Here is a 562,269-nt window from a genome sequence, read left to right as displayed (position 1 = left end):
TGAAGTCTTTGGCCATGCGAAATAAGAATCCAAGGTTTCTGGATGCTTTGTCGACGATGTAGTTTGTGTGAGTCTTAAACTCCAGCCGTTGATCGAGAATAACGCCCAGATCGTTGATGTGGTCCACGCGAGAAATGATTCCGTCTCAGAGAGCGTACTCCGCATAAAGAGGGTATCGCTTACGTGAAAATGATACGACCGAATTTTTACTGCGATTCAGGGGCAGGCAACTCAGGTCACACCATTGAGCAAACACATTGAACTGCTGCTGCAGGAAATTGGTGTCCTCTTGGCCGTTTATGGTGTGAAAGAGTTTCAAGTCGTCGGCATATGCAAGTTTTTTGCAGCCAAGGAGCGAGAGTATGTCATTAAAATATATCACGAAAATTAGTGGTCCTAAATGACTGCCTTGAGGCACACCGGAGCAGGCAAGAAAAATTATTTGAAAAGGAGTCACCAATACGAACGGATAACTTTTGAACTGTTAAGTAACTATGGAACCAGTGCAGAAGAACCATGTGCTGTGAAGTAACCAAAACGAGAAAGTCCACCCTTTTTTCATTTTAAGATTTTCGTCTTGTTTTAAAGTTGAACTCAATGACCCTTAAGAGGCTGCGTTTAATTACTCCGGTGTCCATGGGATAGTTATAAAACCTCCCTCCCTAAATAAGGGAGTTAGAAAGGAGGGAGGGCGACTCCCATACAATTTTTTGTCCAACTCAAGAAGTAATCGAGCAAATAGAACCAAATTTAGCATGGGAGTTTGAGATTGCTTGAGAACCCTCTGACATTCCATTAGGGAGATAGAAAGAGGAAAGGAAGACCCCGTACAATTTTTGTATAAATCGAGAACAGGTCAAACAACTGGAATCAATTTTGGAGATCTATACGAGTTATACATATATTACAACGGAATAGAAGAGCTAATAGAGCCAATAAAGAGAATTTCAGATACAAACAGTGCTGGTAAAAATAATTTTAAGAACAGGTTTGGGTACCCTTCTCAAAGGGTTCAGCATGGGATTGTGGGATCGTGTAAGAATACGAGGACCATGGATAATCTTAGACTTCAGTTTGAGTCTAAGATCTCATTTTTAAATCAGAAGGAATACAGGATGTCCCATTATGTCTAAGTAAGATTTTGATACAACCCTGTACATTCCGGATGACTTTTAAACAGCTGTTTTCTGCTGGGTTTTGTTGTTTACAGTTTAATACAAAACTCTGTGTATCATGAGCACTACTTTTCATACTTTCATACTCCTGCTTCATTAAAAGCATTTCCCTGGAAGAGCGCAAAAATATTGTGCACAAATGGTGTACTATTCGCAACATTCCGCTGAGTAAGTTGGTCAAAATGGAAGAAGTAAGCATAGGAGCGGTCTGAAATTCAATTCGAAAGTATGCAGAGGAAAGCAACTTCGTGGACAAAAAATCTGGGCGCAAATCGGGCCCGGTGGATAAAACTTTGGACCGGAAAGTCATACGCGCTTACGCTAGTAAGAAAACTGCCTCAGTTCAGGATGCGGTAAAAAATGTCGATCCCCTATCAGCACTGTCCATCGTGGTGCCAAGAAGGTATGGGTCTAAAGACGGAAAAAAGGCAATGGTTTGGCAATGCTTTCCAAACCGATTATGACTACTACCACTATGAATCTGTTTACGTCTCCATGATCCGCAAGCATGGCCAATGATCACCCTTTACTGTTTTGGCCGGATTTGGCATCAGTTCTCTTCTCAAAAGACACAATGACTCGGTACAAATCCACAAAGGTAAGATCTTACCGAAGAAGTTGAATCCGCCAAATTGCCCTCAAGTGAGACCGATTGGAACTTTTTGGGTCCACACCAAAGCGTATTTGAGAAAACATGTGAAGTCTGGATTCTATCGAAAACTCAAAAGACTAAAAAAGATTTTGTCAAAATCATCGCAAACCAGTCTGTGCTGAAGCTAATGAGCAGTCTTCGATCAAATATTCGATCACTGGCTTACGATTAGCTTGAATCCAATGTTTAGGGGAGAGTGGGGATACTTGATCCCCTTTTCTTATTTTCACCATATCTTTTTGTTAAAATTTAGCAACTCGCCGCCTTTGACATTTCCTGACAGCTTGTAACTTCAAGTTTCTATGCTCCAAAAATTAGAACGATACCTGAACCCGTTGATGAACTAGAAGCATTTTCGTGGGAGTAAAAAAATTGCGATTTTTCTGGAGTTAGGGGAGACTTGATCCCCTATTGAAGGAGACTTGATCTTTTATTCAGGAAGCCCTAATCCTTGTATAAAAATCAAACAAAACCCCAAGATAGAATGTTAATTGACTATTTTGGTCATGTTTGTTCTCATTTCACAATTTATAGCAGACATAAGAAGAAAATTCTATAACTTTGTCTCAACGCTAATCCATTGCATACTTAAAGGCGCTGTTTTTTTATAATTAAGAGAAAATTAATTATTTTTGTTCTATTCTTCAGAAAATTGTTTGATCAATATTAGTTTTTGGATAAAAATAAGTAATTTCGTAATCAGCAATCATAACGCTCAATTCAGAAGAAGAATATGCCGTTTGGAAGGGGGATCAATTGTACCCAACTCTAGGGGATCAATTGTACCCATAATCAATATTTTAGAAAATTTTCCTGAAAAAAGTTGAGAGTTTTCCATTACTTTGAAAATATGGCATTATGAAGTTCATTTTACGCTCGAACGATTGATACATTGGAACAAATATTTTTTTCATAATTTTCCCATGTAAGGGACATTTTAAAGTGATGAAAAAAGATCTTCAAGTTACATTTTGTGAAATTTTTCAAACAAAGTTCAATTACTCACACAATTATTTTGTTAAAAAAATTTAAACTACAAGCATTGTTATTTTGCTCATTTTGGCACATTTTTCTAGAACATTTGATCTTTGTAAGATATTCCAGTTTCGAGATATAGCTAAGGAATCAAGTATCCCCAGGGATCAAGTATCCTCATTCTCCCCTATTGATTCACTGTAAAAGAAGACTATAGAGAACACAAAAATGCAAAAAAAAATAATTCGCAAATAATAAATTGTGTTTATATTGTTCATTTTAAATCGTGCTTAGATATAATGGGACGCCCTATAAGTACCTTGAATTTCAATTTGGGAAATGTTTGAAAAATTGGGAAATTTTGATGGACAAGAGATTTTCTTTTCAAAAATTGGTGATTTGTATAGAAAATTTACTCAAAAATTTCAATCCACTATTTTGTCTATGATTTTTTTTACCATAGTTTAACTTTCTCATGTTCTAGAAAAATATGTGGGTAGGGGAGATAAGGGCATAATGGCCACCTTAAGGAAGACGCTTGTTTAACCATAGAAAACAGCTATAATATGTGACTTACATCATTGTTTCGTGTTCAGACACTCTACACACAAAGTCTGTTTCCAAACTGACTGATACTTGGAAATGTAGAAAAAAGCGTTTAAAAATGCGTTTTAATTTTTTTTTTGTTGAAAGATGAAAACCAGTCACTGTGGGGGCAGAATGAGACCCCCCCTGGGGCAGTATAAGCACCATTAGTCGGGGCACCAGCGAATTCAACTCGATGAAGTCAACTGAATAATAGAGCTACAGCTTGACTTGTTCCATCTGACGATTTGGCCTATTGGTAAGGAGTCGGGGAGGTTATCAGTAAACTCGGGTTCGATTCCTGGTCGACGTGATTTTTTTTTCAAACAAAGCAATAACAAAATAATCTAAGTCTGTTTGTAGAATTCAAACAAGTCACACACGCTCATACATTACGTTTCTGGTGCCTTGTTTGGCAGATGATGCTGTTGGAAAGAGGCAACGAAGTAGTCATCGATTTTTAACATTAGATGACAGTTATTAATAGAAATAAATTCATTCTTCAATCAGCCTTTGTAAAAGCAAGTAGTCTTTTAATTTACTGCGCTTACGACAGGTTATGGGCCTGTAGCATAATTGAAGAATCCAGCAAGTTTTTTCAAAGTCAAAACCAAAAATGGATGGAAATCGCTTCAGTCTTCAGAAACTCAACAATAATAATTATGGGAGCTGGCGATTCAAGATAGAACTACTACTGATTCGCGAGGACTTATGGCGATTCGTTACTTCTGGTGTCAAGCCGGACGATGAACCTACCGCTATTTGGAATGCAGGAGACGCAAAGGCCAGGGCAACGATTGGTTTACTGATAGAAGACAATCAACATTCGTTAATTCGCACTTCGAAAACTGCTCGGGAAGCGTGGGCTGCGCTTCAAAATCATCATCAAAAAATGAGCCTGACATCGAAAGTTTCTCTTCTTAAACGACTGTGTGACAAGCGATTCTCGGATGGTGAAGACATGTCCGACCATATTTTCGCCATGGAAGAACTTTTCGCTGATCTTGAAAACGCTGGACAAAATCTGGAAGAAAACCTTCGAGTGGCGATGATCCTCAGGAGCTTGCCTTCTTCATTCGATACTTTAACCACAGCTTTAGAGAGTCGATCTGATGACGAGTTAACGCTAGAATTAGTAAAGCGGAAACTGTTGGATGAAGTCGCAAAGAAAAATCCTACTGAGTTCGATTCAGCGATGAAAGTGGCCGGAGATTACCGTAAGAAAAGAACACAAGTTTGTGAATACTGCCAGAAAAAGGGTCACAAGAAAGCAGTATGCCGTGCGTTCCTACGTGACACTTCAGAGGAAACGAATCAAGAGTTCCCGTCTAGAAATATGGATAATTCAGTTTCGTTTTCATTTTCTGCGCAACATTCACGAGAGAAAAAACCATGGATAATCGACTCCGGAGCAACAAGTCACACCGTAGCAGATAAATCTTTCTTCCTGAATATCAAGCCAAGTCCGGTGAAATACGTTACGTTGGCTGACGGAAAAAAAGGCAAGTGTCGTTGGTGAAGGACCTGGTGTACTGAAATCTTTCGACGAAAATGGTAGAAAAACCGAAATAAACGTTTCTTCAGCACTTTACGCACCCAGTCTTTCTTTGAACCTTTTATCCGTGGCCACTCTGGTACGAAAAGAAGCACGTGTGATTTTCGATAGAAACGGTTGTCGAGTTATGAAAGGGCAACAAACTGCAGCCATGGCATTTTTGGAAAATGGATTGTACAAGTTGAAACAACCATGCCAAACTTCCTTCTTAGCCAGCAACCAACATTCTCTTAACTGCAAGCACATCTGGCACAAGCGCCTTGGCCATCGAGATCCAAATGCTATTAGCCGGATGCTGAACGATGATTTGGTAAGCGGAATGAAAATGGAGTCTTGCAACCTCCCTGACGTATGTGAACCATGTCTAAAAGCCAAAAGTGTTCGCACCCCATTCCCGAAGGAATCCAAAACGAAAACCAATGCAACCCTAGATCTCGTTCATACGGACGTTTGTGGACCCATGGAGATAGCATCGGTGAGTGGTTATCGTTATTTTCTAACCGTCATTGATGACTTCTCAAAGTACTGTACTGTATATTTTTTGAAGAAGAAATCAGAGGTCACAAGCAAAATCAAACAGTACGTAGAAGCTATGAAAACTCAATTTGGTCGCAAACCTAAAGTGGTGCGGTCTGATCAAGGAGGAGAATATACTAGCGATGCATTGCGTTCTTTTTACAATCAAGAGGGAATCAAAGCGCAATACTCTACAGCTTATAGTCCGCAGCAGAACGGCGTGGCGGAACGTCGAAATCGTTACCTCATCGAGATGGGAAGATGCCTTATGTTTGATGCCGGATTGGATCAGTGTTACTGGGCCGAAGCGTTGAACACAGCGGTTTACCTTCAAAACTTGTCTCCGTCTCGGACGTTGTCAGTGACCCCATACGAGCTTTGGTTTGGTCAAAAACCCGACGTGTCGAATTTAAAAGTTTTTGGATGTACTGCCTGGATGCACATTCCGTCCCAAAAGAGAAAGAAGTTGAGTCCAACTGCACAAAAACTTGTATTTGTTGGATATTCGTTGGACCACAAGGGCTATCGTTTGCTGGATACATCGACAAAAAAGGTATACATAAGCAGAGATGTAAAATTTATTGAAATTTTTTCTCAATTTTCAAGCCCGGAGGTTAATCCAGAACAAATGATTGAATATCATTCCATAATTCAACCAAACGAGACCGATGTTCCAGAAGAATTTCATTCGTTTATCGATGATGAACCGAGTATGCAAGAAAACTCTTACCTCCGTGACGTATCCATCCACGAAGAGGAAGATTCCCGTTTCGAAAATATCAGCCCCGATATCCAAGAAGAAATAGATATCCCTCCAACGCCAGTCCGCAGATCTGAACGTGTAAATAAAGGTGTCCCTCCACAACGTTTTGGCGCTGCCACTTACAGCGTGACGCTTGAACCCAGTAATTACTACGAAGCAACACACTGTCCAGAAAAGGAATTTTGGCAAAAAGCAATGGAAGATGAAATACAATCGCTTTCAGACAACCAAACATGGGATCTTGTTTTACTGCCTCCAGGACGTAAGGTTGTTGGATGTAAGTGGATTTACAAAAAAAAGTACGATGAACATGGAAATCCTGTGCGATTCAAGGCTAGATTGGTTGCACAGGGATTTACCCAAAAATACGGAACAGACTACGACGAAGTATTTGCTCCTGTGGCTCGCCAAGCAACATTCCGTACAATTTTGACGAAAGCCAGCCGAGACAACATGTTGGTGCAGCATTTGGACATCAAAACTGCCTATTTGTATGCCGAGCTACAAGAAGTGGTGTACATGAGACAGCCTCCTGGATTTGAATCTGGTTCCGGAAAAGTTTGTCTATTAAAACGGAGTTTATATGGCCTCAAGCAATCAGCCCGAGTTTGGAATAGAAAAATTGATAGCGTTTTCAAGACCATGGGATTTGATCCATCAATTGCTGATCCATGTCTCTACGTACGAGAAAGACATGGGCAATTAAGCGCAATTCTACTGTATGTTGACGATATGGTTGTTTGTTGTCACTCTAAATCAGAATTTCAAGAGATATGCGAATATTTATCGAAATTGTTCAAATTTTCAAGTCTCGGTGAACTGAACCAGTTTCTGGGCATTCAAATTGAACGTGATAGTGGCCACTACACATTAAACCAATCAAGTTACATCGACAAAGTGGTGAAATGTTTTGGACTCGAAAACGCCAAGCCATCATTCATCCCTTTGGATCCAGCCTACATTAAGCAAAAGGAGGAGGAGTATCTACCTTCAAACGAATCCTATCGAAGTTTAGTTGGCAGTTTGCTCTACGTGGCTGTGAATACCAGACCGGATATATGTCTTGCTACATCATTGCTTGGAAGAAAAGTATCTCAACCTTCAAATCGTGACTGGACTGAAGCAAAACGTGTTTTAAGGTATTTAAAGGATACTAAAGATTATTGTTTGCATTTGGGATCTAAAAACGAAGGATTGGAGTGTTATGTAGATGCTGACTGGGCTGGAAATGAAAATGATCGAAAATCCAACTCTGGTTTATTGCTGAAGTTTGGTGGTGGCTTAATCAATTGGGCAACACGCAAACAAGGCTGTGTAGCATTATCATCTACTGAGGCAGAGTTTGTTTCGCTTGCAGAAGGATGTCAAGAGCTGCTGTGGACATTGAAACTACTGGTTGACCTTAAGGAGGAGCAGCACAATCCGATTGTGGTATGGGAAGATAACCAATCCTGTATTAAGATGGTAGAGTCCGACAGAATCGAGAGAAGATCCAAACATATTGATACAAAGCACGCTTTTACAAGAGATCTTCATCAGAAAGGCGTCATACAACTTCGATATCTTCAAACTGATCAAATGCAAGCAGATTTGATGACAAAGCCTTTGGAGAGGGTGAAATTTCAACAACATCGTGAAGCTATCGGAGTCCGAAGATCCAATCAAAACCTTGAGCTTCGTTGAGGAGGAGTGTTGGAAAGAGGCAACGAAGTAGTCATCGATTTTTAACATTAGATGACAGTTATTAATAGAAATAAATTCATTCTTCAATCAGCCTTTGTAAAAGCAAGTAGTCTTTTAATTTACTGCGCTTACGACAGATGCTACTAGCCGAATAATGTAACAATAAAAAAAAAATCATGAATACATAGTATTTGAAAAAAAATCACCTCGAACAGGAATCGAACTCGAGTCTTTTGATAACCTCTCCGACACCTTACTATAAGGCCAAATCAGGTTGGATGAAACAGTTCAGTTCAGTTGACTTCATCGAATTGAACTCGCTGCAAGATTATACGGCGGAAAACGTTCATCGTGCCCCGATTGATAGTGGTCTGTTCGCCCCGAGTCAACAAATTAAGGTAAACACGCATTTCAAAATTGATTAAAAGGAAAAATCAAAAATTTTATGATGGTGAAAATTGAGAAACAATGTATAAATCATGTTGTAGTGCGTTACATTTTTTTCAAGGTCATAAAAGCTTAAAAAAAATTATAATATTTTCGCCACTTGAAAACCTAGCTGGTTATTTTTTAATATTTCTGTAAAGATGATAAGGATATTTCTTTTTTGGTGAAAAATTAATACTATAGGCAGCATCCTCATGAAAATTTGTTTAAGAAAAGCTCGTTATGCCCTTATCTCCCCTATATTTATTTAAACTTTAGGTACATCTCTGGTGGTTTTTGAATGAAAAAATTTGTTTTCCAATACTATTTTCCATACGAAATTAAAACTCGTTGCGCTAATCAGGACTGAATGAATCGCTTCCAAAATTTTTATTACTATTTGTGGCAGTAAAAACAACCAAAAAAAGTTATGAGAGGTGTAAACATATATAAAGTTTAAATTTTTATACAAAGCTTGCAGCGGTCTAATATATACAGATATTTGTTTAAAAAAATGTCACCTATCTTCACCTCCTTACCAAGATTTTATATGCGGATCCAATAAGCACATTTTATTGAATTTTCTTACTGTTTTAAAACTAGATATACATATCTTGCACGAATTTTTTTTACCAACTTAAATAACTGAGTCCTGTATATAAAAAATAATCCTGTAAAAGATTTTTTGAATTCAAATTGATGTAATCATTCGATAGGTTGAAGGAACTCTTTAAAATAGATATAATATACTCAAAACTATGAGTTCCATATTATTTTCACCAAGAAATTAGGGTCGTTCTTTAAAGTTCTAGGAATTAATTTCCTGTTTTTGTGAGTATTAAATTTATCATCAGTTTGTAGAAAAATGCCTCCACCTTGCTAAAGAAAAACTACACATTCCATAGCAGAAACGATAATGAGAATATGAGAACATATTTAAATACCTTATTTTGCCGGATGCAGCGCCACCTGACGAGCGCTCTCCATCCACAGTTGTTCTGATGTTGCATCGTCAAACTTGAACTTCGATTTCGTCTGCTGTAAATTTGTAACAAAATACCCCGTTGAGGGATTTTTATCCACGGTGTTCACGTTATCCGTTGCACAGTGGACGATGTTTTGTGCGCCCTTTAAATGAAAAAAAAACAAGAATTAAGAATGGGAACAATAATAATATCTTGTATACAACAAACCTGCTTCGACGATCGTAGGAAGAGCAGCACAATGGGCGAGAACAGCACGTAGTGATACCATTTTGGATTGTAGTCTCTGAAGAAATCGGTATTGCACAGTCCAGGACAGAGCACATGCACATCATATCCCTTTTTGTAAAGTTCTCTTCCGAAGTAGAAGTTCATGAGCTTCGAGTTTCCATACAGAATGTTGAGACGTTCGCCTCGAGGACGATCTACCCATTTTCCAAAATTGTCAAAATCAATGCTCGTCTTTTTTTCGTGCATTTTTGAAGATACTATTACGATTCGAGCGGAGTTATTTTTAATATTCTCTTTCAGCAAATCTACCAGAAGGAAATGGCCCAAATGGTTAACTCCGCAGTGTACCTCATAGTTCTCTTTTGTGTATTGAGGCGTTTGAACGGCCAATCCAGCGTTGTTGATCAGACAATCGAACGTCGGGTATTGTGCTTTGATTTCTGCAGCAAACTTCCGAATTGAATCGAACGAAGCTAGATCCAACTCCATCGGAATGAGCATTCCTTCTTTGGTTTCCTTACGGATTTCTTCGATGGCGTGGTTGGCCTTGTCCAAGTTCCGACAGGCCATGATTACTGAAGCTTGTCGGGAGACGAGCGCTTTTGCCGTTTCGTAGCCCAACCCGGTGTTACAACCGGTAATTATTAAGAACTTTCCTCGCAGCGAATCCCTGCTTCGGACCCAACCCCATTGCAGTTCTCGAAGCTTTCGGATCAAATATATGCCCAGTCCGACACCAGCCGGAATCAGCAGGTAAGCCAACGATGTCATTTAGAGTGAAGGACCTGCAAGGAACTGAAATTAAGATAAAGTATCAATAAAACGAAGAATAATAATCAAGGGATAATGAGACACTAGGCCTATAATAATTGTTTTGGACTTAAGCCGACATTCGATCGAATAGTAATTATGATTTAGTTACTTAGCGTTTGCCGAAAAATCAATGAATCTTTGTAATCTTTTGGTATGGTATCCCTTGCTGTTGAATGATCTTTCGACCTAACATTCCATTCGTTAGGCCGAATATTTAGTGAACATTTAAATTTTTCATCTAAAACGAAAATTTTAAACAGACAACGTCCCATTCGACAATTTCGACAAATTCCACAAGAATAGAATTCCATATCTATTATATAACATCAATGTAGTGTATGGATGAGTTCAGAATCAAAATGCAAAAAAAAAAACAAAATGCAGAAATGCAGGGATGATATACTAAAAACCGAAAGAAAAACGAAGATTTGAAATATATTACCTGTTATTTGTTTATTATATTTTATTAAACATGGCCTCAAACAAATGATTGAAACAAAATTATACGGAAATTTCATCTACATCACAGTCACAGTCACATTATTTTGAACAACGTCTTATTTCTGATTAGTCCCATTCCGTTTTATAGTGGCCATTTTACATCATATGTAATTTATTTCTTATTGAATTGGTTTATTGTGGGACAGCTGCTTATTTCTGATAGCATTGAACTTCTGATTACTGACCTGTCATTTTTTAAGCATAGTTGATCACTTAAACAAGTTTTTTTTCCGTTTATTTCACCGGTGAAGTCAATTAAAACAGAGTCAATATAGATAAATTAGGCGTTGCAAAGTCAACCATTTCAACCCAAATGCTTGGTTCAACCAAGCATTTTTTTCTGACCATGACTTACGCTAGATTTAGGATCAGAGTTGATATAAACCTATTAATAGAGCCGAAACTATTTTCATGGGAATGAGGTTTGGGAACCGGTGATAAACCTGCGTTTTATTCTTATTATCTGAAACCGGCAGAAAATGAATCTGAAAAGTAGTTGTGGGGCCACTTTTCGTGTCGTATTTGCTACTTATGGCCATTCCTAGGTTAATGTAGCCGGAGATTATAATACCCAGCAAACATTTTTGTAGCTATATTCTTATACTCTTTGGATATAAATTCCATTGACATTATTAAAGATGTCCTATGAAAGTTGAAAAGGCAGCATTTACCTACCAAAGTGTAGGCAATATACATACATAAATTTAATTTCTTTCTTAAACGACGAACACTACACGAATTGGGCGTTATCCGACACCTTATTCGTACCTATCGGGAGAATGCAGGAAAGCGCAAGATTTTGTTCTCATAGCCTTCAAATCGTTGCCAGCTACTTTAGTTTCCAGTTTTCTCATTGGTCAATATTACTCAATTCTCATCTGATATTTAGCCATCTGGATGCACTGCTGGTTGCAGAGAGACATTGATAATTTTCTCAGTTGAAGCTCGCGCGAGAGAAAAATTATCTTAGAATTTATAAACATGGTGGACTTTCTACCATATCCGATTGAAACTGACTTCAGGCAACATTTTGAACGATCTTTTCACAATGCAGTTAGAATTACGATTCGGTACATCATTTCGGTGACTTAAGATACGATTTCATGTTTGCTGGGTATCAACATGTGAAAAGGGTATTAGCTTAGCTTAGCTTGATTGACTGCTCACATCCACCTTAAGTCATTGAACCCGAAATGCCGTTAAAAAATCTGAATTATGTTTTTAAAATGATATAAAGTTCTTGTTTTCCATAGTTTATTCCACCATAGTAGTAATAAAGCATTTCGAATTCCATAACCGCAGGTGTGGCTCAGTAGAATGAATTATACATCACCAATGGTTGCTACTCCGTGATTGACCGAGGCCATCAATTTTGCCCAGAGGTCAAAAGAATGGTGTCTGGGATTGACAGCACATTCACAATGAACAAAACTGATGCTCTCTCTTTATACGCCAATAACGGCGCCGGCCACGTCCTAGTAGTCAATGGATAGAGAGGAAAATAAGAGAAAGGGATGATAGACTGTAAATTTACGCTTTAGGACCGAGGTCACCTCTGCATCCTAGCAAAACAATTTTTGTGGGGATGGGGGAAAAGGGATATGATCAGGAGACACTTTTGACAAGTGTATAGATCTTAGTAAACCAATTCTCCGGTGCTTTCATTGTTCCTAACAAAATGTTTTTAACTCTACAAAACAAAACGAAAAATCAAGAGTATACGTGTACATCAGTTGAAAGAAAAATCATTACACTTATTGTGAATAACATATATTGGCCTCAAGACACGAACGCCACTAACGTGGTAAAGTGTCTACAATTAGAGAAAAAAAATATATTGGCCCACTAGCGTAACAATCTCTCTATAAAAACAGTGTAAAAAATAATAATATATCAACATGTGAAAAGGGTATTAAAGACAAAGTAAAGAAAACCTGTTTTCAAAGGATTCAAGTAGCCCAATATGAGCTTTTTTAATCGTTTTTAGTTTACCAGTTTCCATTAGAATTGATATGCAGTTTGAGCAAAGGGTCTAAAACATTAATAGCCATAATATGACATTATCCCATTGTTCATTATTAAAGCATGGATCACTACAAATCTGGACGCATTAAAACGGGTCTATCTCGGAGCTATGTTAACGAAATCAAAATGTTTTGTACTTAAAATGTAGGGTTTTTATTGCACTTTAAAAGAGAAATAATAAAAAAAATATTCCGATGTTGTTTTGTTGAATTATCGAACTTTTCATCGAGTACCACTCATTATAATTTAGACACCCGATTCGATGACCTCATCGGCCATTTTTTTCCACAATCTCTTCATCTCTGTTGCAACTCGAGTCGTCCTACCATTTTTCTTCGTCTTCTGCTTGACAATTAACCAAAATTTTTCGATAGGAGGAATTGAGGGCAGTGGGGTGGGTTGATGTTCTTTTCGAAAAAATCCACCCGTTGCACAGTGGTTTAAAACTCGAAAAACGTGCTCATGGGCTTTTTGAAGGCTTCAATGTCAAAATACCTTTATGGTATGTTAAACAATGTTTAATCATTTGCACATATTGTATTGTATTTTTTTTCTGATCAGTTCACCTATAAAGGGTGATACGGTCAAAATTTGGTCAATATCAACTTGACGTATTTCTTTCAATTTTGCATTTCAAAAACCTGAACAGCCCTTATTTTGAAGGTGTGTGTGTAGAATGTTGCTCCTATTTTGATTTTGGAATTCACTCTTCAGTTGTCAAAATGCCGTCCAAGGAAGAAGAGCAGCGTAACAAAATTTGCTCGCGCATCGGGAAAATCCAAGCTTCTCACACGCAAAGCTGGCAAAATCGCTAAAAGTTGCCAAATCAACCGTTACAAATTTAATTAAAGTGTTTGGGGAACGTTTGTCGACAGCCAGGAAGTCTGGATCGGGGGGAAATCGAAAACCGGACGCCGCTGAGATGACAGAGAGAGTTGCCGGTAGTTTCAAGTGAAACGCTAACCTCTCTCTCCGAGATGCTGAAATAAGCTGGGTGTATCGTCTACAACCGTGCATCGAGCCAAAAAACGAGCCAGACTATCGACTTACAAGAAGGTAGTGACTCCAAATCCCGATGATAAACAAAATACGACGGCCAAAGCGCGTTCCCGGAGGCTGTACACGACGATGCTGACGAAGTTTGACTGCGAGGTAATGGACGACGAAACCTACGTCAAAGCCGACTACAAGCAGCTTCCGGGACAGGAGTTTTATACGGCAAAAGGAAGGGAAAGGTAGCAGATATTTTCAAGCACATGAATCAAGCACATCTGTACCTGTGGCTTGAAAAGCAGCGTTTTCAAAGCTTCCGGGACTGTCAACCAAGAAATTTACGTGAAAGAGTGTTTGAATAAACGTCTGCTGCCTTTCCTGAAGAAACTGTTTTGGATGGATTTGGCATCTTGCCATTACGGTAAAAAGGCCATGGAGTGGTACGCCGCCAACAACGTGCAGGTGGTTCCCAAGGACAAGAACCCTCCCAACACGCCAGAGCTCCGCCCAATTGAGAAATACTGGGCTATTGTCAAGCGGAACCTAAAGAAGACCAACAAACTGCTAAGGATGAGCAGCAGTTCAAGGCAAACTGCCCAAGTAACCATAAGCACTAAAACATAGCTCTTAATCAACACTATATTCCCATATATAACTCTGAATTAATGCTTGTTTTGCACTATATGCCTATATAATGCAGATTTAATGCTAAAAAGGCGAAATAGCGGGCTGAATAAATGCTATCACAACATAGCCTTTAATAAGCATTACAAATGCTGAATTAGAGCACCATCAAAACGTCATTTTTCGCCAGCCGTATAAAAGCATTAACAATGCATACTTAAAACACCTTTTAATTCATTGATCATGATTGATGTGAAACGGAAAGTCAAAAAAGGGAAGTGAACAAAAATCAAAAAATAAAATCATAATCTACAACATCAATCAACCTGCTGAATGAAGGATTATGCTTGCTAAGTGTTCTATGAAATGAGAAGTGATTATAATTGAATCATGAATTAACTTTGATGAGTCTCGAACCGAGGATCCCTCAGCAGCCTTTATCTTTCCTTGCACCTTTACCATTTCGACCACTCTTGATGCTGATAATGTAGGTGAAAAAACCCGTACTTCAAGTACTGTTCGGGTTCACACAACTTCATAGACAATGTATGCATGAGAAGGTTTGGAAATGTATTGGAAAATTTTGGGAAAATTTCGTTTGCTGTCTTGCTTACTCACACGCAGCAAATGAAAAAAACATTCTTGTTTACATTCGCGGGTTTGACGTTTCTACGCATTATAAAAGCTTTATACAAGCATTAACAAGAAGTTCTAGTGCTACAGTCTTAATGCTTGTTAACTTTATATAGTTGCTCTATATGTGCATATAGTGCTATCATTAGTGCTAATTTTTATTTATTGCTTCTATGCATTAATAATGCAACTTGCAATAATCTAATTTGCATTAGAAATGTTGATTTAATGCTGATTAAGGGTTATGGCTTAATGCTTATGGTTACTTGGGTGGCTTTCTGCGGCGAAGAAGATGGACAAGGTTTCTGTACAAAATATGATGGCAGGAGTTAAGCGTAAGGCCCGGCAATTCGGATTTGGAAAAGCGTCATTTTACCACTACCATGTCTTCAGGAAAGTTGTAGATCATAAAATTTTAAGAAACTTTGTTAAATACGACAGAGTTCTATCTTTTGAAACAACATGTTTGAAAGACTTTTTTCAAAAACTAACCTCAAAAAACGAAAAATTCTTTTAACTTTTTTCGAAGCGAGTTTTGAGACAAACTTTGTATGAGAGAATTGTGACAATTGTAAAACTACACGACTTCATCGAAGGTGTCAAGTCACTATTTTGAAGTTTAATGATACTTTTCGGGTAATTTCTTTTCAAAATTGAATATTTTCATTGTTCAATATCTTTGAAAGTTGCAAACAAACCAAAACCAAAAAAAAAGCAATAGAAAGAACAATCTTTCAACTTATATGGACATACGATTTCACTTGTATGCATGAGGTTCTACTTCTTAAATTACTTAACTTAAAGATGGTAGATTTCAGTACATTTCAGTATTTTTTCACACACTTACATAAGTTCCCGCTTCAATACGAGAGTGGCATAGTTGGCTGATCGTGGAATTGTTGCACCGGCTATACTTAATCTTTAAAACTGGCATCTTTCAGTTAAGCTATTTTAGTAGTAAAACCTCATGCATACAAACGAAACTATATATCCATGTCCACTTTCAGAGATATTGAACAATGAAAATATTCAATTTTCAAAAGAAATTACTCGAAAAGTACCATTAAACTTCAAAATAGTGACTTGACACCTTTGATGAAGTTGTGTAGTTTTACAATGGTCACAACTCTCTCATACAAAGTTTGTCTCAAAACTCGCTGCGAAAAAAGTTAAACGAATTTTTCGTTTTTTGAGGTTAGTTTTTCAAAAAAAGTCTTTCAAATATGTTGTTTCAACTTATTTGGTCTAACCACCTCGCTCGTTGCGCCCCCGCTCGTCTTGTTCCTACCGGATTCGTAGCGAACACCTGTTTTGCAGGACAGTCGTCCGGCATTCTCGCAACATGTCCTGCTCAGCGTATCCGGCCAGCTTTCACCACCTTCTGGATACTGGGTTCGCCGTAGAGTCGCGCGAGCTCGTGGTTCATCCTTCGCCTCCACACTCCGTTCTCCTGTACGCCGCCTAAGATGGTTCTTAACACTCGTCACTCAAATACTCCGAGTGTGCGCAGGTCCTCCTCGAGCAATATCCATGTCTCGTGCCCGTAGAGGAAAACCTGTCTAATGAGCGTTGTGTACAGGTTACACTTTGTGCGGAGGCTAAGTTTTCTCGAACGCAGTTGCTTGTGGAGTCCATAGTAGGCACAACTTTCGCTGATAAATCGCCACCGGATCTCACGGCTGGAGTCATTGTCTGCGATCCGTCATTGTCCCAGATCCGGACCATTAACCGGTGTAGGCAATCAGCCAATTTGTTCGCGCCTATTTTAAAAAGTTCAGCTGCGATGCCATCCGCAGCCGACTTGTTTCTATTCAGCTGGCGAATGGCTTCCCTCATTGTTGGGAGTGGCTCCTCTACGTCGTTGGCTACACCGGCGATGTACCTTCCCCCACCGTCTTGATCTCCTACATGTGCGCCGTTCAGGTGTTCATCGAAGTGCTGCTTCCACCTTTTGATAACCTCACAATTGTCCGTCAGGATGCCCCGTCCTTATCCCGGCACATTTCGGCTTGCGGCACGAAGCCTTTGCGGGATGCGTTGAGTTTCTGATAGAACTTTCGTGTTTCTTGGGAACGATGCAGCTGCTCCAGCTCCTCGAGTTCCCCCTCCTCCAGGCGGCGCTTTTTCTCCTGGAAAATTCGGACTCGCTGCCTCTTCCGCTGTCGGTGATTTTCCACATTTTGACGGGTGCCTCTTCGTCCATCACCCTCCTACACTCCTCGTCGAACCAGTCGTTCCGTCGAGTTCGCTCCACATAACCGATGACGTTCTCCGCAGCACTGTTGATGGCTGTCTTGATGGTATCCCAACAGTCCTCAAGAGGGGCTTCGTCTAGCTCGCCCTCGGCCGCGACCTCAGGTTGCTTCAGTCATGCGATATTTAGCCGAGGCGGGCACCGGTTTCGTATGTTGTTCACTACGGACAGTTTTGGGCGCATCACCAGATAGTGGTCTGACTCGATGTTGGTGCCTCGACAGGATCTGACGATGATGTCCGAGAAGTGCCGACTGTCAATCAAAACGTGGTCGATCTGTCATTGCGTTTGGTACGGTGATCTCCAGGTGTACTTGTGTCGGAGGCGGTGCTGGAAAAAGGTACTAAAGGGTGATACGGCCAATATCAAGGTGATGGCCAATATCAACTTGACGTATTTCTTTCAGTTTTGCATTTAGAAAACATGAACACCCCTCATTTTTAAGGTGTGTGTGTGTGTAGAATGTTGCTCCTATTTTGATTTTGAATTCACTCTTCAGTTGTCGAAATTCCGTCCAAGGAAGAAGAGCAGCGTATAAAAACTTTGCTCGCGCATCGCGAAAATCCGAGCTACTCGCACGCAAAGCTGGCAAAATCGCTAAAAGTTGCCAAATCAACCGTTATAAATGTAATTAAAGTGTTTGGGGAACGTTTTTCGACAGCTAGGAAGTCTGGATCGGAGGGAAATCGAAAACCGGAAGCCGCTGAGACGACAAAGAGAGTTGCCGGTAGTTTCAAGCGAAACCCTAACCTCTCTCTCCGAGATGCCGCAAATAAGCTGGGTGTATCGTCTACAACCGTGCATCGAGCCAAAAAACGAGCCGGACTATCGACTTAAAAGAAGGTCGTGACCCCAAATCGCGATGATAAACAAAATACGACGACCAAAGCGCGATCCCGGAGGCTGTACACGACGATGCTGACGAAGTTTTACTGCGTGGTAATGGACGACGAAACCTACGTCAAAGCCGACTATAAGCAGCTTCCGGGACAGGAGTTTTATACGGCAACGGGAAGGAGAAAGGTAGCAGATATTTTCAAGCAAATATCTACTTTGGCAAGCCATCTGTACCTGTGGCTTGAAAAGCAGCATTATCATAGCTTCCGGGACTGTCAACCAAGAAATTTACGTGAAAGAGTGTTTGAATAAACGTCTGCTGCCTTTCCTGAGGAAACACGGTTGTTCCGTACTGTTTTGACCGGATTTGGCATCTTGCCATTACGGTAAAAAGACCATGGAGTGGTACGCCGCCAACAACGTGTAGGTGGTTCCCAAGGACAAGAACCCTCTCAACACGCCAGAGCTCCACCCAATTGAGAAATACTGGGCTATTGTCAAGTGGAACCTAGAGAAGACCAAAAAAAAAAACTGCTAAGGACGAGCAGCAGTTCAAGGCAAACTGGCTTTCTGCGGCGAAGAAGGTGGACAAGGTGGCTGTACAAAATCTGATGGCAGGGGTTAAGCGTAAGGCCCGGCAATTCGGATTTGGAAAAGCGGAAGCCTAACTGAATATTTTTCCTGAATTTTATACTAATTGAACTTGAAAAAGAAATTTAATTTGATTTTTGAAATAAACGATTTCACAGATTTACACGCGTTTTCCCTTGACCAAATTTTGACCGTATCACCCTTTGCGTACGGCCATTCGTTTGGAGGCGGCGAAATCAATAAGTCTGAGGCCGTTTTTGTTGGTCAGCTGGTGCGCACTGAACCTTCCAATTGTCGGTTTGAATTCCTCCTCCTGGCCGACCTGAGCATTAAAATCCCCGATGACGATCTTGATATCATGTTTTGGGCAACGGTCGTATTCACGCTCCAGCTGCGCGTAAAATTCGTCTTTGTCGTCACCGGTACTTCCAAGGTGAGGGCTGTGCACCTTGATGATGCTGATGTTGAAGAATCGGCCCTTGATTCTCAACCGGCACATTCGTGGGTTGATCGTCCACCACCCGATCACGCGCTTCGTCATCTTCCCTATCACTATAAAAGCAATTCCAAGCTCGTGTGTGTGGCCATCTTGGAACGTTTGTACCCTGAAGCCCTTCCAACATACCTCCTGCAGCGCTTAGATATCGAGTTTGCGGCTCTTCAATTCGTTCGAGAGAAGTTCCATGTTCCGAGTTTCGAATCGCTAGTCCCTTTTCGCGTGGGTCTTTGCCGATTTCTATCCGAAATTTGTTGTTCATCTTCCCTTTCTCTAATACTTTCCGTCAGCTTTGCGAAAATGCGAAAACTTAAACATTAAATAAGGTAATGATCAGAAAACTTAGTGGATTTGGTGTCATTTTGAATTTCTGAAACCCTGAGATCTAAAAAGCTTCTTTTTATTTCAAAACTTCTCTGTGCCCAATCCATCTCCACTAACGTCCCCGAGTATCGATTTCTCACGCCTTTCGATGGAAATAATAATTTCATTTCATTTAAAATAACATCAGATTGTATTGCTACATTTGGCCCATTTTTCTAGAACATTGTATCATTGCAATAGATTCTGGAATCAAGAAATCAAGTCACATTCGGGATCAAGTCGATTTATTCTCCGCCACATATTCGATCATTTGATAGGTTGTGGTTGGTGATGCCAGTAGAAGGAACATTCTTCGTCCAAACAATTTTTTGAAAGCCTCTTGTTTAACAACGTCCATTATCCATCAAAATATGCTGGAACATATTTGATTATCTTATTTTTAACCATGTAAAAAACGTATACATTTATTAGTGTTACTACAAGTCACCCTGACTTTGAATGCAGATTTCAGAGGGATTCCAACTCGTTTGGATAGTTTAATTTAAACAATAACAAATCTCATGAAACAAAATCTTTTTTTAGGTTTCAAAAATATATGTATCGTATTTTCCGGACTAATATGAAAAAACTTCATCTCTAAAAATATCTTGAATGATTGATGAGCCTAATCACAGAACCCTTTTCTCTAGCTTGGTGCAGCACGTGACTATGTGATTACCATTACCTACTTTTGCTTAGTAGATAGCATCTGTATTTACTGTGACCTTTACAGTATTGATAGCATCTCGCTCGACTTGATATTAAAAGAACATGGTGATCAATTTTGATAAGTATTGATATAAATTCTAAAATATTGATCGATTTGCTACTGCGGATATTCGGAACCAAACAAATAACAAAAACGAAGTACTCGTTGTTGAGCTATGTTTATTTTTGGCTCCTATTTACCCCATATTTATCAGATAGCTATGCATCAATTAATTCATGTGAGGGTGAGAGGCAACACTCACTTAATTTCACATGATTAACATCTAACGATTTAGGCGCGGGAAACACTAGATAATGAACCATTGGACGAATACCAACGTTGAACTTTTTTTCTGCTTTATTAACCAATATCACCCTGGCACGCAATATTTTGTAGCGTTTTGTTTTGGATTTGATTCTTGCGTCTTCTATATTTTCCCCAAAATATCCACGCGTATTAACCATGTAGTCAACAAATAGTCAATCAGTTTGACAAATAAGTTTCACAACAATTCTTTCGAGTTTTGGGTTTAAAAACAAAACTTTCACGGAGATTATAATTGAACAACAATTTGTCAATGCCCTCGACCATGTGCGGCGTCCCGTCGCTCAGAGATAGATGATGACTTGCGCAACTTGGGCACCAAACCAATCATTACAAACTGACTCTGGCTAACGCGAACAGGTACGCCTGGAAGACTATCAGTAGATTTGGGGAACTCATTCGCGCGTGTTGGATTTTGTCATTGCTGTTGCTTTGAATTTTTACAATGTCGCCGTATGTTTACCTCGTGATTCCGGTTGGCATCGGTCTCGGTCTCTATCTGTTGAGGAAAATTCGAGAACTTCAATGGGGCTGGGTTCGAAACCGGTACCCTTTGACGGGGCGATTATTCATCATAACCGGAAGTAACACCGGATTGGGATACGAAACGGCCAAAGCCTTGGTTTCCCGGGAGGCAACGGTGATTATGGCTTGTCGCGATATGGAAAAGGCCAACAACGCAATCGAAAATATTCGAAAAATCACCAAAAACGGAGAGTTGATCCCCTTGCAGTTGGACCTGGCTTCGTTTGATTCGACCCGAAAGTTTGCAGCGGAAATAAAAGCGAAATACCCAACGTTTGATTGTTTGATAAACAACGCTGGATTAGGTATCGAAACTCCACAATACACTCAAGAGGGTTACGAATTACACTGCGGAGTAAACCATTTGGGACATTTTTTGCTGTTTGATCTGCTCAAAGATAATATCAAGAACAGTAACGCCCGAGTTGTGGTGGTATCTTCGAAACTACACGAGATTCGCACGAAAATTGACTTGGAAAATTTCGGAAAGTGGGTCGAACGACCTCGCGGTGAACGCTTCAACCTGCTATATGGAAATTCTAAGCTGATGAACTTCTATTTTACCCGAGAACTATATAAGAATGGTTATGATGCGCACGTGCTCTGTCCTGGACTATGCAATACAGACTTCTTCAGATATTATTTCCAGAGGAAGTGGTATCAGTATGTCCTCCTGGCACCGATTGCCCTTGTTCTCGTGAGATCAGCTGAACAGGTTTGATTACATTTTTATTTTCACAAAAAAAACCGTTCGATGACTTCATCTCTTTTTATCAAGGGGGCTCAAAACATTATCCACTGTGCAACGGACAATGTCAATACGGATGCAAAGAATCCCTGTACCGGATATTACGTCAGCAGTTTGAAGATGACTAAATCGAAGGTCCAGTTTGACGAGGCGGTATCGGAGCAATTGTGGAAGGAAAGTGAACGGCAGGTGGCACTGCATTCTCCGAAATAGTTCACAAAATAGTATTCAGTTAGTATTTTTGCAGTTTTATGTGGTTTGTAAGGAAAAAAAAGATATTTTTAGGTGTGATTGACTCATAATGGCATTAAATTGTACTTTACTTTTAAACTGTTATAATAACATTTAACAGGGTGGCCACAACTTTTTCATTTCGAAATTTCCAGTTTTCTCCCCGGTTTCACGGACCTAAATTCATAGTTTGTTCAAGTCTTTGATTGCCTTATTTCGTCAAGAAATATCAAAATTTTCAACTTAATTTATTGTTTTTTCTGCTTCATCACACTCATATCGTTGAACATTCAGAGGATTTCTATTCTATTTAATGGCTTTCATCACATTTTCTCAAATTGATTCAAAAAACGTCCTACACAAAATAGTTATGTATACAAAAAAGCTAGGATTAAATCATGCTCACGAAAAATTTAAAAATCGGACTTTTTAACCAATCAAATATTATGGCCGTGGAAGGAAACAAAAAAAATTTCAAATGTGATATTCTATCATTTTTTAATATGTTACGTACTTATAAACTGGCTTTTTAGCTATACCAAGTGTGTTATACACACAAAAAAAGCATAGTAAAATTACTAAATCCGTGGTTCAAATGAACAACATGCAACATGCAACCATATTTTGAGTCAAATATGTTTTGTTGTTTAATATACCTTACGCATAGCTATTTTGCCATGTGCTCAATTTGGCTGCGCATAGTAAATTCGACAGCGTTTTAGTAAAATTGTCAATGAAATGATGCATCGTTTTACTTCGTGCCTAGTAAAATTGATATGTTTCATGATGAAACTAGTATGTGTTATGATAAAGATCAGTTTGCGCGAGGAGCTTGATTTAAATAGTAAAATTACTATGCATGTTTGTTTGTTTATTTGCACGCATGCTCTGGAAAGATTTTCAAAGTTATGAAACTTGAAAGCAGCTCAAAATTTGTTTGTTTACTAACGGGTTTGATGATTAATGATCATAAAACATATATAAACAACAAGAATGTTTACCATAGTAAAATTATCATACGCTCTGATGTTTTTGAGTCAAATATGTTTTGTTCTCAAAAGTACCATGTGCGTAGTATTTTGTTGATATGAATTGGTGCCACAATGGCTAAATTACTATGTGGACGCTAGTTGTAATAAAAATTATGATGGAATTATCATGACCAAAGTATTTTCGACAACAAACATTGAGAGTTATCGAAAATTACCAGGAACATAGTAATTGCAATAATGTTTCATGCGCACTTTTACAAAATTGATGTTATACTTTGCCATGGTTGAAAATTCTATAACGCAGAAATGGTAAAATTATCATGACAACGTCTTTGAAATAGCCACACATTTTTTCCCGTGTATATGGCTATTTTTTCTAAGTCTTCATTAAAAACGGGAATCCCAAATTGTCGATGCCAATAGTCTCGAGATATCCTTCTGTTTGCAAAACGCTATTGACATATTCCACGCGCCTTTACCGCTCAAATGTGATTTTTATCCGTTCACGTATCACAAAATTTCAAAATTGTCTATAATTTTGATAATTTAAATCACACAAAAACCAACGGAAAATAGAGAAACAAGTTTTTTACACATGTTTTAGATAATTTTGAAAATCAATTTTTTTTGTTGGAAAAAGTGGTAATTTTGACAACTTTTACAAAATCAAAATGAAATTTAAAAATATGGATGAATTTTTTTTGGAAATATTTTTAGCATGTTTTGAAGCCAAAAAACACGGCTTCATTTTGTAGAAAAGAGAATGTGTTTATATCCAATGTAGATGGTTTGAAAAGCGAACAAAAACAGTCACAAATGAATGAATTCACCTCACAAAAAAGGGAACTTTTTAATTTTACGAGAAAACCATGACATTTTTTTAATTAAAAAACTGAGATTTACTTTGAAGACGATTCTAGCACTCTAAAATTTATAGCAATCGGTTGGAATCTAGCTAAGTTACAACAGCGCGAATGAGTGAATTCACGTCACAAAATTTGATTTTTTGTTAAATTTTATATGAAAACTAGCTGATCCCATACGAACTCCGTTTCGCTTTCAACTTGGAATATGTCATGAACAGTTTGCATGAAAGTCAAATGCCAAGCATTTTCCAGATGCACTTTCGAATTCATTGTTAGGTAATAATTGCAAAAACATTGGACGATCACTTTTTCTGTCGTCTGCTACTAAATTTGGAATCAGGAATAAATTGACCGTGAATAACGCATCTATTACCAGATAGTTAAACCCCTTTCGGTGGCCTCTTTTACAATCTTTCATATTTGAAATCGATTTTCCTTCCCTCAAAACTGCCGTGTGCAAATTTTCAAAGCAATCCATTGCATAATAACGCCAAAATTGCTAACAACAGTGAAAAATTATTAATGTGGACGACCCCTTTCGTCGACCCCTGGCAAAACATTTGACATCTGAAATCGATTGCCCGTCCCTGAAAACTACCGTGTGCAAATTTTCATACCAATCCGATGTATAATAACGACGATATTGCAAAAATATTGAAAGGTTAATATGGACGACCCCTTTTGCCGGCCCCTTGCACTGAATTCAATACCTGAAATCGATTGCTCGTCCCTCATAACTCTTGTGTACCAATTTTCACCTGCATTCAAAGTATAATGACGACAATATCGCATTAACAGTGAATAGTTAATATGGACGACCCCTTTGGCCGACCCCTGACTTTAATTTGGATAAGTGGAATCAATTGTTTGTCCCTAATAACTCCTATGTGTGAATTTTCATCCCAATCCGGTGTATAAAAACGTCAATATCACTAAGATACTGAAAAGTTAATATGGACGACCGCTTTTTCCGGCCCCTTACACTGAATTTGATACTTCAAATCGATTGCACGTCACTCAAAACTATCGTGTACCAATTTGCATCTGAATACGATGTATAATAACGTCAATATCGCAAAAACAGTGAACAGGTTATATGGACGACCCCTTTGGCTGACCCCTTACACCCCTGAAATCGATTACTCGTTTTTTAAAACACTCATGTGCAAATTTTCAACACAATCCGACAAAAAGTAACTTCAATATCGCGAAAACAATATTTGTCCTGTATGGACGACCCCCTTCAGAAGGGGTCATCCGAAAATCTGAAAACATTTTTCATCATTCCTGGCCCTAAAAAGCATCCATGCCAAATTTCAGACCTCTAGCTCTTAAGACGGCTGAGTCTATAGAGGACAAACAAACAAACAAACAAACATACATACAGAAATTGCTTTTTATATATATAGATATGCTAGGAAAGCTGTTTTACCCTCCAGATGGTCGGATTTTTACAAATCGAGCATAATTTAGTTGATTTTTTTGGTGAATCTTTAAACGAAGACAGTAGTAATTTTAACATATGATCCCTCAATATGTTGCTATTCAAGTGCCAGTCAAAATAAGGAAAAAGTTAGGTTCAGATACTGAAAATTTATGATTGTAAAAGTCGGAACAACAGAATATCGTTTTTGAAAGTGTGCATAAAATTTGAAGGCTCCAAAGAATGGTTCAGTATAACCACAGGTATAACTTTATATTCGTGACGTGAATTCAGTCAACTACCCTGTTCTGTTTGAACTGAGTGAATTCACGTCACAACTTCAAATAAACATAACTTCGTTCGTTGTTGTTCAATCGAGAAGCTGCGTACATCAAATTGTGGGTAATTGTTTTCTTCACAACTCATTCGAAGACACCGATATTCTATTTCCACAAAGAGAACAGGAAATCAAAGTTGTATGTACTAAAGTCCAAAATGGTTAATTCTAGCGTGAATTCACGTCACAAAAGTAATCAATCACAACTAAAACAACTTAAATTTTACAATAACCAAATTTTGAAGGAAATTCAATTTGCGACCGTTTGCTACATTTTTTTTTCATTTTCAAATGAATTGTTTGACTTCTAGAATGACAACAGTGCAAAAAATTCCGGAAAAGCGATTTCACGTCACGGTGGAATGTATCTAAATACTTTAGCTTTTCTAGTTCCAGAGAAATTATGCTTGCAAAAAAATCTACAAGTTTTAGAAATTTTTAATAGTAAAATGTAACTATAACTGACATCAATGGAGAACTTTCATGAGGATTGTTATCGAAGATTTTAATTCCATTACAAATTTGTTAAGGAATGCGAATAGATCTGAGTTATGATTTAAATAATATCTATAATTTATTTTGATTAAAAAATACGTCTGAATATCCTGAAAATTCTCATATTTTACTGGACTTTGATGAATGAGCTAAAAAAACCTCGATAACTTCTTTCTTAGAAGTTAAAACTACTTGCGGTCTTCGAAAAAGTTGATCATCGATCTCAAACATTCGAATCCAGTCATGTACTAAAGTTTTGCCCAAAGATTTTAGATGGATTTTTACCTTTTTTCAAAAGTCAAGATTATCAAAAACTACACAGTAAACGAAAATTATCGAGTTCGGTAATTTTTTTTACCGAAATCCTAACATGTGTAAATCGTTAAACTGTTCGGTAATTTTTTCGGTAAAAAATAAACGAAAATCGGTAAATGAAGAATCGATTTACCGAATTTCGTTTATTTTTTACCGAAAAAATTACCGAACAGTTTAACGATTTACACATGTTAGGATTTCGGTAAAAAAAATACCGAACTCGGTAATTTTCGTTTACTGTGTAGAGACGGTACGGGAAACAAGTTGCGTATTTGGATACAGCGCCCTAACTCCAATCTCTTATCAACACGGAAAAATGTGAATTTTTTGGCCTTGTTTTTTCGAGCAAAAAAAAGCAAAAACAACAGTGTTGTTTTATTTATTGTTTATACTTTTAAATGTCCTGCTTATCATTTTAAACATAGTTTCACAAATAAACGAAAAATGTTTTCAAAAAAAAATACAAAATAGCTAATATAAAAAAGTGTAATTAACAATTACTTGAATTATTTAAAAAAAAAAATGCCGAAATTTGGCATGTTGTATCTCAGAAACCACTGAACCAAACTTTTTAAACTTAGTTTCTTTGAGTTTCCTAAAGTGTTGTTTAATTTTGTAGAATATAGTTTCATTTATTGGATTTTTAGCTATCGAGTTAAATGCTTCCAAGTGGAGCACACTCGCGGTAATCAAGAAAACGAGAATTCTCGTATTTTATCCCCAATATCATAACACTTTGATAAATGTTCGAGGTCATTTGGTGGATCTCGCTATTTGCTAATATTGAAATACACAAGAAAACAAATATCTAATCCCTCAAGAGGATTTTTTTCAATCTCATCAAAAAATAACTTTCTGCTTCTTTGCAATTTTTGAACAAAATTTTTCATTTTTAATGTTTAGGAAATAAAATATTTCCTAAAATTGTCCTACAGTTTCTTCAGCAAAGTTTAAAGCAAAGAGTAGGGGAGGAGCGGGCTATATGCGCCTATTAAGCAGAACACTGATTTAATCAAATATCACATCGAATATGTGTACAAAAACTATATACACAAGTGCACGCATCTGTTTTCTATACATTGGAGTAATTTTTATGTTAAAATTTTCTTCTGTTTCCAAGAAATCGATTTTATTATAAGTGTTGTCTAAAATGCCGAACCTTAAACCGTGCGGGCTAATTGCGCCTATTTATGTTTTGAACAAAAGTTTTGTTTTTTGGGCAATATTTCCGTATAATTTCATTGAAACTGCTAGTAAGTAATAATTTCCGTACTACAAAGCTGAAGTTTTATAAAAATCTATGTATATTATAATTTTATGGAATAAAACAAAAGTTAGGGTTGCCATACTATGGAGGCAGTTCAGCCATGAGAAAAACTTCATCAAATCTGTTTTTAGCTCTTCAATTCTCTCTTAAGATGTTGTTCAGAGCTTAGATTTGAAGGTTCAACGATAAAAATCATTTATCTATTCTATTCAACCTGTGATTTTAGGATGGAGGCATTTTACAAACATGATGGGGGCATACAAAAACACTCTATTATTCCACTATATAATCATTATTAAACCTCCACAAAAGCTGAAATATGTTTAATTTCTTAAGTTCATTCGAGTAATAAACAAAAACCATCCGTATAATTTTTAAAAGTCGAAATATTACATCAAAATGTATCTAAACCTTGTATGATTTTTTAAATTTTTTTGAGTTTGTTAATTCATAAAATTCTTTCTTGTTCTATGTTCTAAGCGTATCACCCTCAAAATCCACTGGTTAGATAAGCTGTTTTGTCAGCCATTTCATCAAACAGCCGTAGGGTCATTTAACCCGATAGGCCCATTTAGGAAACCTTTCCCCTACTAATAACTACTACCACCTCTAAAATTTAGAATAAACTTATTTAAAAAAAACTTCATTTGGGGTCTCAAAATTACAAAACAACTTTAAAACTTATATGTTTTTGGTTATTTCTTTAACATTTTAGAATTTTTGAACCAATAGATGAATTTCATATGACTTTGTAAGTTGGTAAAATGTCCCAAATTAAATAAATAAATAATAATAATAATATGATTTTTGCTCTGTTTTTGTCATTTCATTAAAATAAAAACTGTAAATCCGTTTGTTTTCAAATAATTCTTCTCTAGTTTTATCTACATTTTATTCGAAGAAAGTTTGACAACATAATAAACTATCCACGATATACTAACTCAATAAATAAGATTTTATTAATAAAAATTAATTATTTATAAAAACTTTTACCAAATGTATTCTCATCCGCTGATTTGTGAGATTTTTTTTAATAATATTTTAGACTCTAGTTTCGGTTTGTAATATTTCTGTTGTTTTATTTATTGTTTATACTTTTAAATGTCCTGCTTATCATTTTAAACATAGTTCCACAAGTAAACGAAAAATGTTTAAAAAATTCAAAATAGCTTATATGAAAAAAGTTGAATTAACGGAATTAATTAAAAAAATGGACGATTTTGACAGTTTTTTGGTTTAATTCGCTGGATAAAATTATGTGCATCTGTTTGCTCATCCATTGTTTTACTTCCTCTATTTACGAATAATTACGAAAAACCAATTGTTAAAAATTTTGTGTTTCATTTAGTTTACCCTTTTCAAATTCACAAATTTGATCAAAATACGAACATTTGAACATAACAAAAATAGTTTTATTTTTGGGAGTTTATGGAAAAACAGGTCGGTACTTCATATTTCAGTAATTGGATGAGCTAGATCCAGAGTATGATAATAAATCAACCGGAAAAAATGACATCTTGTTCAAGAAATTTTAAAAAAAGAATGATTTAAGTCAAAATTTCTAAAATATTAAATAAAAAAATTTATTCGAGTCTTCAGCAAACTTGTGAATCTAGATAAAATACACATATTTTTGAGCATACAGAGTCATATGAACTTCATCTTTTGGTTCAAAAATTCTAAAATGGCAAAGAAATTACCGAAAACTTGTAAATTTTTGAGCTTTTCATGATTTTGAGACTCCGGCTAAGGTTTTTTTCAATAACTTTATTCAACATTTTAGTAGTGGTTATTTTTATCTAACTTTGCTAAAAAAAACTGTAGAAAAATTTGCAAAAAGTTTACAATTAATAAACCACTAGCTGATCCCATACGAACTCCGTTTCGCTTTCAACTTGGAATATGTCATGAACAGTTTGTATGAAAGTCAATAGCCAAATATTTTCCAGATGCATTTCCGAATTAATTGTAAAGTTATAATTGCAAAAATATTTGACGAACACCTCTTCTGTCGTCTGCTACTTCATTTGAAATCTGGAATTGATTGCCCGTGCCAAAAAAAACCCCGTGTAAAAATTTCGAGTCGATCGTCGCATAACAACACAATTATTGCCATAAGTTAAACTCCTTTTGGTGGCCTCTTATACAATCATTGATATCTGAAGACGATTGTCCGTCTCTGAAAACTACCGTGTGCAAATTTCCATTCCAATTTCAAAAATATTGTAAGGTTAATATGGACGACCCCATTGCCGGCCCCTTACGCTGAATTCAATACCTGAAATCGATTGATAGTCCCTCAAAACTCTCGTGTACCAATTTTCATTCGAATCCGATGTATAATAACGACAATATCGCAAAAACAATGAATAGTTAATATGGACGACCCCTTAGGCCGACCCCTGACTTTAATTTGGATAAGTTAATTCAATTGTTTGTGCCAAATAACTCCTTTGTGCCAATCTTCAACCCTATCCGATGTATAAAAACGGCTAGATGATTAAGATATTGAAAACTTTATATAGACGACCCCTTTAGCCGGCCCCTTATTTTGAATTTGATACCTCAATTTTTTACAAATATCATTTCTTAGGCCGATGACATAGTGAATACGATGCGATGCGATGCGGTGAATGCGATCCAATGCGGTGAACCACATTTGATGAAAATGTATGTGAATCGCTTAAACCTGACATGACGGGGGGGGGGGACAAGAGCAGAAACTTCAAACGCGTTTTTCTCGAAAGCACATTTTTAAAGTCCGTGGACATCGTCATTTGAAAACTACACCCATAGAAGAGGTTGCAAAAATCCAATGCCTATTTAGCATATCTCTGTGCCGATAATGCGCTGAAATGTGCACTGTGCCGAAAACGGTATGTTTGAAAAACCGTAACTGGCATAAGGACTCGGCTCCCAACCTAAATGATGACCACTACATTCAAGCGAAACAAGAAAAACATTTTATGGGATTTCCTTCCTATTGGATAATTCATCCCAGAAACAAGAAAATAAAAATTAAATCACAGCGCTGTGGTGAGAATCGAACTCAAATCACCAATTGTATCGTCTTGCCAGTTCGACATCCTAACCAGTGTACTATTCTAGCTTCATGCAGGACGAGGTATATTTGTCATAGGCTTTCTGTTACCGATCAATCACAAAAAAACGTACAACGGCGGCTTCCCGGCGTTTGGCCTCCTTTCAATGCATTCCTTTGTCTTGCGATGGAAACGGGAAAGGGAACGGGAGTGAAGGAACGGGAAACCCATTGAATGAGAACTGTGCTTTGCTTACTGCCTGCTATAACATACACACGCTACATATACACAGCTGCCAAAGCCGGGCAGCTTGTTTTGTTATGGAAACGGGAAAGGGAACGGGAGTGAAGGAAACGGGAAACCCATTGAATGAGAACTGTGTTTGCTTACCGCCTGCTATTACATACACACGCTACATATACACAGCTGCTAAAGCCGGGCAGCTTGGCCGGTGTTGTTTGCCGGTGAATTGAAGGAATGTGTTTGTTGTTGCTTTTGCTACATACACACGCACAGCTTAGCCGTGTTTGCCGGTCGATTGAATTAGAAGGATGTTTTTGTTGTTGCTTTTGCTACATTCACACGCACAGTGCTCGGTTCGCTGGCTGCCTGGTGTTGGCCGGTATTTATTTCCATCCTTCTTCGGCTTGTGATGCGATGGGGAGGGACGCGAAAACGTTTTTATTTTGTTTCATTCAGACATACGCAATTCGGTTGCGCTGGGAGTTTAATGCCGGTGGGCGCAAATCGAATCAGTGCCGGTCGCGTTATCTTCTTGTACCAATGATGCTATGAAATTGACTACACGCCATTGGCACAGAGGCTGAATTTTGGGTGTACTTATCCGATTCTTTTCAAATTTGGAACATATTTTCTACATATAAAATCCACAACCCCAACGATTTTCTTTTTATTTTTTTTACTTTGGGGAGATTTTACAGATAAAAAATGGCAGATTTTTTATTGAAAAATCGTAGTTTTGACTTCAAACAGCCACAAAAAATTTATAAAAAAAAATTTGAAGTTAAATAAAAACGTTAAGATCTAGAAAAACATCTATTAAAAATATTTTGCTCTGATTTTTTGACTTCGGATGATTCTGTGCTGAGATACAGTGTCCACCGCAAATCCTGTTTTCTCAAAGGCATCCTCGAAAGTGCTCCGTCACCGGCTCATTTTTAAATATTTTTCTACGAAAAAATTACTAAATGTTCTTTTCACAATGCTTTGTATAATGCAAAAAATTTGAATACATTTGTTTGAACGATAGCTCTAAAAAAAATTCGTGAAAATTGTGTTTTTTTTACCCGTTAGACCCTACTCCCCCCTTAATAGACCCCAAAAAAGCTGTTCCCTAGTTGAATCCGATAAGGCCGAAACAAATTTTAAATCCTTCTTTTGTCACTTGGTTTTGGAACATCGCGAGGGAGGGGAGGGGGGATTAGAAAAAAATAATACGAAAAACAAATAAATTTGGATAAATTTCATTTCACCATGGCTTGTATGCAACAAAATTGCATACTGTATCATTGCACAAAATTTTTTTCAAGGTGCCGCCAATTTAAAAGCTAATGTTACTTTACATAGGAGCCTTGAATTCAAATACGTAATAAGTATTTTTTCAATCAGCTCCGGATTTTTAAATTTTACAACATACTTTAGAAAATAGGTGAACCTCTATTTGAAAAACATGTAAACTTTTTTTGGAAGGAATGTGGAACGTTAATTATATATTCAAATTAAAGGATTTCAAACAATGCACAATGGAGAAAGAAGTGTAGAAACCGCGAACCCTTCTACACGAACCAAATCTATGAAAATATATTTTCCTTTGGCGAAAATTTCCAAAAAATCGATTGGACAAAGTTTCAGACGCCACACAAGCTTACGAACGGAAAAATAGTGCCTTTTTAACTCCTTACACCCCTATATTTTGTAATCAATCCAGAAAAACACTGATTTGGACAAAAAACTTTTGAACAAAAATAGACTTATCTCATGTGTGTTTTTTTTTCGAGAAATCGAATGAAGACTGCTTGAGCCACCGCACGCTTCGCAAAGTAGAATTTTGGCTGATTTTAGCCTTGATTCCCCAATATTTTTCAATTAATTCAAAGAACGCTTGTTCGGATTCGAAAATTTTGAACTAAATGAGACCTGCAAATTTGTGTGATTTTTATTAAGAAATCCAATATAGTCTATTTGTGCCATCGCACGCGTCGGAGTCATGGCCTTAATTCTCCTACAGTTTTCTATTAATTCAGAAAAAGGAATGTTCGGACTTGATTTTGAACCAAATAGGACTTATCTTGTGTGATTTTTCCCAAGGAATCAAATGAAGGCAATTTAAGCTGCCACACGCTTCATAAAATGAAGTTATGACTTTTTTAAACTCGATTCCCCTTAATTAGCTTCGGACTTACAAATTTTGAACCTTATGAGACCTATTTTGAGTAATTTTTTTCCAGGAATAGAATGAAGGCTATTTCAGCAGATTCTCGGAATTATCAACAAAAAAGGCAAGTTTCCTAGTAAATTAACAGATTTTTCATGATTGTGACACCACAGTCTGTACCAATACTACGGCAGGGCTGCCGTGGCACTACCTTCTTTAAATAATCCTTGCTGTTTTCCCCTCTATTCTCCTACTTTTTTTAATACTTCAGAAAATGCATGTTGGGACCAGGGATGCCAGGTGTTGAGGATAAAAAATCTGGGCATTTTTGAAAAAATGTCTGGGAATGTCTGTGCATAAGTAAGAACACAAATTTGGTACTAATAAAACAAGAAATTTGGCGATGCGTGTGAGCGGGGGGGGGGTTGTTCGTTTTGATTATTTTCGAGTGGAGAACTATATAACAAACAATGTTTCCTACCACGTACCATGCCGATCTTATTTAAAAAAAAAAGTTTTATAAATGATTTGTCCAATACCTATGAAAACAAGCGAGATTTCAGTCTCATCAGGCACTTACAGATCAAATCCGCTACATGAATATTGATTTCATCACTCAATTTTGAAAGTCTGTAAAATCTGGGCACTCTCAGCAAAAATCTGGGCAAAATCTGTGTCTGACCAATATCTGGACGAAGGGTAAAAAGTCTTGGTTTTACAGACAAATCTGGGCACCTGGCAACCCAGGGACTTAAAAATTCAGAACCAAATGAGACTTAGCTTGAGTGTTTTTTCTAAATCTGACGAAGACTAATTGAGCCACAGCACGCATCGTAAAATGGAGTTATGGCTGTTTTTACCCTGAATTCCCTTGCAACTTGTTATTTTAAGATAGAGGCATTTAACAAACATGATGGGGGCATACAAAAACACTCTCTTATTCCGCTTTCAAATCATTATAAAACTTTCATAATAACTTAAATTGGTTTTACTTTTTAAGTTCATTTGAATAAGAAACAGAATTCAGCCAAGTTTAAGTTTAGTATAAGGTACACCGGGGCAAGTGCAAACGGTTTTCACCATGGTTCAACTTTCACATGTCCTAAAAAAATATGTATGTCTTCGAAAATTATCAATAATCGTTCGTTGCATCACTAAATTAGTCCTCAACCAATTTCCGTTGAAAGTGAACATTTTGAAAATGTTGGTAAAAAGCAACGATACTTTTGTGAAAAAAAAAACAAAGTTTTCACTTGCCCCGTTTATGTGGCAAGTGCAAACGCTATGCTTTTTCCAAATTCATTTACAGATGCTGCGTCAATGTGTCTGCCCTTAAATGAATTTAATACATGTTCCGGTATTTGGGATACTAAATCCTGATTCGTCAGAATTAGGATTTAGTATCTCGAATTCGATTTTTGAAGTCACCTTTTGTCCATCACCTCTTGTATAAGTAGTATGGCGCTAGTAAATTCTAAAATTCATCAGTTTTGAGTAAAATCAATTATTAATAACTGGTAAACTAAAATATGTGTATGTAAAAAAATAAAATAAAATAAATCCTAATTCTAGTTTTGTTTGTTTTAAGGGATACTAGATGTAAATTTCAAATAACTATTTAGGGTCAGATTGAAAGTCAATGCAATACTAGACTGAGCCCATTTGGGGCCATTTTTGCCATTCTCAAACCTTGGGGTCTTAAATGTTTCGTTTTGGTCAAAACTCATCCATGACGTTTACATGAGTAAATTTGAACTTTGAGGTTTGTTTGCAAATATTCCATTTATGCAAACAAGCCTCAAGTTCAAATGGTTAATGGTTCAAATGGCTGATGGTTCAATTTATAAATTCTTTAAAAGTAATTTTTCGCTGAACAACTTCGTCGCAGACTGTAACTTCGAATCTTATAAGGCAAACAATTTATGAGCTGCTGAATAGAGGCATGTCTTTTGGCAAAAACAATCAATTCAACTGATATCACTGCTGCTGCCTATCTAAACAGTGCATGAATACTTCGCAAGCAATAACTCGCAAGGGATTAGAAATGATGTCAGTTGAATTGATTGTTTTTCAATGCCAAAAGACATACCCCTATTGAACAACTAATAACTTTTCAGCCTAATAAGATGCGAAGTTACGGTTTTCGACAAAGGTGTTCACTGCCCATATTTGATAAACGGTCTAATGTGCCATGAACACTAATGCGAGAAAAACGCAAAATAAATGTTTTAACCATTTTTCGGCATACTAATACTCAAAATACACCTACAATAATAGATTAATGTCCATAACAATCATTGTAGGTGTAGGACATAGGCGGTTGAGTTAAATTGCAAATTTAGATAAAGAATTTATGAAAAAAAATAACTTCAATCTCAGTAGCCACTTTATCAAATATAATGTGAACAAAAGTTGACAAATAGTTGCCTGAATTTGCCTGATGTGCATACGTTTTCAGCAGAAAATTTCCTTCAAAGGATAGATAGATAGATATAAAAAATATGATAATGTTCAAAACATCAGAAATTTCCTGTTTCAAAACTAGCGACGAGTGAAATTATTTCCAATTTAAGTGTTGCACTGTGTAATAAAACAAACCTATTTATTTTCAACATTCAAATACAAGGATTTTTTTTCTGAATTTCTTCAATTTTTTTGCTACGAATTTTGCCATTTTAAATATAAATGAAGACCACTAATTTGAATTTAAAAAAAATGAATTTCGAAAGCTCTGCTTAAAAAATAGTTCCAGAACCTCTGATGAATCTTTTTCTCAAACAGTTCGTTTGATGACAGAAAGTTTCCGTGTTTGTTGTTCTGAAGTTACAAGAAGACAGTGTCGTAAATTTCCAAGTTTGCAACAAAGAGTTCTGAGTTCAAAATGAAACTTTAATTTACTTGTTCTCATATGATTGATTGATTTCTTTAAAATAATTCAATGACATGCGGTACATGAACAAATTTTAAGTGACTTTTTGATTTTTAATCTCATTTTATGGACAATTTTGAACTCTAAGTTCCGGTAAAAATTGATTTTTTTTATTTACAGGTAGTTGATCAGAGTAGTTTGGAATTTTTAGACTTATGATCTTCTTCCAAATTTTTTTCCACATTCTGACTCAGAAAATTGATTTACAATTCTGAATCCCAAATTTTGGTTTGAATCCCTGATCTTGGAATCAAAAATTAATTTTAACTTCCGTGTGTATTTTTCCCGGTTTTGAATCTTAATTCCTGTTTTTTCCCGGTTTTCTTGGTACGATTTTCAATTCCCATTTTTTCCTGTTTTCTCGGTAACATTAATAAAATTGTTTTGGAACCAATCTCCCTGTACAGAAAGAGCTTAGTTTATCATTGCATGGCTGCGAGCGTCAAGCACTGCTGGGCGCAAAAAATCGTCGGCATGATCCGGCTCGAAGGACCATATTCGCCCCTGATGACATGGATTGCACCTAATAATAAAGGTCTCTGACAATGACCAACTCCGGACCAATTCTTCTCGTACCAACAAAGATATCATAAGAAACTTAACATTTGTCAAGTTTGTCATAAAAAAGTATGGAAATAAGAATTTTAGAACCTCCTTTAGACCCTCCTCTCTTTTTTTTTTTGTAAAACTAAATATTGTAAAATAATTATTTCAGAGGGAGTGGAGTGGATTGCCAACCATTGTAGGTCTCTGAAAGTTGGAGGCCTTTCCTCGACGAACCATCGGTTGTGGAAGTCCTAGTCAATTCGAAGAACAAGCCACACAGACATATACCGTATTTTTTTACTCCTGGAGGCAAACTAGAGGCAACCTAGGTTCGCTCTAACTGCTGTCATCGTGCTCATTTATTGCTCGAGAGGCAACCTAGGTTCGCTCGAAAAAGGGACGGAGTCGCCCTGAGAAGAAAGTCAGTTTTGCGAGAAGTCCACCAATACTCTCAACGTTGTTGTCAAAACATTAAACAGCTGTTTTTGGCTGAAAACAAACAGTTGAAATAATGAACGGGCAAATGATTATTGCCAAGATTTTGAACCTCTCAGCCAAGGAAAATCGTACTATATGCAGTCCAGTGCAATCCGGACACGAAAAACGGCAATCCGGATGTGAAGAACTGAATGAAGAAATCCAGAAGGGAGAACAAAATGACAGCTGCATGTAAACATTGCGCTCGTTCTCACGCACACCTACGTATGGAATAACTCGAAACCCGAAACTCGTTTTTCTATTCTGACGGTTTCAGAGCCAAATCCGGAATCAAAAAAAAATACGCCAATAGACTGGACCTTACTACCCATGGGAGAACCATACACACATACATACATACATAAAATAAATAAAATTGTAAACAACTATTTGGAAAATAACAGTTTTTTTGATAGGTTTATTGATAATACAGATTTTCAATAAAATATATGTATATTCGACAAGAGAAAATAATATAACTTTATTTGAGCATTCTAACTTTTGGAAAGGGTCATCAACCAGTCTCTACAAAGGTTTTTTTTAAGTACGTTATCGACATGAAATCTAAATTCAAACAGCTTCAATATTTTTGATTCTGATACAATAAAATGTACTTGTATCGAGAAAAGTATCTAGAACCATTTTCAGAACTTCGTCGTTAGATACTAATATGTGCATTGATTGCATAATATTTTTTAACAATAGTAGCAAGTTGTATTAGTTTATATTGCATTTTGTTAGTCATGGTTAGTGGAAAAATATACAATCGACTTATTATTACATTATTGTAGCATGCAGAACCTTCGACCCCGTTGCCTTTCCATCCAAATACCAACATGTCCTCCATCCCATCACCAAGAAGTGCTGCTTTGATTTTTTTTTATCTAACTCTAAATTAACATAATTCACGGATAAACAATTTGAACAGCTCTTTCAACAGATCAGCTTCGCGCCTTCACTTCCTCGATGGCCCGTACACTTTCGTCCCACAGCCGCCTGGAGATGTCCTCGTCGAAAGGAAATTTGGACTTGCGTACCCGAACATTGGAAATGAAGTATCCATTCACAGGGTTCTGCAGCTCACTGGTTACACTATCCGTCGCACAGTGGATAATGTTTTGAGCACCCTGTGGCGAAAATGTTGATGATAAAATTCTCTGATTAGTTTTCCTTTTTGTTATATCGTGGCAAACTTTGCGTACCTGTTCAGCTGATCGCAGTAGAAGCCAAACTATGGGTGAAAACAGCAAGTAGTGGTACCATTTGGGGTCGTAGTTTCGGAAGAAATCTGTGTGGCACAGGCCTGGACAGAGCACGTGGACGTTGAAGCCGCGCTTGTATAGCTCCCGAGCGTAATAGAAATTCATCAGCTTGGAGTTGTTGTACAGTCGATTCAGGGGACTGTTGTATTTGACCCATTTGCCAAGGTTTTCAATATCTACGGTCGCATCGATTTCGTGCATTCTCGAAGAAACGACTACTACGCGGGAATTGTTATGTTTCAAGTTTTCTTTTAGTAGGTCCACTAAAAGAAACTGGCCCAGATGGTTGACTCCGAAATGTATCTCGAAACCTTCTTTGGTGAACTGGCGTTCGTCTGTGGCTAATCCAGCGTTATTAATCAGGCAATCGAAGTGCGGGTATTTAGTTTTTATCTCCGAGGCGAATTTCTTTATCGAATCAAATGAAGAAAGATCTAATTCCATAGGTATCAGTTCGCCATTTCGTGTTTCCTGTCGTATTCTACTGATGGCTTCATTTGCTTTGGACAAGTTCCGACAGGCCATTATGGTGGTAGCTTGTCTAGCTGTGAGCGATTTGGTTGCTTCGTAGCCCAGGCCAGTGTTGGCACCTGTTATTATGAATAGCTTACCCTTCAAGGGATAGGTATTGGTTACCCAACCCCATTTGCGAATTTTGTAACGCCGTAAAGCAAACACACTTGAGGACAGTAAACCCACCGGCAACAGTATCTCGGATGGGATGGAGGACATTTTGCGCATTTGGAGGAAGGGGACTAAAATAATACATTAAAAAACAGAAGAAACACAATTAGTTTAATTTTAAAAGAATACTTTTTATTAGTTCGTATTGATAATGCTCCTAACATTTTTGTCGAAAATGCTGGAAGTTAACGGTTCTCCCGGAATGTAAAACGGATTGCATACCGCATCGGTATATTGAGTGTGCAAATTCCTAAACATGCTACGGATTTCATTCTCCCGGAAGGACGTATTACTGGAATCGATCACGATCACGAATTTCACCTTAGTATTGGTGACGTAACCGTAGATCTTGTAAATTTCGGTCGAATTCAACAGCCCGAGATAAAGTTCACGCCCGTCGGCGCTCTGCTTCTGACTGGCTGCGCACTTTTCCTCAATCACATCCAGGGAAGCGTGCACCTGATACTGCAGTTCGATCTCTTTGTCCACATTGGCCGTGGCGATGTAGAGCGGCGAGTTGTCCTTCCCGATAATCGATATGCAGGCGCACATTTCTAGTTTTTATTTTGTTGATTTTGTAGCAGGAGAGAAGTGAAATGAAATTTAACTACAAGAGAAGAGAAGAAAAATCAGCATTAGACTTTGGAAAACAACAATGAAAAAACTAGAAATGTGAACCTTAATCGACTATCGGAAAATAAATAAGCATACAAAACTGATCGAAATATCTTACGATTTTTTTTTCGATTGCAAATTGCAATGCAATTCGTTAAAGAAACATCATTACGGAAAGTTATGGCCAAATAATACTTCCTTGTGTGAACTCAATTTATACATCAAGTTTTTCCAGTGAATGTCTTTGATAAGAACGAGTTCATTTCTATTGGTGCTTCATTCACAAATTACATTTTCAGCAAGACCTTGAATTTTAAAGAACCTTCTCTATAGTACTAAAATAACAATAATGTTTTTGGTATCAATTTAAATGTATTTTTTTATAATCTTTAATCATCATTTTGATCAATATGTGATTTACTGATTAAAAAAAACATCATATTATAATTTTCGTGATGATTGAGTTGCGAGTAGCCCACATATTAAAATTAGTGGACTAGACCCAGACTTGAAACACTACTCACTGTAGTCTCAAAATTTATTCCCCTCAACTATAAATTCGCGCAGAATTCGTTCGATTCGAACATTCGAAAAGCTAATGATATGCTGAACGTTTCATAAGCATCCATAATGAGATAGAAATAGTAACGAAGTCTGGCAAAAACAAGCTGCCTCAAAAGCTTTCAAGGACAGTCATGGACAGCGTTTTTACTGAAGAATATTGTAAAGACAATATTTCACAAAATTATTGTCTGCGCAAGAATTGATGGAACCATGAACACCATTATATTTAACAAAAAAAAAACAAGATTTGTAACCCTATTCCAGTAATATCAAGTTAAACTTCCCCAAAGATTGATAGTGAGATGGCAAAATTTGTTCTTACTTTTTATAATTTCGTACAGCTTAGAATCTTTCTAACCTTGAATAATTTCATAAACATCAATGTTCTACTTACCGCTGGGAACAACTTACTTCCGGAAATACCACGAATATTTCACTAATTTCACCAGATTTTTTAGAAACTTTCTAATTTCCTCGAAATTATCCAACCGAGACCGCGATTTGTTTACAAGTGATTGGTAGTGTTGCCAGTTTCTCAAAAATCATTTCTGTCCGCAAATCGACTTCTGTCTGATTATGGCAATCAGTAAAAAATGTTTAAATCAATCAATCAGTCTACTAAAATTATAGGTGTGATCTTCGGGAAAAATTTTGCGAAATTTCACTTTACATATAACTTTTTCGGTGGTCTGAAAAAATAAAAAAAAAAATTAAGGAAAATGAATATGCAAATTTTCATAGACTTTTTGACTTTGTTTTGACCTAAGCTCGATATCTGACCTCACTGCGGATATGATGACGATCATAATGCACTGAAGAAAAACACCACTTACAAAGTTGATAAAAAGCAGGTAGATTTGTGATGTTTTTGTTTTCTGATCAACTGTGGCAAAATTAACCCATTACAGGCAGTGGTCAAAAATCTTCGTAAAATCAATTTTTTTTTATATTCACTAGCACGCTTGATGACCGTCCCAAGATTCAAACTTAGAAGTAACGTATAGTATTTATTGAAGATGAGGGGGAAAATAATTTGAACCACATTCATAAATAACTTATTCAACTAAGAGTTCACATGTGCCCTAAAGCAAGACCATTTTCAATTACTTACAATTAGTGTTAAAGATATTCCAACAAAAAATACCCAATATTAACATTCGTAATTAAACATTATAGTTAAGTTTATTTTTTAAAATGGTTTTTAACAAAGGTTTCTCCCACCAGGATAGGAAACACAAGACTAGCTTCTGCGTAGACTTTAACCGGTGTAGCGTCTTTCTTAATTTTACCCCAGGAAACGGCTTCGTCCGGCCTGGCGCCACTATCGCTACCATCGAATTCGGAGGCAGTGTTGATGAACACCGAAAAATCTGCTCCATTTCTCATCAGATTGGCATTGCAGATATGATGCTTGATGACTCCACCCCCAACTATTATAACTCCAGAGTTCACGGCCTTCACTGCCATCGTATTCAATCTCCTCAAATCGGATATGATGTCTAAAACCAAGCCCGGGTTCCGGAACGAGTGGAAGTACATCATATCTCCCAAACTACCATCGGTAAGGGCAGGACTGAAAACCGGTATCCGATTCTTGGCGGCCCAATAGTAAATCGAAGATTCATCGTTAATCCGCTCGCCGAGCCTTTGAATGACCTTAGATGGAGTCCACAATGATCCTTTACTTTTTTGTTCCTCTAACATTTCATCCAATATCGGAATTACCCAATTTTCAAATTTGCAATAATTTTCATTGGGCACAAGTAAATTTCCAATCCGATTGATACCTTGTTCCCTCAAACGCTTGCCTTCCAGTTCAAAGGAACCGACAAAAGTAGGGGCGAGGCATTTGATTAGGTCCTCTTCTACGCCTCCGGCCGTTGTTACAATGCAATCTACCAACTTGTGCTGGACCAGGAAGCGAATCGTTTCGCGAACTCCGGAGGAGACCATGTTGGACGTGTAGCCCAGAAAGATGGTACAGTTCGATTTTCGTTTGATGAATTCGTCCTCTTCATAGCTGTCTAGTTTGTCCTCTGGGATTTGAAGTGCCCGACAGTCTATCTAAAATTGAAATTAAGTTTAATAAACTTAGCTAAACTTATTATAGCTCTGATAAAAAAAAAATCTTGATAGACAGTTTAAACTCTTTGAACTCTTAAAAATATCGTTTGACTAGGAAATCATTATCTTCAGGATATCTTTGAAAACCATAGAAAAAGTACCGTTATTGGTTAACAGACATTTAAAGTAAAACCATTTAAATGAAAGCTATAATTAGAAACTAAGGAACGTAAACTCACCATTTTCTGGACCTCTTTAATGGCCAATCCCAGATTTGTGGCCTGAAATCCGGAGTGAAGATAGGACTGAAACAAGGCCTCGTAATCTCTGCCCGAATTCCAATCATAGCCTTTCACTTGCGGGGTACCTTCGGGCAGGCGGCAACTTTCCTGAAGCACGGCTTCCTTGGCCAAGGAAGGTTCAGCGGTGTTATCCATAGGCTCTTTAAACTTTTTCGACAACAACTTTCTACAATTTTTTAATTTAATCAAGCACGGATTCACGAATAAAACCTAAAAAAATGTACAGCACATGTTTATTTTTGGTTCCCCGCTTCTTTCCGCCACCACCCGGAAGCCACAGTTGATTTGAATCTGTGTTTGTTGGTAAACAACACAGGGTACAACAAAAGGGGTCATATCAGCTGTTTTGTCGTTGATGTAAACACGGTTTTGTGAAAATTTTCGACGCGTTCGTAGTTTTTTACTATTTATAATTCGAAATTGTGAAACCATGTACGAATAACCAGTGATAGTGTTAGCTTCGGGCTGATTCTTGGGAGGCAAGGAACGGTAAGTGAATATTCAAATATTTACAAGCTGCGATGAGTGCTGATTAAGGAAGCGACGAACCACCCACGCTTGCCAGTACTGATAACGCGGATTTTAAGCATCCAACGTGTCCCAAATGTACGAAGAAGAAACCCAATTCTCTTTTGATATTCGTAGGCATTTTCGTTTTTAATAGAGAATTCGTTTTCGTGTGGTGGTGCACCGGGGCACTACCGGTAGTGCACTTTTTGCTGTTTTCATGCTCGTTTTCAGGATGAGTAGTCCACTGGTAGTGCACCATAAAGTGGACGGTGGAACACTCTGAAAATATTCGGTGTTGCTTGCGCTCTCACCAATACCATCATGAATTTTGACAGCACGTGCTTCCCGATGTAAACAAATATCAGCTGGTTGGTTTATTTCTATACCGCAAAATTGCGTTCGAGCTGTTTTTTTCTCTTTATTATCCCGAAGAACGGAAACTTGTTCCGGATTCAATACCAGTGCCGTTTCCAACAAAGGCGGATGGCACCTGGATGGCACGTTTCAAAGCAAACAACGCTCCCAAGAAGAAATGTGCCCAGAAGGTTTGCTGCAATCGGTTCCAGGCGATGCCGAAAAAGAGCAGCAAATCCGAGTGCAAAAAGGCCAACCCAAAGATCTGGTGGAATCGCCCAAACCGAAAAGTTTTCTTGTTCGGGAGGGTCCTATAAGTTGGTCTCCACAGCAAGAAGCGTTCAGCTGCATCGAAGCTACTCTGCTTCGAGCTGTGCCTTAGGGTGACGATGCTCGGTTGCGCCAAGTCCCGGATTCCCACCCGTTGCCCTTCAAAAACGGTAGTTCGAGACTACACCCGCATTGGGAGCTTGAATTTCGTTCGTTTCGGTCTGTTAGCAAAATTTTCTCCCCCGATTTCCGCGATCTGAGTTCGTCAATTTGACTTCCAAGAATTTTCTTTTGTCATCTGAAAACGAAAATAGGTACTCGAGGTATTTGCGAGGAATAAACGTTCAAAATACCGGAACCTTCAAGCTGGGGTAACTGCAGTCTAGCAGCAGTAAACATAGACCACCCAGAATCAGCCGGTATTGCAGTTATCATCAGAGCCAGAGGCGAATCTACCAAGCAAAATAAATCTGAAATCTTCACAATTCAACATAGTATATAAATTCATGCTAAAATTTTCATATTATTTGAAAGATAATGATCAACTAAAGTAAATTTCATTTCAATTTTCGAAGTCAAACGAAAACATTTTTTTTTTCTCTTCTCTCTTTTGGCTCGGACCTATCGTTCCATATTGCCAAGTCTTGTGGTTTATTGGACTGTTATGTTTTGAACAGATCGAAACGAAAACAAATACCAGCTGTAATGGATTTTTGACAGCTTGATGTTTTCTGTTGACACTGTCGATTTCACGTACACCAACAAAGGTGGGTGCAACACTCGATTCATGCTCGTTTTCAGCCTGGAAGGTGCAACACTTTCGGGTGGTGAAAACACATACGGTATAAGTTATAAACCCATATGATTGAAGGTAGCATCGACAAATACTGTATTTGTTTTCTCCACTCGTGGAGTGACCCACCGTTCCCGATAAAAACAAACAAAAATCGTCGCCAGTGTATTGCTACCTCGCTGACTCACACGCTCTCTCGCAACACTGACAAAATTTTCGGGGCAACACCACCCGATGGCAGTGCAACACCAGGTCAAATCTAGTGCAACACTGTCCGAATAAACAAACACTTTGACAGCACCTAGTGGTGCACCAGTGCAACACTAGTGCAACACTCGGCATAAACAAATACGGTAAAAGTCTCTTAAAACAACAAATTTATTATTATTTTTTTAGTATTATATTTTCTTTGCTTTCTTCAGGTCAACAACTTTGGTTAATTTTGTTACAATATTTTTTATCATTATGCTACCAATAATTTTGTTCATCGCAAACAACGTTGAGATAATTTGCAGCACCAACAACCAATAAAATGGAGAGAAAAGCAATAAACTCAAATGGCGCAACGTGCTCATCCTAGCGTTTTGCGCCCTGAAGAGGCTGTAAACCCTTTACAAAAAATATCATAAAACACATCATAACACGGTAACAAAATGTCTAAGGTAGGAATTATGCAAGCCACATAAACGGGTTTCAATTGTTACAACGAGGAAGAATGACCTAAGTAGGTCCAATTCCAATAAAGAAACAAAAAAGGGTTTCAAAGTTACGACTATTGAAAATTATATTTATTCATATCAGTCATCTGACTGTCAATTTTAATGATAGTTAATGTCATTACTGCTTAAATGTTTATTTATCACTGGCGCGTGTTTTTTTTTTTTGTAGATTTTCAGTTTGAACTTGGAATTTCAGACTAAAAACTTAGACTTATGATCCAGAACCCCAAGGATTAGATGGTAAATTTCCAATTTAAGTAGATATCCGATTTCATATGGAAATTTTGATATTTCTGATTCAGTTTTAAGAAGATTTCAGACTTCGTTTTGAGGATCAAATCTCAGATTAATACTTTAGATCTCTAGATATCCATTCCAGATTCAGGTTCAGATTTCAAATTCAGATTTCATATTCAGATTCAGATTTCATATTCAGATTCAGATTTCATATTCAAATTTCAGAATCAGATTTCACATTCAGATTTCAGATTAAGATTCAGATTTAGATTTCAGATTCATATTTCAGATTCAGATTTCAGATTCCAGATTCAGATTTCAGATTTCGGGGGCTTGTGATATAGCTCAGTTGGCAAGTTTGTTGTCTTCTGAGCCGATGTCCGCGAGTTCGAGACCAAGAGTAAACATCGAACACAGTTATATCGGATAAGTTTTTCAATAACGATCCACCAACTGCAACGTTGATAAAGTCGCGAATGCCATCAAGATGGTAAAACGACTATAATCGAAACAAAACAAAAAGATTCAGATATCAGATTCAGATTTTAGATTCAGATTTCAGATTCAGATTTCAATTTCAGATTCAGATTTCAATTTCAGATTCAGATTTCAGATTCAGATTTCAGATTCAGATTTCAGATTCAGATTTCAGATTCAGATTTCAGATTCAGATTTCAGATTCAGATTTCAGATTCAGATTTCAGATTCAGATTTCAGATTCAGATTTCAGATTCAGATTTCAGATTCAGATTTCAGATTCAGATTTCAGATTCAGATTTCAGATTCAGATTTCAGATTCAGATTTCAGATTCAGATTTCAGATTCAGATTTCAGATTCAGATTTCAGTTTTCAGATTCAGGTTTCAGATTCAGATTTCAGATTCAGATTGCAGATTCAGATTTCAGATTCATATTTCAGATTCAGGTTTCAGATTCAGATTTCAGATTCAGATTTCAGATTCAGATTTCAGATTCAGATTCAGATTTCAGATTACAGATTCAGATTTCAGATTCAGATTTCAGATTTCTGATTTCAGATTCAGATTTCAGAATCACTTTTAATATTCAGAATTCAGATTCTGATTTCAGATTCCGAGTCAGATTTCAGATTCAGATTTCAGTTTCAGATTTCAGATTCAGAATTCAGATTCAGAATTCAGATTCAGAATTCAGATTTCAGAATCAGATTTCAGATTCAGATTTCAGATTCAGATTTCAGATTCAGATTACAGATCCAGATTTCAGATTCAGATTTCAGATTCAGATTCAGATTTAAGATTCAGATTTCAGATTTAGATTTCAGATTCAGATTTAAGATTCAGATTTCAGATTCAGATTTCAAATTCAGATTTCAAATTCAGATTTCAGATTAAGATTTCAGATTCAGATTCAGATTTCAGATTTAGATTTCAGATTCAGATTTCAGATTCAGATTTCAGAATCAGATTTCAGATTCAGATTTCAGATTCAGATTTCAGATTCAGATTTCAGATTCAGATTCAGATTTCAGATTACAGATTCAGATTTCAGATTCAGATTTCAGATTTCTGATTTCAGATTCAGATTTCAGAATCACTTTTAATATTCAGAATTCAGATTCTGATTTCAGATTCCGAGTCAGATTTCAGATTCAGATTTCAGTATCAGATTTCAGATTCAGAATTCAGATTCAGAATTCAGATTCAGAATTCAGATTTCAGAATCAGATTTCAGATTCAGATTTCAGATTCAGATTTCAGATTCAGATTTCAGATTCAGATTTCAGATTCAGATTTCAGATTCAGATTTCAGATTCAGATTTCAGATTCAGATTTCAATTTCAGATTCAGGTTTCAGATTCAGATTTCAGATTCAGATTGCAGATTCAGATTTCAGATTCATATTTCAGATTCAGGTTTCAGATTCAGATTTCAGATTCAGATTTCAGATTCAGATTTCAGATTCAGATTTCAGATTCAGATTTCAGATTCAGATTTCAGATTCAGATTCAGATTTCAGATTACAGATTCAGATTTCAGATTCAGATTTCAGATTTCTGATTTCAGATTCAGATTTCAGAATCACTTTTAATATTCAGAATTCAGATTCTGATTTCAGATTCCGAATCAGATTTCAGATTCAGATTTCAGTTTCAGATTTCAGATTCAGAATTCAGATTCAGAATTCAGATTCAGAATTCAGATTTCAGAATCAGATTTCAGATTCAGATTTCAGATTCAGATTTCAGATTCAGATTACAGATCCAGATTTCAGATTCAGATTTCAGATTCAGATTCAGATTTAAGATTCAGATTTCAGATTTAGATTTCAGATTCAGATTTAAGATTCAGATTTCAGATTCAGATTTCAAATTCAGATTTCAAATTCAGATTTCAGATTAAGATTTCAGATTCAGATTCAGATTTCAGATTTAGATTTCAGATTCAGATTTCAGAATCAGATTTCAGATTCAGATTTCAGATTTAGATTTCAGATTCAGATTTCAGATTCAGATTTCAGATTCAGATTTCAGATTTAGATTTCAGATTCAGATTTCAGATTCAGATTTCAGAATCAGATTTCAGATTCAGATTTCATATTCAGATTTCAGATTTCAGATTCAGATTTCAGAATCAGATTTCAGATTCAGATTTCATATTCAGATTTCAGATTCAGATTTCAGAATCAGATTTCAGATTCAGATTTCAAATTCAGATTCCAGATTCAGATATCAGATTCAGATTTCAGTTTCAGATTTCAGATTCAGATTTCAGATTCAGATTTCAGATTCAGATTTCAGATTCAGATTTCAGATTCAGATTTCAGATTACAGATTACAGATTCAGATTCAGATTTCAGATTCAGATTTCAGATTCAGATTTCAGATTTCAGATTCTAACTTCAGATTCAAATTTAGATTCATATTTCAAATCCAGATTTCAAATTCAGATTTCAAATTCAGATTCAGATTCAGATTTCAAATTCAGATTTCAGATTTCAAATCCAGATTCAGATTTCATTTTCAGATTTAGATTTCTGATTCAGATTTCCGATTAAGATTTCAGCTTTGGATTCAGATTTCAGATTCAGATTTCAAATTCAGATTTCAGATTTAGCTTTCAGATTCAGATTCAGTTTCAGATTTTGTATAAAAAGAATTAAGATATACTGGTTGAAATAAACAAACAGAAGCATGATTTTTGATAAACCTTGCTACAAAATTTCGAAATACTCGCAAACAATATATCTACAGTAGATTCTAATGAATCTCTAGGTATATGAAAAGTGAACAGTTCTACTTAAAATGTTAGAGAAATAACGATGACAAAATTCCGTACAGCCACCAACAACAGACGGCGTTTGAAAAAATACATTTTTTTTTCATTACAATATACTGAAGAACTATGCTTTTAGCAAGTTGTTGTTATGCATATTGCCTACTGTTCAGAAGCTCGTTGCATACTCAAAGGCGCTAATTTTGAACGAAAAATCCAGATTGAAATCGTGAATGTACTCGTTATTCCTTTCATAGGAATCCATCCTTTGAAACATTTATCAAAAGAAGCAAAACTGAAGTGTTGTGCAACGAATGCATAAAAAGTTGTATTTTTTGGATTTATAAGAATACAATCTTCATGTATCGGAAGAAAAAATATAATTTGTATGAGAAAATTGAATTTTTTCACATTAGGTAAAAATTTACAAAAAGAAGAGTACGCTCATTTTTCGATCGAAGAAGAGTACATGTACTCTTAACAGAGTAAATACGTGTGGTAGCCCTATGTTGAATGTTAATCTTAAGTTGTCCACGTCATTTCTTCAGTCTGTAAAGCCAAAGTTTAAATCGGCTAAGACGGTGGATGTCGTTTCTTTTCAAAATTTAAATTTTGAATTCGGTTGCAGAGTTCAGTGTTAATATTCAAATCAAGGTTAAGATTTTGCACGTAAATGAGTTCCACAATCAAAATGATCAAGATGACTATTTTGTTGAGGAACTTTCAAGACTTATAATTTTGATAGTTTCAAAATTTAAAATTTTCAACCATGGCTCACGGTTCCCTGTGATTTTTTTCCGGGAGATTACATTTTATTTTAATCAGAAAATATTTTGCAATTCTGGAATTAAAATCCTGCCGAGCCTTTTGTTTTCAATTATTATGCACAACTTGCTAAATAAACTCAAATGCTGTTTATATATTGGAGAGCCTTAGAATCAGAAGGTGTAAGTGCCAAAATAAACGATTTTAAGATAAGTACACCAATCGATTCTTCATATCTTAATCTACATCTGAAGCAAAAGTAAAGGTTATAATAAATTAAACACTTTTTCGATTGAATTATAACAGCTCGAATTACAAAAATATACAAAAATCGTGCACATTGACAAGTTTTCTCGATAGAATCATTTCTACTATCATGAAGCGCTTATCATTTGTGTTTTTCAGCTAAACTGTGTATACAATCTGGCTTTGTTTGAAAATTTTAATTTTTTAAATTGAACTAACAATTAAAATTATAAGTCTGCTATCTCTTGCAATTTAAGTTCCTCGACGAAATAGTCATCTTGATTGTTTTGATTGTAAGGCTTATTTACGTGCTGAATTTTGATTATTTATTCTGAATCCGAATTCAAAATCGACCGTATGCAGTGTTCTCCAACGTTTCCGTGAGATGCATACTATCGATCGGCTGGTTCATACCAAGAGTCATAGTGCAACTTATGATCGGAAACTGCATTTGAAGGTGTTAGGATCGATTAAGGCAAACCTAGAGCATTCGGAATATGACATCACCGAGAAATTCAATGCCGACCGATGCACCGTCAGAAGGATTCGTCTGCGCAGAGTATACGATCATATCGGGCCAGTAAGCAACCAAACCGGACATTGAAGCAGAATGTAGAAGCCAAAGGACGTGTCCGGAAGTTATATACAACAAGGTTCTAACGAAGTACGACGGATGCATCCTCATGGATGACGAAACATACGTGAAGATGAATTTTGAGCAACTTCCTGGCCAAAAATTTTAAAAAGTTACTGGTCGGGATGATGTCTCCGGCAAGTTCAAATTCGTTTTTTTCCAATAAGTTTGCAAGAAAGTGTTTTATCTGGCAAGATATTCGCAGCTGCGGACGAAAAAATCCAGTTTTTATGACAAACAAGACCAGGGCTCCAAGGAGTTCCTGAGAAAACGTATTCTTCCGTACATTAGATCCCACAAAGGACCAATAAAGAAGTTTTGGCCAGATTTGCAGGCTGCCAATACGGCAAAGAGGTACTACAGTGGTATCGAGACAACGGGGTGGATTTTGTCGAAAGGACATCAACCCACAAAACTGCTCTCAATTCCGCCCTATCGAAAAATATTGTGAATTGTCAAGCTGAAGATGAAGAAGAATGATAGGACGACTCGGGATGTAACAGATGAACAACTATGTCAAAACTATAATGAGTGGTATTCGCCGAAAAGTTCGAAATTTCATCAAAAGCACATCGGAATTTTTTTTTTATTATTTTTCCTTAAAAGTGCAAAAAACCAACATTTTCAGTCTGTTACATTTTTATTTCGTTTACATAGCTCCGATATGGACCCGTTTTAATGCGCCCCCTGGGGTCTAAAGTGTTTTGATTCAAAACTTATCCTTTTGCAGAATTTGCAACTTTTTGCCGAATTTGTATGTAATGTAAACGTTACAGACAAATTTTGCAAAATTAAAGTAGTAGTAAAATAAAAGTAAAGTAAATTTGAACTTTAAGGTTTCTGAAAAATCAACATCATTTTTGTCTCTTCTGTAAAGCCGAGCTTCATGATTTTTGTGCCAATTTTTAAATTCTCCAAAGGAATGCATTGATAAATAATAAATTCAATTGACATTACTGCTGGGTGCCTAGCAAGGTATTGCAAAACAACTTTTCATGCAATGCTTTGCAAGGCACTAGCAGTGATGTCAATTGAATTTATTATTTAGCAATGCCAAAAGATATACCCCTGTTAAACAAAGTTATTACTTTTTTGTTTAATAAGATACTGAGTTAAGGTCTTCGACAAAGTTGTTCAGCGAAAAATTTCCTTTGGGAGAATTAACCCATTCGAGACGGATTGCACACCGTGTGTGCAATGACTTTCCGAGGCTATAAGACCGATTGCACACCGTGTGTGCAATGGAAGTAATTTTAACTTTTTCATGATTTTGAAGAAACTAGTGGACCAATTTTCATGGTTCTTGAACCAAAATAATCTTAAAAGCATAGATAATCGTAATTTGGCATTGGTTTCACTGTGTATGAAAATGTCTTCAAAATATTTGAGGTTGAAAATGACTTATAAAATCAAGTACCGCAGACAGAGTTTCGTTTCGTCGATACAGACAGTAGGTCATTTGCAGGCTATTTGTGCTGCTTTTATGGAAGTGTGCGTCGGTGATTGTTAAGGTTATGGTGAGGGGAGATTATCTGAAATTGATATGCATCTAGGACCTGGTGTATAGCGTTTGAGTAAATTTCGTATTGTTAAGTCTTAAATTTCTTTTTTAAAAGTCTTAAAATTCTGAAGCTTCAGAACGTGCTGTTGGGTTCTCCAGCCCTTGGCGGAGTAATTTTAGTAAATTCTACTTTCACCACTTTCATCTTATAGTTGAAAACATTATGAACGGTAGCTATTCAACTAAACGTATGATCAAATAAAATTTAAATTATTGGTAACTTTTAAACAATTCATCTAAAAAAACAAATGAAATAAATTTTTGCTTTATCGTAATTGGTTATAATATCATAATCATGGATTTTTTTTCATGGAATGTATTCAAACAATCATAATCATTTTCTAGTAAATTCTTGTTTTATTTTGTATTGAAATTTTTGAAATTTCAACGTTCCGTTCGATGTGCCTTCATTAAATGTTGGGCGAATCACCCTCCTTCCAAGATGCTTTTCAGTAGAATATACGCAAGATTATGTGATCATTAGAGTTTTCAATGTTTATTTTTTATGAAATATAGATCTAAATTATCGCAAGAATTAATTAGCCAGATTTAAATAGTTGAACAACTCAAATAGTTTTCAAATAGAAAAAATCCACAGGAAGACACAAGAAAAAATTGGGTCAAAACCGACAAAGTTGAAAACATGGTTATGAATCACAAAAGTAAACACATTTTGGAAAAAGTTGAAAAAAACTTATTGTTGGTTTAAACCACTATACATAATATTTTTTTTGCATTATATTCTTTCGTTTATGATCAATCGAAAATAAAACGAAAGATGAACATGTTTGAAATATTTTACTTCCATTTTCTACATAATTTTATTTCGAGGAGCGGACTGCACACACGGTGTGCAATGGACATTTTTCGTGAATTTACGATTAAATTTTGGAAAATTTATTGAATTCATGTTTTTCAGATAAAAACTGAGCAAATCAAAGAATAAAAATTTTTCGCTCCTGGTGGACGCATTCGAAAAAAGTCGCCGTCTCGAATGGGTTAATAAATTGGCACAAAAATCATGAGCAGACCCCGGCTTTATGGAAGAAACAAAAATGATATTAATTTTTCAGTACACTGAGGTTTTTTTACGCGGTGTTTCGTACCGCGTAAAAAAAAACCGCGTCAATTCGAAAATCCGCGTAAAAAACCGCGTTAATTCAAAAATCCACGTAAAAAAATACCGTGTAAAAAAAAACGCGTAAAAAAAACCTCAGTGTACAAAATATTAGTTTTTTCCATAGAAAACTTTAACTTCAAATTTACTCATGTAAACGTTACATCATAAAAATCATGAATGAGTTTTGTATCAAAATGAAGCTTTTTAGACCGTAGGGTTTGAAAAATTCAAAAATGACCCCAAATCGACTCAGTCTAGTGTAATATTCAATTCGCACTGAAAATTCCGTCATATGTGACGTTTCTTTTTATTTATATTAGAGATGTACCGAATAGTGGTATTCTGCCAACGGCCGAATACCGAATATTGACCTTTTCAACTATTCGGCCAAACGAATATTCGGTTGAGTTTTTAATAGAAATACAAAAGCGATAATTTCCTTTTCTTCTATATTCCTTCCACTTAAAGGCCCCTCATGTTTTTGATTCTATTATTTTCAACCAGATGTATAATATCAGATCTTCTTTAAGTAGAGGTTTCTTTGATTTTCAAGATATCACCAATAGCTGAAAAGACCTCAGATGACTTGTCGCTTCTAGGACGTTTATCACCAAAGAAATTGGGTTCCAGTGAAATCTGGGACAAAACATGCCAAAAAAGGTGCCAAGCTTTTTTTTTTTGTTTCGATTATAGTCGTTTTACCATCTTTATCCGGTACAACTGTGTTCGATGTTTACTCTTGGGCTCGAACTCGCGGATATCGGCTCAGGAGACAACAGTCTTGCCAACTGAGCTATATCGCAAGCCCAGGTGCCAAGCTATTCAAAATTGCTTATTTGATATCGAATTGGATGAATGTCGAATTTCGTAAAGATGACTTCAAAATAGTTGCTAAAAGAACGTTGATCTTTACCCTTAAGCATACCGTACTTTCTACTACATGTATTCACACGGTTGGATCTGAACGATTTTTTTAAAAGATTTCTTAAAAAGGGCAAATCTGAACCGAATCTAGGCATTATTTGAGAACATACAAGAGGAAAAAAGAATCTGAACAGAATATAGTCGTTATTCTCAAACATACAAGAGGAAAAAAGATGAAAATTATTCTAAATTTAAAGTATTCTTCGAATCGAATAAATGTTCATTTTTAAATTTACTCTAAAAAGGATTTCTGAACGCAAATTTTGAAAATTTTTAAGTAGAAATTTGAGTTTTTTCATTTGATTTAGCAACTAATCTGAATAAAAGCGGGTAAAAGCCGAAAATTTTTAAACAATCCCGGTCTGATTTGGCTTTTCTCAAATTCTTTATTACATTTAATCAACGATAATCAAAGCATAAAGCTATATACAGTGGTCTGTTATTGTATACATTTCAAAAAATAAATATTCGGCTTATTCAGCCTTATACTTAGCTCAACTATTCGGTAAGTCGAATATTCGGATTATCTGTTTTTGGTGGTTTTCGGCGCCGATTATTTGGTACATCTCTAATTTACATTATATGTGATGTTAATTTACGTCAACTGATCGTGTTCCGCGTCAAGTAATATTGATGTTATTAAAATTCTGTGCTGTTAAAGATTTTTTTTTCATCTGTAAATTAACATTTATAAATCCTGTTGAAGGTTGTCAATATCAGTGTTGTTAAGGATTCAGTTTTTTTTGTGTAGCGGTTTTCATGTTAAATAAGCTTCCTCCTTAACCTTCCCATGCCGTTCGGGTCAATATGACCCGAAGCGCACATTTGAAATCTCTTTATCAACATTCCATTATACTGAAGAACTTGGAATTTTGACAGTCCAAGTATGTTCTTAAAAATATTGACCAAATTAACGTCAAAAAATTGAAATTTGAGTTTTGAAAATCGGTTCATTGGGAAATGAAATACAGCTAAGCAAAGCAAAAATTGGATATCGTTTTTTTAAAGTTATATTTTTTTCTATCGGAAGATCTGAGATAGCGGTCAAAACTTTCATTGGACCCCAACATATCTATACACTGTCGGATAGATGGATTCTTGACAATTTCAAACATCAATGAAACACTTAAATACAGAAAAGTTGTCAAAAGTTATGAGCATTTTAAAAATAAAATTGATTTTTCGGACTTTTTTCTTTCTGAACCAGTTTCTGATAACTTGGTAATACATTTCGACTTTTTTTTTAAATTTTGAGTAATAAGAACAAATTACCTACACAATGAATATAATATCATCAAAATCGGTTAACATTTACAGCCAGGAGAACGAAATCTAACTACAACTCAAATTTCGCCGAAACGGATATTTTGTGAACGGCATGGGAAGGTTAATGTGGCCATTATGCCCTTATCTCTCCTATTTGCTTTCCGTTAGTCGTAATCCTCCCGGATGCTGATAAATGGCTGTACGATTTACCATATCTGCAGAAAATAAAAATACACAAAATACCTAATCTTCTCTATCTCGTTAAATTGCGACCCTTTAATATGAACTGATTATCTTGAAACCGTTCTTGTGTTTTCCAATGCTTCTTATTTTAGGTAATAGAGCATTTTATGACAGTTATTAAAAGACTCAAAAAACTTATTTCTCAAGTTCCACATGGAATCTTATTAAAGTCTGATATCTACAAGATTTTCTTGTAATAAGCTTTTTTCAAAGAAATTACAAATGATTTCAGACTCAATAAATTAGCTAGGTACATTCCGATAAATTACGTATATTTGAGCTTCATCAAACTCAAGTTCATGCTTTCTTAAATAGATTTCCTAGGCAAACTTTCGTTACTCAAAGTAAATGTCAACTTCAATTCAGTAATTCATAAAGCTTTTGGTGAGAACGATTTATTCTGGCGTTCTTTTATTATGGCAACTCTCTTGGGGTGTGATCTTCCATGAAAGGTGGTAATTTTTTCTGCAAACATACTTTAGTGCTTGGGTGTCTTTATTTTTGGACATAAAATAAAAAGATGAACATTGCTGCGATGACGCATGTTGAATTCAAAAGTATAGTATTACCTACTATTTGAAATTATTCTTTTTTATCAGGTATAATTTCGAAAAAACTTTTTACAACAAACAATTCCGAGAGATAAACACATTTGTACGATATAATGCTTTAATCAATCTTCAGGGGTTTATCTTAGAATGGTATAAATCACAGACCCCCTAGTCTATTTCCAGTACTTAGAAGCGCTATCGGAAGCACTCATTTACTACGGCAGCTCGGCTCTCTGCTCTGTCCTGCCTGGGCCTATAGCCGAAGATCGCCAACGATGACGATTGCGCAGATGTGGCCGTCCGTTTCCTCACATGTGCGCCGGCAAAATAAAGCAAATAACACTTAAAGCAAACTTTTAACGTTTTGTTTTCTTGTTCGTTGTTCCCTCTCTTTTCATGTATGTTATTAGGAGGAAGGCTATTGCACATCTCCACGCCACAACAAGTGAGTGTCTACGTCCAGGGCACGGGAGGCGGCATCGAACTCGGACTCGGATCTGACCAGCCCAGAGCCTTGAGCTGGAACTAGCGGCGGAGTTAGAAGCAGAAGCAGATAAGTCGCGGCGGCGTGGCGTCGACGAATGCTCGATATCTTCTTCTCGACAGCGATTTGCTGCCACGATCAGTCGTTGCTGCGCACTCGTGTTCGGTGGACGTGTTCCTTCCTTTGAAGCTTCCATCCACCTCTGTTCAACGTTTAAGTTTCTGCAAACGACCGGTCGTGTGACACGCTCGAGATCGAAATTTCCTGGAAGAATCGCTCCAGCGTCATCATCTCTGAGGCTCTCCAGGAATTCCCAATTCAATCCGCGTGCAAAAAGCTATCTGTACCAATCGTAATTGAGTGTCCAGTGAATTTCGAAAACGTGTCTCGAGAGGTTGTAAAGCGTTTCGAGGGGAAGGTTGTAAATCAGTGGCCCAATAATTCGCTAGCCTACAGTGTTCCATCTTGTGAGTGAAATTCTTTATCACAAGTCAACTCAAGTCGTTGACTCGGTAGAAAATAAGTTCCAACGTGGAATTGTGTGGTGCCGAAGCGTTTCCCCGGGGATACAAACGGCTCTTATAAATCATATCTAAGGCTTTAGCACAAAAGCAGTGACAGCAGTCCCCGAAAACACAACATGGTAATCTCCAAGATATGCTGCATCGGGGCCGGGTACGTGGGAGGTCCCACGTGCAGCGTGATGGCGCTCAAGTGCCCGGACATCAAAATAACTGTCGTCGATCGGAGCGTGGAAAGGATCGCCCAGTGGAACTCGGACAAGCTGCCAATTTATGAGGTATGTAGCTGGTTCTTGTTTCTGTTTTCTTTTCGTTCTTGCTTCAAAACTGTAAATCGTCGATCGATTGATTGATTGGATCTGTCTCATTGATGTAAATCAAAAAAATTGAGTTCGTATAAATTTAGTGAAATTTAGTGCAGCGAAATCGGTTTACAAATTGACGACATTAATAGCTCCAAATTCATTGATATTCCAACGTGTGATACTGTTTCAAACTTTTGAAGCTTCATGTTTAGTTTTTCTATCCATGATTTATAGCCATGGAGCATACATACATGTAGTCAGTTAGAAAATTGACCGTACATCCCTTTTGTTTACCAAATTATTTAATTTTAAGGCGTTAAGAATGAAATTAAATCGACATTTTCATCACACTTAAAAAAAAAATTCACATACATCATGGTGCAAACTGCAAAAAAAGCAAATTATTTCTTGTGGCTGATCCAATTTCTTCACGCAAAAGATGTTCAAATAATCCATTTGGAGTATCGTTGAGTTGAGAAACTCCATGCTTTGATATATAAATACAACTAGGCCTGCAATGAACTTCGTAACATCCTGTTGCCTTTGTCGCCTTTTGAAGTGGAAGCACTATGCTTTGTATGAAGCCCGGCTATAGGTTTTCTACACAATGTTCACTTACTTTCGGTCCTGAAAAAATGATCCTGAAGAAACTGGGTTAAGATTTTTATCAACCCATGTTTGCTGTAATGTATGTTTCTTTTTTTTTGTTTTTGCATTAAGAGTGTTTTGTGTATTCAATGAAAATTTTTTAAATTAATTTTTTGTGTAATTTTGTATCACATTAAGAACCGCGAAAAATACAGGACTAAAGGACTGTGAAGTGGATCCGTGCACCCGTGGTCAAATATTCTATAGAAATTATAAGATTTTCAGTCGGTAGAAAATACACAAATAATTCTATTTAAAAAAATCGCGATTTGCTTTTATGAGCATCTTTCAGCTCTTCATGGAAATTTTGACGACAACGATAACTAAAATACTTATTTATACACAAGTTGCGATAATTGGATAATTGGATTTTGTCAGCACGAGTGGTACATTTATCATCAAATGAGGCTTGAAGAGTCGCAAAGAATTTAAGAACTTATTTTTATTTATTAAGGGAGGGTAGAGGCTCGTTCGGATTTTGCAATCAATTTTGTTTCTATTTAAAAGCTCTTGTTTTCGAGATAAATTTCGATACAGCTTAGTTCTTTTGGAAATGGGACACTTTCTTTTGCTAATAGCTTATTTATTAGTAATCGGACATTCAATATTTTTACAGCATTTTGCTGCCTGTGAAAAGTATTATCATATTTACGATGTTAGAGACAAACAAAAAAAAATCACTGTTTCCCATTGGAGTGAAGCACATGATCGGCAACTACGGTTAAGGGTAATCAGGGAAGTCAAGTTTCATACCAGTATTTTAAATTTTGAATAAGCGAAAAACAAAGTGTAGATCGCTGAAATGTCCAAAAAAATTTCTCCAATAAGCTGAAAGTTTTGCCTAGTTATGAGTCATTTAAACCTAACCTTAAACAACAATTTTTTGCTAGTTTTAGAGCTCGTAAACTCTGTAGCCGGTATCGAGTCAATGAGACAGATGATTTCTGAAGGACGATAAAACTCACGAAAACCCATATTTCAGACAAATTCTAGCGGTTTAATCCTATAACATTTCTGATCCCTGGCAAGGTCCCTATCATATTAATGTATGTCTTTGCTGGTTGTTTTGTATAAAATATAATGATTTGCCAAGATTCTGCTCGAGTGGAATAATAAACTACAATTTTTAAAACGAAAATTTTGGTTATCGCTGTTTTGAAGAGCCTAAAAAGAGTAATCTATATACCTACCGATTATACTTTAAGTTCGATCTCATGATGGTTCGTTATTGTCAGATTTTGTCAGCAGAAATTCCATTAAAAATATTCAAGTTTTGTTAATTTACAAACAGCTGTATCCACTTAATTACCCTTAGCTTCTTTTAAAAGAGAAATATTGGACCGAAAAGTAACAGAAATTTAAGAAGAATGCAGCCACCTAAAGTACAGATTAGACAAAGTATAAGTTTGAAAAAATGATCAAAATCATGACTGAAAATAGTGTGTGCCGGCCGATGGGAGGTACCAAAATAAAGTAGAAACATTTCTTACAAAAAAAAACGATAAATATTTTTTTTTTATATATATATTTTCATTAATTATGTATATTAATTTTACCTTCATTTCCTTCATAGAAAGTATTTTATTCAAACGAATGGTTTTTGAGATGCATTTGTAACTGCCCCATTTATAAAAGAACTTAGCTTTAATAGGTCAAATTTTACTAAATCATGCAATTTTTGAAAACATTATGGAACATAATAAAGATTTTGAAATAGGTTTATGTTTTTTTTTTTTTTTAAACGAACAGCAACACATACAGGATCTCAATGAAACATGATGTTTCCTTGAAGGGATTCCTTTTTTCTTAACTCTTAGCGTACATCTTTCGAGAATTTGATGGCTAGCATCTTACAAATGCTAAAACCACCAACCCACCGAAAGTGTACTATGTATGCCGTGACCGGGATTCGATCTCATACCCCCTGGCTTAAAAGACTTGAGGGCTATCCTCTACGCCACGGGCGGCGACACTTTCCCCAACACCGCCGAAAGTTTTGACTCCAGAGAAAAAAAAAGTTAATGAAGTTTTCTGTATGTTTAATACTCCCTGTTCTATTGAAAAATGAGAATTTTAAATAAATTGCAAAAGTATGAGGCGGAAAATCATGTAAATATAAATAAATAAATGTAAAAGAAATTTAAGCAAAAAGAGTTCTTAATTTTTTTTTTATAAAATAGTAGTCAAAACAGTAAGCAGTCTTCAGCAAAGTTGTAGAATCATTTGAAATTGACAATATTAAAACCTTAATGACGTTCTTATATAACCAACCAGAATTAGTGGGCATTATTTTTTTAAATTTATTTTCTAAAAATTGCGGAATTCCAGTTTGTAAGGCATTGTATCTTTGACCCTAGAATGGCTAGGAAAATTCAATATACTTGATTGAATAAAGGTAATCAAACTAGAGGGGATAGAAAAAAACCAATTATTCGTATTCATGACTCCAAAATCTTTCGAAATCAATTATTAATGACACCAAAAACGCTTTTCCCCTGTGAATAATAATAAGAATGGAGGTACAGACAAAAATTAAAATTGAAAAGAATCATTTAAAACATTCTTCCGTCACGTTTTGTTTTGGAAAAAATGGTTGAATTGCAATACAAACTGTAGAAACCGTACGAACCGTTAAAATTCTTTGAAGCTTTTGACATCCCAAAGATGACAGATTTTGTATACTCTCAAATTGAATACGTGTTTCGGTATTAGAGCAAAGTTCAGGAATTATTTCTGCCAAACGTGGAAGTTCACATTTAAAAGGATTTACAGTCCAACTGAAAGTACGCGCATCAGGATCTGGAAAGTAATCTGAAAACCGCTTTCTAAGTTTGATTAGATGTCTTACAATTGTATCGTTAATGGCAGCGAGTAATTACATCATAAATCTTACAAAAACAAAGCTTAAATACCTTTAAAAAGAAACTATTTTGATTTGTTCCTCTTTTTTTATATTAAATTGCAGCATTGATTCAAATGCTAACACTATTCCTCTCGCTCAAAATTTTTTTAAAGTATAAAAAAAAAACCTTTAACAGCAAGTTCAAAATATTCTTTTTACACATAAAACCCGACAGGGTTCGTAGAAATGCTACATGTGAACTTAAAGATTATTTAATTAAAAAAAAACTATTTCTTTCAAATTAAATCAATTTTACTTCACAACAAACCATATTTTCAAAATTTATTCGAACAATTCTATTTTTTTGTCCTTGAGCTGAACCACTCGCTGCAAAAGCTAGAGCCGCATATCTAAAAAAAGCCTGCAGAGCTTTCCATGGTATTTTATCCCAGGCTTCTGTTAGATGGCTAGATGGCTCATTTTTTGCAGACTGCAACCTTCAATATACTCTAGACCAGGGATGAACAAAACATGCGGTTCTCGAGACCCCTTTGTACGGCTTTGAATTTATTTTTCGATTTTTCCTACGGTATGTTATCAATTATCATAAACTACGAATGCATATTAAACAAAAAAAGGATATTTCGGTGATTTCATCAGATAAGCATTTTACTTGTGCGTATTTACATTTGTCCCTTAATTAATCAGATTTTTGACATTTTTTCTAGCATTTTTAGCATTTATTGTATTCATTTAAAGGCAATATTAATATGAAAAACGTAATATTGGAGTATTTTTTATTCAGATTACCTACATTTTTAACTACTACTTTGAGATGCAAAATTCTTAACACTAGAAAGACCGCACCAGTCAAAATGACTGGTTGGACACTTTGTGTATTGAATATCTTTTATAAACTTCGCTCTTAAAATTCGCAAAAATACGACTTCATGAATTTTGAATTTCTACAAAACTGTGTATTTTTTATTTCGCTAGCTCTTTTAATAAGCGAGAAAATTTTTGCCATGGACACTTGGACCGTGACCAGTCAAAATGACTGGTAAAATTCACAACCCTATAACTCAAACAAGATCAAACGAGATTTCGCTTGCTTTTGATTTCATTTGCAATCTACATTCAAGACAATGAGCCCTAGTTGATTTATGGTGGCCAGAAGTGGGTCATTCGTTATGAAATTATTGATTTTCGATGCGAAGTCATAAAAATTTAGCTTAGCTTAGCTTAGCTTAGTTGACTACTCATATCCACCTTAAATCATTGCGATGCGAAGTCATAAAAATTTATAGAAAAAGTTCACGGATTGACCGCTGTGTGGCGCTTTAAGCACTTGAATCCCAATTTTTTTGGTCTGTTTTGTTGCTTTACTATAATCAAACTTTCAGCCAAAATTTGGCGAAATTTCACCAAGATTTGAATAAGTTATGTTAGATTTATTACATGTCCATTCGAGTTATTGAGTAATTTTATGTGATAATTAGGCTGGAACAAATATCAATTTCTTCTTTTGTCTCCCCCCCCCCCCCTTCGAAATTTCCAAAAACCCGAAGGGGGTAATAAATAAAGTTTTTAGTATTTCATGAAAATTTTGATAAAAAATTCAAGTATCCGAAAGATTACAAGACCAAAAAAAGAAATTTTGGAAGATGGAAGTAATTTCACAATGTGTATTCTTGATTTTATTGAATTTTTCAATAAAAAATTTCTTTATTTTATAGGTTTTGTGCAATGATATAGCATGCAATTTTTGCATGCAAGTTTTTCTCCAATTTATTCCAATTTATTTGTTTTGCGCATTATTTTTTATTGTCCCCCCCCCCCCCCCTCGCGATGTTCCAACCCTGAGTGACAAAAGAAGGATTTGAAATTTGTTCCGGCCTTATTTTTATATACTTAACTAGTATGAGTAAAATTATTATGAATTGTGTACTTTTTTATTCAAATTTGAAAACATAGGCTATGAAGCTGAATAACTTAAATAATATTTCAATATGGGTGCACGGAATGGCTGCAAATTCGTCGTTGTAAATTATACAGAGTGAAATAGTTTTCGACTTGCTTCAGAACACAAAATATTTTTGAGTCAGATATGATAGGTATTTGAAATGCAATTGAAAAACTATTTTGGAAAAAAAAATCATCGTAAAATTTAACAATGTTGATTCATTATTTTTATTTTAACTGTTTTCCGTCGCACGACATAACTTGATGCACATAACTCCTAAAAATCACTTAGTCCATGGTAACTGTTCTTCAATTTGTTGGTTGATCTGTTGAAAATGCAGGTTTCAGTGGTGGAATAGAGTTATCTTTATTCATGTTTCGTCTGTGAGGTCAGTAGAATACAACTATATTAATTAGAGATAGCTAATTGTCACTTTCCACTTTTTATATTCCCTAACCGGGAAAGTACTCATTTCTCAATGAGTACTTTGATATTCTTACCCAGAATATTTGGCAACACTGTTGTGTTACCACAAACCTAAGTTGAGTTGTTTGGCTTCACAGTGTGATGATGTAAACATTTGTACCGTGTTTACCATCATCAGCTGTCATCATCAATCATCACCGCTATTGTTTCAATTGTGAATTGACTCAAAGCATGCGGAACCAAAACAAACTGTTTTGGTTTCGCCAACGGAGCGGCATCGAAAACGGTAAGTATCAACACTATCTTATCAGATAAATATACGATTGCAAAAACCTGTTTTTTAATGTATGTATGTATGTATGTAGATAATCCACCATGGGTGCACGGATTCACCGCAGTTTAGCCAACGTATGCGCTAAATTGCATTCTTTAGATTATAAGTTCGGCCAATCTTCAATGCAAATTAGCACATACCCGACACCATGGCTTCGTGTGAACTGTCATGTAATGAGTGAATTTCGTGTATGTGTATGTCTTATTTGTAGAACGAGCAAACAGTTTCGCAACCGTATAAAATTCATAACATTCTCAGTGCTATGAATCTTCGACAGGTATTCCGCATGCGTGTAGATACCTGCCCAGCTGGCAACTGATTGAACGTTCTTATATAATATAATCAATAAATGAAATAGTTATACACTAAAATAATCTCACCTTTATACCAAACTTACCTCAAGACACACTAAGCTTACCTTTAGCTGTAACCTACCTTAATCAGTATCATGATTCATATGAATTATTTAAGTAGCTCTAAACTCCATACCCTGCACCATGGCTTTGTGTGATCTGTTATGAAGTGAATGTATAATGTTTGAATGTAAGAATTTATATCTGGGCGAACAATTCAAGCAGATACAAAATGTATAACATGTGCAATGTTATACATTTATTACAGGTATTCCGGCATTGGTGTATAAACCTTGTTAGATGGCACCTGATTGAACGTTCTTATTTAAATAATCATAACAAAATCAAATCATATAATGTAACCAAACAAGAACAATCTCACCAAGTTTTAGGCTGATTCCTACATTTTCCGTATGTCTTCACTTCTCTGCACTGGGCAACAGCTCCGACATGAAGCCAACATTTTAATGCGCAAGCCGATCCACATTTCTTCTTCAGCATATATTAAGTCCCTGAATTCGCCTCTGGATACATCACGTACGCAAAAATTTGAACAGATAATCACACACCCACCAAACGAGCTATAAAAATTGGCACTGCCTTCTTCTTCTCACACTGCTTCTACCAATTGGACCCTTCGCGCCGCGCGAAACGCCATTCCCGCGATCCGATAGATAACCGAAAAGCGGACATTAACGCCGTATCCACGCGTACATGGAAACCCTCACCCCACTAGGCTTCTTTCTAAGCGATTGAACATTGCTCTTCTAAATAATTTTAATTTTCTCCGCAACGTCATAGTAGGCCGTGAGAGTGCCACACATTTGAAAAAAAAAACTATCGGCAACTTTGGATATTTCCCAACCACCAGACGTGTAGGTAATTTTGTCACAACACAGCAACCGGCTCTGAAATTTGAATCTTTTCGAAAGTTTCGGGCAAAGCTTCTGTATTTCGGATTTCTTTTGCCTTAATTCCCCCAGCATCATACCTATGTTGCTCAGAAAAATTTTCTTTGAAATTCTCAAAATATTCAATCGAAGCTGAAAAATTACAGATTCCTCCTTTTCCACACAATTCTTCACAATTCCCTGACCCACCATTGCTACTGGAGCATCTTTTTTTCACACAGCTTAGAAAAACGCCATCACCACTTTTAATTTTCTTCATTTTACACATAATTGGAAGGCTTTATTTATCTTCACAAACAAATACTTTCATAAACCCACAATTGAAAGCGTTTTATCAGCTGGTATCTCAGATTTAGCTGTTTTCTGTAAAAGCGACTGTCACAATTTCACTTTGTATTAAATGACAATGCAGCTATCGGAATACGCGTCCGATCACGAGCAAGACACGAGAGGAACTCGTGCAAAAACCTGTTTTTTAATAATAAATAAATAAATTTAATATTCCAAGATATAATTGAAATCTGTACCAACACGTGAAAAGGATCTATCTCCAAAAGTAAACAAAAACCATTTTCAGTACCTCACGATAGGCCAACACTTGCACTACTTAATGGTAAAACCCTTTTGAGAAAATAATATTCCGTTACATTAAAAACTCAATTTGAGTAAAGGATCTATAAACATTCCTAAACCAGAACTGCCATTAAATGGATATACACCCTTTACTCCGAAACCATTTTTCGCTACTACTCAGCCAACAAACTCAAAATAATCAATTTAACTCTTCATTCAACATAAAAACATAGTTACAAATGAATGCGAGCTTATAACTTCAGCTAAAAATAAGAAAATAGCAAAGGGTGTATAAACAGGTTAGACAAAATGTTAGGTGAAGTAGGTTCTATCTACGATAGCGCGTTATTTTTTCATGAAAATTGATATTCCTCTATTCCAACATATACAGGATGCTTCTAAAAATCGTTTGTCTTTCATAAAAATCAAAAATTTCAAGTTATTTTTAATTAGCGATTTGAAATAGGTTGTATTTTTTTCAAACGCGTTTTTCTCAATACGCCATCATGGATATAGATCATTTTTGTGTGTTGGTAAATATTTGACACTTTATTCAAAATAAAAACATAGTTGCAAATGAACGCGAGCTTAAAACTAAAGCTAGAAATGAGAAAATAGCAAAGGGTGTATAAACAAGGGAGATAAAAAATTACGTGAGCTAGGTTCTATCTACGATAGCGCGTTGTTTTTTCATGAAAATTGATATTCCTCTATTCCAACATATAGAGGATGCTCCTAAAAATCGTTAAGCTATCATAAAAATCAAAAATTTCAAGTAATTTTTAATTAGCGATTTAAAATAGGTTGTATTTTTTTCAAACGCGTTTTTCTCGATTCGCCATATATGAAGATAGGTCCTTTTCACGTGTTTGTACAGAAATATTTCTTTTCCAGGAATGAAAACATGGGACTAAAAAATCGTTTTTTAAATCGCTATGTCTCAACATGAAAGACATGGTTTCGACTTTGGTTAGGTTTAGATTGGTCAAAAAGCTGTTTAAAAATTTGCAAAAAGCCTAATAGTGAAAAACTATGTACATATATACTACAAATTTTCTTTTGAATCTATAAAAGCCTTTATTATTTACCTATAGCACGCAAAAAAGTTGATTTTAATGTATGGCGGTGTATCCGTGCACACATGGTAAATTGCTCTACTTATAAAAAAAACTATGCTTTAAAACCTACAATATCAGGAATAATTTATAAGCAACATGTTGAAAAAGGTCTGATGAATGGGTGCTAGAAAATATCTACTGCGACAAAAATGAGGTGATTTCGTGCACCCATGGTGAACCCCCTTATTCTGCGCCGCGCGTGAGTTGACGATAGTCGAGTCACCTGATTCCAGTAGTCGATTTAGGTGAGAAACATCTCTAAGAATGAACTTTTTGAGTTCTTATCCTAATCTAGTAGTCAACGTGAGTGAAAGATCGTATGCTCTGTCACATCGGATTCGGGAATAAGGTGACAAGACTCCCGTGACTCCGACTCGAATCGACTATCGTCACCTCACGCGCGGCGCAGAATAAGGGGGGAAGAAATATTTCCATTTTATAACAAAAATATTATAGAAAAAGTAACAAAATAATATCAAAAGAAAAAAGTAATAAAATGTCCGAATAGGTATATTCAATTTGCCGATCCTTCAATGTAGTGTTAAATGCTGGTCGGAAGAACAAATAAAAAATCGGAAGGCTACAGATAATCATTGGCATTTCTAAATCCAGCGGTGAAGTCTTATTTCTCGCTAATAAAATAAAATGTTGTCAGCATTTTTTTTAAATTTCATTATTTTATCAAATTCGGTTGAAAGTCTAGGTCCGTTAGCACGAGAAAACTGTGCTTCATGTCTTAGTGAGCGATTTGAGATTTCAACATCAAAGGTTATGTATGATGCTATTTCTATAAAAGTCATCAAAAGTCATGCCAATCATCATCCATGTCATCAATCTCATAAGATTTTTATAAAACAGCTCTAGAAATCCTATCTCAGTGGTCGGTATCCAATTTAAATTAGCAATATTTATAAAAAAAAAAAGAATTCAGAATGTTATCTGTAACTTGGGCAAAATTTGCTAGAAAATCTGTAAAATTTTGGATTTTATGACACTTTGATAACCTTACCCATGATCAAGGTTGCCGAAAAAAATCTGTGTTTTGACAAAATCTCGAATTCTGTGATTTGAACCCAAAATTCTGTGATGGTTTTCTGTGACGATTTTTTCTTAAGTTCATTGGGAAATCATGTGAAACATCAACAAATCGCAAATTTACAGTTTTAATATAATAAAATGAATTTACATTATCTTGATTTCATATCTTCATGAATTAGATTCAGAAATAAAAAATCGAAAGTGACATAAAAATTAAAAATTTGAGAAATCTGAGATGCCAATGTGCCTGATTTTTCAAGGCTCAGCCTGACAACTTGATAACTGATAAGCAATTGAATTTCCCTGGTTTTTGAAAATATGCCAGATTTCTGCGAATGTGATGAAAATTGGGTAGTAAGGGCCTGGATTAGGTACCATTGCTGAAGTGAAAAATTGAATGTGGAGCGATGATCAAAAAAAGGTCATCACTTTGAGCGAATTTTCCGCTACTTTAACGGAGCCTGATTTAGCCTGATTTTTATATCACTGGTACCCAGATTTTTGAGAAAAAAAATGTTGGCAATTCTGCATGCAATCAAAAATTGAGTTTTATCCGAGCCAATGCCAAGTCGTGATGAAAATCCGAGCTCTTGATCCGGTATATTAAAGTGTTTCGCCAATTTAGTGGTCCTGTCTAGGAACTTTCTCTGGGCGGATCCTGATGATCTTCACCATGGTGCGCCACTGTACCTGGACGGCCACCACCATATCGTGACGTGCCGAGCAAATCCGGGCAATTTTTTCTTAAAACCTGGCAAAATCCGGGCACTTGATTTCTATGTTTTCTACCGAGCAAATTTGGGCAAAACTGAAGAATAACTCAATAAAAATCAAGAACAAAATATCCTGACGCTGCAAACGTCAGGATATTTTTATAAGTATGTAAGGCTTTCGAAAAATCGTTGACGTTTGTTTTGATGAAATTTTCAAAACAAAAATTTTATTTCCGGGCAAGTCCGGATTAAACCGGGAAATCTGGCAAGCTTATTCTTGAAATATGAATTTTCTTTAAAACGTTTGATATTTATTGGAACGGTGATTGATATCAACAAACATAATTTTCGCGCTATGATCCACAGGAATTTTAATGGAAAAGTTTTAATAATCTATATATATTTAACAATGGATATGGCTAAGTAGAATATTTTAAAAATGGTTTGAGACTCCTTCCTTCTTTCAGTGTGGAGGTAGAAAAGGAGGAGGGGCCTCCCATACAATTTTTGCAAAATTCGAGACTTAATCAAGCAAATGGAGCCTAAATAATTCGACATAGGTGGTTATTTGGGTCATGTTTCTATGATAATTTAGGACTCCAGCCTCTTCTATTGGAGCGATACAAAAGGGGAGGGGGGGGGGGTCTTCCATACAGTTTAATGCATTATTCGATAACTAATCATGCAAATAAATCCAAATTTCACATAGGAAGGTATAAGGCTGATCGAACTCCTTTCACTGATTCGTTGGGAAGGGTTTTTTTTTGTTTTATAACTCGAGTGCTAATCTAGCAGATGGTAACGATTGGGAAGAGTATTTAAATACAAAAAATATTTCTAAGATGATCACGGGATAGAAAAAAGAAGATAAATTAAATACGTGTTTTGATAAATTCACGAGCTCATCAAATAAATTAAACAAAATTTTACAGTATTAGGGTTCGAGAAATGATTCTTTGGTTATTAAAAACCCTTTTCATCTTCCAGTGAAGGGAAAAGGAGTTCCGCACAATTTTTTGTATAACCTGAGAACCAATCCAACAAATGAAACCAATTTTCAGGGAAAAAGTATTCGACTACGAAAATGTTTCTATTTATTTAAAGGAGAGATTCCATACAGTACAGAGCCAGGAATGGGGGAGATTTTATCGCATAGTTTTTAAAACATTTCAAGCAATATTAACCATATTTTACATGAAAGGTTTTTTTAAGATTCAAGACCACTTTTCAGTGGAGAAACGGGAAGAAGGAAAGTATGGATCCAATATGTGAAATGTGATGTTATTTGGTTTCGAAAAATGTTGTTATGGCAGTTCGTGGAAGCTCCCCACATCGCAGAAGAGAAAGGCGAATAAAAACGAGTTCCCAATATTAGATTTGAAACAATGATTGAAAAACATGTGATGTGAAAGCTCTCATTGTAAAGATATCGATTTTTTTTTAAATGAAATTATTTTCACACAATTTATTGATTTTAAGAAGGTGTAGCAAAGCACACCGAGTCAGCTAGTAACAAAATAAAAACTGTCAATTTCATCTATACTAATGAATGTTAAGGAAAGCTCGAGTAAGAAAAAAAGTTTCAATGCTTTAAGAATTTTTGTGACTTTTTATCATATTTTTTTACATATAATCCACGCTAATCCTTCCATAATCGCAACGCTGCACAAATTAAAACATTAAAAACTTAAATCAATGAAATTTTTTTTAGTTACCTGAAGATGGCGTGTTAATTCTACATCTTGAAAGTCAATGTTAAGTGCCATCTTATTTTTTCAATTTTATTGATTTAACACGTTCGTCGCCACGTCACCCATATTCGGGTGACGGGTGTATTTCCTGGGAGGCCCCGTCACATCAAAAAGCATGTGACGCTCTCAAGTTAGCCGCTCAGTTTAGCCACACGTTACAAATAGTGGAGTTCGCCCTGGTTGCTTTCTTGCTCCGAGATTTTCTTTGGGCCTGGCAAGTAAAACAACCAAAATGAGCGTGGCGACGAACGTGTTAAAACATTGTGTTATATTACTTAGATACGTTAAACTAAAGTTGTCTGCTTTCGTGATTCTAATATCTAGTTCCAAAGCTATCTCCAAGCAAATCGGCCTCGTAAGTTAAACACTGCCTCTCATCTCACTTATCTCGTATAGCGACCCGCGTATTTTCATTCTTATCTATAGGAAACTTCCTCCTGAAATAAATGCTACTCGAAATAGTTTCCGGCCGGCAATCTTCGGGAAAGCACGGGCTCGTCATCATGATTCACTGGAAGGGCCTGATAAGGGGCAGACAGCAAACGCAAAATACACACACCTATGGGCGGGCCATTGATTGGTCGCATACAGCAATCATAAAGTCTTTATAGAAAAATACGCTGTTAGGTAGTTAGAATAGAGGCCAATCGAACTGTCGCTTTAATCAGGTTGACAAAAAATCGTTAGAGCACTTTCCACGTGAATGGCCTTGTCTTATAGCCGCAGCAAAAGAACTAAACTAACTAGGATTCGGTAAAAGTATGCTAGATCCTTCGGACAGTCAACTTTATTTATGTTGCTGTTCCAGCTTAGAAAAATGATACTCGATTAGAAAGTAACTCGACCACTGTAACAGATTAGAGTGACCTCACTTGATGGCAGCCAGAAATTGGGAACAAACTGCAAAAGATCAAATTACTGGTTCCAGGGGCAGGAAACCGACCTAAAAAGGCTTAGCATACACAGCCTTATACTATCAAATATTCTCTCTGATTTTGATAACTCTCACCTAAATCAAGGTCGTCTTGCAGGAATGCATCGCATTATGCAAGAACCTTCAAAAATTAATATTTGGGCCCTCAATATCTATTCGCCTTGTCTTCATTCATCAGAAGGGCGCATCGATATAAGTGCTATCAAACTTTCGAAAGCAACACCCTCATCATCTACATTCGTCTATCCGAAAACCTTCCTCTCTGTAAATCGTCCATCATACAACCGATGGATGGCACGTGGAAATTCATTCATTCGCAGCAATTTGATCGCGACCTTGAATGCGATTGTTATGAATGTGCGTTTACCTTTTTCGAACAAACCGACACGACACGAAACGACAGACCGGATCATCATCGTCGTCGTCATTTGTTATGCTGCTTGTTGGCATAGATGCAATAACTGCCTCCGGGCTCGGATCGTCCCATATTATTATTTGTATTATTATTAGTGCTGTCGTGCTGTTGTTGATGTTATCGTTACTCTTATTGACCGTTTTTATTGTTTGAGCTGGACCGTTAGACTTGTTGTAGACGGGCGTGAGGCGTTTTTTTTTCAGCTGGATCCCACGACTTGTCGCGGTCACACTTGATGTTTGAACATCCAATATAAAATTTGAAAAATCACGTGACCCAATAGGTGAAACTTACCGCGAAGATGACGACGACCTCTTGTCGAATTCGATGGTGCAATGCTGCTGGTTGTAAGGCAAATATATGATTTGTGTTTTGGGGGGCCGGAAGGTCGTAGCTTGAATTATGGACCTGCATACCTTTCGAAACTATTCTGCAATCAAAAAATCAGAAATGAATCATCTCCTTTTGTTTATAAATGCGGGCTTCATCAAACAAAAGTTTAGAAGACATGATACCCGATAGTCTACAAAATTCGCTTATATACTAATCCAAACTCAAATTCTTTTCTGAGTAACTTGAATGTCAGTTTAAAACAAGATAGATAAAAACCAACGATTTTTTTTTTTGAAAAAATGAAAAAAAATCGAATTTATTTGATTTAAATCGGATTTATTTTATTTAAATCATTTTTTTTTTTTAATTAAATAGAAGTTTATAGAAAAACTGCTTTTTATGGAAAAAAAAAACTCTACCACCCAGTTTCTTCCATCATGAAATAAAGCTGAGATATTTAACTAAGTAGAATAAAGGCGGTATATGTGTAACATTCACGATTCATGATTTTATACATCCAGCAAAGACAGAGAAATCTAATGCTTTCCAAACGATGTCGGAATTCCAAATTATGTCAAAATCCTTCGTATACTAAAAAAAAATTATGTTAAACCTATTTGAATTTCACGTAGAAAACAGAGCTCGCGTTACAAACAGAATTCACGTAGTTTTCATATGTGTTGTACGTGAGTTCCATTTGAAGGCCGAAGGGTATTTGATGGAGTGTCCATTTCCCGGCTATTTTGGCATTCCCGGGAATCGGGAAATCTGAAGATCCTTTTCCCGTGTAATCTCGGGATCCAGGAAAAAATTGAAAATGAAGTTTTCATCATTCTACTGCATAAGAAACCTTATCAATATGGTATTTTTAAATTTTTAGGTAGTATTAAGCAAAACATTTTAAAATTTTTAAAGTCTCAAAAATTTAATCAGGAATTATGAAAAGAAAGACTCAAAAACTAAGTACTTTTATCGACAAACTTGATTGCTTCTTGCTGCAAAAATTTGAACTGAACAAGAAATATTTTTCACTATCTATAGAAGTTGATTAGCTAGACTTCAGGTTATTTATCAGATCTCGTCAATTTTCGGATAACTATCTTTTTTCTTAAATATGTTATTTCTATGCTGTTAATTTTGCTACAGTCAACAGTTGGCGAAACGGAAGTGGAATTGTTTTGTTCTATAGATTCGTAGTCGTTTTTCACTTTTACACTAAGTTTTCGATAGAAAAAATATTTTTTATAAAATTCAATGTATTAACCAGTTTTAGAAAAAAACAAATGTTTAAGTCAAAGCCATATATCAATGTAGAACTATCATTTTCCATTATGATCCATTTTTCCAATTTAGATCATGTATATTTTTAGAAACTCAGCACTTTTTATTGGCTTCGGAAATTCCCGGGAATTTTCAGCGTTTTCCCGGGATTCGGAAATTCATGAATTTTTCTTCATTCCCGGGAATTCTCGGTCGAGAAATCCCGGGTAAGACAATCTAGTTTTTGAAAACAACGTAGATCAAATGTGAATGCTTCACGTAAATCTATCGAGTCGGGATTGGGCCTTCTCTGTCACACGAATATACAATAGAACAATCACAATAGAAACAAATTTTATTGCGAGCCCTGGCCTGCTCAGTATCCTCGTCCATCACAACTTGCGGAATATCCACCAGGTCCAAGAAAAAAAAATCCATTCCAAATTCACTGACTTATAGGTTTTCTATTCACTGAGTTTGAGTAGAAACTTTTTTTAAATCATTGATTTAAGTCAAGCCTTACTGACTAGTGATTGAAATCAGGATTTAAATCAGTTTGATTAAAACCAAATCCACCCTGGTTTAAAACAAATAATTCAAGGGATTATTTATCAAAGTCGGTTGAAAACTGGAGTTCATTGGAGCAGGCCCCTTCAGGTGGAGAGGGGTTTAAAGTCAAACTTAGTTTGAAATAATAATACAAAAAACACACATCAGAAAGTAAATTTATTTCTTAAACCATTTTTTTACTCAAGATCTTTACGTAAACTTTATTGGTACAATTAAAAATAAATCAGAATCAAAGTTTTAAATCAATGTTATTCCCGGTAAGTTTTTATTAAATAATTAAAAATTATGGTTTCTGAACTTGATAATTTAAGTCAATATTATCGAAATACAGAAAACGAATACGAATTAAAACAAGAATTTAAAGCTTTGGACATAATAATCTGTATAAAGAAATAGAATACATAAAATATAACAACAGATTGAGAAAGAAATTAAATTCGAATTCTTAAATGAATTTCAGCTCAGTTTAGATATTAAACATAATTGAAATTGTTAAGATTTTTTTTTGTATTTCAATTCTTCCAGTTATAAAAATACAAGGCCAGAAAAGTTTGATTTTTTTTTTAATTCAGTCAAAATCCATTTCAAAAATATGAATTAAAACACAATTCCGTAGATTTATTTGAAAATTTGACTAAAAATGTAAATTAAATTCATCGACCTTATCGGTGAAAATTATGTTGTTTAAATAAGAACATTTCCATGAGGAACAAATTGATGAATGCTTCCAATCAAAGGTCTTCTCGTTCATTTTCAATGTCTATTTATTTCTCCTAACTTTCTATTCGTTTGTTTGAAATGTTCTAACTTAAATAATATATTTTTACCGAAAATGCCTATAAATCAACAAACATAATTAATGAACATCAAACTCTTCATAAATTAAAATACAATATGAAGATGAAAAAGTTAAGTTTTTAGTTCCTTTGTTTTGATGAGTGATTTGGCAGATTTTGGCGTGTTGAACTCGAATCTTTCGTCAATCACCCTACGTTTTGGTAAGATGAAGTTTATAAGATTGAAATTAAATCAGTTTTGAGTTCAATCAATCATTGATAACTGATTAACAATCAAGTGTACCTACTTTCAATTTAGGAATACTATTTTGATGATGCTGATGCATGATCTAAAAAAGTTAAATTCTTCAGTTTTTTTTTTATATTTAGAAATAAATTTTTTCTGACATTACTGAAAAAAGTATAAAAAACAATTTTTTTATATAACAAAATTATTGAAATCTGTAAAACGATTTGATTTTTGCTTTTTAAAATATTCTAAATTAAATCTAGTTAATACTTTTTTTCAAATTCGTTACAAATCTATTATTTCACAGAATGGAGAAGAGTTAACAAACAAAAAACTTCTATAACTTTTTTCTTAGATATCAAAATTACTTGGGGTCTTAAAGAAAGTTGATAAAAAAAATTGTTTATTGTATTTTTTATGTTTCAAAGATTTGTCAGAAAAGTGAAGAATTTTCTTATTTTTTTTTAAACATATTTTCAAAAGTTTTACCCATATTGTCTCATGTGAAAAAACGTGCGACCCAGAAAAACGCCATTAAATTCGAATTTTTCTCTTAAACTAAAAATTCGCCGTCAATTTTTTTGTAGTTAACAGATCAAGTTAATTATTTTACAATGTTTTCTGCCAAAAAACAATTACATTTCCTACAACTAATTGAAAATTAGAGCCAAAAATGCTTTGTAAGACATTTTGCGTAGAACCCGAACGAATACCAATGCTAATTCTACGAAAAAATGTCACATTTCTACAAAATTAAGTTTAATCATAGTTTGAGAAATACGTTTCTCTTTGTTTATAAAAATGTATCGAACTTGTAAGTTGTGCCTATGTACCAAAAAACGTTGACGAGAATTTCTCTTTGAAAATCACTAAAGGCTCTTCCCCCACCCACTATTATAGTATACCTTTCGGTGAACGAACAACACTATATTCGATAAATAAAATTTGCATTTTACACAGAATTCTGTCTGTAACATTCTTGCGTAGAAACATCAACATAGAGTCAACCAACTTGATGAACATTTCTCTTAAAATCTTTGCACCTCTTTGTGCCTCTGAAAATGTAAACTTTGTGGCCTTGTGTAATTTATTGAAACCCTTGCTAATGTGGAAGAACAAGAAACCCAACATAAAACTGAGGCTAAAATTAAATAACGAACACAAACACATACAGGATCTCAATGAAACTTGAAGTTTCCTCAAAGAGATTCCTTTAACTTAACACTAAGCGTACATCTTTCGAGGATATGATGGCTAGCATCTTACAAATGCTAAAACCACCAACCCACAGAAAGTGTACTATCTATGCCGTGACCGGGAATCGATCTCATGACCGTTGGCTTCTTGAAATATGTTTCCTATCTACATTAAATTTGTAATGATAGAAACGACTTTTTTTTATTATAAAAGTGGTCAATAATAAATGAATGAACTTGTTCTTGATGAAAACCAATTTTAAAGACGAGGTAGGGTTTTGTGAGTCAAGATTAGAGTTTCAATTCAAAAGATTTATTTAATTGCAAATAGAAATTGACAATTAAAAATTAGTTTCAATTCGTGAATGAAATGTTTTAGGCCTAGAGTGATTTAGGACTAAACACAAATCATCATCTGGTTGAAAACAAATTGACTCAAAAACATGAAGGGCATTGAAAAGGAAGAAATAGAAGGAAACTGAAATAATCGCTTTTGTTTTTTCATTAAAAACTCAATAGAATATTCAACCGAATATTCGTTTGACCAAATAGTTGAAAAATTCAATATTCGCTATTTGGTACACCTCTACTTTGTATTGTTGAAAATATTAAGAATTTTCATGACAGATGAATGATTATATAATAGATAAGGTACACCGGGGCAAAAGCAAACTCAACAAATTCAACATCGTTCTATTTTGTGACCAACTGTACATTAGGGTGGCAATGGATGTGTGAGAAAAAATTCATGGTCGAATTTAAAAAAAAATGCCAAAAATCGACTTTCTGGACATTTTTTTTTTGAGTTAACATCAGATCTTGACGTGTTATGCATTTTTAAGCCATTTGGCATTAATATTAAAATTTCGATTTCCCCGATTTCCTTTGGACCCCCCAACGTGATTTTTGAATTTTTGAAGTTAGTTTTCGACAAAAACATTTTTTCTAGATAACAGATTTCGATGTTGCATGCATTTCGAATTTCCGATTGCCTTTGTCCCCCTATTTTTGAGGGTCAAAAAACCGAAACTTTGAGCGCTTTGATGCATCCCCAAATGAATTCCGATTAAGCTGAAATTTTGCACAGGTCAGTTTTGTTGGCCAATCTTCAAAATGTATATGGTCGGTTTGCGAAATTAGACATAACCCATTTGGCGGCCACCCAACTGTACTTACATTGAGATTAGGAAAATGATAGAATATTGAGTGCTTAAAATTCCAAACTCTTTCTTCATAATTATTGTATTATAAGAGAAGGGTACTTAGTTGATGTAAGTTTTGTAGTGAAATTCCAGTTTCGAAATCCGATTCAATCAGTATCCAAATGCAATTTAGACTAAAAATAAATGCAGTTACAGAACTTAAAATCCTGTTTTGTTAATTTGAAGCACATGATGACGTGTAGTTAATAATAGAAATAAAAATGTTTGGAGATTCTGATTTTCAATATGAAAAGAAATTAAATCCCTCATTTGTCGCCTATTGTCTAATATTCACTTTTCCCATGATTTTTATTGGAAACTACTCTACCACACGGATGTGCGCAATTCAAACATCAGTTGTTGTCGTCAAAGCGAACATGCACCCGCAAATCATTTGAAACGTTCCGGAATAGATTCAATTAAGTACTTCACTCAGCTTGAAATTGAAAGACAAACACCTCGCGTACGTCAACTATCATTATGGTACTGCAAATCCATCGATATTTTTTACTACCAACAATGCACAGAGAATAGATTCAAAATTGTTTCCAGCTGATTACTAACGTGCGACTTACTTTAGTTGCTGTGTAGTTCCGATGCATTACATCAACCAACAGCATCGATTGATGATGGATTCTTTTCAAAGAATCGCGTCTTGTTGATTCATCAAAGCTGATGATTTAATTACCTCGCCTGTACTACAGATGATCCGGAAGCAAACTCAAGGCATCGACCGCTGAGGCTTCTTTCGTTGTTTTATATGTATACCTATCGTGAAGTTCTCAGACAACATTTGCTCAGATGAACGAATCGGTTTGTCAAGAAAATTTAAAGTAACAATCGAAGAAGCCGTCTCTAACCTGTCGATGATGGCTTTGTCTGTTACTTTAATTGATAATCTTCAGGGATGATCTATGAGTTTTGGTGCAATTAAAAAAAAATAACAATATTTATGGATGTTTTTCATTAGCGATGTCGTGTTCCTTGGGGGTTTCTAGTACCGAACGTGACCATGTTGATCCTTGATTTAAATGAATAAATCTGATGGCACACAATGCATTTAAACCGCCTGAAGGCTTGTACTGGCGTGTGACTTGTTTAAAACTCTTAAAAATGAATGCTAAAACATTGGTAAAGTGTCGCAAATAAATAAAAAGAATAAAACTGAATTATTACTGGTCAGCCAATAACATAATATCCTCAAGTATTCAAATTTTAAATGTACCAAGTCAATTTTGAATGCCATTTCCTTCCCATTTAGGTAAATACATAAAATGATATCATCAAATTAAAGAACATCATCTCTTCAACTTGGATATACGAGGAAATCTATCAAGTTAAATCAAGTCAAATATCTAATATACTAAAGATGAGCTGGACTATAGCGATCTCTCCATACAGCTTTCGTTTTTATTCGCACGAACCAAAAGTCATGACAACCATTTTGTCAGCCGAGTTCAAGAATATGAGATTTTTCAAGAATGTTCAGTGTGAAAAGTATGATGCAATGATTTATCTTCATTGCAGCTTCAGCTGAATAACTATTTTGACTGTTTTTTGCTATATAAACTTACCAAACGCCCCACTTTGGACCCTAAACGTCCTTCTTTTCATGTCTTGTTGTGAAAATGAACATGAAAAACTTATTTCGTCAATAATTCAACAATGCAGGGCTAGAAGTTTTAAAAATTTCACTTATTTCAAGCTGGTCACCCACCAGTTCCTTTTTTTTATTGTGGTCAATAAAGTCACTATTTTTTTTAAATTTATACAAATTAATTGCATAATTAATGTTTTTTTTTATTCTACATGTCATTCTTGATTATCCGTTGTCTCAATTATTTGTGACTCGATTACTCGTATTTTGAGAACTCAAAAACGTGTGTGTTTAAAAAGTTAACTTTTTCTCGAATTAAAAATGGAAGATTACGAGCTTAAACCTTAATAAATATGTATAATTTAGTTCTAGAATATGATTTGGTATATAGTTTTTTTAAGATACAACATTTTGAAACTTTTTTCAATGGAAATTGTTTTGAAAGGTTTTCTCAAAAGTCTCATATATTTTTACTTCGTAAATTCCACACGAGATTTTTTTTTGTCTTGGACATTTTACCACACACATAGAACGTTCAAATTCAGGTTTGAAGTTTATAATTTTCAATTTAATTTAAAAAAAATCAACTCAAATCTTAAATGCTTCGAATATTTATTTGAGCGTCTTATTTTTCAGTACTTATTTCCCTTAAAAAGTTTTTCCTGATTTCTCAGGTCCTCAGGTACATTTTTTTTGTTTTGTTTCGTGTAATTAAAAGATAGTGTAATGAACCTTCCATTTCTTGCTTTCTTCGATTTCACAATCTTTTATTTTAAGTTCCATTTTCCTAAAACACCACTCCGAACTTATTCCGCTAAAAGTAGTCAAAAGAATGACCGTCCTTTTTCAGTTCGACTAGCTTCCACTCACACTTCCAGTTTTCATCTTTTCCTCCAACATTTTGCACACGCAAACAATCACACAACGTATCATCGAATCACGTCCCACTGCTAAAGCGCAAGCAGTGCTGCCAAGATTCATAAAATGAAATATCATCTTTTCCAGATTGTTTTCAATTTTCACGTGAAAACCTACTAATGAACCTAATGAGATTCATTCATGAAAATTTCTTGAATTTCATAAAAATTTGCTAAAATATGGACGAACTTTGAACTTAAACATAAAAAATTAAAACCTCAAGAGCTGAAAATTCAAATAATGACTCAAATTGACTCAGTCTGGTGTCATGTATTATACGATATTCTATTTTTTTCGTTTGTCAGGAGCTTATGAATCCTTATCCAAAAAACTGTATTTAAATAAACAGAACTGAAAAATTGAAACCTCTGGTTGTAATTTTTGAAGTCTCTTTTCATGTCATTTTTTGACTTTATGTGGTCACTAATTTTGCCCTAATTTGATTTAAAAGTAACTATTTTGCCTCATGGTCGCTTCAAGGCCTGACAATGTGACTAAACTAGATTTTGTAACAAGGTGGAATCGATGGGGAATGATGGAAAGATGAAAATCCAACTGGTCTTGTTGTTTTAAACCTCCTAGAACTGTTTTATGTCTGATTCCGGCGCCATGATTAAAATTCCGCTGTGAAAACCGGTGGAATCGGAATAAAAAATAGTTTTTTATGTTTATGTTAATCAAATTTGAAACGGAGTACACATTTTTCGTTTTAATTTTTTTTTTCCTGTTGTACTTTCCCGGCTATGTAAATTTAATGAAATACATAAGATTTGGTTGCCGTAATTTTTCACCACCTATCCTGGCAATTTTATATAAAAACCTGTCAAAATCCGGGCATTTGATTTAAAAATTGACGACAAAAAATCCGGGCAATATCCGAGTAAATTTAGTCTAAACCCAGAAATTGAGCAACAAAAATCAAGAAAAAATTGTTTTTCATCTAAATTTATCGACAGGTTTTAAATCATATTCAAGGCTTCCAAAAAACTTTTCATGATTATTTTTATAAGATAAGATAATTCTAAAATATTTCGTTTTGGAGGCATGAATAAAATTTTTTTGCAAAACAATTTGTTTTTTTTTTTTTGGCAATAGGGGAACCAAATAAAATGAGAAAATCCGGGCAAGATCCGGGCATTTTTCAATGAAATCCTGACAACCGGGCCGGGCTGGAAAGTTCGCAAATTTTGTATTAAATATCCAGGCAAACCCAGATAAAACTGGGCAATCTGGCAATCCTCGACTTAAGTCATATTCAAACATTGTATTGTATCGTAAAATTTCAACTCCATGGAGCATTTTAAGAGGCTGGTTAAGAATCCTCCAAAAAACAAAAATTTCCAGGAACAATAAAGCACTGTAAAACGGCAATTAAGGAGGTCTAAGGGTGAACTTATAAAGTAATGTTTATAGGGTTATTTTCAAGCTTTGATGAGTTGTCGTTAATTTGACTGTTTAAAGTAAATTTTATAAACGATTGCTTAGAAAACAAGTGTTCATGAATACCCTGTATTTCGAAAAATATGGGGTATATATGAACACTGCTTTGTATGTGGTTGAAATTATTTTTTAACATTAAATCGTTTTACACCTCATGGAGCACCATGAACTACTGAACGTTAAACTTCCAAAATCCACATTTTATCTTTTTCGCATTGAAACGGAAGTCAATTGATAAGACACGTCTCAAAACGATTTTCGTTTTTCAGAGACATCAGTTTTGCTAATGGCTGTATGTAACTACAAAATTTATATAGTTAGGTTTGCAAGTTTTAACTGTAACTTATAAATAAAAAGAATAAACTATCACATTTGATCATTTAAGAGACCCTGCAATGACCATAACAATGCTTATAACGTTTGTTCGGAATTACCCCTTGTTCATGATTTCCCCACTTTGCCCTATTCAATAATCTACATTGTCCATAAACCTGAATTAATAGGCGTCGCGACGCTCACATGCATTTGAGAATACCAGAATTGGTCATAGTCGATGCTTGATTTGATAGTTGTCATTATTTTCACGACAAATGACATGTTTTGACTTGATTTACTCTTAGATTTTGATGAATTTATCTTTTTTTGCTTGTACGGTTACTATCTTTTGTCCCATTTAATACCGATGACAAAAATTGAAATGGGTCTTATACATTTTTTAATTACTTTTACCAGAAAATATCTTCGTGGTAGTCGTAAGGGACTGAAATACTATCAGTCAGTACTGTTTATTTAATAAAAATCATTTTATAAGGCACACGAGCAAACAACGCAAGGTGGGAAATGTTCTTGGTTACTATCTTTTGTCATTGACTGTATGCAGTAAAACCATTTTAAATCGGTCGCTAGTGGGGAAGCTTATGATGAGAATTTTATGATATGTGGTTCAAAAACGCCACTCTACTATTGTTCATTTGGCTGTCCACTTGAAATATTAACAACGAATTTTTTTACGAAATCAAGCACAGGACCAATTTCGTATATTATAATTTGAATGCATAAAATGGTATGTTATGAACAAAGTCCAGGTGAAAAGAATCTTTCCAACATTTAAATGAACTTTAAAAAAGACGCAAAAAAGAGTTGTTAGTGACTAGCAAGATGCAGTTCAACCCAAACTGGCATTCTGCGCAAAGAAAGTGACTAATGCTGTGCAAAACTTGCTGAAAAAAGTCAAACGAGTAATCCGCACAGAAATTAGGCAAATGTTTCGTGTTTTTTGTTTGAATTGAAATTGCAAAAAAAAAAATCTGGTTTCTCAGCGAAAAAAATCCTAATCTCCTTCGATTAGAAGTCATAAAACACTTAATTTTGTTTCCCTTTGTCGGCCAGGCTCAGGGCTGTGAGGCTTAATTTCTCTAACGAATGATATTTTTTGCATTCGAACTGTTCGGTTATCAATCTAGCTAGTTTGACCTCAGGGGGCTATCCGTTGAGAAAGGTATAGATTAAAAACCTATTTCAGCTATTAAGGATCATAAACAAAGCTTCGCCTTTTTCGATCGTTTTTGTGATTCATTTTTTCAGCTTATAGTGAAAAACAGTTTTTTTTTTGGTTTCGTCAATAAGATGCTGCACGCCTTAAGTTATTGTTCAACATTGAATCTTTCAAAACTTATGAGAATTTTGTTTGGGAGCTTTAGGATCGAAAACAAATCCTTTAAATACACAATTAACTCTGGTGAAAAATATATTAATTTTGGGTAGAAATAATACTACAATACATCATAAGCAATCCTATCAATCAAAATCTGTCCAAATTAGGTATCTAATTAATTCGTCCCCCTTTCCACCAATTTCCATATTTCAGCCCGGTCTGGACGAGGTGGTCAAACAGTGCCGCAATAGGAACCTGTTCTTTTCGACCGACATCGAAACGGCCATCCAGGAAGCGGAGCTCATTTTCATTTCGGTCAACACCCCGACGAAGACCTACGGCAATGGACGGGGCCGGGCGGCTGATCTCAAATTCGTCGAGGGCTGTGCCCGAATGATTGCCGAAATGTCTCAGAACAGCAAAATAGTCGTGGAGAAGAGTACGGTCCCGGTTCGGGCGGCCGAAAGTATTATGCACATTTTGAAAGCTAACCACAAGCCGGGTATGATTGGGTTGCTGATTTCCGCTGTTGGGCTTTTTTTATTAACGAAAGATCTCGTCATTACAGGTGTGAAATATGACATCCTCTCGAATCCGGAATTTCTCGCCGAGGGAACTGCGATCGAGGATTTGATGAAACCTGATCGGGTGCTAATAGGTGGCGAGGAGACCCCTGAAGGTCAGGCAGCCATAGAAAAATTGTGCTGGGTATACGAGCATTGGATTCCGAAAAAGAACATTCTCACAACCAACACGTGGAGCTCAGAGCTGTCCAAGCTGGCGGCAAACGCATTCCTAGCGCAAAGAATATCTTCCATCAACTCGCTATCTGCCGTTTGCGAGGCAACGGGTGCCGATGTATCGGAAGTGGCCCGTGCTGTTGGTCTGGATTCAAGAATCGGACCTAAATTTTTACAAGCTTCTGTAGGATTCGGAGGCAGTTGCTTCCAGAAAGATATTCTCAATTTGGTGTACATTTGCGAAGGACTTAATCTGCCTGAAGTTGCCGCCTATTGGCAGCAGGTTATCGATATGAACGAATACCAGAAGACACGCTTCTCCCAGAAGATCATCGAATGTCTGTTCAATACCGTTACCGATAAACGGATATCGATTTTGGGCTTTGCATTTAAGAAAAATACCGGAGACACCCGGGAAACTCCTGCCATCACAGTATGCAAAACACTGCTGGACGAAGGTGCTCAACTGAACATTTACGATCCTAAGGTTGAACCGGAGCAGATGATGGCTGATCTGACGCATCCGAAGGTGACCGAAAGCCCCGAACATGTTAAGAAGGTGGTTCAAATTTTCTCGGACCCTTACGATGCGGTGCGTGGAACCCATGCCATCGTTGTATGTACCGAATGGGACGAGTTTACCGTAAGTAACCGGCAATTATAATTGTGTGTGATTATTCTGACTTTGGGATTGGCTTTTGGGACACTGTGAATATTCCGATTGTAAGTATTAGAGAGTATTTTATGGGTTGCTTGGATTTTTCTAAAGAATGTCGCATCACTTTGTTTTGTGAATGTGAGTTTTGCAAATAGAAATTTTGGAAATTGTATTGTTCATTCAATAAGTTAATTTATCAACACTTTTGGACAGGATCGTGAAAAATTCAGGTAACGGGTGTCCATGATGAAATTGTCATACTTTGAAATTGCTCTAACTTTTTAACCGTTGGGAAGAATTTAATGAAATTTGGGTGGATTTAGTGCATACTGCATTGTTTACATCCTGCAAAGTCCTGTGATCAAAACTCGCAGAAATGGAGTCAAAAGAACAGCTCGTGCGTGATAAAATCTTGCGCATTCATCACGAGAACAAGGATCTCTCGCATCGTTCCATCGCTAAAACGTTGAGAATCGCAAATTCCACGGTGTCGATAGTGATTTAGCGGTTCGAGGAACGATTGACCACCGATCGGAAGCCCAGAAGTGAAGGAAAAAGTATTCCGTACAACACCAAAAATCACAATCGCGTAGTTTGGGCCTTCAACCGAAACCCGAACGCCTCCGTTCGGGGTGTGGCTAAGAAGCTGCACCTAAGCCGAAGATTTGTCCAGAAGGCCAAAACAAGGTACAAGAGGCCTCTTATCGCGACGAAAAGCAGAACAAGTCCGCCAAAACCCGTGCCAGGAAGTTATACCTCAATATGCTGACGAAAGTTGAATGTTGCATCATGGACGACGAAACATATGTGAAGGTCGACTTCAAACAAATCCCCGGCAACCTGTTTTTCAGCGTTCTGAAGCATCCACGAAGCATCGTGGCCCAGGACACGATGAACGGACTGGCCTGGTCATCAAAAGGGGCTAGAAATCGAGATTCGGGAACGTAAGATAGATAATGTGTATTTGTATAGGCTTTCTCGTAAATTCTAAGAGTAAAAATGTGGCCCAGTAAGATGGTTTCTAACGCAAGGTCATCATGAAACTCAAATTATCATAAAATTTACGAGTTTTTTTTTTTTGTATATGAAGATTGTTGGCACCCTCGAATGCAGTCTGTTGTAGGGAGTACATTATATAGTTCTGCAGAGTGTAAAAAACGATACTTATCCCACTTTAGAATAATCACACAGCTGTCTTCTTCCATTGCCATCTCGTTGATGCTCTCACGCACACAGAAATACCTCTACTTTCAGAACCTCAATTACGAGCGAATTTACCAGTCCATGATGAAGCCAGCCTACATCTTCGACGGGCGTAAAATCCTGCCACACGAACGGCTGCAGCAGATCGGCTTCCACGTGCAAACCATCGGCAAGAAGTTGAACCGGAACATCCTAACCCGATCTTGGGGCAGTATCCCTCAGCTGTAATTGCGACGTACCCAGTTTTTCCCGGATAGAAGAAGGTAATGTGCAGAAGCACAAACAGCGCCAGTCGCTTGGTTTATTCTATTTCTAGTACCAGAACATAGTATTATGACGACTGTTGCATCTTGTCTAGCCTATCGGATACAGTCAACTGATCGGTGACTAAACAACGGTTCCCCAGTTGAAAAAGTTCATTAGAATTATTTATGATAGTAGCCTATACTTCTCTCACGGAATCGGAACTTTTCTTACCTACTATCTTCTATTTACTTGCTAAGTTCTGCCTTGCTCACGGATTAAAAACTTAAGCAAACGGTTGCAATATCTGTATGTACCATACACTACACTTTAGCGATTTATATGCTTTTAACATTGGCATTGAAATATTGCATATTGACTTGTAACTTATATTCAAAAAACACGCTGTGTGAACCATGAAATTTTCACACTCTCTTCAAGTAAAAAGGTTGAAAACGCTACAATCATTCAATAAATTTTGAATTGTTTGTGAAGGAGCTAAACTTGTTTCTTTAACTAAAACAGCCGAAATCTATTCCAAAAAATTAAAAAAAAAATTTACAGTTTTTTTTAAACTTTTGAATTTTATATTCAGATTTTTTGACAGACTTGATTTCGATTTTTTTCAGTTTTTCCAGCATCAAGCATTAGTTTGAATTTATGATTCAGTTATCAAAATCATATTTCATATTCTAGATTTAAAATACGGATTCTGATGTAGATTGCAATTCAAAATAATAGTTTTAAGATTTTTGATTCAGAAATCGGATTTCGGATCAGATTTCAGATTAAGATTCAAGGGTTTTATATTTCAAATTTAAAATTCAGATCGCAGATTTCTGATTTCAAATTCAGATTTCAGGTTCAGAAAGCAGATTCGATTTAAAATTCAATTGGAGATTGGAGAAATTATGATTCAAGTATCAAATTTGGGATTTCAAAGTTCAGACCTCAGATTTTGATTTAGATGGCAGGAAATTCAAGCTGAGTCGTTGTATGAAGTGAATGTCTAAAAAAGTTCGAATTTTAGGAAGAATTTTATTATTTGAAATTTTTCTGATTGTTGAATAATAACAAATGTTCAGTTTAATAAGATAACGTCTATTTAACAAAATTAAAGCTTTTTCTTATCTAAGCGAGCACACTTCTGAGACAGAAGTTTACACCAAATGATTAAAATTGTTAACATATACCTAGTAATTGCTTCGATAATCTTGAAACATCGTGATTGAAACATAAATCTACTACCGCACATACAGTTTGTAGACGTTTTCTAATACATAAATCTAAAAAAAAAAATATGACTTAAATGGAAGGTAACGCCTGGTTGAACACTATCAAAATTGTGTCACTCAAAATGTTGTCCAATTCAATCGAAAGATGATCGCTTTTCTCAGTTTTGTCATCGAAGAGGAATCTTATTGCTCATTCAACAAATAACGGATGATAGAAGATATCCTCTGTCGCAACATCATAGATGATCCGATGGGCAAATGCATGAATTGGGATTTCAAATTTTTCTTTATCAGGAATAAACTTCAATCTTCTACTTTTTCTCCGGGACGCACAGTGGGCCAGGAACCACACTTTTGCGGTCAAAATTGACTGCAGGCCAGAGGCTTCGTTGTAGCTCATTGGTGTCTTCTACAAAGTTACTCGGCTATATTTGCGCTATCTATTGATGGATTTGAATTAGTTCTATTTTTCTCCGCAAGGTGGCGCCAAAATCTAACTTTTTACAGAAGCAAGATACAGGCATGGTTTCTTCTACAAAGTTGTTCATTATACCTTTACATTAACTTTGTAGAACATTGTTAAGCTCTATATTGTGTACTTAACTTGCAAAAATAATAATTTAAGGAAACCTTGCAAAAAATGGTTTTTTTCACCTATTTTTGTGTTTAGCTATACAATACCTCAAATTTCCACAGTATTCGATTGGAATAGACTTAAATGAGATATTCTAGTGGAAAACTTATTCGTTTCGCTGATTTTTTCTGTTGAAATTGCAAAAAAATGGTTAAAATTATACATTTTTCAAATTGCAATAACTTGCTTGCGAGCAGTTTGGCGCACCTCATTTTTCGAGAAGTGACAGCTGTGATTATGATCTAAATGCATGTAAAAAATGTCGGTGGGTTCTCGTGGGTTCCTTGCCAAATGATTTAATAAAGTTGGTAGATTTTCAATACAAATCCACATATTTTAAGACCTTTTTCAAAGAAAACATCCGAATTTCTCGTAGAAATGTCGAATTTTCATCGTTCAATTATTGGAGTTGCTGCTTGAATAAATAATTCAGCACATTTTTCGCACTTTTAATCTAATTAGAAAAAAAATAAAATTTTTCAAAAATTAATTTAAATAAAAACAGTTTTAAATTATTTTTTTTTAATAAATTTTACCAAATGTGCTTAATCGCTTAATTAAGCATCGCAATACACTAAAACAATAATAAAACGACGAAAATTCGACATTTCTACGAGAAATTCGGATGTTTTCTTTGAAAAAGGTCTTAAAATATTTTGATTTGTATTGAAAATCTACCAACTTTATTAAATCATTTGGCAAGGAACCCACGAGAACCCACCGACATTTTTTACATGCATTTAGATCATAATCACAGCTGTAACTTCTCGAAAAATGAGGTGCGCCAAACTGCTCGCAAGCAAGTTATTGCAATTTGAAAAATGTATAATTTTAACCATTTTTTTGCAATTTTGACAGAAAAAATCGGCGAAACAATAAGTTTTCCACTAGAATATCTCATTTAAGTCTATTCCAATCGACTACTGTGGAAATTTGAGGTATTGTATAGCTAAACACAAAAATAGGTGAAAAAAACCATTTTTTGCAAGGTTTCCTTAAATTATTATTTTTGCAAGTTAAGTACACAACATAGAGCTTAACAATGTTCTACAAAGTTGATGTAAAAGGTATAATGAACAACTTTGTAGAAGAAACCATGCCTGTATCTTGCTTCTGTAAAAAGTTAGATTTTGGCGCCACCTTGCGGAGAAAAATATAACTAATTCAAATCCATCAATAGATAGCGCAAATATAGCCGAGTAACTTTGTAGAAGACACCAATGAGCTACAACGAAGCCTCTGGCCTGCAGTCAATTTTGACCGCAAAAGTGTGGTTCCTGGCCCACTGTGGGACGCCAGTTATCCGCATTTCTGGTGATTTGCTGATCCGCATTTATAAAAGTCACCTTAATTCCTCTTAATCATCGTAAATGTCCATTTCTTCTAAAAACAGGCCCGCATTCTTCGAAAGAACCAAACTTTTCACAAAGCATTTTTGAAATGCGGTGTCTTTTTCCTAAAAAATAAATTTATTTACTAGAATGCACATCAAAACAAGCATATTTATTATATCTTACCTTCTTGATTCTACCGTAGTTGCTCAAATTTTTCAATTTTGATTGCTTTTGTAATAATTTGTTGACACGCATAAATTTAGTTTTCCAGTAGTTAGCTTTTTGACGCCATAACTTTATTTGCCTTAAAAAAACAAATCGGCTTCAAGAATTGATTTAATTTCAAATAATACGTATTTACCTTTGCATCTTGAGAATTTTAGAGCCACAACTTTTTAACGACATTTTTGACACGGTCATATGGTCACTTCTGATGAAGTTTGCAGAGCTCTGACGGGAATATCGGGAATCTTCTTCCTCTGAACTAGCATAATCATGATCCGGTGTAATGAACTGTGTATCGCAATCCTGGTCCTGGTCCACAATGGGAGGCTTCAATGTCGGTATTGTGCCTTTGATCTTCATTGATTTTCCTTTGTTATTTATTCTGAAACATGTCGCTTCAAAATGTTCCTGTGAAGTGTTGTTGAGTTACAGAATAAACTTACACGGATTGATTGTAACATTGTTCCCATAAATACCTCGCAGATACGGCTTCCTACCCGAAAAACAAATTTGTCATGTTTGCAAAAATCAATCCATTTCCGTCGGGTTATTGGATTCACGGGAAAGGTGAAAAATCGAATACTGTCTTTTCGACTGTATTTGGAACAACCAATAACTGAACAATTCATGTTTATCAGCTCATGAAACTTTAAACAAATTTTAACGAGAGATTTTAAGTGAGGGAAATCAAAATTCACTGCATCATTTTTTTTTCACTTTTTGACAAAAATTGAGCGCTGTTTCAAAAGAATTCTTGTTTATCGAAGGTTTTACAGGAGGACTAGTAACTGAACTAAATGCCCAGCGGTTAATTCAGCGATAGTACGCAACTTTAGAGCCTGAAATTTGCTGCATTTCTATAGAAATCTATAGAAATCGCATTTCTAGGTTCATGCCTGAAATATTGTACCTCACGTAACATTTGATTCCATCGATAGAACTTTTCAAAAAGCTCAGACATGCTAGCTTTATATTTCAACAATTACAGAATTTCATTAAAAAACGTTTCGTAGTTTCTGAGATATTGTAGCTTGAATGGTAAAAGTCCAAAAAGTCCGATTTTCTTACTGTATCTCAGGCCACACAAACTCCAGAAAGCTCAAATTTTGTGATATAATAGTGTGATAGTTGATCTAGCTATCGCAGAAAATTTGATCTAAAAATATCATCAGAGTAAAAAGTTATGAAAGTTCAAAGTCGAAGTGACAGTGTACGTGCTTCCAATTTTTATACAATTATGAATGGTACTGTATTTCAAAAGTTCTTAGAATGGAATAAATTTTCAGTTTGAATATTTCAATTCTCAAAATATTAATTTGGAAGAAAAATTGCATTCCAAACTCCAAAGTTTAAATCAGAATTCCGCCTGAGGTTAATTTCACTTTATACGCGAAAAATCTAGCAACTCTGATCAGAGGTTTGTTTTGAGCCCCCTCACTTTAGTGCACCCATGGGCTAAAACGTAAATAAAAACAAATCCAGCTGATTACGGTCTGATTACGATTTTTGTGTAATAATTTTCGCTACAGTCACCGGATTTACGAAACCTGGGTTTCAGCGGTAAAATCCGGTAAAGTGACCATGTTGCTACATTGCTGCCGTCAGAATGTGACGTCAACATTTCGCTCGATAAATTCTTCCTTGCGAGGCAGCTTTCAGAACCGCACTTTCGGACATCAGAAACGAAGCCGAGTGCCTCCGCCTTTCAAACACAATGGCACCGCTAAATCCGTGACCCCCTTCGGGTGGATGCTGTTGGTAGGTTTCTTAAAACGAATTATTAACGGGTATAATTTTCATATTTTTCTCTTTTCTAGTCAGTTCCGGCGGTAACTTTCGGCCTGGGCTGCTGGCAAGTCCACCGGAAGCAGTGGAAAGAGGATCTGATCCGGAATCTGGAAAGCAAAATGCGATTGGAATCTGTTCCACTTCCCGATGAGTATGCGCTGATGAAATTGTTCTGTTTGAGAACAAAAGATTAAACTTTCATTTTTCAGTTTATCTGAGTTGGAAGATATGGAATACGAGAAGGTAACAGTCCGTGGTACATTTCTCCATGATCAGGAAATGTATTTGGGACCACGTGCTCTAATTCATGACGGGGACAGTAGAACTACTGGCGGTTTGTTCTCTCAACAGGAAACTTCGATTGGATATCTAATCATAACGCCGTTCCAGCTTGAAGGACGAGAGTCAGTTAGGACTATTCTTTAATACATCAACAACTACAATAACACAATCATATTTTACAGGGATAAAATTTTGATAAACCGCGGTTGGGTTCCAAAGCGATTCCTTGATGCAAGCACCAGACCTTTGGGTCAAACGAAAGGCATTGTTGAGTTGCAGGGGGTTGTTCGGAGACCCGAGAATCGACCCCAGTTTACTCCGCAACAGCGGGGTGAGATTTTCCTGTTCCGTGACGTTCCGAAAATGGCACAGATAGCTAAAACCGAACCGTACTTGTTGGATGCCAGCTTTGCAGCGACCATCACAGGTGGCCCAATTGGTGGTCAGACCCGAGTTACCTTGAGAAATGAACATTTATCGTACATCATCACCTGGTTCAGTTTGTCCGGTTTCACCAGCTGGCTTTGGGTTAGGTTGATCCTCAGGGGAAAATCGTTTTAATATGTTAAGTTGTTTAACGAAATATAAATTCATTCTTTAAACATTGTTGTTGGAAATGTCTTAGCTGAATTGGTGAGTCATTGTTAATTTTTTTTCAAGGCACATCCATTTTAACATTTTATCAAATAGTTGTGGAAAAACGATTTTATCTTCTTTTCTTATAGCAAGGTTATGTTTTGGCAGGAATACTATTTACCTGTAGTCTTGACCTTGACTACTGTAGCATAAAAGGATTTCTATGTTCGAATTGATAGCAAATCGAGTCCAAAATACATCAGCAATCAATAGATTTTTCCGGGAATCAACCACACTGTTACATTCTACCCTATTACAATCAATGGGAAATGTTGGCTTATTTTTGTGATTTTTGTACGAGAGCAATATAAGGCATGATTAAGGTTTCAAACTATTTAACTTGATAGGAACCTGGGGTGGAATTATGAATCCTATTCGATTCGAGTTACCCGTTTCGAGTTGAACTCGAATCGGATTAGAATCAGTATTACGAATCTCGTTCGAGTTCTAAATTTTAACGTATTAGATTTCGAGTAAATCGGGTAGTAGATCATCTCGAAACGTTCCATTCGAATCGAGATCGGTGATGCCAAAGTTGGTCGAATCGAACGAAACTCGATTGTTTTGAGTTCCATAATCCCGCCCCTGATTCCAAAAAAAGGTGTCAGAAGTAAACTTTGGCATAGAATCTAGTTGAGGAGTCAGTATTCAAAATTTTGTAACCCTCTGCTGCATGAATTATGCATCCGTTGAGAAAAAATATGTCGATGGAATTATGTACCTTTAATTGAGAAATGTATGCCAAAAAAAAAAAATTTTAGATAATTTTGATTTTTTGAAAAGTTTAAAATATGAGATAAAAAATTTCAAATTTTTTCATGTTTTCTAGGTAAATTGCTCATTGTATTTTTGGTGATTTTATTTTCCTTTCGAATATTTTCAAACAATTAACAATAATGAAACAGATCTGTCATTTCAGCTATCTTACTTTCGAATTGCTACCGGTGTTCCACAAGAAAATATTCAAAGTCCACTTATTTTGACAAGGTTTTTTAGTGGCTTGTACAGATAACTCGTCGATGAAATTCTCCCCATTTCCAATGACGTGATATCAGTAGCTACGGCCAATGAAATGCTGTTAAATTTTTAAACTGCAAGTTAAAGTATCTGCTATTTGATAATCTACCATCTGTTTTTTCTCTGTCAGTTTCATGTCTTATGTCTTTCCCAGATAATTTTATATTTCTCATAAACCTATCCTTGCTCGCGTGTCATCATCTCTTAACGGCTTATCAATCAGTAGTTGAAGAATAGTATGAAATAATGTGGTATTTGAAAAAAAAAAGAAAAGTTTTATGGATATCTTTATTCTCACCCACACGCTGCAGGAGGTTTTATCGATTCACCTTTGTCGCTGGAACACACTTCAATCGTAAAATTCTTTAATAAACAGAAAACTTTATTTCAAAAATGAAAGCCAAGCACAAATGTTAACCTACAACCAATGGTGACGTGAGATGAGATTTTATAAACCACGCGTCTGGATGTGTTTTGATGACTATTACTAAAGTATGGAAATTTTCCAGTATCAATTCAAATCGTTTGAAGTTTTTTATGTTAATTTCTAACCGTTTTATTTTTGTTTCGTCTAAAGATTTATATTTACAATTATGCTTATTCTAGTAAAATGAACCTCTCCACTGGCGAACATGGTCAATACGCCTTCTCCTATGTACAGTGAACAGTGTCGAAAAATCGAATCCGTTGCCTAGGGCCAGCAGAAAATATTGTTGTGTCGTCCTTATTGCTAGAAAGAATTTTGACTTGCAGTTAAACACCGGTTACTTTCTAAAACACAGCTCCTGTCCTCTATTCGCTGATTTTTATTTTGATCATAATTTCGAAAAGCGAAGATGATGGTGACATCGTCGGTTTCGTGTCCGTCTTGGACAGTTTCATCACCGTTGCTGGGATCGTTGTCCTCGAGTAACCTAGGTAGCTGGCTGTAAAAATAAGCGCATGTCAAACCCACGCGTGCTCATGGATCGGATCTGTTCTTGGGTGATTGTTCTACAAGATTTGTAGATGATTGAAAATTTAAAAATTGGGATTAAATCATGAGTAAAGAAAATAATAATTAAAAAATATCAACTAAATCCAATCGAAGAAAAATCACTTGTACACCACTTTTCTATCGTTTTCTCGTTCTTCACTAGCGGGGTTCCAATTTCGAGTCTTTGGTGTCCTTCCGTTCCGGCTGTTCGCATTTTTCCGTTGATTCCGCACTTGGTCCGGCCGTAGATTCTTCTTCCTTGCGAGAGGAATCTCTGATCGCCTTTGGTGGACAAGTATATTTTCAAAGGGTTTCGGCGAAGGAATTCACAACGGCAAAGATCAGAAGAGAAGTAGGAAATCAAGACAACATGTTTAACATTTTTTATGCCCATTCACAGGAAACAATGGCGACAAGGTTAGCAGTCAAAATTGTCAAGTTAAACACAAAAAATATGCAAATTACTTTGGGTGCTTGTATGGGAATTTGGACCATTAAATTGTTAAAACATTAATGTTTTTTTTTATTAATATTTTTGTCAGTATGCTACGCCTTACAGCAATAAACTTTTTACTTAAGTGAGCATTTCAAGCGTGTCAAAAAGAAATGGCTTAAACTATGACTAGGAGTGTTGGATTTTAGTGTGATTTGAATATCGATTGAATTGTATGTCAATTTGCATGGTTCGCAACGTTTTAAAATTGAACGCAAACGCTTTCGAGAATTGGGTTCTCTCAATATTAAGGATTCCAAAGTAATTTAATAACGGTTATAATTGTGTAAACACATTTAAAAAAATCCAATCTACATTGACTTCTTTTACCAATTATGATTATTTTTGTTGCTGAAATTTTAGTACCAAAGCGATGTGTTTATGCAATAGAATGTTGAATAACATTTGGAACTATTCTTAGAAGCAAACTAAGGTGAATTTTGTAAAGCATCAAATTGTCTGTCCCTTAATTTAAGAATGGTGAATTTCTCATTCGAAAAACAAGCTAACCAAAGCCAAAGAACGTTCTATCAAGATTCCAGCGAATTTAATTAGATGTTCAAAAATCAGAAGGCATCGACGAGAAAGGCTTTTTTCGGTATTAACCATGCTAACCATACACTTTGTGGTGTAGCCTTTGAAATCTTTATTGGGAAAACATTTCGAATATTACACCCACAAATTCATCAAACTCCGATTTTGTTCGTCGTTTTTTATGCTTTTTATTATTACTTAATATGTCTCTCTTTCTATGTTTGTATCTCAATAATTCATGTTGTCTGCCGTTTTCACGCATCATCAATAGCAACACGCCCCTCAATCGAAACCGAACGTATTTTTATTTTCGTTTTTTCCGTTATTTTCAGTGCAACTTCTGTTAGCATCGAATTTCATTTAAAAATAGCTTATTTTTTGTTTTGTCCCTAGTTACTAGCTTTATTATTATTACGGATTATTAATAGTTATTGTATTTTCTCTTTCTTCTCAGCGTGTTTGTGTTTGTTGTGTAGACTTAGAACGTAATCGGAAATTAAACTTACTCTACCGTTACATTTTGTATTGTAATAAGGACCCTCTCTCACGATGACATATTGTAGAGTGAGCGAAAAAATAGTGCGGCGCAGTGATATTCAGTGTTTTTTCTCGATCGCAACCAAAGTACAGAAATACGAAATTAATAATGAAGTTGGGGGTTTCTTACTGTGTGTATGATCGTTTAAACGTAATGATAAACTAAAGGTGGCTACAGTTTATATTTTAAATTAGTGATCAAAGAGGTAAAAGGAGAGTGGAAAAACTTAAGGTGCTCTGAATGTTTTCTATGTGTACATTGGTAAAGCGTTTTTCATCTTTTTTATGGGTGTTCTATACAATGTGGAACCAAACCAGTGAGGGTTTCTTTTTGGTTTTACGGTCAATCTCGCCTTACCTGCTGTTTGATTACGACTTGGGGTTGAATAAGTTCATCAAAATTGAACATTCCCTGTTCGTCAGCACCTGAGGCTGTTGCCGCACTAGATCCATTTCCAGCCGCTGCACTGCTAGTGCTAGTTGTTACTGCTGTCGTGTTACCACCGGCTCTGTCGTGGCCAGATTCGGTTGCTTCTTCCGCCTGCTGTTCAACGCCAGCTTGATCTTGGTGCAGAATTATGTGTCCTCCTTCGGTGAGAATGGCTTGTTGGCCTTCGCCTGCCTCGATATGTTCCCCTTCTTCACCTTCGCCAGCTTGCTGCAGGTGTAACTGGATTTGTTGTTCGCCTCCTTCGCCACCTGCCATGGCCACCGTCAGATTGCCCTCTTGATCTACTTCACCAGAGGTCGTGAACGCTACCGAAACCGGTATCTGCAGTCCGTCCTCGGTTGTAATATGAGTGCCCTCTGCATTCAGTTCACCCTCTTGAGACTGCTGAATAACGATGTTCCCATCGGCATTCAGTAAAGAGGCATCGATCAGTTGTTCTTGGCCATCGGCTCCCTGAACCAAAATCATTTGCCCAGTCTGACCATCGCCGCTTATCATTTGCAACGTTTCACCTTCACCTAGACCTTCTCCACCTTGCATTACTACTCCGACACTTTGAAGTAACTGTTGAATCTGTTCACTATCGGTACCCTGGACCAAAATTTGATTACCGTCGGCATCGGTAGTCAGAATGTGGTTGTCCAACTGCAGAATCTGTCCATTTTCGTTGAGAATGAACTTGATTTGCTGACCCTCACCATCCTGTATGGCTTCCAACTCCATGGGGACACCTTCGGCATTGGAAGCTTGACTATTTTGAGACTGTTCACCATCATCGTCTAAGCTGGGCATACTGACGGGCATATTGATTCCGGCTTCTTGCTTAGGTTGTTGCTGCTGATCATCGGTTTGATCCAGTGTAGGCATGTCGATACCTGCCTGCTGTTGCTGCTGCTGTATTTGCCGTTGAGTGATCTAGAAATAGACAAAAGAGATTAGTAATTTATTTAACTTTTACCGTAACATAAACCACACTCACCAGCTTGCTGTCAACTCCTTCGGCGGATTGCTGCACATACGTTGTCGTTTGCCCGGTGCCAGCACCATCCTGTCCGGCTAGCGTGATGCTGTAGGTAATGTTTCCGGTGGAATTGTCCTGACTGGTGATGACCAGATTGTCACCAGGATTGATATCGTTTTTGTCCGAGTGTATTTTCTCAAATATACTCTCGAGATCACCGTCGGAAATGGAGTTGGCTGTATGGCTGGTCGTCATGGTACCAGCACTTCCTTGGCTTCCCGGGGCCAACAGTTTACCGTGCAACTGTTCCTGGCCTCCGTTGTTCATGGCAGCCGCATTGGCGCTAACCATCTTTTTGCTGGTGGTAACCGACGACGATCCACCGATCTGCTGCTGTTGCCCGGGACTTCCGCTTGTTAGTGGTGCCGTTCCTGGCCCACCCGCAGTATGCATTTTCATATGCTGGCTGTAGAGTTTCTCATTCAGGAATGTCAGGGAGCAGATATTGCAAGAGTGGAACTGAATCGACTTTGCATCAATGGTCTCTCCGATCGTTTCCCGCAGGGCTTCGTCGATTGAGGCTTGTAGTAATTTCTGCGTCGATGAATCGGCAACCTGATTAACTACACCCGCCTCAGTCTTGATGTGGATTTGAGGTTGCTGCTGGTGAATAATCTGCTGTGTCTGTTGATGTTGATGCTGTGCAGATTGCTGCTGAGTAGTGGTGGTGATCGTCGTGTGTTTCTGTAACGTAGCGTGCTTCTTGACATTTTCATGCGTCTCCAGATGCTTCATCAGCAGTTCACGCTTGTTGAAAGTAACGTTGCAGATGCCACACTTGAAGTAATCGGGTTGATGGTTTTTGGCGTGTATCGAAGCCTGCTCTCGTGTTTCGAAACGCATCAGACAGACACGGCACTTGAACGGTTTCAGTTTTATATGCTTCCGAAGGTGGTCATCGTAGTTCTGCTTGTCGGGGGTCTTGTAAGTGCACATGTTACAGGCAAAGAGCTGGGTCACTGTAGTACCTTGCTGTTCGATGACCTTGAGTTCGGGTGGCTGAACAGAATGCTGATGCTCTTGGGCGTTGTGTTGCTTCAGCAGAGCTACGGATGCAAAGATCTTCTTGCACAGCTTGCAACGATACGCTGATGAGGTCGTAGTCGTTGCTGTGGCCGTTGGTGCAGCAACCTGTTGATTTGTGTTCGCCTTGCATTGTTCGTAGTGCGGCTGGAATTGAGTCAGATCCTGCGTTTTAAAATCGCAGGACATGCACTTGTACATTTTGATGGGATTTCGACGGATAGTCGTCGTTTGAGGGTGCTGCACCGTAGTGCTCACGACATTAGCTCCGTTGTTTGTCGTGTGGATCTGCTGTGGGTGTTGCTGCTGCTGCTGCTGTGTCTGGATTTGATGGGTCACAATTTGATGCTGCTGCTGAGGTTTATCGAACATATTCGATAGTTGACTCTCTACATCCATCGAATTGTTGGTAAGATCCGAATTCATCTGTCCAGAATCATTAACTGTTTTGATACTGTACGTCGCGGGTGTCGTACTAGTGTTTCCTAGCTTCTGAATCTTTGCCGGTGGTGGTGTTATTCCTGGATCGTCATCTAATATGTTATACTTTCTGTGAATATAACTGGTTAAGGTGTTCCGCACATGTTCCAGATCTGTTTCGAGTTTGTCCATCTGATTGAACAGAGTGATGCACCGCCTGCAGACGACATCGTCGGTGCCGATGATGACCATGTAGCCTTCACCCACAATTTTGGCGATTTTGGAGGTGAACTCGGTCTGCGATGTGGCCGTGGATGCCTCGGTTAATAGAGTGGCGTTTATCCCCGCACTGTCTCCGCAAACATAACATTTTTGCTGCTTCGAAACGTAACTGTTCGTGGTCGTGATGGATACGCTGGTCGGCTGACTGTTGATGGGCTTCTTCTGCAGCATCCGTGGCTGATTACCGGAGATCCCGGTCACGCTTACTGCGCCGCTCTGCAGAAGGCTGTTGATTTTACGTACTGCGTTCATCTGCATCGTGCTTTGCTGTTGCTGTGACGGCTGGTACTGTTGTTGTTGAACTGTATTCACTTGTGTGGCAGTAGTGCTACCGTAGATCTAAAAAAGATTTTATAAATGAATTCAAGCTAGCTAGTACTTCGAATATACAGAAATAAGAAATGAGGAAAATACACTGGAAATACATTCGATCTCAGAAATGTCCCCGAAAACAATGCCTGGAAAGACGGAGACACGGTATTGGATAGGCTCTAGTTTGATGAGATGAGTTTTGGCAGCTGACTGGAAACAGAAGCTACCTATTCCATCACTAAGAGAATAAACTCCTCAATGTGGGCTCTTCCGGTACACTTGGAACCCAACCCCAAGATACTTAACAACACCTCGATTGAGTGATCGTTCTGCCTAGGAGTTGAAGCTTAGGTTGAGCAGGTCTATGTTCCTTAGAGAAAACAACCATCTCCGTTTTCCGAGGAGAAAACTCAATCCCAAGCCCCAAATCCCAGGATGGAAAAATGTCTAAAGTATCTTGTAAAGGTCAGTGCAAATGATACTAAGTAGATCCTGTGACAGACACTACGCCGTCATATGTAGAGTGCAGCCTTCAGAGGGATAGCTGTCGATGTAGCTAACGTAAAAGTTGTACAATAGTGGACTCAAACATGTACCCTGTGGGAGGCTAATGTAAGAGGTTCTTCTAACTGCAATATTTCCGTGAGCAAAGTTCAAATGTTTGCCACAAAGCAAGCTGTATAAGATGTTGTTTTATAAAGGAAGCTAGCCCCGGGAGTGCAACTTGTCTGAAATAACCTCAATTGAGACTGCATCAAAAGCTCCCTTTATGTCAAGAAACACTGAAGCCATTTGTTCACGTTTTGCGTACGCCATTTGTATCAAGAAAGACATTGAGGAAGACAATAGTTTGTTCCTTTGTCCCTTCGAAACACAAAGGTTCATGGGCTGCTCGTTTAACAATTCGCATCGTTCGAACATCATGATACAGAATATATTTACAACCGCGACACCGGACTACCTCTTCCAGAAACTTATACCTTTCAGAAGTAATCGAGTGAGAAAATTGGTTATTCAAAGAAATTTTACTTCCCATTACAACGGCACACTATTTGTACGCAGCATTTTCTATTGGAACCAGTTACCTGATGAAATCAAGATGAATCGTAACATTAACGTGTTTAAAAGATTGTTTAGGTTAGAATAGGAGATAAGAGTAGGGAAGGTTAGCTAAAATTATTGCAAATCCCAATAAAACCAATTGCAGTGATCGAAAAGATTGTTATCTTAAATTGCAAGAATAAATAAACAACAAACAAACAAACAAAATTGAGTATCTGAACGGAGATCATTAATTTTTATCCATTTATCCAAACGAAACAAGATCATTTTCTCCATCAATTTGCCTGTACCTTCAAGACAACATCGCTATTGGACGGTACAAATTGGGATCAGATGCTGGTTTTCCGGGCTTTTGGATAGCAATGGCTTTCACTTGTCTGCACTCTTGGGGAACAACGTTATGCGCCAAGAATTGATTAAATAAATATAACATGCGAATTAATTAATAATAATAATTAATTTAATCAATTTCCGGAGCTGAATTGTTGCAAGAGAGAAGAGCAAGTGAGAATTCGACCATCGAAAACAGGGTTACTAGCGATTTTTCGTTTTGAAATTCCAAAGAAGACGGTAATCGCTGGCCCACTAATAGCATGGGTTCTCGGCATGGCCGTAGAAACGGGGGGAGTTTTGGGGGTGGAGGGGGTTAACCATGATTGTTCAAAAATGTCTAGCAAAATGTTCTTCTCTAAACTCGAAATTTTAAATTCTTAATCAAATTTTGATGAACGACTAAAGTGAATCAAGAGTAACAATCTCGACACATAACTAACTCGAAATCTTATTCCAGGTCCAAAATCCTACTACAGATTTTCTAAAATTTTCTCACTTGTTGATATAAATTTGAAGACTGTACTCGAAAAACGCTTTAAAAAATTATTCACAAAAGAAGTTGGTGCATGAATTTTTTAGTACAGTCCTTTGTCTTGAATATCGAATTTTCAATAAAATAAGTCTCAATTAGGTTGTCTGATTGCCCGGATTTTGCACGAATGTTCTTACTTTATTTGAAGAATCAAAGAAAATTTAAAATTGATAGATAAAAATTATGTATTTAGCGTTCGAAACAATTTTTTAACAAAGTTTTTCCAAATACACTAGCTAATGTGTTTCGATGAAAAAATAAAAACTTTTCGATTTTTTGTCTTTTTGATTTTGGTTGAAAAATTCCTAAATTTTCCTTGAATAATTCCTAGCTATTTTTTTTAAGATAAAATAGACTGGATTTCCCCTGCCTAGATAAATGCGGAAAAATATTTGGTGAAATTAGGTTTGAATCATTTCCGATGTTCTGGTTCCAATTTTTTAATTAAATCTAAATTTGTTGCCTGTGACCGGATTGTGGAATCTGTATCCAGTTTATTATTCTTTATCTTCAGTTCGGTTTATCATTGGAACATAATCCCGATTCAAAACTTAAATTACACTGAGGTTTTTTTACGCGGGGGTTTCGTATCGCGTAAAAAAAACCGCGTTAATTCGAAAATCCGCGTAAAAAACCGCGTATCTCAGGTCTCAGGTCTCATGTCAAGGTTCAATAAAATTCAGCTGGAAATATATTTTATAGATTTGTATATGTATAACATTTTTTATATTGCAGATTATCCAAAAACAAAGATTTAAACTAAAGTCTGAATGAATCGAGTTTACAAACGTTGAAATTCAATCTGTTTTAATCCCCAAACAAGATTTCCATTCAAGTGAAGCTTTCAAGATCCCTAATTTATTTTTTAAAGCTCAAAAAAACTGAACACTTTTAGGAGTTAGGGAGATGAGGGCATAACGAGCACCCAGGGCCAGACTTGTAAACCATCGACATTCACTGTTCTCGTCATCAAACGAATGCGACCAAATAATCACGCAACAGCCGACTACTATCAGTTGAAATGTCATGCATTCCCCTATGCGTGATTGTCGAATGAAATTTCGTGTCATGGTCAGGCTTGTAATTGGTCACCATCGTTTGAATTTTTCCGGAGACAACCACCACACATCGTTCGTGACAATCGTGGAGAGCGCAATCGTTTGATCGGAGAGCAAAAAAATGCAAAACGAAATTTTGATCTTTTTTGTGATTAGTCGTTTGACTGTCATCCCTCTTGCGTAGATAATCGAGATAATCATTCCACATTGTTCGACCAACACATCCAAACATCACCCGGCGCTGCAGAGTGACGAATTTTTTTTTCAACAGGAGGGAGTGAATAGAAAAGATTGCATTTGCTTATTGAGTCTGTAAGTTCTGCTGCGTGAAAGAGATAGGCGATGTCGTAAACTGTCGGGAATGATGGTCGTTTGACCATCAAATTATCCCTCTCGTGTACCAAGACACGAAATTTTGTTCGACAATCACACAAAGAAGAATGAATGTCGTTTCGTTTGATGGTAGTCGACTGTTCGGCAAGTTTTCGGTCGCATTCGTTTAATGGCACGAACAATGATACTGATAAAAGCAGGCTGTGCGACTGTCAGAGAAAATGTCGATGGTTTACAAGTCTGGTCATGGTACACGAGAACGATGATTTGATGGTCAAACGACCAAAATTCCCGACAGTTTATGACGTCGCCTGTCTCTTTCACGCAGCAGAAACTATAGGCTTAATAAACGAAGGTAATCCTTTCTGTTAACTCTCTCCTGCGTAAAAAATATCCGCTGCTGAACAGTGCCGGGCGTGTTTGGATGTGTTGGTCGAACAATGTGGAATGATTGATTTGCAACGCATGGAATGATAGTCAAACGACTAACCACTACAAATATCCGAAATATCATTTGACATTTTTTGCTCTCCGATCAAACGATAGCGCATTCCATGATAATCAAGAGAGCTGTGTTGATGACCGTCTCTGAAAAATTTCAAACGATGGTGACCGCTTACAAGACTGCCCAGGGCATAATAAGCACTCCTTTTTGCTACATAAGTATCTGTACGTTTTTTCTTAATCAAATTTTCATAAGGACTTGTTTTGTACTGCCTATTAGGATATATTGACAGTTTTACACGAACACCACCTTAGCAGGAGGCCTCAGCCATAACCTCAAACCATGGGAGAACAGAATCGATTTCTGAGAAGGGCGCACGATAAACGCGTTTTTCCGGTACTCATATCGACAAATTCGCCCTGTGGAAAAACGATACACGGTGTTCGTTTTTTGATTTTATTGGGCGTTCAGGGTTGCCAAGTGCATTGATATTTGGAAAATGATTAAATTTTTTAATTGCATTGTTATTGAAAACCCTTTTCATAAGTACTGAGAATTTGTAATATTCCCGTAGATTTCTAGAAAAAAATGAAATGCAATTAAATGCGTAGAAATTGATTGCAACATTTATCTGATCGGAATAACAACTGCCTGTATCGCACACTTGAACGATGTAGCGAATTATGTTGATTTGTTTATAATAATCAGAGCATGGAGGAGATTATTTTCAAAGTGAACACAGACGGGGCTTTCATTAAATTACTGTTTTTGTAACAGTTAATGATTTGGCATTCGTTTAGAAGATAGAAACAAATTTTGAATCTATCAAGCAGTATATGAAAACATATTTCAGATGTTTTAAATTCACCTTGAAAATTCATTAGAAAAATATGGCTTATCTTCATCCATTTTGGGACGCCTCATAATGAATTGAAACGTTTAGCTGTTGACATTTAAAAAATTTAATCAATTCAGAAATATTATAATTAGTTGAAATCAAACAAATACTGATTTTAGTAACGCACCTAGCATCACTGGTGAGGCCGCCAGCAAATCAAAGTTTGAGGTTATGGCTGAGGCCAATTTTTCGCCAATACTATCGTCCGTATATACCCTTATAGTATTAATTTTTCACCAAAAAAGAAATATCCTTTTCATCTTTACAGAAATATTAAATAATAACCAGCTAGGTTCTCAAGTGACAAAAATATTATAATTTTTGAGCACCACCAAAAAAGCTTTAATGACCTTTATATCATCTTGATCTGAAATGTACGCACTGCAATATGATCTACACATTGTTTCTCAATTTTCAACATCATAAAATTTTCGATTTTTCACTTTAACCAATTTTAAAACGCTTTTTTACTTTAATTTGTTCACTAGAGGCGAACAGAGCACTATCAATGAAGGCATAATGAGCATTTTCTGCCGGGGAATCTAGCAGCGAATTCAACTCGATGAAGTCAACTGAATAATAGAGCTACAGTCGAGCTACTCGTCGATTTGGCCTATTGGTAAGGTGTCGGAAAGGTAATCAGTACACTCGGGTTCAATTCTTGTTCGAGATGATTTTTTTTGCACATACCATTCATGATTGATTTTTTTTATTGTTACATTATACGGCTTATAGCATCAAAGCATCATCCGTCAAACAAAACACCAGAAACATAATGTATGAGCATGTGTTAATTCTTTGAATTCTACAACCAGACCTAGATTATTTTGTTTTGCTTTGTTTGATGAATCTACGCCTCACCATTTAGTGCAATCATGATCATGAATGAAAAATGAAAAAAAAAAATCACCTCGACCAGGAATCGAACCCGAGCCTACTGATTACCTCTCCGACATTCAACCAATAGGCCAAATCGTCAAGTTAAGCTGTAGCTCTATTATTCAGTTGACTTCATCGAGTCGAATTCGCTGCTAGATCCCCGGAAGAAAACGCTCATCTTGCCTTCATAAATGGTGCTCATACTGCCTCGGGGGGTTTCTCATTATGCCTCTACAGGCACTCGTGATATACCGAGTTTTTTGGTAAAACAGTGTTAAACAAATTCCCGAAATTCAGCTGTGAGATGTGTTAGAAAAAATAATCGGTTTCGATAACTTCTGTCCACAAATCGGTTTTAAGCAGGGGGGTGACAAACTCCCTAGCCGAAGAGGGAGAAAGAGCCGCCGCCAATGGAGATATCCGATTACTTTATGACATTTCTCGCCGCCTCAGTGGTGCAAGGACTAATGCAAGAATGCCGCTAAAAGACCGAGCAGGTCAGTTATTGACCGATCGAACAGATCAGCTCAAACGATGGACTGAGCACTTCGAACAACTCTTCCGAGTCACGAATAGCGATGGCCAACAGAATCTGCAGCTCGAAGCGCCAACAGTAAGTCGCATAAATGGCGTCAACTCGGAAGCGCCTTCGCTGGCTGAAATAGAAGCGGCAATCAAAAACATGAAATCCAACAAAGCACCTGGGATCGATTGCATCCCTGCTGAAATGCTCAAAGCCGACCCTGCCCTATCAGCACAAATGTTGCACCGTCTTTTCGCTGACATCTGGGATACTGCAACATTCCCGGCCGACTGGATGCAGGGTATCCTCGTAAAGGTCCCGAAGAAAGGAGACCTGACAGAGTGCGGTAACTGGCGAGGCATAACGTTGATCTGTACAACCCTCAAAGTACTCTGCAAAGTGATCCTGAACAGGATCCAGGAGAAAATAGACGCTACACTCCGACGGCAACAAGCTGGATTCCGATCCGGACGATCATGTGTGGACCACATCACAACGCTACGAATCATACTGGAACAAATCAACGAATTCCAGGACTCTCTTCTGCTGGTGTTCGTTGATTTCGAAAAAGCATTCGACCGACTTAACCATGAAAACATCTGGGCGGCTCTAAGGCGACGAGGGGTCCCAGAGAAACTAGTCCATCTCATCGAAGCACAGTACGAGGCATTTTCGTGCAAGGTCTTGCACGACGGTGTCTTGTCCGAACCAATCCCGGTAACTGCTGGAGTGAGACAAGGATGTATTCTATCACCGCTACTTTTTCTCATCGTAATGGATGAGATTCTGATTGGATCGATTGACTGTACACCGAACCGAGGATTGCCGTGGAATCCTTCAACAATGGAGCAACTGAACGACCTTGACCTGGCTGACGATATTGTTTTGCTCGCCCAAACACAACCAGATATGCAGAGTAAACTCGACGACCTCACCGAAAGTTCCAAGGCAGCAGGTCTCAAAGTCAATGTCGGAAAGACCAAGTCGATGGAGATCAACACAAGAAATCCCTCCAGTTTCATGGTAGCTGGGCAACAAGTTGAGAAAGTGGAGTGCTTCCAGTATCTTGGTAGCCAGATAACGCCTGATGGTGGTACCAGAAAAGACATCGAAACCCGAATAAGAAAGGCCCGATTTGCGTTTGCGAGTCTCCGAAACATCTGGCGGTCACGCCAGATCTCTCTACGAACGAAAATCCGAATCTTCAACTCAAACGTCAAATCCGTATTGCTGTACGGGTGCGAAACTTGGTGCACATATGCGGTAACGACGCGAAAACTGCAAGTATTTGTAAACCGCTGCCTGCGGAATATCATCCGCGCTTGGTGGCCTGGCAATTGGATCTCGAATGAGGAACTACATCGCCGGTGTCATCAAAGGGCGCTAGAAATCGAGATTCGGGAACGTAAGTGGAGATGGATTGGGCACACGCTGCGAAGAGATGAAAACGAGATTTGCAGAGAGGCGCTAGATTGGAATCCAGAAGGTCATCGAAGAAGAGGCAGACCCAGAAATTCGTGGCGGCGAAGCCTAGCCGCTGAAATCCGAACTGTCGACGAGAATCTTGACTGGGACCAGGTGAAGACGCTGGCTCCGGATCGTCAACAGTGGAGGTCTTTTACCACGGCCCTATGCACCGGAGGATCGGCGCGGGATCATTAAGTAAGTAAGTAAGTGACAATCTGGTTCTTCTTGCGAACAAGAATCTTTGTCTTTTTTTCTATCCATCGGGAGAAACGTTTATGGTGTTTTCCTCTCAAAGCAGTACAGAGTTGAAAAAGTTAAAATTCCAACCAATGAGGAACCAGAATGATGGTTGTGTTAGTGTGCAATCATTCATAATTCTCTAGGTTTTGACATCTAGCCCGGTTCCTTGACAGCAAAATGTCAGGTTTGTTATGGGCCCACAAAATCGTGGGCCCGTAATTTTGATGGTTGTCAAAATCAATGACAAAGGATAGGGCTGTCACCTCCCTGGTTTAAAGGCAACCGAAAAATTATAAATGGTGTCTGCTTCAGCTTAGCGCTGATGTTGCTTACAAAATAAATACCTACTTACAGACTTAATTAAAACCAACTCCCCAACCAATTGAGGACATCCTACAACCTGATGATTGTTTCTTTTCCGAAATATTTAACAATTGCATCAGGATGAAAGATACAATTATACGCTATCAATTTTTAAACAAGATAACACTCAAAGCAGCACATCGGCGAGAACGAAACACAAAACCATCAACAGCATCGTGACGATGCGGTGACATTGCATTTGTCGTACGGATTCGGTTTTTGGGTCATTGATTTATGCACGCATAAGTAATGTGTGTGTTCATTTTGAATCTTTGACACATGTTTCATCCCAAAACATATTGACATCACATCACTTTGATGATGTGCTGAATGAAAATAATTCATTAGGTAGTTTCAATTTCGTTTCAGCTTATCAGTAATAAAGTTAGATTTTAGAATTCTGTGGTTATTTATGCAAATTATGGAACCTCAATAAATATTAAAGAATTCCTTAGAAAGTTCAAGGAAAGCTCTGACGAAGCGATTCCAACAAGAAAATTTAACTGATTATTCTAAGACAAACTACATTTGAACCAAAAACAAAGGCATTTGATATCGCATTTGCTTTGTTTTGCATTCGACCACTTGGCTTGAGAAAACCTACAACATTCGCCGCTAGCTTTTTCTGGTGGTGGGTAGCATGGAAACTTTTGTGCTTGTTCCAACTCATTACCTGTGTTTGTACAGGAGCGAAAAGTTCCGCGCCGAGAGAAAATCTGCTGTTGAGTTGGTGTGTTCGAGTATAAAACAGAGAGCCAACTTTTTCCCCGATCCAATGGGTAGATAGGTGGGATGCAACATAAATGAAGCATAATTTATTGAAGCGCTGAATATGCGTTGATGTTACAAAAGAATGTTAAACAATGTTCTATCGAAGAAAGTGATGTGCGAGGCTCTCAAACGTACGATAATCTCTTTCATTTCCCTACAAACGCCAAAACCTGAAATTTACGAAGCATCCCTCAAATTGCTACACGTGCGATTTCACCATCGGGACTGTTATTTCGTACTTGTTAGTCAGAGAGAGAAATGAAGTCGCCAATTCTAGCCGAAAGCAGCATACAGTTTCTCGTTATGCGCTGATCATTGGACAACGACAACAACAACAACTACAACCGTTGTATTTATGTTGTTTCCTTTCGGATATGCATCGCGGGGGTACTCGGGCGTATGAAGCATTCAGATGCTCAACAAAACACTCAAGTGAACGAACGCCGGAAAGCCAGCATAAGAGCGCGGATCGTTTCGTATATGTTTCGGTGCATGCTAGAGCAACTACTTACTACCAACGTGCATTGTGCTGCTGTTACGGTTTTATAGGAGAGGTAGGAGAGCCGCCTTCGTGTGTGCTTGTGCTTTCGGCACTTTGCGCCACATGATTCAACAAATGCAGGAAGAGATGCCAAACATTCTGATTTTTATACATTCAGAAACGTATTTTTTGCTGAAACTCACGGTTGTTTTATTCGCAGACGGCACTAGCAATCGCTTAGTGTACTTTGAAACTATTTGTTCATTCCCAGTGTTGTTGCAGGTTGCCACTTGCCATCAGCGTTCCACTGAAAACGATCGGGGGCAACCTGAAGGTTCTACCACTATCTTAACATAATAACCCTTAAGGTGGCCAAGGGGGCCGCATTTTGTTAGGCATAGTTACTGAGGTGGTCAAAAAAGCCGCATGCGGACGGCGAACGGCCTATTTGACAAGCCTGCGAAGCAGGAAGTCACGATCAACAGCGACGAGCTGGAAAAAGTCGAGAACTTTGTCTATCTCGGCTCACTGGTGCTCGCAGACAATGACCAGCCGTGAGATCCGGCGGCAAGGGATCAGCGGAAGTCCTGCCTACTATGGATTCCACAAACAACTCCGGTCGAGAAAACATAGCCCTCGCACGAAGTGTAACCTGTACACGACGCTCATTTTCCGGTTGTCCTCTACGGGCACGAAACGTGGATATTGCTCGAGGAGGACCTGCGCACACTCGGAGTATTGGAGCGACGAGTGTTAAGAACCATCTTTGGCGGCGTGCAGGAAAACGGAGTGTGGAGGCGAAGAATGAACCACGAGCTCTACAGCTCTACAGCGAACCCAGTATTCAGAAGGTGGTGAAGGCTGGGCAGGGATACGCTGTGCAGAACATGTTGCGTGAATGTTTGCTACGAATCCGGTAGGAACGAGACGAGCAACGGCGCAACGAGCGAGGCGGTTAGGCTGCTAGACCAAATGGAGCGTGATCTGGCTAATGTGGGAGGTCCAAAAATTTGAGAGCGCTTGACATGGACCGAGTTATTTGGAGGAATTATGTTCATCAAGTTATGACCCTAATGTACATATATCCAACACTGATTCATTTTACGTCGAAAAAAAAACTAGATCCCATGAAAGTTTCAAAAGGGCGATTAAAACTTCGTTTGTTGGTTCGGAAAAATGCTCGTCCATATGAATTGTTCAGTGTATTTGAGATGTTGTCGTGATTATGAATCGGACATTAAGGACAATTTTAACATATGAGTTTAACAGTACGAGCAATTCATTTCAGGTGTCAATTTTAGAAGAAGAGTAGACATAAGGGATCGTCCATATCAATTTTTAAAAGTGCAATAATTACGTTATTGTGCAACGGATTGAAACAAAAATGTATACACGAGAGTTTTGCCGAACGAGTAATGGATTTCTGATAACAAACTTTGTTGCAGACGACATAAAAACAGGTCGACAATAAAAAAAATTTCGATGTTTTTGTAATAATTTTGTTAGGGAACATCCATAAATGACGTAGCATTTAAGGGGGAGGGGGGGGAGGAGTTTTACTTTGTGTGACGATGTGTGACGAGAGGGGGGTAGGGGTTCAAGTAAAGCTACGTAGCTTTGATTAAATATCGAAAAAAAAAATCAAAATTGAGCAAAATTATGCCTACCATCATGCTTGTCCAACACCTCGCAAACAGAACAGAGCAGAGAACGAATTACACTTTTATCATTTCGGTTTCCGAGTGCACTGCTCAGCCGATCAACGTTCACTTATCTTTTTGCCGAGTGCGCCCGATTGCGGTTGCTCTGACGGTCGGGTGGACGTCGCTCGCTCTAAAGAAAAGAGAAGGAGCTGGCAAGAAAATTGTGCTCTAGCGACGCTGCTGTGCCGCTCAGTGTATCAAGCCAGAAAGATTTCAATGCAGGAATGTTTTCTTCAAAAAAGCCGTTATGCAGTGCGGAACAGTGCATCAGTTGAAGAGGTCCAATGTAGGTTTATATATGAACTATTTTTGTACGTAGCCGGGCCGGGCACTTCCTTACAAATTATTTGAAAAACATGGTGAAAACCGGGCAAATAATCTGAAATTCTCCATTCCATAAACCGAGCAATATCCGGCCAAATCTGAGGAAATTCCAGACATTCATCTAGTGAAGAAAAACGACTTACATTTTTTTTGTCGCAACACATCAGCAGTGTCAAATTTATGTTTAAAGCATACGAAGTAAAGTTTTGGTTTGATGTTTGATGAAAAAAACTTTCACAAATCCAATTTTTGACTAACAATTTTAAACTGAATTCGATTTTCTTGTTTCATTTTCCAAATAATGTGGATGAAACTGGCCAAATCCAAGTAGTTTTTTCACAATATCCGGGCATACGCAAATTGCTGTTTACTTAGGTTTATGTGCTCTTGATATCGTACGTGGGAAGCATTAATTTACAAAAGCAGCAATTCGAAAAGTAACATTTACTCAAATTATCCAAAAATCTTTGCCTTTTAAACAAACCGTGAACATTACGCAACAATCTGGGACAAATTTAAGTAATAACACTTCAAAACTTTCACAAATAGTAACATTTAGGATTTATCTTCCTTAACCGCTACGCTTTTGATATTTTTCGACCGAAGAAAGCTATCGTAGCTAATCATTTGTCCTGGTGCAGAACATCAATCTAGAGGAACTCGCTTAGGAATGAAAAGATAGGTGTTTTGGGTAAAGTTGTTAATTTGCATATTTTGATATAAAATTTAAAGGCGAGAGATTTAAAAATAGTGCGATAATAACAATAACTTTTTGTAGTGCATTTTTCAAGTATTTTTTTTTATTCAACCGTATCTTCTTGGGTTAAGATTGTAGAACTTTGATATGTTAAGCAAAGTTGTGTATTTTGTTGAGATAAATAACTTTGTAGAAGAAACTTAAGCTCTAATATGCTAAACAAGAAAGTTATGATTTATATCTCGCTATTGGTGGACTTCTAAACTTTATATTTCATATAAAAATATGCGCTTTATTATACAGAACAATGTTGTCGAAAACACCAGCATTCTATCTTAACTACCTTTGGCGTTATTAATTTAGTTCCGTTAGATTTATGTTCTGCATTGTAAATTCTGACGCACTTCCAAACATCGATCCAGACGCAACCGATGAAGACAAACCGAGTTTTCTGTAAAGCTTCTCTATCGCCCGAGTGCGAACGAATTTATCTGCACCGGGACGCACTTCATCAGTTTGCTTGCTTCTCTTGCCCACACTTGGGTGGACGCTTGGTCGCTCTGGAGGTAACGGAGCATTTTTTTAAAGATTCTCCGTTTGGGAGAGCACAGCGAAAAAAATACACGCTCTTACTCTGAACGGGCAAATCTGAGGAGCGATGCCAAGCATGCCTACCATCATGTCACCATCTACCGCCCAGACACCATTTACCGCCCAAAATCACCCTTTTGTTTGTATTTTGAAAAAACTGGGATGTTTTCTCCAAAAATAAGACCTGTGTTCTGTGTCGGCATCATTGTTTGATCATTTCACTGAAAAAACATCACTTAATTATGCCAACTATAGCCAGGAATTAAATGTTTAGTTTTTGGTTTCCGGTCAAATTGTTGAATTCGACGCCTGTTAGCGAACTAAGCATTACTGTACTGCCGCTCATAGCAAGTCCGTCCCATTTGCGTTTTTGTTGAGTTGAGAAAACAGCAATTACAGCAACAGCAGTTACTTGTTTGGAGAATTTTCGTATTTTCCCGCGGTTTTGATCGCGGCAATCAACAGCATTTGTTACTTACGTGACAAACAAATACTTTTGCATCATTGTTCGTTCAGAAATACCAAAATTTGGTTTGTTTGTGATGAAAATTATGCTCTGGGACGCATATGCGATTATTTTCATGGTAGGTAACTAGCAAAAATGATAGCAAGTCAGTCCCGTTCAATAGCCAACTGCTAACGCTGATGAAAAAACAAGGCTAGAAGAGAGCTTGTCCCGGTCTAAAGGAACCTATTTCTTGAACAACCTACGGAGAGCATTCCAGATTGCCCAATTTTAACCAGGCTACCGGCTCTTTAAACAATAAATGGGAAATACCCGGTCTGGTCCGGTTGCCCGGATATCGAGGAAACAAAACTCGTTTTTTCTGAGTTTTTTTTCACAATTTTTGAAAAATACAAACCAAAAACTCTTTTTAATTCATGAAATGTATCATTTTTGGGACAAATTACTTTGAATATAAAACAAAATAGCTTCACATACATTTTTGGAATAGTAAAATAAGATTTGAATGCCCGCCGTTGATGTGTCTTGATAAAAAAAATCTGTTTTCATGTGTTCATTTTTTACCTTTTCTCTTGCCTTTATAGGAAAATACTTGGATTTTGACCAGATTTGATCGGTTATGACCCGGTTTTTGAGTTTAAAATTTAGAAATCCATTGCCTAGGAGATTGCCTTATTTTTGAGTGAAAATGATCGAATTTTCCCGGCCTTATACATTCAGAAATAAGCTTAGAAAGCTTAATGTAGGGTATGAAGATATCTGTAAGTAAAGACCTTTTTTGCGTTATTATTTTATACAATTAAAATTTTATGTAGAATGTTCGGAAAAAAAGCAAAAATATTTCACCTTTTTTATAACATGCGAGAAATTGCTGTAACAACCGGGTTGTTCTGTATCATATCCAATATAACTGCAGGCTGCACAACTGATACAGTAGCAACGTTATATTTCAAAGCACACTACATGGTCGTCTATCACTATAATTATTGACTTTGGGACCGACTTGTGATGGTTTTTTCGATGGGACCGACTTGCGATCATTTTCACGATGGGACAAATTTACTTGAGGTTTTTTTCAATGTTCATCAGAACAAAGTACTGAAATTTTTTTTTTCTCCTAAAACTACCGATAATTTTAAGGTGATTCCACGGATAAACTCAAAAATGATGAAAATGCAAATGGGACGGACTTGCTATGAGCGGCAGTGTACTCCTAGGGCAAAAAGGGTTTTTGTTTTCAAGATAGTACCTATTTGACCTAAAATCGACTTGAAACGATAGTTTTATTTTCGTAGAATAGATTTGCATCGAAAAATTTCCGATTTTTTCAATAGTTGTTGTTTTTTGAAGCGTTTAGTGATGGGCGGTAATTGGTGTTTAAAAAAAAGTGTGGGTTCCTAATGACCGGTCACGCACAATTTCTTTGTTTTTAACGCATGTATTGTGTCAAATGTGTAAATTATAAGAAGAATTTAGTTCGATTATGTTAGAAAATGATGTTTTATCGCTGAAAGTAACCGGTTACTTGAGGCTGTTTGCCTGGAATCATCATTTTGTCAGTCAACGCACTTTGTTACAATTTGTCAAAAATTTGCGGGAAAAATTTCACAAAATGTATTCTCTAAGTTCCTCAAAATGCTTTTGACAGCTCGTTACATGGAAAATACTAAAAAGAACAGTTTCCGTGTTGTTAGATAGTTTTTCCTTCAGAAAACCTTATTGATACCCAAAAAAGTCGAGTGGGCGGTAATAGGGCCAGTTGAACACCTCAAAATTTAGTTAATTTTTTTGAAAAGCGCACATTTTTCGCATTCCACTAAATTTTTAATTGAAAATAGAGCAGTTTTGAGATGTATTGGAAAAGAAAGCGAATAAAAATCTGCCGTCGTTTTTTTATTACGCATGTTTGAAGTTGAAAAACCGCTTAACTGGGCGGTAGATGGTGACATGATGGTAATTCAATCCAGTCTGAACATGTAGCTTTTGACTCCTACTGCCCGACTGTTTTCAAGCGTATCAAGGAGCGTACATGCAAGAGATGCAATTTATATTTTGCTTCAAATGTTCTCCAAAAGGAGCATAGAAAATTTCTACAAGGCCCCAGCCTCGGATAGAAAGATTCGTCCAAAGCGAATTGTAGGCAGAAGAGGACACGAAGTGCTGGTCATCACTCCGGAGGACGATAGAGAGTGGGTGGAGGCAGCTGACATCGCAGATGCAATTATTCCAACCGAACAGACGATGGAGGAAAGCTGCCCAACGATTTCATTGGAATCCAGAATGGAGATAATTTGGACCGACTGATTGAATACTTACTAGCTATCCTGTTTGTTGAAAGGTTGCTTGATTTTTTTTGACTGATTGATATGCTTTTTTAAACTTCCATTTCCTTCTTTCCCTTTTTTGTTATTTTTTGTATTATTCTTGCAAAATGTTGATAATAAAAGTAAAAATTAAAAACCGATTTTTAAAAATGGGGGGGGGGGGGGTATTAAAGCTATGTTATTATCTAGGGGGGGTCTACGACTTTGTGACGAAATGCTACGAGGGGGGAGGGGGGCGTATAAAAACTCAAAAAAAGCTACGTCATTTATGGATGTTCCCTCATTGTACATCGAATTGACACAAATTCATACATGAGCTTTTTACAAGACGGATAATAAAGCATGGATCACGCAAAATCTGGACGCATTCAAAAGGGTCTATCTCGGAGCTATGTAAACAAAATTAAAATGTTTTGTAATCAAAATGTAGGGTTTTTATTGCACTTCAAAGGAAAAATAAGAAAAAAATTATTCCGATGTTGTTTTGATGGAATTCCGAACTTTTCGTCGAGAACCACTCATCATAGTTTGGACACCCTATTTACTGACCTCAGCGGCCATTTTGTTCCACAATCTCTTGATCTCTGTTGCATCCCGAGTCGTCCTACCATTCTTCTTCATCTTCTGCTTGACAATTACCCAAAATTCTTCGATAGGGCGGAATTTAGGGCAGTTCAGTGGGTTGATGTCCTTTTCGACAAAATCCACCTGTTGGCCCGATACCACTGTAATACATCTTTGCTGTAGGCGAAAACTTTAGTGGTCCTTTGTGAGATCTAATGTACGAAAAAAAAAAACGTTTTTAAGGCACTCCTCTTTGTACATTTCGGAGTCCATGGTCTTGTTTTTCACAAAAACCGGTGTTTTTCGTCCGCAGCTGCGAATACCTTGCCAGATCAAACACTTTCTTGCCAACTTATCGGCAAAAACGAACTTGAACTTAGCGGGGACATCACCCCGACCAGTGGTTTTGTGAAATTTTTGGCCAGGAATCCGCTCTAAATCAGATTTCACGATTTTTGAACCAGACCACGTCGGGTTTTTGACGTGGGTGTCCGAAATTAATTTGAGCTTCGCGATTTTCATTACGTTTAACTTTATTGGAACAAAACGATTCGTTATGAAATTTTCAGCACTGATAGAGGAAACATTTCCGAACAAAGTACTGTCAAAACATTCCATACCCGACAACTAGGAGCGCTATGGTATAATAAACAGTGCGTCCAGATTTTGGAAGATCCATGCTTTATGTTCCTGATTCATATTGAGTGTTGATTGTTTTTGCAAATATTTCATTGTTATGCAACCGAAAAAGTCAAAAATTCGTACAAGGGTGTTCTTTTTGACGGTCTTTCAATTTCTTATTTTGAATTTCAGTTTTATAGATAAGCAAAAGGGCATTTCACAAAATATCGTTGTGAAATGCACCCCAATTAACATTCAAACACAAGTTCCTCGTTACATATTAAAAGTTAAAAGCGAAACAGAGTTCGCACGAGATCAGCTAGTATGAAATAAATAACAACGGTCCATGAATTTAACAACTTGTACCTTCATCTTTTCAAAGTCCATGATCTCTTTTAGAAAGACTATAAATACAAATTAAATAAGTGCTGAATCAGAAACAGCAAAGCATGTTTTAGTATTTTAGTTATTAGATTCTGTGAAAGCCCAAGCAGCAAGTAACAGCATGACAAAAACTGAAAAATATGGCTTGTAGCTGATTGTTTTCCTTGTTTTACAACGAACAAAGCCTCATACGAAATAAAAAAAAATCAGGTTGGTGAATTCTATCCATTAGGGGGCCGTTCACATACCACGTGGACAACTAAGGGGGGGGGGGGGGGGGGGTGGGGTATGGAAATGTCCACGCTTGTCCACGGAGAGGGGGTAGGGGTTTGGGTCATGTCCACGTGGACATACTTACTTTCAAAATATTTTCTAAATGTGAATAAATATTAAGATGTTTAAATCAAAATCTTAAAATTGCAAAGCTTTCCAGTTTAAGTTTTAACAATTAGTTGCTGCTAGAAAGCAAGTGATAAATATGATAATTTAGAAATCATATATTTATATCCGGAAATCCTTATTCGTTTTTTTTTTTCAAAATCATCCATTTCAATAACAAAGAGGCAAAAAGTGGTGTTTCTAACTTTCAAATTATTGGTATTTAAAAAAAACTATTTCAAATCTGTCCACGTGGACATCCGGGGAGGGGGGTAGGGGTTTGCCAAATGTCCACGCTTGTCCACGGAGGGGGAGGAGGGGGTCAAAAATCTCATTTTTCTGTCCACGTGGTATCTGAACGGCCCCTAGGCTAAACTTAGCTTGTAAAAATTATGAAAATTGATATTTTTGACTTTACTGTACTGTTTTGTCTAGTCTAGCTTTCGTAATTTCATTGAATGCTTATTTTGTCGCACACATTGTATGAATACGTAAGTTAGAGGTATGTACAATTTTAAAGCATTATGTAAAAATAAACATATGGGACATGTCTTGGTATTTTTTCATATATGTTGAGAACAAAATTATGAAAGTTTTAGTCGTAATGTACACCGTGTAAGTTAATGTAATCGTGTAGGGAAGGTCTAATAATCTAATAAACTAAATAATAATAATAATATAGGGATGGTCTTAAACACCAAAATAAACTTATCAGGTGCAGAGAACCAATACGACCATATGACTGCTTCGTTTGCTGGATTTATTTGGTTTAAAAATATCTGTTTTATTTGAGATAAGTCAATAATTTGTTCCAAGCAGACCTTTTTGAAAAATCATACCAAATGGTGTTATCAAGCATAGCTAAAAAAAACAAAGCAAATAGCAAATAAGAAAAGTGATAGAATGATTTATATCTTATTTAGCCGGACCTCGATTGATTTTTGAATCATCAATTTTGCTTTGGCAAAATTTCTGTTTTCATTGTCCGTATCCGAAAAGCTCAGTTATGTTATCTTTTAGTTTTGTTTATAGCACAGAGAGTTCTCATTAGGCCAGCTTTTTTTTTTTGAAAATTATTTGACAGCTTAACGAGGCCATATATAGCTTCTCGCAGCATCCAAAATTTGGCATCCTGTTGCTCTCAACTCTTTTTGAGTTGAGACGTTGGCATAACAAGGTTTCATCACATGTTTTCCATGAAACCTACATATTAGGATGGTCCAAAATAGGGGTATTTTCCGGAATCAAAATCTTGGGGTTGAAATCGCTTCGTGGCTTGCCCCCATCATGTACAATTTGAGCTCATTTGGTTAACTAGTGAAACTGCAAAATCCACTCTACACTATACTATACTACACTACACTACACTAAACGTAATTTCACACATTTCATTCGAAGGCCATTCCAGACCTGAGACCTGAAACCTGCCACCTTAGAACTTGGACATGAGACATTACACATGAGACATTACACATGAGACATGAAAGCCAGACCAGAGAAGTGTGACTTGAAATGTGAGAAGTAAGATATGGTACGTGAGATGTGAAAAAATAAATATGAGACGAAAGACTGAAAAGTGAGGAATTAGATGTGAGCAGAGGGAAAAGAGTCTTGAGAAGTGAGTCCTGCGAAATAAGATCAGAGAAGTACGACATGAGAAGTGAGAACATGCGAAACGAGACGTGAGAAGTGAGGTGTGAAAGTTAGATAAGAGACGAGGAAAGTGGAAAATGAGTAGTGGTACCTGAGACGTGAGGATTTAAACGGAAGACGTGAGAAAGCGCTGTGGTTAGACCAAGTGGAACGTTATCTGGCGTATGTGGGATGTCCGAGAAGTTGGAGAACGGTTGCCATGGACCGAGTGAATTGGAGGAATATTGTTCATCAGGTTATGTCGTGAGACGGAATACCATGTAAATAAAAAATAAAATAAACGTAAGAAATGAGCCGCGAAAGCTGTGGCGAAAGGTCAGAAGTGAGAAGTCCTAACTTACTTCAAAGTTCTCACGTCTCAGATTTACATTCCCAATTGTTCATGTTTCTTGTCTCTCTCGGGTTTCACGTCTTATGTCTCAGGTCTAAGTCGCAGATTCTATGTCAAGTCTCAGGTCTCATGTCTTAGCACTGATGAAGTCTTAGTTCTCAGACCTCAAGGCCGCATTTTTCATGTGTAGGACTCAGGTTTCATATCTCAGGTCTTAAATCCCATTTGTCATGTCTCTTGTCTCATGTCTATCGCATGTCTCAGAACTCAGGTCTTAGGTCCATGTCGTAGGTTCTATGTCACGATTCTCAGGTCTCATGTCTCCTGCCCAACGTTTCAGCGTTCAAGGCTTCACATCTCATGTTTCAAGTCTCATGTCTGATGGTATAGGACTCAGATTTCATGACTCAGGTCTTAAGTCCTATTTTGTATCTTGTATTGTCTTGTCTCAAATCTTAGTCGCATGCCTCATGTCGACAAACCAGCTCTCATTTGATCTCCATGGAAAAAGCGCAGACCTGTCATACTGAGCGCTTTGTAAAGCGCGACAAATCCATGGAGATCAAATGAGAGCTGGTTTGTCGTGTGAACGCGTTGCTTTGCTTGTAGCTTCAGCATGACATCAGCCTTAGGCTTCAGGTCTCAGATTGCTGTTCTCAAGTCTTATGTCTAAGGTCTCAGCTTCCAAGCCTCTGATCTAAGCTTTTCCTAACTTCAAAAATGTGTAATTAATTAAAATGATTCTTTCTCAAATAGGTATCATGTTAATTGCGAGAATCATGTAAGGTACACCGGGGTAAGTGGGGACGGTTTTTCGTATAGTTCAACTTTAAAAAATCATTAAAAAATCAGCATTTTTGATAAAATTGCATTCAATGTGATGCAGAACATGTTGTTTACAAATGCTGAAGAGATGAGCTTGATAAACGAAAAGCGAAAAAAGTTATCACGTGAAGTGTTATGGACTGCTGGTGTCTTCACTTACCCCGCTTTATGGGGTAAGTGGGGACGATAGATTTTCCCTTTGATTTCTCAGGAAATTTTCAACAAATTTGTGTTTTCTTGGTTGAATACGTTACTTTATTGCTCGAACCGTCAAAAATTTTGAAAAAAAGTTCATGGTAGTGATAATTGTGTGTAATTTATGTTGCAACACACGAGATCCGATTTTATCGAAAATTTATGCCTATTCCAGAAAACACAAGTTTTTTCCCAACTTTTCATGGTTCGTATGCTAAATAAACCTAAAATGTATTGAATGAAGGAGAGAAAATTGAAAAAATATCTTAACATCAAGTATGTTTGAAGCCGTCCCCACTTACCCCAGGTAGGGTTTGGGGACAATATTTTAGATTTTTGAAAATAAACTCTTTTTTCTTAATTTTTAATCGCCGTTTTTTTTCCTAACTTTTTGTTTCTAATGTAAGGATTGTTTCCATGTAGAGTTTTTCGTCAAGAGCCAGCTAGTTTACGAGAAATTCGCGATTAAAAAAGATGCACATCAACTCCACATCGTAGTTAAAAATTGAAAATTTACGAAAAGTCATCGTAAACATCCGTTATTGTCAGAACCGTGTCTCTTTTACAGTTATTGGATAGATTACAAGTAAATTTAACATTCTGCATTAAAAGTTTGAAAAAATAGTTGATAGTATTGTTTTAATAGCCACCGTCCCCACTTACCCCGCGTCCCCACTTACCCCGGTGTACCTTATCTTGAAGTATTACACAAAGATATTGAAATTTAAAGTTTAAATCAATGAGATAATTTTGAAAGCATAAGTAAAAACATAACGCCTTTCAGTAATGTCAGAAATAGAAAACATGCATTGGTGAAACTAGAATATGTAGGCAAAATCTGATTCCTTGATTGGAGGATAATAAACATGTTCTTAATCAGCTTTTGTTTTTGTTTTTTTATGTAGGATTGTCAGTTCATCAGTTATCAAATCAATCATGACTTAAAACTGACTAGTTTAAAAATGTCCAAACGCCATACCACCAAGTGTAATAGACAAAATATTTATTGATTTTGTTTGAAAGTCTATGAAGCTGTTTGGAAGTCTATCTCTTTGAATCTTTTAGATGTTATTTAACTAATGTTTTCGTCATGTGAATATTAATAGCGTTCTTTACACTATACTTTTTTCTGTAGTGTTTCAACACATTCTGTTGTTTTCCAAACATCATTTGACGAGATATGGAATTTATCCAATTTTTTATGCTTCAAATAACAAATTTGTGATTTTCATTGTTCTTTATTGATTTAACGTCAGTCCATCGATATAAAATCATAATTAGGGTCAATGAAATAAGGCAAACTGAACTCATACTTACCTTAACGCAATTACTTCAAGAGGGGAAATTCAAACAATGTCCCAATATTTGCCCTTATTCACCTTTTTCAACGGCTTGAATAAAAGCTATTATAAAACTTTGATTTGAAGAGATCATCGTAGTACGATAAAAACAAACCACATCGTTTAATCCAAGATTGATGGGTTGTTTTGGCAGCCGGGTCCCGTTGCTTGAACTACGAACTGGCCCACCAACCAAAGCATCCGAAATATGGACAGAAAGGCAGCTTTTTTCCCATAGCCAGCCAGCTACAATCCGAATTTGTCTACCCCGATAACTGGGTTGCCAGCCAACGGGAGACATACACACCCATACACCCAAATAGACTGCACACCACTTGCTTGGCACTCGTTCGAAAAGCAAGCGAAAAGGCAGCAAGAATAAAGCGCCTTCATTTCTGCTGCTGCTTCTCTTTCCAACATCTTTTTCGGGGGCAAAATATTTCCGAGATCGATTTTCACCTATGCTGAAAACATGAATTTTCACCAATTTTCCATACCTTTCTCACCGGTTGCACTATTTTCTTCATATTTTTCCAGCTGCCCAATCGTGACAGAGCTGGCTTATGTTATGCTGGACCTCCACCTCCCCTGGCCGATGCTTCTCGTTACCGGTTTCCACGAACAAAAAAAAAATATCCACCGCCCTACTCTGACTGCAGCACAAAATAAGCGGAGGTTCCGTAATAGCGCTGTAATTGCGTTCACCAGGGCACACTTGGATTTTCTCAGTATCAATACTGGGGATGCGGCGTAATCAATCCGGAATCCGGCGGAAAATCCACGGTTCACTGCTATTTGTTTATTATTCCTTCCGCCCAGCGACTTCGGGCAGCCACTTTCGTCTGTCAAATTACGAAGAACAAAATCTGTCACTTTGGGAAAGCGCCAACTATGCGGCGGAGAAAAAAACGTCGTTTCTCATTCACCGTAACTTCAAACATGGCCGCGCTGCCAGCAGCCGTCGTCACTGACACTAGAAAACCAGCAGAAAATCCGACTACGCGACGACTAGGGGGAAACGGATTCTCTCTTTCTCTTGTGTTCTGCTGATGCGTCTCCGATGGTTCGCGATTTTCGATTCGGAGGATTCGGTTCCTTTATTTTTATATCACTGTCAATGGAAAAAATAAGACACTAGGGAACCGCAAAATCCGTAATATTTCCGGTTCCGTTTGGACCGAAGACCGTTCGAATAACACGAAATCAAGCCGCAAAGACGACGGCGGCGATCGTAGCAAGCAGCGCTACCCGAATTCAGTACCAAATTCTACAGCAGGCCAACTTTCTCGGCTCGGCCAAGCAAGAATCGTGTCGTTCTCCCTCTCTCGCACATCTGCAGAGATGCGGTTTCGATTTCGATTCGAGTCGGACCTGACAGCGACCGCAGCACAGACACTACTCAAGCGACGCCATCTTGGAATTAAGCAGAGCCGCCAACATGACGGGCAAAAATTTAAGCAGACCCCTCGCTCGGAATCAGAAAAGTCATCCGAAATAAGAGAGCAAGAGCGAGAAAGGGAGAGAGCACGGTCGATGGTCGGCTTCCGGTCACTCACACCATCAAAGGCGCGTGATCGAAAGACGGTTGGTAGGGTGACGAAGCGAATTGTTGTCCTGTTTCAAATTTGTTTGAGCGCAGGTTCCACCGAATGGTGTTTTTCGCCTCTTTTTGCTGTTGAACCACAATTTGAATAGTCAACTTTTGATTTCTAACAAAACTTGAATGGAACTATGGAACATCGATTAATCTATATAGAACTGAACTTCATTAAGTCTGGTTTACCTCTATTTTTTCTAATAAGAATACGATAACTGCATTTCTGATCCGAGTTAACGGAAATCGTAGCAGTGCATCCAACTTTGATGTTATAAGAATGCGTTAAAAAATTGAAAAAAATTAAAATAATTCTATATGTTTATTCTATTCATATTCATTCTCGAGCTTTTTTGTTTGTCTTGTAGTGTGTTTTCCGTGTGAGAGTCTATACAACTTTACATACAGTCTATAAAACTTTATGAAATAATGATCAGTAGAAAAATTAAAAATTCAAGGAAATGTAAACCAAAAACTAGAATTTTTAAAATATTTTTTCCTGGGATTTTAGGTGGGTCTTATTCATTCCTTTTTTTTTAAACAAAACACGAATTATAAGAAAATTAATTTTTTGGATATCTACACTGCAAAAAATCCACATATTGGGAATATGTGTTAGCCTTATACACTTTTGCAATTTGACTCTCATTTGGAAAATACGTGCTCACACATATAGAATTAAAGATTATAGCTTTCATATGCGTCACATTAAAGTTATAAAATTCCACACATAAATATTATGAGACTACATTGTACTAAAATATATGCATACTTTAAGGTGTTTATATTCCTGCCTACTCAAAAGCGATTTTTGAATATTGGAATTCGTTTTTCGAACGAAAAAATAAATTGGTTTTGACTATCAAGAAATTTCTGTATTTATTTTTGTTCTGGAATATGATAACTTCATAAAACAATGAAATTCGTTCTTGCTCGTCCATGCATAACATGTTTCTTTTTCACTGGAACAGAAATTGGAAGTTAAATCCTCATTGACCTCCGGGAGTCTTTGTCGGGATTTTTCTAAAACAAAAGATATGTTACTAACCTGAATTCGATCAAATGACCTTGAAACTCACCTTCTGAATTGTTCTAGGGAAGAATGCCACGATGTGGTAAATTCCTGGCAAAAAAAAAAACTTCTGAATTGTTCAGAATGTGTATACGATTGCCGGTCTAGGTCTCCAAAATCGATTAAGGGCCACCACCATGCGCTGATTGTCGGTGCCCGCAGGCAAATCACCAGTCAGAACTCGGATGCCCCGGAATGGTATCAAAAGACGACCATTTCCAGGCGACCAATATCTGGGACGTACAGTCAGTAGTCAGTTTCCTGCGGGAGAGAATAGATTAGATCTATGAAAATTTACTGCTATACTTTTTATAAACCATTTACTTACCTAATCAGTTGACACAACGGGTACGATATTTTTTTCTCAAGGGCGGCCATTTTGAAAACATGAAAATGTTCAAAGACGAAAATCATAGAATTTATGTGACAATATCATATAAACTTCATATTTCAAACATAAATTTTATGTGTGGCATATGATAATCATATGAATCATATAAAATCTAAGCGTAGAACAATTTTGAAGACGTATGTGTGGGGAAACATACATTATAAGTGTGGATTTTTCGCAGTGTAGTTTATGGAGTTTCTTTAATGAAAGGAATTTCTTCACAGTTCTTTCTTGTTTAAGACAAGAATTTCAAAATGTGTTGAAAAGACTTAAAAGATAAAAAAAAAAATTCCTAACTCCTTACCGATGAGCGTTTTCAAAACGCTATATTTCACCGTGTTTCGGTAACTTTCTCTCAAACCAAACCATTATCTAAAGTAAACTATGATTCTCATGACTAACTAAACTATGATTCTCTTGACAAACGTAATTCAGAAATAAGCCTCAACCAACCCTCCATAGCCAATTTTCAAGTTCTGACGATACGGCTGGCTGCAATACTTTCAACTTTCATCCTTTTCAATTCATTGATTCAGGCATCAGAGAAAATCGATTAAATAACAAAACAGTGTAGATGGCAACCGTGCTGTGGATGGTGTTTACATTTTTTGTTGTTGGATTGGCCGCGCGCGATAACGGTATTTGGGCAGTCGCCCTGGGTTATTTTGTTTGGGCAACCCTCGCAAACAAAATCGATTGTGCGTAATAATGGAAATGTTTTAAATGTTAACAATTTACAAGTTAACTCAGCTGATGTTACTTGATTGAATGTGGTAAATATGAGGGCCATTCCGAAGTGGGTTGAGAAAATCCACGAATCCGCCGAGAAGAGTGATGTCGCTAGGTATTATTCGATTATTAACGGTATTCCGTTCATTTTATAACATTTTATGTGCAATTTTCAGCGTCCATTCTATTTGTTTTCACCCGGAAGGATTGCATGTCATTATCGGAGCCGGGGAAAAAGTGCTGGTATATGATCCATCCGATGGCAGTATCATAAACTCCCTGAAAGGCCACAAAGATACTGTTCATTGCGTGGCGTATGCCAGGGATGGAAAGAAGTTCGCTTCGGGAAGTGCGGACAAAACGGTCATCATCTGGACCAACAAGCTCGAAGGCTTGTTGAAATATTCGTGAGCTATTTTCCTTTATAGATTTTTAAACAACAACTTTTGTAACTATTTCAATCTTTACTTTTAGTCATGGCGATTCGGTTCAGTGCCTTTCGTTCAACCCGATTTCCCACCAGTTGGCTTCCTGTGCGGTATCGGATTTTTCCTTCTGGTCCTCTGAACAGAAAGCGGTACAAAAATACAAAACCATAGCCCGGGTTAATTGTTGTGCCTGGACTAACGATGGGCAGTATCTGGCGCTGGGTTTGGCTAACGGTATGATTTCGATTCGCAACAAAGCTGGTGAGGAAAAAATCAAAATCGAACGAGCCGGTGGCGTCAACAGTCCGATCTTCGGACTTACCTGGAATCCTCCGGCCAGTGGATCCTCGGATGTGTTGTGTGTAATCGATTGGAGCCAAACGCTGTCGTTCTACACCCTGGGCGGACAATCGATCGGGAAAGAGCGGAATCTGGGCTTTGATCCTCTTTGTTTGAGCTTCTTCCCCGATGGGGAGTATCTGATTATTGCTGGATGCAACAAGGCGTTGCAACTATTTACTCGGGATGGAATTCGGCTGGGAATGTTGGGAGAACACCACGACTCGTGGATCTGGGCTACCGCTGTTCATCCGATGGGAAGTTGCATCGTAAGTATCTTTATCTCGTCTTTTAACCTATTTCAACATAACTTTTCATTGAAGAATTGATTTAGAATCGATAATTTAGAAATTCGGGAAATAGTGTTAAGTTATATGTCAGTTATATGGACATACAACCTTTTTTTTGCGAACTAGGGCTGGTCACGGTATACCTAAATCATATTTTCTTATTAATTGTAATTGTACACTTGCATGAGTATCATTTTCTCTGTGACAAATGTTTGAACCCTCGTTACTTCACCAAAAATATGTTCGTGCAGCTAATATTTTCTGTTCCCGTATTTTTCCAGGATTCTATATTGACTTTAAGATATATAACCTCAAAAGTTAATAGCGCAGAAAAAAAGTTGGATTTTATACGTTTTTCTTAAGATATTTCAGATTGATACCACGTTCCACAGGGAATGCAGGGTTTGATGACCTGCGATATTCTGTTCATTTGTAATGAAAAAAGAAAATGGAATCCATCGAGTTCTTTCCAGCACTGCCACTAACAAGTACGACGAATACATTGAAACGGAAGGCCATAAGTTTTGAAAAATCAGTCAAGTCAGTGGCATCGCGAAATCGCTACAGTATTTTATCAATGCAATGTTTATGGTTGTTTTTATGCAGACTCCAATCTAGTAGCAGTACGAAGACATGCTGTGAACCACATATCCTAGCAGCAGTCAGTTTTTTTGTCCTACGATCAGAAAACCTTATGCAACGACACAATGTTTTTACACAACACAACACTTTTATCATGTGGATGATAACAGAATGAAATTAAATAAAAAAACTCCATTCCAATAAACATCTGCAATTAAGGATCTCTCAACAAGTGAAAAAACGAGGATACTTTTGAAGGTAGACTAAATATCCAACCGTTGAAAGCAAAAGATGGTCAGATAGCTTTAAAAATTATTTTTGGCGAATTGCTTCTGAAACTATAATCGAAAATCATGTCGCCGATACAGCAATCCAGGAGACAGTGGTAGCTTCAGAAGAAGCCATGATCGGACAATCTAAATTTTTCGGAATCGAATGTGATAATTTGATAGAAAACGTAATCGTCAACGAGGATGATGCAAAGAAAACAAAGGAAATGTTTTATAGAATTGTTCCGAAGGTCGAAAAATTTTTGGATTTCTCGATGTTTTTCTGCGAATATTTTTCTTTTGTTGAACCCAACAAAAATGTGCCGCAAAGGGACCTGGAGCACAACAAATGCATCTATGGTTACATTGCAATCTTGGAAACTTTAACGCCTTTACATAAACACAAAGAAGTTTACAACAAGATGTTTAGAAATAAAGCTGCTACTTCGGGATTTTTAATCGGTTTTTCTGATGGGTTGAAATTTAAAACAAGCATATTTTTAATAGACAAAAACATTGAATCTCTCTATATATACCAAGATTCTACAGAGATAAATTCCATGGGGAATGCAACTCACGCTAGTAACTGTGTGCTTTACATCGTTACCGGTAGTTTTATCCTCACTTGCGATGCCTAACGGAGTACGTCTTACTCGTTCTTTAATGCAAGAACGAACATTTGCTTTTTTGGACATAACCTACCGAAGATTGATCGAAGATGTGTAGGTGCTGGATGAAAAAGGCATCGTTATTCGCAACGGCGAAGCAGATCTGCTAGTTGGTAAAAATCAAATCCAATTCCTTGTCTTTGAAGTCATATATCACTGTTTGAAGCTGGTTATTGAATTTTGAATACTCAAGCTTGGCCAGCAAATCCATAGATCATAATAAGAATATTTTTAAAGAGAGAGTTACAAGAGGAAGCTCGGCATCATCACTGAAGCGATTTAGTTCAAACAAACGCCGGGGTTTTCAAAATATTTATGTGATGAAATATGGAAAGAAGAGAACTTCAAGCGGACTTTTAATACTTTTGTGATCAAGCAGACAAATTTGATTGTACCTGAAACACGAGCCGATTATTGCCTGATTGTGCAGATTGGATTACCACGTCATCATATTTGAGATTGATGAAGTTGGCAGATATTAACGCTGGAGACTTAGACTGTCGTGCCGCATTCCTAGAACGAAGAAATCGGAATCTCCAACTTAATGTTTCGAATAACAATTTTCCACTTGCAGGTGGTCGGTTGTCAGGATGGTACCCTAGCTTGTTACAGTCTGGCCTTCAATACCGTCCATGCGCTGTATCGGGAGCGCTATGCCTATAGAGAGAACATGTGCGACGTTATCATCCAACACCTAGTTTCGGGCCAAAAGGTTCGCATCAAGTGCCGCGATCTGGTTCATAAGATCGCCATCTATCGCAATAGGCTAGCGGTGCAACTTCCCGAAAGGGTGGTCCTTTACGAACTGAGCTCGGCCGAAAACCAACCGATGCACTACAAGGTCAAGGAGAAGATTGCTAAGAAATTCGAATGCAGTTTGTTGGTGGTCTGTGCTCAACACTTGGTGCTGTGTCAGGAGAAAAAGTTGCAGAGTTTGGATTTCAATGGCGTTTTGCAGCGAGAATGGATCATGGACAGTTTCATCCGATATATCAAGGTTACGGGCGGTCCATCGGGTTGTGAAGGGCTGCTACTTGGGTTGAAAAGTGGTCAGGTGTGGAGAATATTTCTGGACAACTCGCTACCGATTTTGGTTACGACTGTATTGTCATCCGTTCGCTGTCTGGATTTGAACTCAACCAGAACTAAACTGGCAGTTGTAGATGATGCAGGACGACTGGTGGTACGTGATCTGACGACCGATACGATGCTGTACCAAGATGCGAATGTTAACTCTGTGGCTTGGAATACCCACTTGGAGACGATGCTGTGCTACTCGCACACTACGGGTGGATTGAGCGTCCGTGTTGGATCGCTGCCTCCTCGCAGTCCACAGTCAATGTTGGGAGTAGTGGTCGGTTTGTGCGGTGCCACAGCGTTTTGCCTAAGAGGAAATGTGATGAGCAATGTGCCTTTGGCTTTGGGAGCGACTATGTGGCAGTTTGTCGAGGCTGGATTGTTTGAGTAAGTAACATTAAAAGTGAGTAACACTGATCTTTAACCAATGTTTTATCGTAGAGATGCCTATCAAGTCGCATGTTTGGGAGTACCTTTGACAGATTGGGAAGGACTTGCTCAAGCCGCTATGGAAACCGGAAATTATCAGGTGGCCCGTGATGCTTATGTGAGAGTGCGCAATTTGCCTTGGTTGGAGCTGATAAACGACCTTAGAGAACGACAGAAAAGAGGAGACACTTCTAAAGAAATACTGCTGGCTGATGCGTATGCGTTTAGTGGAAAGTTCAAGGATGCCGCTCGATTGTACCAGAAGGCCGGGAATAATAGTAAAGCTCTAGCGATGTACAGTGACTTGAGGATGTTCGATTTGGCTCAAGAATTTCTGAAAGAGGGAAGCGCAGCCGATAAAAAAGAATTGATTCGCAGAAGGGCCGAGTGGGCTTGTTCTGTACATGAGCCTAGAGCTGCAGCAGAGCTACTTCTTTCCGCAGGAGAGTCTGAGCGAGCTATTGAGATAGTTGCCGAACAAGGTTGGACAGATGTTCTGTTAGATATCGGTAGACGTCTGAATGCATCTGAGAAGGATTCTCTTGAGTTGATCGCCACCCATCTACGTAGATTAAAAGCGTTGCCTTTAGCTGCAGAAATTTATCGTAAACTAGGTGAAGAAGAGCAGGTAGTACAACTCCACGTGGAGGCTAGAGATTGGCCTGAAGCTTTTCGATTGGCAGAACATTTACCTAAAATTTTACCTTCAATTCACTATCAACATGCTCAATGGTTGGCAGAATCAGATCAGTTCATTTCAGCCCACGAGGCCTATGTTCTCGCTGGGAAACCAAATGAGGCTACCAAATTGCTACGAAATTTAGTGGAATGTGCCGTTTCTGAAGAACGTTACTTGGACGCAGGATATTATACTTGGCTACGAGCTAAGCAAATTCTAAAACTCATGGAAGATGAAACAACGATAAACGATTCAAAGATTGCAGAGTACAAATCGCTGTTTAAGTTGGCATCAATCTACTATGCTTATAGCACTTTGAATTCTTATCTCAAAGAACCGTTTACAAGCAGCCCTCCATTAACATTGTTTAACACCAGTCGATTTGTTGTTAACCAAATTAATGGGTTAACTCCACCAAAGGGGATCAGTTTATTGTAAGTGTCATTACAACTTTTGGTCAATATAGAGTTTAATTTTTGATTTTTCAGTGCCGTATATTACACGCTCTCGAAGCAAGCAAAAGTCCTCGGAGCCAATAAGCTTCACCTACAGATCAACAACAAACTTCAATCGTTGAAGGCCCCTCCCGGTATCCAGGAACAAGTAGACATCAGCTACATCACAAGTCGGGCGTGTCCGGGGGGTTTCAACGATCCGGAAGAGTATCTTCCGATGTGCTATCGTTGCTCGAATTACAGTCCGCATCTGCACGGAAATCGGTGCCCAAATTGTCAGCAGGAATATGTTTTTTCGTATGTTTCGTTTGAAATTCTGCCTCTGGCAGAATTCGAACCCGCACCTGGAATACCAGAGCAAGAAGCGGAGCGACTTCTGATGGCACCACCCAAGGCTCACGATTACGGCCAGCAGGATCAATTCATTCATGAGGTAATGTAGTTGTTTGTTTGAAATTCTAAATCTGATTTAAAAACCTTACCATTTACAGGACATTATCGACACCTTTCAATCGCGGTTGGACAGGGACGCCCTGCGGGCTATTGATCCGAGAGAAGTGATTGTCATCAAAGGTCCGGCGCCGTTGCCCACCAAATACTATCGGAACTTGCTGCCGGAGCTGCAGATAACGGTGTGTCCGGAGTGTTGCAACGCGTTCCACTCGGAAGATTTTGAGCTGCAATTTCTACAGAAAGGGCACTGTCCGTTTTGTCGCATTCCGGAGGAGAGTCTCGTAGGATAAGCTTTTGTGCTTGTGTCTAGCATATATGAAAAAATAGTGTGATCTCAATCCGTCCAGTTGATGTATTTTTAATCTATTTATTATTTTAAGATTGAAACACTGATATGAAATAATGGAAAACATTTTTTTTTAGCACGTCAATAAAAAATAAATAAATCTATTATCATCCACGTATGCCCTTTGTTGCCAAACTGCTTTCAAAATTTGTTTCACGAGACTCATTGTTGGTAAGTTAATTCTTTGAAATACTCGTTAGAGTATCCTCGATTCGTCTCCAGAAGGTCCCTTGATTTAGATGTCCGTGTTAGTGAAAATCGTAAAAATTGAAGTTCTGAATTTTCGCTCTGAATTTTAAAAGCAGTTCCTATTCTGAATCTCAGTTTTGAACGCTTAACCTGAGTTCAGAAACTGAATTCTGAAATCACAATCTGAATTTCGAGTTTTGAATTTTGATTCTGAACTAAATATATAGTTTAGATAGTTAATTCTAAATATGAATTCCGACCCTGAATCTGCATTCTGAATTCTCTATTTTTAATCTGAATTCTAAACTTGAGGTCTAAACGGATCATGAATTCTGAGTTTAAATGCTGGATGTGGTTCTCATTTCTGAATTAAAACGCTGAATTTGAATCTAAATTTTGATTTCTGGTTTTTGAATGTGAATCCTGAATCTGGTTGATGAATCTGATTTCTCATTGCTAAGTTCTCAGTCTGAGTTCTGGATGCTAAGTATTATTTTATTTACATGGAGATCCGTCTCACGACATAACCTGATGAACAATATTCCTCCAATTCTTCCGTTCTCCTGCACGCCTTCAAAGATGATTCTTAAAACTCGTCGCTCGAATACTCCGAGTGTTCGCTGGTCCTCATCGAGCAAGGTCCACGTCTCGTTCTGGATTTTAAGTCTTTATGTTGAATTTGAATACTGAATTCAAAATCTGAATTTTGTTCCTGAACTCTTAACGCTGAATCTTGATTCTGAATCCGAATTCTGAATTCAAATACTGCATCCGAGTTCTGAAATCGTAATGACGATTCTGAAATCTTAATCTAAGTTTTGAATTTGAGTTCTGAATTTAATTTTTCAATTATGTATCTATGTTCTAAATCTAAACTCTGGATCTATTTTTTTAAATTTATATTATGAAACTTAATTCTGAATAAGAACTCTGAATCTGACTTCTAAATCTGAATAACCTTTTGTTAGTGACACAATAAAATTCATATCAAGCTATGTCGAACATCAAATAATTTTTAGTGATACGATTTCTTTCAAGCTATATTTATAAGAAGAAAAAAAATGAGAAAGGAAGAAAAGTTTATTTTTTCCTCCAATTTCGGGAAAATCTTTGTACAAAGAATCTGTTCTTTTGTGGATAAAAGTATAGTGTAATCGAATACAATTTCCCAGCAAACACGTACCTTCTGCAAGAATAACTTCACCAAGAACACTGATTCATGCTCGCTCATAAATATGCAATGCAAGAAGCCGCTTTTCGTTTCGCTATTTCCCAAAAGGAAAAAAAACTACCTTTCCATAGTGAATGTACTACTTCGGGCTCTCGAATCTAGATTGTTGAGAATAACTTGCGATAATACAATTGTGTCGAAAAGGAAACAAATATAGGGTAGATGTAGCCACGTTAACCTAGTTGGTTGAACCAACTCACAAGATTCGCACATCTATTTATATTCACGAACGAAGTTGAGAAGAAAAGAAAGAACATTTTCCTGTTCTTACTGAAAAACCACCCTTCTCAGGGGGCGGGTTCTTGAACAAAAGATTTGAACAAATTGAATTAAATTGGTCGATTGGCGCTGCTTGTCTTCAGCCAAGTGGAAAAGTTCCTTCCACACTACCCAGGCAGGGTGTAAACGGAACTGCTGGCTGATGCTACTTTTTCGGTCGCCTCGAACTCCGAGGGGAGCCGGTCGAATTCATCCGGGTTTTGTTCCGCTCCAGCGTTGCGTGTAATCCGGCCGGGATCTTCTTTACCAACCGATTGAACTGGAAACGGAAACATACAGCACATCATCTCATGATAGCGGAAGAGCTACCTAGCAGGGAGGAGTATGGACATATTGCTGTAGGTATATGATAAATAAAAATATGAAATACTTTCTGAACATTCATAAGTCAGCACAAAAAAAATCAACTACTTTCACTAGATTTCTAAATATATATTTAAAAATTCAAAATTTGTCGTTCAAATCAGACTTATTTTCTTCTTTTCCAATAATGATTTGAGTTTGAAATTCTAATTTGAAGCTTTGTTTTGGAAAATTCTGCAATATATCTGCGAAAAAATGGAAATTACCAGCAGATTATTTTTTATCAAGAATCTGAAATCTTTATTTCAATTATTAGTTTTTAATTTGACTTTACAAATTCCTTTCTAAATCTAATTTTGATTTTTTCCATGCTCGATCATTATTAAGTTTTTTTTTTATTTTTTATTTGAATATTACCGAGGAAAAAATAAATAATGAAAAATAATAAAAAATAAATAATACCTTAGAATTAAAGGTAAGAATATAAAATTCCAATGTTAAAAAATCTTAAAATATAATGATTTCTAAATATTAAACATGTTATTTTCTTACTATTCACATAAAATTTTCTATAGGAAAAAGAATTCTTATCTAAATTTGAAATACAAAACCAAGTTTTAAGGGGGGAGTAGGGTCTAACGGGTAAAAAAAACACCATTTCCACGAATTTTTTTTAGAGCTATCGTTCAAACAAATGTATTCAAATTTTTTGCATTATACGAAGCATTGTTAAAAAGAACATTTAGTAATTTTTTCGTAGAAAAATTTTGAAAAATGAGCCAGTGACGGAGCACTTTCGAGGATGCCGAGGAAAACAGGATTTGCGGTGGACACTGTATCTCAGCACAGAATCATCTGAAATCAAAAAATCAAAGCAAAATATTTTTAATAGATGTTTTTCTGGACCCCAACGATTTTATTTAACCTAAACATTTTTTTATGAAATTTTTGTGGCTGTTTGAAGTAAAAACTACGATTTTTCACGAAAAAATCCGCCATTTTGTATCTGTTAAATCTCCCCAAAGTAAAAAAAAAAGAAAATCGTTGGGGTTTGGTATTTTATGTGTAGAAAATATGTTCCAAATTTGAAAAGAATCGGTGAAGTAGTTTTCCAATGACGATGTCCACGGACTTCAAAAATCCGTACCCTAGGCTGTAATGGGTCACGGCGACGGCGTGCATTACTGTGTTTATGGAAGTTGAAGGTTTGGAAACAGACTCTAAACTAACATAAACCTGAGAGGGCGGTTGCACGTAGCCTTATTCGATATGAGATCATAGAAAATAAATTAAAAGGTGATTGAATATCGTATACTTTTTCTTTGATGATCCATGTTGATAAGGTGAATGGGAGTTGAAACACTTGCCCTCCCTTCCGTTGGACAACAACAGCATTGCGCAGTGGAAATATCACAATTTGTTGTTTTAATGTTGATATTTCCACTTTTCCATTATGCGCAAGTTAGATTAGAATAGACAGTATTGTAAATGAATGATAACTGCCAAAATTAGATAGGCAATTTAATTGTACAAGAATTAGATGGATGAGGATGTTAACAATTGGCATGGTTAGGTATTCAATGTTCAATGTGCTACTTGGCAAGGTAAAGTAACAGTTTCCTTCTCCCCAATGCTCTAGTAAGTGTGCATTTGCGGTTTATGAATTTCGAAGGCTTATTCTTAAATCAAGCATTTTACAAGAACTAGAGGCTTATTGGATTAAGGTGCTGTTTAGATAGTTTTCTGTCAACAATATTTCCTTTGCGTTTCAAAACTTTTTGATAGAATTGTCTATTTTTTGGTTAGGTATGAAATTCAAATAATGAAGTAAAAGATAGATGATGGCACAGCAAAATAATGTTGGAGATTTATAAATAGGAGTGTAATTTATTTCATCCGAAAAAGATTGAAGAAAGTTGTTCTGTGAAGTTGTAAATGTTCGAGATTTTAGAAGAACAGCATAGTTCTTTCTCGTTTTAATACTTTTTTATTGTAGTTCGATCTTATAGCTTGATTAGGTTTGAAATTCAAATAAGGAATGTAGAAGATAGAAGGTATGATTCTGATAAACAAGAACCTACTCGTCCAGGAAAATAATATCGGGGTTTTAAAAATTGACATTCATTTTAACCAAACCAAAGATTGAGGAAAGTTGTTTGAAAGGTTGTTCAAAATTAGCAATGAGGTTTTAGAAGAACAGCATCGCCATTTGCATTATGGTTTAAATCCTGTTATTTTGATGAGTCAATGATAGTACAAAAGATATTGAACATGCAATTCATAATTGTATCTCTATATTATTTTTTAATTTCCAAAACATTTGGTACAATTATTATTTGTGTTTAGCGAAATTCTATTAATTGCTGCATTTAGAGATAGCTTCTTATCTAGATGTTTTGTTCTGAATTCGAAAAATATGTTTTTTTAGTCAATCTAAAACGATAATAAATTCAAAGTTATTGCATCGAGTAAGGTTAGGTGGCAGGTAGGGATAACTCAACTACGGTAAGATAGTGAACCCTTCTGACAATGATATCGAGACGTAAGCATATGATAACTTTTGCTACCATACTGTTACTGCTCGGTTGAATTGGAGGTTGGGTTAACTCGAAGCTCATGTAGGGCCCAATTGTCCCAGTCCGTCGAGCACTATCTTAACGCTTCCCTAAACTGGTGCTTCAGAACCCTCGGGCTCTGTTGCCGCTATCCTACTCTAAGCTATTCTACTCTCATGTAAATTTTCCTCTTCTGTCTCCCGATCTGTTTTTCCTTTCCGGGTCAGCCAGGTAGCTCATAAACCCATACAAAAAAAAAAAATATGTTCCAAATTTGAAAAGAATCGGTGAAGTAGTTTTCCAATGACGATGTCCACGGACTTCAAAAATGTGCTTTTGAGAAAAACGCGTTTGAAGTTTCTGCTTAGATAAGAGAATAAAGGCCTATAAGAGGAGATAAAGGCCTATAATTTCTACAGTTTTGCTTCGATTGACTTCAAAATTTGATACAACATTCTTGAAATGTTTACAATAAGAAAAATAAAAAAAAAAAATCGGTTTTTTGAAAGTGTTAGACCCTACTCCCCCCTTAAATCAAAACTTAAAAGCTTTTTATTTGAGGTCCTTGGAGCCAAAGGAGAATAAGTGCATATACGCAAATTTCGAGAAAACTCGTTAAGTTTTTGTATTTTATCATTTTTCATACATTTTTCGAACATTTGTTTTTTTTTTAAATTTTAAAAGCATGCAATTAAAATTTTCAAAATCTGGAAAAAATAACCAAACCTCGTTTGAAATCGTTTGGCATGAATAACTCAAAATCGACCATTTTTGCACTTGGCTCTGAGGACCTTATTTCAAATTGTGTTCTAATCCTAACTCAAAATCTATAATTTTAAATTGGATTCAGAACCCAATACCTCAGTGCAGAAATAAGACTTTGATTTTGATAATTGAATTTGGTATTTGGGACTGAATTTCTATCTATTGCACAAAGGCGAATTTTGAAAAAAAAACTGCAGCAGATATTTGGACCAAAGATGAAATTTTAGGGATTTTACCTTAGTCCGGAGACAGGATTGCGTCTTTTGAAGTTATTTTCCCATTGAATTTGCATGAATTTATCTCATTTTTCTCGAACAATTACTGACCTACACGCAGCGAAAAGGTTTTTTATTTCAAAGGAAAGTGCCACGAAAACAAAGGATTTTTTCCTTTGATTTTGGGATAAATAAAAAATACTTTGATTCAAATACATTTTTCTTTGGTTCAAAGAAATGCTTTTTTTGACATGAATCTTTTTCTTTGATTCAAAAGTCGAGATTCTTCGGAACCATGTCGTTTTTCGTTTGTTTTCATGAAATTTTCCTTCACTTTAAAGTAATTTTGATTTCAATTTGAAAGGATTCTTTCTTTGATTCCATTAATGTGGTCTCAAAACTCTAGTACCTCCAGATTTCTTTCGTAAGAAAATTAAAACATTTTTTTTTATTTTTTCCATTTTATTAAACTATGTACACTGTATCAAAAAATTGTCCGTACAGCACGTACCTTCAAATTCAAACCATCAAAAAGTGCACTTTTTCAGTCAATAAAAATACTACAATTACATCATTTGCTGCAGAAACTAGTCCTTTTTGTAGATCAGTATTAAAAAATTTTATGAATTAAACCTTCAAAATAATCAAATTCATTTTGTATAGAAAGTCCCAAAAACGCCGTCAAAAAATTGTCCGTACACTTAGGCCTTTGTCAACTATTAGTCAAGAAAACAGTTATGTATCACTCTGTCAAACGCTGAAACGTGAGTTGAATCTCAGCAAAGACAATTTCCAGTGGTCTGAGCGATAAATACGTTAAAATCAACGGTATTTCGGTATCAGTAGATTTCCAAAATTTGTGTATTAAATTAACAGGAAAATGTCTGCTCCTCACAAAAAAAATACCCGTTGACATCCGGAAACTGATTGTTTACCTGAAGAATGACGGTAAAAGCTTGTCCGAAATTGCAAGTATAGTAAAACGGCCACGATCGTCGGTTCAGTATGCCGTTCAGAACTCTAAGAAGACTAACTCCCTGGAGACTACTCGTATGAGCTGACGTTTGGTTTGATCGTATTTTTAGGGCAGAACCAAACAATCATATTTATGCTAGAGGTGTAATATGACTGATAAATCTATTTATTTTTCTCCAATTGAATTTATTTTTTCCGAATGAATGTCAAATTTCCGGTGCCATTTGCGCTGAAAGCACCCCACACCATTACATGGCCACCAACATGCTTAACTGTCGATTGCAAATTTTTCGGATTCAATTCGGTATTTGGATTACGCTATACTGCTCGCTACATGTCCGTCAGACCCAAAAATATTAAATTTGCTTTCGTCAGTGAATAAGACGTTCTGCCAGAACTCTTCCGGTTCCAGGACATACTTTTGAGCGTATTCCAGCCGCTTTTCTTATTTTTAGCAGATATTGGCTTCTTACGAGGAACACGACTCGGTATTTTTTTCTCATGAAGTATGTTCCGTACCGTTTGAAGATTAACCTGTATGTTTTCAAAATTCTTCAGGTTGTCAGCTAGTTTCGGGGCACTGATTTTGTCCCTTGAAATTCTGAAGAGAAATATAAGGGGTTTAAACTTCGGTGGTCGGTTTTAACCGGTTTCTTTTCAAATCCGGTATTTCGGTATTTGAAATTGATAAAAACGATAAAACCGGTATTTTTCCAAAGTATATCGAATTAGTGAAAAGGTTTCGTCTACCTGCAATAGTAACGCAATGCTTTTATAACGCAAAAGATTAAGCAACATTTTCTTTTGAAAAGATAGTCAATACCGTTCCGTTTTTTTGATTTTTTTTTGTCGCAATTAAAAAAATTTCTAGTTGACCTCGTTTAATATTCGCCTTCACTTATGCAATCTTAAGTTACCATCCGATTTTCATAGCAGCGATATTCATAACATGTGCATTGCATTATAAGGCCATTGTAACGCCGCAATGTAATGCAATATAGATGTCATATTTTTCACCACTGAATCTCATATTTTGATTAGCACTTATGATAACACATTTTTATAACTGACCTGAATGGAAAATATATATTCTTAACATTAAAATACGGTTATTTCTTGTTATCATTGAAAACCATTTCATTCAAACAATTTGGGAGCTTAAACTAATCAATTCGAAAACGCATAGCTTTTGGTGTAGATTTTTGTACGAGAGTAAATGTGAAAAAAGAAATTTTAAAAATATTCACATAACTTGAGAAAATGTTATTTTGTTGTATTATTTGGGATTTTAAAGCAGAATGCTCGGATGTTGCCAAAATCGAACAGGGTCTGTAGTTAGTTTGAGAGTTTAAACCGTAATGAATAAATTTCTTACCAGATTGCATAAATTTTGATTTCAGGTTTGAGTTTCACAAAATGATGTATACCTCGATGATGCATAATTTTTGGGTAAATTGTACAGCAAATGTTGCCATAACTTTGGTCTCAGTTTTGAGTTTTGTATGATGGCTTATTTTGCTATCGGTACAAGTTCTACAGCAAATTTTGCTTCAATTTTGCTATTAATGCAAAAACTGGTCTCAGATTGCTATCGATAAAAGTAAATTGGAAACCTAAGTTATGCATTATTTTGCTCTCAAACTAAATTTGACATAAAAAAAGCTATCATTTTGGCCTTGATAGCTCATTCTGATTACTGTTTGCTATCGATTCAGGCATCAAAGTCTGCTCGGGTGTGCCTATAAATTTTTCCTTTGTCATAAATCTATCATCATCCTCATGATAATCATTATATTTATTATCATTATTTTATTATTATAACTTCGCTATGAGGTTCCCGAAATAGTATGTTTCATATAATTTTAAACGAATTTTTGTCCTATATAATCTGTAACATAGTATTCAGATTTATGAACAGATTTTACAGATTAATTAAAAGTTTTAATAGTCTTTCATGAAAATGATACGAAATTTTTTATACAAAAAGATTTTTCGGTAAAAAAATGACTTAATTTGATTGTAAACAACACAAAACACCTGTTACTAAATTTTTGGTTAATTCAGAGAATAAAACATTTTGGTTGTCCAAAATACGGATGTCGTGATCGCATTCAGTTTGCCTTTCCAAAAGTAAAACGAATAACAAGAAATAAAAATCTATTAAAAATCAGTCAAAATTCAACAATAAATATAGTTGTTTAGATCTGACCCGTACGCTCTGTTGTTACTATAAGAATGTTGTAAATTTATAAAAACTTTGTCTGGAAAAGGAAATGCTCCAAAAGCGTTAAAAATAAAAACTACAGAGTTCCATCAATTACCAAAATATTGATAAACAAATTTCATAACACAATCAAACTCTGTTAAAACATATTATGTTTTAAAACAAAGTAGGAAGTTTCTAATCGATTTTCAACATTTTTTGTTTTAAATTTAAAATTAGTGAAAGTCCGGTACTGCTTAGAACTATTTTGATTAAATTTGGCCTGGTAAAAAAAATACAGTGATTATTGTGAAGCAATCTTAAATTTCCTGTAGCTGTATCTTTTTTCAGTCATTGTACACTTGTACAGTCTTTAATAGTTGTAGAGCGTTAGTAGGATAGCTGAACTGAAATATGTGAAAATTTCATGAACAAATATCAGCTAAGAGATGGCTGCTTGTTAACGCATTTTTAAGGCCACTATAGTTTTAATTCAAAAACTTACATCGAAAAGTTTCAGCAATAATCAAATCTCACATAAAACTTGCAGTAAGGTTCACAGAAAATTTTTTTTGACTATTATGTGTCACTAAAAACTGCAACCTTTAAAATAAATCACCTGTAATTAACAAAATCTGTTATTTTAAATTGTTTTCCTTGAAAGTTAACGGAGATTCATTTAACTATTATTACAGCAAATGTCCTGTAAAAAAGTTGTACACTTGAAATTAAATGTCACGTAATCATGTTTTCGACCTGTATAATTACGATAAATGTCCTGCTGCTTTTTGTTACAGGACAGTTGTCTTTTAGTTTTCGTTATAACAGGACCAATTTAACTTAGACAAACACCATAAATACGTTTTTATGCGATAATAAAAACGTAAGATTTTTAAGAAATTAAAAAGCACTCAAAAATGATAAAAAGATGAAAATTTAAAAAGTTTTAAAACAAACTCAAACAAAAGACCAAAAATGACTAAATACAACTAAAAAATGATTAAGAATGACAAAAACAGCATATATGACAAATAAAAACAAATATTATAAGCATAATAAGAAAAGTGTAAAATGCATAAAATATATGATGAAAAAAATTAGAAATGACTACAAATGGTCGGAAATTGACTTAAAAAAACGTTTTTGATAACCCTTCGTTTCATAAAGTAACAAATTTGCAACAATTAATGTGTGAAAAAAGTGAAAAATCGTATTTTATTTTAATTTTTTTTCTTGATGTACACATAATTTCCAACTGTTTAAAATGATTTTTAAGGGAGAATTAAAAATCATGAAATGAAGGGATAATAATAATAGTTATTTCTTAAAAATAACTGAAAAAAGTTGAGAAAAAAAAGCCGCACGATTATGGCAACATTCGATTTTGGCAACACAAAATGTACGGGCGTGTTGCCAAAATCGAACGGGGTCTGTATCTTCAAATAAAAATTGGCAATCAATCCCGTGCAAATTTCTTAGAAATGAAAATTCTGATTTAAGCTGCAAAATGCAATATTTATATCTCATTTTTTTTAAAACCCTTATCACCAACTAAAATTATTTAATTTAAAAAAATGACCGGATAGATATTTTAAATGATTTTCATATCATCATTGATCGTTTGGTTTGTGCTTATTCGAAAAATATTTACCTAGTAACAATTAGGAAGTATCATGAAGATTTGAAACACAGAAACCAAAAATTAAAAAAATAAACAAAATAATTAAATTCACATTCCATAGAGATACATATATAAGAGTTTAAGAATTCAAAACTTTAAATCACGTTATATTCAGAACCAAAATTCAGTGTCTCCAATCTAAACTATAATTTTAAATCAAGTGTTGAGAAACAAAATATGAATTAAATTAAGAAAAAAGATACAAAGTTACAATCAGAGCAAAAGCAGAAGGTGCACCAAATGTGAATTTCAATTCTATGTCTTTGAATCACAAAAAAATCTTTTCGTGAGATGTGTTTGAATATGATTGTCATTAGATGAATTTTTTTTTTATCAAATTGTTATTCTAAATGTGACGAAAGTTTCAAGCCAAAGGGGTATCAGTGCAAAAATGATCAGTTGAAGAAAAATTAGAGAATAAAGATTAAATGTTTAAAACACAGAATCAGTTATCATTGAAAAAAATCAAATATGTAATCCAAATGAGTTTAGTACCTTAAACAAAGGTCCAGAATTTTTAAAATTCTGTCTGATAAATGATGAAACTGAAATTCAGTAACTGAAGAAACAACACAAGACTTGAAAATCCCAATGAATTGAATCTGGAAAAAGATAAGATTAAGATCATAGAAATATTCATATTAAGAAAATCACTCAATGATACTAGCAACTCAACTATCAGATCGTTTTTATGATAATTTGAGAATGATCATTTGTAAAATGATATACTGAATTCAGGATATTACTTTCAGTGATGATGATACAATTTTGGTTGAATCAGTTGAAAATGTTCCAGTTCAAATTTCAAGTCTAAGACAGAAATTGGGATGGAAATTCAATAAAGAAACCCTGTACTGTCGATTGGTCCAATTCAAACAACTACAGTTTTTTTTTTTAAAGATTTTAATTTCAAAAATAGGGAGGGAAAGGGTTTAGAATTTATAAACCAATGAAAATTTCAATAATAATGATGGAAAGGTGAACAGTTATTATAATACGCGGTATTAACCCGGATACTGCCCGGGTAAATTTTTGAAATGTTTATCATAAAGCGAAATTAGCTTCTATTTAAGTGCAGAAAATCATAACTTGGAAACTTAACGTAACGACAAACATTATTGTTGTGCAAGACGTTTGAATGTAATAAAAATGAGGAAATGCTTTTTCTTTATTTTACCTGTTCTGTACAGAATAGCGTAACTGATATATTCGATAAAAAATGAAAATTTGAGTTGTTTTGCTTTATATTCTTCTTAATTTTTTTTCGAACTCGGTTTTGTCCAGAAGATTTTGATATTCTCAGCTCGCAAAATGTGGGAGAGCTCCTTCACTACTTACTCTGGGGGCCCCCTTAAGTTTTTTAAGACAAAAACTAATCTAGATATGGATGGAGGCTCTTTAGTTTTTAAAATTCAAGTTTTCATTCAGAATTTCTAGTTTTGATTTCTTTTCATGGATTTGAAGTAGTATGATTAAAGTAATGTTGGAACTTGTTTTTCCTCGGGGGCCCCCCTGTGCCGAGGGGCCCGGGGAAATTGCCCCTTTTGCCCCCCCCTTTAATCCGGCCTTGGTAATTTCGTAAAATGAAATGTCTCAAGTCTAGGGTGAGTTAAGATTAATTTCCTTCGGAGGCGAGAAAAATTTAGTAATTTCCCTTTACTACGTTGAAAATTTTACCTGAAAAAAAATATATCAATGGAGGGGGGGGGGTTAAACCGTAGAAACTTGGTTGAAGAATCAACGCTATGATGTAGGTTGTTGAGGGTTAAGTGTTAAGTTTAACCTTATAATTTCGAAGTACCGAAGCTTAATCTTTTCAAAGCATATGTCAATGACCTGCATAAAATATCACATCAATTCCGTTTTAGTTATTAATCCAAATTTAAATTTTTTGAACTTGTGATTTCAAAATTACTTAGGGAAAGATTAACTATGGGTTATAAAATAAACAACTACTACAGAGAAAAACTAAATCATTCTTTTACAACACAAGGCGTGTTTCGAACTTCTTGAATAAGGGTGAACATAATTCAAGTTTGAATAATTATGTCATCATCAACATGTTCTAACACTTGTAAACAAGTTCATCTGCTAGCTTAGCATTCTTCCGGTCTCGTCCCGAGACTTGTTTCGCATGTTTTATTTTGTTTCCTTATCTGGAGCCTGGCCTCTGTTTGCCCGGAGGGAGAAAAAAAAGGTCAAAAGAAAGCAAAAACCAGAGGGTGGAACCGTCCTACAAGCCACGTGATCCTTTTTTTGCTGGCAGCAAGTGACTTGGGCACGTAAAGGTGACGATATGACGAACTGTTGTACATCCGCTTAATCAGGGAAGAGAAGAAGGGTCCGCATTTTCCCGCAGCCGACCGCGCCCTTTGAGCAATCAATGATGTAGATGATTATTGAAACGAATACACACATTTAATGTGGGAGGAACAATTAGATTAGCGAGCAGCACGGGAACGCGCGAAGAAAAGATTTGACAAATTGTTCTGAATTGTTTGATGATTTACCATCGCCCTGGGGTTCGGTTGCATCCTGGCACAATCAACATATCAATAATTTTCATCTCTGAACTTTTTTTTACTAACGAAGTAAAAAAGTATAACAAGATAAGAAAAATTAGCATAAATTTATACTGTTCACGTTACTTTTCCGATATAATGTACAATGAACAACTTTGTAACGCTTGGCAGTGTGAAGTCTAATTGAATGCTTTCAAACCCATTTCGAAAAGTTCCTGCATCGAAGATCGGAAACAAATCACTGGCAATAAATCCATATATCGCCAGCATCGTCACGGCAATTCATAACAGTTTAAACCGCAAGCTCGTACCTACCTGGCTATATATTTTTGATTGGACATATGATGGATTGAGTTTTCAGTCCGGCGTATGCGGTCCGTCCCGGGTCGTTTCGCGTTTGACGAATAAGTATACCAATCCATTCGTAATACTTATTGAGTCGGTAGAGATCGGCGAGAGACATGATCGATCCTGTCAATCACCTCTGGAAGTTAGTTTGGAAAGTGATATATCGGCATACAAAGTTGTGTTACTGAATGGGATAATATTTTTCAAAACGTGGAAACAACCTACCGCATGCCGCATGAGCCTGTTTGGAGAAACTATGGAAAGTGGCATTATGTTAGTTAAAAATCAGATTTAATTTCAGTATTATGAAATCAAAATTAAAAATTAAATCATAAACATAGTCATTTTTCACTCTTCTCTTCACAGAAGTGCATACCTATTAATATGAATCAATTTTCTTTTCGCTAACAATTAATTTACCGTAATCGTAGCTGAAATAATCAAACATGTCTTTCTTCAATTTTGAAATTCAGAAAAGTGACCGGATAATGATATTGAAGAACTTTGTACATGACTTTTCCCCTTCAATGGCGACCGTCATAATTAGCTTCACAAATTTGACCGCAGTTGCAGAATGGTTGTGGCAAATGGCAAATGAATAACTGTATCCATTGAAGGTGTGCAAGAAATGGATTTATAAAATACACTTAAGCCTAGTCCACACTAGGCAACTTGGACTGCGACTTCGGTTGCTGAGACTTGTTTATGTTTACATTTGCATTTCGTCTCGTCTCAAGTCTCCCGACAAGTATGGGAGACCTTCAGCAACCAAGATGTAAACATAAACAAGTCTCAGCAACTGAAATCGCAGTCCAAGTTGCCTAGTGTGGACTAGGCTTTAGAGTCAGCTTAGAGTAGGGTTACCATAGCCCGCAACACCAAAAAGAGAACATTGAGATAATTTACCCAAAAAGTCAGGAGAAACGATATACAATAGAATCCAGCTAATCCTATCTCCGGTGTCTGGGCTCCTGCGTTATCCCAGCCATCAGGTTGATTCAAGATCTATATAATTATCGAGCTTTTAGCCCAGATGGTATGCAAAACAGAAGGAAAAGGATTTTGTATTATATGAGGTGGCCTCTACTACCTCGGACGGCCAATTTTTTGAGGTTATGAAAAAGTTGGATTAATTGATGTTATGCTGTCAAACCACAAACAAGTATTATAAAACAATCTATTTCAAAAAGAGTTTTTTTCACGTTTACATTTCCTTTACTATCATTATTTGAGATTTGTGGACGTTTAACCATATTCCCTATATTGTGTACATATTGATTACTGTTTGCATACTCAAAGGCGCTGATCGCGCTCACTTTATTATGGCTAAAAATGTGGGTTAATGAAAACAAGATGTTAAAGTTATTTGTTGTAAGTCGTATTCCTTTTGTAGTTTTTGCATAAGATGTGAAAAAAATTCATAAAATGTAAGATATTCGTTAGTTTTCTGTTCAAATGTCTTTCAACGAAAAAAAGAGTACATTTGGTAGAATTTCACAAGAAGAAGAGTACGCCCATTTCTCGAGTTTGTTTTGATTAGGTCGTATGAAGCATTATAAACCAAACTGAGTTTTTGACTGTAAATGGTGGTTAAACATGTAATCTATCTTCGGTAAAAACTTGGTTCAGTTTAGTCGATAAATTACTTTAGCAGAATTATTTGAATTTAAGACGTATAATGACTTTTTCCATTTTCGAGTGAAATTGGTTTTACGATGTTTTGCGTTGCTCTGTATTGGCGTGAATGCAATTGGTCGCAAAACAAAAGTTCGAGAATTTGGTTCATCGGTCCTTTTGCACTTTCGCTGAAAGTCTTTGGGAAAGTGTTGAAATGTTGTGAAAAATGATGATTAATTAATGCAAAAAAGTTTGTACGAGTGATTTGAACTATACTAGTTGAATTTTGAGGTAGAATTTGTGACTGGGTAATTAAAATAAGTGTCACTTTTCACTAGGCGAGAAATTCAAATTTTATTTTGTTCTACAATAGATGCATCTTAAACATTTGTCAGAGTTTATACTGCACTAGGTCGGTCAACAAAGCCACACACTCAGAGGAAATCTTATTATAAATTTCATAAGATAAATCTTATGAACCACTTTTTTGCGCCCAAACTATTTTTTCATAAGAGTCTTATGAAATTCTTTCAATTTTCATACGATGTTCTTATGAAAAATAGAAGAAACGGCATTGTGAAAAAATGATGAACACATTCATTCATAGCATCAGTTTTTTTTTCATCATCTAACAGTACGAAGCAATCGCCAGTTCATAGTTATTATAGTTTTCCTTCAATGTTAAATGTTATTGTTATCTCCGGAATGGTAAGTTCGATTTGATGTTTTTGGTGTGAACGTTGAATATATTAGTAAACCAAAATACATTATTTGTTTACTTTTCAGCAAGCTGATCGGCAAAAAACGAAAGGTCGAAGATTAAGATGCGGCAAAACAAAACTTTGATGGAGCTGTCTATTGATGCGCTGCTGATGGTGACCATGAAGGATTTAATTTTAAACAAATTTGGCAAACAATAAAGTGAATGTTTTCAGCATGAAATATCGAGAATTTTTCTTATTAGAAAGTGATTTACTGTTTCCATAAGAATCTCTTATGAAAAGCAACAACCTCTCATTGAAGTAGGCGTTCATCTTCAGAATTCATTCGCGTTATAAGACAATCTTATGAATTTCATTAATTTTTCTTATGGCGCCACTTCATAAGAGAATCTTATGGCATACATAATAGTATTTTTCTGAGTGCAGGTGAAAGCCAGCAGTGTCCAGTTTAATAGGAATATTGCTGCGATGGACAGTACCGAGGAAACCCGATTCAAGAAACACGTTACCTAGACGGGCACTTCCAAGTAATCGGCGTGCTCTCGATTCTTTTGATCCTTTCTTCATACAACTTCAAACGGAATTGCGAAGTCATGGACAAATTCAATCATGTTTTCAGAATGAATTCTTCAAATAACAAAACGACGACGTTTGTGCCAAACGATCAATGCAAAAGGTTGTAAGTACATTTTGGCTAATAAGAAGAAAATTAATGCCCATATTAAATACATAGGTAATTTCTTAATCCATTTCGCAATTTAATACCAAGTTTTCAAGCGATTCTAAACTATAGTTTCAAATCTAGAATTAAAAAGGTGTTTCGGAACTTCCACAGGGATTTTCTCAAAACTCGTAGAGTGGCTCATACGGCTAAATCAAAACAAACTCTAGACATGTACTCTTAAAAGAGTACGTATGGTATCCCTAGCTTAGAGGAGTCATCATCATTTGAATGCTTCGAACTTCGGAGTCATAATTTTTTGTTGTGGAAATTTGATTGATGTTTTTAAAAAATTGAAGTTTCAGATCGTGTGAAGCGTCAGCTCTTAAATCAAAACGTTAATTTCTCGAGCCAAGTGAATGTATGTTTTGTAATGAGTGTATCAATTTTGCATCGAACTATCTTGGTAAGAGTACCTAATTCCGCTTCACTACGTCATAGAATTTTAGTTTTTATTTGACTAGGCTTAATATAACATTTTTAAGTATAAATTTATTTGATTTCTAAGCTTCGAAAATTTTTTTGGCCGTGTTTAAATTTGAATAAACCAGTTTTAACTTTTCTACAGAGTACACTGAACCAAATCGGGCGATTAAATATACAGTGTGTTCCTTTTAACTTATATTATTTGAGGTTAAATTCTTTTTACAGTAAAAAATGATACAATATATCAAAAAGCATATTACATTTCATTGAATGATAAATGATTTTTATGCAAAATTCAAATTGATTAAAATCAATAAATTATCTTTTGTTTGTTAAAAAAAATACTTATAGATTTTATATGCAGGCTTTGAATATAAAATGCATTGAACCGAAATGCGTTTGTTTATTTTACCAAATTCCATCAATGATAAATTTTAACAGAATTTCCAATAGAATAAATCTATCGACTTGTTTTGGTACCTAGTTAAGATATTTTCGTCTTTCAAAATGTCGGAAATGGCCGCGGTTGTAATAAAATTTAATTTAGACGGAAATCAAACTAGTATGTACAAGATTGGCATTGGAAAGTGATGACACTGGTTCTAATGGTGAGTTTCGTATTTGGTTTTGAATTTTAATATAAACTATGCTTAATCAAAACAAAAATAATATTTTTCAGGAGGTGGAAAAAACGCTCCAGGCGGCAGCTCAAGAATTACGGCAGTAAAAGTTAACCCGTGCCTCCGGTACCTCTATTTAGGATGAAGGACAACAGCGCGATCCTATACGGTAATCTGGAGTCTAGACGAGGCACATTTGCCGGATGAGCAACTTTCCATCGCATCCTTGCTCTGTTCTGTATCAGACCAATTCAGATCCCAACTTCAAGGATCGCCCATTGAATGGGTTCATGGCCGGAATAGCAAATACATCGAGGACGACACATGCTTAAATGGTAACAATGGGCCTTATTCTGCGACGCGAATGACGTGACTCGGAGTCACATTAGTCGTAGTCACGTGACTCTAGTCGGGGTATTCCGAGAGGCGACTCACTCACGGTGACTAGTTCATTGCCTCGGTGGCTTGATGTTCATTTTGACGTTCCAGAGGCAATGAACCAGTTTCATCGGGTTCACCATGCGAACTGTCAAACATGTAAGAAACATTCAAAGCAGGTAGTGTGATATTCAATTTCTTGGATGACGTCATATTCATGAAGAATTTGAAAATAATGCATTGAATTTTTATGTAACCAAACCCAATGTAGGACTTCAATAAAACAAAACACGCATCAAAAAGTTAATTAGCAATAGAGAATTTCAAATAAAAAGATCAAATACAGATTGAAAACTTAAATCTAAAATTTCATTCTATATTAACAATAATCAGATGAATTTTCATTTTTATTTATTTTTAAGAACCTGTTTTAAAAACATACTTCATATTAAAAGTTTCAAAGTTTATGTTTTGTTTCTTTTTTTGTAAAATTTGGAAAATTTTCGTTTCTGTTCAACAAAAAAGTATAACCAAAAAAAAAATTAAAAAATCTGAAATTTTAATTAGATTCAGATGAAGGTACGCAAAAAACGATCAAATCGGATGATTTTTCAACATACATGCATATATTTCAAACTAGGATTTGAGTTTTTTTTTCATGTATTTCAAATTCATGTGCCAAAGATCATATTCATAATTCAATAGTTTTGACACGAATGCCAAAGCGTTGGTAAAGTGTCACAAATAAACAAAAAAAAAATCAAAAGTTAAATTGAAAAGTTCAGATCAAGATTCCTTACATAGATATGATATGATCAAACTCTTAATATCCAAAATAGAGTTTTAATTAAAAAATTAGATGCAACTTTCATTTTTGTAGTATTTGTCATTTTTTTTCTAATTTTAGTTGTTTTCAGTTGAAACATCTTTAGTGGTTAACACATACGGCTTACATGTGGATATTTTTACATTATAACACCAGCCAGTTTATCCATTTAAACATAAAATGTATACAAACTGTAAACGACTGAAAGCATTATAACTTTTCAAAATTTCAAACGGTCTCTCCCAAATGGCAAATGAGCAATGATCATAACTAAGACTGGTAATATTCAGTCAATTTCAACTCATTTTTTTAAATAACTTACTAATACGTATGCAATTAACAGAATGTTGTACCTTGAATTTGGTACCTCGACGATTCATTGCAGTTCATTCGAAAAAAAAATTCTACAAAGTATATTCATATTCAGGTAATGCAGATTAGTTCGATTTAATGCAAAATTACATACACTAAACTTAAATTTTTAAGCACAAAAACGCTTCGCTCAGTATGTTGAATAATTTCATTGTGTTTGCGTATAATTTATACTATAGTATATGCACATATAGACAGCATTAATGTGACGTTGATTTCTGTTTCGGATCGACTAAATTTGCTCATCATTTATTGCGTCACCTATACTTGTACTGACTTTTTGCCAACTCTCTAAAATGAACAAATTCATCGCGCGAATTGTCAAAACATACAAATGTTAAAACACGGAACGGGCTCTTAAAAAAAGGGTAAGTTTTTAATTTAAAAATAGTATTTGAATGCTTTTCTAAATTAAAAATCTTTTTTCTAGGAACTATGCGAACTAGCTTAACATCCTTCCGTATGTTTGCCGGGATCCGAAGGAGCAGCAGCTTCTGTCGTTCCAGTGTTTTGAGAAGTTTAACCACTCAGTCAGTGGTATTACTGCAGATCGGAGCTGCAGCTGCAGATCGTATGCTGCCAAAGAGGACTAGCGGATTTTTTCGAAAAATTTCAGCAAACAAGAACCGATTACGAACGATGAGTACCGAAGCGAGATTCGGAAAAGATAACCATCCGGCGGGGGCTGAATCGTTTGCTGTAAGACGACTGGTCGCTGACCAGTTTTTTTTACCATTGAGACGACAATTTGGGAAGATCTGCAATAAGTTAAAAAGACGGATGGAAATATAATGGAGTTAATCGTCCAACTGTGTACCTTAAATATGTACATTATTTATCTTTACTTTTAATTTAATAAAAGCTATTGAAATTGTAAAATCGTGAAATTTTCTTTCGCCTTCCATGTGTCATTTTCCGTCTAAAGTTATTTATATGCAAAGAATTTTCATACGAAGTTATGCACTCTATTGAAGGTTGGTCTTATCACTCGAACCCCTGGAAATATTATAACATCTGAATTGAAATTGAAATATTAAAAAAAAAAACATAATATCCAAAATCTCTTTTTTGATAAAGGACTCCTTAAAAGCTGTTCAAATTAAGTCCACTCGAGTTTTAGAAATGTTCCCAATTTGATGTACAAATGATGTCTAAAATTTTATAGGCTTTTTAAACGTCTTCAAGTTTCCCTTGGACTAGAAAACTATTAATTTTATTTTTGTTTTAAATTTTTTCCTTCCAAGTCACCTGCCGAATAGGTAACGACTTCAAAAGTCACTTGGCACCGACTTGAGTCACGCCATTCGCCTCTGAGAATACGGTGACAGTAAAAAAAAGTTCATTCAAGTCACCTAAAGTTCATTCAAGTCACGGCATTCGCCTGCTAGAATACGGTGACTCTAAAAAACGAAGTCACTTCACGTCACTCGCCTCGCAGAATAAGCCCCAATGTTTTTTTTTCCTATCAGTTTTTTTAAACAAAATTCATTTCTTCCAGAATCAATTTTGGACGAAGGGCAAATGTTATATACCAGGCGGTGCTATTCCCGAGCAATCCTCAGCCAAAGAGCTCCCCAGGTGAACTTAGTTAAGGGAACCCTCGAAAAAATCGCCGGCCACGAAGAGCTCCTTCCGGATGGGGTTCAAAAATTCAAACATCAACAAGCTGGATCCAAAAGAAGAAACTCCGACTGGGCAGAATCGATCGCATCTTTAAAAACCCAGAAATGGTGCCGTTGTTTAGAAATATGTAAATTATCCCGTTCCTAGCAAGTGGCTGCTGCTCAGCTCCCAAGCAATCGTTCCACATGCGTATCTGATGGTGCATTTGCCCACCATTCGGGAGGACCACGCAAATTACATCAACGAGTTGTCAACTTCTGGACATTCCGATTGTTATACGGCTGCAAAATCTGCATGCTACTGACGGCAGCCAGGTTTGCGTGAAAATGGCATTTTAAAGAGCGGATAGTAAGGGTTTGAGCTCCAGCTATGCAAATCCGTGACAATTCAAACTTGGTTTCCTTTGCTCTTTTTTCTCCGTTTCCGCTGTTCAACAAATGTCAGCAATCGTTGAAGGAAACTCGCATCTGACACAGATAAGTCAAACAAACTTATTTTTGTTGAACCGCGTGGAAAAGAAAATTTTTTGAATACCATGACCGAGACCAACGGAAAGAATACTCTGAGGGAAAGAAGTCATATTTTTGGCCGTCTGTCTAGGGAAAATTTTCGAAGGGCTCGACTGTGCGGACCTGAATGGCAGAGCTGTGATAGTAAGGGAGTACTATTGCCACCGCTCAAAGACGCTCGGGTCATATTGAGGAAAAGCACTTCGAAGAAGTTCGGACGCAAGAGAATGGAAATAGTTCAGGCGATGGGTGGTGGGTCACAGAAATATAATTAATTCATCAAAATCAAAATTATGTACAAAACATTCTTTCCAATTTTCGTTTAAGTATTCGTTGGATATGTCCCGTGATATAAATCAAGTCATCGGTCGAGTCATTCGACACAACAATGATGGTTAACATCATTAAGGACTAAAGATGCATATTACCCTTCACTAAGGACAAGTAGTTTATGCAGTTCCGCCGCAGTTCATCCCTCCAGTATTTTGTTGCTCGAACTGATTTTCTTGATGTGTCCCAAAAAAATGAAAGTAACAGTATTTGACATAGGCTGGATCAGCCTCCAGCAGGCGTTAATGATAAGTGCAGGTGAGCTATCCTTTATAATAATCCTTTGAAAACATTTAAAAGTGTTACCTTTAAAGAATCATCAACATTTCTGTCTCGAAGTAGATATTTTTAATGATGCCAGGAATTTGAGTTTATTAAAATCTTTGAGATTTTCAAACTAATGCTATCAGAAAAAAATTGTAACATTTTTACTTCTTTGTCAAGCTCAATTGCTCTCGGATTGTTTGATTCAATTTGTTTCCAGAATTACACATAGAAGTATTGAAGATATACTTGATGATTTTTTATTTGAATAATATGAAATATTCTATAATCATTATCATCATTTCCCATTTGTTTTTATTCCACACTAAATTTTCGTTCACAAGTTTGTTATATTGATTGAATTATGACTTGTGTGTTAATAAAAAATAATTAGTTTTTTTTCTCAATTTATTTTCAGATAACAATCGTAAGGGTACTGTAGTCAGGTAGCATAAGAATATAATTTGTGAAATTTTATGTTTTTAGATAGAATTAAGAATAAAACTCGTGATGTAAAAATGTTCGACCTTGTATAGTATTGTATATTAATAAATCTCATTCAAATGTATTGAGATTAATCTCAATGCAAAAAACACTTATTTATGAGAAATAAACATTTTAAATTCATTGAAATACTCGATTCATTTTATTCCGTTCACTAGACATTATTTATCACCATATTTCATAATGGAATATATTAAAACGATTCTTTTTAACTTTCATTAGAACTTCCGATAAAATCAATCGGAAATAATGATCACATCATTGCATGCCAATCTTTAAAAAGTATTGGATTTTCCTTTAGTGCAAAAACACTAAAATTTCCGATAATGCTTATAGCCCGATTTTGTTCAGTGTAGGCGATGATGCGTTGACATCACACGCGTTCTGTTTTGCTTCGTCCGCGAAAGTTTCCATTTTAATTTTCAAATGTTAAATAGATTTTTAATTGAAGTAATGATAGAACCGGAAAAATGGATAGGCATCGGTAACGGTCAGAAATTTTCCCAAAGTTTTATTGGTGGGCTTGGAGTGTTTTTGTAGTGGAAAAGCAAAGGGTTAACTGCCGGAAAAGAAGAAATTTGTGCCTGCGATGGCATTTCGATAGCTTGAAGTCCATAAGCAGAAGAACATATTTGAAATTGTAGTGAAAATTATTAATCTATTCACTACTCAAGGAGGGAAGGTGTTGATTTGAAAATTTTCAAACATAAAATTGATAACCACAAGAAATGTTTGGTGATGGTTGAGGCAGAAGTTACCTGATGAGTGTGTTTGGCAAGCGAACGTGTTTGTGCAAAGTTGCTAGAAAATAAAGTAATCTTGAATATCTGAATGCTGAATACGCGCACCGTGGAATTGCAGAGAGCGAAACCTAAGTTCCTGAGCTCTAAACAGACCCCGTTGAAGTTAGTGTGCCACTAATATTTATCGTTTCTCTTGGTCGATGACCAGAAATGAAGTACACTGAAATCCTCAACAGTTTAACCATGAAAATAAAATCTTAAATTTTGGAACCCTTTTATAACATCAAATTATTCAAAATTCTTTTAATCTAAGTTTTAGGATTTCAAATTGGTTTAAAAAGGCACATCAGACGGTTTAGATTTTCTTTTTGGACCAATAACACCTATGCAAATTCTGGACCCACAAAAAGACTCTACTCCAATAATGAACTTCCAGGAGATGGAATTATTAATATAAGATTCTATGCCGGACCAGCATTAACAAGCTTTTTAATAACTGACATTGTCCTCGTAGCGCAACCGCATTTCATGTTTCTGAAAGAAACCAACAATTTGTTTGTGTGTTTTATTTAATAAAACATATCCCATGTCAATCGAACTAGCAAGGATATTGTCGAATGATGTACTGAGCGCTCTGTGTGTATGTAAAACGTCAATATAAAAAAAAACATTCTTTGTTTCCAATCGACGACAAAAAACCACCAGCCAAGATGAGCTGTTCGTGTGTTTGTAAACCGTCTAGCAATAGAAAACAGTTTATAGTTTCCCATTCCCACCCCATTCCCCTACCGTTCTCATTCCTTTCCCATCAAAGACGGCCAACGCAGTGCGTTTTTTGTAATCGGCGGTGGCAGAAAGGCTATGACAATAAACTTTCGTTTGCTAACTGACTCAGATAGTGCACTGAGTAAGGTGTTGGACTGGCAGTTCGATTCTTACTATATTTTTTTTGATGAATTATCTAATAGGATGAAAATCCCATAAAATGTTTTTCTTTTTTCTTTGATTGTAGTGGTCATGCATCTTTTTGCTTGTGGACTTGGGTCTTTATGCCAGTAGTGCTTTTCCAAACATTTCATCTTTGGTACAGTACACTTTTCAGCGCATTTTCGGCACAGAGATTCGCTAAATAGGCATTAGATTTTTGTAACCTCTTCTATGGGTGTAGGGTTGGACATAGGCTGTAAATAAAAATTCAAAGTTCAAATGGGAATGAGTACGGAAAAAGTTCCAGTTCCAGTGTTCCAAAAATCGTGCAGAAAAACCGTTATATTGAAATAAATTTCTTTGAGTAACATTTTGTAGTTAAAGACCCACAAAATAAGAAAACCATAAGCCTCTAAGAGGCTTGAATAAAAATTTACGGCACATAAAAAATTTCTAATGAGGATATTAATTTTAAACTGCACCGCCATTTTTTAAGACAACGGAGAAAGACATATAATGAACAACAAACTACGGGTCAAATAGAACAGACATGAATTTGAATTGATCATCACAAGTTTTCCTAGAAATACCTTAAAAGTAATTGGCTTCAAAAGTAATAAATAAAAAACTCCATAACTGCCAATTCCAGTAACAATTTTTTTGCGTTTCCAGCCTTAAAATAGTGGATTTTGCTAGTAGATATGTAGATGACGGCTGAACAGAAATGACTGGAACCGATAAATAAAAACGGGGTGGTGTGATGACAAATTTTTCACCCGTACATGGTCCAAAAAGTGTCCCCTCGTCGTGGCACAGCGGGAGATAATTTAAAACTGACATAAATTAGCACGATATATGACCAGAGAAGAGAGCATCGCCGTTTTTTTTTGCGAAGGCTCACAGTGTTATTTATTACGAGTGTTCCCGTTTTCGATAAATATGTGCGATTCGAACCATGATGACAGAGTCGAAAAATATCTTTATTACCGGATGATCGATGCACGAGTCGATATGGGGTAAAGCGATCGAGAAAACAAATTTGAAAGATCATTATCATGCGAGGTTTAAAATTATAATCGAGAACTCATTTGAAGAATTTCCATAAAGTCACGTGCTGAAGGTCACCAAACGATCATCAAGTCGATGACGACACGACGCTTCTTCCTATTTTTAGTGGCCAACCCAACAATAACGACTAGGTGATGACTTCGTTGACGCCGTTGTCAAATCCGTTTAAATAGTTTCCTAAATATGTCGAAACAGGCGTTTTGATTTGGTGCCCCATAAAGGTGGAACGTTTTCTTCTTATCTTTTTCACAATTTGACAGACCACAGACAGGACCACTTTAATAGTTTGTTAATAGATTTTATTGATATTGTTTATGAAATGGCATATGACTATAAATGTGTTGATCGTTGGGGTCGCTTTCTGTTGCCGGGCCATCAAGTAAATAGAATATAATGACGAGCTGTTCTGCATACACAGGAGTCCCTGCGGAGACTTGAACAAACAGCAAATCCCAGATTAAGAAGGTATGACTAAGCGCGCAGGTTTGGAACTAAACATGCGGTCGTTATCAGGAAACACGTTTATAATCCGGCAGGGGGGAGGGGGACTTTACAGACGACAGCTTCCCCAAAGCGGACGCCGTCAATTCACGGTGAGTAATGGCCATCGACCAGTTATTCTATGTATAGACGGGGTGCAATAAATGCCCAAGAAAACTAGAATGGCTTCTTCTCGAAGCTGCAGGTTGATCGATGTGTTTACGTTAGTTTAAGACAAAATTTTACAACCCCCAGAAAGTTTCAATTCTTATAAAAATAATCGCAACTTTACGAGCGAGCTCGAGGAGAGGTTTCTGTTTTATGCCACGGGGTTATAAAACTATTCTATCATCCATCACTCACCACCACCGATTCTTGGAGAGGGGCGGAAATTGAAAATCTCGGCTTTGGTCATCAGAAACCGTGAGAATGTTCTGTCAAATCGTTGTCGGAGGCGAATAGGTCGTACAAGGGATCGATTGTTGTACTCAGATAAGTCGGCTTCCGTTGGCAGAATCGGTACTATAGAACAGTGTGCCTGCCCCCAGGCAAATTATTCAATTTGTTGCCAAGTTAGGAAGAACATGGGTCCAATTATTATATCGCATTCTATCTTTTCATTTTCAGAACAAGTGTATTTGCGATGACACGTGGCGTACTACCTCAATAATGACAAAGTAATTGAATTTCGTTTACAGTTGATTCTTGGGCTTCAATTCATCATCCTCCTAAATATCAGATGAAGTTATCCTCGGATATTTTAAGTTAGGTGTATGATATAGAAACTCCCTTCCTTATAACAACAGCAATTGTTTTTTTAAATATTTTTTTTTTTGCATCGCAATTGCATCGCATTTTTTTTATAAATTAACAATTTATATTTTTTAGCTGTTTCTAACAGTATGAAGTAGTAGACTGAGTCGATTTGGAGTCGTTTTGGAATTTCTCAAACCTTGGGTTCTAAAATGCTTCGTTTCGGTTCAAACCTCATCCATGTTTTTTTGCAGAATTTTTAAGTAATGTCTACATGAGTAAATTTGAAACTGGTGATACAGAAAATATTGAATATTTTGTTCTGAAAAATCAACATCGCGTTTGTTTTTTCATAGAACCGAGTCTGCTAGTAATTTTTAAGTCAATTTGCATATTCTTTAAAGGAAATTTTCCGCTAAATAACTTTGTCGATGACCGTAACTTCGCATCTAATTAGGCCGAAAAGTTATTAGCTCTTCAAGTGGGGTATGTCTCTTGGCATTGAAAAACTATCAATACAATTGTCATAACTGCTTGTACCTATTGCATGACTACTTTGCAAGCAATGCGGCAAAGAATCATGCAAATAGTTAAAAAGCTGATCACAAAACAAAAGCCCTGATAAAATTTTTACCAACTATTCAATTTATCCTACCGAGCGAGTCTCACGAACGGACCGATTACTGTCAAAGAAAGCTTGTCAGTTAAAAACCGTCCGATATTTGTTCGTTTTCCCAGACCGTTTCCCCGATGCCTCCAAACAGTTTAGAACGACAGAAATCGAAATCGATCTGCTCGAATCGGTTCGGTTTTGGTTGAAATTCGGTCCGTTTTTCTGGGCCGAGATGAAACCACTTGAAAACAAAACGATTAGTTTTGGTTTTCAATCGCAGCAATCTGGTTTTTCATAACGTGCTGTCATTTGTGAACCGAAAGCCGAAAGAGTACGAAGCTTGAACCTTCACATTGAAACTCTACTGGTAAGTTTGTATTTTCGATTCAATTTACATTCTAGAGAGTGTCATAATCACCTCAATCATCTCTACAACATCCGATGCATGATCGGTGATAAAATGCCACCTAAGTAAGAGATTTTCCTCCTCGTAGAGGAAGAGAGAGGTCTGAAATTAAAAACCTTCCTTGAAATTTTTCTGACTTTTCATAAAATGAGGAGCTCTACAATTTCTCGTTTTTAGATTTTTGATTGCTCTGGGCTGGTAGTTCCACCTCCTCGTGGTCCAGGGCGGAAACGGGTCTGCAAGTCCGGCGTATTGCAGATGTACGGCCATGAGAACTATCACTAAACCCACTAGAGGCCTTCGACGGGTCTGCCAAATCCGTGCGGAAGAAGTGGTGCACCCGGGTACTTAGGTACCAGTACTCGGGTGTGAGGGTGAGGGTGAGGGTCCAACACGCTTTCGGGGGGTCATGGCCCTGATATGCGGACGTGACCGGAGGGAGAGCGATCGCCAAATCGTTTTGCGCTTCGGTAGGAATCGACCCGACTCTTAAAATGAGTAGATGCGCAAAGTGGTGGCCAATGGTGGGCCGATCACTTGGGACGTGTTTTACACGTCAGTGTCAGAGAGGCACAGTTTAAGCCGGAGGTGTCAGGGCTCCGTTTCGGGAATTGATGCGCCCGAACCGCGAGTGCGACCTGATGAGGGCGGTCTTAAGATCGATCTGCGCTTCGGGTGAGTCAAGCACCCGACTTGAAGATTGAGTAGTTGCGCTGAGTGGTGACTTAAGTCAACACTGCTTGTTAGTTCGGAGGAGTCTGAGTCCTACACGTGGCTTAGGAGGCTTACCCCCCCTGACCCGCGTGTTCAAACAGAGAAAGTGTCGTCGACAACTCGCTTTGTGTTTCTGGACTTCCTGGACTAGATCCACAAAGCTTGTAGTTGCGCTACATGGGACCTCATTCACACGATGAGATGTCGGGTCCTAACTCGTCAGAGGAGGAGTTGCGCATGGAGTTGTGTTAGAATGAGGTATTGCTGACAGAGGATTCGGAAACGAGTATTGCCTTGGAGCGCACTAGCGCGAATTGACCTACCACTATTGAAGCAAAGTGTGTCAAACAGTTCGAGGTGGGAACAAAGGTCAGTGGCCCCAGGTGGACTTTATGGCGTAGGGGGTGCAGTGTTCCTTAGCATTTTATCATGAGTCGTCCAATTGGACCCAGAGTAGAAAATTGGGGGGACGCGGTGGCTCGCCACGCCTTTGAATGCAATCCGTAAAATAGATTTACCACCTGGGTTAACAACTAATAAAAAAAAAAAAAAATTTGAATAGAGTTTCCAGAGTCACCCAGCAATAAAAAGGACAGTTAGCCAGTATTGTCTGTCTGTTTAATGCCTCGGGATGTCCCAAACAGATGCTAAAGGCAAATATAAAAAAATGCGGAATAGTGTGTGAAGAAGCTAAGATGTATCCACCCACCAGTCCCCCTTAACTAAAGCTCACCTGTTTTCCTCCTGTGATATTGACACCTCGGATCACAACCTTTCCTGCGGCACTGTGAGCCGTTAATTCAATTCCCTTCGGCACTGCGAGCCGGCACACAAATAAACACAAATAAACACTCTTCCTTTCGGCTCGTACAGCCGAGCAACAATTTCGCAGGTAATCGCGCAGCCGGGAATTTCCTAGGCACGCGATATGGGAGCGACGCTCCTTCGACTCGTCCTGTAGTAACTCTGCAGCAACAAAATAATGGAAGCAGCTGACAATCGCTATTCGGCCCTTGTGGCCGGAAACAATAATGAATCGCGCCGCTAGGACTGATCCTGGGCGCGAGTTAATTGAGGCCAATTACTTCGACTCGATAAATGTCGGTACGTGGCCGGTAGTGGGGCCGAAATGAAAAATAAAACACTAATTCGCGCCGCCGGGAATAATCCTGGGCGCGAGCACTTTGGTTTTCATATCCCTCGAAACGGCCCTACAAGAAAACCACGCCATTAGTGCCTAACCTATAAACTTATAAGTGTGCTACTCACTTCGTAACGAAGGCCGTTTCTGGCACAATCTGTCTTCAGGCAGCACCGCCTGCTCCGGCACCTTTTCGTTTTACTCCTGCGAAGGAATTTATGTAATTATTATCGCCTTCCGCGATTAATTTTAAATAAAATGAGCATACCTGATTTTTATTCTTTTTTTTCTCGCACGCCGACTGCACTTTTCTCGTGCGTTTTTTTCTGACAGCTCTACACGAGCTCTTAGCGCCAGGGTGTGTCCACCCACTAGCAGTTCTCTGCTGGTGCATGTTTTTTTGTAAACCAAAATTGAGTGCATGTACTACCAGTTAGGGCCATATAGACTCGGATTACTATTTTGACTGTTTCTTCAAAACTACTGAACCGATTATCATAAATAAATTTATTCTACAATTTCGCTATCTATTCATGAAGAAAAAGAAATTGTTATTTTTTCTTTTTTTCATCAATAACACAGGCTGTCCTCTCAAGTTGCCTTTCGATTTCAAGCTGTCCTCACTACTCGCTTGAATTCTTATCTTTAACTCAAACTGTCCTCTCAATTCGCCTCTCGATTTCAAGCTGTCCTCTCAATTCGCTTGTTTTTTCATCAATTACTCAGACTGTCCTTTCAAATCGCCTTTCGATTCCAAGCTGTCCTCTCAATTCGCTTGTTTTCTCATTAATTACTCAGGCTGTCCTCTCAACTCGCCTTTCGATGTCAAGCTGTCCTCTCAACTTGCTCGTTTTTTCAACAATAACTCAGGCTGTCCTCTCAACTCACCTTTCGATTTCAAGCTGCCCTCTTGACTCGCTTAATTTCTAATCAATTACTCATTCTGTCCTCTCAATACTCGCCTTCAAATTTTATGCTGTCCTCTCAACTCGCATAATTGTTTTTAAAACATTCAGGCTATCCTCTCAACGCGCTTTCCAATTTAAAGCTGTCCTCTCAACTCGCTTAAAATTGTGAATGTGATCAGGCTGTCCTCTCAGCTCGCCTTCCAATTTAAAGCTGTCCTCTCAACTCGCTTAAAATTGTGAACGTGATCAGGCTGTCCTCTCAACTCACCTTCAAATTTTATGCTGTCCTCCCAACTCGCATAATTGTTTCTAAAACGTTCAGGCTGTCCTCTCAACTCGCCTTCCAATATCAAGCTGTCTTCTTAACTCGCTTGAAATTGTGAACGTGATCAAGCTGTCCTAACGACTCGCTTTATATTTTATTTTTATTCTTATTTCGGCATTATTTCATAAGCCGCTCATTTTCCAATAAAAAATCTTGTTTTTATCACATATGGCACTAAATTTTTACTATAACTACTTCTCGCTTAAGAAGTTATTAAATTACTCATTTTACTACGTTTTTTGCATAATGGGAAATTATAAAAGTTTTTGATTTTAAAGCAACTTTGATTATCATTTTCTCAACGTGAACCGTTTGTTTTCCTTTTTCGGTTCGATTTTCTTTATAATTTCTCGATTAACTAATGGCGTATTTTTTTTATTCCGGATTTGGCTCTGGAACCGTCTGAATATAAAAACGACTTTCGGGTTTCGAGTTATTTCATACGTAGGTGTGCGTAAGAACGAGCGCAATGTTTACATGCAGCTGTCATTTTGTTCTCCCTTCTAAATTTCTTCATCGGCTCTTCACATCCGGATTGCCTTTTTTCGTGTCCGGATTGCACTGGACAGCAGATAGTACGATTTTGCTTGGCTGAGAGGTTCAAAATCTTTTAATGTTTCGACAACAACGTTGAGAGTATTGGTGAACTTCTCGCAAAACTGACTATCTTCTCAGGGCGACTCCGTCCGTTTTTCGAGAGAACCTAGGTTGCCTCTAGAGCAATGAATGAGCACGATGACAGCAGTTAGAGCGAACCTAGGTTGCCTCTGGTTTGCCTCCAAGTGAAAAAAAAATTTGGTATAAGATTACGAGAAATTACCTGTCACGGTCGCCAAATGTGCAGACCTGTCCGGAGCTTCGAAGCTCAGATGCAAAACCGGTGAACCGCTGGATCACGAACTATCAGGGGAACACGCAAACTGATTGACTCGCTCGCACACTGTTTAGCGGATGATGCTACTATCCGTATAATACAACAATCGGAATAATCGATCATGAATGGTAAATAACTTCGAAAAGGTAACGATTCGAATCTTTTGATTACCTCTCCGACACCTAACAAATAGGCCACATCGTCAGATGAAACAAGTCTCTATAATTCAGTTGAAATCATCCAGTTGAATTCGCTGCTAGATTCTACGGCAGAAAATGCTCATCGTGCCCCGATTAATGGTGCTTATACTGCCCCAGTGGGGGTTCTCATTATACCCCTACAGTAACTGATTTTCAGCATTTAGCAAAAAATTTAAAATGCATTTTTAAACGTTTTTATCTTCTTTTTCAAGATTAATCCTGCTAGGAAATAGACTTTTTTAGTGTCTGAACTCGAAACAATGAAGTAACTCACAAATGAAAGCTGTTTTCTTTGATTAAATTAGCGTCCTTCTTAAGGTGGCCATTATGCCCTTATCTTCCTACATCCCTCCTAAATACTTCCTAGAATCTTAAATTTCATACTTTGAGGCTTATGTTGAAAGCTAAGCAATAACAGTTAAAGTTTTGTGCATAAGAATATCGAGAAAACTAGTTCTCTTCCTTTTCTGTTATCCTATATATCCTATATATGTTGATGCTTGATTTACAGAATAAGGAAATAAAATAATTTTTTTTGTTATTAATTTTGTTATTAAATATATTTGAAAGTGCTGAATGAAAATCTGAATGAAGCAACAGTACAAGTGAAGTTTTAAAAACACATTGAAAATTTCTACAAATTTTCCGAGGAAAAATTCATTTTTAAGGCTGTTTTTTTTGTTTAAATTTCTTAATGGGTTACTCAACAATCCTTGCCTAAAATGATTGCAAACAGTATTTGCACACCTTTTGAAAACAACATTAATAATAAAAGAATTTTTAATTATTAGTTCTTTTTTAATTAATTTATGATAGCTCTCCAAAACATTTTACATGAGAACTAGCGAGAAACTACAATCGACAGCAGTACACAATTTTCATAATATTTCTGTCTAAATTAGAAAAATACAGGGGCGGGATTATGGAACTCGAAACAATCGAGTTTCGTTCGATTCGACCGACTTTGGCATTACCGAGCTCGATTCGAATGGAACGTTTCTAGATGATCTACTACTCGGTTTACTCGAAATCTAGTACGTTAAAATTTAGAACTCGAACGAAATACGTAATACTGATTCTAATTCGATTCGAGTACAACTCGAAACGAGTATCTCGAATCGAACAGGATTCATAATTTCACTCCAGGTTTTTCGAACGTTTCGACAATGTTTCCTCCATCAAACGGATGCCAAATAAAAACTCTCAATTTGGCAAAAGTGTGACAGCAATAAATAAATACATCAAACGGCATTGTGCACTGGCTAATGCAATTTCCGATTGGGACACCCGCGTTTTGTTACCCGTTCAACACCCACATCGCCAGTCAGCCAGCAGATGAAGGCTGCAAACGGGACACAACTTCCAGCCCACATCCTGCCAGCCGGATCAAACAAATCCCATTTAGGTACGACGGCCCTACAAAGCCAGCAGATTTGGTTCCGATTCAACTTGCAATACGGAGAAGAAAAAATTTCTCTGTGGGCCTGAAATTCGAACGAGCAACTGCCGAAACATAAAGGGATTTCATCCCAATAGAATCACATCCACAAAGGGCTGGATCGTAATTAAATCAATCCAGTCGGAGGATGAAAGCCATGAAAGCAGTCAGTCAACCACAAAATCTGGAATAGTTGTAAGTGTCTGACAGTTATCGGTAGTCAGTCAGTCAGTCTGTCAGTCGAGGGCCAACTTTTGCAAGCACCCAAATTACAATGTCAGATTTTTAATGAGCAGGTGCCGGAATTCCCAACCCCCTACGCATTCGCATTCACGAAAATTGCACCACGTCGAAGTTCAAAGATGATTCCAAGCTCAGTCAGAAGAAGCAAAAAGCGCTTCCAGGCAAGGGTAGCTCACTCGGGGACCCTCATTAACTCTTTTTTTTTGGTCTTCCTTTTTCCTTACTGATATTCCAGATCGTTGCCGGTTCAACCCGGTGATTAGATTTTATTGTAACGAAAATTGTGTGTATGTTTTTTGTGAGTCGCCTAGCACGGGACATGATGGGTGTTTCGAAATTGCCACAGCGCGCATTATTCACTTGTCACAACAGCACTAATTGTGTCTTTATCCTTTCGCTAAACATGGCATAAATTATGCGGTAGGCGCCTTTCGGAGGTGAAAATGTTTCTCTTTAGAATTACCAACGTGTTATAAGCTGAACATGTCACATAATTTTCAGTATTGCTCCGATTTTATTGCGATAGATAATGACGAACTAGGAAACATATTTAGTGTTAGAGCACCTGTATCCGTGGTCCAAACAGCCGGTTTAGACCCAAATTCCGACCCGAGCAACCGCACTTGTGATCCATTATACCAGTTTCAACTCAACTTTTTTTTAGAGCTGGTATAAGGATTGATCTAAAACTGATGAGATTTGGATCCAATTTGATGCAGTTCTAAACCGTTTGACAGTTAATGGAACACGATAGTGCAATTGCCAGTTTTTTCGTTGGATCGGATCTAATTTCTTGGTTCAATTCTTGTATAAATTAGACCCAAGAATAGACCACGAATACAGATGCTCTTATAAAATGTATTGTATAGGTACGATTGATTTTGACTACTACTTTTTTTCGACTTCGCAATAATCTATAGTTAATCGGGGCACGATGAGCATTTTCTGCCGTAGAATCTAGCAGTAGATTCAACTCGATGAAGTCAACTGAATTATAGAGCTACAGCTTGACTAGTTAAAATCTGACGATTTAAACTGAATTCGCTGCTAGATTCTATCAATGCCCAATGGGGAAAAATTGTATAAACCACGAAGAAATTCAATATCTTTCCTCCTACATGAACCAAATCTATGAAAATATACTTTCCTTTAGTGAAAATGTCCGGAAAATCGATTGGACATATTTAGTTCAAGACGCTGCACGAGCTTACGATAGGATATATAGAACCTTTTTAACCCCTAATTTCCCTATATTTTGTAAACAATCCAGTAAAACACTGGTTTGGACTAGAAAATTTTGAACAAAAGAAGGACCTATCTTGTGTTATTTTCCCCGAGAAATCATATGAAGGCTGTTGGAGCAACCGCACGAAAATCCCCAACATCCCCAGAGCACGTTCGGACTTGAAATTTTTGAATTAAATAAGAAATATCGTGTGTGCTTTTTCTGCGGAATCGAATGAAGGCTGTTTGAGCCACCGCACGCATCGGACAATGAAGTCATGGCCGTTTTTCCCTTCAATTTCCCAACATTTTAATATAGTTCAGAAAAAGCATGATCGGACTTGAAAATTTTGAACCAAATGGGACTAATCTCATGTGTTTTTTTTTCCTAGAAATTGAATGATGGCTGTTTAAGCTACCGCGCGCATCGTGAAATGGAGTTATGGCTGTTTTTACCTTCAATTCCCCTACATTTTTCAATAAATTGAGGAAAAAGCATGTCCGGACTTGAAAATTTTGAATCAAATGAAACCATGTGTGTCATGTGTGATTTTTCCGAGGAGTCAAATGAAGGCTATTTGAGCCACCGCTCGCATAATTAAATGTAGTTATGGCCGTTTCACCCTCAATTCTCCAATATTTTTAATGTATCTTCTTCAGAAAAAGCTTGTTTGGACTGGTAGATTTTTGAGCGAATACGACCTATCTTGTGTATTTTTTGCCGAGACAACGAACGAAGGGTATTTGAGCAACCACACGCATCGGGAAATGGAGTTATGGCTGTTTGCACCTCAATTCCCCTACATTTTTTTTCACCCACAGCACGCTTCGTAAAATAGAGTTATGGTTGATTTTATCCTCGATTTCCCATAAATTCCTAATAAATTATGAAAATAGTATGTTCGGACTTGGAAATTTTTGAATCAAATGAAACCTATCTCGTGTGATTTTTTTCGAGTAATCAAATTAAGGCTATTTGACCCAGCTCATGCATTGGAAAATGGAGGCATGCGCATGGCAAAACCCGGTAATTGGTTTTAGAGCCCTCAGAGACAAAAAGGTATAAGTGCAAAATGATCTATTTTGAGTTAGTAATTCCAAACGAATCTTATCATTTCAAACTTTATTTGACGCAATTTTCAGATTTTTATAATCTTATCGTCATATTTTTTTCTTCAAAAGAAATCCACAATTTTTCGGAAAATATATGAAAACCGAGCACCACGAAAACTTCAAAGTGTGTTTTCTCGAAAGTAGGATTTATGCACTTACACCCCTTTGGCTCCAAGTACCCCATTTCATATAATGTTCAACTGAAATATCCGGGCAAATGCTTATTTAAGTGATATACAAGCGGAAAGGTGACATATAAATACAAACAAATAAGGTGTTTTATCGCGGCGTATCACCGGCATTAAAATTTAATTAAAAATACAAAAAAATGCAAGTATATTTTGATGAAACATACTCAAATATTTTTTTATTTGACTCAAAAATTAAAAAAAAAATTAGGTTGTTTAAATTTGAGGTTTTTGTTTGGATTTTGTTAATACGGTAGAATATTCTGGGCATTTTTCTTAGAAATCAGAGCAACCGGGCCGGACCGGGCTTACCTTTTTTTCTGTGAAAAACCAGGCAAGCCCGGTTAAAACCAGGCAAGCCCGGCTAAAACCAGGCAATCTGAAATGCTTAGTTTAAATGACATTTAATGTACACGGAAATAAACAGTACATTAACAGCACGGAAATAAACAGTCCATAAAACAAACATAGTAATAGTTGAAAAAGTATATTTTAAAAAATCTGAAGGACAATTCTGTTTGCATATTTTGTGATCAATGATTGTGACCAGTGGTTCTTGGCATAAACCTTATTTGCTTACAAATCGACATTTGACATTCAATATTGAGCAATTGGAAAACTTTTTCGGAAATCAAATCAACATATTAGTTTAAAAAATATATATCCTGATCACAATCACAGATGAACAATCACAAACTTATTGAAAATACCTGTAATACTATAATGGAAATTATATTAAGATATGATTATACTTTTCTCAGAAATTAAAGAATGGAGCTATAAAAATCTTTTATTCAAGACATAGTTTTGAGTTTGATAATGAAGATTTGTCCAAATACTTTTTCAAAACAATGTAAAACGCCCAATTGAATCCGTGCAGCCATAGCACAGTGGTGAAAAATGCTTATGCTTATGCAGCCAGATCTTGTCAGCATCCCGGTGAGTAGTAAAAGTACATTTACTACCCATCTTTACATGGCCGGGCCCACTGTGCAGTATTTAACGCAGAAACAACTGGAACACAGGCAGGAAGAAACGTGGACAACAGTACCATACGTTTCTGTGTTAGTTCGATGTATAATATTTGGGAGCATAGACGCTAAGGTATTTCTATGCTCTTTGATGGCCTTGGCGATTTTTCCTTCAATGGATGGAAATGAGATTTTTCTGCACAGAAATCCAAAACAAAACGGTTTAATTATCTAAATCAGGATATATTAAAAGTGAATATTTATTGTCAACAAATATTATTCAATTCTGCTATAAATCTGTATGTATCGTTTAGTGGAATTACATGTTTTGGATTTTTGTGCACCACCATTTCTGGTCGATGCCCTGGAGCGCCTTTACTCGCTCTTGAAAGAAACTGAAAAAGAAACAGAAACAAAATTAGTAGTAAAACTTTTGAAATTTTAAAAAATTGTTTGAATAACCTAGAAAATTTGAACTTTGATATTTGTAACAAACAATGTTCATTGTTTTTAAACTGTCAATGGGCTCGAATCAAACTCATACCACTGTTGGAGAAATACAACTAACAATTAGGAAAATTTTAACAGTACATATCTACTTTTATATATAAATTCTTTATTTGAAACGGCTCATACCTTTAGGCTTTAAGGAGCCAAACTCTTTTTGTTTGTTTACAGTAGTTTGCTTACTTCTAGTTCACTTTTTTTAAGATAAGAAAATAGATAGGGAAATATGAAAATAAAATGAATTATAGACGAAGATCAATAGCTTTAAGGAAAAGATATATTTCGAACATGTAGTCCAAGTCTATCACTGCCAACACATCTCTCACTGGAACATAGGGTGGTTTTCCTCGGGCCCTAAGGGAATCTATGAAATTCGTTCTGGCGACAAGATGGACCTCGCACGACCAAACAATATGCTCGATGTCGTGGTAACCTTGGCCGCAACTACACAAATTGCTGCCAGCAATATTAAAACGATAGAGTATCGCGTCTAAGGAACAAGGATTGGACATGAGACGGGAAAATATACGAATAAAATCCCGACTCAAGTTAAATCTATTAAACCATGGTTTGAGGCTTACCTTTGGGATAATCGAGTGGAACCACCGACCCTTGTCATCCTCGTCCCATTTGCGCTGCCAGTTGACAAGAGAGTTTTTTCGAACTAAAAAGTAAAATTCGTTGAAAGCGATTTCACGCTGATACGTGTCGCCTTCCATCGCCCCCACCTTTGCCAGAGAGTCAGCCTTCTCATTACCCTCTATCGAGCAATGCGAGGGAACCCAGACAAAGGTGATGTAAAAGCGACGTTTTGATAAAGCACTCAAACTACTCCGTATCTTCTCGAAGAAGTATGGCGAGTGCTTTCCCGGTTTTATTGAGTGGATTGCTTCAACAGAACTCCGACTATCCGTTACAATATACACAGAAAAAAAATCTGAATCCTTAACAACACTGAAATTGAAAAGCTGTATCATTACATGACGTGGAACGCGATTTATTGATGTAAATTTACAAATTAAAAAAAGTTGAATCCTTAAAAGCACTGAATTTGTATGACACAAATATTACTTGACACGGAACGCGAATATTTGATGTAAATTTACATCACATATGATGTAAATAAAAAGAAGCATCACATACGACGGAATTTTCAGTGCGAATTAAATATTACACGTCTTAATATTTTACATGTCTTTCAAATTTTACACGTCTGTTGAAGTTTATAGACGTGTAACATTCAACTCGCCCTGAAAATTCCATCATCTGTGATGCTTCTTTTTTGTTCCATCATATGTGATGTAATTTTAAAACTTTTTTTTGGTCACACAAAATAATCAACAACACTGAATTGGAAATTTCTTAAAATTACACGACATGAAATATTACAATACACTGAACGTGATAATGGCATGTAAAATTATAAACTGTGAAGAACAGGAACAGACAAATGTGAGAAAAACTGTTAAGTCAAGTCGTGCGCCAAAGTATTTTTCCCGCGCGCGAGTAAGTTAATCGGTTTTGATGGTTCCCGGAGATCTTCGAGAAGCAGGGGTGCGGTTTAGGAAGCGGATCCACGTTGCTCAACTTTGGATCCGGTACGTCGTGGAAGAAAATAAAAGTAATAAAACTTATGTGTGTGATTAAAATAATTTGTCTCCAAATAAAATGAATTGTATTAATTATAGAAGGATTTCTATTTTTACTAAGAGACGAGAAAATTCCAGTATTGAATCATATTGAATCATATTAAATAAAACAAAACAAAAATCCAATTGGAAAGTTTTTCTTCCAATATTCAGTGATTTTATAATTTACATCATTTTTATTTTACACGTTGCTAATTTTACATCATTTTTTATTTTACAAGTTGCAAAATTTTACTGGCGTGTAATTTCCAACTGACACTGAATACTCCGTAATATATGATGCTTCTTTTAATTTACATCATATGTGATGTAATTTTACAGATTTTTTTGGTAGTGTGTAGTAGTGCCCAACTGGCCTTGAAGCGATACTGTCTAAAGCCCAATGAATTGCTGCTAACTCCGCTACATAAACAGAACATGGTGACTGCAGACTGTAAGAGGCACTAGATATTTCGTTGAACACTCCAAATCCCGTTGATTCCTCTATAAGAGACCCATCAGTAAAGTACATTTTATCAGCTTCGACGTGTCTATATTTAGCTTCGAAAATTCTTGGAATCAGAAGTGGACGATGCGGATTGGGGATTCCACGAATTTCCTGCTGCATAGACAAATCAAACTGGACAGAAGAATTATCGTAGTCTGGGCTGAAAACACGAGTTGGAGAGTATGAAGAAGGGTTTACCTGCATTGCCATGAGGACATGGTATATAGACATAAAATTTGTGTGAGAGCATATCTACTTTTATAAACGATAAATTATCTTTTGACTGCCGATTGCAATCCATCACAATTCATTTAGAGAAAACAGTTTGGAGGCAAACAGAAAATTTCAGAATGAAATGTGACACTAGAGCCTCTTTGCAAATATAGCCACGTGGAAAAAATGTAAGCTTTTTTCTGTTGAGCTTTGGTTATAGCTTTCAATTTGTATCCTGGCTTGTGTAAAAGCTTAAATGCAACTGGACAATGAAAAATTACATGCCTCGATCCATGTATTTGAATTGGCCAAATTTTCAAATTCATCTTCTTACGATTAGCAACGAAATTGATTAAATAGATATTTAATAAAATGTAAAAATTAAAATAGATTACTTATCTTGAACATAAACGCATCTCTCCGCTTAGATCCTTCTTTATGGCTCCCATGTTCCATTCCAGCTTTCCTTGGTCGATCTGGGTGGCGTATCCCTTTCTTAGCAGATGCTTCCGGAAAAAAAATCACTCACCGGAGACCAAATTTTACGTAGCTGCATAAAACACTATAACAAATCACGCCAATGTAAACATCTTCTGATAACATTTAAAATTTTTCAATAATTCCACTACTTAATCAACATAAAATTGGAAATTTTGTGGACGGAGAAAAATAAAACGCGTGCGTTGCCATCAAGTCAACGCCTACTCCTCTGACTTAGCACAGTGGTGAAAAATGTGAAAAAGTGATCATTGCTTATAACTTTTATGTTTTATATTTTATCTTCTAGGAGTCTTGGAAAATGTTTTACAGTAGACTGAGTTCTATAATAAAATGTTATGTCTTACATTGAGAAAATGAATAGAAAAGTACTTTTTCAGCCTCAATTTTACAAAAAATTGAAAATTTTCGGCAGTTTGCACTGTATGCAAATTGATCATCAAGATATTGTCTTTAATGTGAAATCCTCGACTTGTCCGCGAAGTGGTCCAATCCAGACTGGCTCCGTATAGCTTGGCTAGTTACCCAGTAGTCAAATCGCTCTCACTCTTTGTAGACTTTCTCATGCTTTCACGCTTAGCTGAACCCAATTTAGTTGGTGTAAATAATACTCTAATTGTAGGATGCCACATTTAATACACGTAAAAATCGTGAGTATCATTTTGTATTCATGCGAGATACATCTATTTCGCTTTGCCATGTTTGTTAAAAAAAAACAATGATTTCTATGCATCAGCAGCGCATTCTAGACAACACAACTGTTTTATTTAGAAAGCTGTTTCACATAGAAAACTACCAAATCTATCTCAATATAACTGTAAAAGCTTACATTTTACATGCTTACAATGTTCGATAAAAATATATATTTTGTTTATATGAACAACTTTGTAAAATAATTGAAGATTTTAAAATTACCAACTAAAAAGTAATGATAAAAAAACTATTTTATTAAGGTCAATTTCATATTTTACACTGTAACTCAACAGATGAATGTTTTAAAAACTCGACGTTCAAGCCAAAGTTTCATTAATTTGAATTTTAAACAAGTTTGTCCAAGACAGCAAAGATATTGGACCGACGGTTTAGAAGTAAGATTTTTGTCTCACTTAAACGGGGATAAGTCAAAAAGTTCATAACATTTTCTTATATAGAAAAAAGTTAAAAATAAAGTATCATAAAAAATCCCCAGTCATTTTGACAGGTCACGGTTTTTTTTATATAGAAACTTGGCAAAATCTGGGCATTTGATTTCAAAATTCACGATCGAAAATCCGGCCAATATCCATTCAAATTTTGTCAAAACCCAGAAATTACTCAACAAAAACCAAGAAAAAAAAAATTGAAAAAAGTTGTTCATCAAAACTCATTGACAGATTTTAAATCGTATTTCAGATAAACAGAAACCAGAAAATTTTTCATGACTATTTTTTTAAAACTTGCTCAAAAAATTTAGTTTAGAAGGCACAAATAACATTTTACTAGACGGATAAAACCAGGCTATCTGGCGACCTTATTCTAGTGTTAAGGAATTTTATCGGTGGTTATGCTTATTAAGAAAAAAAATTCTCATAAAATGAACTGATTTTTCTGACTGTGAGCCCTCTAATATTGATATATTTGAAAAACGGCTTTCGAGGTAATAGATGCCCTTATAAATAATTAAAATTAATAAATTTTCTCAAACATTTTCAGACTTGAAGAGCAATTGCAGAAAAGTTGATAGGTTTTTCTTTTATTTCGTCTTTTATATAACAAACTGCAAGGCCACTAAATATGATAATACTTCTATATTATTCATTCAAAAAATGATATAAGGCCTCCTTTCGAAAAGTTTTTATAATAAAGTACCGTAAACTAGGGTAACTTCGATCACCGGGGTAGCTTTGATCCACATGAATTTTTTGCAGATTATCATCATAAACTAAATCTAAAGTCAAATATCTAAAAACTGTTTTCTACGTTTAAAAGCCTACAAGTTGAATATCACATAGACTAATTTTGGTTTGTAGTTGAAGATTTTTTTATATTATTTAAAATGTAATTTAAAAGTTATTAAATATTTGTTTTTTCGAAGACTCACAAAAAAAACCTCTCCTGATAAAATGAAAAGCATTTAGAAGTAAAATTTCTTTTGTTTTTGAGGCCAAAAAATATTGAGAAATGTTTATAATTTTTGCCCCTAAATGTATGCAGTAACATTGTCCACCTTTTGAGTATATTTGAGTATATTATCAAATATGAATTAAAAAGTGAACAATGTTCCCCCAGTTTACGGTACGTATTTTCAAAAAAGCATTTATAAATTGACTAATCTGGAATATGTAAGAATATTTCCCAGATGTTGTCTGAATTTAGCCTTTTATTTTTTCAGAGTAGTAAACAAATTGACATAACCCCAGAGATAGTTTTTAAAGCGTTGTTGAACAGTTTTATAAAGCTTTAGTAAAATTGTTCAACATTTTAAAAGATTCTTCTTGAAAATGAAACAGAGCTTGAATTGATGCTTGAGAAAGATTACCTTTGGGATAAGTCCTAAAAACAGAATACAGAAGGAAAAATGAAGAAGGAAGAAGGAAGAAGGAAGAAGGAAGAAGGAAGAAGGAAGAAGGAAGAAGGAAGAAGGAAGAAGGAAGAAGGAAGAAGGAAGAAGGAAGAAGGAAGAAGGAAGAAGGAAGAAGGAAGAAGGAAGAAGGAAGAAGGAAGAAGGAAGAAGGAAGAAGGAAGAAGGAAGAAGGAAGAAGGAAGAAGGAAGAAGGAAGAAGGAAGAAGGAAGAAGGAAGAAGGAAGAAGGAAGAAGGAAGAAGGAAGAAGGAAGCAGGAAGCAGGAAGAAGGAAGAAGGAAGAAGGAAGAAGGAAGAAGGAAGAAGGAAGAAGGAAGAAGGAAGAAGGAAGAAGGAAGAAGGAAGAAGGAAGAAGGAAGAAGGAAGAAGGAAGAAGGAAGAAGGAAGAAGGAAGAAGGAAGAAGGAAGAAGGAAGAAGGAAGAAGGAAGAAGGAAGAAGGAAGAAGGAAGAAGGAAGAAGGAAGAAGGAAGAAGGAAGAAGGAAGAAGGAAGAAGGAAGAAGGAAGAAGGAAGAAGGAAGAAGGAAGAAGGAAGAAGGAAGAAGGAAGAAGGAAGAAGGAAGAAGGAAGAAGGAAGAAGGAAGAAGGAAGAAGGAAGAAGGAAGAAGGAAGAAGGAAGAAGGAAGAAGGAAGATGGAAGAAGCGTGGAACTATTTTATGCAGAAAAAAATGCAATTGTAACCAATTGTTGTAAAAGGATCATCCAAGCCTCGATCTTCAAATTTGTTGCAGTCGACCTCATTTTAGACCGCGGCAAAATGTGCTGCAGACCGCTCTCTTCAACACCACATACATATAACGCTTCCATTCAACCCTGACATGAAAAATCGATACCGCAGAATAATCATAAAGGAGCAACTTTAAATAATAATAATCGGTAAATCAACCTGTAAACATGATTTTATGTGTATACATATGTTAGCCCTTCCGAATCGTTTTTCTCCTTCTGGTTATTGTGTGCGCAAGGAATTTTATGGATCTCCACTCCACGCGCACTTCTTCTGCCGTTAGCTATGTGGATTTCCAACGAGAGAGAGAGAGAGAGAGAGAGAAAGGAAATATATCAATGCCATACCGCGCCACGGAACAAATCTTCTGCGTTCGGTGCTCTACGGTTCGATCCGGGGCATCCCGAGAAAATGGCCATTTTTACATGCCGTGCGATTTATAAAAGTGATGTAATATATTTATTTTATGCGCAAATCTCATCTGAAACCAACAAATCGAATGTTATAGCCTTTAAGGGGATATCTTATTATGCATAACCAATCAATTATTGGTGTGCTCCTTTTCGCACTGATTTGTGGTGGATTGCAAGATCATCTTGCTTTCCGAATGCTGAGGTATAGGGACCACTACATTTGGGGTACAAGTCTTTTTTCTTGAGATAATCCGACCATCCAGAAGCGCGATGCACCGCGGTGGAATTAAATCGATGTGTTTCAATTTAGTGCAAAAGAACGGGGGAGAAAAATTTCCTGGTAGCCACCGGATTCTAATTTAATTTTGCCCCCAGTCAGTTTTTCAGGAAACCAATCAGTGCGAGTAGTCTGGCACCTGAACAGTAGTTCTACGACGACGACGCGTAGAAGGTTTGTAACGTGAAACGCAAACGTTGCTGGCAGCAAATTGATATGCAGAGTGCATTTTAGCAAGTCAGTCCTGCAGCCCGTGAGCTAGCTTTTTGTCATTTTTAAACCATCCACGAACACTTTGTGGGGTTCTATCGACAGGAGCAGCAGCAGGGATTGTCTCCTTTGGCAATGCAAATTTGCAATCAATCAATATTGGCACTGCACCAGGCGCGACGACGCGCACACAATTGGAAGGCTTTTTGTGCCCAACGCACGTGGGTGTTGATGTCACGTAGCGACACGTATGCGTGCTGTGTGGAATGCTTAAACTTTCTGGTGTGATGGAAATGGAGAAAGGATTTCAGAACATTCCTTCAAGTGTTGAATTTACAGGGTATTGCCAAATCTGTGAGCATTTGCAGTCATTTATGAAAGGCTTGGATAGTTTATCAGTAGTTAAAAGTTTACCTTAACGGTGAACGTCTTAAAGTCAACCTTCGTATGTTGGCGTACATAAATTAATTTACTTATGATTCGCGTGAAATGATTTATTCTAATCCTCATCGTAGTCCGACACAGCGCGCGGTAAGTATTAAAAACTACAATGTACCATTCGTCATTGTCCGTCCACCCTTTTTCCCGATCTTAAAAGCTTGCACTTCCAACAACAACAACAGTCTACACTCTATGCAAAATTGAATAAAAATTGATTTCAACTGTTGTTGGTTGCTGCTCGCGGCATTGATCTGACTCGGGTTTGCCACCAGGTGAGCCGGAGAGATTCCTTTTTTTTCTGTTCATCTTAGCTTGGACCCACCGCTTGCAGTTCGGTATCTAAAACCTGCTGAAATCCCCAGACGTTCCAGATTTATTGACCGTGAAAATCGTACCAACTTGACCGGCACCCAAACGCACGCCAAAGACCGCGAGACTCCTCCACACACAGCACAACTTGAATGCAATATCCCATTTTCAATGAATCATAAATTGCTAATTTTTCAAGGGCCTGCTTCAGCATCTTTCTGGGGGCCTTCCGCAGGCACATGTTTCGGATCAAAAAGATCCGCCAGCAGCTCGTGTCAGGATTTGGTGCGACGAATTGGTGTCCAGTGGGCGGCGGCAGTAAGTAAGCTTGCCAAACGGGCCAGATCATCATATCCGCAGCTTCTCTCGCGGCTAACCGTGACAGAAATATGGAAGTAGGTAGATCGCTTAGCAGCGAGGAGTGAATTGAATTAAATTCCTTAAGCGGTAGTTTTACACCCAAAAATGAGAACATTTTATGAATTCAATGCCTTTTAAAAATATGTCTTGGTTTCCATATAAGTGAATACTATATCATCGTATGAAAATTATAGATATTGTTCTCCAAACTGAATTTAGATGTAGTTTTGAAAACATCTCAAAAACTGAAAAGAGTACTAGGACTTTCAACTTTTGGTGTAGAAGCGATCTTAGAAGAGTGGCACATACCTGACTACGATCATTCTAGGGAAAAATACAAACTTATTGCCACCACCAGTTGGAACCAATCTGACGGACATCCTTTATCGAGGGCTTATGGGTCATTTTTGCTTCACGATTTGAAATTTAAGCTACTCCTCAGGGAGCAAAGGCGACGAATATTCCGGGATCCAGGTGAAGAAAAGAGACCGTAAATTATGTTTATTAATAAATAACAACCATAAATTCTCACATATTTGCATTGTGTAGAAGCACTGCTGCTACATGGACCGGTACTATTCGCTTGTATTTAGGAAGGTTTGGATCCACGCAGATTTTCACAATGGCCAGCTTCTTTAGTTTCAAGATCATTTCATCGGTATGTTTTGTAAGACTGGCTGTTAGCCAATCGGTAGGTTTACGATGAATCCCTTATAATCCCTAGGGTCGGCAAGCTTACACAAAACTAAGTTGCAGTGAAATTCGGGAGAGCTAATGAAAACTCCTCAGATAAAGTTCGGTACCGTCACCCACAACTTTCTTAACTTAGCTAGCTAACCTTATTCCGTGTACTGATTCCTTCCTTGACGTCGAGCTCGGGTTCGGCGAGGTCGGCTTGGAAGCTGGCTGGCTCTAGCGGGTCGTGTTGTTGTACCCGGTCCCACCTTGGGTGCTGAACCGGGCACTGATGGTCCTTGGACGGCAAGCAAGCGGCGTGGATGCTGAGTACCTGACCCCACCTTGGGTGCTGAATCAGGTACGAGGGTAAGTAGCACCGGCGGCGGTCGGTCGATGTTATCGGTGGCGCACTAGGTCCTTCGACGATGAACGGAGCGCGTGGCGACGTCGTACCTGGCCCCACCTTGGGTGCTGAACCAGGTACGGAATTGAGTAACACCGACGGCGGTCGGTTGAGGTGGTAGAGCGCTGTGGCGCTCTCAGGGCTCGGTTGATTAAAAATCAATCCGAAACAGCGGGGTCCTGGTAAGGTTCAGGATCAGATAAAAAGGGTATTTTTGGGCAGGGGCAAAATGGCGTATGGTTACCTGGAGTTCCAATCAATTTCGGCTTACGACTGGACTTTCCTTTTGGAATTTTATGCTGATGATAATTGTTGTTTTTAAATAACTGACGAAACAAATCACCACAGTTATGTATATTTAAAAAAATTGATCTTCCAGAATATTTTTGGGATCGGTTTGGTTTGTTCGCGAACTGAAATTAGAGTCAATGGTCGCTTTCTTTTTGACCAGCTTTGACCCCATTGCCGTTCATTGCCCCTGTCCCGCGCTCATCTTCGCTTCGCCCTATCGCTCGTTTCGCCTCTTCGCTTGAAGACTACGGCTCACATCTCTGCACTGCGCTCTGGTGGTGGGTTGTTGAACGTCCATTTTTCGCCCGGTCGTTCGCCTGGTTAGCGTGGCTTGGTGAACTGCTTCACCAAGGAGAACCCCTTAACCCCCACGAACAACACTGCAACATTTATTTAATTGACAACTACAACAAGATCACCGCGGCCTCCTTCGACTGACTAGCAACGCTTACAGTTTAGATTGCCGAAACGACAGAGAGTTGGACCTCCGGTAGATCGTATTTTCAGGATTTTGTACCAAAATCTGGCAGTATTAAACAAAAATTAAACCAACCCATTATAATATTCAATTTAACTATTCTGATTTGGACTTTATTTATGAGCTTATATTATAGAATATGCAACAAACACATTTTAGCGTGTATGACTCATAAGTTGCGGGAACGCCGCCGGGAGAAACAGATTCAGAGAATGAAATCGAGAGTACTCTTTTTGTTTACTTTGACAAAGTTGTTTAACACGTTCGTCGCCACGCTCATTTTGAGCCCAAAGAAACTCTCAGAGCGAGATAATAAAGGGGGAAAACTTCGTAATTTGCAACGTGTAAGAGAGCGTCTCCCGTTTTTTGATGTGGCGGGCCCCCCAGGATATACACCTGTCACCCGAATATGGGTACCATGGCGACGAACGTGTTAAATGGAGAGTAGGCCTTGGGTTGACCTCAAAGCACGCGTTTTTTTATCTTGTCCATCGAAAATTTTAGAAAATTGAATGTTTCTGGTGAAATTATGTTGAGATTTAACGAAATAAGTTCACAATAAGCGCATATGGGATTGTTGATAACAGATGCCTCTATGTGGACAAGTTCTTGGTTGGATCCGATGGATGGAGTGTGCTCGGTGGAGAAGCCAACGGTGTTCGAAAACGGACGGTCTATTTTTGTGTCGCCGTATTTGCTCCTTCATTTGGTATTCCGTGTGGTTTGATTATGAACTCATGAATTGGTGTCACGATCGACGGCGACGAGCTGAAGATAGTCGTAGATTTTGTCTATCTCGACTGACTGGTGACAGCAGACAATGACATTAATCGTGAGATCCGGCGGCGAATGATCAGTGAAAGTTGTGCCTACTATGGACTCCACAAGTAACTGCGGTCGAGAAGACTTAGCCCTCGTACGAAGTGTAACCTTTAGACGAAGTTCATTAGACCGGTTGTCCACTACGGGCACGAGACGTGGATATTGTTCGAGTAGGTCCTGTGCACACTCGGAGTATTCGAGCGGAGTATTTTTGGCAGCGTGCAGGAGAACGGAGTGTAAAGGCGAAGGATGAACCACGAGCTTGTGCGACTCTACGGCGAAACCAGTATCCAGAAGGTGGTGAAGGCTGGATGGATACGCTGGAGAGGACATGTTGCTAGAATGCCGGATTTCTTTCGCACTACCATTTTGCAAGGAACGTTTGCGAGGTAATTTTTCGTACCGCACACCGCGTGTTTTCCAATCACCAACCCGATTACCGAACCTGGAACTAACTGAATGATCGCACGCCCTATCGAACACATGTATTGGTGAACCCGCTGACATCGATCGAACTCGATCTTGACATTGAATTTGACTTTAAATGGTGAGATGAGATCGATGAAATTGCATCGAGGGGTGAATTGATGTAAAATTTTGTCGCTCTTCTTTTTTTGTTGGAATTTAAAATCGACACTGTTCAACGATTCATATCATTCATACCTGTAGAAAAGCGCCAAAATAATTTCTCAATAATTGGATACCGAGATTTATACACGAAATATACTGCCATTTCTGAAGACGGTTCGAGCAACATCTGTAGAGACGCGTCAAACACTGTTTTTCAAAGTAAGTTAAGCTCTACAGTATATGTTTCACGCCGAAGCCAACTTCAGAATAGAAACTACAACAATATTATTCTCCAGTCGATACGCCCCGATTTTGCTGAGATTGGAAGCCCAGAGTCTGTCGTTTTAAAGCTGAACCCGAGTCACACCTGTAGAGAAGCGCCACCATTTTTTTTCTCAAAAGTAAGCTTAACAGTGTATGTTCTACGCCGAAGCTTCAATCGTATCAAATACTGGCACTGTTTCTCTCGTTCTGTCAAACACGTGAGTGAATATCTGAAGTTATGCCTGCATCTACATCCGTCGCCAAGGTGGCGCCTTTGAAAGGCTCCCAACAAAACTCCGAGGTCATATTGAGTTTTTCAAAACCATCGCAGTCTACGCAGATACAATACGAGACGTTACAACCGTGCAACAAATCGCTGTGAGAGTCGAGAAACTGGATGAACATTGGAAGAAGGAGTACGAAATCATAGAAGACATCGAGAATCACGATGATTACAACCCAGACAATAGTGATGTAAACGAGGAACGCGTAACTTTCGTGAACATGTACTACAACCTAAAGGGAGTATTTATGGAAAAGATTAACGAGCTTGAGGAGTCCTCTGCATCACACCAATCCACAAGGTTCATGGATTCTTCGCTTCTGCCAACTGTCGAATAAGTGAAGTTACCCCAGATTAAGCTCCAATCGTTCAGCGGTGACATCGATGAGTGGTTGAGTTTCCGGGACCTATTTCTTTCGCTTGTTCACACCAAGGCAGATCTTCCAAACGTTGTAAAATTCCACTACCTTAAGGGATGTCTGTCAGGGGAAGCTAAGACACTGGTCGATCCGTTATCCATTTCCGCAGTGAATTATCAGGTCGCCTCATGAAGCGTTACAACGAAAGCAAGATTCTGAAGCACAGGCGGGTTCGCGCGTTGTTCAGTCCACCAAATGTACCAAGAGAATCTCCGTCTCAGCTACAAACACTCCTAGAAGGCTTTGAGCGTAGTGTTCAAACGCTGGATCAGCTGGTGAAGGCAGAGGATTACAAAGACCTAATCTTGCTGGAAATCCTAGGTTCCAGGTAAGATCCAAGTACGCGTCGAGCATGGGAAGAGGTATCTGCAAACAAGGAAAAGGACAAGATCAAGGATCTTACGGAGTTCCTCCAGACACGAGTGAAGGTATTGAGCTGCTTGTCCTCGAATAACGCTGATGCAAGAAGAGATCAACCGTAATGGATTCGGAAGCAGCCCACAAACCGGACGGCCAACAATGTTTCGCAGTTTACCACCGGCCGATGTATTGCATGCTCGGAAGACCATCTTCTCCATCAATGTCTGGCTTTCAAGAATTTTTCGGTTGCAGAGAGGGAACAACTGATTCGAAAACACAGTATGTGCATGAACTGTTTTAGACGAGGTCATATCGCAATGAAGTGTCCGTCAACATACGTTTGTCGCAGCTGTAAGGGGAAAAATCACTCACACTTTGCTGTGTTTTCCCACCGAGAGTAGAGTCGCACATTCCGCCGTCAAGGAAACTTCCATGAGGCAACGAGGTGCAGAGCTGGCCGAGTACGCTGGGGATCGTCAACCGGAACTACATCTGCAAACACAGACCGGTTTGGACATGTGGCTTCGCCATACTGCCCAGATTGTGGCGGAGAAGAGGAAACACCTGAGCATGTGGTGTTTGTCTGTCCGAGGTTTGCGGCGGTACGTACTTCCATATTTGCCGCCTGTGGGCCCGACACGACAGCAGATAACGTTGTACAGAGGATGTGTACGGATTCCAACACTTGGCATGCGGTCAGCAATGGGTTCACCCGGATCATGACTGCCCTGCAGAGGAGCTGGAACCAACGGCAGTCCGCGAACGGTGTAGGATGACTCCATCGACGGGGAGCATCTGAGTTGTGTGCGTCCGATCCCTTGATCGAAGCTACAAAGATAAGGCATCATCTTCTGCGTAGTGGAGGTCAGGGGTGCGCCGCGAACGTGTGTAAAAAGGATACCCCAACGTCGGGGGGTATCTGAGTAGTGTCGCTTCCTAAGAGGGAAACTGCGGGGATAAGACTTTACCTTCTTCGTAGCGGATCTCGAGGGAAGAGGGTTAACCACTGTCGGGGGATACCCACGGGTAGAGAGGCTCTCGTTGCCGGGCGAGCCTCTCGAGTCGGTGTAGGATGTCGTCACGGTCGGGAAACATCCGAGTCGTAGCGTTCCAAGTCCCGAACGTGTGCCGTGACAGGCGCGAGTCTAGGATAAGCTGCTCTCGATTTGGCACACAACGGGCAGGAAAATCCGCGGGCCAAAAATCCTAGGGTTGCCAGCCAAGGGGGATAAAGAAGACCGGACAACGGTCGGAGTAGACTGACCCCATCGACGGGGGGCTGTCGAGTAGAGTGCGTCCGACCCTGCGGTTTGAAGTTACAAAGATAAGACAATACCTTCTGCGTAGCGGATGCCGTGGGTGCGCCGCGTTCGTGCGTAGGATGCTCCACCTTCGGGGAGTATCCGAGTAGAGCGGTTCTCAACGACAGAAGCTGTGGGGATGAGACATGACCTTCTTCGCAGTGGAAATCGTTGGGAAAGGGTTATTCCACGTTCGGGGAATACCCACGGGTAGAGTGGCTCTCAACGCCGGGTGAGCCATTCGAGTCGGAGTATGATGACGTCTTCGTCGGGAATCATCCGAGTCGTTGCGTTAAGTCCCGCGCGTGTGCCGTGACAGGCGCGAGTCTAGGATAAGCTGCTCTCGATCTGGCACACGACAGGCAAGGTGGCAAACTTCGAACCCTGAGGATAAGAGGTCGGGCTTCGAGTCGTTAGAGGAGAGGTCAAGCCTCAAACCTTCAGGCGGAGAGGTTTGTGTGGTCTTTATGATAAGAGGTCGGGTCCCGAGTCGTAAGAGGAGGGATCAGGCCCCTTACCAACAAGAGGAGGGGTACAAGTGGTCACCTCGAGTCATTACGAGGAGAGGTCAGATTTCAAGTCGTTAGAGGAGAGATCGAGCCTTGAATCGTGCAGAGGAGAGGTAAACCTCGAGTCGATGCGAGGAGGGGTCGGATCTCAAGTCGTTAGAGGAGAGATCAGGCCTCAAGTCGCGAAGAGGAGAGGTTTGTGTGGGAATCTCGAGTCATTGCGAGGAGATGTCGGTTCTCAAGTCGTTAGAGGAGAGTTCAGGCGTCGAGTCGTAAGGATGAGAGGTTTTGCTGAAAGTGGTCTCGTTAATGAGTATTGCCTTGGAGCGCATTAACGCGAATAGACCTCCCACTATTGAAGTATAACTTCTTCATGTTCAGGGGTAAGTTTTTCCAACAGACCTTCGGTTTAAGTATGGGCAGCAAACTTTCCCCCCTTCTGGCGGAAGTTTTCATGAGTGATTTGGAGAACGACCTCGAAAAAAGAGAAAAGCTGTTCCCACGCGTCTGGTGGCGCTACGTAGATGACATCCTTGCCGTGGTTAAAGAACGTTATCTCCCACAGACCCTAGAGCTTCTTAACACTCAGCACAATTCCATTAAATTTACGGTAGAAAAAGAATCAGACGGAAAACTTCCCTTTCTCGATCTTCTGATTTCAAGAAAAGAGGACAACAGCATTAAATTTGCAATTTATCGAAAACCAACCTCAACAGACCGATATATCACAGTTGATTCTAACCATTTTAGGTCACAAAAACAAGCCGCTTTTCATTCCATGGCTCATCGGCTATACAATATACGCATGGAAAAAGCTGAGTTTGAAGAAGAAAAATTAAAAATATTCGAAGCAGGTGCCCTTAACGGATACGACAACGACTTTGTACAAAAAATCCTACAAAAACACGCTCGAAAGAAAATTCGAAGAGATGCAACTACTTTAAGACCAGAGAAAGAAGAATCCCAAAGGGTTAGTTTGCCGTTCTACCCCAGACTAACCAACGGGATTACCAAGATACTTCCTCAACATGGCTTAAAAACAGCATACAAAAGTGGGAACACACTCAAGGATCGGTTGGTCTCGCTAAAAGATAAGATTCCAGACGAAGAAAGATCAGGTATTTATGAAATACCATGCAAAAATTGCCCGACCATTTACATTGGCCAAACACGGCACAAGTTCAAAGTTCGATTAAAAGAACATAGGAACGCAGTAGAAAACCTAAGAATCAACGAATCTAGTGTAGCTTCCCACGCAACAGAACTTGATCACGCCATAGATTGGGAAAAGTGAGGTACAAGAAATGCGTTAGAAAAACCTCACACTTAAACGCATGGGAGTCAATGTTCATTAGCACGGCCGAAAAACCGCTAATGAACGAAGACGAGGCGCCGATTACGTCGCCACTCTTCTCCCTTACTAAAAGGAAATTTTTATAAATTTGACCATCCTCCCGACAAATACTACGACATAGTAGGATGTTGCAAGTGTTTTTAATTTCTTTGTGTGATCAGTCGGACATCGTCCTGTAGATGGGGAACATCGAGCCCGAAACCGTCGACAAAAAAGGTAATTTTTGAATCCTTTTTCCGTTTTGTAAGAACGATAAGTGTCGTGTCCTGTAATACGTCGTGTGTTAATTGAGCTTGTAGTCACCAAGGATGAAACTTGCCACCTTGTTGGAGAACGGGACGTATTACCGACGAGCTTCTAGGAACAGACGGAGTAGTACGTGTGGTAACGCTAAAAACGGCATATGGAACAACAACGCGAGCGGTAGAGAAAATATGTTTACTTCCCCCGGAACTTCAACCTGTTGTAGATGAATCTGGTATTTAAGACGTTACGAAGATCCCAAATGTGTGCGAGGAGCATTCTTCTTATCTCATTTCAGAAACTCTACAGAAGCTGCCTTAAAAATCTGCGCTTCCTAAGCCAATCCGTCTTTTTACCGGGGGTCGAATCAGAAACAAATTTTTCGTAGCAGCAGCCTTAACAATCTGCGCTCTCTGTCCTTATTCTACCAACCACGCCATAGTCGTGATTTTACGATTCTTACGAATCTCAATTAAGAGACACTATCAAATGTTGAAAAATCCAGCATTTAGAAAACCGATTGCTGGTTTCCAGCAAAAATTTGGATTTCTTTATTGCTGGAAATCGAATGAAAAACTTAGTGTGTATGAATGAATATGCTTGAATCATTAAAAAAAATGGAAACTTGATGTTAAAAGGTAACATTCTTTTTCATTTTTTTTTAAATAAGCGTTCGATGACAAACCATGTTCGATAAAGGTAGTTGGCAAAGAGTTTCAAACAGTAAAAGTTGTATCCTTGTCCAAATTCCAAAATCAAATTCGAAGCCACCAGTTTCGAATCGAATGGACTTTCCGGCAATTTGAATAAATTTCCACACGATCGACTTTTGCAAACTTTCACCATCCATTGGGAATTTTCGACTCCATTCGGGAGTTGGTGGGGGGTGGTGGATTTGGAAAGCATGTGTTATGATGCTTGTAAATTATAGTAAATAATGGTGATGATGTGTCCATATTGGAGCCATCATCACCCATCGATATGTTTTTGTTTGTCTGTGCATGCATGTATGTTTTTCTCAGCTTGCCGTTGAAGTTTTCCTCTTTTTCAATGATGGTAGCCCGGGACCGATATGATTGTTATAAATTCTGCATTTGTCTGGTTGTTGTGGGGATTGTCAAAATCAATATTTATTCCGGAAAATTGAACTTCTTTTCCAAATGATTGCAGTCAATGCTGGTTTCAGCGCTCGATGGTGGGTGGAGTTGTTCATAACATGGAAAATGTGTTGAAATTTTGGAAAATATTTTCACCGAGCAAAAAACGAAAGCTACTCACATCAAACGGCAATTTGAAGCTGATCAGCAGCGAACAATGTTCCATTCAAAGGTCCTAATTCCCTAATTGAGCGAAGCTTGAAGGCCACGTGACTTGTGAGGCGCCATTGTTTATGCTTGGCCACGTGCCATTGATGCAATCTCGGCGGAACCCTCTCGTTGTTGTTGTCGTTGAACTAGGGGAAAACCCTGATTATCCTGTCATTAAACGTGTACCGAGGAGGCTTTTAACTTGCGACATTTTCTTCGCCTCGAGTCGCCTCGAGTCGCCTCGAGTGGCAAAGTGCATAATCCTATTGTTTGGTGGCTGTGAGCTCCCATTCAAAATATGCTACTGTTTCGCTGGAATGAATTTCCTCGATGTTTTTCCACCGACCACGAAACAACGCGATCTAGTTGAATGATACTCGAAGAAAAAGTCGACAACTCAACTATCTCAAGGACTCTCTCTGGGAAAATCTTCCACAGGGGGTTCTCAGTCATGTTTTCGAACTCAGCCACAATTGTTGATGCCACTGTACACACAATGGACCATTGTTCGAGGATTTAAGCCTGAGGATATCAGTGATAAACGGGAATGTCGTGTGAAAAATAAATATCCCTGCGATTCTTACGGTTTCATTCAAATTTATCGCTGAGAAAGAATGACCGCGTTTTGAATTAACAGTATTGCAACATATATTCGATAAGGATCTTTATCATGATGTGAAAATTGTCTGTGAGCTTTAGTGTTGGAGAAATCCTGTTTTCAAGTTAGAAAATCCATAATAAAATAGGTGATTTAACTCACAAAATACACATACCTACTAGGTACGTTTATGAAATCAAAGTTTAAACATTGCTTTCTTTCTAAAACATTGAAACAAATTTTTGATTCTCCTGTTTTGGTTCCATAGTTTCTTCTCACTTTTGCCGTGTTTTTTTATGACTCAATTTTTATCTCAACTCTCTGAGCACTTCCGCCATGTTCTTCAGAAGTAAATTTCCACAAAGGATTGCCTCTTTCTAAACCCATCCCAATACATCATTTCAACTAACTTCCACCAGTATAATACAGCAATTCAGGACCTATCGGCACCCGCGAACAGCGAATACAAATGAGGAACGTCGCAATTTATTTGTCGCGGAAAACGAAATTTCCCGGCCCGCACTGTTGATGATGATGACTAATGAAATTCATATCGCGCCCCCACGAAACAAAGCTGGATGTTGGAAAATTATCACGCAAACGTGCTACCGGTATCAGCCATTGTTTTACTCCTATATCTTGAGCAGAGGGGTGGTGAATATCGTATTTTTGTGAGTCGATGTCAGCACTTTAACCACAGCCTTATTTCAGGGCAAATTCGTTCCTAAAGTGGGTAGCTACTCGAAACAGCGGATAACACGCGATTCGAATTAACGCACAGTTTGTGGGAGACGCACACGCAACCAGGCTTTTAGGTTCAATCAAAATCTACTTAAATATGAAAACAGAACAGAACGACTCTCTTGGCTTCAAGCAAAAGGGTTTATTTATGTGGCTATGAATAAAAGCATAAAAATATTCAAACGGCTGTTAAAATACCCTAAGGTTTGAAAACTCGAATAAATAACATGAGCAACAGAGGAAAATTTATCGGGGAAGGTGAACACCCGTTCAGAAATTGAATCTATTGGTAATCTATCCCTGATATTATAAAAATTCGTTTCAAAATTTTTCATTTTGTTTTCATTTTTGTTAACTGCAAAGTTGCGGATAAGCAATTACTTTTTATAATATTTGCCATCTCAATATAATTTCTTGTAAAGACTTTTAGTTTTCAAACTGTAGATCGTTCACAAAGTTTGTAAAACAGACATTTTTCACCTCATATCTCACTCACCTCAACATAATTTCTTGTAAATACTTACAGTTTTCAAACAACGAAATTTGTCAAAACAAACATTTCTCACATTTAAAATTTTCTATAATAAATACAGACGACTTAAACCAAATTAAAACAATCGAACACGTCTGCTTTGTAACTATGAATGATTCTTATTGAGGACCTCAGAATCAGTGAGTTGCAAGTGCCAAATCATCAATTTTTAGTTAATGCAAACTAAACGATTTTTATTCCTCAATCTACATCTGGTGCAAAACCGATTTTTCTTAAGCACTTTTTCGATTGAATTGAAGTTGCTTGCAAAATATTGGATTTTGAATTTATCTGTTCTAATTTAAATGTTGAATAAAAATTAGAATTGATAAAAAAATTAAGATTGATTTTTTTTAAATTGATCTTGATTTATAACATGTCGTGCAAGTAAGTGGTTTTTCTCGGTAAGGTTTAATGCCAATATTGGTACTAGAAAACATTCTTTAAAAATTTCAAAACCCCTCCCTCTAAAGGTCCAATGGTTGAAAGATGAAAATCCATATGGTCTTGTTGTTCAAACTCCCCTAGAACTGTTTTTCTTCCAATTCCCTCGCCATGATGAAAATTTCGCGGTGAAACCCGGGGGAATCGGAATAAAAATAGTTCTAGGAGATTTTCAACAAAATGACCAGTTAGATTTTCATCCATTCCCCACCGATTCCTCCATGTTACGAGATCTAGTTTAGTCGCGTAGTTCACGCTCGTTTTTATTTAACCATTTATGGTTATAGATTAACCATTTTAAGCTTTTCGCTGGAAAACTATCAATATGGTTATTTTTTTAAGAATTTTTCGATGAAGAATTTTAACCATTTTGGTAGTTCTCGAATGAAAACCATAAAATGAATGAAAAATTTGGAAATAAATCATCGCCATTTTGAAAGTGATTGGTTCTGCAGCCTGGTGAATTTTGCTGTTGAAAAAAGAAATTCAACATTATTCGCTTATTTAGCGCCACTTATAGAAGTGAAAATGGAACGACGAACTTCCTCTGGTCCAGAAAGGTAAGTTTTTAATCATATTTGGAATTAAGAATTGATGAATCTGACGTATTTTTTTCCTCTCCTATTAAATAATAGAATGCCGAAATTTGAGGATCCTTATATTATCAGAAGCAGTACCTTATTCGACCTGGTGCGGAAAACAACAAGGAATCGTTCCAGTGTTATAATTTTTAGTCCGGTCATTTTCCGTACCATCTGGAGAAAGCTGAAGTGGGTAGGAATGAAGGGAAAACATTACCCGGATGTGGAGGAAATGGTAGATTCGGTAGGACGATAGGATATTCTACTTCTCCTGTAACACGAACCTCCCAGCTCGGTATACTCGGAAAAACTACAGCAGCAAACTAAGAATTACACCAGAATAATGCAAACCCATCCCTGAGCAGAATTCAAAAAAGGCTAGCCTCGCTTGGAACCAGGAACAACAAGAACTTGTAAGTTATAACTTGAATTTTGTGCTAAAATTTATCAAATAATTTGATTTTATTTACCATCTCATTCCTATCATTATTAGAAACACCATCCAGTAAGATAAAAACAGATTTGTGGAGTTGGTGCCGGTCATCCCCCGCTAGACAGTCAACAGAACACTACCGAAGAAATTATTCTACATGGACCACTTCATAGGATTCGTTATTATGGTTGATTTCGGGAGCGGCCGTTAAGAAATTGTGTCATCGATGTCTAGCAATATTCGCTCAGGATCCCGGTAATATGCAAAGAACTCTGACTCTACTCAGGAAAAAACGGCTGAACCATAGTAAACACTCTGGAACTGGTTTGTTGTACCCACAACTATCTTACGCCCTGCTTTAAGACGCGGACTGACCAAACCCAACTAAACGACGTTAAAATTGGAACCACTATACTCGATTTGATAAAGGTTTTAGAGAAAAACTATATTTCAATTATTTCAAAAACGTACATATTCAATTTACTGTCTGTCCCCGTGACAATTTGGTAAAAATATAAAACCTTAGATACTTTAAATTAATGATTTTCATTCTCAGCAGATGTCAGGAACAAATAACAACCAATTTAGTAGCTTCCTCCACCAAAACTTTAATTTGGGAAATAATTAACCATTTTTCAACTTCTCCGCCTCTTTTTTGTAATGTTCAAAAAATAACCATATTTTAACTTCTCCCTGAAAACTCATTTAACGGGTTCTCAAAGAGAAGTTATAAAAAGACATAACGCGGGAAAAGATCGAATATGGTTATTTTTCATCCATAAATGGTTATTTCAGAATGAGCGTGTTGAGTTATTGACAAATAAAAAAAAATTAGGTACATTTTCACGGGAAGTGTAACTGAAATCCTAAACCAAGAAAAATAATTCTTAGAACTACAAAATCCATTCATTGAAACCTTAACATTTTTCAAAATGAATTTATTAGTAAGTTTTGTGATTTCTGTGTACAAAATAAATCATTTCCAGCCGCAGGAGAAAAGTCCTAGTTATTGGTGAAATTGCTTCACATTACGCATGGATATTTCATCAAGGAGCATTTTTCTTAGCATGCTTCCAACGATACTGCCCATTTGAAACGTATGGTACTGGTGGTCCACGTTTCTTCTGTTCCTGTGTTCCAGATGTCTCTGCGTTCTCTGCTCCATGGTAGGCCCAACCATTTTATGTTTTTGCTCATTTTAACGTTTTTATGTTAAAATGATGAAAAGCATAAACAAAGACAAGAAGAATAATAACGTACTCTTATTATTCTTTGGGACTCAGACATAAGTTCTGGCTGTGGAAGTACGATTAGTGATTAGTGATTAGTACATTTTCACGGGAAGTGTAAACCAGGTTTGAGGAATTATGGTGCGCAGACTAGGGCATATAGTAATTTTTTTAGTTAAAGCAAATTTTTAAATAGGGGTTTTTTTCAACTTCACGTGTTTGAAATTGACGATGTTTTATAGAATTTTTTTTTCATACTTTCATATCTCTGTCCTCATTCCTCTTCCCTTCTCAAATCCTGACCTTCAGTCATGCGTCTAATAAAGAACTAATTGAATTAAAAATATCTATGTCAGTATTAAAAGTATCAGATTTTTTATAAAATTACTTAAATACTGCATTATTATTTTTAAGTTAAAAAAAAACTGGTAAAAATGTAAAAAAAATATTTTAAAATTACCATCCAGACCATGGGTGGCAAATATTTTCAACAGGCGGGCCAAATTTTAGAAATGAGATATGCTAGCGGGCCAAACAACAAATTTTCAACAAAAAGTAAAAAAAATTGAAGACCATATTTAAAAATAAATAAATCTACATATGCCTGGTAGAGTGCCCCAAATGATCCGACTTTTGAAAAAGTTATGCGCTGCAGGCTAAAATTGATCCTAGGCCTAGTTCAAGATCTCATGTCAAATTTGGGCCAGATCGGGATCACGGGAAGGGGTCGCTCAACGAGCCTGAAGTTTGTATGGGATTTTGAGACGTTTTGTTCGGGAGAATTATGAAAAACCAGTTTTTAATCAATAACTTTGGTTTACGTCGGCCTATTTCTTTCAAAAACGGTTTTTCTTAAAGCCTAAATTATGAAAAATATTTCATCTGAAGACTGCATTCCGATTCGACTTATGACAAAAAGTTATTTAACTTCAAAAATGGGATAACTTTTTTCAGGGTGATATTCATCACTGTTTATGCTGACTCAAAATGTTCGAAGCAGTGTCTCTCATTAATAGTGATGAATATCATCCTGAAAAAAGTTACCCCATTTTTGACGCTTGATAACTTTTTTTATCTTAACTTGAATCGAAATGCAGACTTCGGATGAATTATTTTTCATAGTTTAGGCTTCAAGAAAAATTGTTTTCAAGAGAAATCGGCCGAAGGGAACCAAAGTTATAACTTTTTTAAATGTCGGGTTATTTGGGGCACTCTAATGACCAAGTTACAGTGTTAGTCAGGCAGCAATGCCATTATTGAATGACATTTCTGTATTCTACTCGCCTCATACATACCGTCATCTTTCTTTTCTGTTTTGAGAGGGGTTTACGTTACTAGTTATTCAGCAGTTGAAAAAATGTAATTGTGTGCTATAATAACTGTAACTAAATTTATAGCCCTTGTAATGTTGGTCATTTGTCTCGAAGACACTACAGGTCTTAAACGCATAGTTTCGACAGAAAATAGTTTTGATCGCCTTTTTCATGTTTTACCCCTGTGTGCGCCGCACGAGCTTACACACTAAGATTACATTCTCCCGCTCGGGACCTTGATCCTCTGAATCACAGGGCAATTGGCTAAACTGAACGAAATTCGAATGGGAATCCTCCTGAATGTCGTGACGCTTCATTTCTTCTGAAATCTACATAAAGATATTCTAACTTCAGACTTAGTTAATGATGATACAAAAAATTCATGTTGATCAAAGTTACCCCGGTGATCAAAGTTCCCGCAGTTTACGGTACTCTTTTTGGCTTTGCAGGATATGGTAACCCTTAATTAGACCCATCTATAATTGAATACGTAAATGTGCTTTGCTTTTGGCAGCAAACGGCTATGTGAATTTCGCGTAAATATCAAGTGATTTTTTATTAGCTTCTAATAAGGCCGGAACAAATTTCAAATCCTTCTTTTGTCACTCGGAGTTGGAACATCGCGAGGGAGGAGGGGGACAGTAAAAAATAATGCGAAAAACAAATAAATTGGAATAAATTGAATGAAAACTTGTATGCAACCAAATTGCATACTATATTATTGCATAAAACCTATAAATCGAGTAATTTTTTTTTATCGAAAAATTAAATAAAATCAAGAATACAAAATGTGAATTAACTTCCATCTCCAAAATTTGGTTCTTGGCCTTGTAATCTTTCGGATATTTGAATTTTTATTTGAAATTTGCTTAAAATACTCCAAACTTTATTTATTCCTCCCTTCGGGATTTTCGGGGGGTGGGGTGACAAAAGAAGAAATTGATGTTTGTTACAGCCTAAATGCTTCACGTAAATTAAGCGAAAATTCACATAATGAGCGTCTACGTGAAAATATATGTGAATTTAACGTTACCTTTTCGGCTGAGTGTACACATTACTGAAATCCGATTTTCGTCGCATTGCCTTACTGAATGACCTTTGAAGTCAGTGCATGTTAAATCCTAGAGCAGTGGTTTTCAAAGTGGTCCCTACCGCCCCCTTGGGGGCGTTGAGAGCTTCCAGGGAGGCGGTGAGCTTAATTTTGAAATTTAAGAGGCGTTAGGTCGTAATTCACATTTTCAGAAATCACGAAACAACGTAGATTTGAAAACGACTAAATTTTATGCAAAGCAATGAAATTACGTTACAGAACTAAACATCAGGTTCAAGACTAAAATATCAATAATTTTACAGAGCTCCATGCCAATTTTTGTTCCAATATCTTAATTTTTTTTTTAAATGTATCTAAATAAAAGATTTTTTTATATTGTCACAGATTTTGTATTCCCCTCTACATTTTGATCTGGTTTTGTAAGATTATGTAGGGTTATACCACAGGTTATACTAAAAAAAATTTTGGGTGGCAAGGCTTGATAATTTTTCAAATGTATTGTCTTAAAAAAACTGATAAACAGAAAAAGCCTTCGAAAAAATCTGTGTAAAAGGTATGATCTGCGATTTAGTGATAGCTTTTTGGGAAGATAATTTGAATGAATTTTTTAAGGCAAGAGAATTTTAATTTTAAGTTCTCACTTGTTCATCTTTATTTTAACTGTGTTTTAACTTTTAATCTATTCGGTTACATTGCCGGAATTCAATTATTAAAATGTAAGTTAAACTTTAAGACCCCTGAATGCTGCATAACTTCGATCAGGTCACAAATGCAAATATCAAGAAATATTACTATTTTTTAAGTTATTTCACCGGCTGGACAGTAATTGTATTCAATAATGCAAATTAATCGTGATGCATGATTTCATATCAAAACAAACTAATAAATCAGTTTAAGTAATTGTTCAGCCAATTTTAAATATATTTTAGTGTTTTCTGGAGGTTTGCTCAAAATGAGACCCTTTGAGCCAAAAGGATATGAGTTAATAAAAGTTAATTTCTAGAATATGTGCTTTTAGGTTTTCATGTATGGTCATTTTTCATATATTTTTCGAAAATTTGCATTTTTCTCTCGGACGAAATTGTATGTAATAAAATTTCTAAAATTCTGAAAAATCACGAAATACAGTTTGAAATATGAAGAATCGTTTGACATTATAAAATTAAAATGGACATATACCCTAACTAGCCCTCTGGCTCTGAGGGCAGCATATAAATTTGACTGGATTTTGTGTTAAGTCTTACAACATAAAGCCAAATGCTAATGGTTTTTTAACGATCCAGATCATCATAATTTTAAGATTTTCTAAAAATTTGCCCAGGGGGGCGTTGAGCTCGAAAATTTTGCAAAAGGGGGCGGTGAGTGAAAAAAGTTTGAAAACCACTGTTCTAGAGCCACCAAATTGGCACAATTGTTATTGAGTCCAAGTGTCCAAAACTGTTTGATACTTTTTGGTCCAATCCTGACCGGTCTGTGGGAAACTGCGATATCGGTAATTTATTTTACCGAACTAGTCATTAAATGCATTTTCACATTTTTTTCCGGTAAAAATATTCAGTCGTTCGGCTGAAATTTCCGAACTCTCGGTGAAAAAGGGTAATAAAATTGCCGAATCGTATTATTACAGTCACTCGGTTATAAAATATAACTACCAAACTTTTGAATGTGTCCGCATTTTTAAATGTTGGTGGAAAATCCGTTTTGGGAGATTACCTGTTACATCTATGAGGTACGCTGTGTTCCAACCTTCTTGAAGAAACACCTCTTTACTTCGGATAAAAAAATTCAGACCTAGACCACCACATGTGCCAAAAAATGAAAAATTTTTTGAAACAATTTTTCCCAATATTTCCTGTTTTTATAAGACCAATATATTGTCGATGTATCACGATATTGACGACATTTCATGTTGACCAGGCATCTGTCAAACATCTTCAAGTGCCGGAACCAAACAAATGAAAGGGTTGCCGTTTCCCGAGGTGTTTGATGAATTTTTCATCGTCACTGGTTGGCAAAGTTGCCAATTACCAGCGCAAAAACTTCGAAATTCAACGAAAACTTCAATTTTTAACATCAAAAACGAAAAGAATACCAACAAAAAAAAATGAAACAGCAAAACAAATTATGTAAAATGGCAAAAATTAAAAAAAATATATAAAAATTACAAACAATGTAACGAAAACAAAACAGTTTGAGATGTATCGAAAACATGACAAAAAATTTAAAAAAATCACAAATTAACAATGGTTCAAACAAGAAGAAACAAGTTTAGAAAAAATAGTAAAATTATCCGTTAGATACACAAATTGTTGGTAAATGATGCCAAAATCTAAAGAGGCTTGTAGAGTGACTATCAAATTTGATTTACAAATGGTGAATATCAAAATGGTTTTCAGAAAAAAAATATTGGAAGCTATAATTGAACTGAAGAAAACATTCTGATCTTTCCAAAGTTATTTAATAAGCAGATTTCGAGAAAACATAGTGAAATTTGAATCCTAAAAGTTCGAAGAATGTTGTTTATTTTTGTTTACAGTAAAAAGTAAATAAACTGCTTTAGATTTAAACTTTCTACATATTGAAATTATATTTACAGTAGTTTTTTTTAGTTTGAGTAAGTATTAATGTTCTTATGTAGGTGCTAAGTAGGAAGTTCCTCCACGTTCCTCTTCCTTGAAACTCTTAAAGCATTGAGTTTAATTAAATTGTACCTACATTGGAAGAAAAAAGATGAATTCAACAAAAAAGGTACCGTTGCAAAAACGTCCATCCGTCCTGAAATCATTTTCCGGAACCGTCGAAGGATCCGAGGGACGATCCAACCGAGGGAAGACTTGTACCTACTCATCATTATTCATTCGCAATGGTAATCCAATTCGTCGAATTGCTCTCAATAAAGGGCAACGAAGAACGGCAACCAAAAAAAGAATACGCTGCACGAAGGCAAACTTCCGCACGTCAGCAAAAAACAACATCAAATTGAAATGAGTCCGGACTACCGTCCCACTAAATTCGGTAGCAGCAGAGAAGGATGATGATGAACGGGAAAAAAATCTTTGAAAATCCGGCTACGGAAATCAGAACCGAGGAACAATTGGTAATGCTTGGCAAATTCCTGCTATCGGTAGCCGACAACTTTGTCTTGCAACTATTTAAAGGGATGCTGTACTTTGTGTATCCCGGATTGTAGGGGAGATTGATTTTAAAGAGCCTTTCTTTTTTTCTATTAGAGAACTTGAAATGTTTCACTCTGTTTGTATAGGGTCGAGAAGCGAATGTTATAGCGCATGAGAAAACTCTCACGGAACTAAAATGTCTCGTAAAAGATTTACGACCCCAAACCACGCCTACTTTATTAGATGGTAAATCTTTTATTCCCCCTCGATTTGCTCGTTATATACTTCAGATGTTCGAGAGAGTTTATTGAAAAGAGCAGACAGAGTGTTCTCTCTTGAAAGCTCCCTTTTTAGTCAAGAAATTCGTAATGAGAGAGTAAGCTGAGAGAATCGGAAAAGAGCGTAGGGACTCAAAATCGGAGCTTTCGACCGGCTGTGTCCTATGAATGGAAGTCGATAAGGTTCCAGCAGAATGAAAAGATTTTCCGTGATGATGGTGGTCCACGGTTCGAGGGACAAAAACTTACGAACGAGCCATCTTCGGGAGCCGGCAATTTTCGGACCAACCGAGCTCTGTGAATGGAATGAGCATGCGAGAGGACATGGCACCCGTCGGCTTGCGATGTGGGCAATGATGTCATGGGAATATGTTTTGGGAATCAACTGAAAAGGAAAAAAAAATCAAAAACCATCCGTGAAGAGCGGGACGCCAGATGCAAGGTTCCAGTTTTATGGACTGATTTGGCTCGATAAGATCTTCAGCAGGTGCCATAGTGGTTCGCGCTAATTTCGGCCGGTAGCGTGACTTACCGATACGAAGACAATTTTAGCTTCTCGGGTTGAACGATTGTGAAATTTTATAAACAAAGCGTCGGTATTTGTCGAACAAACGCCAAGATGAAAGAATGAGCCACCATGAAGGATTTGAGGCTTGAATTATGTGTTGTTTTTGTTGAGAATAAAGTTGCGGGTCTAGGGCGATAAGCCGACGGTAATTTTGGATAAGAAAATCGTTATGTTATATGCAGACCAAATCACACAAATACTGACAAATGGATATTAAAGTTGAACACTTGAAGGTAAGTTTAAAATGTGAAAGAAAAAGTTGAGATTTTAAATGTGCACTACTAAGTTTTTATGTATTGTCGCTGAATCCACAAACCGGAATTTTTGTCAATATTTGCGACGGCGACATTCACATACGACATTTCATGTTGACCATCTATCAAACATCATTGCCGAGGTGTTTGATGAATTGATATGACATTTTTCATCTTCGCTGGTTGGCAAGGTTGGCAATCACCATTTCAACTTCGGATTTCAACTGCATTGACAATATACATAACCCGATTTACAGAAAAATTTGGTCGAAAATTATGAGCGCATATGATACTTCTGATATTCAAATAAGGACTGAATTTGACAAAACTGTATACACCCATAGAAGAGGTTGCAAAAATCCAATGCCTATTTAGCATATGTCTGTGCCGATAATGCGCTGAAATGTGCACTGTGCCGAAAACGGTATGTTTGAAAAACCGTAACTGGCATAAGGATTCGGCTCCCAACCAAAATGATGACCACTACATTCAAGCGAAACAAGAAAAACCTATTCCTATTGGATAATTCATCCCAGAAATAAAAAAAAAATATAAAACCACAGCGCCGTAGTGAGAATCGATCTCAAATTACCAATCATAGCGTCTTGCCAGACCGGCATGTTAACCAGTGTACTATTCAAGCTTCATGCAGGACGAGGGATATTTGTCATAGGCTTTCTGTCACCGATCAATCGAAAAAAACGCACAACGGCGGCTTCCCGGCGTTTGGCCTTCTTTCAATGCATTCCTTTGTCTTGGGATGGAAACGGGAAAGGGAACGGGAGTGAAGGAACGGGAAAAAACCCATTGAATGAGAACTGTGCTTTGCTTACTGCCTGCTATTACATACACACGCTACATATACACTGCTGCCAAAGCCGGGCAGCTTGTTTTGTTATGGAAACGGGAAAGGGAACGGGAGTGAAGGAAACGGGAAACCCATTGAATGAGAACTGTGTTTGCTTACCGCCTGCTATTACATACACACGCTACATATGCACAGCTGCTAAAGCCGGGCAGCTTGGCCGGTGCGTGGTTGTTTGCCGGTGAATTGAAGGAATGTTTTTTTTGTTGCTTTTACTGCATACACACGCACAGCTTGGCCGTGGTTTGCCGGTGCCAGTGGATTGAATTAGAAGGATATTTTTGTTGTTGCTTTTGCTACATTCACACGCACTGTGCTCGGTTCGCTGGCTGCCTGTTGTTGGCCGGTATTTATTTCCATCCTTCTTCGTCTTGTGATGCGATAGGGAGGGACGTGCAAACGTTTTTATTTTGTTTCTTTCAGACATACGCAATTCGGTTAACTTGGGAGATTAATGCCGGTGGGAGCAAATCGAATCAGCACCGGTCGCGTTATCTTCTTGTACCAATGATGCTATGTAATTGACTACACGCCATTGGCACAGAGGCTGAATTTTGGGTGTAGTAGACTGGCCCATAACAAAAAAAAATCCTTTTATTCCACGCTTCACCCCCTAGGTTGGTGCCTTTAGGTGAAAAAAAAAGAATTTCTGAAGTTTCAGGTCATTTGGCAGAAGCACAAACTGGCTCAAAGAACTTGAAATTTGTATGGAGATTTTCGGCAAAATGTATGGAAAATCGACATACTTTCTCTCTTGGTGTTCTAAAATATGTTTCCAGTATGTGATTAGAAAAACGAGTTTTGGTTTAAATGATCTTTCTTCAAAATTTTCGGCGTTTATACTACATTAGTTGTCAATAATCAAATCACACATTTCATTGCAAATAACTCATCACAGTCAACTCGTATCGTGTCACAATCTTCTACAAACTTGTTTGTCATTGTTTGAACTACAATTCTTGAAATTCTGAGCTTTCTAGCATACTGGAAACATATTTTAGAACACAAGAGTATGTCGATGTTTCATACATTTTGCCGAAAATCTCCATACAAATTTCAAGGCCTTTGCGCCAGCTCGTGCTTCTGCCAAATGATCTGAAACTTTCAGAAAGTCATTTTTTCACCTAAATGCACCAATCTAGGGGGTGCCGCGTTAAAAAAATGTTGTAATAATCATCCCATACAAATTTGGGTCGGTCTACTGTATAGTTAAGCCTCATGTTATTTATTCGTATTTCAGCGTAGCGACTAGAATTTTCGGGTGGGTCATTTCAAAAGGATGCATTTGTTTATTGAATAAATTTAAAATGTTGTTTTTGTTTCTTCGTTCAGCTTTCATTATAATCCAGAAAAATTTACTATGATCACATGGATTGGTGATTTTGGGCAAATGATCACATGTGCCCTTAATAAAAGAATATTATTTGTCTGCGCTTTCTATTACTTTGACCAGTGTTCGAACGGATATGGCTGTAGTTTATGTACAAATTATGAGCTTGCAAGCATTTTTTATTGATTTGAAAAAAACCCACGAACTTAATTCGGTTTGAAATATGGTAATCTTTGTAGAGTTGTACTGAACAGTGGTATTCGGCCATCAACCGATAACCTTTTCAACTATTTGGTGAAACGAATATCCGGCCGAATATTTTATCGCCTTATTAAGAAAAAAAACCCAAAGCCAATCATATCAATTTCTTTCTATTTCTTCTATCAAAATACCTCTCATATTTTTGAGTCAGTTATTTTCAATTAGATTTGTAATGCATAAGATCTTCATTCCATCACGCTTCATTGACAGATCGGATGATTTTCAAAATTTACCACTTACAGAATTGATATCAGATCACATGTCGCGTTTATCAAAAAGAAAATGAAGTCCATTGAAATCCGGGACAAAACTTGTCGAGAGATCGTTGACTTGAAAGATTTTAAGGCTTTCCTCCACGCCACGGGCTGCAACTACATATATTTACTCTTAAAATCGTTTTGGACACAAAAACTAAAACTTTTCAAAAGGGAATTTTTGTTTTAAAGATTTAACACCTTATTTGAATGAACCCGATTTTGATTTGATCTCGAATTCATTACAAAATTTATAATCAATTCTCGATATATTCAAGAAATTCTGGAATAAACGATATTTAAAGTATTATGCGATATTTTTCTGCGTTCTCCACCAAGATCTACATTGAAATTCCCCCTGCGTTTCACTGGAACCTTAATTTTTTGGTGAATGTGTAGCTTTTTCAACATTACTTTTGGATATTTCATGATCTAATTAACATAATTTGAAAAAAAAAATTATAGTCTGTTATTGTATAAAATTTAAAAATGAATATTTGGCCTATTTTGCCGTGTAACACAGACGGTTTTTTTTTGGATACATCATTTTTAAGAAATTATCATAACTCTCTAAGCCATGTAGTGATCATTAGTCATACTGTTTTTAAAATTGTCTTGGAATAGGTTTTGATATTCAAAATACTAAGCTATATTAACATTGTAATTGGTTTCGCGAAAATGTATTCTACATATAGAATCGACTCCTTTATTTTCTATATGTATCGCAAAACTGTTTGCCCTATTTTTTTGAGTAAAATTTGAAGTACTCAAATTTTCTCCTCCCCACACTGAACAATGCTCAGCAGCACACCCACTTCTTAGGACAATGTTACAGATGTTTTTTTTATCACATCACAAATCTTTATTTCTCAATCCCAAATTTTATTCACCGCAGTAAGATGAGATTCTACTAATACATAATAGTACCTACCCCTTTCCGACAGCAGTACCTGCCTAGTAGGCCATGCGGTTTTCGACTGTTAACACATTGCGCACCAAACACGAGATATCTCGGGTTAATGATTTCGGCCAGGGAGCTGCACTTAGAAGCAACACTCAACTGTTATAAATTTAACAATTGAACTTGTAGATTGTAGAACTAACTACAAAATTCAACACTAAATTTTCGATAATCCAAAGGAACTAAACTTATAAAATTTGGTTCAGTGGTTTCTGAGATATCGAATATCGAATTTTGGTGTTTCCCGGCTTATATTTTTTCGTGGTTCTAAGGTGTCTATACTGTCTCAGGATTATGTAACGTTACACGATTTCTCTATAACACGTGTGACCAACATCTATTTTCTAAGTGTTGGTGAAACTCGTTTTTAAAGTGTTTATTTTATCAGATTTAAGCTTTTTTGCCTTGATAACATTGGAGATTAAAGCTTGTTGAATTCAATGATTTAGCAACAGGGAATTGGTTTGGAAATGAGATACCATTTATTCATTGCTGTTCGTCAAGTCCTTATAAGCTAACTTAGACCTATAGCGATAACAATCTTGTCGCTTAACCTAAGTGATTCTCAACTCAGAATCATTCCTTAAATACTATCGTATTCTGGGCTAACCACCCAGAATAAACTGCCAACACTGCAGGGTAACTCATAACCACTTGCTGTGTTGGCTGAGTTTAGCGTGCATGATGACAACATTTGTATTGTTGTCATCATCATTGACCATCATTAACTGTCAATCGCTATTGTTCTCAATATGCAAATTGACGAAAGAGGACGAAACCAAAACAATCGGTTTTGGTTTTGTTCCAATGTGGCCTCGAAACATTGAGCACGGAAAACCGTAAGTATCAACTCCTCCCCTCAATTCGCAAATTGAGAGTGCTGAACAGCTTCGCATGCCTCGCCCTCGGTAACGCCTTCGTGAACGCATCAGCTGGCTGATCCTCAGTTGAGATATGTCGCAAAGAAAGCTGACCGCTTCTTATGATCTCTCTGATGAACGCGTACTTGACATCCAAGTGTTTCATCCGCTGATGGGTCCTCGCCTCCTGCAGGTACTGGATGCATGGGATGTTGTCCTCCATCAATGTGAAAGGAGTGCTAACCACACCCAATTCATCCAAGAAGTTTATTAGCCACAAACCATCCTTCACCGCATGGCACAGCGCTCCAATCTCAGCTTCGGTCGATGAGAGACTGACCGTCTGCTGACGTTTCGTTGACCACGAAATCAAATTCCCGAAGATCATGTATGCATAGCCCGATACAGATCTTCGATCATCGGAATCGTTAGCGAAATCTACGTCTGCATATCCGATGAGTATTTCCGGTTTCGCGTTTCTGCGGTATACCAACGCCGTATCGGTCGTACCTCGAAGGTATCGCAGAACACGCTTCAGGCCTTGCCAGTGCCTATCCGCCGGGCTGGCCTGGTATTTGCTCAGTGCGCTAACCGCTGCACAGATATCTGGCCTTGAAGATGTCGTCAGATATTGGAGACAACCGGTCAATTCCTTGAACGGCTGCTCGGTGATGACCTCACTATCGTCCAGCTTCGTCTACCGAACGTTGGTGTCAAACGGTGTGCCTACGGGTTTACAATCGGCCATACCAAATCTATGCAAAAACTTCTCGACGTATCCTGATTGCGAAATCTCGATGATGCTCTTGCTGAAATCTCGCTTGATGGTCATTCCCAAGAAAGTCTTGACCTCCAGCAGATCATTCATTTGGAATAACCTTCCAAGCTTGGTTTATCCCTTTTTATCCAGATAACCTCTGATAAATCTTTGCCGGAAATCAGGATGTCATCCACGTACAGGATGAGAATGAGTCCTCGTTTGCAGGATCGGTAAACGCAGCAGTCACTCTTCAACGGAACGAAACCAAGTTTTCGTATCTCGTCGTCGAATCGCTGATTCCAAGCACGACCCGCTTGTTTCAAGCCGTTCAGGCTTTTCTGCAGCCTAACCACCTTCGATTTGCCGATGTCGTCATTTGGCAACTGCATGAAGATAACCTCTTCTAAATTTCCGTTAAAAAATGCAGTTTTGACGTCCATCTGATGAACGACCATGTGGAGTTCGTTTGCCAACGCCAAGACTGTGCGAACACTCTTCATCTTGGCCACCGGAGCGAAGGTTTCCCAGTAGTCCAGTCCTGGTCTCTGAGAACACCCTTTTGCAACCAATCGTGCCTTGTAGCGACCGTCATCCTTTATGGTGAACACCCACTTCGATAGAATGGGTTTTCTATGACCTGTGGGTAAGCTGACCGCTTCTCAAGTCTTGTTTTCTGCTAAGGCAGCCATCTCCTCGTCAATGGCGGTCTTCTAGGATTCCCAGTCGTCTCGGCGCTTCAATTCGTAGATATTTTGAGTAGCTCCTCATCAATAACAGCGGCTACGTTGGCCACGTACTGTTGAGTAAGTCCTCAAGTTCGCTGACTTCGTCTCAGCGCCGGTTCCGGATCGACGGAATTTTGTACATCATCGTCGTCCTCATCGTCTGGGAATTCTGCACTACTTTCATAGTCGCTTTCGCCGGGTTCATCCTCAATCGTACTGTTGCTCACAGTTTGAATGGGATTAACAGGTACATCGGCTAACCACTTGGATGTGGGTTCGGGTGATGACACTTCGACTAACCGCTCGACAGTGTTTTGTTGTTCTGTAACATTGGCTAACCGCTCAAATGTTGATTCTGGCTCTGTTGAAACCTCGGGCTTCTCGATGGATGATGGGAGTGGCTCCACGTGGTTTTGTTCAGGCTCCATCATGCTAGTTTCATCGAAAACTACGTTTCGATGGATTTCAATGGATCGACTAGACCCGTTCCAAAGCCTGAACCCGTTGTTAGCATAGCCCACGAAAACGAGTCGTTTGGATTTAGCAACGAGCTTTTGCCGCTTTTCCTTCGGAATCTTTGCGAACTCTGGGCTCCCGAAAATCCTAAGATTATTCAGCCTGGGTTTTCGACCAAACCACATTTCATAAGGAGTCTTATTAACCACAAGACCCCGTGTTGGTGACCGTTTCGTCAGGTACGCAGCGCATAAGACCGCTTCGCCCCACATAGCCTTCGGTTGCTTGCTGCCATGGAGCATCGCCCTTGCCTTTTCCATCAGAGTTCGGTTGGCTCGTTCGCTGACGCCGTTTCGTTGCGGAGTGTATTCACGCCCGTTGTCGCATCGCAGGTTGCACAACTTCTGACCGAAGTGTGCTGTAGCCATTGCCTCGTACTGTTTAAACCGCTCGAAGACCTCGCTGTTGTGCTTGAGCAGATATACGACCATGAAGTGGGTATAGTCGTCGATGAAGGTGACGAAATAGCGGAATCCGTCAAACGTCGCACAAACGTCGGAGTGCACAAGCTCGAGTGGTCTAACCGACCGAGGGAGCTTTGCATTGTTGAATTTGTTGGCTGTCTGTTTTCCTGCCATGCAGCTTTCGCAGACAGCTTGGTTTTCAATTTTGGCTGGTAAATGACAGATACCCTCTGCCCACGGTATAATTATATAAGGTAGGCTACTAACGCGAGTAAACAACTCGTTTGAATGCAAACTAGTGACGTCATTACTATCTGCCTATAGCATGCCAAGCAAAAAGTTTTGCGCGCGTAGATCACTAGATGAATAGTAATGACGACATTATCGGGAAGATATCACCTTATTATATTGTCCACCGTGCCCTCTGCCATTTTGTCGCGAACCAGCTGCTGTACTGACGCGAGACCAAGATGACCTAGCTTCATATGCCATTTTTGTGTCGTCGTATGGCTTCCAAGCAGCGTTTTCCGATGAGACTGACCAGACCACAGAAAATCAAGACAATACAAGCTGTCAATGATTTTTCCTTCAGCAAACACCTCCCCAGAATATTCGAACCGAACTTGGTTGCCCAGAAAAATCACCCTTTTCCCGTTCTCGGTACATTTTCGAACTGAGAGTAAATTCTCTTCCAGTTCGGGTATAAAAAGAACGTTGTAGAGTATTATGGGCTTTATTGATTTCCCAACTACGCTCTTCAAAACAACTTTGCCAGTTTTCTTCGCACGTAAACTCTCGCCAGATCAATAATGACGGGCTAGGCAGGGTCTCTGACGTCCTGGAGAAGTCCTTCATCCTGCACCATAACCCCAGCAGTTGAGCGTCGAGCTTCAACGGCCACCATAATTTTCCACGTCGGCCTTTACGTTGGGCTGGGCAACGATTTTTGTAATGCCCCGGTTCGCCACACTCGAAGAAAATGATCTTCTCCGCCTTTCGGGCCTTCATCGCGGAGTTTGGTGCTAAATTCCTTGTTGGAAAGTCCCCTCGACTTTGGAATGCTAGCTCTGCGTCCAGGAACATCCTTTTCAGCTCCAGTATCGGTTTTGCGCAAAGGTCCGCAATCAGTAGAACGGTCAAAGCCCCTTTGACATGGTTGTAATCGTTGGGAACCGCCGAGATCAGCGCTTGGACCTTTTCATCCGCCGGGATGTTTGCACCCATGCGCTCAAGCTCCCGAACAATCAGATCGTATTCCTCAAACAATTGACTCAACGATCTGATGTTCCTCCGGTGTTTGAGGTCATGGAGCCTATCGCGCATCGCTATTCAAGAATAGGTGCCAACGCGCTGGTGCGTCTTCACCAAGATGTCCATGGCCTCCTTCGCATATCGTACCCCGATTATGCGGTTAAGGACGATGTTGTTGACGGCCATCACGATCTCGTCCAGTGCCTCGGAGTCCTCGTTTTTGCGCTTCCGGAGGGCTACCAGGCGCCGTCCCTCCTCTGCGGGCTCCTTCATTGGGATGGCGCAGTCGTCTTCCTCAGGGGTTCGCACCATGGTGTGGATGAGGTTTTTAGCGACTAATCGGCGCTTAATTCTCCACTTCCATGCTGCGAAGGTCTCCTCCCGGAAAGTCACGCATGTCGCAGCGTGACTGGTGACGGCATCAAGAGTACCTTTAATCTTATAAAAAATTGTTCTAGACTCCGCGATGAATTTTTTTTTGGTGAAAAGCTCAATGGATAGAGGAGAAGGAGTCTTGTCTATCGAATAGCAAGTTTTCAGGAATATTTTTTTTTCGTGAAATCGTACTAAAATAGACACCGTCGCCGAGGTAGCTGTTCAAAAGAACCGTAAACATTACTCTACAATCTTTTTGAGGGACTGTTGAGTAAATATTAAACAAAATTTTGTTATAATTTTGGCTTTACTTTTATTTGAATTCTAATGTTATTTAAAAAAAAGCTGTTTCACGTACTCTTAAGTCTGTTCGAGACCTGAAAAGCAGACCTTATAGTTAGAATAATGGATACACTGAACCATGTTCGATTGTCAGATAGAAGGCCTTCTAAATCTCAATGTACTGAAACCTTTTTTTCTTCGGTTTCGAAGAAAAAATATTTAAAAATCGATGAGTTCATATTCAATTTTTTTTATTGAAATGTTTATGAACATCATTTCATCCAGAAAAAACTGATATTGAGCATGTTTTATTTTATATATGAAATACTGCACCGCGCACAAACAATTCTCAAGATTTCAATGTTTGGATAAATCCGTCGTCCGTCTGTTCGCCGAGATCACAACCCGATCAAACATGCATAGCACAAAAGTGCGATCTCACCGAGCTGTTGAAACATTTTGAGACGATGCCGAATGCCAACCAACCTCGACCCCCAGAGAATCTTGACCAGCGGATCTCTTGCCATGGAAGATGACGAGCCAGATCGGATTGACAAAGGCTCTAGCCATAGCAAACCCACGGAAACCTTTGCTGTGTCATTCTCCAAACTTCAACACCTTTGGCCCCAAAATTCCGGGGGGAGACCACACTCGAGGTTTCGATCGATTCTGCCCGATATCGGGAGGGGTTTAGCCACGCAACGCAATAATCGATCGACCGCATGCGTGCAATGTTGGGGATTGGCCGAAGATCTTGCGCCGCGAACGGATCAAACATTTTTTTGGAAATACCCTTCTCTTTGTGGGGTTGGGGTACTTACAGAGACAAGTAGACAAAAAAAACCAAACAAACAAATTCGATCCGCGATTTGTGGATTCATACCCAAAACAGCGAAACTAAAACGAAGATATCTTGGCTTGGACTATAGAGGCGGTTTCGTTTCAGAAAGCAAAAATCATACGCAAACGCACCACAAAGTGTGATGTTGTTTGTGCGATAAAATCAAATTAAACGCCTAAATAATGGAAATGGAATGATTCGGTACTTTTTCGTTGATCCCGTAACTGGTTGAAGCTTTTGAGGGGGATCTCAATGTGTTTCCATTGGGTGGCTTTTATGGAAAAAACTCCACACCTGACGACGATGATTGGAAGGTTTTTCGGTTCTCATATTTCGTCACTTGGATCATTGTGCAAGATTTGAAATCTTAGTTGGAATGTTTTTTTTTCCTTCAAATAAACGATGCTGGCTCAATGGTGCATTTGTGCTGAACTAAGCACGGGATAATCTTCAATCGAGAGGAGACGATTTCGTTGTTTTTTTTTCTTTTCGGTTAAAGGTTATTGGAAAAATATTTTAAATGATTGAAAGATTGCTCAGCACTATTCAGCGAAAGTCATTTTTAAAGATAAATAATTTTTCGGCTTATGTTTGATAACAATTTCATATTGCTCTCCAAAATGAACAAATTGAAATTCAGAATTCATGAATTAATTTCTTATTTCCGTCAAAAAACTTAAACCAATTTAAAAAAGAACATAACACGATGGTTGAATTCATACATTTCACAGCTTATAAGGCCTGTATGTGAAAAAAGCACCACTTGATTTTATGAGTAACTTTTGATTTCGTCTATAAAATCTGATGAAATTTCCATTAGATTTAGCTAGTTATGTAATGTCTACATGTGCAAAATTTGATGACAACCTGCCAAGTACTTTTTGGGTAGTTCACAAAAAAGTACTGTAGTGTGCTGTAATATTTAGAAGTTACAGATTTTTGTTTTTAATTTTTCAAGGGTTATGTAAAAAGTTGTTATTTCTTTTCAATTTATCAACGTTCAAAGTTATTTCAATTTTATGATAAAGGTGTACTTATTTTGAAACGTTTTGGCATTATTGGGTTTTAAAATACGAAATCTAGTATTTTTGACAAGTTTTCAATGGTGTCTAGCTGATTTTCGAACATTTCTTCAATCTGTATTTAATCAGATGGGATATGTGTGGGAAAAATTTCATGATCAAATTTTGAAAGCCGTCCATATACATTTTGTTACCCATTTTCCGACCATTTTTGCTTTCCCGGGAAAAGGGAAATCTGACGATCCTTTTCCCGGGAATTCTCGGGAGCCCGAGTAAAAAGGGAAAATGAAGATTTCAACGCTCTACTGCATACCAAACCCCATCTATATGGCGTTTTTGAATGTTTTGCTAGTAGTATTGATAAACATTTCAAACTTGTTAATGTCTCAAAAATTCAATTAGCAATTATAAAAACCAAGACCCAAAAACTAAGTACTTAAACCTACAAACTTGACTGATTCTTGCTGTAAAAATTTGAAATAATTAAGAAAGATTTATCACTGTCGATAGAAAATTAGCTAGACTTTAGGTTATTCATCAAATCTTGGAAATTTTCAGATAACTATCCTTTTGTTTCAAGATCTGTCAATTCTTTGCCGATGATTTTGCTACTGTCAACAGTTTGCGAAACGGAAGTTCTGAATGATGAATGTTGTAAAATTATATTGGATAAAAGAATATTTAGATCCTTTCGTAGCGTTTCTTTATTGAGATAGTTTGGTTTTAAAGATTCTTTCTCGTATTCTACTTTCACACTAAGTTTTCGAACGAAAAAACATTATTTTATCTATACAAGTTTTTAGAAGAAAAAAAGCGCCGATGTGGTCTAGCGGATAGGCTGGCGCGAGTCTGGTATTGGTACGCCAGGCGTACTGGGTTCGATTCCCGGTATCGGCAAGAAAAACTTTTGGGTTCGATTCCCTTAAGTTGCCGACAGGTAAGATGTGTTACATTCTATAACTGACTATATAATAGGAATGTTCAATCAGTTGCAAGCTGGTCAGGTATATACACGGATGCCGGAATACCTGTAAGTAAACTAGCCCACCTGATTGATTCGTTCTTCCAGAATATACCTACATCAACACAATACATTCATCCATAACAGTTCATACGAAGCCATGGGGTCCGGGTATGATGGCGCGCTGCATTGGAGATTTGTCGAACTTAACAATCTAAAAAATGCATGTGAGCACATACTTTGGCAGAAACTGCGGTGAATCCGTGCACCCATGGTGGATTACCAACATACATACAACATACAAGTTTTTAGAAGAAAAAAAAAGTGGTTATATATCAAGGTAGAACTATCATTTCTTTGCTCAATCTTATCAATTTTTCCAATTTAGATCGAGATTTTTTTTTTAATAATTAAGCACTTTTCATTGACTTCGGAAATTTCTGAAATTTTTTATCGTTTTCCCGGAATTTGGGTATTCCTGATTTTTTTTATTCCCGGGAATTCGCGATCGGGAAAACCCGGGTAGGACACTATATACTTTCATTTTGTAGATTTGCCCAAAAATCTGACCTGTGCAAAATTTCAGCCTTAAACTTGTTGATTTAGGGGTGTCTCAAAGCGCTCGAAGTGACCCTCAAAGATAACCAACAGGAAATCGGAAAAATCAAAAATTTAATTCTGATGCCAAATGATCTAAAAAGCATAAATCGTCTATATCTGATGTTTCTTCGAAAAATTTTTTTTCGTCAGAAATCGACTTTAGAATTATCCCGAAAATAAAAATTTAAGTCAATTACAACTTTCTGGGACTTGGAAAACTGTCCCAGAAAGTCGATTTTTGGACCAAATTTTTTTTCAAGGCATTACCAGATTTTGACGTTGCTCACCAAAAGGCCTGTATTTGAAAAAAAATGCACCACGTTCGTTTTCAAATAACTTTTGTTCCGGTGTATGAAATCTAATGAAATTCTCAGAGAAAACGGTTAGTAATTTAATGTAAATTTGTGAAAATCAGTCAAGTGGTTTTTGGGAGGCAGACCCAAACAACAAGAACACAGAAACAAATTTTGTGCACCTCTGGACTATGGAAGATGGCAGACAACAATCGGAAAAATGTTTCAAAAGAACGTAGACATTTTGGTCGAGGAAAGTTCAAAATTTTGGGGTTGTAAGAGGTTTCAGACTCGAGCTTTCAATAAAAAAAGATAAAAAATGGCTAAAAATGATAGTTTTTGGTTTAAATTAAAAAATTTTAAATAACGTACTAATAGCAAAAAAGTGTACAATGAATTCTTTTTTAAACGATTGTTGTGTACGTGTAGAAAACAGAAATCGTTTAAAAAAAGTTCAAAACAACTGGGCAAGTTCATCGTTTATTTCGAGTAAAGTACTGTGATCGTGCCTGTAAATCGATCATTTCTAACCAGGTGGACCAATCTTAGGTGATTGATCGGAAAGCTTAAAGATTTGTTTTGGATTGATTTGTTATGGGTTTTGAGCCACGGTTGTTCCGGAACTTCCACAGAGTCTCTAAGTGGTTAATCTGGCCCAGAAATAAATTGCTTCTGTCGAGAAGCAAGGTTCGAATGAATTTATCTCCAAAGAGTGGTTTGGACAAAAACGGGAAGGTTTAAAAACTGCTTTTAACATTTTCGAAAGTCGTCTTGTTTCGAAAAAATCGTTTAAAATAGAATCGTGTAAGATAAGATCGTGTACCCAGAGAACATCTTCGTAAGCTTTATAACGCTCAAACTTTTCGAAATACATAGTTTTTTGTGACTTTGACCTTAAGAAAAAGGCATTTTCGCATGACCATAATATGCCAAAAAAATGATCTAAGACAACTAGTTTTGGTCATAACTCATAACATGCAGAAACAATCGTCAAGTTGTTGAAACAAAATATGAAAATATTTTTATCCATTTGATCGTATCCTCAATATGCACTGGGGCCATCTCTCTCACTCTTACTGTGAGTGTAAGCCATTTTTCTCCGAGCTCTTAAGGATGTTTTTTTTTATTTCCTGAAGCATATCCTTCAAAATAACTCCGAATTTTCGTTTTGAAGGTAGTTTTGGTGGCTTTTGATGATTTTTCTCCCACAGCGCAAAAATAACATACTAATATCGTTCCTCAGGAGAGAGAAGAGTTTTATAATTTTCACATAAGTATCTACCTCGTGGAACCTATGAATAATACGCGAGTGTTTTTTGAGCTATTCTTTTTTATTCATTTGGTGGTTACCTGCAGAATTGTTATGATTGACTTTAGTTCTGAAATTTCCAAACCCATACTTAAAATTCAGCCTTTACTCCAATCATAAGTTCTCAATATTCAACGTCATTGGCATAAGGGAACATCCATAAATGACGTAGCATTTGTGGGGGAGGGGGGGAGTTTGACTTTGTGTGACGATGTGTGACGAGAGGGGGGGTAGGGGTTCAAGTAAAGCTACGTAGCTTTAATTAAAAAAAATCAAAATTGAGCAAAATTATGCCTAATTCAATCCAGTCTGAATATGTTGCTTTTGACTCCTACTGCCCGACTGTTTTCAAGCGTATCAAGGAGCGTACATGCAAGAAATGCAATTTATATTTTGCTTCAAATGTTCTCCAAAAGGAGCATAGCAAAATCCACAAGGCCCCAGCCTCGAATAGAAAGATTCGTTCAAAGCGAACTGTAGGCAAAAGAGGACACGAAGTCATCAGAGGACACGAGGTCATCATTCCGGAGGACGATAGAGAGTAGGTGGAGGCAGCTGACATCGCAGGTGCAATTATTCCAGCCGAACAGACGATGGAGGAAAGCTGCCCAACGATTTCATTGGAATCCAGAATGGAGATTATTTGGACCGACGCAACTGACTGAATACTTACTAGCTATCCTGTTTGTTGAAAAGTAGCTTGTTATTTTTTACTGATTGATATGCTTTTTTAAACTTCCACTTATAATTTCTCTCTCTTTTTTTTTTGTTATTTTTTGTATTATTCTTGCAAAATGCTGATAATAAAGATGAGAATTTTTCGACTGTACGTTGTTTATTTTTAGTAATAGCCAAGCAGTCTTTAAAATCCGAACATAGAAATTTATTATTTGTCCAACGTTTCGGTGCTTGTTGGCACCATCTTCAGGGAAACTAAGATAGTTTAATATAAATGTAAGATTTTAGTTAGAATAAAGGTGTTATATATGCTCTAAGTGTTGTTTGGTCCTACTTACAATAACATATCTGTCCTTTGTTAATTTACTTAAGATAAGTCTATTGTCTCATTGCTGGTCGATCGGTAGTTGGCACATGCTGTAACGTCGAGTTATATGTAAATACGTTATGAAAGTTTGAATTTGAAAAAACATAGATTGGTGTCTTACGGAACGAGATTTTGGTCGTTTGTCTATGGCGGTCACAAGCTACTGTGATATGTTTGAGCTTTGATCGATGGAAGTTTATCATTTTGTTCTATGTGTTCATTTTGTAAGCTTTTAGATTGATGTTCGAAGTGTTTGTACAATTTGTCAAATATTGCAGCGTATGCAGTGTTGAGATTGTCAACATCTGTACGTTTGTTTACAGATTTTTTGGTCATGTAGATGTGGCACATTTCCAAAAATTCTAGATTTCTATGGCGTAGTGTGCTATCAATTATTTTGGTGTTTGAGAGTTCGAATCTATGTTTACTTTTTATACAGTGTTCTATAAGAGCGGATTTTTGCAAAAGCTACGTTATTATCTAGGGGGTATATGACTTTGTGACGAAATGCTACGAGGGGGGGGAGGGGGGGTATAAAAATTCACAAAAAAAGCTACGTCATTTATGGATGTTCCCTAAAATTTTTACGCCAATAGCGTTGATTCGATTTGAGACCGTAGGCATTAACCCAGCAAACATGAATCGTATCAGAAGTAATATGTTGCAAATTGCAGTTCCAACTGCATAGTGAAAAGATCTCATAAAATGTCGCCATGTTTGAAAACTTTGAAATGAATTTGCTCCCGCGCGTGCTTCTAGTGAGAGAATCATCATCACGTTCTCTCTGCAACCAGCAGTGCATCCTAATGGCTGGCTAAAACTCATATGGGAATTGAGTAATATTGACCGATTTTCACATTCACAACAGTAAAATCTTTCACATGAAAGGCCAAAGCATACTACTGTGAGTTTGCTTAAGATGATTTCAGTTGAAATTCGCCGGTGTTTCGAATGATGATGACGTTAATAATTTTCAAAGTGCACCTGATGATTTTCAAATGAAAATCAAGATTTTCAATTTCAAACGAAAATGAAAATTGTAATTTTTAGGGTGATTTTTTTCAATTTAGTTTTTTTGTGATTATAAATTTCTTTAAAAAGGAACTAAGCCAAGAACTCTAAATTCATTTAATATTTATATTAATTTTTGATTTAAGTAAGAGGAATCGATTTTGAGGCAACAAAAAATTCTAATATTAAAAAAAAAAATATTTTTTTAAATTTTGACAGCTTGACAAAAAAACCTGTAAAAACCGTCCTAATAATTTGTATTTTTAGACTAATAATTTACTTATTTAAATATTTTCAGCAACGCATAAAAATGAAAGCGATGATTTTCAATCGAAAAAAAATTCTTTCATTTGACTGTTATGCGGACCGGTTTGAATGTTTGGTTTACTGACTTTCATAGCAACCTGAAACTTATACATTTTCTTTTGGCGGCCAAAAAAGTTATTCGATTGTGAACGTCCAAAGCAGTCTAGATTCAAATGATTGAATGAAAATTGGAGACCATGCCAATGAGAGAACTGGAAAATTTTGTCGCACGCAACGATTTGAAGGCTAGGAGAGCAAAATCTTGCGCTCTCTTGCATTCTCTTGCAGCTGTTTGACAGCCGCTCCCAAAAATTTTCAACATCGTGAATCTTCATGAAATTTAGGAGGAAAATATCAAAATCACAGTTTGAAGGAACAAGAGGTTCAGTGAAAATTATAGAAAAGGAAGAACTGAGAAAAAATGAAAGCTTTATCAGTGATATTATTGTGATAAACAAAATGTCTGCGAGAAAAAACATCATACAAATCTTGTTGAATGCAAAAAGGTTGGGTTACCTGGGCTATTGACGTCAAACTCTGGAAGTTTCGGGTGAGATCAATCCATTTTATTTTTTTGTTTTCCATTCTGATTTCAACTTTACAAACTGAACATTATCAAATCCAACATAACTATATGACGCGTTTGGTAGGGAACTCCACGCTTCATTCCTCCCTTGTTCCTGTATCTTTTGCGTTTTCCATCTCATGGTTGGCCTGGCCGTAGTAGTATCTGCAATGCATGTTCTATGTATCAGATACTATGTTGAAAAGAAAAATGAGGAACGCAAGTTTATCATTTTCCAGGATGCATACAAGTATTGGCCATGTTGGTGTTAGAAGAAGAAGAAGAAGTCGCTGTTTCCATTCATTTGAAGAGAGCGTTTGAAACGATTGATCGACTGAATTTGTTGGATATGTTAGCAAGAATCGGCTTGAGTGGCATGGTCTTACAGTGGTTTCAAAGTTACCTGGAAAAAAGAATGCAACGGACAAAGTTTGGCTCGTCTTACTCTCAGTACAAAGAAAATAAGTTAGGTGTCCCTCAAGGAAGTGTCCTGGGGCCAATTCAATTTATTTTATACATCAACGACTTGAAAATGTGATGAAATGTGATAAAAATGCATGAGGCAAATGCTGATCAAGAAAACATTACTGATGATAATAGGCAACCGCAAAATCGTGAATTGCCCAAGTCTGCTAATTGGCGGATGTGTGATCGAAAGAGTTCGTCAAATAAAGTATTTAGGAGTTCAAGTCGATGATAAGCTAAACTTTATAGAGCATGTGGATTATACAATAGACTGAGTCGATTTGGGGTCATTTTTGAATTTCCCAAACCCTGGGGTCTTAAAAGCTTCGTCTTGGTCCAAAACTCATCCATGATTTTTTGCAGAATTTTTAAGTAACGTTTACATGAGTAAATTTGAACTTTTAGGTTTGTATGGGAAAATTGAATATTTTGTACTGAAAAATCAACATCGTTTTTGTTTCTTCTGTGAAACCGAGCCAGCTGATGGTTTTTGTGCCAATTTATAAAATTCCGAAGGGAAATTTTCCGCTGAACAACTTTGTCGAAGACCATAACTTCGTATCTCATAAGACAAAAAAGTTATTAGCAGTTTCATAGGGGTATGTCTTTTCGCATTGATAAACATCAAATTAAATTGACATCACTGCTGGAGCCTCGCGAAGTATAGCATGAAAAGTAGTCAAGCAATACCTCGATAGGCACCCCAAAGTTCAAATTTACTCATGTAAACGTTACTTAAAAATTCTGCAAAAAATCATGGATGAGTTTTGGATCAAGACGAAGCTTTTAAGACCCCAGGGTTTGGGAAATTCAAAAATGACCCCAAATCGACTCAGTATAATATACAATCAAAAAAATCGCAAAAAATATGGTATACTTTGTCGAATAAATAGGTATTTGACTTTCTGGTCAAAAATCATGTATGTGAAGTCAGTAATTATGCCACATTTCGATTACTGTTCTATAATTCTACTTCAAGCCTCAGACACACAAATAAAGCGACTGCAGAAAATCCAAAATAAGATTATGAGAATTGTGACACGTTGAAACCGGTACACGCCTAGTGCTCTTATGTGTGGCATGCTTAAATGGCTGTCTACGAAACAACGAATTGCTCAAAATAGCCTAATGTTTGTCCATAAAATGAAAATTGGTATGTTTCCTTCATATTTGGCTCGAGATCTACGGTTTATAAACGTTATTCACTCGTATTGTACTTACGAGAAGGGCATGTGATTTTAGACTTCCATTTGCTAAGAAAGTAATGTCGAAACGATCTATATTCTACAACGGCTTGAAGATGTATAACAGCTTGCCGCAAGACATCCACGATAACTTAAATAAAAAAAGCTTCAAAAGAATGGCAATACTATATGTGAAGACAAATTTTTTAAATATTCAAGAATCCTAAATGGGATCTTAATAATGTGATGGAAATATGATATCAGACATATAATCTGTACAGTGATGGACATACGCGGGAGTTGATAAGACGACCAAGTAGTACAGAAAATGACAAAGACATGTGTAAACAAATATCCAAAGGATAAATGGTCCCTCCCACTTCAAATGATGCGTATGGGGTGGAGGGAGGACCCAAATGGGCTTCATGGGACCATCACAAAAAAGCGCTTAATTGGTGTAGTTTTCCTCGCTTTAGAAAGAAATGAAATTTGTATATTGCCTCCACTTTGGTGGGTGCTGGTTTTTCAACTCCAAAAAACTTCAGAGAAAGAAAATCCTTGTTTCAAACCACCGGCAAACAACCTAAAGTCTGTTTCACATAGAATCTGGTCTGATAAAATAGATCTTCTTCTCACAACTACAGATCCCTTGCCAAAACACCAACTTTCGAGCAAACTTATCTGCAGGGTTCAACACGCAGGAGTGCGTCCAATGAGAAAGAGCAAATAAAACGCAGCTCTTTCGTTCTCGGTTCACGGTCACATTTGATTGCTCGAAATTCTCTCGAGAAATTTGCGACCAAAACGCAGATTGAAAATTTTTGAGCAGAGCGAATTCGCGCGCGCCTATTCGAGAGCGCGAGCGGTTCGGAAACTGCGTTTGCGTTTTTCTGCCGCGTGCGTGTAGGAACACCGAGCATCTACCGAGAGGACACGGCGGCTCACCGGACGGCGCGCGCGGCTCTCTTTAGCACACGGAGTGTTCGCCGTGTTTTCGTTATAAAGGGCCGACGGAATAATCTGTGCGAATAATTAAATCAACAGATATGGTAAAACAGATGGAAGCAAGTAATAGCCTTGGGTAGAGGGTTATACCAATCCATGTTAGAAGTTTTAAAATACATACTAGTAATAGTAACTAGCACTAGTAACTATGAAAAATTTACCATGCAATAGTAAAATTTCGCAAAATTCGCCAAATCAAACAGCATAACATAAGGATTGTTAAAATGCATGTTAGAAATATTCTCGCCACTAGTAATAGTTACCAGCACTAGTAACTATGAAAAATTTACCATGCAATAGTAAAATTTCGCGAAAAACGCCAAATCAAAGAGCTTCACACAAGGATTGATAAAATGAATGTTAAAAATGTTCTAGCCACTAGTAATAGTTACCAGCACTAGTAACTATGAAAAATTTACCATGCAATAGTAAAATTTCGCGAAAAACGCCAAATCAAAGAGCTTTACACAAGGATTGTTAAAATGAATGTAAAAAATATTCTAGCCACTAGTATTAGTTACCAGCACTAGTAACTATGAAAAATTTACCATGCAATAGTTAAATTTCGCGAAAAACGCCAAATCAAAGAGCTTCACACAAGGATTGATAAAATGAATGTTAAAAATGTTCTAGCCACTAGTAATAGTTACCAGCACTAGTAACTATGAAAAATTTACCATGCAATAGTAAAATTTCGCGAAAAACGCCAAATCAAAGAGCTTTACACAAGGATTGATAAAATGAATGTTAAAAATGTTCTAGCCACTAGTAATAGTTACCAGCACTAGTAACTATGAAAAATTTACCATGCAATAGTGAAATTTCGCGAAAAACGCCAAATCAAAAAGCTTTACACAAGGATTGTTAAAATGAATGTTAAAAATGTTCTAGCCACTAGTAATAGTTACCAGCACTAGTAACTATGAAAAATTTACCATGCAATAGTAAAATTTCGCGAAAAACGCCAAATCAAAGAGCTTTACACAAGGATTGTTAAAATGAATGTAAAAAATATTCTAGCCACTAGTATTAGTTACCAGCACTAGTAACTATGAAAAATTTACCATGCAATAGTTAAATTTCGCGAAAAACGCCAAATCAAAGAGCTTCACACAAGGATTGATAAAATGAATGTTAAAAATGTTCTAGCCACTAGTAATAGTTACCAGCACTAGTAACTATGAAAAATTTACCATGCAATAGTAAAATTTCGCGAAAAACGCCAAATCAAAGAGCTTTACACAAGGATTGATAAAATGAATGTTAAAAATGTTCTAGCCACTAGTAATAGTTACCAGCACTAGTAACTATGAAAAATTTACCATGCAATAGTGAAATTTCGCGAAAAACGCCAAATCAAAAAGCTTTACACAAGGATTGTTAAAATGAATGTTAAAAATGTTCTAGCCACTAGTAATAGTTACCAGCACTAGTAACTATGAAAAATTTACCATGCAATAGTAAAATTTCGCGAAAAACGCCAAATCAAAGAGCTTTACACAAGGATTGTTAAAATGAATGTAAAAAATATTCTAGCCACTAGTATTAGTTACCAGCACTAGTAACTATGAAAAATTTACCATGCAATAGTAAAATTTCGCGAAAAACGCCAAATCAAAGAGCTTTACACAAGGATTGTTAAAATGAATGTTAAAAATTTTCTAGCCACTAGTAATAGTTACCAGCACTAGTAACTATGAAAAATTTACCATGAAATAGTAAAATTTCGCGAAAAACCCCAATTCAAAGAGCTTTACATAAGGATTGTTAAAATGCATGTTAGAAATATTCTCGCCACTAGTAATAGTTACCAGCACTAGTAACTATGAAAAATTTACCATGAAATAGTAAAATTTCGCGAAAAACGCCAAATCAAAGAGCTTTACATAAGGATTGTTAAAATAAATGTTAAAAATTTTCTAGCCACTAGTAATAGTTACCAGCACTAGTAACTATGAAAAATTTACCATGCAATAGTAAAATTTCGCGAAAAACGCCAAATCAAAGAGCTTTACACAAGGATTGTTAAAATGAATGTAAAAAATATTCTAGCCACTAGTAATAGTTACCAGCACTAGTAACTATGAAAAATTTACCATGCAATAGTAAAATTTCGCGAAAAACGCCAAATCAAAGAGCTTTACATAAGGATTGTTAAAATGAATGTTAAAAATTTTCTAGCCACTAGTAATAGTTACCAGCACTAGTAACTATGAAAAGTTTACCATACAGTAGAAAAATATCGCAAAATTCGCCAAATCAAAAAGCTGAACATAAGGATTGTTTAAATGCATGTTAAAAATATTCTAGCCACAGGTAATAGTTACCAGCACTAGTAACTATGAAAAAATACCATGCAAAAGTAAAATTTCGCAAAAAACGCCAAATGAAAGAGCCTTAAACAAGGATTTTTAAAACGAATGTTGAATATATGCTAGCCACTAGTAATAGTTACCAGCACTAGTAACAATGAAAAATTCACCATGCAGCCACCAGCATGGTGAATTTTTCATTGTTACTAGTGCTGGTAACTATTACTAGTGGCTAGCATATATTCAACATTCGTTTTAAAAATCCTTGTTTAAGGCTCTTTCATTTGGCGTTTTTTGCGAAATTTTACTTTTGCATGGTATTTTTTCATAGTTACTAGTGCTGGTAACTATTACCTGTGGCTAGAATATTTTTAACATGCATTTAAACAATCCTTATGTTCAGCTTTTTGATTTGGCGAATTTTGCGATATTTTTCTACTGTATGGTAAACTTTCGCGTTTTTTGCGAAATTTTAATTAGCAATTTTTCATAGTTACTAGTGCTGATAATTATAACTAGTTGCTAGGATATTCTTACATTCATTTTGACATTCTACACGTAAGGCTCTTTGATTTGGCATTTTTCGCGAAATTTTACTATTTCATGGTAAATTTTTCATAGTTACTAGAGGTGGTTACTATAACTAGTGGGGAGAATATTTTTAACATTCACTTTAACAATCTTTGTGTAAAGCTCTTTGATTTGGCGTTTTTTGCGCAATTTTACTTTCCCATGGTAAATTTTTCATAGTTACTAGTGCTGGTAACTATTACTAGTGGCTAGAACATTTTTAACATTCATTTTAACAATCCTTGTGTAAAGCTTTTTGATTTGGCGTTTTTCGCGAAATTTCACTATTGCATGGTAAATTTTCCATAGTTACTAGTGCTGGTAATTATTACTAGTGGCTAGAATATTTTTAACATTCATTTTAACAATCCTCGTGTGAAGCTCTTTGATTTGGCGTTTTTCGCGAAATTTTACTATTGCATGGTAAATTTTCCATAGTTACTAGTGCTGGTAACTATTACTAGTGGCTAGAAAATTTTTAACATTCATTTTAACAATCCTTGTGTAAAGATCTTTGATTTGGCGTTTTTCGCGAAATTTCACTATTGCATGGTAAATTTTTCATAGTTACTAGTGCTGGTAACTATTACTAGTGGCTAGAACATTTTTAACATTCATTTTAACAATCCTTATGTTAAGCTCTTTGATTTGGCGAATTTTGCGAAATTTCACTATTGCATGGTAAATTTTTCATAGTTACTAGTGCTGGTAACTATTACTAGTGGCTAGAATATTTTTAACATTCATTTTAACAATCCTTGTGTAAAGCTCTTTGATTTGGCGAATTTTGCGAAATTTCACTATTGCATGGTAAATTTTTCATAGTTACTAGTGCTGGTAACTATTACTAGTGGCTAGAACATTTTTAACATTCATTTTAACAACCCTTGTGTGAAGCTCTTTGATTTGGCGTTTTTCGCGAAATTTTACTATTGCATGGTAAATTTTTCATAGTTACTAGTGCTGGTAACTATTTTTTGCGGCAAGAATATTTTTAACATTCATTTTAACAATCCTTGTGTAAAGCTCTTTGATTTGGCGTTTTTCGCGAAATTTTACTATTTCATGGTAAATTTTTCATAGTTACTAGTGCTGGTAACTATTTTTTGCGGCAAGAATATTTTTAACATTCATTTTAACAATCCTTGTGTAAAGCTCTTTGATTTGGCGTTTTTCGCGAAATTTTACTATTTCATGGTAAATTTTTCATAGTTACTAGTGCTGGTAACTATTTTTTGCGGCAAGAATATTTTTAACATTCATTTTAACAATCCTTGTGTAAAGCTCTTTGATTTGGCGTTTTTCGCGAAATTTTACTATTGCATGGTAAATTTTTCATAGTTACTAGTGCTGGTAACTAATACTAGTGGCTAGGATATTTTTAACATTCATTTTAACAATCCTTATGTTAAGCTCTTTGATTTGGCGTTTTTCGCGAAATTTTACTATTGCATGGTAAATTTTTCATAGTTACTAGTGCTGGTAACTATTACTAGTGGCTAGAACATTTTTAACATTCATTTTATCAATCCTTGTGTGAAGCTCTTTGATTTGGCGTTTTTCGCGAAATTTTACTATTGCATGGTAAATTTTTCATAGTTACTAGTGCTGGTAACTATTACTAGTGGCTAGAATATTTTTTACATTCATTTTAACAATCCTTGTGTAAAGCTCTTTGATTTAGCGTTTTTCGCGAAATTTTACTATTGCATGGTAAATTTTTCATAGTTACTAGTGCTGGTAACTGTTACTAATGAGTAACTAATGGGTCCTACATTCATTTTTATAACCCTCCGCCAAATCCCATTGCGCGCTTACATATATTTTAACTATCCTGTTGATTAAATCATACACACAGATTTCTCAATCGGCACTGCAAACAGAAACACGAACGAAACACAAGGTCCTCACTCGAGCCCGTGCGCGCCGCCCGGTGACGAAAAGAGGGCCGCCTCGGACCATTCGGAGAGCCGCCGCGCGCTGCATTGTGAGCCGCTGCGTCCTGTTCTTTGAGCCAAAAGAGAGGCCTCACCCGCCGCTCGATTAGGACGCGCGAGAGCTAGCCGTGCCTGTTCGACTCGGCCGCTCGCGCAGATTTCGGATAGTGCATCTCGTCGACGAGAACGAGGGGAAAAGATTGAGCTAGCGCGTTTTTGTTTCGAGCGAGAGCGCGTCAACGGCCAGAACACAAACGAAGAAGTGTTTCGCTCGAGAGGAATGGTTTGCGTGTGCCGCGCGCGTCTAAAAGAGTGCGTTTTGTTGAACCCTGCTTATCTGCGAAAACAAACTTGAATCTACCCGCAACATTCCCTTTACGCTTTGCAAGGTAAAATTTGTTACCGGGTATTTGTCTAAAATCCATTTTGACGTAAGTTTCGTCGTCCATCAAAATGCATCCGTTGTACTTGGTCAACACTTTCTCGTACAACTTCCTTGCCCTGATTTTGGCAAACAGGTTTTGTTTCAGCGTCCTGTTGGGGTGTTTGCTTGCATGATACGACCGCAAGCCTTCTCGCAAACAAATTCGTCGAGCTGTACAGTGGTTCGTCTTGAACTTTTTCGCCAAATCACGCAAGGAGATTCCAGGATCATTGTGAACTGATCGAATTACCTTGGCTCGCAGCTTCCGGTCATATGTTCCACTTTCACGCCTGGTTTGTTTTGCTCGATCCACCGTCAGGGTCTCCCGGTAACGTTGCATCACCGAATTTACAGTCGATTTTGGATATTTCAGGAATTTCGCGATCTTTACCCCTGACGTCGGTTTTTCTACGTGAGTGTGCAGAATTTTCTCTCGCCTTTCGCGTTCCATCGTCGATAACGGATCAAAACACTGTCAATAGATTCGCGATGTGACAACTAGGGGCGCTGCAGTAAATGAAAAGATGCGACAATGTGCGTTTTTTTGGTGATGAGCCGTGCAGAAATACTACACAGCAAAAAATTTCTAAAAGTATACGGAATCTAAAACACGAGTAGTCTAATTTTTTACAAGTGTAATTCGAAGACGATGTAATTTTCAACTCTTTTTGGTGTAATTTTAATCTTTTTTCAAAAAGTGAATAGAAATACATTGTTTTGCTGTAATTTTACATTCCGTGATGTAAAAATCAAGCGGTCAATGAAATTTATATCACAAACAGTGTAAAATTGTGAAAAAATTATTCGAAAACGAGTCGTAGGTGTAACTCTAGCATTTCCATAATCCTTCAAAAGCTGGTAGGTTCATAATAATGTCATATTGAAATAAGAATGCTGTTGAAATTAATCAGTTTTCTCTCCATTGCAGCAAGATCAGATTTTTCGCAGTGGCAGTGATCTTTCGGAGAAATTTTCGTCAGGCGGAGGTGACGCGGACCGAAAAATAATGGTGTTCTGGCACGAATCGAGGATCCTGGTGACGGCCATCTGTTCAACATCACCGTGCTGGGAATCATCGGATGAAACAAAAATTCCAAGCTGACGCTGTGCGTGATGGTGTATATCTTTTAGGTTATTTTTGGAAATATATGCGAAATTAAAATTTTAAAAGCAGCGTATTCATTCATAGACACCATTATTTATTTACATAGTATTCCGTCTTACGACATAACTTGACGAACATAATTCCTAAAATTCACTCGGTCCATGGCAACCGTTCTCCAATTTCTCGGGCACCCCACGTTCGCCAGATCACGCTCCACTTGGTCTAACCACCTCGCTCGTTGCGCCCCCGCTCGTCTTGTTCCTACCGGATTCGTAGCGAACACCTGTTTTGCAGGACAGTCGTCCGGCATTCTCGCAACATGTCCTGCCCAGCGTATCCGGCCAGCCTTAACCACCTTCTGGATACTGGGTTCGCCGTAGAGTCGCGCGAGCTCGTGGTTCATCCTTCGCCTCCACACTCCGTTCTCCTGTACGCCGCCAAAGATGGTTCTTAACACTCGTCGCTCGAATACTCCGAGTGTACGCAGGTCCTCCTCGAGCAATATCCATGTCTCGTGCCCGTAGAGAACAACCGGTCTAATAAGCGTCATATACAGGTTACACTTTGTGCGAGGGCTAAGTCTTCTCGACCGCAGTTGCTTGTGGAGTCCATAGTAGGCACGACTTCCGCTGATAATTCGCCTCCGGATCTCACGGCTGGTGTCATTGTCTGCGATCACCAGTGAGCCGAGATAGACAAAGTCTTCGACTATCTCCAGCTCGTCGCCGTCGATCGTGACCTTGTTATTACTGGACAAGCGGGTTCGGTCGGTCTTCATAGACACCAGCAAAACCTGAATATTTAGCAAAGATTTCTAATATTTACGATAATAAATCTTAAAATTTACATCCCCGTCTATTTTTACACGACGGCTTTCGTCGTCCGATTTCGTGCATTGTTTTCGATCTAAATTTACACGCCTCAAAAATTACATTCTTGAAAAAAATACATCGTGATAGAATTTTACATCAAAATCGATGTTCCGTTTTCGTGCATCGTTTTCGGTCTAAAATTACACGAATTTTTCTTGCTGTGTATGACAATTGAACCTCGTTCGCCATCTGCCTCAGGTTGCAAACTGATTAAGCTGTCGGATGGACAAGAGGAAGGTAGAAAATTGGTGTTGGTTCGATTCTCACCGACGGCGATTCTCACCGACAGCGTTTTTAAATTTCTGTTTCCGGGAGGAGTTATCTACACGCTCTTTTTTTTAACTCAAAATTAAGTATGACCGAGGTTCAAAACATAGTTCGATTCTATGAACTTAAAGTTAAGTACCATTTTTCCTCCTTGCGATGGATCAAAACGGAGTTCGAACTGCGAACTCAAAATTGATCCCTTTTTTTTTCCTTCGGCGAGGGATCAAAGCTGAGTTCGACCATATGAACTAAAAATTGAACTCTCTTTGTTGGACTGAAAACACTTAGCGAGTTCAGTCCGAATTGGAACAGCAACCAACGAACACGTCGCAAAATTTTGTCGTTCCGGAACAATTACCGGAAGACTATGAAGGAACTTCATAATGAAATGCATGTTCACCGTGTCAGCGTAAAATTCTGTCCGTCATTGTCATCATATGGTGAGTGGCTTGGAATGTCTGGAAACTTCCGAATGTTGTTTACTTCCCGTGGGAAGTAACATCCGGAAGTTTTCTTTGAACGGGAATGTCAAAACTTTCCATCGCTCTGTAATTGCAATGCAATGTACCGGAACAGCAACATCCGGGTACAACAAATTTGAATCATCCTTTAATTCCCTGAAAATCAGCTACCCTCGAAAAAAAAGGATCAATTCGAGTTCTGCTGCCAAACTTAGTATTGAGTATGCCTATCAGAACTTAGTTTTGCTATTGCCCAGTCAAACTCAAAGTTGAGGGAAGCCATCGAAGTGCTGTTTTGAACCAAAACTACTTAATTTTGAGTTTAAAAAAAAAGAGCGTGTAATAGAATGAAAATCCCATAAAATATTTTTCTTGTTTCACTAGAACGTTTGTATGAAGTGGTCCTACATAATTTTGCCCGATAGCTCGAGTTTGTATGCCAGTGATAGGAAAGCAATGATATCATCTTTGGCACATTGCACATTTCAGCGCATTTTTGGCATATGGTTAGATTCGGCAGAATTATTCTGATTCAGGTGAGAACTTCAAAACTTTTCCTACTCTCCTTTCAAGTCAGCATTAATGGATTGACCTTTGACTTCGGAGACATTACGCTTTAGTCCAAGAAACCACAATTTATGGATATTTTATGCAAATCAAGGTTTTTGCGTAGACCGTCCGTTTGAGTTCCTCTGTTATGTTTTTGAAATTCAATGCGATTCATTCACAATCCCGGATTCTGTGAAATTTGCACGGGGAAAACTTGTTTCCCAACAAGCTTAAACTGCCAACCGTAAACGCCAGCCATAGAGTTTATTTACAAGCCGCTTCCACTATTGTGATGCGGACCTTATTTCTACCGTTTTGCCGTTGTTCTATGGAACTGCCAGTTGCCAGACGCCGCAATCCGATTCAAACCAACCAAACAACAACGAAAAAAAATATCACCGGTAGAAGGTAGTTTATGACTTTTTAATAGTTCCTCCAGATATTGGGTTACAATGCGAGGTCGCCGTTTTGTGAATGACGCTCGTGTATGGGATTTGGTGAGTTGGATGGGCACAACGAAAAAAAAAAACAAACCTGCATTCGGCGGATACGCGGCCGTTGAAATTGATACCGGAGATCACACCGGCCGATTTGGCGCACTTTCCACGTGATGGACATTTTATAAAAGGGGTGCCAGCTATCTTGATCGTCAATAGATTAGTGGCAAAAGTCGGTTGCTGTTTCTATTTTCGGGTGACAATTGAAATTTGATCCCGAAATTGTCGTCATAATCGTTCTACTTCGAAAAGATTTGAACTTAACCGTTATTTCAATTCATAGTAACTTACATATTACAGAAATTCCTTTCAAATTAATTTTTTCTAACCTGGCAGGATTTTGAAACACGCAGACATTTTTCCAACCACTCTAGAACGTGTGCAATTTCAATCCATCCAAAAATTTACAAAAAAAACTGCATCGAATCAGCTGCCAAAATCTCACGAATCAACAAGTTTATTTGAAGTTGATGTCTGTCTAAACATGCCAGGGGTTTTGCTTAAGTATCACCAAAACACTTGAACATCACCCGCCCTACTCAAGAAGCACCGGACCTGTCAAGCGTTTAAGCTCGACTCGAGTACCCCGAAGATTGATCGTCGGCATCTTTGAAGGCTCCAAACATTGGAGCACACTTTGTAGAGTATGTTCCCGCTTTTGGGTCTCAGGTTACCTTGGGTAGATCATTTTTGGGGATCATTTTTGGATGAACGAAAACTTGCTTACAACATTCCTCTCTGCAAAGTCACAAAACAAACATCCATGCTTATATTTGGAATATCACTGCTGCACCACGTGTGAAAGAGAGAAAAGTACGAGCTCTGTTTGAGTAACTATATTTTTTACGCGCCGCTGCTGCTGTTTTGGATAAACACTTGTGAAAGATGCGCATCTCGAAGATATATTTGAGGAACGCCGCACATTCATGTGAAAACTTAGGATTTCGTGAGCTGTTATGAAGATGTCTTCTTTGAGATCTTCAAATCTCAAGGCTCTTTTTTTGACAGCACTTGACTTTGGGAGCCTCAAGAAAAATCCGAAAAAAGTGAGCCGTCCTCGGAAAGCTTAAGTTATCTTAGGCTTTTGAGGCTCGAACTATGTTCGGTTTGTTTTGGGTGCTCTGGCACCAAATGTGTTGTTTATGCTAGAACACACCGACCGGGGTTCGATTGTTGACCATTGAGTAGCAGAAGTTGTTTGCTCAAGAAAGCTCAAGAGACTAGACCCTCAAGTAGCCCTATCGGTAACATTTTTGTTTAGAATTGTGCGTGAGAGCTGAACTTGAAAAATTTCAAGTGGAAATGTGTGGATTCTTCATAGATATATTTATGGAATTCGAACAATTTTTTTTTTCCTTTAAATCTTTTAGGATTTAAAATCTGATTTTTAGAAAAATCTGGGATGTGTCTGAAGCTAAAATGCAATGATTATGTTTTTTCTTACAAAACAGTTCATCCGATCAAGAATTCACCGTCATAACCTTTATGCTCCGATTTCCGTTTAATAATCCTTAACATGGGACCGTGCTCGGAAGATTAATGTCCGTGAAAATAAAAGCGCTGCCACCTGTTGCACACGAAACGAAACCGATATTTACGACACATATTCAGTCTGTCGAACCTCCTCGTGCCCCTGGCAAATATTTAATGCTCTCAGTCTCAGGGGCTCCACGGATCCCCGCCTGTCACCAGTACTCCCACGTCCGGCCAGGTTTGGAAAAAAAATCTGCCACATCCCGCCTGTCTAACTTCTCAAAAACCATAAACCGATAGCTCTAAAGCTCTTCTTTTTTTTTATTTAAATACCCTTTATAGCATATTCCAAACAGCTTTGACCGAGGTTGTCTTCTTTCCCTTTTTCTTGATCGATCCCAGGAACAACCAACCAACAACAGAAAAAAAAATCTGAAGCCACCGCACCGATTAATAACTATTATCATAAAAACATGAAATATATGATTTCAATAAAACTATAAATCAATAAAAAATGGTGCCCCTCGCATTGCGGTCGGCCAGAAACTTGCTATACCCCTCCATATGAAAGTTGCTCGGAAGGAATTTTGAACGGGCCAACCGACCGAAGATCGTAGCTTATCCGTATTAGCCGCGCACAGTGGGAAATTGGTGGGGAAAAGCTCGCGCCAACTTTTAATCTTTTTTTGTCCATGTTACATGTTTTCTCAAGACTTCAAAATGGGAGTCACTGGAAAGTGATTTTTTGAGTGAAGATGATTTATTTCGATAGCGTGGCTTAACTGTTTCAATACAAATTAGTAAACTAGCTTGCGATTTATACATATGCTGTTGAAAGAGCCGTGGACTGTAATGTTGCTCGACTTGGGGACCGTTCGAAAAGTCCGAAGACACAATTTACCGGATGACAATTGGAGGGAAATTTAATTAAAATAACTTGGCACTTAAATGTTCTCTATGTACAGTTTATTTACACTATTTACACTTAAACTTTATTGGAGGAAACATCACTTAAACGAGGAAGGAAACTTAACATAGAAGGAATTTAAGGAGGAAGGAAAACTTAACTTGAAGGAACAACTTAAACTCGTAGGAAGGAATCTTCTAGAAGGGAGGAACACTTGGCTAAACTTTAAATCGACGTCTTGACTTGTCGACGGATGGAATGGATATGGTTGGATTTGCAAACACGCCGGTTGCTTGAATGATTGATTCATTCACACGCACACAAACATCTGTGTGCGCAATGGAAATTTCCACTGTTCGCTGGCTGAAGCAACAGTATGCAATTGTTGTTGTACGCCGGCCGGCGTTTACCGGCGTTTTTTATACACACGTATGAATGTATGGCCTTGAATGGACCAACAACACAAAAAGTAGCAGGCGGTGATCGGTGATGATTTTTTCGTTGGTGGCGCAATTGCGACGTTGCCAATTCTTCGAGTTTGGCTCGAACATACTCCCCCGGGGAATCTTCGGATTTTCAACCTTCCTCGTCGTCGGGCCATCGGGTACGCTGGGGACCTTGGAATAGTGCACGCAAAACCTAGTTTTTTGCGCACTGTCGACCTAACACTCACGAGCCAGGACTGGAACCAATAATTTTCCATGAGTGCCAAGGGATCTGCTCGAAAATGACGACGAAGCAAAATTCCAACAGGAGATTGCATCAAAGGACAATCATTCAGTTGGAAAAGTGGGAACATTGTTATGATCTCAGATCTTTCGGGAGGTTTGCTTAACTTTGAAGGTTGGTTTGGCAAATTTTCCACGATGGTTAGAAAATTTCTTACGGTACTCTTCTTCTTGGATTGCTTGTTACATTCAAAAATTGGAAATCTTCTCTTCTTAATAAGTTGCTTAAATTTTCTTTTTCGGATTGGTTTACACTCGAAGTTGAAGGATTCATTGGAAGGAAACATAGGATCATTGGAAATTTTCTTGTTGGCAGATGGCGACACTTCATTCTGGGGCGGAACTTCATTCTGGAGCGGAACCTTCTCAGTTGCATCTTCTTTTAGAGGAAACTTCCTTTCACTTTCTTGGGGGAAATTATCTTCTTTTGGATTGGATTTATCTTCACTATTTTGGGAGGAACTTGTTTTTTCAGGATTGGATTTGATTTCTTCGGGAATCATATGGATTTCTTCTTCGCTTGTTTCTTCGCATTTTGAATTCTGACCGAAGGATTGTTCAAGATCTTGGCAGATGTGTTCTTCTTTGATTGGGAAATTTTCACTTAACTTATTAATTGGAATTTCACTTTTAACACATAGTGCATAACTTAAGGCGGAAGTTGATCTCACATAACTTATGGAAATCTGGGAAGACAATTTCTGGAGAGCGATAAAAACATCGGAACAGAGCAACTCAAAGGCACTTAGATACTGGAAATGGGCTTCAAGATCTTTGAAGGGAGCTAGATCAAGGATTTGTTTATGAGCGGCATAAAATTCTTCTTGTGCCTGGCCAATAAACATAAAGTAGGCTCTGATTCTTCCTACAGTCATCTGCATACTCAAATTATCACTCGGATGGACCACATGGAAAATCTTTTTCACTTTTTGGAACTCATGTTCCCTGCGTAAAATCAGAGAATCTATTTTCTTCATTTTCTGGGTCGGGGAATTCATATTGTTTTCGGTTGTGAAAATTTGGTAAAATCAGATACACTTCACTTAAAAATCGGAGAAGCGCCACTTAACGCTGCATCCGATTCACTGGCAGGAAAATTTTATCAAGTCACTTGTTTACGGTAAAGCTTTTAAATTTTTCACTTAAGTTTTTTGCGTGCCTTTTCTCACTTAACACTTGCATCCGGAGCGCAGCAGACTTTCGAAACAGTCAAAGTTCTTATCCGGCTCGAAGGACCAATGAAAGAGCCGTGGACTGTAATGTTGCTCGACTTGGGGACCGTTCGAAAAGTCCGAAGACACAATTTACCGGATGACAATTGGAGGGAAATTTAATTAAAATAACTTGGCACTTAAATGTTCTCTATGTACAGTTTATTTACACTATTTACACTTAAACTTTATTGGAGGAAACATCACTTAAACGAGGAAGGAAACTTAACATAGAAGGAATTTAAGGAGGAAGGAAAACTTAACTTGAAGGAACAACTTAAACTCGTAGGAAGGAATCTTCTAGAAGGGAGGAACACTTGGCTAAACTTTAAATCGACGTCTTGACTTGTCGACGGATGGAATGGATATGGTTGGATTTGCAAACACGCCGGTTGCTTGAATGATTGATTCATTCACACGCACACAAACATCTGTGTGCGCAATGGAAATTTCCACTGTTCGCTGGCTGAAGCAACAGTATGCAATTGTTGTTGTACGCCGGCCGGCGTTTACCGGCGTTTTTTATACACACGTATGAATGTATGGCCTTGAATGGACCAACAACACAAAAAGTAGCAGGCGGTGATCGGTGATGATTTTTTCGTTGGTGGCGCAATTGCGACGTTGCCAATTCTTCGAGTTTGGCTCGAACAGCTGTTATGCATTAAAACATTATTTTACCATATAAAGTAAGGAAGTTTTGATACTTGGACGGAGTAAAAAAACTGCAATAACTATGGTACCAAGCAAGAACTAAGCTAAAAACTATTACCACAGAGAACAGACGTACAAACTAGCCTACGAAACTTGTGTAAAATTTCCAACGACCATTTTTAACCGATTTTTGTTTTTTGGCTCGGCCACTGGATGGCTCCGAACACACCAAAGAGAACTGTCAAAAACAAACATGAGTAAAAAACAAAATTTTGATCAGTTTTGAACAGGTCGTATGAACCGTTTGGCATGTTTTAAGAAAACCGCTGTTGAAGTTTCGTGACACTTACGTCACGTTGCATAATGGAAAAATATCTTAAAAGTTAATCGCTATTTACTTCAAGCAAGAAGTACTTAATTTTGAACAATGGGATGCAAAAGCGATACTCGAGATTAACCCGCTTCGAGATGTCTAGAATCAGTTCTGATGGGTAAGACTGATCGTCAAGAATGTTCCTAATTTACTGGATATAGCCGATTCGTCCTCTGACGATAACCGTCCAAGAAGTGCAAAAACTTATTTCAAAACTGTTAGTTATTTTGATTGTCTCAGTAGTGCAAACATAAAGGAAGTGAATTTCTGTTCAAGCCTAAGGTAACTCTTATTGCATTTATCTAGCAATAAATTTAACCCGTCTAATTAAGAGCGGTATTAGTTTAATTATTAATGAGTTAATATACGATAAAGCCTTTTCGAAAACTGTGCACTTGAAAATTAGATTAGTAACTTTTGAACGACGCAATAGATGGCACGGTTTCAAGTCAATTTTTAACGTACTTTTAGGATATCAGCATTTGAGATTTCACACACTTTTTTGAAGATTTTTTGGTCGAGCTTGTACGTCTATTCTTTGTGCTAATACTGATGAAACCAGAGCTGCAAATTATCAGTGTCAGACAGCCAATGTCAGCCGACTTTGATACTACTTTGCATGTCTATGTCATGCGATACTGATTTTTGGTCAGCGACATGTGCTTACAATGTCATGACCAAGTTGAATGAACGACATCATGCTTGCTACGACTTTTTTCTTCTTACGGCCAACAGCTACATTTTTTCAACAGTTGTGCAACTTGTAACATTAAATCTCTCCCATAACAGTCAGAAAAAGAAATACAAAGACGATCGTATGTGTGGTGCGAGTGGAGTGCAAAAATGTCATTCAATATTGACATTGCTGCCTGACCGACATTGTAGCTTGGTCATTCAACTCGTAGATGACTTTGATATTCTTTCAATAACATTGAACTACTAGACGTTGGTCGGGTCAAACGAAATTGACTGAAATTTTTCAGCCTTGGATGAAACATATTGGAAGGGTAGTAGATTTGAGGTATGTGCGGCAAAGCTGTTTATTACAACTATCATATTCACAAAAAATCGGGGAAATTCAGGTTTATTTTCAAAAATCAGGGAAAACCAGAGGCTGATCGGGTTATCAGGTTGGGCCATTCACAGTAACGTTGTTAATGGCTCGAGCTATAATTTCTTAAGCGATGTTATGTTTGCTGGGTGAAGAGGCAAGAAACGTTCTACGGTTTTTTTCAAGAGAGAGAGAGATAATTTTTTCTTCAAATTAATTATGCGTTTTTTGTAAAAAATTCATGTTTGTTACCGATGAGTCTACAGAAACTCATAAATATCTACATTGAAAAAAGTTTTTGTGGCACATATCGTTAGATTTCCATTTGATTTTGGCGTCAACCACATTTAGCGGTCATTGAACATGCTCAATGCTGTTGTTATTCAGCGGACCAGGGTTTGCCAAAAAACTTGTAAACCATTTCTCATTTGAAATCAGCTGAAGGAAGTGAGTAGTTTGGTAAAGAATTACAGCTCAAATATCATATCCCTTAGTTCTAGAAGAGCATCTCTTAAAACCCCCTTTTAAAACCTAAAAGGGGCGCGCTGTCCGACACCTTAAGCGGGCCACAGACTACACAACATTTGTACAAATGCGATGAAATTCGATGAAATTTTGTCGCTGTGAGCACGATTTGCATAGTGTATGGCACTGCTTGAATGAGCGCCCAAACGGTTGGAGTAAAGCGGGCCATAGACTACACAACATTTGTACAAATGCGATGAAATTCGATGAAATTTTGCCGCTGTGAGCACGATTTGCATAGTGTATGGCACTGCTTGAATGAGCGCCCAAACGGTTGGAGTAAAATCGGTCGGGATCGAAATATTTTGTACAAAACATTCTCCCAGCCGGGGTGGAGATGGTTTTTTTTGTTGCTGTTGCTGTTTTCGCCAGCAATCATTTGTGTTCGCGTGAAATATGTTTGTATAGTGTGTGGGCGAGCATAGATCAAACAATCGACGCGGAATCATCGAATTTGTACAGGCCAATTTGTGTAGTCTATGGCCCGCTTAAAATCGGTCGGGATCGAAATATTTTGTACAAAACATTCTCCCAGCCGGGGTGGAGATGGGTTTTTTTTGTTGCTGTTGCTGTTTTCGCCAGCAATCATTTGTGTTCGCGTGAAATATGTTTGTATAGTGTGTGGGCGAGCATAGATCAAACAATCGACGCGGAATCATCGAATTTGTACAGGCCAATTTGTGTAGTCTATGGCCCGCTTTAAGCGGGCCATACATTACACAAATGGCGTGTACAAATTCGATGATTCCACGACGATTGTTTGATTCTATGCTCGCCCACATACGATACAAACAAAGCCGGATTAAGGGGTGGGCAAAAGGGGCAATTGCCCCGGGCCCCCCGGCTCAGAGGGGCCCCCCGAGGGAAAAAAAGATTTACATTACTTAAATCATACTACTTCAATTTCTACAAATCTATGGAAAGAAATCAAAACTAGAAAATCGAAACAAAAACAACAAGAGGCCTCTGTGAAATAATACCTAGAAAAGTTTTTCAAGTTAAGGGGGCCCCCTAGAGTGAGTAGTGAAGAAGTTCTCCCGCATTTTGCGAGCTGAGAATATCAAAATTTAGGTATCGAATTTCAAAATTTTCAACTCAAGATCTGGACAAAAATATTATATGTAAACCAAATTCGAAAAAAATAAAGAAGAATATGAGGCAAAACACCTCCAATTTTCATTTTTTTTTATCGAAACATGTTAGCTCACAGTGGTAAGCGAGAACAGAGAAGCTTTATGATAAACATTTCAGAATTTTACCCGGGCAGTATCCTTCTTCTTCTTCTTCTTTCTACTTCTGGACTATGGCTGTTTGGGCTGCAGTCCAGGGGGTGTATGGGCCAGTGACTTAGACTATATGCCCTGGGCAGTATCCGGGTTAATACCGGGTATTATTATAAATTTTCACTTTTCAATCATTGTTTGAGTTGCCAATATCATTGAGTGATTTCATTAACATGAATATTTCTATGTTTTTAATCTTATCCTTATCCAGATCCAATTCATTGAGATTTTCAAGTCTTGTGATGTTTTTTTCAGTTACTGAAGTTCAGTTTCATGGTTTTTCTGAGTTTTGAGAATTCAGGATCTTTGTTTATGGTAATAAACTCATTTGGATTCCTTTTTTCAATGATATCTGATTCTGTGATCTTAACATTTAATCCCTATCCCGATTTTATTTTCAATCGATCTTTTTTGCACTTATATCCCTTGAGCTTTGAGGATATCGGATTAAATTTTTGTCCCATTTAGAATAAAAATTTGATAACCATTTTTTTTTATCTCATGAGTATCATATTCATAAACATATACAGAAACGTTTTTTTGTGTTTCAAAGGTATAAAATTGAGGTTCACATGTGGTATTATTTCTGCTTTGGCTCTGATTGTATTTTTTTTAAACTTAATTCATATTTTTTTCTCAAAACTTGATTTGAAATTATGATTTAGATTTGAGACACTAAATTGTAGTTCGGAATAAAACTTGATTTTTATTCTTGAATTCTTAAACTTAATATCTGTATCTCTATGGTATTTGAGTTTAACCATTTTCTTTATTTTTTTGAATTTTGTCTTTTATGTTTTGAATTTTCATTATACTTCCCAATTGTCATGAGATAAATATTTCCCGATGAAACAAAAGTGAGAAATAAATTTTTCATTTTTCAACAATTAACAATTTTTATTTAAAGGTACCAAAAACTAACTTCTAAGCAGACAACATGGCTATTTGAAGACAGTATACTGAACTCATCTTCAGTTCTTTGACACTAAGGTTGCCAGCATTTTTTCAGCTCCTATACGGGCCGGATAAATCCTGGCAATTTTATCTAAACACCTGGCAAAATCCGGCCCTTTTTTTTCTCGAAATTGTTGAAAAAACTCCGGGCAAAATCCGGGCATTTTTTTCAAAACCCACAAAAATCAAGAAAAAAAAATTGAAATAATTGTTTTTCATTAAAACTTATCAGTTTGTTCAATAACGTTTTTCAGGTTTCCATAAAATCTTTCAAAATTATTTTGCTCAGAAATTTTCAAATTGGACGGATAATTAAAAAAAAAGTGCATCACATTTGTTTTTTTTTTGTTGGATTTGGCAATAAAAGTGAACTGCTCAGTTTTCAATGAAATCCGGGCAACGGAGCCGGACCGGACTTTTCCCAAATTTTGTATTAAATATCCGGGCAAATCAGGATAAAACCGGGCATCTGGCATCCTTATTTTACACGTTTGAAATGTTTTGTATTCTCTGGGAGAGCATTTGAAACTAAAAATCGAGTCATAGGGGCCCCCCGAGGAAAATTGCCCCGGGCCCCCCGATGGCTTAATCCGGCCCTGGATACAAACATATTTCAAGCTAATAAAAACGATTGCTGGCGAAAACAACAACAACAACAACATCAAAATCCACATCAATCCCGGATGAACCTGAGTAAATGGCCTGAAATATGTACAAACAGCACCATGCAACAAGGGTTGATTGTACAAAAAAATTCTTCGAATTCCATCGTATTTGTACAAATATGGTGTAATCTATGGTCCGCTTTATTTCCCAAGTAACCAAAAGTTCCATAATACAGTCACTTAAAAGCTTACTCAGCCCTTCTCGAAGGCTGTATAGCATTCTATTCAGCTGAAAATATAAGTTCTTATCCGTACTTTCAGTTTCTACAATCAAAGCTGAGTAGAAGGCTATTCAGTCTTTACATGAAACTTTCAATAAAACAGAAAAAAGGAAAAAAAAACAAAGCGTTCACTTTTTTACATACTTAAATTTTTTTTTAACTATTATGTTCGTTTTGTGAAAAAACAATACTTTTAATTATTACGATGTCTGACCCTGTGATTGATCAATAATGTTGCTAGAATTTACGTCGTGAATTTTTCCCTAAGCCATTTTTTTCCTTATTACAGGCGTTTTTATTTTCCAAATAATCCATATTATATTCACTGTTAAAAATATGAACAACTCGGGAAAGCCCTAAGGGTATGAGCCGTTTCAAATAAAGAATTTACAAATATAACTCTGGAAAGCTTTCAGGAGAGGTTTTAAGACCATGGAAAAGTTCTCGACAAAACTCAATTAACAAAGAAGTTCCATTGAAGTTCAGAATGGAACCAAAAAGTTCTTAAGTAGTTCATTAGAAAGTATGATGGTTGAAATTGATATTTAAACTACACGAGTCACTTAGAAGGCACAAACATGAACTTCTATGAACTATTCATGTTCGTTCAGAAGTTCAAATTGAGCACTTACGAAAATCGGTTCTCGTTTCTCTCGAGCACCTTTTATTCAGCCAAACGTGAACTTTTAATGTACAAGATTAAGTAACTATGTGACTTTTGGTTACTTGGGTTGTACCCATACCCAGGGTTTGCCAACATGTTTTTTTTTTTTCAAAAATCTGGGAACTGGGGAAATAAAAATCAGGCAAAATCAAGCTACGTTAAAGTAACGGAAATTAAGCTCAAAGTGATGTTTTTTTCACTCTGTTATGAGTAGTGAGCCTACTTGAATTATTAATTCTACTGAATCAAAACAATCGGAAGATTTCCTTTGATTCCTTTTTTAAATAAGAAATTGAAGGGAATCTTTCGATTGCTTTGATTCAGCCACATTTTCACTTTCTAACTCCAGCAATGGTATCTAATCCAGTTTCTTACTACCCATTTTTCATCACATTCGCAAAAATCAGCCAAAATCAGGCATATTTTCAAAAATCATGGAAATTCTATAGCTTATCAAGTTGTCAGGCTGAGCCTCCAAAAATCAGGCTAATCCTGAACAATCAGGCACATTGGCATCTCTGCCTATACCGGAAAAATGCGAGAGAGTGCAAGATTTTGCTCTCATACCCTTCAATTTGTTGCCATCGACACAGTATTTTGCAGTTCTCTCATTGGTCAATATTACTCAATTCCCATCGTATTTTGAGCCACCTGGATGTACCTACTGCTGGTTGCAAAGAAAACATGACGATGATGTTCTCTCTCGAAGCTCACGCGAGAGCAAAATCATTTCATGCACATATTGAGTAATACGCGCATACAGCCGATAGACGAAATGGCTGATAGATCAACATATCTTATTAATGCAGTTTGAGGGTAATCAGCTTTTGACACATGGCATGACATTTTTTTTATTGTTGTACAAAGTCAAAAAAAAATCAAAATTTGTAGTGTATTCGAAAAAAATTTCAACATTTTGTTTCCTAAACTACTTTTGAATGCATGGATGTAAATTGATGAAATTTTCAGTGAAGCTACCTAGTAAGGGAGAATGAGGATACTTGATCCCTGGGGATATTTGAATCCTTAGCTATATCTCCAAACTGGAATGTCGTACAAAGATCAAATGTTCTAGAAAAATGTGCCAAATGGAACAAAACAGCAATGGTTGAAGCTCAAAAACTTTTAACAAAAGAAGTTTTTGGCTTATTGAACTATGTTTGAAAAATTTCACAAAATGTGACTTTTTTTTCTGGGATTTTCATCCTGTAGGATGATTCATCCCTAGCCCAAAAATGTGACTTGAAGATCTTTTTTCATCATTTTAAAATGTTCCTAACATGGAAATATTATAACAAAAATATTTATTCCAATACATCAATCTTTTGAGTGTAAAATGAACTTCAAAATACAATATTTTCAAAACGATGGAAAACTCCCAACTTTTTTCAGAAAAAGTTTTCTAAAATGTTGATTTTGGGTTCAATTGATCCCTAATATATGGGTACAAATGATCCCGGTATATTCTTCTTCTCAATGGATCGTGGTCATTGCTGACTACGACATTACTAATATTTATCCAATAGCTAATATTCATCCATCAATTAACTGATGAAAAGGGCTTAAATAATTGATTTTCTCTTGTTTATAAAAATTTGCACCCGTAAGTATGCTATGTCATAAGGGTTGAGAATAAGCTATAGATTTTTTTTTTCTGACAATTATAGATTGTGAAATGAGAACAAACATGACCAAAATAGTCAATTAACATTCTATCTTGGGGTTTTGTTTGATTTTTTCCATGGATTAGGGCTTCTTGAAGAAAGGATCGAGTCTCCCCATACTTCAAAAATATCGCAATTTTTTTACTCCCACGAAAATGCTTCTAGTTCATCTACGGGTTCAAGTATCGTTCTAATTTTAGGAGCATAGAAACTTGAAGTTACACGCTGTCAGAAAATGTAAAAAAGTTCGAGTTGCTATATTTTCCAAAAAGATATGGTGAAAATAAGAAAAGGGGATCAAGTAACCCCACTTTCCCCTAATGTAATGTGCAAGTGTACAAAATTTGGTGACAATCTGTCAAGTGATTTTAGAGATAGCGTCCAATACTGAAGTTCATTGACAAAATTGTTTTGGGCAGAATCGAGAAAAAATCAGAAAAGTCGCAGTAGGAGAGCCAAAAACAGCTGGAAATCAACTATTCGACCAAAAGTTCACATGGTGAATAGTTTGAGTAGTTTTTGAAAACCCAATTGTGATCTAAAATTTTGAATAAAAGTGAGGGTTATTGATTTCATGAAGTAAAAGGAATGTGAAAGGTTTTTTTCAAGCTAAATACGTAAATATGGAAAGAGGAAGTGATAAAAAAAGTCATTTTTTCTGACTAGTTAGTCTGGCTGACTTATAAATAGGCCCGACTTCATTTCTACAAGGTAAAAAAGTTGCGCGACAGTAAAATAAACAAAATACGGTGGTCACATCTCGCGCAAAATATTTGGACTGCTTGTGAGGAGGTATTTTATAAATTTTTTTAATGGACAGCAAAACGAACTTTTTTGCGGTCTACTGGCTGATTTCTAACCAGAAACAATTCGTTGACAAGCCTCGCCTGTATTTCCTTGAGATAAACAAGGAAAAACAAGGAAATATTTAATTTAACTATCTGTGGAAAGTGCAAATTACTCAGTCTTTCATAACGATGGACACGATAAATGGCAAAAAATACATAGAAGATTGCTTCCAAATGCCACCGTTTTATCTGCAAAGCTTTCAAAAGGTCCCAAAAAATTTTAACTCTGTTTAAGTTGGATCTGGAATCGAACTATTAGGCAAAAACGGTGGTGGAGTAATAAAAAGTCAAATATGTTGTTTTTGTTCCGAAGGAGGACAATCGGCTAAATTTGTTCTAACTCCGACCAAATTCAAAATTTTTTAGTTTTTTTGAAGGTCTAGCTTCAGGAAACAGCAAACGTAATCAAAAACATCATTTGAAAAAAAGGTGATGCATAGTATGCATTTGAGATGGCGCAGGTGTTGACTAAAAATGAATGTTGAAAAATTTCTTCATTGAACGCCATCTTAAAAATCCTTCGATAATACATCACAAAAATTTGCATATGCTAACATTACATTACCAGGTAACTCCGGAAATTTCAACCATTTTCATCCATGCATTCAAAAGTTATTTACAAAACAAAGTGTTGCAATTTTTTCGAATACACTCCTTATATAAGCGGCCTTAGAAAGTGTTTTTTCCTTGTAGGTAGAACCAGTTACTAAAGACTTCAACGAAGGATACTTGAAATTTAAGCGACGAACTCTGTTCTTTTCAAAAGTACACCCACACATCAGAATATATTCCAAAAATGAACTTCCTTGAAGTTGGAATTATCGGTATATACTTCTATGCCTGACCGGCGCTAACAAGCTTTCTCATCGCCGGCATTGTCCTCCCAGGGCAACCGCATTGCATATCTCGGAAAAAACCCAAATAAAACATATCCAATATCCCATCACAAGACAAAGCATGGCGGAAACAATTAGCCAGCAAGGATATTGTCGAATGATGGTACCGAACACTGTGTGAGTATGTGTACCGGCATTAGTAAAAAAAACATTTCTTTGTTTTCAACCCCCCATAAACAACCACCGACTAATATGCTAGGCACTAAGCAGCTGTGCGTATGTATGTAAACCGGTAGACTGAGTCGATTTTGGGTCATTTTTAAATTTCTTAAACCCTGGGGTCTAAAAAGCTTCACCTTGGTCCTAAACTCATTCATGATTTTTTGCAGAATTTTGAAGTAACGTTTACATGAGTAAATTTGAACTTTTAGGTTTGTATACAGGACACTGTATTTTTCGCATAATTTCGTATTTCTTTAGGAAGCGCCTATTTTTTTTTACAATTCCTCAAGAACACAATTGATTTCCTTGCTAAATTGGATTAACATTGTTTCGACAAAGCATCACTGTGTGGATAATCTCCTCGCACTATGTCATCACCAAAACTTCCTCAAGGTCCAAATGTTGACAGAATTCCGAATGCGCAAAACAGCCAAATAGTGTAGGAAGTCCCGCTGAGAGTGAGAGCTTTTCATCGCCCCACGACATCGCCACGAAGCTCTTCATTCTATCTCTTTATTTTATATTGGGAAGACAAAAAAAGAGCCGAAAAAAGGAATGGAAATTTGTTTTTTTTTTCTTTTACCATCGCCGAATAGTTTTTCCTTCCCAAAAAATTGTGATAATCAGAACGATAAAAATAACCATAACAATAACGTCTACCCGGACCAAACGGCGTGCCGGCCAATTTGATATAGAAATTAATAACTGTCGCCACAGATTATGGGCGGGTGCAGCAGGGAGTCCTTTATCTGGGTTCGGAAATATTTTTTTATCTCATCTTCTCAAGCTCAGCTTAGCCAGAGTTGATCGTGGGGTGGGTCACATCAGTCGGAAACCGACCGCATCCAACCTACCGGCTTCAGCTTTCGGAACAGATCACCGTTTTTATGGCCTATATGACGTACTTGTCACTTTGTCATTGATCTGGGCGCTTCGAATGGGCGGACGGATACGATCGAGGATAGATTAGAGAAATCCGTTTCATCCGGGCAGGTGTGCTTCTTGTCGAACGAGCGCGTGGGCCTATTATTTTGATTAGGTGAAAATTGGATTTTGATTAGAAATAATCTTGGCACATTTCTCTATCAACAAAGTGTAGCATAGGAAGAGAAAAGTGTACAAAAACATCAACAGAGACCTCAGAGGATTGTTTCAAAAGTTCCGTCAAACGCGGGCTATCATGTAATAGCGGGGTTAGATGCAACGTTTGAATATCACAGCTTGTTCAATTTATATTTTATAAAAATGTAATCAAGTTATCAAGTAATGATTACAAAATGATGATGACATACATGTGTTTTTCACATCCTTGGCTATTTTTTAGAGATGTACCGAACATTCGGCCTGCCGAGTCCGTTAAGCCCAAAAATTGAGCGAGTATTCGTATTCGAGTAAAATTTATTTTTTAATTTATACACAGACTTGAAAAAAAAAACTCCAAATGATTTTGGATAGTTTATAAAATATACTGAAGTAATGTTAAAAAAGCAACACAATCATCAATAACTTATATTTTCAGTTAAACATCTAAGGTGTATCCGTGTATCTTTCACTGTAGATTGTACAGGATGATTTTAAATTCCTTATCATATTTCGATGAACGACCAAAATGATTCAACAACAATATTTATTTACTACTGAATCAAAGCAATCGAAAGATTCCCTTTAATTAAACCCTGGTAAAAGAAAAGTTCCTATACCGATATTCTTCAGTGAGCGTTTTCGATTGATTGCTATCTGAACTATCTAAACATTTCTTTTACCGTGGTTGAATTAAAAGGAATCTTTCGTTTGATTTGGTTCAGTAGAATTATTCAACCAAGTAGGCTCACAACACATATTAGAATACTAGCAGACCCGGTAAACTTCGTCTTACCATGTTCAACTTGGCGTCCATTTTCCATTTTTCCTAGTTTTCTTTACATTTCCCTTCTTTCCCTTTACTCGAATCGTTCCGCTTAATTCTATGAAAATTAAACCTAGGAATTTTAACTCAACGGGTCTTTTAAAATACAATTTTTGTAACTTGTTCCATAAATAACTGTATGTTGATAATATGTATGTTTCATTTGCTGTATTCCATTTAGTAGATTTATTCCGTTTTGTTCGAGTTCACATTAAGGTTTAATCCGAAAAAAAAGTTTCTCATTTATTGGAATATATTGATTATGAATCTTCTTTAAAATTGAATTTTGTATATCGGGATAATTTCTGGAGTACCGTAAACTGGGGGAACTTTGATCACTTTTTTCATTCATTTTAGAATATTTTGAAATACGTTGTTTTTTCGTAATACCTAAAAGCTTTAAAACCCTTACTTAGGTGAGGAGTTCTAAACATGATCATGGATTGCAGTAAATTCAAACGATATTTGTGGTCATAATTAAATGTTTGTTACAAAACCAGATTTCAAGTTTCGAGGTAACTTTGATCACTATGGTTTTTACGTATCTCAACGTCTTCAAATCTATTGTTTTGATGCTTAATGGCACAGACGGCTCAAAACATCAATAACAGTAATTTTATGTTTTTACTCAATTGAATTTTTAAACGTTTTCTTTCAAAAATAAATATACTCGAAAGATGGACAATGTTGCTGCATACATTTAGGGGCAAAAATTATTAACATTTCTCAATATTTTTTGGTCTCGAAAACAAATAAAATTTTACCTTCATGCAATTCCCTAAGTCCTCGTTCTGTTCCCACGTTCTTTTTTTCTTCAAATTTTACTATTTGTTAGGGTTTTTAGCCATTTTTCCTATACAGGCTTTTTCATGGAAAATTACCGTTTTTTTCAATATCCAAAAATAAACATCAAATGACCATAAAAATAACACTTAAACTTAACCTAAACCAAGAAAAATAGTTGAACTTTTACATAAAACAACCCATTTGCCCCTAAATGCTTGAATTTGATCAGAAGAGATGTTTGTTTGAGAGCCTTCCAAAAACCAGATGTTTTAAGATTTTAAAATTATATGTTAAGTAATATAAAAAATCTCCTAATAAAAACCAAATTTAGCTTATTTGTAACTCAATTTACAGGCTTTCAAACGTAGTTAACAGTTTTCAGATATTTTAACTTTATACTTAGTTAATGATGATTATCTGCAAAAATTCCATGTTGATCAAAGTTACCCCGCTGATCAAAGTTCCCCCAGTTTACGGTATTTGTCGAATATTTTGCCTAACGCAGCGCTTTGGATGGTGTATTTTTTAGAGCTGAAGAAATGAAACACATAAGAAAAGATTTTTTACTAACCAATTTGAAACAGCTTTTTATTCACCATCCTCATGCTTCCAAGATTGAATTCAAATCCATATTTTCACCAAAATCATTTCCAAAAAGTTTCACCTGATACTTAAGTTATAGACTTTACACATTGTTGCGTTGCAACTTATTTTAATTATTTGCATTTTATTTTCTTGGCAATCTCAAGGTAGCTAATGATGAACCGGCCCTGTTGATACGGATTGAACTTCACGATCCGACATCAAGAGGGCTACCAAAAGTAAAGATGGCTAGTCGAAGTAGCGTCCATTTCAACCGTTGAGAAGAAATGCTTGAATTTCGCGCGCGATCTACAAGCATTGTCTTGGCAAAAACCCGAAGCCAACCTCATCGGGGGAGGCAATCGGGAAGCCTTCTTGCGAGCTGGTGACCCGGGGGTCGCTCTCTTGGACTCCAGACGCTGATCAGCAAAGTCGCTTGTTGAAATCGAAATATTGTATTTTTTCGAAACTCGTTGTCGTTGTTGAAGTGGAAGTTGTGTGGCCGTATCGGAAAACCCAAAGTCGTTGAGGCTGGCAATCTCCGACGCTGTTGTTCCGCGCATTCGGTTCGGTCTAAACGGGAAGTCGGTTAGTGGAAGTGCCTACTGGTTGTCGAACCTGGTCCTTGGAGGTCAGTTGAAGGTCCGCGCTAAGACGCTGAACGTTAGGAATCGGCGCGTCGTAGGTAAGTCATTTTTGCTTTTGAATTTCATTTGTTACATTTTGATTTTTTCCTTGAGATTGCCAAACCTTCAACACGAGATTCGCGCAAATTTAAACTGTCCCCCCCTGGGGTAAGAGTCCGGGCTAATTAAATAGATGACCGTTGGCACATCTACACATAGTGGATGGGGCTTAAGTGCCGATGGTAAAGTTTGCGCTTTTTAATCTCGCCAGTTATTTTCCAATACGTAGCAACATTTCATCTTAAAATGTTCCCAAACAGCACTTGTCATGGCATTAAATCTGACGATTTTGTATACTGCAAATTCCTTTTTTTTTATTCAAACAAAAAATGCAAATTAATTCCTTTGAACTTTAACCCAATGAATCAAAGAAACGAATGGTTTTGAAAAGAGGAAAAGATATGTTTAGATATATTCACCCATTATTTTAAACATTCTAATTGAAGCATTAGGATGTTCTGATTTCAAAATTTCCTGAACATTGTTGGTAGTGATCTGATATTTCATTTAGGATTATATAATATTTTTAAGATTTAATTACATTTAATTGAAAAGCAGATTTTTTTTTAAAATTTAATAGATCGAAATGAAATAATCTGTTCAGGCTTAGATGATTTCGTAAGTTCATTTAAAAAATGAAACACCGGGGCAAATGCAAACGAATATCAACTTTCATATTTTCTGCAACAAAAAAAAAAAAAAATAATAGTTATGTTGACAAAAAGAAATATCGAAGTATACATTTGTCCCATTTATTGGGGCAAGTGAAAACACACAGGTCTTTTTAAGATGCGTCAGTGAAAAGACTAAATGAAAAATGAATTTAATACTTGTTCTTGTTTGTCTGTTTTATCAACTTTCATTGATATATCCTAAGTTTTTCTCCGGAATAAATTAATGCTTGGTACTTCAATTTCACTGAATGCTGTTCAACCAAAAGCCCTGATTTACAAAGACCTTTATAATAATTTTTAATATCCGCTTCAGATTCAACACTCAGGATAACCATTCCGGCCATTTTGGAGATAAAGTTCTTGAATTGTAAATGTTTCATTGCCAAATGGCGCGTTTTCACTTATTCCACCTAAGAAATTACAGGAATTTATATTACTTTTAACACTTCCAGGTCTATCAAAATATCATCATAAAAATCTGCTGCCCCTGGAATATCAATCACAAAAAAACTTTTCAACAAAAAAATGAATCAAAAGTTACTTCTATGAAGCCAAAATATGTTAAACAAAAACATACTATTCATTTTAAGTTCGTACCTGAATTGTGTGAAAACAAACAGTAAACGTGTAAACAGTTTTTTGGTGAATGATTAAAAAAAAAAGAGTTGAGTTCATTTAATAAGATAGTTTTTTTGGGCAGAACAATTTTTAGAAGAAGAAATAATGTATACATTTTTTGTGAACGTTGAAAGTTTGCACTTGCTCAAGTTTACTTTCTTAATTGAAAATTCTTCCGAAAAATGCGTTTGGAAAAAATCAAAAAATTCATTCGGCCTTTAAAAACTTCAATCCTATCTAATCTATTTCAAAGAACAGACTTTCATTCAGTTAATGTGTCCAGCGTTTTAGGCGTACTGGATTATACGAAATTGAATGTAAAGCTTCCCAATTTCTTAGTTTCAAACGTCCGCAAAGTGTCATCATTTCATATTTTGCATTACCAAATTCATGTGTTTTGGACAACAATTTACTACTTAAATTAACACGAATTAAAAATAGTTTAAAGATTTGAAATCGTTTTTATATGGTTTTGATTCGATCGATAAAATATCAATCGATGTAACATCTAGGTGTCATTTATTACCATGTGCTGTGTTCAAATAAGCAAGAAAAAAAAACACACCTAGGATGCATATCGCCCCCACGTGCATAAGAAATATAGGTACTTGGTTGAGAAACAGGCGCCTATTTTTTTAATTTTTCCAGCGATCAATGAACAGTATGCTTTGGTTACTATTATCTTGCAACGACGTTTACTAGCGACCCCTTGCCCATGGAGACGTAAAACAAACCCCCCAAAGAAAAGATTTTTTTAAAAAATGGATGCCTGACTTTTCAATTTCAGATTTTGGCAAAACAAAATTTATTTGATTTATTCGATCGGCAAAATGTCAATCTGAGCCACATCTAGACGTCATTCATAACCATGAGCTGTAGAAATGAGCTAGGAATCAAGAAGAAAAAAAATCACATCAAGGCTCGCCACCACTTGCATTGAAAATATGCTTGGTTGAGAAATACGCGCCAAAATATTCTCATTGATCAGTATGCTATACCATGGTTACTATCTTCTCGCGACGTTGGCTCGCGACGCCTCGACCATGGAGACGAAAAACAAACCGTCCAAAGGAAAGAAAATTTCGAGAAAATGGATACCATGACTTTTATTTTATTTAATTTATTACAAATTTAATTAATACGGAATATTGATGCGACTTTGTGTTGTTTTTATTCGATATAAACCGATTCGCATGACTACAGAATATTCTAAAAATAATTTCATTCGAATCGTTTGGGTCATTTCGGAGGAGTAGTACTAAGGCTATGATCATTTAGTATCCGGGCAGTTACAAACGTGTGTATTTTAAAAACTATTCATTTGATCGAAAAACTTCCTATGGAGGAAATGAAAGTGTTAATATGACATTTAGTATAAAAATATAAAAAAAAATAATTTATCAATGATTTCAAGAAATACTCCAACTTTTTCATAAAATCTCTTTTTTATCTTTGCACACTTTTTCCAGTCATGTATTGATTTATTTTTTTTTACCTCAGAAGCAAAACCTTTGCAAAATCATGCTATTTTACACAAACTCACCTGGAAAAAGTAATTGGAATCGTGTTGGAACCTTTTCATGAGTAGGCATCTCGAAGAATTTGATCTCTTAAATCCGGTTTTAACATAAATTTTGTTGTCCATCAGAACACATCAGTCATATTGCGTGAAAACCAGATGCATAGATTACAATCTTTGGAACTGATCATTATTAGTTATTTACTTGATGTCTACTAGTCAGGCAACAATTTTTGCCTGCCGGAAATGGATTTTTTGCATTATTTAAGGAGTCTGCATTTAGTTATCCCCAATAACCATAGACTTTTTACCATATTTAAGATCAAGGGTTCCACTAAGATGCTTGGTTTGAACTTCGTGAGCATCCTAGAGTGGCTTCTTATACTTCTTAACCATTTGGTCCGAAAAAAAAATCAGAAAAAATCAACAGTTCATGAGCTTTCAAATCAACGATGAAGAGTTTTCGAGGCGCAAAACGTGTAAAAAGAGCAAATTTGTGCAAAATTATTTCTAACATATCTTTTTGCGTCGTAAATATCTCAAACACACGTTAACTTAAAAATCTATCAAAAATAGGCAAGATAGTACTTTTCATAACCAACACAACGCTACTACAGTTGTGCATATCCGAGCTCTATTAACGTAGATATCACCGAAATAAAGTGCCCGGATACTAAATGATCATAGCCTTACAAACACCGTTACAAGAGAATTTTATAAAATAGATTGACTAAGTACTCAAGCCAAAACATCGAAATTTTAAAACAAGTTAACTATTTTTCTAGAATTGTTCAAAAAAAAATTCTCACTGGTGTATGGATAAGGTTGCCAGAATTTTTAGCACGTATCCGGGCCGGACAATCCGGGCAATTTTATTTGAAAATCTGGTAAAATCCGGGCATTTCATTTCAAAATTGACGACCAAAAATCCGGGCAATATCCTTGCAAATTTTGTCAAAACTCAAAAACTGCTCAACAAAAATCAAGATAAAATAATTGAAAAGAAAAATTTCTTTAATAAAAAATCATTAACATATTTTAAATCGTATTTTAGGCTTCGAAAAATCCTTTCGTGATTATTTTTGCTAAATCTGCTCAAAATATTTTGTTTCGGTGGCTAAATAAAAAAAAAATTACAACACAATTAATTTTTTTGTGTTCGATTTGCCAAATAAAGTGAAAAAATCCGGGCAATTTACGGGCATTTTTCAATAAAATCTGGGCAACCGATCCGGGCCGAACTGTTCCCAAATTTTGTATCAATAATTCGGGCAAAGCCGGATAAACCGGGCAATCTGGCAACCTCATGTATGGATGTTTAAGAACTGTAGTTTAGATTCATGCTTCAATTTGTATTGTGAATAACTTTAGATTGCATGGATGAAATTTAATGGAATTTTCAGCAAAATACAATACATCACTAGCGTATTGCTTAAGTAGAATTTGGTGCCAAACTGTCAGTCCTGAGATTTTTTCAGTCCGAAGAAGTGCGGAATAATATCTAGTTAGCTCAGGATGGATTCACTCCGGATGTTCTGGTTCCACATTTTATTATTTTTTTAATCATTAAAATTTGTTGTCTGTGATCAGATTTTGGATCCAGTACCAAGTTTAATATTCGTGATTTGCAATTCGGATCGTCTTTAGAAAAATATCCTGAACCGAATTTTGATTTTGCATTTCATGCTAAAATTAGATCCATTTTTCATGATTTTCAAGATTTAGATTTAAAACTTGTACACTGAATTCTTAAGAAGAATTGAAACTTGAAAAAAGCTCCAAAGCAGTGATTTCAAATGGAAATACCAGAAACAGTTTCATCGTCAGGAATCTTCATTCAGATTCGCGAATTGAATAACGAATAAATAACTGGAGAAAGATTAATAACATTAATAACCAAATATTCAAAATTCAATTAAGAGATTTCTGATTAAGGAATCTCATACAAAATTCGCTATTTGAATGATTAATTTTCGGGAATGTTTATCTGAAATGAAGATTCAGAAATCGATTTCAATTCAAGTATTGAAAATTTTAATTCAGGTTCATGTAGAATTCTGATTCGGAATTTAAACTTAAAACTTAGTTTCAGATTTAGCTCGAAATTTAAATTTTTTAAATTTAAATTTAAATTTTAATTTAAATTTCTAATCAAGATTAAAATATCAATATGAGAATTTTATGAAGGTATCAAATTGCAAGAGAATGCAGTTTAATTTTGATTGTTTGTTTTATATTCAATCAGAGTCAGCTTGAAACGCAAAACATTATTTTAAAATTGATTTTGAATATTGTATTTTTTGAAAAATCTTTTTTAATTATTATGTAGCATTGTTTTTAAATAAATAAATTCTTAATGATATTTTTGATGATAAAAGAACTTTTACTTGAACTTCTGGTGAAAATTCAGCTGGAATATATTTATTTGGCTTGTTGTTAAGCATTATTTATATTGTAAATACTTCAAAAACAATGTTTTAAACTTGAAACTCAAATTTTTACCGAGTTTACAAGCGCAAAAAATTATCTGATTTGAACCGCAAACTTAATCTCTTATTTTATTTTTAATTTTTTGGCACATTTTTACCTATATTTTTCTTTCAAATTAAGTCTTCAAGACCACTCATTTATTTCTAAAAGATTCTTAAAAACTGGAAACTTTAAGGGCTTTTATATTGATTTTAAATGAATTACTTATATCCCGATCAATAGGGAAAACAAAATTATATCAATTTTTTTCTTTCAAAATCAGTTTTAATTTATTACTCGTAGAATGTTAAAATATCTCAATTTATATTAAAAAAAATCTTCACAAGAATAGCTTAAGTATGTCAGTTTTTGATATTTTTTTGTCTATATTAGAGAGACTTCCAGCCTTTGGATGGTTCGATTCTATAAGTTTTTGATATTCCTATAACAAGACTCTGTCTCATTCAGATAGATAGTTTGATATCGAGCAGAACAAAACCTATCATCAATATAACTCGCCTAGATATGAATAATTCGAACGTAATTTTTAGTGCAATATAAAAAAATCGCATTATTCGATAAAAGCACGTTCCATTTTTGGTTTCCCAAGTAAAAATTCAATTTCATTAATTTGTTGAGCGAAACTCATTGAAGTTAGGTTTGGACCGTTGACTTCGACGTCCGTGTTTCATTAAAAACCCGATCAGAAGGGAAAAACAAAATTATATCAAAATGAGATATTTTGATACCTATTTTTTTCCTATCTAAATGAGTTATAATTCAGTACTCGTAGGATGTTAAAATATCTCAAATTATATAAAAAAAAAGTTACGATCATAGATAGCTAAATTATATCAATTTTTTATATGCTCCTATCAAGATTATATCTCGTTCAGATAGCATAGTTTGATATTGGGCAAACAAATCCTATCAAAATTATAACTTATCAAGATATGAATGCTTCGAGAAAATTTTCTAGTGGAATGTCGATAAATCACATTATTGGCTAAAACCATGATCCATTTTTGGTTTCTCAAAAATAGGATGCGATTAATGGATCTGTTGAGCGAAACTCATGATTGTACGGTTTGGGTCGTTGACTTCGATGTCCGCCCGATCAGGAGGGAAAAACTAAATTATATCAAGATTAGATATTTTGATACTAATTTTTTCCTATCTAAATTAGTTATTATACAGTACTCGTAGGATGTTAAAAAATCTCAAATTATATCATAAAATCTATGCGATCATAGCTAAATTATATCAATTTGAGATATGCTCCTTTCGAGATTATATCTCATTCAGATAGCATAGTTTGATATTGGGCAGAACAAAACCTATCAAAATTATAACTTATCAAGATACGAGTGCTGCGAGAAAAATTTCAAGTGGAATTTCAAAAAACTACATTATATGCTAAAACCCTAAAACCATGCTTCATTTTTGGTTTCCCAAAATTTGGATTCAATTTTATGGATCTGTTGAAATTTTGATCTCATTAATGCGCGGTTTGGGCTGTTGACTCCGATGTCCGTGTTTCATAAAAACAATCTTTATCGTTGAAAATGAGCTCAACCTCATTCAAGTCTGTCAATCAGAATAAGATATAATTCATGTTCGTGGATCCCGAAAATGAGTAGAATGGAGAAGCCCGCTCATGAAGATGAGGTTTTTAGTAGTGGGCTGCTGTCATATGCTGTCAGTTGTACATAACGTTAGCGAACATCACGAACATCAAGATGGGAAGAGTCTTTTCCGGGAGGTCAACTTTATATAAGGCGCACCGCATTGGAAAAGGGCCTCTTTTTTCTGCTATGGGACACACCAGAGACGTCAACCATCAAAACAAACTCGTGTTCATGTTGTGAAATTTTTGAGAAGAATTTAATGATAAGTGGAAGTTATTAGTAGTTTAATATAAGAAGTTAAAGAGTAAATTGGAAGTAAATTAAGAAATATATGTGTTTGAATACTTACCTGTTGCTGTGCTGATTTGTGCGAAAAAACCTGAAAAGAAACCGTACTTACCTGCTTAAGACATCAACCAAGTTAGCCACCAACGACATCACCATACTTACCTGCATTCTGGGATTCTACAACCAGTTTCGGATCGACGGATTTTACGAGGAGGTTGCGTGTAGAGGTACGACTATATGGTCCTTCGAACCGGATGCTCGTCGAACTCCGAGCGTCCGTAACCTTTCCGTTCCTGAAAGAAGTTCCGTTCCTCACCACGTTGTCGGAATTCGATATCCTGTTGAAGTTGTTCCTGAGATTGTATAATACAAGGCACAAAATTGCCTTTAAAAGATAACCCAGCACGATGGCTACCGAGCGCAGAATCAAGTCGCTCAAGTTAAGACTCCGTAGCATTGAGACATCCTTCAGCCTCATAAGGGTGTTCGTCAATAACTTCCGAGAAGATACCCAGTCTGTTGAAGTGCCGGTGCGGCTGGAGAATCTCGGAGTCCTATGGGCGGACTTCTGCAAAACTCAGGCTGAGTTGGAGGCTGCTGAAGTTGACGATCCGGAAGTCATCGATTTTCAACTCAAGCAGCGTGCTCAATTTGAAACGGAATATTACCGTGTAAAGGGATTTTTGCTTTCCGTGAATAAAACCAACCCGCCACCGTGCATCCAATCTTCTCAGTCCAGCGCGCACTTCCCTGCTTCTTCTCAAATTCGGCTACCAGATGTCAAACTTCCTGTATTCAACGGAACACTCGAGAATTGGCTGAATTTCCACGACCTGTTTATTTCTTTAGTGCATTCTTCCAGCGAATTGTCGAACATACAAAAGTTTTACTATCTACGGTCATCTCTGGCTGGAGATGCACTAAAACTAATTCAAACAATTGGGCTCAGCGCCAACAACTATCCCGTTGCCTGGAATCTGCTTGTAGAGCACTTCCAGAATCCGTCGCGTCTCAAGCAAGCCTACATCGATTCTCTTTTTGAGTTTGTCCCATTGAAGCGAGAATCAGCAGCCGATCTCCATTCCCTAGTAGAAAAATTCGAAGCCAACGTCCGGATCTTGAAGCAGTTGGGTGAAAGAACCGAATATTGGGATGTTCTGCTGATCCGCATGCTGAGTATTCGCCTTGATACCAAAACACGAAGGGATTGGGAAGAGTTTTCGTCAGTACATGAGGCCGTCACGTTTCCGGATTTGGTCCTGTTCCTCCAAAGACGGGTTACGGTACTGCAGAGTGTCAGCAACGTTAATCTGGATAATTCGTCTATTTCTGCTTCAAAAAAACCCGTTTATCGATCGCCAGTTGTCAGCAATGGTGCCACTCAAGTTTCTTTCCGTCAATGCCATGCCTGTTCTGAACATCATCCGCTCTACCAATGCTCTGTGTTCACGAAAATGACCACCGAGGACAAGGAAAAGCTCGTGCGTCGCCAGCAACTGTGTCGGAACTGCCTTCGAAAGGGGCACCAAGCCAGAACATGTCAGTCCAAGAACACCTGTCGAAAATGTCGAGGGAAGCACCATAGCCAACTATGCAACCAGGACTCCGGTCATCTTGAATCTAACCGACCGAAAACTCATACCAAGGATCCCGTTCCAGCCAGTGAAGAATGTTCTTCGTCACTGTCCGCGGCAGTTCAAAAGCCTCCCACTGGATTTCGCTCTCACAAGGTACTCCTTGCAACGGCCGTCATTAATCTCGTTGATGATTTCGCCAATACCCATCCAGCTAGAGCACTTCTCGATTCTGGGAGCGAATGTAGCTTTATCACCGAAGCAGTTTCACAAAAACTCAAGGCTCAACGCAACAAGGTTCACCTCACGATCTCCGGCATCGGTCAGTCATCCGTACAAGCCCGCTGTAAACTTCGGGCTACCCTACATTCCCGAGTTACCGAATTCTCTACTGTCGTTGAACTGTTTGTGTTACCAAAACTAACCTTAAACTTGCCATCCGCCACATTGAGTATCTCAAAATGGGACGTGCCAAAGGGAATACAGTTAGCAGACCCTGGTTTCTACGAAAGCAATCCTATCGACGTAGTTCTGGGGGCCGACATCTTTTTCGAACTCTTCAAGCCATCCGGTAGAATTCCTCTTGGAGAATCTCTTCCTATACTGGTGAACTCCGTTCTTGGTTGGGTGGTATCTGGGAAGGTGTCGAATTTCAATCCTGTCGGCATCGTAGCTTCCAATGTTGCAACTATCGCAGATGTCTACCGCTTGATGCAACGTTTTTGGGCCATCGAAGAAGACGACTCCACATCATGCTTGTCAGTTGAAGAAGCCGCCTGCGAAAAGCACTTCCGCCAAACAGTTCAACGTAATGCTGAAGGTCGATACATAGTCCGACTTCCCTTGAAAGAGACTGATTCCAAAGTTGGTGACAACCGCTCCATTGCTCTTCGTCGGTTCCACATGGTCGAAGCGCGTTTGCAACGGAATACTGGTCTACGTTCGCAGTATCAGGACTTCATGTCGGAATACCTGGCCCTCGGACACATGCTGAAGGTAGACGAGGTTGCGCGTTCCCATCCACAATACTATCTGCCCCATCACGCTGTTATACGTGCCGATAGTTCCACTACCAAGGTGCGAGTCGTTTTTGACGCGTCGTGCAAGTCTACGACCGGAAAATCCTTGAACGACGTGCTCATGGTCGGTCCAGTCATACAGGATGATTTACGAGCTATCATATTAAGAACCCGAATCAACCCAGTGTTACTTATCGCTGACATCAAACAAATGTACCGCCAAATCCTGGTTGACGAACGAGATACTCCGCTCCAACGAATTCTCTGGCGTAATTCCTCCGATGAACCTATCGACACATTCGAGCTAAAGACGGTAACCTACGGTACGGCTAGTGCGCCTTTTCTTGCAACTAGAACACTTCAGCAACTTGCCGACGATGAAAACCTACAGTTTCCCGCGGGATCTAAGGTTCTGAGGAAGGACGTATACGTTGACGATTTGGTAACCAGCGGAAGGTCTCCTCAAGAAGTGGCAGATCTTCGAAATCAGTTGGATCAATTGTGCAGACGTGGAGGTTTCGAATTCCGGAAATTTGCATCGAACGTAGAAGCAGTACTCGAAGGCATTCCTCCCGAAAGACGTGCTCTTCAATCGTCAATGGAGCTTACTGCTGATCAATGCATTAAAACGCTTGGATTGCACTGGGAACCTGCATCGGACAACTTGCGTTTTCAAATTCAGGTGCCTGATCAACTCCAAACCACGGCAATGAGCAAACGAGTAGCCCTTTCGCAGATTGCGCAGCTTTTCGATCCCTTGGGGTTGGTCGGTCCAGTCATTGTCACAGCAAAAATCTTCATGCAGACCCTGTGGAGTCTTCTATCAGATGACGGCAAACCTTGGGGATGGGACCAACCACTGCCAGTCTCCCTCGCAAGGTATTGGGAGAACTATTATACACAACTACCATCACTGAGCGCGCTACGAATTCCACGTTGCATAACAATCTCAAATTTCGAAACTCTTCAGTTGCACTTGTTCTCTGATGCATCTGAGCAAGCCTATGGTGCATGTGCCTATTTTCGTTCGACTGACTCAGCTGGCGGCATTGCAGTCGGCCTGCTTACCGCAAAATCAAAGGTGGCTCCTTTAAAAAGGCGCAGCATTCCCCGACTCGAGCTTTGTGGAGCACTCGAGGCTGCCCAATTATACAAAAAGATTTCCTCAGCCTTTGGGAGGACGTTTTCAACCTTTTTCTGGGTCGATTCCACCACCGTTCTAGCCTGGCTAAGATCAAGCCCATCAAATTGGACCACGTTTGTTGCTAACCGGGTTTCCAAGATCCAACTCGCAACGGAAGGATCTACCTGGAATCACGTAGCTGGTCAGCAGAACCCTGCCGACCACATATCGAGGGGCATCGATGCGGATACACTTATCTCCTGTGATTTGTGGTGGCAAGGTCCCGAATGGCTCCGATTGGATCAAAGTTTATGGCCATCATCATCATCCGATCAGACGTTCGACACCCAATTGGAATTCCGAACTTCAAAATCTACAGTTGTAACGGCCATAACCGAACCTACTTTCATCGACGACTATGTGGCACGGTTTTCCAAATTTCAAACCATGCTGCGTGTAACAGCGTTTTGCCTGCGACTCTCTTCCAAACGTTGGAGTGCACGAAAGGACGGAAGTTTTCATTCATCTCTCGCTGCAGATGAAATTCGGGATGCCGAACACATTCTAATTCGCTTAGTACAAGCGCAGGAGTTCTCCGATTACGTTACAGCCCTTGAAACATCAAAACCAGCCCCCATCAAATCTCGCCTAAGATGGTTCACCCCGTTCTTGGATTCGAGTCACCTAATGCGCGTAGGAGGGCGCCTTGACAGATCGTCGTTGACCTATGATGCCAAGCACCAAATTCTACTCCCCTATCATCATCGTTTTTCCACCTTGCTGGTCGAATACTATCACCAACGGCATTTGCATGCGGCACCACAACTGCTCATGGGAATTCTTCGTCTTCGGTATTGGATAATAGGGGCCAGGAATCTGGCCAAAACCGTCGTTCATCGCTGCGTAACGTGCGTCCGAGCTCGCCCTAAATTGGTAGAACAATTTATGGCTGAGCTGCCAAAGGAACGCATAACTGCCACTCGACCGTTCACGAAAACAGGCATTGACTACTGGGGTCCGATCTGGCTCAAGCCTCCGCAACGCAGAGCCACACCAACAAAGGCGTTCGTAGCTATATTTGTGTGCTTCAGCACAAAAGCTGTACATATCGAACTAGTGTTCGATCTGACCACAGCAAAGTTCCTGCAGGCCTTGCGACGTTTCGTCGCCCGTCGTGGTCCACCATCCGACATGTTTAGCGACAATGGTCGAAATTTTCTGGGTGCGAAGAATGAGTTGAAACGTCTGCTAAGCAATTCCGAACATGCTGACGAGGTGGCAACTGAATGCTCTGAGTGCAACATCCGGTGGCATTTTAACCCTCCGAGAGCTTCCCATTTTGGCGGGTTGTGGGAATCGGCGATAAATTCAGCACAAAAGCACTTTCTACGAGTGGTTCGAGATCGTCCTCTGTCATATGATGACATGGACACACTGTTGTGTCAAATTGAGTGCTGTTTAAATTCGCGTCCAATTGTGCCCCTCAGCGACGATCCTACAGATTACGAACCGCTTACTCCCGGGCACTTTTTAGTCGGCACTGCACTCAAGTCTGTTCCAGATGAGAATCATACTGAAGTCCCATTCAATTACCTAAGAAAGTGGCAGCAAACCCAGAAACTGTTCCAAGACATCTGGCGAAGGTGGCACCTAGAATATTTGGCATCATTAGAACCAAGGGCAAAATGGTGCAACTTACCTGTGGCGATACAAGAAGGTCAATTAGTCGTTTTAAAGGATGAAGCTACACCTCCGATTCGCTGGCCAACTGCAAGGATTTCCAAGATTCATCCAGGAAAGGACGGGGTCACCAGAGTTGTTACACTGCAGACACCTAAGGGCTTATGTGTACGACCGGTGTCTAAGATTTGTCTGTTGCCGATTGCATCACCGCGGAAGGAATCAAATAAACAAACCAACGATGCGCAATCAACACCAGACAAAAATGTTCAAAGGGAAATAAGCTCCAGCCACCAAACCGTTCCGGATCCATGCAAAATTTAATCCAAGGCCTTTTCTGGCTTGGATCAGGTGAGTTCCTGTCCATTGCCTTAATTCTCATCCAAAAGTCGCTACCGGGTCTTAAATTTTGCAGGATCATTCTTCCACTAAAATCGTCAACATTGCTGGTTGGACTTCAACATAGTACACTTTTCAAGGCACTGCTTAGCGGGAATCGGATGAAATTTCGCTTAAAATTCCACGACGAGACGACGTTCCTTTGCAACTGATGTCAATGTAAACAAGGTCTTCACGCTTGCTGAGAAAAGGTCATCGCTATATACACGCTCCGACGGAGGAAGTCAATTGGATGCTGTCAGAAACAGTGTTTCTGAAGGGGCCAGTATGTTCGTGGATCCCGAAAATGAGTAGAATGGAGAAGCCCGCTCATGAAGATGAGGTTTTTAGTAGTGGGCTGCTGTCATATGCTGTCAGTTGTACATAACGTTAGCGAACATCACGAACATCAAGATGGGAAGAGTCTTTTCCGGGAGGTCAACTTTATATAAGGCGCACCGCATTGGAAAAGGGCCTCTTTTTTCTGCTATGGGACACACCAGAGACGTCAACCATCAAAACAAACTCGTGTTCATGTTGTGAAATTTTTGAGAAGAATTTAATGATAAGTGGAAGTTATTAGTAGTTTAATATAAGAAGTTAAAGAGTAAATTGGAAGTAAATTAAGAAATATATGTGTTTGAATACTTACCTGTTGCTGTGCTGATTTGTGCGAAAAAACCTGAAAAGAAACCGTACTTACCTGCTTAAGACATCAACCAAGTTAGCCACCAACGACATCACCATACTTACCTGCATTCTGGGATTCTACAACCAGTTTCGGATCGACGGATTTTACGAGGAGGTTGCGTGTAGAGGTACGACTAATTCAGATAGGAGAAACTTAAATTCGAAAATATAGATTACTTAATTATAACTGAATCAGATGTAAATATCTTGGTGAGATACGTTTGGGTTATTATTTTGATAAGGTCTCCTGATCGGGTAGGGAACTCCACGCTTTATTCATCCTTTTGCTCCAGTATCTTTTGCGGTATTTACCACGGTTGGCCTGGCCTTAGTGATATCAATGCAATGCATTAATATATCCCATATTATGATGAACAAAATGACGGGCTCAAGTCTTTCATTTTCCAGCTTTCCTACCAGTTTTGGCTATGTTGATAAAAGAAAAAGAAGAAGAAGAAAACGATGAGGAATAACTTAAAATTCACAAGCACTTGAACCCAAATAATGAGGTGCTTTTAGTATCTAAATGTTTTTACTATTTTTAGGTATGCATTGTTTAAGCGAAAATGTTATAGGAATTTTTTTTGTCTCGTTTTGACTGTCGCCATGAAGGAAGGAAACCTAGGCGCTGCACAACTTTGTGAACAGAAACATCTTAATCTATTGCGAACTCGAACGATTAGTCAAATTTAAAAAAAAATTATTTCAGAATTATTTGCAGGATTTTGAAAAACAAATTCAGTTCCAATTTATTTTGATCTTATTTTACCACATCTGCGTACATAACCCTCCACTCCTACAATATCTGCTGCAAGTTTTTTTTTAAGTTTCCTGTTGCAAGTAAAAAAAATCTTTTTCCTTTTAAAGAATTGGAAATCGGAATTTTGGATTTTTCTTGTTGATTCCTATCTATATTTATATTTTTGTTTGAGCTCTTTTCTTTATAGTAAAGTGGTGCTACTCTTAAAAATAAATCCCGAACACAATTTTTCTGTTTCAAAGATTTGTTGTTATTTTCGTATCGATATGATTTTCAGTTTCTTCGGTTAACACATTTGAATCATGACCAGCATATCTCCAAATTTGAATATTATTCCCTCTTAGAAATAGTTTTTCGAAATTTACGGCATCTCAGCAGGATCTATTAATCTTCCAAGATTCCAATTTCGCTGCCTCTAGACTCGAGCCCTCGTCACAGAGACGTAGTTGCAAAGGTCTAAGTTGGAAGGCAAGCTTGCCACAAAAAGCGACCACGGCTGGCTGACTGGCAATATATAAACTTGACTGTTTCCTTAGAAATACCTAATAGTGTGATGCTAACCGATGCTCTGGGCTTAGATGAAAATAAAAAAAAAACGAGAAAAAAATAACATAACTTCAACATAGCAAATAAAAATTGACACACTCCTCTCGAATACCTTTGTATGTTGGCCGATATCGGGAGAACCAAATTAAAAAAAAAATTGACTTCCACAGAGCATAAAGGTAAGGGTATCATCTGTTTCGAAAGCAATAAATTTCGGCACCCGGGAATTTTGGCACTCACTCACCCCCCGTGGACATTTTGTTGTTGTTAGTTTTGTTAGTTTGCTGTTTTCGACTCTTCTGTCTCTCTCAAACTCAACCTATCACACATTTCGAGGTACGAAAAACGGGGCAAATGCCCACTTAACAACACCCTTAAAGTGAGGTTAGCGCGGGATAGACAAAACGGCTGAAAGATAAATAAATTTTTGATGTAATTTTCCTTCTTGTCATTTAGAGGGCTTTTTTCCGGGTCTGCGTCTCTCTCACCTCATCGATCGGTAGGGAGACCCTCGAAATTTTATTTGTGGGTTTCTACCTTTTTGTTCTGTGTGTCCTTTCCGCATTGTCGAGATGACTCGCCATGTAGGATACTCAATTGAGGAATTTGATGGCAATGGTTGCCAATTTGGCTGAAAAGATATAATTACACTAGTTTACAGCATTTTTGAACTCAGTAAACTGACAGTCATTTCCAATGTAAAATCGGGCGCTGAATCCGAAAATGAAATTCAAAAAAATCTCAGTAGAACCGTTTTTGAGTTATGCTCCCAATATGAAATTTCGGAAAAATTTAAAAAGTTCTTGTACTTAGATTGAAATATCTCGGACGGCATAACAGTAATTTGAAATCTCTCTTTTGCATATTGAAGGTGAATAAATTTTCTATCGATCATTTGAACACTGTTTTTGCGTTTGACCAACAGTATTGTTGATATTAGTGACTTTATGAGGAAAAAAATTATAAAAAACGCATTTTTTTAGAGAAAATTTTGTTTCTACGAAAGTTTTAAACTCGATGGTAGCATTTAAAAAATCTGATTTTCTTTCGCGCTTAAATGTCAATTTAAAACGAAGATTTCAAGTGGTTATTTATTAAAATAGATGGAAATTTGAAGAAGTTATGGCTACTTTACCATAACTGTAATTTTTGCGTTTTCAATAATTTAACGAACCGCAGTACACTTATCATAGTATAGGAAGAATGAAACATGATAAATCTCACTCGCACCAAGTCAAAATTATTTATTAGCTTACCAGAAGGTCTCATGCCAAGTTTCAGGAAGATCTGACCATAGGAAGGGGTTGCTTGAGTCTCAAACGTGAATAAAATTTTGAGGTATTTTGCCCGGAAGGAACGAAAAATACTGGTTTTTCATCAATAACTTTTTTCATCACTAGCTGATTGTTTTTTATCGTTGATTTTCTTAAAGCCTATGTTGAGACAAATATTTCACCCGAAGACTGTAACTCGATTGGATTTGAAACAGAAAAGTTATTGCGGTCCAAAGATTGTATTTTGGTCGGAAATTGTCGTATAAATCGCAATGGGTAAAAAGTACTCATTGCGTGTTGGACAAAATTTGCGGCCTTTAAACCGCAATAACTTTTCTGTTTCAAATCCAATCGAGTTACAGTCTTCGAGTGAAATATTTGTCTCAACATAGGCTTTAAGAAAATCAACCATAAAAAACAATCAGCTAGTGATGAAAAAAGTTATTGATGAAAAACCAGTATTTTTCGTTCCTTCCGGGCAAAATACCTCAAAATTTTATTCACGTTTGAGACTCAAGCAACCCCTTCCTATGGTCAGATCTTCCTGAAACTTGGCATGAGACCTTCTGGTAAGCTAATAAATAATTTTGACTTGGTGCGAGTGAGATTTATCATGTTTCATTCTTCCTATACTATGATAAGTGTACTGCGGTTCGTTAAATTATTAAAAACTGCAAAAATTACAGTTATGGTAAAGTAGCCATAACTTCTTCAAATTTCAACCTATTTTAATAAATAACCACTTGAAATCTTTGTTTTAAATTGACATTTAAGCGCAAAAGAAAATCAGATTTTTTAAATGCTACCATCGAGTTTAAAACTTTCGTAGAAACAAAATTTTCTCTAAAAAAATGCGTTTTTCATAATTATTTTCCTCATAAAGTCACTAATATCAACAATACTGTTGGTCAATTGCAAAAACAGTGTTCAAATGATCGATAGAAAATTTATTCACCTTCAACATGTAAAAGAGAGATTTCAAATTACTGTTATGCCGTCCGAGATATTTCAATCTAAGTACAAGAACTTTTTTTATTTTTCCGAAATTTCATATTTGGAGCATAACTCAAAAACGGTTCTACTGAGATTTTTTTGAATTTCATTTTCGGATTCAGCGCCCGATTTTACATTAAAAATGTTGGTCAGTTAATCAAGTTCACGATTTTTTTAAAATTTTGTAAACTAGTGTTATTAGTAAAAGTTGCCGTTTAAAATAAGAAGATCTTATTAATTATTTATGAAGTTAGAAATTTTAACTAAAAAAATACTTTTTTTTAATGTAACATCAATTTAACTTTTCAAAATTTGTATTGAGTGGTTGTGATAAACATTCATATATTCAAATCCTGTAAGAATAATATAATTTAAGAGAATTTAAGAGAAAAGATTTCCAGTGTCAATGATTCGGAGCCAGCGTCTTCACCTGCTGCCATCCAAGGTTTTCGTGAACTGTGCGGATTTCAGCGGCTAGGCTTCGCCGCCACGTGTTTCTGGGTTTGCCTCTCCTTCTGGATTCCAATCTAGTGCCTCTCTGCAAATCGCGTTCTCATCTTTTCGCAGCGTGTGCCCAATCCATCTCCACTTACGTTCCCGAACCTCGATTTCTAGTGCCCTTTGATGACACCGGCGATGTACATAGTTCCTTATTTCAGATCCAGTTGCCAGGCCACCAAGCGCGAATGATATTCTGCAGGCAGCGGTTTACGTCCATACTTGCAGTTTTCGCATGGTCACCGCATATGTGCACCAAGTTTTGCACCCGTTCGTAGAGAGATCTGGCGTGACCTCGAACGCAAATCGGGCTTTTCTGATCCGGGTTTCGATGTTTTTTTTGGTACCACCATCAGGCGTTATATAGATATCAAGATACTGGAGGCACTCCACTTTTTCAAATTGTTGCCCAGCTACTAAGAATTTGGAACGATTTTCTGTGTTGATTTCCATCGACTTGGTTTTCCTGACATTGACTTTGCGACATGCTGCCTTGGAGCTTTCGGTGAGGTCCTCGAGTTTGCTCTTTAGGTGAGCGAAACAATATCGTCTGCCAGGTCAACGTTGTTCAGCTGCTCCATTGCAGAAGGATTCCACGGCAATCCTAGGTTTGGTATACATTCAACCGATCCAGTCAAGATCTCATCCATTATAATGAGAAAAAGTAGCGGTGATAAGATACATTCTTGCCTTACTCCAGCAGTTACCGGGATTGGATCAGACAAGACACCGTCGTGCAGGCCCTTACACGAAAATGCCTCGTACTGTGCTTCCATAAGATGGACTAGTTTCGCTGGAACTCCTCTTTGTCTAAGTATAGCCCAGATCTTTTCATGGTTCTGTCGCTCGAATGCTTTCTGAAATCAACGAACACCAGCAGAAGAGAGTTCTAGAATTCATTTTTTTCAGTATTATTCGTGGCGATGTGATGTGGTCCGGATCGGAATTCAGTTTGTTGCCGTGCGAGTGTAGCGTTGCTCTTCTATTGATCCTGTTTAAGACTACTCTGCAGATGATTAACTTTAAGAGTTGTACAGATCATAGAGAGATATGGAAGTTTTGCACGGCAAAGTATTCATTCCTGATTTCTAATTTTGTATCAGATGATAGAAAGGGGGGGTCGATTATATTAACGTATTAGCTTGAGGTTGAGCTTGCTATCGATTACGGTCCACTGTAAGCCAAAACTCCTATGCTTATGAACTTCCTAACCTTCCTAAAGAAACTTCTGCTAAATCTTAAAATAACCTTTTGTAAAGGCACAAAATCTCTTCTTCTTTTGGAATTTCGGTCGAAATTTGAAAAATTTTATGCTTTTCGAAACACTTTTTATTTCCACGTTTTAGTTCAGCAGCTAGTTTTCTACTGAGCATTTTCTTTCTCTTGCGAAATCTGGAGATTTCGCAGTTACATACACATCCACACTAGAAATCGGAATCAATTACTCAGACACTCACATCTACACGCTCATTTCTGTTGAGTTCGGTTTGTCCAATCTAACGATTACACTTTATCGAATAATGATGATACTAACGTAAGCTAGGCAGAATTAAAAAATGATCGAACTTAATTATGATATTTTATTTTTAATCAGGATAGATTGACAGTTTTACAGACATAAAGGTCTCAGCCCAACCAAAAATTTTGAGGGATCAGAATCAATTTCCGGAAAGGGCTAAACTAAAATTTGGTTTTCGGGAATAATGTCGACAAAATCTTCCTTTTAAAATGCGACACACAGATGTTTATGTTTTTTTTTTCGTGGCGATGCTCAATGGTGCCTGGTTTTGAATACTATTTATGAAAATGTATTAGCAAATAACTCTAGCATTATTTTAGGAACAGAAACGTGCCGGGATGACAGTATTAAAAGTGATAAGGTTTTTGGATCTAATTTCAACGTTTTTAGGGACAATAGAAACTTTCTTTTATCTGAAAAGAAATATGATGGAGGTGTGGTTGTGACAATTAGTTCTGTTTTTGATTATGAGCTCATCCCTGCAACGAAATACAAAGAATTTGAACAGGTGTGGGCGAAAGCCCGTATCTTTCATGAAACGCCTATTTTTTTGGGTCGGTTCCAATGAGAATATGCCAGTAAAGAATATTTTCAAGAATTTTTATCGAGCATTACCGAAATGTTCACAAACTTTAAACCCTAATTCAAAATTCACCTGTATGTAGACTTTAATCAACCAAATATTCAATTCATAATTGAAGAAGCCATTCTGTTGCCAATTTTTGAAGATAATAAAACTTTGTAATTTCTGTTTGATAATTTGGCTTCTCTCTGTCTTAATCAAATAAAGTAATCATGTAAAAATGCCTGTAATCGACATCTGGACCTATTATTTTCTTATTTGACTGATGACTTTTGTATTTTGGAAGCTAAGGCTATGATCATTTAGTATCCGGACACTTTACTTTAGTGATAGCTGCGTTACTAGACCTCGGATATGCAAAACTTTAGCAGCGTTGTGTTGGTTATACAAAGGACTATCTTGCCTATTTTTTTCAGATTTTTAAGGTAACGTGTGTATGAGATATTTACCTACGATGCAAAAAGATGGCAAAATAATTTTGCACAATTGCTTTGGAAATTCTTCATTGTCGACTTGAAAAATCATCAACTGTTGGTTTTTTCTGAATTGTTTTATTTTAGGCTTAAATGATTAAGAAGTAAGAGGAGCCACTCTAGAATCATCACGAAGTTCAAACCAAGCATCAAAGTGGAACCCTTGATCTCAACTGTGGTTAAAAGTCTATGGTTATTTAGGATTACTGAATGCAGACCCCTTAACAATGCAGTAAATCCGTTTCCGATAGCTATAAAGTGTTGCCTGACTAGTAGACACATGTCAATAACTAAAGTTATCATGCTCACTATTATAATAGTGAGCAGTTCCATAGATCGCAATCTGTGCAACCGGTTTTTACACAATGTGACACATGTGTTCTGATGGACCAGGAAATTAATGTTAAAACCGAATTTATGAGGTCAAATTCTCGAGATACCTACTCATGAAAAGGTTCCTACCAGATTGCAATTGGTTTTTCCAGGTAAATTTGTGAAAAATATCATGATTTTGCAAAGGTTTTGCTTCTGTGAAAAAAATAATAGATCAATACATGACTGAAAAAATGTGCAATATTAAAAAAGAGATTGTATGATAAAGTAACTGTATTTCTTGTAAACAACGATCAATTAATTTTTTTATATTTTTATGTTAAATATCATATTAACACCTTTATTTCCTCCATAGAAAGTTTTTCGATCAAATGAATAGTTTTTAAAATACACACGTTTGTAACTGCTCGGGTTGTAAATGATCATAGCCTACCAATCCAATTTGGAAAAAATAAGTCTTCCACACTGCTACCGAATTCTCAGCATGTGTCCTGATAAAGAAAGTAAATCAGATGAATTCGAGTACACAAACACTCTACACTTTTTTTACGCAAACATAAATATGAATGATACAAAATCACAGGCCTTATTTCAAGGTGAAAAAACTATCGAGAATCAAGTCGGTTTTTTTACAAATTTTTAATAATATAAACGAATACATCCCAATGAAAAGAAAGCGACGAGCAAATTATAAAAAAAATCCGTCTTGGTTTTCAAAAGAGCTTGTACATTTAAGAAACAAAAACCAGAGGGCCCACAAAAACTGAAAAAAAAAATTTACGCGCACCAATAGTTTAGAAAACCAAGAAGCTTGTAGCCGATTACCGTTTTGCGTGAATACTTCGTTCATAGAATATAATTTAAAAATAAAGTAAAACAATAAATCGAACTGAAGAAACATTTTTAGCTATGTTAATTCAAAATTTAAAAAACAACAGTTTTCTATCTTGCATTTACTTCGGCAGTGCTGACAATAATAATTCCCATGGAATTAGAATTCTGTTCGCCGACTTCTTTCAAAGTGCTTACACTAGCTTTTTTGACTTCATTTTTTAAAATTATATTCCTGATTCAACGGAAGTAACCAAAGTAGATAGTAGGGTGATTGAACCCTCGACGAAATATGTAAAATAATTTCATCCCTAGGTAGTACAAAAGGGCCCAGCTTTATGGAATTCATCCATTTCTATTAAAAGAATCTAGTAAATGAGTTTTGTATGCCATTATTTCTTTTGTTGTTAAAGGGCGTTCTACTACTACTAATTTACTTGAATTTTTTATCAATTCTATTGATCGTGAAAATTCTGCCCAGGCTTTATACACGGACTCTAGTAAAGGTTTGGACAGAATTGAAATCCACATGTTAATTTTTTAACTACAAAAAATGGATTCAGTCCCCATCTGCAGAAATGGATTAAATCCTATTTAACAAACCGTATACAAATTGTTAGATTCAATTGTTCACTTCCGAAAAGCATCTCTGCTACATCTGGTGTGTCCCAGGGCTCCCATCTCGGTCCACTATCATTTATCTTATACTTTAATGACATTGCTTGTCTTCTGAATCCGTTAAACGTACTTATATATGGAGACAATATGAAGCTTTTCATGAAAGTCAATAACGTAGAAGATTTTATGATTTTTCAAAATGAAATAAATGTATTTTACAAATTGTGCAAAAAAAGCTTTCTTGAACTAAACGTGAAAAATTGTTCATATATTGTATTTACAAGGGAAAAATACAAATTATATGATTCTTATGAGTCACGGCCCTGTTGGAAAACCCAATCCCTGGAACCAAAATGTCGACGTGCCCACGGTTCGACGACATTCTGTAGAACTAGTTCTCGATATATATATTTTGGTTGATCTTCACTCCTTCAGGGACAAAAACCAGCGGAGTCCAGCCATCACGGGTGATTCCAGCCCAAACCATCACCGATGCTGGTTTCTGTCGCCGGGTGGCCGTCAGCAAGTCGGCATGGCTTCGTGATCTGTGAAAAACTCTGTCGTTCTGCGCTTATTCACGAACTGCTGTGCGGTGAAGAGTTTCTCGTCGGTAAACACGATATTCTTCAACCTTCCTTCCGCGGCCCTCTCTAGCAGCGCCTTCGCTCTTTTTACCCGTTCTTGTGTCTGCTTCACCGTAAGGTCTTGAACCTTTTGGATCTTGTAGAGCTTGGTCTGAAGTTTATCTTTCAGGATCTGACGGAGACTTCGATCCAATATGTTGAGATCCTCTGCCAATTTAGTGGCACTACGACGAGGATTTCTCTGAAGGCGCTTCTTGAAGATCTTCGCCATGGCAGGTGTCACCACAGTAGGTCGGGTTACCCCACCATACCGTTTTTGGCACTTCCGGTCACCAGGTATCTTTTAACAGTACGGTCTACAAAACTTCTGCACACACTTATATCGGACAGCTCACGAACTATGTCCTTCTGCCGTTTGCCAGCTAGGAACAAGGAAACCACAGCGCTACGTTTCTGTCCGAGATCCATTTTTCCGGATAACACCTGATTACAGAAGTAACACTTACATCCAATGATAGCTAAGACTTAATGTAATCAAAGCAACGAGGAGTCGTTCAATAGGGGAGAGTGGGGATACTTGATCCCCTTTTCTTATTTTCACCATATCTTTTTGGAAAAATTTAGCAACTCGCCGTCTTTGACATTTTCTGACAGCTTGTAACTTCAAGTTTCTATGCTCCAAAAATTAGAACGATACTTGAACCCGTTGATGAACTAGAAGCATTTTCGTGAATCGTGGGAGTAAAAACATTGCGATTTTTCTGAAGTTAGGGGAGGCATGATCCCCTATTGAAGGAGACTTGATCTTTTATTCAGGAAGCCCTAATCCTTGTATAAAAATCAAACAAAACCCCAAAATAGAATGTTAATTGACTATTTTGCTCATATTTGTTTGTTTCACAATTTATAGCAGACATAAGAAGAAAATTCTATAACTTGACAAACGCTAATAACAAAGCATACTTAAAGGCGCTATTTTTTATAAATAAGAGAAAATTAATTATTTTTGCTCTTTTCTTCAGACAATTGTTTGATAAATATTAGTTTTTGGATAAATATTAGAAATTTCGTAATCAGCAATCATAACGATCAATTCAGAAGAAAATATGCCGTTTGGAAGGGGGATCAATTGTATCCAACTCTAGGGAATCAATTGTACCCATAATCAACATTTTAGAAAACTTTTTCGTGTTATCTTATTTTAATCGCCGCTGGGATATATTCTTATTTAATTTTTGGCATTTCGGCGAGTTGTGAAAATTCAAGGTAGAATATTTAGAAAGAACATAAAAGTATTATAGGTGGAAAGATCAAAGATCAACTCGCCGAAATGCCAAAAATTAAATAAGGAGAAAACTTTTTCTGAAAAAAGTTGAGAGTTTTCCATTGCTTTGAAAATATGGCATTATGAAGTTCATTTTACACTCGAACGATTGATACATTGGAACAAATATTTTTTTTCATAATTTTCCCATGTAAGGAACATTTTAAAGTGATGAAAAAAGATCTTCAAGTTACACTTTGTGAAATTTTTCAAACAAAGTTCAATTACTCAAACAATTATTTTGTTAAAAAATTTAAACTACAAGCATTGTAATTTTGCTCATTTTGACACATTTTTCTAGAACATTTGATCTTTGTAAGACATTCCAGTTTCGAGATATAACTAAGGAATCACGTATCCCCAGGGATCAAGTATCCTCATTCTCCCCTACTGTTTCGTGTGCAACGAAATAATTAGGGGAGAGTGGGGATACTTGATCCCCTTTTCTTATTTTCTCCATATGTTTTTGGAAAAAATTAGCAACTCGCCGTCTTTGACATTTTCTGACAGCTTGTAACTTCGAGTTTCTATGCTCCAAAAATTAGAACGATATTTGAACCCGTTGATGAACTAGAAGCATTTTCGTGGGAGTAAAAACATTGCGATTTTTCTGAAGTTAGGGGAGACTTGATCCCCTATTGAAGGGGACTTGATCTTTATTCAGGAAGTCTAATCCTTGTATAAAAGTCAAACAAAACCCCAAGATAGAATGTTAATTGACTATTTTGGTCATGTTTGTTCTCATTTCACAATTTATAGCAGACATAAGAAGAAAATTCTATAACTTTGTCTCAACGCTAATAACATTGCATACCTTAAGGCGCTATTTTTTATAATTAAGAGAAAATTAATTATTTTTGCTCTTTTCTTCAGACAGTTGTTTGATAAATATTAGTTTTTGGATAAATATTAGTAATTCGTCATCAGCAATCATAACGATCAATTCAGAAGAAGAATATGCCGTTTGGAAGGGGGATCAATTGTAACCAACTCTAGGGGATCAATTGTACCCATAATCATCAATTTAGAAAACTTTTTGTGAAAAAAGTTGAGAGTTTTCCTTTGCTTTGAAAATACGGCATTATGAAGTTCATTTTACGCTCGAACGATTGATACATTGGAACAAATATTTTTTTCATAATTTTCCCATCTAAGGAACATTTTAAAGTGATGAAAAAAGATCTTCAAGTTACATTTTGTGAAATTTTTCAAACAAAGTTCAATTACTCAAACAATTATTTTGTAAAAATTTTTCAAACTACAAGCATTGTTATTTTGCTCATTTTGGCACATTTTTCTAGAACATTTGATCATTGTAAGACATTCCAGTTTCGAGATATAGCTAAGGAATCAAGTATCCCCAGGGATCAAGTATCCTCATTCTCCCCTACTGTTGAAGTAATGTAGCAGTTCAATTGTTCCTATAACTATGAATTAAGGAGAAAAAAACTTAACGATGAGTTTTTTGGTTGACGATGAAAAAACTGATGAAATGAATTAATGTGTTCATTTTATTTTCATTATGTCGTTTCTTCTATTTTCCATAAGTTGTTCCTATGAAAATTGAAAGAATTTCAGAGCACTTTTATGGAAAGCAATTTTGCGCTCTAAAAAGTGACGCACCTTATGAAAACTATAATAAGAATTTGCCTGAGGGTATGGGATCAGCTAGTACTGATAGAAAAGTTTATTCTCCACACTCTAATCTTTTATTTGAATTTGGAGCCACCAGACTCCCAGACATTAAGTGGAATCATGGACATGGAAGTAGAAACTCTTTAATGTACATATGTATAATCTTTAACTTTTCTCTTTCATTTCAAGGTAAGGAAGGCAACACTGCCACGCACAAGCGCCCAATGAATTCGAAACACCGAATCGATGAAGTACCGGTTGGCAAATTTCACAACTGTCAAGGGTCCACCAGGTGAGATTAGGGTTTCATTGGTTTTGGATGAAGGTTTCTTCCCATTGTAGGTACCTTTTGTTTCTTTTTTTGCTGACTGTTCCCTTTCCCTCAAGCTATTCCGCCATCCGAGCCCTATCGATTCTCTATTTGTTATTTATTAACATTTTTATCGGAAATTAGTGTGAAAATCTGCCAGGCAGTTTGTTCGGGTTCGGGCTGGGACAGCTGAGGGCTGAATGGTCGTAAAATCGAAGGTCTGTGCCTGGCTCTCGTTCATCTGTCCGTTTGGCAGTTGAAAGTGCACGCGCCCAACAAGCTCAAGCGTAAGGAAAAAAGGGCACAATGACCGATTCGGATTCGGCACACTCAGCAGGACATTGACTCCGATCTTCGAAAACACCAAAAAACAACCAAAACCAAAAGTATGAATCGATGAGTGGCCATTTGTTTGTTTTCAAGTGGCGCGCTACGTGATCTTGTTCCTAGTTCAAGAGACAACCACATTGCACGGACTACATTTATTGAAGATCTCCAGACGCCAGTCCGGGTGGACCCTAGCTGATGGGCAGCCATCAATTTCCTCGAGTCCCCATGGAACTCCAAAAATATCGGATAGAGACAAAAAAAAACCAACAACAGAATTAAAATCCGTAACCAGCAACCAGCCTCTATTACTCAATCTTGACCACGGGGAACGACCCTAGCTAGGTTGGGCTAGACGTCCCGAAATGGTCCGCGCCACTCGGTTCTCCACGGATTGAGAAGGCATTAATATTTCGTAGAAAATATTTCTACATTAGCCCCGGATCATTAATAATTTATATATGCGTCGCCGTGGCTGGAAGATGAGTCCAATGTTTAATATGGTTTCGGGAGGTTCGCTCCCGCCCAGCAAGTTCGGTTCGATTTTCGATGGAACTGTGACCGAGATTTTGGTCTTCACAGCCTAAATCTCAATTTTCTATGGCTAATCGTGCGTGAAGAGCTTAGAAAGAAAACAGCCAGGAAGGGAAGCTGAGAACAGCTAGCACGGGTCATCCCGCAGACAAGCATCAATGGGTTCGAACAGGAATTTTATTCTGCAATGATACGTACATATCTGTTGTTTTTGGATTGTTGATGGATTGCTGAACAAATGAAACGTTTATAGATTAATGATCGAGTTGAGTCATATACACACACACACACACCAATTGAATTACTATTTGAAAGTATACCTAGGGTAGGTGTACCCTCCTCCGTCGTATCCCTCTTATTCGTCTTAATTCATGAATGCATGTTTTAGAGCCGAACAATCACTTTCCACTTTAATGGGCTACTTCACATGATAAACTTACGCCTGTGAATTTATTTTCTATCACAAATTTGTCACTTTTAAAACTATTTTTTAAGATATTTGATTTTGAAATCTCGAAGTGAAATTAATTATTGGCACACTCCGCCATATTGAAAGACGAACTTAGTGATCCCCCCTGGGGGAGGAAGACTGAAATTTGCTGCATCGTTTTCTGCATCGTTTTTTTACTGTTCGGCAAAAAGCCAGCAATTGTTGAAAAGATTTGTAATCGTTCAAATTTTAACTTTAGATTATCAGTTTCGTGTAGCGGGTCATGTAACTCAGTTGTTTAGGTGCTAAATTTAGATTTAGCTATATTTTAGAATAACCATTAATCAAACCATTTTTATTTATCAGCTTCAAAACTTTGCCGAAATTTGAGCGACTCAATACGCCTGATCATGCAAGAATTTGCCAGAGCAAAACAAAACCTAATTAAATCATTGTTTAATGCAAAACAAGTGCTTTTCACAATCAAACAAGTTTTATCAAAAATCACTAAATAAGAAAGTAAAATTTTGAACCTTCGCACTGGTCGGTAGATTGATGAGAGAAATTTGACGTTTGAAAGATTTTTTTCTTTTTTTATTCAGTCTTCCTCCCCCAGGATCCCCCCAACGTGTTTCTTTGTTTTAACGCTTCCTGTCAATGCATATAACAATCAAAATCATCAAATTCAACAGAAAAGTGTTGAAGTAAAATTAGAAAAATGATTTCAAACTAATCTTAACTATATAAATTTGTCAATATTCGATTGAAATCGAATCGCTCGGGCCCCATAATTCGTCGTAATTTTGCGACAGGAATAGGAAACCGTTTTGCAAGAATTGGAGTTAGACCGGTTCATTTTTTTTTGCTGACCACAGTCGGACTCATAGAGAATGAACATAATTGATTTCTAAGTAATCACAACACAATAAAGTAAATTTGAAGCTAGGAACTAGATGCGCTGGGAGATAAGTGCAAAAGTCTTTTTATATTAATAAATTGGCTTGTGATATAGCTCAGTTGGCAAGTCTGTTGCTTCCTGAGCCGATGTCCGCGAGTTCGAGCCCAAGAGTAAATATCGAACACAGTTGTACCGGATAAGTTTTTCAATATTCGTCCGCCAACTGGAACGTTGATAAAGTCGCGAATGCCATTAAGATGGTAAAACGACTATAATCGAAACAAAAAAAAATTAATAAATTACTTGAATGTATTCAGCACTGCTTATAAAGCATGATTTTAAATGAACATAGAATTGATGGCGTTTTAGCTAAGTGGTTGGTATTTTCAAATTATTTACTACCAGTACCGTGCATAATTTAATAGACGTTTGAGTGCACGCAAGAATATCTCCAACTTTACACATTTCTAACGTTCAACTCCAATGACATTGTTTCTTCATAATTTTATATTTTAAGATTTGATTATTTTTGGTTCGATAATCTGATGACACTAAACCTCTCTCAAGTATTTGAAACATTAGATACATCAATTATATGAAAATTAGACTTTTTCAACTTCTTTCATTCAAACTGCAATATCTTACATACGACCAAACGCTTTGCTCTAAAGAATGTTCACTGAGAGATCCTTGAAAACTAAAACTTAAACTTCTCCAGTTTTCAGAAATTCTCTACATCGGAATCACTCTCGAGGAAAAAAAATCAATTCCGGGATCGATAACTTCGATTTCTATTGAAATTTGACGATGCATGCAAAATCGATGCAAAAAACTAAAGTTGAAGTTCAAAATGACAAGAGAATTTAGATGAATGAATAATTTAAACTTTGAAATAAGAGTTCACGAGTCTCTGGTTTGGATCTCAATACAAGGTCGGATGAAAAAAAATCGGAAGATATGATTTTTTGTACATAAAGTCGTTCAACATGAAACAAAATCGAACCCCTTTTTTATGCTGATTCCTACCATATAAGTTTTAAAACTTGACTCATGTTTGCTTCATACTTTATAAATTCTCAGTGAATTTTCAACAAAAGATGTTTTGTCATTTTTGACATATTACAGTTTGAATGAAAAAGTCGAAAAGTTTTATCGCTCGTAAAAAAACTCGAATAGATGAGCTGAACCAGTCTAATGCGCATTACACGCATCAACGTGGCGTTGCTTTGTTTCGAAATCCTTCGCCAGGGTTCCCACACGCATCAAAATATACATATTGACAAAACGCAAGAGTTATTCTGTCTCTCCTCAAATGTCTTACTATTCAGTCTCATTACGTAGAAAAACATATAGTTCTATTAAAAAGGTTGATGTTCTTTAAATATGGGTAGTTTCTGTGTAAATTTGTGGATTGTAATTTGTGTTAAATGTCTGTATGAATGTTATAAAATCTTATTTTACAGACAAATCCTGGATCATGGCAGCCTTGTCCGTTGGAGAGTGTGTTGGTAGAAAATACATTTGCAGGGTGGATTCAATTTGTAAGGTCTAATATTGTGCTGCCTGCAATTGCCTTAGCCAAGCAATGGTACCTAGCTACAATAACGCTACCTTGAGATTTCTTGGCTAGACCATTTTATTGCGACTTAGAGCTCATTCGAACTTTGCCGTTATTCTGCGCGGTTGATCCTTGCGAAGTAGATAATAGCATTAGCATAAACCGCAACCGCAAAATTTCAAATCTATACCTCATGAGGGAGGAATAGTTTGAGACAATTTCGGTATAATTGAATAGAAGGTATAATATTTTGCTGCCTGCAGATGCATTAGCCAAGCAATGATACACCTGTTTACAATAAAGCTATCCTAGTTTCATGGCTTATTGCGACTGGTTACTTGAAAGAACTTCTGCTGTTATCCTGTGCGGTTGATCCGTTCGATGTAACTTCATGTAAGCTAATGCCAATTGCATGAACCGCAACCGCAAAATTTTAAATGTATTTCTGAAGAGGGTGGAATAAATTGAGACAATTTCGGTCTCCTTGTACGACGAAATTAGGAACCTGATACGACAATGAAGGAACTTGAATGAGGAAAATAAATCATAAATTGACTAAAAAGTACGTAATGGATTGATCTATTTCCTTCATAGTTTCATAAAACAGTATTAGAAATATAGTTCAATTACTAAACATCAGTTTCAAAACAACGTGGAAGGCAATTCTATTGACATAATGAAAAAAGCTTCCTTAAGCCGTTGTCTTAGGGTCCTTTACCCTAATAACCAAAAAAAATCCTTCTTGACTTGGATTTGTGTGTAACAGTGTATCTATATGAAACCGTTGAAAGTTGGACGGCTAACAACTTTTCCGGGGCATAAAAAAATTTCTTCTGTGATTCCATTTGAACTCACATTTTTCCCATGGATCCTTCTTGAAAGCTTCGACAATCAGGCCCTTATCAGTTCTAGAGTGTCATTTTGAAATTCCTGGCTTCCACGATGATTCATTTCAATCATGATTCAAACAATTTAAAACATGCTGTTAAAATCGGCTGTAGATTAGCTTTCAAAAGCCATAACATATTCCATCTAGGCGGCATCCATAAATTACGTAACGCAAAAATGCAATTTTTTACCCCCTCTCTCTGTATGTCACAAATCGTAATGCCGCCACGTACCCTCCTATGGATATTACGTAACGCTTAAAACTACTTCTCCCCTTCCAGCCCTACTTTGAAATTTTAATCTTTTAACGTTCAGAGATTTTTTGACAAAAATTTTTTACGTTCCTCGTAGTAGGGGGTAGTTGTTTACTATTGGACACTGAAGGTTTTTAAGCAACGACTTCGAAAGTAGATTTGTGTAAATGTTGGTTCCACTACTGATTTGAAGAGTATCAGTTGTCTATGGCCGGACACTACAAATTATGTCACCAAAGTTGTCACCAATGGCTCAAAAAGTAGCAAAATGACTGAAATCAGTAGCACAGATCTTGTGGGTACTACGTGTTTTCCAATACTGAACGTTCTATGAAGCCAGTCATAAAAGTTTTTTGACAAACAAGAATGAAACATTTGTTTCGAAAGAAAAAATTAGAGAAAATTGTCTATGACCGGACCGCAAAATTTAAAGTTTCTCAGAGGACCAAAATAGTTTCGGTATTGAATCCTTATCTTCTGCTAACCATTTGAGGGTGTTATAGAGAAGAAAAAATAAACGTTTCTAGTTGAAATCATCTATAATTTTGAATATTTTCTTGTCCGGTCATAGATGGGTGAGTATTTTCCTAATATTTTGTTTGAACTTCCGTTTTGTTATCTGATATCTAACGTAGTCGAAAGATAACTATAATCAACGATGTCGTTCATGTGCAGTTCAAATTTTACAAGCCAATAAAACTGACCACAATACAAATGCAAAGTTTATGCGATCTTCTCCGTACTACTAGGCAAAAGCTTTAGATCATTGGTTTACCTTTTCAGATTGGATTACCATATTTCCAACACCATATCAGGCTTCTATTTACTTTATTTTCATGGTGTTAAAATATTATTAGGATATTGTGTTTTCGAAAAATCTATGTTGTTTTGCCATAGGCGATGTCCGGCCATAGACGACTTCCCCCTACTTTACTTTAATTATCACTTGTACTTGCATAACATATGCACTTTCCATTTCCACTTTTAAACTGACACTTTTGACAATTCACTTAGTTCATTGAACAGAAATTCTTCGAAAAATGGTATTTGTTTTGCCTCTTTAGCGATTGCTTGGCCGTCTCAGCTGCCTCTATTTCATATACTGTTGAAAAAGACTAAAATTTTATTACTTACGAAATGTATATCAGCTTCTCCATCATTCAGATTTTTTTTTATGCACCTACTGTCGAATCCGCGCCATATTAAGAACTGGTATTCCTTCACACAGATTTTACGTGAATGAGCCATTCAGGTTTACGTTAACATCACATAGAATGCACCAAATCCCTCTGTACTTGGCGTATCACTGGATTCTCACATAAATCGAATGTGTCTTTATTTTGACAGCGTTCAACTTTGTGAATTTTAACGCAAGGATCAAGTGATTTTTTGTTAACTCCTGAGTGCTTCACGTAAACAATGCAAAAATTCACATAACGAGTGGCTTCGTGAAAATCCAGGTAAATTTAACTTCCTTTTTTGGCTGAGTGTACATAAAAATAAACTAAATATGTATGTTTGTATGTTGGTTATCCATCATGGGTGAACGGATTCACCGCATTTTCTGCCTAAGTATGTGCTCACATGCATTCTTAGATTATTAAAGTTCGATAAATCCCCAATGTATTGCTTACACCATACTTGGACCCCATGGTTTAGGATGAACTGTTGTAGATGAATGTATTGTGTTGATGTAGGTATATTTTGGAAGAACCAGTCAATCAGATGGGCTAGTTTATTTACAGGTATTTCGGCATCCGTGTATATACCTGGCCAGCTGGCAACTGATTGAACATTCCTATTATATTCCTATCATAGTCAGTTATATGACGAAACACATCTTACCTATCGGCCACTTTTAAGATTCGAACCCAAAAGTTTTCTTGCCGATATCGGGAATTGAACCCAGTACGCCTGGCATACTAAAACCAGACTAGCGCCAGCCTATTCGCTAGACCACATCGGCACTCCATTAAAATCAACTTAATATGTTTAGATAAACATCTACTAATCGTTAAGTATACATCTAACCGTCGATTTATAAATATTTTTGGGTCAATGCAAGTTTTGACTGCTTACTCGGATCTCCGATAGAAAGAAATCTTACTTAAAAAAAACTATATCCTTATTTACACATCCAACTTTGGCTTTTCTTCGCTGCAGGACCGGATTGACCCATACGAATCGATTTTTTCCCATATGCCATCTCAAAAAATACGTAATTGTTGAACATATGATGGAAATGAAAATGAGTTCAATATATTGCCTTTAAATAACCATTATGTCTGCGTAGCTGGCAGTTTCTGGTGTCTTCAAACAATGATTGTTAAACCATCATGCGCAAACATCGCGAAACAGTTAAAAAATAATCGAAAGTGTGAACTCTTATTAGAGCTGTTAAATACACACGCAGCGAAAAGATTTTTTTTTTCAAAGGAAAGTGCCGCAAAAACAAAGGATTTTTTCCTTTGATTTTGGGATAAACAAAAATTCCTTTGGTTCAAATGAATTTTTCTTTGTTTGGAAGAATTTTTCTTTTGAAAAATCTTTGAATCAAAATTCTAATCCTTTGAAACAAAAACACAGTTTCATTTGATACAAAGTTGTTTTCGTTTGCTACAATGTAACAAAGATTTAGATTCAAAAGCATTTATTCATTGAACTCTTTCCCATTTATTCCAATTGGAAGAAATATTTTCAGTTGTTCCGAAGTTCCTATTAGGAACTTTGAATAATTAAAAAAAATATATAAAATTTTTAATTCTTTTTTATTCACGAACTTAAGAAAAACACTTGTTCACTATATAAATAATTGAATGATCCGATCCTAAATTTCGGTGACAAAGTTTACCAGTCTGGCGTAGAGGCATTTCTTCGTGAGCTGACTTCCGGAAGCAAGTCTCGCCATCCGACTGGTAGTTGCCGCTGAAGATCGGGCCGAAGATAAACTAACCGCTGAACTTGGGGTGGAATCAGCAGTGGTCCTGTAACAATGCAAGCGCTTATAGAAATTCTTAAATATTCCCTTTTTTATTAACGGATACACTTACCATTCTTCATCCTGAATTCTCCTTAGCTAACTCTGATTAACTGGTTTAGATTTTTAACACAACCGGCCAAACTCAATTCTTTTTTTCTGTTTTATTCATCTTGCTCAATCCAAAATAACTCTAAGTTTGAAGTTTTTATTTAAAGAAATTATTCCTTTCCTTCGAAAGCATTTTTCTTTGGTTAAAAGAAAATTTACTTTGTTTCAAAAGAAATATGCAATTGAACAAATGTGTTTTAAATCAAAGAATTTCCTTAAAAACAAAGTCCAAAATCATTCGATTCAAAAAATTTATTCTTTCTTTCTAAAATTATTCATTTGAATTAAAACCATAATTCATTGATTCCAAGAAAACAAGAGTTTGATTCCAAAAAATGAATTTTTTGATTCAAAGTAAGTTTTGTTTTGTATCAAAATCCAAGTTTTCTCTGCGTGCAAAATTCAATTCGATTTTTTTAACAACTCTATCACTTGCTAAAATTCAAAGTTAAACAAATAAATGTTTCTTTTTTTCAAATTGTGTATCATAGTTAGTGCTTTTTCGAAAGCAGAATAAATATTTTCTCATGACAATTGAGAAGTTACATTAATATTAGACACTTGTGATCAAAAATTAATAAAATTAAACACAAGAATTCAACTTATATTCTATGGAGATACAGATATAAATGTTCAAGAGTAAAATTCAAAACCACAGAACCACAATTCAGTGTCTCAAATTCAAACCATAATTACGATAAAATTAAGACACGAATTCCATATGGGTGGTAAAGTGTCATTAATTTAGAAAATCTAGATTTCAGAAAAAAGTTACAAATAAAATTCAGATACAAAATTGAAAAATAAAGTTACAATCAAAGCCCGTACAGGTATTGCAAATTGTATAATTCTTTAAAAAAAAAGTTTATTTTTATGTATGTATGGTAGCCACCATGGGTGCAAGGTCGTTTCGCAGTTGTGGCTTAGCAACAAGTCAACAAGTCACCGTAAGCTACCATATACTCAGTTAATAACTGCTGGATCTTTTTCAATTACAATTTTCAATAAAAAAAAAGATTCTCATCAGATAAAATATTAAAAACAGAAAATTTTCGGAAAAAGTTTTTCTAAATATGACAAAAGTTGAAAACATAAATTTTAACTGGTGATTAGGTTTTTAAAACTGGAAAACAGTTATCAAGTAATTGAATAATTAATAAAAAAAATCAGATATGGAACCCAAATAAGTTTAGTATCTTCAAAAATGATCTCGAGTTCTCAATACTCAGAAAAATCATGCAACTGCAACACAAATCTTGAAAATATCAATGAATTTAATCCCTGTTTTAAAATCTTGCAGAAAAGAGGATTAGAAAAATAGAAATATTTCTTTTAAAGAATCACTCATGGAAATAAGCAATTTTCCTCTATACATCAATTTTGCATTGTTCATAGTTATACTTATGGTTTTGAAGTATGCATTCTAAATTGCCTTTTTTTTAATTTCCAGCAAAGCTCTGGAATACTCATACTTCCGAATGATTTTCAATGTATTTTTTTTTATTTATTTTTGTTTTTAAATTTTTAGGATAACCTGATTTTTACCCGGATATTGCCAGGTTCAAAATCTATTTCAAGCATATTTAACTATCAAAGTTTGTCAAGAAATATCTCGTTTGGGTAGCTATCTGTGCTTGAGGCTAGTAAAGCGACATTTTTGTTGCGGCCTGGACCAAGTATAGTAGGTGTACTGATCTAACGAATTTCCGAAGTAGCCATGTTGGTTTTTCAAATTGGCTACCAAGGCTACGTTGCGTTTGTTTATCAACAAACCACTCAGTTTTTTTTAGATCTATCCTACGTGTCATTCGATTCAAGCTGAAATGCAGTGAAAATCATATAACAGTGGCCTTTTTTGTTTTACGGACGTGAAGATTCCTGAGGCCTTAACTCAGAGGTTATTTACAATTGTCGAGAAGTTAAAATCTACTTCGAGGATCATCAGTTGGAGCATAGAGAATTCGTGCATCCCCCCTTAGGGATCGTGCTCGGTGATTGCCCTATTGCTGGAAGATTGCTGGAAGAATTTTAAACACATTTTCAGAGCTGTTCTCCAGAACGCGGGACGCAGGTAGATAAAATGAACGAAAAAAAAAACAAAATGCTCATAGGTTTACAATTTTCAATTATCTACAGATTTTTTCGCGATGCAATAACTCTCACGATGTGATACGAAAAATACGTCTGCCGAAGAGTGGACAATCTAAAATCGGCTGGGATCACAATGTTTTACTTCAAATCACCCATAAGCGAACACAAATCTCTACATTGTTCAAGGATTGAAGATTCAAAAATAAAATTTTCTGCGAATACAAATTTTCATGTTTACTAACAAACGCAACGAGCCCACCACTTGCTATCACTCACCACCGCACACTTCTCGCCTACTTACTGCAAAAGTCGGATAACCTAGTATTTTAAAGACCTTGGCCTGGACCGTCAACCAGGAAATAAACGTTTATAAAAAAAGTCTTAAATTTAATTTCAGTAAACATGAGTATAAATTGAATTTTCATAAAGTTCCTCACAAATAATGTAAACTTAAATTTTACATGACGTTTGTACTTAATGAAAAATGAGAAATGTCTGCTTCTTCATCTCCTTCTACATCTTCTTTCTCCAAAAACTTATAATTGCTGCTACGCATTTATTCAAATTTTTTTACAAAGCTAAGAAAAAGCCATTCCAGCCACCGCAGAATCCGTTAATTTTTTTTAATGTGAAGAAAATATTTCTATTTTCTGGGTATTTATCTGGGTTTATTCATGTTAAAAAGAACTGAAAATTTAAAATGTGCTCTGTTTTTTTTTTAATTAGGTGTCGGAACAAAGTTTTATCTAAATTATTGTACTTGGGAGTTTGAAAACCGATACGAAAGTTACTGACGTCTAGAATAAAAAACTGAAAATTCAAGGTGGTTTTTTCTCACTTTCTTCTTGAATTTTCTTCGAATGATCATTGGATTGTGCTTGGATTTTGTATTGGAAAATTCGAAATCCAATGCCCAAATTTTGTTTAAAAAAAGTCCTGATTTGATCAGCCCGATCAAATGCGAGAAAAATTCTGCAATGTTTATAGTAGGTCCATCCCCCCTTTCAAATTTATACTACAGTGAAACTATACGAGATATTAGGTGGTATGAAAAAAACCTAGCAATTGCTTTTGCTAAACCAAATCGAGCAGTCGAGTAGTCACTTGAAGCAATTGCTTCGGTTGTAATGAATAAAGTTTGTTTTGACAGCTGTTTTCTCTGACAGAAACTTTTACTTTTAGAACAAGCTAGTTTGATATGAATAAAGCCCAAATCTGAAGCAATTGCTCGACAAATCTCCAAGCAATTGCTTTATTTTCTAAGCATGCATGCTTGGTAGCAGACTTTTTTAATAAAGAAATTCTTTTATAACGTCATAAATTTATCAAATTGGCAATATTGCTCTTCAAAACAATTGAAATAGGTATTTTCAATATGGATAAACAAAAAGAGAAGTGAAAACCATTTTTTTTGTCATATTCTTGGCGTTGTATGGAATGGTTCGTCTTACATGAATTTTTTTTTGTTTCGATTATAGTCGTTTTACCATCGTTATGGCATTCGCGACTTTATCAACGTTGCAGTTGGCGGATCGTTATTGAAAAACTATCCGGTACAACTGTGTTCGATGTTTACTCTTGGGCTCGAACTCGCGGACATCGGCTCAGGAAACAACAGACTTGCCAACTGAGCTATATCACAAGCCCAGAATTACATGAAATTGAATAAATCGAATAGCAAAAAGAATTCACAACTGGCCCGAACTTGGAATAAAATTTAAATAATTTTTAACAATTTTTTTTAAGTTTATCAAAACAAACATTTTTTATTGATTTTGTAGTAGCTAATTTCAATTGGTAAAAAATTTTGTTTTTCAGGTGAACTAACTGTTTTTTGCTTGCTAGACCAATTGGAATTGTCCTTTAAAAACACGAACATTTCAACCTCCGCTTTTTAGAGCTTGTCATGCATTGCCTAAAATACTTTTCGATCGTTCTTACCCGCACCGCTGATATCGTGACTGTTTTAGCCGTAATTTTTAATTTTCTGATCGTTTTATTTTAATTTACTTAAGAAAATACAGATTCTGCTTGTTGGATAGTTCTATTTTCAAAGCAAAAGCTATGTTCTAAAGTTTTAGTACACATCCGCTAAGCAAATGTTTATTCATACCAAACTAAGCAAACGCTTTAAGCTTTTCCTTTGCCTGATTTCGAGCTAAGTAAATGAAAACCGAACCCGATCAGGAGAGAAAAACAAAATTATATCAAGATGAGATATTTTGATACTAATTTTTTTCTATCAAAATGAGTTATAATTCAGTACTCGTAGGATGTTAAAATATCTCAAATTATATCAAAAAATCTATACGATTATAGCTAAATTATATCAGTTTTTGATATGCTCCTATCAAGATTATATCTCGTTCAGATAGCATAGTTTGATATTGGACAGAACAAATTATATCAAAATTATAACTTATCAAGATATGAGTGCTTCGAGAAAATTTTCTAGTGGAAGGTCAATAAACCACATTATTTGATAAAACCATGCCCAATTTTTGGTTTCCTAAAAATTTGATTCAATCCCGATCAGGAGAGCATATCAAAATAATAACTCAAACGTATCTCACCAAGATATTTTCATTTGATTCAGTTATAATTAAGTACTCCAAATTTTCGATTTTAAGTTTCTCTAATCTGAATTATATCTTATTCTGATTGACAAACCTGAATGGGGTTGAGCTCATATTCAATGATCATGATTTTTTTTTTTGAATTGTCCTCAAATAAAATGATTATATCTTATTTTGATATACGTACAACTTTTTCTGAAACACGGACATCGAAGTCAACGGCTCAAACCTTACATTGACGAGTTTCGCTCAACAGATTCATAAAATTGAATCAAATTCAAGGGAAACCAAAAATGGGGCATGGTTTTGTCAAATAATGTGGTTTATTGACCTTCCACTAGAAATTTTTTTCGAAGCACTCATATTTTGATAAGTTATAATTTTGATATAATTTGTTCTGTCCAATATCAAACTATGCTATCTGAACGAGATATAATCTCGATAGGAGCATATCAAAAACTGATATAATTCAGCTATGATCGTATAGATTTTTTGATATAATTTGAGATATTTTAACATCCTACGAGTACTGAATTATAACTCATTTAGATAGAAAAAAATAAGTATCAAAATATCTCATTTTGATATAATTTTGTTTTTCCCTCCTGATCGGGATTTTATGAATCTGTTGAGCGAAACTCGTTAAAGTAAGGTTTGAGCCGTTGACTTCGATGTCCGTGTTTCAGAAAAAGTTGTACGTATATCAGAATAAGATATAATCATTTTATTTTAGGACAATCCGAAAAAAATCTTGATCATTGAATATGAGCTCAACCCCATTCAAGTTTGTCAATCAGAATAAGATATAATTCAGATTGGAGAAACTTAAAATCAAAAATTTGGAGTACTTAATTATAACTGAATCAAATTTAAATATCTTGGTGAGATACGTTTGAGTTATTATTTTGATATGCTCTCCTGATCGGGAAGCAATTGCTAAACCTTATCCTTACCACTAATTGTCTCAGGGGTCCCCTTTGGTGTTATAATTCCAATTTTCTAGTTTTGTTTTCCTTGATTTCTAGAACTTTAAGAAGTATGATTAAAGTAATGTTAAACTTTTTTTTCTCTAGGGGGCTCCCCAGGTCGAAGGGCTCGGAGCAATTGCTCTCCCCCAATCCCTTAATCCAGAGTTGCTTTCTAATACCAAATTTAAGTTTATGTCATAAATTTGATTATTATCTGGTTGGTTTGTATTGGTTAGTATTGGTTTCTCAACAAATCCCAGTTCTTCAGTAAGAAGGGTGTTCGGATCAAAAAGTAATCAACTTAAATTCAACGTATTTTTTCTAATCATTCATATAAAATACTTAAGCTCCCCTCACTTTGTAGGTGTTTGTGTGTAGAATGAATCTTCTATTTGGTTTTCGACATTGGGTCTTTAGTTTTCAAAAATGACGTCGTAGCTCCTCTTACGAATCCGAATTTTGTACATGCGTTGTGAAAATCAAAACTACACGCCAGTGTTCAAAAAAGTCAATTTCCTTAAACGCAATACAACTTTAATGAGACATAAACACTTTCTTCCCCATCTATTTGGACAGACAGCGAAAAAATATCAGGTGTGCCTAGACTGATTTCATGATGATTGTGAATATATTTGTTTTATTCCATCATTTGTTCAGCATTCAGTCATTCCACCATGTCGTGACAGTTTGAGGAAATGTGAATGGATTTCAAATGTTTAGCTTTTTAAGTCAATTTTTGAATAGATTTGGTTTAAGAATAAAAAAGAACACTTAAACCTTAATTTTTTTTAAATATTTCTTTTCAACTTTCATAAAGAAGCTAATAAACTTTCTGGAATATCCCTATCTTTCTTTAAACTCTCGAACGATTCCAGAATAATCCTAACAGAATAGCAGAATATTAATAACCCCATAAACTCGTGTTCCTCGAATCTAAGTCAGATTTGCCATACTGTTTTTATTTAGAAACACTTTTCGTTCCAAATAGAAATATAAACTCTGAAGCAAATTTTGTTTAATAAATGCTTCCAGAAACAGCAAACTTCTTCATTATAACTGCCTTCACTGACTTCAGCATTTTAATGACTGAGATTTTTAGGAAGATCGCGGTCACGAATTTGGAAATGAAGTGACTTTTTATCGACTTTCAGTCAAAGATTGCTTTGTGAATTTTCAGCAGATATTAGGTTCAAAGCAAAATGTGTACTGTGATTGAAAAATTATTTTACATTCATGCTAGTATGTCAACAGTTTTGAGCACTGCTACACGCACTCAACAATAGCAGAATCGTTGAATGAGGCGAAATCAACCGTTGCCAAAGTAATAAAAGTGTTTGGGGAACGTATTTCGACAACGGAAACCGGAATTCGGGAGCCGCAGTGACGAACAGAAGAGTGGCTAGCACTTTCAAGCGAAACTCCAATCTCTCCATTCGAGATATCGCCAATAAATTGGGAATATCGTCTACAACCGTGCATGAAGCTCAAAAAAGATCCGGACTATCGACTTATAAGAAGATAGTGACTGCTAATCGCAATGAAAAGCAAAACCTTACGGCAAAAACATGCTCTCGGAAGCTGTATACGACATGTTGATAAAGTTTGACTTCAGACAGCGCTTCCGGGACAAGAGTTTTATACAGCATCCGAATGGAGAAAGGTGGCAAACATTGTCAAGCAATTAAACTATCAAAGTTTGCCAAGAAATATTTCGTTTGGGAAGCTATCTCAGATATATGATAGATAAATAGATATAACTCAGATAGTGGTATGCCGCCAACAACATTCAGGTTTTGCCCAAGGATAAGAACCCTCCCAACACACCAGCACTTCTCCAAATCGAAAAATATTGGACGATTGTCAGCAAAACCGTAAGAATACTCATAAAACTGTAAGCAAAGAAGTGGATAAGGTGACTGTACAACAAAATCTGATGGCAGGTGTCAAACGAAAGTCTCGCCAATTTAGACTACCTAGATCGACCGGAATTTTATTTGAGTATTTTTTCCGTCTTTTATACACATTGAACTTAAAAAAGAAAAATACTTTGATTTTTTCATAAACAATTCATCGATTTACACGCAATTTAGTTTGGTCACTTTTTTGATCCGAACACAGTTTATTGGATTGATGATAAGAATGTTTGGAATGTGCGCTTCGGGTCATATTGACCCGAACAGCTTTGAAGAGTTAATTAATGTGCAATTGAGTTATCTCGAAGATTTGTTGGAAATGATTGGCTGTGCAATCCTAAATCTGCTATTTTTTTCCTTTTCAAATATTCTTGCCTTAATAAACACACTTTTCAAATAAGAATCAGACTTTTTTTTATGACTGAATTGATGCGCTTTTGGCCCATCGTTGCCATATATTTATTTTAGTTCCTATAGACAGCAACAATGTTTGATTTTTAAAAAGTTGGTTTAATTTGAAGTAACTTGACTTGAGGTGAAAAAGAAGACAAATGCGGTTTCCTTAAAATGGGTAAGCTTGTACGTTGGAATGTAATAAAATTGATCTATTGTAAAAAGACCAATAACTCTTCTAAGTTTTCCTTTATGTTCACTGCCAGAACAGAAATTTGTTATGTTCAAACTGGCATTAATAGCTGAACCTGATCAAACGAGAGTAGAAGTGTTGGGGTCTTCATTTCCATCAAATTTGATGACACTTAAAGCAGGGTTTTTGTTGTTCGATAGTTTTTACACTAATGTCCACAAAGTCCATTTTTATCGTACAACCTTTTAACGACAAATAAAAAATCTAGACAACAGCTTTGATGACATGTCAATAGGCGCTTAGGCGCCATTTGTCGTTGAACCAGACTTTGTTGTAATAATGCGCGCAACATTTTAGAGTAGTCGATTCGAGCTGTACCAGAATGGGGATAACAATCGAGACAAAAAAGTGGGGGAAAATAAAACGTAACAATCCCACAAAACCACAGTGACAGTTTTATGTCCACACACGGGATCGGGATTCGGGAAATGCTGGTATCGGTAAATTTTAAACCCATCAAACTTCACCCCTAAAAAGTGGAGTTTTGTGTGTTTAGCTTCAGAGAGCCATGTAAAGGTATATTTTCAAAGTGGCGAGATTTATCTTAGTTCAATTTTGGAAGCACTCTTTTATTGGCACCCAACCGGATTGACGATCGATGATGGCTTGCTCTTAGGACCACGGCATATGACTTTTGGCGGTTAAACTCCGAGTATGGGTCTCACCTACTATAACAATCCACTTTATGTATCTTTTGGTTTATGTTTTTTTTTCTTCAAAATTTCAGAGGGAGGAATAAAACCGAACAGCTTCAGGGGGTACACTCTCAAAAGCCACGGTTTTTTTTCCTTTCCTGGGGACCTTCCTTGGGCACCGAAAGGTCGTGGGATGATTCAAGGCAGCTTCCAGCAGCGGTACCAAAGTGTTTCGATTTGTTTTTAACTGTCCAGCCGTTAAACGTTGACAGGGCATTAAAATTGTTGAACATGTCAATAAAAGCACAACTTCGTGAAGGTTTAGACAAATTTGTTTGGTTTTCGGGTGATGTTAAACGGTCCGTGATAAGCGGGGATCAAACTGGATGGATGGTTCTGTCTGTAACTTGTTGGCCTCAGTCAGTCGGAAGGAGGCAGAGAATCAGATAAAAAAGGGGTCTGGCTCGACCGAATTTAAACACCTTCCTTGATAAAGTCACTACACTTTTGAGCAGCCCATTAAATGGCGTTTGGGTTATTTCTCATTTTCTCTTACGGCCACGCTTCGATTTTTGGGCAGCAGATCACCGGCAGAGGTTTCAGTCACGATGTTGGAAAATTAGTTAGGTCCTACCTTTTGGACCCAAGGGGCTTAATCCTCATGCTTGTTCCGATAGTGCTGATAAGCGTTTTATTGGTCAACTGCCAATGGTACAATTTGTTGCTACCGCAAACGGTAGGCTAGGTTTGAGATTATTTGGTGTGACAATTAAATCAAAGTTTTTCGAACAAGAAACAACAACAACTGTAACAGCATTTTGCACAGTCGGTGGCAAAGTCGTGTGTGGGTTTGGTGATTTCGAGCCAAGATTTGGTTAATTTAATAAAAGCCATTTTGCTAATGGCTACCAGTAGTTGCTATCGGAAGATCGTGGGCTAGGTGTTGCTTTTGATGGTAGGTGAATAAGGAACGCCTTCGAAGAGAAAGTCAAATATTTGAATAAATAGGACAATTTCTCTAGAATTTGTGGTTAATGATAAGGTCATACATTCTTTATGTTTCGGTTATAGTTGTCGCATGGAAATCTCCAGAAATCTCCAAGAATAGTAAGCTGACAGTTCCATGGTCGATGACCAGGGATGGAGAGCAAAGAAATTCAAAATTAATAATTTCTTTGTCAAATAACCCCATTCCCACCTACATAAAAAATACTTATCGGGGATCGGAGTCCAGGAGCACACATTACTTTCTAGCATTTGTGCTCCCAAAGTAAAAATTATTAAATCATGGGAACATATGATACTGTTGTCCACGATTCTTTCGTCCTGTCTTCCAGTTGTCTTTGCATCCAATAATGCACATTGGATCCGGCCTAGTAGAGATGAGTAGTAAATGTACTTTTGCTACTCACCAGGATGCTGACAAGATCTAGCTGTGTATGCATCAAAAGTCTGTCTGTGTCTGTGAAAATCAGTCGCAATGCTTAACCTTTCAAGACTCAAGGCCAAAAATTCAGTCCTCCAAACTCAAACAGCTGTAACTTTCGAATTGCTGGGTCGAAATTCACCAAGTAACTTTTGTTGAGTTACTTTGAGTTTTAAGGTTGGATTTATTGACCATTTATCTACTATAAATTTAGGAAATTTGAGCTATGTAATGAAATGTGGAGTCAATTCCAGACTGGTACAGAAGGCCCGAGACGTGTGACGGTTAAGTAACGTCTTCCACTCGCGCCCGTTACAGCAACCACTCCCGTAGGATTTCCAGCCGGCATGGCCGATTGGAAAACTACCATAGTTTCACCGCTTTCTCTTCCAGTAGGAAAGATCGTTGCTGAGCACGTGAAATCTTTTAACCAGATTAGGGATATACCGTGCCCTAAGATCGTTGCTTTGATAAGTGATGTCATACGAGGCGCAGGACCGTTCTTTAGCTTGGTAAGTTAGGTTGACTAACTCTTTTTCTCTGTTCGTCCTTTCTCCTGATTCCGTATCAGATCGCACATGATATGGGAAATTTCGTCGATTCTTTACCGCCAAATTTTCGATTTACCCAGTCTGCAAGCCACAGGGATAGCCTATACGTCTATCTTACGTTGTTCGATGCGTCTCATTGCTCCTCACTCGAGCATAGAAGCTGCTCGTTGAACTAACTCCTCTAACTTCTCTAGCTACGTAACACTCTTCATCCTCTGCCAGAATGATGTCGATAAGAATCATGTCCGCGATGACAAAAGCGGCATTCGTTGAGATGGTTCAGTATGCACAGCAAACTCGCGTGCGTTTCAGCTATGTGTACTCCGTAATTTTGATCTGTTGCGCTCTACCTCTAGGCAAGAGCTCCAGGACTCAGGACGCTCCTTTGTTTCATAGTTTCGATAGTGCAACGCTCTCAAGGAGACGTCTATTGCTACTCTTTGGATCATGGCAGTTCGGCAAATCCACTGTTGGGAATAAAGTGAGAATAAATATATCTGTTATAATAGCTTAGCTTAGCTTAGCTGGATTGACCACTCACATCCACCTTGAACTGTGGAGTCCGAAATACTTCATCATGAATTTCTACATACAATAGTAAGGTTTATTTATTAATCATTAAGTGATTCCATTATTGCTTCCACATTACCTTTAAAAGCATTTCGAACTCCATTGTCGCAGGCGTGGCTCAGTAGAACGAATTCCACATCGCCAATGGTTGCTACTCCGTGATTGACCGAGGCCATCAGTTTTGTTCAAAGGTCAAAAGAATGGATTAGCAGCTCATCCTCAATGCACAAAACAGATGCTTTCTCTTTGAACATCAATAATGGCGCCGGCCACGTCCTAGTAGTCAATGGATAGATTGGAAAAGGTAGAAAGGGATGAAAGATCAATTATGTATTTTAGGACCGAGGTCACCTCTGCATCCTAGCAAAATAATTTTCGGTGGGAGGTTTGGGAGAAAAGGATATAAGCAGGATACACTTTTGACTAGTGTAATGATGTGGAAAACAAAATCCTATACATTGTACTATGCTCCCGTTCCTTCTTAATGACACTCGAAAGTTTGAATATGCATCATGTTCTAAAACTATTAACTTACAATATTGAAGAATCAACTTGAAAAAAATAATATATGTGTTAAAAAATCTGTTAGTAAAACAATGTTGTATTTATTTTCTTTAACCATTAACATATTAAATTTAAACATCATGTATTAAATGTGATTCTCCGTTTAAATAAACGAATTATAAAAAAAAGTTTTCGATAAGCCCTTTAAAATTTTGTCAAAACCGATTTTAATTCATGAAAATACCAGTATAATACAAACATGAATGCCATAAAAATGGTAAATGTTTCCAATAAAAAATAATTATAACAAAATGAGTACCATATTTCCAAAAAAGTTTATTATCAGTTCTGGGTTTCGAAAAATTTCAAAGTTTTGGAATCCAGGATTAATGATCCCACCAAAATTGGAGTTCCAATGAAAACTACAACTGCAGACATATAACTTTCTGAAATGCACTTCAACTTCGATTAATTATGTAGTTTATTTAAAGTCAACTTCGTGAAAGATAAACAGTTCTCTAGTTTTACAATGCAATATGCAACATAAGAAATATAACGATACCGTTAATCAGAAACTACACTATACAATTAACTCAAAACGATTTACTTGATGAAAATGAAAGTTAAAGTTTTCCATTTCCACTAAAACGCTAAAATTGCATTACTGTGAACTGTGAATTTTCAAATTCTAACCGTTTAACGTTTTCGTTTATTTTCCACTGGCACGGGGGCACACTTTTTCCTCATATACAAATAAAATCTTCACCCTGAACGGCGCATATAATGTATAATGTATATAATATAAAAAAGGACTTAGCTTTGTGCTATCAGCTTTTTTAATAAAGAGCATTCCGGGAGGAGAATCGTCCAATTCAGGGATCGGAAACCTAAAAGGCAGGAATAATCCAGGTTCGATAGCCCCAAACTCCTCCATCATTTCTATGCTGGAAATGCCGTCCAGTTCCGTCAAGTTCCTTGTTGATGCAACAATCATTCTTGGTATCACGACATAAAATATCTTGAAATTTTCGGAGCCTCTGTCAAACATCGAATAAATATATCTGTTATAATAAAAGAAAAATGAATAACTGGATGATTGGCAACACTTGTATATGAGAGAGTAGGTTTCTGTTCAGTAACTTATGGCGTATTTTTTTTTATTCCGGATTTGGCTCTGGAACCGTCCGAATGAAAAAACGACTTTCGGGTTTCGAGTTATTCCAAACGTAGGTGTGCGTGAGAACGAGCGCAATGTTTACATGCAGCTGTCATTTTGTTCTCCCTTCTGGATTTCTTCACTCGGTTCTTCACATCCGGATTGCCTTTTTCCGTGTCCGGATTGCACTGGACAGCAGATAGTACGATTTTGCTTGACTGAGAGGTTCAAAATCGCGGCAATAATCATTTTCTCGTTCATTATTTCAATTGTTTTGCTTTCAGCCAAAAAGAGCTGTTTAATGTTTTGACAACAACGTTGAGAGTATTGGTGAGCTTCTCGCAAAACTGACTTTCTTCTCAGGGCGACTCCGTCCGTTTTTCGAGCGAACCTAGGTTGCCTCTAGAGCCTAAAAAATAAAAATAAATAGGTTGCCTCGAGAGCAATAAATGAGCACGATGACAGCAGTTAGAGCGAACCTAGGTTGCCTCTGGATTGCCTCCAGTTGAAAAAAAAATACGGTATTAGAAACTTTAGTGTCTGGGAGCGTTTTCGATGTTATCAGAGAGAAAGATTGTGTAGAGTTTTCTAGAAGAGAGTTTGATGGGAACCGAAGGGAAGAGATAAATCAGTTAACAGACTAATTTTGTGAGGGATGGATCGAGTTGTTTTTCGTACGAAAGAAGTTGCAATCATAGTGAAAAAAAAAAGGCGGAATCGATAAGTAAAACAAAATTTAAGAAAAAAGGCGCGAAATTGGTCGGTCGGTCTCGACATCCACGTCAATGAGTCGATGATATTCGACGCACTATCACAACAGTATTTGACATGCACACCAAAACTTAAGCTATTGTCGACCATGACCCCTGGTATTGCAGCTGCTGTTTTGAAGATGTGGTGTGTCTTTCAAAAGTAATCTCCAGAACTTTTTTGTCGGTCACAAGTAGTACTTCGGCTTTATGGTGGATTATAACCTGTTGAATCAGGATTTAAGGCTTACCTTTGGGATAATGAAATTGAATCAACGACCCAACGAATCCTCGTACCATTTGCGCTGCCAGTTAACAAGAGGGTTCCTTTGAACCAAAAAGTATAACTCGTTGAAGACATTTTCACGGTGATACGGCCCCACCTTTGACCCTTTCATTAACACCCATTATCGAGCAATATGTGAAGGGACCCTAGCAAGGGTGATGGCAAAGCAACTTCATGATAAAGCACTCATTATATCCCGTATCTTCTCGAGGAAATATGATGAGTGGTTTCTCGGTCTTATTGAACGGATTACTTCAACAAAACTGAGACTGTCGGTTACAAAATAGAAGTGCCTTACTAATTATAAAGTAAACCTGTCCAATGCCCAGTAAATGGCTGCTAACCTTGCGATGTATACAGAGCGTGGTAATTGGAAGCTATATGAGGAACTAGCAATTTAGTTGAAAACTCCGAATCTCGTTTATTATTAGCTGACCAGAAGGGCCTGCTACAGTAGCCCTCGAATCCCTGGTTAAGCCACAGGGATTCTGGTGAGGGTGTGCCTCATGCGGCCTCTTTTGGTTGGCTCAGCGGAGCAGAGGTTACGAAGAACCTCGGGTCGGCTTCTAACAAGGAAGTGACACTGGACCAAGAAAACCAAAACACCGGTCTTTTTAGTTTAAACGTTTATTGTCCTACCTTATAATCAGCTGTGTGTAGTATAGTGTGTGAGGGTGGCCGGCCAACTGGAACTGCTGCTACGGGATACCTTGGGGTTCTTGGGATTCCACGTGGTGATTGGGAACAATGGCGGAGCCGTGTTCACAACTCAGGGTTTTCAGGGAACTGTGGCTGTTTCCGGCTATCGTTGTCGCACACCCTTACACTTGACGGTCATCCTCCGGTAAGTGCGCTTAACACTAAACGTACCGGAGGCGGTCAAATGACGGTTTTTGAACTTTGAATGATGATTACGCCTAATACAATTTTTTTTTCGCCAATTTAGCGACAGGACTATTTTTATTTTCAAAATGCAAGTATTTTTGCGTTTTAATTTTTTTCTAAGTGTTGTGGTTTTCGAATAACGCATGTGGTATACCTATTCATACCGCGAGCGGTCAAATGACGGTTTACACTGTTTTCGCTAAAACTTTCTTGTTTCTCAACCGATTTCCTTTAAATTTATAGTTTTGAAAAGCCTATAATGTGACTCAAATATGTTTCTCAGATAGTTTTCAGCTACAATCAATAATTTCAAAGTTATTTTAAGTCCAAAAGTTTTTTTTTATGAAAAAACATGCTTCAGGAAAATTGCTATAAATCAGTTATTTAGTGCTCGAAAAAATTTTCATTTAGTGCCTGTGAAAGCTGAAGTTAGAAGCTATATGCTGCACATACGAAAATTTTTATCAAAATTATTTTAAGATCATGCTCACAAAAAATGTAAAAAAGTTGTGTAAAACCCGTACTTTTCAATCAATCAACCGCCAAAGCTGTTCCTGTTACAGTAGAGAAAATTTAAAAAGTGATTTGGAAAGGGGACGTAATTTGTCACATTTTGGCATTTTTAGATTTTGTGAAATACGAAAAACATAATTTATGGCGACTTTTCAAAGGTAGCTGTTTTTCGAACTTTTTATCAATTTGGATTTTTGATACAATTCCTACACCTGAGCTCAGCTTTGCAGTGGATTTTGAGTACTTCAACGTGAGGTTTAGGCGATAAAACTATATGCAAAAGAAAGCTAATTTCATACCGGTTCTAGTGGTGTATTTGCATTGGCGGTGCAATGGTTAGCAAAAATATGATAAATAAAACAGTGAAGTAGTTTCTGAATTTTGAGAAGCCAGCACAAATTCTTGCTTGGCAGATGGGCGCAGTGGGTGGTAATATTTCAAAGCTATTTCGCACACGAAGACGGATGAAAGGAAACGAAAAAACAAACGAGCATTCGCTCAAATTTTCTGGTTTTACTTTCAAAAATATATTTATTATATTTTTGCCAAGCATCGCACCGCCAATGTAGTCACACCACTAGAACCGGTATGAAATTTTCTTTCTTTTGCATATAATTTTTCTGCCTAAACCTTACGATAACATACTCAAAATCCGGTGCAAAGCTGAATTTAGGTGTGGGAATTGTATCAAAAATCCGAATTGATTAAATGTTCGAAAAACAGCTACCTTTGAAAATTCGTCATAAATTATGTATTTCGTATTTTACAAAATCTAAAGATGCCAAAATGTGACAAAATACGTCAACTTTACAATTCACTTTTTGAAATTTTTCTACTGTAACAAGAACAGCTTTGGCGGTTGATTGATTGGAAAGTACGGGTTTTACACAACTTTTTTACATTTTTTGTGAGCATGATCTTAAAATAATTTTGATAAAAATTTCCTATATGCAGCATATAGCTTCTAACTTCAGCTTTCTCAGGCACTAAATGAAATTTTTTTTCGAGCACTAAATAACTGATTTATAGCAATTTTCCTGAAGCATGTTTTTTCATAAAAAAATTTTTGGACTTAAAATAACTTTGAAATTATTGATTATAGCTGAAAACTATCTGAAAAACATATTAGAGTCACATTATAGGCTTTTCAAAACTATAAATTTAAAAGAAATCGGTTGAGAAACAAGAAAGTTTTAGCGAAAACAGTGTAAACCGTCATTTGACCGCTCGCGGTATGAATAGGTATATACAAAGTGTCGGTATGTTTAGTGTTAAGGTCGTACAGGGCTACTTCCGGATTCAGTTGTGAATGGATGACGGCAGTCAGGTGTATTGGACGACGAATAGGAGGATGCGTCCATAAGATGGACCTGGGCAGGTTTTCCTTCTAGCCGTAGCGTCACGAGCTAAACGTTGGCTGCCGTTCGTCGATTGAACCTTCTTGATCGGTGTCGCTAACCCTGACACACGCCGAGCAACTTCCAGAGCTGTTGCTGAGTAACAATGGCGGGAGGGTGTGTTTGGTGACGGACCTCAATGTGGCCTTACCACAAGCTTTGGCAAATAAGCTAGCCAAATATTAATGGGTCCTAAGGAATCGAGGGCAATTAGGTATTTTATCGCACTACCGGGAATATAAACTAAATTTAACTGATCTCTATTTTGCTGTCAGAGACTCGGAACTTTTCCACGGAGCCGAACTGTATCTGGCGGAAGTCGGATTGGAAAAGACCTTCCCGGTAGTCGATTTTTACTTAATTCCCTTTTTATACCCCATTTTCCAGTTCCTTAGCGATTGTCCTTTTATCATATTATTAGCTTTTTATCGAACTATCCTCTTCACGCTTTATCCCTTTATTCCAGTTTTGTGTATATTGTGTTTTGTGGAAAGTGTTTTCAAATTTAATTTGACCGTTAGGAGTTCCCTATTTTAGCTATTATACAATTTTAACTATTTTAACCTAGAATTTGAATAATGTTTCTTATGTTCTATCTTATTGTACGGGACATGCAACATAAAACACATAAACATTCAGGCGTTTTATATACGACGATGAGTACTTTTCGTGAGTGGCATAGGGTAACTGACCCAACTGGTAGCACGTTGATACCTCTATTAGAGACCCGTCGGTAAACTACATAATGTCAGCATTGACGTGTCTATATTTGGCTATCAAATGTGGACGATGCGAATTCAGGATTCCACAAATGTCTTGGTGCATTGACCATGGGGTCTAAAAAGCTTCGTTTTGGTTCGAACTTAATCCATCATTTTTTGCAAAATTTTTAAATTATGTTTACATGAGTGAATTTGAACTTTAACGTTTGTATGGGAAAATTGAATATTTTGTTCTGAATAATCAGAATCATATTTGTTTGTTCTGTGGAACCAAGTCTGCTAATGGTTTTAGTGCCAATTTTAAAATTCGTCAAAGTAAATTTTCCGCTAAACAACTTTGTCGAAGATCGTAACTTCATATCTTATTAAGGCATAACAGTTATTAGCTGTTTAATAGGGGTATGTCTTTTGACATTGAATAACAAAAAATAAATAAATTGACATCCATCACTGCTGCTGTCTAGTAAGGTATTGCAAGACCATACTTAAAACGCAATTACTTCGCTTGGCACGTGTAAATTGAGTTGATTGTTTTTCCTTTCCAACAGACGTACTCCTATTAAACAGCTGATAACTTTTTTGTTTAATAAGATACCAAATTACGGTCCTCGACAAAGTTGCTTAGCCGAAAATTTCCTTGAATGGATTTATAAATTGACAAAAAAAAGATTAGCAAAATCAGTTCCACAAAACAAACATAAATGATGTTGATTTTTCAGAACAAAATATTCAATTTCCGCATACAAACCTTAATGTTAAAATTTAATAATGTAAACGTTACTGAAAAATTCTGGGAAAAATCATGGATGAGTTTGAGTCCACTCTTGTATAACTTCTACGTAAGCGGCATCGACAGTTGTCTCTCTGATGGCTGCACTTTAAGACAACTACACAGGCCTTTACAAGATTCTTTAGATAGATTGTCTTGCTGGGCTTTGGAGCTTACTTAGGATCGAGTGATCTCCAGGGATAACGGACATGGTTTTTTCTCCCAAAAAGCATAGACCAGCTCAACTTAAGCTCCAACTTCTAGGCGACTGAACGATCAATTAATAGACGTATTTTTAGTAGCTTGGGGTTTGGTTTGATTTCAAGAGCACCTGACGAGCTCCGATTGAGTATCTGAAATGAAAATTAAAGCAAAAGGTAGATTTTCTCCATTCAATTGCCGGAGCTTGGTGGAGAGCTCATTCGAAAGATTTATATAAATTTTTAGGTTTTGGAGAAATGTTGATCGGGATGAATCGCTGCTTTGTAACATATCTTTCAATACTGATAGACGCATAAATTTTAAATCGTTCTATGCTTGCGATTCACCGTGTCTGAAAACAAGGTTAAAACGGGGTATATAAAACCAAAACTGGGGCGCTCCGATTGATGGCTTATGCTTAGCCGAAAACAAAACGCTTCACATATATAGGTGAACCATCTTAAAGGATTTTTTATTTTTTGGAACGATTAGATGATACAAAAAAAAATCTTCCAACCCATCGCCGACGGGCGCAACTCATGAAAGGAAATAATCTCGGTAGCCAAATTATGGGCGTTTCGCGATCATGAAGCGCAGCAGCTTCCTACATACCTACTCTATTACGACCGTGCGGACCCTTTTTTCGGGAGTCTTTTGTAAGTTTGCGCGATTATTACTCATGGTCGTGGTTTTGATGATGATGATGATGATGATGTCTAGCGATTACAGGTAGATCGCGCAGTTTGATCGTCATGGTTGTCGATTATGCGTTTATCTTAGAAAGTGTGAACAATTTCGAACGAATCGATCATCAATCATTCGTCTCAGACGTTTAATCGGTCTTTCTTCTGAAGCCCGGAGGGTTGAAATCTTTGAAGCATTTTGCTTCTTTATGGAAGCCGCTATATGTTATTTTGGACTCGTACTTAGCGGATTATCAAATGAGTTGCGGTTCGATTTGAATTTATACTTGATGGATGTAGTTCAAATGCAACTATTTGCATGTTATAACTTTCGATAAAAGTTTATAAACTGTTTGCTTGAAGGTATAAGTCCGTTTTCACTTGAAAATGATTCACAAAAATGTTCGACTTTAAGTTTATTATTAATTTTGATTGACTTATGCTCAGCTCGTGATTGTTACCATAAAGCGGAGAGAACCTCGAATGAAATCATTAACACGCATAACTAAATTTAGCTGCCGGCCTTACCGCATTTTGCACGCTTCATTGGAGTTATAGTACCGCAGCACCATTAGTCTTGGGAACGATTAAAACCTACCTCTTGGAACAGAAATATTTATTTTAACGTTAAGAAAAAAGTAGCGTTCATTCATGAAAGCCTTCCCAGTTCGCGTGATACGATGACCTCCGGCCGATAACCAATTGTTGATCGATCTTAAATGAAGCAGCAACCAGCAAGACCTCGTTTTAAACCTGTGGTGAAGAGATCTACATACACTCCATCAAAGTTCAGCAAAGGTCCCGGATAGCCATCCTCGGCCGACCGACACCGTAGAGCTTCGAACATCTTCGTGGCCGAGATCATCAATCAACTAAATTTCTGACAGCATAGAGGTAGCTCTGGTTCGAAACATTCATACATCGTAAAACAACCGTCCGTTGTCGTCGTCGTCGTCAGTGAAAGCATGAGACAAGCCTCAGCTTCCAGCCCAGCCAGACGGCCACGATTCTGCGGACCATGTTCCTAAACTTGTATGAACGATCTTGGCGCATCTGAAACATCTCAAGTCAGTTGGTGGGCTCAGCCATCAAGTGGATGTATCATTTTGTTTTTACGATGTCCAATTTGCAGATATAATAGCGATAGCTACTTCTCGGTTGATGTTTGTAGGCTTCTGTGAGAAAACGCACGGTTGAAGGCGTTCAGTTTGAAACAACTGCTGGTGATGAATTGTTCACTTACTTAAAAGGGAAATTTTGAAATCCATTGACCAGTTATTAAATTTTTCAAGATTCCCAAATTTATTTTTTGTATTTTCATTAACAGATTTATGTAGATAAAATTTGTCACAATGATGCTTGTTTGAAATAAAGATGAATGAGGTGAAAACGTTGAAATGAATATTATTGAGGACCTATTTGCCGCAGGGTTTTAAGTGCATGAAAGTTGTTATCGAGAAAACTAGCATTTAAATTTTCGTATAAGTTTACTTAGACGGTTCAGCTGCATTTGATCTGCATAAGCGTGGCGATGGGTGTATGGGATAATTTTCAAATTTCTAAAACAGACTACATAGAACATTTTTTAGCCCAATCGGACTTGATTTAGGGGTGCCTCAAAGCAGTCAAAGTTTCAAATTCTTACTCTGAAAATTTCCTAAATAAGGACCAATGGAAATTGAAAAAAACTAAAATATGTATAATTTTTTTATGCCTTTTCTAGTATTGGAAATTCTTAAAACTTCGAGATGTGGTGTTATTTAGAAAGAAACGGCCAAACATAATTTTTGGTGACTTTATAAAGAATCTTTTAGAGTTGCTCTATCTCAAAATAAAAAATTCGCAAAGGTCGCATTCTCAAAGCAAAATCCCAAAAGGGGTTCCAAAAGATAAAAAAATCAAATTCTATGACAAACTACATCAAGTTGTAAACACTACGAAAAAATGAAAAACACAAAAAAGGACAAAAATATCAAAAGTGACAAAAAAGACAAAATTGACAAAAAAGACAAAATTGACAAACTGACAAAAATGACAAAAATGACAAAAATATCAAAAATGACAAAAATGACAAAAATGACAAAAATGACAAAAATGACAAAAATGACAAAAATGACAAAAATGACAAAAATGACAAAAATGACAAAAATGACAAAAATGACAAAAATGACAAAAATGACAAAAATGACAAAAATGACAAAAATGACAAAAATGACAAAAATGACAAAAATGACAAAAATGACAAAAATGACAAAAATGACAAAAATGACAAAAATGACAAAAATGACAAAAATGACAAAAATGACAAAAATGACAAAAATGACAAAAATTACAAAAATGACAAAAATGACAAAAATGACAAAAATGACAAAAATGACAAAAATGACAAAAATGACAAAAATGACAAAAATTACAAAAATGACAAAAATTACAAAAATTACAAAAATTACAAAAATTACAAAAATTACAAAAATTACAAAAATTACAAAAATTACAAAATTTACAAAAATTACAAAAATTACAAAATTTACAAAAATTACAAAAATTACAAAAATTACAAAAATTACAAAAATTACAAAAATTACAAAAATTACAAAAATTACAAAAATTACAAAAATTACAAAAATTACAAAAATTACAAAAATTACAAAAATTACAAAAATTACAAATATTACAAAAATTACAAATATTACAAAAATGACAAAAATGACAGAAAATAACAGAAATTGATAGAAAATGACAAAAAATTACAGAAAATTACAGAAATTGCCAACAAATGAAAGAAACTGTCTGAAAAAGACGGTTATTTCAGAAAATGTCAGAAAATGACAGAAATCGACAAAAAATGACAGAAAATGACAGAAACTGACAGAAAATAACTGAAAATGACAAAAAATAACAGAGAACAACAAAAAATAACAAAAAAATGACAAAGTATGAGGGAAAATCACAGAAAATGATAGAAAATCACAGAAACTGATAGAAAATCATAGAACACCACATAAAATGACAGAAAAGGTCATAAAATGACAGAAAAGGTAATAAAATGACAGAAAAGGTCATAAAATGACAGAAAATGTCAGAATATGACAGAAAATGAAAGAAAATGACAGAAAACGACCGGAAAGTACAGAAAATGATAGAAAATGACAGAAAATGACAGAAAATGACAGAAAATGACAGAAAATGACAGAAAATGACAGAAAATGACAGAAAATGACAGAAAATGACAGAAAATGACAGAAAATGACAGAAAACGACTGAAAATGACAGAAAATGACAGAAAACGACTTAAAATGACTGAAAATGATATAAAATGGCAAAAAATCAGTTATAAATGATATAAAATGGCAAATGGCAAAGAAAATAAGGGAAAATCTCAGAAAATCACAGAAAATCACAGAAGATTACAGAAAATCAAAGAAATTTACAGAATATTACAGAAAATCACAGAACATCATCGAAAATGACAGAAAATGTCTGAACATGGAAGAAAATGTTAGAAATTGACAGAAAATGACAGAAAATGACAGAAAATGACAGAAATAAACAGAAAATGGCAGAAAATGATAGAAAATGTTAGAAAATGATAGAAATAGACAGAAAATGGCAGAAAATGACTGAAAATGCCAAAAAATGAAAGGTTTTTGCAGAGGTTATCTAAATCAATATATTTCCTGGCTATGCAAAGCAGTGTTTGAGATTTTTTAATTTCATCCTAAGATTACACAGCTTTCAAATAGGCAGTCAAAAACGCTCAAATTAAAAAAAAATTTTTTGAAAACAAAATTGGAACAACATCAAATATCATTTTTGCAGTGTCAGCCATTAAAAGGCTTATCGCTAATTAGTCCGCTACTTTTTTGTTGACAATTTTTTTTCCCAGGGGATTAAGTGAAGTAACGGATTTATAAACTCCACTAGGTGCAATTCTTCAAGCCAGAATGCTAATAAATATCATGTGTTATGTTATGTTATATGTGTTTGTTATGTTATGTAATATGTGTATTCAAAAGGTGATGGAGTTTTTTTTAACTGTAATTTCTCTAAAACTTAAGTTAAAAATAAGTATACAAACCGAAAATGTGGCGAACTAACTAGCGAATTGCGTTTTAATGCCAGCCTCTGCTTTTCTGGGATAAAAGTAAGGTTTGTGCCTGGTTCACAACAATTGTTCTGCAAAGATCAAGGAATACCTTTCATCCAAAGTTATGTTATTTAGAACTTGCAGTACATTTAAAGCGATTTTTGAATGAAACATTTTGTTTTCCCATAAATTTAAGCATTTGAAATTTCCGCCCAAAGTTTGCAGCGGTCTTGTGGGATACCGTATATTTCATACGTGTATTTTGGAAGAAAAGCCATATAAAAAATTGGATAGATTTCTGTCATTTTTTGCCATTTCCTTTCATTATCGCCATTTTTTGGGATTTTCTGAGATTTTCTGTGATTTTCTGTGACTTTCTGTCATTTCTTTCCATTTTTTGTCTTTTTCTGCCATTTTCTGTCTTTTTCTGCCATTTTCTGTCATTTTGATTCATTTTGATCAATGATTGTTTTGAAACGCTTAATTTTCTGTTTTGAAAATTTAGCGTTTCAACACATCAATTGATCGAAATAGCCGTTTTTATACAGAGACCTCATTTAAAAGGCTTATAACTTTTGTAACACTGAATTAATCTTCATGAAACTGTTACATCACCTCAAAATGTTTCTCAAAAACAATTTCACTCGCATTTTTTTACGAAGTTATGCTTTTTGCTAGGTAATACTAGGCAAATAACACAGCACAACTCCCAAGAAAATTTCGCACAAGATAAATATTATATCAGGTCAATAAACCTACGACTTAATTTTTTTTGGGATTTTAGGTCCAAATTTTCCCATTGTGCGACGGTTCAGGCACTCTCGGACGTAAACAACTGTATTCATTGTGTCAGTACCCACGAACGGCCCGGAATGTACACTTACGTATGCCGTAAACCATTGCCTTTTGACCGATTTTTTCTGTGAAATCTGAATTCTCCCTCTCGTCAAAACTTTGGCCATTTCGAATAGTGTATAACCTGTCACCCGGAAGCGTTTTGTAATCAAATTCACAGCAGTTGATCATTTAATTTACAAGCTCTTGGTTCGACAGAAGCAGCTTGCTTTTTTCATTTCGCTTTGGCTTCTTCTGCTTTTAATATGTCTTAGATCCAATCTTACTTTGGCATGATGGACGGTGCTACGAGGGGATCCCATATTTTTGGCCATGTTCCTGACTAAGGATGTCTTAGGAAGCGCTAGCCTAAGCACGCATGACTTTCCGGTCCAAAGCTTTGTCCACCGGACTCGTTTGTCACCCAGACTTCGTCAGTTCATGATGCTGCTCTTCTCTCCATACTTTCGAATCACATTTCAGACATTTTCAATGCTTGTTTCTCTTTTTTCGCTAACTAACTTGTCGTAACCGATCGAGTTATTCGACCCATTCCAACACAAAATCGGTACTTCCAGATTTTGTCTCCTTTCTTTTCTCGATTCGCACCAAACAACCGTTCCTTCGTACATCCTTTTTCAAACTGATTTTCTGTTCAATTCCTCTATCTTCATTTTCTCTCACTCTCATTTACCATCTCTTTTCTCACTCTCTCATAGAAATATGCAGCAAGCAATAGCTATCTGCACCGAAATAAATCATTACATGTTTTTCATACTGAAGGCTAGATACTCATTTATTTACAGATCATATTTATTTTCAAATAACTCATTTTATCTATATCGATAACCATATGCAATACACATTTTATATTCGATACAATTATTCCTATATTCACTACATAACTCAGCTAAATGTTTGGGATATTTTACGATTTCATGGTTTAGCTTTCTTAAAAACTATACACCCATAGATTGGAGATTGCGAAACGCCCATGCTGTTTAGCAAATATTTGTGTCAAAAATGCACTAAAAAGTGTACCGTATCAAAGATAATATGATTGGAGAAGCATTAATGACATGACAACCAAGGTTGCCGAAAAAAATTCTGTGTTTTGGCGAAAAAAAATTCTGAGTTTCTGTGATTTTACCTCAAAATTCTGTGATCGTTTTCTGTGACGCTATTTCCTTAAGTTTCATTGACTGTTCATGAAAAATTGGGTCTTTTTTACATTTTACTTGAGCAAAATCAATTAACCTTACTAATCTTATCATGTTCTTCCAATCTAAACCTAGAAATCAAAAATTTATATTGCCATCAAAAATTAAGGTTTTGAAAACACGAACAAAATTTAAAAAATCTGTGAAATCTGTGAATATTCCCAAAATTCTGTGTTCTGTGACACAGATTTTGTGATGAAAATTTGCTCAAAATTCTGTGAAATTACAGATTTTTCTGTGATTTCGGCAACCTTGATGACAACTTGAGCTCCCAAGCCAAATGATGCATGGCCACTTCATTCAAACGAAACAAGAATAACATTTTATGGGATTTTCATCATATTGAATAATTCATCCAGAGAAAAAATAAACAACTTAGTGGGAATCGAACTCACTGCAACATTCTCATATCGGCTTGCCAGACCAATACCTTACCCAGTGCACCATCTGAGTCGGTTAGCAAACGGAAGATTATTGTCGCCGATTACTAAACAAATGCATTGCATTGGCCGTCTGCTGTTTGGCCGGTGTTTATATATCCTCCTTTGCCTTTGATTGGAAAGGGATGAGAATGGGGCAGTGGTTGTATTTGGTTGAGAATGAATTGATCAACCATCTCTCGCTCAACGCTTTACTCGGGAGCAAAGGTTGCTTTGAGGCAGCGAAAACGACAAAACCGATGATGCATACACTCTCAACATGGCCCGCCTTCACGAAGCAATATACATTCGAGGCAGCGAATAAAAAAACCAAACGAATGGCTCTCACTCATATCATGTTACATTCTTGAGGGAACCGAATTCAAAAGGCACAGCAAACCCGAGTCTACTCGTTTGTGCCTGGATCGAATACCCGAGGTTTTTCTGCTATTGCTATTATTGCACAGCAACCTCACGCAGGCAGCTAGTGTTTTCGTTTCTTTTCCCTCCCCCCTCCTTGCTCCATACGTTGCGGGCCTATGCAATGCAATAAGTTTGGTTGTTGTCGTTGTTGCCTCAACCTTTGCGGCGAGGTTGAAGATATTCTCCTCAACGACAGCTATCGGCTTGAGTCCATCAAATTCAATAACGTAAATGAGTATGTGTGCCTCGTCTTCTTCATGCATTATGTAGCAACCGAATGTTGAGAGAGTTCGTTCGGGGCAGCAAACGAATAGTGTCTCTCAGAGCAGATCCTCCTCATGGGGGGAGGTTTGAATGAATGTATAAGTATCGTCTCCTGTATTGCTATGCGAGGCCTCAAAGCGTGTATTTTGAGAGCCTCTGATGAGAAAATTGGTGAGGATTCCAATCACTGGAATGGGGTGAGATTGGGAAACTAGAAACTGTTTTCTATTGTTTACATAAACACTCAGCGCTTGGTACATCATTCGACAATATCCTTGCTGGCTGATTGTTTCCGTCCTGTTTAGTCTTGTGATAGGATATGAGATATGTTTTATTTGGTTGCTTTCAGACATGTGCGGTTACGCTGGGATGAAAATGCCAGTTATTTGAAAGCTAGTTAATGCCGGTTCGGCATAAAATCTTATACCGATAATTCCACCTCCATTTTTTGAGTGGATTCTGATTGGTAGGTTTATTGGTTCATAAGAACCAAACTTAACTCTCATTAACTCATATGAAACTTCAAGTGCAACTTCTGTAAAAAGGTTTTTTCAACCCTCTACTGCATACCGGCCCATATATGGATTTGTTCAGAAACAAAAATCCAAATTCTTCCTGATTTAGCTGCTAAAATATCATTTAGCTGTGATTTCCAGCAGAGTGATAATGGAAAGACATTAGATGCACACTAGTGACTCGATTTTCTTTTTAACAGTAACCTGACGTTTTCCTTTATCGGTGCTGTGTGTTCTGACCATTTTAAAACTCTGCCCGAAGTATTGACTATAGCGCAGTATGCAAACTCATCAACAACGCGATGTCGCCAATGATGATCGTCATCGTTCAGAATTCACCGCCTTAATGGTTTGGCTCGGTTCGGGTCCCAGAGCCGGGAATCGCGACCCCCGGCTGGAGGATGCGAGCGGCGGCATGAAGACACCACATTCACAGCATCACAGCCTGGGCCCGAGTGCGCGCACGAATGAAATTATCTAAATTTATCGGTAATCGTCACAATAACTTGCCACGATGGTTAATAACTGTCACTGGACAAGGTGTAGAAAGCCGGCCGGTAAATAAACGCGGTCGGGGGTCCAGCAGTCGTCGTCTTCGTCGGCCCGAAGCTCTCTGTGAGCCGGCTTTAGGTGCGTTCGCCCAAGGCCCCATGCCGAAGTAAAATTCGATGGACCAGTTCTGGAGCTGAGTGTTGACTGGCTGGAATCTATACGCGACGACGAGATCCGATCAGCAATCGGCCGATGATGGCTAAACGGGACGAATTGGTGTTATTAAAACATAAATGGTTCGAGCTTTGTCTCGCCGGGAGCGTGGATCAATCTTTAAGGTGATCTTTTTTTATTGGATGGCCGAGATAGGGTCACTGTGGTTCTGCTGGGAACCTTGCAGAGATCTTCGGAAACCTGTCCAGTGCATGGCGATTGAGCTTCCAGATGGCATTTCCGAAGATGAGATGAGGATCTGTTAATGGTTTTGACATTGAACACATTTATCGAACGTATTTTACCAAACAATTTGGTGGCTTCATAAATATACGACCAAATTACGGATGAAACCAGTGCTTATTTAAAAATGTTTTTTCTCTTTGAACTGAAACATTAACCCGTACAAAAAACCTTATTTAAGCCCCATAGGAATTTAGGCTACTGTTGTAAGCATTTCTGGAATCTAATAGAAAAATATAAGGGAGAGTGGGGTGTCGTGAGCCCTGATTTAACTAAATATCTCGGTAGTGTGTTGAAATAAAATCCCAATCCTCGCTTAACATGAGCACATCTTCACATAAGTGTTGTACGCATTATGTGGTAATTCTATTTAACTTGTGAAAATGAATGTATCAGTACATTTTTTCAATCATCTGCTTATTCCCTCCGTGTGGAATTCAACGTTTTTAAACTAAATATGCGTGTATGATTTATGAGTAGTCAAACAAGCTAAGCTAAGCTAAGCTAAATATGCGTGTATGATTATGTTCAAAGTTGTTTCTTGCTGTTTCATATGGAAATGAATTTTTCATCCACAAGTCACTAAAACGCCACCAAATCGCAAATCATATCTTGTGGGGAATCGTGGGCCTCTTAATGTCTCTGACGCTATCTTGAAATCCAGGATGGTGGCTTCAGCTAAACTTAAAAATACTGTAAATGAATGAAAATAGCATAAAACTCCCAAATAAATTGTATTGGGTGCTAATGCTAAACGATTGAAGTCAAATATCTCTTTTCGCGTTTCTCTGAAATGCTGTAAGTGACTCAAAATCCCACAAAAACCACCACAATACAGACCCCGTTCGTTTTTGGCAACATTCGATTTTCGTAACATCGAATTTGGCACATGTGCCTAAATCAAACGGTTAACAGAAACAAAATAACCTTATAGTTTTCGCTAGAATAAGATCAATACGATTTAGACATAATAGCATGATAGGAATAATAGAATGACATAAATGGCAAAAAAATCAAAAACTATAAACAAAACAAGAAAAGTTCTAAATGCATTAGAAACATAATGAAAAAATAACAAAAGTGATTCAAGATGAAATTGTCTAAAAATAGTAGTTTTTATGTAGTATTAGATAAGTGAAAAAAAGTTGAGAAAAAAATCGTTCGATTTTGGCAACACAAAAAGTTCGGGCGTGTTGCCAAAAACAAACAGGGTCTGCTTCTTCTTGTTTAGCCCTTTCACTCAATACCATTATTGTAAAGCTTTCGAGCGATTTTTAGTTATTTACAGTTCAAGATAAAGTAAAAAAGAGGAATTCAACTTCTACTGGTTTCGCCCTTGAACCCAAAAAAAATATTTTGGGCGTTTCATGCGATTTTTAGCGATTAACAGTATTTAACAGCTAAGCGGAAGCCGCCATATTGTATTTCAAGATGAAGTTTGGTAGCGAAATTTGTCTTCTCTTGGTTCCACCCCTTTACCCAATACCAATATTGTGGAGATTTAAAGTCATCTACAGCATTTTAAAGTTCAGCGGAAACCGCAATCTTCGCATTTAAGATGGCGTCAGATAGTTTAATCGCTTTGAAGTAATACCCATTTGTGGGGGTTTTATGCGATTATCAGTCATTTATAGTATTTTAAAGTTGAGCGGCAGCCGCCATCTTGGCTTTCATGATGGCGTCGGACAACGATTTTCGACTTTTATTTGTGTAGCCCTTTCATCCAATACCCAGTGTTGTGGATGTATCATGAAATTTTCAGTTATTTACAGCTTTGAAAAGAATAACAAAAGCCACCATCTTGGATTGATGATGGCGTCAGATAGCGAAATTCGACTTCTTATAGTGGAGTCGTTTCACTCAATACCCATAATGTGGTGATTTCATGCGGTTTTCAGTGATTTAAATCATTTTTTAGTTCAGGGGAAGTCGCCATATTGGATTTCAAGATGGCGTTTGATAGTAAATTTCGACATCTACTCGTTTGGTCCTTTCACCCAATACCCATATTGTGGTAGTTTCATGCGATTTTCAGTGATTAACAGCATTTTAAAGTTCAGTGGAAGCTGCCATCTTGGATTTCAAGATGGCGTCGAAAAGAAAAAATACCGACATTCTCTAGTTTAGCTTTTTCATTCAATACCCGTATAGTGGTGGTTTAATGCGACTTTTTGTCAGCACTAAAGCGTTAAAAGTTGAGCGGATGCCGCCATCTTGGATTTAAAGATGGCGTCTGATAGCGAAATTCGACTTCTACTCGTTTAGCCCTTTCACGCGATACCCATTTTGTTGGGGTTTCATGCTTTTTCAAGTCATTTACCACATTTTTTTTTCAATGGCATTGCGTTGCGGCCACCGTAGAAGTGAAATTTTGAAAAATTGTTTCGTGGTTCGATAGAATGACTAACGGGAAGTGATAAATTTGCAGTTTGTGATTCGTGCTGATGTATTTCTGATTGTGCGTGTTTATTGAAAATTGTAAAATATTAGAATGGGCGTTTCTATTTTGTCTGATGATGCCAAGCCAAGAAATTCTACGCGGTCTTTGTTGTTGGATGTGCATTTTCATGAGCGAAAAAATTGCTGGTGGCGGAGGCTCAAAATGTTCGGTCTATCACGCACACATTAATATCGAACGGTTTGCGTTGTTTGTGGGTGGAACATTTGTACGGTTTTCGTTTGCTTTGCATTGTGTGGTATTTTTCTTTGCTTGTCCGCAATGGGACGGCTATGACCAATATGCTGGTGTAAAGATATACCTGTGTGTAAGCGTAGTGTCATCGGATCAAACATCCGACATCCGAATCCTGTTTAAACCGCTTGGCTGGCGGCGTTGGTTGAATGATGGCGGCTACGGATAGGCTGCCGGCATGAGCGAAACAGAACCCGGTGAGAAAATTCCATTTATAAGAATATCTATGTTAATTTCATCATTCACAGACACCTAACCGTTTGATGTATCCCTTTTCCTGTTTTTCACCCTGTGATGAGCTTTCTTTTGGCTGAGGATAATTCAAAATTTGACTTAGTATGAATTGCAATGCAGTTCTATGCTATTTTAGTAGAACCTTTAATATTTCAGTTATCCGGTGAAGATACGCGAATCGCTAGATAGGAACACAACGTTAGTTTCCTGTGGCACCGAATCATTTTTCATAATAAAATAAATCAACATTGAATTAATAAATTACTTACCATATAAACTATGCCTATATCTATTTATAAAATTTGCCATAGATTTAAAATTTCTTTCCAGGTCCGTATCCTTTTATTAAAGAAAACTGTTTATTCTATATAATTGCATATTTATTGAATATTGTAAGTAATTTTCCTTTCCACTAGATATTTTATAATATTTATATTTTTAGAAGGAATGCATCTGGGGATAACCAAAAGAAATCATTGCAAGCGGCACGGGTAGCCGGCCATTGTAGGTTTCTGAGGGTTGGATGCCTTCCTTCGACGAACCATCGGACCGTGGAAGCCCTAGAAGAAATTCGAAGGCCAAGCCACACAGCCATAGGCAGGACCTTGTTACCGATGGGGGAACCATACATACATACATACATACATTTCAAGTCATTTACCACATTTTAAAGTTCAGTGGAAGCCGCCATCTTGGATTTCAAGATGGCGTCAGACAACGAAATTTGACTTCAACTCATGATTTATTCCACGAGTCATTCACAACCAATCTCTTTTCATTCAAAAAGTCGGTCCTCATTTACTGTACCAATGATTAACAACTCAGAAATGAGGAACTCATCCTAAGCGTGTAATTGGTTGGCTTGCGAGAGGAACGTCAAATCGTAACTTTTTTTGGGGTCATCACTAAACCATAATAAAACTATGAATTTACTCACGCCATGTTGGTTACAAAATCGAAGGGCACAAAATGACGCCATGTTGATGGATTCACAATGCAAGCATTGGAAAATATTTTTTCAGGCCTTTTTTCCATCAATTCCATCATGACTGACCATCAGATTTGACGAGGCGCATTTATTTTGAGATACTATTTCATACACATTTTACCTAAAATTTTGACTGGCAGTAGAAAAGATGCTCATAATATGGTTAAAACATTGGTGTTTTGGCTATTAATTTTACCAGATCATATCTCAATTATGCAATTATCATTCATCAACCATTATGGTAGGCTTGCCAGATACTTTTAGAAAAAAGCGGGACATTTCACGAAAAAAAAAATGGGACACAGCCGAAAAAAGCGGGACATTTGAGAAACTCTTAAAAAGCTGAATTGTATAGCCAAACTTGTACGTATACCATCAGCCAAAGTTGTTTATAGAAAGTACATTTACGTTTTTTTACGCGTTTTGATTTAGCTAAGGTTTTTCTTACATGACTTCTATTTCAACTAGTTTATTTCACACGGTTCTCGTGAATTAACACTTTATTTGAGAGAAAATATTTCAAGTCCTACATGTAAACGGCGGATTTGATACGGCATATAAAACCTTTGTGTAAAAACAAATACATTTTAAATTTGGGTTAAAAATTTGAGAACTCAAGAAAACTTCCTAGATTGTACACTTTGGACAATTGAATTTAGTCTTTAAAGGTGTTGTATCAAATAAGGCAATTTAATAATGATTCTAGCGAAAAATTAAAGTCTATAGTTATTTGGAAGCAACTTAAACCATATTTTCTTCATACCAAAGTTATTAACATTGAACTGGTTGAACGTGCAACAAGAACGGTCAACTGAATCGGAATCTTACTGTAATGCTAAGAACGATAGAGTTATTCATTATTGTTTTTATATAAACTACGAAAAAATCTACTTATTTTGAGAAAAATACTTATTTGACATTTTTTCTGTAGAGCCAATGAATCAAATTGAGGCTAAAGTTTAATTTTTTCTAGTGTAAGTCTGTAAACTTTGTAAAGGTTTTCAAATAAAAAAAAGCGGGACATTTTGAGGAAAAAGCGGGACGGCGGGACATTCATCAAAAAAGCGGGACATGCCCGCTTTTGCGGGACGGATGGCAACCCTACATTATGGTTGCTGGAAAAAATAAAAAAAATCAGAGAACCCACAAAATCGAAAAAAAAAACAAATATTGCTTACATGTTTAATAATAGCTTTTTAAAAGCTTTGGTAACCAACATTGATGACCAACAGTTATTGGTCATGATGACATTTCTAGGATATGGCCTAATAGCCTGATTTTGGCTTTATCAGAGGCCAGGTAATGTTATAGAATGCGCTTTAGCTTTTTATGAAGATTAATGCTATAGTCCAAACGCAATTTTGCTGACAATAATAAAGCGAAAATTGTTACTCGGATATGGAATGGATATGGAACCGAAAAAAATCGTACAGAATTCACACATCTTTGTGTTAAAGATGGGAGTTTGATTTGACTTTTTTTTCTAGAAAAAAGCTACAAAAACTTGGTACCGTAATCCGGGGTAATATTGATCACTTTTTCAATATTTTTCGATTATTTTCTCTGTAAATGGGAATGTGGCATGTTTCATATTTTAAAAACCAGTACTGGGCTCCTATGTACGTAAAACATGGTTGCAGAAATTTATTAGACTACTTTAAATTTGATTTAAAAATAGATTTCGGTTCTGTTTTGAATCTGATGCTTTGGGGTAACATTGGTCAGTCTCTATTATCGACGGTTTTTGCGAGTTTTCTTGATCATAAAGGATACAAAACACCTTCATAAAATTTACAAATGGTAGTTTATAAATTTTCCCTTGCTTTTTAACGTGTTATTTTATAAACATATATAATCGAAAAAAGAACAATGATGCTGCATACATTTAGGGGCAAAAATTATAACAATTGCTAAATAGTTTAAGATTCAAAATACAACTGAAATTTAACCTTCACACATTTCTCTCGACCCTCCCACTATTTCCATTTTCATTTTTTCTTCAAAGTTAACCATATGATAGGGTTCCTATCCATTTTTCCAATACGGGCTTTTTTTTGGAAAATGTCCTTATTTTTTAAATATAAAAAATTTATCACTTAATGACTACAAAAATAGCACTTTAAATACACATATACAAAGAAAAAAAGTTGTTCTTTCACTTTCATCCACCCGTTTGCTTCTAAATGCTTTTTGATATCATCAGAAGAGCTGTTTGTTAGAGAGCCTTAGAAAACATAGATATTTTAGGATTTAGAAATTGAATTTTAACTTATAGAAAAAAATTTCAAATACAAACCAAATTTTGCCCACTTGAAACTCAATAAATAGGCTTTCAAATGTAGAAAACAGTTTTAAAAAATTCAAACATTAGACTGAGTTATTGATGATAATGTGCAAAAATGTGTTGTTGGTCAAAATTACCCCGGTGATCAAAGTTACCCCGTTTTACGGTACTAAAGTTTACTTTTATCGCGAAGCGAATTTCATTGCTTAAGGACTTGAAGTACATTGGATATTTTTGATGAAAAAAGGTACCTATTCCTGTGACGATTGCCTAAAATGTTCTAAATCCTAGAAAAAGAAATCATTTCTTATGCCAAAAAATCACGAGGAATCGAATGGTCTACACCGCTTTCTGATTAAAAGACTCTAAACGCCTCATTTTGCCCGATTTCCACTATTTTCGGGATGTAAACCTTTCAACTAAAAAAGTCATATAAACCATACTTATTTATGTAAAAATGTAGGCTGAATCGATTGGTGTACTCCAATTTATGTTTTTACTACGACAAGTGGCTCATTTAACCTCTTTTACCCTAAACATAAGAAAATTTTCAAAGAAATGCAGTCAAACAAAATGTAATCCAACAATTTTTCATCGTGAATGATCATTTTTGGTAGATTTATTCATCTTCTTGCTAATAGTGTCGCCGATTTGCACTAGAATGAATAGAAACGGCTAAATATCCCCAACTTTCCCTAGCTTTTTAAATTTGTGCATAAATTTCACTGTAACAATCGAGCAATTCACATACCAAATGCAAAAACCAAGTGATTTAGTGTAAAATTTGTCGCTGAATCGATTGGTGTACACCGCTTAGTGCTCAGCCTGCGAAAATAGACGCAATCCCCCCGATTTCCTCTAAAATCGAGCGATATGTTTGAAAAAAAAAAACATTATAATGATATTTTTTTCTTTACGGAACCAATGAAATGATTTGTAATTTTTAACGCTTGAGTTGTGTATGGATCCTACAGAAAAAAGCTAAGTTTCGTCACTTTCTTTTTCTTGAAAGAACATTTATTTTGACCGGGCTCAATAGCTTGTACCAAATGAAAGTTCAAGAGCGATTTCCAATAAGCTAATGTCGTGTCTGCTAAATAGGCATGGATTAGCCACCTTGAAAGCAAAATACTCGAAAACTCACAAACTATTTCAAACAATTCTTTGAGAGGAATTAGCAAAACTTTTGACACATATTCCAAACCTGCCAACGGATAAAGGAAAAAAAACTACCAACTTATCCCAGCTGTCCAGAATTCGGCAGCACAGAAGCTAACCGGAAAAGGAAGAAAAAAAAATCCGCCGCCAAACGGGACGCCTGGCTTGGTCCCCGGGTCTGTCATGCTGTCACCCAGATCAGCAAAACAAAACGAAAAATAAGCATAGGCTACAAGAAAAGAAAGCTCGACACATGTCCATCGGTGTGATGTTTGTTCTTTGGCATTCTTTTCCAGAAGCAGCTCAGCCTTTCTTATTTGCTGTGCTGTTGTTGCTTTATGTTTGTTCAATTTCCCCGGACAGCCCTTGAAAATTGAAAAGTTTTTTTCGAAAAAGCATCACCCGACCGACAATGATCGCCATCTCATTCGGTGAGGAAATCCACAGCATGTGTCGCTGACCCGGTTTGGCTTTGATACCTACTTACCGATACGTTTGGCTTCGGCCTAGCGCTATGGAATCCTAACTATTTGAGTATGATGTCAAACTGTTTTAACGCGTAGCGAAGAAAACACGATGTAATCCGATTAAAATGTTATTATTGGAATTATTCCGGTTTTTATTCCGCTTCCTCTCCTCCGGCTGGTTGGTTTTCCTTGGTTAGTATCGATGCCTCTCTCTCTCTCTGGATCTGTTTTGAGCTGAACGTCAGATTTGAACAACTGTGGACATTTCGATCCTAAACCGGTCAGCATCGTTGGCTCCAGATGCAGAAAACCGTAGAACACAATTTCAGTCCAATGGGACCGACTTCATTTCAATATCTACAGCTTTATGTTTTCGTTAATCGCTTGAATTCACATTTTCGTCAGTCGAAGCAAAGGTGGATATGGAACCGAAAAAAAAAAATTCATACAATATTCACACATTTTTGTGCTAAAGATAGGGGTTTGATTTATTTTTTTTTTGTAGAAAAAAATAATACAAAAATATGGTACCAAAGTTCACTTTTATCGCGAAGCGTATATCATTCCTTAAGGACCCTTTGAAGTATGTGGTACGGTAAACCTAGCGCAAAGCAAACAGCTTCATTGGACCGGAAATAAGTTTATGCAGCGTGCAACTTAAAGTGCGATTCAGTTGGCATAACCCGATGGCATTTTATTATTGTTATTTATTTCGTCTTTGGTTTAATTACCGTACAGACTGATGACTTAAAAACTAGGAAATTCTTCTTAAGCCTATTTTAAAACGACATTTGCACATATTAAAATTAAACAAATGATACACTAAATTAAAAAGTTCACAACACTTGTCAATAGGGTGATTTTGGCCATAGGCAGTACGGTGGTGAGGAATTGAAAGAAACTGACGTTGGCGAAGTGTTCTCGTTGGTACATAAATGTTAACACGTTCTAGAATGTAAGCACAGTCAATACGGTTGGTCAATGTGTCGAATATAAAACCTTGCTGCAGTTCGACGCGCCGCTTTCCGAGTGAGGTTAGACATATCAGAGCACACCTTTCCTCGTACGGTGGGAGTTGGATCGGGTCATTCCAGGGAAGACGCCGTAGAGCGTATCTTAGGAAACATCGATGAACTCGTTCAAGACGGTGGCATTGTGTGCTTTGAGCTGGAGCCCACACCTGGACGGCGTACTCCAGTATGCTACGTACTGAAGCACAGTATATGGCTTTCAGTGCATAGACGTCATCAAAATCCTTGGTGTTCCGACGTAGGAATCCGAGAGCAGCAAATCCTTTTGCAGAAGTGAGCGCGACATGTTCTGCAAATGTGAGCCTGTTATCGATCTTCACTCCTAGGTCGAGAATAGACTGCACATTCTCCAGCCTAACTCCGGTACAGTGTTATGGATCTTTCGGAAAATCTTCAGATCATCGGCGGGATTTTAATCAATCTCAGCAAGAAAGCACGCTGGTAGTCCACATTTACAATGAAAAAAATTTCTTAATTCGATGTGTAAGACAGGATGATTTGTGTTTTACCGACGTGGAATCGAAAAAAACTTGGGACCCAACCATGTGGCCACTTGACGTTTCTCTACAGATGAACAGATGTACAAGTGCAGCCTCGACACGAGTGTAAAGTTCTAACAAGTATTTTGAATCAATTTTATGCCTTTTGGTTGAGCCACCAGATGTCACCAAGGACATTAAAGAGAGCTGTCAAAAATAAAATTCAGTGCAAACAAAAATCAATTCAAAGATCTAGTCAGATTTAAACGGGTCCTATGAAGTAATTGCTTATGATATTTTTTCTGAAATAGTTAAAGTGTTTTGATAAAATTACCGATGAAATTTACACTGAACCTCAAAAATACCCAAACTTGAGAACTTTCCCCGCCAACCCGAATGAAACTCCCTCCCTACAGGTTTGGCTATTGGCGGCATAACCCAAAGTTAAGCTTTTAAAGGAGAACTCATCCCCCAAAATCTGATACCGCAATAAAATGGAAATCAAAATAAAAAAAATTACTGCAGGTACGGGAATCACACCCATACCTGCAATGGCTCTGCGATTACCATCTCAGGATGCTAACCGCTCGACCACTGAAGAGTTGTTGAGAGAGGCAGCTACATCATCGTATATGTGAAACTTTCTGCGAATGAAGCGGGAATAAAAGTTATCCCCCAAAAAAAACAGTTCTTCGCTTTGAACTTACCCCCCAAACCTAAATCTGCCACGATGGAGGTAACAGAATAAGATGCGCTTACAACAAAAACCCCCCAAAAAAACAGTTCTCCGCTTGAAGGACAAGTTTGGCGTATTGGCAAGCTGTGATTTTTTCACAAACTTAAGTTGTCAATCTTGAACTTAGGTTTGGCGGGTGGCAGTTCTCAAGTTTGGGTATTTTCGATTTTCAGTGTAGAAAAACATGACTTAGTAAATAATAAATGTTAGTCTAAATCTTTAACTATTTCTTCGAAGTAGGTACTAAATGCTGTAAAACAAGGCCGTGTGAACGGGGGGGTTAAGGAGTTTTATCCCCCCCATGGAGATTTTTTCCTAGAAAAAAATTCAGTTCAAGAAATGAATTTACCATAGTAACGTGCAATTTTTCCATGACAAAAAGGGTTTAAAAATAAATATTAATAAGATGCCAGAAAATTGGCTCGCCTCCGGCGGTATTTTGTCATTGGGCACTTAATTCATTCTACGACACTATACAATGTTCAGGGATTGAATCGAGTTTTCAATTGACAATTTCTTTTTAAAATTTAGTAAACCTTTTGTAATGAAACTTATATCTTGATAGACAAAATCCCTGCTTCGTCTTAATTTTTTTTAAAGTGTATCTAATTAAGTTCTTTTTTCATTACTTTATTACTTATAACTTTGATAAAAAAAATTTTATATCTATACAAATTTTATGCTGCTATGAAATATTTTTCAGGACAACAAATTTAAGCCTCAATTTTATTTTGTGTTTCTTGTTCTTCTTAACGTTGAACTCCACATTCAAAAAAGTTTTAATAACAAAAAGCCATGAATTCACTTTATTCTTTTTTTTTCTTATTTTGTTTAATTTTGGTGCCTAAAACTTAAAACAAATAGGTTAAAATTATTTAAGAAAATTCTACATTTTCTAACGTAACTTTAAATATTGGAATTAAAAAAAATTAATTTTTCTAAACTTTCTCATAGATCGCAACTGAATTTCACTTCTACGAGAAAGAAAAGTTTTTTATTTAATTTAATTTCTCTATACAGATAAAAAATAGCTTTTGAACGAATTTTTAAACAAGTGTTAATAAAATTCAATTTTAGATATTTTGAAAAGCAAAAATCAGTTCATTTTTCAGACTTCAAAGCATTTGATAAAATCTATCTATATATATAAAAATGAATTTCTGTCTGTCTGTCTGTCTGTCTGTCTGTCTGTCTGTCTGTCTGTCTGTCTGTTCCCTATAGACTCGGAAACTACTGAACCGATTTGCGTGAAACTAGGCAGGTGAGGGTATTGGAGGTAGGGGAAGGTTCCTATTGTGGTTTGAGACCCCTCCCTCTCTCATGAAGGGGGGGAGGGGCCTCCCAAACAAAAGTCAATTTTTTGCATAACTCGAGAACCCATCAAGCAAATGGTATCAAATTTGGCATGGGGTGGTATTTGGGAACGAGGAATATTTCTATGAATATCAGGCATCCCTCCCCCCTCTCAGTGGGGTGATAGGAAGGGGGGAGGGGGGCTATCTTACAATTTTTCATATAACTCGAAAACTAATCAAGATATTGGAACCAAATTTGGCACGGGAAGGTATTTGGATACGAAAAATACTTCAATGATTATTTGAGACCCCTCCCTCTTTCCAGTATAAAGGGGGAGGGTCCTCTTTCATATTTTTTTTACATAACTCAAAAACTATTAAAGCAAATGGAACCAAATTTGGCATGGGAGGGTATTTGGATACGAAAAATATTTCTATGATTATTTGAGACTCCTCCCTCTTTCCAGTAGGGAGATATAAAGGGGGGAGGGGGCCTTTTTTATAATTTTTTACATTACTCAAAAACTAATTAAGCAAATTGAACCAAATTTGGCATGGGCGGATATTTGGGAACGTGACATGTTCTAATGATTGTTTGAGGCCCCTTCCTTCTTCCAGAGGGGAGAAAGGAAAGAAGGAGGGGAGTTTCATACAATTTTTACTGCATAACTCAAGAACTACAACAGCAAATGGAACCAAATTTGGCATGGAACGAAATTTGGGTACGAGAAATGCTTCTATGAATATTTGGAATCCCTCACTCCTTCAAAGATGTGGATGAAAAGAGGGAGGAGAGGTCTCTATTACAGTTTTCAGTATAACTGGAGAGTTGATCGAGCAAATTGAACCATATTTGACATGTGAGGGTTTTTGGATACGAGAAATGTTTCTACTATAAATTTAAGCCCCAACTTTTTTTCAGCGGAAAGATATACAGGGGGGCTTCCATACATTTTTTTTGCATAATTCGAGAATTAATTGAGCAAATGAAACTAAATTTGGCATCAAAAAGAATTTGAGTACGAGAAATATTTTTTCTTTGTGAAGCAATACCTTTCTTGCAGTAGGATGATAAAATTGGGAATATAGGAAGGGAAGAGAAGACTTACATTTAACTTTTTTTTTTATTAAATCCGAGAAATTGACAAAACATAACATGGAAAATCATTTTGCTATGATTCTATGAATATCTGACACACCATCCTCCTTTCAGTGAGTAGGTACCTAGGAGGAGGGAGTTGAGGCCAATACACTTTTGTTAGCATAAGTTCTAAATTTATGCAAACAAAACCAACACATGGAAATAAATATGGCATGGAAAGGTACTTGGTTACGAGATATGTTTCTACGAATGTTATAGACCCTTACGCTTTACAGTGTAGAGAGGGGAAGAAATAAGGCTCCTTTTACATTATGTTGTAAAGCTTAAAAACTTATCAACCAATAAAGTTATAATTTGATATAAGAGGATTTTTGGACACGAAATAATGGGTATGATTATTAAAGACCACGACCTCCATTCAGCAGGGGGTGAAGGGAAGGAGAGGGGAGGCTTATCAGTTTTTAGCATAAATCCAGAGAATATCAAGCAAACACAATCATATTTTATAAGTTAGATTGTTTGGGTACGATTAATTTGAGACCCTCCAGACAGATCAAAATTGTCAGATCTTTTACACAAATTTATAGAGCAAGATTCAGAATATTAGTTTAAGTTATCTTTGTGTTGCAATTCGAAACTCCAGCTGCAGCTCCCATTTTATAGCGGTTGCTTATGAATTATGTTATAATGCCGATAAAACAATAAAAATTTGAATAATTTTTGAAAAAATCATTTGATTTTGGAAGGTGTAGCAAAGCACACCGGGTCAGCTAGTATATATATAACAATGAATTTCTGTCTGTCTGTCTGTCTGTCTGTTCCCTATAGACTCAGAAACTACTGAACCGATTTGCGTGAAACTTGGCAGGTGGGGATATTGGAGGCCGGGGAAGGTTCCTATTATGGTTTGAGACCCCTCCCCCTAACAGGAAGGGGGGAAGGGGCCTCCCAAACAATAGACTATTTTTTGCATAACTCGAGAACCAATCAAGCAAATGGTATCTAATTTGGCGTGGGGTGGTATTTGGAGACGGGGAATATTTCTATAAATATAAGGTACCGCTTCCTCCTCTCAGTGGAGTGATAGGAAGGGAGGAGGGGGGCTACCTTACAATTTTTCATACAACTCGAAAACTAATCAAGATATTGGAACCAAATTTGGCACGGTAAGGTATTTTGATACGAAAAATATGTTAATAATTATTTGAGACCCCTCCCTCTTTCCAGTAGGGAGATATAAAGGGGGAGGGGGCCTCTTTAATAGTTTTTACATAACTCAATAACTAATTAAGCAAATGGAACCAAATTTGGCATGGGCGGGTATTCGGGAACGTGGCATATTCTTATGATTGTTTGAGACTCCTTCCTTTTTTTCCAGTGGGGAGAAAAGAAAGAGGGAGGGAAGTTTCATACAGCATATCTCAAGAACTTCAACAGCAAATGAAACCAAATTTGGCATGGAACGATATTTGGGTACGAGAAATGCTTCTATGAATATTTGGTATCCCTCACTCCTTCAAAGAGGTGGATGGAAAGGGGGAGTAGAGGTCTCCCTTACAATTTTCAGTATAACTGGAGAGTTGATCGATCAAATTGAACCATATTTGGCATGTGAGGGTATTTGGATACGAGAAATGTTTTTATTTTTTTTACTGGAAAGATATAAAGGGGGAAAGGGGGGCTTCCATACATTTTTTTTGCAGAACTCGAGAATTAATCGAGCAAATGAAACCAAATTTGGCATCAAAAATTATTTTAGTACGAAAAATACTTTTTCTATGTGAAACAATTCCTTTCTTGCAGTAGGATGATAGAATTGGGAATATAGAAGGGGAAGAGGAGGCTTAAATTTAACTTTTTTTTTACAAAATCCGAGAAATTGACAAAACTTAACATGGAAAATCATTTTGGTATGATTCTACGATTATCTGACACACTTTCAGTGAGTATGTGCAAAAGAGGAGGGAGGTGAGTCCAATACAATGTTGTTAGCATGAGTTCGCAACGAATAAGTTCTAACGAAGCCAACAAATGGACACAAATATGACATGGAAAAGTAATTGGTTACGATATATGTTTCTACGATTGTTATAGATTATAGACCCTTACGCTTTACAGTGTAGAGAGGGGAAGAAAGGAGGAGGCTCCATATACATTTTGTTGTAAAGCTTAAAAACTTATCAACCAATGGAACTGTATTTGATATAAGAGGATTTTTGGGAACGAAAAAAATGGGTATGATTATATTAAAGATCACGACCTCCATTCAGCAGGAGGTGAAGGAAAGGACAGGGGAGGGGGCTCTCTTATCAGTTTTTTAGCATAAATCCAGAACATATCAAGCAAAAACAACCATATTTTATAAGTTAAATTGTTTGCGTTCGATTAATTTGAGACCCTTCAGGCAGATTAAAGTTATCAGATCTTTAAAACAAATTAATAGAGCAAGATTCAGAATATTAGTTTAAATTACCTTTGTGTTGCAATTCAAAACTCCAGCTGCAGCTCTCATTTAATAGCGGTTGCTTATGAATTATGTTATAATTTCATTTAAAATAATGCCAATAAAACCAATGAAATTTTTTAATTGAATAATTTTTGAAAATATAATTTGATTTTGAAAGGTGTAGCAAAGCACACCGGGTCAGCTAGTGAAATATAAAAAAAACCTTCTTCAATAATGTCATAAATACTTTCCAAATTTATTCCAGTTAACAATTCCAGTTTTTTAAATTTTTCAACATCATCATGATTATCATCAAAATGTTATTCCTGAAAAAAGAATTTTGTAGATTTGTAAGTTCATCAGTAATTAATGATTTATTTCACTCAAAACTGATTCATTTTTAAACTTTTAAACTCTATATCACCCAAATGAGATCTGATAAATGATTCGAGTCTAGACGCCAAAATTATACTAAATCAGTCATAAAAACATAGGCATCTTGAGTTATTAAATGTATTCCATAAATTAGTTTAAAAAATGTTATGACGATTTTATTGAGAAAAATAGTTTTGTAAAGGTCTAATCTTATCTTTTTCATTATCATATTTTATTTAAATTTCTAAAGAGTTTTACCACCATTTTTTGTAAAATAATAATAGAAAGTTACACGAAATTAATAGAAATTGAATATAAACGAATAGAAGTATTTTCATCATATGTCATCAAATTGTTGCTCATAGAACAAATGTTCATTTTCATTTTCGTGAAATGTTCTTACTAAAAAAACATAACTTCAACCGATAAGGCTAATTAATAAAATCTGAAAACATAGGCTTCTTGGAAAACCATAAATCTCAATTTGTAATAACAAATACTTAGTTTCATGCTTTTGTCTTTGCTCAATATTCGAATTGTGCTTTGTCAGTGATGATAAATTGAACATGTTGTACTTTAAATATTGAATGTTATTATTATGAACTTCAATCAATCATTCCGTTTATTTTGATAACTGGAAGAATTCGAATAAAAAATGAGTTTTTTCTATGATTTTGATCCCTGGCACACTTGAAATATTTTTTTTTAATTTTATCAAATAAATTCAATCATCATCTATTTTTTTTGAATAAATTCATATCGTGATTAAACATTATTTACAATATAAAATGTCACAAAGGAATTTTTAATCTATTCTTCAATTGAAAATGAAGATAAGAAAGATAGGCAAGTTAAAATAACAAAACTTTAATAACTATTATGATTTTGCTAAAAAAATTTAATCTTTGTAAATTTTAATTTATTTTAAAACTTGGATTTGGTTTTCTTCCAAATCTGATGCTATATGTTATGTATTCTATTTCAATGAACTGATTCTTATGTCTAAAGTTTTAAATTCTGATTCTATTTGAAATTTTAATTCGCATTCGTTTTCTGGTGTTTTGAGAATATTGGCTTAAAATTTCTAGTTCAGAATATGTATCATAATTTTAAATAATTTATTAATAATTAACCGGAAATAACAAAGTTTTGAAACTGGGATTCTGATTTATTTGAATCGTTTTAGTAAAGTTTGTTATTTTTTCGAATTTGTTTAGTAATCATGGGTTATAAAAATTGATTTAGAAATCAATTTCCTTATTTATTGTGCATTTTTAGTATTTTTATTATTTCTAGCTAAATTTGAATTTCGAAACCTCCATGGACGGGTCCTTCGCACGGGCCTGCTGTAAAATAAGAAAAACAGAAGTCACGCATGACAGTTCACAATACATAGAATTGGCACTGCTCGTGGACTGTTCGTCAGTAATGTTTCTATTGGATTGGAAATGGAAGATTCTTAAGAATCTAATGACGGACACAGCGGTTAAAATGCACACTTTCAATATTGCGAAAATTACAATGTTTGGCCTAAGTATATCAACACTTTGTTTATTTACATCAAGCAAGAGCTCAAAATAGTTAACAAGACAAACGAAAACTTTGAGGATCCATTATTTGATGTAATTTTTCCTCCTCAGACAATACCAAGTAACCAAAAGTTCCTTAAAACAGGCTCTTAAAAGCTTACTCAGCCCTGCTAGAGGGCTGTATAGCATTCTATACAGCTTAAAATTTGAGTTCTTATCGATACTTTCAAGTTTCAAACTCAAAGCAGAATAGAAGGCTACCCAAGCAACCAAAAGTCTCATATCTACTTAAACCCGTGCCTCCAAAGTTCGAATTTCGCTGAACCACGGTTCCAAAGGGAATTGGTACCGAATTTTCTCAAATGTGAGCATGAAAGTTACAAAAGGTTCCTCAAATAGCCTTCTATGGACTTGAAGTTCCGAAAAGTTCCTCAAATAGCTTTTTTTTGTGACATGTCAATCGCATCCACATAGTATAAAAGTTACAAATTAGGTCTCAAATAGCCTTCTGTGAACTTCAAGTTCCAAGAAGTTTCTCAAATAGCCTTTTTTGAGACATGTCCGCCTTTTCATAAATATGATATGTGGGCATATTGTGACCAAAGTAAGAGGCGAGAGGGGAATATTTTTTTGTTTTTGCTGATTAAACGTTAACTTGTAGGTAGAATAGAAGGTCGTTCAAATCTGTAATGGAATTTCAAAGTTACAATTAGAACTTAAATTTTGGTCTGAATAAAACGAACTTCAGCACATTGATTATGCTGATCAAGCTGTGTTCGACCTTTTTAACGAGACTTTTGGTTGCTTGGGTACTCAGCCATTGCATAGTGCTTTGAATAAAAAATAATATTTTTTTCTCCCTTTCAAATCTGGAGCACTCAATTTGTATTTCTTCATTGGGGTAGGTTTTTTGATCACTAGTTCAATTTCCCATTAAAAGATGGCGCTTATCAAAATGGTTCCTTTGGACAAAAATTTGTATGGAAAAATTGAGAGTTATCTCTCATTTTTATATGATTTGTGCTTACGTAAGAACTTTAACTATACACATAACACACGACGTATTACAGGACACGACACATAACGTTCTTACTTAACGGAAAAAGGATATAAAGTTACCTTTTTGTCGACCGGTTTCGGGCTCGATGTTGCCCATCTACAGGACGATGTCCGACTGATTACTCAAAGGATAATTACAGCTCCAGTTTCATACTTGATGTAGTATTCGTCGAACGCAATTGGCATTATGCGGATTTTTGTTTGGTCAGGTTGAAGAGAGGTGAAATGATCGGCGGCTCGTCTTCGTTCATCAACGGTTTTCGGCGGTGCTGATGAACATCGACTCCCAAGCATTCAGGTGTGATGTTTTCCGTACAAACTTCCTAAATTTGACCTTTTTCCAATCGACGGAATGGTCAAACTCTGTTGTGTGGGCGGCAACACTCGATTCATTAATTCTCCCATTCTCAACGGCATTTTTGTGTTCTTTGAGACGGACTTTGAATTTACGGCGAGTTTAACCAATATAAATAGCCGGGCAGCTGCTGCATGGAATTTCGTAAATTCCGGATCTATCCTCCTCAGGAATCTTGTCTTTAAGCGAGACTATACGATCCTTGAGGGTGTTTCGACTCTTGTATGCGATTTTTAGACCATGCTGCAGAAGAATCTGGCTGATTCCGTTAGTCAATTTAGGGTAAAACGGTAGACTAACTCTTAGCGATTCTTCTTTTTCCGGTGTTAGTGTTGTTGCCCACTTCGGTGCTTTTTTCGGGCGTGCTTGCGAAGAATTTTACGAACGGAGTCATTGTCGTATCCATTCACAATTCCTGCATCAAACATTTTTTGCTTCTCGTCTTCAAACTCTGGCTTTTCCATTGGAAACCATACCATATTCCAATGGAAAGTATTCCCACAATATTATTTACGTATGCAACTAAACAAACTTTTCTGTTGCAACATTATTTCCTCAGCTCATTTTTTATTTCTTATTTTTTGCAAATAATCCATTTTATGTTCATAAATTGAGAATGCCTTCGAAAAAGTTCCTCAAAGAATGTAAATAAACCATTTTAAATTTATGACAAATCTCAATTAGCATTGAAATTTCATAGAAGTTTCGCTTGGAGCCAAAAAGTTTGTAAGAAGTTCCGCATGAAACCAAAAAGTACGTAAGGAGTTCCTCATGGAACTAAAAAACTCGCAAGAAGTTCGTAACAAGCACGATAAGTCAAATCGATTGACGGACTTTTCAAGGTACTTAAAACGCACAAATATATTCTATGCTACTTGTTTAGACTTGTTATGTTGGTTCAGGAGTCCATATCAAGCAGTCATTCGATTGGGAACACTGCCAGTATGGAGGTTGCTTGCTGTCTTTTGGAAAAAGTTTTTTCATTATTTTATCCGAAAAATGGATCAAAAATTGTCAGCAAAACTCGACCGAATATTCGTTTCACCGAATAGTTGAAAAGATCAAATTTCGGTTTTCGCCTTTGGTTTTATCTCGTTGAAGTCAAAATAATTTTAAAGATGGACTTGAGAAACATCTGAAGATTATTAAAATTGTATAAGAAAAGGTGGATTTTTACAAAACAAAGAGAGTGTTTGAAAATGCCATTCAATTGCAAAAAAAAGTTTTTATTTGTAAAAACAGATACGGAACTCAGATTTGAGAACTAGATTAAAGTACATAGTGATTAAAATAAATTTAATATTTTTTTGCATAATTTCTTCGATTATAAAAAAGCTTTACCACACAAATGTCTTTTGACTATTGAATTTTACAGGATTTTGATATAAAGTATCAAAACATTATTCTAAGGATTTCCGTAAAAATCGCAAATTTTGATACGACGAGGAATAAAAATTCCTCCCACCGTTAAAGGAAAGAAACAATACATACAAAATTTCGCCTTTTCCACTAATCCGGTAGTTTTTCCCGAACAATCGGTTGTATGGATTAGGGGTAAGAAAACGATGGGCGTCACAAAATTATAACGTTCATGGTTTTAATGATAAATATGAGATAATGAACACAAAAGTGATTTTTCCTTCTAAACTAAAATCCATGATAAAAATGGAAAACAAAATTACCGTGTCCAAATAGTAGCTCCCGCCCATCAAAACATGGACAGAAGTTATCCTGAATTTAACCGAGCGATAATTGTTACACCCACTTTCGACATCAGTTCTTACCCTGTTACATGTTTACCTGCCATTAGAACTTTACCGGTCAATGAGCACGTTATTAAGGCATAAATATCCAATCTCTCCATCGGCAGTAAAAGACCTACTTAAGCCTAGTGAAGGCGTTAAAGGATTTATTTCATTCGACCTGACAACCTTACGTTTGGGGCAGAACTGAACATACATATTTGCTATCAGGTTCTCACATACCGAAACATCCAGAAAAACATCGTAACCTGCTCCGCCCCAACCAATAAACTCCAACATCAATCGACAAACCTCATATTTAGTTCAAATAATTCGTTGAAGAATGTCCCGAATACAAACACAATCAGGTATAAACATACACAAATGATGATTGAATCACTTATCGAGCGCTTAGAGTGAGTTGGTATGAAAGTCAAACACATTTGAACATTGAAAAAATTGGGGGAGTATAACACATTCAGTTGTTCTATTGACCAGATGGTGTAAAATGGTAAAATAAATCATGAGAGGATATTTTTTTCCATCCCACATTCTAGACGACTCATAAACCGAGAAAAAAGTAGATCAAAAACATAAACTCTTCCTGGGGATTCCAGAAATCACACATAGTAGAAGTATATGATCGTGCCAGTTGAAAAAAAAAAAACATTTAAAAAAGGCCGACCCCTTTAACAAAGAGTCAATAAAAAAATAGACTAAATTTGTTCCGACGACTGGGAATCCAGCAGTCCTGTTTGACCCAGGGAGGTAGGTACCTATCCCGAAATGGACCCCGAAAGAAAGAGTAAAAAACAAAAACCGCACGAAAAGCGACCCGAAACAGACATCATGTGAAAAGGTTGAAAATTTATGACTAAAATATTTTAAATCATTCTCCCGCTGGATTTGCCGGGGCTTATGAAAAATGATGATACTGTGATCTCTACTTTTTATTATGTTGAACTGGATTATTAAAGTAGACTTAAATCGGAGGATGAAAATATGGTTTCAGGGTACAAAAAATGAGTAGGTATTAGCCTAAAAAACAACTCGGAAAACAATAAAATTCCATTAAGAAAATTTGTTTTAGTTTTTTTTATGTCGATATCAGATGTTTACTAAACAGGAAAATTGTTTTTTTTTCAGCATTAAAATCATTGTAGTTAAAAGCGTTCACTTGCAAATCACTTTTCACTTGAATCTGTTATTCACCAGGACAAATTGAAGAAGTTTGATTTTTACATAACGACGGATATTATTTTTAACTTTTCCCACGTTTAACTTTTCCTTTGATCTTCCTTTGAGCTGCCTGTCGAAATCCGAGGTCTATATTTTTATTACAAATTTTTTTTCCCTTAACTCTTTAAAACGGTTAAATTTCAGTCCTGTCTCGTTCACGATTTATATATTTTCTCGCTTTTTTGGCTCAAACTTAGCTTAGACGACAATTTATTTCCTAGAAACGATCCAAGATTATGAATATGTTTTTTAAGACCTAACAGAGAAAAGAAACGAATTTCATGAAAATGTTTGGAAAAAGTTCATTCCACAGACAAAAAAGTCAACATTTTAGGCTTCATTATCCCCTCATACAAGAAATCAAATGACAAATTTCCTTACCAAATTTAGAAAAAAATTAGTTACCTATAAAGTTTCAAAGCTTATTCATTTTTTATAATAATCTTGATAACATTTACCGGCACATTTAAAATTACTATTTTTCTTTGCAATCTGAGAATTCTAAATATTTAAAGATAAATCTCTACTTAAATCGCCAAGCTGATAAGATATTATATTTCGATTTATTTTTAAACATTTTTTCACGAAAACTTTTGTTTGCTGAAGCTCTGGAAAAACCGTGAACGTTTTAAGATCAAGTCAGTCATACTCGTTAATACCGGCAAAGAAGTTTTTAAAAACAGTTTTCGAAAATATGGAAGCTTTAGATATATTATTATATCATTTCATTCATTTCATTTTCTACAACCACCGTTTTAAAAACGGAACTTACTTACTTAATGGTCCAGCGTCGATTCTCCGGCGCATCGTTCTCATCTTTATATTGGTTAAAAGCGTGAAAAATATATTTTAAATCGTAATATTATGCCCTAGTGTTTTTTTCTTCATAAATTGATATTCTACTCTCTGAGGATCAATCATTCTTCATTATAGTACCGGTCGAAACAGAGTGTTTTAAGAAACAAAGCAACGCAATTTAATGATATTTTGATGAAAAAAAAAGAATTAACACTAAACATAGTTATCAACTAAAAGAAAACAAAAAAATCCAATACTTTTTTAAATGACGCAGTTATTATCTTATCTGATAAATTTCAACAGAATTAATAAAAAAATGCTATATACAAATTATCCGATTTAGTCACTGTTCCCAATTTGTCACCTTAAAATGTATCATGGGGGTGACAAAATCGAGGATTCACTGTATTTGTTTATTTCTTATAGTATCATCGTAATAAATTATGTCACGATGAAGTTCCGTCCTCGACCACTGTGCTAAGCTTTTTGCCTTAATAGCATAACATAAATCTGATGAAAAAAGGCTTGAAAACGAGATTCACTATGAACCCTTAGCCAATAGATGTTGGTCAACAGCAGGGTTTTCGACATTTTTATTTCAAAAATCAAGGACTGGTGAAAATAAAAATCAGGTTACGTCAAAGTACGGAAATTTCACTTAAAGTGATGACCTTTTTTTGGTCATCGATCAATATTTTCACTCCACATTCACAAAAATCAGGCGAAATCAGGCTCATTTTCAAAAATCAGGTAAATTCAATGGCTTATCAGGTTGTCAGGCTGAGCCTCAAAAAATTAGGCAAATCCTCAAAAATCAGGCACAATGACATCTCTGCATTTGATCTTAAGTAGCGGCCAACCCGAAGCAATCGACCATGGGCACGCTAGAAATTATTAAACCATTTACGATTCAAAAAGAACCATTTTTGACCTTTTCCCGGGAATTGTTATTTTATGAGTTCTCCATGAGAAGACATAAAATTACTTCTAGGGGAGAAGTTCGAAAATGGTTATTTTTAAATCGTAAGAGACAGCAAAAAAAAATACGAGATTTCATTTTTTATATTTTACTAGCTGATCCCATACGAACTCCGTTTCGCGTTGAACTTGAAATATGTTATGAACGTTTGTATGAAAGTCAATTGCCGAAAATTTTCCAGATTCACCTCCGAATTTATTGTTAAGTAATAATTGCAAAAATATTGGACGATTACTATCTCTATCGTCTGCTACTAAATTTGAAATCAGGAATCAATTGACCGTGCCAAATACCCCCGTGTATAAATTTCGACTCGATTGTTGCATAACAACGCAATTATTTCCAAAATGTTAAACCCCTTTCGGTGGCCTCTTATGCAATCTTTGATATCTGAAATCGATTGCCCTTCCCTCAAAACTCCTGTGTGCAAATTTTCAAAGCAATCCATTGCATAATTGCGTCAATATTGCTAAAACAGTGAAACATTAATTAATATGGACGACCCATTTTGTTTACCCCTGGTAAAACATTTGACATCTAAAATCGATTGCCTGTTCCCGAAAACTACTGTGTGCCAATTTTCATTACAATACGATGTTATATAAAGACGATATTGCAAAAATATTGGAAGGTTAGGAAGTTGGAAGTTAGGGGGCCCTTTGACGGCCCCTTACGCTGAATTTAATACCTGAAATCCATTGCTCGTCCCTCAAAACTCTCGTGTACCAATTTTCATCTGAGTCCGATGTATAATAACGACCATATCGCATTAACAGTGAATAGTTTATATGGACGACCCCCTTGGCCGACCCTAGTTTTTAATTTGGATAAGTGAAATCAATTCTTTCGATTCCTCTTCACTCAAAAGTATCGTGTACCAATTTTCAGCTGAATACGATGTATAATTACGTCAACATCACAAAAACAGCGAACACTTAATATGGACGACCCCTTTGGCTAACTCCTTACACACACCTTGACACCTGATATCAATTGCCTGTCTTTTGAAACCAGATCCCTGCAACGTTACACGATTTGTCTATGTATCGTGTGACCAACATCTTTTAAATATGTGCGCGTGAATCTCGTTTTTAAGCTTTTTTTCGTCACATTTAAGCTTCTTTTTGCCTTGAGAGCATAGGAGACGAAAGCTTAAATCTGAGGAAAAAAGCTTAAATCTGTCAAAACGAGGGAAAAAAAGGGGAAATCAGAGAGATGTGCTCCACACGGTTTGAATAACATTGCCGGGAAGTGTTTGAAACATTCATGTGCAAATTTTAAACACGATCCGACGAAAACTAACGTCAATATCGCGAAAACAATATTTGTCTTGTATGGACGACCCCCTTCAGAAGGGGTCATCCGAAAATCTGAAAACATTTTTCATCATTCCTGGTCCTAATGAGCATCCATGCCAAATTTCAGCTCTCTAGCTCTTAAGGCGGCTGAGTCTATAGAGGACAAACAAATAAACAAACAAACAAACAAACATACAGAAATTGCTTTTTATATATATAGATTTCTTGTTTGTTAAACATGTTAACTGTGTTAACTGTACAGGCTTTCCGGTTATCGACAGTGAAAGATTCCTTAACAAAACTATGTTTTCAGATTCTGCTCCGACAGAAGCTTTTCTAAATGGCGCTTTTTTTACGTTCGACTGGTTTTACTGATGGATGTGGCCAAAATCAAATTCGTGCGTTTTATTCCTTGTGAATATTGTGAGGTTACGCGCTGAGGAAAAGCATCACCTGCTAGTAGTAATAAAGCCGAAGTGAAATTCCTTCAAGATAGCCACTAAATCCAAAAACGAAAACGATTTTAGTCACAGAGCGGGGCAGCGCCGGAATTGATGGACCCATTTACCCAACATAGGCATTCCGACAGGCTGAAAAAACACTCCAATCCGTCCAATGGAAAATACTACCGAAGTGGAACGGTTTTCCGGTAACCCTACAAAAGTTGTTTTCAGAAAAGAATTTGAAAAAAAGGTAGGAATTCACATACTTGAGAATGCTAACGCTCGAGTTTTGGTCCATCCAGGCCAGGGTGGTGCCAAAGCTGTAGGCTCAAACCAGCTTCGGAGTGTTTCCGATGATCCAGCTGTCATTCCGAGACTTCCGAGACGGCTTTTTGACATTTTGATCTGAAGATCCATGTTGCAGCGAATTCAGTTAGGAAAAAAACCCGACAGCAAACAAATCTATCAGTTTCACAACGACCAGTCCGACCCGATTCAGGTTTCCGGATGGTACGGAAAATGACCGTACCAGCTTTTCAAAGCTCCCGATTGAAGGAGAACCTCCAGATTTCAGCATCCTATTCTAGAATAAACAATTCGAAATTCATTTCTAGTTTCAATCACCTAGCAAATCATTGACTTACCTTCAGAAGAGGATATTCGCCGTATGATTTTGATCCCTAAAGCAGAATAAATCGATTAATATTTTCTCCTCGTAAAACGCACCCAGCTACGGAATCAATCATTTGCAAAATGGCGGTGATGAGTCACAAAATTTTTCAAGCATTTTGTGGTTAAAGCTCGAGAACTACCAAAATGATTAAAAAAAATCCTAGGAAAATTGTTAAAAATTACCATATTGGAGGTTTTGAAGCAAAACTCATAAAATGGATATTTAAGAACCAAAAATGGTTATATAAAAATGGGCGTGCGTGCTCGGCTAAATTCCGAGTCGATGGGTCGATTCACGATGACGTATGTTCCCTTTTGTGGTGACAGTTCGCGCGTCCTGTTTACAAAATTTCACGAACGAGAAATGGGGTGCGGCGAAATTTTTCGTGTAGCTGCACGGTCAAGAAATTTAACTCAAAACTCAGTTTGAGGATAGCAAAAAACCAAGTCCCATTTTGTGAACTAAGTTTAGCGCATTTTTTGGTTTTTATGGTTATCTCTCCGGGAATGAACAGAAAGTTGAAAATTCTTTAAAATTTCGAAAAGGAGGTTGGTTTATTAAAATGTTTTAACATGTTTTTAAAACCCTTCTTCAACACATTTGTTCTTGACCAACCCACTTTGCATTGAATATTCTGGGAAAGCGCGTCTACTTGAAACAAAAAATCCCATCGAATGTCCAAATGTGGAAACTTCTAATGGATTCGAATTTGCCGAATCGATTGTCCGGAAATTTCTTGTGTTATTTTGACCGGAAGCTGTAAACAAATGCATATACTTGTACGACACTATTCAGGGACAGAAGAATCCAATATAGGAAAATTCTCCGGTGAACATTCCGAAAGAAAAGGCTGAACTACTATAAATTTTTACGATATGATATTTTCGAGGAATAAAAATAACGTCAGATAGTTAAACCACTAATCACATTGACATGAGACTTGAAACAAAATTCCTCTCTGTTTTTGGCTAGAAGCCTCCTATCGTCGACATTGCGCGGCTGCATTTCGAGCATGAAAGTTTTACTGGTATCGACATTCTCGTTAATTTTCGAGCAGCGCCAGTAATCGAAATCGAGTGTCCAGTTAGTGGTTTAACTTTAAAGTTTAAGTCCATTTATTCCAGCTGGATTTACAAACAAAATGATTTATTTTTCATTATTTAACACGTTCGTCGCCACGCTCATTTTGGTAGTTTCGCTAGCCGGGCCCAAAGAAATTTTCAGAGAGAGAAAGCAAAGAGGGAGAACTCCCATATTTGAAACGTGTGGCGAAACTGAGCGGTAAACTTCAGTAAGAGAGCGTCACCTGCTTTTTGATGTGACGGGGCCCCCCAGGAAATACACACGTCTGCCAAATATGGGTGACGTGGCGACGAACGTGTTAATACCTCAAACATCTAATTTTCTTTTCAATTTTTTTTATCCCAAAATTGAGCCAAAAACTTTTGCTAAAAACGTGTGAATGAGAATTAAATGAGGACCTAAATGATTGCTTTGCTTGCTCAGCGTGTAGAATTGGAAAATAAGGAATCAAAACAGGAATCGCGAAATGTCAAAAACAGTGAGGCCAGGCAGTACGTGAATCGACCTATGGGTGGTGATAGCAGGGTTGCCAACATTTTTTTCTTCAAAATTCAGGAACGTGTGAAATAAAAATCAGGATACATCAGAGTAACGGAAATCTCTGTCAAAGTGCGGACCTTTCATTTTGGTCCTAGCTCCGCATTTTGAGCTTCTTTATTATTCTTTATCATTATTTACGCGTTATAACGAGCGCATGGACCGTGGTTGAACATAACCATAAAAAGTATATCTTCTTGGCGAGTTCAGTTCAGTCTAGTTCAGAGTTCAGTTTGATATTTTAATATAAACATAGATTTAAATTCTCCTCTATAGATGTATCAGAAAATATTGTCTCATTCATTTTTCTCTGCTTGGTGACACTTTGTTGAAGGTGTTTTAAAATTTACATCGAAGTGGAGAAAAACCTAAATTGTTAAAAACTTGCTATGGCCAATCACAGCGTTGAAAATAAATTGGTAATATTTCGCAAACCCAACAATAATCAAATTTTAAATATATCTATTCTGAATTAACTTACAAAAAGATAAGGTAGTTCATTCTAATATGTGTTGTGAGCCTACTTCGATGAATAATTCTACTGAACCAAGGCAATCGAAGGAATCTCTAGATTGCTTTGATTCAGTAGAATATACATTATTTTATACTAAAATCACCTTATCTTCTAACAACTAATTGCACTTTCATAGTTTATTTAATCCGAAAAATGAGTTTAGAAACCTGTCTAAAATGTGTTGGTGAAAATAAAATCCCAGCAAACATGAAATCGCATTAAAAATGATAACTCAAGTCATCAAAAACGTTACTGCGAATCGTAATTCCAACTAACGCAAGTAAAATGTCGTAAAAATCGTTACTCGAAGTCGTATTAAATGGTTTAAATCGGATATGATAAAAAGTCCGCCATGTTTGCAGAATTTGAAAACGATTTCGTTCCTTTTTTTTCTCCCGCGTTGGTCAAAAGAGAGAACAGCTTTGTTGTTCTCTTTGCGACCAGCAGTGCAACCAGATTGCTAAAAATCAGATGATGTATTTGCAAGAATTGCCCAATGACAGAGGCAGCAAATATTGTCGCTGGCAACAGTTCGCATGCGTTGAGAAAAAAAAAACTTCAGTATGTATGAATATGGTGTCGAAATCGTAAACTCTTATCGCTTTAGCCAGAAGTTGAAAATTTGTATGTATATTGCCTCCACTTTGGTAGGTAAATGCTGTTTTTTCGTGTTTCATACGATCATTCTATAATGTATATGAAACGTATAACAAAGTTGTTGAGAAATATACCTACAAAAATGTTTGCTGGGATGAAAACCTCAATGTTCAATTTATTTTCTCTGCGTTTAGGATTCAAAAAACAGAGATCAAAACAGGAACTGCGAAGTGTAAAAAAAGTGAGGTTAGTTAGTGCTTGAATTGACCCATGAGATCATTCATTGTTTTGAAAACGTTTATTTATTGTATTGAAAGCAGGAGGGTCTCAAACAAAATCCATGTTTATTACCACACAATATTAGAAACTGATGCTTTTATCACTGATTTGGCCTTCTGGACAAAACTTCGGCTAAGGTGCAGCTTGTTAGCCACATCTCGAACGGAGGCGTTCGGGTTTCGGTTGATGGCCCCAACTTCGCGGTTGTGATTTTTGGTGTTGTACGGAATAGTTTTTCCTTCACTTCTGGGCTTCCGATTGGTGATCAATCGTTCCTCGAACCGCTTAGTCACTCGGGACACCGTGGAATTTGCGATTCCCAACGATTTAGCGATGGAACGATGGAAAGATCCTTGTTCTCGTGATGAATACGCAAGATTTTATCACGCACGAGCTGTTCTTTTGACTCCTTTTCCGCGAATTTTGATCACAGGGCTTTAAAACTTGCAGGATGTAAACAATGCACTATGAACTAAATCCACTCAAATTTTCATTAAATTCTACCCAATGGTTAAAAAGTTAGTGCAATTTCATAGCGTGTCAATTAATGGAAAGGTTTTCTACATTTTTAAAGTATTATTAGGCAATTTTTATATTTTTCCAATACATTGATTTCCCCGAGTTATGTATGTTTAAAAAAAAGTAATTTTTTTTATTTTTAAAAAGTGTGAGAAATCGTGGACCACAAAATTCAAATTGACTAGATAACGTGCAAAATCTATGAGTTGACCCAAAACTGAAATTTCATAATTCATTCAGTTATTTCTAAGCAATTTCAGATGAGGAAATAAAAAAAAGAGTTGTGTATGATCGAATAATACCTAAAACCTGGGTTGCGATTGTTTCGGAAAATTTCCTTATATAGGATGGACAATATATTTTTCATAACTTTTCATTTGGCATAAGAAAGCTTTACAGAAAGGAAAAGCGTTGTTCTAAATGTCTATAAAACATAAGAATATAGCTGGCCCAAGATACCCCACAAAATGTGGCCCACGATTTTCCACAAGCTATGATTTGCAAATTGATTGCATTTGTGTTTCATCAAAAATCCCACGTGAAAGAACATGATATTTAAAACTAAGATCATAAGCGTATGTGCATATTTTTGTCATGAACTTTAGGTTCCCCATCGATGCAATTAGCTGGTGCTTGTTTGATTATGTAAGTAATTTTTTTTAATTTTTTAAACTTGAAATATAAATGAATCATATGATGCGTATTTAAGTCAACAACATATCGAAAAATATGCTCATGCAAAGCGACGGCGATGACAGTTGGATTGTGATGTTTATCTATACACACCCCGAATAGGATTGTATCGTGAAAAAACAATGAATTCCATATTCACAGACCATAAATTGTATGGTTTACACAATGATTATTATCGTCCTCGATACCGTGAATGCACATTGAAGTTCATATTTTTCGACCATACATTTCACCGTTTTGACGAAAATAACCATGAAAAAGGGGTATTGTTATGCAGCGTGACCATGAAAAAAATGGCGATTTTCCATATATTGAAAAGCTGAAAAATATGATATTCATGGTTCTTTCAGCTTCCAGTTTTTCACAATAAAACCTTAAAAATATGATGATTTTTATTGTTTACCCACTGAAATAAAAATCTGTGTACACGTTGAGATTTGTTTACTTGTTTTTTGGTTTTGTCATCATTTTTGCAGATTAATTAAACTGAAAACAAATAATTTGTTTCAAAGTTTTATTAACACTTACTCGTAACACTTCACACACTTAATCACTCGTTGATCACGTTTAGGCCAGAGACTCGGACTTCCATCCTGTAGAGACTCTCGGCATCCATCAGTTTAATTCCAATAAAGCTTCCCTCGTCGGAATTCGGAACTGCGGAATTACACGTCAGCTTCTAGAAAGAATGGGATTTTATCAGATTATTAGTCAATATAAATATGCTATAAAAGTACTTACCATCACCACCGCAGATGGGCCCATCACGTCCGATTCGTCATCATATCCGCAAAAAAATCCTAATTTTCCCGGATTAAGTAGTTCCGATCAAAAAATTAACCCGCACAAGAGAAAACTTCCGCAGAAAACGCGCGTAAATTAGCTTCGACACGGTTAATTGTAAATGTGTAGAAATAGCAAAAGTTAAAGTACGTTTGGATTTACATTTTACCATGAAGTACACTGTAACAATAATAATCACAAGAAAATGATAGTGATACCGTACTTCTGTCATTTTCGGCAACTATGAAGTATTTTGTGACTTTGTAAATTATGGTGATTTCATAATTAAAACCGGTTGAAAGATATTTAGAAACTACGATGAAATTGATTGTTAAATTGAAAATCATTGTTCAGTTATCTTAATACCATGGTTCTTGCTATTCGGGACATCTGAGATATTCAGAGTGGCCCACGTTACCCCACGCTCCCCTATGTTTCATAATTTCTGAGAATTATGACATGACTACCGTTAGCACAAAACTTGCTCAAAGGTTACAAAGAAAACTAGTAGCAATCAGACTTACCGTAAAACGGGGTAATATTGATCACCGGGGTAAATTTGACCAACATTAAACTTTTCCACATTATCATCAATAACTCAGTTTATAGTTTAAATTTTTGAAAACTGTTTTCTACGTTTGAAAGCCTATGAATTGAGTATCAAATAGACAAAATTTGGTTTGTAATTGAATTTTTTTTCTGTAATTAAAAACTCTAATTTCAAAATGTTAAAATATCTATTTTTCCAAGGCTCGCAAACAAACAGCTCTTTTGATGAAACCAAAAAGCATTTAGAAGCAAATGGGTTGTTTAATGTGAAAGAACAACTTTTTTTCTTTGTATATGAACAGTTATAGAGCTATTTTTATAGTTATTTTATGATAAATTTCTGATATTTAAAAAATAAGGACATTTTCCAAGAGTAAGCCCGTATTGAATAAATGGATAGGAACCCTATCAATTCTTTAACTTTGAAGAAACAATTAAAATAGAAATAGTGGGAGGGCTTAGGGGAAAGTGTTAAGGTAAATTTTCATTTTTATTTTGAAGCTTGAAGTATTTACCAAGCATTATAATTTTTGCCCCTAAATGTAGGCAGCATCACAATTCTTTTTTCGTTTATAAATATTTTCAAAATATATCGTTAAAAATCATGGTAAAATTGATAAACTTGCATATGTAAATATTATGAAGGTGTTTTGTATCCTTTATGATCAAGAAAACTTGTTTAAACCGTCAGAATAGAGACTGATCAATGTTACCTCAAAGTTTCAAATTCTGAACAGAGACGAAAACGATTTTTTAACCAAATTTAAAGTAGTCTAATAAATTTCTGCATTCATGTTTTACGTTCATAGGAGTCCAGTACTGGTTTAAAAAATATAAAACATGTCACATTCCCCTTAACAGAAAAAATATTCGAAATATATTGAAAAAATTGATCAATATTACCCCGGATTACGGTACATAAAAAAATTCAGCAATTCAGTTCGATCTTAATCCCACACACCCAGACAGTATCCATGTACAACATTGAATCGATCGATCACATCCGTTTGACTGGATATTTATTCCATTCAGAAATCGATCACAGTTCGTCGTCTGTTTCTGTATTCCTCTGGTAGCAACGTTTCACATCAGAACATATTCAGAAGCTGCTTCCGGTCTTACCGTGTCGTGACGTTGAGCACACTCGCCACACGCAGATAATCAGCTACGGACGTAAGGGGTAACGTGGCTTAAAACGACCAACACTCAAACTGGAGACTTTTTCTGGCTCTAAAGCTTTTTTCCGGATTCTTTTTCCCAAGAAACTTGGATGAGAATCGAACTTTGATTTCTTCTGTCAAAATAAGACAGTTTTTACCCACACATCCCCCAGGACAAGACGTCGACCAATTTGACATGACAAATCCACAAATAAGACAGATTCTCTCGAACTGCTCGACCACATGCAGTTTCTTGAAGTAAGATCGTTCGGATTTAATTTTGCCTTTTTTCCTCTCTCTTTATTTTACCTCGATTCAAATCGGTATACCCACGATTTGATCCGGCCGTCCGAACGATCCGCCGGATTAAGCAGATAAGTTGAAACTTACGCTTCGAAGCCCCCCACGCAAAAGCTGTCACAAATTACAACCGACACCATTCAGAAGATTTGGAATTGCGAGTTCGCACTTTACTTGAGTTTAAATTTACAGCGAACCTCATCTGAAGGGAGAAGGATAGTTAAATTAACACGCTGATAATAATTTATTGAAGAATAACTTTAAGGATTTGATGATAAACGTCTATCGTTAACAGCTCCTATAAGTCGTAATCTGAACAAGAGACCAGTTTATAGAACAGTGTTAATGTGTTATTTTATTTGGCATCAAACGATGTAGTACCTATCTATATTCAGAAAAATTAATTGCAACTGACGTGATACAATTTACATTTAGAAGTCCTTCCTGTTGTATTTAACTTGCTTGTGAATTACTGTAGTTTAGAAACTGCTCAAAGTCGTAGCAAAGTACTTTATTAGACTAAATAATTGTTCAAGTTTGCAATTATGAGTTTGACTGTATACATTACATGGGAAGATTGAAATTTATATCAAGTAGTTACAATATGAAATGAATTTGCGGCTTTATCGGTGAGGGTTAAAGAGTTGAAATGAAAGACGGATAGAAGATCAGAAGAAAATTCTAAGGTGGTGAAAAGAGCGAAGAGCATTTGAAATAGAAGCTTGACCACATGCTAAATTCTTTGTCCCGCATCAATTAACTGTATTGAAGAAGTAGTACCCAATAGAGAAGGCACTACATTTTTCGATACAGTTAATTATGGATGGTTCGACCGCCATGTGAGTGAGCACATGTGCCGAACGGACAAAAAATTTAGCATGTGGTTGCTCTGTTAAGTCTTCTATTGTGCGATATCGTTCCATCGATGGCAGTTACAATATTAGCACAGATATTACTACTTTCGAAATACACTTCATGTGATAAATGATTCAGATTGATATTATCCCCAAGATACAGATTTCGCTCTATGAACCCTGAAGTTGATTTCGTCATCAATGCACCCGGAACGAGAATTTTGTTTTGTTGGTTTCTTCATTTCAACCAATTTGTGAACCAATTGAGGTCGCTGAGTTCCAACCCTGCGACCAGAGTAGGATTAACAGCAAACGTTCTCATTTAGGCTGTGGTAGGCAGAAGCAAAATTCGGATAATCTCCTGGACCTGGAGTGGATTAAGATCAATGTCGGGACTGACTTTTCGGGATTATCGTAAGCATGGGTTTTACGGGAAATTTCGCTTGTTCCTTTTGTTGCCTTTGAAACCTGTTGTTTGACGTGTTTTTGGTTTTAGTCGATGGTGCTTGAGGGGATGTCGGTTAAAAGTTTGATCATATGGTATTTTTTTTCTATATGAGACAAGTACATAATTCGAATAATATGGATCGAGTTTTCATGTTTTATGAATTGAATTTTTTTTTCGCTACAGAGGATTTGATGAGTACTCACTAAAAGCCTTTGGAAATATATTTTCAATTATCTTTAACAGTTGACTGTGAATATGCGTATAGTATAAGGCTGCCATTTTTTCAGCACGTATCCGGGCCGGACAAACCGAGCAATTTTTATATAAAAAATCCGGGCATTCTATTTCAAATTAACGACCATAAAACCGGGCAATATCCGGGCAAATTTTGTCAAAACTCAAAAATTTCTCAACAAAAATTAAGAGAAAAGCATGAAAAAAAATTTTTTTTTTCATCAAAACTCGTCGATAGATTATGAACCGTATTTTAAGGCTTCAAAAAAAACCTTTCATGATTATTTTTATAAAACTTGCTCAAAAAATTTCGTTTTGGATTTGTTTGTTGTTTTTTTTGTTTAGTTTGCCAAATAAAGTGAATTAATCTGGGTAAAATCCGGGCATTTTTCAATAAAATCCGGACAACCGGGCCGGGCCGGACTGTTCTTAAATTTAGTATTAAATATCCAGGAAAACCCGGATAAAACCGGGCAATCTTTCAACCTTCGTATAGTATATGCTGCTACTATAACGTTTGGCAATTGCTACGATTCCGACAAATTAAACGTGATTTTGTTGGAAGCACATATTTCTGGTTTGAATATTTTGAAATTGATTCGGTTCTTAGGAATAAGATGGAGTGGCTAAAAAGCATACTTATATGGCTATGGCAATAGTAATTACTGTTTTGAAATTATCCTGACAACATAAAGCAAAACAGAATGGCTGATGAATTAGAAGGTTGCTATGCTATGTTCATGATTTTTTTAAATCTTATTTTATTGACATCGCAAAAGTTTTATCCATATTGATTCAGAATTAAGAGAGGAACAGCGATTTTAGTCAGATGTTACAAAATGGCAAGGTTGACAAAGGTCAATCTGAAGAATCCTTATGTAACGTTTGCCTGAAGAATCAATTATTATCGACGACATGACCGCCTTCGATTTGTGGAATCGTAAGTGGCAAGTTTGTGGAATCGCTAATCATAATAAGAGCAAGTTCACTGGTGTTGGGAAAAAGTGGTAGAAATTTTGATATTTTGAAAATTTTGCCATGCAAAAATGTTTTCAAGATCTTTGGGCGTTGTATTTTTTTACAGCACTGTTTCTATTTCAGCTGTATGTGATAGAAATATTGCTATTTTTGCATCACAGCATGCGAAAATACAACACGTGTTATTAAAAAGCTGGAAGGCTACAGATCTTGAAAATGTTTTTGCATGGCAAAATTTTCAAAACGTGCAAAAAGCGACAAAATTTCTACCACTTTTTTCCAACACCAGTCAACTTGCTCTAACCGGCGACGAGGAAAGTTGGCTAACTAATGACGAGGAAAGTTGTCAAGTTGAGGAGATTTTACCTATAATTCAGCATGAGGTGCATCACAAGGCCATGGGGATAAACGTCTGTCTAAATATTCTTCAATATGCAGATGCACTGTCTGCTCAGGAAAGCAAAGTAACGATTGATATGAAAAACTTTCACGTAGACGCTGTTTCTCAAGCTCTTTTGAAAGTGGAATGGAATACGGTTTTTCTACATAACGAAGATATTCCTGAAACTGCTAGTTCTAGTATACGATCTTTGTTGGATTTCTTGAATAGCCTAGGGATTTTCGACAACATTCGCGAAAATGATCGCTCAATAGGAAATGCCCTGGATTTCAATGTTTTGTCGTTTTACACCGTGGTTTATGGAATATTACTCAGTCACTGTAGAATCATCAGAGTAAAATCGTCTCGCTCTAAATGCCCGGAATGGTTTGACAGCGACACTATCCGCCTACTTAAAGACAAGCGATGACAAATCCCGCAGAAGTAAATCTGAGCATGATAAAACAGCATACCGAACAGCGGCTAATTTATTGAATAGTTTGCTTAGAGCCCAACGATGCAGCTATTTGAATGAACTTCAACAAAATATACAATCCGAACCAAAACAATTTTGGAAATATGTCAACTCGAAACGAAAGTATAACTTGATACCAAAAAATGTTTCTTACAAAAACAACAATGCAGAATCTTTGGAAGATGCATCCGAGCGTGTATCTTTTGAGCAACGCAGAAATAGGACAAGAACGCCAATTACCAGTAGAAATCTTACCCGAATTCACCATAGCGGCATCTGATATACGACGAAAGATTTTAATGCTCGACGAATCGAAAAGTTGTGGCTCTGATGGAATACCAAATTCATTTTTTAAATAAATGTGTGAGTGGAATCGAAGAGCCCATACAATTCCTCTTCACTTCATCGATTTGTGCCGGTTTATTTCCGAAATTTTGGAAAATCTCGCATGTTATACCGATACACAAGTACGGTTCTAGGCTCACCGTAGAAAACTATCCTGATGTTGCAGTTCTCTCTGCAATACCCAAACTTTTTGAGAGTTTTGTATACGATAAGATTTACCCGTGGATTGAAACGAAGACTTCGGATGTTCAACATGGTTTTCTCAAGAAACGCTCAATCGTAACGAACCTTAAAGAGTTTGTATCGAGAACCTCACAGTGGATGATGCAAGGTTTTCAAGTTGACGCAATATACACTGACATGTCCAAAGCCTTTGACGTAATCAATATAAACGCCCTACTGTCGGTATTATGCAAGAATGGAATAACCGGATCCTGTTTCCAATGGATTTGTTCGTACCTGATCGAGAGAACGCAATACGTCAAACTGGAGAACGTGAGATCTAGTACTTTCTCGATCAACAGTGGTGTTCCACAAGGGAGTCACTTGGGACCTCTTCTTTTCTTCGCTGTTATGAATAAATTTCCTGAAGTGCTGACTGATGTGTTCGCGCTGGTGTATGCCGTTGATTTAAAAATGTTTTTGCCAATTCGTCACCCGAAGGATTGCGTGACTCTGCAAAAAGCCTTGCACAGGTTCACAGAGTGTTGCAGTAGATTCGGCCTAAAGATCAATTCCTCGAAGTGTAACGTGATAACATTTTCTCGGAAAATAAGCAATATCACTTATGAATACCGCTTAGAGAACGATTTCATCATTGCTCGGCAAAGCTCAGTGAAAGACTTAGGAGTGGAGTTGGACGCGGAGTTAACTTTTTCAAAAAACATAGAAAAAGTTGTAGCAAAGGCAAATTCTATGTTCGGAATGGTTAGTAGAATCTGTTACGAGCTGAATAATCCCTACACGATTGTCTCAATCTACACTGGATTAGTTAGGACCGTCATTGAATATGCCGGTATTGTGTGGCGACCGTACTACAACATACACAACAACAGACTAGAGAGAGTTCAGAAGAAGTTCTTGAAATACGCTTTGAGAAACTTTGGGTCGCAATCAGAAATGCCGGAATATCGAGTCTTGTGCATGCTGGTAGGTTTGGACACGCTGGAAACCCGAAGAAAATCGATCGACGCACTGTTTCTAAAGGATTTAATCTATGGCAGATATCATTCGCCGTATTTATTATCTTGTATATCTCTGTACGAAGGCCGCAGCAGTTTACGAAGCGTAAGGCCGTTTCAACTAGCTAATCGGATCAAGAACTACGCCAGAATCGAACCAATGTACCGAATGATGTCATTTTACAACGCAAACGTCGATATTTTTCAACTAAGCATGACCAGAGAATAAATCAAAAGTAGAATCGTGCAGTGCTCTTTTACAAATTAAAAATTACTCAGTTATTAAGTGTCATTTATATTATAGAATACACAGTAAATGAAAATTACCGAGTTCGGTAATTTTTTTACCGAAATCCTAACATGTGTAAATCGTTAAACTGTTCGGTAATTTTTTCGGTAAAAAATAAACGAACATCGGTAAATCGATTCTTCATTTACCGATGTTCGTCAATTTTTTACCGAAAAAATTACCGAACAGTTTAACGATTGATTTACACATGTTAGGATTTCGGTAAAAAAATTACCGAACTCGGTAATTTTCGTTTACTGTGTAAGATAAAGGGCTGAAGCCTAGAATCTAATCAATCAAACTAAAACTAAAACTAAAACAAAAAACAACAAAATTGTTTAAAATTGTTCTAATCCATAGTAAATATCATGCTTATGTTGGTTCCAAAAAAGGTAGCCATTTGCTCAGCAGCAGTAGCCAGCAATCGCTAAATTAATTACAAGGCAATTAAAAATTTGAAAAAAAAGTTCACGCCATCTATCATGAGAGTTCAGGAGGCTAACCCCTTGACCACTAGTGAGCGTCGAGAAATGTGGCTCTCAAACTTAAACAGTTTGAAATATGATGATGGTAAAACTCAGTTGCATCTTTCTGATTCAGTTCTTTCAGTTTCTTTTAAAAGAGAAGTATTGGATCAAAAAATAGCAAAAATTGAAGGACAAGGATGTAGCCACCTAAAATACAGATGAGACGAAGTAAAAGTTTGAAAAACTGATCAATATCATGACTGAAAAAATTGTGCGCCAGCCGATGGGAGGTACCAAGAATAAAGTAGAAATTTTTCTTGCAAAAACCCATAAATATTTTTCTTTTAAATTTTTTTCATGGATTACCTTCATTTCATTCATAGAAAGTATTTAGATCAAACGAATGGTTTTTGAGATACAAGTATTCGTTACTGTCCCATTTCTAAAAGAACTAAGCTTTATCACGATGTTTTCCATACAAACATCCGTCCAAAAAAGAATGAAATCGTCTGTTGGGTTATAAAGAACCTCATTTGATAGCCGGCACCATTTTTGATAGCGTTAATCGATTTTGACGAAACTTGAAAACTGTCAACGATACAGCAAATTTAGGGAAGCACTTCCAAATTTTCCTTTTTCTTACGAGAAGAGCTGTAACTTTATTTCCAGTCATTGTAAAGACTTCAAAGGTAGGTGCTTATGAGTCCGGGGAAAGTTCCCATCACAGTTTTAGACACATCCCTTATACTGGAAGGGGGAGGGAGTCTCCAAAGCAAAAAAGAAATGTTTGCATAAATTGCGAACCATTAAAGCAAATCATATCAAATTCGGCATGGGGGAATAGGAAGGGGGAAGGGGCTTTCATAAAATTTTTAACATAGCCCGAGAATAAACTAAGCAAAGGCAACCAGATTTGGCATGTGAGGGTGTTTGGATAGGAGGATATTTCAATTACACTAGTTTACAGCATTTTTGAACTCAGTAAACTGAAGGTCATTTCCAATGTAAAATCGGGCGCTGAATCCGAAAATGAAATTCAAAAAAATCTCAGTAGAACCGTTTTTGAGTTATACTCCAAATATGAAATTTCGAAAAAATTAAAAAAGTTCTTGTACTTAGATTAAAATATCTCGGACGGCACAACAGTAATTTGAAATCTCTCTTTTGCATATTGAAGGTGAATAAGTTATCTATCGATCATCTGAACACTGTTTTTGCGTTTGACCAACAGTATTGTTGATATTAGAGACTTTATGAGAAAAAAAAATTATAAAAAACGCATTTTTTTAGAAAAAATTTTGTTTCAACGAAAGTTTTAGACTCGATGGTAGCATTTAAAAATCTGATTTTCTTTTGCGCTTAAATATCAATTTAAAACAAAGATTTTAAGTGCTTATTTATCAAAATCGGTTGAAAATTGAAGAAGTTATGGCTACTTTACCATAACTGAAATTTTTGGAGTTTTTAATAATTTAACGAACCGCAGTACACTTATCATAGTATAGGAAGAATGGAACATGATATATCTCACTCGCTCTAAGTCAAAATTATTCATTAGCTTACCAGAAAGTCACATGCCAAATTTCAGGAAGATCTGACCATAGGGAGGGGTTGCTTAAGTTTTAAACGTAAATAAAATTTTGAGGTATTTTGCCCGGAAGGAATGAAAAATACTGGTTTTTCATCAATAACTTTTTTCATCACTAGCTGATTGTTTTTAATGGTTGATTTTCTTAAAGCCTAAGTTGAGACAAATATTTCACCCATAGACTGTAACTCGATTGGATTTGAAACAGAAAAGTTATTGCGGGTCAAAGATTGTATTTTGGTCGAAAATTGTCGTATAAAATGCAATGCGTAAAAAGTACTCATTGCGTATTGGACAAAATTTGCGGCCTTTGAACCGCAATAACTTTTCTGTTTCTAATCCAATCGAGTTGCAGTCTTCGGGTGAAATATTTGTCTCAACTTAGGCTTTAAGATAATCAACCATAAAAAACAATCAGCTAGTGATGAAAAAAGTTATTGATGAAAAACCAGTATTTTTCGTTCCTTCCGGGCAAAATACCTCAAAATTTTATTCTCGTTTGAGACTTAAGCAACCCCTCCCTATGGTCAGATCTTCCTGAAATTTGGCATGTGACTTTCTGGTAAGCTAATGAATAATTTTGACTTAGAGCGAGTGAGATATATCATGTTCCATTCTTCCTATACTATGATAAGTGTACTGCGGTTCGTTAAATTATTAAAAACTCCAAAAATTTCAGTTATGGTAAAGTAGCCATAACTTCTTCAATTTTCAACCGATTTTGATAAATAAGCACTTAAAATCTTTGTTTTAAATTGATATTTAAGCGCAAAAGAAAATCAGATTTTTAAATGCTACCATCGAGTCTAAAACTTTCGTTGAAACAAAATTTTCTCTAAAAAAAATGCGTTTTTTATAATTTTTTTTCTCATAAAGTCACTAATATCAACAATACTGTTGGTCAAACGCAAAAACAGTGTTCAGATGATCGATAGATAACTTATTCACCTTCAATATGCAAAAGAGAGATTTCAAATTACTGTTGTGCCGTCCGAGATATTTTAATCTAAGTACAAGAACTTTTTTAATTATTTCGAAATTTCATATTTGGAGTATAACTCAAAAACGGTTCTACTGAGATTTTTTTGAATTTCATTTTCGGATTCAGCGCCCGATTTTACTTTAAAAATGTTGGTCAGTTAATCAAGTTCATGATTTTTTTTAAATTTTGTAAACTAGTGTTATTATCGGAGACCCCTCCCTTCTTCCAGTAAAGACATTGAAAAGGGAAGGGGGGATCCCATACAATTTTTATTGCAAAATTCGATAACTATTCGAGTAAATTAAACCAAATTGGCTTGGGAGGATATTTAGATATGGGAAAAGGTTCTACGATTGTTTAAAAGGGAAGGGGGCCCGATCAAATTTTTACAATTCACGGTAACTGATGAAGTGAGGGGAATCAAATTTCGCATACCTACGAAAGTATTTGGGTGAACGAAATGTTTCCAAGATGGTTTGAAGCTCTCCGCACCTTTCGTTAGCGGGAGGGGGTTCTCATACTGTTTTTTGCAGAACTGGTGATATAATCGTGGGAATGGAACTAAAATTGGCATGGGAGGATATTTGAATACGGAAAAAGATTCTATGTTGTTAAGACACCCATGTTTTCATGCTTATTGGCGAACCCTCCAGTGGGGGGATGAATAGGGAAGAGGGGGGCTTTCATACATGTTTTGTATGACTCGATAACATTTTAAGCAAATGTGGTCAAATTTGTCCTAAGGAAGTATATGGAAATAAGATTTTAAGACTCCACTATTCTTTTCATTGAGGAGCTTGAAAATGGAGAGGGTGGACCCATACTTTTTTTTAATAAATCGAGAAACGATCGATCAAATTTTGTCTAGAAGAGATTAGGATACGAGAAGCGTTGTCTTGATTATTAAACAGGGGGACTCTCATAACTTTATTTTTAATCACTTGGAAAGTGATCAAGCAAATGGAACCAAATTTGGCTTAGAAGAGGAATTTAATACAAGTTAAACATTTATTGTGAAAGAATTTAATTTTAAATACAAAATAATGGTTGGAAAACAAATTTTAGGACAGGCTCTGAAAACAGACAACAATATTTAAGAAATCAGGGCTTTATCTCTTTTGTTAAACTTCCATCAATTTTAGAAGGTTTCCTTCTATTATATAAAATTCTCTTGTAACGGTGTTTGTAGTACTACTCCTCCGAAATGACCCAAACGATTCGGTTGAAAATATTTTTAGAATATTCTGTAGCCATGCGAATCGGTTTATATCGAATAAAAACAACACAAAGTCGCATCAGTTGTCCGTAATAATTAAATTTGTACTTTTTTGAATGAAATGAAAGTCATGGCTTCCATTTTTTTGAGATTTTATTTTCCTTTGGGCGGTTTGTTTTTCGTCTCCAAGGTCGAGGCGTCGCGAGCAGACGTCGTTAGAAGAAAGTAACCATGGCATAGCATACTGATCAGTGAGAATATTTTGGCGCGTATTTCTCAACAAAGCATATTTTCAATGCAAGTGGTGGCGATATGAAGCCTTGATGTGATTTTTTTGTTCTTGATTCTTAGCTCATTTCTACAGCACATGGTTATGAATGACGCCAAGATGTGACTCAGGTTGACATTTTGCCGATCGAATAAAACATATAGTATTTGTTTTGCCAAAATCTGAAATTGAAAAGCCGGGCATCCATTTTTAGAGATTTTCTTTTCTTCGAGGGGTTTGTTTTTCGTCTGCATGGGCGAGGCGTCGCTAGCAAACGTCGTTACAAGATAATAGTAACCAAAGCATACTGTTCATTGTTCGCTGGAAAAATTTAAAAATTAGGCGCCTGTTTCTCAACCAAGTACCTATATTTCTTATGCACGTGGGGGTGATATGCAACCTAGATGTGTTTTTTTCTTGCTTATTTCATTTGTACACAGCACATGGTAATAAATGACGCCTAGATGTGACACGGATTGATATTTTATCGATCGAATCAAAACCAGTGAATCAAAAATCGCCTACTTACGAATGATAATGACATTGTCCCAACTTGAACTTTTCGTGACAAAAACAAATGAATCTTTGTCGTTGTCGCACACTCGGAACGATAAAGACAAATTTCTTTGCTGATGGATCCTGATAATTATTTTCAGAACATTCGTTCGTTGCTGTTGAAAAATATAAGGATAAGCGGTTCCAAAAATATCAACTAAAAGGTATCGGATCATAACTTGCAAGATATTGGAAGAAATCTCTTGGCCTCTTCATGAATCGATTGGAGAAGCGACTCGGAGACACCGGGAAGTGGCCATGGCCAATTTGACCGGTTCCGGAACGAAATATATCAAAGTTATCGGATTGAGACTTGCGACATATTGATAGAAAGCAATTGGCCTCTTCATGAAGGGAATCGATAGGAAAAGCGATTCGGGGACACTGGGTCGTGGCCATGGCCAATCTGGCCGGTTCTGGAACGAAATATTTAAAAATTATCGGATTGAGACTTGCGATATATTGATAGAAAGCTTACGGCCTCTTGATTAAGGGAATCGAAAGGAGGAGCAACTCGGGGACACTGGGTCGTGGCCATGGCCGGTTCCGGAACGAATTATTTCAAAGTTATTGGATTGACACTTCCGACATATTGATAGAAAGTTTATGGTCTCTTCATTAAGGAAATTGATAGGAGAAGCGATTCGGGAACACTCGCTTCTTCTATCCATTCCCTCCATGAAGAGGCCAAGAGCCTTCTATTCATATGCCGCAAGTCTCAATCCGGTAACTTTGAAAAATTTCGTTCCGGAACCGGCCAGATTGGCCATGGCCACGGCCCAGTGTTCCCGAATCGCTTCTCCTATCCTATTCAGATTGGTCATTACCACAACCCAATTTCCCCAAATCGCTTCTCCTATCGATTCCCTTCATGAAGAGGCCGTAAGCTTTCTATCAATATGTCGCAATTGTCAATCCGATAATTTTGACATATTTCATTCTGGAACCGGCCATGGCCGCGACCCAGTGTCCCCGAGTTGTTTCTCCAATCGATTAGGCCTTGATCAAGAGGCCAAGAGCTTTCTATAAATATGTCGCAGGTCTCAATCCGATAATTTTTGAATATTTCGTTCCGGAACCAGCCAGATTGGCCATGGCCACGACCCAGTGTCCCCGAATCGCTTCTCCTATCGATTCCCTTCATGAAAAGGCCAGGAGCTTTCAATCAATATGCCGCAAGTTTCAATCCGATAACTTTGAAATATTTTGTTCCGGAGCCGGCCAGATTGGCCATGGCCACGACCCAGTGTCCCTGCCCTGAACCACTTCTAATATATTTTCCTTTAATGTTAGGTCAAGGCCCAATAGCTCTTCTCAGATAGGTTATGATCTGATCACATAATTTTTAATTACGAAATCAGATAGATTAGCCACATAATCGAAGCGGATTGTCCCAAGTTTTAAATTTCAGGACAATTTTACATTAGAATTTGTCATTATCTTCTCAACGACGCGACAATTCTTGATTGCCTATTTCATTTTGTCATGATACACATACGGGAGTGACAAAAGGTTGTCGTACAGAGAGAGAATAAAGACAAAACCACACGCCGACTTTGTCGCTTTTTTCAAGACAATATCAGGGACAATTTGATTCCCTGATCAAAACCATATAAACGATTTCAAATATCAAAACTATTTTTAATTCGTGTTAATTTAAGTAGTAAATTGTTGCCAAAAAATATGAACTTGGTAAAGATAAATATGAAATAATGTTATGACACTTTGAGGACGTTTGAAAATAAGAAATTGGGAAGCTTTACATTCAATTTCGTATAATCCAATACACCTAGAATGCTAGACACATTAACTGAACAAGAGTCTATTCTCTTCTAATTATAGAGGATTTTAACCAACTTGGTCATTCGTCCTCTCAACAAGAGTCTGTTCTTTGAAATAGATTAGATAGAATTGAAGTTTTAAAAGGCCGAATGAACTATTTGATTTTTTGCAAACGTAAATTGAAGTTATCAATTAAATAATCTACTTTTTAATAACAAAAAATGAGGATATGCATTTTCCGGAAAAATTTCTAACTATCAACTATCAAACTAATTAAGCAAACTATCAACTTTTACAAAAAATGTATACATTATTACCGTAAACTGGGGGAACTTAGATCAGCGGGGTAACTTTGATCAACATGAAATTTTTGCAGATAATCATCATTAACTATGTATAAAGTTAAAATATCAAAAAAACTGTTTACTACGTTTGAAAGCCTGTGAATTGGGTTACCAATAACCTAAATTTGGTTTTTATTAGGAGATTTTTTATATTAGGTACTTAAAATATCATTTTAAAATCTTGAAATATCTGTTTTTTTGAAGACTTACAAACAAACATCTCTCCTGATCAAATTTAAGCATTTAGGAGCAAATGGGTTGTTTTATGTGAAAGTTCAACTTTTTTCTCGGTTTTGGTTTAGTTTAAGTGGTATTTTTATGGTCATTTGATGATAATTTTTGGATAATGAAAACGAACGGTAATTTGTAACAAACGTTCAATTATAACCACCAATGTCGTTTGAATTTACTGCAATCAATGATCATGTTTTATACTCCTCACCTCAGTAACGGTTTTAAAGCTTCGAGGTATTACGAAAGAGCAACCCCTTCCAAAATATTCGAAACTGAATGAAAAAAGTGATCAAAGTTCCCCCAGTTTACGGTACTTCATCTAAAAATTGTTGGGCCCAAAAAAAGTTTTGATTAAATAAACTTAACTTTTTTTTTAAAATCATTCACCAAAACTGTGTACACGTTTACTGTTTGGTTGCACACAATTCAAGTACAAACTTAACATGAAAAGTGTGTTTTTGTTTTACATATTTTGGCTATATAGAAGAGATTTTTGATTCACTTTTTTGTTGAAAAGCAGATTTTTATGATGAACTTTTAATATGACCTGATAGTGTTAAAAATAATATTAATTCCTGTAATTTCTTAGGTGGAATAAGTGAAAACGCGCAATTAAGCTATGAAACATCTACAATTTATGAATTTTATCTTCAAAATGGCCAGAAAGGATATCCCGAGTGTTGAATCTGAAGCTGATATTCAAAATTATTTTGAAGGTCTTTGTAAATCAAGGTCTTTTGGTTAAACAGCATTCAGTGAAATTGAAGCACCAAGCATTAATTTATTCCGGAGAAAAACTTAGGATATAGCAATGAAAGTTGATAAAACAGACAAACAAGAACAAGTATTAAATTAATTTTAAAGTCTTTTCACTGGCGCATCTAAAAAGACCTATGTGTTTTCACTTGCCTCAATAAATGGGACAAATATATATTACGATATTTCTTTTTGTCAACATAACTAATATTTTTTTTGAAAATATTACTTTTTCCAGAGCATATGAAAGTTGAACTGTGGTGATATTCGTTAGGATTTGAATGGTGTTTCATTTTTGAAAATTAAAAAAATCTTCTTATCAATTAAATGTTATTAAATCTTAAAAATATAACGTAATCCGAAATGAAATCGCAGATCACCACCAACAATGCTCAGGAATATTAGAAATCAAAACTGCTTGAATTAAAATCTTTAAAATAATGGGTGAATATATCTAAACATATGTTTTCCTCTTTTCAAAACCAATCGTATCTTTGATTCATTGGGTTAAAGTTCAAAGGAATTAATTTGCATTATTTGCTTGAATAAAAAAAGGAATTAGCTTTACACAAAATCACCAGATTTAATGCCATGACAAGTGCTGTTGGGAACACTTTAAGTTGAAATGTGTAAAGTCTATAACTTAAGTATCAGGCGAAACTTTTTGGAAATAATTTGGTGAAAATATGGATTTTAATTCAAACTGCTTCGAAGCATGTGAATGGTGAATAATAAGCTGTTTGAAAATGGTTAGTAAAAAATCTTTTCTTATGTGTTTCATTTCTACAGCTTTAAAAAATACACCATCCAAAGCTTATTGGGAGCTGAAAGAGCTGCGTTAGGCAAAATATTCGGCAAATACTCCAAAAATTGTCCCGATATTAAAAACAAAACGAAATAAATCTACTGAATGGAAAACAGCAAATGAAACATACATATAATCAACATACAGTTATTTATTTAACAAGTTACAAAAATTGGATTTTGAAAGACCCGTTGAGTTTAAATTCTGTGGTTTAATTTTGATAGAATTGAGCTGGACGATTCGAGTGAAGGGAAAGAAGGGAAATGTAAAGAAAACTAGGAAATATAGAAAATGGACGCCAAATTGAACATGGTAAGACGAAGTTTACCGGGTCTGCTAGTTGATTAATAAAAATACCTTTGGTTCAATTTTTTTTTAAATATGTTTGTTTCATTTGATTCAAAGCTAGTTTCTTTTGCTTCAATGTAATTTAGATTTAGGTTTAAAAGCAATTTATTCATCGAACCGTGAGCTCATATTGGAAGAAATATTTTCTGTTGTTTCGAAATTCCTATAAAGAATAATAAAATGAATGATTCTTATAATCAATTCATCCGGCCCTAATTTTTGTCGGCCTTACCGCTGGATTTTTTGTCATCTTGAGCTAAGGGACTTGGGACTTGGGAATGTCATCCTTCGGCTGGAGTCCTGTATTAATGCAAGCTCTTATAGAATTGAATACACACTCTTTAATTTACATACACTTACCATACTTCATCCTGAATTCTGCAAAATTAGCTAACTATGATCCACATTTTCACACCACCAAACTTTATTCGATTTCTCGGTATCTTCTTGCAAGTCAAATCAAAACATTTTCTTTAGTTCAAAAGAGTTTTATTTATTTCAATAGAAACTAGCAATTGAACCCATTATTTTTGGGTTTTGTTTCTATGGTGACTTTTATCCCCGCGTTTTTTTAATCAAAGAAGTTGTTTATTATTATTTAATTCAAAAAAATAATTTTTGTAATTTTTTTTTTCAAAAATTATTGTTTTGAATCAAATTTTTTTTTGTCTTGTTTTGTTTTAATGACTTAGTTTTCTCTGCGTGATACCTGGTTCAAACAGTATAGATTTTGTTTTCGCATCATTTTCGCCTGAAATTTCAGTGCGTCTTTAAAGGGCTAATGCCCCCCTCCCGGTTTGGCCAGACCACAACAACTTATCAAAAACAAAGCTTCAAACTGAAATTTAAAATACCAAGCGCTCACTCAAGAATAGCAAATTGGTGAATCATATTTGAATCTCAAAAATTTTAATCTCCGTATTTTATTTTGATTGATTATGATGAAACTTCCTACGGCCCTGATGGTTAATAAGTAATATTTATTTAAAGTGTCATAAATGTCAAGAGTTAAAATAATAAATATTGCGTGGTGCTAAACTCGATTTGATCGAATTTGAATTTATATATGTATGTACATATATGAGATATTTTTTGGTCGTCAATTGATTTGCGTTTATGTACCCAATAATATTATGTGTATAGCACCAAACTGAATATTATACATGCAGAAAAAATCCAAAATATGAGCGCTAGTAATCATAGCAGCTTTGCCTACTAGCGACATGTCGCATCCGTCGCGACGTTGAAAATAACAACGACGCGTAGCAAGTTTCCTAGGAGACTTGAAGCATACGATTGATGGCCTAAGGAAAATGTACAGTAAATAACATAAACAATGTTCGACTACTGCATCGAAATCGCCTACTGGACTGAAAAAAGAAAAACAAACCTACGAATGACAGGAATCTCGCTAGTAAAAAAGCGTCGCTAGTACTTCTGTCGCTATTCTGTTTGGTGCTATACACATAATAGCGACAGTAGGACTAGCGACGCTTTTTTTACTAGCGAGAATCCTGTCATTCGCAGGTTTGTTTTTCTTTTTTCAGTCCAGTAGGTTATTTCGATGTAGTACTCAACTTTGTTTTTGTTATTTAATGTACATTTTCCTTAGGACATCATTCGCATGCTTCAAGTCTCCTAGGAAACTCGCGCTGCGTCGTTATTATTTTCAACGTCGCGACGTATGCGACGTGTCGCTAGTAGGCAAAGCTGCCTTGATTATTAGCGGTCATATTTTGGATTTTTTCTGCATACATAATATAATTTTAGGGGAAAAGCCGGCAGAAGGTACTTTATTTCTTTGAGTTTTATCTTTAAGACTCCAATAGTCATGCCTGTCTTCTGTTTGGCTAAGTGTTGTTAGTTTCAGAAAGTGGCACAAGAAAAATGTACCGAGCTTCATAAATCTTTTGCAAAACAATTCAGTAACGTACAAAAAAACGTATACCTAAAATCTTCTTTCCCAACCGCTAGACTAACATATGTTTTCCCACCTAATTGTTCCGCTTCCGTCTGACAGTTTTGTTCGCGACAAGACTGCGTTTAAAAGAGGCCAAATCGATTTGCGGAACTAAACCCCTCATATTTGGATCTTTCAGACCCTATTCTCAAATCACTCCGCTCGCTTTAAGCATACATATCAACCGACATAACCAACTACGACAACAATAATAGCCACACAGCACAGCTCAAAAACAAATGCTTGCACACTTTTCCTCTCGAGATCGTAATGGAGTGGAACAAAACGACCATTTTTCCAATGATTATTTTCGAACACGGTGGGTTTGATACCTGATGTTAAATTTTCCTGGATATAATATTTAAAATAATGTATGCGCTTAATGGAAGATTTATAAAACATTCTTTGTCGTAAAATGTACTCAAAGAACAATTTTATTATAATGCCTACAACAAAACCCTTAAGAAACTTCCAGTCATATTGTTTATGTTTTAATAAAGCCTTTCATAAAAAGACTCTACAAAAACTTTAAAGTCTTTTACTGCTGCTTGGACCTACAGAAATTTTGATAGGGTAAAATTTTTTACTTCTTTTTGTTTAAGGTACCTGGATATTGTGTTTTAAAATGTTGTCTTGAGGTATTACTTCACATAAATATTTCTCGCTTTCGAAATTTTGGTCGTTATATCAACAACTTTGCCAAGTGTGCTACCGTAACAGTTCTGTGGTTCACTTTTATCGCCGGAGTGTCAGAGCTAAACATCATCTATCACTCGGAAGAATGCGAACTTGAATAGGTACCTATTCGACTTTTCTGGTTACCAACCTAAAGTAACATCCCTCGATACTAGGCGCACATCGAGGCGCATGAAAAGTCATCCCGAGAGCCCCTGTTATACGCAGCACGCACTCATCCCCTGCCCATTTCAGCAGCAGAAAGATGCAGGGGCTCGTAAAAAGCAAATCACGGTGCTGCTACCCGGAGCTCTTCTCACACCACACAGATACACACACCGGTAGTTAATATCAGGATAATAAATAATAAATTTGTTCTGAATGACATATCCGCAAACCGTATAAATTGTGTGCGCACGCACAAAACCGGTAGACATGTATGACGGTTAGCGCTTGACAAGGCCGCTTAAAGCGCAACGGAACAATCCTGGAGGTTAGGGTGCTGCTGCGCGGTCGGATCGTTTTCACTGTCTTCCTCAAACACCAAAATTAGGGAGTGAGTGATCATTTCCATTTTTTTTTCCTTCGGTTAAGGTTAACCCGGAATTTTGCCAGCATCATTTTGGAATAGCGGGCAGCTGGCAGGGAAGCTCTTATTTTTCTTTAGGAGATAAAAGATGTTTTGCAAATTAATGACAATCGAGTTTTGTGTGGCTGAAGACATTTGTGTTAGTAATGTAAGTGTTAGTTACATAAGGATTCTTCAGATTGACCTTTGTCAACCTTGCCACTTGGTAACTTCTGACAAAAATCGCTGTATCTCTCTTAATTCTGAATCAATATGGATAAAACTTTTGAGATGCAATAAAACAAGATTTAAAAAACATGCTTCGGGAACATAAAATAGCAACCTTCTAATTCAGCCATTCTTTCGACTGTGTCAGGATTATTTCAAAACAGTAATTGCCGTTGCCAGAGCCATAAAGGTATGCTTTTTAGATACTCCATCTTATATTCCTAAGAACCGCATCAATTTCAAAATATTCAAACAAGAAATATGTTCTTTTAACAAAACTACGTTTAATCTAACGGAATCGTTGGAATTTCCAAACATTTATAGTAGCAGCTTTAACCCTCATCCGTCTCAGAAATTTTTACCCGTTACAGTCCCTGGAGTGTCAATTTGACACTCCTGACTAAAACCAATCAATCTCTCTTGTTTATCCACTGATTTTTACGAAATTTATGGTTTTAGAAAGCTCGTAATGTAACTCAAATATATTTTTCAGACATTATTGACATACTACACTTCAGTTTTCCGTTATTCAAAATCTAAGAAAAAAAATCTGAAAAACAGATCTACGGAATGCTAAAAAAATAGCACTTAGTGTCCAAGAAAGCTAAAGTTAGAAGATAAGGATATATTTAAGTGAATTTTTTTAAGATCATGACTTCAAAAAATGTAAAAACAGTGGTGTGAAAACCGTACTTTTCAACCAATGAACCGTCAAAATTGTTTAAGTCACACCAGACATATTTTGAAAAGAGGATTGAAAAGTTGCGAAATTCTGGCAGTTATTCTTAAGTTTTTGTTATTGAATTTCGTTTAGTTTTCCAGATGCCAGGCAATCTTTAATATCGATTCCAAAGTTCATTTCACTCAGTGTTCCGAAAATCAATCATTTTCACTAAACCATACTTGACTACATTCAGAGCCAAAAAATCAAAGCAGTCAAATTTTTCTCCTTCATCCAAATCGTACAAACAATCACGCATAACAACGATGCTTCTAAATTTGAAACACTTTTGCGATACATGATGTGGTAAAGAAGGACGCAGACTATCAGCTATCGAACGTCTCGATGCTGGGGTGGAATTATGAATCCTATTCGATTCGAGTTACCCGTTTCGAGTTGAACTCGAATCGAATTAGAATCAGTATTACGAATCTCGTTCGAGTTTTAAATTTTAACGTATTAGATTTCGAGTAAATCGGGTAGTATATCATCTCGAAACGTTCCATTCGAATCGAGATCGGCAATGCCAAAGTTGGTCGAATCGAACGAAACTCGATTGTTTCGAGTTCCATAATCCCGCCCCTGATTTTCTTCCTTGACGACTTTCAACCTTTAGGATCATAACTGATATGTATCAGTTTTGAGCGATCTATGTAGGCTATCAGATGATTTTATTATTTTTCGCTTTGCGTAGTAGTACAAAATCATGACTATAGCTATAGGTAACCGCAATGAACTGTCCAGCATGTGCTACGGCATTTTAGAACATGTGGTCCTAGTATTTCTTAAGATTTTTCCTTCTGAAACATTCATGATCGTCTATCTATAACGAACATTATCAACAATGATGCGAGGATAGACGTTCGGGAATGATTGAGGGAGCGACGTTCATAATGTATCACCAAGTATGTCGATCACCGTCGATTAGCCACGTGACGAATAGCAACGGTAGCCCCCGATGGGGCATGGTATATTTTCTTGTATCAAGTAGGTAAGTGTTGATTTTCGACATATATTCAATGGGTACTTTTACACGTGCGTATCACAGCACTCGGAGATATCAGTATTCTAGCTAGAAACCAATCCTGATTGCTTTTCATGAGCGATTTTCCGAACATTGATTTCACTTCTTGGTTTGAGTTTGTTTTGGAAATTTAAGAAAGCCGCATTCATACAAGTAGCTACTAATAAATAGATCGTCACAGATGTTCGACAGCACCATCATAACGAAAGTTTTCATCTCAATATATACTATATGAGAGAACTCCGGTGACTCTGCATGGAACATTCTGTTTAATTTGTTAATTAAGGCATAGATCTTTTAGTATTAAGACAGTTGAGCTGTTGTTCTCTCGAGCAAATCGTTGGTGACACCAGACATTGTTATGGTGCTGCCGCTCTGCGAAATGAGATCCAAGCTTTGCAGATAGCTTCTAAAGAATAAAAGCACATCATTGCACTAAAACATTGAATATCAATAGTCAGTTCACTCACACAATGATTGTGTTTCTATTGTTTACGCTAATGTGGATTGCACTGGTACACGTGTGTGAGTAAAAAGTGTTTAAACTAGAGGTTGGACCCCAACCAGATAACTCTTATTTGGCGCTAGGGTGATGTACCAAAAATTTAAGGGAAGCCGATAGGATCTAATTAAGGGCAACATATACTTTAAAAATTGTACAAAAGGTTTGGTTAATGGATCTTCAATATTTCTCAGACTCCTTTGTGCTTTGGGATTCTTATCAATATGACCTTGAAACTCGAAGAACGATTGCAATTCATCGAAACGGCCCATCACTCTTACTTTAATCGCCTCTAGAGAAAGCTACCTCGTTGCAGATGGGTGCAGCAATGCACTGCAGCATTCTTAATGGTTTAAGTTCCAACAGTTCCTGAATGAAAGGTAGCTGTACATATCTTTCAACATCTGCTCAATGTACAGTGGGAGTATCTCACACGCGTAACACAGAGTGCTAGAGAATGACTTGTACACTTTATGGCGATCAAATCCGGAATATCGTTTTTGAAAAGTTTCTTCAAAAAAAACAGAATAACTTCAGCAGAAATATTAGTCGATAATGTTTGTGTGATTAACACGTTCATCGCCACGCTCATTTTGGTAGTTTTACTACTCGGGCCCAAAGAAATTTTCAAAGAGAGAAAGCAAAGAGGGAGAACTCCCTTATTTGAAACGTGTGGCGAAGCTGAGTGGTAAACTCAAGTAATATTGCGTCACACGCTTTTTGATGAGACGAGGCCCCCCAGGAAATACCCGATCAGGAGGGAAAAACTAAATTGTATCACGATGAGATATTTTGATATTAATTTTTTACCTATCTAAATGAGTTATTATTTAGTACTCGTAGGATGTCAAAATATCTCAAATATATAAAAAAATCTATGCGATCATAGTTAAATTATATCAATTTTAGATATGCTCCTATCAAGATTATATCTCACTCAGATAGCATAGTTTGATATTGAACAGAACAAAACCTATCAAAATTATAACTTATCAAGATATGAGTGCTTCGAGAAAAAGAATGTCAATAAACCACATTATACATATGTATACACCCGTCACCTGAATATGGGTACCGTGGCGACGAACGTGTTAAACCGACATCGCGGCATTCGTCTTTAGCGTGCAGGAAGTCACTCAGTCAGTCGGCGATCGAGCGAGCTAGTCCATCAGTGTGTGTGTTCCTCTCAGTCAGTCGGCGATCGAGCGAGCTAGTCCATCAGTGTGTGTGTTCCCCTGGTAGTTCGTGATCCGACGGTTCACCGGTTTTGAGTCTGAGTTTCGGAGCTCCGGACAGGTCTGCACAATGTTGTTCACTTATCTTCACGCAAATAAATAACTACTCACGGATTGAGTATTAGCGAGCAAATAAAACACTAAAAAGTGTAGTTCTGTCTTGAAGAATCATTGAGTTGATGCACATATGTATCTATGTTTTAGTAAAGTGTCAGCGTTACAGTTTGATTTTTAACAACCTTTATATGAGCATGTACTTCTTAGTAAGGAGCTCCTATCGTCAGAATAATAAAGGCTAACATTTGATTTATTTTCTATAAAGTTTTCAATAAACTGGATGAAAGCAAAATGTAGAAACTTTTTTCAGTTTTTAAAAGTCAAAAATCGGTACAAATCTGTTCCAAATTTTGAAAATTTGTCATCTGTACGTACAGATTCTCTACCAAAAATAAGTTAAAAAATCTGTACATGTCTAGATAAATCTGTACAAGTGGAAACCAAGCTTACCTACTGACAGGGTCTCCATTTTTTTTAAATCAGGGAGCTGGTGAAATAAAAATCAGGCTAAATCAGGCTACGTTAAAGTAACGGAAATTTCGATCAAAGTGGTGTTCTTTTTTTGGTCATCGTTCCACATTTTCCCTCCAATATGTGTTGTGAGCCTACTTGGATTGGATAATTCTTCTGAATTGAAGCAATCGAAAGATTCCCTTTGATTCCCTTTTTTTTAAATAAGAATAATAGGGAATCTTTCGACACATTTTCACTTTTTAACTGCAGCAATGGTACCTCATCCAGTTCCATACTACCCATTTTTCATCACATTCGTAAAAATCAGGCAAAATCAGGCATATTTTCAAAAATCAGGGAATTTCAATAGCTTATCAAGTTGTCAGGCTGAGCCTCGAAAAATCAGGCAAATCTTGAAAAATCTGGCACATTGGCGTTTCTGCATACTTATGCTTTCCGAGGTGAACGTACCGATTTTAATCGCATTTGTAATGAAGATTGGTAAAGTAAATCACATTGATATGCGCCATTTTTATTTCGCCTCAGATGATCGAAACCATTTAACGAAGGGGGTTTACTTACTTACTTACTTACTTACTTACTTACTTACTTACTTACTTACTTACTTACTTACTTACTTACTTACTTACTTACTTACTTACTTACTTACTTACTTACTTACTTACTTACTTACTTACTTACTTACTTACTTACTTACTTACTTACTTACTTACTTACTTACTTACTTACTTACTTACTTACTTACTTACTTACTTACTTACTTACTTACTTACTTACATACTTACTTTCTGGCCGTAGACACATTGGCATCAGTGTTTTGTCAAAGCCATTACCACGTGTTTTCGAATAGTTATCTGAGGTTGCAGTTATATATTAAGCCCACATTACAGTTCGAGTGAAAACGAGAGAAGAGAACTGTTTTCATTTCAATTCCCCCGGTTTTCACCGCGAAAAATTAATAAGGGCGGGGAAATCGAAATAAAAACAGTTCTATCGGATTTTAGGGAACGAGTCTTGCCTAGTTTTGTCAAGTATAGCGATAAGATTTACCTTGGGTCATATTTGTGTCACGTCACATTTGAATATTTCTTATGGACCTCTTTTAGATTTGCCGTTACCTGTATACGTTTATAAAAACTTCAGATAACATCCGTTAATAATCGACGTTGTATAAAGGAATTTCTGATTCCAGTTGATACATTCAGTACCGAAACATCATCAAGTGAACCTGTGTAAAAACAGAACAGGAAAAGCATCATGAAATATTTGACAGTACTTTTGGTGGTCATTTTTGTCCTTGGCGGTGCTCTTGGCATGAAAAAGAAACAGCAATGCGTGTGCTCTGAACCCCGCAATCCCGTTTGTGGAAGCGACGGACAAACCTACAACAATGACTGTATGTTGGACTGTTATGCCGCAACAACTCTTGGATTGTATAAAGTAATGAATGGTGAATGTGTCCTGTAGTTGCTTCCAAAATCAAATAAAACTGAGTAATGAAACAATACAAATTGTAAAAGCGGACAATAAACTATCTTGCATTTGTTTGTTTAGTTTGGCGATTCGAACTCTGAATCAAAACTCTTAACACTGTCCGGGGTTTCAACTGCTTCAATCGATCTATAGATAACACATGTCTGTTGCAAATGTAAACCTTATCCGTCCAAATTATTTTTTTAAAGACTCCACGGTTAGAGAAATTCAAAAATGACCCCTAATCAAATCAGTCTATTGCCTCAGTGACTGATGGCATGAAGACTCGTGCTCTCGAGCAAAATGATACAATCAAATGAAACATAAATTTTTTCCAGGGATTTTCATACTATCGGATAATTTATCTCAGAATCTCAGAATCAGAAACATATCTACCTGGGTCAGTTAGAGAACGAGGTTTAACTATTAAAGTCTTTCTGTCACGGTCAATTATGGATTCTGTCCTACCAAAAAACGCTCAATGCTCGGTCGATTCACTCATTCGAATTTCACGCTTGCTACCTGGCGTTTACACGGAGGTTTTTTTTGCATCCTCCTTTGTCCTGTGATGGGCTATGGAGAAACGAGATTTGGTTTCTTTCACACAAATGCAATGCTGTTGTGCTGGGAGGACAATGCCGGAGGTCACGAAGCTTATCATTGCCAATCATGTGCAAATCTTATGTCAATTACGTGCTCATACCGGGATGTCATGATTGGAGTAGACACTGAACTGTGGGTGGACATGCCAAGTTAGTTGCATTACTTCCAATTCTAATCACAGTAGCAATTAAAAATTATTTTCGGATTTGTTCTAGATTTGCTGTGCCTTGTATGCTTTTCAAACAACTTCAGATAACAGCCATCCGTCTATAATCGACGTTGTATTAAAGAATTCCCGATTCCTTTCGATACATTCAGTAACAACAACCTCCTGAGGTAACCTGTGTGAAAACAAATCTGGAAAAGCATCATGAAATATTTAGCAATATTTTTGATGGTCATTTTTGTCCTTGGCGGTGCTTTTGGCATGAAAAAGAAACAGGATCTTAGCGATTGCCCGTGTGGAAAAGACATTACACCCGTTTGTGGAAGCAACGGGCATACCTACGACAATGAGTGTCTTTTGAACTGTCATGCTGAAACAACTCCCGGTTTAGTTAAAGAAAAGGATGACGAGTGTTGAAAATGTCCAAGTAATGGCTAAATACAAATTGTACAAGTGAGCAATAAAAAATCGTTGGCAAGATCCTGTTAAAGCGATTATTTGTTTGTTCAACAGATTCGAATTCCTGATTTAAAATTCTAAGTAGAAATCCAAAACTACATTTCACGAACATCACATGGAGAAGCGTTTCTATAGGCTTCTGTTAGGTAAAATGTACCTAAAGCCGTTTGAAAGAATGGTTGATAAATAAATATTTCTAATCAGTCTAGTTTGTAGGTTATTCATTTAGTTGACAATGAATAAATAAATTAAGGTAGTCCAAAAAAGAGATTTTAATCCGGATTTAAAACCTTGTGAGCTGAAACTGTTCTGTGGCCTGCCAGCACGTTTCAGGCCAAATATTAGCTTAAATAGATAACGCTAAGTGCTAAGGATCACTTAAAGACGCTCAAGTTTGTATGGGAATAGTTAAGGAAGGCTAAAAGTTATTTATTTTATTTACATAGTATTCCGTCTCACGACATAACTTGACGAACATAATTCCTAAAATTCACTCGGTCCATGGCAACCGTTCTCCAATTTCTCGGGCACCCCACGTTCGCCAGATTACGCTCCACTTGGTCTAACCACCACGCTCGTGGCGGCCCCGCTCGTCTTGTTCCTACCGCATTCGTAGCGAACACCTGTTTTGCAGGACAGTCGTCCGGCATTCTCGCAACATGTCCAGCCCAGCGTATCCGGCCAGCTTTCACCACCTTCTGGATACTGGGTTCGCCGTAAAGTCGCGCGAGCTCGTGGTTCATCTTTTGCCTCCACACTCCGTTCTCTTGTACGCCACCAAAGATGGTTCTTAACACTCGTCGCTCGAATACTCCGAGTGTACGCAGGTCTTCCTCGAGCAATATCCATGTCTCGTGCCCGTAGAGAACAACCGGTCTAATGAGCGTCTTATACAGGTTACACTTCGTGCGAAGGCTAAGTTTTCTCGACCGCAGTTGCTTGTGGAGTTCATAGTAGGCACGACTTCCGCAGATAATTCGCCTCCGGATCTCACGGCTGGTGTCATTGTCTGCGGTCACCAGTGAGCCGAGATAGACAAAGTCTTTGACTATCTCCAGCTCGTCGCCGTCGATCGTGACCTTGTTATTACTGGACAAGCGGGTTCGGTCGGTCTCGGATCCGCAGGCCAGCATGTACTTCGTCTTGGACGCATTAATCATCAACCCAATCCTTCCTGCTTCGCGTTTCAGTTTGCGGTAGATCTCCTCCACCGCCGCAGATGATCTGCCGACTATATCGATGTAATCGGTAAAGCAGATAAGTTAACTGGATTTGTTGAAAATCGTGCCCCGCATTTCGCCCACCGCTCGTCGAATAACACCTTCTAGCGCCACGGAAGGCTATAAGTTGATACGAATTACGACAAAAAAGTTATTAAAGGGTGATACGGTAAAAATTTGGTCAATATCAACTTGACGTATTTCTTTCAATTTAGCATTTAAAAAACCTGAACACCCCTCAATTTGAAGGTGCGTGTGTGTGGAGAATGTTGCTCCTATTTTGATTTTGGAATTCAGTCTTCAGTTGTCAAAATGCCGTCCAAGGAAGAAGAGCAGCGTATTAAAATTTTGTCTCGCGCATCGCGAAAATCCGAGCTACTCGCACGCAAAGCTGGCAAAATCGCTAAATGTTGCCAAATCAACCGTTACAAATGTAGTTAAAGTGTTTGGGGAACGTTTGTCGACAGCCGGGAAGTCTGGATCGGGGGGAAATCGAAAACCGGAAGCCGCGAAGACGACAAAGAGAGTTGCCGGTAGTTTCAAGCGAAACCCTAACCTCTCTCTCCGAGATGCCACAAATAAGCTGTGTGTATCGTCTACAACCGTGCATCGAGCTAAAAAACGAGCCGGACTATCGACTTACAAGAAGGTAGGGACTCCAAATCGCGATGATAAACAAAATACGACGGCCAAAGCGCGATCCCGGAGGCCGTACACGACGATGCTGACGAAGTTTGACTGCGTGGTAATGGATGACGAAACCTACGTCAAAGCCGACTGCAAGCAGCTTCCGGGACAGGAGTTTTATACGGCAAAAGGAAGGGGAAAGGTAGCAGATATTTTCAAGCACATGAAACTGTCAAAGTTCGTGAAGAAATATCTGGATTGGCAAGCCATCTGTACCTGTGGCTTGAAAAGCAGCATTTTCATAGCTTCTGGGACTGTCAACCAAGAAATTTACGTGAAAGAGTGTTTGAATAAACGTCTGCTCCCTTTCCTGAAGAAACACGGTTGTTCCGTACTGTTTTGGCCGGATTTGTCATGTTGCCATTACGGTAAAAAGGCTATGGAGTGGTACGCCGCCAACAACGAGCAGGTGGTTCCCAAGGACAAGAACCCTTCCAACACGCCAGAGCTCCGCTGAGAAATACTGGGCTATTATAAAGCGGAACCTAGAGAAGACCAAAAAACTGCTAAGGACGAGCAGCAGTTCAAGGCAAATTGTCTTTCTGCGGCGAAGAAGGTGGACAAGGTGGCTGTACAAAATCTGATGGCAGGGGTTAAGCGTAAGGCCCGGCATTTCGGATTTGGAAAAGCGGAAGCCTAACTGAATATTTTTCCTAAAATTTATACTAATTAAACTTGAAAAAGAAATTTAATTTAATTTTTTAAATAAACGATTTCACCGATTTACACGCGTTTTCCCTTGACCAAATTTTGACCGTATCACCCTTTATAAAGGAATTTCTGATTCCAGTTGATACATTCAGTACCTATGAAATATTTGACATTACTTTTGGTGGTCATTTTTGTCCTTGGCGTTGCTCTTGGAATGAAAAAGAATCAGTAATGCGTGTGCTCTGAACCCGCAATCTCGTTTGTGGAAGCGACGGGCAAACCTACAACAATGACTTTATGTTGGACTGTTATGCCGCATCAACTTTTGTAGTATATAAAGTAGTGAATAACGAATGTGTCCTATAGTTGCTCCAAAAATCAAATAAAACCGAGTTATGAATATTTAAATACAATTTGTAAAAGTGGACAATAAACTATCTTTAATTACATCCAACTTGAACGTTTGTTTGTTTGGTTTGGAGATTCGAACTCTGAATCAAAACTCTTAACACTGTCCGGGGTTTCAACATGAAAGCAGCTCAATCGATCTATAGATAACAAATGTCTGTTGCAAATGTAAACCTTATCCGTCCAAATTTATTTTTTTTTGAAAAACTCCATGGTTAGAGAAATTTAAACATGACCCGAAATCGAATCAGTCTATTGTTTAAGTGACTAATGGCATGAAGACCCGAGCTCTCGAGCAAAATGATACATTCAAATGAAACAAGATTTTTGTTCCAGGGATTTTCATACTATCGGATAATTAATCCCAGCATCAAAAAAAATAAAAAATGTCGACAGAGAGTAAGCATCGAACTCAAAACAACTGTCTTAACTCGACGCTTTAGCCAGTTGCACCACATCGCCATGTGTTCTATGTATCTACCTGGGTCAGTAGCAGAACGAGGGTTAATGGTTAAAGTCTTTCTGTCACGGTCATTTATGGATGGAGTCCTACCAAAAAACGCTCAATGTTCGGTCGATTCACTCATTCGAATTTCACGCTTGCTACCTGGCATTTGGACGCAACCTGTATAATTTTTTACTAAGGTGGCGCAGATCACCATGAAAACATAAACAAAGCCTACGTCACTACTGACGGTGTTTATATGCAACCTGTATACACATCTCAGGTGGCGATGGAAATCCCGTGCTTAAATAGTGTTGGTAAAAGTTTTTTTTTGTAAACATTGAAACCATGACAATTTGTGACGTCAGTTGCATTTCCAAACAAACAACCAACAGCGAAAACTATAGAGAAAAAATCATTGCCAATCATTGATATTATGAAAATATTCATCATCATATCATGTCGTTGTGCTTAGTTTTCGGAGGTGGGATAACTTTCCGAAAAGCTAAACTAATGGAATCTTTTCAACTTTCAACGAATTCTCTCAGGTAAGGATCTTTTCGTACAACACAGATGACAAAATTCATTTATGTTTTCTAAAATTTTTAAAGAATTAATGGTAGAGTGGATAGAACTTTAATCGGTCTCAAACTCCTGTACTTGTGCGGAAGGCATTCTTCGGATATAAACTAGTTGCAAAGCAAAAAAAAATGATCAACGATGAAAAATAGAGACGGCGACGGGTAAGTTTGTAAAATTTGTTTTGTTGAATGGAGTTTAAAAATTTTCCCCATTAGGTTGCGGACGCTCTTCAAATTGTTAGGTGAATACCACCGGCGTAGGTTTTCGGTAATAGAATCAATGGAAGTCCTGGCTGACCAGCAGATCACACCGGACACCCTCCAGGATCGAGTACGAATTGGAAAATTCGTCTGTTGGCAGAAAACGGACTGCTACTCGTCAAACATCAGAAAATGCTGGTTGCCGCTCACAAAATTCGTCGAGAAAATGCGACGGAAAATAAAATTATTTCACGCATTTGTTTGATTTAATTTCATTTGGTCCGAAATTTCAGATAATTTCTTTAAAAATTATAGTTAATTTTGCTACTAGCAGCTGTTGTTATCAACTGAAGAATGCGTTAGAACTACCAAAAGAACAACAGTGGTTATAAATATTTAACCCTTTTTCAGATTTATCTATTTTTTTTAGATTGTTCTAATGGTTTATAAAAGCATCATCTCATCAACATTTGTTCATAACAATCGTATCGTACACTCATAAATCCAAAAAATAAAACGCATGCACAAAATTTTGAATTGTCCCATCAAAAAGTCATCGATTACAAAATTAGTTAAGGAAATTGATATGAAAACTCATTTATTTTTATTTTTACCTGTATTTCATTACTGCTCAGGAGGGCTGGATGACTTAGAGCTTCTCTAATCTATAAATTTCACGAAAATTCAAATCCATTTCGGATTAAGTTGAAGTGAAAGCCATTTTTTGTTGAATACCGCCGGCATGGTTATGTGTTACGTGGTCTGATAGTTAAAAAGAATGGTAAAATGATGTGATAAACTCTTCAAAACATCTTTTTTTTGTTTCGATTATAGTCGTTTTACCATCTTTATGGCATTCGCGACTTTATATTAACGTTGCAGTTTGGCGGACAGCTATTGAAAAACTTATCCGGTACAACTGTGTTCGATGTTTACTCTTGGGCTCGAACTCACGGACATCTGCTCAGGAAGCAACTGACTTTCCAACTGAGCTATATCACAAGCCCAATTCAAAACATCTGAATACTAACTATTGCTCTTGATTTGAGGTCGTTTGTGACAATATTTGTAAACCAATAACTTTTGATTTTACTTTAAGCATACTCACATTGGAAATTCATCGTATTGAACTTAACAACGGATTTCAAACTGTACGAATGCTTGGTGTTTCGTGATAAAATTAATAGTGACAAAAAACTTAGTATCAATAAATAATAAAATTTGCATGATTTACTGTTTTAAATTTATTTGGGTTAAATACTAAAATTTGAATAAAACATGATTTTTTTTCGCTTTGATCTGTATTACTTGGAATTTTATCTCGTTCGACGTTCAGTAAAAATTCCTATAAAAATAATCGAAATTCTTTATCTGTTAATTTCATTCTATGAGCCATTCTGAAGAAGGCATCGGATTTTCCACGAATGGACACTAGAACTTCCCATAATACCTATAGTCCAATTTGGCCAAGTGCGCTCGTGGGGTTAAAAAGCTCTTTAGATCTTGAGAGATAATTAGAACGGATTCATCTTCACCAGTTTGCCGTTTCCGCGTTCGATTTCTATCAGTGTATGCCTACATGAGTCCTCGAGTGTCGTTTAATGTTAATTGAGCATGCCATCCGGTATTTCCAGATGCTTAAAAATTTAAATAAACAAAATTTTGTTAAAATGTTGAACCAAATTCCATGAAAACGAAAAGTTACTTACATCAGAATCCATGCAACTGGCTGTGTCGTTTACTGTTGAAGCGGAAAGAACCTGAAAGTTTGCCCTTATATGTTCTTTCGGGGAAAGGAAAGAAACGAATGAAATTCTATAAATGAGCTTGGCGAGGCCCAGGCTTCCGAAAAGTACAGCTTTGCTATGACAGCCTTTTCCTTGTCGAACAAACGGTCTCGGTTTTCCTTGCCACTCGGTTTGCTGCTGTACCGTCGGTAACGAATCGAAACGCTTCGGCTACATGGCACACGTGCGAGAACCCAGGCTGTATCTGAACAATCGGCTCAAAGCATGCGCTGCCGAAAATGTTGTGCTTTAAGCTGTAGCGAACCCAACCGACAGTTCGGTTTTCATCCCTTCATGCCTCCTGTTTCGAAAATAATTTCATCCTAACTGTCGGCTGCAGGGCGTGACAGTTTTGGGCAGTACTGTCACGGGTGACTGTCGTGCCCATACCGTACCCATGCCCGATCGTATGCGCTGCTGCTCGGTTCGAATAGATCGAACGAGCCATCTATTCAAACCGAGCAGCAGCATACGACCGAGGCGTTACGCGATGTGTGGTGCCGGTGCTGGTTGGGCGAAAAGGGAAGGGGAGGCTGATTGGGGTGATCACCACCCGTAGTAGCTTCAAGCAAAAGCAAAATTTATACGTTCGTTCGAAATTAACTCGGCCTGAGCGAATCTCGGCTACAGTCGGACGGAGTAAGTAGTACTGTCATGCGAAATTCAACGCATTGAAAACTGTCACGAAGATATTCCCAAAACTGTCACGAAGCTTAAAAAATTTTCATACCCACGAAAAAAATTTCGCATGAGGTAAAACGAGGCCTCGCTGTACATCGCACGATCGCTCCTTTTTAAAACTGTCGGGGAAGAAATATTCGGCAAGCTTTCATCGAGACGCACGTGCGGCGTTCGCAAGAATACTGTCGTTCGGCAGTACTTTTCGGAAGCCTGGCGAGGCCTTTCCGCGACTACAAGCCTTGCTCTGTACGAGTGGCTGAGCGTCTTTTTTCTTGCATCTAAACGGTGTTTTTCCGATTGGGGAAGCTCCACTATGAAGCAAAACAATAGTTGTCAGTTATGAGACGTATTCTTGAGGTAGCACTAATACTGTTTTCGTTTATTGGCAGTGGCAACCTAGTTACCCACGAGTTTTGCCCTAGCTGCTGTTATTGTGTTCGTTTATTAATTCAGAAGTCCACTAGTTTTGCCCGAGATTTGAATTTCAAGCAGGCGGTTGCACCCCGTAAAAGTTGTCAGTGTTGGGGGTAAACATAAGTGTGAGTATAGCAACCATATATTTGCATCGTCCCAGGTAACGATTCTGTTTGTTTATTCAGAAAAAGTTTTGCCCCGCGCTTGTGGAGAAAACGAAAACGGCATAAATTTAGTTTATCCAAAACCGAACCGAAGAAAAAAAAAATACGTTTTTTCTAACTCCGACTGCCAATGTTTGTTTGGTAACCAACTTAACACCAGCAGCCGACTTTGTCGTTTTTAAGATCAGTAGTGACGTCATACACTGCCATGGTTACTAAAAAAAAACATTACCACTACGTTTGCATAGCACTCTTCTCACCACCTCTGAATGTACCTCATTGATTTGGACGGAGGTTTTATGCATCCTCCTTTGTCTTGTGATGGGTTATGGAGAAACGAGATTTGGTTTTTTTCACACAAATGCAATGCTGTTGCGCTGGGAGGACAATGCCAGAGGTCACGAAGCTTATCATCGCCAACCGTGTGCAAATCCTATGTCAATTCGCTGTGTGGTGGCGGCTTATAGAATACTACCACTGGGATACTGGTCCACGTCGTAAAAGGCGACTTATCCAGTACTTCCCATATGCGTTAGTCATTCTTCAAATGCGACTATCACATTGGGAGGGGGGAACCTTGGCTTGGTTTCAAGCCAAGTTTCTTCAGGGAGGATTCACCAATTGTGCTTATTGCTATTAATGCGCATGCACGAGTTGTATTCTCCTAAATTTTGTAAACACCCGCTTCAAGGTGGTTCTGTGCCTGCGGGCCCCAAAGTGGGGGTAGGAGGGTGTATAATAATCCTATCTTAAGCAGAACGTTGTTAAGGTCTGCACTATAGCCAGGCACTGGTGCAAAGGGCCGTATTTTTCCTGGCAACTCGTGGGATTCAGATTATACACACGATTTTTAAATTTTCATCCTATATGGGATACCCCGCTTCATGCGTCGATATGAAGGTGCAGAGGTTCTTGTGTGTGATGGAAATATGTGTGGAATTCTTTGATAGAAATGCTTTCTATTAAGGTTGCACAGATAAATCTGCAGCACAAAAGAACCGCTACACTCAACTTATGTCGTTTAATCCTTAATGGAACTGCATCAATCGCCTTGGTCCAAGAACCCTATTTCCGAAATGGAACTTTTTACTTAGGGAATTTGCTCAAACCAAACTTTACTGTGTTCAGTGTAATTGGAATGACTAATGCCCGAATAATGCCTCGTGCATGTATATTGATAAACAATTCTTTAAATGCAACACTTATACCCAATCTAACAACAAGAGATATTTGCGTCGTTCAGGTTTCGCTGCCTGATAGAAAATACGTCTACTGTTCAGCATACTCATCATATGAACAATCATCCCCTACGGATGATTTAAAAAATGTCATTTCCTTCTGTGAATCACAAAATATACCTCTTGTAATTGGCTGTGATGACAAAGCCCATCATTTTGTATGGGGTAGCTCAGATATCAATCTGAGAGGCTTAAATTTAATGGAATATTTAAGCAGCACTGATTTAGAAATTCTAAATGTAGGAAATAAACCAACTTTTGTTAGGTGTGACAGAGAAGAGGTGATTGACATCACACTTTGTTCTAGAACAATTTCTCAGGAAATTTTAAATTGGCATGTGCCTAACGAAGAATCGATTTCTGACCACAGGTTTATCTATTTTGAACACTCAGGTGAGTTTTTAGAAACAATTACATTCAGAAACCCAAGAACAACTAATTGGGACCTATATTTGGAGCATCTTGCTACTAAATTTCATGGATATACACCTGAAATTACTACTCCTCTTGAGTTGGATGAAGTGGTTGCAAAAACCACCGAAATTATTTTGAATTCTTATGAAGAAGCGTGTCCCTTACGAACGTTGAAATTCAGTAAATTACGAAAAAACTGCAGACGCTCTTGGAACCGAAGACGCACGGAAGGTTTTGATGCTTTCAAGTTGGCTCGCAGAGCTTTACGGAAGGCAACAAGAGCTGCCGAACGCTCAAGTTGGCAGAGCTACTGCACAAACATTTCAAGCTTGCACGAAGCAAGTAGGTTAAATAAAGTCTTAGCCAAATCAAAAGATTATCAGGTTTCATACCTTAAAACCCCTAGTGGTGATTATACATCAAACGACGAAGAAACATTAAGTTGTCTATTCAATACTCACTTTCCAGGATGTGTTGATCAAGATTCATCGATAGAGCCTGAGTTCTTTTCTGGAAGTCTAGATTCCTTGCATTTTGCTCGGAAAATAGTTACTACAGAATCGATCAAATGGGCAATCGATGGTTTTGCTCAATACAAATCTCCTGGAGGTTTATTTCCAGTTTAGCTTCAAAAAGGTTTCGATCATTTCAAACACATATTAAGAAAAATAATGATAAGCAGTTTTGCTCATGGATATATTCCTAAACTTTGGCGGCAGATAGCCGTGAAATTCATTCCTAAAGGGGGACGATCATCATATGACGAAGCCAAAAGTTTTCGTCCTATTAGTCTAAGTTCATTTCTATTAAAAGCACTTGAACGTTTAATTGATCATCATATCAGGCAAGAATGCCTTGTCCAACATCCGCTTAATGCGACACAACATGCATACCAAACAGCAAAATCAACATTAACTCTTCTGCACAACGTAGTACATAATATTGAAAATAGTTTTTCACAGAAAGAATCATGTCTAGGAGCATTTCTAGACATAGAAGGAGCATTTGATAATGTCTCGTTTACATCAATAATGGATGCGGCACTACTTCATGGAGTGCCTAGTGTTATAACTAACTGGATTAGCGCAATGCTAAGTAACAGGAATCTTCATTCGTCTTTAAGACAGGCGTCAATAACAAAAGTTAGCACACGTGGTTGCCCACAGGGAGGTGTACTATCACATCTTTTGTGGAACCTAGTTGCAGACGGCTTGTTGAGAAAACTCAATGACCGTGGAATACCAACCTATGGATTCGCAGATGATTATCTTCTGCTGGTAAGAGGTTTGTGCATAAGCACATTATTTGATATAATGCAACAAACTCTGCGCTCTGTTGAACGATGGTGTTCTCATATAGAACTTTCCGTTAATCCTCTAAAAACTAATATTGTTTTATTTACTAAAAAACGTATCACCCGCGGGGTGCGCCCTCTGCTGTTTTATGGTTCCGAAATCACCGTGTCTAATCAAGTTAAATATTTGGGTGTCATTCTTGACTCCAAATTAAACTGGTCTGATCACATCGAATTCAGAATCAAAAAAGCATGCATGGCCTTCGGACAATGCCGACGTGCAATCGGAAAAAAACTGGGGAATCAAACCCAAACATATTCACTGGATTTACTCCACAATAGTAAGACCAATTCTGGCCTACGGGTGACTAGTGTGGTGGCAGAAAGGAGAAGTTGCAACAGTTCGGACTAAACTAAATCACCTTCAAAGAATGTGTCTTTTGGGGATGTCCGGATCGTTCACTACAACTCCTACTGCAGCACTAGAGGCTCTGTTTTCTATCAAACCTCTACACTTGTTCCTAAAACAGGAAGCCTTCTCATGTGCTTTTCATCTACAGGCAGTTGGTCTCTGGCTGTCAGGAAATATCGAAAGATCATCGAGTCATACAAATGTGTGGCCTGAATTAGTTAGATTAAACAAGTTTAATCTAGCGCCAAACGATTTAACACTCTCAAGTAGTTTTCCCTACATGGGGTTTAAAGTCAAATTTCCTTCTCCTCATGAATGGTTATCAGGTTTCGTAGAGGACCAAATGTCCTCTCATATTGTATTCTATACTGACGGTTCATTATCAAACGGCCGTGCAGGTGCAGGAATTTACTGTCACGAGTTGAACATAGAACATGCTCAACCTCTAGGTAAATATTGTACAGTCTTTCAGGCTGAGCTATATGCTATTATGTATGGAGTGCAAATTGCACTTCAAAAGAAGATTATGTTCAGAACAATTTATTTCTGTTCAGATAGCCAAGCAGCTATCAAATCACTCAGTGCTTCCAGTTCTAGATCAAAACTGGTAATCGCATGCCGGAAAGCAATCGAAGAACTTGCTGAAGGCAATGGATTAAACCTTCTATGGGTACCCGGACATAAGGGAATTTTTGGAAACGAATGCGCCGACGAACTCGCTAGAGCTGGGTCGGAAAAGGAATTTTACGGACCAGAGCCGGCTGTCCCAATATCACCATGTTGGTTCAAAAACCAAATTCAAACTTGGTCCTCTAACCAGCATGAACAATACTGGGAAGAGTTGGACACTTGTCGTCAAACTAAATTATTTTTAGAAAAACCATCTCCAATCATATCGAGTTACTTATTAACTTTAAATAAATCTCATTGCAGCATCTTGATCAGAGCACTCTCCGGTCATTGTAAACTCAACTATCACATGCACAACATTCAGCGTGCTGAATTTCCAGTATGTGGTAGTTGTGAATCAGATGTGGAAGATCCCTCCCATCTCATATGTAACTGTCCTTCATTTGCCAGACTACGTTTTCGTACTCTGGGATCTTACGCTTTAAGCGAATCTGAGTTTAAGAAATTAAACTTAAAAAACATTCTATCATTCCTTACCTTATGTAGAAAAGAGCTTTAATGCTAATAATCCCTAGTGGAAAGGCTTTATGCCATCTTAAATAGATTGAATTTATTTCTTCCCTTTTATAGGTTTTTCAGGTTTCTCAGGTAAATGATGAAATTTTGGATAAAAAAAGGCTAGGCACAATTTTCCCGTATGTTTGGATAACGTGCCGCTATTAAGCCTACCCCCATTCTGATACCTGATACCTGATGTCAATTACGTTCTCATACCGGGATGTCATGATTGGAGTAGACACTGAACTGTGGGTGGATATGCCATGTTCATTGCATTGGTTTCAATTGCAATCACAGTAGCAAATTAATTTTTTTTCGGATTTGTTATAGATTTGCTGTGCCTTGTATGCTTTTCAAAACAACTTCAGATAACAGCCATCCGTCCATAATCGACGTTGTATTAAAGCAAACCCGATTCCATTCGATACATTCAGTAACAAAAACATCCTCAGGTAACTTGTGTGAAAACAAATCCGGAAAAGCATCATGAAATATTTAGCAATATTTTTGGTGGTCATTTTTTTCCTTGGGGGAGCTTTTGCCAAGGATCTTAGCGATTGCCAGTGTGGAAGACCCATATTACCCGTTTGTGGAAGCAACGGGCATACCTACGACAATGAGTGTCTTTTGAACTGTGATGCTGAAACAACTCCCGGTTTAGTTAAAGAAAAGGATGGCGAGTGTTAAATGTGTCCAAGTAATGGCTTAATACAAATTGTAAAAGTGAGCAATAAAAAATCGTTGGCTAGATTCAGTTAGAGCAATTATTTGTTTGTTCTACGCAGATTCGAATTCCTGAATTAAAATTCTAAGTAGGAATCCAAAACTACATTTCACGAACATCACAGGGAGCAGCGTTTCTATAGGCTTCTGTCGGGAAAAATGTGAATAAAGCCGTTTGAAGGAATGGTTGATAAATAAATATTTTTTATCAGTTTAGTTTGTAGGTGTTAGAAATACCCCTAGGTTTTTCGGCGCTGATTTGGTGAGTTTCAAGAGCTTCCCAAGTTAACTCAGACAGAGATATGTTTCTAAACAATTTCATTCAGTAAAAAACTAGTGGGATTCCACGCGGTTGAATTAGGCTGAGATAGGGTGATTTCTAGTTTATGTGAAATTTAAGATCATGTAATGAAATTCGGAAATCGATTCGGTTACATCTGGATAGAAATTCATAAACACATTAAATTATTCCATTTGGTAATTATGAACTGTGTAATAATGACATGAAGAACATTTAAGCTTAATATTATAAAACTTAGGTTACATTTATAGTGCACAGCACTAATTCCATTACTGATCGGAGAGTAGTATCGTTGTTCCGTGGACAAAAACGGCAGATATAGGAAGGTGAAGCTGTAAGTAGACATTGAATTCGAGCTAACAAATATCTAATATCACTAGAGATATCTGATGCTAACTGCTAACAGGTACATCTAAGTTGGATCGGAAGTTACTATCAGGGAAAATTAAAATGTAAGCGATCACAATATTCAAATTTAACAGCCTCTTCAGAAAATATAAAATCCCTTCTTACAGCTTCGAAGCGTGCAAAGTACTGCTATCTGGAATAATTTCTACCACCGAATCTGAAACCAACAGTAGGTAATTCACTTAGTTGGCAATGTATTTTTTTCTTGAGGCATCGTTATGGCGTATTCGTCCCGAGTTTTGAGCATAAATAAATATGAATGAATCAAAAAAAATGTTACCCGTAAACCTTGGGAGCTGAAATTTTTCTGTGACCTGCCACCGCGTTCCAGGCCAAATATTAGCTTAATTATTTAACGCTAAGGATTACTCAAAGACTCTCAAGTTTGTATAGGAATTTGACATCCATTGTTCTATAGTTAAGGAAGGCTATAAGATGATACGAATAACGACAAAAAAGTTATCAGGGGTAGAAAAGACGTAGTTATGTAAAACTCAAGGATGTACTATAAAAATTATCGCCGCACATAAGATAGACCCATTTTATTGTTCAATTTGGAACAACTAGAAGTTTTAACCGCTCTCCCTTGACATTGAAATACCTCTCTTATGTTTGCAATTTTTTGTCGTTACTCATATCATCTTACGGTCTTCAAAACAGTGAAATTCCGTCAAAATTTAGAATTCCGCATTTGTAGAGCAACCGAAGTTTGTGCATGAATGGTTAGAGCCAAAAAAGTTGATATTGCAGTTAAGCTATGAAAAATGATGTCAAATTCTCGTAGTTACAAACTTGAGCGTCTTAGAATGACCTCTAAGACCCCAAATGAGCTGAAATTTTCCATGAAGCCTTAAGCCAAGAAACGATTTTAACCCTAAGGATTTGATTGAGAAACATATCCCTGTTTTGGACCACCCTAACATGAATACTATTATTTATATATTTACATGGTTTCCCGTCTCGCGATATAACCTGGTGAACAATATTCCTGCAATTCACTCGGTCCATGGCAACCGTTTTCCAACTTCTCAGGCATCCCACATTCGTCAGATCACGCTCCACTTGGTCTTACCACCTCGCTCATTGCGCTCCTACTCTTTTGGTTCCTACCGGATTTATTGCGAACACCTGTTTTGCAGGACAGTTGAACGGTTTTCTCGCAACAAGTCCTGCCCAGCGTATCCGTCCAGCATTCGCCACATTCTGGATAAAGGGTGATACGGTCAAAATTTGGTCTAGGGAAAACGCGTGTAAATCGGTGAAATCGTTTATCTAAAAAATCAAATTAAATTTCTTTTATAAGTTTAATAATTCAGGAAAAATATTCAGTTAGGCTTCCGCTTTTCCAAATCCGAATTGCCGGGCCTTACGCTTAACCGCTGCCATCAGATTTTGTACAGCCACCTTGTCCACCTTCGTCGCCGCAGAAAGCCAGTTTCCTTTGAACTGCTGCTCGTCCTTAACAGTTTTTTTTTTGGTCTTCTTTAGGTTCCGCTTGACAATAGCCCAGTATTTCTCAATTGGGCGGACCTCTGGCGTGTTGGGAGGGTTCTTGTCCTTGGGAACCACCTGCACGTTGTTGGCGGCGTACCACTCCATGGCCTTTTTACCGTAATGGCAACATGCCAAATCTGGCCAAAACAGTACGGAACAACCGTGTTTCTTCAGAAAAGGGAGCAGACGTTTATTCAAACACTCTTTCACGTAAATTTCTTGGTTGACAGTCCCGGAAGCTATGAAAATGCTGCTTTTCAAGCCACAGGTACAGATGGCTTGCCAAACCAGATATTTCTTCGCGAACTTTGACAGTTTCATGTGCTTGAAAATATCTGCTACCTTTCCCCTTCCTTTTGCCGTATAAAACTCCTGTCCCGGAAGCTGCTTGTAGTCGGCTTTGACGTAGGTTTCGTCGTCCATTACCACGCAGTCAAACTTCGTCAGTATTGTCATGTACAGCCTCCGGAATCGCGCTTTGGCCGTCGTATTTTGTTTATCATCGCGATTCGGAGTCACTACCTTCTTGTAAGTCGATAGTCCGGCTCGTTTTTTGGCTCGATGCACGGTTGTAGACGATACACACAGCTTATTTGCGGCATCTCGGAGAGAGAGGTAAGGGTTTCGCTTGAAACTACCGGCAACTATCTTTGTCGTCTTCGCGGCTTCCGGTTTTCGATTTTCCCCGATCCTGACTTCCTGGCTGTCGACAACAGTTCCCCAAACACTTTAATTACATTTGTAACGGTTGATTTGGCAACTTTTAGCGAGCTCGTGGGCATTATCCTCGTCTCGTACCCTTAGAGGATAACCGGTCTAATGAGCACAGCACAGCGGTCTACAGGTTACACTTCGTGCGAGGGGTAAGTCTTCTCGACCGCAGTAGATTGTGGAGTTGATACTAGGCACGACTTTCACTGATCATTCGCCGCCGGATCTCACGGCTGGTATCATTGTCTGTGGTCACAAGTGAGCCGACAATGTCATCGATTATCTCTAGCTCGTTGCCATCGATTGTGACTTTGTTGTAATTAGACAAGCGGTCTCTGTCATTTGTAAGCGTTGCTAGTCATTCGAAGGAGGTCGCAGTGATCTTGCTGTAGATTAACTAAATAATGCTGCAGTGGTGGTCAGTGGGGTTAAGGGTTTCCCCTTGGCGAGGCAATTCACCAAGCCACCCTAACCCGGCGAACAACACGGCGAAACAGTTCGTTTTACAACCCGCCACCAGAGGAACTCTAAGAGATGTGAGCCACAAACGTAGAGCGGAGTGGCGAAAACGTAAGGCGAAGCGAAGCGAAGAACGAGGGCAACGATCGGGGATGGTTCAAGGCCGGTCAAGAATCAAACGAACAACCATTTTAAAAATAGTTCGCGAACTCATCAGCTCATAAAGTTCACACAACAACAATTTGGACTTGCTCCTTGTACATTTCGGAGTCCACGGTCTTGTTGTTCACAAAAACCGGGGTTTTTCGTCCGCAGCTGCAAATGCCTTCCCAGATCAAACACTTTCTTGCAAACTTATCGGCAAATACGAATATGAACTTGGCGGAGACATCACACCGATCAGTGGCTTTGTAAAATTTTTGGCCAGGAAGCCGTCCAAAATTCATTTTTACGTACATTTCGTCATCCATGAGGAAGCATCCAACGTACTTCGTTAGAACCTTGTTGTATAACTCCCGGGCCCGTCCTTTGGCTACTACATTCTGCTTCAAGGCCGGTTTGGTTGCTTACTGGCCCGATAAGATTGTATTCCTTCGCGCAGACGAATCCTGCTTTGAATTTCTTGGCGATGTCATAGTCCGGCTGCCCTGGGTTTAACTTGATCGTTCTCCACACCTTCAAATGCAGTTTTTGATCCTTAGGTCCTGTCGCGTCTCTACTAAAGCACTTTAGCTCGGGGAACTCAATGACAGTCGACATTCTGAGAAGGCGCAATTATTGGCGTAGAATAATGAGATCATCATAGCATTGCTCAAGAAAAATTGATAGTAGCCATTGCAAATTATCAACACGTTGTGTTAAGTACAAGAAGTTTGTAAATCTTATTATATTTAGGCCTGAATCGGTAATTTAATAGCTTCACTGAATGAAATATTTAATTATTTATCATTAATTTGCATAGATTGTAGTCCGCCGGTGAAACACACAGTGTGTAAATGAAATAGTGCCAATACCACAAGATCGCTAAGCGTTTAAAACCAGTTGGTATGATAGTGTTATTTGGTTAGTAGAAAAATACTTATTTGCTAAATTTCATTAGTAGATGAAAGCACAAATTGATTACCACAAACATACTTACCCGTGAAATCTGAAATCATATTGCCGTGGGGGAGAATACTTACCGTAAATACTTACCTGGAACACACCACCTGTAAGAACAACCTAGAAAGAAGAAGTAATTATACTATCACTAAATCAACTTCATTACCTTCAGATACTGCTGCTTGCAAACTAATAAGCAGCTAGAAAGAGTTGAGAAGTTGAATGAGATAAGAAGAGCAGGAAAATCAATAAACGTAAGTTATTATTAAGATTATGTAAACACAATTAGTAACACACAAATGAATTGTAATTCTAGGATTTTTTTAATACATCTACTATTAATCAAACGGAATCGTCTGCTGCCTCACTCAACGTCACAAACTCACATTAAAAAAATCGTTTACAGTTCTAAAAACGATGAAGAAATCATCCTCCGCCCAGAATGAGAAGGCAACAATTTGAGCTGTTCCAAAACGAGGCCGAAGTCCTATGAAAACTCCAACGATGACCTGTATTGGTACGGCGTGTCGTTTTCCGGGTTCGACAACAAGTATGCTGCAGTGTAACAGATGCGGTATATGGTTTCACTTCCAATGTGTGGGTGCTTCGGACGATGCACTTTCCCGTGTGTGGATCTGCAACACTTCCCAAGCAACCAAAAGTTCGGATAACATTCCTCTATCAGGTTTCATCAGCTTAATCGAGTGTGCTAATATAACTTCTTTTCAGCTCAATTTTTAAGTAGTTAAACGAACTTTAAAGTTGACAAAAAGTTCGCATAAATCGTCAAACAACTTCTAACCAGCTTCAAAATCCACTTTATGAGCAGCATAAAAAATCGAAAAAATTACTCTTCCGCTCCTTCAATTGCCTTCTCAAGTCTGCTATTTTGATTCATATTAATCAACTATATTTGTTACTAACTCACATTACATTTAAAAAACATGTTCTTACCAAGCCTCGAACCCGAGCTCACCGTTTGAAAGTTGAGATCCATACTTATTGCCCTATATGAACATCATGAGTAGGCAACGATTTTACTCGATGTGATGATTTTCTTTAAAACGACTTTCAGGTTCTTTATTTCTACTTAATTCCCACTTTCAAGCTGTTAAAAAGTTCTTCCGGAACTTAATGTGTACTTCATATAGCTGTTTCCCAAGTAACGATGTGTTTATTTACGCAAACACGTGTTGAAGTTCGAAAAAAGTAGATTTTAGCCTTTAAATCTAGGTACTTCAAAGTTTCTATAATACGAAGTTGCTTTTGAACGCCCGTTGGAACTAATTAAAACCTTCAAGTTTACAAAATAGTACAACAGAGACTTTTAACGAACTATTGAGCTGTACAAAAAGACTTGCAACCCTTTGATAGCTACTTGATTTTTGAAAAAAATAAGAAGTACGTAACAAGTAGATTGTTTTTCTCCATACAAACTTTAAAGTTCCCAAAAAGTAGAAACAGAAACCAAAACAGTACTTTAAAGCTTTTTTTGAGTATTGGCTGAACTTGATAAAGAATGAAGTTCCATGGACCTCGAAAAAGCATTTTGAACAGCAAAAAAGTTCCACAGAACTTTTGTACAGCTGTATATGAACTTATTAGTTCGTTCCTTAAGTGATATTCGAACTTTTGGTTGCTTGGGTTGCTCCCTTGAACCCACAGATGTTCTACCAAAAAAAGGAACTAAGTCAAAGGGAAAAGAACTTCCGTCATCTAACTCTGGTAAGAACGCAAACAAACACTGTCCAACTTGTGGTGGTTTAGACACTGATGCAATGGTGCAATGTGACGACTGCGACCGATGGCATCATTTTAAGTGCGCGGGTGTCACAGAAGCTGTAGCTGACATCAGCTGGAGGTGCACCAGTTGTGAAAACAGTAAAATAACCCAAAAGCATGTTAGTTTTATAAGAGATATTCCTGTATTGTCAACTAAGCCTTCAATAGAAATTGATTCATTATCAAATACGGTTGTTTCCTCGGACAATTCGCGATTTTTGACCGTACCAATAACAAACATTCCCCCAAACGTTCTTACGTACACATCTATGCCCGCGAGCACGTTCGATCTTATGAATACATACCCCCCTTCTCAGTTAGTGCCAACCATGTGCAGTGCTGAATTCAACAGTGCCAATCCGTCCTACGAGTATCACACATCCAATAAATCAACTGCCATCGCCACAACCACTAACGTGTTAGTAGGCTCACGCACGACATCTGGAATCATTCCCCGAGTTTCGACAGCTACGGAAACAATCGCCTCCATGCAAGCTAACGATCATCGTAACAATCAGTTTATGGGTTCTACGGATCAACAGAATCAGAAGGCGCCGAGCTCGACTAAGTCATCAGTGAGACAACGACGGGTGTTGCTGGACCTTCAGAAGCTACAAGAAGAAGAACGGCTCATCGAGGAGGAATATAAGAAGAAGAAGGAAATATTGAATCGTCGCTTTGATCTCATGCAGGAAATAGCTAGCAACTCGTCATCTACAACATCGATAGCCGAAACTGAACCGAAGAAGAAAGTGGAGGATTGGTTGGACCGTTCAATCCCCGAATTCACCCGCGAAGCTAGAATGGAATATCGCCCACTACAGCAACAGAACCCGTGTATTCAGCAGCAGTGCAGCGAAGATGCGCAAGCAAATGAGAATACTCACAGGCACAGTGCCCCGTTGAATCAAATGATTGCTCGAATGCAGCCAAAGCCGTACGTGGTAAATACATATGCTCGTCCAAACTTGGGAAAGGAAAGTTTCATTCCAGTGCAGCAATCTACCCCACAACGGACTACGGGTTTTCCACATGCAAATATCGATAATTTGAATAGTTTTTCAAATAGTCATGCATTAGCCCGCCAAGCTGCGTCCCGAGAGCTGCCAACCTTCACCGGTGTTCCCGAAGAATGGCCACTTTTTATATCTACATTCTACACTACTACATCTATGTGCGGGTACACTCAAGAAGAAAATCTATTGCGACTCCAGAAAAGCTTGCGCGGAAAAGCATTTGATGCTGTAAAATGCATGTTAATGCATCCTTCCAATGTCGAGTGCATAATGTCAACCCTCAAAATGCTTTTCGGAAGTCCCGAAGTGATAATTCACAATCTGATATCCAGAATACAGTCCACGCCACCACCCCGTGCCGATCGTCTCGAAACGGTGATTGAATTTGCGTTAGTAGTGAAAAATCTCTGCGCTACCATTGTAGCTTGTCAGATGGACGAGTATATTTACAACGTCGAACTTGTGCGGGAATTAGTGGACAAACTACCGACACAGTTTAAAGTGGATTGGGCGAGGCACAGGAGATTAATCGCTGATACCAGACTGACTTCCTTTTGCGATTGGTTGTACGAATTGGCTGAAACAATTTCGCCAATTGCTATGCTCTCTTGCCAGGACTCCAGCGCAAACAAAGTTGGAAGAAAAGTAACCGGTTTTTTAAATGCCCACTCGGAACCAGATGAAATTGATCAACCAGCCTATGCTTGGGGTAAACCTGATCGTGGACAGCCCAATACTCCTCCTAAATCCTGTAACGTTTGCAAAGGTGAATGTAATTCTCTGGAAAAGTGTAAAAGGTTTATTGAGATGAGTTATAAAGCCCGCTGGGCTGCAGTTAATGAATTTTATTTCTGTAAAAAATGTCTTGGTAAGCACCCTAGAATGCCTTGCAAATCTCAGAGAATATGTGGCACAAACGGTTGTCTTTATAAGCACCATCCACTTCTACATAATCCCGCAAAGGATACGCAGGGTTCAACTCAACAAAACCCAGAATCTTCTGTCGTTCATCGAGATTGTAACATCCATCACTACACTTCAAACCAGGCACTTTTTCGTGTGGTACCAGTCGTGTTATATGGCCCAAACAGGAAGATAAACACATTCGCGTTTCTAGATGACGGATCTTCGCTAACTTTGATGGGATCATCGCTTGCTTCGGAGCTAGGAGTGTCTGGGAAAGTCGAACCACTCTGCTTACGATGGACTGGCAATAAAACTCGACAGGAGAATTCTGAAAATATTACCATTGAAATCTCAGGTGTGAACGAGATGCATAAACGCTATCGCCTACCAGAGGTGCTCACTGTTTCAAATTTAGATCTCTTCCATCAGACTTTAGATATGGACGAAATGAGGAAACGATACAGTCACCTCAGAGGAATTCAGGTTGAATCTTATGAAGGAGTTCAACCTCGTATACTTATCGGCAGTAACAACGCAAACCTTGGTTACGTTCTGAAAGGCAGAGAAGGAAAAATGCATGAACCAGTGGCGACAAAGACACGACTTGGCTGGATCGTATATGGTGGTGCAGAATTAGGTCAACAACAGTTTTTGGGCTACCATGGAGCACATAGATGTTCATGTCAGGGTGAGCAATGTGAAGTTTTACACCAGGCCATGCAAAAATATTTCTCGATCGATGGGTTAGGTATCACAAAACCAACAACTCTTGTGGAATCTAAGGAAGATACTCGAGCACGGAGACTTCTAGAAAGCATGAAGCGTAGAAAGGATGGACGATTTGAAACTCGACTTCTTTGGAAGTATGACCATTTCCAGCTCCCAGAAAGTAAATCGCTCGCTCTTCGCCGTTATGCGTGCCTCGAAACACGCATGAATAAAGATCCAGATCTTAAGGCATCTCTCTACGATAAGGTTAAAGACTACGTTCTAAAAGGCTATATTCGCAAGCTCACCGAAGCTGAAATTGAAGACAAGAATCCAAGGGTATGGTATCTGCCAGTTTTTCCAGTGTTCAATCCCAATAAACCCAAGAAGATACGCATCGTGTGGGACGCCGCAGCTAAGAGTCACGGAACAGCACTGAATTCACTACTCTTAACAGGACCGGATCAGAATTCCTCTCTTACTGACGTTCTGTTTAGGTTCCGTGAAAATCGGATAGCGGTTTGTGGTGACATATGCGAAATGTACCATCAAGTACTTGTAGCGGAGGAAGACCAACACTGTCAACGGTTTTTGTGGAGAGAAAATCCACACGATTCTAAGATCAGCGAATATGTCATGCAAGTGATGACATTTGGGGCATGTTGTTCGCCCAGTTGTGCACAATTCGCCAAAAATATGAACGCGAGGGAATATGCAGGACAATATCCTCGAGCAGCATCAGCAATTATAGAAAACCACTATGTAGACGATATGCTCATAGCCACAGAAACAGTGGAAGAAGCTATTTGCTTGGCAAAGGAAGTTCGGTACATACATGCTCAAGCTGGGTTCGAAATGAGGAATTGGGTATCTAATTCACCGGAAGTTTTGGAGGCACTAAATGGTACGAGCGGTAACGAAAAGAATCTCAACTATGATGCAGAGTTATCCACTGAAAAAGTTCTTGGTATGTGGTGGTGCACGATATCAGATAGCTTCACTTTTAAATTGTCCCCAAAACATGAAAAAGAGCTCCTATCTGGCGAATGCGTTCCGACGAAGCGACAGGTATTACGCACGTTGATGGCCGTATTTGATCCTCTCGGGCTTCTCTCAAATCTTATGATTTACCTAAAAATTCTTCTTCAAGAAGTATGGCGCACTTCAATCGATTGGGATGAGAAAATTCCTAGCAATATTTTCAAAAATTGGCTGCAGTGGTTGGCAGTACTCCCTAAAGTGCAATCAGTAAGTGTTCCTCGTTGCTATCGCTCGAATATAAACTTGGAGGCAGACACTATCGTACAGCTACACACATTCGTCGACGCTAGCGAACTAGGCTACGCTGCGGTAGTCTACCTACGCTTCGAATACCACGGAAAGATTGCGACCTCCATTGTTGCCGCTAAAGCTCGAGTCGCACCTTTGAAGTTTCTGTCCATTCCAAGGATGGAGTTAGAAGCTGCGGTCATTGGAGCCCGACTGACAGCCTCCATTTGCAAGGCATTATCGTTAAACATCAATCAGCGTTTCTTCTGGAGCGATTCTCGTGATGTACTCTGTTGGATCAGATCTGACCATCGACGATACTCGCAGTACGTAGGGCATCGCGTGAGTGAAATCTTGGAAACTACTCGAATTGTGGAATGGAGATGGATTCCGTCTGAAGAAAACGTCGCGGATGAAGGCACCAAGTGGCAAAAACCTCCCGAGCTAACCAACGACTGCCGTTGGTTTAATGGACCGGAATTCTTACACCAAAATGAAGCAATGTGGCCAGTAGAACGAAACTTTCAGCAACCAACAACGGAGGAACTCAGAAAAAGCGTATACTGTCACGAACATATCTCTTTACCAAAAATACTGTTTGATTCCTCACGCTTTGGGAGTTGGAACCACCTTCGGAGAACTTCAGCAATGTTTAACAGATATATACAGAACATAAAAAATGGGATTAACGCGACAGCACCGTTATTCGGACCGCTATCAGGGTCTGAGATACAGCAAGGCGAAATACGTATGTTTCGACAAGCACAGCAAGAACACTTTGCGATGGAGATAAAAATTCTCTCCTGCAAAGATCTTACCCAAAAAGGCCTTCCAACTACAAGTAATCTTTTCGAATTCTGGCCTTTTCTAGACAGCGAAGGTGTTCTAAGAGCAAAGACGCGCATTGGAGCTTGTGATGTTGCTAGTATGGATACCAAGAACCCGATAATCCTACCAAAGGATAGTCACATATCATGGCTTATAGTTCAGCACTATCACGTACGCTTCTATCACCGTAACCATCGTACAGTGCTAAACGAACTTAAACAACGCTTCAGGATCATCCCGAAACTAGCAAGCCTTTACAAGAAAGTACAATCAGCTTGCCAGGCCATTTTCGTATGTAGGCGTCGATTATTTTGGACCACTGAACGTCACCGTGAAGCGCAGCACCGAAAAACGTTGGGGGGTACTAATAACGTGTCTCACAGTTAGGGCTATTCATATTGAAATCGCACACTCATTATCGGCACAATCGTGTATAATGGCACTGAGAAATTTCATGGGGAGAAGAGGCATTCCAATACAAATTGTAAGCGACCGTGGTACGAATATGATCGGCGCAAGCAAAGAACTTTTATTGGCTTTAAAAGAATTGAATCAAGACATGATAATACAGGAAATCTCTAGTCCAGATACAACTTGGACATTCATTCCACCGGCATCTCCACATATGGGCGGTTCTTGGGAACGCATGATTCAAACTGTTAAACGAAATTTGAATCAAATAAGTCCACGACACCAACCAACTGATGAAGTATTGCGTAATCTATTGAACGAAGTAGAAAACGTGGTAAATTCCAGGCCTTTGACTCATCTTGAAATGGAAGATCCCGAGTCACCAGTCCTGACACCAAACCATTTCCTACTAGGTTCATCGAACGGTTTAAAACCAGCAACGTTGTTTGATGATAGCAGCAAAGCTCTTAACAATACGTGGCGAACATGCCAAGTGGAAGCAAACATCTTCTGGAAGCGTTGGGTGAGAGATTACCTGCCGGAGATTACAAGACGATCCAAATGGCTAACGCCGGTGAAGTCTATCGAAATCGATGACATAGTAGTTGTTGTCGATCCGAATCTACCAAGAAACTGCTGGCCTTTAGGAAGAGTGATATCTGTAATTCAGGGTAAAGATAAACAAGTGAGAGCTGCAATCATTCAAACAGCGACTGGAATATACGAACGACCAGCTGTTAAACTCGCCGTGCTAGATGTTAGACGCGGAATTAAGTAAACCACTAGTTGCTGTATTGCGGGGGAGTAAGCCACTAGTTGGCGTACTGCGGGGGAGTGTCGCGTCTCTACTAAAGCACTTTAGCTCGGGGAACTCAATGACAGTCGACATTCTGAGAGGGCGCAATTATTGGCGTAGAATAATGAGATCATCATAGCATTGCTCAAGAAAAATTGATAGTAGCCATTGCAAATTATCAACACGTTGTGTTAAGTACAAGAAGTTTGTAAATCTTATTATATTTAGGCCTGAATCGGTAATTGAATAGCTTCACTGAATGAAATATTTAATTATTTATCATTAATTTGCATAGATTGTAGTCCGCCGGTGAAACACACAGTGTGTAAATGAAATAGTGCCAATACCACAAGATCGCTAAGCGTTTAAAACCAGTTGGTATGATAGTGTTATTTGGTTAGTAGAAAAATACTTATTTGCTAAATTTCATTAGTAGATGAAAGCACAAATTGATTACCACAAACATACTTACCCGTGAAATCTGAAATCATATTGCCGTGGGGGAGAATACTTACCGTAAATACTTACCTGGAACACACCACCTGTAAGAACAACCTAGAAAGAAGAAGTAATTATACTATCACTAAATCAACTTCATTACCTTCAGATACTGCTGCTTGCAAACTAATAAGCAGCTAGAAAGAGTTGAGAAGTTGAATGAGATAAGAAGAGCAGGAAAATCAATAAACGTAAGTTATTATTAAGATTATGTAAACACAATTAGTAACACACAAATGAATTGTAATTCTAGGATTTTTTTAATACATCTACTATTAATCAAACGGAATCGTCTGCTGCCTCACTCAACGTCACAAACTCACAGGTCCACTATGACGCTTGGTATGAACTAGGGTGGTCTAACCGGTTTTACCGAAACCGGTAAAACCGGTAAAACCGTCCATTTTCTCAATACCGGAATACCGACTTTTGGGACGGTAAAAAACCGGTATTTCCGGTAAATTTTTTATCATTATTTGGCATTCTAAAATTGACACAGCTAAACGTTTTAACTCAAATTTTGTTCAATCAGCTTCAAAATCCAAGCTCAATAAACCTTACTGCAAGGTTAATGTGAGATTTGAATATTGCTAAAACTTGTCGATGAAACTTTATGAATTAAAGCTTTTTTCATGGAACTTTACACATTTCAGTTCAGCTATCGAACTAACGCTCCACATCATTTGAAGACTGTACAAATTTACAATGACTGCAATCAGCATTTAAACACATGTTTACATCAATTCTAACTTCACATGTTAGACTGTTTGTATAATTTTTTTTGTCAATATTTTCAAGGTAATTGATGGAACTCTGTTGTTTTTCTCTGTCATTTTCTTTTTCCAGATAAAGCAGTAACAAAGTTTTTATAAATTTGCAACAGTATTATAGCAACAAAAAGCGTATGGATTAGATCCAAACAACTTAATTTTTGCTGAATTTTGACTGGTTTTTCATGAATTTTTATTTCGATTTGTTCGTTTTATTTTTGGGAGCGCAAACTTATTGCGATCACGACCTAGGTTGCGGGGAGTGAGTCAACCAAAAACTTTGTGTCAGTGTTTTAAGTTTTGTTTATTTATTAGTTAAGTCGTTGTTTTGATGAAAAATCTTTTTGCATACCAATTTTTTTATCATTTTCATTAAAGGCTATATAAACTATTAATAAAATCTGTTCTTAAATATGAATACTGTTTTACAGAGTATAGGACTAAAATTCGTTGAAAATAATATGAAACTTCTAGAATTTCCGCAACCTCACATCGAAATTATAATAACAAAATAAACATGATAAATATTATGATTATTATGAGGATGACGATAGATTTATGATAACGAAATAATTTAAAGGTACAATACCATTTCTTTTATTGGAAATGTTACTGAATCTATTGCGTTATAAATTCTGAGCATTTTATGCCATTTCTACTGCAATTAGACGAAACGTTTTCATGAATTCGATATACTTTGAAAAATACCGGTTTTACCGGTTTTATCGGTTTTATAAATTACAAATACCGAAATACCGAATTTGAAAAAAACCGGTAAATCCGACCACCCTAGTATGAACCTGTCGATCGATAGTATGCATCTCACGAAAACGTTTAAGATCGCTGCACACGGTTGATTTGACCATCTTTACAGATTTCGCGATTTTTGAACCCAATCACGTCGGGTTTTTGACGTGGGTGTCCAAAATTAATTTTCGTCTCGCGGCTTCCATCACGTGTAACTTTTTGGAACAAAACGAATCGTAATGAAATTTTCATCACTGATAGAGGAAACATTTCCGAACAAAGTACTGTCAAAACATTCCAGATCCGACTACTAGGAGCGCTATGGTATGATAAACAGTGCGACCAGATTCAAAAAGATCCATGCATTATTAGAGAGGTATCCAAGAAAGAAAGAGCATAAGCCATAAATATCATGAATTTTTCGAAAAAAGATACAACGGCTCACCGACACCGACACCGACACCGAACTCACGGATGTCGGCTCAGGAAGCAACTGACTTACCAATTGAGCTATATCACAAACCCTTAAGTTCATATGGTTTATTCATACAGTTGGAAAAGGCTTCGAATAGGCATCTGAGGCTGGAGTTCTCAATCAACTTCCAAACGATGCGATGATCTTTACGCCATCAGCGTTTGTCGAATTGAAATTTGCCATGGACCAGATTCTAGATTTAATGTGACTTGCAAGCATTCTCAAAAATTTCAGATAACAGCCATTCGTTACTAATCGACGTTGTATAAAAACTTTGGCGATTCCAATCGATACACTTAGTACCAACAGCATAGTCAGGTGAACTTGTGTGAAAACAGAACCGGAAGAGCATAATGAAACATTTGGCAGTTTTGTTGACCATTTTTATCCTTGACGGAACTCTAGCCATCAAAGGGAAACAAAGTGGTCATGATCATGACCATAGCCATTGCCATTGCGAAGGCGATATGAATCCCGTTTGTGGGAGCGACGGAGAGACCTACGACAATCAGTGTATGTTGGACTGTCATGTTCCAGCGAATCCAGATTTGGTGAAAGTAAAAGATGGCGCTTGTTGAATGTGCCCGTTGGTTGTTTCATAATGACTTTGTCATACAAATAGTGAAATTGGACAATAAAATATCGTTGGCTAGAGCCAGTTTGAACGTTTGCTTGTTTGCTTTAAATATCCGAAATCCTGAACAGAAAATCACAAGTAAAAATCCTTGATCCTTTTTCAAATGATCATTCTCCACTGTCATAATTAGGGGTGTCTCACATGAAATTGCATTACGAAAACGTTTTTTCGGTCTTATGCCTGAATGTTACTTTAACAGGGGTTGGGTCTTTATTCAAGAGTCCAGAATAAATTCACCATAAATCTTAGTTTTTCTGGGATTCGAACTACCACAAATCCTGGTTCCCAACTTAAATTAGAAAATTTCGGAAGTCAGTGTTTTGCATGTTTTCTACCTAATTTAACTTCTAATCAATAATCTTTCTTATCGATTTATTTTCAGACTGAACTGCGGAGCTGTACCGCCTGCGGGGAACCGATAGCCGATAAGTACCTGTTTGAGGTGGACGGCTGCTCCTGGCATGGAACCTGTCTACGGTGTTCCGTTTGCCGGACAGTACTGGAACGGCAACCATCTTGCTTCTTCCGGGATCGGCAGGTTTACTGCAGGACCGATTACACCAAGTGAGTGTTTGGATTGATTTTACAACATGAAGGAATTGTTTTCGGATGATATCATGCGCGGTTCTTCTGTTTTTCTCTATCACAAAGAAATAACAAATATTTGCTTCTTAAAACACTTATTTTGGATCTTTTTCGATAAGAGATTGAAGCTTTGTTTGTGGCTTATCATCTTCACAGAAATATTTAGAAAAAAAAACCCAGCTAGGTTCTCAAGTGGCGAAAATATCATAATATTTGAACACCACGAAATAAGCTCCTATGATCTTTATATCATCTTGATCTTTAATGTACGCATTGCAACATGATGTACACATTGTTTCACAATTTTCACCATCATAAAATTTTTGATTTTTTACTTTAATCAATTTTAAAACACGTTTTTACTTAAATTTGTTGGCTCGGGGTGAACAGAGCACTTTTAATCGGGGTACGATGAGCGTGTTCTGCAGTATAATCTAGCAGCCAATTCAACTCGATGTAGTCAACTGAACGATAGAGCTACAGCTTGACTTGTTTACATCTGACTATTTTTCCTGTTGGTAAGGTGTCGGAGAGGTAATCAAAAGACTAGAATTCGATTTCTCTTCGAGGTGATTTTTTCCATTTACCATTCATGATCGATTTTTTTGATTGTAATATTATACGGCTAGTTGCATCATCCGCCAAACAAAGTACCAGGAGCATAATGTATGAGCGTGTGTAAATTGTTTGTATTCTACAAACAGACCTAGATTATTTTGTTCCCCGGCAGAAAACGCTCATCGTGCCCCGATTAAAGGTGATTATACTGCCCATGGGGAGGGGGGAGGGGGGGGGGGGGTAGGTTCTAAATATGCCCCTACAGAGACTGTTTTCATCTTTTGGCAAATTTTTTTTAAATGCATTTTTAAACGTTTTTATCTAGTTTTTCAAGTTTCAGCCAGCTAGAAAATAAACTATTTTAGTGTTCGAACACGAAAAAATGATGTTATTCACATATTATAGCTGTTTTCTATGGTTAAATAAGCGTTTTCATTAAGGTGGCCATTATGCCCTTATCTCCCCTATGTTTTCCTTTTTAAAAAAAACAGTGTTTTGGATTTTTTTTTATTAAAATTTAGTTAAACATTTGCAGGATCTTGCTGTGACAAAACTTGACTGGACACTACTGGATTACAAGATTAACACCAAAGCTACAATAGAATACACGGACAATAGAATGCTCTAATGCAAAATATTCAAATCACCTTTAAACTGCCAATTCGAATATAAAAATATGCGACACCTAGCGACAAGCACTTATTGTAGTATGCCAACTTTGTATACTGCACGTTTGTTGCAATCAAAGCAACCCGTTTGTTCTACTCGATCAGAAAGCTGTCAGAGGTGTAGAGTATAAGATGAATAAATAAAATAATTCACGTTAAAAGTAAATGGTTTATTATTTCAGTTCAGTAACGCTTCCCTCACCTTACTGTACGTCGCAGTAACGACTGCCAGTCGGGTATGAAAAGGACGGAATAGAAAAAAACTGAACTTCCATTTGCGATACCGTTCACTCCACTCATTAGATTGAGCGGAGGGAGCAGCCTTGCCAGATCTACGGATTTCTCCGTAGTTCTACGGATTTTCAACATTTCTACGGAGCTACGGATCGATACCTCGAAATCTACGGATTTTCAGCATTTCCTACGGATTTTCTACGGATAATCGAATAAATTCAAGGGATTCTGCGCGGATAAATGAATATTCTCCCGCATAGCTAAATACGATACTCCATATCTTCCATATTATTCCGTTCTGATTACATTAATAGTAACGTTCCATGGTGTGTCTCGGCTCAATGTGCATTTGCTAAAACGGATATAATATTATTTATGAAAGATACAATTAATATTCTAAGAAATAAATTGATTATTTTTGCAACGCGTTGAAATGATTAAAAATTATTTCTTAAAGATACAATGAATAGTTTTGAAAATAAAATGATTATTTTTGCAACACGCTTCCCGTTTTCTGCTGTCAGACAACACGCGGTCGGATTTCGGTGAAAAAAAAAACAAATACTTCGAGCAAATAGAGTTCGCGTAAATTTGACGGGTTGTGATTGTGACCAGATCCAGGCCTCCGAGGAATCAAAACAGCGCAAGATTAGAGGTAAGTTCAAGCATGTGAAAAAAGTTCGTTTTAGAATGATTCTTTCTAACTCATTTGTCTTATTTGGACATTTATTCAGGTTCGGAGGAAAAACCCTGCAGCCAAAATAAGCTGGAAGCAACACCATCGTAGCAGCAGCGCGAAGCTGGTAGGGTGAGAATCGGCCGGAAGTGCAGCAGCAGTAAAAAGAAACCGCAACTGGAGGATTGAAGCAACGACGACCAGCGACGAGCAGTTACTTCCTCAAGATGGCCAAATCAGATCAGTGCAAGCAACACCCATGCCGATGCTGCTACTCACATAATCCGGAAGGCGTTATTCGGAACATCCGGAAGATGCTGAATATTGGAAGGTGCTGCGGAATATTGGAAGGTGATATTCCGTGATTGATAAGTATGTAAAATAAAATAAATGAATGAAATAAATTGACAAAATGTTTTAATTAATTCTGAAAATCGAACAAAAATTATTAATTTTGATCTTTTTATCAACACTTCACGATATGCTGTATCGTTATTTTTCTTATGAGACAATCATTCAGGAAAGATTCCACGTATGATACAGTTTGCTTCAGAGCGAATAGAAAAAAGCAAAAAAATGAATCGTTTGTTTACTTAACAACCCGTTCCCTGTATCGTTATTTGTGTCTAAACGATTCCATTTCATGAAAAAACGATTAGTATAATCGTTCATTAATAATCCAAAAACGATAAAGGGAATCTTTTGGGTGTCTTGGGAAGAAGATAACGGGGATCGTGCGGGCTACCTGACGACAAAAATAAAGGTCATCAAGTTTTTTTTGCCGAAATCAGTACGTTTTTCGATTTTCGTAAAATCTACGGACATAAGCGGTTTTCAATCTGGCAACGCTGGGAGGGAGCGACTTTTGGATTGTGCTGAAGACAATCTTCGTGTGGATTGCGAGAGAACGGAAAGCAACTCTCGCTCTAGCGCATAACGAAGAAAAATTTGGTGAACCCGAAAATCGTCAGTTTTCGAAGTGATGTTAATCGATCGAGTTGCTTTGCGAACGGGTTAAATAAGTGGCGTTTAGCAAGGATACTACAAGAGGGTGAAGAAAGTCGCGTCATAAAATAAGACCAGCTTATCGGTTCGACTGTTCCGGCATTTTCAGCACTCTAGATTTGAAGAAAAGGTGTTGTGTTGTTTTTGGTGTTGTTTGCCCATTTTCGTGTCCTGGTAAGTATTTCCCATAAAATTAATCATGTAAATCATGAAAATAAACAAAAAAAAGATTCCCTTCCTCCTACTCTGTTTTCAGCGAAAAAGCGATGGGTCGGGCACAGCACTGCACGGAGGTCCAGCGAGCGATCATCCGGGATCTGTACAAGGCTGGCAAAAGCCAACGCGAGATTGCCGACTACTTAGGAAGTTCGAAAACTTTCGTTTTCAACGCGCTTCACAGCACCGGTAAACGGGAACTGATCGGCCGCCCCCGCAAAACGACGCCGAAGGACGATTCGGCAATCAAGCGGGCCTCGCAAAAGGACCCTTTCAAAGCATCCAAGCAGATCAGAGACGAGCTGAACTTATCTGTGAGTTCCCGGACGGTTCAGCGACGGTTGGTGGAGAAGGGACTAGGAGGAAAAAGTCCCCGGAAGCTCATCGGCTCGGACGGAAAGAGTTGAGTCCATCGCCCCAGTATACAAATAAAACATTCAAACATGGAGGAGGTAGCATCATGGTGTGGGGTTGCTTTTCTTGATACGGGGTGGGTCCCTTGTACTAGATCGACCGGATTATGGACCAGCATCTCTACGCCCAGATACTTCGGGAAGTAATGCTGCCACACGCCGAGTGGGAGATGCTCCTAAAGTGGCAGTCCCAGCAGGACAACGACCCCAAACATACCGCTATAATGGTTAAAAAGTGGTTCCAGGATAATAAGGTAGACGTTATGGTGTGGCCAGCACAGTCCCCTGATCTCAATCCCATAGAGAACCTATGGGAAATAGTTAAACGTAAGGTGTACACCGAAAAATCAAATAACAAGCAGCAGCTGTGGGAGAGAATCCAGGCGGCGTGGTACGCTATCCCGGTGAGGACGTGCCAAAAGCTGGTGGAGTCGATGCCAAACCGAGTGCGAGAAGTGATGCGTAATAAGGGTTATACCACCAAGTACTACCCTGCAAATCGATCACGGTATGAATTTCCTTTTTTCAATTTTTTTTTACCATGAATTCTAAAGCGGTCCTATTTTATGTCGCGTTATTTTAGTCAGTAAGTATGCTTAAAACGCATTTTCAAATAAAGGAGAATTGTTTCAACTACGGATGATTTTAATTTCTTCGAAGAATGAAATATACAATTTGTAAACGGTTTGATGCACTAAATGGAATTTTTTTTCTCAAAGTTTTGTCACTTTCTGTTTTGGATTGAGCTGTGGTCCTATTCTATTGTCCGACACTGTATATCGTTGATTTAACCAGATATAATTTAACCGATCTACACCACTTAACGAGAAAACGGGAGACACGAATAGCTCTATCTGACGACAGAAATGGAAGTATTACACTGTGATTTTTTTCGGAGCTTTGATAAGAGATGCCAGGTGTTCTGATGTTTAAGAATTTGTCCTTATTTTCGAGGACCGTTTAGAAAAACCCTTGAATTGTCCTCCTGATATTTGAAAAATGTTCTTTAAAATGTCCTGATTTAAAAAAAACTCAATAAGGATCAAATTTGAAGTTAAGCTATGAAAACATGGAGCAAATCTGCAATAAAGTAACGACTTCGAGTAACGATTATCAAGGCCTTTTTCGTGCTTTTACTTGCGTTAGTTGGAATTACGTATCGCAGTAACGTTTTTAATGACTTGAGTTATCATTTTTAATGCGATTTCGATGTTTGCTGGGGACGCACACAAATTTAATGTTTTTATATTTACCAAAGCAGGATGCTGATAAGACTGACCGATGATTGTCAATTTCTGCTGGTGCGAGTGGGAAGCACAACGCCATCATATCCAATTTTACATACTTTGTAATTGTTTTCACAGGAAGGTTCTGTAACAGATTTTCACCAGATATTTACGTTCTTGATTTTCAAAAATGTATAAAGTTACCCACCCACACAGACAGCGAGCTCTAGATCAATTCCTGGATGATAAACTAAATGTAATTTAAAGCGTGGTTGTAATTTATTGACTGGACTTTAACTTAATTTCAGTGCTCTGACCAGAATGCAAAACTCCCGAATCTGTAGATGTGATGAAATACGAAAAGCATACCAATTTCGGTGATGATTTTTTTTTGAGTCATCGGATTAAATTTTTGTTAATCGATAATACGAAGAAAATTCCCAGAAAATGGTGAAAATCTGCAGTTTCGACCATCGATCCGTAGATTAGGGGAAGTTTTAAAAAATACGTAGATCTGGCCACGCTGGTTCCCATACTACTTAGTGCGTTGAACTGTATTGCATACTTTACTATCTTATTTTGGAAAAGTTTATCAATTTGACTTTTAAGTTGGTATCATGTACCCCTAAAATACAAGATCTTCATCGATGTTTAACCCGCAATCTTCTGGCGCACCAGATAATCATCCGAAGGAGGGGAGGGGTCGACCTTGACATCCAACATCCTTACTGTTCCGTGTTTTCGCATGACAAATGTTCCCAGATGCAGGCAAGATTACCGCAAGCTTATCGCATCGGTTAATCTTCCAGCAGCGACACGAATCTGCGACCGGCCGTTGCGGATTTCAGCCAAAACGATAATAACAAAACGGTGCAAATCGCTTACAAGATTCCAGCGGACCGGACCTGCAAGATCGGAGGAAAAAATTCCTGCGGAAACACACACACACGCGTTCCTACTTGTTGCCACCTTGCCCGGTTGTCGTTGTTGTTTTTATTTGAACTTGGGCCAGCATACATATGTTTCGATGTCATAAATCAAAACCTTGATTCTGTACGATCACAACTTGCATGTCTAAGGTTGAGGATAAAAAAAAAATTAACACGATAAAAAATATTACAGGCACGAGACATCCTACACATTAATCACACTCGCAGAAACACGTCACTCAAGCGTTTACATGATTTGTTCGGGTGTAGGTAGATTCTTTACAGTTATTATAAATATTTTGAAATTATTTTGAAGTGTTCATATGACGTTACTATCAGTTGTTGCTTTTTCTCCTCTATGATTACGATTTCTGTTGAGAAGCTAAATCAGAAGATTTAAGTTTAAATAGTTAAAACATAATCTACACTTGTGTAGCCCGTCCGAGTCCAATTTCCACCCAAACAGCTCTGCTCTCTAATAAATAAAGTCAGCAGCCAAGCTGCAAATCTGTTTCTAACGCCAATTTTTACGGCTAGGTTTATCAGAAAAACAAGCATAGTTAAGGCGCTTACACATTTGCACTCACTTTCTGCTCGATCGTCTCTAGAGAGGGCGCCATGCGGAATTCCGGGACCATAAGCGTTAAACCGAGCCGCAGCCGCAGCCACAACCGTAGCTAATCGTAATCGTACCATACGCCATAAACTGATTCAAGGTTAGAATCAGGGAAAAGCGCTGTCGAGTGAACTCGATTGTTTGGGGTTTCAGAGTTCAAGAGGATTACAGAAGTTCAAAGTTATCGAATCTATATGCGTATTAGCTGAAAAATAAATCGACGGCGTACAACATGCCTTAGGTATATCATCAGTTCATCTTCTCGAATGGCTTCCGTTTGGGTTTCGGATTAAAGTTGAGGCATAAAATTACACGACAGCCAGAAAAATATTCGTCGTCGTTCCTGGCTACCAGATGGTTCTCCATGAAGACACGGAAATCCCAGCGCAATTGGAAGATTAACATATCATCTTGAAATAAGAGGTATGTATAACAATTGATATTTATTTCCGATCAACGGATCACATCTTGATCCAAATGATTACTTAAAATTAAAATTTAAAATATAACATTTAAGTCTAACAATGGGGTTCTCAATGCCCTTATCCCTTTTCTTCGGAAAACATCTCTCGAAAAGTCGAAGTCAAATTGCTCCGAAAACCGGTCGAACGATTTCTTTGCACTCCTGATTTCTAAGACCACAAGGCCGTACGAACTTGGGGGGGGGGGAGGGTGTGGAGGGTGTTGTTAGGGCTTTAACCTCCCCCCCCCTCTTCAAATTGATTCATCTAATAATTATTGTTAGTGTTTACCACTAAAGATGATTATCAGGATTAGGAAAGAACAATTTGAAACCAAGAACTTTCTTCTCTATTACTAAACATTTGGATTTACAAAAAATCGATTATGTCATTACAAATATTAAGCTGAAATGAAATATTCTTAAAAAAAAAACAATTTCAGACTCTATTTTATTTTGTGTTCTTGTTTTTTTTTTCACATTCAATAGGTTTTGTTAAATTACCCAAACCCTAATGCAAGAATGCCGCTAAAAGACCGAGCAGGTCAGTTATTGACCGATCGAACAGATCAGCTCAAACGATGGACTGAGCACTTCGAACAACTCTTCCGAGTCACGAATAGCGATGGCCAACAGAACCAACAGCTTGAAGCGCCAACAGTAAGTCGCATAAATGGCGTCAACTCGGAAGCGCCCTCGCTGGCTGAAATAGAAGCGGCAATCAAAAACATGAAATCCAACAAAGCACCTGGGATCGATTGCATCCCTGCTGAAATGCTGAAAGCCGACCCTGCCCTATCAGCACAAATGTTGCACCGTCTTTTCGCTGACATCTGGGATACTGCAACATTCCCGGCCGACTGGATGCAGGGTATCCTCGTAAAGGTCCCGAAGAAAGGAGACCTGACAGAGTGCGGTAACTGGCGAGGCATAACGTTGATCTGTACAACCTTCAAAGTACTCTGCAAAGTGATCCTGAACAGGATCCAGGAGAAAATCGACGCTACACTCCGACGGCAACAAGCTGGATTCCGATCCGGACGATCATGTGTGGACCACATCACAACGCTACGAATCATACTGGAACAAATCAACGAATTCCAGGACTCTCTTCTGCTGGTGTTCGTTGATTTCGAAAAAGCATTCGACCGACTTAACCATGAAAACATCTGGGCGGCTCTAAGGCGACGAGGGGTCCCAGAGTAACTAGTTCATCTCATCGAAGCACAATACGAGGCATTTTCGTGCAAGGTCTTGCACGATGGTGTCTTGTCCGAACCAATCCCGGTAACTGCTGGAGTGAGACAAGGATGTATCTTATCACCGCTACTTTTCCTCATCGTAATGGATGAGATTCTGACTGGATCAATCGACTGTGCACCGAACCGAGGATTGCCGTGGAATCCTTCAACGATGGAGCAACTGAACGACCTTGACCTGGCTGACGATATTGTTTTGCTCGCCCAAACACAACAAGACATGCAGAGCAAACTCGACGACCTCACCGAAAGTTCCAAGGCAGCAGGTCTCAAAGTCAATGTCGGAAAGACCAAGTCGATGGAGATCAACACAGGAAATCCCTCCAGTTTCATGGTAGCTGGGCAACAAGTTGAAAAAGTGGAGTGCTTCCAGTATCTCGGTAGCCAGATAACGCCTGATGGTGGTACCAGGAAAGACATCGAAACCCGGATCAGAAAGGCCCGATTTGCGTTTGCGAGTCTCCGAAACATCTGGCGGTCACGCCAGATCTCTCTACGAACAAAAATCCGAATCTTCAACTCAAACGTCAAATCCGTATTGCTGTACGGGTGCGAAACTTGGTGCACATATGCGGTGACGACGCGAAAACTGCAAGTATTTGTAAACCGCTGCCTGCGGAATATCATCCGCGTTTGGTGGCCTGGCAACTGGATTTCGAATGAGGAATTACATCGCCGGTGTCATCAAAGGGCGCTAGAAATCGAGATTCGGGAACGTAAGTGGAGATGGATTGGGCACACGCTGCGAAAAGATGAAAACGAGATTTGCAGAGAGGCGCTTGACTGGAATCCAGAAGGTCATCGAAGAAGAACAAGGCCCAGAAACTCGTGGCGGCGAAGCCTAGCCGCTGAAATCCGAACTGTCGACGAGAATCTTGACTGGGACCAGGTGAAGACGCTGGCTCCGGATCGTCAACAGTGGAGGTCTTTTACCACGGCCCTATGCACCGGAGGATCGGCGCGGGATCATTAAGTAAGTAAGTACCCAAACCTACAAAATTGAAATTCTTACGAGGTGCAAACAATGAAAGCAAATATTAATTAATTTAGGTTCCCTGAAACTAAATGTGCAATTTTTCTATCAGCTTTTGTTATTGAAATAACTTTTGAAAATAGGTTCAAATCATTCAGAAAATTTTTTTGAACATAAATTCAAAACAAAAACAGAAAATTTTAAAATTAAAGTTTTAAATCAATAATCAACTTCCCTCAAGACTTCAAGTAATTTTGAGTTCTACGGAAAAGTTTATAGAAATATTCTATTTGTTAACTTTTCCTCGTTTTACGAATTTTGAAGAAGATTTAAACCAAGTTGAATTTTAAATCATTTTTAAAGCATAAATCTAATCGTTTCACAAGTTTCAACAAATTTTTGAAATCAAATCAAGTTTTTTTTAAGTGTCTGCAGTAATGTCAGGAATACTTGTAATAATATTTATCAAATTTGTTAAAACTGTAGAGTTTTACTTTTACATGCATCATTGTGTTTAAAATATTATTCCTTAATTGAATGCAGTATAATGAATGAATTCCGATACAGATTTTTCTTGAATGTAGATTTGTTAAATAATCAAATATCAATGATTGATTTCATTATAAAATTACATATTTTAAAATTAAAAAATTTCATAGCATCAAAACTAAACATGATAGACCAAATTTGACAAATGTGTTAATTTAAAAGAATCCCTTTTAAATGTCGAAAAACTTTTTTCCATCAACATATTTCGTCTTAGTTTTGCAATAAATTCACCGAATGCTCTTTTGCTACTCCAGCTCAATTTGGTGTCGCAAAATATCGTGTTTTCTATCACTCTCAGTCAAAAAGTGTTAAATGATGGAAATTTTGCTGCTCGAAACTGTTATACAAAAGATTTTCTCACCACCGATGTACGGGAAAAGTGTTGTTATGCGTTGTAACCAGGGACGTGATTATTTCATAGTCATGAGCCAAAAATTGCGACTAGTGACCCATTTTTTTTCCTCACATGTCGTTAGTTTAAGATTTTTTCGAAATGAAAGCATGCTATGAATGATTGTTTTGGTAAAGAAAGATTTTTCCATTCTGTCATTGATCATTGCGATCTCCAACATTTCGGTCATGACATGATGGTTGTAATGGGTCATGAGCAAGGTGTGTATATACAGGAGGTGTTACCAAATATCAAATTCCCGATTCAGCCATTTTGGCTATTCAGGCTATGCCACTGCGGAACTCATGAGTTCGTTATCAACAAACCACAGAAAAGCTGAGTAAATAATCTCACGTTAGTGAACAAAATCATTGAGAGCCCCGCTCAATCATCGGCTGCTTACTGTGAAAGTCGAAGAACCTCGTATTTAAAAAAAACCTTGGTCATGAGAAGGATCACCAGTGCAATTTTTCGCAACATTGTTTGCCAAGTTAAATTTCAATATGCTGTACTATGACAAACGCTTAAAAACAATAGTATAATAAATGAAAATAGAGATAAGAGTTTCTAGTCGCCGATTTTTTTTAATTTCCTTTTGGTTCCCAAATTTCATTCATTTCGCACTCTTCTCATACGTGACTTTTATTTACATCACGTGAATATGAATGGTATTTACATTCACATTATCGGAATATCGGTTTTGGCTATCGGCCCGAGGATTCGGTTTATTCGTACTTTCGATATGTGATTCTATCTTAACATTTACTACGATTTTTTCGGATCTTTGAATCGATTCACACACAGAAAAGGCGTCATTGTGGGTTAAGTGGAAGCGAATAATTTACGACCACAAAAGATTATATTCCGATTTTTTTTATCATTACTATTTCTTTTGTAGATCTACAATATCAGAGAATAAAAAAAAGTTTTTGAATGAAAAATAATATAAAAATTGCAAATCATAGATGGCGAAAATATCAGATGTTTTGAAAAAAAAAAACGAAAGTAGTCTTTTCTTGTTTAATCAAATCAAAATTTAACGGACTGATTTCATTACTAAGAAATTAGGATTTCTCATCCTCATGATATGATATAAGTGTTAATGTATTTGGATCACTGATCCATTTTTACCTTTCTACCCCAGCCGTTAAATATCTTTAACACGAAAAAAACATTAATTTTGAAACTAAAAAAAAATACAGAAATTTTTACTCGAAAGACCCCTAAAGTATGTTTTTGCCGTTTTTCATATTACCCCTAGAAAAATTCAATAGTTTGTTATCAGTTAACAAAAACTTGGAATATCTGGATTAGCTATTAGGAGCCTGTTCTATCGATTTATTAAAAAGAAAGAATCAGTGCAACTTCATTTCGTATTAATCGACAATCAATTCAATTGACATCACTGCTGGAGCCTCACGAAGTATTGCATGAAAATTAGTCATACAATACCTCGCTAGGGACCCAGCAGTGATGTCAATTGAATTTTATATTTTTCAATGGTAAAACACATACCTCCATTCATCTCTTTATAACTTTTTTGTGTAATAAAATGCGAAGTGATGGACTTCGACAAAGTTGTTCAGCGGAAAAATTCCTTTAGAAAATTTTTAAATTTGCTCAGAAACCATCAGCTGGCTCGTTTTCACAGAAGAAACAAAACTTATGTCGATTTTTCAGTACAAAATATTAAATTATCCCATACAAAAATAAAAGTTCAAATTTGCTCATGTAAACGTTACTTAAAAATTCTGCGAAAAAACATGCATGCGTTTTAGACCAAAACGAAGCTTTTCATACCCCAAGGTTTGAAAAATTAAAAAATGACTCCAAATCGACTCAGTCTATTGGGCATTCCCGTGTTTCTTTGACTTTTGTTCATTAACATGGTGTTAGGCCACTTAACTAAGAGCCAAGACTTGAGAACGTTTGTATTATGTTTGCTGCTATTGATGTTTCGATATTATTTCTTGGCGTTTGCTAATGCTACAAATTTAGTTTGATGCTGATTTTCAATCCCGCTGACTCTGCTTATCTAATTAAATGAAATTGACCTATTGAAAAGTGTCTTCCTTTTTAAGAGATAATTAAAGTTCTGTTAACATCGTGCACTAATTTATGTATCTGACCAGATGCAGTAGACGAGATTTTGCATCTGTTTTTGAAAGCTCATTTGATGTTAGTTTCTGAAGAGCGACGGCTACGGATAGAATATTCTGATTTACATTGGAAGGAGTTATGATGTGTATTTTACTTACAAATATATACACGAGAAATTTTGAAACTATTTTTATGGGATTTTTCACGTAAATTAAGATTTTGTGAATCATATCGATTTTACGTGAGTCTAGTAGTAAACACAGCGACTAAAGGACGCCCTGGTAGTAACTACTTTACTGAGTGATAAATTTCACCTGAAGCCGAAATGGATGGCTTGCATTATTTTTTTTTTCATAGGTGTGTTATTAAATTTTTGTGTGAATAGAAGCTAGATTCAGTCAGTTTTTGATTAGGGTAGATAGGGGAGAGTGGGGATACTTGATCCCCTTTTCTTATTTTCACCATATCTGTTTGGAAAAATGTAGCAACTCGCACTCTTTTACATTTTCTAACAGCGTGTAACTTTAAGTTTCTATGCTCCTAAAATTAGAACGATACTTGAACCCGTAGATGAACTAGAAGCATTTTCGTGGGAGTAAAAAAATTGCGATATTTTTGAAGTTAGGGGAGACTTGATCCTTTATTCAGGAAGCCCTAATCCATGGACAAAATCAAACAAAACCCCAAGATAGAATGTTAATTGACTATTTTGGTCATTTTTGTTCTCATTTCACAATCTATAATTGTCAGAAATAAAAATTCTATAGCTTATTCTCAACCCTTATGACATTACATACTTACGGGCGCAATTTTTTTATAAACAAAAGAAAATCAATTATTTTTGCCCTTTTCTTCAGATAATTGATGGATGAATATTAGCTATTGGACAAATATTAGTAATCTCGTAATCAGCAATGACCACGATCCATTGGGAAGAAGAATATACCGGGATCATTTGTACCCATATATTAGGGATCATTTGTACCCAAAATTAAAATTAACATTTTAGAAAACTTTTTCTGAAAAAAGTTGGGAGATTTCCATCGCTTTGAAAATATTGTATTTTGAAGTTCATTTTACACTCATAAGATTGATGTATTGGAATAAATCTTTTTGTTATAATATATCCATGTTAGGAACATTTTAAAATGATGAAAAAAGATCTTCCAGTCACATTTTGTGAAATTTTTCAAACAAAGTTCAATAACCCAAAATCTTATTTTGTTTAAATTTTTTGAGCTTCAATCATCGCTGTTTTGTTCCATTTGGCACATTTTTCTAGAACATTTGATCTTTGTACGACATTCCAGTTTGGAGATATAGCTAAGGAATCAAGTATCCCCAGGGATCAAGTATCCTCATTCTCCCCTACTCTAGATTTCGACAGTAGCTAGTTTTCGACATTTTTTAAAGGAAAGGCTTATCTTTCTATTTGTTTGCTCAAGCTATCTTTGTTCATATTTTTTTATTTTTGCTCTCCCACTTTACACAGCAAGAAAAAATCGTGTAATTTTAGATCGAAAACGATGCACGAAATCGGAACATCGTTTTTGATCTAAAATTCTATCACTGTGTATTTTTAACAAGAATGTAATTTTTGGGGCGTGTAAATTTAGATCGATAACGATGCACGCCAATGGAGCCGCATTTTGCCGTGTAAAAATACACAACGGTGTAAATTATGATTTTGTTTTGATTGTTTGCCGCTTTTGAAGGTATAAATAATAAATAATTGAAACACACTTATTTCTTTTACTGAAGGAATTTATTTTCAAATCGAAGCATAAAAATAAAAAAAAGTTCACCCAACATCATGAGCAGTGCCAGGTTTGGATGATGGACTTCATACAGCCTATTTTTACCGGTCAGCGTCGTCATCAGTATTCTCCAATCGTGGTTCCACTTCACTGCGTAAATCTGCTGAAACAAAAATAATAATTAGGTTCCACATCTTTCACTTACATAATGTCATTTACCTTATCTCCATCCGAATTCCGTGGACTTATTTGTTTTCCTTGGCTTTTTTCATAGTAAATTTTCTTGCCGAACTGATTGGAACTTTTATGGCTGCTCGGACAAAAACAAACACATATGCCACAAGTTGAGAATTTCCATTGAATTTTAAACAAACAGATATAATTTTACACTGTTTGTGATATAAATTTCATTGACCGCTTGGTTTTTACATCACAGAATGTAAAATTATATCAAAACAATTTATTTCTATTCTAAAGACTAAAATTACATCAAAAGGAGTTAAAAATTACATCTTTTGTGAATTACACTCGTAAAAAAATAGATCACTCGTGTTTTAGATTCCGTATACTTTTAGAAATTTTTTGCTGTGTAGTATACGTTGAATATAAAAATTCTTCTCAATAAGTTGTTGAATAGTAGTAAATTAATAACTTTAAAGTAACATTCTAAATCACCATTCAAATTCAATGCCATCGATCAAATAAGAATGATTTTGAATCACGATAAAACTCCCATTTCATTCGATTAAATGTAACGTAAAAGGAATCAATTAATGGATAAGGTTCTGAAATCAATCTTTTCGGTAATTTATTTTATATTTTTACAAACATTTCATGAAATTTCATCTGTTTTTTGAGCTGTCGTAAACTAGCGCTGAAAATTCACCTAATAATCTATTTTTCGACACCCATCTTTTTGAGTACCGTAGTCCGGGGTAATATTGATCACTTTTTTCAATATTTTTCGATTATTTTTTCTGTTAAGGGAAATGTGACATGTTTTATATTTTTAAAACCAGTACTGGACTCCTATGAACGTAAAACATGGATGCAGAAATTTATTGGACCTCTTTAAATTTGATTTAGAAATCGTTTTCGTCTCTGTTCAGAATTTGATGCTTTGGGGATACATTGATCAGTCTTTATTCTGACGATTTAACGCGTTTTCTTGATCATAAAGGATACAAAACACCTTCATAATATTAAAAAAGCTAGTTCATCAATTTAACCTCGATTTTTAACGTTTTATTTTAAAAATATTTATTATCGAAAAAGAACTATGATGTTGCCTACATTAAGGGGCAAAAATAATTTTAATTGCTAAATAGTTTGAGATTCAAAATACAAATGAAATTTTACCTTCACACATTCCCCTAGGCCCTCCCGCTATTTCCATTTTCATTTTTTCTTCAAAGTTAACGATTTGATAGGGTTCCTATCCATTTTTCCAATACGGGCTTACTCTTGGAAAATGTCCTTATTTTTTTATTATCAAAAATTGATCATTGAATGACTATAAAAATAGCACTATAACTGTTCATATACAAAGATAAAAAGTTGCTATTTCACATTAAACAACTCTTTTGCTTTTAAAAGCTTTTTGGAATCATTAGGAGAGCTGTTTGTTTGCGAGCCTTGAAAAAATAGATATTTTAAGATTTAAAATTAGATTTTTTACTAACAGAAAAAAATTTCAAATACAAACCAAATTTTGTCTATTTGATACTCAACTAATAGGCTTACAAACGTAGAAAACAGTTTTCAAAAATTCAAACTATAGTCTGAGTTAGTGATGATAATGTGGAAAAGTTTATTGTTGGTCAAATTTACCCCGGTGATCAAAGCTACCTCGTTTTACGGTAATAATGTTATATAAATGTAATGTTTAATTGGTACAAATAAAGACATATTTAAAAAAAAAGCTGAACTTCCAATCGTGCGGATTCTCATTGAAGTGCATTAACATGGTTTACTAGTACATGCTACGTGAAAATCAACAGTATAAAAACTATGTAGTTTTCCACGTAACTACGACGTGTGGTTTATATTGTGTGTAGGTATTTCTTCTACACCATTTCTAGCTTTTAACGCCAAGTATCATTATGGATTATACAAAAAAATAAAATATATTTAAATACTAATAATTGCCATATACTGAACGAAAACTTTATAGAATGTCATGTGAAATAGAAACGAATCTAATAATGCTCAATATTCTCCCCCATACTCAAAATAAAAAAAAAACTCGAACAGGTTGCATTTGATTTCAGTTTTTGAATTTATGTAGATTCTACTGGTTGAAATATTTCCGTGCCAATCATAAGAAGACAAAATCGGTTATGTCCTACCCAGAAGCCTTGACAGATCTGCACATCAAGACAACCACGTCCGGATCTTTTAAATCCATCTCATCTCATATGGTCTTTTCGACCTCAGTCTCCTTACTGCCCCTGAGAGCCCCCAAGAGTCCCCTCAAATGTGGTTCGGTTCTGCGTCTTTACCCATTCTTGACATCTCGCAATCTCATGAATATTTATTTCGCGCCCGTCCATTCTGACGTTTCGGGTGTCGCATGAGATGTATCTCTGTGCCCGACGCACGGCGTGTTTTGAATGAAGGATCGCCTGATGGGGGCCAAGATTGATGGATTTATTTTTTTATTACTTCCTTCGCGAACGTGATCGGAGTGGAATATTGTTTTATTTATGGAGTTTAATTGATAAATATGATAATTGATTTCGCTGCACGAGACTCGCGCTGCCCTGTCGCGGAACTTGATGGTTGAGTTTTTTTTTCTCTCTAGGTAAACCTATTGCTGTGTTCTTATCACTCTTCCTGGGATCGAGCGGTTTTGCTTGAGAACTTGTTCTCAGTGATCCAGTTTTGTAAAATATACGTTATCTGGGTTTGTGTTCAGTTTTTTTTATGTTCCAAACCATAGGTGGATGAACGTCATTGGGACAATCATATGAAATATTTTAAAGGTATAACTTCTCTCTTAAGTATGGACCTGTCCAAACAGCTTAGAGGCTCCCATATTTACAAAACCCTTTTCTCAAGTGCTGGGCTAGATATGTTTGCATATACTTTTCCTGCCAAGATCAGTGATCACGAGAAAAACATGTCTGTTGATACTCTTCAAAAGTAATCCGATTAAGCCATAGTTTGGCCGGTCCATTGACAGGTCGTCCTGGACATGTGTGGAAGCAAGCAGCACAACTCAAAGGCGCCAACCTTTTGGTCTGTTTATTTTTCCATCGCATCGATTCAAGCCCGGCTTACCATCCCAGACTGTGAGCTCTCGAAATCGGAACAGTTCATTCAGTTGGGTTTGATCCAGTTATTGTCACGTACGTACCTACCAAGCCTCCAGCCTCTCTGGTCGAGATCAAAACTTCGAGAACGACACCCCTTCCTCCATTCGACCGGAATCGATTCGATTGCAGAAGAAATGTCAGACAGCAACAAGAAACAAACCATAAGCAAAGCTCACTCGCAGCTTGTCTCTTGTCCGGGACTGCTTCGCAGATATCCAATAACGATTATATTGAATAAACGTCAGATAAAATAGTTTGATATAATAATTCCATTTTCCTATAAATAAATAACTGTCACAACAAGTCACTCCTTGGCCCACGGCGTGGCGGTGTGGCCTGAGCTTGTGTGGAGGTGTCTTTTCCTGATCACCATTCTTTCTTGCATGGAGTTCGAGGAATGTGCGCGATACTTGGGGTAAGCTAGTGTAAAAATTAAACAAGCGTATTTGGATTTTATTAGTCAAACCTTGAAGTTGAACCCATTCCGTTCGCAACATATCCGTTTAAATGTATGACGTTTCATTGTTGTAGCTCCTCAGGATTTATTTTCCAGGTCATTTGGTGAAGATTTTGAGGGTCAAAGTAAAGCAAGCTATGCTACTCCTTTTCCCCAACACGAGTGAACTTGCTCTAAGAAACTGAATTCTCAAGCACATTGTGATCATATAGAAAGGTTATAAAAGAGTAACATTCTTGACTTCTTTTCTTGAATATAAAATCACTTATCACTTATCACTAATCGTACTTCCACAGCCAGAACTTAGGGGGAAGAGTATCAATATTATGATCACTTAACTATATTAGAAAAAAATAAATTTACCACATATTCATGTAGTAAGAGAAATCATTTTATGTTAGTTTTCACTCATTTACAAAAGTGTTGTCTATGGCCGGACACTACGAATTACTTCACCAAAGTTGTCACCAATGGCACAAAAACGTAGCAAAATTACTGAAATCACTTGCACAGGTCTTGTGAGTATGTGTTTTCCAATACTGGACGTTCTTTGAAGCCAGTCATATAAGTTTTTTTGACAACATGTTTCGAAAAAAACTAGAGAAAAATTGCCTATGACCGGACAGCAAAATCTTAAGTTTCTCAGAGGACCAAAATAGTTTCGTTATTGAATCCTTATCTTCTGCTAACGATTTGATGGTGCTATAGAGATGAAAAAATGAAAGTTTCAAGTTGAAATCATCTTTAATTTTGAATATTTCCTTGTCCTGTCATAGACAACAATTAGCTGTCCGGTCATAGACAAATCGCATTTTTTTAAATTTTCATAATATTTCGTTTGATTTTCCGTTTTATCATCTTACATCTACTGTAGTCGAAAGATAACAAATCAACGATGTCGTTCATGTGCAGTTCAAATTTTACATGCCGAAAAAACTGACCACAATACAAATGCGAAGTTCAGGCGATCCTCTCCGTACTACTAGGCAAAAGCTTTAGATGCCTATCATTGGTTTACCTTTTTAGATTGGATTACCATATTTCTAACACCATATCAGCCTACTATTTACTTTATTTTCATGGCGTTAAAACATTATTAGGATATTGTGTTTTCGAAAAATCTATGTTGTCCGGCCATAGGCGATGTCCGGCCATAGACGACTTCCCCCTATATCTGATCCCGGAGAATAATAAAATATTATTATTATTCTTCTTGTCTATGCTCATGTTTTCTATTGTGTTTTATTAAATGCGCCAAATGTAAACAAATGGAGTTATGAGATGAGTGAAGAGGTCCATTCGGAGATCTACGTTTTTCTGCTACAAAGTTATCTCAAGGATATTTGATTTTAGAGAAATAAAAAAAAATCATTCTAATATTTTTGTTAAGAGCTGATGGGGCCATCAATTTTTTTTATTTTTTTTTTCGAAAAGCTCATGTTGACACATTCGCTGTATTTAAAACTCGATTCCGAATTGAAAGATATGATTTGACAAAAATTTGAAATATTGAACTTATTAAAAACCTAAGCATGACTGATTTTTATCAAAAAGCCTTATATAAAAAACGCCTCATTGCACAAGTAAAAAAATATGAAGGATACATCTCTTTGTGTAGCTTGCCTCCATTGTGAATTGGGGATGTAAGCGACAAGTTTTCTTTCGCTCCCTCAGAGAAACCCACAGATTTTTCTTTAAACCCCCCTGCATAAATTGAAATTTCTTTTGCATATCATTCTGGTACACGTAAAATCATGACCCGAAATTTTCACCAATTCCAAAAATAGTCATCGTTAACATCTGAAAAACATGCGTGGGTAAATCACACAACATGTAGAGGTAACGAAAAAAAAACTTTATAATACTACCATGAGTCACTATATAACACAAATTTAGTAAATTCAATCGTCATTTTAAAACATGCACTTCCTTGTTTTTTTTTTTTTAGATATGTCTTTATTCGTATCAATTCATCATTACATTTCTATTACATTATTATATTAAATTAGGTGTTCAGTTCAATAATGAACTGTCCAGAGCCCTATAGTTTATTATTCACTAAAATTTATTTATTTGACTTACATTTGCTGAGTGCAATCAAGTACTTTTATGTAGGAGAACATCCTATAATGTCAAAAAAATATTTAAAACTTACTACTTAAAACTAAAACTATCCTAAATTTAAACTAAAACTAATTATAAAGAGAACGAATCTCTTCGATGGAAGACTGCATCGATTTGCCTCTGAAGTTGGAGATAATTTTGTTGGCCATCTCTTCGATCGATTCAATGCCTGCAATCCGATGAAGATCTCCGGTGCTGTGCCAAGGTGGAAGCCGCAAAATCATTTTCAGAACCTTGTTCTGAATCCTCTGGATGGCTTTCTTCCTCGTCACACAGCAGCTAGACCAAATCGGAACTGCATACATTATCGCTGGTCGAAAAACTTGCTTGTAGATAAGCATCTTATTCTTCAGGCAAAGTCGGGATTTCCTGTTGATGAGAGGATAAAGAGATTTAGTGTATTTATTACATTTTGTTAGAATATCTTCAATGTGATTTTTAAAAGTAAGATTCCGATCAAGTGTAAGTCCCAAGTACTTCACGTGATCAGACCAATCTAATGAAGCCCCATTAAAAGTTATGGAATGATTTTCATTAGGTTTTAAAAAATTTGCTCTTGGCTTATGGGGAAATAAAATAAGTTGAGTTTTGGAAGCGTTAGGAGAAATTTTCCACATTTTCAAGTAATTCAAAAAGGAATTTAAATTTTGTTGCAATCTACTGCGTACACCCCGTAAATTTCGACCTTTGGCTGAAAGCAAAATATCGTCAGCAAATAATCTTCTACCTTTTCCTTCTGGTACATCAGGAAGATCAGAAGTAAAAATATTGTATAAAATTGGCCCAAGTATACTACCCTGAGGGACACCAGCTCTAATGGGTGTCCTTTCAGAGCATGAATTTTGATAGCTTACTTGTAAGGTTCGGCTAGTCAAATAATTTTGAATAATTTTGGTGAGATATACAGGAAAATCGAATCGAGCTAATTTAGCTACTAAACCTTTGTGCCAAACACTGTCAAAAGCTTTTTCAATATCAAGAAGAGCAACACCAGTTGAATAACCCTCAGATTTGCTAGCGTTAATCATATTAGTTACACTCAAAAGTTGATGTGTAGTAGAATGTCCATGACGAAAACCAAATTGTTCGTCAGGGAAAATAGAATTCTGATTAATGTGAATCATCATCCTATTCAAAATAACTCTCTCAAATAGTTTACTTAAAGAAGGAAGCAAACTAATTGGTCGATAACTTGAAGGCTCTGAAGCACTTTTTCCAGGTTTCAAAATTGGAGTTACTTTGGCATTTTTCCATTTATTGGGAAAATAAGCCAAGTGAAAACATGTGTTGAAGATTTTAACTAAAAAATTTAAAGTGCTTTCAGGCAACTTTTTAATAAGGCTTTCATATTTTTAAATTTTTTGAAAATCAATTTAAGTTCATCAATATTTGTCTCACAAGAACTTTCCAACACATTTTGTTTAGAAAGAATTTCATCAAATTCAAGGGAAATTTGAGCATCAATTGGACTAACAACGTTTAAATTAAAATCATGAGCAGACTCAAATTGTTGGGCTAAATTTTGAGCTTTTTCTGAATTAGTCAAAAGAAGTTTATCCCCATCTTTCAAAGTAGGAATTGGCTTCTGGGGCTTTTTCAGAATTTTAGTTAATTTCCAAAATGGCTTTGAGTAGGGTTTTATGTCCTCTACTGCTTTAGCAAAATTTTCATTACGAATGAAATTTAAACGACGTTTGATCTTTTTTTGAAGGTCGCAATAAATTAATTTCAAATAAGGATCCCTAATACGTTGATATTGGCGTCGACGAATGTTTTTCAGTCGTATCAAAAACTGAAGATCATCATCAATTAAAGGTTGATTAAATTTATGTTTAACTTTAGGTATTGAAGCGGCTCTAGCATTGACTATTGAAGTTGTCAAATTTTCTACAGCCAAATCAATATCTTCTATTGAATTCAATGGAACGTTTACATCCAAATTACGTTCAATAAAATTCATATATCGCTCCCAGTTAGCCTTTTGAAAGTTAAAAGTTGATTTTAAAGGGTTTTCAATGGGACTTTGGGATAAAGAAAATGTTACTGGAAGGTGGTCTGAATCGAGGTCCGCATGAGTAACTAATTGACTACAATGCTCGCCTAAATCCGTTAGAACCAAATCAATTGTGGAGGGATTTCTAATTGAAGAAAAACAAGTATGCCCATTAGGATATTCAACAGTATAATAACCTGCAGAGCAATCATTAAATAAAATATTCCCATTAGAATTTGATGAAATATTATTCCAAGATCGGTGTTTTGCATTAAAGTCACCAATAATAAAAAAATTAGATTTATTTCTTGTGAGTTTTTGTAAATCTCCCTTCAGAAAATTTTTCTGATCACCGCTGCATTGAAAAGGCAAGTATGCGGCAACAATTATAATTTTCACACGACGTATTACAGGACACGACACTTAACGTTTTTTAAAAACGGAAAAAAGAATTAAATTTACCTTTTTTGTCGACCGGTTTCGGGCTCGATGTTGCCCATCTACAGGACGATGTCCGACTGACTAGATGAAGGAAAAACACTAATACATGTTCATACTATCCAATAGTATTCGTCGAAGGGTGGTCGGGTTGTTGAAAACTTGGTTTGAGCAGGTTGAAAAGCGGTGATATGATTGGAGCGTCATCCTCGTTCATAAGTGGCCTTTCCGATGTAGTGATATATACATGGATTCCCATGCGTTTAAATGTAACGCTTTGCGTACACATTTTTTGAACTTAACCTTTCCCCAATCTATGTGATGATTAAGTTCTGACGCGTGGGCTGCTACACTTGATTCGTTGCTCCTGCTGTTATCTACTGCGTTTTTGTGCTCTTTGATTCTGGTTCTGAATTTCCGTCTGGTTTGCCCAATATAGACGGCCGGGCAGTTTTGACATGGAATCTCATAAATTCCAGATCTCTCTTCCGGTGGCACTTTGTCTTTTAGAGCAACCAGTCGATCTTTCAAAGTGTTTGAACTTTTGTAAGCCACTTTCAAACCATGTTTAGAGAGAATCTTACAGATACTATTTGTCAGTGGTGGGTGGTACGGCAGGCTGACTCTTTGGGATTCATCTCTTTCTGGTTTGAATGTGGTTGCGTTGCTACGGAGCTTTTTTCTTTCGTGTTTTCGGAGGATTTTGCTGACGAATTCTTGATCGTATCCGTTTAATTCACCAGCCTGCAAGATTTTTTGCTTTTCTAGTTCGAATTCATGGCTCTCCATCGGTATGTTGTACAGACGGTGGGCCATCGAATGAAAGGCAGCTTGCTTTTGCGCTCCAAAATGGTTTGAATCAACCGTAATATAGCGATCTGTTGACGTGGGTTTACGATAAATTCCGAATTTCACCGTGTTATCTTCTTTTCTAGAAATTAACAGGTCGAGGAATGGAAGTTTCCCATCAGCTTCTTTTTCGACGGTAAATTTAATCGAACTATGCTGGTTGTTCAAAACCTCAAGCGTTTGCGGGAGATACCGTTCCTTTACGGTGGCGAAGATATCATCAACATAACGCCACCAAACACGAGGGAAAAGTTTCTCCCGTTTTTCGAGATCTGTTCCGAAGTCACTCATGAAGAGTTCAGCCAGTAGGGGGGATAATTTACTTCCCATGCTGAGGCCGAAGGTTTGCTTGTAGAATTTACCCCGAAACAAGAAGTAATTTTGATTCATACAAACCTCGGCTAAGGTGACGTACGCTGCTATTTGGTTTGGGGGTGCGCGGCGTCGCTCCAGGTGTCTACGAAGGCTGCGTAAGGCGTCAGAAATAGGGACGCTGGGGAAAAGTGCGGAGACATCAAACGAGACTAAGATCTCTCCTCGACGCACTTTGAAATCCTTCAAATTTTCCACTAGGTCAACCGAGTTGAGGACACTTTTGCCGTGCTTAACTGGATATTTCCGCATTTCTTCTACCAACCACGCTGCCATTTTTTCGGTTGGTGTGCAGACCGGTTCGGTTGACCTAGTGGAAAATTTGAAGGATTTCAAAGTGCGTCGGGGAGAGATCTTAGTCTCGTTTGATGTCTCCGCACTTTTCCCCAGCGTCCCTATTTCTGACGCCTTACGCAGCCTTCGTAGACACCTGGAGCGACGCCGCGCACCCCCAAACCAAATAGCAGCGTACGTCACCATAGCCGAGGTTTGTATGAATCAAAATTACTTCTTGTTTCGGGGTAAATTCTACAAGCAAACCTTCGGCCTCAGCATGGGAAGTAAATTATCCCCCCTACTGGCTGAACTCTTCATGAGTGACTTCGGAACAGATCTCGAAAAACGGGAGAAACTTTTCCCTCGTGTTTGGTGGCGTTATGTTGATGATATCTTCGCCACCGTAAAGGAACGGTATCTCCCGCAAACGCTTGAGGTTTTGAACAACCAGCATAGTTCGATTAAATTTACCGTCGAAAAAGAAGCTGATGGGAAACTTCCATTCCTCGACCTGTTAATTTCTAGAAAAGAAGATAACACGGTGAAATTCGGAATTTATCGTAAACCCACGTCAACAGATCGCTATATTACGGTTGATTCAAACCATTTTGGAGCGCAAAAGCAAGCTGCCTTTCATTCGATGGCCCACCGTCTGTACAACATACCGATGGAGAGCCATGAATTCGAACTAGAAAAGCAAAAAATCTTGCAGGCTGGTGAATTAAACGGATACGATCAAGAATTCGTCAGCAAAATCCTCCGAAAACACGAAAGAAAAAAGCTCCGTAGCAACGCAACCACATTCAAACCAGAAAGAGATGAATCCCAAAGAGTCAGCCTGCCGTACCACCCACCACTGACAAATAGTATCTGTAAGATTCTCTCTAAACATGGTTTGAAAGTGGCTTACAAAAGTTCAAACACTTTGAAAGATCGACTGGTTGCTCTAAAAGACAAAGTGCCACCGGAAGAGAGATCTGGAATTTATGAGATTCCATGTCAAAACTGCCCGGCCGTCTATATTGGGCAAACCAGACGGAAATTCAGAACCAGAATCAAAGAGCACAAAAACGCAGTAGATAACAGCAGGAGCAACGAATCAAGTGTAGCAGCCCACGCGTCAGAACTTAATCATCACATAGATTGGGGAAAGGTTAAGTTCAAAAAATGTGTACGCAAAGCGTCACATTTAAACGCATGGGAATCCATGTATATATCACTACATCGGAAAGGCCACTTATGAACGAGGATGACGCTCCAATCATATCACCGCTTTTCAACCTGCTCAAACCAAGTTTTCAACAACCCGACCACCCTTCGACGAATACTATTGGATAGTATGAACATGTATTAGTGTTTTTCCTTCATCTAGTCAGTCGGACATCGTCCTGTAGATGGGCAACATCGAGCCCGAAACCGGTCGACAAAAAAGGTAAATTTAATTCCTTTTTCCGTTAGTAAAAACGTTAAGTGTCGTGTCCTGTAATACGTCGTGTGTTATTTGTGTAGCATAAGTTTTTACGTTTAGCACAACCATTAAAATGAGTGAGAATTATAATTTTCCCCATAGAAGTTTCTAATTCAATTCCAATTGTTTCTAAGACTTTTGTATTGAAAGAAGGAAGAAGTCTAAATTTGAGACGACTATTGATGACAATAGCTACACCCCCACCTTGTCGATCAAGTCGATCATTTCGCAAAATTTTAAAGAAAGCATTGCTTTTCAAGTTATTGTCTGGCTTTAAAAAAGTTTCAGTGATGGCAGCAATATGTATGTTTTGAGTTTCGGGATGAATAAACCTACTTGGTTTAAAATCCCTGAGAAAAAAGGAAAAAAAAATATGTTTTGAGTTTTCAAAAATAAAAAGAATTCATCTTGGTTAGCCAGCAAAGATCTAGCGTCCCAATTCATAATATTTAAACATCTATTTGGATCCATGAGGGAATCGCAAAGTCATAATAATTTTGTTAGCATAATTAAAAGAAGTTTGGAAAGCCTCAAACATTGAGTTTGCTTTCAACATAAGTTGCATCATTTCCATTAAATTTTGATGCAAAAATTTTAATTTTTCCTCAGTAATCTCACCCAAATCAACAAAATTGTTAGGATCAGAAAATGAAGGAGAAGAACAAGTATTTGAATTTCGGGGATTTTCCCAAGCCTTCGCATGAACGTTGAGACTTGGTTTTTTCCCATTTTTATTAGTTAAACCTGAAGAGGGCAACCCATTTTCAACCACCTCTGAGAACGATAAACAACGAGTCTGTGGCGCAGAATCAGCCCAGGTAACATTAAAATCACTTCGGGTATTACCCAGCCGTGATTCCAATGTAGACCGAGGCTGAATGCGAACAGGCAGGTTGTTTGCCGGCCCGACGTGTGAAGACGAAAAAGAGGAAGGAGGAGAAGAAACTTTTCTGGAAACTTTGGGATTTTTCCTAGAAGCAATAATTTTTGCCCTAACGGGACAGTCTAGAGAATTCGAGGAATGATTACCTGCGCAATTCGCACACTTAAAAAATTCTGTTTTTGGCTTATCACCACCAAAAAGGCATTTAGATTTTTCATGATCGAATGAGCCGCAAAACATGCATCTGGCATTCATTCTACAATTTTTAGTGCCATGACAAAAAGCTTGACAACGACGAAATTGCGTAATATTTTGTAAAAAATTGGTATGGGATTTACGAAAAGGTTCAAATTTTACTCGACAATGAAACATAAGACGAGCCTTTTCCAAAATTTTCAAATTATTAACCTGATCCTTTTTAAAATGGATCAAATAAAGTTCAGGAGCAAAACCAACACTACTGACATTATTCGTGTTGGTTCTTTTCCTCATTTGAATTACTTGAATTGGAGAAAAACCTAACAAAGAATTTAATTCAGTTGTGATCTCATCCGGTGTCTGATCGCCGGTGAGACCACGAAGTACAACTTTAAAAGGACGATCACTTCTAGTATCGTACGTAAAAAATTGGTGTTTTTTATTATTCAAATAATTTAAAATTTTTTGAAAATCATTAAAAGATTCCGCCAATATACGAGCAGTTCCCCTTCGACCGATCTGAAAAGAAATCTTCACATCCTTGACGGAAGTGACGATTTCTTTCCGGAAGGCATTGAAGTCAGGAATCGTGACCGTTATTGGTGGAATCTTTTCGTTTTTAAGAGTATAAGAAGAAGAAGGTTTCTTGGTACTCTTATCAGAATTAAATATGAATACTTCCTCATCACCGATGTTATGAAGGACATCGAATGAGTTGGAAATTTCAACTTTTTTGGGCGATGGACCTGAATTAGGTTCGGCAATCCGTTTTCTCCCGGCCCTTGAACCGGCCGATGACTTCCCCATGCTGGAAAGAAAAGAGAAAATATGAATAATTTTAGCACTGAAAAGTGCTGATTGAAAAACAGGTAAGGAAAAATAAATAATGTAAAATGTTCCTGCAGGTACACAGCAACGATACGATGCTCCGGCGTACGTGTTGACGGCTCAACGGTACAGATGGAAGTGAACACTTCCTTGTTTTCAATTTATAAGCGACTGTCTGTTATGTCCAACATTACTGCAATCGAAAGCCAACCAGCGTACACTTTTTCGTATTTTATTTATTTTGTTTCCTGATGATTTGATTCGAAATTCCTACACTGTCTCTGAACAGATACCGAATAAAACTAACAGAAAGCGGGGCATATTTAAGATTCTCAAAATTATCAAAATTTCACTTCTTTATTTACTACCCAGACCAAAAATATTTCCTCCGGTAAGGACAAAAACACACATGGAACTGACAGGGTTTTTATTTATCTTTAAGCTCCCATAGGCGGGTCGCGAAAAAATCACAGTTTAACGCAGTTAAATTAAATATGATGAAAAATTATTTCTTGTACTCCACATATTCTTGCTCTCTGATAATAATAGTCATGAAGTCAACACCTACTCCCTTGATTCATAGCTGAATATAAATCCCAGGTTCAGAATTTTGCTATTAATTTTCAATTTTTTTTCATTTGTTGATAGGAATTCAGTTCTGAAGGTTAAATTTCGAATGAGATTAAACTTATTAAGGAGATTTTCTGGTTCAATATTATAGGAATAATCGAATTTATTTTGCTTTCATATTTCGGATTCTGCATCCAGTTTAGGATTCTTGATATTTAATTCGAATCATTGTTAATAATTTTTGAAATTCTGGATTAAAAACATGTTTAAATTTGGTTTTTCATTTTATTCAATCCTTGATTCATGATTATCCAAACTTGTATGCACTTTCAATATTTAGGTAATAATTTTCCGAATATACAGAAAATTAGAAATCAACCTTAATTTTTGTCTTGTATTCAGATTCGAAGTTCTTAAACTTAATTCTTATGCAGAATTCAAACATAACAAAGCTTCAAAATTATGAACCAAAGTTGAAAACTCTAGATTACCATTCGAAATTTTTGTTTCAATTGATATTCACATGTCGAATATAAAAAGATGCTTGAAATTTTAAATTGAGATTGAAACCTAAACCTTCTGAATTTGAATTACAGATTCATAATTGGGGGTTCTGAAACAAATTTCACTTCTTTTCTCAAATTGTATATACTGATCTGAGATTCAAAATGCAAATTTATAAAACGGGTTCAGAAATCGAAATCAGAATTTATTTTTAAAATAAAGATTCAGATTCAGTAGCCAAAAGAACTTTATAATCATGAGAAAAATATCAAGTTGACTATTTCATCGAGAAATTAAATCCGCAAGAGATTGTGATTTATAAATTTTATTGGAAATTACGAATAAAAATTTAAATTTATTTTTCATCACAGTGAGTTTATAAACATATTCATCGAAATAACACAAGTAAAATACTGAGTATGAGTTTTTTCAACAAGTTTCTTTGAAAGTGAAAACCTGAATTTTATAACAAAAAAACCATTTAAAGAATTTATTTAAAAAAAAAAAGAATCATGTAATCTTCTTTAAATCAGCTTTAAAGCAAAAATCAAAGATTCCCAACTCTCATGAAAAACGAGAGACCAAAAAAAAAGCGCCTCCATCAAATATGACGGCAGAAATACAACTAAACACAAATAACACTGTTAGCAGAATAAATTCATGTAAAGCAGTTTTCATCACACGATGGGAAACATGTACTCAATTGAGAGTTTTAAAACACAACAAAAACCCCGTTTAAAATCAGGGGAGGAAGACTGAATTCCACTGGATCGTATTCGCATCGTGTTTTACTGTTGTCAATTGTATTGTAATCCTTAGTTTAAGTTAAACGTTTCGAACTCAATTGTCCAAATTAAACAGCGCAAAAGTCGTGATAAACTTAAGGTAAAAATGAAAATGAAAAAATGTCTTCGCCAATAACTTAAAAAAACGACACAATTTTGTTTTGTAAAACCTCATAGTACGTTTTGATTTCGATTCCCCGGATTTTGACAACGGAAATTTTATCATATTGGGGGAATCGAAATAAACATATTTTTAAGAAGTTTTAAACACTGATATGGACTCAAATTCAGCTTGTCACTATTCTCCTTTATTCCACCATTTTATAATGCAAAAATGTGTCGCTTTTATTAATTATAGACGAAATAAGATTTATCATTTTCATTTTCATCTAAGGTGTACTGCGACCTTAAATTTCGAAAGCTTTGCCGCGAAGAGATTGTAAAATCTTCTTCAGCTATAATTTTCTTCAAACACGATTTTTATCTTTGTTGAAAAATTTTATCGGCTTAAAAACATTGTGACATATATGTTTCCATGTTAACTTTAAGTTTTTTCACAATTGGTAGTAGGCGTTGTCCTGATGGCAGCGCACGTGTTTTTTTTCGGGTTTAATTTGAATAATTTTCATAAATTGTTAGAAGATGAGTAAAAGAAGTAGCTGGAAGTCTACTGAGTGTCTCATCGCCGGAAGTGTTTCAAACGGGCTTGTGGGTCGATAGCTATGCACATTTCATAAAATTGCACCGAACAAAAGGCAAAAGTTTGGACAATTGAAGTGAAGTTTGTGACTCCAGTCCGTTTGAATTAGTGTAACTCTCTAAGTTTTCGAAGAAGTTTCACTGATAGATCCCACAAGTTTCGCCAATATAGCGGAGGTTGTGTTTCGGCAATGGTTTGTGGATTTAAAAACCTTCGTGAAAATGTGTTGAGGCTGCAGTTTCTTACACATTTCGTGATTTTTTTTTTTTTTTTTAAATATGTCTTTATTTGTATCAAATCATCATTACACTTATATTACATTATTGCATTAAACTAGGTGTTCAGCTCAATAATGAACTGTTCATAGCCCTATAAGTAACTAGATTATAAAAATTTATTTATAAGATTTTAATTTGCTGAGCGCAATCAAGTTTTTAATGTAGGAGAACATCCTGTAATAGCAAAAATATTTTATACTTAAAACTAAACACTATCTTAAAATTAAACTAAACATAAAGAGAACGAATCTCTGCGATGGAAGACTGCATCGATTTGCCTCTGAAGTTGGAGATGATTTTGTTGGCCATCTCTTCGATCGATTCAATGCCCGCAATCCGATGAAGATCTTCGGTGCTGTGCCAAGGTGGAAGCCGCAAAATCATTTTCAGAACTTTGTTCTGAATCCTCTGGATGGCTTTCTTCCTCGTCGCGCAGCAGCTAGACCAAATCGGAACTGCATACATGATCGCTGGTCGGAAAACTTGTTTGTAGATGAGCATCTTATTTCGCAGACACAACCGGGATTTCCTGTTGATGAGAGAATAAAGAGATTTAGTGTATTTATTACATTTAGATTGAATATCTTCAATGTGATTTTTAAAAGTAAGATTCCGATCAAGTGTAAGTCCCAAGTACTTAACGTGATCAGACCATTCTAATGAAACCCCATTAAAAGTTATGGAATGATTTTCATTAGGTTTTAAAAAATTTGCTCTTGGCTTATGGGGAAATAAAATAAGTTGAGTTTTGGAAGCGTTAGGAGAAATTTTCCACATTTTCAAGTAATTCAAAAAGGAATTTAAATTTTGTTGCAATCTACTGCGTACCACCCGTAAATTTCGACCTTTGGCTGAAAGCAAAGTGTCATCAGCAAATAATCTTCTACCTTTTCCTTCTGGTACATCAGGAAGATCAGAAGTAAAAATATTATATAAGATTGGCCCAAGTATACTACCCTGAGGGACACCAGCTCTAATGAGTGTCCTTTCAGAGCATGAATTTTGATAGCTTACTTGTAAGGTTCGGCTAGTCAAATAATTTTGAATAATTTTGGTGAGATATACAGGAAAATCAAATCGAGCTAATTTAGCTACTAAACCTTTGTGCCAAACACTGTCAAAAGCTTTTTCAATATCAAGAAGAGCAACACCAGTTGAATAACCTTCAGATTTGCTAGCGTTAATCATATTAGTTACACTCAAAAGTTGATGTGTAGTAGAATGTCCATGACGAAAACCAAATTGTTCATCAGGGAAAATAGAATTCTGATTAATGTGAATCATCATTCTATTCAAAATAACTCTCTCAAATAGTTTACTTAAAGAAGGAAGCAAACTAATTGGTCGATAACTTGAAGGCTCTGAAGCACTTTTTCCAGGTTTCAAAATTGGAGTTATTTTGGCATTTTTCCATTTATTGGGAAAATAAGCCAAATGAAAACATTTGTTGAAGATTTTAACTAAAAAATTTAAAGTGCTTTCAGGCAACTTTTTAATAAGAATATAGAAAATCCCATCTTCCCCTGGAGCTTTCATATTTTTAAATTTTTTGAAAATCAATTTAAGTTCATCAATATTTGTCTCACAAGAACTTTCAAACACATTTTGCTTGGAAAGAATATCATCAAATTCAAGGGAAATTTGAGCATCAATTGGACTTACAACGTTTAAATTAAAATCATGAGCAGACTCAAATTGTTGGGCTAATTTTTGAGCCTTTTCTGAATTAGTTAAAAGAAGTTTATCCCCATCTTTCAAAGTAGGAATTGGCTTCTGGGGCTTTTTCAAAATTTTAGTTAATTTCCAAAATGGCTTTGAGTAGGGTTTTATATCCTCTACTGCTTTAGCAAAATTTTCATTACGAATGAAATTTAAACGACGTTTGATCTCTTTTTGAAGGTCGCAATAAATTAATTTCAAATAAGGATCCCTAGTACGTTGATATTGGCGTCGACGAATGTTTTTCAGTCGTATCAAAAACTGAAGATCATCATCAATTAAAGGTTGATTAAATTTATGTTTAACTTTAGGTATTGAAGCGGCTTTAGCATTGACTATTGAAGTTGTCAAATTTTCTACAGCCAAATCAATATCTTCTATTGAATTCAGTGGAACGTTTACATCTAAATTACGTTCAATAAAATTCATATATCGCTCCCAGTTAGCCTTTTGAAAATTAAAAGTTGATTTTAAAGGGTTTTCAATGGGACTTTGAGATAAAGAAAATGTTACTGGAAGGTGGTCTGAATCGAGGTCCGCATGAGTAACTAATTGACTACAATGCTCGCCTAAATCCGTTAGAACCAAATCAATTGTGGAGGGATTTCTAATTGAAGAAAAACAAGTATGCCCATTAGGATATTCAACAGTATAATAACCTGCAGAGCAGTCATTAAACAAAATATTCCCATTTGAATTTGATGAAATATTATTCCAAGATCGGTGTTTTGCATTAAAGTCACCAATAATAAAAAATTTAGATTTATTTCTAGTGAGTTTTTGTAAATCTCCCTTCAAAAAATTTTTCTGTTCACCGCTACATTGGAAAGGCAAATATGCGGCAACAATTATAATTTTCCCCATAGAAGTTTCTAATTCAATTCCAATTGTTTCTAAGACTTTTGTATTGAAAGAAGGAAGAAGTCTAAATTTGAGACGACTATTGATGACAATAGCTACACCCCCACCTTGTCGATCAAGTCGATCATTTCGTAAAATTTTAAAGAAAGCATTGCTTTTCAAGTTATTGTCTGGCTTTAAAAAAGTTTCAGTGATGGCAGCAATATGTATGTTTTGAGTTTTCAAAAATAAAAAGAATTCATCTTGGTTAGCCAGCAAAGATCTAGCATTACAATTCATAATATTTAAACATCTATTTGGATCCATGAGGGAATCGTAAAGTCATAATAATTTTGTTAGCATAATTAAAAGAAGTTTGGAAAGCTTCAAACATTGAATTTGCTTTCAACATAAGTTGCATCATTTCCATTAAATTTTGATGCAAAAATTTTAATTTTTCCTCAGTAATCTCACCCAAATCAACAAAATTGTTAGAATCAGAAGAGGAAGGAGAAGAAAAAGTATTTGAATTTCGGGGATTTTCCCAAGCCTTCGCATGAACGTTGAGACTTGGTTTTTTCCCATTTTTATTAGTTAAACCTGAAGAGGGAAACCCATTTTCAACCACCTCTGAGAACGATAAACAACGAGTCTGGGGCGCAGAATCAGCCCAGGTAACATTAAAATCACTTCGGGTATTACCCAGCCGTGATTCCAATGTAGGCCGAGGCTGACTGCGAACAGGCAGGTTGTTTGCCGGTCTGACGTGTGTAGACGAAAAAGAGGAAGGAGGAGAAGAAACTTTTCTGGAAACTTTGGGGTTTTTCCTAGAAGCAACAATTTTTGCCCTGATGGGACAATCTAGCGAATTCGAGGAGTGATTACCTGCGCAATTCGCACACTTAAAAAATTCTGTTTTTGGTTTATCACCACCAAAAAGGCATTTAGATTTTTCATGATCGAATGAGCCGCAAAACATGCATCTGGCATTCATTCTACAATTTTTAGTGCCATGACAAAAAGCTTGACAACGACGACATTGCGTAATGTTTTGTAAAAAATTGGTAGAAGATTTACGAAAAGGTTCGAATTTGACTCGACAATGAAACATAAGACGAGCCTTTTCAAGAATTTGCAAATTATTAACCTGATCCTTTTTAAAATGGATCAAATAAAGTTCAGGAGCAAAACCAACACTACTGGTATTATTCGTGTTGGTTCTTTTCCTCATTTGAATTACTTGAATTGGAGAAAAACCTAACAAAGAATTTAATTCAGCTGTGATCTCATCCGGTGTCTGATCGCCAGTGAGACCACGAAGTACAACTTTAAATGGACGATCACTTCTAGCGTCGTACGTAAAAAATTGGTGTTTTTTATTATTCAAATAATTTAAAACCTTTTGAAAATCATTAAAAGATTCCGCCAATATACGAGCAGTTCCCCTTCGACCGATCTGAAAAGAAATCTTCACATCCTTGACGGAAGTGACGATTTCTTTTCGAAAGGCATTGAAGTCAGGAATCGTGACCGTTATTGGTGGAATCCTTTCGTTTTTAAGAGTATAAGAAGAAGAAGGTTTCTTAGTACTCTTATCAGAATTAAATATGAATATTTCCTCATCACCGATGTTATGAAGGACATCGAATGAATTGGAAATTTCAACTTTTTTGGCAGATGGCCCTGGATTAGGTTCAGCAATCCGTTTTCTTCCGGCCCTTGAGCCGGCCGAAGACTTCCCCATGCTGGAAAGAAAAGAGAAAATATGAATAAAAGAAAATGAAAATAATTTTAGCACTGAAAAGTGCTGATTGAAATACAGGTAAGGAAAAAATAAATAATGTAAAATGTTCCTGCAGGTACACAGCAACGATACGATGCTCCGGCGTACGTGTTGACGGCTCAACGGTACAGATGGAAGTGGACACATTTCGTGATAATCGTCGTCGATTGTTCTAATTAAATAATTTCCTGGCATACCAATGAATTAAATCACAATCAAGAAAACAAGAACCTTGAAACTGATGTTTTGAATGTGATAATTGAAGAAGTGATTGTTATGTCGAGTTGGTGTGGGAAGTAAAGTTTGCAATTTGGCCACTCGCCGTGGTGATCTCGGCATGCTGCGATCAGATAAGTTTTTCTAATATGGTCTTTTGATCGCTTAGAAATACTCGAAGCCTTTTATGGAAAAAACGATAAGTATCCTAAATATCATTTTATGAATTTTAAATTCCTTTTTAAAATCAGGAAAACATAAAATAAATGTTATAAATAGGTAAGATGCAAAATTTGATTTAAAAGTTTATAATGATCGTAAATTCAAAATAGCTAAACTCTATTATGGGGGCTTAGTGGGGGGTAGGACAGGGCATCAAACGAGCGGAAAACTGATATAGGGGAACATGCCCTATTATGCGCCACCTAAGCGAATCGCTGATTTTCTATGTAGGGGAAAAGTTCATATAACGCCCCATGTGGCTAATACGCGCCACCCTTGTTTTGAAGAATCTGAAGCATTTTAAGCCTGCAAAATATTACCAATTTGTTCTAAATGCTGTGATTGGTCATGGCAAGTATGCATTTTTCCTTAAAATGCTCCTGTGTCGTGGTAATTTCACAATATAGGTTTTTCTTCATTTTGATCTAAATTTCAAAACACTTTCAATAAGGTGTCACCAAGCAGAGAAAAACGAATAAGACAATATTTTCTGACACATCGATAGAGGAGAATCTAAACTACGATTTAATGCTAAAAAATTATACCGAACTCGCTGTGGTATGCTTTTTATGGGTATATTTTATCACGGTACATGCGCTCGTTATAACGCGCCAATCGTAGTAGGCTGAAAATAGCATTCATTTTTCAAAAAGGCCAATTTTCATTAAAAATGAACAAAAAGTCTAAAACCTTATTTTGAGCGTTAATTCAGCCCAAAAATCTACTTTTATTTTTTTTTTTTAAATTTTGATTAGTCCATTTTGATTTTATTTTCATTCAAAGTGTCTGTAAGTATTGGTGTGTTTTTGGTCTTCGGCTGCTTTCGGGTGTGTTCGGCTGCTAGGCGCGTATTGAATACACGGTGGCGCGTATTTGCAATACAGTTTTGTTCTGTGGCTTCGAATAAGGTTTTTAAAAATCAAGTTTTTGAAGCAACTATAGCAATTTGAGTAATAACAAATCATAGGCATTTGTAGAAAACAATTTTCAAACATTTTTAACACAATTTGTACGTGGAATACATAGAAAATAAGCGATTCGCTTAAGTGGCGCATAATAGGGCATGTTCCCCTATTCCACCTACAAATTGTGTTGAAAATGAGTGCAATCGTTGAAGAAAAGTGTTTTCTACAAATGCCTATGATATTTTATTACTCAAATTGCTATAGTTGCTTCAAAAACTTGATTTTTAAAAACCATATTCAAAGCCACAGAACAAAACTGTGTTGCAAATACGCGCCGCTGTGTATTCAATATGCGCCTAGCAGCCGAACACACCCGAAAACAGCCGAAGACCAAAAACACACCAATATTTACAGGCACTTTGACTGAAAAGAAAATCAAAATGAACTAATCAAAATTTTGAAAAAAATGAAAAGTAGATTTTCTGGGCTGAATTCACGCTCAAAATATGGTTTTTTGTTGGACTTTTTGTTAATTTTCAATGAAAATTGGCCTTTTTGAAAAATTAATGCTATTTTCAGCCTACTACGATTGGCGCGTTATAACGAGCGCATGGGCCGTGATAGAACATACCCAAAAAAAGCATACCTTTGCTAGTTCTGTATGATTTTTCAGCATTAAATCATAGTTTAGATTCTCCTCTATCGTTGTGTCAGAAAATACAGTCTTATTCGTTTTTCTCTGCTTGGTGACACCTTATTGAAAGTGTTTTAAAATTTAGATCAAAATGACGAAAAACCTAAATTGTAAAATTATCACGACACAGGGGCATTTTAACGAAAAATTCATACTTGCCATGACCAATCACAGCATTTAAAACAAATTGGTAATATTTTGCAGGCTTAAAATGTTTCAGATTCTTCCAAACAAAGGTGGCGCGTATTAGCCACATGGGGCGTTATATGAACTTTTCCCCTACAATGGATTGTGGGTTCAAGCCAGCCGGAGTATCTCGGCAAATTAAGAATCATGGGTGGGATACTAAGGTACCTTTTCAGGATTCTTTATTTGTTTCGAACAGTTGGAAGGGAGTAAGATGAGTCAAACCTGTCCCAAACCAGTGGTAACGGACCCCTTGATAGTGCTGCAATTATTGTTGATGAGTTAAGCATTAACAATATTTGAAAATGCGATCGAGACTTCCCGTACCGCCTCGGGTCGAAATACCTATCAGCCACTGGTGGGTTCTCATACATACATACAACTTCAAGTTTTTTCATAATTGATGAATCTGATTGCGGTTAGCTCAATTTTACTGAGTCAGTTGCATTTGTTTCTTCAAAATTTTATTAAATTACAACAGAGTGCATTTTGCATAGTTTTAAATTTAAATTGATTGAAAACATATCTGAGTGAATCTTGAGTTGAATGGGCGATGGGCTCGCTCGCAATCCCGGTATTTGATTTCTCGTGTGTTAAACAAAGAAAGCAATAGCTTTCACTCCGATTAGCTGTCATTCTCATGGAAATCTGTGTAAGACTAAAGAACAGGCTTTATTCTTTTTAGCAGGCCCAATCCCAATTAAACTTTTACGTTTACGTCATTTTTTATACACGCTACGATTATTAAACACCATTTGAGAGAAATGTTGACGTTTTCCGTCAGTAGGTGGTGCCGCTGATTATAGAAAGAATGTCTGTTTGAATTTATATGAAAAATGTTAAGATTTGAGTATCTTTATATCTACTATCTTTGTTTAAAGCTCGGAAGATTTATTTGATTTAAAATTGAAGAAGAAAAGATGAAAAAACACTTTTTCAAAATATTTTCATACAAGCTTTGTCATTTTTGGTAAAATTTGCTGACTTTGAACGTCAATTTATGTAACCCTTGAGTGTTATGAACTGATTCTCAATGACAAAAATGTTCGTAAAACTAATAAAAAACCAATATTCGGGTTTTTTAAAACAAGTTTTTCATCAAAATATCAATTAATCGCGTAGTTTTTAAAAGTAAAATATGAAATTGAGCGGAACTACTAGTTTCCAAAATAAATCGCTAGGTGCGCTGCCTTTTCCCTGTCTCACACGCAGTTTTTACCCCTGAATGTATGCAACACATTTGTGTTTTTCTTATTATATCAACTTTAGGGACAGAAAAAATGAAAAATTAATATCGAATAGAATCAAACATTACTTTAATTGGTTTCACAGCATACCAAACCAGGCACACAAAAAGTTAAATTTTTTGGGGTACGAGAAATGTTTTTTGATTCTTGCTTTCAAAGGGAAGACAGGAAGGAGGAGGAAGGCTTTCATACATATTCTTTAGCATAATTCGAGAACTTATTTGATTTGATTTGATTTATTATTATTACTTATGAAGCCAATAAAGGTAGAATCATAATTGTAAGATTAGAATTAATCTTCATTGTCGTTACTTTCCGAACTTGAAGAATCAGCTTTCATTTAAAGAGGTTGTTCATGATAATGATAATCCAATTGAAAACGATTTACTTAAAAACAAAAATTCAAATTATTTTTAACACAAATTTCTTCCATTCTACAAAGTGTAGAAAAGAACACTGGGTCAGCTACTTTATGATACATAACGATTCAATTAGTGGCCTGGTATTGAAAACCTATCCGATTCCCTTGTGTTTGATGTTTACACTTGAGCTCATATTCATGGAACTCGTCTGGGGAAATAATTGTTCACACACAGAATTTTGAAATATTCACAGATTTCACAGAATTTTTGAATTTTTATATTTGAATGAGAAGAGTATGATAAGATTATTAAAGTAATCTGATTTTTCCCAATTGCAATATAAAAAAGTCCCAATTTATCATGAATTTTTAATGAAATTAAATGAAATAGCAACACAGAAATCCGCCACAGAATTTTAGGACAAAATCACAAAAATCATTTTTTTTCTCAAAAACCCTTTGATTTAGAGCAGGTTTATTTTTGCCAAATCTGTTATTTAAGACACCGCTTGATCAACTGTTCCGAGTTGCATCAAATTGAGCCATTTAAATAGTTCCGCTCAATTTACCCTAGGCAAAACTAGCAGTTTGCTCGAAACAAGAAAAACGCTTTTGGATTTTCGGAACCTCAAATCCAATCCTATTAAAAAAACCAACCACTCATGAAAATGATCATGAATGCAGTATATCTAAGGTTGCCCGGTTTTATCCGGGTTCGCCCGGATATTTAATACAATATTTAGGAACAGTTCGGCCTGGCCCGGTTGCCCGGATTTCGTTAAAAGATGCCTGGATTTATTCACTTTATATGGCAAATCAAATAAAAAAAACAACAACACACACCTCCAAAACCAAAATTTTTTGAGCAAGTTTTATAAAAATAATCAGGAATAAGTATATCCATATACTTTCCGTCGCTTATCGAAAATTTTAAAATTTATACAGTAATCCCAGAAATTGCGAGTTTTGTCTTTTTCCGTATTCGCCGCTAGTTACGCCTGGAATTTCCCGCCCAATTGATGGCCGTTTTTGTTTTGGAATGGAAATTAGACCCTTTGGTCCTAGACGAAAAAACTAATTATGCCGTTTTGTCACACAGGGTGAACTCAGTTACGACTATTTACCCTATTCGAAATTACCCCATTTTGAGTAGGCGTAACTACTAGTTCTAACGTAAATGCATCAACAGGAAGTTTCGCCCAATATAATTGTATCAATTATATGAAAGTTTTGAGTGATTTCAAGATGAAACTGAATTTCTTTTAGTAAAGTGCAACCGCGAACATCCAGAATGACTGTTAACTCGATATATTTACATTTGGCAGTTTCGCCCTTATGAATTTTTACGCTAGAAATGTTTATTTTTAACTTTTCATTCTGAATTTTTATGAGAAAATCGTGGATTTTGGTAAGACTTGCCCGGTTATTGTTCGGTTTTTGAATTAAAAATTTTAAAGTCCAACACCCAGGTTTTTGAGCTAAAATTTCCGGATTTACCGGGAAGAATACGCTCGAAAAAATTCTGAAAAGCTAATACTAGAATCATATGCCCCATTTTACCCCATCATCCGATCTGCTGCACAGATCTCAACTGTTTGTCTGGCTTCGGGTTTGCACATTTCGAGGAATCCTTTCGAGATGACTTAAATACCGATCGTGGTCCCACTGAGTGCTCTCCTTGATCGATTAAGGGTGCTTGCGCGGAGATCATGGTAAACAAACCAGAAGTGCGAGAACTTAAGTGTTCCTGATGATAAACCATTTTTAAACTTTTGACACGACTTGGTATCTCAAAATTATATTTTTCAAAAATACTGGAATTTTTAGTTCTGAATAATTTTCTGATAGTATTGGAGTCATGAGTTATGAAGAGAAAATGGTTAATACTGAACAGAACACGCCAACAACAATCAGAACATGGTATGAAAAAAAGTCGCTCTCATCCCTTAAAGTTTCGAATAAACTCCGTACGCTTCATGATTGTAATCCGACTTAAAAATATGGCACCGAAGGCATTCGGAAGATTGATGACCTTCGGATGAGATTTTCAATTGTTTCCTTCGCTGGATTTGTTCTCGCAGAGCGCAGGGAAATGACTAACGGAAGGCATTAAAGTATTTTACCACTTAATATTATAACCACCACATGATCATTTTAAAGTAGATCAAAATATTGGTTGAAATATATTATTATCATAAAGCTTCTCTCAATAGTAACAAGTGTATGTGGAAAGGTTTTTATGCGGGGTAATTTAACTATGTGCTCAGGGTGTTCCAAAGCTGGACATTTGTTAAAATAAAATTGTTGGAAAAATATTTCTTTCTATACGTAGGAGTGACCATACAACAAATGGTCCAATCCATAAATAACGTTTCCTGGTAGGTTTTTTGGTCTACCCAAAACAAACAATCGATTTCACAGCTGATTATCCAGCCGAAACTTCTCTCTAAAATCGTCTAATTAAGACAAAACTCCACCATCATTTATTATTTAAACTTTGTAAACTAGACATATGAACGTACCTCGAAACGCCCGCACCGAGTCTAAACGGGCTCAACTATTTAAGCGATTTAGGAACATTAATAACAGCCAAAGTTCGAGTGATATTGAACCCCGTGAGTCCGAAACCGGGACCTGTCAATCATTCCGTTCCATTTTCTTCTGTCCTTTGCACCACGCGTCCATCGACCAACAGGAACCAACAGCACAAAAGCCGAGCTTGCCGGACCTCATAACTCACACGACCCCATCCACGATCGACTTATGAGAGGTCTCAGGACGACGATTGGCAACCTGGGAACTCCACGACGACGATTGTAAACAACAGTCGGTTATCAATAGGCTCATACATACATTCGTGGCCAACCGCCTTTTCGGACCCGAAGTGAGATATTTCCATCAATAACTCATAACACAACAATGACGGACAACCGGACCACTGCTCTCGAAAAGAAGGGAAGAAACAGACCCACAGATAGAGAAACAGAAAAACAACAACATAAACTCCAAACAGAATATGGAACTCTTTTATATCGCTTGAACTCAAATGGGAGAGACACCGAGAATTCGTGTGATTTGTTCGTGCTTTATTGATCGAAAGAAATTAATCATTTTCTTTCCGCGCGTTTGCATGACTGTGGCAGGGGAATAATAATTTATCGATATTTGCTGCATCAAACCGGGGGAATTCCTTGGGGTCACACCACTTGTAACCGTCGACCACAACCGCTGCATGCCGTCTTCAGTCGGTTAAATCGTGTTGAAAAGTGTCCCCACCTTGTCCCGCGATGATGTGGGATCCGCTCCCTGCAGTGGGATTGAGAGTCAAATTCTTGATCACACGTTTGGCTCGGCGGTTTTTTCAAAGTTCGGTTCTACATATAGTAAAATCCAATAGGTGTGCCTTCTAATTATCCTTATATTTATTTATCAAACCGTCAAGCCTTCTGTAATTTAATTTATGTAACTAAGTAAAAGTCACTAAATATCTCGTTGCAAAAAATTCAAAAATAGAGATGTGTTAGTTCGAACTCATCGTATCGATTAAAAAAAGTTACTTTAAAAAATTTATAGTCGGGATCTTTTGTCCATTGCAAGGAAAATCATGTTGTGGCAAAGGGTGTCAAAAATGGGCCTAACAGGTTCCTGTGCCTTTGAAAACGGATACGATCCACGATTTGGAATCGGCAAATCTCTGGCTAAATGTTGGTGTTTTTTGCAATAGATGTAACGTATCTATAATTTAAACTTATTTAGAAGCAATTTTAACTGTTTCTCTTTATTCCGATCGCTTTGCAGTTGTTGGGTTACTAGAGCGTATCGAAGACCCTTTTTACAACATTGAGTCACTAAAGGGTGTTCGGATCGAAAAGTGATCAAACTAAATTGCGTGTTCTCAAGGTTCTGCTTAACAATCGTCCAATATTTTTCGTTTGAGTGAAGTTCTGTTGTGTCGGGAGGGTTCTTTGGGCGACTCGAGGCCTGATCTCTCCTCTAACGACTCGAGATCCGGCCCCTCATCGCATCGACTCGAGGTTTACCTGTCCTCTGCACGATTCAAGGCCCGATCTCTTCTCTATCGACTCACGACTCGAGACCCGACCTCCTATCATAAAGACTCGGGGTTGACCACACAAACCTCTCCGTCTGTAGATTCGAGGCCTGACATTTCCTCTAACGACTCAAAGCCCGAACTTTTATCTCCAGGATTGTCCTGAACTCGCGCATGTTACGGCACACATTTGGGACTTTGAACGCTACGACTCGGATGTTTCCCGACGGTGACGACATCCCACACCGACTCGATAGGCTCACCCGGCATCGAGAGCCTCTCTACCCGTGGGTATCCCCCGACAGTGGCTAACCTTCTTCCTGCGAGGTCCGCTACGAGGAAGGTATAGTCTTATCCCCGCAGTTTCTCCCTTAGGAAGCGGCCTTACTCGGATACTCCCCGACGTTGGGATATCCTACACATGATCGCGGCGCACTCCTGACCTCCGCCACGCAGAAGATGATGCCTTATCTTTGTAGCTTCGATCAAGCACCGATCGCACCCTACTCAGATGCGCCCCGTCGATGGAGTCATCCTACACCGTTCGCGGACTGCCGTTGGTTCCAGCTCCTCTGCAGGGCAGTCATGATCCGGGTGAACCCATCGTTGACCGCATGCCAAGTGTTGGAATCCGCACACATCCTCTGTACCACGTTGTTTGCTGTCATGTCGGGCCCGCAGGTGGCAAGTATGTTGGTACGTACCGCCGCAAACCTCGTACAGACAAACACCACATGTTAGGGTGTTTCCTTTACGTCCCCACAATCTATTTTTTATTAATTTGTGGAAAATCCTTTTTACGGATTGCATTTCAAGGCACGGCGAGCCACCGCGTCCCCCCAGTTTGCTACTCTGGGTCCATGGGTGTGTCCATTAATGACTCATGATACTATGTACCCCTACACCATAAAGTCCACCTGGGGCCTCTGGCCATAATTCCCGTCCGGACCTGCAACGAAAGCTGTACCCATGATGGGAGACCATACTCGCACAAAGCGCTCCACGGCAATACTCATTTGTTCGTTCTACACCAGCAATCATCATCCACTCTATTGTCACGATTCACGCACGACTCACGGGTTGGCAGTACGTTCGACGCTACTCGTGACTCGAGTCGCACATTCGGCCTGTTGTCACAATTTGAGGCGCCAGGGCCTACGCCTCTCCGTGACTCAAGACCCTCTCACGCTCATCCCTCTTAACACAATTCGAGACGAGAACAACTCGCCTCTCCTCGTGTCTTGAGGGCTCTCTATCGATCCGTCTCTTAACTCAACTCGACACGAGAACAACTCGCCTCTCCTCGAGTCTGGAGATATTCACACACCTAACTTGTTCTCCGTCTCGGCTCTTCGAGACTCAGCCTGAGGCCCTTCCACTGGGCGCCACATTTTTACGGCACAAGGACCTCTGCCCGTCGAGAGTCGATCATTTCCACAAATCGGGGCTAGGACCACCCGACGCATGAATTCGACCGACGTCCGCTCGAACACTTGGTTGTCCCGCATATCGGGGTCGTGACTACCCGATACGCGTGGCGACCCCTCCCTCTTGCGACTGAGCACTGGTACTAAGGTACCCAGTCGCACCACGTTTGTGCCACCCTGCCGCAGCTCGTCGGCGGGCTGACTGCACCAAGTGGGACGCGTAGTTCTCTTAGGCGAACGCCTACAGGTCACGAGTCTGTAGACACGTTTCCACTCTGCACCACGGGGAGGTGGAACAACTTCGTCCCCACAATCTGGGCAATATGACGGAGCCACATGTCCAAACCGGTAGTGGTACTTCATGAAGCATCCATGACCAGTCAGGAATTGCGTCGTATGGAAGTCCACTTCACCATGCCTTCTTCCGATCCAGCTCCCGATGTGCGGGAGCAAACGATGGGTCCACCTTCCTCTTGTTGAGCTGTCCCAAAGCTGTTGCCAGTTGGACATCGAGTCCTCATTGGCGAGATCTCGTGGGCGTGTCTTTGTTGTCGTACCAATAGACAACCTCCTCTATCAAAACCGAGATGGGCATGACGCCCGCCACTACACAGGCTGCTTCGGACGACATGCTCCCGCTTGCCAGTATTAAAAGACATACACCGTCTTAGCCGATTTAGGCTTTACAGACTGAATAAATGACGTGGACAACTTAAGATTAACATTTAACACCCAGTACCGAGATGGGAATCGAACCCATGCCATCAGTGGACCAGCGATTACCGTCTTACCACGCTAACCACTCGACCACCGAGACGTACAAGTATCCTCCTTTTATTACTGCGGATTGCCGAGGAGTTCGGTATCATCTATGTGAGTGCGGCCGTGCTATTGCACACACGTCGTTAACGTTTCCTGAAGGCTTACACGTTTTTGGCAGAAGGACGAGTTTCTGCCGCTTCCACATGTCAGGGAACACCCGTTCCGTCACGTATCCTTGCAACGATGTCCGGAATATTTCGGAAAACTCCTTAATCGTGATCTTCAATGCGACGTCCGGTCCGGGGGCCTTTCTTGGTTGGAGAGACTTGGCGATCTCGCGAAGTTCTTCCACCGTTATCCTCTCTTCGGCGCTGGTGTCCCAGCCGTTAGGGACAGTTGGCCAGCGGATAACATCGTGCTGTGGGAACAGCTCGTTGATGATGACTCTCAGTTTTTCTGGGCACGTTTCAGGTGGCGCACCCACTTTTAGTTTTTTTAGTTTTGTCCATGACTATCCGATAGGCGTCATCTCATGGAGAACCGTTGGCGTCACGGCATAACTGTCTGAAACGTTCCCCCTTTTGCTTGCGTTGATGGCCCTGCGGAGGGCCGATCTCGCGATTGTGAAGAGTGGCCTAAGCTCCGTTCTCTCTTCTTGGGTCCTTGCGTTCTGCATCCTGCGCCTTGCCCTATGGCAGTCGGCATGCAGACTCGCGATTTTCTCTATCCACCAGTAGACGGGTGGCCTTATTGTCTTTACGCTTGGCCCTTCTCGTCATCGCAGCATCGCAAGCGCGAGCTAGAACCCTCGTCAGTTCCTCCGCGGACAGGTAGTCCAGGTCCTTCTCCCAGTGCAACACTTCAACAAAGACGTTCTGGTCGAACTGTGTTGCCTTCCAGAGGCGTTCCCTTGTCCTAGACTCACGTCTACCTGTCCGCGTACTTGAACCTAACCGATAGCGGATTGCGAAATGATCGCTATTCGTGTAGGCCTCGCCCATCATCCAATCGCACACCAACCCCAGGCTACCGATGGTGATATCTATGGTTGACTCGCTCCCGTTCCTGTGATAGGTTCTGGTGTTACCTTCGTTCGCCAGGTCTACATTCAGCCTTTCCAGGGCTTCTAAAAGAATTTGGCCTCTGGGGTTTGTGAGGCGGCTACCCCATTCATCGGCCCACGCGTTAAAGTCGCCAGCTGTAACGATGGGGCTTCTCCCCGTAAGCATCTCTACAATCTTGTCAACCATAGAGCCGAACCTTTCCAAGGACCATCTTGGGCGAGCATAGCATCTACAGACGTAGATAGCGTTAACTTTGGCTATCACCATGCCTTCGTTTTCAGTCGCCACCAGTCTCGTATGGGGAAACTACCTGTTACCGGGGTGGTACCGCCTGCGCCTTTTTATAGGCGGGGCACCTAGGGTTGCCAGGAGCATGGTCTCCAGCGCAGACAGGGCATTTAGCAAGCTTCTTGCAGTTAGCCAACTTGTGGCCGGTTTCGCTGCAGCGCCAGCATATGCCGCTTCTGTCCTGCCCAGTGCAATCGAACGACTTATGACCGAGCTCCGTGCACTTTAGGCACATGTCCGGTGGCTGGGGATGGATATCCGACAGATAGACCATCCCACCTATAGCCCCCCACACCTTGACCAGCACGACCTGCATTCCAGATCAAGGGGAAGGGGAGCATTTCGCAACCGAATTGACATCTGGTCCGAGCGAATTTTGCCACCTGCAGTTCGTCTTCTGTTGTGACCTTATCCAGGTTTTTAACCCGGATGGTCACTTCCTAAAAAATGGCCCGTACCCCAGTCTTTTCGCTAAGGTCCCGCTAGAGTTTCCCGCGCCACGCTTTAGTTCCAGGATCATCTCGTCGGTGTGGGTCCGACTGATTCTCCTGACGTTATCGACGAGATCGACGAGGTCAATCTTCAGTTGTCAGCGGCATTCCACCACCATGGCCTTTTTCCATAATGGCAGGATGCCAAATCATTCCCCGGTTGAAGGTTCCGGTTATAACGGAAATGTCGCATTTCAAGATACAGGTACAGGTAAATAGCTGTTTTTATGTTACTGAATTTATAGTATCTGATAGTAGCTTAGCTTAGCTTGATTGACTACTCACATCCACCTTTAATCATTGAACCCGAAATGCTTCATTATATTTTTTAGTAATAAATTAATATTGAACTATTCCGATGAATTTTCTCAGTATAGGGGAGATGGGGGCATAATGGCCACCTTAAGGAAAACGCTTATTTAACCATAGAGCACAGCTGTAATATGTGAATTACATCATTGTTTCGTGATCAGACACTCAAATAGTCTATTTCTTTATTGGATGAAACTTGGAAATGTAGATAAAAACGTTTAAAAATGCATTTTAAAAATTTTTGCCGAAAGCTGAAAACCAGTCACTGTAGAGGCATAATGAGAAACCTCCCGAGGCAGTATGAGCACCATTAATGAAGGCATAATGAGCGTTTTCTGCCGGGGATTCTAGCAGCAAATTCGACTCGATGAAGTCAACTGAGTAATAGAGTTACAGCATAACTTGTATCGTCTGACGATTTGGCCTATTGGTTAGATGTCGGAGAGGTAATCAGTAGGCTCGGGTTCGAATCCTGGTCGAGGTGATTTTTTTTCATTTATCATTCATGATCATGATTGCACTAAACGGTGAGGCGTAGATTCATCAAACAAAGCAATAACAAATAATCTTACAAATAATCTAGGTCTGTTTGTAGAATTCAAAGAATTAACGCATGCTCATACATTATGTTTATGGTGCTTTGTTTGACGGATGATGCTTTGATGCTACTAGCCGTACAATGTAACAATAAAAAAATCAATCATGAATGGTATGTGCAAAAAAAAAAATCCCTCGAACAGGAATCGAATTCGAGTCTACTGATTACCTCTCCGACACCTTACCAATAGGCCAAATCGACAGACGAAACAAGCCAAGCTGTAGCTCTATTATTCAGTTGACTTCATCGAGTTGAATTCGCTGCTAGATTCCCCGGCAGAAAATGCTCATTATGCCTTCATTCGCCTCTAGTGAACAAATTAAAGTAAAAAGCGTTTTAAAATTGATTAAAGTGGAATATCAAAAATGTTGTGATGTTGAAAATTGAGAAAAAATGTGTAGATCATGTTGCAGTGCATACATTTAAGATCAAGATGATTTAAAGGTCATAAAAGCTTATTTGGTGGTGCTCAAAAATTATAATATTTTCGTCACTTGAGAACCTAGCTGGTTATTATTTAATATTATTATTTTAATTTTTAATAAAGATGAGAAGGATATTTCTTTTTTGGCGAAAAATTAATATTATGGATAGTACGCAACAAATCCTTATGAAAATTTGTTTAAAAAAATACGTACTTATGTAGAAAAAAGGAGTGCTCATTATGCCCTGGGTGCTCGTTATGCCCTCATCTCCCTCTCCCCATCGCCAATGGTTGTTACTCCGTGATTGAACGAGGCCACCCATTTTGTTCAAGGGTCAAATGAATGGTGTTTGGGACTGACAGCGCATTCACAATGCCCAAAACTGATGCTCTCTCTGAATCAACAATAACGGCGCCGGTCACGTCCTAGTAGTCAATATATAGTTTGGAAAAGAGAGAAAGGGATGAAAGAAATAATTTATGCTTTAGGACCGAGGTCACTTCTGCGTCCTAGCAAATAATTTTGTTCTGGGGAGTGGGTAAAAGGATATGATCTGGAGACACTTTTGACTAGTGTGATCTGATTCTGAGCATCCTATTCTTCTATTTTCCTGAAGACAAAACATCTACCTAAATGTAACAATTCAAATAAATTAAGTGTGAATTTAAACACAGAATAGTTCGATAAATTTGTTGCTTTTTTATTAGTACCTGATGTATCGTAAAAATAGCTTCTAAAGCTCTTATCAGCTGGCTTTGCATTATTTGGTCAGTTAAAAGTCGAAACAAAGGGGTAGAGCTGGTTTCTGCAATATATCGATCTATTTTCATCTGTTCCACTGTTCAAAGCAGCCCCAGAAATTATATGAAACCAAAAAAATCACTTGTATCCAAAAACACAAATTCTCCCAACGCACCGAAACTCAAACTCATTGAAAAATACTGAGCTCTTTTGAAGTAGACAATCAGTGGGCCTCTCAAAGATGTCAATTCCGAGGGAAAACTTACGAAAAAGTGGATTTCTGTTTGGAAGAAGCTGTTTCCAGATGTTGTACAAAATCTTTAAAATAGAGTTGCTCTGCCTCTCGAGTACGAATGTACGAATATTGAATTGAATAGGAACAATATAAATGTACCAAATATCAAAAGTTGGAAAAGAATCAGTAAATTACTTTACTTTTTCAGCGTTTTTTGGGTACAGGGACTTTTTAGAAGTTTCTTGGTAAGCATTATTTCACTTAAATAATGGTGTTATTAAAAAATTTTATTTGATAGTTGATCCTGCAAAATCTGTAAAACTAAACAAATTAAAAATCGATGAATCTCAAAAATTTTCAACTTTGAATATCCACTGTTGCCTTTGATAAAATATCATTTATTAGTTCCTCCTTCTTGAATTTAGAAGAATATTACTTAAATTTCCCAGCTGCTTTATCCTGACAGAAATTTCTTCTCAGCCTGGAGCGCAACGACATTTGCCAAACACAGCCCACATGTCTGGCGGTTCCAGTTCATTTACAAGTTTTTTTCGCCCGTTTTGGGTACCAAATCCCTCCGATGTATTGCCTCGCGCCTGTTTTGCTCAACTCAACCGAAGCCTGGTTAGCATTTCTTTTCAATTCTAGTTTTAATTATAAATATTGTCACATTTAACTCTTGGCGTTTTGTTTTGCCAACTCGCAAAAAGTCGAAGATGCCCTCCTCGGTATGGTTCTCTCATTAATTCGTAAGTTCCCCTCACCTGCTCGGCTTGGTCTTTCCCAGCCATAAAACTGGAGTCTACACCGCGGGTTTGAAGCGCGAAAATCTTGTACCTTATACCTGAATGCTGCCTTTGCCTGCCTTCCTTACCAGCTAGTCACTTTATTTATTCCATTTGTTATTTATTTAATTTTAATTGAGCATACGCTGCATGTGGCCCATTCTGATTCGCGGTTTTGGTTCCTCGCGCGCCGCCGCAAATGGGGTTCTCTCGCTCGAATGACACTTTTGCGCACAAAGGTGGGTTTGTTTTTTTTTCTTGCTGTCGTCTTTTGGTTTTGCACAAGAGGGACAAACAAGCGTGTAAAAAAGATCGATCCTCAGAGAGAGAGAGGAAGGGGAAACCCGAAAAGACAACTCCCGGATCCGGAGAAAGGAAGCAAAACGGGAAACTGAATGAAAATAAAAATCGAGCAGTTATTCGAAAACAAGCTTCAGACACTTTGTTGACCAGCTTTTGTACACCGCAAAAGAAGGTACGATACATTGGTGCAGCACCACATTTTTCTCGTTCTTGTCCTTTTTTTTCCCTCACACTCTCGTTCGGGATTTCTCGCACTCATGTTCCTGCCATGTCGTTTGGCGTCCGCTCGCCAAATTCTTTGCTGCTTGTTGAAAATTGTTTTGCTCCTGAATCGCGATTTGCATATTACAACGAGATCGAATTATCGACGATGTTATAAGGCATGTTTGGCCACCCGATACAAACTGTTTTCGTTTTTTTTGTTATCTTAAAACATCTCGGCACAATGGTCAGCTTGGTTCGTAAGATTTTGAAGTTAGATGAAGACAAAAATAAACAGATGTGATAAGAAGGTTTTGTGTTTAGATTTTAAGGATTATTGAAGTTGGAATTTGAAGTTTATCAACACATTGCTGAATAAAGCAAAAACGAGATTCAACTTTTTCCTGGAGAACCAACTTTGTGTATGATTTATTATGACAATTTCTAATTTTGAAGATACTCTACTTTTAATAAGAACAGAGTTCGTCACTTAAATTACAACTACCAACCCATTGAACCCAACTTCATTGAAGTCTTTAATAACTGTTTATAATACGAATTTGATGAAATGTCTCTTCAACATCTTAAAACAACGGCCATATTATTTTATTTTTCATCTTCAAAAGCCCCCCCCCCCCCTCCCCCTTCATGAGGGTCCAAGACCCAAGAAAAGTAAACGAGTTATTTTACACTACTCTCAAGATTTTAAATTCGTAATCAATTTTCGATTATCTAGTAAAGTTATTTGAGAGTAACAATCTAGACTCCGAACTTATGCCAAAACCTTCGAAACCCATCCCAAGTTCAGAATTCTGCTACAATTTATCAAATGTTTTGAACTTGTTTATAGAAATTCAGTTGTGGATATTAGATTTTGAATGACATTAATCTTATTTCAAAGGTTCTGGTTCCACATTTCCAAACCAAAAATTTTATTTCTTTTATCATATTCCGGATACTATATTCAGTTTAGGATTCTTTATTTTCAGCTCGAGAATGAAATTTGAAATGAAAAACTACTTAGAAATACTGGTTTGAATTTGATTGTTTTTTTCATTTCATACTGAATTTGATTCATGATTTACAAAAATTATGTGCATTTTCAATTTTTGGTAGTTATTTTCTATTCATGGGTTGATTTTCGGCTTTATGTCTTAAGATTCATGAATGAGGGTTCTGAAACTTGGATTGTAAAATTCTTATCTGGAATTTAGATTCGGATATCAGATTTTTGTACATTTCAGTAATCGTACTGAAATTAGGAAACAGATTGAATATTCTTATATAGAATTCAGGTTCAGAATTCTGATTCAGCATGCTGGTTCAAAATTCAAAATATGATTAAGTTCGTAAATGAGTGTTATGATACAATGCAGATATAAATATCATATTGATTATTTCGTTGAATAATTCGAGAGATCACCAATTTCGTTTGTACACACAATTCAGCTCAAAACGATTAATATAAAGTAGAATTTGAGTATATATTTTAAGTTTATGAGTTCCATTTTATGAAAAAAATCTAATTTTTATTTTTTAAAAATGTCTTCCATAGGATTATTATTATGGAATTGCATTTTAATGAAAAATGTTAGCTGATAAAAAACGTGTAGCTGATCTTCAACTAAAAAATCTGCACAAAATTCTATATTTTTCGGTGTACCTATTTCTATCATTATTGATACTGAAGTTTTCTCAATAATCAAATTTAAAGCTAAAATCATAAATTTGGATCAAGTTCGCTAGAGCCAGATTGGAGGCGAAAAATTTTAATCTCTTATTTTTATTTTTTAAAATAATGTAAAAATAACATTTCCTTATACATATGTACAAAACTCTAAATTAAGAAGCAAATAAGTTTGAGAAAATCAGTCTTCATCCCTATGATTAATAACTAATCTTTTTCTAAAAACTTATTTAGCCATAAATAGCATAAACTCAGGCTTCCATTTCTGATAGTATGAATTTATGATTTTAATGATAATTTTATGAATTTTATGATTTTTTTTTTTAAATATTATCGGTAATTATATTATAATATTTTTTTCGAGTTGAATATATATTAACTCATTTTGCTAAAAAATAGTGATCAGGGTTCGAGTTTTTTGCGATTTGAATAAAGTATAATTTATTGTGTGTTTTTTTCACGTGTTTCCAATTAGTAGCTAAATCATCCCGGACTTTATGTTTTGTGATTTTTTGCTACGAAATGGAAGTTCTAATTCTATAGATAATTCGCAGCAAATCCAGAACATATACCTATAATAAAAAAAAAAAACATTTTTCTCTACGAAGGTTACCAACTTTTCTAGATAAATATTCAGTCTGATAGCTTTCGTAAACTAAGGCGATTTCTTCAATAATACTGGAAGAAATTTTGAACAAAAATCGATAAGAAATATTATACTGAATCTTAAAATTTGTTTCTAATAACATGAACTGAGAACAATTTTGAATATTTATTTTAATGTTTTCCTTGGATAAATGTTACAGTTTTATTTAATACTTTAGATATCAAATTTCTGAGCTTTGTGAGTCTGAATTTATAACTTTTTTTCTTTTCTTCAACCACGACAAGGCTCCGACAAGTGCTCAAATGATAATTCAGAAAAAAACGCGATTGATGGTGCTCAATTTTCATATATTTTTTTAGTCATGCAATTTTAATTCAATTGAAAAATTGTTTAAATAAAAAACACGGAGTTTTGCACCAGATACAAATATGTGGATTAAGATATGAAGAATCGATTGGAATACTCAACTCAAAACTGATGTTTTCTCCTATGACTTGCCCCTGATTCTGAGGGCCTCATATAATTTCTACTGTAATTTCTTTTTGTCTATGATTTATTTATGATCAATTTTCATAAGTGGTTGGGATTCGAAAAGACCGAACTAAACGCAAATTTGAAAAAAAATGAGTTATCTATTGCAACGGATGCGAACCTATAACCTACCTATCCAATGGAAGTCAGAACATTTTTCCTATTTTTTATGATCTTAGTAGAAAATTTCAATGTCGCAGACAGTGGAAATGGCAAACATGCGTTGCACCAAAGTGAACTTAGAGCCACCTTAGACATGGAGATATTCATAACAGTCCCATATGCAAAAACAAGCAAGCGAGAAATTCAGCTTTTTCTGTACAGGAATACATTTTTAAATTATGACTAGAGATGTACCGAATAGTGGTATTCGGCGAACGGCCGAATACCGAATACTGACCTTTTCAAATATTCGGCCAAACGAATATTCGGTCGAATATTATTTTGAGTTTTCAATAGAAATACTTCCATTTCAACTTCTATTTCTAATAGAAATCTTCTATATCTGTCATCTGAATGCTCCTCATGTTTTTAAGTCGATTATTCCCCACCAGATGAATCAGATCTTTTTTAAGAAAAGGTCTCTTTAAATTTCAAAATGTAACCATTAGGTAAAAGGACATCAGATGACTTGTCGCTTCTAGGACATTTATCACAAAAGTGATTGGGTTCCAGTGAAATCTGGGGCAAAACATTTCAAAATAGGTGCCAAGCTATTTGAACTTATTTTTTTTACTTCGAATCAGATGAATGTCTGATTTTTGCTAGATGTCATCAAAATAGTTGCCAAAAAGAACGATCTTTAACCTTAAGCATACAATACTTTTTACGACACGTATCCATACGGCCGGGTCAGAACGATTCTATGAAAATCTTGTTAAAAATGAGAAAATCTGAACAGAAACTAGGCATTATTCTAAAACATACAAGAGGAAAATGAAATAAAATTACTTGAAATTTAAAGTTTTCATCGAATTATAACAGCAGTGTTCAAATCGTATCCAACGAAAAATTTACTTTAAAAAATCATTTTGTAACACAAAATTTAATAAAAAAATTAAAGATCCATTCGATTTTCTTTAGTTAATTTTGCAAAAAAATCTTAATAAATCCGCGTAAAATCCGGAAAGCTAAAAAAATGTGGCCATAAGGTCAGATTTAACGTTTCTAGAATTCTTTATCTTGTTTATGGGCAAACCTGTACATATTAAGAAAATTTGGAATAAACGGTAATCAAAGCATAAAGTTATCTACAATGAAAAATACACGAATAAATAAAAAATGTTTTACTAAAAACATAAGTTTTTGATGATTTTGAAGTTTTTTCAACATTTCTTTTGGATATTTTATAAACATTATCCAACATCAGTTAAAAAATCTGATCTTGTTTACATATAAAAAATTAAATATTCGGCCTATTCGGCCTATTCGGCCTATTCGGCCGAATACCTATCTCAACTATTCGGTGAGCCGAATATTACGGTTTTTAGCGGTATTCGGCGCCGAATATTCGGCCAACCGAAATTGAGCCATTGGTAAGGTCGGCAGCACCGTTTTAAGTAGTTATGGGATTGTTTTGCGAGCATATTTGAGATCTTTTTCAAATATACTCGCATAACAGTTCCATACAGGATATGTTTTGCTAACCAAGCTACTTTCTAAGACCTCCATTTGATCATTTTTGAACTTCTAAATGCAAATATCAGAAAATAACATACACTTTTGGAATAATATACTGAATTCTACATTGTAAGTAAAATCTTTTTACGATTTTTGATTTCATCTGATAATTTTTCGTTCAGGAAGACATTCCTTCTTCTTGCTGGTCTGCCTTCAAAAACTAGTGTGCATAATTCGACATCAAGTGAGTTGAATCTTTTCTAAATGATTCAAAGCAATAAATCAAAGACTATTTCGCCGAAAGAAACATTGAAAAGTAACCAAATCCGTGGTATTTAACATATGGGAATGTTATGCGGGAATATTTCATATGGGACAGGCAAAAGTTGATTTTTTTTTCGAAATTTCTAGAGATTTTTAATTTTTTTATTGTTTTATATTGAAGCCCTATGTTCCAAATGACAAACTGTCAGGTTAAATTAAAAAAGTACGAAAACTCATATGCGACTGTTATGCGAGTAGGGGCAGTGTATTTTTGTGTAGTTGTTGTTAAAGTTGGCCCACAAATAACTGAGATAATTCAACTTATTTGAAAATAAATTCAGTTTTTCGATTTTATCACTCTTTGATCTATATATATAAAAATGAATTTCTGTCTGTCTGTCTGTCTGTCTGTCTGTTCCCTATAGACTCGGAAACTACTGAACCGATTTGAGTGAAACTTGCCAGGGTGGGGTATTGAAGGCAGGGGAAGGTTCCTATTATGGTTTGAGACCCCTGCCTCTCTCATGAAGGGGGGGAGGGGCCTCCCGAATAAAAGACAATTTTTTGCATAACTCGAAAACCAATCAAGCAAATGGTATCAAATTTGGCATGGGGTGGTATTTGGGAACGAGGAATATTTCCATGAATGTAAGGTACCCCTGCCTCCTCTCAGTGGGATGATATAAAGGGGGGAGGGGGCCTACTTTACAATTTTTCAAATAACGGGAGAAATAATCAAGCTAATGGAACTAAATTTGGCATGGAAGGGGAATGGAATACGAGAAATGGTTCTATGATTATTTCAGACCCCTCCCTCCTTCCAGTGGAGATACATGAAGAAGGGGGGGGGGGGCTTTTTTATTGCATAACTTGAAAACTATTCGAGCAAATGAATCCAAATTTGACTTGGAAGGGTATTTGGGAACGATAAATAGTTCTATGAATATTTGGTACCCCTCCCCCCATCCAGTGAGGAGATAGAAAGTGGGGAGGAGGCTTCGTTACAATTTTCAGAATTACTGGAAAACTAATCAAGCAAATTAAACCAAATTTGGCATTGGAAGGTATTTGATTACAATGAAAGTTTCTATGATATTTTGAGAGCCCTCCGTTCTTCCAGTGGGGAAATCTGAAGGGAGGAGGGTGCTTCCATACAATTTTTTATGCCACTCGGGAACTTATCCAGCAAATAGAACGAAATTTGGCTTGGGAGGTATTTGAACACAAGGAATGTTTTTGTGAATATTTGGTACTACTGCCTCCTTCCAGTGGGGTGATAGGAAGTAGAGAGGGTGGCTCCTTTACAGTTTTTCGCTTAATTCGAGAACCAATAGAGCTAATGGAAATAATTTTGGTATAGGTAAGCATTTGGATACGTAAAATAGTTATTTGCTTATTTCAGACTTCTTTCTCCTTCAATTGGGGATATAGTTAGGAAAGACGGAAGCTCACATAAAATTGTTTTGCATAAACCAAGAATTTTTCTTCTTCGAGCACAAGAAATGTTTTTTTTCCTGTGGTTTAGCAACCTTTCCCTCCATTCAGTGGAACGATAAAAAGTGGGAAGAGGGTCTCTCATACACTTTTTTTTTAAATATTTCGATAACTAATCGAAATAATGGAATCAAATTTGTCTGTATGGAGCATATTTGTGTACGGGAAATGTTTCTTCGATGGGTTGAGACACCCTTCTCTTGCCAAAGGGGGGTATAAAGTGGGTAAAGGGTCACCCATTTTTTTAATAACTCGAGAACTTATCGAAAATGGAGCCGTATATGACATGGGATTGCATTTGTATACAAGAAGTGTTTTTCGGATGATATAAGACTTCCCTTCCTTTCATTAGGGATAAAGGAATGCATTTTTTTTAGAAAAAACATTTCAACAATTTTGAAATTGAATTTTAAAATTTTGTGCAAATAAATGAAAAGTTAATAACTAAGTACCAAAAATTTCAATAACTTCTGGAAGGTGTAGCAAAGCACTTCGGGTCAGCTAGTTTTATATTAACTTGCCAAATTCACGCTCGATTTTATCACGGTTATTGTTTAGATTTTATCACGCTATTTAGAAATCATTCAGAAACAATTTCCAGGACCTCAATTTTTGTTCAAAAGTGAAGAGCGTCTTTGTTCATGATATTTTTATTGGTTTATGTTTTGGTATATAGGTATTCAATAATATGAAAATGCCATTGAACTGCTTACTTTAGTTGTATAGTGTTTAACATCGTCATTTGGATTCTAAATACACTTATAATTATCGACAAAAGTATTTTAACGTCACGCTAATGCTAGTGTTGTTATTTGTGCTTGGTTAGCCGCTCTAAAAAACATTTTTGGCTATGCGATGTGGGTGAATTTAAGCATTTTTGGAAAGAGATATGTAAGTGTCCCTGATTTCTTTGTTGAATTTGTTTCTTTAGAAGGGTGATGCTCGCAAAACTGGTTGGACAGCCTTTATTATTGTCTGAATGGATAATTTTGAATAATCCTGCTAGCTTTGCCTAAAAGATGTTAAAGGGACTATAATTTCTCTTTTTCAATATATGAAATACAAAGGATAATCTGCCCATAAAGCAAATTTCGGAAAACGCACTTCAAAAGTCTAAGTTGAGCAAATTTCAAATTTTTTTTCGAAAAGTGAATTTTTCAGTCAGTCAAAGGTGTGAAGATTAAAATATTGAAATTTGTATTGGCAGAAAAAAATTGTTGATGCATTTTTTTCAAACTCTTTTTTGAAATCGACGTAAAAGATAACGACTGTTAAATTTCCATTAAAACTAAAAAAATCACTTTGACTACATGAATACTATCAAATTGGTTCAAATCAAATTGGTTTTAGTGGTTTTTTAAAAAAAAAATCTTATAATTGCTATAGAGAAGAATATTTTGAACTGAGATCGTTTTTTTGTGTTTAGTAATCTTTGATAATTACATCTTATAATCAAAAGTTATTGCTACAAAACGTTTCCTCTACTAATAACATTTTAAATTATTGATTAAATACAATAAAAATACTTTTTTCTGCTTTAATTTTTCGTTTCGCCAAATTCACGGTTTCGACATATTGACAGTGGATATTTTTTGACCATGATAAAATAGAATAACTACTGTATTGTGCATATTTTTCAAATTGTGTCGCTCTTTTCCAACACCGCCTTTATACGGGGTTTTTTTTCTTAAATAATCAAGCCAAAATGATGGTAACGCTTTGAACTAACTCTCAATCATTTTCTTTAGATCGAACAACACATTGTCCAAGAATATTGGTCATTTTTTGAAAAAAAAAAAAAGTCAATTTTCTCATGTTTCTTAAGTTTCTCTTAGCTGTTACTTTTGATATCTGCTTGTCTTATAGTTTTCAATTACGAGGGTTAAAAGATTTACATATTTTTTATCATTTAGCGAAAAAATTGTAAAACCAACTACCTGATGCAGTTTTATGACTCTTTTAATATACTCCGTCTTGAGGCGGGGTTGGGCACTAGAGTGATAATAGTGAAATGTAAAAGTACTCAAAAATGAATAATCATACAGTAACAAAAATAAAATGATGAATTTTTTGTCATTCATATATTGTTTGAGCAAAAAAAAATCAAAGACAAAAAACAATCACTAAACCCCCCTCTCCCCATGAATCGGTTCTTTCTACGGCCCTGAACAGTTTGGTATAAACTTGTTCATTAAAGATTAGTTCTGAATGAATAATGAACATCCAAATTCTTATTTATTAGTTCCCAAAAAATGACGAAACCGATTCATTAGAAAAGAAGAAGCGGTTTTAACAGTTTATTATTGAAAAATCTGATAATCTAAAACGTATTTTATTTGTTTTTTTTTTAAATACCTCTCATACCGTGATTAATTTTCCAACATTTTCTTAAGATGTTCAATAGGTAGGGGAGTGTGGAGTATTATGGGCCACTTTTTTCTCTGCTTCATAACTTCTTAATTGTAAAAGATAATAAGAAAAAATGGTAAGGTTTTTAAGGTATGATTAGAAAGTTATTTATTTTTAAAATAAATTAATGGATCAATGGAAGAAACTATTTTACCGAGAGATGTCACTACTAGCGCGTAGACCTGTCAAACCTCACGACCAGCAAACAGACTCGCGTAACATTTCATAAGCCCGAAACCAACAGTTGGCTCGAATCGAGAGAAAACATGATTTAGATTTCAGAATATGTTAATTTAAAAACTTTTTGAAAAAAAAATTAAAAACTTTTTTTACTAAAAGTATTGATAGCTTATTGTTCGTTGATTATCAAAGAAAAACTACAAGTTTTCAGTCAATTTCTGATATTTCCGAATTTGAACAATTTTGTTTTCGATTCCAGTTCCATCTGGAAGTTTCGCACAAATGGACGGTCGTTTTTTATTGGCTTGCATATATCTACTGATTTTGGTGTACTCGAAAAACTAAATGTTGTAGAGGTGATGAAGAGTTTAGAAAAAAAACAAATCTTTTGTGTTTATGTTATAAATTCATTGATTTGGTATAAAAGATGTATCTGAGTACATAGAATCATACTTACTAAACCTTTATGACTATAATGACTCAACTTTTCATTCCAATATTTCTTAAATAAGTTTGTTTGAAAATGCGACAGGTGGCATAGTTATTCCCCCCATCGGTAAAATATGCAGAAGTCCCTTAAATTAATCCATTCCCCCGAGTTTAAAAAAAAAATGTTGTTTTGGATTTTGAAAAATTGTGAGGATATAAAAAAGAGAGTTCTGTATGATCGAATAATTCCTAAAACCTGGCTCTTGAACGTTTCGGAAAAATCCCTTATATAGGATGGACAAAATATTTTTCATAATTCTTCATTTGGCAGAAGAAAACTTTACAAATGGGAAAAACGTATTTTAAGTTCTGAATGTGAATAAAATCTCAAAAATAAAGGTGGCCCAAGGTACCCCATAAAATGTGGCCCACGATTTTCCACAAGCTATGATTTGCAAATTGGTTGCGTTTGTGTGAATTATTGATGTTTTATTAAAAAATTCCTTTCCCACGTGACAGAAAATGACAAAACTAAGATCATAAGCGTATATATATATATATATATATATATATATATATATATATATATATATATATATATATATATATATATATATATATATATATATATATATATATATATATATATATATATATATATATATATATATATATATATATATATATATATATATATATATATATATATATATATATATATATATATATATATATATATATATATATATATATATATATATATATATATATATATATATATATATATATATATATATATATATATATATATATATATATATATATATATATATATATATATATATATATATATATATATATATATATATATATATATATATATATATATATATATATATATATATATATATATATATATATATATATATATATATATATATATATATATATATATACAGTACCGTTCATAATTGTATAGAAATCGGAAGCACGCGCAATGTCACTTCGACTTTGAACTTCCATAACTTTTGACTCTGAGGACATTTTTTGATCAAATTTTCTGCGTTAGATAGATCAACTATCACACTATTATATCACAAAATTTGAGCTTTCTGGAGTTTGTGTGGCCTGAGATACAGTAATTCTACGAAAATCGGACATTTTGGACTTTTCTCATTCATACTGCAATATCTTAGGAACTACACTACATTTTTTGTTGAAATTTTGCAGAGTGATTGTTGAAATATAAAGTAAGCATGTCTGAAGTTTTTGGAAAGTTCTATCAATGGGATCAAAAGTTACGGAAGCTACAATTTTTCAGGCATGAACCTAAAAATGCGATTTCTATAGAATTTTGGACGATTCATGAGAACATAATCGTTTCTTTCCACAAATCAGTCAAAAAATGTCTGGCAAAAGCAATGATGAAATGAAAAAATGAAATTAAAGATCTATTTGTGTTTTGAAATCAGAATCTCGCAATATTGTTTTGTTTTTTTGGTTGAAATAGATTTACTGGTTGTTAAACATAAAATAGGAGTTTTCTATGAAAACAATCGTCCAAAATTCTATAGAAATCGCATTTTAAGGTTCATGCCTGAAAAATTGTACCTCGCGTAACTTTTGATCCCATCGATAAAACTTTTCAAAAACTTCAGACATGATAGCTTTACATTTCAACAATCACTCTGCAAAATTTCAACAAAAAATGTAGTGTAGTTTTTGAGATATTACAGTTTGAATGAGAAAAGTCCCAAAAGTCCGATTTTCGTAGAATTACTGTATCTCAGGCCACACAAACTCCAGAAAGCTCAAATTTTGTGATATAATAGTGTGATAGTTGATCTATCTAACGCAGAAAATTTGATCAAAAAATATCATCAGAGTCAAAAGTTATGGAAGTTCGAAGTCGAAGTGACAGTGCGCGTGCTTCCAATTTCTATACAATTATGAACGGTACTGTATATATATATATATATATATATATATATATATATATATATATATATATATATATATATATATATATATATATATATATATATATATATATATATATATATATATATATATATATATATATATATATATATATATATATATATATATATATATATATATATATATATATATATATATATATATATATATATATATATATTTTTTTTTTTTTTGTTAAGAACTTTACCCCATCGATGCAATTAACGGGTGCTTTTTTAATTATGTAAGTAATTTTTTTATTTTTTTTTTAAACTTGATAAATAAAGAAGCATATGATGCGTATTTAAGTAAATTTGAATTTCCGAATATTAGGAAATAAGCTATCAGCGAAAAAAAGTGTCCCATTTCTAAATGAACTTAGCTTTGCAATTTGATTTTAGCTTTTTAAATTTTTTGAATTTTGAAAAATTTTACAATAAATAACTTACACTTTATTTTTTTTCTCCATCTGGAGTTTCGGTGAAATTGTCGGGTGGGGGGGTGGAGGTATGTTTGCGGGTAAACAAAAGAAAAATTTGATATTTGTTGCGGCCTTATTAACAGTTTTTCTCAGTCTGTTTTTAATCATAAATCTAGATGTTTTCTCAATGAAGCATTTAGAACGTTTATAGGAATTTTCACCCATAAAATGTGTATTTTTCAATTTACTCAACTGTTTAGAATAGAATAGAGTTGTCTTATGATAAAATAAGTGTAATTTTGAAAGGTCTATCGAATGGTTGCCATATTTAGGTGATATTCAATTCCTGATGAGAATAAACCTCAAAAATGTGTGTGCGCTTGTAGGAAATTCTACCACTGAACGTATTTTTTCAAGTTTATTTAATTTCAGCTAGTTTTTTTGAACGACACAATTCTTTGGTGGAATTGAATGGACACGCTCTTGTTGATTTTTGGAATCAGAGTCAAAATCACTCAATTAAAAAATATGTTTCTAAATTCAGATCAATGAATTTTTTAGCTCAAACTCAAGAAATTGAGCCTCATGGCACATTATTCAATTAAATTTGTTTAGGTACATGCGTTACGAATATTTGTATGAATTTCAATCTTCATGAACCTTCAGAAGGAAAGATAAGGCAGTTGAAAACACAAAATAGCTTTAGTGAAACACGAAAAATAAGAAAGTTCATCTGTATAAGTTTGATATTTTCAAAATTTTATTTTTCGGCAATATCAATATGTGCATTCTGAATTGTGACTAAGTCCTTTTAAAAATATCTGTTTGAATAAAAATGTTGAGGAATGGTGTTGTCGGTTTCAGTTAGAATTTCTTTCGTTCTATTTCACAACTTTTAATCACGAATTCTAGAATAGTTCGAAAATGTACATCTTGAACACTTTTACATTTTTTTCCATCCACAGAACATTCGGTGCCAAGTGCTCCAAATGTGGCCGTACGATCGCTCCCTCCGATTGGGTCCGAAAAGCACGTGAGTTGGTATTCCACTTGGCGTGTTTCTCCTGTGACACCTGCGGCCGCCAACTCTCGACCGGGGAACAGTTCGCCCTGATCGACGATAAGGTCATCTGCAAGATGCACTACACCGACACCGGCGATGAGGGATCGAACTCGAGCGATGGTAAGACGAACATTTTTTTTTCAATTTGTTTTACGAGCGTTTGATTAGGGCGCGGGAAGGTTTAACGACTATCTGAATTTCTGTTTGACCCACGGACAGATGGCTGCAGCACCGACGGTTTGGGCAAGGGAAAATCCAAACGGGTGCGGACCACTTTTACCGAGGAACAGTTGCTCATTCTGCAGGCACACTTCCAGATCGACAGCAACCCGGATGGGCAGGATTTGGAACGGATAGCCCAACTGACCGGGCTCAGCAAGAGAGTTACCCAGGTGTGGTTCCAGAATTCGCGCGCTAGACAGAAGAAACATACCCATGGTGAGTTTAATGCGTGTAACTTTCGTAACCTCTAGGCTGTAAAAAAATCTTATTACAATTTTATTTTGTTAAGGAAGCATCTTATATATCATTTCCAAAATATTTTTATTTTATTCTTCCTCATAAAGGTCCCCGAGATCACGCTACGGCTGCCATATTCAGTGCCCTTCGCCAGGATCTGAACAACAACAGCAACACCAGTTTATCCGATAACGATTGCAGTGGCATAGGGAAATCTTCACCCGTTTTCAATCCACATGGTAATTTCAATATTGATAAAACTAAGCAAATTCTACAATTTCATATACTTTTTCTATCCCTTGACAGTAAATCTTATCAATTTGATGGTGTAATACATGAAGATGCAATCATCGCTGGATTTCCCAAGTGAATGGATAAAGGATGATTGCCGGAGTATTCACAAATGAGATGGAAGATACTGATGATATAATAGAAAACAAAAACTTTAAGTAAACTCAATAGATTCTGGTCATTTTTTTCAGTCAGTGCTGTTTGTTAGTTTTAGTCCAGGTGTTTTATTAAACGTTTTTTAAGCAGTAAGTGCTATGTATATATTTTTGTATTGGAATATGAATGTAATATAAATATTCAAAAATAAATAAATTCATGTTCAATGTACTGGTCTTGGATATTGTTATTTGCGAAAATTTTGTGAGCTCGATTTAATGTCCCCTGTAACAATACCTAGAAGAATATTGAGGAGGAGTTAATTGTATAACGGTAAATTAACGGTAAAACTTGTTTATCATTATAAAAGTAAAAAAAAAACATCATTCGAATACAGGTAGGTAAGCCTTTTAATAAAAAAAAATATTGGCATGGGCTCTCGCTTGTGCATCTTATACAGTTTTCCCCAACAAACTGAGATCACAACTTGTGTCTAATATGGTTTCTTGAATGCTTACTGATCCGATAACATTCTTATCCTTCAGGAAAATTTTTCTAGTGATACGCCTGTTGAAATTAAATGTATCGATGATTTCAAAATCCAACTGCCTTGCGTAGCAGAATGCAATAGTCGCCCCATCAATCCCAACAACATCGCGATTTTCAACTTCTTCGAAACGAAAGTAATCTTCTGAAATTATCTCGTTATCACCTTTTCGCAGCGTGTGCCCAATCCATCTCCACTTACGTTCCCGAATCTCGATTTCTAGCGCCCTTTGATGAAGTTTTATTTCACCTTTAGTTTTTGTACATAGCAAATTTTCAACAATTCAAGTGTTCTGCGAATAAGCAATGTTCTCGTCCAGGGAGATAGATTTAGGATCATTTTTTTTTTTACAATTAGTTTATTTAGGATCATTTTTAAGATCTTGTTTTGGATGCGTTGGAGTCGTAACCTATGGGTCTGAGCACAACTTTTACACATTGGCACAGCATACTCAATGGTAGGGTAGATGATTTGCTTACTATAAGATTTTACTAATTACATGGAATCACCCAACATACGGCTATACGACACAAGACTTACCTTCAGCAAGGTTGACTGTACAATGACCGTTGACTTAGAGACAAACACTCACTTGCACTCATATGCCCCAAGGCACAGCTCCTGTTTATACACGCTACCGGGCAAATAATCAAATAGGCTTAATATATAGCACACACTTACATACAGCCATTTTGTTCTCCAGACTCGGTTTGGATGTTCTGCATATCAACTGGTAGAGGAACCGAATTAATAAATTACATTTGGAGATGGTTTTATCAACGTGTGCTCTGAATATCAGATGACTATCCAAGGTGAGGCCCAAGTAAACTACTTCATTTGACCAATCGATAGACCAAATCGTATTTTGACGTTGTCAGCTGGTATGAGTTTATGGGATCTCGAATGCGGAAATATGATGGTTTGAGTCTTAGTAGCATTTATGACAATTTTCCAACTTTTATAGTACTCTGTCAGAGTTTCAAGGCCTCCTTGGAGACTGCTCTTTGTTAACACCGGCGATGTAGCTCCTCATTTGAGATTTAGTTGCCAGGCAACCAAACGCGGATGATATTCCGCAGGCAGCGGTTTACAAATACTTGCAGTTTTGGCGGCGTTACTGCATATGTGCACCATGTTTCGCAATACAGCCATATGGGACATTAGAGCAAGTTCACTGGTGTTGGGAAAAAGTGGTAGAAATTTCGACACTTACGGCACATTTTGAAAATTTTGACATGCAAAAACATTTTCAAGATCTGTGGCCTTCTAGTTTTTTTACAACACGTGTTGTATTTTCGCATGCTGTGATGGAAAAATAGCAATATTTCTGTCACATACGGCTGAAATAGAAACAGTATTGTAAAAAAATGCAACGCCCCAAGATCTTGAAAACATTTGTGCATGGTGAAATTTTCAAAATGTCAAAATTTCTAAAAGTTTTTCCCAACACCAGTGAACTTGCTCTTAGTTACTATAATTAAATATTTGTTACAAAACCGGATTTCATGTTTCGGTGTAACTTTGATCACTCTGGTTTTTACGTATTATAAAATATTCAATATTATTGTTTCGATGCCATCAAACACAGAAGGCTCTAAACATTAGTACCTATGTAACAGTAATTTTTTGTTTGGACTCGATTGAATTTTTCCATTTTTTTTAACAAATTTACTCAAAAGATAGACAATGTTTTTGCATCCACTTAGGTGCAAAAATTATAATCATTTCTCAAAATTTTTTGGCCTCAAAAACAAATGAAATTTTACCTTCATGCAATTTCTTTGGTTCACCTACTGTTCCCCTTTTATTTTTTTTTCGTTAAACTTAACGATTTCATAGGGTTTTAATTCCAAATTTTCTCATAAAACAACCCATTTGCTTCTAAATGCTATCATTTTATCAGGAGAGGTGTTTGTTTGTTAGTCTTCTAAAAAACAGGTATTTTAAACTTTAAAATAAAATTTTAAGTGATATAAAAATTTTCCATCTACAAACCAAATTGACCCTATTTGAAATTCAATTTATAGGCTCTCAAACGTAAAAATCTGTTTTATATTTTTACTTCAGACTTAGTTAGAGATGATTATCTGCAAAAATTTCATGTTGATCAAAGTTATCCTGATGATCAAAGTTCCCCCAGTTTACGGTACTTGTAACTCAATTATAACTGGTTACCATCTATCATTGATAAGAAGCATTTTCGTAGACCAGAAAAAAGTAACACTTTTGGAAATGTAGGAATTTTTATCCTCTTGAAGAGGTAACTTTTATTTTAAACAAAATACCCTAAGACTTGTCAAATAATCAGGCAAAATAAAAAAAGGTCCATTGGCTATTTTTGGCCATATAACTTTTCACTTCACCGTTTACAAATTTCAGAAAATACAAATACGAATTCTAATAGTTGGTCTTCAACCCTTACATATTTATTGCATGATTAAAGGCTCTATTTACTAATTTTATGATAAAATAATTTTGTAAGTTCCATCTATCAGGCAAATAAGGACTGTATTCGAAAAAAATGCAACACTTTCATTTGCAAATAACTTTTGAACGGATGAGTGGAAATTGATGCAATTTACGGAGATACTACCAAGTAGTGTGAAGTTCACATAGGCAAATTTTGTGGCGATTTGTCAAGTGGTTTTTGAGATAGCGTCTAATGCATAAATTGATCGACAAATATTTTTGTGCGTAATCGTGAATGATCTAAGAAAGTCCCATTGAGAGACCCCGACATAGCTGGAAATCAACTTTGCGCCCAAAATTCATGTGGAAAATCGATCTAGAAGTCCTTATCGATCTAACAGTTGTAACTCTCCTTTCGTTACGCCCGCTCAGTCACAAGAAATTCCCCAAGATTCCCAGGGTCGGCTCAAGCTTGCCGTAATTAAGAAAGTGATAAGAGGAGGTAGAAATCACACTTAGTTACCGAATTTTATTATTTTTATTCGGCACTTCAAAAACCTAACATGCCCTAACGTCCCTAGCTAAGTTTAAACATTGAGCACTTACTTTTTATGTGTGTGGTGTTAGTGTCTGGGCCCGCCGCTGCCGATGACCGTCTGCTTGGAACACCCGAGGTACCGATCGGAAGGTTTGGGGTCTGCTCGGGTTCGCTCGGATCCGGGACCGGATCCTTCAGTCGGACTCCGAAACCACGAGGCCGTCGGAACTTTGGATTCGATTTTTTCAACTCCTTGCCTACGATTTGATGACCACGTCTTCGGAGCCTGGATTTCACGGTTCGGCCACCAATGGGGGATCCCACACCGGCTTCCGGTGCGTCTGACCGCGGGGCCGTCGGAGCGTATGTTGTTGTGACGCTCTTGTCGGAACTTCCAACCACGATGTATGATGCTAGAGCGTATGTTGTTGGACGCTCTTTCGGGATTTCCGAAAATGAGGTATTCCACCTCAGCCTTCTTCTGGACCAGAGTTCGGATTCGCGCTTTTTCTGGTAGATATTTTACGCTACCACTGGATTAAGCACGAGCTTCTTTGTAAAAGAGGCCACTACAAATAACTAGGCACTCCCGGAACTACGCTTAGCTCGAAGCTAAAATTTCCGAATAAACACTTTTTTTTGGAACGTAAGTGTTGCTTCTTTGCTGGTCCGAAACGAAGTGGAAGATCAGCGGAAGTCTCCTTTTTTCCAACTCCGTTTTTCAGTATTTTTGACGAACTTTTACCATAGGGCAATATTATACCACTTTTGGTGTTAGTTCGCTGGTGTTTGTGGAGAGTGTGATGTTGTTGCTGCTGTCTACAAACCTAGCAGTGTACTGTGTTTTTGAATTTGAAAAAGACGTTGTGCCGCAACCTACTCTTTTCTTTTTCTATATTTCGACTTTGATTTTATTTTATTTGTTTTATTTAGTGGATTTTTGATTGCATTTTTAGTTTGTTGGTTTGCTTTTTATTCTTAAAACTACCCTAACTATCTTACTCGGTAGAAGTGTGATTTCACCTTATATTTATAAATAACTAGCTGACCCGTTGTGCTTTGCTACACCTTCCGAAAATAAATTTAATTTGTAAAAATTTATTCAAATTTAGATTTTAGAGAGCATTTTTTTAAAACAAACCTCATCTTAACTACTTCAGAACCAACAACTTTGAAATGAGAGCTGCAGCTGCAGTTTTGAATTGCAGTTCAAAGACGGTATATATTTTTTACTGAAACTTGATCTCCAAACTCGTTTTTCAAGATCTGAAATTTGTACTCTGTACCCAAAAAAAACCTTTTTAAATATGGTCCCTTCTTTGAAAAGCTCTTTATCTTAAATTTACATGGGAGCTCCCCCATCTTTTCCAATTTTGTCCCAAACTGCTTGAAGAAGGTAGGCAAATTTAACCGGCTCGAGTTTACATAATACTAATTGAAAGAAAAAGATTCGCATATTGGAAATTATTGCACATTGTACTTTATGAAGATAGATTTTTTTTAACCGATGAATAGTGTGAATCGAAACAGTGTTTTGAGTATAATACTAATATTCTGTATTATGAGCACTTCCACCTCCTGATAAGCTTTAGATGGGGTATTTTTTGGAGTTGAAAAAATAAGCTATAGAAATTAGAAAAAAAAATGATGAAAAGGATTTTTAGTAACCATTTTGAAACAGCTTTTTTCACAAACTTTTAAGTTTACATTTGTTCCGTATATTGGGGCTAGTGTCAATGTAAAGCTTATTTACAGCTGTGTCAAAGTAATGGCTGTAAAATGGATTTAATACGTATTCCTGTTTTTTGTTCTATCAAGTTTCACTGATATATCTGCAGTATTCTTGCAGTATACATTTATGTTTGTTACTCCACTTTTAACGAACGTTATTCAAAGGAAATGACCTTCATTTACAAAGACATTTATGATTTTTTAATATCCGCTTCAGTTTCAACATTCGGAATACCCCTTCTGGTTTTTCCAACATATTGAATCATTTTGAAGATGAATTTCTTAAAAGTTCGACGATCGCCCTTGCCCCACCGTTTAAGTTGACAGGAGGGAATATTGTTTTTAACACTTCAAGGGTATACTAAAAATTTCTCACAAAAATTTTGCGTCCAGTTGAATATCAGTTCTAAAGTCTCGCTTTTCAAATACGAAGCGGATCAAAAGTCTCTTTTATGCAGCCATGTAACACAAAAACTCTTTTCATGTTAAGTATGTACTTGAATTGGTATGTAATCAAAAAGTACGATGGTTTTTCAGAATTATTTAAAATAAAAAGCTCCCAGTTTCATTTCTTAATTAGTTGCAGTTGTGTATTTGGACCGAAGTAACAATTTCTAGAAGAAAACATAATTTTTAATTTTTTTTAACAGAAAAAGTTGAACGATTGAACGTGTTCTAATGTTCTCTGAATGAAAAGTCGAATGCTACCTACATTAACACGAACTAAATATGGTAGAATTTTTGCGAATCTTTGTTATGATTCGATTGATAAAATACCAATCCGTGTCACATCTAGGCGTCATTTATTACCACGTGCAATTAAGCAAGAAAAAAACACATCTAGGTTGCATATCGCCCCCACGTGCATAAGAAACATTGGTACTTGGTTGAGAAACAGGCGCCTGATTGTTAAATTTTTCCTGCGATCAATAAACAGTATGCTTTAGTTGCTATCCACTTGCGACGACGTTTGCATGACCATAGAGACGAAAAACAAACCCTCCAAATAAAAGACAATCTCTAAAAATGGATGCCATGACTTTTCAATTTCAGAACTTGGCAAAAAAAAATGTATATGTTTTATTCGATCGACAAAATGTCAATCTGGATCTCATCTAGGCGTCATTCATAACCATGTGCTGTACAAATGAGCTAGGAATCAAGTAGAAAAAAAATCACATCAAGGCTTCATATCGCCACCCCTTGCATTGAAAATATTCTTGGTTGAGAAATACGCGCCAGAATATTCCCACTGATCAGTATGCTATGCCTGGGTTATTATCCTTTTGCGACGCTGGCTCCCGACGCCTCGACCTTGGAGACGAAAAACAAACCGCCCAAAGGAAGAAAAAATCTCGAGAAAATGGATGTCATGACTTTAATTTGTTTCGAAAAATTACATATTTTGTATGGAAGCCCCCCCTCTCTTAAGTCGGATGGAATTTTGACTATTACAGAAACCATCCCCGGCCTCAAAAACCCTCAGATGCCAATTTTGACGATGATCGGTTCAGTAGTTTCCGAGTCTATAGGGAACAGACAGACAGACAAACATTCATTTTTATATATATAGATAATTTTGAGAAAATTGGGGAATTTCAAATAAACGAGTGATCGTTCAAATATGGACGGTTACACAGTGAGCAAAAATGCGAGTTGAAGTGTGAATTATTCATTTCATGAAGGTATGTGAAGTGGGAAGCTTAATGAAGCGCCATGCGTACCTTTCAATTGGAGAAGTGCTGAAAAAGGTCATTTTTCTGTTTGATTCGCCCAACAAAAAAAAACCAAACATCGTGTCTTAATGACAAAAAGCTGTCCACCGATAAAATAAACAAAATACGATGGTTAATACGTGCTTTAAGTGGTAGCTTCACAAGCGGGGTCAAATTTTGAAAAATTTCGTGAAGGAAAGCAAAACGAACTTTCTAGGGGGCATCGTGCAAGGTTGCCGAAATCAAAGATAAATCTGTATTATCACAGAATTTTGAGCAAAATTTCGTCACAGAATCTGTGTCACGGATCACAGAATTTTGAAAATTTTCACAGAATTCACAGATTTTCTAAATTTTGTAGAGATTTCCAAAATTATAATTTTTTTGTCATTTTCGACTTTTTATTTATGACTTTAATTCATGAAAATATGAAAACAAAGTAATGTAATTTTTTTGCAATTAGAACTATTAAATATTTCCAATTTGTTGATGTTTGACATGATTTCTCTATGATTTTCATAGAAAAAGTGTTACAGAAAACCGTCACAAAATTTTAGGTTCAAATCACAGAATTTGAAAATTTTTTTTGTCAAAACCACAGATTTTTTTCGGTCACCTTGGCACCGTGTTGATCTTGTCTAAGAAATATTTCATTGACAAGCCTCGACTTAATGTTCTGGAGAAGAACGAGAAGATAAATTTAAAAAAAATTATATCTAAATAGGACTAAATTTGATTGACGATCTGCGGAAGATGCAAATCTTTAGGTGGTACATAATGATTGGTACAATTCACGGTCAAAATACAGAAAAAATGCGGACAAAACCGACCGTTCTCTTTCCATAGCACTTTCAAAGGATTCTTAAAGTTGATTCCCTATTTGGATTGGATCTGAAATCGTTCCATTCTGCAAAAACTGTCGTTGAGTGATGAACAGTCGAAACTGTTTTCATGCAGATGGTAAATAATCTGCAAAATTTGCCATAACTTCGATAAAATAGAAAATTTGAGTTCTATTGACGGTGAAGCTCCAGAAAATGAGAAACGTCAACAAAAAAAGTCTTAACGGAGAAAAACGGTAGTTCATAGTGAGCAATATAGATGACGCAGATATTGCCCAAATATTTTGATCAATAAACTATCTCAAAAACCACTTGATAGATTGCCACCAGATTTTGCACATGTTAACATTACAATACAAGGTCGTATCTCTGAAAATTTTGTCAATTTCCATCCATCCGTTCAAATGTTATTTGCAAATGAAAGTGTTGCATTTTTTTCGAATACAGTCCTTTTTGGAAAAATATTAATTTTGGACAAACATGAAAAATCTCGTGTAAAGCAATGATCACGATCAATGAAAAAAATATATTATTTTGATCTCCAAGGGTTGATTGAACTCATAAAAACCATTTAAAAAAGAAATTTTCTCAAACAAATTGAAAGTTTACCATTGCTTGATAATATAGAGTATTGAAATTTATATTACACTCTTAGATTGTAATATAGTTTTGATTATACATACCATAGTTTTTTTCTCAGTGTCTCAAGACAAGGGTTAATAAATTGTTAAGTAAACAAAATTATATCTAGCTCCTTTTAATGCAAATCGCGCCAAAATAGGACATTTTCCACTATTTTTTAAATTTTTATATTTAAGAATAAGGTTGAGATTTTTATTTTTTTTTTACAATTTTTAATCATTTTTTTGACATGTATTAGTCACATTTATCTACTTTTATTGTTTAGTTTTTAATGGTTATCGCTATTTGAAAATTTTTAAATTTTATACATTTGATAATTTTTGTCATTTGTAATATTTTGTGTGTAGATAAATGTTTTCAACTAAAGGAGTAGGCGATGAACGATTGACAGTGGACGTGTTTTTTTTTCACGGACTTACAATTTTGATAATTTTAGTTTTTTAATGTAACAAAGTCTTAAGAAATTGATAAAAGTGTTATCAATCGGTGACCGGTTGTTCCCAACAGAAGAAGCCATCGGAAATAGTACTTGCATAAATATAGAGTTTCTAGAGATAAGTTCAAAATATGCCTGCATGAGGGGCAAATTTGATGTGCGAAAATTTATATTTAGTTGTGCAGGAAAAGCTGAGTGATAACTAAATAAATTATAATAGTTTTGATGGATCAAGTGTTCATTTTAATACTTTCTATACAGATTTGCTAAAAAAGCTGCATTTTTTTTTCAAGAGTGCGTTGTGGAACCTGTGTAGATCGGGGAAAAATGGCAAATGAGAAAAGGTTTGGAAGTATCTATGGAAAGAATCAGAAGTTTGACCGTTTCGGTTGTATAGCATAATAGGTTGTCAGAAAAAAAACTCATAATTCGTTCTATTCGTTAAAGCGATTGTTTCCCAAAAGCCCGAATATATTTACCCAGAATGAGTTTTCCCAGAATGACAAATTCCCGAAATCGAACCCCAGAACGAACCGTTCCCCAGATTTTTTTTACCTCAATGCACTATTTATCAGGAATGTACTCCCTATAATGAACCATTTCCCAGAATTTTTTTCCCCAGAATGGACCATTTCCCAGATTTTTCTTTCTAGAATGGGGAGAAAGAACATACGCTAACCACTGTGTCTTTTAGCAATCATTTTAGTAGCCGACTGCTCACGCTGCGCGATCGCACATGAAAACAAAAAAAAAAAATCTTAAATATTCCACTCTCTAAGAGCAAACGCACCAATACGGGAGTAAACGCGGCCCGGTTTTACTCATTTCAGCGGACCGGTTTTAGGATACACACTCTTTCGCGCACCAGTTGGGTGAGCATCGCGGGCGAGTTTTAATTGTTACACTGGAAAAAGGGAATTGAAAAAAATTGTTCATATAAATGAATTCAAAGCAGTAGTTATTCATTCATATGAGATTAAGCTAGAGTTCGGAACAAGCCAAATTTGTAGGATTCTGTGAGAGAAAAATTCAATTAGTCAAGCCTGAGAATTTATTAAAAATTATAGTTACTTTTTACCGCTTTGTTCGTTGTTGCTGATGCCATGTCTGTGCTTTCGGGAGCTAATACAGCTACCGTTGCACCCGGAATTGAAGTCTCAAACATCTTCCGTTTTTTCCCGAGTCCTAATTTTCACCTTTTTCTCGCAATGAAATGTAAACAAACTTTACACGCTGAACGTAGTTTGTTTAGCTCAGCGTTAAACGGTAGATTTTTTTCAGTGCATGTTTGCTCTCGCCCCTTTCTAGTGAGCAAATTTGGTGATTTTGTCGGTCCCGACGGCAACGGCCCTATTTTGCTCACCCTCATACTAACCCCCGGTGCGGTATAAAAGTGATTAAACGCGTGAGCATTTTCACTATACTCGCGATTGCTGCGGATGCCCTAAAAAACACAACTTCAGAAATAATCCAAAGTAAAACGTCAAAAACATCGAAAAACAAATAGCATGTTGGTAGCTTTTTTTAATTAAACCTCTTCGATCAAACCTTGTTCATCGTTACAAATTTAAAATCTAAACGTAAGTATTTTAATTTTCAAGTCAGTTTCCAATGAAGAAAAATAATTTCTGTATCATTCTCAGAGCGACACAAAAACAATAGGGAAAATAGGGCAAATAGGGGAAAATAATTTTCACATAAGCATTTAAACTTTACGTGATACGATCCGATTCTGAGTAAGAATATCAAATTGTATGTTAATAATTGAGATTTAAGTTCAAATACATAATTTTTTTGAACTCCCTGAAGATGATGCTAAACAGCACCGAAACATCGAAATAATCGAAAAATCATTTTCGAAATTGATTAACAGATTTTCAGAATCAATCGCATCAAATTATCAAGTCGACCTCTCCTTAATTCCCTTATATTTTAAAATAAGGTACTCTGTGGTGTTCATATATTTTTTGAAATTGAAAGGTTTTTAAGTCATGTATAAGTCACATTTAGCGCCTGTTTTTTTTTCGTTAATAATGTTTATCGCTGTGTAGATGTTTTCAACTTATTGAAACTTTAATCATTTTTATTGTTGAATGATAGTATTTTATGCCATTTTGATTATTTTTGTATTTCATGTTTTAAATTATATAAATGATAGAAAATATAAACAAATCGAAACTATTTGTATTGTATGAAATTTTGAGTATCTGTCCAAAATTTTTAAAAATCAGTTTGATCACACATTTCTTAAAAAAAATCATAGAAAATTTTGTATAATAGTTACTAATAAATCAGTTAAAAAAACCTTTTCAATAAACTTATGATTCAGTTTTCTGTTAAAATTTTTGGCTCTATTGGTTAAAAAATAATTTTCACTCCACCCATGAATTGTTACAATCATTTAGCACTCCTCGAACCTTTAATGGTTTGAGTAAGCTTAAACGACTCAAAATCAAGAATGTTAATTTTTCCCGAGTTCATTGCACAGGTTTCAGGGAACCGATATTTAGGAAAAAACTGCCAGATGTACAACTGGTTTGAAGACCTGACTAAACAGTGCCATTGGACCGTAAGTGTCAAACAGGATTATTGTAATCGCTTGAACTTTATTAAAGCACTGTCAACACTGGAAATCAACGCCCCCTCAATCTGTCCGCCCACTCACCAGGCGATCGGAAAACAGCGGGCAGATCGAAGGGAAAAGTTTGCGCATTTTCAAACAATAATTATTTTGTTTGTTTGCAGATTTACTTTGTCGCTTCGCAACACCGAAAAAAACGCAAAAAGACACATACAGGGCACCTTGCTCGAATTTATCGGGTCCACCCCTCTGGGTGATGCCGATGAAAATGTTCTGACATTCAATGTTGTTCCGTAAATGCGGGGGTGGAAATGGAAAATTCAGCAAGGGCAAGAAATCGTTCGATGTTCTTTAAAAATCCCTCTGGGTTTGCCGTTTATCAGGAATAGGGGAACGATTTATATTCATATAATTTAATTATCCGCTTTGCTCCTTGTTTCGGTTGAGGTGATTCGAACCTGACGAACTTCGGAAATGATGGTTGTACATTCGATTTTTTTTTTTGATTTTCGAAAACATTCAAAATCTTTATCACCATGTTTTCAGACAATAGTTATTTTCATCGAGATTTTCAAACAGATTCGGCCTATGAGGTTTTCAAATTTGCAAATTTTAAATTTGCGTTATGGCATCAGTGATTTTAGGTGTTAGAATTTTGTACTGCTCATAACAATCATATTTTAAATTGTTTTGAGACTTACATAAAACTGAATTTTTTGCCAATGGTCAATGTGAAAGTTATAAATATAGGCTTTAAGGCTTTTCAAAAGCGATAAACAAAACCCGGAATCCTCTCGAGAATCGATTCAATTGCTTCCTAATGAAATACACCAGAGAAAACAAATCACCTCCCTGGCGATTGTTCGCCAATTATCACACACTTATCCCATGTTCAGAGCAGTCGTCCCCTTGTGGGTATTTTTTCTGGTTTTATTCCCGGCATAATCCACCCTGTTTACCCTAACCCCGATGTTTTATTGTGGTGGATACAGAAAACGAAAACTAAGCGAAACTTTTCCTGTTTTCTTGGTGCACCCGGGCTAGGGATGTACTTCCCAGCAAATCCCAACTGCAAACGTATCGATTCATCAACTAACCAAACCATCATGAGGGCGCAAGCAAAACTATTGGCAGCAAACAGCCCCGGGGGAAAATTGTCACGCATCTCAAACGGCTACCAGAAGCTGTACATCATCAACGGTCGAACGTACGAATGAGAGAGCGAACGGTGTGTGCTGAAGACTTCTGAACAAAAATAATGCTCCTGGAGGTGTAAATTGGGAAATTCTTAAAGGTGGATAGTGGGACGGAGAATTTCTTGCGAGTCCAAAAAAAACTTATGAAAACAGTACTTTCCAGCAAAGTCAGAGTACGTGTCCAAAATTTCCATAGGGGAGATAAGGGCATAATGGCCTCCTTAAGGAGGATGTTTATTTAACCACTAAAAAAGCATTTTTTTTTAAAATGATTGAAACTTGAAAATGTAGATAAAAACGGTTAAAAATGCATTTTAAATCTATTGCCGAAAGCTGAAAATCTGTGTTTATTAATCAGAGCACGATGAGTTAGATGATGTTACTATTTAGTCATGTAATGCAACCATCAAATTAGTCGATCATGAATGGTAAATGAAAAAAATTCGCCCGATCAGTGATCGAACTCGAGTCTACTTATTACCTTTCCGACACCTTACCAATAGGCTAAACCGTCAGATGTAATCTAGTCACGCAGTAGCTCTATAATTCAGTTAACTTCATCGAGTTGAGGTCACTGCTAGATGCTACCGCAGAAAATGCTCATCGTGCCTCGATCAAGAGTGCTCTGTTCGCCCCGAGTCAACAAGTTAAAGTAAAAACGCCTTTCAAAATTGATTATAGATAAAAATCAAAAATTGAATGAAAATTGAGGAACAATGTGTAGGTACATCATGTTGCAGTGCATACATTATAGATCAAGATGATTTAACGATCATAAGAGCTTATTTTCTGGTGCTCAAAAATTATAATATTTTCGTCACTATAGAACCTTGATGGTTTTTTTCTCCAAATATTTCTGTAATGATTATAAGGAGGTTTCTTTTTTAACTGATAAATTATTACTATTGGATCCACAAAACTGTTCCTCGTGAAAATTTATTTGAGAAAATACGTATAAAATTTCCAATGTTTTTGCAATTATTGCTCTATTAGGCATCACATCGAGGCAATAATTAAAACACGAGAGTTTTACAAAACGAAAAATTGATTGCTGATTAAACTTTATATTAGTCGACAGAAAAAGGGAAATGAACTGTTTAATGTTTTTGATATTATTTCTTTATCAGACAACTTTTTATTAGACAACAGAAAAAGGGGTCGTTCATATTAAATTTAATATGTTTAAGGAATAACTTCATTGTTATGCATCCGAGCAAAATAACAAAATTTAAATAACAAATGTATAAATTCATCAAAATTCAAAAGTAGATCAAGTCAAATCATGTTATCTGTCCTCAAAACAGCTACCAAACTAGCATCGACTATGACCTTTTTTGATATTTTCCAGTCCATGTAAGCGTCGCGACGCCGGTTGATTAAGGTTTCTGGACGATGTAGCTAGAATACACTCTCAGATCTAGCTGTTTTCCAGTTATCTATTGTCCCTGAAAATTTTCATTTTTCTCAGGATTCTTAACCAGCCTTTGGAAATGCTCTATGAAGTTAAAATTTGACGATATGGAAGTGTTTCGAGGCGTTAAGGGATATTGTACAGTAGATACAAACTGTCGTACAAAATGAGCAATTCTCTCGGCTTCAGCTGGAAAACTCAATTTTTTCACGAAAAGTAGATGCTAGACGTAAGGTAAGACCCTTATTTCAAATATTAAATCATTGTCGATCGAATGCCATTGTTTAACTTGGTGTACACTGGCATGTCAAACTCGTTTAGGTGTGCGGGCCGCATTAAAAATTGTCTATGACGTAGAGGGCCGCAACCAAAATCAGTTAAATCGGTACATTCAGCTTTAGTTTTTTTGCAGTAATATTTTACATAAAAATCAGTGGTGTTTTTTTTTGTGACAATTTAAGACGGGGCTACGCGGGCGGCATTGATCTGAGACATGCCAGTTTGACATGCCTGGTGTACAGGTTTGGCAGACCTTAAGTTTACTTTGTTTTTTAAGACTCAAAATGCGATTATCTCAAAATGCCCCCACTTTTTTTTAATCTTTATGGCGCCAATGTATTCAGCGTAAAATGTTTAGTAAGGGTATATGCTAAAAAAAATAATTTTGCTGCTATCCATCCGAATGAGATGAAAATTCGTACACGGGTGTTTTTTAGATGATCTATCAGTTTCATATTTTGAATTTCAGTTTGATAGACAAGCAAATAGGTCGCTCAGAAATACATCTTCTTCTTCGCTTTCTTCTTCTTTTACCAACGTAGCCAAATCATGTAAGCATCCTGGAAAATGAAAGACTTGCGTCCTCCATCTTGCTTTTCAACGTAATCTCTGTTACATGTACACATGCATTCCAGCGATTACTATCATCAAGCCAACCATGAAGTAAATACCGCAAAAGATACCGGAACAAGGGAGTTCCCTGCCAAAAGCTCCATACAGGTTTTATAAAATATATGCAAAGTAATAGTATAAGCCTGTAAAAAGGTTGGACCTCACCTATGTTTATAATAATATGTTAATATGTTTTCATCGAGAGGATACATTTTCACTGTTCCAAACCCATGCGTTTGAGTTAGCAGGAGCAGGACTGATGCGCTTTTGGTATTGGGAACTTTGGAACCGGAACATCTGCAGCCTCTTCTTACATCTTTTCGGTGTATAAAATATTCACGAGATTTTTTCATAAGCTACAACGCACTCCACAACAATGTATCTTCGTAGTTATAATGAGCTAGATTTGATATCCTTTAAATCTTTTTTTTTTAAATATTATTTTCTTCCTTCTAGGAAAACTATTTTAACGGGGCGAATATTTTAACGTCCTTACAAGGCAACGCCTACCTTAACTCCTCCGCAAATAGGTCGCTTATAAATGCTGTTCAATATTTTGAGCAATTTTGTCGAGAAAATGTGTCTCTATTACCATTCAAATACAAACTTCCCAGGAAACATCAAGTTTGATTGAGTCCTGTATGTGTTTGTGTTCGTTTAAAAAAAATCGTGAGGGATCGACTATAATATTTTGTTTATAAGCTCAGATATGTCTGGTAAAGGATTTGAAATTGAATTGAGAAGGTTTCTCTAATTTTTTTCTCCTTCTCCACAAATAGTCCATATCATGCAAAATTTTAAAAATAATCGGCGGATTCTGGACATTTTGTAGCGAAAAGTTGTTAAGGCGGGTAAGACATACGCAAAACGTCAATGTTCCGAAAATCACTCAATTCTAATGAGCGACACTGAAACGTTTCCAACAGCGAGAGCAAAACCGAAATTTTCGGATGATTTCTCTCCCAAAAACGGGGCAAAGATTGTGTTTGACAGCACTGCTCCGAGAATCAAAGAAATAAGAATGGAATGCGAGACGTTCCTCCTCTATTTTTTATTTTCAACTGAGTGAAGTGCTACCTAATTTTCAGTTCCTTGTTTCACTCAAACTTTTCTTGCTCACTTATTCACTCACTCACTCGATCACTGATCGATGCTCGAATGTTGTCTGCCTGATTGAATTCTCTTTGCTGTTGCTATGATTTTTTAAGTAATAATAACATAAGTAATAACATTGATTGAATTTAAGTGAGTGAATGAGTGAGTGAATAAGTGAGTGGCTTTTCGAGTTGCATCATGTATCAGTTACTATCTAACTCACTTTTGATACACCAGGTAGTGAGCTTGTGTGATCGATTTTAATGGGAATCAGCTTTCGCTTTTGAATCTTGTTTACATTGATCTTGCATTGTCGCTCTGCCGACTCTCTGGGGAACTACAGGCAGTAGCACTTGGCTTTGAATTTTTCGAACTGGAAACGTTTCATGAGCGTTTCTTCGCACATCTCATAAGTTTTATCGGTTTAATCCTCCATCACATCAAAAAGGCCATAAAATGCTGATTTACGAAAGCGGTCTAATCTGTTTCAAACTGCAAGTATATTTTTTTATTAGTAAAGTTTCTAGATTCTAAGTTAAAGGTGTTCAATTCTTTTACTCACAACTTTATTGTTTGAATACTCTTCGCGCTCGAACAATATGTTTGTTTACGATTAAGTGAGTATGTTATAGCTGTATGTATATTAAATTGTATGTTAAAATAAGCTAAAAATTATAAGATGTTCATTTTATACCTACAATATAACGAGTTCCTTGAGTGTCATATTTACACTCAAGCAGATAGCGGATTAGGGTTAATAAATATAGACAAATTGATAGTAAATCAACCCAGAAAGTTGGAACATAAAAACCTTATTCAATCTAACAGGTAAGATGTATCTTTTAGTGGTTCATGCTCTAATATAGTCTGCGTAGTCTTCATGAAGTCTGACGTTGTGGTTTTCTGAATACTCGAGTAAGTCTTCAAACAAACATCTTATAAATTTTCCAGCAATACGTAGCTAATAAATTGACATTTCTGAACGGTTTCTTCTGGATACTTCCTGACACTTTCTGGGTTGCTTTGAACATGATTTCTCGGGAATTTAGAAGTACAGGGTGACAAAAAAGTCCGGTCACACAGAAAAATCTAAATATTTAAAAGAATAAGAAGAAAATCAGAATCTGACTTTCATAGCTTTATTCAGTAACTCATCAAGATACTTCACAGACGATATCTCGGAATTACACCACCTTTCTCTGATCGAACCAGCTTCAGACGTCTCGGAAAGTCGTCGCAAGCGGCGCGCACGTCCGGTCTCGTATAATCTTTTTCAACCTTGGAGTTCTAACAGACCTTGGTCGTCCAGATCGTGTCTTGTCCTCGTTGCTTCTGGTCTCTAGGTATCGATTTATGGACTTTCCGGTTGATTACGAGCGGTTTTAGGTGTTTGAATATGTTGAATATGTGTCCGGGTTTGTACCCTCTCACATATTCAGCGATAACAGCTGCTCTCAACTCTGCCACTCACAACTTAATGTACACAAACTGCACAGAAACGAAACTCTGCCACTGTGGGCAGCAAAGTTAGCCCTTTCATTTGACATATAGATGGCACCAGAGAGATGCAAAGTATACACTCTAATTCTCCACGACTCAGATTTGAAGGAAAACAATTCAAAATGTGCCAAAACTGGGAAAACTCAAATTTTGATTAGAACGGCACAACTCAAAAATGAGTTATAGGGGTTTTCGCGAATTCTGAGTTGTTTTCAATCAGGAATTTTTAAGGAGCGTCTGAACGATCTGAATCATTACAACTCAAAATTTTTATAACATTTTGATACGATTTCGAAAGGAACTATGTTTTTAAAGAAATTTATTGAAATTTCGAATTAAAGTTAATGAAAACGAATGTCACAAAATATGTTTATTCTGGTATTTTCCACCAAAGTTCGTGAGTGGCATCAATTATTTTCTGCTGTTGATGCTTAATTTTCTGGTAGTACCGATCCTGGCTGTTCTTCCTTTGGTTACCGATTAGATCCCCGCCTTCTCCTCGGTCACGCAAACTTCTGTCGCCGCCACTTCCGTCGTAGGCAATACGGTCTATACTGTTTTCGTGGCAAATGTTTGCGGATTTTGAGTTTGGAAGACTTCGGCTTCCTCCAACTCAACTGCCTGCCCTGGGAGGAAAGTTGCCGCTGCCATCGTCCCCATCATTGCCACCATCGAAATGTTCTGGTTCGACGAACAATAATTGCTGCTGATGAAAACAAAGATTCTCCTGCGGCATCTGGTGGGAATAGACCTGGAGATGAAAAATTAGATTGAGTATGCTGGAAATAAACAATGCTCGTAAATTTTAAAATCTTACCCTTTGTCTGTTTTTCATCGTAGTGACGATCAGTAGCATTTTCTTTCAAACACATTCTCAGGCATCTGCTGTTCAACCGAAACTTCCAACGATTCCAATGTCGAAAAGCTGCGCCGCATCCATTGGAAACTAACCTAAAGGGAAACGAAATAGAACAAGAAAAAAAACAAACAAATTTTGTTCATTTATAAAATATATCGTATATTACAGGATCTGTTATTTAATCAAAAGTTGTACTTACCATTATTTTTCCGACAACTGCCCGCACTGAGTGCGCTGAGACCGTCGCATCCAAACAATCATTTTGTGTTTTGGATCTCTCTGAGTTGTTTTTATATATTTTGCTCGAAAAAGTGTGCGTCTTTGCTAAGTCCCAGGGTTTGGAGCTTGCTAGATGAAAACAACTCAAAATTTTGAAGGATTCCAACTCAGTTGTTTTTACCTTCATACATGGTGCGGCTCCTGAACCAAAACAAATCAGTCTTTGAATAATTTAAAATTACCGTGTAGGCTACAGGCGACCCCAAAAAAAAAGAGTGACAGGACTTTTTTGTCACTTTGTAATATGACTCATTTTGAGGCACTCGATACATACACCTACACGGAAAATAATAAAAAGGTAAAATTTACCGAGATAGCAAAGGTGAACGCTCGTGAAAGCCAAAAAGGTAACTTCTACCTCTTCAAGGTGAAACTCACCTCACAGTGAGGTAAAATTTACCTGAATCGAGGTTGGAAAAAAGGTACAATTCACCGAAAAAAAAGGTGAATCCAAAAAAGGTAAATCTTACCTCGTAGCGAGGTGAAGTTCACCTGAATTGAGCTCGATAAAAAAGTATAATTCACCTAGAAAAAAAGGTAAATCCAAATAAGGTAAAACTTACCTCGTAGCGAGGTGTAATTGACCTGGATTGAGCTAAACAAAACGGTACAATTCTTCTAAAAAAAGTAACTATTCGCCGAACCCCTTCATTGAGGTTAAGCTGTTTTGTCATTCTAGGAACAAGTTTTGCTTTGTGCCTAATATGTGAAAATCGGAATAGAATGGTAAGTGTTTTTAAATATCATTTAGTTGTGCTGGTTCTCGTTATAATACTATTGATTTTGTTTCAGATCGGCCCATAGAGCTTTGAGGTGTATTCCACGTCATCCTCCAGCCGGAAAAGCCGAACCTGACCGGATTAGTCGAACGGAGGAGGCCATGAATGTACGCAACGCAGGTGGATTCAACGGCCAATGAACAAGCAGACAGACTGGCAAATCTTGGAAGAGACGGTGAAATTATCCAGATAAAAACACCCAAAGCGGACGCGCAAAAGTGGGTTCGACAAATACTGTGGAGATCACATGGACAAAAATGGTGGAACGAACAGGACACAGCACTTCGAGAAATAAAATCTATCACAGGAAAATGGACGGACGTCAAAAGCAGGAAGGAGCAAAGGATTCTCACGAGATTAAGAACGGGACACACGAGGTTGACTCACGGTCACATACTGGAAGCGAGGGAAGAACCAACGTGTATTTCTTGTGGTGTAGTGATAACAGTGAAACATCTTTTGTCAGACTGCAGAAAATATTCCACCCAGAGACAAAACTTTGAAATAGAAGGTGGACTAGAAAAAATCCTTGAAAACAACAAGGATAGTGAGAAAAAACTTATTGAATTTCTTAAAAACAGTGCATTATATAGTGAAATCTAGTGTGATGTAGAAAAGTTCAATCTTAAAAATGAGGGTGAAAACAGAAGAACGCGAAGCCGAATTACCAGTCCCTATTTATCTCCAATAAATATCATTTTTGAAAGAATTTTGTATTTTTTTAATTCTTATTGAAGAAAACAATCAAACCAACCAGCATACCTTTTAAATCAGTAAATGGAAAAAGGTATTATTTACTATTTTGCTAGGTGAATGCGGAAAAGGTAAAATTTACCTTTTTGCTAGGTAAATTGAAAAAAGGTAAAATTTACCTTTTTGCTAGGTGAACGATGAAAAGGTGAAATTTACCTCGAAAGAGGGGTGGAAAAAATTCACCTCGCAAAAAGGTAAATTTTACCTTTTTTTTTTATTTTCCGTGTAACATACTTACAACTCAATGATTGCTGGTTTTTTTTTATGTATGACGATTCCACCTTCCGAATTTGAATTTACGAATCGTAAGCCCCCGACAAACCCATCACCCTTGCATGAAAATTCTGTATACTTCAACCAACCCCCTGGCAACTTGACGTTTCCCATACTAGTCGCGCGTGCCAGTTTTTCTGGTTCTCTGGTTCTGTCAAAATCTCATTTTCACTCAACAAACATATCGAAAGGGTGGATAATGAAATGTTCCACAAATTAAGATTTCAAACATATTTTTTTATTGAAAAAAAAAGTTTTTGAAAACAATGATTAAGAACCACATATTAAGCGGAAAATGAGTTGATGTTTAAAGAAAAACACGATAATATGGTCAAAAAAGTCAGCGTTTCAAATAGCTTTTATTTATGAAATACACAAGCAAATTTTAATTCAAAAATCTTTGTAATTGGTTTATTGCATAGTAAATTTTAAAAACAACATTTTATTCATTTCCAAACAATATTAACTTTGTTAGTTTTTTTCGAAGAGATTCTTTAGAATCATCATGTTGCTTAGCGAAGGACTCCATCCGAAACACAATCAACACATAATTTCAACAACAAGTTTCTATGGTTAACTAAAGCATCTTGATCCAAAATGTGTTCGGCTAATCCTCTAAAAACATTCCGTGCATCATTTGAAACCCGTGTCAGAGTTCGATTCATTATGATATCATAATATAGTATGCTAAGTTTATACTTTGATGATTTTGTTCTAAAATGTTTACCTCCAATTCGGTTATTCTGCACACCTTTAACACATCGGCATTAACTTCTAATCTGCCAATAAAACTATTGAAAAGTTCATTCCTGCAATCTTCACATTTGACGCTACGAACTAATTTTTTTTTTAATTACACTTGCCAAAATTTTATCTGTACGTCACTTGTGCAAATGCAAAGCCATCACCTCAACTCGTTTCCGCTTTCATTCTCAGTGTTTACTATCTCAACATATTTGTTAAACTAATATTTCAAAACATTCAGCTGGATAAAATTTTACCGTAATAAATTTAAGGAAATAGCGGAACTATTTCAAACCGCGTTATGTTTAACGAAAGAAACTCATAACTCTATCTGGTGACGCCTTGTAACAAAAACACAACGGATTCGGATGAAAGAAGGCCATTTTGTAATCTTTGCTATAAACAGAAATTTTATTAAGTTGGAACCGAGAATGGAACACAAATAGATTGAAATAAAATTACTAATTACATTGACAACTATTTTAAAATTTAATTATAAAGTTATTTATTTTTCTTTGTTGCACCACTTTTGATTATGTGCCCTTTTAAAATGGTATTTCGTCAGTTGAATTGCATCCAAGGATGCCGAAACAAAATCAAGTGGTTTCAATGGAAAATGAACGTTACCGCTGCTAGGGACGAACCAAGATGCATGTAAACAAACGCGACTAGTGCGACATCTGCAATTTTGAAGACGGCACAGCAAACTCGACTAAACTGTCAAGTTGCCAGGGGGTTGACTTCAACATAATCTCTCCGGCATGTTGTTTTATCGACTTGCACTCCTCAAACATATATTTGTTAGATTCCGCAGTAGACCCATCAAGCTGGAGTATGACCAATCTATATTTATTTTGATCCTTCTACAATACGTCTCTCTTAAAAATAATCAGATGTATTATCTAGGTGTTCAATTCAAAAGCGAACACCAAATATTTCGACACATTCAACAGGGCATAACTTTTTCATCATTGAGTAAAAATCAACCAAATTTGCACACTTTCTCATTGATGTGTATTGTTTACATGCTGTCAAACTCGAAGTCGTGTTTTTCGATTCAACGAAAATGGAGGTGAACTAACGCAAGTCGAGAGAACAAACTCTTTCCAAACACCTGGAATTTCCTGACCTGTCGCACCGGCAGTTGGGAAAAATGTTGAACATTTACCATTAAACTGTCTCCAGAGTGGGAAGCGGGTCCAGGAGCGGTTGACGTTGGACCACGGCAAAGGAGCTGGAAGAAAACCGGGACCGGGAGACTAGTAAGACGGATGGAAAAATGAATCGGATGATTGAAGCAAATCCCAACATCTCAAGCCGTGGTTTGGCTAAGAAGATCGGCATGTTTCAGAACTACGTCCAAAATGTAAAGAAGAGAGCTGGACTACATTCATACAAGGTACAGAACTTCCCAAATCGCGTTGAGCGGCAATAATCGATGGCTTAAACTCGGGCACGAAAGCTCTACGAGAAGATGCTGATAAAATAGGGCTGCTTTGTGATGGACGACGAAACCTATATAAAAGCCGATTTTAAGCAAATTCCGGGGTTGGAGTTTTTCACCGGCAAAAGCAAGTTCGATGTGTACGACAAATTTTAGAAGAAGAAAATGTCAAAGTTCGCCTCCAAATATCTCGTTTGGCAGTCCGTCTGCTCTTGCGGTCTGAGGCGTGAGCCTTTCGTGAAAAAGGGCACAGTAAATGGCAAGATCTACAAATCTGAGTGCCTTGAGGAGCACTTTTTGCCGTTCTTTTAGCAGCACGACGAAGTTCCGCTTTTTTGGCTAGATTTGGCCTTGTTGGAAACAAAGTAATAATGCAGAGTTAATCTTTATTCAGTTTCATTCGTCTAGTCATTATAATAGTACTCACTACATTGGCGATAGCTATTTGTCACTTTCTACTTCTCATATTTTCAAACCGGGAAAGTACTCATTTCTCAATGAGTATTCCGATACTTCTACTCATTTCTGCCTGCCAGTACTGCAGTGCAACTGCTAATCACAATTTGAGTTATATTGATCCACAGTGTGATGATGTAAACATTTTTACAGTGAAAATCATCACCAGCTGTCATCAGCAATATCGATTCCTTTGTTCGCAATTGCGAATTGAACAACAATGTGGAGAACCAAAACAAACTGTTTTGGTTCTTCCCTAGGAGCAGCAGATCTCATCTGCTGAAGTGTTTCGGCCATCTAGAATCTATCCGAAAACGTAAGTTTCAATAGGCCACTATTCTAAAAGTATCCTGAAGTGGTGCACAGTAAACGAAAATTACCGAGTTCGGTAATTTTTTTTACCAAAATCCTAACATGTGTAAATCGTTTAACTGTTCGGTAATTTCTTCGGTAAAAAATAAACGAACATCGGTAAATGAAGAATCGATTAACCGATGTTCGTTTATTTTTTACCAAAAAATTACCTTACAGTTTAACGATTTACACATGTTAGGATTTCGGTAAAAAAAATACCGAACTGGGTAATTTTCGTTTACTGTGTATGAGGCCAATTCTGTCCATTTTGTTCCAAAGGACATTTTCTAAAGAGAAGACATAAATGTGACAACTTCTTTCCCACTGTGACCGAATCGGAAAACCTCGCTACCCCTGGTTTGGTCTTGATATTTTGCAGCTCACCATACAGCAGCAGCAGGTCGATTTCTCTTTAACTGGTGGACGACCAGCTGGTAGAGAGACGACAGAAAAAAAACACCACTGAAAAAGGTAGAAAGGATTGGGTTGTATGCAGTTGGTGTGGATATTACTATGTGGTTATAGGTACGTCTCAGATTTCAAAGAGTCACCCCCGCAGAGAATCCGCGTCCGTTGCCTTAGGTTTTGTTGGTTACATTATCGGTTGAAAATCGGAGGGTCGTTTAATCCGTTGCTTGTTTCTGCTGCTGAAGCTGTTCGAATTTAAACATGAAAGAGGTGCAGAGGGTAACGGAGGCGTTAGATGTCTCTCCATAATAAAGACATTAAACTGTGTGGTGAATTCGTACAGTTGTTTCATTGGCAGTAAAACGCGCTAATCCGCTTTTGTGGGTTTTAACTGGGCTCCGTAGAACAAGATTTGAGTGACTGCGACATTAAAAATCTTATTTCGTGAAAAAATTCTAGTGAAACTCTTTTTTGCTTTGCTTTCAAAATTTGTTCTTTACGAGTAAAATATTACTCAATGACAGTCGAACACATCTTCTTTAACGATTCCGATTCCAACCGTAAAGGTACTAGTGAGGAATTACCATTTGAATAGCGTGCAATTATGCAATCGAAAGCATACCATTTGTACTCACTTGGGACGTCTAGCCGAATCCCCGTTTCCTAACTTCTCCCATACACGCCGTAGCCCACAACCCGGTAAAATTTCCATCCAACTTCGTCTGATTGCTCTGCGGGGAATCCGGAAATCGTACAAGTTGGCAACCGAAAACTGAAGTCCTCGAAAATCAAATCCTCCACACTCACACATCGAAAGGGAAGACCATCAAGAGTAAGCCGTCATAATCTCTTCCTTCGTATGTTTGATGCTCGCTCTAAGGCTGGATGTGACAAAATGGGAAACCAGAACGTCGATTCTGCTGAGCAGATGAAAAGTGGGACACCCAAAGGAAAGCTAAAGGTAATCTGAAAAAAGTAGCAAAAAGCGGTGCTCTTTATTTCTACAAAAAGAGAAATACTTGAAATTTTGGACCGAGATTGATGCAATTTCCAACGGCACTTATCGTATGATTTGGGTTATAGATGTTACTTGTTTGGAATTTTTCTTTTGAGTTGAATCTTCTGTTGTGTTCAGCCAATAAAGGGATCGAGTCAGTAGCAAAAAAGGACAAAGAAAGAAAAACTTCAAAAATGTTTCACCCCACAAGAAGAATGTATTTCTTCTACAAATGTGGAGACAATCTGGAACAATTCAAACTGAATTTGCAAATATTGTGCTTATATCCGAAACATGTTCCGTATAGCTTTATAACACGGCACATTCACTTGTTCAGTTCAAATTTCTATTCGATTGCAGTCCATAGAAATAAAAACAAATGTTCAAATCGATTGCATATTTTATATTCGAGATAAAACCGCCATAAAAAAGGATGAATTTAGGAACATAGAGGTGAATCGGAACAAAGCACATCTAATGTCCCGTTTTTGATTTTTTCAAAAAAAAATTCAATTTATCTTAAAGCGAATTACATTCGTGACGTCACACCGCACCATTGTTTTTGAACACGGTTTTGCAAAGCGTTGTGACGTCACGAATTTTTAATATTCAGTTACATGAAGTAAATCAAACTATAATCTTGATATTAATGCATAATTTACTAAAGATGCTTAGAAACTCAACAAATCATATATGATTTGGTGATGAAATAGGTCCGTTTATTCCCAAAAAAATAAGTGCATTGAATCAAAATAGGCAGATAAGGTTTGGAACACTGTGTATTCGAAAAAAACGCAACATTTTGTTTCATAAATAAATTTGAATGCATAGATGAAAATTTCAGTAAAGCTACATAGTAATGTAATGTATACATACACAAAATCTGTCAACTGGTTTTTGTGATAGCATCCAATACTTAAGATCTTTGACAAAAATTTTTTAGCAAGATTGAGAAAAATCCAGAAGTCCCAGCGGAAGTCCCAAAAACAGCTGGTAATCAACTATTCGACCAAAGTTCACATCATAAATCGTTCAAGAAGTCCCAGAGGACCCAACAGTGAGCTCAAAAAACAAAATCTGGCAGTTAAATCGTGCGCAAAACATTTGGACTGCTTGTGGAAACATATTTCCTAAAAAAATGTAATAGGCAGCAAAACGAATTCTTTAGCGGTCACCTGGCAGTTTTCCAACCAAAAACTTGTCGTTGACAAGTCTCGCCTGTATTTCCTGGAGATTAACAAGGATCAAAATTGAAAAATTTAATGTCTAGTTGGGTGATTTGCCAATCGTTGCACAGCTAAGCACATGATTTTGGTTTTTATGCTGTAGATATTTCAGTCATTTCAAACTAATTCATTCGATTTTTTTGCCAAGTGAAGGTCGACAAGATCCAAAAGTTCAAGTGTTCGAAAAAATGACGTAAAAATTTAATAAATCATTTAATACAGCTGATCTGTGCCCAATTGTTGCACGGGCAAATTTTATGTCCTGCACAATGTTGTCCGATTTTTTCCAATGGTTGCACATTCTAAAAACCTTCTTAAGGCTCAGCCACCATACTGACAAAGAGGCTGATTTTTATTACGGACGCTTGTTATGAGAATTTTTTGTTCAAATGAAATTCAGTTTGGAGAAGGCCTCTTTCGATAGGGGTCTTCCATATAAACCGTCCAATGTACAATGGGACAATGCGGACCCGAAATCGACAAAAAAACATGAATCCGCCGGTTTGATATACTGGAATAATATTTATCACACGTGAAATTTCGTCAGAAACTCAAATCTGCCGCTGAATTTAACCGGAACCATCTGAGTGAAGTGTTATTTGACCTTATTTGCCCAGTATTGAGCCTTTTTACTTTATATGTTCTACTAACATAAAATGTTGTGTCATTGGAATTCCATAGAATTAACTGAAATGTATTTAAAACTTTTTTAAAAAGTGCCTTTTTACAGTTGAAAGGATAAAAGGACGTGATCTGTTTTCCCCCCTTTACCCGTATGACGAATATGTGGTTCTTTAAAATAATTACTTTAGGACTCACTTGGAAGTCGATCGATCGTTGGTCTGATTTATTGAATAAATCTTTTCAAAAAGCTAATTTATTTTGAATATCTTTTTCATGAAAGTGGAATTATTTGTAATGAATGTAACGTCTGCAGCATTTCATCATTCATTTCACATTGAAATTTTTCCCAACAATTTTCCGTCTGAAAAACTGTTTCGATCAAATTGAGTTTCTCGAAGTTATGACTGTTTATTTTTCGGTATAATACGAGCCAAATAAAGCTTCACTCAAATGTCTCCGGTCTAGCTCGACAGGAGATTTGAATTTCTGAGAAAATGATAAGTAACATTTCGGGTCTTAAAACCTTCGACTTTGAGTATTTTGAGATTTTTTGTCGAAGTTTTCCTACTGTACAATACTTTGACAATATTATTACCAAAAGCAAGGGATTCGCTGTTGAAGTGAAATACAGATCTTTAAGATTTGTTGGAATTATAGAAACAGGGTGTTTTTAGAACAATCTTTAGATTCTTTGCATAAAATGGTGAGTGGATGGTCGGGATAAAGGATCTCAAAATAAATCTGATAAAAAAGAAGTCCCTCAAATCCAAAGCAGTTTGAGTGCCTTTGACACTTTTAAGACATTTTAGGTTGTCTGATTTTTCAATACATGGATATGTTTTTCAACGAGATTAATAATCTCAAACAATTTTAATATTTGAAGATTTGAAGAAAAAATATATTTATGGAAATATGAAGTGTCTTTGAATAAAGGTTGAATTATTGAAAATCAACATTGAGTGCATGAGATAGATATGAAAATTCTGAGTAGAAACCGTTAATAAGAGCACAGAAATGATTGAAATTAATAGTTAAACGTTAAAATTCACTTATTTAGAAAAACAGACATGTCACATTAGAAGATTCGAGGATTTTTTAGTTGCATGTAAACAATGAACGTGTTCAACTTTGAACGGAAACCTGTGTGGAAGAAGAAATTTTTGCATATGAAATCATCCAGGCAATTTGGCCAGTTTGTCTTTTATTAGATATTGATTTTACCTATTGTAATTTTTTTTTTCAAGAAAATGAGAAGAAGCCAACTATTTCACGAAAAAAGTTATAACCATTTCAAAATATAAAAAATCGGAATCCATCTAAAAGTATTGCAAAGCCTGCAAGGCTTCGCTTGCTGGAGAAAATTTTGAGTTATTTTGAAGGTCAAGCTTCAGGAAACTGCAAACATAATCTATAATTGCCTTGATTTAAAAGAAGAAGAAGAAGAAGAAGTGGTTCATAGTAAATTGTTGTAGACAAATTTCTTCATCGGACGCTATCTCAAAAACAACTTGAAAAACATCACAAAAATTTTCATACGTGAACATTACATCGCTGAATTTCCATCCATGCATTCAAAAGTTATTCACAAAACAAAGGGTATTTTTCGAATACACTCCTTAGAGTGCCCAAATCAGCCGGCTTATGAAAATTTTAGAAACTGCTAGCTAAAATAGATCTTAGGCCTAGCACAAAGTCCAATGCTAAATTTGTGGGATCGGACCACGGAAATACATGGCTCAATAAGCCTAAAATTTGTATGGAATTATGAGAATTTTGTTTGTAATAATATGAAAACCCAGTTTGCCACCAATTTCTGGAATCTATATCGGCCGATTTGTTTTCATTATAGTGATTTATGAAGCTTTAATTATGACAAACATTTCATCCCACGGTACCATTTCGATAAGGGTTATGGTAAAAAAAAAGAATTTATACCCGTTTTTGGTAGCTTTATAACTGTTTTATGATAAATAAAATCGAAATGCGTCGGATAGAATATTGTAATGATTGAAGCGTTTGAAACACTCAAATTAAAAGAAAACATCGGTTGATAAAGGCCAAAATTATTAATGAAAAACAGTTTTTTTTGTTCAACCCGAACAAATTCCACGTAATTGAATACAAATTTCAGGTTTAATGTGCGACCCCTTTCTGTAGTATAATCTACTCCAAATTTTGCATGGGACCTTGTGCTTGAACCTGCATATTTCAATTGATTTAAGTTTATAAATCAGTTGAAAGTCTCTTTTGTGGAATTTTATGTAAAAATGAGGTTCGATTTGAATTTTCTGGAAGGTGGAAATTTCAATAAAGGGCAGTTATTTTTGAAAAATTTTATTTGAAAATTATTTTCTGAATATAAATTTGTTACTTAGAAAAAGTTAATCCATAGAATTTACCATGTTCAAAGATTCTTTGAATCTTATTGGATTTATTCCATGGATATACTTATGCTTGAACATAATGCCAGCAAGTAATAAAAAGGAGCTAATAGCGATTTTTTTTTTCATTCTAATTTAGATATATGAAGAACTTGATCTTTTCGCTAGTTTTTTTTTTCTCAAATCACAGATAGCTACGTGCATTATGCTTCTCAAATATTCTTTTAAAAAACGCAATGAGGATTTCATTTTATGATAATATGTTTATACTCGAACCAAGTGTTTTACGAGCGCGATTTTATGTTTTTATTAGAGACGTTTAAAAACAACCGCGTTTAAGCGAAAAAATATTTAGTTTCCTAGTTTCGCTAAAAATTTGATAATTGAATTCGTTTATTGAAGCGCATTCTTATGTTAAACTTGTATTGAAAAAATACTATTATAGTGTTGAAGTAAAAGTCTTGAACGTTTTCGAAAAAAAGAAATAAATAAATTTTCGTGACGTCACATCGTATTCTTTACCCGGGTGTAACTCACCACCTGTTGAACCGATTTTCATTCTGAAATTTACATTGAATTTCCTCAAAAAGTTCATAGAAATCCTCAATTTGCGAAAACATGTGACTATTAGGAGAATCATCAATTTAAAAAAAAAAAACAGTAGAATTTTTTAAAAGACGTCACAACGCTTTAAAATAGATACCTTTATTAACAATTCCGATTATTCTTTAACTAATGTTATGTTTCAAATATAGTTTTTTTACCATTATTTTGCAATTTTTTTAGATATAGCTAGATTATTGACGAAGTTTTTTTTTCAAATATAGAATAATGGTGAAAACCAATTTATTTTCATACTGAAACTTTTAAAGTTCAACGATGATATACTCAATTCTATAAAAAGTTTACTGTAAATCTTTTGAAGAAAAGTAAAGCTAAAGAATCAACCTTTTTAATTCTGTGAAATTTGTTTTTGAATAATGACAAATAAAAATAATTTCTCCAGTTGAGGGGTGCTTGGAATGGCCCAAATTTATTCCAGTACAATGAAATATCAATGTTTTTCTTTAAAAAAATATTTTTCATTTTTATTCAAGTTTTTGTCATTTAGAAAAATAAAAAAATCAACGCCTGGAAAGGTTAGTGATTTGGATTGATAAACTTCTTTTATATGAAAATTTTATTTAAAATTTGTTATTTGGAATATCCTTGTTATAATTGGTGTTATCCAAATGTCACTTGAAGTTATATTCATATGTTGGAAAACTAATTCTACAACTAATTAACAACAGTCACACATCCCTTTGATTGGTATCCAAAAAAATATTAAAAATATTTTCATTTTTACAACTTATCCTTGGAAATAATTCCACAATTTTTGTATGCTCAGATGAAAGTGCCTGTAGTCTCTTTAAGCTGAACATGTGCACCCAGTTGCCAACAATAGGTTTTGTGCAATAATATAGTATACAATTGTGTTGCATTCGTGCAATTTATTTCAGTTTATTTATTTTTTGCACTTTTTTATTGTTCCTCCCCTCGTGATGTTCCAACATCGAGTGACAATTTGAGATCTTTTCCGGCTTTATTTAAAAAAATGTATTTCTATCTTTCTGTTTTGTGTAAATATTCCTGTAATTCGATAGCAAACTAGCCTGAAGCGCGATAGATTCATCATGTTTTGTTCTTCCCATCCATACTTATTGTTATAGTAAAACAATCATAATTTCTACAATTTTATACCAATTGTGGTACATTCATCCTTTAAAAATTCCTAAAAACTTTAAAAATCAATTTAAAACAAAGAAGTCAAGATTGTTAAATCTTAACAGTAATGGGTAACTAAAATTGGGCTTAAAAGGAAATATATAACGTTCAATAAAACACTCCAGGCTTTTAATGATAATTGTATCAAAGGAAAGTAACATGCAAAATTTAAGTAAGAACGCTGATTCTCATCAAAAAATGTTTTAAAGAAACATTTACTAATGGTTTTCTTAAAGTTATAGCAATTCCTACATGCGCCTTTTTCAAAACTGAAAATTAAGATTTTTATTTTTTAACTTTATTTATTTCGTTTTGCAGCAAAGAAGTTTTTACAACTGTTGAAGCCACCGCACTGATAAGTTATTTTCCGTTCAAGTATCTAAGCAATTTTTATATAACTCAAAGTACCTAATACTTAAATTTATCTATCTATTACAAACAAACCAGATAATATTTCAAGTAATTAATTGTGATCCGGTAAATCATGTACGTCACTTATTTTCAATGCTCTTGAATTTTCATCTCTTTTTATAAAAACGTTACCGTTCGCAAACCAAACAAACTTGTAATTGTTATCATTCCTGAATTCCCTGCAATACTTATTAGACGTTGATTTAAGTTCGTTAATCGATGATTGAAATAGATTTGTTAATTGACGTTCAGCCTAATATTGTTATAGCTCAGCGGTTTTTACCGATCCATCCTCATTAGCTTATCCTTTAGCGCAACGTTCATAAACCGGACCAAAACCGGTGACACACCCTTGGCGTTCAATGACGTGAGACGTACGATACCAAGAACTTCCAAGAACCGCAAAATATCCCCAGGCCCCAGCACACTCACACGCACGGCCATATTGAACCATAAATGCTTGAAAAATAACCATAATCGAAGTTTTGTGGGTTAAGTCGTTTTATGAGTTTTTCGCGGAAACTCATAAATGGGATTTCGAGGAGAACTTGGATTATGGTTATTTTTCAAGCATGATCAAAAACTGTGAAAATGAGCAGAAATTAAGGAAAAAATTATCAGAATGATCGAAGAACACAAGAATCAATGAGAGTTTTATCAATAGAACTTTTATTTTAGAATCCTGTTAATTGATGTGGTTATGAATATCCATCCTGAAATACTTGTGGAACTTTTGGTATAATTTTATTTTCGTTTTCCTCTACATTTCGTTGTTCGACTCTTCTACGTCTCTCTCTCCTATGAATGCGAAGTACCCGATCCTGCTCCTGCATATTTTCACTGGAAGCTCCTGATCCGGATTCATAGCAACCTGTGATCCGCAGTGCGATGGTAGAAAATTTCCTTGCCCGTTTGTTCTGTTTGAGAGAAAAAAATGTTAGTGGCGTGGAGGATGTTTGAAAAATATGTTTAATTTTTACTACTTTTGTTTAATCTAGTTGACTTACAAGCTTTATTATCAGGTGATTCTCATGGAGCTGGAAAATGAACTAAAATTATCGGTCGATTTTACGCGTAGCTGCCGAAAAACAAACAAGTTATCTGCGCATCAAAAGATGGCGACTGTTATTTTTTACATATTACGGTTGAAATTTAACCATTTTCATTATTTTTCGTTAGAACTTCCGAAATGCTTGAAATTGAAACGTATACTATGGTTAAAAAACAACAATTATGACAGTTCTATCGGAAATCTCAAAAAATGGTTCAAGAAAAGTCATTAATGGTTAAAAAAATATGAGCGTGCATGATGTTGTCGAACAAGCTGTCAAGATTCTCGTTCTCTAGCTGCACCACATTATAAATTAACAAGTGACTCTCGATGTAAGATTGCTCAAGTTGGTTTACTTTATAATTCAATTCTTCAATATTTTGTTGAGCTTAAGCTCGATTATTTTTCAGCTCAGTAATTTCCAACTTCATTGGAAAATATTCGATTTTGGACATCAAGTGAAATTTCGACATCCTCGAATTTATTTGAAATGAATAGCTGAGAAGCTTTTACTTTTTCCACTTCATGGTGTCGTTTTTCGATAGACTTGTAATATTCTCCGCGATGCTATCAAGTCGTACGTTAGTCGATTCACTGGCTTCCATAATGTCCTCTTTTATCATTCTATGTAGTTCTAAAAGAGTTATCTCAACACCACCTTGATCGCTACCCAACTCATGACGATCATCATTGTTCGTCTCACCAGCTGTTACCTCGATCCGTTGTTTTTTTAGACGAGTTTCTTCTTGTTTGTCCGGCGATACAACATCGTCAGTGGAATTGTTCATTTGTAGCTTATTTTTATTGCGTCGCGCCATACCGTCACAACAAAATTGATTCCACGTCCAGAAGACCAATAACAACAAGAGTATTGCCCGATATTCCGTTCCAGAAAAGCCTTGGCAGTTGGCTGTTCACAGGTTCCACTGAGTGTTCTTCAGATTCTCCGGATAAAACAAAAAGTGATCTGGATCCTTGCTCAATTTCGTGCGTCGTTGGTGAAGTGAAACACTTGGATTTTTGAAAAAGAAAGCAGCACGTAAAACCGGTAGTGATACTTGCACCACAGACAGCAGACGAGTTGTTTTGGTTCAAAACAGCACTTCAGTTGCAGCCCTCAACTTTGAGTTTGACTGAATAATCACAAAAAACTAAGTTCTAACTGGCATACTCCAACCAATGTTCGACAGCCTAACTGCATTTTGAACTTTTTTCATGCCTTTATTCGTATGTTGAACTGAATGCACTGAATGTTCAACATACACAAAGAGGGTTTAATTTTAGTTCATTAGATCGATCTCAGTTTTAATCCTTCGTCGAAGGAAAATGGGATTAGTTTTATTTCGCAGTTCGAACTCCGTTTTCAACCATCGCAAGTAGGAAAAATGGAATTCAACTTTAGTTCGAACAATCGAACTATGATTTAACCAAGGTCAAAACAGCACTTCAGTGGCTGCCCTCAACTTTGAGTTTGACTGGGCAATTGCAAAACTAAGTTGTGACTAGCATACTCAAAACTAAGTTCGACAGCCCAATTTCAATTTGAACTCTTTTTATGCCTTTATTCGTAGCTACTCGAATAGCAGTTCGGCAAAAATGACACGAATGGGATGAGTTCACAGTTCGAACTCCGTTTTGAACCATCGCAAGGAGGAAAAACGGTACTTAACTTTAAGTTACTAGAATCGAACTATGTTTTGAACCGCGGTCAAACCTTTTTTTGAGTTAAACAAAGGAGTGTGTAGTATTAACTGATTTTCATAATCGTTGAGCTTTATTTTAAATAAAATATCCTCCATTGTTTTCACAATCACAATGCAAGTTTCTTTGTTTTAATAGCTCTGTAACTAGTTTGAAATAATATTGAAATTTTTTCAAAGTTTTGGATGATATTGTAAGCAACCAGTTCATTTTAAAAATATTGAAAGTGAAAACTAAGAGAGTTAGCGCCTCTGAAATAAAAAAAATTATGAGGGAGTAACCCACCAAATATTTTGGTTTTAGGTGGAAATGAACCGAAAAAAGCTCTATTTTCTGCCCATGCAAAAATTTTCGTATTATTATTGTATTTTTTTTGCTTCAAGTTCTTCAACGAAACACACTGTGGTTCAATCACTAATGGAAAAAGTTTTAAGCGATATTCTAGAAATTTAAAACATATGCTTATTTTAACAAAAAAAAAAAAAGGGTGAGAGGGGCTCTCAAACAAGATAACTGTAAAATCTGTTACTAATAAGCGTTTTTTTGTATATAAAATTATTTAAGGCTGGTTTATCCTCGGATAATCTTGAAAGTATCAAAACAAAACAAAACAAATTTGTTCATACATATGAACGACTACCTTTTGTGACATTGGTTTCACCATCTTTCATTTCTTCTAACTTCATTCTATTATCTAAAAATGTTCTCACTAGAAAGAACCGATGCCGCCGATAAACTGATGTACATTTTGTAAGTATCTTTCATAGATTATACAGATCATGTTTCATGAAGAGTCCCAGAGTAATGAATAATGGAGGAAAAGAGAAAAACTCTATTATTGGCGATAACAAAAAATGTATGTACGTCACTCCAGCATACCACGACGATATCTACTTTACTTTAATACATGATAATTTTTATACTAATGTTATCCAAATATCCAAATATTTAAAGCAATTCCATATACATGCAGGCACACAGCAGCGGCGAGGCTTGAAAATATTCATTCATTGTGATGAAGAAATGTAACAAATTGGGGTACGGTTATAAAAAGATTGTTACAGTGTGTTAGACTCAATTGGATTAGTGTGATCATCAATGAATAAATTTTGAAAAAAATCAGGTAACGAGAACTAGATTAATCTTTTTCTTTCCAAAACCCAAAATGCCAATATCCACGATTTAAGCTCTACAAACTAGCAACCGGCATGTCAGTAAACATAACAATTTGTTTGCTTTTTTTTCTAACACCACTCCACCACAACTGAATGAGTTTGCGACCATGACAACAATGGTTCAGACAGTTAGGGGCGATTCAATAAAAGTCGCAAAGGTATATTTATTTGATTTTTTTTCTGTTTTACCTTCCGGGACCTCAAAACTTTCTCGAAGGGTCCCAGGTAGCGGAAGTTACACTTATTCTCTACGTCAACCCCCATCAACTAAACGGTGGTTACCCGCTGTACGAACAGGGAGAAGGAATCTAACACGAAGTTGCCGGTAGTGTCATATCGAAAGTTCTACACTCATCCAACGACAATAAAGGAAAAAAAGTCAAGTCATGTGTTTTACTTTTTTTTATCGGTTTTCCGTTCTAGGGGTTGAAACCCCGTTTGAGGGAAAAGAAAAATATCATAAAACACGGTTGCTTCCTCTTAACAAGTAGGTAGGTATAAGTTACACCAAAGCAGCAACTGTGCGGTGCGCTTCACAGAACACAATGCGAGACAACAACAAGAAAGCTGTAGGTATAGCAGCTAGCTCAAACATGCAGCCACCGAAAACCGAACGAACAATTGAAACAAGAGTGAAAAAGGGGCGCGCGCGCACATTCGACTGTCATAAAACTATGACTAGAGTGCGGTAGGGTGAATGGTCGAGGTATTTTTCCCTCCATGCTTTTCCTCCCTTTTGGCTCAATTTCGGCTTCGCCGCTCAAGTGCGTGAAAATTGAAGAGAGAGTGACTGCCGGTCGCTAGGAGTCACCGTTTTATTGAAGGGGCGTGTTATGTTGCCGGTGATCATCTCCGGTTCGATTCCCGCCTTGCTTGCTCGCATTCGTTTTCCTGTTCTCTTCTTGTTCGTTCTGCTGTTGTTTTTCGTTGGGTTGTCAAAAGGGGGAAGTGGTTTCACCGCTTACTTCGATAAACTCCATCCGATTCCGGACCAAGAAGCCGTTGGTTTTTCGAGAGAGGCCTCTCGAAAGGGATTATGTAAACAATTATTGCCTGGACGGAACGAAACTATAAAGAGGAAGAAGAGAATAGGAGCGCCCAAACTCAAGAGATGATGGCTCATGGAAACGTTAAGATACAGAATGCCTTCCATAGGAAGGTAGGTAGCTTTTTTGGGATGTTGCTGATCTGCTGAGCAGCCGGGGACTCTCGTTCAGTCGAGCGTTGAAGTCCGTCGAGAGAAGATGTTGTAGTCACCAGTCGGAGGTAGACAACCACACATTGATCAATTGACCGTTGGTTCGTTCGGTGCTTTTTTTTAGTTCGAAACCTCAAAACCCAGTCGGTATATCGGTGTAACAAGTCTAGACGAAGCGATAGGGCTACCTGCTGTGATGTGAGGAGATCATAGAGACATCCATTGGTGTTCATCTGCTCGGGGTGGAGAAGGAAGAATATATCAGTTCAAAAGTTGCCGTCAAAGGCTGCGGGTTCAAGTGGTTGGTTTTGGGAAGGAGAAGATTTATAAAAAAGTGTAAAAATCAAAGAGTTAAGCCCTCAAGAAGGCAAAAATACGTCATCGGTGGGGTGTTTGTGAGTGAAAAACGAAATAAGATAGGTGGAAACAAGCTAAACAGCTGTGAATTTAAGTTTATTGGAATAAAGCGATTTATCAAAACTGTCAATGCAGAGGATACAGTCCGCCGAATAACGAGAACGAGATTGCTGAAATTGACAAGAGCCGACGGTTGTTAGGATTGCTTTCAGAAATTGATATCAATACAATGAAGGTAAGGACGTGGAAATTTTTAATGTAAATACGCAAACATGAGATGTGTTGATAACAGTGCAGTTATTTTAAGTCGATTATACTTAGTCGTTTTAATATCTTTGTGTCACTCGCTACTTTATACCAACGATGCAGTTGACGGACAGCTATTGAAAAACGTTTCCAGCACAACTGTGTTCGATGTTTACTCTTAGGCTCGAACTCTCAGTTACTTTTGACCTGACACTTAAAGAACTCTCCGGCTGTTGTTTACAGAAAAGTGTACGAGTCGAAGAGTTCTGCATCAATTAATTAGAAATCAACATGAATGTTGAAAAATGCACCATGAAGCATTATCACTTTTCGATGGAAGGTTGACAGTTTGTGTTCAATTTCTTTGCTTAAATAAAGAATTAACTGGCCTTTACTTTCTGAGTTTGGGTAAATTTAAGAGCTCAATCACGTCCTATTTATGATAAAATGACATGATTCAAACGTTGGTTTTAATTTAATTCAATTTTATGGCAGAATAGTTTTAAATCTTATTTGGAATTTCTTTGATATTCAAAATAAAACTAATCCTTTTTTGTGTCATAGAAGCTGAATTTTTTTTGGATTCATTCGTAGGTTTTTTAATCTATTGTCAACAAATTTACTTAGGTATTTAATTCTGGTACTAATCTGGGTGGATGTTCAAGCGAAATAAAATTTTTAAAGTTTATTATCAACTTTTTGTTTTGATTTTCCTTCCACGTTACTTCAACAATATTCTAAAAAGATATGCACTTAATTCTGAAGAAATTTTGTTGAGGGCGGTAGGGAACAGTTTCAGAACCACTGTTCTAAATCATATCTAACTTTAGCTCAATGTATTTATGTTCAATTTTAAATTTATAGAAGTGCTGTTGATCTCAAAATGCTGATGATAAAGCGTTTGAACAGAGAAAGGCATGTCTGAACAGTTGGATATTTTTGCCACTGGACACTCGATTTAGATTCCTGGCTACGCTCGAAAAACAACGCGCAATACCACACGCACGTCGATACCATATTGCGCTTTTATCGTTGTTGAAGAATCGTTGCACAGCTAAGCACATGATTTTGGATTTTAATGCTGTTTTTCAGTCGTTTCAACCAAATTCACTCGATTTTTTTGTCGATTGCACTTATACAGGATTGGTCAACAAGATCCAAAAGTTCAAGTGTTTGAGAAAAGTGACATAAAAATTTACAAAATCATTTGAAACAGCTTGTCTGTGCCCAATAGTTGCACAGGCAAATTTTATGTCGTGCCTAATGTTGTTCGATTTTTTCCAATAGTTGCACATTTTAAAAACCTTCTTAAGGCTCACCCACCATTTGGTCAAAGAGGCTAATATTTGTTATGGAAGCTTATTACTAGAACTTCTTGTTCAAATGAAATCCACATGAAATTTCCTCAGAAACTCAAATCTGTCGCTGAATTTAACCAGAACCATCTGATTGAAGTGTTATTTGACCTTCCAGTATTGAGCTTTTATCTTTATAAATATGTCCTACCAACATAAAATTTTGTGATATTGAAATTCCATAGAATGAAATGAATGGTATTTAAAACTTGCCTATTTTCAGGGGAAAGGATGGAAGGAAGAAATCTGTTTTGCCCCTCTTTACCCCTTTGAAGAAAATGTGATTTTATAAAATAATTGCTTTAGGACTCACTTGGAAGTCGATCGATTTTTACATAACATTTTTACAATTTAAAACTTAAAAATGGACTCAACCACGCCCAAAGTTTCAGATCGTTTGGCTGATTTATTGAATATATCTTTTCAAAAATTAATTAATTTTGAATATCATTTTCATAAAAGTGGGATTATTTGTACTGAATATTACCTTTGTAGCATTTCATCAATCTTCAAAAAGCATTCATTTCACATTGAAAACTTTCCCAACGATTCTCCGACTGAAAAACTGTTTTGATCAAATCAAATTTCACGAAGTTATGACTGTTAATTTTTCTGACTAATAAGAGCCAAATAAAGCTTCACTCAAATGTCTGTAATATTTTGGGACTTCCAACCGTTGACTTCGAGTTTTTGGGAATTTAGGGTCGAAGTTTTCCTACTGTACAATATTTTGGCAAGATTATTATCAAAATCAAGGGGTTCGCGGTTGCCATAAAGTACAGTTTTTTTTTAGATTTATTGTTTCGAAATTTAAAAAAAACAACAGTGTTTTTAGAACAATTTTAAGATTCTTTGCATTAGTGATGCATTAGTTGTTTAAAAACAACACTAATCAAAAATCCAAATATCTAGAAAACGCGTAGATATTTTTGTGTGATGTATTCACAAAAAATATTCTAGAGGTTAAAACAAATTAGCCCATAGTAAATTTATCAGGATATTCTGATGTATTGTATCTCACACAATCGAACAAGATATGCGAAAAAATTGCAAAAATCTATTTTTTTTATTTTTTTGAAAAAAGTAGTTTTTGAAAAATTTCTGTTATTTCTTCAGATTTACAAATTCTAACGAATTTTTAAACCTCAATCAATCACAAACACCTCCCTGCACCCAATTGACAAGGTTTTGAAGAAATCAGCAAAACCGTATTAAAATGAACTAAGAATTTCAAAAACTCAACTTCAAACCTGCTGAGTTTTGTTATTTGAATTAAAATGTTATTATTTCACTGAGTCAATAACTGCAATTCTCATTTAAAAAAAGTCATGCATTAAAGAGTTAAGTGACTTTGACACTTTTCGGATATTGCAAGTTTCCCGACTTTTTAATACATAGATATGTATGTTTTTCAATTAGTTTAATAATCTCAAAACTTCAATTTTAATATTTGAAGATAGAAAAAATATATTTATGAAAATATGAAGTGAGAATAAAGGTTGAATTATTAAAAATCAACATTGAGTGCACATAATATGAAAATTCTGATTGGAAATAAGTTAAGTGAAGCACAAAAAATAATAGAAATTAATAATTAAACGTAAATAACCACTTATTTAGCAAAAAATATGCCATATTAAAGGACAATCCGAGTTTTTTTTCAGTTGCATGTAATCAATGAACGTGTTCAACTCTGTATGGAGGAATAAACAATTGCATATGAAATCATCCAGGAAATTCAAATAAGCTTGAAATGAAGTTTGTTTTTGATTAGATATTGATTTTTTCTTTTCTTAAGCTTCATTTTTTGCCAACACGAGAAGAAGCAAAGTATTTCACCAAAACAAGGTTAAAACCATTAAAAAAAAAAAAATTGGAACCCATTAAAAAGTATTGATAAATTGCAGGCTTCAATAATTTCATGATATGTTATTGCGGAGGTTATAAAAATCAATAAACCAATGGCTTTTCAAAGCAGATAATTGCGATTTTTTATTTTCTTCCTACGGTTAAACAGCTTTCAAATAACCAATTCAAAACATTAAAATTTAAATTTAAATTTTGAATTTTTTGTATGACATCGAATGTCATTTCTGGGGTACAAGTTAGCATTGGCTTTTGTTCACATGAAATGTATTACAAGAACCAAAAATTATTTCACAAATAAAAAAAAGGGTTTTTGAACGTTTTGTAAATTTTTATTTCCCGTACAAATCAAAACACGTTGCGCTAATTCAGGACTAATTTATTGAGTCCTGAGTTTTACAAAAAAATTATTGTTATTTTTGACAGTTAAAGCAACTAAACAAAGTTTTGGGAGGTAACAAATAAATAAATTTGAAATTTGCATACAAATCTTTCAGCGGACTTATGTATGTACAACAATGGGGCGGGAGGAGATGGAGCGGACCAATAATTGCACAATCCGATATTTTCTCTGGTTATGTAAGGATCGTATTGAATACGATTGAGAGAAATATTGACAATTTAAGTCATACCGTGCAACAATGGGTAAGGGTCCAACGATTGGCAAAACACCCTAGTCCAAATGAAAAATTACACCAGACATTTGAAAAAAAAATCGATTAATCCAGACTTGTCGAACGGACTGAACAGTTGAGCGAACGTGTTATTTTTTCCGACATGGTTTTTTTTAAGCCAAATTTGTATGCTCGAATTACTGTCGCCCAATGTCGACCGCGCAGGTGGTTTTAGGCCAAAAAATTGATCGAAATTTTGTTCTAGGAGTCACCTAAGTATAATCAGTATAGCTTTGTTTCTTAGTTGGAGGATTCAATTGTGAATCTGAATTTAACGCAATTTGCTACTTTCTTATCTTAGGATTCATTCTGCATTCCATTAACACGTTTTAGTCAGAAAATCACAAACAAGTGAGAGTATGATTACTTCATTTTTAATTTTCGTAATATAATGTAAAAACGTTGAATACTGTGATGCTGTGGTTCATTATTCTAAATTTGAAGGCAAATGAATAGTACATGACCCTCACGAACTTTGATAATAAATATAACAAATACTTGTAAGTGGGCGTAACTGTTATAACTGTTGTAACAATGATGGAAAAAAATCAGTTCTCAAAAAAGATAAGTATGTAACTACACATTGGAATTGCTTGATAATAATCATGAAAAATTTTGCTTCAAACTTTCATCTGGAAGTGGCTAAGATTGTTGGATGAGCTCTGGAAGTCTAAATACAATAATACAATCTAGTTTTGTGTTTTCTTGAGTTATCAATTGTGTATTTAAATTTTGAGTATTTACATGAAACCCTCAGAGCCGAGCCGGGGTGTAAGTGCAGAAATGGTCTATTTTGAGTTTATAATGCTACACGGTTCTTCACATTTTAAACAATTTTATGTTTTTTTTTCGGATTATTTTAATTTCCATACTTTTACGTTTGAACTCAAAATTACAATTTTTCGAAAAATATATCGAAAACAGCGCAACACGAAAACTTAAAAGCGTGTTTACTCGAAAGTAGCTTTTCCGCACTTATACCCCTTTGGCTCTAATGACCTCATTTTGCATTTTCGTTCTACTCTAATCAAATTGTTGCTTTCAGCTATACTATGTATTATTAATCTTTGAAACACCATTTGATTTGATGTCTTTATTACATTTGTGTGTATTTCCGCTTTCATTACTCACGTTAATGAGAATAATTTTCATATCTAAATATCTAATTTGAAACCGAGATAGAATTGTTTTATTTATACGTTTTGTACAGGGTGACAAAAAAGTTCGGCACACAGGAAAATCTCAATATTTCAAAAAATAAGAAGAAAATCTGAATCTGGCTTTCAAAGCTTTATTCAGTAACTCATGAAGATACCTTCCAGACGATATCTCGGAATTACACCACATTTCTCTGATCGAACCAGCTTCAGACGTCTCGGAAAGTCGTCGCAAGCGGCGCGCAAGTACTCCATCGGCAGCTCTTCCCAGATTTTCGTGACAAATCGCTTGAATTGCTCCAAGTTTGTTATTTTATAGTCGTTAAGCTTCGACATCATGTATCCTCACACGAAATAATCCAGTGGATTCAGATCCGGAGACGACGGAGGCCATTCATTGTTCGAAATGAAATCGGTCAAGTTTTCCTCACATCACGCCTGAACAACCTTTGCGGTGTGGGATGGGGCGCCATCGTGCTGGAAGTAGTAGTAATCGTCTTCAAACAATAGTTCAGCTTGAGGCAGATCATTTTTCTTCAAAACCGTGCCCAGGTAGTAAGCTGCGTTGATTTTGGCCCCTTTATCGATAAAAATAAGAGGCAGTTTACCTCTCTTGCAAATGGCTTCCCAAACCATCACTGATGTCTTATTTTGGAACCGGGAAACGTTCAGCTTGTCCGCAGGAGCTTGCTGGAGGCTCACACTCCAAACTCTATAATTTTGGCGATTGACTGTTTGCTCCAAAATGAACAGCTTCTCGTCCGAAAAATAATCTCGTCATCTGCGCGCCAACCGAGCAGCGATAACAGCTGTTCTTAACTCTGCCTTGGCTCACAACTCAATGTAAACAAACTGCACAGAAACGAAAATCTGTCACTTTGGTCAGCAAAGTTAGCCCTTTCATTTGACATATAGATGGCACCAGAGAGATTCAACGTGTAGGCTACAGGCGACCCCAAAAAAGTGTGACCGGACTTTTTTGTCACCCTGTAACAACTAGGTAATTGAATATAAAAAAAATTTGTGATGAAATGTTCATTTGTCAATTAGTTCAAATTCACTTGGAAAAGTGATAGAAGGAAAATGAAATTATCGTTTTTGGGTTTTTCATTAAAACTCATTGGTATATTCGACCGAATATTTGGCCGAATAATGGAAAACGTTGGCCCAATACCACATCTCTAGTCGGGCTTTACACTAATAATAATAATCTTCCAACGTTTAGATGTACATGGCAAACATATGTTCATTCATCAAAGATCCAATATTGATAGTGACGGCATAACAGCTTTAAATACAGTAGAGCCTTGCTTATCCGAGCTTTCGCGTTATCCGAACCACCGTTTTCATATAAAATCCTAGTGATGTGTTTCTCGTCGCAATATATTGTTATGGTGTTCAATCGACGTTTAACGGCAAGTTTAAAGTCTAAACTCGCCGAAAACAACGATAAAATAGCATAACAAAATTAATGTGCTTACATAGAATGTAGAAATTATTTTTTAAACATTTTCCATAAACTGGGATTTGGTCACCGTTCATTTTATCTTCTCGATTTATGGTTGATTCTTCTCGGTAATGTAATAATAACTTTTATTTTTTACTTTTTAATCAATAAGAAGTTTAAATTTTTTTCCGTTATTTCAACAGATGGTTGAAAAATCTAATCTATAAAGATGAGTTGAACTATATATGTTTGTTGGTTTGATTGTTTGTTTATATGCACCTTATACAAATCCACACCAATTAACCGATCAGTCTGAAATTCGGTACAGAGATGTAGTTGAACCAGGGTGAGGTTTTAGTAATAGTTCTGAGCCCCTCCCACCTAAGAAAAAGGACCCTCTCATACAACTTTCGATTTTATTCACACGAACCAAAAGTCATGGCACCCATTTTGCCAGTCGATTTTCGTTTCCATTGGCGGGTTGCTTTCACCATCACCATGAGCCAGGCATAAGAAACGACCATCCAGAGTTCACGTGTACTGAAAGCAAATCAAAGCTTGCTAAGCATTAAAGATTTGAAAGGGGAAATTTTAGCAGGTGTTTTTTAACCTTCTACTGCTGAAAGCACGTGGTACCGGTACGAGATTTTTTAATGCAATAATGAGCTTACATGTTGTATTGAAAAATACAATTAACTTGTAAAGTATATATTGTCTTGAACTGTAGTGGTTTTAAAAGCGCTGGGGTGCTTTGAGAGTCTTCAAGAATGAACAATGAACTGAATAGTGAACAGTGAATCGACATCTTCAGCTGAATTACTATTTGAACTGAGTGCTGAAAAACTAATGAACAGATTTTAGAAAACTTCAGCTTTTAAGAACCAACTATTTTCATAATTTTAGAATCCCTCATAGAGAAAGAAAAGTAATAAGATTCAGAATTATAAGTTGAAGGCTTCGATTTCAACGCTTTGATAGCCGTCGGGGAATTTAATCGAGGGATTAGAAAATTGATAAGATAATTGAATCTGAGTTTTTTAGTTTCAACTTCATTGACCAATTTATGATTTTTGAGTTATTATTCAATGTGTTCAATTCTACCCTCCATTTTGGGAAGGCTTATTGTAGAACCGTAAAGTATTGCGAATTCAAACAAATGGTATTTCAAAATTTTAACCTTGATCACTCTTTACAATAATTAATGGGGTGTCCAAGAATAGAAACATTGAAATAAACCTCAAATAAAACCTTCCTCATAACATTATAATGAACAGAAGTTTAGTTAAGATGATTTGTTTTCGATAACTCCAAAAAACTATTAGTGAAACTTTCAACATTTGAGAACAAATACTCATAGAACAGTGTAAAATTTAAAAGCGAAAAGCAAACACACAATTGAAAACATGAAAAGTAAGTCTTAAACATGGTTCAACAAGATTTGGAAGCCTTTTCAGAAATTTCAAAGTAAATAAAACTAGAATATACTTTTGAACAGGAAACCATATTGAAAAGTAAGATGATCTCCAGAAGAGATTTTTATTAGATGGGGGATAAGAAAAATAAAAAAAAAACAATTTTATCATTTGAAGATAAATAATGTAAAACGAAAGCTATTCAAGCTTCTCAAAAATTGTAGGTGAAAAAAATGTTTTTCATGATAGGATAATTAAGCATTCAAGGGAAATTATTTTGAAATTAACTAAAATCTCATAACCATAAGTTTATCAATTATATGAAAACAATAAACACAGTGAATAATCTCAATAAAAACTTTAAAAAAAAACTGACAAATGTCTTATAATGATGAATATAAAGCTTCCAAAATTTTGAAAAGTCAAACAACTCATTTTGATTTATAATTTTGTGAACCCGAGCAAGGCCGGGTAAAATCCGCTGTTAAATAAAGTTAACCAAAAAGTAAACTAAAGAATTTTTTTTTAAAGTTACCGCGAAAAATCAACTTAAAATCGAGAAGAAAGCAGGACATTTTAGAAAAGTGTAATTTGCAAGCATGTTTTTGTAGACTGAGTCGATTTGAGATCATTTTTGAATTTCTCAAACCCTGGGGTCTTAAAAGCTTCGTTTTGGTCCAAAAGTCATCCATGATTTTTGCAGAATTTTTAAATAACGTTTACATGAGTAAATTTGAACTTTTAGGTTTGTATGGTAAAATTGAATATTTTGTATTGGAAAATCAACATAATTTTTGTTTCTTCTGTGGAACCAAGCCTGCTGATGATTTTTGTTCCAATTTATTTATAAATTTTTTACAGGAAATTTTCCGCTGAACAACTTTGTCGAAACTTCGTATCTTTTAGACAAAAAAGTTATTAGCTGTTCAACAGGTGTATGTCTTTTGGCATTGATAAGCAAGAAATTCAGCAAAGTATTGCAGGACCACTTTTCATGCCATACTTCGTGGGCACAAGCAGTGGTGTCAATTGAATTCATAGTTTATCAATCCAAAAAAACATACACCTGTTAAACAGCTAATATCATTTTTGTCTAAAAAGATACGAAGTTATGATATTCGACAAAGTTATTCAGCGGAAAATTTCCTTGAAAGAATTTATAAATTGGCACAAAAACCATTAGCAGACTCGGTTCCACAGAAGAAACAAAAATAATGTTGATTTTTCATTACAAAATATTCAATTTTCCCATACAAACCTAAAAGTTCAAGAATACTCTTGTAAACGTTACTTAAAAATTCTTCAAAAAATCATGGATGAGTTTTGGACCAAAACGAAGCTTTAAAACCCCAGGGTTTGAAAAATTCAAAAATGATCTCAAATCGACTTTTAGATAAGTCTAAAAACAGTCTTGATAGCAGAAATTTACTAATTCCGATGATTTATGCGATAGCAAACAACCTTAACTGCCCATCTGCACGAAAACTGCGATGAGAAAAGAAATGTCAGATTTTTTATTGCGATTCTACCTCAGGGTGTCCGTCTTACCCGAATTTCCCCTACTAATCTTGTTTCGCTTACAGAAGCTTAAACTTATCATTGTGCTTTACTCAGTTAATCATCTCATTCAATCAACTGAGTTAGTCTACTCATTCGATCTACGCTAATACTTAGTATCTGTTATTGAAAAAAGGGCCTGCTTTTTTTTATTTATTCGGTTATTTGAAACAGGCCTGCCTAGTATAACAAAAATCATAAAGCAAGAGTACCTAGTGATTTTTGAGAAATCATGAATTTCAAAAATTATGTTTTATCCCTTGGAAAGCAGCTTACCATTAAAATTATCAACATTCACTCCACAATCTTTGTTAAACTATACAACGTCTTTACAAGTAAAAGATAATTTTAAAACCTAAGTTTATTTTTTTAATCTCATTCACTTATTCAAATCTATCAACGTATCTGTAGAAAATTTTAATTCCAGATGTAATAAACTTCAGATTTTCTCTTATTTCCAGACCGAATTCAAATCCTGCGGCGGTTGTTCCGAACAAATCACGGACCGGTACCTGTTCGAGGTTAGCGGCTGCACCTGGCATGGATCCTGTCTGCGATGTAGCGTTTGTTACTGCTCCCTGGAACGGCAAGCCTCCTGCTACTTCAAGGATGGCGAGGTCTACTGCAAAACCGACTATATCAAGTAAGTTTCCTAACCATTTTTCTCCACTGTTGTGTGGGAGCAATGTGGGTGTAAAGTGATTGTTCATTCATTTATGCGTTTGTGTTTTTTTCTGCTTCTGTCTTTTTGATTAACAGAAAATACAAAACCAGTTGCGCCAAGTGTGCCCGGTCGATTTCGCCCTCGGATTGGGTCCGGAGGGCGCGGAATTTCGTGTTTCACCTGGCGTGTTTTGCGTGCGATTCCTGCGGTCGGCAGCTCTCGACGGGGGAACAATTTGCCATCATCGACGATCGGGTGCTGTGCAAGACACACTACATGGAGCTGATTGATGACGGAACGGCCTCAAGTGAGGACGGGTGCGATGCGGAAGGTAACGGCAAGAACAAAACCAAGCGGATCAGGACGACATTCACCGAGGAACAGATTCAGATACTGCAGGCCAACTTCCAGATCGATAGCAATCCGGACGGGCAGGACCTGGAACGGATAGCCCTGGCAACGGGACTGAGCAAGCGGGTCACGCAGGTCTGGTTCCAAAACTCGCGGGCAAGGCAGAAAAAGCACGGTGAGAATCCTTTCCCCTTCAGTAGTGCGGAAATGCGTGATACTAATCAATTTGTGTCGTTCGCAGTTCCCCGTGGCCAGGAGCTGTTCAATGGGCTTCGATCGGATCTGAACAACAACAGCAGCAGCAACGACAGCCCCGGCGGAACCCCGATGAGCGAGGATTGTGCCCTGTCCAAGGCGTCCATCTTCAACCACCACGGGTTCATTAATTTGATGGTGTGACATGAGGCCTCCGCCGGACACCACCCGCCCCACTTGGGTGGCCACGAACATGCACAGCAGCAGGTCGGCTATTCTTGAGGAAAGCCAACCCTCGGAGATGGGAATGGATGGGTCCTGATGATGCCCTAAATGTTCTCAAAAGAAGGCCAAAGTCAATGCCCGGCGCTAAAACGCACATCTCGGGAAATGCGCCCACCGAAAGTTACCTAATTTTCTCCGTTTGCCGATCACCCCGCGGGAAAATACCTACAAAGTGGGAATCAGAGAGCAGATCGACTTTCGGAATGAGAGACTCACCGCGCCGTTGCAAAAAAAAAGCTCGATTTATTTCGATTGCTCAGCCACTGTTACAGAGTTTTGTGTGAACGTACGTTTTGTGATGGTTTCCAAATACCCCTAACTAATTTATTTCTGACTAGAAGATGACAAAACTTGGTGCTTAGCATAAACATGCTTCTTAAATTGTACAGTCTCGGCTAAACTTTCCAATTGTGTAAATACGATGTATAGGATTTATAATAATAAAGTACAGCAAATGGTGAGCTGTAGTATCAGTTCACTTAGACAATTCACTGAGAATGTATGTGTGGTGTTTTTGAGTTTTTTTGGCGTCCGTGCACAGATATCACAGATCATTTGGTAAGGCTGGAGCTGCTGATCATCATTATACTTCCACCCTCGTAGGCAACATTAGGGGTTCCGTCCTGGAATAGAAACATGTTTATTAGAACCTACTTAATTAGGGATCAGAATAAAACAGATGAGGCCCTCAGAGCCAAAGATGAAAAAGTGCAGAAATGATCAATTTCGACAAACATTTTGTAACGGCCCGTAGTAGGCAAAGTGGTAATATCCGTAGTATCTCCAATGCATAATTTGAACATGTATCACGTCAGTCTTATTGAGAGTGGATCTTTGTGTGCTGAAATGTGAAATTTCGTTAAAATGGAAATTCCACCTGGCAGTCTTAGCATTTTGATCCTGGAGTTGTTCGGTCGGTTTTTGTAAAATAAGCTGCATTTTGAGTAAACCTGAGTAAGGCGGTTATTACACCTACTGCCTTCAAACATTTTTCCCCGTAAATTCGCCCTAGTAGTACGTGCCGCGCAAGTGTGAATCGAGCCTACTACGATCTCGGCAGTTAACGGCCTGGCTATACGTTTTGGCATCCAACCCCAGCTGGGAAAGTTCGCTGGCGGTAGCATGTGTGCAAGTGAAAGGACGATTTTATCGGTAAGTTTGCATTTTAGTACCTATGTGAACCTCTTTTTAAGCATTGTGTTTGGTCATTTTATGCTGCAAAGAACTAGGATATTACCACGGCGACTAAGTTCGTGAACCTACACAAACTTCCCTCATTTCGCCAACACCATTTTGTTTTGTCTTCTTTGGAAGCCCACCCCTGGGAAGAAAGTCCGGGTTTTAAGAGACTCCAGCACATCAACTTTATAGTTGTTGGCGCTTAAGTGCTGTTAAGTTGAGCTACGCAATTTTGCAAATAAAATTTTCACTTTCCTTTAGCACGAAGTGGGATTCGGCCCTGATTGAAATCAGTGGCTGTTGGTTTTTGAGAGTTTTATTTGTCTTGTTTCAGTTTCGACTTCCGAAGGAAAACGAGACGGGACAATTTGTTAAGGTACACCGGGGCAAGTGCAAACGGTTTTCACCATAGTTCAACTTTCACATGTCCTAGAAAAATATGTAAATTTTTCAAAAATTATCAATTATCGTTCGTTGCATCATTAAAATGGTTCTCAACAAATTCCCGTTGAAAGTGAAAAATTAAAAAATATTGGTAAAAAGTAACGGCACTTTTGTGAAAAAATTTCTAAATTTGCACTTGTCCCGTTTATGGGGGCAAGTGCAAACGCAATGCTTTTCCCAAACTTATTCAAAGATGCGTCAGTGTATCATTACTAAAACGAATTTAATACATGTTCCGGTATGTTTTATCAACTTTTTTGATGTATTTGCTGTTTTTCTGCAATTTTAATTACTTTTTGGCACCTCAGTTTTGCTGACTGTTGTTTGAAGCAAAAGACCTTCATTTGCCAAGGCATTACGGAATTTTGAATATCCGCTTCAGATACAACACTTTGGATACCCTTTCTGACCACTCTAATATAATGCTGAACCATTTTTGAGATGATTTTTTTTATATCTGATGTTACATGGCTTAAAGGTGCGTTTGCACTTACCCCGGTAGTGTCGTTTGCACTTGCCCCGCAGTGTGGGTTGACAGGAGTGAATATTATTTTCACAATTTTCAGGGTATACTGAAAATTTATCATAAATTTTCTGCTTTCACTTGAATATCAGTCCCAAACACTCACCTTTCAACGAAAAATCGGATTTGAATGCCCTTTTTTGTAGCCAAAAAAAGTAAAACAAAAACATACTTTTCATGTCTAGTACGTACTTGAATTCGTGTGTAATTAAACAGTGCCGTGTTTTTAGTGAATAATTAAAAGAAAGTTTAGTTTATCTATGTCAGATTTTTGGTTTGGACAACAACAACAACTTTTAGAAGAAGAAATATTTTTTAATTTTTTTTTTGTAACAGTGGAAGGTTGATCGTTTGCACTTGCCCCGAGTTTGCACTTGCCCCGGTGTACCTTATATTAGTTTTTTTTATTTATTTACTAGCTGACCCGGTGTGCTTTGCTACACTTTTCAAAATCAAATGATATTTTCAAATTTTTGTTTTTACAATATTTTGCTTAGCTTAACACTTTTATTTTAAAGAAAAAGAAGATAGGAAAGGGAAATATGAAAATAAAATGAATTATAGACGAAGATCTAAAGGCAAAGCTAACTTAAATAAATAATATTGCTCTATAAATTTGTGTTAAGGATCTGATCATTTGAATCTGTCTGGACGGCCTCAAATTAATCGAACGCAAACAATCTAACTTTTATGTTTTTTCTTGATATGTTGTTTCCATTTGTTGGCTTCGCTAGCGTAAATTGAGAACTTATGCTAACACTATTGTATTGGGCTCACCTCCCCCTCCTATGTACCTACTCACTGAAAGGAGGATGGTGTGTCAGATAATCATAGAACTATACTAAAATGTTTTGTCCATTTCTCGGATTTTGTAGAAAAAAAGGAAAATGTAAGCCTCCTCTTACCTTCCTATATTCCCAACTCTATCATCCTACTGCAAGAAAGAAATTGTTTCACATAGAAAAAGTATTTTTCGTACTCAAATACTTTTTGATGCCAAATTTGGTTTCATTTGCTCGATAAATTCTCGAGTTATGAAAAAAAAAATAAAATGGAAGCTCCCCTTTCCCTCTTTATATATTTCCGCTGAAAAAAGGTGGGGCTTCAATTTATAATAGAAACATTTCTCGTATCCAAATACCCTCATATGCCAAATATGGTTCAATTTGTTCGATCAACTCTCCAGTTATACTGAAAATTGTAAGGGAGACCTTTTCTCCTCCTTTTCATTCACCTCTCTGAAGGAGTGAGGGATACCAAATATTTATAGAAGCATTTCTCGTACCCAAATATCGTTTCATGCCAAATTTGATTCCATTTGCTGTTGTAGTTTTTCAGTTATGCTGAAAAAATAGTATGAAACCCCTCCCTCTTTCCTTTCTCCCCGCTGGAAGAAGGAAGGGGTCTCAAACAATCATTAGAACATGTCACGTTCCCAAATACCCGCCCATGCCAAATTTGGTTCCATTTGCTTAATTAGTTTTTGAGTTGTGTAAAAAATTATAAAAGAGACCTCCCCCCTTAATTTCTCCCTACTGGAAAGAGGGGTGGGTCTCAAATAAACATAGAATTATTTTTCGTATCCAAATATCCTCTCATGCCAAATTTGGTTCCAATATCTTGATTAGTTTTCGAGTTATATGAAAAATTGTAAGGTAGCCTCCCTCCCCCTTCCTATCACCCCACTGAGAGGAAGGAGGGGTCTCAAAAATTCAAAGAAATATTCCTCGTACCAAAATACCACCCCATGCAAATTTTGGTACCATTTGCTTTATGGGTGCTCGAGTTATGCAAAAAATTGTATTTTATTTGTGAGGCCCCTCCCTCCCTTATTGAGAGAGGGAGGGGTCTCAAACCATAATAGGAACCTTCCCCTGCCTCTAATACTTCCACTTGCCAAGTTTCACGCAAATCGGCTCAGTAGTTTCCGAGTCTATAGGGAACAGACAGACAGACAGACAGACAGAAATTCATTTATATATATACTAGCTGACCCGGTGTGCTTTGCTACACCTTTCAGAATCAAATGAGCTCTCCAGTTATACTGAAAATTGTAAGGGAGACCTCGCCTCCCCCTTTTCATCCACCTCTTCGAAAGAGTGAGGGATACCAAATACTCATAGAAGCATTTCTCGTACCCAAATATCGTTCCATGCCAAATTTGGTTCCATTTGCTGTTGTAGTTCTTGAGTTATGCAGTAAAAATTGTATGAAACTTCCCTCCCTCTTTCCTTCCTCCCCGCTTTAAGAAGGAAGGGGTCTCAAACAATCATCAGAACATGTCACGTTCCCAAATACCCGCCCATGCCAAGTTTGGTTCCATTTGCTTAATTACTTTCTTAGTTATGTTGAAAACTATAAAAGAGGCCCCTCCCCCCTTTATATCTCCCTACTGGAAAGAGGGAGGGGTCTCAAATAATCATAGAAATATTTTTCGTATCCAAATACCCTCCCATGCCAAATTTGGTTCCATTTGCTTTATTAGTTTTTGAACTATATAAAAAAATATGAAAGAGACCCCTCCCCTTTTCAACTGGAAAGAGGGAGGGGTCTCAAATAATCATTAAAATATTTTTCATATCCAAATACCTTCCCATGTCAAATTTGGATCCAATATCTTGATTAGTTCTCGAGTTATATGAAAAATTGTAAGGTAGCCCCCCCCCCCCTTCCTATCACGCCACTGAAAGGAGGGAGGGATACCAAATATTCATAGAAATATTCCTCGTTCCCAAATACCACCCCATGCCAAATATGATACCATTTGCTTGATGGGTTCTCGAGTTATGCAAAAAATTGTCTTTTGTTTGGGAGGCCCCTCCCCCCCTTCATGAGAGAGGGAGGGGTCTCAAACCACAATAGGAACCTTCCCCTGCCTCCAATACCCCCACCTGCCAAGTTTCACGCAAATCGGTTCTGTAGTTTCCGAGTCTATAGGGAACAGACAGACAGACAGACAGACAGACAGACAGACAGAAATTCATTTTTATATATATAGATAGATTTACATAGTATTCCGTCTCACAACATAACTTGATAAACATAATTCCTAAAATTCACTCGGTCCATGGCAACCGTTCTCCAATTTCCCGGACAACCCACATTCGCTCCAATTGGTCTAACTACCTCGCTCGTTGCGCTCCCGCTAGTCTTGTTCTTACAGGATTCGTAGCGAACACCTGTTTTGCAGGACAGTCATCCGGCATTCTAGCAACATGTCCTGTTCAGCGTATCCGGCCTGCCTTCTCCACCTTCTGGATACTGGGTTCGCCGTAGATCCTCGCGAACTCGTGGTTCATCTTTCGTCTCCACACTCCGTTCTCCTGCACGCCGGGGTTTAAATGGGTCATGTGATAGATCATCAGTGCAATTTAAGTTAACTTTAAAGATCTTTTGTTAGCCAAATTTCAATTTTCAATTTTCTGTGTTATCGCAAACGTCAGCTAGCAATAGTGTAAGAAAAATGAAGATTGAGACAGGAGACGACATTTCCAGCCGCATTTTAAAAGCTTCCATTTGGTTTTCAAATTTCATTCATTGCCCACTCTTCTTATACGTGAAATTTATTTACATGACATGAATATGAGAAGCATTTAGGTACATTCTCATTATGGGGATTTTTTTTAATTATCTGTCAATTTGCGTTGGAGAGACTCAGATCTTTCCCAAAATTGAAAATTTGGTTCAGTTTTACGACTTGAAACATATGTATTATTTCAGATTTCTAAAATTTTAATTTTTCGAGTAAGACTTGGTTCTAATTTTTTTGGGTAATACAGTCAAAATTTGGTCAAGGGAAAACGCATGTAAATCGGTGAAATCGTTTATTTAAAAAATCGAATTAAATTTCTTTTTCAAGTTTAATTAGTATAACATTCAGGAAAAATATTCAGTTAGGCTTCCGCTTTTCCAAATCCGAATTGCCGGGCCTTACGCTTATCCCCAGCCACCTTGTCTACCTTCTTCGCCGCAGGAAGCCAGTTTGCCTTGAACTGCTGTTCGTCTTTAGCAGTTTTTTTTGTCTTCTTTTGGTTCCGCTTGACAATAGCCCAGTATTTCTCAATTGGGCGGAGCTCTGGCGTGTTGGGAGGGTTCTTGTCCTTGGGAACCACCTGCACGTTGTTGGCGGCGTACCACTCCAAGGCCCTATCGTAATGGCAAGATGCCAATCCGACCAAAACAGTACGGAACAACCGTGTTTCTTCAGGAAAGGCAGCAGACGTTTATTCAAACACTCTTTGACGTAAATTTCTTGGTTGACAGTCCCGGAAGCTATGAAAATGCTGCTTTGCAAGCCACAGGTACAGATGGCTTGCCAAACCAGATATTTCTTCGCGATCTTTGACAGTTTCATGTGCTTGAAAATATCTGCTACCTTTCCCCTTCCTTTTGCCGTATAAAACTCCTGTCCCGGAAGCTGCTTGTAGTCGGCTTTGACGTAGGTTTCGTCATCCATTACCACGCAGTCAAACTTCGTCAGCATCGTCGTGTACAGCCTCCGGGATCGCGCTTTGGCCGTCGTATTTTGTTAATCATCGCAATTTGGAGTCAAAACCTTCTTGCAAGTCGATAGTCCGGCTCGTTTTTTGGCTCGATGCACGGTTGTAGACGATAACATCAGCTTATTTGCGGCATCTCGGAGAGAGAGGTTAGGGTTTCGCTTGAAACTACCGGTAACTCTCTGTGTCGTCTCAGCGGCTTCCGGTTTTCGATTACCCCCCGATCCAGACTTCCTGGCTGTCGACAAACGTTCCCCAAACACTTTAACTACATTTGTAACGGTTGATTTAGCAATTTTTATCGATTTTGCCAGCTATGCGTGCAAGTAGCTCGGATTTTCGCGATGCGCGAGTAAAATTTTGATACGCTGCTCTTCTTCCTTGGACGGCATTTTGACACTGAAGAGTGAATTCCAAAATCAAAATAGGAGCAACATTCTACACACACACACACACACACCTTCAAATGAGGGGTGTTCAGGTTTTTTAAATGCAAAATTGAAAGAAATACGCCAAGTTGATATTGACCAAATTTTGACCGTATCACCCTTAAATCCAACAATTTTTCCATGACAGCATGCAAAAATTGACATAGTGTTGTAAAGAAAATTGACGGCCGCAAATCTTGAAAAATATTTCAAATTGTAAAATATCAAAATGTGCTTGAAGTGTGAAAATTTCTACCACTTTCTTCCAACACGAGTGAACTTGCTCTAATAGTGGTATTGGGTGAGAGGGCTAAACAAGAAGAATTCGAATTGGCGGCGTCTTCTTAAGTTTAAAATCAAATGAACGCCCCACAATATGAGTAGGGTAAAACTGTACAAGACGCACCAGCGGGGTAAGATGGCCGATGCCATTATTTCTCAAATATACACTAACCAACGGCTTCGAATGATGTTTTTCTTAATTTATATTGTAGCAAACAAGCTTTTTCATCATTCAATAGATGAAAAGTTCACAAAAACTACTTCAGTTCTTAGAAACAGAAGAATTAATTGAATCAGCGTGAAACTTGTTATTTTTCATTAGTTATATATAAGGGTTTATGGTAGAACAGCCTTCGCAATCTGTTAAAACTACAGCTTATCGTTTATCCACTCATGTGCACTTCCGGAAGACTATAAAATTTTTGTTGTATTTTATTAACTTTCTACAAAATTTTATCAAAAATCGTTCATATGGAAATTCGGGCAGAATGCCCACAAGACCACGTGTTTTACGCTCAAATTTTGAATGCAGTTAACTTTTGAGAAAACCCGAATATCAAAACAAAATGCCATTCTTTTTATTTGCTGAGTCCTAAATTATGATAACAATGCATAATTTTAACAAATTTCGTCCTTGTTTGAGTTAAAACGGTGCACCAATATTCGACTCGAAAAAATTATCGGCCGCCATGTTTGCCGCGATATCACTATATAAGTCAAAAAAGTTGAATTTCGTTGCCTACTTGAAGGCGTTTTATATATAAGGATATTGAAAAGTGTATTTTGAAAAGCGAAATTTTCGCAGAGTTTAGCAATACTAAATGATTTTAAGCTAAAGAATGGTTAGTTTACAAAAATACGATGAACATGTAATCAAACATTTGATGTTTCAATTATTACATTTCGTATAATCGTTGTTCCATTTCTTACCACCCTTCATGTTTGGTGCGTTCTGTCCACTAGTTTTGGCGTTCTACCCCGCGGTTTATTTTCTGGCTTTTTTAGTTTTTTCAAAAATACAGTCAAAATCGTGATTTTATCATATTTTTTCTTTTCGATAATACATAAATCTGATCCCTGAATCGTCGTCAACTTTCAATTTGGTTCTTAAATGATTGGTATTGCTGTAAAAAGCTATTTTGCTTAACTGGTGCGTCTTGTACAGTTTTCCCCTATTGGGTGAAAAGGTTATACAATTGGAAGTCGATTTTGGTATTCTGACGTTGTCTTGAAATCCAAGATGGCGGCCAGATAACGAAATTCGACTTCAACTCATGGTATCGTTCCACCGGATATTTACAACCAATCCCTTATTCAGCTCATATAAAAAGTCTGTCCTCATTACCTGCGCCAATAATTTACAACTCAGAAATGAGGAACTTATCCTATTTTCAATCAATTCCATTATGTTTGCGATGTCGTTATGTCATATATTACAATTATATTTATTGAAAACATGTTTTAATTAGAATTGATATTTCATTAAAATTTTCTTATTCTAAAGATTTGACGAGGCGAGGCATTTTACCCAAAAGCTTTATTACGACGAAACCCGACGGGCGAAAAAAAACTTTGTGGATTTTTTTTTAAATAAATGTGTTTGCACAACATTTGGACTTTTGTTATTCATCAAATCAACAAATCCATCATTTGTCTGGAAAATGATACAGGTTTTAACTATTCTAGCGTGGAAAAAGCGGCCAAAAACCGCTTCAGAATTATTCGCGCATTCTGAGTAACCATGACTCAGTTGTCGCGAAAAGGGCTGTTAGTCAGTTCTGAGTAAAAGCCTAGGTGCGGTTTTGGCGACAACTGAGTAGCCGTCACCTTGAACTGAGAAAAAAGTTCAAAAAAATTAGCATCAGAAAATTTGTTTCTGCTTATTTCAAATTTCAATATTTTAATCTTAACACCTTTGATGAACTAAAAAGTATATTTATTCGAAAAATATTTTAAAATTTGCTCAACTTAGACTTTTTCAGTGTGTTTCTCGAAATTTGCTTTATGGGCAGATAATCTTTTGTCTTTATATGTAGAAAAACAGAAATCTTAGTCATATTTTCAGACAAAGCTAGCAGAATTTCATTTTATTCTTCCAAAATTATCCATTCAGACAATACTAAAGGCTATCCAATAAGGATTACGCACGCCACCCTTTAAAATAAACAAGTTCAACAAAGAAATCAGAGACACTTATCTCTTTTCAAATACGCTTAAATTCACCCACATTTTTATATGATTCGCATAACCAAAAAAGTTAAATTTTTTAAAGCGACTAACCAATCCAAGTAACAACACTAGCATCAGCGTGACGTTAAAATACTTGTGTCGATTATTACAAGCGTTTTTAAAATCCAAATAACGATTTTAAACACTATACAGATAAAATAAGCAGTTCAATGGCATTTTCATATTATTGGATACCTATATACTATAACATAAACCATAAAAAATATCATAAACAAAGACGCTCTATGTTTTTGAATGAAAATTAAGGACCTGGTAATGGTTTCTGAATGATTTCTTAAAAATCGTGATAAAATCGAAACAATAACCGTGATAAAATCGAGCGTGAATTTGGCGAGTATTGATAAAATCGAATAGTGATAAAATCGAGAAACTACTGTAAGGCCAAAAAGTCGCAGGATTGTTATGCTGTTTGATTAAGGGTAGCAACCTTTTTTGTAAACATTCTTGCACGTAAATTTTGACATTTGTTATATCTGTGTTTATGGATGGACGGGACTTTTTACCGCTCTCTATGGCTTGCCACACCATAACCTTCTTTCCAAATTTTTTACTGATGCAATAAAATTTCTTCCTTTCGGTGAGGTATCAAATTGTGGTCCAAGCAGAATTTTATAGTCGAGTTTAATGTAGTTTAATGTAATCATCCATGATAACAAAATGGGACTTCTTGGTGAGAAGTTTGTCGTAGAATTTCCGAGCTCTTAGTTTTTCTGGCTGCTTTTTTTTAACAAAATAATTGTTTGAGAAATTGAACTTTGTTTGAAAAATTTCACAAAATGTATCTTGAAGATCTTTTTTCATCACTTTAAAATGTTCCTTACATGGGAAAATTATAAAAAAAATATTTGTTCCAATGTATCAATCGTTCGAGCGTAAAATGAACTTCATAATGCCATATTTTCAGTTATATTTTCAGTTATAGAATTTTCTTCTTATGTCTGCTATAAATTGTGAAATGAGAACAAACATGACCGAAATAGTCAATTAACATTCTATCTTGGGGTTTTGTTTGATTTTTATACTTGGATTAGGGCTTCCTGAATAAAAGATCAAGTCTCCTTCAATAGGGGATCAAGTCTCCCCTAACTTCAGAAAAATCGCAATTTTTTTACTCCCACGAAAATGCTTCTAGTTCTTCAATGGGTTCAAGTATTGTTCTAATTTTTGGAGCATAGAAACTTGAAGTTACAAGCTGTCAGAAAATGTCAAAGACGGCGAGTTGCTAAATTTTTCCAAAAAGATATGGTGAAAATAAGAAAAAGGGATCAAGTATCCCCACTAGACTGGCCCATAGCAAAAAAAATCCTTATATTCCACGCGGCACCCCCTAGATTGATGCCTTTAGGTGAAAAAATGACTTTCTGAAGGTTTCAGGTCAATTGGCAGAAGCACGAGCTGGCGCAAAGGACTTGCAATTTGTATGGAGATTTTCGGCAAAATGTATGGAAAATCGACATACTTTCACTCTTTGTGTTCTAAAATATGTTTCCAGTAAGCTAGAAAGCTCAGAATTTCAGAAATTGTAGTTCAAACAATGACCAACAACTTTGTAAAAGATTGTGACGCAATACGAAGTGACTGTGATGAGTTATTTGCAATTGAATGTGTGATTTTTTTCGCATTTCTTTGATATATAGTGAACGGTGTATGGGTTTAATAATCGCACTAGCTTGATCGCATAGTCACACAATGAGAATAACAAATAGAAAGTTTGTGTCCTCCGCAAAGTTGCGAAAAAAGCTCTTACAAACATTATTGTGGGGCATTTAGACCTTCGAAGAGAAACGTATGATGGTTAAAGCATTGTCAAAAAAGTCAACTCAAGAACTAAAAAAACTTGTGGTAAAAGATATGAATAAATTCAGAAATGTAACATTGAATGATTTAATTAATTCAGAGTCACTTAAACTTTTCGATCGGTACGATATACCAAAAGGTTTTTTGAAAATAGATCCTGAGCATTGGAAGGCTATCAAAGAATTCAACAAAGGGCAACAACGTATAAGCAGTTTAAAGGTAGTAAATGACACTGCACAAAGAGGGGTCAAGCCTATTTCCCACTATAACAAACTTCTCATCCACGGCGAAGCCGAAAAATAAGTTATTTTGCAAATAAATTAGTCATTATCGCAAAACTTACCAGAATCAAACAAAAACTTCATTGTTGAAAACTTTCAGGATCTAAATTTAATATACTTGCTTGATTGGAATAAACAATTTTATTGATTACCAATGTAATATAAACGCCAAAAATTTTAAAGAAAGAAAATTTAAACCAAAATTTATTTTTATACTCAAAACAATGCCGCAATTCATAGTTTTTAGAACCTTTCTTTCAACTTTAAGTTACTTGTTATAGAATAAGCTTCAGTTTTGCCGAGAACACAAACTTTCTATCTGTTATTCTCATTGTATGACAATGCGATCAAGTTATTACTAATAGTCCACCTATACACCGTTTGCGATATATCGATGAAATGCGAAAAAATCACACATTTAATTGCAAATAATTCATTACAGTCAACTCGTATCGCGTCACAATCTTCTACAAACTTGTTGGTCATTGTTTGAACTACAATTCCTGAAATTCTGAGCTTTCTAGCATACTGGGAACATATTTTAGAACACAAAGAGTGAAAGTATGTCGATTTTCCATACATTTTGCCGAAAATCTCCATATAAATTTCAAATCCTTTGCGCCAGCTCGTGCTTCTGCCAAATGACCTGAAACTTTCAGAAAGACATTTTTTCACCTAAATGCACCAATCTAGGGGGTGCCGCGCTGAAAAAAATGTTGTAAAAATCATCCCATACAAATTTGGGCCAGTCTAATCCCCACTCTCCCCTATAGATTCTTAGCTAAATCCCGTACTGCTGCCGAAGAATGCCGTGTGTAGTTAGTAATCTTTGATTTTCTTGTCCATTGTAGGGTCAGCAGGGTCAGGTTTCCTACCGCTTTTCGGGGAATCTGTGAAAGTACACTGTTTTCCATACTTTCTCAACGCGGTTTGAACTGCTTCAACACTGACACATTCTTCCTTAGCTAGTTTTCTGATTGATATACTGCTCACAATGCACATTTTTGCACAATCCGTTTGCTTTGCGCGGGTGTAAGGCCACGTATTTTTAATTTTTTTTCACGAAATACGATAATAAAAAACAACACTTACTTTACTTGGATGTAAACAACAGTACGCAACCAAAATTTATCTGAACACTAGACGATTTTTGGAATAATGGTTATAGTGTTTTTATAATTATCGGAACAGTCTATAGTCATTGAAAAACTTTTCCGCTACAACTGTGATCGATGTTTACTGTTGGGCTCGAACTCACGGTCATCGGCTCAGGATATTCATAATTCGTAACCCTTTGCTCGTGATGAATTAAGCCGTATAAGAGCAAAGTAGACACAATTTTACTAAAAAAGTTGCATCTACATTTTACTACTTAATTTAATTTTCTTGAAAGAAAATGTAGATAAATAGTCAACCATTTCAATATCAACACTTTGAGTAACTTAAAAAAAGTTCTTTGGTGAAATTCGGCCAGTATGGAGGACAGACTTTCTTCGACCTTGGTCCTTCAAATGTTAAGTCAAGCTAAGGCTAATCTAAAAATAATTGCTTAGATATGCAATTGCACGCATGACAAGATAATTGTTCAAATTTTAAAAACAGATCTAACATAAAACAGGAATTTTGTTAATAATGTCGTTGTATCGCATGAGCTGTTGTCATTGCCGTCGCTGTATTTAAATAAGAGACGAAGAGGCGGGTACTTACCACTCGATTCAACTTTTCCTCCATATCCGATTGAGTCATGCGTCTGAAGAAGTGGCGCTGCGATATAAAAAAAGAAGAAAAAAAAACAACTCAAGCACTGACGTTTTTACTGGCGCGAATGCTAAGCGCCATAAATAGAACGCTTTTCGACTAAATACGTCATCAATGACACAACTCAAACCAACTGGTGGTGTTACTGACCTTGTGCAAATAGTACGTGATAAGAGCCAGCAGAACGATACCAGCTGTGATGGAAACGACGAGCACCCAGAGGGGAATTTTCGGAATGGTCCTATAGAGTAGCAAACTTCCAGAATTCAGCAGCGGACCCAGTTGGGATGATTGATCGCCGATCTCGAAAGCCGCCAGAAGCGACAACTTTTCCAGGTCATCATTCATCAGCACCCGGAGAGGATCGGGGAAGGCAACAAAATCAAACTCTATCCGGATGAGATTGTTGACAGGTTCGAAATCCACAAGGCTGAAGGTGATATTCCTACAAACTACGGAAGCATTATAGCAAGATATGGCGGAACCTTTTTTCTGCAGCAGAAATTCGTTCTGGGAATCTGATGTTTCGATGAATCCATTTGGCGGGTTCCTGCTTTCGGGTGAATGGAACGTTGAGAATTTTGATGATTGAATGTCTCTTCCTTGGAAGGAAATCTGTTGAAAAACGGTTTAATGTTATTTTAAACTGTCGGATCGAAAAAAAAGTGAAATTTAACATACTTTTATACTGTCATGGTCTACATTGAACAGCTCCAAAGTTTTATTGTTTTCGATGTAGCCTTCGGGTATCAAAAGCGATACTACTGGTTTGAATAGTTTACTGGGACCATAGTTGAAGATCAGGAATCGCGCTTTTCCGGTTATATTGCCAGTAAGAAGGTCCAAGTTGACGAATTGTGTTTCCCTGAAAAGATATACAACATTTATAATTTCAAACCATAAGGTTTAATTGTTACTTGATCTAGCAAAGGCCCCATGTCCATTCTTTGATCAATCGGTCAACTCTAAAGGGGTCGCTCAACGACGAGCAAGCCGCATAGTAAAAAACTCTTTCACTAAAAATAAAACTTTTGTCATACTGAATCGGTAACAGTTACTTTTATATGAATAATGCGCATCCAAATCGTGTTCGGAATGAAGAATAAGAAATGAGAAATGGGAAAAGAGAATTTAGAAATAAGAAATGAGAAATGAGAAATGAGAATTCAGAAATGAGAAATGGGAAATGAGAAATTATAATTAAGAAATGTGAAGGGGAAAAACAAAACCATCAAGAAATAATTTGGAATAGTATCCTTCGACTTACCCTTTAATTTCGACATTACTCCTAGCGATAAATTCCAAAATGCTAGTGATTTCGTTATCCTCCAATCGAGTCTCGTTACCATCGCTCGTCAGTACAGCACGGATCTCAAGAGTTCCGGGATCCATGTTTCGTCCATCCATCACAATCGTTACATTCGCCATCGAGTCGTTTCCGATGGGACGACCTTGATTGATTTTGCAACTCAGCGTCGCATCTTCGAGCTCACAATACGCTGGAAATTTGAGTAAGCTTACGTTGCGCGAAAACGTAACATCCAAAATGGTTCCGTAGGCCGATTCTCCTAAGCTCCTTATCACGTAGGATATTTCAAGGGAACGACTACTGTTGATAGCGAAGGGAGAATTGAAGTTGTTAAAGGTTGATTCGAGACTCAAATCTGTACTACACAGCTTAGATTCGCAATCCGGCTTGAACGGTATGTCCAATCGACGGATGTTACTCCTTGTTAGCACATCTGATTCTATAACACAATCTGAGCAAAACTCGGGGAGATTTGTATCTTGATTAATTAGATTGTACTGTAAAGTTATGCTTATCGGAGAGCTGAGTTGATAGAAGGTTGCCATAACGGAGGCGTTAAAGGATTCGCATTCAAGTGATTCGGTTATTTTGACAGTTGTTGAGAAATTTTGGGACTTGGTTCGTCGAAAAACAGGATCGACTGTTATATTCAACAGCATATCTAGTGAATAGAACAAAAATTATATTGTTGACGAAGAATTATATATCGAACAAGAATTATATTGTTGTTTACATTAAATGATTAAAGTAACTTACCAAAAGTAAGAGATCGTTTGAAGCTCTTCAATAACTCAACAGAGTAACAAACTTCAAATGATATCTCGTCACTAACCCCACTAGTTGAATCTCGGATGACAATAGATTTGGTTAAAGCGCTCATGTTCAAATTGACTCGTACCAGCGGGTAGGTTTTGAACAGATAAACCGTATCCTCAGAAGGTGCTCCTACGGCGATGTCTTTGTACTCATTCGAGTCGATATCCATTCCTCGGCTAACGGAAGCTCCAAACATCTCCGAGCTCGGGTTGGAACTCCGGAGAACTTGAGCAGGTTGCTCGGAAAGACCTTCCGATGAGCCGTGATAGATGTATACGGCTCCAGTTGTATCAAAAGGAGCCCCGATTGCGATATCTGTAATTTTGTAAGATCATAGTTGCTTTATGGTTGATTTCTTTGAAAAATCTTCTTAAACAGTATTAATTTGTGTATTGGAATTGGATTTTTTTTTGTCGTTATTATAGAGATTTTCAACTTTTGTTGGTTCGTCTCTTTGAAAAATGATAACAGTATTTTACAATTCATTAAACAAATAACTCTCTTTCAGGAAACATAATTTTATTTATTTTATTTACATAGTATTCCGTCTCACGACATAACTTGACGAACATAATTTCTAAAATTCACTCGGTCCATGGCAACCGTTCTCCAATTTCTCGGACACCCCACGTTCGCCAGATCACGCTCCACTTGGTCTAACCACCTCGCTCGTTGCGCCCCCACTCGTCTTGTTCCTACCGGATTCGTAGCGTACACCTGTTTTGCAGGACAGTCGTCCGGCCTTCACCACCTTCTGGATACTGGGTGCGCCGTAGCGTCGCGCGAGCTCGTGGTTCATCCATCGCCTCCACACTCCGTCCTCCTGTACGCCGCCAAAGATGGTTCTTAACACTCGTCGCTCGAATACTTCGTGTACGCAGGTCTTCCTCGAGTAATATCCATGTCTCGTGCTCGTAGAGAGCAACCGGTCGGATGAGCGTCATATACAGGTTACACTTCGTGCGAGGGCTAAGTCTTCTCGACCGCAGTTGCTCGTGGAGTCCATAGTAGGCACGACTTCCGCTGTAATTCGCCTCCGGATTTCACGTCTGGTGTCATAGTTTGCGGGCACCAGTGAGCCGAGATAGACAAAGTCTTCGACTATCTCCAGCTCGTCGCCGTCAATCGTTACCTTGTTATTACTGGACAAGCGGGTTCGGTCGGCCACAGGCCAGCATGTACTTGGTCTTAGACGTATTAATCATCAACCCAATCCTTCCTGCTTCGCGTTTCAGTTTGCGGTAGATCTCCTCCACCGCCGCAGATGATCTGCCGACTATATCAATGTCATAGGCAAAGCAGATAAGTTGAGTGGATCTGTTGAAAATCATGCCCCGCATTTCGCCCACCGCTCGTCGAATAACAGCTTCTAGCGCCACGTTGAACATCATGCAGGATAGACCATCACCTTGTCGAAGCCCCCTGCGCTATTCGAATGAACTCAACAATTTACCCGAAATCCGCAAACAGTACTGCGTTCCATCCATTGTCGCCTTGATCAGTCTGATCAGCTTCCCGGAAAAGCCGTTCTCGTCCATGATTTTCCATAGCTCGTTACTGTCGATCGTGTCGTATGCGGCTTTGAAGTCGATGAATAGATGGTGCGTAGGGACTTGGTGTTCCCGGCATTTTAGAAGGATTTGCCGTAATGTGAATATCTGGTCCGTCGTAGACCGTCCCTCCATGAAGCCGGCCTGATGACTTACCACGAATCTGTTTGCTTGTGGCGTTAGGCGGCGGAGTAGGATTCGGGACAACACTTTGTAGGCGGCCTCGAGGACAGTGATCGCTCGGTAGTTCTCACAGTCCAATTTGTCGCCCTTCTTGTAGATGGGGGATATTACCCCCTCCTTCCACTCCTCCGGTAGCTGTTCTATGTCCCAAATCCGGACTATCAACCGGTGAAGGCAATCGGCCAACTTGTCCGGGCCCATTTGGACGAGTTCAGCTGCGATGCCATCCTTCCCAGCCGACTTGATTCTATTCAGCTGGCGAATGACTTCCTTAACTTCACTCATCGTTGGGAGTGGCTCCTCTACGTTGTTGGCTACGCCGGCGATGTACATTCCCCCGCCGTCTTGATCTCCTGCATGTGCGCCGTTTAGGTGTTCATCGAAGTGCTGCTTCCACCTTTCGATCACTTCACGATTGCCAGTCAGGATGTCCCCGTCCTTATCCCGGCATATTTTGGCTGGCGGCACGAAGCCTTTGCGGGATGCGTTGAGTTTCTGATAGAACTTTCGTGTTTCTTGGGAACGATGCAGCTGCTCCAGCTCCTCGAGCTCCTCCTCCTCCAGGCGGCGCTTTTTCTCCTGGAAAATTCGGACTCGCTGCCTTTTCCACTGTCGGCGATTTTCCACATTTCGACGGGTGCCCCTTTGCATTATTGCCGCCCGCGCTGCATTCTCTTCGTCCATCACCCTCCTACACTCCTCGTCGAACCAGTCGTTCCGTCGAGTTCGCTCCACATAACCGATGACGCTCTCCGCAGCACTGTTGATGGCTGTCTTGATGGTATCCTAACAGTCCACGAGAGGGGCTTCGTCAAGCTCGCCCTCTGTCGGCAGCGCTGCTTCTGGGCGCATTTTCACCATCACCAGATAGTGATCTGACTAGACAGGCGCCTCGACAGGATCTGACGTCGATGATGTCCGAGAAGTGCCGGCTGTCAATCAAAACGTGGTCGATCTGTGATTGCGTTTGGTACGGTGACCTCCAGGTGTACTAGTGGGGGAGGCGGTGCTGGAAAAAGGAACTACGTACGGCCATTCGTTTGGAGGCGGCGAAATCAATAAGTCTGAGGCCGTTTTCCTTGGTCAGCTGGTGCGCACTGAATATTCCAATTGCCGGTTTGAATTCCTCCTCCTGACCAACCTGAGCATTAAAATTCCGATGACGATCTTGATATCATGTTTTGGGCAACGGTCGTATTCACGCTCCAGCTGCGCGTAAAATTCGTCTTTGTCGCCACCGGTACTTCCGAGGTGAAGGCTGTGCACGTTGATGATGCTGATGTTGAAGAACCGGACCTTGATTCTCAACCGGGACATTCGTGAGTTGATCAACCACCACCCGATCACGCGCTTTTGCATCTTTCCCATCACTATAAAAGCTATTCCAAGCTCGAATGTGTTGCCGCAGCTCTGGTAGATGGCACGACCATCTGGGTACGTGCGTACCGTGGAACCCTTCCAGCATACCTCCTGCAGCGCTACGATGTCGAATTTGCGGCTCTTCAATTCGCTGGACCGGTCGGACGCAACCTCACGTGTTCGACCCATCTGAGCTGGTTGTGGGTAGCAATGTGGCTCCTTCGTCACTTGCTACAAACAACCAGCTGTTGCTGGGCAAAGAATCACACAAGTAGTAAATCTGTCGATAGCACAATGCCCTAGCTCACATTTTCACCATCTATTTGTTTCTTCTACCCAAAGCGCTCTAGCTTTGACCTTTCCACCTATCGATTTTCATTTATGTCTTAATTGCTCTCTAACTAGAATTTCAATTTGCCGATATGCCATAAACTTAGATAAAAATAATAATAAATGCGTTTCTTTTTCGTCTTCGGCTTGCTGGCAGGAGTAACAATAATATTAAATGCGTTTCTTTTTCGTCTTCGGTTCGGTCGATGACTCGTTCGAATGCGATTGGTGAATGCTTGACTATGAATTTTTTTTTAGCTTCAAACGACTGGGGGTTGAGTGACTGGCGAACGAAGTGACTGGCGAACGAAGTGACTGGCGTATAAGAAACAGTCAATTGAGTTTGACGGACCAAGAGGCTCAACAGTCACAGTCATTTGACTAATGACAGTGACTGATGTCAAGCCTGATAACAATACACTGAACGCGATAATGTCATTTAAAACTATACACTGTCAAGAATAGCTGCAGACAAATGTAAACAGAATGTTAAATCCAATCGTGTACCAAAGTATTTTGTTCAAGCATTTTTACCCCGAATAAATTTATCGGTTTTATTGGTTCGTGGAGATCTTCGAGAAGCAGGGATGCGATTGTGGAAGCGGTTCCACTTTATTCAACTTTGAATCCGGTACTTAAAAAAAATGGAGAAATAAAAATTTCTCTATACATCTGAATTTTTTTTTCTATAGATCTGAAGATGATTAAAAAATAACAGTGAATCGAAACGTAAAAGAACACAGTACATACACACAAAAAAATCTGAGTTTTACATTTGATGTAAAATTTGATTTCATGTAAAATTCGATCAGATGTGTTGAATATTATAACGCAGCCCTGAAAAAAAACATGCGTTTCCTCATTCGGGTCAAATTGCTGTAATTTTACATGACTTTGGCTTGAAACGATGTTTGGAATCAGAAACGTTGCTATCGCGCACAGGGTGTGTCTTATTGTTTGTCAAATTTAATAAATATAAAATAACTAAATCCTTTGAACAATTTCACCAAAACAAATTATGTTTTATTGCTTATTGTAAAGAAAAACACTTTAAAAATTGCATATTACTCGAAAGAATATTGAAGGAGAAGTTATATATTGTTCTAAGCAACAGTTCACCTCTTGATATTTCTTAATATTTACAAAAATATAGGAATAACTCTAACCGGAAACATTGATACGAAATCTTACAATTAAAAATGACTAGCAAAAAAAGTAGTCAAACTTTTGGTTAAAATAAAATAAAATAAATATTGCACAAAAAGGTCAACAAAATTCTCAATTTGTTGTTACTAAAGATTCAGCACCATAAAGTTTTTCTCTCTTTATTCTTCGATTTAAGTATAAACTTGTGAATTCAAAGAAATCAGGTTCTTTAATTTATATACAAGTGTATACAATCGTTTTGAATTTTGAAAAGTAATGAAAAATTGTTTTCAAAATCATTCATCTAAAAAGTATTAATGAAACTAAAAGAAAATTCAGATACACCCTGTAGCAGGATCGTTACACAAACAAACACCGAACGGCCGACTGTTATGAAGCAAGCTCGATTTGATGCGCCAAGAAAATGCCGTTTTAAATCTGGAGCTCGTGAATTTCGGTTGTGTAAACCATTATGAGTATCTTTTTAATCATTAGTATGATTTGTTGCTGATGGCTAGAAGTTGATAAAACAAATAATTCAAAAACTGAAAAGGAATAATGAGCCGGAACGGTTTCATTGTTATGGTCATGTAAATTCACAATGTCACTTTTTTCGTTTCGGGAATTTACATTACGTCATAAGTCATGTAAATTTAGTAGAAATAACTTGTTCCATTTATTTGCAGGTTATAACATGTAATTATTTAATACTGTGTAGTCATTTATTTCACCGAACAATATCAACAAAATCCTTAAGTACACAGTATTAAATATTCTTGTGCATTTACATGATTTAACCTGCAAATAATTGGAACAAGTTTTTTCTATAGAATAAAAAATTATGTAAAATATGGCTACATGTAAAATAAAAATGATGTAAATTATTAAACCACTGAATATTGGAAGAAAAACTTTCCAATTGGAATCTGTTTTGTTTTATTTATTGGTATTCATGATTCAATAATGGAACTATCTCATGTCATAATAAAAATAAAACCTTTTTGTAATTAATTTAATTTATTTCATTTGGTGACAATGATTTTTTTAATCTCACAATTTTTTATATTGGGAGTCACATTTACACTTTAATTTTTTCTCGAAGACCGGATCCAAAGTTGAATAACTTCTGCTTCCAGAACCGCTTCCTGCTTCACGAAGATCTCTGGGAACTTTAATCGCGGGAAAACTGCTTAAAAAAATACTTTTTGTTGCACGACTTTGACTTGACACTTTGTTTAATTTTGTCTGATCCTATTAAATTAAAATTCAATGTCCTCATCACATTCCATGTAGTGTAATTTTAAGAAATTTCTATTTCCATTACATCACATGTGATGTAACAAAAACGAAGCATCACATGTGATGCAATTTTCAGTGCGAGTTGAATATTCCACGTCTGTAAACTTCAAAAGACGTGTAAAATTTAAAGACATGTAAAATATTAATGACGTGTAATACTTAATTCGCACTGAAAATTCCGTCGTATGTGATGCTTCTTTTTATTTACATCATATGTGATGTAAATTTACATCAAATGATCGCGTTCCGTGTCAAGTAATATTTGTGTCATACGAATTCAGTGCTGTTAAGGATTCAACTTTTTTTAATTTGTAAATTTACATCAATAAATCGCGTTGCACGTCATGTAATGATACAGGTTTTTAATTTCAGTGTTGTTAAGGATTCAGATTTTTTTTCTGTGTACTAAACTTACATGACTTATGTAAATCCCGGGAAGAAAAAATGCCGTTGTAAATTTACATAACCATAACAATGAAACCAGTCTGGCCGTTCACAGAAAAAAAATCTGAATCCTTAACACCACGTAAATTGAAAACCCTTAGAATTACATGACAGAGAATGCGTTTTCGTAGTGTAAAATAACAAGAATAAAAATAATTGAACCAATATCGGCACTGAAATTGAATCGCACTAATATTACATGACATAGAACACGTTCTCCTTATGTAAAATTCCGTCATATATGATGCTTCTTTTTATTTACATCATATGTGATGTAATTTTCCAGATGTTATGGTATAGGGTGAAAACAGAAATTGAAAAAAGATAAAATTACATGAGCTGGAACACGATTTTAAGTGTGAACTAAAAAATGATGTATTCTAAACAGCACTGAAATTCAAATTAACGTGTGAACGAAAAACATTGAATGTGTAATATACTAAGTTTACATGACACGGAACGCAGTTTTGTAATGTAAATCAAAGTTGCGCCATGTAAAATAAGAATTAAACGTAAATTTGTAAACACAAATGTCAGAGCCCAAAATTATTTTGCAAAAAATATTTCTTTCTCTTCATAATTTTATAATAAGCGTTCGATATACCAAGCATTCCGTGTAGTTTCCATTTGAGTACAGCGGCACCAAAGATGTTTTGCAAAGTTGCAGCGGCACAGATTGATTTGATCATTTTGATAGATTGTTTTTTTTCGAGAAGAAGCCATTTGGAAGTAAAAAGAGAAAAAAAGGGCATCGAACTATAGTCTTCGAGTGAATCCGTATTCAACGAGCTGAAACAGGAAGAATCCTTCTCCCGGAACACGCATTATCGGCATCCTGTCAACTTCTAATACTGCTGGTTTTCCGGAATTCGTTTCGCCCAAAATGCAGAGGAAATCAGTCTTGGCGTGTCTTGATTGCGCATTACCATCCGCCGGCAAAGATAGGTTTTCAGGTAACACTAATTCATACGCTAATATCCATTGGAAATCGAACTATTATTGAAACTTAAAATTTTCAGTTTTTGGTATTCATTTCTCAAGATGCTCAAAGGTGCTGGTGGTTGTTTTCTTCTACAAGGAGAACCTTCAGATTGCTTCGAATGAGACGGCTATTCTGATGCCAAGTGAAGCAGCAAGAATAAACTATAATTGAACATGCAGGTCGACAGAAATTGCAATCGAATGGAAAAACTGCTCCTATCAGGAATGATACTTCATCGTAAATTATGAGATATAAGTAATGATGGGTCATTGAAAACTTATGTAGCTTCATTTACAGTTTATTCACTTTTTCAGACACTACCAATTTACATCTTTTTGGTACCTGCTAAGTACTCGCGTTGGGGCTACCAAGAGCAACAGGATACGGAAGTCATGCCCTGTTAGATTAGAGATGTATTTATGTACACTGCTCTTGACTGATGGTGCGCATTTTACCGACAGCGAAGTGCGGGAAGTTTCGGCCATTCAGTGCAATCAATTATCATAGTCCAGCTGGCGTAAGTAGTAGCTTCTTCTGTTGACCTCAGAATAGTTATTGCGTTTGTTCTGCAGTAACCAGAATGTAGTCTTTTTGTTGGAAAGCGCAACTATGAAAAAACAGAGTATTTTTAGAAACGATTTAATAAAGATTTTGTGAATGTTTATTTTAAAACGATTATCTTTGTTTTTTTTTCGAATACCATTTCGAAATGTAAACAAAAGCAAGAAAAAAGTATTTTTCTTGCCGCTCTGAAAATTCAGTTTTCATGTAATTTTACAGGCTTTTTGTGTTGCTTTTTTTACACGTCTGTTAACTTTTACAGACGTGTAATAATCAACTTGCACTGGAAATTCCGTCATATATGATGCTTCTTTTTATTTACATCATATGTGATGTAATTTTCCAGATTTTTTTGGTAGTGTGTTCCTTTTTAGTTTTTGGATCTTAGGCCCTTATTCTGCGCCGCGCATGAGGTGACGATTGTCACGTCACTTCGAGTCACCGTGAGATTTGTCACCTTATTCCCGGAGTCGAAGCGGGTAAGGTGACAGAGGTTCATTCAAGGTGAGTGACCGAATGAACACATCTGTCAAAATGGTCGAATTTGTTCAGTGCTGTTTTGATTTTGTAACACTTCGGATTTTCAAAAATTAATTTCAAAATTATTAGTTCGAATTTTGGTAAAAGAAAGGCGGCAATCGGATTGTATAGTGCCAGCAAGCTGCTCAAGGAAAAAAACGGTCAATTTTTACGTCCTAGGATAAAATTTCGGCGGTCACAACTGAGCCTAACAAGCTAGAAATTGGATGGTACAAAAGCACCGAATTGTATGAAAAACAACGAACGCAGAAGTCATCGGCTATTTCCTGCCTAGGAGCATTTAAGTTCAGAACATTTTTACTAACTTTAGCAGCTTTTTTGGGTAAGTTATATGCGAAAGCGGCAGGGGAAGAACAAAAAATCTAAATTAAAATATCATTTTAGAATAACGCTGCTGGGAGGAACCTTTCAACTAAATTCCAGTTCCTGAATAGGAAAATCCATCGTCAAATTTTGTACGTGTGATTTGAAAAAGCTGCTGGAAAAGAAAAACAGGTTTGTACATCGAGCCGTAGATTGTGGTTTCCATGCAGGTCTGGGACTTTTGTGCTAGCCAAAAGGACAGGAGGTTTTTGATGGACGATTCCCGTTAATTATACGGATATGCTAAAGGTGATAAGATGCCGCAATTTTGGTCCTGGAGGAAAGAAGAGTCCGGTTTCAGAGGAAATTAAATTTTTAAAATTAATATCTGTGGGTATTTTCAATGTAAAAATAATATTCAAATATATTCAAAATCATGTTTATTTCAATTCCAAATTTTATTTTTTAAATTTTAATCAGTTAAGCATCTGGTCTTAGCATTCAAGATTATTGCCCAAACATTTAATACTAAATATGGAAATAGTTCGGTCGGGTCCGGTCGGGCGGATTTCATTGAAAAATGCCTGATTTTTGCCCGAATTTATTTTAGTAATAATTCACCTTAAAAGTTTTGATTAAAAAGTGTTTAATAAAATTAAAAGAACATTGATTTTCAATGTTTCAGTCAATTCGTCGTTCTAACGTTTCGCAAATCAAATTACAATTAAAACGGAATTTTGAATTTCATTAGGAGATCATACTTTCCATTCAGTATTCCAATTCAAATTACATATTTTAGATAGCAATGAGAAAGATTCAATATATTTGAAAATCATATTTGCTAATAAATTTTGTAACATTTTGTTTCCAAAACTAACATTCATCGGTTTAATTAACTATTTAGAGCCTAACATTCTGATTTACATAAATTTTCGATTAAATTCCTATCTTGTCACCACCTCAAAAGGTACCGACAATTCTCACCTAAAATCGTCACCTGAATGCGACGATTCTCACCCACGGTGACTACGAGAATAGGGTAAGAACTCACAAAGTTCATCCGAAGTGACGTTCCTCACCTAAACCGACTACTGGAATAGAGTGACTTGGGTGAGTCGACTATCGTCACGTCACTCGCGGCGCAGAATAAGGGCCTTAATTTAATCAACTTCTAGTGACCAGCCTTATAAGCAAGCAAGTCAATGATAGCATAGTCATTCATAATGTTTATTTTTCTAGAAATCAACGAACTCCAGATTTGGAACACTATATTCTTGAAGCATCAAGTTGAACCTGCTGCTTATCGGTCGGCCGTTTGGTGTTTGATTGTGAAACGATTCTGCTACCCATCGTTTCATGCAAAAATCATGTAAAATTACAGCAAATATACTGGAATGAGAAAAAGCATGATTTTGTCCAGGGCTGCGTTTTAGAAAAGCAAGTTTTATAACACATTTGACCGAATTTTACATGAAATAAAATTTTACCTGAATGTAAAGCTCAGATTTTTTTTCTGTATAGGTACACACTTAAATAGTTTCTAACCATCTAACAATCACACAGCAATTACGTAAAATGTGTAAAAGTGTCCCATCCGCCTAAGCCTCAATGAACAAACATCAAACATCTGTTAATAATTACCATTGAATCCGTCTTGATTGATGTCTCCGAGCGCGCCAATTGCATATCCAAACTGACCGCTTCCCTTGTAATTAGAAGTAATTTTCGCAGCTCGCTCCAGCTGTAGTTTTCCACTCTCGTTCAATCCCCGATTAATAAAAACATACACTGCACCGTTGTCACGTTCCCCATCCATTGAGTGATAAGGGGCTCCCACCAAAACATCCGTCAAGCCATCGCCATTCACATCCGCGGTACACAAACTGTAGCCGAAATATTCTCCAGTGGTATCACCTTCCAAAATTGCGTGGACATTCATCCGCACCAGGACGTTATTGGTTTTCACTTTTTCGAAAACATACACAATTCCACTGTTGAGATTTGATCGCGGAGCACTGACCAGGAATAACGTTTTTTCCTGCATTTGGATCGAGCTAATGCTAAATCCATAGTAACTATCGCTCGGAATTCCAGTATTGTTCACCAACATTCCTTGCTGCAGTGAGCCGCCGCCGTAGAAGATTGCCGATCCGATATAGCCGTAACCCGGTAGTCCGGTGACGAGCTCCAGTTCCCCACTAATGGCGTCGCGGACCACGTGCACAGAAAAACCTTCCAGCGCCGTGTCAACATACCAGTACACTGTAATGATCGGAGAGCAATTACATACGTGATTAATATACTAGTTAGGTACCGATAGCTCAATCGCTACCGAGAGTAAGTTGCTGAATCGTTCAGCCGCACTCTAATGCAACGGTACATTTGCTGACGTCTCTATATTCGTCGCGAACAGTTTAATCTAGTTTGTGTTCCATTGGCGGAGCTTAGGTGTTCATTGATGAGGGGTGTGAAAAGTTTGTTTTTCAACAGGTAATAAAAATTATATCTATATATATATAAAAACTAGCTGACCCAGTGAGCTTTGCTTCACCCTCCGAAAATATATTGAATTTAATAAAATCACTGTAATTAAGTTTTATTTCTAAGACAGCATTTCAAACTGCAACTGAAGTTTCGAATTTCAAGATGAATTTATAATATTTTTTTTAAATTGATCCCTAGATTTGTTTATCAAAATCTTTAAATATTTACTCTGTTTTTATAAGCTTCAACGATTTTATAACTATGTCAAAACGTTTGTTTTAATGATATGGACTTCCAGTCCTTCCCCTCTTTCAATGCAAAAAGTGCTCACGAACTTCTATTAAATTAATTTTCGTATCTAAATCACGTAACATCTTGCTTTATTTGTCTGATAAGTTTTCAAATTATGCCAAATAAAATATGAATAAAGACTTGCCTTCTTCTTTTCGTCACCATCCAGAAAAAGGGAGGGTCTCAAATTATTCGTAAACAACCTCTCTTGCTTTTGCTCGATAAATTCTCGATGTATGCCAACAAACTGGTATGGAAGCTCTGATTGGTTTGATAAGTTTTCAAGCTATACAACGCAATTTATATGGAACTCCCTTTGTACCTTTCTTGTCCACACTGCAATGCAAAAAGGTTTGTAATTATAAACATATCTCGTACCCAAAAACCTTCCACTGTTGAAATCATGTTGATTTTTTTTTGCCATTTACTAAACTTGTAGACATATAAGTTAACATGTGTCCTTTTTATTGAGCAAATGAAAAAACACTGCTTTTTCTGAATATATTCATAGATGCTTTGATGTTCCTGTTTGTTTTATCAAATTGTATTGATATATATGCAGTTTTTTTTGTAGTATAAAAAAATTTTTGATTCTCCACTTTTACTGAATGCTGTTTTAATCAAAAGACCTCTATTTACACAGACATTTAAAAACTTTGAACATCAACTTCAGATTTAACACATGGGATACTCCTTTCTGACCATTCCCGCATAATTCTGAATCATTTTGGCGATGAAATTCTTAAAAGGTATATGTTTCATTGCTAAAAGACGCGTTTGAACTTCTTCCACTGTGTGAAATGACAGGAGTCAATATTATTTTAAACACTTTCAGGTAAAATTTAAAATTTATGAAAAAAAAATCCACTGGAATATCAATCACAATAAAAACTTTTCAACAAATAATTGGATCAAAGTCTCTCTAGTGTAGCAAAAATATGTATACCAAAAACATACTTTTCAAGTTTATTACGTTTATTACGTTTATTACTCAAATTTTTAGACAAAAATTGCCGTTTTAATTAACACGCAATCAAAATAGTTTTAATTTTTGAAATCCTTTGTATGGTTATGATTCGATCGCCAAAATCTCAATCTGGGTCACATCTAGGCGCCATTCATTAATATGTGCTGTACAAATGGGTTAGGAATCAAGAAGAAAAAAAATCATATCTAGGCTTCATAGTGCCCCCACGTGCATTGCAATTATGCTTGGTTGAGAATACGCGCCCAAATGTTCCCACTAATCAGTATGCCATGTCATGGTTACCATCCTTTCGCGACGTTTGCTCGCGACGCCTTGACCTTGGAGATGAAAAACAAACCGACCAAAGGAAAGAAAATCTAAAAAAATGGATGTCATGACTTTTATTTTATTCAAATTATTACAAATTTAATTATTACGGACAATTGATGCGACTTTGTGTTGTTTTTATTCGATATAAACCGATTCGCATGCCTACAGAATATTCAAAAAATAATTTCATTTGAATCGTTTGGGTCATTTCGGAGGAGTAGTACTACAAACACCGTTACAAGAGAATTTTATATAATAGATGAATGTTTGTCTGTCTGTCTGTTCCCTATAGACTCGGAAACTACTGAACCGATCATCGTCAAAACTGGCATCTGAGGGTTTTTGAGGCCGGGGATGGTTTCTGTAATAGTCAAAACTCTATCCGACTTATGGAAGGAGAGGCTTCCATACAAAATTTGTAGTTTTTCGGAACAAATTAAAGTCATGACATCCATTTTCTTGAGATTTTTTTTTCCTTTGGGCGGTTTGTTTTCCGTATCTATGGTCGAGGCGTCGCAAAAGGAAAGTACCCCAGGCATAGCATACTGATCAGGAGGAATATTTTGGCGCGTATTTCTCAACCTGGGGTTTGTTTTTCGTCTCCATGGGCGAGCCTGTTTCTCAAACACGTGGGGCGATATGCAACCTAGATGGGTTTTTTCTTGCTTATTTGATTTGTACACAGCACGTGGTAATAAATGACGCCTATATGTGACACGGATTGGTATTTTATCAATCGAATCAAAACCAATTGAAAGATTTGCAAAAATACTTCCCTATTTAGTTCGTGTTTATGTAGGTAGCATTCGACTTTTCATTCAAGGAACATTAGAACATGTTCAAACGTTCAACTTTTTCTGTTAAAAAAAAATTAAAAATTATGTTTTCTTCTAGAAATTGTTACTTCGGCCCAAATACACAACTGAAACGAATTTAGAAATGAAAATGGGTGCTTTTTATTTTAAACAATTCTGAAAAAACCATCGTACTTTTTGCTTACATATCAATTTAAGTACGTACTTAACATGAAAAGTGTTTTTGTGTTACATGGCTGCATAAAAGAGACTTTTGATCCGCTTCGTTTTTGAAAAGCGAGACTTTAGAACTGATATTCAACTGGACGCAAAATTTTTAAGAGAAATTTTTAGTTTACCCTTAAAGTGTTAAAAACAATATTCCCTTCTGTCAACTTACACGGTGGGGCAAGGGCAAACGTCGAACTTTTAAGAAATTCATCTTCAAAATGATTCAATATGTTGGAAAGACCAGAAAGGGTATTCCGAATGTTGAAACTGCAGCGGATATTGAAAATTCTTAAATCTCTTTGTAAATGAAGGTCATTCCCTTTAAACAGCATTCGTTAAAAGTGGAGTAACAAACATAAATTTATATTGCAGAAATACTGCAGATATATCAGTGAAACTTGACAAAACAAAAAACAGGAATTCGTATTAAATCCATTTTAAAGCCATCACTCTGACGCATCTGTAAATAAGCTTTGCATTGACACTTGCCCCAATATTCGGGACAAATGTAAACTTAGAAATTTGTTTTTGCCTACATTTTTGTATATTTGACTTTCAAAGAAAAAATAAAACAAAACGCTGAGAACTTATTTAGTGATGCAACTGATATTTTTTTTAAATATTTATATGTTTACCGTAGTAAATTTATTTAAAAAAAAAGAAATTTGCACTGTATTTAATACAAAACTAATTTAATATATTTTTCATTACCATGATAAGTGCTGTTTGGGAATCGAGCCGGTTAAATTTGCCTACCTTCTTCAAGCAGTGGGGGACAAAATTGAAAAAGATGGGAGAGCTCCCATGTAAATTAAAGATAAAGAGCTTTTCAAAGAAGGGACTATATTTAAAAAGGTTTTTTTGGGTACAGAGTACAAATTTCAGATCTTGAAAAAAGAGTTTAGAGATCAGTTAATAATATATACCATCTACGAATTGCTATTCAGAACTGCACCTGTAGCTCTCATTTCAAAGTTGTTGGTTCTGAAGTATGATGAGGTTTGATTTTAAACAATGCTCTCTAAAATCTAAATTATAATAAATTTTTACAAATTACATTTATTTCCGGAAGGTGTAGCAAAGCACAACGGGTCAGCTAGTCATTGATAAAAAAAACGTAGCTATCAATATCAATGTCAATGAACGAGTTCTTAACAATTTGAAGTTGATTTCATTGAGCCCGTAAAACGCGTATTTTAACGAATTTTATTTATAGACTAGCCAATCCCTTACGAACTCCGTTTCGCTTTTAAATTTTAATATGTTAAAAGAAGTTTGTATTTGAATGGTAATAAGGATGCGTTTTCACGACAAAATTGCGTAAAATATTAAACAGTATTTATGAACGACCCGTTTGCTTGTCTATTGAATTGAAGTTCATAATAAGAAACTGATTGACCGTCGAGAAGAACACCCGTTTACGAATTTTCGTCTTTCTCGGATGCGTAGTAACGGAATAATGACAAAAACATTAAAAGGTTCATATGAACACTTATTTCCCAGTCAGTCAGTACAGTTTGAAATCGGAAATGTTCCTGTCAAACTTCCGTCTCGATCCGATTCAAAGTACCGTAATCCGGGGTAATATTGATCACTTTTTTCAATATTTTTCGATTATTTTTCCTATTAAGGGGAATTTGGCATGTTTCAATTTTTTAAAACCAGTACTGGGCTCCTATGAACGTACAACATGGTTGCAGAAATTTATTGGACTACTTTGAATTTGATTTAAAAATCGATTTCGTCGCTGTTCAGGAATTGATGCTTAGGGCTTACATTGATCAGTCTCCATTTTTACGGTTTAAACGAGTTTTCTTGATCATAAAGGATACAAAACACCTTCATAATTGTTAACAATTCTAATTTATCAATTTTACCTTGCTTTTACGTTTTCTTCAAAAAACATTTCTAATCTAGAAAACAATGATGCCTACATACATCTAGGGGCACAAATTATTATAATTGCTAAATAATTTTAGCTTCAAAATACAAATGAAATTTTACCTTCACACATTCCTCTAGGCCCTTCCACTATTTCTATTTTCATTTTTTCTTCAAAGTTATTCATTTGAAAGGATTCGTATCCATTTGTAAAATAAGGGCTTACTCTTGGAAAATGTCCTTACTTTTTAAATATCAATAATTTATTGTTAAATGACTATAATAATAGCACTATAACTATACATGTACCAAGAAAAAAAGTTGTTCTTTCACATCCAACCACCCGTTTGCTTCTAAATACTTTTTTATATCATCAGGAGAGCTGCTTGTTGGAGAGCTTTGGAAAAAATAGATATTTTATGATTTTGAAATTGCATTTTTACTAACAGAAAACAATTTCAAATACAAGCCAAATTTTGTCTATTTGATACTCAATAAAAAGGCTTTCAAACGTAGAAAAAAGTTTTCAAAAATTCAAACAATAGACCAAGTTATAGATGATGATGTGGAAAAATTGATTGATGGCCAAAGTTACCCCGGTGATCAAAGTTACCCCGTTTTACGGTAACACAATTAGGCTGGAACAAATATCAATTTCTTCTTTTGTCAACCCCCCCTTCGAATTTCCCAAAAACCCGAAGGGGGAAATAAATAAAGTTTGAAGTACTTAATGTAAATTTCGAAAAAAAAATTCAAGAATTCAAAAGATTACAAGATGGATGACAAATTTTGGAAGATAGAAGTTATTTCACCTTCTGTATTCTTGATTTTATTGAATTTTTCGATATAAAATTATTGATTTTTTAGGTTTTGTGCAATGATACTCTATGGAAATTTGATGCATACAAGATTTCGTGCAATTTATTCCAATTTATTTGTTTTTCGCATTATTTTTTATTGTCCCCCCCCCCTCGGGATGTTCCAACTCCGAGTGACAAAAGTAGGATTTGAAATTTGTTCCGGCCTTATTTCAAAAACATTAATGAGTTTGAAGGGTATCCACGATGAAATTGCCACACTACGAAATTTCTCTTACTTTTAAACAGTTGGGTTAAATTTAATGAAAATTTGGGTGGATTTATTCTTTAGTGCATTGTTTACATTCTGCAAGTTTTGTGATCAAAACTCGTGGCAATGGGGTCGAAAGAACAGCTTGTACGTGATAAAATCTAGCGCATTCATCACGAGAACAAGGGGAATCCATGGTATCGCAAGTGACTAAGCGGTTCGAGGATCGATTGACCACCAACGATCGGAAGCCCAGAAGGGCTGGAAAAAGTATTCCGTCCAACACCAAAAATCACAACCGCGTAGTTGGGGCTTTCAACCGAAACCCGAACGCCTCCGTTCGGGATGTGGCTAAGAAGCTGCACCTAGGCCGAAGTTTTGTGCAGAAGGTCAAAACTAAGGCTGGGCTTCGAACGTTCAAGGTACAAAAGTCCCCTAAGCGCGACGAGAAGCAGAACAAGTCCGCCAAAACCCGTGACAGAAAGTTGTATCTCAACAATCCGTAAAACCAAAACAACCAACCAGCAATAGCAATAGCATAAAGAATACTCACACATTACACCAATTCATATCCCACTTACCAACTCAGAAAGCTCAACCCCAAACAATACCCACACAACCCACATAACACAACATCCATAGTTCAAAAAGTTCGTTAAAGTGCGACCATAGGAAATCGGATGAAAAATAATCTTTTCTTTCCGGATAAAATTGTTAGATGATAAATTTATAAATATGATTCAAATGTAAAAAACTACAATACTCCCCACAGAGCTGCAAGTACTGGACACCTAGCCGTTGAAAAAAAAACGATATTGACAATAACAGCAGACAGATAAGTGAGTTTACACACTTTAGTATAGTCCACTAACAATGCTCAAAACTAATTATTCAAATAAACTTCCAGTTCCCTTGAGAAAGACCAAAAAAAAATGGTCGGAACGTCGGGTATTTCGAAAAATAAGTTGTTTGATTGAGATCCAAGACCGTTAAATTTAAAAACATGTTCCCGGTCGAAAACATAAACCTTATGCTGACGAATGTTCAATGCTGCATCATGGACGACGAAACATATGTGAAGGCCGACTTCAAACAGATCCCCGGAAACCTGTTTTTTACGGCCAAGGATAAGTTCAGCGTCCGGAGCATGTCCGCACTCAGAAGGTGTTCAAATTTGCGAATAAATTCCAGGTTTGGCAAGCCATCTGCACGTGCGGGAAGCCAAGTGAACCTTTCGTGACCCAGGACACGAAAAATGGATAGGTGTACATGAATGAGTGCCTCCAGAAGCGGCTGCTGCTCCGGGCTGGTAGTTCCACCTCCTCGTGGTCCAGAGCGGAAACGTGTCTGCAAGTCCGGCGTATTGCAGATGTACGGTCAAGAGATCTATCACTAAATCCACTAGAGGCCGTAGACGGGTCTGCCAAACCCGCGCGGAAGAAGCGATGCACCCGGGTACTTATGTAGGTGCCAGTATTCGGGTGTGAGGGTGAGGGTCCACCACGCGTTCGGGGGATCATGGCCCTGAAATGCGGACGTGACCGGAGGGAGAGCGATCGCCAACTCGTTTTGCGTTTCGGTGGGTATAGACCCGACTCGCAAAACGAGTAGATGCGCAAAGTGATGGCCAATGGCCGATAGTAACGTGTTTTACACGTCAGTGTCAGAGAGGCACAGTATGCCGGAGGTGTCAGGGTTCGACACGCGTTTCAGGAATTGTTGCGCCTGAACCACGAGTGTAAACTGATGAGGGCGGTGTACAGTTCGATCTGCGCTACGGGGAGTAAAGCACCCGACTTTAAGATTGAGTAGTTGCGCTGAGTGGTGACTTAATTCAACACTACTTGTGAGTTCGGAGGAGTCTGAGTCCTACACGTGGCTTAGGAGGCTTGCCCCCCCTGACCCGCGTGTTCGAACAGAGAAAGTGACCTCCCACTATTTAAATATAGTGTGTCAAACAGTTCGAGGTGGGAACAGAGGTCAGTGGCTTCAGGTGGACTTTATGGCGTAGGGGGTACAGTGTTCCTTAGCATTGTATCATGAGTCGTCCAATGGCACCCATGGGCCCAGAGTAGCTAACTGGGGGAAGGCGCTGGCTCGCCGTGCCTTGGAATGCAATCCGTAAAATGGATTTACCACCTGGGTTAACAACTAATAAAAAAAGAAGTGGCTGCTTCCTCTCCTGAAGGCCCACAACGTTCCAACAATCTTCTGGCCGAATTTGGCCTCAAAGAAATTTGGCCTCCAAAGAAGTGCTAAAGTGGTAAGTTCAATTTCGTGCCGAAAATGTTTGACGAAAACTCCGGACCATTCAAGAAGGCCTAGCGACTTCTTTTCATGCAATACTTCGCGAGGGACAAGCAGTGATATAATTTAATTTATTGTTTTTCAATGCCAAAAGATATACCTCTGTTAGACAGCTTATAACTTTTTTGCCTTATAAGATACGAAGTTACGGTCCTGAACAATGGTGTTATGCGGAAAATTTCCTTTAGATAAGTTTCAAATTGAAAAAAAAAACTAATTTTCCCACACAAACCGCAAAGATCAAAATTTCTCATGTGAACGTTACTTTAAAAATTCTGCCTAAAATAATGGATGAGTTTTGAACCAAATCGAAACATTTTAGACCCCTGGTTTTGAGAAATTCGAAAATGACCCCAAATCGACTCAGTCAAATGCTGCATATTTGCTTATTTTATAAATTGACTTTTGATATTTAACTTTTTTTTTGCATATTTCATATCTTTAAAATAATACTATAAAAATATCGAACTATTTTTAAAGCTTAAATTGGTGCATAATTTCAGACCTGCTAAAAGGTAGGGGAGAGTGGGGTATCGTGGGCCATGGGGAAACGTGGGCCACTTTTAACATCTCAGATGTGTGTTGAGATAAAAATCTCACACCAACTGTCATCGTCGTCGCTTTGCGTGAGCATATATTCCTATATGTTGTTGACTGAAATACGCATCATATGCTTCTTTTATTTATCAAACTAAAAAAGTTAGAAAATTTTACTTGCATAATTAAAAAAACACCCGCTAAATTCATCGATGGGGAACCTAGAGTGCATAACAAAAATATGCTCATACGCTTATGATCTTAGTTTTGTCATGATCTTTCACGTGGAAAAGGAATTTTTGATGAAACATCAATAAGTCACACAAACGCATCCAATTTGCAAATCATAGCTTGTGAGGAATCGTGGGCCACACATCTTGAACCACCTATATTTTTATCTTTTTATACACATTCAGAACTTAAAATACGTTTTTCCTATCTGTAAAGTTTTCTATTGCCAAATATTTTGTCCATCTTATATAAGAAATTTTTCCAAAACGTTCGCGAGCCAAGTTTTGGAATCTATGCGATCATACACAGCTCTCTTTTTCATTTCATCATCTGAAATTGCTTTAAAATAACGAAATGAATTAGGAAATCACAGTTTTGGGTCAACCCAAAAACTTTGCATGTTATTTGGTCAGTTTGGATTTGGTGGCCCACGATTCCCCACCATTTTTCAAAATTAAAAAATTATTGCTTTTTTTTTCAAACAATTAGAATTTGGGGAAAATAACTTTTTTTAAATTTTTAAAAAATACCTTATGATACCTTGAAAACGTAGAAAACCAAACCATTTTTTATTTTCAGTTTAACTTTTATAATAAAGAAGTTATGGAACAACGAAAAAAAAAGTGGCCCATGATTCTCACTCTCCCATACTATGAGTTTGTCAACAATCAGAAGAATATTTGAAAAACCGAAATTTAATCATGTTTCGGGAGTTATTCCTCATTAAAAAAAAGAGAAAAATGAGAAAACTGTACCAAGAGATCCAGTTAAATTTCGATTCAGTTCGTGATCCGGGAGGTCATTTGCTTAGAAGTCAAATTTTAAGATAAAGAGGTTTAACTCTTCGAAATCGGTCTCCAAAAATGGCAAAAAAGGCAGCTCAATTTGAAATATTTTGTTGTCCAGAAATGTTGGAATCTATACAACATTAGAATTGAGTGGAGTTTTTTCAAACCTCTAGTTGAAATTGAAAAACCTAAAATATTAATCGTGTTTTGCAACTAGATTTCAAATAAAAAATTTCAACTGCATACCAATACTCAAATTTTTATTTAATTAGGTGTAAAATGTACATAAAACATATAAAAATAATTGCAAAGGTGAATATATTCGTCATTTTATTATTTGTTTCCCCAACCTTTAAAAAGCATTAATTTTTCAAAACGACCATTTTTCATTTACAGTGAACAAATAGTTAAAAACCATATGTTGAGCGCTGATTTAGCCCCAAAAAAAAGTTCTTTTTCATTTTTTTTTTAAATTAAGAATAGTCTATTTTGATTTTCTTTCTAGTCAAAGTGTCTGTAAGTATAAGTTTGTTTTCGGTCTTTGGCTGGTAGGCGCGTATTGAATATACAACAGCGCGTATTTGCAAAACAGTTTCGTTCTATGGCTTTGAATATAGTTAAAAAAAACAAGTTTTTGAAGCAACTAAAAAAATTTCAGTGAAATAAAATCATGAGTATTTGTAGAAAACACTTTTTTCAACGAGTACACTCATTTTACACAGATACTTAGTACGTGAAATACACAGCAAACCAGTGATTCGCTTAGATGGGCATAGTAGAGCATGTTCCCCCATGACGAGTTGGCTAGATGATATCACCTAAAAAACTTTATATTGCTTTTTCATCCTATTCCAACACTGTTTTGTTTCAGAAATCCAAAAATTCAAAATTACATAAAATCGACTCAGTGTAATGTGTCATGTTCATTGCCTATAATGGTTTTTTATTTAATTTAACCCTTCAATGCGTATGCTAATCTACTAAACGAGTTTAAATACTTTGTTTAAAAATTTATGAAAATGACCACTCATCAAGCTTGAAGATTCCGTTTTTAAAGTTGTTGATTTTTTAACTCGATTTTTCAAAGTTCTACAATCATTCTAGTTTCTGACAAAAGAATGTGTGTGATCGGATGAGGCTCCAAACCTGTTGAATCAATCAACGACTTTCCAAAACCAACTTGTTTCAAAATATGTTTTAAATATGTGTGGGAGAGTGGGGAATCATGGGACACTTTTTTTTCGTTGTTCCCTAACTTCTTTATTATAGAAGATAAAATTCAAATAAAAAAAGGGTATGGTTTTATACATTTTCAAGGTATCATAAGGTATTTTTTTAAATTTTTATTTTCCTCAAATTCTGACGGATTAAAAAAAAGCAATATTTTTTGGATTTTGAAAAATGGTGGGGAATCATGGGCCACCAAATCCAAATTGACCAAATAACATGGAAAGTTTATGAGTTGACCCAAAACTGTGATTTCCTAATTCATTTCGTTATTTTAAAGGAATTTCAGATGATGAAATAAAAAAAAGAGCTGTGTATGATCGCATAGATTCCAAAACCTGACTCGCGAACGTTTTGGCAGAATTTCTTATAAAGGATGGACAAAATATTTTTCATAACTCTTCATTTGGCATAAGAAAACTTTACAGATAGATAAAACGTATTTCAAGTTCTGAATGTGTATAAAAACATAAAAATATAGGTGGTTCAAGATGTGTGGCCCACGATTCCCCACAAGCTATGATTTGCAAATTGGTTGCGTTTGTGTGACTTATTGATGCTTCATCAAAAATTCCTTTTCCACGTGAAAGATCGTGACAAAACTAAGATCATAAGCGCATGAGCATATTTTTGTTATGCACTTTAGGTTTCCCATCGATGAAATTGACGAGTGATTTTTTAATTATGTATGTAAATTTTTCTAACTTTTTTTAGCTTGATAAATAAAAGAAGCATATGATGCGTATTTCAGTCAAAACATATAGGAATATATGCTCACGCAAAGCGACGACGATGACAGTTGGTTTGAGATTTTTATCTCAACACACATCTGAGATATTAAAAGTGGCCCACGTTTCCCCATGGTCCACGATACCCCACTCTCCCCTACTAGTGATGTTATTTCTTTCCTATTTTTTTCACATCAATCAGTATTACAAATGACACGAGTGAATTTCTCTCGATATTTTGCACAACTTTTGAGAATCCATGACTCAAATTCTCGAGTCCTAGCGTTCTTGAGATAACTTTATTTCAGTTAGTGTTGTTTAAAACCAACACCCAACACTATGTACTCAACGGTTATCTTTAAAACATTAATTTCTTTAGAATTGTTTTGAATATTCTCGGAATTTCATGCATGATAAGGTCACAGACTTTTCGTCTACAAAAACAACGCAGATTTTTTTCGGTAGCCTTGGCTGTGAAATCTCGCTCACGGCAAGTTCGACCGGTATTTCAAAACCTGTTTTCGTTATACAATAAAACAGTGTCAACAAACAAAATCGAATGCTTCCAGATGTTGATATCGAGATGTTTGATTCAATTTATTAATGACAAAAGAGATCAAGCTCCCTCACAGTTCCGCCAATGGTGATCATTATGGGAAACACTTGTTAAGCAGTAAGAAGTTCAGTCAGATAATTACTTTTCCGATAGCTGAATGCCTGTCGCTGCTCCCGGGATGTTGCATTTTGCAGTCTGGTATAACAGGCCCCTGTCATCGAGTATCGATCATCAACGGTGCCAATCATTCTTGGTGCACACCCAACCAGAATGTCTTCCTCCGGCAGGCCACCCAAGGTCGCGCCAAAATATTGCCCATCTTTGATGACGCCATCCTCGTAGCCACGATAGCTGAGATCTGTTTGCTCTTCACAAGTACTGGCAGCATCAAATTGACACCGGAATACCGCACCCGGCTCACGAACTTCCCGCAGCTTCAAAGAACTTGAAGAGGCTTTCGGAGCACCAACGAAAATGTGACTCTTCTGAAGCTGAAGAGCCATTCCAAAGTATGTGCGATTACGGATTTGATCGGCCGGCAGACGAGGAACGCGAAACACAACATTCGGCACAGGTGAAATATTGTACGCACTGCTGAGTCGACAAAATGCCGTAAGCAAAATAAACACTAGCGTCGTCGTGTTCGCGGTAAACAAACGCGGCCCCCGGTGAGTCATTTCGCAGTGTCGTCGTCGCGTTTCGTTTGGATATCGCGTTGTACGAGATTTGCGGCGGAAGATCGCGACTTGGTCTCCGTTCAAGCTCCAAGCTGATACTGACAGCGCGAAAGTTCTGATCTGAGGAAAGCCTGTTGATGGATTTCATATTAGCCTCTGTAAACGAAACAGGCCGAGAATTATTGGACTTTGATGAGTAATGCGTCGACGTTGTTGCTGTTGCAGCTATTATTTGAATTGCTACTGGATCATTGGATCGCCAAGCACGCGATGAAATGCATACTAATTTGAACCATGACGTTTTAGTTGTTCAAAATGACTAATCCCTGGTCACAGTGAAGCTTTTTCACATTTTCGGAAGCTTGTTAAAAATATACTTATGCTTTGACTCAGTGAGGTTCTGGGAAAAATAATGAAACGATTCCTTCAATGTTCAATGTGGTTTAATTATATCTAGGTAGGGGAGATAAGAACATAATGGCCACCTTAAGGAAAACGCTTATTTAACCATAGAAAATAGCTATAATATGGAGGTTACATTATTGTTTCGTGTTCAGACACTTGAAAAGCCTATTTCCTAACGGGCTGAAACTTAAAAAACTAGATAAAAACCTTAAAAAATGCTTTTTAAAATTTTTGCCAAAAGTTGAAAACCAGCCACTGTAGGGGCATAATGAGAACCCCCCTAGTATAAGCACCATTAATCAGGGCACGATAAGCGTTTTCTGCCGGTGAATCTAGCAGCGAATTCAACTCGATGAAGTCAGGTGAGTTGGAGATTCATCAAACAAAGCAATAACAAAATAATCTAGGTCTGTTTGTAGAATACAAATAATTCACACATGTTTGAATTATGTTTCTGGTGCTTTGTTTGGCGGATGATGTTGCTAGCCGTATAATGTAACAATAAAAAAATCTATCATTAATTCTTATTAAATTTTCTATTATATTCTATTATTTTTTTATTTAAAATCAAAAAAAATATGATGGTAGAGATTGTGAAACAATGTGAACATCATGTTGCAGTACGTACATTATAGATCAATATGATTTTAAGATCATAAGAGCTTATTTCGTGATGCTCAAAAATTATAATAATATTAATTTTAGTTACTTGAGAACCTAGCTGATTTTTTTTAAATATCTACGTAATGATGATTAGGAGATTTCTGTTTTTGTGAAAAATTTATGCTATTGGAAGTACGAAACAAATCCTCATGAAAATTTATTTATGAAAATACGTACTTTTGTAGAAAAGACTAGTGCTTATTATGCCTTGGGTGCTCATTATGCCCTTATTTCCCCTATATTCCACAGTTTATCCGTAGTGGTTTCTAGTCAATCATAACGCTAATAACATTATAGCTGAAGGGCTGAAATCACATCAAGAGAAAGAAAGTTGCATCAGCAACCGATCGGAAATTACTAAGTGAAATGGCTTCCTCAATTGGGGGGTTTGGTTCAAAATGAAAAAAAAAATGCGATTTAAAAGTTGCTATGGCACTATCCAATCTAAAGCTTTTCATTGTAAATCCGTTAATGAAATGTTATAGAAAACCCACTTAGGGGCCGCCCAGATCCCACGTGGACAAAAAGTGAGATTTTTAACACCTTAACCCTCCTTCCCATCCTCCCGACCCTCCGTTGACATACGAGCTCATTTGGTTGACCCCCTGTCCACGTGGAAAAATTGTAATTTAATTATAAAGGGTGTTCGGATCAAAAAGTGGTCATACAAAATTGCGTGTAAATCGATTATTTGTTTATTAAAAATTCGAAGAATCTTTCTTTTTGAAGTTCAATCTGTATAAAAAAAATACTCAGTTAAAATTCCGGTCGACCTAGTCCAAATTGGTGAGACTTTCGTTTGACGCCTGCCATCAGATTTTGTACGGTCACCTTATCCACTTTTTTCGGCGCAGAACGCCAGTTTGCTTTGAACTGTTTCCCGCTGTTTACAGTTTTTTGGGTCTTCTTATGGATTTGCTTATCTGGTCGGGATTCGACCAGACCGAACTGAACGCCATAAACTTGATTTCGAGAAAATCGAGTTTAAAGTTCACAGCCCTACCAATTGATACCATTTTATAAGATATCTCATTTAATCATTTTACCATCCCATTTAGACTCTTATAAAGCCGACGAGCATATACTGGTAGATTTCTGATTACACAATAAGCCGTAAACTGAATTTTTATAGCAATATGTTTGCACCCAGTTCACTCTGGTCGAACCAAAATGTTTTAAAAATTGCCATGCGCTATCACTTGACTGGGCAATTTGTTCTAAACGTAGGAGCCTACTAATAGGCGCTTTACGAGCAGCACGCAACGAGTATGGCTGATGCTTGGAAAATGTTTTTTTTCGTTGAGCCAGAGTGAACCGAGCCATACAAATTTCGCACTTTTGAAATCAGGAATATCTTTGATTGTTACTTACCGGTTGCGTTCTGAACGACAGTAAGCAATAAAATAAAGCATTTTTCATCGTTAAATGTTAAAAATTCTAACATCCCCTTGAGTAAATTGGAAAACAAAACTCAAGGGATTCGGTTCAGTCTGGCGGAGCAAAATTTTAACAAATGCTTACAATCCGAAATACAAAGATTTTGGCCACGGGGACGTTTTTAATCATTTAATTTATCAGATATTAGTTCGTGATGAGCCGAAGAACTGTTTTGAATTGAAAAAACCAACACACATAACATTATTTCGCACAAAATTAATTTTGATGACCGAAACAGACTTTTTCTCTTTACCTCTAAGGTGGCTCTTAGTTCACTTTGGCGCAACGCTTTTTTACCATTTCCACTGTCTGCAACATTGAAATTTTCTAATAAAATCAGAAAAAATAGTAAAAATGTTCTGATTTTCATTGGACAGGTAGTTTATCATGTTTCGCCACCGCTGCAATAGATAACTCATTTTTTTTCGAATTGGCGTTTAGTTCGGTCTGGTCGAATGCAGGCCATCTATCGTTCAATATTTTTCAATTGGAAGAAGTTCTGGTGTCTTGGAAGGGTTCTTATCCTTGGGCACAACCTGAATGTTGTCAGCGGGAAACCACTATATGGCCTTTTTATCATAATGGCAGGATGCCAAATTCGGCCAAAAAAGCACAGACAAGTCTTGTTTCTTTAGAAAAGGCCGCAAACGCTTTTGAAGACACTTTTTTAGGAAAATTCCCTGGTTGCCGGTTGCCGGAAGCTGTCTGAAATCTGCCTAGGTGTGGGTTTCGTCGTCCATTAACACGCAATCAAACTTTGTCAACAACGTCGTATACAGCTTCCGGGATCTTGTTTTTGTCGTTAAGTTTTGCTTTTCATTGCGATTAGCAGTCACTCCCTTCTTATAAGTCGATAGTTCGGATCGTTTTTAAGCTTTATGCACGGTTGTAGACGATATTCCTAACTTATTGGCGACATCTCGAACGGAGAGATTGGAGTTTCGCTTGAAAGTGCTAGCCACTCATCTGTTCGTCAATGCGGCTCCCGGATTTCGATATCCCTCAGATCCCGGCTTCCAAGTTGTCGAAATACGTTTCTCGAATACATTTTTTACTTTGGTGACGGTTGATTTTCACTAGTTGTATTGTAGAAAATCAATGATTTATAACTACTGTTTGCACTTAAAATAAATGTTTTTCTTAGCGCCCGCCACAATCCCCCACACCAAAAAGCTCAGAGGAACCCCCTGGTATTGGGTGCTAGCTGTTCTCAGCGTGTCTTACAGAAAAAAGAAAAAAAACACAAAATGCTAAATCATCCCTCCGCATGGCCGCTCATGAATGCTGTTTATCATCATCACTCATCGTCGTTGGTATGCATCGCTGATACAACGGGTCTTGCCCGTACCTATGCGTCGAGCAAGTGACTGAATCTAACTTGCCATTATGTGGTTGACACAGTGTTCAATATCTGGTACCTGTTCAATAAATAGTGCTTCTACCCTATACTAAAACTAAGAAAATTTCAAAACTAATAATAAATCACTTCTGAATAGTGGTTGGATGATAATCCTCAAAATTTTTCTTTGAAATAATGTATAAGTTTGGTCTTCGACATCGTAGCGCTGCTTAAGGTATGCTGGATATGCTCAAGATATATACATGGTCATACCATCTACCAGAGTTGCGGCAATACACAAGCCAGGAACAGCTATAGTGATGAGGAAGATGACGAAGCACGTGATCGGGTGGTGGCCGATCGACCCACGAACAGTCTTCACGAAAACATGTACCGAGTTCAACTTGAGTGCGGAAATCCAGGCGCAAGTTTTCTCTGAACTTGCACACAAGCTTGTACTTGGGTTTAGTTCGAACCTAAACTCGAGCACATTTTTTGTACCCGAGTGCGCTCCCCGATGTTCGTACTCTGGTTCGCTTCGGGTTCGTACCGAGTTTTGTACTCACAGTGGCTGGCTGAACTGAAATTGAATGTGTCTGCCTGTGTATGCCTGGGTGTTGAATGTGGTATGAATTATTTTCTTCAGTTAGTTTTTCTATCGTTTGTGCGTATGTAAATCAATTTCAATGCTGTTTTTTGAACATTTTTGGAGTTATGTATGGGGTTGTAAAACCGATTCAAATATATATGGTTGGTTTTTAAAAATTGTTATGAAATTTTTTTGTCTGTCGGCCAAAAAAAAAAAGAAAAAATTTTTACCGAAAATTTGTTTTTCTGGAACTAGGTTGTTTTTCAGAAAACCGGTGATTTGATAAAATTTTTGGAAAATGCCATTTCAACTCTCGCTCCGCAAATCTCATAAAACAATGTTTATATTTCTGAGGCATTAAAAAATGCAATCATAAAATGGATAAATAATCGCATAGCGAGTAGAAAACATGGAAATTTTGAAAAATTTGAATCCTTGTTTAATTTTTGGCATTTCGGCGAGTTGTGAAAATTCAAGGTAGAATATTTAGAAAGAACATGAAAGTATTATAGGTGGAAAGATCAAAGCTAGAGCGCTTTGGGTAGAAGAAATTGAATAGTTGGTGAAAATGTGAGCAGGGCTTTTGTTGTGTGAACAGCTTTTGAACTACTTGCGTGATTCTTTGCCGCGCGCCGTTTCAATGTTGATAGGAAGCGATGAAGAAACCCATCGCATTCCTACCCACATTGAAACACGGACGGGTCGAACACATGTGAGATTGTATCCGACCGGGCAAAAAATCACCCAAGCAGCGCTCACATGTGCTGTTCTATTGCTAAGCCAATTCTATCGATGCGTGCTACTTTTTTAGGTACATCGGATGGTTGCTACTTTTGTTTTCGCATATTATCCATCCGATGCCTTACTTTTTTGCCAAATGCATCGTGGTGAATTGTGTTGTAATTTTTGTTATCCCATTTCCCCCCTTCTTTAGCCAAGTGATTCTGTTATCTTATTTTAATCGCCGCTGGGATATATTCTTGTTTAATTTTTGGCATTTCGGCGAGTTGTGAAAATTCAAGGTAGAATATTTAGAAAGAACATGAAAGTATTATAGGTGGAAAGATCAAAGCTAGAGCGCTTTGGGTAGAAGAAATTGAATAGTTGGTGAAAATGTGAGCAGGGCTTTTGTTGTGTGAACAGCTTTTGAACTACTTGCGTGATTCTTTGCCGCGCGCCGTTTCAATGTTGATAGGAAGCGATGAAGAAACCCATCGCATTCCTACCCACATTGAAACACGGACGGGTCGAACACATGTGAGATTGTATCCGACCGGGCAAAAAATCACCCAAGCAGCGCTCACATGTGCTGTTCTATTGCTAAGCCAATTCTATCGATGCGTGCTACTTTTTTAGGTACATCGGATGGTTGCTACTTTTGTTTTCGCATATTATCCATCCGATGCCTTACTTTTTTGCCAAATGCATCGTGGTGAATTGTGTTGTAATTTTTTGTTATCCCATTTCCCCCCTTCTTTAGCCAAGTGATTCTGTTATCTTATTTTAATCGCCGCTGGGATATATTCTTGTTTAATTTTTGGCATTTCGGCGAGTTGTGAAAATTCAAGGTAGAATATTTAGACCCGTCCGTCCGAATGTGTTCGACCCGTCCGTGTTTCAATGTGGGTAGGAATGCGATGGGTTTCTTCATCGCTTCCTATCAACATTGAAACGGCGCGCGGCAAAGAATCACGCAAGTAGTTCAAAAGCTGTTCACACAACAAAAGCCCTGCTCACATTTTCACCAACTATTCAATTTCTTCTACCCAAAGCGCTCTAGCTTTGATCTTTCCACCTATAATACTTTCATGTTCTTTCTAAATATTCTACCTTGAATTTTCACAACTCGCCGAAATGCCAAAAATTAAACAAGAATATATCCCAGCGGCGATTAAAATAAGATAACAAAAATTTGAATGAAAAAAAATGAAAAAATTATCAAAATGACACAAATGGAAAAACGACCAAACAATCAATATCAAAAATAGCTAAATTGACAAAAAAAGATGAAAATTCAAAAAATGGCAAAAATATCACAAATGCAATAAATGAGCAAAATATTAACCTTCCAAAGCTGTTCGCAAAACATCCGTTTCGGGGAAATTTGAGTTGCAGTTTGATGACGTTCCCCCGGCCGAAAATGTTATCCGATTTTTATGATATTATATTCATTGTGTAGGTTATTTATTCAAGCTACACAACATTTCAAAATTAAGGCGATATGTATTACAAGCTTTGAGGAAACTGGTTCAGAAAGAAAAAAATTTTAAAAAAATATATTTTTTAAATACTCATAACTTGTGGCAGCTTTTCTGTATTTGAATGTTTAATTGATGTTTGGACTTGTCAAGAGTGTACATCTATCCGACGATGTTTAGATATGTTGGGATGCAATGAATGTTTTGACCGCCATTCAGTATCTTCCGCTTGAAAAAAGTCTTACTTTAAAACGACATCCAATTTTGGCTTTGCTTAGCTGTATTTCTTTTTTAATGAACCGATTTTGATAAATTAAATTTTAGTTTTTTGTCGTTAATTTGATTGTCATTTTGATAGAACATAGTTGGTCTTTCAATAATCCCAGTTTTTCAATATATTGGCATGATGTTCATATTGACCCGAACAACTTTGGAGGGTTAAAAATGACATCAAATATTTTCATTTCGAAACTAACAAAACAGGAAAATAAATAAAACTCATAATTATTTAGAAGATTCGTTGGATGGATTTCATTGTGCTAACTTACCACTGGTAAGATGTTAGAAAATTGAAATACCTCATTTTATTGAATACCTACCAAATTGAGAATTACATATATTTTTTTTATTTGTTCTATAATTAATTTGTTATACGAACTTTACAGGCCCTTATAATACAATTTTTATAAATTGGTTTTACAGTTGTATTTCGCATCATTTATTTATTTTATTGATTTTTTACACAATTCCTTTATAGAAAAAATATGTTTATCATACTCAAAAGCTCATAACAGGCCGTACTAGATAATTCGAGTGTTTGTAGACTGGATTAGTCGTACTTGAAAAAATGTTTTTAGCGTCCGTCTTTATAACGTCGTTTAAGTCTTTAATCGTTTTATTAATAATTTATCATGATTCCATTTATTTTTTACTAATTCACATAAAAATGAAATCAATCATTTCAATGTGTTGCTCAGTAATATGGAAGTTGAAAGAAAATTATTGAAATAAACATCGAAACTATACAATTTTTATAATCATTTTTCAAATGAACGATTAAAACTATTTTCATTTTGTTAAGTTTTGAGATACAACAAACAGCGAATTGGAAAGCGAATTTTGAAAATAAAAAAACGATTTATTTGTAATCAAATTTTTAAAAATTTCGGATTGCAAAACATTATTTTTGAACCTCTGTGTTGTACGTTGAAGGTGAACAAAATTGTACTGATCATCTGAACATCATTTTAGCGTATGATTAACAGTAGTTGTTGATTTTTTTTTGTAAATTATTTATTTGAAACGGCAGGTGTTGATGATAAAGATGAATTTATAAACGAAAAAACGATAAAAATCGGATTTTATTTCATCGACAGAAATTTTATTGATGATTTTAGATTTGGATGGTAACATTATAAAATTGTTTGTTTTATACGGAACTCGAATGTTGATATAAAACAAAGATTTCAAGTGATTATTTATCATAATCGGTTGAAAATTGTAGAAGTTATGGCCAAGGTTGCCGATATCACAGAATAATTTATAATTTCAGAGCATTGCGAGTATATTTTCGTCACAGATCCTGTGTTATAGAATACCCGATCAGGAGAGCATATCAAAATAATAACTCAAACGTATCTCACCAAGATATTTGCATCTGATTCAGTTATAAGTAAGTACTGCAAAATTTTGATTTTAAGTTTCTCCAATATGAATTATATCTATTTCTGATTGTCAGACTTGAATGGGATTGAGATAATTTTCAATCATACAGAATTTTTTCTGGTTGTCCCAAAATAAAATTATTATATCTTATTTTGATATATGTACAACTTTTTCTGAAACACGGACATCGAAGTCAACGGCCCAAACCGTACATTAATGAGTTTCGCTACACAGATCATTAAAATTGGATCCAATTTTTAGGAAACCAAAAATGGAACATGATTTTAGAAAATAATATGGTTTAAAGACATTCCACTAGTCATTTTTCTCGAAGCACTCATATCTTGATAAGTTATAATTTTGATAGGTTTTGTTCTGCCCAATATCAAACTATGCTATCTGAACGAGATATAATCTTGAAAGGAGCATATCTAAAATTGATATAATTTAGCTATGATCGTATAGATTTTTTGATATAATTTGAGATATTTTAACATCCTACGAGTACTGAATAATAACTCATTTAGATAGGAAAAAATTAGTATCAAAATATCTCATTTGATATAATTTAGTTTTTCCCTCCTGATCGGGTACAGTATTCACAGATTTTTGAAATTTGGTATGTCTTTCCAAAAAAAAATTCAATCCATATTTACTTTGGGATTCTGACTCAAATTCATGAAAATGTCGTAAAGTTAACATTATCGTATTAAAACATTACAAAATCGTATTCAAACACTACTTTACGATAATAATAATATTAGCATTTTCAAATGATTTAACAAACCACAGCGCAAAATAGAGTTACTAATCTTAGTATAGGAAGAATAAAACATGGTTAATCTAACACGCTTCGAACTTAAATTAATCAATGGCTTACCAGAAGGTCATTATTTTAACTAAGCAAAATCTGACCATCGGAAGGGGTTGAGATTGAGCCTCAAGCGTGAATGAGATTAAAAAATATTTTACTCGGAAGATGCACAAAAAACAAATTTTTCATTATTAACTTTTTTTCCCCACTAGCCGATTGATAAATTTAAATAATTTTCTCAAAGCCTAAATCAAGACAAATATTTTACCCGAAGACAACATCATGATTGGAATTGAAACAAAAAAGTTACCTAAGATGGTCAAGCGCTTACACTTTCTGCATTAGATCCCTTTTCCTTAATTCTGAACATGGATGCGCGCACACGAGTTCGCACCCGGGTTCGAACACGAGCTCGAACTTGTACCCTGCACTTTGAGAGCGGTGAGTTTAAATGGGTGCGTGTTGAACTTGCGCCTCGAAAGTTGTGTGCAAGTAAGTGCAAAAACTTGCGTGCACTTCGAACTCAAGTTGTACCGTGAAGACTGCCCACGAATGTGCCCATTGACCATCAAAGGCGGTTTTTCAACAATGACATCATCAACGTGCACAGTCCTCCTAACTTCGGAAGTACCGGTGACGACAACAACGAATTACACGCGCTGGTGGAGCGTGAATACGACCGCTGCCCAAATCATGATATCAAGAAAGTCATCGGGGATTTTAAAGCTCAGGTCCGCCAGGAGGAGGAATTCAAACCGACAATTGAATGTTTCAGCGCGCACCAGCTGACCAACGAAAACGGCCTTAGACTTATTGATTTCGCTGCCTCCAAACGAATGGTCGTACGTAGTACCTTTTTCCAGCACCGCCTCCCACACAAGTACACTTTGGAGATCACCGTACCAAACGCAATCACAGATCGACCACGTTTTGATTGACAGCCGGCACTTCTCGAACATCATCGACGTCAGATCCTGTCGAGGTGCCAACATTGAGTCAAACCAATATCTGGTGATGATGAAGGTGTGCCCAAAACTCTCAGTAGTGAATAACGTACGAATCCAACGGCCGCCTTAGTTAAATATCACATGAATTAAGCAACATGAGGACGCAGTACACTACGCAATCGCTAACAGATGGTGAGCTTGACGAAGCTCCTCTCAAGGACTCTCGAATCTTTTGATTCAACCGAGGTCCTACATATAAGCAAGCCTTATCGGCTTTCGACAATTTTTAGGAACACAACACTAGCGCCAAAATACAATTAACGGATAGTTATTTAACCAGTGATGAACTGAAATAACACTGGGCACCGTTTTCATCAACCTCAGTTTCGTGTCTTGTCAAAAAAAGTTTTTCCGATGGTTCAATTATTCGCAGAAATTATTCTAAAATTTTATTTTCAGCGTAGTAATTTCAGCCTACTGAAACTATTCTGTGTGAAATCATGATGTTGCTATGGAGTACAATTTGTTTTGATTTCTTTTGATGAAAAAAAAATGACCCAATTATTCAAAAATTCTAGTTGTAGTAATTTATGATTTGATAGTAAGGGGTTAAATTTGAACTTTTTTTAATTTTCGCCAAATGATTATAAATTTTTTTTATCATTCCAAAATTGAAAAAGTATACGAAAAGTTAAAGGAAAGAGCAATTGAAGGACATTGTTTCAAAAATCAAACTGCGAATTATTCACAGCTCATTATCTTCAGCATTCGGTTTAACCATTCAAAACAATAAGCTTATTATGCGAAAATGTTTTATGCGTAGAATATGCTCTGTTCAAAAAGTGTCACGTTATTTGGATTATACAGTAGTTTTTCGATTTTATCACGGTCAATAAAAATTTCACCATGAATATGGTGAAATCGTGAATTTGGCGAAACTAAAAATTAAGGTGGAAAATAGTATTATTATTGTATTTAATCAATAATTTATAATGTTTTCAGTAGTGGAAACGTTTTGTACCAGTAAATTTTGATCATTAGATGTAATTATCAAAGATTACTAAACATAAAAGATCGATTTCATTTCAAATTATTTTTCTCTATAGGAATTTTAAGAATTTTTCTTTAAATAAAACCATGTACAATATCGAATTGATAGGCTACATCTAATAAAAGTGAGTAATGTAGTTCTTGTGGAAACTTAAAAGTTGTTATCTCTTATTTCAATTTTGAAAAAGAGTTCAAAGAAAAATGCAATCAAAAAATTTCTTCTGCAAATTTCAAATTTCAATATTTTAATCTTCACTCCTTTGATTAACTTAAAAGTTTACTTTTTCGAAAAATATTTTGAAATTTGCTCGTGGGTGAATTTTGACCCCCGAGGGCCTATCTGGAAGGTGGAATAATAAACAGTGATTGATAAGTAAGATCATATCACGTAAGTTACATAGTATTCCATATTTATCACAATCATATTTTTATAAGAGCTTTTATTTTATTTCAGGGCGCCGGTAGTTCAATTTCCACCGAAAAAAAACAGCATATTGTTTCAAGGCCACGACTGCGGCTCCCCTAGCAGAAGCAAAAAAACAATGCAGAGGTTAAAATAAAAATTCATGCCACTGATCGTACATATAATTAAAATTTAAAAAAAAAAGTTGTTTCATTTCAAAAAGAAAAGCAATGCAATTTATCTGTTCAAATTAATTTTATTAATATTTTAGATCAACGATTTCCCACGTTCACGGGGAGCAGCATTTACAGTAGAAACAGCCATACCCCAAGTAACAATTTAAGTTTTATTCCAACCTTAACAGTTCGCTTAAGACTATTTCCTAAAGCTACTTTATAAGCCAAAGCGCATTCTACGCTATTAGCACAACTACTTTAAAGTTAACATATGGCCAAAAGGGACCATTTTGTTAACGTTTTTAAAGCTAATTCTATACGCTATAATAAAACATCCAACAGAATAGTTTTATTCGACCTTATAGACATAGCTTTAAGAAACCTTTCAGAGCCCTCTTCAGACTATCCACAGCTCTTTTAAAACTACGTCGTGGAACCTGATAGGAATTTTACTGTGGGATCTGTGAAATCTGATAGGAATTTTACTGTGGCAGCTGTGGAATCTAATAGAAATTTTACTGTGGGAGCTTTCTGTTCCGTTTTTTCTCGTTTTATCACTTACCCTCCCAAGCATTTGATGATAGGTAAAGATTCCATTTAAAATATTTTAAAAATATTCTCATTCTCATTTTCAATATATCTAAGCAAGAAACCTACTGCAACCTCAGATTTCTGGTGAAGTATATACGAAATAGCATCAAAACTTAAGCGCGCCTCAAAGAAAATCAAGGTTGACCATATTTTAAGCATTTTTTAAATAAAAAAAATTATAATTAATGGAAAATATAAATTGGCTGAAAGGATGCAATTTTTGTTTTACATTGAAATTCATCACCTATACAACAAATAGTACCGTCAACATTGTCAAATTGATGAAAATGTCTAGTTTTTAGTATTAAAGTATTATTTACAGCAACATGGCGTCAGTAATTTCGATTCAATTTCACAATCAACATGGCGTTCAGTAAATTAATATTGAAAATCTTAAGGCAGTTGTAAAACAGTGTTAAGATGGTTTTATGACGGTTAGAAAAATGTGGTTATAAAACAATTTCAATAAACAGTTTTTAAATGGTTTTAAGAGACCTTGAATCACAGCTTCGTTTGACGTTTCTCTAAATGGAATACACGCTCATGATGGATTTATCCATTTTTGAGAAAGAGAAGTTTTTCGCAATAAATGAAAACATTTCGATTTGTTGCTTGGCAAAAGGCATTCATGCAACTTTTTGTTTTGTTTCCTTTTGACTATGAGGATGGTCAATCATCTTGAAATAACAAATAGGTATTGCTATCAAATAATCTCATACTATTTTGGAATAGAACATTTTCTATCATCAAAACCCTGGCCTCAAAGCTAAATAATAACCCGCATAAAGGAGGATTATAACCAAATGATTTTTGAAGCGAATAAAACGTTTAGCAAACGATTATTGAAATTGTAAAAACATTGCCTGAATCGTGAATTCCGAAATGATTGAATTTTGAATTTGTAGTTAGATTATGTAAAACAGTTAAAAACTGTTAAAACAGTTGTATGGGAAAACAATTGGAAGCGATAAAACGATTCTTTAAAACGTCCTTCGGATGTTTTGCTTACTATTACCAGAACTGCCTTACGCTTTAAATAAATCGTTATTTTCAATGATCGGCCAATGCTAGTGGTCTTCATTCTGAATACATCATCTGACACTTGTTGAGGCTGATTTAGAATGAGCATTTTCGATTGTGATGAAATACAATTTCTCCGTCTTTGCTGAGTTGAAGCCGGTTTCTGCAGTCTTCCAGAAATTTTCAAGGACGGTTTATCTGAAAATAATTTTGTTAGTTCTGGATTGGATGACGTAAATAAAGATCAACTTCGCATTGAGAGACAGAGATGGATAAATAAAACAAGTAGTTTAATAGGCGTACTTGTAAATGAATTTTCTAATACATTTATTCTCATCGAATCACAAAAACCGTTTATTCACAGTGGGCTTTTATTCGAACCCTGAGAATTGAGCGAATAATGATGTGGACTGATTTGCGGTTGTTTTGAAATTTGAATGCGGATACAACAAAGTTGTTTTTATTTTTAAGATGAATTTAGCTGTGTTAATTTATATCATTTTGATAGCACGTTTTTCTCAATTTTGAGTGATAATCCTTTCAAAACAGGTTATGCTATCTCAAAAAAAGGTAAAAAAGTTTAAGCGTGTATACGTTCTTCTCGATTGTCAAATCATCTGTCACTTAGTTTTATCATGCCTACATCCAATGTTCCAATAAAACAGTTTTTCAACTTGGCTTGAACGCTAGTTTTAAAAGCGCATTGAGAGCATTATTAAAACCCTTACCAAAGCTCTAATAAAAACAGGAAAGTATGTGTTTTATTGAATCTTTAGCAATACTTTTGCAACTTTTTTACAACACTCTAAAGACAGTGTTTTATTCAAGTTTTAGCAAAACTTTCAGGGCTCTTTTAAAACACACGATAAATGAAGCATTTCCTATGTTATAATAAAACCGTTTTAAAAATGGGATGCCATCGAAAAGTCTTCATAAAACAATATTAAAACTCAAAAAAGCCAATTGGCTTGATCTGTGTTACTTGGGTACGATTAATTAAATGAAAATTCGTAGCAAAGTATCATCTGATGGTTGGCTTGATAGGATTTTTGGGTCAGAACCAAACAACCATATTTATGTTCCTGTAGACGCGTAATTTAACTGATAAATCTATATATTTTTCAGCGTGTATGGCCCGCTTAACGAAGCGTGAAACGAAGCATTTGGAATCTGTGGCAAACAGGAAACGGAAGCATAATGTGATCCTCACAAAATGTTAATTCAATTGCTCGAATCACAATGCCACAGTGAGGATATCATTATCATTATCTTATCATCAGGTTAGATAGTTGAAATCCTATTGTGCTTGTATCTTGCAAAAAGAAATTCCAAACTAAATCGCGTCAATCATTATGCCAAAAGTATGAACACAAGGACTTACTAAGGCATTTCCCCACTTGTCAGACAAACAGCTGATTCCGCATGTTTACATTTTCTTGGCATATCGTGGTAGGGTAAACATAACAACAACATTACGTATGTTCAATGACCAGATAGTAACGATATGAAATTGGCAATGCAATTGTAGTGGTTTGGCAAGCGCACCTTGGTGAGGAGCATATAAATTCTTTATTTAATGATCTGTAAATACATAACAAGTTAAGACGTGAAGGTTTGTTGATGCTTTTATTTTTTTTTGTTTCGATTATAGTCGTTTTACCATCATTATGGCATTCGCGACTTTATCAACGTTGCAGTTGGCGGATCGTTATTGAAAAACTATCCGGTACAACTGCGTTCGATGTTTACTCTTGGGCTTGAACTCGCGGACATCGGCTCAGGAGGCAACAGACTTGCCAACTGAGCTATATCACAAGCCCGTTGATGCTTTTAATTAAAGAAGTTTTTAAAAGAAAGCATTGAACAGTGCTTATCATCAAAGATCAAAATGGCGACCAGTTGGTGTTTACATTTTTCAAAACAAAAAACAAAAAGCTACCCTACCTCAATCTGTCTCAGGAAATACTCTATTAAGACCCAAACCCACCTCCTTCCGCCCTTCCCAACCTCTTCGTGAATAGGCAAACATATTTACGTAAACGTAAAGTTACGTCACGTTGAGTAGAAATGGCGCATACGTAATTTTGTTTTCATAATGTTATGTTGGTATTTTTTAACATTTCTGAAAATATTTTTATGTTATTAGGTCGAGCTTGGTATCTTCTATAGTTCAACTGCAAAAAACACAAATCGGTAATGTTGGCGCATACGTCAGTTTACCAGATTACGGCAGTCAACTTAGACTCTTAAAGTGTGCTCCCCGAAATTTGTTTTATGGGCAGATGATCCTTTGTTTATGATATGTAGAAATCGTAGTTCTTTTTACACATTTTAAGGCAAAGCTAGCAGAACTATATTTTGATCTTCCAACCATTCAGACAATACTGAACGCTGTCTAATCAGGATTGCCGACGCCACCCTTTAAAATAAACAAATTAAACAAAGAAATCAGAGACGCTTATTCTTTTCGAAATCGCTCAAATTCACCCACATCTTTATATGATTCGCATAACCAAATTTTTTTACTTTTTTAGAGCGGCTAACCAAGCACAAATAACTAAACTAGCATAAGCGTAACGTTAAAATACTTATGTCGATAATTACAAGTGTTTTTTAAATCCAGATGACGATTTTATAGACTGTACAGCTAAAGTAAGCAGTTCAACGACATTTTCATGTTATTGAATACTCATTTGCCATAACATAAACCATAAAAATATCATGAACCATGACGCTCTACGCTTTTGAACAAAAATTAAGGTCCTGGAAATGGTTTCTGAATGATTTCAAAAAAAAAAGCGTGATAAAATCGAAACAATAAACGTGATAAAACCGAGCGTGAATTTGGCGAGTATTGATAAAATCGAGCAGTGATAAAATCGAAAAACTACTGTATATTTTAACAATTTTGAAAAGATGAATACAGTAGTTTTTCGATTTTATCACTATTCGATTTTATCAATACTCGCCAAATTCACGCTCGATTTTATCACTGTTATTGTTTCGATTTTATCACGCTTTTTTAGAAATAATTCAGAAATTATTCCCAGGACCTTAATTTTCTATCAAAAGCGTAGAGCGTCTTTGTTCATGATATTTTTTATGGTTTATGTTATGGTATATACAATATATAGATATTGAATAATATGAATATAGCATTCAACTGCTTACTTCAGTTAAACAGTGTAAAAATCGTCATTTGGATTTTAAAAATACTTGTAATAATCGACATAAGTATTTTAACGTCACGCTTATGCTAGTGTTGTTATTAGTGATTGGTTAGGGGGTGGGTGGGTGAATTTTACCATTTTCAAAAAAGATATGTGTCCCTGATTTCTTTGTTAAATTTGTTTATTTTAAAGGGTGGCGTATGAACATCCTTTGAAGAATTTACTTGCTAACTTGCTTAGAATTCAACAAAAATATGTTTTCTCTATGGAACTTTCATTAATGTGAGCAAAATACATGCAAAGTACTCACTGCGTTGCTCCAATTACTTAGCCGCCGTACCAATTGTTTGCCGTTTCGATGATCCGATTCTTGGCCACCAGCAATGTGCAATAGATCTTTACCAACAATGCTCAATTGACAGTTAACAGAATCGTTGGCTATTCTGAATATAAGGCCACTGACAGAATGACGTCAGCTGAGCGTAAAGTTCTATGCGACGATGGAACACCGGGCTTCACTCATACAACAAAAAGGCTTTTGAAAAAATTTATGAAATTTAGTTGGAAGGGAAGCACAAAATAAGCTTTCATTTCAAAAAGTCGGAAGTCCAGAATTTCCGCAATTTTCTTTTTTTTAATTTTTAAAACTTTAAACTTTTTACTCATTTAAACAAAGTGATGATTATAAACACCTCAGGTTGTTTCGTAATATTTGTGTACCACAAGAATCATTGGTTTATGAATGACAACCAAACCTTCATCAGGCACGGTGTGTTTCGTAGAAGGACTTAAAGAAAAAAAATACAGTAACGCTAATTTTTGCATGGGCTGAAATTAGAGCTTTTTCCGGTTCATTTTCACCAAAAATTAAAATATTCTGTCGGTGACTCCCCATACAAAACATTTTTTTGAAAATTTTCTATTTGAATTTTTTAAAAAATAAATATATTTTTAGTATTTTATAATTTCACAGATGCTTATTATCTTAATTTTGACTTTCACTACTTTTAAATTAAACAAATAACTCAACAATGTCATCAGAAACTTTGAAACCCTTTTTTTCTTTTTTATTTTAATTAGTAACAGAGCTGTTTAAACGTAAAAATATGCCAAAAAAGTATATTCTAATCCTTAAAATTCAATATTGGCTGGCAAATCCTGTCAGCAGTCTGAGAGAGTCAAATTATCTGAAATTATTAGAACTATCTAGAATAATTTAAATCCTTATATGAATCCATCTGAATCCATTGCTGTCATTAGATTTCCTGATTGTGGCAACACTGGAGGGAATTTTATTTAAAAAATACTGAATGTTGAGGAAAATCAGTTAACACTAGGAAGCGCTGTAACTTTTTTTTGTGAAAACACGTATCGTGATGCGATCTAGAGTAGAAACGTTTGTCTTAACCGAAGCTTTTATAAATTAAGAAAATCAATATTCAAAAGTAAACGATCCGTTTAAAACAATTTTTAAAGAAAAATTAGTTTTTATACTTCTCCTGATTTAATTGTCTCAAAATTCTATCTGCACTTCAGACTCAAAGCAAATCGCTACAGCAGTTCAATCTAGTTCAATTTGTTACTGTTTTTTGATACAATGATCATGAAAAACCCGGGGTTTCCTGTAATCTAGTTATTTAATCATTTTCCAATCAAATTTTTGTAACCCTGCTGTACTCTGTGATTCTTCCATTTTATTCAAGGAGCATCACTGTTAAGGTTAAATAATCAAAGCTTCTATGGTTTCCAAACCACTATATTATTTAAAAAATTTGAATCCCTTGTTTTAAATCGAATTTATAGTATTTTTTGGAAATAATTTTATTATATTTATTAATATATTATATTTATTAATATATTAGTCTAAAATTCTGATAAATTTGAAATTTTTCCAAAAAATGCGTTTCAAACCTTTTGCCGATCTTAAATTTACAAAAATCAACAGAATTGTCGTGAATTGCGAAAGTGAATTGCAAATGATCGATAGTAAGCTAGCCTGCAGCGCGTAAGACTCATCATATTTTGTTCATCCATTTCTTATTTTAGTTATTCAACTGTACACTGAAGTTTTTCTTTATTATTAAATAGAACCTCAATGAAGCATTGATGTTACAGTAAAGCAATCATCACCCTTTTTACTTTATACCAATGATGGTCAAAATTATAGAAATAATATTTGAATAAACAATAGAAACGCATAAAACAAAAAAAAATAAAACGCATAAATCTGGTCTTAAGCCGTCGATAAAATTAAAATTTCTCTTTAAAAAAATCGTTTTTCATCTTTTGTTGATCATGAAATCCAAAATATCATCAATACTTCAATTCTTTAGCAAAAATGAAGTTCAAATGATTGATAGAAAATTTATTCACTTAAATATGAGAAAAATAAATTTAAAATAAATGTTATGTAGCGAAAGCTAAACGGATTTCAGTGCAAGTACTTTAACTATTAACTAAATTTTATATTTTAAATTTAATTAAAAACTGGTCTGCTAATAAATGTCTAAAATTAAACTAAGATAAACAAAGTTAAAAAATGCCATAAAAGAGTGGTGTCATCAAAAATTTTATTTATGTTTTCTAAAGGGCGTACCCATATGCACCAGAGCCTGCATATGGTGGAACTATTTTAAAGAACAATTTTGAAAAAAGAAAAGATTTTAAATAATTTGTGGGAAACAAATCAAATGGTGTTGAACTGTTCTTATTCCTGTATCATTTTTTGAACAAGAATAAGTTCTCCAAGATTTACACATACGAATATAAATTCAAGTTACATTTAGATAACACCAATTATAGCAATGATATCACAAATAATAAAAAATTTTAAAAAAAATGTTCATTTAAAAATGAGTTTTCAGAAAATATAAATCACTTATTTTTCCAGGCGTTGAAATTTTTTAATGTTTCAGTATGACAAAAACTTGAATAAAAATAAAAAAAAATAAATTTTCAATGAAAAAAATTACTATTCCATTGCACTGGAATAATTTTACAGATAAAAATTTTTAAATATGGACAACAAATCTTCAAAAAATCAAAACGTATGGGGACTCACCGACCAAATATTTTAATTTTGCCTGAAAATGATTCAAAAAAGGCTAAATTTTCCATTTCTGAAGAAATTAGAGTTACTGTATTTTTTCTTTTAAACATCTTCTATAAACACACCGTGCAGGGGGACCGATTCAGAAACGAATTATGAACTTTCTCTTCTTTATGAACATTAAATCCCTTTGATGAAATCTAAACTTACATATTTTGTTAGCAAACTTTTGAAACTGAACACTTCAAAAAATTTCTCCAATATGTATACAGTACTTATGAAGGACTGATAAAATCTGAATAAAGCGAATCAATCTAGGGAAAGTATTTCAGATGGCATGGGCTTATCTAGACTAGCCCAGGTTTTTAGCGTAGAGTTTAAAAAAAAAGTTGGTGTGGTCCAGCTGCCAGAATATTGAGGTAAAATATCAGTATCTGGCCCCGATTGATTCACATTTTTGAAATTTTTTAAAGAGATTTCACATTCATAATTTTTGCGAATTTTTGAGACAATTTCATCAAAATAAAAATCAAATACGTTTTGATCGGAAGTAATACTGAAAGGTTTGAGCAGTGTCAAATAAACGAATTATTAAAAAAACGACTTGAATGTTGTTGTTGTGAAAGTGATATTGTAACATTGAATTGAAATATCTTATTTTGAACTTTTCTCATCGATTAGATTTTTCCAAATATTATAAAAATTGCTTAGAAGAATTTCCTGACTTGAATGCTAACTAGACAAATTCAGGAATGCTAAACCTAACGACAGATTCATTTACGACATTTCTATGGTTCTGTGCATCATGATGTGTTGTCATTTATAAATCATTGTTTAAATTATTCCTTATGAGTTTTTATAGACCATAAGTTGATAGTAAAATACTCTAGGAGACTTGCGATTGCGACACATAGGGTTATTTTCACTACTAAACGACTATCTTCATATTGTGGAGTTTGGCTTCATAAAGTAAGAAATTGAAAAATTCCTTGAATGGTATTTCAAAATTTTGCCCTTTTGAATTTGTTAGCTGAGATTATGAGCTTCTAGCAAGAGCCATCTCGAATGCCCGGGGCGTTGCACAGTGGTTTGACACGCCAAATAGATGTTAGAATGTAAACCTTACTAAAAAATTTTTTTTTTATTCGACTCACATCTAATATTTTAAGGAATAATTGAAAAGAAAACGAAATTTTCCTGAACTTCCAACTTCTGTTTCAAGGAAAAAAATTAGAACAAAAATCTAAAAAATTAAATCTGAGTATATGGTTCCCAAGCAATAGAAAACGATTCCAAAACTCAATTAATTATGTATTTTATATACTAAAGTCATAAATTGCGATTGATCTAACAGTTTTTAGATAAGAAAAACATCTTAAGACTTGTGAGTTGCTTAATTTCACTTGTTTTTTTTTTTATTTCGAATCACTGTGTTCTGTAGGAGACCACGTGGCATTTGCTCGGCAGATTACAATGCAAATGCTGTTCGTACGCATACCAATATACCTTCGATTCATGGTTCCCAAATAGCGATTTTTGCATTTTCAATGCTTGGATATGACTTTTAGTTAGTCGAATCACTTATGTTCTCCAACTTATTTCGAAGCTTGAGTTGATAGAAACAGTCTTATCATACAACCCAATAAGTATGAAAACATTCGTGCGTAGTTTTAAATGAATTTTAAGAGAAAACATCAGCCCAAAAATACCTCTTTAATGAACATGTTTTTTTCCAGCTTCCAACACTGGTGGTGTATATCGATTGAAGTTGCATGCCAAGAAAAGGATCAAAATAAGTTTTAAATTTTTATTCAAAACCTAAATAAATATTCATTCTTTTGTCTTTCAAGTATTTTTTGATTATTTTCCGAGCTTAACTGTAGATATGAGTATTTATTGCAAATTTTTCAAATGAATGTCCGCGTTTGAAATCGCATGTGAA

At 36.6% G+C, this 562,269-nt stretch overlaps 11 protein-coding genes across 18 annotated transcripts; 6 read left to right on the top strand and 5 right to left on the bottom strand.

Moving 5' to 3' along the window:
- Nucleotides 1–9,166: 9,166 nt before the first annotated feature.
- LOC129756907 (trafficking protein particle complex subunit 2-like protein) lies at nt 9,167–40,979 on the bottom strand. 6 transcript variants are annotated; one of them, XM_055753960.1, is made up of 3 exons: nt 40,814–40,966; nt 9,524–10,339; nt 9,167–9,458 (listed from the first exon to the last, which is right to left on the bottom strand). In XM_055753960.1, exons 2-3 carry the CDS (start codon nt 10,313–10,315, stop codon nt 9,276–9,278), a joined length of 975 nt encoding a protein of 324 aa, XP_055609935.1. In that variant the 5' UTR covers nt 10,316–10,339; nt 40,814–40,966; the 3' UTR covers nt 9,167–9,275. The 6 variants fall into 6 exon arrangements, with proteins under 6 accessions (XP_055609935.1, XP_055609936.1, XP_055609933.1 ...); XM_055753961.1 differs by having other exon boundaries at nt 40,831–40,942; XM_055753958.1 differs by lacking the exons at nt 9,167–9,458; nt 9,524–10,339 and adding exons at nt 37,973–38,421; nt 38,497–39,311 and having other exon boundaries at nt 40,831–40,979.
- LOC129756908 (retinol dehydrogenase 12-like) lies at nt 21,103–22,230 on the top strand. The gene is made up of 2 exons (XM_055753964.1): nt 21,103–21,947; nt 22,011–22,230. The coding sequence occupies exons 1-2, from the start codon at nt 21,153–21,155 to the stop codon at nt 22,191–22,193; spliced, it is 978 nt and encodes a 325-aa protein (XP_055609939.1). The 5' UTR covers nt 21,103–21,152; the 3' UTR covers nt 22,194–22,230.
- Nucleotides 40,980–41,569: 590 nt separating the features above from the next.
- LOC129755535 (probable deoxyhypusine synthase) lies at nt 41,570–43,064 on the bottom strand. Its single transcript, XM_055752081.1, has 2 exons — nt 42,723–43,064; nt 41,570–42,483 (listed from the first exon to the last, which is right to left on the bottom strand). The coding sequence occupies exons 1-2, from the start codon at nt 42,918–42,920 to the stop codon at nt 41,602–41,604; spliced, it is 1,080 nt and encodes a 359-aa protein (XP_055608056.1). The 5' UTR covers nt 42,921–43,064; the 3' UTR covers nt 41,570–41,601.
- A 52-nt stretch (nt 43,065–43,116) lies between these two features.
- Nucleotides 43,117–86,104, top strand: LOC129755534 (UDP-glucose 6-dehydrogenase). Its single transcript, XM_055752080.1, has 5 exons — nt 43,117–43,274; nt 56,643–57,515; nt 82,971–83,259; nt 83,326–84,140; nt 85,410–86,104. Exons 2-5 carry the CDS (start codon nt 57,357–57,359, stop codon nt 85,584–85,586), a joined length of 1,440 nt encoding a protein of 479 aa, XP_055608055.1. The 5' UTR covers nt 43,117–43,274; nt 56,643–57,356; the 3' UTR covers nt 85,587–86,104.
- Nucleotides 86,105–88,765: 2,661 nt separating this feature from the next.
- LOC129757694 (uncharacterized) lies at nt 88,766–89,736 on the bottom strand. The gene is made up of 4 exons (XM_055754984.1): nt 89,506–89,736; nt 89,166–89,437; nt 88,988–89,108; nt 88,766–88,926 (listed from the first exon to the last, which is right to left on the bottom strand). The coding sequence occupies exons 1-4, from the start codon at nt 89,656–89,658 to the stop codon at nt 88,828–88,830; spliced, it is 645 nt and encodes a 214-aa protein (XP_055610959.1). The 5' UTR covers nt 89,659–89,736; the 3' UTR covers nt 88,766–88,827.
- A 749-nt stretch (nt 89,737–90,485) lies between these two features.
- On the top strand, nt 90,486–91,729 carry LOC129756283 (SURF1-like protein). Its single transcript, XM_055753104.1, has 4 exons — nt 90,486–90,787; nt 90,847–90,968; nt 91,027–91,221; nt 91,282–91,729. Exons 1-4 carry the CDS (start codon nt 90,611–90,613, stop codon nt 91,658–91,660), a joined length of 873 nt encoding a protein of 290 aa, XP_055609079.1. The 5' UTR covers nt 90,486–90,610; the 3' UTR covers nt 91,661–91,729.
- A 1,104-nt stretch (nt 91,730–92,833) lies between these two features.
- LOC129757516 (zinc finger protein 236) lies at nt 92,834–121,940 on the bottom strand. 2 transcript variants are annotated; one of them, XM_055754783.1, is made up of 4 exons: nt 121,080–121,939; nt 96,723–98,828; nt 95,651–96,658; nt 92,834–93,678 (listed from the first exon to the last, which is right to left on the bottom strand). In XM_055754783.1, exons 1-4 carry the CDS (start codon nt 121,107–121,109, stop codon nt 93,667–93,669), a joined length of 3,156 nt encoding a protein of 1,051 aa, XP_055610758.1. In that variant the 5' UTR covers nt 121,110–121,939; the 3' UTR covers nt 92,834–93,666. The 2 variants fall into 2 exon arrangements, with proteins under 2 accessions (XP_055610758.1, XP_055610757.1); XM_055754782.1 differs by lacking the exon at nt 92,834–93,678 and adding an exon at nt 93,692–94,010 and having other exon boundaries at nt 121,080–121,940.
- Nucleotides 121,941–124,252: 2,312 nt separating this feature from the next.
- LOC129757515 (intraflagellar transport protein 122 homolog) lies at nt 124,253–130,493 on the top strand. Its single transcript, XM_055754781.1, has 7 exons — nt 124,253–124,483; nt 124,545–124,775; nt 124,843–125,404; nt 127,519–128,408; nt 128,463–129,563; nt 129,618–130,017; nt 130,076–130,493. The coding sequence occupies exons 1-7, from the start codon at nt 124,419–124,421 to the stop codon at nt 130,325–130,327; spliced, it is 3,501 nt and encodes a 1,166-aa protein (XP_055610756.1). The 5' UTR covers nt 124,253–124,418; the 3' UTR covers nt 130,328–130,493.
- A 65,092-nt stretch (nt 130,494–195,585) lies between these two features.
- LOC129752602 (LIM/homeobox protein Awh) lies at nt 195,586–453,416 on the top strand. The gene is made up of 6 exons (XM_055748377.1): nt 195,586–195,941; nt 389,812–389,993; nt 452,528–452,745; nt 452,845–453,063; nt 453,192–453,323; nt 453,391–453,416. Exons 1-6 carry the CDS (start codon nt 195,915–195,917, stop codon nt 453,414–453,416), a joined length of 804 nt encoding a protein of 267 aa, XP_055604352.1. The 5' UTR covers nt 195,586–195,914.
- Nucleotides 453,417–489,918: 36,502 nt separating this feature from the next.
- LOC129756859 (LIM/homeobox protein Awh-like) lies at nt 489,919–501,953 on the top strand. 2 transcript variants are annotated; one of them, XM_055753899.1, is made up of 4 exons: nt 489,919–490,477; nt 500,418–500,599; nt 500,716–501,146; nt 501,213–501,953. In XM_055753899.1, exons 1-4 carry the CDS (start codon nt 490,472–490,474, stop codon nt 501,368–501,370), a joined length of 777 nt encoding a protein of 258 aa, XP_055609874.1. In that variant the 5' UTR covers nt 489,919–490,471; the 3' UTR covers nt 501,371–501,953. The 2 variants fall into 2 exon arrangements, with proteins under 2 accessions (XP_055609874.1, XP_055609873.1); XM_055753898.1 differs by having other exon boundaries at nt 500,716–501,953.
- On the bottom strand, nt 501,693–540,890 carry LOC129756858 (integrin alpha-PS4-like). Its single transcript, XM_055753897.1, has 8 exons — nt 540,277–540,890; nt 527,356–527,976; nt 516,958–517,332; nt 516,160–516,862; nt 515,574–515,757; nt 515,043–515,507; nt 514,842–514,898; nt 501,693–502,074 (listed from the first exon to the last, which is right to left on the bottom strand). The coding sequence occupies exons 1-8, from the start codon at nt 540,809–540,811 to the stop codon at nt 502,003–502,005; spliced, it is 3,012 nt and encodes a 1,003-aa protein (XP_055609872.1). The 5' UTR covers nt 540,812–540,890; the 3' UTR covers nt 501,693–502,002.
- Between the last annotated feature and the right edge of the window lie 21,379 nt (nt 540,891–562,269).

This window comes from Uranotaenia lowii, chromosome 3 (assembly GCF_029784155.1).
Source record: "Uranotaenia lowii strain MFRU-FL chromosome 3, ASM2978415v1, whole genome shotgun sequence".
In the NCBI taxonomy this organism is placed as follows: Eukaryota; Metazoa; Arthropoda; class Insecta; order Diptera; family Culicidae; genus Uranotaenia; species Uranotaenia lowii.
This window is presented reverse-complemented; position numbering and strand designations above follow the sequence as displayed.

Bases quoted from the DNA above. Each gene is read 5' to 3' on its own strand.
- LOC129755535 (XM_055752081.1), bottom strand. From the start codon at position 42,920: ATGGATAACACCGCTGAACCTTCCTTGGCCAAGGAAGCCGTGCTTCAG. The intron at 42,484-42,722 runs GTGAGTTTACGT...TTTCAATTTTAG, and splicing joins TTAAAGAGGTCCAGAAAATG to ATAGACTGTCGGGCACTTCA.
- LOC129756283 (XM_055753104.1), top strand. From the start codon at position 90,611: ATGTTGCTACATTGCTGCCGTCAGAATGTGACGTCAACATTTCGCTCG. The intron at 90,788-90,846 runs GTAGGTTTCTTA...TCTCTTTTCTAG, and splicing joins CCTTCGGGTGGATGCTGTTG to TCAGTTCCGGCGGTAACTTT. The intron at 91,222-91,281 runs GTCAGTTAGGAC...CATATTTTACAG, and splicing joins TTCCAGCTTGAAGGACGAGA to GGATAAAATTTTGATAAACC.
- LOC129756907 (XM_055753958.1), bottom strand. From the start codon at position 39,297: ATGCGCAAAATGTCCTCCATCCCATCCGAGATACTGTTGCCGGTGGGT. The intron at 38,422-38,496 runs GTACGCAAAGTT...TTTTCGCCACAG, and splicing joins TACTGCGATCAGCTGAACAG to GGTGCTCAAAACATTATCCA.
- LOC129756908 (XM_055753964.1), top strand. From the start codon at position 21,153: ATGTCGCCGTATGTTTACCTCGTGATTCCGGTTGGCATCGGTCTCGGT. The intron at 21,948-22,010 runs GTTTGATTACAT...CTTTTTATCAAG, and splicing joins TCGTGAGATCAGCTGAACAG to GGGGCTCAAAACATTATCCA.
- LOC129757694 (XM_055754984.1), bottom strand. From the start codon at position 89,658: ATGAATTGTTCAGTTATTGGTTGTTCCAAATACAGTCGAAAAGACAGT. The intron at 89,109-89,165 runs GTAAATACGTAT...TGTTTTTTTAAG, and splicing joins AAAATTCTCAAGATGCAAAG to GCAAATAAAGTTATGGCGTC. The intron at 88,927-88,987 runs GTAAGATATAAT...TTTATTTTTTAG, and splicing joins ACTACGGTAGAATCAAGAAG to GAAAAAGACACCGCATTTCA.
- LOC129757515 (XM_055754781.1), top strand. From the start codon at position 124,419: ATGAGGGCCATTCCGAAGTGGGTTGAGAAAATCCACGAATCCGCCGAG. The intron at 124,484-124,544 runs GTATTATTCGAT...TGCAATTTTCAG, and splicing joins GAGAAGAGTGATGTCGCTAG to CGTCCATTCTATTTGTTTTC. The intron at 125,405-127,518 runs GTAAGTATCTTT...TTCCACTTGCAG, and splicing joins ATCCGATGGGAAGTTGCATC to GTGGTCGGTTGTCAGGATGG.
- LOC129752602 (XM_055748377.1), top strand. From the start codon at position 195,915: ATGGATATTAAAGTTGAACACTTGAAG. The intron at 453,064-453,191 runs GTGAGTTTAATG...TTCCTCATAAAG, and splicing joins ACAGAAGAAACATACCCATG to GTCCCCGAGATCACGCTACG. The intron at 453,324-453,390 runs GTAATTTCAATA...ATCCCTTGACAG, and splicing joins ACCCGTTTTCAATCCACATG to TAAATCTTATCAATTTGATG.
- LOC129757516 (XM_055754782.1), bottom strand. From the start codon at position 121,109: ATGAAGAAAATAGTGCAACCGGTGAGAAAG. The intron at 98,829-121,079 runs GTATGGAAAATT...AATCTTTTTTAG, and splicing joins TAGTGCAACCGGTGAGAAAG to ATCTACGGTAGCACTACTGC. The intron at 96,659-96,722 runs GTGAGTGTGGTT...GTCTATTTCTAG, and splicing joins AAGGAGTTGACAGCAAGCTG to ATCACTCAACGGCAAATACA.
- LOC129756858 (XM_055753897.1), bottom strand. From the start codon at position 540,811: ATGACTCACCGGGGGCCGCGTTTGTTTACCGCGAACACGACGACGCTA. The intron at 515,758-516,159 runs GTAAGTCGAAGG...ATATCTTTTCAG, and splicing joins AGTAATGTCGAAATTAAAGG to GGAAACACAATTCGTCAACT. The intron at 514,899-515,042 runs GTCAGTAACACC...TTTATATCGCAG, and splicing joins TCACGTACTATTTGCACAAG to CGCCACTTCTTCAGACGCAT.
- LOC129756859 (XM_055753898.1), top strand. The intron at 500,600-500,715 runs GTAAGTTTCCTA...TTTGATTAACAG, and splicing joins TGCAAAACCGACTATATCAA to AAAATACAAAACCAGTTGCG.
- LOC129755534 (XM_055752080.1), top strand. From the start codon at position 57,357: ATGGTAATCTCCAAGATATGCTGCATCGGGGCCGGGTACGTGGGAGGT. The intron at 57,516-82,970 runs GTATGTAGCTGG...TCCATATTTCAG, and splicing joins ACAAGCTGCCAATTTATGAG to CCCGGTCTGGACGAGGTGGT. The intron at 84,141-85,409 runs GTAAGTAACCGG...CTCTACTTTCAG, and splicing joins CCGAATGGGACGAGTTTACC to AACCTCAATTACGAGCGAAT.